The 576,716-nt window shown below is 41.7% G+C and overlaps 1 protein-coding gene and 8 long non-coding RNA genes across 15 annotated transcripts; 2 read left to right on the plus strand and 7 right to left on the minus strand.

Moving 5' to 3' along the window:
- The first annotated feature begins 9,816 nt into the window (after nt 1-9,816).
- Nucleotides 9,817-29,390, plus strand: LOC131401987 (uncharacterized). The gene is made up of 4 exons (XR_009218170.1): nt 9,817-10,017; nt 16,836-16,953; nt 28,607-28,783; nt 29,330-29,390. It is a non-coding gene; the product is annotated as an uncharacterized LOC131401987 (long non-coding RNA).
- Nucleotides 29,391-102,645: 73,255 nt separating this feature from the next.
- Nucleotides 102,646-407,572, minus strand: LOC131401998 (centrosomal protein kizuna-like). Its single transcript, XM_058537009.1, is given in 10 exon segments — nt 102,646-102,746; nt 105,837-105,941; nt 120,590-120,655; nt 121,782-121,886; nt 121,889-121,940; nt 132,694-132,764; nt 152,207-152,229; nt 170,700-171,015; nt 171,415-172,063; nt 407,320-407,572. Coding segments are annotated over 10 exon segments (1,698 nt in total). The 5' UTR covers nt 407,530-407,572.
- On the plus strand, nt 180,012-189,445 carry LOC131401992 (uncharacterized). Its single transcript, XR_009218180.1, has 3 exons — nt 180,012-180,103; nt 186,943-186,990; nt 189,347-189,445. It is a non-coding gene; the product is annotated as an uncharacterized LOC131401992 (long non-coding RNA).
- Nucleotides 210,936-216,260, minus strand: LOC131401994 (uncharacterized). The gene is made up of 2 exons (XR_009218182.1): nt 216,175-216,260; nt 210,936-211,147 (listed from the first exon to the last, which is right to left on the minus strand). It is a non-coding gene; the product is annotated as an uncharacterized LOC131401994 (long non-coding RNA).
- LOC131401991 (uncharacterized) lies at nt 380,190-384,957 on the minus strand. Of its 3 annotated transcripts, XR_009218178.1 has the most exons (4): nt 384,665-384,957; nt 383,808-383,966; nt 382,517-382,598; nt 380,190-381,366 (listed from the first exon to the last, which is right to left on the minus strand). It is a non-coding gene; the product is annotated as an uncharacterized LOC131401991 (long non-coding RNA). The 3 variants fall into 3 exon arrangements; XR_009218179.1 differs by lacking the exon at nt 384,665-384,957 and having other exon boundaries at nt 382,517-382,566; nt 383,808-384,160; XR_009218177.1 differs by lacking the exon at nt 384,665-384,957 and having other exon boundaries at nt 383,808-384,160.
- A 4,406-nt stretch (nt 407,573-411,978) lies between the features above and the next one.
- LOC131401989 (uncharacterized) lies at nt 411,979-421,770 on the minus strand. Of its 5 annotated transcripts, none has more exons than XR_009218176.1 (6): nt 421,607-421,770; nt 420,521-421,021; nt 419,146-419,249; nt 416,037-416,128; nt 413,521-413,556; nt 413,020-413,152 (listed from the first exon to the last, which is right to left on the minus strand). It is a non-coding gene; the product is annotated as an uncharacterized LOC131401989 (long non-coding RNA). The 5 variants fall into 5 exon arrangements; XR_009218172.1 differs by having other exon boundaries at nt 420,515-421,021; XR_009218173.1 differs by lacking the exon at nt 413,020-413,152 and adding an exon at nt 413,207-413,256 and having other exon boundaries at nt 420,515-421,021.
- An 81-nt stretch (nt 421,771-421,851) lies between these two features.
- On the minus strand, nt 421,852-423,562 carry LOC131401988 (uncharacterized). The gene is made up of 3 exons (XR_009218171.1): nt 423,364-423,562; nt 422,611-422,682; nt 421,852-422,056 (listed from the first exon to the last, which is right to left on the minus strand). It is a non-coding gene; the product is annotated as an uncharacterized LOC131401988 (long non-coding RNA).
- Nucleotides 423,563-457,647: 34,085 nt separating this feature from the next.
- On the minus strand, nt 457,648-459,422 carry LOC131401993 (uncharacterized). Its single transcript, XR_009218181.1, has 3 exons — nt 459,372-459,422; nt 458,817-458,886; nt 457,648-457,760 (listed from the first exon to the last, which is right to left on the minus strand). It is a non-coding gene; the product is annotated as an uncharacterized LOC131401993 (long non-coding RNA).
- Nucleotides 459,423-551,111: 91,689 nt separating this feature from the next.
- On the minus strand, nt 551,112-558,576 carry LOC131402007 (uncharacterized). The gene is made up of 3 exons (XR_009218183.1): nt 558,523-558,576; nt 552,651-552,725; nt 551,112-551,237 (listed from the first exon to the last, which is right to left on the minus strand). It is a non-coding gene; the product is annotated as an uncharacterized LOC131402007 (long non-coding RNA).
- Nucleotides 558,577-576,716: the final 18,140 nt, after the last annotated feature.

Below are 576,716 nucleotides of genomic sequence, written 5' to 3' on the forward strand. Positions count from 1 at the left end.
AATTAAACAGTAAATAGATAATTCAAAATTAAAATTTGCATTCTATGGTTGATTTATTAATGACATACGACAAATCTAAATGCAGGACCCTCTTTATTAACAATAACACATAGCAAACTGAATATTTCTAGAGTATTTATGCTAAAATTATGCATTCTAAATGGTGACAGACTTTTATTAAATGCAGAGTTTTTCACTTTGAATATTTAATTTGCTGGAGCACTCCCTTTTAATATTGTTCTTAAATCCGTTTATATTAGGAGAGCTGATTTCTGTAAACAGCTCTGATTGTACTTCCTGGACCACAGGCCATGAAGTCTGCCTAGATGGACAAGTCTTCCTATAAGCTACAGAATGTCTTAGCTGCGAGTTAGAGGGAATCTAGCTTCACCCCCTTGTTTTTTTAGAGGAGAAAAAGGTTCAGGGCAGGTAAGGGACTTGGCCCGGGTCACAGCTGATAATCTGTGTAATGTTAATGAGTCTAGTTCCAAAGATGGGTCCCTAATGGCCCCATTAGGCAAAGAGGAAAGAAAGCCAGTGTTTCATCTCAGTAGACATATGGCTCTTTGGGTGAACCATATGAAATTGCCATTTTTGTAGCTCAGAAACAGTTGGATCAATGAATGGAAGATTGGTTTTGGAAATATGTTGAAATTAGAATTTTACATTTTAAAATGTAAACACCACACAATTTTAAAATTAAATCCTGTATATTTGAGTCAATAACTGCTTGGATATTATATTATGTAGTTTGCTAGGGCTGCCATAACAAAGTACCACAAACTGGGTGCCTTAAACAACAAAAATTTATTGTGTCACAGTTCTGGAGGCCAGAAGTCTGAGATCAAGGTGTGGACAGGGTTGGTTCCTTCTGAGGAAGACTCTGCTCCGTACCTCTCGCCTAGCTTCTGGTAGTTTGCCAGCAATCTTTGGCATTCCTTGGCTTGAGGTGCATCACCCCGATCTCTGATGTCATTTTCACATGGCATTCTCCCTGTGTGCATGTGTGTCTCCAAATTTCCCCTTTTATAAGGAAACCAGTTATATTGGATTAGGGGCCCACCTTCCTCCAGTATGACCTTATCTTAATTAATTATATCACAATGACCCTATTTCCAAATAAGGTCACATTCTGGAGTGCTGGGAATTAGGACTTCAACATACGAATTTAGGGGGTACACAATTCAACCTGTAACAGACATGAACATGGAAAGTATTTCATTTTGCAATCACTATTCAGAAATATTTGACATTGCATCCTATGCTATTAGAAAATTCACTTTTAAGTAGAGATGACTCAAAAGTAGAAAGTAGGGAGAAAGGCTGTGATGCCACATGAATATGTATATGGAACCCCTCCACCCATTGAGCATTTACACCAGTATAAGCATTTATTGCCTTATTTAAACCCAATAACAGTCCTTTGAGGGCACCTGGCCGAAGATCATGCTGCCAGTATGTTCTTGACCAGCTAGTGGTAGAGCTAGAATTCAAACAGATCTTTTCCAAATCCAAAGTCTATCCTTTCTTATCCTCCATTCTATATGGCCTTGAAACTCATCATTTGACAGCTACTGATATTTTTTATTTTCCTTGTATGAGTTGTGTAAAATATATATTTTGTGACCCAGAAGGGTTTACACATATACATGGTTCATTATTTGAGGAATAGTATTCATTGACATAGAATGCATTTTTTACATGCTGTGATATAACACTATGTGTTCACCATTCTGTTAATTTTCCTCCTTAGCACTCAGTAAGACTATGTTTCTCATCCTTTCTAGTGGTTAGATGGGTCTATATGACCCAGTCTGGCAATGAAGTATGAGCAGAAGTGATATAGCCACTTCCAGGCCTGGCCTCCAAACATCCTGCACTCTCTTCCTTATTTTTCCTTAGTTGGCCAGCTAGATGCAGAGGATCCAATGGAGAACTCTGAGGCCCTGGAAGAAGAGTGGATGATTGCAAAGCATTGAGCACAGAACTGTGTCTTGGGCCAGAACTAAACCTTCACTATATTGAGCCACTGATGTTTTGAGGTTGTTTGTTTCAGCAGCTGGCACACTTATCCTGACTAATACACAAACATTCCATGCAACAATTACGCAAATGCACCAAAACAACTTTCTACAACGTTCTCAATGGATTTATGTGACTATCCAGATGGTGAAGGAGACTGAAAACCTGGAACTCTGAGATTAAGAGTTGATGTCTGACAATGGAATACTACTCAGTCAAAAAAAAAGATGAAATCTTGCCATTTGCAACATGGATGGACCTTGAGGATATTATGCTAAATGAAATAAGTCAGATGGAGAAAGACAAATACCATATGATTTCACTCACATGTGGAAGATTTAAAAAAACAACAAAAACAAACAAACACATAGACACAGAGAATAGACTGGTAGTTACCAGATGGGAAGGGTGGTGGGGGGAGAGTGAAAGGAGTAAAAGGGCACAGTTGTATGGTGATGAATGGAAACTAGACTTTTGGTGGTGAACACAATGTAGTCTATAAAGAAGTCGAAATAGAATGATCTACACCTGAAATTTATATAATGTTATAAACCATTGTTACCTTAATAAAAAAATAAATTTTTAAAAAAGGAGTCAATGTCTGAGAAGAGAAGCCTAGATAGTGAAGGCAAAGTTACAATGAAGAACCATCTAGAGCAGCTCTGGCCAATAGACTTTCAGCAATGATGGAAATGTTCTATTCTGCGCTGTCCAATACGGTAGCTGCAAGCCACATGTGGCTATTGAGCATGTGAATGTGGCTAGTGCTACTGAGGAATTGAATTTTTTATTTCATTTAATTTTAATTAAAATTTAAATTTTAGAGGACATGTGTATCTAGTGGCTATGTATGGGACAGTGCAGATATAGAGATAAAGTGGAAAGATGGATTAGCATGGTGGGGAAAGAGGGGAGGTCATAAATTACTTGGAAGTGGAAAGGCAGGAACTGGAAGGTAAGATGTCATCCTTGGTGGGAGGTGATGATGGTCAAGAGGAGAGGTACGATGGTTAATTTTATGTGTCAACTTGGCTAGGCCATGGTGCCCAATTGTTTGGTCAAACACCAGTTTAGATGTTGCTGTGAAGGTATTTTTAAAATGTGATTAACATTTAAATCAGTGGACTTTGAGTAAAGCAGAGTTCCCTCCATAATGTGGGTGGGCCTCATCCAATCAGTTGAAGGCCTTAAGAGAAAAGACTGAGGTTCCCAAAAGAGGAAGGAATTCTGCCTCCAGACCGCTTTCAGACTCAAGACTGCAAAATCAACTCCTGCTGAAATGTCCAGCCTGCAGGACTGCCCTGTGGACTTTGGACTTCCAAACCCCCACAATTGCATAAGCCAATTCCTTAAAATTAATCAATCTCTCTCTTTCTCTCTCCAGATATAGATATAGATATAGATATAGATGTAGATGTAGATGTAGATATAGATATAGATATAGATATAGATATAGATATAGATATGGATATAGATCTAGATCTAGATATAGATATAGTTATCTATCTATCTTAACTGGTTCTGTTTCTCTTGAGAACCCTGACTAATACAGGAGGGCATGAGGTTACTAAGAACATTTTGCTCAAATGTATTCGTAATAGCTAATTTAAAACAATAAGAATCAGGTGCAAATTCCAATAAATAAAATGAAATCATAGATTCCCTCATTTTATTTCATATCGTGTAAACCAACAACTAATCTGTGGGTCTCTAAAATACACCAGCTCTATGAAAGCTAAATAACAGCCAAACGATAGAACAATAGAGTAGTTGAATGGCTCCAGCGAGAGCCTCACTAATTCAGTGAGATGGGCTCCCTCTGTCTCACAGCTCTTGCATGCCTATTTCCACTGAAGTCCTTGAATTTGTGCTTCCACGAGGTCTCCAGGATTATTCATTTGTTGACAAAGCGGAATCCTCAGAAGTGATAAATTCCACACACTCAAGTCCTTGTACTCTTTTCTCCGTGCGTGGTGTCTCCCTGGATGGTGTCTTGGTTCTGCCTGGGAGGGACTACTCCACAGCCTTGGACTCCTGGTGCGTGGGCAACATCCTTGCATCCCTGTAGGTGCTGATGTCATGCATGAGCAATCTTTGAATGCTGAGATTCTCCTCAAAAATCATTTGGTGGATTTCATAATTGTTTGCCACTTAGATGCACTTCTCATCAGGGTTCAACAAGTACTCCTAACTACAAGGATTGGAAACAAAGGGATGCTCTAGGCCTGCTCTTACAACTCACAAGCAGACTGAAACCAAGGGTCTTGCATAATAAATACCATTTAATTTGATGGCTATGTGTTTATGCTTACAAGGTGACAGGGCACCAGGTGTAGAACATTCCACTTCTTATTGTCTGCAATTATCCATGGCCTGTGTCTGTGTAGAAATGTTGGCTTCATTCATTCCTGGGGCACCTGGGTGGTGTCCACCACAGAGAACACCCTCCCGGCTCCAACAAACATTTGCCATTGTGTCCTAGAGAAGTGTAGAACACAGAGGTTGAGAATTTTGGCTCAAGTGCCCCTCTGCGTGGTATACTACTACTTCCTCTTAGAAGCTGTATGACCTTGGGCAGATTACTTAACCTTGCTGTGTCTCAAATTCCTCACCTGTAAAATGGTGATAGTAATAGTGTCTTCCTTTCAGGCTTGTTGAGAAGATTAAATGTGGTCGTCTGTGTGATGCACTTAGAATCATGCCTGGTAGAGTTAGCCCTCGGTAAACACAAGCTGGCATCACTTCTTCAGAGAGCAAGAAGAATATCCCTTTGGGAGACGAAGAGAGTCATCAGAGGTAAGGGCCCCTGTTCTGCTTCTTACTATTTGTCTGTCTCTCAGAGTCATTTCCTAAGCGTCCTCTCTGTCCTTCTTTATCAACGCTGCTGGCCCTGCACTCACATGCCCACTCAAAGGGGTCAGGTCACCTGAACTCATTGCTGCTGACTCAGTAGCTGACATCAGTTGGGAACCTCAATCCCAGACTCATTTTCAGTCCTTTTGTGTCAACCCTGGCAGTTGTATGGATCCCAGCCCACCACCCCTCAGGAACAGAAAACCAGGACACGGAAGGGAGCACACAGCACCATGTTGTCAAAAGATCACATGCTTTGGAATCAGAAGACCCGAGTTCAAATCCTGACTCTGCCTCATATCAGGTGTGTGGCTCTGAGCACATTTCTTAACATCTTGAATGCTTCATTTTGCTCATTTCTAAATGAGGGTAATGATATTTTTATTTATGAAATTATTGTGAGTTGTGAATGAGGTAACATTTGAGAAGCTCTTAGCACAGGCCTGGCCCATAGAAAACATTCAATAAACAAATGGTTCCAACTTCTCCCTGAGAATTAGGAGCATTCCTAATTTCCTAGGACTTTTACGTGTAACCGAAGAGGAATGGCAACTGATTCATTGTGTTAATGGTTGTTATGTGTGTGCACGCTCATGTGCACCAATAAATAGCTAATATTAGCAGAGCCTTACTTTGTTCCTAGCTCTTTACATGTATTATCCCCATTTTTTACAAGAGGAATTTGAGGGCACATCAAGGTTAAGCCATCAAACCAAGGCGGCACATCTCATAAGAGGAGGAGTGGTATTATAACCCACATTATGTAGCACAGAGCCCGAACTCTCAACTACTGTCTTCTACTGCTTTTCACAATGGCAAGTGTTTGTTACAGCAGGGAAACTGAGGCATGAGAGGCTGTGTCCTGTCCAGGGCAGGCCACTGCAGTTGGAGCAGACATTGGAGTGTGGCCTGTGAAGGTGAGACAGAGACAGTGCTTCTTCGCAATGGTAGACCTTTTTTGGGTTGGACTCAAGCTAGAATCTTTTCAGCTACTTAAATAATGCATTGAGAGTATTTTGAAGCCATGTTTCGTTACCATAACTCAATCATAAGTCTTCTGCAGGGAGGAAGACTGGCATATGTTTCTTTGGTGTTCTTCAGCCCAGCTCTAGGATCAGAACCCAGCCCAGAAGACCACCCAAAAATACTAGCTGACGGGAAGATGTAGCAATAAGAAGCCATTTTTAAAAATTGAGGTATAGTTGACATATCATAAAATGCACTCTCTTAAAGTGTACAATTCAGTTGTTTTAGTATATTCACCAAGTCGTGTAACTATCACCAGTACCTAATTCCAGAACATTTTTATCACCCTGAAAAGAAACCCTATACTCATTAGCAGTCACTATCCATTCTCCTGGGCCCCCAGTCCCTGGATACCACTAATCTACCTTCTGTCTCTATGGATTTGCCTATCCTGGAAATTTCATATAAATATAGTTATACAATAGGTAGCCTTGTGTCTGAGGAAGCCATTATTTTTTAAATGCAATAGGATAGTCACTGTGGAAGCTAGCTTCCACAATGGCCCCTGCATTAGTTTGCTAGGGCTACCATAACAAAGAACCACAGACTGGACGGCTTAAACAATAGAAATTTATTTTCTCATAGTTCTGGAGGCCAGAAGTCCAATATCAAGGTGTTAGCAGGGTTGTTTTTTTCTGAGGCCTCTCTCCTTGGCCTGCAAATGGCCACCTTCTCCCTGTGTCCTCACATGATCTTCCCTCTAGTCGTGTCCTAATCTCCTCTTCATATAAGGACAGCAATTATTGGATTAGCCCCACCCTAGTGACCTCATTTTAACTTAATTGCCTTTTTAAATGTCCTACCTTCAAATATAGCCACATTCTGTGGTACTGGGGGTCAGGGCTTCAACATATAAATTTTGGGGGACAAACTCAGCCCATAACATTCCCCCAATATTCCTTTCCACCAGGAACTCATGCCCTTGTGTAGTCCCCTCCCACATTGAGTCAGGGCTAACTCATGTGACAGTGAGTGACATTCAAGGGTGGCTCACTTGGAGGTAAACTAGCCACCATGTTGTGAGGACACCTGAGCAGTCTTGAGGTAAGGGACATTTGGAGAGTAATTGAGTCTTCCTGCTAACAGCCAGTACCAACTTACCAGCCATGTGAGGGAGTGTGAGTGGATACTCCAGCCCTGTCTAACCTCCTGATGACTGCAGCTCTAGCCAACATCTGACTGCAACCTCGTGAGAGATCTCAAGAGAGAACTGGCCTGCCGAGCTGCTCTTGAATTCTGATCCACAGAAACCATGAGATAATAAATGATCCTTGCTATTTTAAGTCATTGAGTTTTGGGGTGATTTGTTATGCAGCATTAGATAACTGACACAGCTGAGTGGGATGGTAGTGGTTGAAGAAGTCAATGATTATTATATACCCACTATCTTTTAGCCATAGAATCATCTGTGGGAATTATCTTCAAGCCTCACAAGAGCTCTGTAAAATGTGTGTTATTATCACTGTTTCACTGAGGCTCGGGAGGTTCAGGAACTTGCCCAAGGTTTAAATCTACGTGCTTTCTACTGTATCACTGAACCATTGCTGTAGGATGCCCTCAACCAGGACTGCTGTTGTGAACACAATTACTTGCTATCACTTAGCAGCAACAAGAGTGACCCCAAATGCACCTCATACTTACCTTGGAATCTACTTTGGAAAAGTTACCCTTTTGCATTCAACATTTCCTTCTGTTTTTTTTCTCTTATACATTTCTTTCCTTTCTTTTTTCTTGTGTGTATGTGTATGTGTGTGTCAGGGTCTTCAACAAAAATGATTTATTATGTCTCACAAATCTGTAGGTGGCTGGGCTCGGCTGGGTGACCTGGGTTATATACTGGGCTGCATTCAACTAGGAGTTCAGCCGAGGCTGGAATGTCCAAGATGTCTTCACTCTTCGAGCTGGGCCTTGGTATAGCTATTGGCTGAACCTCTCTTTTCACACGGTCCTGCATCATTCAATAGTCTAGCTTCTTTCTCTGATGGCTGGCTTCTAAGAGAGATCTCATATATTTCATTATTTTTTCTTTTAAAGCTCAAGTTTTTTTTTTTTTTAGGAAGATTGGCCCTGTGCTAACATCTGTTGCCAATCTTCCTCTTTTTTCTCCCCAAAGCCCCAGTACATAGTTGTGTATCATAGTTGTAGAGTTGTAGCTCTTCTATGTGGGACACCACCTCAGCATGGCTTGATGAGTGGTGAATAGGTCTGCGCCCAGGATCTGAAACCAGGATCTGAACCGGCGAACCCCGGGCGGCCAAAGTGGAATGCGCGAACTTAACTGCTACGCTACTGGGCCGGCCCCTATTTCCTTATTTTTAAAGCAATACGTCATGCAAAATTCAACTGTGAATAAGATATTCAGTGAGAAATATCCCTCTTATCCCTGCCACCAGCCCTCAATTTTTTTTTCCCAGAGGTATCCAGTTACCACTTTCTTAATTAGCCTTCCCGATTATTCTGAGCATACATCTATGTCTATGTCTATATGCATATGTATATCTCTACATTTCTATATCTATAGCTATTATATCATTTTAAATAAAAATGGTAGTATTCTTTACACGTTTCTGATTCTTGTGTTTTTGCTTACCATATCCTGGAGATTTTTGTATATCAGTATATGGAGAGCTATAGCTCTACCTCATTCTTTTTTAACAGCTATATAATGTTTCCTTTTATGGATGTTATGTGAAACAATTTAATCAGTCCTCTCTGGATAGACTTGTTTTTTTTTTGTTTTTTGTTTTTGTGAGGAAGATCAGCCTTGAGCTAACATTCACGCTCATCCTCCTCTTTTTCTGCTGTGGAAGACCGGCTCTGAGCTAACATCCATTGCCAATCCTCCTCCTTTTTTTTTTCCCCCAAAGCCCCAGTAGATAGTTGTATGTCATAGTTGCATGTCCTTCTAGTTGCTGTATGTGGGACGTGGCTTCAGCATGGCTGGAGAAGTGGTGCGTCGGTGCGTGCCTGGGATCCGAGCCCGGGATCCGAACCCGGGCCGCCAGCAGTGGAGCATGTGCACTTAACTGCTAAGCCACGGGGCCGGCCCAAGGATAGACTTGTTTTTATTTCATATACTATGATACTGACAGTGGTGGCATTTAATGCAGTGACTTCTATTTGTTTTTCTTTAATTGACTTAATAATGTCATGGGGGTAGGCATCTTTCTGGTATATCACAGCACCACCCCACTGTAGTACTACTAGTGGGTCATTCATGAAATGTGTGCATGTGTCATGCTTATGGAAACATGTGGTACAGGAAATGCTGCTGACACATACCTCTGGGCTTTTTAAAACTTGCATCATTAACTCTTATCCACAGATGTGCTCCTCTGCTTTAAATCCCCTCTCCCCAATTTCCATTAGATTTTTTTAATACCCCATACTACTACTATTCCATTATTTTAGAGAAATTATCCCTTCTTGGCTTCAGTGACCTGCACCTGAGCCCCTCCTTCAATCATTAGCTGTTTATATTGCTGCTTAGAACCAGACAGTCAGATCTGTCCTTCATAACACCATTCTTAGGAGACAACTCAGTACTGCACTGTTAGTGTCCAGGTTTATACTACTCAACATCGTGTCATCATGGCTTCACGTGTATTACTCCCGTATCCAGTGAGACTAAAGGACATAGTCTAGAGTCAGAAGACCTGGGTTCTACCTATAGATCTGCTACTAACTAGCTTGATCATTTTGACCTGCCTTGGTTTGATTCCCAAAAGCAGACCTCAAGATAAGATTTCTGGGCACAATTAGTTTATTTAGGAGGTGATCCCAGGAAGTGGTTGAGAAAGAGGGGATGAGAGACAGGGAAGGGAGGAAGCACATATAAGGCATCTTGAGCAGCAGGTTACCACTGTGTGCAACTGTGGCTCAATTCAACGGGGACCTCGAAGGGCCGATGTAGACTAGAACAGAATTGAGGGATGAGAAGGTAGGGTTTTTATTATCTACGTAGTCCCATCACTCATTAGTGGAGAGTTGCTCCTGGAGTCTTAACTCCCTAGTGGTTTTCATCTTCCATGCTCTCTTCCCAGTGCACCCTAGGACCACAGAACACCCTCAGGCAGAGAGAAGCAGGCTGCCCTTGGCTGAACAGAAACCGTGAAGGTAACTTCCAGGGTTGGACCAAGGAGAAATGGACTCTGACAGAATCTGCTATCTTTAGAAACAGCATATACGTTAGCTAAGAACATAGACTTTGGCTCCTTAATTGAGTACTCCATGATAGTTCAACAAATAAGGCCTTTTTGAGCACTTACTCTGGGCCTAAAGGGTGTTTAGCATTTGGGGGCACAAAAGAAGTTTCCATAAGGAGCTTAGAATATAAGGCAAAGGGCAGTGACATGTACTGAGTGTTTGCCCTGGGTAGGCCTTTAAAATACCCGATCCCGTCAGTCCTGATATAGTGTGGCAAGGTAAGCATTATGATCGTGAGGCTCTGAGAGCTTGATTCTCTTGTTCAAGGTCCCACAGCAGATGGAGAAATAGAAACCAATTCATGGTCCTCTAGATAACAAATGTCCTCTCAGCTGGCTAAAGGGGAGCAGGGAGACCAGGCTGTGTCTGACCTCTGGTTTCTATCGCCTTGCTAAGAACTAATAAGTGAGCTTATTAAGGTTGTAGGATAAAAGATCAATATAAAAAATTGATTGTATTTCTCTATACCAGCAACAAACAATAGGAAATCAAAGTTTTAAAAATTCTGTTTATAATAGCATTAAAAAATATAAAATACTTAGGGATAAATCTGACAGAAGATGTGAAAGTTCTGTACACTGAAAATTGTGAATATTGCTGAAGGAAACTAAAGATCTAAATAAATGGAGAGAAATATGGCTCAGGAACTCAACATTGTTAAGATGTCGGTTCTCCCAGACGGATCTATAGATTCAATGGAATCCCAATCAGAATCCAAGCAGGCTTTTTTGTAGAAATTGGCAAGCTAATTCTAAAATTCATATGGAAATGCAAAGGACCTAGAATAGATAAAACAACTCTAAAAAAACAAGACAGTTGGAGAAGACTGACTTCAAGATTTATTACAGTGCTATGGTAATCTACTACCTTGCTCAAAAGGAAACTGTTCAACTGCCCCTGCATGATTTGGGTTGAACAACTAGGTGGACGCACTCAGAAACTGGAAGATGGATGAGATTGGCATGAGCAACCCTGAGCCTAAGTCTTGGGCCAGTTTGTTGCCTTGTGACATTAGCAACTCCAATATGTTCATGAAAATGACTTTTTTACTTGCTGATTACACAGTTGTCTCCCCTTATCTGTGGGGGACATGTTCTAAGATCCCCATTGGATGCCTGAAACCATGGATAGTACCAAACCCTATATATATATTATGTTTTTTCCTATACATACATACCTATAATAAAGCTTAATTTATAAATTAGGCACAGAAAGAGATTAATGATAACTAATAATAAAATAGAAAAATTATAACAATATATTGTAATAAAAGTTACCGTAGATCTTAGCAACCTCAGCATATGACTTTTTTTCTTTCCTTACTAAGTTGAGAACTCTCACCTTTTCACTTAAAGGAAGCACTTGACAGCTTCTTTTTGGCATATTCAAATTGCCAGCATCACTAGTCTTGCGCTTTGGGGCCATTAGTAAGTAAAATAAGGGTTGCGTGAACACAAGCACTGCAGTACTGCAACAGTCGATCTGATAACCCTGAGAGCTAACAAATGACTAACTGGTGGGTAGCATATATGGTATGGATACTCTGGACAAGAGGATGAGTCACGTCCAGAGCAGGACAGAGCAGGACAACATGAGGCTTCATCACGCTACTCAGTATGGTGGGAAATTTAAAATTTATGAATTGTTTATTTCTGGAATCTTCCATTTAATATTTTCAGACTGAGGTTGACTGAGGGTAACTGAAACCATGGATAAGGAGGAACTACTGTAGAGTACTTGCTGATTTTCTGGCTTTTATTGTTGCAAGATTGGGAACAACAGTCTTTCCAGCTCCCTACATCACTGAGCAGGAACTGTAAATCAATGGAATGAATTTTAAGTAAAAAGTAGAGGAGATGAAATAATTCAGTGGTCTAGAACTGACGATATGAAATGAAGAAAGAGCCTCAGCCCAACTGGATATTGAAAGGTGTATAGAGAAACTAAGATATCCTAGAGCGTGAAGGCAAAGTTCTCTATCATGTCTCCATTTTCAACACCCCGTGAGATTCCTTCTCCAACATTCTCTAAATCGCTTACCTTTCTTAAGCTTCCTTGACTATTTCAAAGCTGAATTTCTCTTTATGAGTATATTTCCAATGGACATGTTGGAAATTATGACATCATTATCTTTGGGTAATAAAAGGACAAAAAGAGGGGCCTGCTGGGTGGTAGCAGTTAAGTTCACGCATTCAGCTTCAGCAGCCTGGGGTTTGCCGGTTCAGATCCTGGGCACGGGCCTACTCACCACTCATCAAGCCGTGCTGAGACAGGTCCCACATAGAAGAGCTACAACTCTACAACTATGATATACAACTATGTACTGGGGCTTTAGGGAGAAAAAAAAAGAAAGAAAGAAAAAGAGGAAGATTGGCAACAGATGTTAGTGCAGGGCCAATCTTCCTCAAAAAAAAAAAAAGACAAAAAGAGAAAATATTATCTGCTATGGGCGTGAAACAGAAATACAAGATTACCCATGACCTCTCAAATCTCAGAGAATGCACCTGGGCATTCCAAGAGTAGGAGAATAATTGGACATCATGTCATTTCCAATAAGATAGTCAACTACATCTCCAGAATATTTTGGCTACGTCATTGAAGAAAATGATTACCTCTTGTTCTGTGGAAAGCCTGTAGACAAGGTCAGCGTCATTGTGTTTTATAAAAGCGTCAGATAAAATCTCCCTCATAATAAAACCACAGAAATATTTTAAGGTTTATTTAAGCAACCTTATAGAGAAAGCAGATATAAAGCCTCTTTCACCTTAACCTACCAACTATTTAATTAACTCTATAACCTCTCCAAGTCCTCCAATTTTTATAGTTTAGTAATTGGTCCATATTATCTTATTTCATTTTTTATTAATTATTTCATATTTTGCTTGTTTCAGTATTAGTAAAACATGTATTATCAATTTAATGACAGCAAAATATTCCATTTCATTAATGAGTCTTGGGATTCTGAGAACAAGAAAGTTGAAAAAGACCTAAAAGGTAAATCTAGAAAAGATATTCACTGTAGAGATGATGAACCTGAGGCCCTGAAAAGCAGGATATATCAATGTTGTATTCTGTTCTGGTTATCTGTTGTTGCACAATAAATGATTTTTATTACCTTTTGTCGTTCTATGGGTTGACTGGGCACGGCTGGGTGGTTCTTGCTTTGGGTCTGTATCAGTCAGGGTTCTCCCGAGAAATAGAACTACATATAGACACAAATATATTATATATATATGGGTTTTTTTCTTTCCATCTTTCTTTTTTTAAAAAAATTGGCTGGAAACTTCAGCAGGAGTTGATGCAGCAATCTTGAGGCAGAATTTCTTCTTCTCCAGGAAACCTCAGTTTTTGCTCTTAAAGGCCTTCATTGATTGGATGAGGCCCACCCACTTCATTGAGGATAATCTCCTTACTTCAAGTCAACTGACTTTAGATGTTACCTACATCTACAAAATACTTTCCCAGCAACATCTAGATTAGTGTTCGATTAAATAACTGAGTACTATAGCCTAGCCAAGCTGACACATAAAACTAACCATGACGGGGTCTCTTATATTGTTACAGTCAGATGTCTTCGGAAGGCTCAATTAGGCTGGATGTCCAAGATGGCTTACTTCCGTGGCTGGTGGTTGATGCTGGCCATCGGCTTTGGAGTTCAGCTGGGGCTGTTGGCCAGCATGCCCACCTGATCCCTCTCTGCTGGTTGGCAGTTCTCTCAGCAGGTGGTTGGGTTCTGAGAGGGAGCCAGCATGCCAAGGAACAGGAAATGGAGGCTGCTAGGCCAGTTAGAGCCTATGCCTGGAGCCAGTACAGTGTCACTTCCACTGTGTTCTATTAGTCAAAGCAGTCATTGGCTCACTCAGATTCAAGAGAGTGGAGAAATAGAGTCCACCTCTTGATTGGAGAGTGGCAAGCCACACTGTAGAACGTATGGGCTGGGAAATTTAGTTGTGGACATTTTTTGAAAATATAATGGCTCTCGCTACTTCCATGCTCACTGGCTCACCATCCAACTGCCAGCACCTGCAACTCTGCCTCAGGGCTTTCACTGATGGCCAGAGTCTGCTGCCTCTTTTTTTTTTTTTTTTTAATTTTTATTTATTTATTTATTTTATTTTTTTCCCCCAAAGCCCCAGTAGATAGTTGTATGTCATAGCTGCACATCCTTCTAGTTGCTGTATGTGGGACGTGGCCTCAGCGTGGCCAGACAAGCAGTGCGTGGGTGCGCACCCGGGATCTGAACCCGGGCCGCCAGCAGCAGCGTGTGCGCACTCAACCACTAAGCCACGGGCCGGCCCTCTGCTGCCTCTTGTGGGACAGGTCTCCAGCCACGGGAAATTAACAGCCAAGCAATGACTGACAAGAGTTGGGTACTACAATTCCCTTGCCTCTCAGAGCTCCTCTGGCAGGATTAAGCTGCAGCTGCAAACAATGGTAACTTGCCTGATAACTCAGTTTATTGCTCTTCCCTTCCTTGTTTCTCTTCCCTGCTCCCTCTATGTTGCTTCTTGAGAGCAACCGCTGAAAAATTTACTTGCCCTTGAATCTTTGTCTCAATGTCAGCTTCTGGGGGAACCCAACTCAAGTTACAGAGTAACTGGTCCGTGGTCAGAGCTAAAACTAGGGTCTGAGCTGAGCCCCAGTCAAGAGTACTTTCCATATTTGTTACACTCTGAAAGAGGTTCAGAATATTCTAGCAGAATATTCTAGCACTTAGCTTTACTGAGTGATGGAGGGAGGGCTTTCAAAAGAGAAAAATTCAAAGTGTGTGTGTTAGCTATCTTAAACAGATGTTTGGAAAGAGCACTGGACTGGGAGTCAGAAAATGTGGGTTCTCACTTTTGCTCTGTCGTGAACAAGTTGTGTAACTTCCCCAAGCAGAGCGAGAGAGGTTAAAATCTCCTGGAATCAGACCTCTGGTGTTCCCATGAGAGTCAAATGCATGATGTCTGCAAAAGCAGTATCATGATGAAAAATAGCAAATGAACGGAAGGAATTAATTTTTCTCATTTTTGGTGGCTCCATTCAACAAAACATTGTGTGTTTAATTTTTTTCACAAGCATCTCATGTGGTCTTGATCCTCATTCTACATTTGAGAAGTAGACAACTGCCCAGTTCACCAATTCATGCTGTCTGGATAGAGCAGGTTATGTCGAAAGTATCCAGTTTTTGTGTGTGTGTGTGTGTGTGTGCGCGCGCGCGCGTGAGGATGATCAGCCCTGAGCTAACATCCGTGCTAATCCTCCTCATTTTGCTGAGGAAGACTGGCTCTGAGCTAACATCTATTGCCAATCCTCCTCCTCCTTTTTCCCCCCAAAGCCCCAGCAGATAGTTGTATGCCATAGTTGCACATCCTTCTAGTTGCTGTATGTGGGGCGCCGCCTCAGCATGGCTGGACAAGCGGTGCCTTGGTGCGCGCCCAGGATCCGAACCCCGGGCCGCCAGTAGCGGAGCGCGTGCACTTAACCACTAAGCCACGGGCCTGCCTGAAAATATCCAGTTTTAAAACAGAGTCTTCACATAGGATTTTTAGCAGGCAGTTACCAATGGCCACTTTAACTAGAAAGAGCTGCTAGGATAGAAAGTCATCTCTCAGTCTGGTCAACAAATGTCCCTGCAACTGCAGAACATACTTAGGCACAGATAAAGCTAGCCAAGATATTTTTTTCCATTGGTTTATTTAAAAAAAAAAATTCACCTCATATTATGGCTTTTTCCCCCCTTCACTAGCTTCTGTAGGATTTATGAATTTCACGTAGCAGTGTTTGTGTATGTTGAGTTTTTGATACCTATCTCTTTGTGTGTTAGTGAGTAGGGTAGAAAAATGCAGACAACAGATAAATAGGGGAGAAAATATCTCAAGAATGGTCTTGGACATATTTAATAATATCGATCATATTCTGTGATAAAACATAAACACAGGGTCAAGATTTATGTACTTATTTGCTTACTAGATTGATCACACTTTCTAGTCAAAAAGGTAAAATGCAATTTAGCTGCATTTGAACATGTCTTGAGTTGACATTCGTTTTTATGTTATATTTTTAAAAGGGAAATAATTTGATTTAATCTACTTGCCAGCTTAACTAAATTCACAGCCATTTCCTACCAGAACAGGAACTGGCCTTCTCTTGCTACACACTAGCCTTGGCTTATGCTAAAGAGGGAAAGGACTTAATCTGGGAGTTACATTTCTTCCAGATACTAATTTCATACTGGATATTTACAAAAAATACAGTTGGTTAACAGATTCCTATCTACACCACCCCCACCAGAGGGGAGATATTCTTTCTTTTGTTCATTGTTCTGCTGGTGAGTTAGATCCTAAATGCTGAGAACTAATTACTCTCCTTGTGCCACTAAGACAACTCTTTACAGCACTTCACTTGCTTCTTCCATTGTATGGAATCAAATCATATGAATTTTCATTTAATTTGTTTATTCATTTGAAAAATCCATCTAATAGAAATAGGAAAAGGAAAAAAACTAGAAAATAAAACCAGTTTCTAACGACTTTAAAGTGAAACACACGTATTATTTTAAAAAAGAAAACCTCAAATTAAGGATTTAATTGAAAAAAAAATCCTTTATTTTCCTTTCTTCGTATCTATAGTATGGAAAAGACCACACAGCCCATTTGAGTTGGGGGAAAAGTTGTCCTTTGAAATGACTTCAGTGATATGATTTCATCTGTATTTCAAACGCATTAATTTCACACCGTCCGCAGTAGGTAATGAAGATGCACAAGTTCGGGTCAAATTCGCCCTCCGGAAAAACTGCAAATTAAGATGCTGTTGACGGATACGCCGCAGGCTGTCTTAAGCGTCGTGATCAAAATCCAAATAGTAAGGAGAGGGTCCCGGGAGGGATGCGTTTGGGATTTTGACAAACCCTCGACCAAACTCAGACGCCCAGCCTGCACTTTGGCGAATCTTTTTCCCAGGCAAGAGACCCCCTCAGCCCGCTCGGGGCTCGCAGTGTTTCCCAAGAGTGGTTCGACACCCTCTTCAACCCCCAAACCAGACACACCCCGACCCCGCCAACGGGTCTGGGCTGTCAAAACACGCGGCGGCTCGTTCAGTCCCAATAACTCGCGTGATGATTAATGAGCGGCCTGATGATTTAACGTCTCGTGTGATTAAATTATAGGGCGTGGGGGAGGCAGCTCTGCGCTCCCTCGCCGAGGGCCGACCGCGCCGCGCTGCGGGTCTGGGCTGCGGGCTCCTCCTCCGCGCGGCGCCCGGCCAGGCTCCGCGGGCGGCCGCTCCGCGCCCCCAGGGTCAGTGGGTCCCGGAAGGGCAGGGCGGCGGGGGTGGGGGTTGGAGGAAAGCGTGGCTTGGAGAGCAGAGCGGGGAGGTATGGGCACCGGGCAGCTTGGGTCTGAGCCGAAGAGCTGGGCGAGGCCGGCTCCTCCCCCTGCAAAGGGGTGTAGGGCCCGGGAAACAGCCCCGGGCGAAGGAAGAGCTCTCCCTTGAATCCTCTGTCTCTGCGCCACAGGGGCTTAGAGAGTTCCAGGGACCCGAGACCCCTGGGAGGAGGGGAGCCCTGGCCCCGCTGGGTCTCCTCCCAGCCCCCAACCCCTCGCGCCTGCACTTGGAGAGGGTTTCCCTGCAGGCGGGGATGTGGCGGCCGGGTCGAGCCACCCCAAGCCCCTTCTCTTCCCCAGCCCACGGACCCCAGCCCTGTCCCGTGTCGGGGGGGGGGGGGTCCATGCCAACCCAGGGGCAGGCACGCCCGGCGGGGGGAGGGAGTATGAAGCCTCGCAAGAGCCTGGAGCCTCGGGACGGCGGAGAGACGCTAACGACACTCAAGGCGCAGAGTCTCCGGGGTGCCCAGCTTGATTGATGGGGGAGGAGGCGCGGGGAGCCGATCTAAGCCCCTTTGGGGTTACTAGGGGGACTCCTTGCTGTCACTCTCTTTTCCTTAAGGGGCCGAGGACAGGCTCCGGCGTGTCCACCCCTTCCTCTGGGAGAGGTGTGAGTGCGGGTTTGGAGGTGGCGCCCCGCACTGGTCCTCGTGGGTAAAGGGGCCGGCTGCCCTCACACTGTACCCCGCCGCCTTGGCGCAGTTCTGTCCCAAAGAGGCAGGTGGATGCTTTTGCTGCAACGCAGAAAAGCAGAGCTCCCGGTCTGCGCGGGGGGCGGCAGCCTCGGAGGGGTCCCTGAGAGGCCACTCGCGGGCCAGAGGGAGGGTCACCTCTTACTTCATGATCGCATCGAAGGGCTTAACTTTCAGCAAGGAGAGGCGAGGATGTCCCCGGAAGACCCTAGGAAACTGCAGCCCGGGCTGTTCAGATGCAGAGCGGGAGGGTGACAATGAGAGGGCCACACCCGGGCTCCGGAGGCCCGGTGTCCAGCGGTGCCCCGGGCCTGGCAGGAGAACAGCTGCTCAGCCGAGCAATGACATCCTGGGGGGGACGCCGCGAACTGAACCCAGGCTACCCGCTTTCCTTAAGCTAGAGAGGTCCGAGAGAGCTCCAGGAACGGCGTGCCTGGTGTCCGGTGCCTGGGCTCCAGGTGCGGTGGCTGAACCTCCCTCTGAGAAAGGGATAGAAGATCCTAGGCCGGGTTCCTCGGATATGCGGGAATTACCATTTCTTCCTCGGCTTCTCTAGATATTGGGAAGTAGCGCCAAGGAAGGGGGAAAGATCATGAACAACCAAATGGACTTGTAAACAGAGATCACAGTATGGGAAAAAATACATATATAATCTCAAAATATCCAAAGAGAATATAAAAATAAACTTGCCAAGCCAGAGCAGAAACAAGCTACTAATTCGTTCTTGGAGGATCAGCCTGAAATGCTGCAAGTTAGCGGAAGGTGTAGGCTGTGCCTACAATTCCAGGATATTCGGAACATACAAAATCCCCCTTAGGAAAAAAGTTTGAAGGGCAGGGGTGGTGGGGATGGAGGAAATGCTCAGAGCCTTGTCTTGTCCTTGGTCTGGGTGTGGTCCTGGAGGTGACTTTCTCCGGAATGGCCGAAGCCGCTTCTGTCCAGGCCGGAAGGCTAGTGTGAAGAGGAGGTCACTCCCCTCAAGGTGCCTGAGTAATAAGTAAAAAGGGTTTATGGGCAAGGCTGTTGCCTGCGACCATCTCTGCAACCGGGAATAATTCTGCAGACAGGTAGCCCCAGATATCAGTAGTGTGCGCGCTGGCGCTCGAACCGCGGGTACCGACACGCCCCGAGGCCAGACGCGCAGGTCGCGGCCTGCCACTTTTGTCCCTGTTCTTAAGCTCATTTCTTAAATTTGCTCCTCGTCGGTGCTTCTCTCAGACACAAGCTGAACTCCTATATCTGGTTTCCACCCAAAACAGTGGCTGGGCCCACGGAGGACAATTTAAAAGCTCAGGGCCAACTTTTTCCTCCAAAAGGTGCCACATGCCGCGTAACTAATAGGCGCCTCGTGGATACAATATCTTTCCCAGAAATTGAATTTGGGTTCCAGAAACAGGACTGGAAAGATCCTAGACAGAAGTGTGTCCTTGGACAGAAGGACTTGGCATTCTCAATATTAACATGGGGGCAAGAGGGGAGCCCAGGTAGGTTTTATTTTCCAGATTATCGTCGATCTGTTGTCTGACTGAACGACGCCAGGATACAGTGAGGGTGATGGCAGTCTCCAATCTCTAACGATTCCCAACGTTTCGAAAGGAGAGTTAGTTTTATTCTCTTATGCACAAGATCACTCATGTCTAATGATGTCAGACACTTGCAAAATGACGTCAAATTGGTGGCGCTTTGGGTGGCATTGTTCATTCGACTTGCCAAGACGCGAGCGGGGCTGCCTTTTCCTGCCTCCAGAGCGCGAGTTCGCGCACTGATCTCACCCCTCGCTCTCAGCCCTGCTGCCGCGCATCATTTAGGCCAAGATCGGGTATAATAGAAAACACCATCAGCAGACAATTACCCTTTCAGAGGATTCACGTCTCCTCACAGACACTGTTATTTGAGAAATAGGATCATTTGATTTCATGTTGCACTAAATAACACCCAGCCGGTTCAAATTGCCAGCTTCTTAAAAACCGCCCATTGGAATAAATTGCAGCAGCCTCTTGCTTTTCAGGGCAATATGTTGGGCACCGGGCAGAACCTGTAAAAATAACTACAAAGCCAGCCCTGAGCCGTCGCTATTGGTGGGAAGGGCTCTGCCACCCCGCAGGCAAAGGCATTCAGCTACCCGGTTTCCTGCCACCGCCCCCTTCGCTCGCCAATTTAGAGATGACTCAACCACTGGGCTTGGGAATTAAAATGCACAGCCCCAGCCACCAGGAGAAAGCGCTTCCGGCCACACGGCGCGTTAGTGTCCCACGGAGAAAGATGGGCGGGTGTGCAAGGCACAGATTTCCGTGTGTCCCGCCGCGCTGCCTGCGGGGCTTGCGCGTTTGGAGACTGCCGCGGGTCTGGGGATCTGCGGCCGGCGTGTGCGCTCTCCAAGTTGGCGGGTCTTGGGTTCCCAGCTAGAGCGTTCCGCTGCTGCCGCGCCCTGCTTACCGGTGCGCCCTGCAGGCCTGCGGCCGCGGTGCCCCTCTCTGACCTCTGCACGGGCGCCTAGCCCGGGCCGTGGCTCGCGGAGTCTGACTGGGGACAGGAAGAGGAGGGAGCCTCATTGCGGCTTCAGCGCGGAGTCCAGAGGGAGAGGGCGAAGGAGAAAGGGAGGAGAGGGGCGAACTCCTGTTCGCTGCACACTCGCCACCAGAGAGGTTTCAGAAAGTATTAACCTTTTTGAAGTCGGCCACGAGCAGCGGTTTGTTAATTGACACCCTGTTCAACTGGGTGGCAATTGTTCAGCTCGATGGGGACGATCCACTCCCCCCCCTTTGATATAAAAGAAGATTTGACTCCTTGGTGCTTGGTTCATTTGTGCCAAGGAGCAGGGTAACTGAAGACGAGCGGGGCCTTGGCGAACCTGTCTGTTGAAGTCTTTATTACATTTGTGTTAACGTACTTCACGAAGGCCGAATTAGATTCTCTCCCCCAGGTAAATTGAGGTCCGCCTACCGGAGACTCACCTGTGCACTCGATTCGAAGCGTGAACTGGAAGGACCCTTTTAGTGGGTCCTGAGACCCGGAGGGAGTTCATCTGAGCCTTTGGGGACAGGGTGGGGGCCTTTCCCCTTCCCCCGCACTGGGAGGAGCCAGGGAGCAGGGGGGTGTGGGGAGGCGCCCAGAGGGGAGGTTACAGGCGGGCCGAGTGGGCAACTAAATTTCTCTCTCTGGGGTCGGCGCAGACTTTAGCTCAGGAGCAGTGTCGGGGGTGGGGGGGGTTTGCGGGGAAGGCGTGGGCCTCTGCCCAAGATGGGGTGATGGAGGCCTGAGCGTGCCTGCACCCTCCATTTGGCCTTGCCCTGCGGACCCTGAGCCACGCTGTCCCTTAGCGTTTTGCCCATTCTTCTCTCCCCCAAGTAACAGCGCCATCTACGAGGCCCGAGTATACCCAAACCAAACCCTGGGCCGGGTTGGGCGGCGGGCCTTCAGAGCGGCCCTCCGAGTCTGGGAGGAGGCCGGGAAGAGCAGCCTCGCAAGCCGCCAGCTCTGGCCCTGTGTATCCTGATCCGAGGCAGGCCGGGGTTGCCCACCCAAGCCCAGGGAGAGCCCCAGGGCCTGCTCCATCCAGGTCCCTACCCTAAGGCTCTCGCGCCCGCACCCCGAGCGGCACACTGCTCCTGCCCCGAGTGCCTCTGCGAGCCTCCAGCCCGCCCCCGCCCCCCCCAGCTCAGGGCGCTCCCTCCCAATTCCCCAAGTCCTCCCCACGGGTGCAGCCACGGAACCATTTTTTGGTCAAACGCCAAGCCCAAACACGACAAGTTTTCGAGGAGTCAGAACAGGGTGATTAAATTCGGAGGAGCCGGAACACACGTCTTGCCCGGCTTCAATCTTCTCTGTCCGCGCGAGTGGAACTGCAGACGCGCAGACGTGGAACGGCTGCACCGCGGGCATCGCGACTGACATTGGAGCCCCAGAGCTGGCAGAGGCTGGGCCGCAGGGGACTCCAGGGCCGGCGTGGGTGGGCCTCTTCCACCACACACGCCTCCCTCTCTCTTTCGGACCAGAGCCGGGCAGCGCTTCAAGTCCGACCTCCAGCACTGGGTGGGGGAGTCTTGTGTCCGCCCTGTCCCGGCCTGGGAGCCCCAGGTGAGAGCAGTGAGAACCAGCTGTCGCGGCTCCTGTGGGCTGCGGCCTCGGGCTTTGGCCGTGGCCAGCAGGTCATCCCCTTGGCTCTCTATTCCCGCCTCCACCGGGGTCACGTCTCCGCAGTGCGGCCCCGCGCTACCCTCCCTGGCCCGCTCTCCCTCCATGTCGCCGCATTTACCAGCGAGTTTTGTTCCCCCGTCGGATTCCGGGCCGAGGGGCTGTAACCGTGCTCTCCTCCGACGGACGCTAATCAAGTAATTTCCCCATCCCAGCCCCATCAAATCGCTCTTTAGCTGTTGAAGCGCGGAGTTTTGCTCGCCTTTTCACATGCTAATCACGCCCATTGAGCGGCTCTCGGTGGGGCTGTTTGTCGCGGGATAAATCTTGTTTGCCGGCTGCATGATTAATTGATATTGTTGTCTGGCTTTTGTGGGGGCCGCGAGGAGCTGAAAGGCGGCGCGTTGTGACTGCGCCGGGGGCCGCTGGCGACAGCATCGGGCTGCCGAGGTCCCGGCGAGGTCGAGCCGGGGCTGATGACATTAAGCGCCCGATTTGGTTTTCCTTATTAAAAAGATGATGAAAGACTCAGAGACCCTAGTTTACAACCCACCACCGGGGCGCAGAAACCGCACGGAGTTTAAGCCACAAGCGCAAAGCCGGGCGTTTGCTCAATTCAGAGAAAAGAGTGGGTGTCACTTCTCCACGCGGGAGACACATCGCGTTTCGGCCCACCCGGGCTATCGGTGGGACTTGAACATGGGTGCGCAGCGTTGTGCTTTGGTTTTTCAAACAAAGAATAAAATCTTTATTTTTTTTCCGGTCGGGCGTTGTAAAGTCGGGTTAACACCCTTAAAAGATAAATGAAAGGCAGCCAGAGCTCAGATGGAGACCTTGCAGGCAGCGGGGGAGGCAAGCAGCGCAGTGGTGCGTCCAAGCCTGACCCGGGGGTGCGGAAGCGTGGAGCGCTTACAGGGAGTCGGTGGCGGCGGCGCGGCCGGGCGCTAACGCCGACCTCGCAGCATCGCTAAGGCCCACGGCCGCCTGCAGGCCAGCGTTTCATTTGCCAGCACGGGGCCCTGGTCTTGGCTGTGTTTTCCCGCTGCCCACAGGTGTGCAGTCAAACCAACAAATTCCTCCGCCCTCCGCACCCCTCCCGCCCTCTCCCCTGCGTCCTGGGGTTTTATCCTCTACGGACGTCCCCGAAAACTTGGCGATTCAATTAAATAATTCCAGTTACGTGATGCTCCTACCGCCTGCTTATTGCAAATATTTCCTTTTTTGAGTCGTTAAAAAAAAAAAAGCAAAGAGAAGAAAAGAAACTGTCGCCTTCGCTTTCTCTGCGAGCGGAGTAATTGATAGGTGCCACCGGAGGTCAGAATTTGCATAAGAATTAAGAGCAGTAAATTAATTTAATATTCCATGCACATCTCCAATTATTCCCGGAGACCTTTGTCTCGGTGGCTGCCAGAGAGGGGATTCAGCTGCTCTTCAGCCAAACAACATCTGTGCGGTTAATAATTTGATAAACACCTCATACAAATAGTTTCTGAATTATCTGGCAGCCCAGTGACTATTCAGTTTGGAAACGTTTTGGCAGGGTCTCCCGGTGTCCGAGGGCCTCAGGCGTCCGCCCAGACAAATGTCTTCTTATCTTTTAAACATCAGCAGTCGACAATGTGAAAATAAGTCATTATCATTAAGTAATAACCCTGCCCTTTAAAAAAAAAATAAAAACGCCTGGGTCATCACAGTGTCGGCAGGTCGTCTATTAAAGACCGTGAGATGAACAGACTTGCTGGAGAGGGGGACTGAGCGAAGAACAACCTGAAGGGGAGGGAAAGACGTGGGTGTTGGGGAGCGACTGGATGGGGTGGGGAGCTTTTTTTCTTTGATATCACGGATTGAAATTGAGTGACTGGACTTGTGTAATGGAAATATTTACAAGGTAAGGAAGGGTCTTGGTGATTGCTACTGGAAGGGGAACCGGGTAGGTAGGTGAGAGGGAGACCAGCTCTTTGCTGTATTGCTTCTGTCCCTTTCGCTGTTCTCCCTACACGCAGATATTATTTATTCCAAAAATGAATACATAAAAAACAAATTCTCACCAGAAAACAGGGGTGGATTATTTTGGCTGGATATAGTCCTTAAGCGACTTCTCCCCATTCCTTCTCCTGACCACACTTCCTCCTTCCTACCTTCCCCCACCAGCCAGTGCCCCCCAGCCTCCTGGCAGCTTCCCACAAAGCACAGGTATGTCAGCCTAAACCTTGGGTTGGCCCGAATTTGCAAGGAAGCACTTGCAGAAGGATGCTATCCTGTTGTCAAAACAGACTTGAATTTAGACACTTTTCCTTTGCTGTCCCTGTCTCTGCACTAAAGATTTCATGGCTCTGATTATCTTCCTTTATCTTTCCGCCACCCATAGCAGAGCCCTGTTCCTCATATAAAGTCTAGAAAGGAACCATTTGATCTTGAATGAGACTCAGATTGCTCTAATTTTTGCAACCTGTGCAATGCAGCTCTATTTACTAGAAGTCTGTGTTTACCCTGGAATTGTTCTGCCAGGACTTCACTATAGTAGGTTGTTCCACTAGGATTCTTATCTTTGTCTATACATTCCTTCATGTCTGATGTATACACCTCACCTATTCAATATTCTACTTTCTATTTCCTACGCTGCTGACAATCTAAGTACTTGAAGCCACTGTAAACTACCCCAAAGTTCTGAATAGTGTCGAAGCAGTAATATGATAGAGCCTTGTCCTTGTACTCTAATGAGCCTGGGGTAGCAGTGAGCTTTAAATACAGGCACACCCTTCAGACTTCAGGTCTAAATATACGACTTTACACTGAATGCAGTGCTTGCCTGGGCTCAATTGAAGAATTACTTTTCCAGAAAACAAGTCATTGTGTCACAAGAATAGGACAATAGCTTTTCTACCAGGTACATTCATTTCTGTTTTTAACATTTTCTTCTTGCATTTCATTATATTTTTTTCCCTTAGAACTATGGACACCGCCGGGCCTTGCAGGCTTTTATAAGCACACAAATCGTCTCTGTTCTTTATGATGGGGGGTCTCTGTCTGCATCTTTTTTATTAATTTCTGACTTTGATTCAGACTTCTCTATTCAGTGGGCTGATTTGGAAACATTTCTTTTCTTAAATGGAACATTATCAATTCTTTTGGGAACCATTCTAATTTTAAACACCAACATATTCCATTTCTTAATCTGCAGCTCTGATGTTACTCATTTTTATGCACACAACCCATCTCCTTGGGCTGTGGTTCTTTTATGCTTGATATTTATCTTCTTTACATTTGTTTGACTATTTTTCAAGGTAGTATATGGGCAGAAAATGACTATTAAGCAAGAAGGCAGGGAACTCTGATTATGTTTTTGACTATGTAAGTAAAGCCACAGAACACTGAAATTTTGAGATTTTTTTTTTACTGATGAGCCCTCTCCAGAAAAGCCGTCTGGATACCATTAAAGTTGATGAGTTTGGAAAGATTATCCTGATAAATGGTGGGCCTCTTGGTGATTAGACACATATTTTCAACATGGTCTCTTAAATGAGACTGAGGTCTGCGTTTGGAGGGAGGTTTGCTGTGCATAACAGAAAATTGTTGGGGAAAAAATCTAGAGTACCACCTTACTTTGTAGAGTTCAAATCTCTACAAAGGTGATGTTCAATAACTTAAGCAACACATACCCTGGTTATTTCCAACCTAATTATGAAAGAAATATACCTTCTATCTGGGGAAAAGTTGAAGAATGGCCAAGGGGCAGAATAATGATTTAAAAACTCAGTGCTATCTCTATCGAAGTTAAAGGATTTTATTTTTTTAATTTGAGAGAGGAAAACAGGGCAGAGCTACTAAACAAATTTTTCCAATGAAGAAATTCTTTCAATTCATTTGCTTCCATTGCTCTTCAAAAAAAAAAAGACAAGTTCTACATATATGACCAGCTTAAACCCAAATCTAGTCAAAAACTGAATTTGAAAAATATGGGTCAGCATATAAGAGATAAGCAGGATTCACTTAGATAAACCTGTCTGCTCTCATTTTCCTCTACTTCAATATTTAAATAAGCTTTGCTGGGTGCTGATGCCAGGTGAGCATCTCCATTCCTGATATGGGGTTCAAAAAAAAAAAAAAAAGAGCTTCAGCACTTATTAGCCTGTGGATAATTGCAAGCCACAGAGTAAGTCCAGATTCTTCAACGATGACTGTAAAATGTCTCTGATCATCATGGATGTCAGCCAGTCTGATGGTTCTTGTCTCTCCCTCCCCTGGCCAGGAGTTGTGATTAGTACTGACAGATCGAGCTTCACCTGACTCCAGGGGCACCCTTCACATTGCTGTTATTGTAGATTTGTATGGTTTTTAAGACACTGTTCTGGTGTATGGCAGTAAAGTTCCTTGAGGAGGAGGGCCATTATTATGTTTTAAAAAATACTCACCAAGGGGCAACATGGGCTACAAGTGAGGCTGGTTGGCTCTGCTTAAAGGGGAAGATCATGGGCAGTAGTGACTATGCCATTTGCTTTGGCCAGAAAGTCCAATCTAGCACCCTCGTGTAGACTGAACTTGAGAGGGTTTCCAAGGGCTTATTCTGCTTTGCTGGCTCTCTTATAAGGGGAGATGAATCCTGCAGACTATCAGATGCTTTTTTTTTTTTTTTTTGGTGAGGAAGATTAGCCTTGAGCTAACATCTGTTGCCAATCCTCCCCTTTTTTTGCTGAGGAAGATTGGCCTTGAGCTAACATCTCTGCCCATCTTCCTCCATTTTATATGTGGGACGCCTGCCAAAGCATGGCTCAATAAGTGGTGCCTAGGTCTGTACCCGGGATCCGGGCCTGTGAATCCCTGGCTGCTGAAGCGGAGCACATGAACTTAACAACTCTGCCACCGGGCTGGCCCCAGAATATCAGACTCTTAAGCGTGACATTTGAGACTTGCCACAGTGGGGGTAGAAAGAAAAAAAATGGTAGGCAGAAGGCTTATAGTTCTAGTTGCCCACTAACTAGCTGCAAGCTCTTGGGCAATCACCTAATCTTCCTGTGTCAGAGACTCCTGTATGCTACTTCTCACCAATTTATTCTCTTTTTGCTGGGCACATGGCTGCCCAGCTGGACTACATTTCCCAGCCTCCCTTGCAGCTACATTTAGCCCATGTGACTAAGTTCTCACCAATGGATTGCAAGCAGAAATGGTGGGTGTAATTGTCATCTCATCCTTGCACCTTCCTGTTCTTTCTTGCTGTCTGGGAATGATGCTAATGGAGGCCACAAATTGAGGATGACAAAGCTCCTCCAATGACCTGGGTTTGCAAGATGACTTCCTGGAGCAGAGTCTACCCTCTCACCCTCTCTTAATGGGGAGAAATAAATTTCTATTGTGTTTGAAAAACTGCGTATTTTTGTTCACTTTGTTACAGCACTCACCCCAAATCTGCATCTTGGTTTTATTTTTCTTAACTGTAAAATGAGAGTATCTTAGTTTGGGTTTCCCCAAAAGCAAGCAGTTTATTGGGAGGTGATCTCAGGAAACGCCAGTAAAAGAGTGGGGTTGAGAGACAGGGAAAGGGAGGTGGCCATTAAAGTGCATTATAAAGCAAGTTACCATTGTGGGCAACTGGGATTTGATTCTACTGAGAAAACTCTGGGGAACTGTGTAGAACACCTGCCTTAGAGTAAGTCCACCTGAGCTGGAGTATTTCTACCCCAGTTCCCATTAGTCACTGGCTGAGGGTTCCTCTTCATGGGCATTATTTCCCCAGCACTTCTGGCCTGTTGCATAGGTAGAGTGGGCTGCAGGGGCCAAAAAAAGCACCCAGACAATGAGAAGCAGGTACTGGTGGTTGGATATTGAGCTGGTACGCACTGAAGTATAAGGGCAAGGGTCTCCGGACAGGACACTGACTGCATCTGCTACAGAGGGCATTGATGAATAGTCTTGAAGATCTCCTTCCCACATTAAAGTTCTCTGGGCCCAGTTTATGAATCTGTATTCTTCTAGTTGCTAATCTGAAATGTCCGCTCTAGCCAGATAGGTTTGCTTAATTTAGGGCTCCCCAAATACCATGTGCATGCGTTCTCATTTTATTTACGCCATCCTTTCACGTGGAAAGCATCTCAATGCTCGTGTACTCCCCTTTATCCCCATTGAATCAGTTATCTATTGCTGTTTAACTAACCACCCTAAAACTTAGTGGCTTAAAACAACAACGGTTCATTATTTTTCACAATTCCATGAGTCAGGAATTTGGGCAAGACTTGCTGGGTACTTCTTCTCCATGGAGTGTCAGTTGGGCTTATTCATGTAGAATGACCAAGATGGCTTCTCATCTTCCAGGGCCTCTCTTCACATGGACTCTCATCATTCAGTAGCCCAGCCTGGACTTCCCCACAACATGGCAGCTGGGGTCCAAGAGGGAAGAAGTGGAAGCTACTAGTCCTTTTAAGGCCTGTGCCACTGGAAGTCTCAAAATGTCATTCCCATCTCATTCTGTTGGTTAAAGCCAGTCACAAGGTGGGGATGGAAAATGGGCTCCTCCTCTGAAGAGAGGAGCTGCATGTGGTAAAGGAATGGAAGAACTGAGATGGCCGTATTTGGATACTATATCTTGCCTACCCGTTCTTTTCCACTTATTCAAATCTCTAAGACATACTCCTATCCTACCTCATATAAGAGGCCTTTCCTATTATGCTAGTCCTTTGGGGTCTAGCCCTGTCTGCAATCCTAGGGCACCTCTTATTATACACACTTGTTGTTTTGTCCTTAGTCATTTACTGTCTTGTGACACTTTTTGCTGCTGCTTATTGCTGACTCTTTGAGGGCAGAAAATGCAGGTTAGACTTCAGAACATTTGTACAGTGGGAGCACACAGCGGACTCTCGATGTGTGTCTGTGCAAAGACAAAGGGAGGACACAGAAGTAAGGGCTGGGTGGAGGGAGTGACCAGCATGCATATGCCTTTGGGCTGAGATCTAGATCAGTCAACCTCATTTCTAGTAGATTTAGCTAGAGTCATCAACTGCTTATTCTGAAAATCAAGTAAGTCTGAAATCCTCCCAGCCTACAGGAGGCTTAGGTGACACACACCTCTACATGCAGGAATAGCGGTGTTTGTGACTGGAATGGATCACCCGAAAGGTGCCTGGAAGAATTCCCCTTCTTAGACACCACTTCTCCATGATGTACTGTTCCCTTGTGTCAAGCATTGCCCTCTTTGAAAATGCAAGTACTATCTTTGAAAATGCAAGTACTACCCGTTGGAGAGGGAATGGGAAGTGGAGGAGGGATGTGGAAATTTGAATCTTTGATATCTTAGTGCAAAATTAACTGATAAGAGCAGTGTTTATTTTTCTCTCATAGAAGAAACTGGGGCAGCATGAATGTGCTGGAAGATTAGAGATTACTGATGCTAAAGGAAGGAGAACTGAAGAGGAAAGATACCTGTGGACAAGTCATCTCCCTTCATGTCAGAAGGGCCAGTTGTCCAGGAGGGGACATTCTGAACAATGCATTGTCCCGGGCATTAGAAAGTGGGTAGCATTCTCATGGACAGCAGAGAAAAGTGGAAACATGAGCCAAAGGAGGATTCCAGAACTTATGAGCAGGTTTGTGTGGGTTTGCAGTCAGAGGATGGACATCCCTCCAAACTCTGGGATCTAATCTATGTTGTGACTGTGTCTTTAGTCACTAGGTTTCCACAGGGAGAGTAAGCCTGTGGGAAAACTGGCCCATGGTGTCCACAGGAAGTGGAATAAGTATCGTTGTTGTGTTTTAGTAGAACCAGCAAAGGAAGATCAGCAGACAACTGGGATGAGTCTAAGTGCTAAAGATTGACAAGACTTCCTCTGTTGCTCCTAGTGACTCGTGGGGGCACTTCTAAAGCTCCCTGAGCATGCAACTCCCATCCCGCTTTTTTATTAAATGTCCTGAATTGCCCTTTTGGATCAAAACTGTCTTTATTATATCAATCAAAAAAGGCTTGTTTCAGCCCACCTCATGGCTAAGGATATCGATGTGTAAAAGATGACGGTTTCAACACATTATCAGGACTGGCAACTTTTTGTGCACTGATGTTGACTGGCATGCAGAAAATGTGCTTTACTGGATTCTTGGAAATTTGTAATGGACGCTGGCTCTAGGAGAGGCAGAACAGAGCATAGACTCTGCCATGGGTCACATCTGTGTTTAAATTCTGCCTCTGTCACTAGCCTTGTGACCTTGAGAACATTTGAAAATTCTATTAGATGTGTCAAAAGATTTCCTCATCTGGAAAGTGGGAATAGTAATACCTAAGTCACAGGGTTGTTGTGAGTAATAAATAAGTAAATATATGCTAAGTTTCTAGAAAGTTCCATGGCACAAAGTTATATATAATAAATGACTTTTAAAACAAGGTTCTTTTTTGTTACTTACCATCTGATCATTTCACCATACTACTGTGCTTGCAGAGTATGTATGCATTTTCCATTTACCATCAGAAAAGATACATAGGCATATGTGATTCCTAAAGACAGGGAAGAAATCCAGAGGATCTAGGATCACTGGCCATCCTGTTAATTGAAGAGAACCTTTTGGCACAAATTTGGGGGATTCATAAAGAAGATGAAATTTTAGAGCCATCACAGAAACAAATTCTTTTTTATGGTTGAAATGACAGATGACCCGGTTATAAAAATTGGCAGAAGCCCCTGGATGGAACTCTTCCTTCTGCCTAGAACATTCAACCCCTAATTGCCTGTTGACTGGGCTTTCCCACTGCTTCGTTATTAAAATCTCTTACAAATGTGTAAAGAAACCCTTGTCCTTTTGGATGACCCCTAGATCTTGAGAGTCATCCTTTTCTGCATTCTCTGAATCCCAAACACATTGAGACTTGCTCCTCAGATGGGAGCCTTGGTAAACAGTCCCACTTGTTCTATCTTTATCCCTTGACCAAACTTCTCCACATGCAATCATGTCTCAAAAAAAAAAAAAAAAATTAAGAACAATCCTTCCCATCATCATCTTCTCTTCCAAAGGCTATTTGTTGGTTGATGACACCAAGAATTTGCAGTGTCCTCAAACGCTTGGTGGAGCAAACATCTTTGCATTAACTCTTTAATTGAGCTGAAGCACCCTGACAAGGGGTCTTTATTTAGCTATTTGTCAGGAAGCCAGGACCCAGGGATTTCAGAAAGAACAAAAAGAACTTGATAACTTTACAAAACTCCTCTCCAAAAATTGGAAAGAAGAAAAAAATTGCCTGGAGCAAATTAATTTAAAGATAAATACCAGATATATCTGAGAAATTGCTGGAAATGAATGTACTTACTGATGTCACCTTTCTGAAGGCAGTCAGATTCTTGAGTTTTATTTCACTCATTATAGTCGGTGCCCATTGTCAAGGATGTATTCTTCCAGGAAAAGTAAAGGCAAATTTCTTGGCATTTGCTTTGCTATATCTCCCATTGGAAAACTCATTAAAGAGCCATTCCTGATGGCAACTGGAGATGTAAATGAAATGCACCCCCTTTTAGTATTTGGTTGAGATGGCCCAAATGTTTGGCTGTCATTAAACTTTCTCCAAGCAGTATTCATAAAAATAAACCGAAGTTGTGAATATGCAACATCATTAAATTGATGTCAGTAGTCACCGTTGGAGGGGAATGGGAATCAGGTCTGCATTGCAGAATGCTCTCTGTTGACAACTATGGCTTCACCTCCACTCTTTGGGGAGCGAGGAGAGGCTGCACAATCCCTTTACTGAGTTTTTAACCAAGTTGCTATTCCACTCTTTCTTTTATGGAGCCGTAGAAGTGTCTGTAATGCAAGATTAAAACGGTTCTGTGCAGTGGTTTGCAATGGCTGTGCCCAAATAAAATATGACAGCTCTCTCCTAGGGCCTGTATGTCAGCAGAGGGAGCTCGGTAACAAGCCGCATTATGCTTTCGGCTGTGCATACTGATTGCAAATTGTGTGGGTTCTCCTCGATGCCATAATAAAAACAAGGTGTTTGTGTGTGTGTGTGTGTGAGAGAGAGAGAGAGAGAGAGAGAGAGAAATAGAGAATTTCATTCTCCCAACTGATTATGAACCTTATACATAGCAAGCAATGGAGAAACGATGCTCAGATTTCCTGTAGCAGAGGACACACACACACACACACACACACACACACACTTACACACTGACAGGCTAATGGCTACTTTCCCAAAGAGTGGTTAGAAAGAAGTAGTAAATGGGACTGTGTTGATGCTGGGAGAAGACCCGGGCAAAGATCAAGATACCCAGCAACATATCGGATAACACATAATTGGCGGGTCACAGCCAAATGAGTGTAGTCATGCATTGCCGGGCAGGCCTTTGCCGGTGATAAAGACACTTGTAAACAATTCAGTCCCAGAACATGGCAATAATATGTTGATCCGGCGTGTAATGAGGTGTCCCTGGAATCAATAAGCAGTCCTGGAGAGCAGGGAGCAAGGGCAGTGGCTGTCTTTTTGATGACCTTCCTTACCACGGAGGACCCCATCTCCCCTGAAGAGGACTTTTCTCATTTTGCAGCCAGCTCCGAGTGTCAGAACTTCCACTCGCAGCCAGCAAAAGAACAGCCAGGCCCTGCATGCTAATGAAGTCCAGGCTACTTTGCACCTTTTCATCCGCACATTATGCTCTTGACTCTGGAGAAGGTGGGAATTAGGCCGGACCCCAGTGTCAGACCGCCTGTTGGCTCGGCTCCGGAAAACTGGTAATTGAAGCTGATGACTGATGCGAGGGAGGCCTGAATTTGGAAATAAACAGTTTCAAGCACTGCATGTCATTTCTAGAGAGACTGCTGAGAGAATGGAAATGAGCTCCGTTTCTTGAATCTAATGCAGTTTCTCAGCAGGAAAAACATCGTCTTTTAGACAACAATGCCAGTCATTAAGATTTAAATGTTCTGGCGATAATAGAAGAACTGGCCTCCCTGTTCACAAACAGCACTTATGTAAATGTCTTTCAACACCCAGATCTACATTTAATCCACGCCCAGAAAGATAACTGTTTCGGCAAGCGGAACCAAATGCAATTCTTAGTCTATAAAGATCATTCATAAGGAGAGAGAGGGAAACAGTAAAATTGTTTGCCAACACATCACATAGCGTTGCCCATCAGCGCCAGCGACAACGACAACTCCCTGTTGAAACAATGAAAGGACATTCGGAAGTCCACAATAAAACACCCCGGAGCCACGCTTTCCCTGGTTCTTTTTGCACTGCTGTATTTCATTCCAAATAATATGCCATCCTGGCCTTTTCTGTGGAAATGGCATGAATATTCCCTACATTACATGCAGAATCTATATTTGGATGGTGAATCTGTTTAATGTTGCTATAGAAGCCCAAATCTGAACCCATTCACTTGTAATCTTTTAAAAGAGTTCTTCGTCATGCATTTATTTCATTTTCTCTTAACATTACTGGGTTGTCAAAAAACCCCAGACCAAACACGATAAATGGTTTAGTCCCTTCTCTTCAGTCTGCTGAGATTAATTGGACGTTGTGTTGCGTATGCAAAAAGAAGGGCTCGTAACCCATACACAGCCTTTTGTGTTTTAAGAGGCTTTAAAAATCATTTTTACTAGACATCCCTCCAGCCCAGTTCTTTCTGTGCAGGTGAAACACCTTCAGGAAGAAAATTACAAGCCTGGAGAAGAGGAGAACAAGGCCAGTGGCATTTATCGTGGCAGGCCGGAGTGATTCCTGAATAACCCTCAGTTTGCTCTTTTCTCTCTTCTCTTCCCTACCAGAAGTGAGATTTCGATATTTTGGGCCTTTTTCAATTTAATGGCGACATACGGGATTCTCACAGGCAGTCTTTGGTTTGTTAGCGACATCAAGGATATCAGCACAACTTGAGAGAAACCGAAGACGGCTGGGGTGTTATTGTCACTTCAGTTTAAAGGTAGCAAACCTATCTTGCAGAGGATCAACACTGAATTATTTCAACATTTCAAAAATATAGATAAGCAATGCATTTCTAATAGCGTGGATACTTGTGGATACTGGGTAGGTCAATGAATATTCAGCAATCTTTTGCATGACATAAATGAAACTCAGTGAGAAACAGGTTAAATCTTAAACACACACACACACACAGAGGCACACCTACCCCTCGCTGTGACAATGTTGCTCCATTCTGACTTTATTCCTGTGTCTCGTGGGGTCTCCCATGACATAATGGCTAAAAAAGAGGGAGAAAATTGGGGTCACTAAAATGCAATAATGGTAATCTCAGGCTGTCTGTGCATGATGTACACGTACACTAGGAATTCAGTATTTATATAGTGATTCCTTCTGTGTCCAGTGCAGTATTGAGTTTTTTGAAAAGCTTTCATGTGTATTTCCTCACTGGACTCTCATCACAAGCCTATGGCACAAAAGTCTATTTTATTAACATGTAAGAAATGGGAGGGGATAGAAATGATGTGATTTTTCTGATGTCACACAGTAAATACAGTGGTAAAGCCAGAATCAGAACTTTCTGTTTTAAACATTTGCCATCGTGTTCTTTTCTATAAATCCACATTCTCCTGTGTAGATACTTTTGATAAAGTTATGCAGTATTAGGCTATTTCTACTTTTATCCTTCACAAGTACTACCTCTTCTGTTGCTGTTACGAGGTTGAAATTGTTCTGACTTGGAAGCAGGAAGTGCAACTCCAATTGTCCTGAGGAAGAATAGCCAAGAGCAAGATTTTTTCCACTCTTTAATGGCCACTGGTGGTGACTACTATAGTAATAGCATCCTTATTGTGTGGAGAGTGTTGCCTGGATAAGAAGCAGTGATTCAGTATAATTTAAGGGTCAAGAACCTGGGCTTGGCTTTGGTTCAAATCTTGGCTCTATCACTGTGTCAGCAATAACAGAAAAGGAGAGTGGGTCATTTCTCGCTCATGTAATGGGAATTCAGGAAGTCTAGGGTGGAAGAAAACAGGCCCCATGATGCTTTTAGTGTCCCAGGTTCCATTTGTTTTTCTATTCCACCTTTTTTAGAACACCGATTTCATCTCCAGGTCACTTCATGGGCATATGATGGCTGTGCAGTTTCAGTCGTCTCATCTTAAGGAGGCGGAAAAGAGGAGGGCAAGGCAAAGAGCCAGGTGAGTCATTGTCCTTCCAAGCAGCTTTGCAGGAGGCAGCTCTACCCCTCAACTTGTGTCTACAGCTCATTGGTAAGAACTTTCCTATGGCTATTTCTACTTGCAAAGAAGGCTGGGAAGTGCAGATTTGAAGCTGACATGTTGTTGCTGCCTCCACAATCTGAGTTCTCTTACTAAGGAAGAAGAGAACAGATATTGTGTAATTAATTGGAGGAAGAATTTGCTGCCACAAACACTGACTAGATGTGTGAATCCAAGCTAGTTATCTAACTTCTTTAAGTCTCACTTTACTCATCTCTCACATGGGAAAAAATAGTGGCCCCTTCCTCACTACCATACCAGGGTTGTGAGAATAAAATGAAGCGTTTCACGTAAAGTGCCCATTACAGTCTCTGGCACAAAAATGTTAAGATGTGGTAAGGTACCTAAAATGAGGTATGAAAATATACTCAGCCTTACTAGAGATTAGGGAAATGCAAATTAAAACCCCGAAACGGATGTCCTTTTTCTCTCCCTTCCAACTGACAAAAATTAAAATAAATAATAGTGTACGATGTTGGCAAGTTCATGGGGAAATGAGCACGCTCAAACTACTAGTGAGATTACTGGGACAGTGTTTTTGGAGGGCAATTTGGCAGCAATCCTTCTCCTTGGAATCCACTGTAGGGAAATATTTGCATAAATGTATAAAAAGATCTGTTTGACGATGGTAATTGAAGCACTGCTTGTAATAGGAAAAAATCCAAAAGCAACAAAAACTGAAAATATCCAAAAGAGGAATGTTTAATTAAACCATAGTACATCCATGCCATGGCTTATTATGCAGAAGATTAGAAGAATGAGGAAGATCTGTGTGTACGTAGAGATAAGGAAAGAAGAAAGGGAAGAGATATCAAGACCTTGTTATGTGAAAACGATAAGCTGCAGGATGACATGTAGGCTGTGATATCATATATTTAACTCATACTCCACACTGTACTCTAAATCACTCTTTCTCTCTCTGTCTCTGTCTGTCTGTCTCTCTCTGTGTATATGTATATGCAAAGAGAATTCCAGATTAAACAAAAATCATCTTTTTGTTAAGTATGTATATACTTCTGGCATCTTCCCTAAATTTTATTCATGAAGTTGAGCAGGGCTTGTCCCACCAATCCACCAGGTTCTGACAGCCATGGGGATTTGTTCAGAGAGAGGTTCCTAATTCAAGTTGGTCCAATCCTCATTCTCAGGATTTTTGCCAGTATTCATCTTTTGGTTGAAAAAAAAATGTAGACAGATAGATAGATATAGATACTTGTAATTGTATAGCTAATGATCTAGAAAGAAATGCACACAATAAATAATGATCACCTCTGGACTCAGAGCAGGGGAATGGTCAAAAGAATTTTATCTTTGGCCTTCTCTATAACGATTTATCTAAATGATTTTTTAAATGTACATTTTTATTGCAATATTGTTGGGAGGCAATTCTCCATGGGTCTCATATTTATACTGCATGTCTTGTGAGCAGAGGCACTGACAGCTTTTCTTCCAGAATATCTGTTCAAGGATGTTTGCACAGCCAACAGCTTTCAAAGGCAGAGAGAGGGTCTCCCTCTGAGGCAAGGGCGGGTTTGGTTGCTGTCCAGTATAATAAAGATAATGTCCACCTAAAGGACCAAGTTTGAGCAGTATTTGCTTGCAGCCCTTTAAAGACTGAGATTTCCTCAGCTCAGAGTTCCTCATGTCTGATGCAAACCCAGTGTGTGCGTAGCATCCACCTGGGCCCGCCTTCGTGTCACCCCCATGGTCCTTGAGAGTCAAAGGGAACTGATGCAAATGTGAAGCTCATGATTCCTGTGAATAATGAAGTCCTTTGTCTCTGATCCAGGAGTCTCTTGTTTTCTGCCAGCATCAGTGAGATCATGGCAGGCTAAGTTCTCAGCCCCTTCACAGTTCTCATAAATGTAACATAGGTATTGAAAAGAACACGTATCGTTAAGAGGACAGTTTGATGAATTTTCACAAAGTGGACTCATACATGTAACTAGCACCAGATCCAGAAAAAGAGTGTTACCAGAGTCACAGAAATCTCATTGATGTCTCCCTCAGTCAATACCCTCCCAAGGATAACACACTCGTGCTAGCAGCATGGGTTAGTTTTGCCTATTTTTGAACTTTACATAAATTGAATCATGCAATCCGTACTCTTTTGTGTCTGGATTCTTTCTTGCAACATTATGCTTATAAGATTCATCGATATTATCACAGATTGTTGTAGTTCATCATAATCAGTGCTCCGTCAATAAACCACAATTTATATATCTATTCTATTGTTGATGGACATTGCATTATTTCCGGTATTTTACTATGTAATGATTTCTTCTTTTCCCTAGTTTTATTGAGATATAATTGCATACATCACTGTGTAAGTTTAAGGGGTATAGCATAATGGTTTGACTTACATATATTGTGAAGCGATTACATAGAAAATTTAGTTAGCATCCATCATCTCATATAGATACATTAAAAAGAAAAAGCAGAAAAAGAAAAAATTTTTTTTCCTTGTGAAGAGAACTCTCAGGATTTGCTCTCTTAACAACTTTCCTGTATATCATACAGCAATGTTAACGACAGTCATCGTACAGTGCATTATATCCCTAGTACTTCCTTATCTTATAACTGGAAGCTTGTACCTTTTGACCACCTTCCTCCAATTCTCCCAGTTATTTCCTTTTTTAAAGGAGAGCATATTTGTATATTACTTGTGTGATTTTTATTATAGAAATTTTCAAACATGCACGCAAGTAAAAAGAATGATATAATGATCCCCTATATACCCATGGCCCAGTTTTAACAAGTATCAACTTCTGACGTTTCATTATAATTAAATTATTTATAAAATTATATATTTTATATCTAATTACATTATAGTTACAATCTATTAATTGTAATTGCAATTATAATTAAATTACAATTTAATAATATTTACAAAGAAATAGGCCAACGTTTTGCCCCCTTGAATTACTTTCAAGATGAAAGCATCTCTATGATGAAAGAATAACATCAGCTCAGTCTCATGGTGACCTTATTCGGCTGCATACCTTTAAGTACCATCTATATCTGGTTGACATCCAAGTTTATTTTTCTAAGCAAAACCCCTCTGATGAACTCCAGATTCATATATCCATCTGCCTCCTTGACATCTCTGCATGGATGTCATTTTAGGTCTGGTTTCTCAGAAGCAGACCTTAGATGAGGGTTTGTGTACAGAGAATCTATAACGAGCTACTCTTAGGAGATGCTAGTAAGGAGTTGGGGGAAGCAGGATAGACAGAGAAGGTGAGGAAATCAAGCAAAGTGCAATATCAGGCAAAGTTCCACAGAGGGTGGCTTCAACTGGACCCCACAAAAGGTGCTCTGGAGTGTGAGTTATGCCTTGAAATTTGTCCCAGTGCAAGAAATGGGAGCTGGGCTATTATATTTCTGCACTCATCAGTCATTGTCCAAGAGTGGCTCTCTGGGGGACACAAACTCCCAGGCGCTTCCAGCTTGGCAGTGGATCACCAGCAGAGTCTGCTACTGAGTCTAGTACATATCTTAAACTTAACATGTCCAAAACTTCTGACACTCTTCCCCCCGACTCCCATCCTCAAAGTACATCCTTCCCGTGACTTACACAAAACACACTGGAGTCATCCATGACTCCTCTTTTTCCGTGTCACATTCCTGTCAATACATTAGAGAATAGGTTGGCTCTACCTTTAAAATGTACCTAGAATATTCTCATCATCTCACTGCTACCCCCCTGAGCCACCATCATGTGTCACTTGAATTACTGCCAGAGCTTCCTGGTTTGTCTCCAGGTGTCTACCCTTCTACCTTCCCCCCATCAGTCTCTTCACAGCAAAGCAACAAGAAAAGTCCTTTTAAAATGGAAGTTACCATGTTAATCCTCTGAGCAAAACCTTTTAATGGCTCTCCCATTTTCCTCAGAGTAAAAGTCAAGATCCTTACACAATGGCCCACAAGTCCATGCTTGGTTCCCTGCCTCCCACATGTTTACAACTTGACCTCATCTCCTCCTACACACCCTGTCACTCACTCCCTCCAGCTGCACTGGTCTCCTTGCTGTCTCCTGAGCACACCAGGGCTGAGCCTGTTGATCCCTCTGTCTGGGGTACGTTTCTCCAGATAATTGCATAGATCCCTCCCTCACCTCCTTCAAGTTTGCTCAGAGTCACCTTCTCAAGGAGGTCTAACTGGATGGTGCTATTTAAAATTGCAACTATTCTCCACATCCCTGTGTTACTGCACAAAGGGCATGATCTGCTGGCCGAGAGACAAAAGCCAATTGTCAAGAGGCAAGATGGTGGAAAAGAAAGGGCAGTTTATTACAGCTTGCTAGCAAGGGGGAAGATGGCCGACTAACGTCTCAAAGAACCATCTTACAGAACAAAGACTACAGGCCAGTTACATAGAGGGCTGGTCTCCAAGTAGGGGAGTCATCTGGTCCTAGGGTGGGGGCATCCATCTGATTACTGGGTGGAGGCATCTGGTCTCAGGGTGGGGGCATCCATCCGGTCTTAGTTCCTGGCAGTCTTCTGTTTTACTTGATATGCATCAGAGACTGGAGCAACACCCTATGCCCTGATCTTTCTGTTGTCATTGATGATGGCTATCAGCATAGATTCTCTGCCCAGGGGTCATCACATCACATTCCTAAGGATCTCAAAAGAACAAAGTTATCAACTTATAGCAGCTGGGAGGGGCCATAAAGTCCAGAGTTAGTCAGAGGTCATTCCAAGTCACAATATGATTTCCCCTCTACAATATGGCTTCCCTTATGTCAACCCTGTATTGAGCCGGTATCACCTGTACTCATCTCTCTTACCTTACTCTCTCTTGTTTTTTCATAGCATACCATATAATTTACTCCCTTAACATGTGTGTTGTTTATGATCTGTGTCCTCCCACTAGAAGGTAAACTCTGTGAGGACAGGAATGCTTGTGTGTTTAGTTCACTGATGTATACCAAGTTCCCGGAATAGTTCAGATACACGGTATATGCTTAATAAATATTTGCTTCTGTAAATCTAAATTTATTGATGCTATCTCAAAGGAATATGCTTAGATTCAAGACCAACTATCTTTTAAGTTGTACCCCTGCAGTTACCAGTCAATGGAAGTAGACTGCCCCCAGGGAGGGGTGGAACCTTGGGCCAGGAAGCTCCCTTTAGCTAAGGACTGTTTCTGGGGAGGGACTCAACAGTGAGTCCTAAGTAGGCAACCTGCCATGCAACCTGCAGTGAGTGCCTCTGTCCTGAAGGGGGACTCTGGGTGGTCTCACAGCGTCCACCATAGAATGTCCCTGTGTCTCTCAGGTGCACTTGCTGCATGTCAATTCGCCCCTTTGGGATTCTCCTTGTTTTTGCCTGGGGAAACTATAATTAGAAGAGGAAGTTAGTGGGATGAACCTGATGCTGCAGCTGTCTTGGGACTGCAGTTGATACTCATCTTCTCCCTCCCCTGCTATCTGTTCTTCACTTCCCTAAGTCTCAGCCAGCACCTCTCCTGGCCTAAGTGACTTACCTGTTGGGATGACCCAGGGGGAGTCATCCTTGAGGAGTCTGAGCCTCTGGTCTCCTTGCCCTTTGCAGACTGTGGCTGCTGCACTTGTCTATTTGCCATCCAAACTGGTCGGGGGAAGACCAAGAGGCAGCTAATGGGTCACCTGTGTGCCACACACTTTCCTCCCTGCCTCCATTGTGTAACAGCAGCCCAACCTCTTCCTAGTGATCAGGGTCAATTACCCTGCCAGGATGGTGACTCCTCTCCTGGCTTGCTGGTCTCTTGACAGGAGAAGCCCAAAGCCGGCCTTTATAATTTAGAGTTTAATGGGACACTTGCATCCCCTGGAGAAAGTCTTCCCCTTCTTGGGAACCAGGATGTCTAGAACCACAGAAACTAGAACTGCAGAGATAGAAAGTGCAGATTCTTCAATAAATCACTGGAAATGATAGTGTGTGGGGCCACATCTATGTTCACTCCTTGGTTCCCAGACCTATTTATTTCACCTACTGTGAACTCAGTACCATGTAATGGTCATCGATTTACAATGTGCGCCACATTCTGGAGGATAAAGGCCCATCTTTGCATGATATTATATCTTAGCTGGCACATTGGCTGTGCCTTGAATGGGTTGTTTACTCTATCAGACTGGCAGTTTCTTTTTTTTTTTTTTTTATAATTTTATTTATTTATTTTTCCCCCAAAGCCCCAGTAGATAGTTGTATGTCATATTTGCACATCCTTCTAGTTGCTGTATGTGGGACGTGGCCTCAGCATGGCTGGAGAAGCGGTGCATCGGTGCGCGCCTGGGATCCGAACCCAGGCCACTGGCAGCGGAGCGCGCGCGCTTAACCACTAAGCCACGGGGCAGGCCCAGGCTGGCAGTTTCTTTGTGGTGTTGAGTGCAGCAGAACTAGTACACCCCATGGACATGAGACCACTGGTGGACCACGTTTGCTATAAAGTACGCCCTTCAGTCCAATGTCACATAATGTGGGATCTTGTGTTGGTGGATCAAATACTCCGTCAGCCCTTTAAGCGTGGTGCTGTCTGAGACCCTGAGGGCAGGACAGGCAGACTCATACTTGGAATATATATTGACTCCAGTCAAGAGGAATGGCCACTCCTTCCAGGGCGGAAGGGGTCCAGTGTAATTAACCTGCTATCAAGTGAGTGGTTGGTCTCCTTGAGGGATGGTGCCGTAATAGGACCATTCGTTTCTGTGGTTGGCATATTAGACATTCAGTAGCAGCATTAGCCCTGGTGAGTGACAGCTCATGCTGTTGGGCCTATGCATGACCCCCATACCTACCATTATGCCCATTCAGTACATACACCTATTTTGCCAGCATTGAGATAGCTGATGATAGAGGAGGGCTGAGTCATTTTCTTTACTTGATTTTTTAGTGTCTTTTCTGTGGTGGGCATTAACATGAGATATGAAGATCTTTATACTTCATACTAACTTCATTATGTCTATCCATGTGCCTCTATCTCTATCTTCATCTTCTTATCTTGCTCCTTCCAGGCCTTTGATCAACCACCTAAGTCATTTGCCTCTGTCTGTGAGTTTTTATATAGTCTTCCCTTGGGCCACTTCTCTTTCTACACAAAGTGGATGATCATTTGCACTGCCCCAAAACTCTGCTCATTGGGAGGACTTTCTGACTATTAGGGCTACCCCTCAGTGGGGCCGTAGTGCATTTTCTGCTTCCACCCATCTACTGAGTCACTCCACCTGTGAACAAAGACTGGTGTTTTTCCTTCCCTGTCAGCTGGTCACAAGGGACCCACCCATGTGGTTCAGATATTACCTTAGGGAAAGAAACTGGTAGTGGGTCGCATGGAAGTCTGGCCACTTGGTTATGTAATTACTTGCCCCTTGTGAACCTGCTCATGCTCCATCCTGGATCTACCACATCCATCTTACAAGGGATTACCATTGGGTCCACCCTTCCTTAAAACTCTACAGGTCTGACAGAATCCAGCTTATGATGGGCTATTCTGGCTGCAGAGTCACTTGCTGCTTCACTGTCGGGTATGCAATTTTTGCCTGGGCCCAAAAATTGCTCCCATTAGGAGCAATTTTTCCACCCTACTTTTTTTTTTTTTTGATAAAAAACGCAAACCATAAAATTAACCATCTTAACCATTTTTAAGTGGTGAGTTCAGTGGTATTAACTACATTTATATTGCTGTGCAGCCATCCCCACCATCCATCTCCAGAACTCTTTTCATTCTGCAAAATCGAAATTCTGTACTCATTAAATGATTTTCCCATTCTCCCTTCCCCACTGTCCCTGGCAACCACAATTCTACTTTCTGTCTCTATGAATTTGACTACTCTAAGTACCTCATATAAGTGTAATCATATAGTATTTGTCCTTTTGTATCTGGCTTATTTCACTTAGCATAATGTCCTCAAGGTTCATTCATGTTACAGTATATGTCAGAATTTCCTTCCTTTTTAAGGCTGAATGATATTCTATTATATATGTATATCACATTTTGAGGGGAAGTGTTTTTTTGAATGGTATAAAATTCTGTACTGCTGATGTCATGGACTTATTCTAGAACTCTAGAGTCTAACATCGTGATTCTTTTCCTGGGAGATACATAAACTCCACTGGGCATCTCTTCCCACCACATATGCCTCTAATACCACAAGGTCTGTCAGATTGTATGGCCCAAGAGGCAGGCCTGACCTGTTGTAGAACCCTTTGCTACTCTGAGCCCCATCAAAGCTGGCAGTCTTTTGCATCACTTGGTAGATGGGTTGGAGAAGAATTCCCGAGTATTTCCCACCAGAACCTGAATAAGTTTACCAGGCATTGCTTGAGATTCAATAATTTGTTTTTTCCTTTGGAGAAGATGTTCTGTCATGCCTCAGCCCACTAAAAACTTCAATGATGGGTAGTTTCCTGAATCTTCATAGGGTTCATCTCCCATTCTCTGTTTTACCATTTCTTGCTCAGTTAGTCCTATTAACTTAATGTCATGGATACACATGGACCAATGTGATGTTCTGCTAGATATCCAACCAGTAAAAGTCTCCATGGACCATAGAGTACTTAGTCCATGGGTCTAAGGGAGGGAGAGTTTACACAGCCTTGGGGCAAGACTGCAGATGGCTGCCGTTGTCCATCGTGGGTAGATAGAAACTGCTTCTGGTCCTCATTCCTGATAAGCATGGGAAAGAAAACACCCTCCGAGGCAATGGCTGCACGACACTCACCTGAAGCACGTTGATCTGCTGTGCAGATGCCACATGCAGCCCAGCTGTGACTGCAGCTATGACTTGCTTCCATTTGCACTTAGTTCACAATCATCCTCCAGTGTCTGTCTTGGTTTTGTAGGGCCACAGTGGTGAATTAGATGAAGACGTAGTGGAGAAAACTCCTCCTTCCTTCAGATCTTTAAGAGTGACGACAATTTTTGTCATTCTCCTAGAATATGATATTGTTTTTGACGTAACCTCTTGACTAAGAGCAGAGCGAGCTATTTCAGAAGGGGCCATTTGACTTGGCTTTCCCCAATATGATAGCTCTTACACCATAGACAGAGGAACTAATGTGGGGATTATGCTAACTACCAAATATATCCATTGTATGCCATTAGATAAGTCCATGGATGCAGTGGACCCACTGAGAGCCTGGCCGGGACTCTACTTATACCTGCTCCAATCTAATAGGGATTCCATAATGATGCTTTGGTTCCTTGGGTATCAAAGTCACGTTAGTCCAAGGGCCCTAAAAATGTTTGGGAGGCAATCTCTCTTCTGGAAAGCCAACCTTCCGGGGATCAGCTGTGGACACATTAACCCTTCTCAAAGAAGTGTAAATTTAGGTTAAGGCTGGGTTGTGGAAGGATTTTCAGGGGAGGTTTTTTTTTTTTCCTGCCCTTTGTCCATATTGAGACAGGTAATTTTTTTGCTTTCCACTTACATGGGGCAGATTTTCTTTTCTGATTTACTTTTACTAAGTGTGGCTTTTTGGGACATGCTGTTTTTTGTTTTGTTTTGTTTTTGTATTGTGTGAGGAAGATTAGCCCCGAGCCAGCATCCGTTGCCAATACTCTTCTTTTTGTTGAGGAAGGTTGGCGCCGGGCTAACATCTGTGCCCATCTTCCTCCGCTTTATGTGGGATGCCACCACAGCATGGCTTGACAAGCAGTGCGTTGGTCCACTCCCAGAATCCGAACCTGCGAACCCCTGGCCACTGAAGCTGAACGTGTGAACTTGGCAGGCCAGCCCCTGGGAGATGCTGTTTTATGTGAGGTATTTCTAATTCCCCACCTCGTGTGGGCCCTGCTGTCTGTCTGTGTGGGCAAGTTATCAAAATGAAAGCTTTGTGCTACCAGGTGGTGGCATCTGGCTTCAGGTGAGCTGATGGTTTCAAAGCTCACTTATCACTCTGGATTCCTGATTTCACTTTGTTTTGGCCCCTGAGGATTTTGGTTGCTTTCTTACTCGTGTGTTATGGGCTGAACTGTTTCCCTCCCAAATCAATATGTTGAAGCCCTAACCCCAAGTACCTCAGGATGTGACTGTACTTAGAAACCAGACCTTTAAAGAGGTATAAGGTAAAATAAAGCCTGTAGGGCTAATCCAGCCCTAATCCAACCTGGCCAGTATCCTTATAAGGGAAACTTAGACACGTGGAGAGACACCAGGGATGCACGTGCACAGAGGAATGACCACGTGAGGATGCAGTGAGAAGGTGGCCGTCTGCAAGCCCAGGAGAGAGGCCACAGGAGAAACCAGACCTACCGACATGCTGATCTCGGACTGCCAGCCTCCAGAAGTGTGAGAAAATAAATTTCTTTTGTTTAAGCCAACTACTCTGTGGTATTTTGTTATGGCAGCCCTAGCAAACTAATACATCATCTTTGAAAAAGTTTTTAGAAAGTTTATCTGAATTCTTACTTTGCAGCAGAATGTTATTCAGGGTAGTTGGTCAAAATAACTGCTAAGTCCATCTCCTTATGTTTCTATGAGTTTTCCTATAAGTATTGTGAAGTTGTTATGAGTTATATACACGTTTATAACTATTGTCTTCTGAATGGATTTTGTCTGTTATTGGTATGGGACACACCTTTTTCTTATTTGTTTTTTTATTTATATAGTTTTCTAATCATATTTGGTCTAATAATATTTCTACTGTCCTTTTCTTTCCTCCCTCCCAACCCAACCCTCCTCCCTTCCTTACTACATTTAGATAATATATATTTTCATTCCCATTATTTGCAAACTTCCTGTGTTGTTTGCTTTGCATTGTGTCTTATTATAGGAATATATATGTATATTCAATTTTTGAATTCAATTCAGATTTTGAATTCAGTTTAAAAATGTATATATATTCAATGTTATTTAATAATCCAGATATAGATATCTATATGTATATATAGATTTTTTAAATCTGGGTTACTTGTCTTTTTTTGTTGAGTTGTAGGAGGTCTTTATATATTTTGGGTACTAGACTCATAGCTGATACATGATTTGCAAGTATTTTCTCCCATTCTGTGGGTTATCTTTTTATTTTTCTGATAGTGTACTTTGAAGCACAGAAGTTTTTAATTTTGATAAAGTTCAATGTATGTGTTTTTAATTTGATTGTTCATGCTTTTGGTGTCATTGCTAAGAAACCATTGCCCAATCCAATGTTACACAAATGTTTTTTTCTAAGAGTTTTATAGTTTTAATTCTTATATTTAGACCTATGATCCATTTTGAGATAGTTTTTGTATATGGTGTGAGGTAGGACTCTAAATTCATTGTTTTGCATGTGGCTATCCAGTCGCCCCATCACCATTTATTCAAAAGATGATTCTTTCTCTCATTGAATGGTCTTACACCCTTCTCAAAAATCAATTGACCATAAAAGTAAGGATTTATTTTTGGACTCTAAATTCTGTTCTACTGATCTGTATGTCTATCCTTATGCTGGCAGCACACAGTCTAGAGTAATCTCTAGCTTTGTAGTAAGTTTTGAAATTGGGAAGTGTGAGTCTTTCAAATTTATTTTTCTTTCTCAAGGTGGTTTTGGCTATTTTTGGTCCTTTGAATTTTCATATGAACTTTAAAATCAACCTGTCACTTTCCATAAAAAAGCCAGCTGGGATTTTGATAGGGAAAGTGTTGAATCTGTAAACCAGTTTGAAGAGTATTGCCATCTTAATAATATTAAGCCTTCCAATCCATAAACATGGGACGTCTTTTCATTTATTTAGGTCTTCCTTAATGTCTTTCAACACTGTCTTATAGTTTTCAGTGTATAAGTCATATTTCTTTTGTTAAGTTTATTACTAAATATTTTATTTTTGTTGATGCTGTTGTAAATGGAATTGTTTTCTTAATTTCATTTTTGGATTTTCACTGCTAATGTAGAGAATACAACTGACATTTATATATTGATCTTGCATTCTGCAACCTTGCTGAACTTGTTTATTAGTTCTAATAGTGTTTTTGTGGATTCCTTAGGATTTTCTATATATAACATCATGTTGTTTGCAAATGGAGATAGTTTTACTGCTTCCTTTCCAATCTGGATGCCTTTTGTTTCTTTTTCTTGCCTAATTGCCCTAGCTGGATTTTATAATCCAATCTCACAGGCTTTGCTTTTTATTTCAATGGAGAAATAATTTACATAGTGTAAAATGCACAAATCATAAGTATGCAGCTTGATAGAATTTTATATGTGTGTACATGTAACTGCCAATCAATATACAGAACATTTTGCCACCCCAGAAAGTTCTCTCTTTCCAGTCAATACCCCTTCTCTGAGGTAACCACTACAAACTTCTATTACCATAGATTAGTTTTGCCTACTTTTGAACTTCATCTAAATGTAATCATACAGTAATTCATTCTTTTGTATCTGGCTGTTTTACTCAACAGAATGTTTTTGAGATTTTAAGATTAAGAATGGATGCTGTGTTGTACTGCCCAGATCCCTCTTTCAAGATGGAGGCACTCCGTCCTCAGTTGCTGGGAGTTCTTAGCTGAGTCCCTCACTAGGAATTGTCTTTAGCTGAATAGAGCAGTCTGGCTCAAGGTATATCATTGTGGTTCTCAGTTACATTTCCCTGGTGAGTAGTTATATTGAGCTCCTATTTATATGCTTGTTTTCTGTTTGAATATATTCTTTTGAAAATGCCTGTTCAAGTATTTTGTCCATTAAGAAATTGGGTTATTTGACTTTCTTTTCTTGATTTATAGGAGTTATTTATAAATTCTGTATATGAGTCCTTTGTTAGATATTGGTATGTTCTGAATGTTTGCACTCCCCCAAATTCATATGTTGAAATCCTAACCTCAAGTTGATGATATTAGGAGGTGGGGCCTTTGGGAGGTTAGTAGGTGACAAGGGTGGGGCCCTCATGATTGAGATTAGTGACCTTGTGAAAGAGGTCCCACAGAGCTCCCCCTTTTACCTTGTGAGGGCACAGTGAGAAAGCATCATCTATGAGCCAGAAAGTGGGCCCTCACCAGACAGTGAATATGCCAGCACCTTGAACTTGGACTTCCCAGACTCTAGAACTGTGAGAAATAAATTTCTGTTGTTTATAAGCTACTCAGTCTGTTATAGCAGCCCAAATGGACTAAGACAGTTATATAGGTTGAGAATATTTCCTCCCAGTGTATGGCTTGCCTTTTCACTTTCTTAATGATATCTCCTGATGAGTATAGGTTTACATTTGATGAGGTCCAATTTATCACTTTTGTTCTTCTGTGGTCTATAGTTTTTGTGTCCTGTTTAAGAATCTTTGCCTATCCCAAGTTCATGATGATAGTCTCCTATGTTTTCTTTTAGGTCCTTTATAATTTTAGCTTTCACATTTAGTTCTATGATCCATCTTGACTTAATTTTTGTGGATGGTGTAAGGTAGGGGTCAAGGTTCATTTTTTTAAAATACAGATTTCTCGAGATGATATATTCAAAATGCTGAAAGAAAGAACTGCTAACCAAGAATACTGTACCTAGCAGTTATCCTTCATAAATGAAGTCTCGATAAAGACTTTCCTAAGCAAGCAAAAGTTGAGGGAGTTTATCACCGTTGGACCTGCCTTACAATAAATGCTAAAAAGCATTCTTTAAGTGGAAATGAAAGACCACTTTTTTTTAGTAACATGAAAACATATGAAAATAAACAACACGCTGATAAAGGCAAGTATATAGTAAGCTTCAGAATACTCTAATACTGTAACATGGTGGTGTATTAACCACTTAACTCTAGTATAAAGGTTGAAGGACAAAAGTATTAAAAATAGCTACCATTACGATGATTTGTTAATGGATACACAATGTAAAAAGATGTAAAGTGTGACATCAAAAACATAAAATGTGTGCCTTGGGGCAATAAAAGTGTAGAGTTTTTGTGTATGAACAAAGTTAATTTGTCATCAGGTTAAAATAGACTGATATATCTATAAGATGTTTCAAGTAAGCCTCAGGCTAACTGCAAAACCAAAACCTATAGTAGATACACACAAGATTAAGAGAAAAGAGCCAAAGTATTCTAGTAGGGAAAATCATCAAATCAGAAAGGAAGACAGCAAGAGAGGAATAAAGGAACAAAGAAACTATAAAATAGTCAAAAAACAATGAACAAGATGGCAATAGTAAGTCCTTACTTATCAATAATTACTTTAAGTGTAAAGGGATTAAATGCTCCAATCAAAAGGCATAGAGTGGCTGAATGGATTAAAAAAAAACAAAACAAGAACGAACTATATGCTGCTTACAAGAGATTCACTTCAGCTTTAAGGACACACATAGGCTCAAAGTGAAGGGATAGAGAAAGACATTCCATGCAAAGAGAAACCAAAAGAAAGCAGGGGTAGCTATGTGTAGACAAAATAGGCTTTAAGTCAAAAACTGTAAGAAGAGACAAAGAAGGTCATTATATAATGACAAAGGGGTTGACTTATCAAGAGGATATAACAATTGTAAATATATATGCATCCAACATTGGGACACCTAAATATATTAAACAAATACTAACAGATCTGAGGGGAGAAAGAGACAACAATACAATAATAGCAGGGGACTTCAACATCCCACTTTCAACAATGGATAGATCATCCAGACAGAAAATCAATAAGGCAACATTGGACTTGAACTATACTTTACACCAAATGAACCTAACAGACACATACAGAACATTTCATTCAACAGCAGCAGGATACACATTCTTCTCAAGTGCACATGGAGCGTTCTCCAGGATAGATCATGTTAGGTCACAACACAAGTCTCAGCAAATTTAAAAAGACTGAAATTATACCAAGTATCTTTTCTGATCACAATGGTATTGAAACTAGAAATCAATAATAGGAGGAAAACTGGAAAATTCACAAATATGTGGAAATTAAACAAGACACTCCAGAACAACCAACCAAGAGGTCAAAGATTTTTTTTTTGACTTTCTGTCTTCCTGTAGTTGTCTACATAACTATAATAACATGGCCTCCAACTAGTTCTTGATTTTTTTGATCTTTTCCCATTTTCTACTGAACTTCTACATGAGGATTTGGTTCATGTATGAGCTTTCCTTCTCTTCCCTCCCTTAGTTTTGGTAAGTTGTTCTTTTGTATTTGTCTGCTGGTTACCTTTACCAATCTTTCTTTCCCTATTTCTAATTTAAGCCCCTCTGCCATGTATTGCTGCTACTGCATACACAGAAAAAACAACATTTGCTTTATGTATATGAGAGAGACACTTATATGTCACTTTTATGGCTGTAAAAATTCTTTCCATTTTAGATCTGAATTTATTTTTCATCTTTAATTCAATCTGCATCACTTCCATTAAACGACAGAAAAATAAAACTCACATTGGAATCCTTGTGTGTATGAAATGGAAGCCTCATCAAATATTAAACCACACACACACACACATACACACACACAAAACCAAACTCAACACCTGATTCTTCCTTTTATCTGGGTAACAAGGGTGAGAGACTCTTTGAAATCCTCCCTGGGATCCGTGTAAAGGACCAAGACAGGTAGCAAATGATCTTCAAAGTGGGCATCCTTCCAACAAATGTTTGCATTGATTTCATTATTTCCAAAGGCTGATTGATGCCAGAAAGAACAAAGAGATAAGGCAAAACCCATCTCTTTTATTGCCCCCCCATCCAGTATTTTAGAATGAGGATGTGATATTGGACAAATTCTGTGGTCATTTAGGGAATTTTAAACATCTCCTGTTGGGGGCTAAGACAGGCTGGTGAGTGGGTTAAGGAAAACTGTACCATGGGGTCAGGTTTTCAGAAGTTCTGTGTGCTGTTTGTTAGTTGTTCTTTCTGACACTTGGGGATTAAACTGCTTAAAGAGGGTTAGAGACAACCAACCAGTTATTCTGACCTAATATCAAATAATTGCTTTGTTTGAATTTTTAACTTTTAATTCTTTAACTTTTAATACTATACAATATGGCTCTTCCCAACTGCAGATGAAGAAGTTAGAGTGGGTTTTCAGCAAGTGTTAAATAGAAATACGGAAAGGATATCAGATTCCTTACCCAAGGATTTCCTAGCAACCGAGGCAGGAGGACAGAACAAAAAGAGAGAGGGATGGGAGGACAAATGAAGTCAGGGTGTTGTGGGGAAAAGCCAGAGGTACCAGGACAGCAGGATTAATTTATAAGAATCTTTTCATTACGAAAAAAAATTATTCCAGAATCCTAAATATAGGCATGTGTTAACAAGATTTTAGTGTTGAAAATATTATTGAGAAAACTTACAATATTATTGAGACAAGTAATGGGACATTTAATAATATATTAGTATCCAAGAAGGAATGGTTGGTTTCAGTTATCTTAATCTGAGTACAGAGGACACAAAAGGACCTGGAACTTGAATCATTCTGGCAAAAGGAATTTATCTTTCAGTTTACCCACTGACTCAACTTTGGTGAGCAAAGAGATGTTGGAGGACTAAAGTTCTAATTCAATGCTGTCCAATAGAAATATAGTGCAAGCCAGACATGTAATTTTACATTTTCTTATAGCCAAATTATAAAAGTAAAAAGAAACAGGTGAAATTAATTTTAATAATATATTTCATTTAACCCAATATATTCAAAATATTCTAATCAATATAAAATTATTAATGATATATTTTACCTATTTCTATCCTAAGTATCAAATTTCAGTATATATTTCATACTTATAGCATATCTCAATTGAGATACTAAATTTTCAATATGTGAAATGTATCCCTACTAAAACAATAAAATTGTTTTTAACAGAAAACCATTCTTATACTTCTTTAGATCTCGGACTTCCGGCCTCCAGAAGTGTGAGGAAATAAATTTCTGTTGTTTAAGCCCCCCAGTCTGTGGTATTTTGTTTTGGCAGCCTCAGCTGACTAAAACACTGGCCCAGCACATAGAGGGTTAAAAAAAAATTCAGATAAGCTCTTCATCATTTCAGATGTGTGCCTTCTATTTTGTCACCTGCTTCATATTTTAATGTTCCACAAATCCTTAGAGCTTGGCTCTCCAAAAACCATTTTAAGAAAAAGAAATATCCACAGGGTGTTTTTAAAACTGGCCTTGCATGCAAGGTCTTTAGTGATTGGTTGGACAGGATGTTGTTTTCCGTTTGGAGTGGAGAGTGAATGAGTCACATCAACAAACCACACACACGTGGCTTTGAGGTTTAAAATGAAGGGTCCATGCCCATCAGCCCGAGCCACTTGCCTTTGTCCACCACAGACGTTGAGCTTCTTCATGATCGCCCAACTTTGTTAATGGCATTTGTGTCTATGCTAATACAATCAGAAAATTATGCAGGCTGTCTACTCCTTCCCAGAGAGAACAGGGTGATCAGCCATTAGTGATTCACACTGATGAGGCTTCACTAATTGCACAGAATGTAATTAGTGATTATATAATATTTGAGCTCTTGCAACTGTCATTAATGTCTACGATTCACCAGAGATGGGCCCTACTGAATGGAGTGTGATTGCCGCATGCTACATCTAGTTAATCCGGGGTATGGTAATCAGCACAGGATGTACTTTAGGCAGTGGTTAAAAGCTCTGGTGACCTCAGGAAAAAAACCCTGCCATCCACCAAAAGCTGAATTGCTTACAATAGGGATCCCTTTCAAAAAAGAAATTTAATAATTAAATGGCCTGGAAAACTTGAGGGCAGAATTATTGGATGGTATTAACATTTAGATTTTTCTGTAACAGATACGGTGACCAAAATGTTCTTCTGGTGCTGGCATTAATTTATGATACATTTGACTATTGACTCAGGGTATATTATATACTGAAATATATATAGTGATTTTCTCATGCAGCTAAGGAGAATTGGATTAAGAAATAGTTCTTTATAAGAGAAAAGATGACTATTTATAATTTCCCAGAGCCCTCTAAGAGCACAGTTTTGGAGTTCATTTTTATGGAACGAAGTTTTAGAAGCAATAACATTTTAGTGACATTTTGCTTCCTGTAATAAAAGTTTGGTTCTAAAATGGATTCACATGATAATACGTTTCACTGTGTCCTGAGTCACGATAGATTTTCAAGACATTTATAGCAGATGCTATGGATGTCCCACCCTGTGTTCCCTGGGTCACTTAGTTCACCTGCAGCTGCAGTGGACAGTTCCTGTATATACTGTCAACTTCCCACCCCCAAGCATCTTTACCTCTCTGCTTTTCTTCCCAAATGCTTTCTTTAGCACCCCCATAAGCTTGGTCAAGCCACTCGTAGGGCAACCTGTAAGAGTCAAGGATTCAACAACTCTGGGGTAAGTCTCAACCAAAGGCGGAGGTGGTGGAGAAATACCCCAGCTTCCCCATCTTTTGGATAGACAATTCTGAGGGTACGTTCCACACAGTTTCACAGAGGGTCCCCAGCACTACGGAGTACCATTTGTTTGTAGTGTAACCTGCTTGTTAATGCTATCTTTATTGGTTTTTCTCCCTTCCCTGTCTCCCTTCTTGACTCCCTCACTTGTGTTTCCTGGGCTCACCTCCTATGATGCTTAATTTTACGTGTCAAGTTGACTGGCTGGTGGGTGCCCAGACTAAACATTATTTCTGGATGTGTTTGTGAGGGTGTTTTTGATGGGATTAGCATTTGAATTGGTGGACTCAGTAAAGTGGATTGCCCTCCCCAATGTGGGTGGGCATCATCCAACTCATTGAGGGCCTGAACAAAACAAAAGGTGGAGGAAGACGGAATTTGCCCCCTTTTTTCCTGCCTTGCTGTTAAGCTGGGACATCACATCTTCTCCTGCCCTTGGACTCAAGACTGAATTATGCCACCGGACTTCCTGGATCTCTAGTTTGCAGGCAGCAAGTCGTGGGACTTCTCAGCCTCTGTAATCCTGTGATCCAATTCCTTATTATATACATATAATCTCCTATTGGTTCTGTTTCTCTGGAGAATCTTGACTAATACACCTCCCAAATAAACTGCCCACACCCAAGCCCTTGCCTCAGGGTCTGCTTTTGGAGGAACTCAACAAAAAAAACCTTCCCTTTTTACCATCCATTCCCAATACTTCATCACTCTAACCAACTGTGATAACTTCCAGTAGCCTCTTTACACGTGTGGCAAGCCCTGAGTAGTACTCTCCTGGTATGCAGTTTTTACTGGGTTATTTATGGTGAATTAAAATCTTTTATACAAACCATAATTTGTGCTTTAAGTGACAGTACATATAAATGGTTATTTCCAATGTGGAATTTACAGGTTTACAAATTTCCAAGGCCTGAGTAATTTAATATGATCCAGTTTTTCATAACATAATAGACCCCAAGGAAAATAGCAACTTAGGATTTATGTGATTTCCTCCCATTTATGTATTTTATATAAATAATAAATTAACTGGCGTCTTTGCTTTGTAAGGTGCTTTCTAGTGGTTGTTTAACCAGCTCAAAGTCTCTCAGGTATTGTTTGAGAGAAGTTCTGCTGAATAATAATAATGACAGGAACTCAGATCACCACTTACTCTGTACCAGGCACTGTGCTAAGCTTTATGTTGTAAGAACTGTCAGTTCTTACAGTTACAGATGAGGAAATGTGACTTAAAAAGGTTGAGTGGTGGCTTGCCTGAGGTCACATGACCTATAAGTGGTGGAAACAAGAGTCAACCTAGACACACCTTGCTTTAAAGGCCATTGTTTATTTTGAGGCTGAAAATCAGAGATTAGGGTGCTTCCCTTGTGTCTCCTCCAGATTCTTCATTGGCCTGCACTGAGTCAAGGGCCAGGACACCCTGGCAGACATCATGTCTGCCCAGGCAGTCTTGTGCACACTAGCTCCCCAAAGCCATTGCTTGTATCTTTTTGTCCACAGGCTGCCCTCAGGGCTCTTCTACTCTGATGCCAGTGGAGGTGCTAGAATTTATGTCTCCTTAGGGGCAGCCCGTAACGATGTCAGATGGGAGGAGCATGCTTGCCCTGGTCAGGACACGCTGAGGAGGGACCTATACTGTCTCCAGAGCTCCCCGTTGGACTGAACCAAGTCACCTTCTCAGGTAGTTTGCTTGATATGTACCTGGGCTGGCATCCTTCCCTGTCCTCCTTCCCCACTCTCCCACCAGTTTTTCCTGGGCTGTGTTCTTAATAAGCCATGTTCACAGGAATGCTCATCTTAGGGACTGCTTCTGGAGAACCAAGCCTAAGACAGAACCTATGAAAGGGTCTATGAATTCTTGGAGCCAAAGGCACTCGGAGAGGTAAACCTGAAAAACAAGCTGCAATTGGGAAGTACGAACAAGATTTTTCATTATTTAGAATAGAATAGAACTGGAATACAGTTGGAAACAACTTGAATGTCTATCAATAATGGATGAATTAAATAAATTACAGCATATTCACACAATGGAATAATATGCAGCCATAAAAAAGAATGAAGAGATTTCATTTTAAATCAGCAGAAGTAAATTTAATCTGTTGGATAGAAAGGAAAAAAAAAAGAAGAAAAGAAAAAGCACTAATTAGAAGATATAAAATAAAAAGATAGACTAACTTCTAATATATTAGTAATTGTAATAAATTTATGTGACTTAAAAACAGACCCTCAGACTGGTTTAAAAATCCAATGATATATACAAAAGACACTCTTAAAATGGAAAGGTAAAGAAAATAATAGGATGAAAAAGCTGTACCAGGAAAATGTGAATCAAAAGAAAGTTGGTGAAAATAAATAAGTCATGGGGATGTAATGTACAGCATGGCAACTATACTTAATACTACTATACTACATATTTGAAAGTTGCTAAGAGAGTAAATCTTAAAAGTTCTCAGCACAAGAAAAACAAGTTCTGTAACTATGTATATGACACATGCTAACTAGACTTATTATGATCATTTCATAATATATACAAATATTGAATCATTGTTATACATCTGAAACTAATATAAGGTTATATGTCAATTATACTTCAATAAAAAAAGAAAGTTGATGTAGCAATCTTAATATTCAACAAAATAAAATTTAAGGCAAAATATCATTAACAACAAAACAAAATGTTATATAATTATAGAGGAATAATAAGACAAAAATATAAATCCATCTTAACTACATATGGCCCTTATATACCAAGTAACAACTGCTAGAACTGCAGAGAGAATTAGATAAACTATCAGTAGTTTTTGGGGCTGCAGTACAGCCCTTTCAGAAACTATTAGACTGAGTAGTTCAAAAGTAAGCAGAGATATAAAAATCTGAACAGTACAGTACGGCTTGAGTTCATAGACATATATAGAGCTCTATAGTGAGAGTGAGAGAGAGAGAGAGAGAGAGAGAGAGAGATTGATTTTTCTTGATTGCACATGGAACATTTTTGAAAACAAACCATGTATTAGGTCATAAAGGAAACCTCAATACATTCCAAATAACCAACATTTTTATTTTCTGTATATGGCTGTTTTCTCTGCTATAATAGAATCAATTAGAAATGAAGAACAGATGATAGCTAAAAAATCTGATAGGTCTATATGTTAAAAACATATCGCTAATTAACCTTGAGTTAAAAATTAGTAAAGAAATGAAAAAATATTTAGAATTGAATGATAATTAAACCTTACTTATCAAAATTTGTGGTTCATAGCTAAACATGGCACTTACAAGGAGTTTTTCAAGCTTTTAAATACATTAAGTAGGAAATCAGCAAGTTTAATAATAAATAAATATTTAACTAAAAAATTTGGGGAAAAAACATAACAGGACAAGTCCAAAAGAAGAAAGGAATAAATAGCAGACATTCATGAAATACAGAAAAAAATGCATAAGAGTTTTAAACTAAAAACTAGTTATTTGAAAAGGTTGATAAGATAGGCCAACCTCTGACCTCTGCAAATAAATGATGATGAAATGCAAACAACTATAGAAACACCAGAAATTTACATAAAGTAGAAGAATATTTTTAATTATTCATCATTAATGAATAATTCATCATTTTAATGGCCTAAAATTCTATGTTGAAATGGTTAAATTCCTAGACAAAGTATAATATCCCCAAATTGAATAATTTTAAGAGAAAATTGTTTGAATAGAAATAATTTAAAAAGAAATAAAAAGAAATAATTTGAATAACCAATAAATATTAAATAAATTGAAATCATGGTTAAAGACCTCTTTTTTTCTAAACCTCACATGCCTAGATGGTTAAAGCAAATTCTTAAAAAAAATTTCAGGGGCCGGCCCTGTGGCGTAGTGGTTAAGCGCGTGCACTCTGCTGCTGGTGGCCCGGGTTCAGATCCCGGGCGCGCACCGAAGCACCTCTTGTCAGGCCAAGCTGTGGCAGCATCCCACATAAAGTGGAGGAAGATAGGCACAGATGTTAGCTCAGGGCCAGTCTTCCTCAGCAAAAAGAGGAGGATTGGCATGGATATTAGCTCAGGGCTGATCTTCCTCACAAAAAAAAAAAAAAAGAAAAAAATTTCAAGGAGAAGCTAGTTCTCGTATAAACAAGTGTTCCAGAAAAATAGTGGAAAGAATAAAGCCTGCCTGATCCCTTTTATGGCATCATTTTGGTTCTAAGACTTAAAGAGGACAGTACAAAGAAAGATCATAGGTCCATTTCATTTATGAACATAAATGCAGAAATCCTAAATAAAATAGCAGTTAACTGAATCCAATAGTTAATTAAAATATTTCAGGATCAAGTAGGATTTATCCTAGGAAAGTAAGGATGGTACATTCACTATAATAATAAAATGAAGGGGAAAATCATAGGGTTTTCTTAATTAATGAAGAAAAAGCATTTGATAAGTTTCGACACCTATTTATAATAAATTTAACAAGTTGGGAACATAAGGGAACTTCTTTGAGTTGATAAAAATTTTACACCAAAAGTTGCAGCAATCATTATACTTGATGGAGACTTTAAATTCATTTTCTTCAGTATAAAGCCATTGTTTGAGAGTGTAAAATGGGATCACTGGGCTGGAGGATGCCAGGTACAATTAATACAATATTACCATAATGAAAAGAGGAATTTGTTGATCAAATTCCTATAAGTTCTACATGTTGAAATTCTCACTCCTCTTTTGGAGCTTTCCAGAAAGCTATAAGTCAAATCTTCTCCATCCAGATAGAAGACTAGAAGACTACATTCCTGGAAATCTGAACAGGCCCAAAGGAAATATTCAAAGATATGGATATTGAAGTTTTGAACATAAATGCAGAAATCCTAAACAAAGAGCCCACCCGATCACCCAGAAGTAAGGCTGAAAATCAAAAAGCCCCATATAAAGCAATATGCAAAATAGGACACAGTAAAAAGTTCTAAACATGTGGATTTGGAGTCCCAGAGGAGTGGGGGAAAGATGGGCAGAGGCAATATTTGAAGAGATTGTGGCTGAGAATATTCCAAAGCTGATAAGTGATAGCAAGCCACAGATTTAAGAAGCCCTATGAACGTCAGGCACAATGAATACAAAGAAACCATACCTACAGATATCATGCTAAAATTGAAGAAAACTAAAAACCAAGAGAAAATCTTGAAAGTAGATCGGGAGTAGGGTGGGAGAAGATACATTAACAATACCATTCCACAGTTTCTGTTGAAAAATTAACTATAAGTTTAATTGTTGCTCCTTTGAAGGTAAAGCACTAAAAGAAAACAATTGCCTATCTCAAATTTGTACCCAGTGAGAATATCCTTAACAGTGAATGTGAAAAGGTAATGTTTTCAGGGAAGCAAAAACGGAGATAATTTGTTGCCAGACGAATCATATTTAAAAAAAAAAAATGAAGGCAGAGAAAAATTATCCCAAAGAAAAGCACAGAAACACAGAAATTAAGAGCACTGGAAATGGTAAATATATGTGAAATGTAAATTGGTGCTTCTTAGCTGAAGGCAATTTTGTCTTCTGGGGGACATTTAGCGCTGTGTGGAAACATTTTTGGTTTTCACAACAGAGAGGAGTGCTACTGGCATCTAGTAGGTACAGACCAAGGATGTTGCTAAGCATCTTATAATGCATTGGTGAGCCCCCCACAACAAAGAATTACCAACCCAAAATATCAAATTTGAGTGCCAAGATTGAGAAACTCTGATTTAAATGAATATTGATTGTATTGAACAACTAAAATATTGTCTTATAGTGTTAAAATACTTAATTAAAAATAAAAGTTAATAGTAGCACAAAAAATCAGAGAGAATAAATGGACGTAAAGTGTTCTAAAATCTTTGAACTGCCTAAGAAATGGTAACAGCACTAATTTATAGTAGATCTAATAAATCAAGGTTCAAGTTGTAATCTCTAGGGCAGACACTAAAAGAATGATAAAAAAATGTATAACTTACTAACAGAGAGCAAAAACGGAATAATAAAGATATTTGATTAATCCCAAAAAAGGGCAAGAAAGAAGAGAAAAAGCACAAAGAATTGATAGGACAAATAGAAAACAAATAGTAAGACGGTAGATTTAAACCCATATATATTAGTGTATATGTTAAATACGAACAGGCTAATGTCTTAATTGAAAATCAAGACTGTCATATTGCATTAAAAATTCAATGATATGCTACTTAAATGTGACACAGTTTTACTAATAGGACACAGAATTGTTGAAAATAAAACTCTGGGAAAATACACCATGCAAACACTAACAAAAAGAGACCTGGTATAGCTACATTAATATCAGACAAAATAGACTTTAAGAATGAGAAATTATGAGATAAAGGGGAACATTTCATAACGACAAAATGTTCAATCCAACAGGAAGACATGACAATACTAAATTTGTATGCAGTTAATAACACAGCTTTAAAATATATAAGCAACAGAATGAAAAGAAAAAATATATGAAATCATATTCATCTTTATAAATTTTAGAAAACTTCTCTCAGTAACTGATAGAACAAACAGGCAGAAAAATCAGTAAAATTATAGATTTGGACAACATGATTAACCAACTTGACCTAAATAACATATAGAATATATCAAACAGCAACTGGAAATTGAATAATTTTTTAGACGTATTCATATGGAACATTCACCAAAAATGACCAAATTCTAGGTCATAAATCAAGTTTTACTTCAAAATATTAAAAACATAGGGAGCATGTTCTCTGACTTCAGTGGAATTAAGGTAGAAATCAATAACAAAAGATAATTAGGAAAATCTCTAATGTAAATTAAGCAATATTCTTCTAAATAACCCCTGGATTAAAGAAGAAATCACAATGAACATTGGAAAATATTATGCACTGACTTACAGTGAATATATGACATATAAAATTTGTGGGAGGTAGCTAAAGCTGTTTTTAGAGGGAAATTTCTAGCTCTAGATGTATATATTATAAAAGAAGATCATTTGTGATCTAAATATCTCTCTTATGAAGTCAGAAAAAAATATTAAATTAAAGCTAAAGGAAGGAAATAAAAAAGATAATATCAGAAATTAGTTATGTAGAAAATAGGCATATAATAGATAAAACCAATACAGTAAAATGTTAGCTCTATGAAAAAATTTAATAAAATTATTAAACCTTCAGCAAGACTTCTCAAGAAGAAAAAAGTCACAAATTTCCATTTATCAGCAATGAAAAAGAGGGCATAATTACAAGTCTTTTATACATTAGAAAGATCATAAAAGGATATATGAACAACTTATGCCAATAAGCTTGAAATTTAGATGAATTGTATATATTCCTTGGAAAACACAACCTACCCAAATGGACACATGAAAAAATAGAAAATCTGAATAGTCCTCCTATATCTATTAAAGAAATTGAATTTATAACTTAAAAGCCATCCAATAAATAAAACTCCAAGAGAGATGGCTTTACTGTTGAAATCTTCCAAACATTTAAGGGTGATATATACTGAACTTACGTAGACTCTTTCAGAGAAAATAAATGGAGAAAACACTCAAACTTGTTTCATGAAGCCAGAATAACCCCTATACAGAAACTTCACAAGGACAGTATAAGAAGGGAAAATAACAGGACAATATCTCTCATGGATATTGATGAAAAATCTCAAATTATTAGCAAATCTAACTCAGCAATATATATCAAAAAGGTAATCATGATTAAATTGAGTTGATTCCAGGAATTCAAGCTTAATTTGATATTTGGAAATCAATTATGTCACTCTTGTTAACAGAAAAAAATCAAATTATTATCTCACAGCAAAAAAAATGTAGCATTGAGTTAAATTCATAATTTAAAAACTCGTAGCATACTAGGAATACAAGAGAACTTTCCTAATCTGACAAAATGAGTCTGTAAAGCCCTACAAAAATATCACATTATTAAATTATTGCTAATTATTATTAATTAAAAGTCTTCCCTCTGTGATTGGGAAGGAAAGAAGGATGCCTGCTATCACGACATTTATTCAACATTATACTGGTGGTTCTAGCCAGTGCAAATTGAGAAGAAAAGGAAAGAAGGTTGGAAAGGAAGAGAGGAAGAAAGAAAAAAAAGGAAGAAATAAAATGATATGTTTTGGTACATAGAAAAATTAAAGCAATCTACAGATAAATAATTAGGAGTAATACATGGGCTTAGCAAGGCTGCTGAATGCAATAAAAATATACCTGAATCAGTTTAGTTTCAATATATTAGCAACAATTAGAACATGAAACTTCAAAAAACAATACTCTCAATAGCATAAAAAATGAAGTATTTAGGAATAAATTTTTTTGTGCAAGAGATCTACATAGAGAACTACACAAAATTACTGAGAGATATGAATGAATTGGAAAACAACATTATAAGGATGCTAATTGTTTTTAAATTGATCTGTAGATTCAATGCAATCTCAGCAAAAATCAGCAGATTTTATTTTTTGGTGGAAATTTATAAGTTGATTATAAAATTCATATGGAAATGAAAAGGGTCAAGAATAGCTCAGGCAATCGTGAAGAAGAACAAAGTTGATGGATTTATTTAACTACTAGTGCTTTATAATAAGATACGGAACAAATGCAACGTAGACAAATAGACCAATGGAATCAATAGTCCAGAAGCAGACTCATACAAATTTAGTCTCTTGATTTTATTGCAAAATTGCCACTAGGGTACAGTAGGGAAAGGATGGTCTCTCCAATAAATAATTCCAATTTATTTGACTAGCCACAAGGAAAAAGGATCTTTGACTCTTACCTACACCATACACAAAAACCAATTTCAAGTGGATTGTACATCTAAATATGAAAGCTAAAACAAATATAGAAGTAGCATAGGGGCATATCTTCATGACCTTAGAAGGCTAACATTTCTTAAGTGGACTCAATAGTCACTAAACATAAAAGAATAAAATGTCAAGCCATGGAGTAGGAGAAGATATTTGTAATATGTATATATATGACAAAAGATAGATACATTGAATATGTAAAATATTCCTACAAATCAGTTAGAAAAAGATAGATCACACAATTTGAAAAATGGGTAAAAAGCTTTTAAAGATGTGAAGAACTGCTCAGCTTCATCAGGCAGCAGGCAAATGCAAATTAAAGCCTCAATGAGTTAGCACTACATATTTACCAGAATGCCTACAGTAAAAGAAAAAAAAGACAATGCTGAGGATTGATGATGATGTGACACAACTGAAACTCTCATATACTGATTGTGGGAGTGTAAATTGGTACAGCCACTTTGGAAACCTGGGTTAATATCTACTATAGCAGAGCATATACATACTCCCTATGACCCAAGAGTTCCATTCCTATATATCCAACAGAAATGTGTGCCCATGTGCTCAAGAGGCTTGTATAAGAATGTTTCAGCATTATTTAAAGATTCTAAACTGGAAATAACCCAAAAGTCTACCAAGAATAGAATGAATAAATAGGAATACTATACAGCAATAAAAATGGAGGAACTATGAAACTATTTCTACATGCATCTCACCAACAAATGTTGAACAAAAGAAGCCAGACATAAGGAATGTATACTGTATGATTCCATTTATATTAAGTTCAAAACCAGGCAAAACTACTCTATAGTGATTAAGGGCACAATAGTGATTACTTTTGTGGGGGGATAACTATGGGGGGAGATATGAGGAAAATTTTCTGGTTTTGATAACATAATATTTTTTCACTTGGGTTGTAGTTAGGCAAGTGTATTTAATTTTTAAAAATTCATTGAACTATACAGATGACTTCTGCATTTTTCTATATGATGTTCTTTCTCTAATAAGTTTTCTTAATAAAAGAATATTTGGAAAATTTTGAACATTAAAAATATGATAGCAAAAATAAATTCCTTCATAGGAGGTTTTGAAAATAAAGTCGAGGAAATGGCCTAGAAACTAGAGCAAAGAAATGGAAAATAGAAAAGGAGAATTAGAGGACCAGTTCAGATTCAACATCCAAATAATGCAATTCTAGAAACAGAATGAAAAAAGTGGTTGAAATAATTTAAGAAAAAAGTCCCAGAACAGAAGATGGAGTTACCAGGTTGAATGTTCTCACCAATTACAAGCCCAATGGTATTTCATCACAGTGAAACACAAGGGACAAAGAGAAGCTCCTAGAGAATTAAGAAAAAGTTTCATACAAATGATTGGGAATCAAAATGGCTTCAGAAGCAAACATCAGAAACAAAATGACAACAGAGTAATGCTTTTGAAATCTTAAAGGAAAGTGATTTCCAACCTAGAACTCTATGACAGTGAAACTATCAAGTAGTTATAAAGGTAGAATAAAGACACATTCAATAAAGGAAATTTATCTTCCATATGATCTTTCTCAAAAAGCTACTGGAAGATGTGCTCCATCAAAATTAGGAAGTAAACCAAGAAAGAGGAAGACATGGGATACTGAAAACAAAGGAGCCCATCATAAGAGAGGTGAAGGAAGTCTCCAGAATGATGGAGAAATAAGATCCCAGGATAAGAGCTAAGCACCAAACACAGAGAGCAACTAGTATAGATAGATCAGAATAACTCAAGATTCAACTTGGTAACAGCAACATCATCAAGATATTCACTACCATTGTATGTATTTTTTTTAATGTGAAGACAGACCATCTACTTGGGCCCGGCCCAGATTCTTATATGCCCTTTGTTCATATTGACCCTGTTCTGAAGAAGCTGCTGCTCTTTGGTCCATGCTCTGCAGCCTGGATTGGCTGAGGGCACTCATTTCAACTTACAGAAGTGGTCTGCTTGAACCGACACCTGAAAGATTGAGGTACGGCATGGTGAGTCGAGAAACAGAAAATGCAGAGTGATCCATGCTCATTAATCATGTTCTGGCAAGGCCTCCAGTGCTCATCACATTGAAGTCATTCCAGATGCCCTGACTGTACTGAGCTCTAAGTCTGCCAGGCTTCCACTCAAAACCTCGCCCTCTGATTTCTTCAAAAGGGGTTCTTGTAAACCAGTGAGATGGTTGATGAGAAACCATATCCCAGAGACTCTTCAGCTTATTTTCTCTAGAAGCCATCATCTCACAGTGGTAATACTGTCCTTTCTTTACACAGAGAAACTTGTATTTCTTATGTAGTCAAAAAAGTAGTAATGTATTGTTTAGGAATACATACATAGGCATTAGATGCATTTCAATAAAAGATAAAAACAAAAAATGATTATTATAGAAGTTCTGTTGTTTATCTCTGGGAAGACAGAATGAAAGGAGAATAATAAGAGATGGAAGTTGTGCATAATTATTTTTCTTTTTTAACCTGGGTGATAGGTATATGGATGTTTAATTCATTCTTTAAATCGTATGTTTTAAACTTTGTGTTTATATTATACATTTCATAATAAAATACTTTTTAAAAGAGATCTGTCAATGCCTATATTTATGTTCTGGACACAATTCCAACATGTGGAGGGGGGTTCCCCCCACACTACCAAGAAATACTTGGACACCAGTTGGGTTTCCACTCAATTCCGACATTATCTACCAGGAGATAGCATCAGAGGCCACAGATAAGGAGCTCAGTCCCACAAGACCGCCCTCCATTTCAGATGCCAATAACAAGCCCAGGTTGTTACCTGTGCTTCCAACTAACCAGCTACAAATTGGATGTTCCAATGACCCCCTCCAACTCAAGATGCCAATCGCAAGTCCAGATTGTTACCCATACTTCTGACCAACTGGCTATAAATTAGAGGTTCCCATGACCCCCTTCTTGGGATCAGTTAACTTGTTAGAGTGGCTCACAAACTCAGAAAACACATTCACTCACTAACCGGTAAATTACAAAGGACATTAAAGGATACTAACCAACAGCCAGATGAAGAGATGCATAGGGCAAGGTATGTGGGAAGGGGCGTGGAGCTTTCATGCCCTCTCCAGGAGCACCAGTCTCCCCAAATCTCCACGGGTTCACTAACCCAGAAGTTCTCCAAACCCTGTCCTTTTGAGTTTTTTATGGAGGCTTCATTATGTAGGCATGATTGATTCAGTCATTGACCATTGGTGATTGAACTTAATCTCAAGCTCCTCTCCCCTCCCCAGAAGTCAGGGGTGGGACTGAAAGTTTCAACCCTCTAATCACATGGTTGGCTTCACTGGCAACCAGCTCCCATCCTCAGATGTAGCCCAAAATTCACATCATCCACATTACAAAAGACACTTTTTATAGCTATCATCACTTAGGAAATTCCAAGGGATTTGGAAGTTCTGTGTCAAACAGGGACAAAGACCAAATATATATTTCTTATTATAAATCACAATATCACAGCCTGTTATCACAAAAAGAGTGAGAAGCAGGCATTATGTGCTTCCTGATGGAAATACACAACTCCACAATAAAGCAGTTTTCCAAAAAGAAAAAAAAGCCAGAGTTTGGTCAACTTGTATATATATCCAATGACTATTTTTTTTCAGAAAATACAGAGGACTGATGAACATGAAAATCTACACCATGGAGATGGACTCAGTAAAATGCAGACTGTGTGAATTCATATGGGCCAATAAACCTACTTTCTTCAACAAATAAATTGCAAGGAAAGAAAAGACGGGAGTGGAGGACCCACAGAATAAAATACACCTAAAAGACAGAGCAATCAAGTGCAATGTGTGGGCATTACTTGTTTCTGTATTTTGTTGACCTTAAACAAATAGACAGCCAGTTATTTCTCCAGCAAAAATGGATTTATTTGAGATCAGCAAAGAATTGCAATTCGCGGTCTGCAACCATGGTGAGCCACAGTGCAAGTCCCCTTGAAGCAAATGGAAGAGAAACTCGTATAGAAGGAGAGAGGAAGTTGAGAGGGCTGTTATAAACAAAGAGTTTGAGGTGTAGGGCTTTTTATTGACTGAATTGTGACAGTCTCTTGTTGGCCGAGCTTCTGGCTGGTTAAGAAGAGGAAGTCTTATTTCTTCTTGTTGGGCTCTGCTATTCACATAGGGTGTGAGAGCTCCCCCATTTGGCCTCCCAACTCCAATTTAATGAGGTTTCTGCTTATTAATTTTCACATTTTCCACTTTTGATCGTGATCTTTCTCTGAAAGCATTGCTGATCAAGAGTCAGGTTTTTTCTGGTTTTATCAATCTTTTGTCCCTTGATGCCAGGAAGGACCTTTCCTGAGTGTCATGTCCCAAGTTGGAGGGAAAGTGCACAGATTGGAAACCTATTGAGGTCACATTCAAGTAATAAGGAGGGGTAGGAGGGAGCACTCTCAGGCACTTTTCTTTTCTAAATTCTATAAGTTATCAAGATCATAGGCATTGGAGATCATCTGAGGCGATATGTCATCATCAAAGGTTTGGCAGACAAACTTCCAACAGGCCTGGTCTGGACATCTTGAGAAAGCTGTCTCATCAGATGTCACCTGCTTCAATTCTGGGAAATCTTTACTTTCAGGTCACTAGATGGTGTGCAGGTCCAGTCAGGGTTTGGTGGTTTTTTCAGGTGTGTCACGTGAACCCAAGAGTCTATTCCCTAGAGTTTGGTGGTACAAGTGTTAGTTAATAGTACCTGATAGGGGCTTTTCCAGCGAGATCCAAGGGAGTCCCTCTGGAGGTGTTTTTTCCAGTAGACAAAATCTCCAGGTTGCTTAAGGTCTTTGTCTCTCTGGAGCACACTGTGAAAGATTTCCCTACCAAAACATGATTATTTTTACTAGAAGCAATTAGGCCTTTGCAATAATGGAGTATATCTCTTTTTATCAGCTGTGGGTCAAAAGAGGCAGAAGCCAAGTGCATTGGGCATCCTGTGACTATCTCAAATGGTGAGAGTTTATGAGTTCTAAAGGGGGTGGACCTGAGATTTAGAAAGACCAATAGCAATGCTTTTGGTCAAGGTATTTGGAGGGTCTACAAATTTTGCCAATTGAGTCTAAATAATGCTGTTAGTGCATCTGACTGAACCAGAGGGTTGAGGGTGGTAAGCACAGTGAAAGTGTAAAACCAGCCAAACAGTGCAGACTTGTCAAAGTACCTGACCAGTAAAATGGGTTCCTTGATCACTATGAAGTTTGAGAGGAGTCCCCAGGTAGGGATAATCTTTTCCAAAAGGACTTTAGCCACAGAAGAGGCAGTAGCCCGTCTGCAAGGGAAGGCTTCAGTCTAGTGAGAATACATACAAACCATGATTAAACATATTTATATCCATGAGATGGGGAAAGTTGTATGAAATTAATTTGCCAAAACTTGAATGGCCCATTAGGTAGTTTAAAATGTCTGGGAGCAGTATGAGCAGGCTTCCTTAGATTGTATTTTGAACAAATGGGACAAATGAGATAGGCACTGTTTCTGGCCTCATTATTTTCCCACCAATATTGAATCATGAATGCTATCATTTTGTCAGTAGACCAATGGTTTAATGCACGTACAATGGTTAAAAATGGGAATTTTAGCGTTTCTGGTAGGACTGGGTTATTATTTGGTCCAAACAAGAGCTTTCTCTTTTTATCAAACCTCTTACCAAACATAAACACAGGTTCATTTACCCACCACACAGGGGGGCCAATAACTGGAACACCAGGCTTGCAGCAAGGAAAGAGGTTTATTATTGAAAGGCAGCCAGATGAGGAGATGGGAGTTAAAACTCAGATCCACCTCCTCAAAGGGAAAAAGTTAAGGTTTTTTTTCCTAGGGTTTTAGGTAGGGGAGGGGGAGTATGTGGCCTTGCTGGTTGGCACCTTCCCAGAAGCCTGTGTTTGGCCTTGAAGACTGAATTTCTTTTCCCTTGACTGTCTGGGCTTCTCCAGTTAGTTTTCATCTTCAGCCTGTGTTTGGCCTTGTAAGCCTGAATCTGGACATCTAGACCTTGAATTTCTGGGAAAGACAGCTCACTCATGTACTAAAGATGAACAGAAAGACCTGGTTAGTTTTAAACAACAGTTGATTACGCTGAATATGCACAGCTGCAGTTAACAAAGCTTATCTCAAAGTTTTTCTCTAGGGAAGATTTTAACTTCTTTGTTCTCAGTTTCAAACCAATTGTTGAATTTCCACTTTTGTTTTTCCTTTTCTGAGGCCAATTGTTGGGCTTATCTAGCCAGTTTTTCTAAGTTATTATTTGGGGAAATATCCCTCTGGACAATGACAGAGGTTTGGTTGTTGTTGGTTCCTTTAAGGGCTGCATTCCTTTTGGAAATATGAGCAAGGTGATTATCTTCAGCTTCCAGAGAGTCAAGTTTAGAATGCCCCAAGGTCTTAATAATAGCTACAGTGGCAGGTAAAAGTATAGCGTATAATAATTCCAGAACATAGGGGCCATTTTTAATTTTATTTCCTCTGGAAGTAAGGAAGCCATATTGCTTCCAGAACATTCCAAAGTCATGAGCTACTCATTTATATTGACCTACTACCAGTACAAATATTGGCAGTTTTACCTTTGGCTAAAGTACAAGCCTGTGTAAGAGCATATAACTCAGCCTGTTGGGCTGAAGTAGCCATAGGCAAACGTGCTGCCTCAATGATATCAAAAGGAGTTGCAATAGCATACCCAGCACAGTATTTGCCATTGTCACTCTTTAAATAATAACCATCTATGAACCATGAGAAGTTGGCGTTACCCAAAGGAGTTTCCTGCAGATCATCACTAGAAGTCAGGAGGTGATTTGTCAGTGTTAAGCAGTCATGAGGGACTTTGTCAGTAATGGAGAAGAGAAGAGCAGTAGAGTAGGTGATTACAATGTAAAAGAGTTATGTGAGGAGCAGTTAACAAAAGGTTTCATAGGAGGTGACGTGGTTGACTGAAAAATGTTGAGTGTGATGAGAATTCAGGAGAGTTTCTACTGCATGAGGTACAAAAATGGTTAAAGGGAATCCCATAATGATTCTTGGTGGCTTTAACTAAAAGAGCAATAGCAGTAAGGTCTTTAAGGCAAGGGGGGTATCCCAATGCCACAGGGACCGTTGCCGGCTATAATACCCTTTGGGTCGAAGGTGGTCCCTGTGTTTTAGGGTGAGTACCCCAAGGGCATTCCCTTTCTTTTCATATACAAAAAGGAAAAAGGGAATCTGGTAATTGGGATATCCAAGGGAAGGTGGGTTCATCAAACTCTGCTTTAAGGCTTTAAATGCTGTGTCATCAGGTTCTTCCCATAAAATTGGGTTGAGGTTTTCATTGTTTAGTAAAACATACAAAGCTTTGGCCATAAGAGAGAAATTTCAAATTCAGTTTCAGCAATAACCAACTACCCCAAGAAAACCTCGCAGTTGGTGCTTAGTTTTGGGTTTTGGGAAACTTAAGACACCATAGAGCCTATCTGGATCTGAGTGTAGCCCTTGTTCTGATATCGGATGCCCTAAATATTGAACCAAGGTTTGGCAAACTACAATTTCTCTTTGGTGACCTTATGTCCCTTTAAGTCTAAATATTTAGCAAGTGGATGCTGTCTTCCTGTAAGGAGACTTGGGAAGGAGATCAAAGAAGCAAATTGTACACATATTGCAACAAAGTAGAACCTCTTTATATCATCCAGATCAGCCTTGAAGATTTGTGAGAAATCAGATGTGCTCTCAGTAAAACCAAGGCATTACCATCCAGGTGAATTGTTTTCTTTCCCAAGTGAAGGCAAAAAGTATTGACTAGCTTCATCAACTGGAATGAGAAAGAATGCACCACGTAAATCAATTACTGCAAACAATTTGCTTCCACTGGGAATAAATGTTAGTAGTGGATGAGGGTTAGGAACAACAGGGTGTTGAGGGATAGCAGTGTTGTTGATTGCTCAAAGGCTGTGAACAAATATCCACCCTCAGTCCTTGGGTTTTCTCATAGGTAAAAGAGGAGTATTGCTGGGACTAGTACAAGGGGTAATGAGGCCTTGAGCCTTGTAATCCTCTATTATGGGCTTTATACCCGGAAGGCCTTCATTACTTATATGGTATTGATTAATTCTGGGCAGAGGTTTTGAAGAACCTATTTGAATCTTGATGGAAGATGCACTGTGAATTTTATCAATATTGGTTGGAGATTTTGCCCATAAGGAGGGAGGTAGCTGATTTAACAGGGACAAATGATCAGTGTTTCCAGAATCAGCTCTAGTATCATCAGAGATGGAGCAAATAAAAGATGTCAAAGGGCCATTTAATTCACCTATTTGACAATTTTGATGGCTACTGTCAAATTCTAGAATTATTTCCCCCTTTGGGGAGAAAGAAAATCTGGCATCAAACTTTTCCAAGAAGCCTCGGCCTAATAAATGAATAGGGGTGAAGGGACTTAGGAGAAAAAGGTTGTTGTCTCTCAAAGGGCCTACACAAAGGGAATAGGTTCAGAGACAGGAACCTTTTGAGGTTTATTAGAAACCCCCTCTATTTGAACTGTTTTTGTACCGGGCAGGCAGGGGCTGCTTTGTAGTAGTGGGGTTGAGCACTAAGAGGGTGGCTCCAGTGTTATTTAGGACAGAAACAGATTGATCTCCAAGTTGGAGAAATGTTTCTCCAGGCTGATTAAGAGGGAGGATTGGGAAGAGCCCCTGTAGTTCCTCAGAGCCCCAATACTGAGAATTTGGAGGACATTGGAAAGGCTAGTTAGAGGGCTGAAGGCACCTGAAGCATTTAAATTTGTAACAATCTCTTTTCCAGTGTCCTGGATCTTTGCAATAATAACAGAAACTAGGAGGTTTTGGTTTCTTTTAGGGGCCTTCATTTGCTGGAGTTGAAGATGAAGAATTTTAGCAGTCTGTCTTTTAGGTGACTCATCTAGAGTGTGAGAGAGTTTGTTTGCCAGATTAACTAAGTCTGGAGTGGACGCAGTCTCCCATTCCAATCTGGTCCTTTTCACTAGAAAGGAAAAGTCTTGGTTCAGCCTATTAATAAACATAGAGTTAAAAGTTACCTTGGTGGAATCAACATCTAAAGGAAGACCAGAATTTTCTTTAAAAACAATCTGAAGTTGATCATAATAGTCATGAACAGGTTCACCAGGTTTTTGTACATAAGGCTGAATTTCATTCCAATCAACAGGCTTTGGGACAGCCCTAGGAATTGCCTGATGAAGTCGTCTAGAAATTGTTGAACCTGATCATACAATAGGTCAGCAGATTGGTCTCCTGGTTGTAATTCTAGAGACCTTACAGGATTTTCCCAGCTAGCAGTTTTCATTCAATAAAACTAGCTGGGACTGCCCTTCACTGATAAGCATATGAACCAGCTGATATAAGTTGCAGAAACCAGGTTGATAAGTTTGAATGACTATATTAACTTTCTCAGCAAATCTGTGAGGATCTTCAGTTACTTTGGGAAAATCTTTGACTATGGTTCACAGTTCAGCTTTAGTCCAGAGAATATAAGCAATTAAGGGTTTAGCCTTTGGATCCTGAGAAGGCTTAATTTTAAAGGGACAGTTTCTGATAGGTTCAGAGGAAGAGGGAGTGGGGCGAGATTCAGGGAAAAGGGGAAGTTTGGTAAGAGTTAGCATGGGGGAACTGAGGGTATTGAGGAGGTGTAGGCAGTATAGAAGGAAGGAGGAAGATGGCACCAGAGGTGAGGCCTGCGCACGAGGAGCCGAGGAGCTGGGCAAGAGGGACATGATGGCGCCAGAGGCAGAGCCTGAGACAAAGAAACTGGAGAAGAGAAACCTGAGGCTCTGAAAGCCATTTTCCCTTTCTTATTTATTTGGTTGCCTCAGTTAATCTTAATTTTTTTTTTCAAAGAGGTAATTTTATTTTATTTTATTTTTTTAAATAGTTTTGTTTCTTTATTTCTTTATTTTTGTGAGGAAGATCAGCCCTGAGCTAACATCCATGTCAATCCTCCTTTTTTTGCTGAGGAAGACCAGCTCTGAGCTGACATCTATCACCAATCCTTCTCCTCCCCCCCCCCCAAAGCCCCAGTAGCTAGTTGTATGTCACAGTTGCACATCCTTCTAGTTGCTGTTCAAAGAGGTAATTTTAGACACCTGATAATGTTTGGAAGCCTCAAAATACCAATCAAAATAGGTGTTCCATTTGGTTTTGGAAACTACAGACCTATGGTTGTCCAATTTGACTCTAAGAGAAGTAAGTTTGGGGAGTTCAAAAGTTCCTCACAGTGGCTATTGTATTTTAAATTACTTGTGGTTAAACAAGTCCATTTAGTTAGACATGCACAGGAGGAACGACTGTGGCTTTTAAAAGTAAAATCGACCAGGGTTCCTGTGGGGGGCGGGGGGTGCCCTCAAAGTATTTAGATAACTGAGATCCCATTTCTTAGAGGTTTTATCTTTAGAGCAAAGAAATAATTCCCCAAAAGACTAAACAGCTCAAACAGCCTACAGGCTTAATTCCAGCCAGTTCTAAGGAATAGTCCAATTTCATTAAGGTGGAATGAAGGTTGAATCAATGCAGTTCCAATAGAACAGTCTGCTCCCAAGGGATTCAGGCTGAAAGCTGCACCAGCTCAGTTCCGATGAAACAGTTTGAAAGTCAGACTGAAGGCTAGCACAGTCTCAGTAGAAACAGTCCAGTTCCAAAAAGAATCAGACTGATGGCTAGTGCAGTTCCAAGGATCAGCCTGATTCAGAGAGTCAGGACGAAGTGCCACCTGAGTACTTGCAGACAAAAGGCCTTTCTGGTTAAGGCCTTAACCAGAAACGGCCTTAAAATAGATACCGAATAAAGCCTGGAGAGCTCAAAATGCAAAGAGGTGGAAGCTTGGATCCAGGAGAACGACTCTCAAACTCCAGGGTCCACAAGAAACGCAGTGATCTCAATAAGCTCTATGGAGAGTGCCACACCTGTTTGCTCACCAGCCTTGGAGTAGTTCGGAGTCTTCTCTGGGTCCCAGTATGGGCCACCAAAGTGTTGACCTTAGACAAATAGACAGCCAGTTATTTCTCCAGCAAAAATGGGTTTATTCAAGATCAGCAAAGAATTGCAATTCAGGGTCTACAACAATGGCAAAGTCATGTGCAAGTCCCCCTGCAGCAAAGGGAAGAGAAACTCTTTTATGGAGGGGAAGAGGAAGTTGGGAGGGCTATTGTAAACGAAGAACTCGAGGCATATTGGCCTTTTATTGGTTGAGTTGTGATAGTCTCTCATTGGCTGAGCTTCTTGCCCATCAAGAAGAGGAAGTTTTTCTTCCTCCTCTTGGGCTCTCCTATCCATGTAGGGTGTGAGAGCTCCCCATTTTGGCCTCCTGACTCCAATTTATTGAGGTTTCTGTTATTATCACAATTTAAGAAACAAACTAAAATATTATGACATTTATGAAATAATTGGAAGTTTGAACATCAAATGGTTATTTGATGATATTAAGGAATGATTGATTTTTGATATGGTAAATTTGAAAGTCAGATTCTAAGTTTAATTTATTTCAATTCTTGCCCTTAATGTCTCAAAAAAGATACCTCACAAAGTTTTGTATATCCAAACGGAAGAATCGCATCAATGGCTGGTCTAAGTTGTAAAACATATTTTTAATATCATCCTTCAATTTTCAAAAATTTTTATTGCAATTGGCTGGTAGACTTTTTATCTTCCCCAATATCAATCTTGCAAAATAGTTGGAAAATGTTGCTTTTTTGTATTTTTGAAAACTTGTTCAGAGCAAAGACAAGGTCTGTGCTTAGAAGATTTTTAGACAAGTTAAAAATTCTGTCTGTGAGGGTATGAATACGAGAGTTTTGGAGAATAAACGTATTTATGTGATGATGAAAACATTTCCAAATTCACACTCTTCAAAAAGCTTCATCAGATCACGTGTTTCTTTTTAAAAGCGGTGACTTTTACGCTTCTTGTTAAGTGAAGGGAACTTCCCCTCTTTTTTACCTTAAAGGAACAGATTGTGTGTTTATTTATTTGGAAAATATGTGTAAGATCGTATACTAGTGACAGCTTCTTGTCATTATAGAAAAGTCCAGAAATCTGGAGCCCTTTTGGTTTCCCTATTCTTTTAGGTACATTGTTGCTCTGTGTGGTTTAAAGGATTTTTATGGTTGTTTCCATGCACATTACAAATGTGGTAAAGATCCAACCATATTTTTAAAGTCTTGTTTTTATAATTTAACCCCATAAATGACATCCGTCATACTCCGTTTTTTTTTTCTGGTTTGACATCTTGCTGCTCTAGGTTGCTAGAATGATGTACTAAATGCATTTTATGTGCTGTGCTTTCTTTGTAAACTTTATCATAATTCTTTCTTTCTTCAAAAAGATCAATAATTCAGCCATTCCCTTACTAATTACACTTACTGACTTCCTCCCCCAATACCTTTTTTAGTCATTTACTATTGAGAATGTAATGGTTTAGTGGCTCATAAAAAATGGCCCTTCATTATTTAAATTGAATCTAGCAAACACTCCAAAGTGAGACATGCAGGAGATATCTGTACTTTCATTCAACTCCATGGTAAATCTCTGTAAGATATAATTTGTTCTTTTTTTTAAATTGAGGTATAATTGACGTACAACATTATATTAGTTTCAGGTGCAACATAATTTGAAATTTGTGTATATTGGGAAACAATCACCACAATAAGTCTAGTTAACATCCATCACCATACATAGTTACAGAATTTTCTTTTCTTGTAATGAGAAGTTTTAAGATATACTTTCCTAACAACTTTCACATAAGTCATGATTTGTTCTAATGTGTATATCTTTAAATCTTCAGCATTGTTTGCTATGCAGTTCCAACAGTGTTGCTAAGAAAGGAAGGCACTTGAACTTGCTGCCATATTGTTCTCTCTGTGTTACTGCAGCCATTTTTACTGTGGCATTAAAGAAAATGATTTACCTAACAGTAAGTCACTTTTTGTTTTTTTATTTATTTAAAAACTGCAATGTTTTTCATTAAACTGAGTGAAACTTTGATAATATCCTGGATTGAGTATCTCACAACTTTAAACATTGCTGAAAAAAATGGTAGACATTTCCTTTTACACACTGATGCTTACTATATACGTCTTTGTTATCACCATGGCTTTACACTGCCATCAGCTGACATATTCAAACCACAACAGACACGTAGAGTTAGGTTCATTGTCAATAATAATGATTATATATCCTTTTTACCAGTAGTCTTCTTTGTAATTTCTATGAGTTTTTGGCTGGATTCTTGTCATATTAATTGGATCGTTATAGTTTTTGCCTTGTAATGAGGTAAACGGGGAATAAGGGGAATGGAAGTGTCAGCTCTGCCGTTTTTTTGTTCCTTTCTGCTTGTGGTATTAGGGTTATATTCAATCTGTGATTTCTTGACTAGAATATTTTAAAGTCACTTTCCCAAATTGGGAGAGTTAATTTAGTTAAAGCTAGAATTATATAACCTGTACACCCATTTAAGGAGCTCACAGAAGTGCCCTTTGTCACAGTAGCTGGAAAGCCACCAAGCGAGCGTGCCCCTCTCAGTTCTTTGGAGTGGTGGGATTCCCACATGCCCCTGGGGTACTTCAGGTACCAATAATGCAAGACTGACACACAGACCCAGGAAAGGCATTAGTGTCAATCTGTACAATATATTTCAGTGAAGCCTAATCACTTTGCCATTTTTGTATAAAAACTTACAAATAGAAGTCTTATTTTTTTTCTTCACCCAATGGATTGTTGTGCATATCCCACTTTGGAGACTCTGGCTTAAGGTGATGTGTGTGTGTGTGTGTGTGTGTGTCTGTGTAGCAAGAGAAGTGAATCAACATTTATAAGCCATTTCCTAGTGCCAAGCACTGTGCTATGTGAGTTATTTAATAATATCACAGCAGGTCACATCGATTATTTATGATGGGTCTCACCAGGCTAAGCTCTTCATGCATATGCCCTGCAGCTATCCTGTGAGTTAGGTATCATTACTTCCCTGTTGTATAGGTGAGAGAGGCTAGGTATTTCCTTGGTTCATCTGGAGACCTGTTATGGGGGAAGGGAAATACCTGGAAACACACAACCTTGCTCATTTCTCCTTCAGAACCCAGCTCAACATCTTTGCTTTTGACCCTTCCGGTTTTTAACTATTAAAATTCTTTTAGTTTTTAACTAATACTTTTTTTTTTTATAGTGGGCATCCATGCACAATATAAAATATCTCACTTTTCACTTGTGTCCAAAATGGTAAGCTCAAGGGGCAGGAACCCAGCCAACTTCCACACAGTTATACCATTAGTGTCCAGCAGAGTATCTGGCAGAGAAGTCATGCATATCTTTGTTGAATGAACAGATGAATGAAGGAATTGCAAAATTTTACTTCATTGAATGAATGAATAAATGAATGAATTACAAGGACAGTAACATAGAAGACCATCTAGAATATATGATGACTTCATCTTTTACCGTGTCTCTTTTATAAGCATCCTTTAAAATTTTTTCTCAATTAAAGTAAACAAACTTTATACGACCTTGAAAATTGCAGTACTCTTCTTTATATTTGACTAATTTTACTAATGTTGCCTTCAGGAAGGCTTCCCTTCATAACATAGAAATTTCCAAATAGGTGATCACAATACCAGCTGAAGCCCCAGGCTTTGCAATCTGGATAAACGAAGTCTCCGCTTTAGGATATGTATTAATTGCATAGACGTGAGCAAACGGTTAACTATTGAAAATCTAACTATATTTCTAAGCCTATTTGTTTAGAATTTTAAATGGACTTTTGAGTGTGTTTCTGAGAGCATTTGTAAAAATATGCTCAACCTTTTCTGAACTGGGGCTCAGCTTATTTTTCTTTCCTCACTCTCAAACTCGGCATCAGTGGCTCATTCCTAGAGTTTTTCTACCTGACAGCCCGAGAGACTGTTAATTTCCGCAATGTTGCGTGATTTTCTGCCAAACTGAGCTTGCTCAACCGACTGGACCTCACTGGAGAAGTTTTATGGAGAGCAAGTTTTTAAATGGTTCCTTTCAAAGTAACCCATGACCTCAAGGATTACTCTGTGGCATATATACCCTCTTGTTCCCTCAGTTCTCATTGTTTTCTAGAAGAGGTCCTGTTGAAGCCACCCTACAGAATCACAAGGGCTCCATTTGGTGACCCCTCCAGCTACACCACCTATTTACTTATAACTGAGCTGGAACCCTGGGGAGATTTCCCCTCAGCTGGCCGAGATTGATATGACATGAGCTACAGCTAAATCTAAAACTGTAAATAAGCTGCTAACAAGCAGAAAAGCTCTTTCTGGTGTAGCATCTTCAAGGATGGAGGAACGTCCACGCAACACGGGAACAAATGTGTTAAAATCAGTCTGACTGGATTAAGGGTCTCCTGGCCGGTGAGCTCTGCCAGTGAGAATCCTTCCTTTGTCTCCGCATGCCCCCAGCTGGCACGCGGGGCTCACAACTGGCTTTCAAACGTCTTGGTCTGGCCATGGAATCTGTTTAAAAGGAAAAGAGGCACATGAAGATTTCCCCAGTCTGCAACACCCTGGGCAAATAATATTCTTTGTGGGGCGATCTCTGGATGTTGCAACACGTGAGGATTAACCATTCAAATAAAGTTCCTTCTCTCTTTGAGAACAAGCAATTCATTCAAGCACAGCTTATCTGCTCCAAGCTGTGGTCTTTCGCATTTTTGCATCAAAATTTTCCCACTCTCTCCATCCCTCCTCCAGCAGATAGGGTGATGGAAGAGGGCACATAAATTATAGTCAGGGTCCCACTCACTGCTCTGTTATAATCTGAATGGTTTAGCCAGTAGGCCCATGAAGGGCAGGAGAAAATCTGAATTCTGAGTTTCGGCAGTTGCCGGAGTGTAGCAGATGCTTTCAGGACCCTGCCCATATTCCTTTAGCCTACCCCTGAGGTGGCCTGCAGACAGTTCCCTCACCCACTAAGCTTCCGTCATTATGCATAGGGCAGACCACCAGTGCCAGGAGGGACCCTCAATCAATGAGTGGCGGGCACTAGCACAAAAACATTCCAGTGTCCTGGCTTCTGAGGAAATGTCCTCAGGACAATTCCCCATAGCCTCTCAGAGGGTCCCGCTGGATTGAGTTCTGGGTGCCCACAGTGGTAACACACTCACTAATGCACATTGGGTTCCCTCCTGCCTCACTTGCATCACTTCCTCACAGGGCTTCCTGGGATCAGCCCCCAAGCAGACCATCTGAACTCAAATCCTTCCACCTGATGCCTCAGCTCTGCTTGAGGAACTCAAGCAGAGAACTTTTTGAGGGGGAACGCAAACTAAGTCAGGCAGCCTTTACCGCTGGCTGGAGCTGCCCAGGGCAGGCCTGAGAAGCAGTGGGCAGGAAAGGCAGCCTGGTCTGTAGCATCCCCTGGAGGCTTGGGGTTGTTTACCAGGTCCCTTCCCATTTTAATTTGGTTCTTTCCCCTCATTTACAACCACCACAGCCAAAGCAAGACAGTCTCCCGTAGGTTCCTGAGTGCAGTGAAGCACAGGGCACCACTCAAGAGAGGGACCAGTGGAGACTGAGACCCCCTGTCCCAAGGCATGGGGCTGGGGCAGCAGAGGAAGGGGAGCTTTTTGCTAATTGATGCATCCAGAGGGGCCACCAGTTATATCCCCACAGGGATGACTTTTCTAATTTGCCCAAAGATTCAAGTCTGGCAGCTGTGGCCAATGGAGGATTACCAATTGGATTGCCAACTATGGCCTCTTCTCTGATTCCTGTCTTCTTGAGGAAGACTCTCTGCGCTGCCCAGGGCAAGGTCCCAAGGCAACCCAAGGCTCTGTTCCCGGAGGACTCTGCTCCAAGATCACCACCTCAAAGGAAAAAACTCTGGGACTCAGGTCACCTCTCACCATCACAACATAAAAACAGCTGCAATACAGCACAGGTGTCTGTTTGATTTCCATTAAACTGATTAGTATAAACTCGTATTCACATGTTATTGAAAATAAATAACTCATAAAAGCTATTGTGCAGTTTCTACTAAAGCTAAACATGGTGGCGTAGAGATTAAGTTTGCACGCTCCACTGTGGCGGCCCAGGGTTCACAGGTTTGGATCCTGGGTATGGACTGATGTACCACTTGTCAAGCCATGCTATGGCAGTGTCCCATATAAAAAAAAATAAATAGAGGAAGATGGGCACGGATGTTACCCCAGGGCCAATCGTCCCCCGCAAGAAGAGGAAGATTGGCAACGGATGTTAGCTCAGGGCTAATCTTCCTCACCAAAAAAAAAAAGAAAACAAAACTACAGACTAATATCTCTTACGAACATGGATGTAAAAATCCTCAACAAAATACTAGCAAACTGAATCTAGCAAGATATAAAAAGAATTATACACCATGACCAAGTGGGATTTACCCTAGGGATGCAAAGTTGGTTTAACATCCAAAAATAATTAATGTAATACATCATACAAATAGAATGAAAAACAAAAAATCACAAGACCATCTCAGCAGATGTAGGAAAAAGCATTTGACAAAATCCAACATGCTTTCACAATTTAAAAAAACACTCAATAAACTAGGAACAGAAGGGAAGTTCCTCAATATAAAGGCCATCTACAAAAAATCTCCAGTTAACATCATACTTAATGGTGACATACTGGATGGTTTCCCCTTAAGATTAGGAACAAGACAAAGATTTCCACTCTTGCCATTTCTATTCTAAATTGTAGCGGAGGTTCTAACCAGGGCAATTAGGCAAGAAAAAGAAATAAAAGGCATCTATATCGGAAAGCAGGAGGTAAAACTATCTCTATTTGCATGAAGTGATCCTGTATATAGAAAATCCTAAGGAATCTACCAAAAAACTATTAGAAGTAATAAATGAGTTCAGCAAGGTTGCAGGATACAAGATCAATATACAAAACCCAATTTAATTTCTATACATTTGCATTGAAAAACCCAAAAGTAAAATTAAGAAAACAATTCCATTCACAATAGTATCCAAAACCAGGAATAAATTAACCAAAGAAATGCAAAACTCATACTCTGAAGTTGATTCTAAATTCATACGGAATTCTAAGGCAACAAGCTACAGCTAACAAAACAATTCTGAAAAAGAAGAATAAATAGTGTAAGACTCATACTTCCCAATTTCAAAAGATACTACAAAGCAACAGTTGTCAAGACAGTGTGGTACTAGTACAAGGACAAACATACAGATCAATGGAACAGAACTGAAAGACCAGAAATAAACCTATACACCTATGGTCAACTGATTTTTCACAAGGGTGCCAATGGTGCTGTGACAATTGAATAGCTATACGCAAAAGAATGAAGTTAGACCCTAACCTTATCCCATAAGCAAAAGTTTACTCAAAATGCATCATACACTTAAATTGAAGAGCTAAAACTATAAAGAACTTAGAAGAACACACAGGCATAAATCTTCATGACCTTGTATTTGGCAATGGACTCTTAGATCTGACACCAAAAGCAGGAGCAACTAAATAAATGAATAAATAAGTTAAACTTCATCATCAAAATTAAGAACTTTTATGCTTCAAAAGACACTATCAAGAAAGTGGAAAGACAATCTAGAATGGGAAAAAATATCTGCAAATCATATATCTAATGAGGACCTTGTATTCGGAACACATATTAAAAAGCTCTTGGGGCCAGCCCGGTGGTGTAGCGGTTAAGTTCGCGCGCTCCACTTTGGCGGCCCAGGGTTCATGGGTTCTGATCCCAGGCACAGACCAACGTACCGCGTATCAAGTCATGCTGTGGCTGTGTCCATATAAAGTAGAGGAAGACGGGCACGGATGTTAGCCCAGGGCCAATCTTCCTCAGCAAGAAGAGAAGGATTGGCAACAGAAGTTAGCTCAGGGCTGATCTTCCCCACCTCCTCCCCCAAAAAAACTTCTTACAATTCAGTAATAAAAAGACAACCCAATTTAAAAATAGGCAAAGAGGGGCCGGCCCGGTGGCGCAAGCGGTTAAGTGCGCGCGCTCCGCTGCGGCGGCCCGGGGTTCGCTGGTTCGGATCCCGGGCGCGCACCGACGCACTGCTTGGTAAGCCATGCTGTGGCGGCGTCCCATATAAAGTGGAGGAAGATGGGCACCGATGTTAGCCCAGGGCCGTCTTCCTCAGCAAAAAAAAAAAAAAAAAAAGGAGGAGGATTGGCGGATGTTAGCTCAGGGCTGATCTCCTCACAAAAAAAAAAAAAAAAAATAGGCAAAGAATCTGAACAGATATTTCTCCAAAGAAGATATACAAATGGCCAATAAGCACATGAAAAGATGCTCAGTATCATTAGTAATAAGGGAAACGCAAATCAAAACCACAATAAGATACCACTTCATACCCACTAGAATGGCTAAAATTAAAAAAGTTAGATAACAAGTGTTAGTGAGAATGTGGAGAAACTGGAACCCTCAAACACTGCCACAGGAATGTAAGATGTTGCAGCCACTTTGGAAAATAGTCTGGCAGTTTCTCAAATAATTAAACATAGAGCTACCATGTAACCCAGCAATTCTACTCCTAGGTATATATCCAACAAATGGAAACGTGTCCACACAGAAACTTGTACATGAATGTAACAGCATCACTCATAATAGTCAAAAGGTGGAAACAACCCAAATGTCCACTGACACACAAACAGATAAACAAAATGTGGTATATCCACACAATGAAACATTATTTGGTCATAAAAAAGAATGAGATACTGACATATGCTACAACATAACTGTACCTTGAAAATATAATGCTAAGTGAAAGAAGCCAACCAAAAAAAAAAAAAAAACCATATACTATATGATTCTATTCATAGGAAAGTCAGAATAGGGAAATCTATAGAGACAAAAAGTAGCTTAGTGGTTGCTTAGGGATGGGGTAAACAGGGTCAGGGGATAAAGGGATGGTAGCTGAAGGGTTCAGGCTTCTTTTTGAGGTGATGAAAATATTCTAAAATTTACTGTGGTGATGGTTACACACATCTGTGAATATATAAAAAAAAAACCACTGAATTATAAACTTTAAATGGGTGAATTGTATGGTATGTGAATCATATCTCAATAAAGCTGCCTAAAAAATGTAGTAGCCAGCTCCAAAAAAAAAGCATCATAGTGAAGAAAGCAGAATGTAGGGTCAGGGAGCAACATCGCTTTTGTTCATTATTAATCCTTCCTGACCTTAAAGCCATGCCTGCATGTTTGCAAAAAAAAAAAAGGACTAAATGAAGTAGACGAGTGACAGGAAAAAAGCAGGGTAGGAAACCTGGATTTCACCACATGAAAAGAGCACAAGTCTACACTATGCAATGTCACCAAAAATTAGACATAAAAATATTCTCACTTAGAGGGGTGACGTCAGCATCATGGCGGAGTGAGCTTTCCCGTGAATTCTTCCCCCACAAGATACAACAAAAGCAACAGCCACAGACCAACAACGGAATCCCAGACAGTGAAAAGCTGGAGCGGAGGGATCCACACTGCCGCACATCTGAGAGCGGAACGTGCTGGGCCCCCGGAGGAAGTGGGGAGAGGTAAGGAGAACTCCGCTCCCTCCCCATCAGATCAGCGATCCGGTCCGCGCGGCTCCCAGAGAGGGGGGAGGGGCGGCCCTCGGCGGGAAACTGTAGCTCTTCGGGCTCTCTCAGCCAGTGGGAAACTCCCGCACAGAGGGCTCAGAGGAGCCACAGGGCTACCATCAACATCTGAGCACCCCAGAGAGCGGATAAAGAGGAGCAAACGAGAAGCCTCCCACGTCAGGGACCCAGAGGGCAAAAGAGAGAGCTCCCCCCTCCCCGCAACCCGTGGTCTGCAGCTCGACCAGACCTAGCGATCCGAGGCAGACCTGAACAAACTGGACTGGACCCGTGGATCGCAGTGGGGGGGAAAAAAAAAACAAAAAAAACTGCGGATCGCTGCAGAAAAACTGGGGCAGAGCACAGGGGGCTTAGACTACACAGCCCTTTACCACCAGACAGTGGCGGCAGGTGGAAATTGCAACCAGAGACTTCCAGGATGAGGAAAATCAAAACCAACACAGGAACGACAATGCAAAAATATATGAAATCACCAGACCAGAAACAAAATGACAAGCACCCAGAAATCAACCCCGAAGACACAGAAATCCATAAACTAAATGACAGACATTTCAAAATAGCTATCATAAAAACACTCAATGAAATACGAGACAACACAAACAATTAAATGAGATTAGGAGTTTCTTCACAAAAGAGATTGAAATCATAAAGAAAAACCAATCAGTGCTGATGGAGATGAAGAACACAATGGAAGAGATAAAGAAGAATCTGGAATCTTTAAAGAACAGAGCTGACAATATGGAGGAAAGAATTAGTACTTTAGAGGATAGGAATACAGATATACTCCAGATGGAAGAAGAGAGAGAACTAAGACTAAAAAGAAATGAAGAAAGACTCTGAGAAATATCTGACTCTATTAGAAAATGTAACATAAGAATTATAGGTATTCCTGAGGGAGAGGAGAGAGAAAGAGGAACAGAGAGCCTATTCAAGGAAATAATAGCTGAAAATTTCCCAAATCTGGGGAAGGAGCAGGAAATACCAGTAAGCGAAGCCAACAGGACGCCTATATATATTAACAGACAAAGGCCTTCACCACGACACCTACTGGTAAGGCTAGCCAGGGTCAACGACAAAGAAACAATATTAAGGGCAGCTAGACAAAAACAAAAAATAACGTACAAAGGAACTCCCATCAGGCTCTCAGCGGATTTCTCAACAGCAACTTTTCAGGCTAGAAGAGACTGGAATGATATATTCAAAATACTAAAAGACAAAAACTTTCAGCCAAGAATACTCTATCCAGCAAAAATATCCCTCAAATATGATGGAGAAATAGTAACTCTCCCAGATAAACAAAAGCTAAGGGAGTTCATGGCCACGAGACCCCCACTACAAGAAATACTCAAGAAGGCCCTCAGGCCTAAAAAAAAGAAGAGAAAGGGAACACAAAGCTTGGAGTAAGGAGAAAAGTAGGTAGACAAAATCAGAGAAATAGTAGATCTTTACCGGAATAGGTTAGCAACCACTTAAATACTAAACTCAAAGATCAAAGGAAGAAATTCACCAAAAATAAATTTAACCTCATCACTGTAAACACACAACCACAACACAAGATAGAGTAAGGTATAACAAGAGCAACTTAGAAGGGGAAGAGGAAAGTGACTGAATTGACTTAGTATAAGGAAATAGGAGGCTATCAGATAATGGACTATCTCATACACAAGATTTTTTGCCCAAACCTCAAGGTAACCACTAAACAAATAATCAAAACCACATATGATAAACAAAGAGAAAACTAGAAGAATCATAAGACAGAACAACCAAACTGAATTGGCAGTCCAAAACAAATGGGACAAGAAACAAAGGAAATGCAAAAGAACCGGAAAATAAGTGACAAAACAGCAACATTCAGCCCTCATATTTCAATAATTACCCTAAATGTAAATGGATTGGAGAGTTCAATCAAAAGATACAGAGTGGCAGGATGGATTAAAAAGCAAGACCCAACAATATGCTGCCTTCAGGAAACACATCTTAGCACTAAAAACAAGCACAGGCTCAGAGTGAAAGGATGGAAGACAATACTCCAAGCTAATGGCAAACAAAAGAAAGCAGGTGTTGCCATACTCATATCAGACAAAGTAGACTTCAAGATAAAACAGATTAAGAAAGACAAAGAAGGGAAATATATAATGATAAAAGGGACACTCCATCAAGAAGACATATCACTTATAAATATATATGCACCCAACATAGGAGCACCAATGTATATAAAACAACTATTAACAAACCTAAAAGGAGAAATCAAAAACAAACAATAATAGTAGGGGATCTTAACACCCCACTTACAGCAATGGATAGATCATCCAGACAAAAAGTTAATAAAGAAATAGTAGACTTAAATGAAAAACTGGACAAGATGGACCTAGTAGACATATACAGAGCACACCACCCAAAAACAGCTGACTACACATTCTTCTCAAGCGCGCATGGAACATTCTCTAGGATAGACCATATGTTGGGAAACAGAGCAAGCCTCAATAAATTTAAGAAGATTGAAATCATAACAAGCATCTTTTCAGACCATAAGGCTATGAAACTGGAAATGAACCAGGAAAAAAAAACTGGGAAAGTGACAAAAATGTGGAGATTAAACAACATGCTACTGAACAACCAATGGATCATTGATGAAATTAAAGGAGAAATCAAAAACTATCTGGAAATAAACGAAAATGATAACATGCCATATCAAACCATATGGGATGCAGCAAAAGCGGTCCTGAGAGGGAAACTCATAGCGATACAAGCCCACCTTAACAAACAAGAAAAAGCCCTAATAGGCAACCTTAAATTACACCTAACAGAACTAGAAAAAGAAGAACAAACAAAGCCCAAAGCCAGCAGAAGGAGAGAAATAATAAAAATCAGAGCAGAAATAAATGATATTGAGACCAAAAAAACAGTAGAAAGGATTAATGAAACAAAGAGTTGGTTCTTCGAGAAGATAAACAAAATAGACAAACCCTTAGCCAGGCTTACTAAGAAAAAAAGAGAAAAGGCTCAAGTAAATAAAATTAGAAATGAAAGAGGAGAAATTACAATGGATACCATGGAAATACAGAGGATTATAAGAGAATACTATGAGAAATTATATGCCAACAAATTGGACAATCTAGAAGAAATGGATAAATTCTTAGCCTTATACAACCTCCCAAAATTGAACCAAGAAGAAATGGAGAATCTGAATAGACCAATAACAAGTAAAGAGATTGAAACAGTAATCAAAAACCTCCCAAAAAATAAAAGTCCAGGACCAGATGGCTTCTCCAGTGAATTTTTCCAAACATTCAAAGAAGATTTAATACCCATCCTCCTCAAACTATTCCAAAAAATAGAGGAAGATGGAACACGTCCTGAATCATTCTATGAGGCCAACATCACCCTGATACCAAAACCAGACAAAGACAATACAAAGAAAGAAAATTACAGGCCAATATCGCTGATGAACACTGATGCAAAAATCCTCAACGAAATATTGGCAAACCGAATACAACAATATATTAAAAAGATCATACACCATGATCAAGTGGGATTTATACCAGAGACGCAGGGATGGTTCAACATCCGCAAATCAATCAACGTGATACATCACATCAACAAAACAAAGAATAAAAACCACATGATCGTCTCAATAGACGCAGAGAAGGCATTTGACAAGATACAACATCCATTTATGATAAAAACTCTCAATAAAATGGGAATAGAAGGAAAGTACCTCAACATAATAAAGGCCATATATGACAAACCCACAGCTAACATCATACTCAACGGGGAAAGACTGAAAGCCATTCCTCTGAGAACAGGAACGAGGCAGGGCTGCCCACTCTCACCACTCTTGTTCAACATAGTACTGGAGGTTTTGGCCAGAGCAATTAGGCAAGAAAAAGGAATAAAAGGAATCCAAATAGGCAACAAAGAAGTGAAACTCTCACTATTTGCAGATGACATGATTGTATATATAGAAAACCCTAAAGAATCTGTTGGAAAACTGTTAGAAACAATCAACAACTACAGCAAAGTTGCAGGGTACAAAATCAATCTACAAAAATCAGTTGCATTTCTATATGCTAATAATGAACTAACAGAAAGAGAGCTCAAAAACATAATACCATTTACAATTGCATCAAAAAGAATGAAATACCCAGGAATAAATCTTACCAAGGAAGTGAAGGACCTATACAATGAGAACTACAAGACATTATTGAGGGAAATCCACGATGACATAAAGAAATGGAAAGATATCCCATGCACGTGGATTGGAAGAATAAACATAGTTAAAATGTCTATATTACCTAAAGCAATCTACAGATTCAATGCAATCCCAATCAGAATCCCAATGACATTCTTCACAGAAATAGAAAAAAGAATACTAAAATTTATATGGGGCAACAAAAGACCCCGAATAGCTAAAGAAATCCTAAAGAAAAAGAACAAAGCAGGAGGCATCACAATTCCTGACTTCAAAACATACTACAAAGCAATAGTAATCAAAACAGCATGGTACTGGTACAAAAACAGACACACAGATCAATGGAACAGAATTGAAAGCCCAGAAATAAAACCACACATATACGGACAGCTAATTTTCGACAAAGGTGCTAAGAACATGCAATGGAGAAAGGAAAGTCTCTTCAATAAATGGTGTTGGGAAAACTGGACAGCCACATGCAAAAGAATGAAAGTGGACCATGTGCTATCGCCATTCACAAAAATTAACTCAAAATGGATCAAAGACCTGAAGGTGAGACCTGAAACTATAAAACTCATAGAAGAAAATATAGGCAACACACTATTTGACATTGGTTTTAAAGGAATCTTTTCGGATGACATGCCTACCCAGACTAGGGAAACTAAAGAAAAAATAAACAAGTGGGACTTTATCAGATTAAAGAGCTTTTATAAGACAAATGAAACCAGAATCAAGATGAACAACCAACCAACCAGCTGGGAGAGAATATTTGCAAAACATACATCTGACAAGGGGTTGATCTCCATAATATATAAAGAACTCACACAATTGAACAACAAAAAAACAAACAACCCGATCAAAAAATGGGCAGAGGAAATGAAGAGACACTTCTCCAAGGAAGATATACAGATGGCCAATAGGCACATGAAAAGATGCTCAACATCACTAATCATCAGGGAAATGCAAATCAAAACAACACTAAGATACCACCTCACGCCCGTTAGAATGGCTGTAATCACTAAGACAAAAAACAACAAATGTTGGAGAGGATGTGGAGAAACAGGAACCCTCATACACAGCTGGTGGGAATGCAAATTGGTGCAGCCTCTATGGAAAACGGTATGGAGATTCCTCAAAGAATTAAAAATAGAGATGCCCTATGATCCAGCCATCCCACTACTGGGAATCTATCCAACGCACCTGAAATCAACAATCCAAAGAGGCTTATGCACCCCTATGTTCACTGCAGCATTATTCACCATAGCCAAGAAGTGGAAGCAACCTAAGTGTCCCTCGACTGACGATTGGATTAAGAAAATGTGGTATATATATATACAATGGAATACTACTCAGCCATAAAAAAAGACAAAATCGTCCCATTTGCAACAACATGGATGGGCCTGGAGCGTATTATGTTAAGTGAAATAAGCCAGAAAGAGAAAGACAAACACTGTATGACCTCACTCATATGTGGAATATAAACCAACACATGGACAGAGAAAACTGGACTGTGGTTACCCGGGCAGTGGGGGTGGGGGGTGGGCACAAGGGGTGAAGGGAGTCATATATGGGGTGATGGACAAAGAAAAATGTACAACCCAAAATTTCACAATGTTAGAAACCATTAAAACATCAATAAAAAAAAAAAGAAGTCTAACTGCTACTTTGCAATCCAAAGGGTGAGGAAAAAACTTTACTCAAAATTTATATTAAATTTAACTCAAAACACACACACACACACACACAAAAAAAATCCTCACTTATACCTGGACATACAAACTACTAAAAACTAACTTACCAAATAAATTTCTGAAACATCAAATGAGTCTGTGTAAGGCATTGTTTGAAGAACTTAACTTGTATTAATTGACTTAACCCACACAACCACCCTATATGGTACATACATAGCTGATCTTCATTATTTACAAGTTCCATATTTGTGAATTCACCTACTCACTAAAATTTTTTTGGAATCCCAAATCAGTATTTGCAGCATTCTCATGGTCATTCGTAAACATGAGCAGAGCAGTGAAAAATTTCAGTCTATCAACACACACGTTCCAGTTGAGGTCAAACAAGGTGACACTCTGCCTTACTTCAGCTCTCATACAGAAATGACCAGAGAATAGAGATGGTAGGGAGCAGTGTGGTGTAATGCAAGAAGCTCCAGTTCTTTAGAGTTCAGGAGAGTTTAAGTCATTTTCCCTAGATCAGAAAGCTAACGAATGGAGGACTGTATGAGCCAAGGACACAAAGTGAAGAAATTGATGGTTGAATGAATTAATAGTTAAAAGGCTAAAAAAAGAGATAAAACGAGATCATAAAAAATACTTAAACCAAAAGAAGAAGAAATGGAGAAGGGAAACAAAAAACAGATGAGACAGAAAACAAACAGTAAGATGATAGATTTAAATCTAACCATATCAATAATTACATTCAACGTAAATGTTCTAAATGCCCCAATTACAAGGCAGAGATTGTGAAAACAGTGTGGCAGTTCCTCAAAAAGATAAACACGGAATTACCATATGATGTTGCAATTCCACTCATAGGTACATACCCAAAGAAATGAAAGCAGGAATCACTCACAGGTATACACCCAAAGCATTGATGTGGCATACAGATACTTGTCCACCAATGATCACAGCAGCATTATTCACAATAGTCAAAAGGTAAAAATAACCCAAGTGTCCAAACAAAATGTGATAAACACATACAATGGGATATTAGTCAACCTTAAAGATGAATGAAACTCTGATATATGCTAAACATGGATGAAACTAGAAAATATGCTAAGTGAAATAAGCCAGACACAAAATGCCAAATACTATATGACTCCACTCATCTCAGGTACCTAGAATAGGCAAATTCATAAGACAGAAGGTAGGGGAGAAGGGAGAACGGGGAATTATTGTGTAATGGGTATAGAGTTTCTGTTTAGGATGATGAAAAACTTACAGAAATGAAGAGTCACAATGGTTTCACAATATTGTAAATGTACTTAATGTCACTGAATTCTAAACCTTATAATGGTTAAAATGGCAATTTTTATGTTGCGTATATTTTGCCACAATAAAAAAAAAAGGGCAGAGATCATCAAACTATAAAAAAGCAGGACCCAAGTGTATTTTGCCTACAAAAACAAACACTTTAAGTATAAAGACACAAACAGGCTAAAAGTAAAAGGATGGAAATAGACCACGCTAGCACTAGTCAAAAGATCTGGCTACATTAATATTGGACAAAGTAGACTTCAGAGCAAAGAATATTACCAGGGATAAAGAGGGCCACTTTATAACGATAAAGGAGTACATTCATCAAGAAGACATAACAATCCTAAGCATTTATGTACCTAATAAAAGAGCTTCAAAATGCAAGGAGCAAAAAACAATGGAACTAAAAGAAGAAACAGACAAATCCAAAAAATTATAATAGGAGATTTCCACACCCCTACCAATAATTGACAGAACAAGGAGACAGAAAATCAGTAAATGTTGTTCAAGTCTTTCATATCCTATCAACAAACGTGATAACATTTATAGAACACTCCACCCAATACCAGCAGCACATATATCTTTTTAAAGTCAAAATGAAACATCTACCGAGACCATATCCTGGGACATACAACAAATCAGATAAGCTTTTAAAAGATTCAAATTATGCAAAGCATGTTCTCTGACAGGGGAACTAAACTAGAAATCAATAACAGAAAAAAAGTCTGGAAAATCCCCCAAATATTTGAAAATTAAATAATACTCTTCTAAATAAGCAATGGGCCAAAGAAGAAGTCAAAGAGGATATCAGAAAATATTGGTTACTGAATGAAAATGAAAACACAACATGTCATTATTTGTGGCATAGAGTTGAAACAGTATCTAGAAGGCTGTTTATGGCACTCAACACCTTTATTATAGAAAATGCAATGTACCAAAGCAATGACCTAAGTTTCCACCTTAAGAAATAAGGACAAGAAACGCAAGCTAAACACAAAGTGAGCATAAGAAACAAATAAGAGCAGAAGGTGATGAAAAAGAAAACAGAGAAACAACAGAGAAAAATCAATGAAACCAAAAGATAGTTCTCTGAGATCAGTCTAACCAGACTATTAACGGAACAAAAGAGAAAAGACAAAATTAGTATCAGAAATAAGAGAGGTGACATCACCACATTTTCTATCAATAGTAAAAGGATAATAAGGAATACTATGAACAACTTTTGTCAACACATTTGACTACTCAGATGAAATGGACAAAACCTGTGAAAGTTAAAAATTACAACAGCTCATTCAAAAAGAAATAGATAATCTGAATAGCTCTATATCTACTAAAGAAATTGAATTTGTAGACAAAAACCTTCCCCCAAAACTTCAGGCCCAGAAAGCTTCACTGGTGAATTCTACCAAATATTTAAGCAAGAAATAACACCAATTCTAGACACACCCTTCCAGAAAACTGGGGAGGGTATATACCGCGCAGCTCAATCTGAGGCCAAGGTTACTCAAAAACTAAAACTAGACAAAGACATTTCAAGAACACTACAGACAAATATCCTTTTTGAACATAAATGTAAAAATGTAAATGAAGAAATCTTTAGCAAATTGAATCCAACAGTATATAAAAATAATATACCATGACCAAGTGGGATTTACCCAAGGAATGCAAGGCGAGTTTAACATTTCAAAATCAATGTAATTCATCATATTAAAAAACTAAAAACAGAAACCATGGGATGAATTAAAACTATAAAACATCTCTAAGAAAACACAAGAGATTAGAATCTTAGTGACCTTGGCTTTGGCAAAGATTGTTAAATACAATACAAAGAGAGGAAATATAAAAAAATATATATAAAACAGACTTCATGAAAATTAAAAACTTCTGTTCTTTGCACTGGTAAGAAGTAAAAAGGTAAGCCACAGAGTAGGAGAAAATACCTGCAAAAGATATATCAACACGTAAGAAACTCTACAATTCAATAAGACAAACAACCCAACTTAAAAATGAGCAAAAGATCTGAATAGACACCTTGCTCGAGAAGATATACAGCACGCAAATAAGCACCTGAAAAGATGGTCAACATCATCTGTCATCAGGCAAATGAAAATTAAAACGACAACGAGATAACACTAGACTAGAACGGCTAAAACTAAAAAAGACTAACCAGACTAAGTGCTGGAGAGGGAGTGGAGCAACCAGAACCTGCACACATGCTGGCGGCAATGTAAAATCGTACAACCACTTTGGAAAACAGCTTGGCAAGTTTTTAAATAATCACACACCTACCACACAATTCAACCATTTCACTCCTGAGTATTTTCTCTAAAGAAATGAAAGCACATGTCCACACAAAGACTTGTACACCAATGTTCACAGAAGTGTTTTGTTTAATAGCCCAAAACTGGAAACAATCCAAATGTTCCTCAATCAGGTGAAGGAACAAACAAAATGTGATACATGCACAACACAGAATACTACTCAAAAATAACAAGAAATGAACTATTGATATATGTAAGAACATGGGCGAATTTCAAAATAATTATTCTGAATGAAAGTAACTGAGCCAGGTAAAACAAAGAGTACATATTATATAATTCCATGTATATAAAATTGTAGAAAATGAAAACTTATCTACAGAGTCAGAAACAAATCAGTGGTTGACTAACGACAGGCAGCACACAGTTGCAGGGAGGAATAACAAAGGGCCAGAAGGAATGTTTTAGAGGTGACGCTCATTATCTTGATTATGGTGACGGTTTCATGGATGTACACATATCTCAAAATGTATTAAACTGTACACTTTAAATATGTGCAGTTTGTTGTAGGTCAATAATACCTCAATAAAGCTGCGAGAGGAGGGGGAGAACAGAGAGACAAAAGAAAAATAAATCAGTCTAGGAGGACCAGGATCCAGAGTTCAGAGAGGGCAGTGAAAAAAGAGGTCAAGAAACAATCAAGGAGCATTCCCTAGAACTGAAGAACACAAGTCCTCAGCCTCAGAGTCAGCCAAGCACCGATCAAAATAAACTGAAATTTTAAAAGAATCTATACCTAAGTACATAATCATGAACACTTACACTACCAAGGATAAAGATCTTGAAAAAATTCAGAAAGAAAAATAGATCAACTACAAAAGAACGAAAGCAGAACATAAAAATTAAGCGCATGACCTTCCTGATTTTGACAATGGCTCTGCCATGTATTAGCCAAGTGACCCTGAGTACATTACTTAACCCCTCTGTGCTTCAGTTTTCTCATCTGTAATAGTAATAATAGTAAGGAGTAACAGTCATGTGGTTGTTATGAGAATTTAATAAATTAATCTATAAAGTGCCTAGAACAGTGCCTGGTATGTGTTAAATACTACATAAGTATCGGTTAAATAAATAAATCACATTAACATTCAACTTCTCATCAAAGGGCCGGCCCGGTGGTGCAACCAGTTAAGTGCTAGCACTCCGCTGCGGCGGCCCGGGGTTCGCCGGTTTGGATCCCGGGCGGGCACCAACGCACCGCTTGGCAAGCCATGCTGTGGCAGCGTCCCATATAAAGTGGAGGAAGATGGGCACGGATGTTAGCCCAGGGCCAGTCTTTCTTAGCAAAAAGGGGAGGATTGGTAGATGTTAGCTCAGGGCCGATCTTCCTCACCAAAAAAAAAAAAAAACTCATCAAAAATACTGGATGACGTAAGTCAAAAGAACAGCACTTTCAAAGATTTGAGGGAAACTAATTTGCAAACTCGAACTTGATGCCTAGCTAATGACCACTCATGTGTACAAGGGTAGAACAGATTCAGAAAACTCACACCCCGCACGGCATTTCTTAAGAATTCAATTGAGAATAAAAACCAAGGAAGGATTTAGGGCAAGAAAGATGATCAGAAAATAGTACCCTCAACTGAAGAAAGGAATTTTTAAAAATCTCAGGAAGCAGCTTTCCAGCAAGCCTAAAGAACCAGGTGTGACAGCAACAGAAATAAAGACCTCAAGAAGGAGTCTCCAAGAAGAAAGAGGACTTGATAGAATACCTAATAAAACAGGGAGTTTGGATGTGGAACCATATAAAGAGGAAAACAGAAAGAGAACACCAAGAAAAAGACAAAAGTAGCACAAGAAAAGAAACAGTATCACAGCATAACTTGAATCTGGAAAGTGACAAGAATTTACAATACTATTTGATTTTTCAGCTTTTAAAACAATCCCATATATAGCCAAAGCCCTGACAATTTAATTTGGGATGCCAACAAGGCAAAAGGACAGCTGGCAAGTTTGGGGTGAAGAGTAAGAGCAGCAGAGGTAGAAAAGCTAATACCTAACCTTAGAAAGTGAGAAGTCAAGGGATACTTTAAATAGAAGATGTAATAAAAAAGACACATTACTCAAAGTTATAAAGCTTACCAAGAGAAGAAATAAAGACAGTGATTTACTATTAGGAATGGGGCAGGGGATGCCGCATAAGTGACGAAATCCTCTTCTATCATAGCTAGAATTCAATAGATAGATCCAAAACCAATAAATCAGCCATAATCATGATATCTAGGGACAGAACCAAAACAGTTAAAAATGGTTATCTCTACAGAGTAGAAATGGGATGAGATGCAAGTCAAGTTTGATGGAAGTTTTAAAAACAAAGGAAACCAGCATTCAGTTTAACAGTTTCTCTTTGGGAAAAACACAAGGAATACTGAAACTGCCGTCAAAACCAGCCTTTCGGTTCCTCCTGGATAGGAGCTAAGTAAAAATCAAGATCTCACCAACCTCAGCAAAAGAATGCAGTTCACTGTGACTGACGGGCACTTCCTTCAAAAACGAAGGGGCGAGGGGCATGAAGCGCCGCTGAACCTTCCCAATCCAGAAATTCCAAGCACAAAATCGAACTCGGATGGGATCACGGGAACGATAAAGAGAAAACTCAATCATGGCCAGAAGTCCACACATACATTAACAAACAAACAACCAAGTATTTAAGTGCATCCAGGAACTCTGAAAATTTCAACAAGCCTTCTGGCCAGCAGTCACGGCACCTAGAGAAGGGGGCACTTATGAGACTTCTGTCTCGTCCTAGACGTTTCTAAGATGCTGCTTTCACCGTAGGATCTAAAACAGCAACAACAGTCCTTTCACACCAGGAGAAAACCTTTCGAGCACGGGCAGTAAACAACAAAAAGCTCGCCGCGGGGGGTGACTTTACAAGGCTGTGAGAGGCTGGGCTCAACACGTGCGCCTCGCTCTCCAGCTAACTCAGCGGACCAGGCGTGCGCAGCCCAACACCTTCGAGCCTGTTCTGAAACCCGAAACGCGCTGCGCCGAGAGGAAACAGCCTCGGGCGGGGCCTTCCGGGCCGGAAACAGCGGGCAGGGAGGAGGCGCCCTCCAGCGAGAACAGACCCCGCTCGGCCCTCGCCCCGCCGAGGCCGCTCTCCCAGGGCCCCGACAACGAGTGTCGGCGACCAACCGCGTGTCGGGCCGCGGCCGCCCGCGGGGCCCACAGAGCAGCGCGGGCCCCGGCGCGGCACCCCGGGGACAGGCGGCGGGTCCCGAGGGCCGCGGCCCAGACGCGCTGGGGCTCCGGGCTTGCCGCCACGCACCTCCTCACCTTCTCTTCCACGCAGTCGACAATGATGGACGGGGACCTGCGGCTGAGCCAGCGAGAGAAAGCCGGGCCTCCTATAGCAGCGGCGCGGCCCCCGACGAACGTAACCAGACAGACAGGCGGGAGCGGCAGCCGCGGCACCGGGACTTCCTCCCACGTGCGCGCCGTCAATGGGAAGTGATGTCACGGCGCCGCCGCCGCAGGGGAAGCCGGGAAGGAGGCTCGGGACCGGGCTGGTTGTCGGATTCGCGGTTCTACGGCTGACCGGGTGGTGGGGGCTGCGGCTGGCCTCGCTTGCGGCGTTAGCTTTCAGTGGTGCCAGCCCTGAAGCCCGAGGTCGACCTCATGTGAGTCGCGGGGAATCCCGGGCTGCGCCGGCGTCTTGCTTCCCCAGCCCTCGGGTTCCACTGGGCCGGGATCCCCGTGCTCCGCAGGCGCCTGGGGAGGTAGGTCTTCCTTGCCGGTTTGATCACCTCCTTTTTCTCACCCATCTCAATTCAGAGTAGAATCAAAGCATCTAAACACACTCATTATTTCTATGTCCTGGTTTCTCCCGGTTTTGTGCCACAGTACGTACTTGGACTATGAAAAGGAATATTTTTAGGTATTTTACACCAATGATGGCTGGTTTGCGGAACTCCCTTTAGTTATAAAATGGGATCTAGCCGGCATTTAGCATCTAATTGAACCTTCCAGCTACGTTTATGAGTATAAAATAATTGCTGATATCACTCTCCAGCATTTACTTGAGCGCTTACCACATACTAAAGCTTTGGCTAAGGGATTATCTCATTTAATTGTCACGTGAACCTTCTGAGAGTGTTACATATTATCATCTTCATGGAACAGATGAGAAAGCCGAGCTGTAAAGGGGTTAAGTTACTTGCTTATTCATACTGCTGTGTTTTAGTCCAAGTAAAGATCATTTAATGCTCTGTCCTTACACTAACAGGATGCTTTTATCCTTTATTTTCTGATGGCTTCAAATCCTTTTGTTAAGCATATACAAAGAGATCTGGAAGAAGAGAGATTTATGTCCATTTGTTCAAGCCTGGAAGCGTTTCTCCATGGAATCCCCTCTTGGCTTGACAAATCACGCTCAGTCCTAAAGGCTCACCTCAAGAGGCCTTTATGAAAGTATTTCTCCGTGCTACCTGGTGTGCAAATATTTACTGCCCCTTCCTCTGTGGTCTGATGCCACTTTAAACTTCTTTAAACTGTTTAAACTGCTGGTGTGGAAATTAAGAGAAATGGTTAGCCCATGTTTTACTTAAGGACAGCCAGAACTATTCCGGAGTATTGTGTCTATTGTGAAGTCCCTCATTTCTTCTGGAAACAGGCCCTCCTCATCAAGTATTTGGTTCCCCTAGGAGGTGCTGTGTTCTTGTAAGACCACACACAAGGTAGGTGATTGAACAGCTGGGCAAATTGGGCCATTGAGAGTCCTTGCCCAGCATTTTTGAACTGAGAACCATAGGAAGGTGGTAAGGCAGTCCCTCCCAGATAGCTGAAAGCTGAAAGAGAATGGGACTTGCTGCCAGTCCGCAATGAGAGAAGCAGATTTAAGTCCCTGGTTCCAGTGGTTTTTGAGTACAGCTAAATCCCTCTTCCTGCAGTTTGGTTGGTAAACCTATTCTTTAATTCTATGAGCCAGTAAATTCTCCTTTTGTCCCACGCTAGTTTGGGACAAAACAATGGAGGCCAGAAGGCAGTGGGATAGCACATATAAAGTGCTGAAGGAAAAAACTGTTAACTAAGAATTCTATATTCAGGAAAGGTACTGTTCAAAAATGAAGAAAAAATAAAGACTTTGCCAGATAAACAAAAATTAAGAGAATTCATTGCTAGTAGACCTGATTTACAAGAAATACTAAAGAAAGTTCTTCAGGCTGAAAACAAGTGACCCCAGTAAAGGTAATTATACATATTTTTTATCCTTTCTATTCTTAACTGATTTAAAAACCAATTGTATAAAATAATATCACACAACGTATCATGGCTTCAAACGCACAATTTAATATAAGTGTAATATATTTCCTAGTAACAGCCCAAAAGGAGGTGGATGGAAGCAAAGTTGCAATGAGCTAAGGAAATGACTGCAGATGGTAAAATGATAATTATAACAATGCAATGTTGAGTTTGTAACATTAACAGATATAATACATATAACAACAATACCAAAAAAAAAAAAAGGGAAAATGGGAATCAAGCTGCATAGCAGTAAAGGTTCTACATATTACCGAAATTCAGCTAGTACAAATCTAAAGCTGATAAGACGTGTATAGTAAACCCTAGAGCAATTACTTAAAAAAATTCAAAAAAAAAAAAACTAAAAAACAGATCACTAATGAAATTAAAATGCTACATTAGAAAATACATATAGAAAACAAAAACTAAAATGGCAGATGTAAATCCAACTCTATCAGTAACATTAAATGTGAATAGATTGAACAATCAAAAGGGAAAGATTGTTAGATTGGATTTAAAAAAAACATGATCCAACTATATGTTGTCTACAGGAGACACACGAGAGTCACAGAGACAAAAACACTGAAAGTAAATGGATGGGGAAGAATATCATGCAAACAGCAACCACAAGAAAGCTGGAGTGGCTGCACTAACATCAGACAACACAGACTTTAAAACAAGAATACTAGAGACAGTGACATTTTATAATGATGAAACGGTCAATAGTTCAAGACATAACAATTAAAAACATATATGCATCTATTAATGGAGCATTGAAATACATGAAACTTTTAATAGAAATGAAAACAGACAATTCAACAATAGTTGGAGACTTCAATACCCCACTTTCAATAATGTATAGAACAATTAGAAGATCAACACGGAAATAGACGACTTGAACAACACTACAAACCAACCAGATCTAACAGACTTCTACAGAGCACTCCATCCAACAACAGAATATACATTCTCAAGTACACAGGGAACATTCTCCAGAACAGATCAAATGTTGGGCTATAGAACAAACCCCAATAAATTTAAAAGCATAAAAATAATACAAAGTATGTTCTCCAACCATAATAAAATAAAATTAGAAATCAATAGTAGGAATAAATTTGGCAAATTCATAAATATGTGGGAATTAAACAACACATTCATGAATAACCAACGAGTCGAAGAAGAAATCTAAAGGGAAATCAGAAAACGCTGGTTCTTTGAAGAGATCAACACAATTGACAAACCTCTGTCCAGTCTGACCAAGAAAAAGAGAGAAGATTCAAATTACTTGAATCAAAAACAAAAGAGAGAAAACAACACTAAGATATCACCTCACGCCCATTAGAATGGCTATAATCACCAAGCCAAAAAACAACCAACACTGGAGAGGATGTGGAGAAACAGGAACCCTCGTACACAGCTGGTGGGAATGCAAACTGGTGCAGCCTCTATGGAAAACGGTATGGAGATTCCTCAAAGAATTAAAAATAGAGATGCCCTATGATCCAGCTGTCCCACTACTGGGAATCTATCCAACAAACCTGAAATCAACAATCCAAAGGGCCTTATGCACCCCTATGTTCATTGCAGCATTATTCACCATAGCCAAGAAGTGGAAGCAACCTAAGTGTCCCTCGACTGATGACTGGATCAAGAAAAGGTGGTATATATATACAATGGAATACTACTCAGCCATAAAAAAAGACAAAATCGTCCCGTTTGCAACAACATGGATGGGCCTGGAGGGTATTATGTTAAATGAAGGAAGCCAGAAAGAGAAAGACAAACACTGTGTGATCTCACTCATATGTGGAATATAAACCAACACATGGACAGAGAAAACTGTATTGTGGTTACCAGGGGCAATGGGGGTGGGGGGTGGGCACAAGGGGTGAAGGGAGACATATATATGGTGATGGACAAACAAAAACGTACAACCCAAAATTTCACAATGTTAAAAACTATTAAAACATCAATAAAATAAAAAGACAAAACTGGAGGGAAAAAAAAAAAAAAAGAGAGGACAAGATTACCAACCTTACAGAAACAAAAAGGATTGTAAACAAATACTATGAATAATAGTACACAAATTAGATAACTTAGATGAAATACACAAATTACTAGAAAAACACAAACTACAAAAATGACTCAAGATAATCTGAATAAACCTATAATAAGTGAAGAGATTGAATCAGTAATCCACAAACTATGCACAAAGAAAAGCCCAGGCCTAAATGGTTTCACTGCTGAAATCTGCCAAACACTAACGGAAGAATTAATACCAATTCTTCCAAAAAAAAAAAGAAGAGGAAGAAACACTTTCCAACACATTTTATGGGGCTAATATTACCCCGATACCAAAATCAGACAAAGATGTCACAAGAAAGCAAAACTACAGGGGTCAGCCTGGTGGCGTAGAGATTAAGTTTGCACGCTCCACTGTGGTGGCCCAGGGTTCACAGGTTTGGATCCCGGGTATGGACTGATGTACTGCTTGTCAAGCCATGCTATGGCGGTGTCCCATATAAAAAAAAATAAATAGAGGAAGATGGGCACGGATGTTACCCCAGGGCCAATCTTCCTCCGCAAGAAGAGGAAGATTGGCAACGGATGTTAGCTCAGGGCTAATCTTCCTCACCAAAAAAAAAAGAAAACAAAACTACAGACTAATATCTCTTACGAACATGGATGTAAAAGTCCTCAACAAAATACTAGCAAACTGAATCTAGCAAGATATAAAAAGAATTATACACCATGACCAAGTGGGATTTATCCTAGGGATGCAAAGTTGGTTTAACATCCAAAAATAATTAATGTAATACATCATACAAATAGAATGAAAAACAAAAAATCACAAGACCATCTCAGCAGATGTAGGAAAAAGCATTTGACAAAATCTAACACGCTTTCATGATTTAAAAAAAAACTCAATAAACTAGGAACAGAAGGGAAGTTCCTCAATATAAAGGCCATCTACAAAAAATCTCCAGTTAACATCATACTTAATGGTGACATACTGAATGGTTTCCCTTTAAGATTAGGAACAAGACAAAGATTTCCACTCTTGCCATTTCTATTCTAAATTGTAGCGGAGGTTCTAACCAGGGCAATTAGGCAAGAAAAAGAAATAAAAGGCATCTATATCGGAAAGGAGGAGGTAAAACTATCTCTATTTGCATGAAGTGATCCTGTATATAGAAAATCCTAAGGAATCTACCAAAAAACTATTAGAAGTAATAAATGAGTTCAGCAAGGTTGCAGGATACAAGATCAATATACAAAACCCAATTTAATTTCTATACATTTGCATTGAAAAACCCAAAAGTAAAATTAAGAAAACAATTCCATTCACAATAGTATCCAAAACCAGGAATAAATTAACCAAAGAAATGCAAAACTCATACTCTGAAGTTGATTCTAAATTCATACGGAATTCTAAGGCAACAAGCTACAGCTAACAAAACAATTCTGAAAAAGAAGAATAAATAGTGTAAGACTCATACTTCCCAATTTCAAAAGTTACTACAAAGCAACAGTTGTCAAGACAGTGTGGTACTAGTACAAGGACAAACATACAGATCAATGGAACGGAACTGAAAGACCAGAAATAAACCTATACACCTATGGTCAACTGATTTTGCACAAGGGTGCCAATGGTGCTGTGACAATTGAATAGCTATATGCAAAAGAATGAAGTTAGACCCTAACCTTATCCCATAAGCAAAAGTTTACTCAAAATGGATCATACACTTAAATTTAAGAGCTAGAACTATAAAACACTTAGAAGAACACACAGGCATAAATCTTCATGACCTTGTATTTGGCAATGGACTCAGATCTGACACCAAAAGCAGAAGCAACTAAATAAATGAATAAATAAGTTAAACTTCATCATCAAAATTAAGGAATATGAGAAATGTAAAGTTCCTGCTTTAAAATTTCATCAGGGGCAAGCAACTAATTCAAATGGAATGCAGTCATCTAAAGGACATCTTTTTAATGAGCAATGCTATTACTAAAGGAGACTTGGGCTGTTTTAAATGATATTTAGCCCAAAGCAACAAGGGAGGTATTTCAGCAGGTGACTGCTTCCATTCCCATCTATAAATTCTTCCCCAGTGACTCAGTGCCCTTGCCTGATCAGTATTTTATGTTGATGACAAATCTCGCACACAACTCACTTATCATTGCTTGAAAAACTTACAAGAAGTGCTACTGTTTAACAAAACTGAAAAAATACATTTTGTCCTTTATGGAAAATAAGGAAGAAAGTATCAGGAAAGGAAAGAATAATTTAGGCCAAATACTCGGTAAGAAACAGGAATACAAAAACAAATAACCAGAAATTGCTAGTATATGTATCAGCCACTTCAGAAAGAAGAAACAGGCCACTTTATTTCCTTTAAGGCCTGACATTTTTCTCTCTGCCCTTTTCCGACACCCTCCATTGTGTGGTCTCTAAGCAGCCCTACTGCGAGCAGCTGTAGACGCTAATTCGTGGTTCACTGAGGTGTCAATTGAGTCTTAAACCAAGGAAACAACAGCTGCAAAACAATACTTGGCTCTGGTGCAAATATTTTCAAAGGTAGACTAAAGTTTCAACTGTTATTTTAGATAAACAAAACCCCAAACCATAACCTTCCATCAAGTCACAAAACAAAAGAACACGCGGCCGGAGTTTAATTCATTGCGTAGCGACATTTCTCATCTTGTTGCCACTATTTAGACAGGCTTTCAGGACTTTACCTTGACAAACGACTTCCTTCACTAGATGAAAAACTAGCTTCCGAAGCGATTTTGTTAGTTGTCTTTGTCTTGAATGTACCGCTGCCAATATTCAAACCTGTGAGAAGCACAAACATGGAGAGTGTCAGCCACCACGCAGCAACGAGTGAAGAAGAGGGCTCACAATAACTTTGGTGAAACAAATGTCAACAGGGGAAGATGCTGCTCAAGCCACAGAAGGCAGGGAGCTTCTGAGGCAAGGAACATGTTGATAGAACTCTGAAAGGAAGTGGAGTGTTTTCCGGTGATACTTAGAAGCCACAAAAAATAAAAAATAAAATCATTCGAAGAGCTCTATTCCAAATGACCACGATGCACATGTGAGCACATGGGTCTCTACTACAGCACCATGCACTGGATAATTCACCTTGTTATAACACATGGGCAGCAAGGGATCATCAAAATAATGGGTGCTGGGAACCAGGTCTCAGAAATAACTGACACCGCTGGATGACAGTTACCCACCCCACCCACCCTTAAGCCCTCTGCCAAATCCTCTGTTTTTCCATCTCCCAGGAGAGACTGAATCTCCATTGAAAACCATCAAGGCCACTCTTTAACCAGCCTGAAAAAGTTGATGGGGAAGATGCACAATCCACCTCTTTCCTGGAGCCAGGGGAACCAGACTGTTCCCATGATGCTATCAGCGTGCAGGGCAATCCTTGACCTCTGCCTGCTGGGTGACTTCAGCCTTGGATGTTTCTGCTTCAAGTCTGATTCTTAACTGGCATTCACCTGAGATCACGGATAGAGAGTGCATGGGTGTCTCTGCAAAAGGCATTTGCTGAGTTTCTATCCTATAACCTGCTTGCCTGCATGTAACCTCTGCAGCCAAGCCATTCTCTTAACAATGTGTCCGTGCTCAGCCTGAAGAGGGCTTCCATGTGCTTAACAGCATAAGGCCTTTTCAGACATGGAAAGGAAGGCGCAAGGTGGCAGTGGCTTTCCTTAGTGACAGGTCCAGAGGCAGAGACCTAACACATCTGATGCAGAAAGTAACTGAAACATGCACTGCTTTTTCAATAGTCAGATTTGGGGTGGCTCCTGAGTTCAGGGTGCCCATCCTCACCACTACCTGTAACAGCAGTAGCGGGGTACGCTAACCACAGGGTACGTGGCTTCCATTTCCCTCCACCCTGCCAGCCTGCCTCCTGCTTCTCTTTGGAGCTCAGAGAAGTCCCCAGGATCAGAGTGAGAGCGAGAGAGTGAGAGTGAGAGTGAAAAGTATTGTGTGACCACACGTAAACTAAACGCCAGAGGCCGTATCTGACCTCAGAGATGGCTGACACCACCAGAAGGACTTCTGTGATCCCAACGCAGGAAAATGTGGAATCTTGCAAAGCACATAGTGTAAATTTGAGTGTGGAGTGAGGGAACTGAATCTAGGGGTGCTTGATTATACAACCTATAAAGTATCACTTCACTTATGAATAAATTAATAAACAAATACATTAATCATTAGTATATTAATAGTACCATTTTTTTTTTTTTGTGAGGAAGATGAGCCCTGAGCTAACATCCATGCTAATCCTCCTCTTTTTGCTGAGGAAAACCAGCTCTGAGCTAACATCTATTGCCAATCCTCCTCCTTTTTTTTTCCCCAAAGCCCCAGTAGATAGTTGTATGTCATAGTTGTGCATCCTTCTAGTTGCTGTATGTGGGATGCGGCCTCAGCATGGCTGGAGAAGTTGTGCGTCGGTGTGTGCCCGGGATGCGAACCAGGCCGTCAGTAGCGGAGCGCGCGCACTTAACCGCTAAGCCATGAGGCTGGCCCCCAACATTTTTGATATACATCCAAGGGACTACAACTTATGTCAAATTTACTCATCCTTTGAACTTGTCCAATTAACTATCCATATAAAATAAACTTACCAAACACAGATTTGTGGAGTCACCTTCCAACCACGTGTGTCTGCTAACTGGCTGTAAGGCTCCGAGGGAGGTGCTACTCTCTTGTCGCCTCCTTTTGTAAAATGAGGGGGTTGGATAAATACTTTCTAAATCTCTCTGGATTCTAATTCTGTGACTCAAATGTGAAGAAAGTGGTGAAAAGCAAACGGTTAAGGGCTCACGAGTGCTACATCTTTCCAAAGTGATGAAGCCCTCCATTGGGGCAGAGGCCCTGCTTCATACCTCAGCCAACTACAATGTCTCACATTTGCGGAGTTCACATAACACCCAGCACCACCGCGGCCAGCAGTTGCCGAGGGCTGCTCTCTAACAGGCCCTGTGCTGGGCATTTCGCCTGCAGTGGCTCACTGAATCCTCAAAACAACCAAAATAACAGAATTTTGCAGCAACCAATTCTAACACTAATATTATCTAGGAAATAGCTCTCTGAAGACAGACAGCTAAGTCTAATGCACCACATGTCCCTCGAAAAAATGCCTGTCTGATATAGACATCTTTGAGACAATTGGGAAATCTGGATATGGCCTGGGAATTATGTGATGTTAAGAGATCACTGTTCATTCTGATGGGTGAAATTATGGAATGGTGGTTTATGTAAGGATAAGGAAGTGACTAAGGTGTACTTCCTTCTGTATGAATCCATTTACTTTCACAAAGGGAGCTGAAGTGACATACTAAAAAAAGGTGTAATAAAATAAAAACCAATGAAAATAATAAAAATGCAATAAAGTATACGAAAACAAAGAAAATTACAATTAAAACAAAAATCCTAGATTGAAGGAACTACACTTAAGCTTAAAATTTAGCTTTACTGGGATTTACAGTCTTTTCATTTAAAAAACCCAAAGTTTTCCAACATTCTGGTGAGGGAAAATAGCCCAGGATGATGTTCCCCATTGATGATTAAGAAACTGGAAGATGTGGGCAAAGAAAGAACTTGGGGTGTCTCCTGTGGTACTTAGCGACAAGTTACTATCATGACATGCCAGGTATAATCCAAGGGCCTGTAAGGACCATCGCCATGCCAGGGCTGGCACATATCCCGGAGGGAAGACTCTTCCAAACTCTTGTTTGTTAAGGACTGAAAAAGTACTGGCTGATTCTGATCCAGTGATAGCTTATTACAAAGCAAACTCCAGAAACTTTCAAAGAATGACCACCCTTCCCTGAGCACAGCACTAGCTGCTGCCTTGGATCACCTAGACACTGGCTGTGAGTGCTGAATCTGCTCACTTACCTGACAGTTGTGATGCAGAAGCATCTGCCTTTTGGAACCTGTCTTCAGTTTGATTTGTATTATCCTGAAGGGTAGACCACTTCAGCAACTGGTAGGCTTTTGTTTCTACAGATTTAAAAAAAGGCACAGATAACTGGATATCCACATGCAAAAGAATGAAGTTGGACCCTTACCTTATACCATACACAAAATCAACTCAAAAAGGGTTAAAGACTTAAACATAAGACTGAAAACTATTAAATTCCCAGAAGAAAACATAGGAGAAAAGCTTCAGGACATTGGTTTTGGCAACGATTTCTTGGATATGACACCAAAAGCACAGTCAACAAAATTAAAAATAGACACACAGGACTATCTCAAACTTAACTTTTGCATGTCAAAGGAAACAATCAACAGAGTGAAAAGGCAACCTACACAATGGGAGAAAATAACTGAAATCATATATTTGGAAAAGGGGTTAATATCCAGAACATATAAGGAACTTCTACCACTTGACAACAATAACAAAAATCAAATAACCCAATTAAAAATGGGCAAAGTGCTTGAATAGACATTTCTCCATATACAAATGGTCAATAAGCACATGAAAAGATGCTCAAAATCACTAATCACCAGGGAAATGTAAATCAAAACCACAATGAGATATCACTTCACACCCATCAGGATGACCACTATCAAAAGAACAGAAAATCAGCGTTGTGGAGGATGTGGACAAATCAGAACTCTTGTGCACTGCTGGTGGGTGTAGCTATTAGGGAAAACAGTATGGAGCTTCCTCAACAAATTAAAAATAGAATTACTATATGATCCAGCAATCCACTCTGGGTATATATCCAAAAGAACTAAAAACAGGATCTCAAAGAGTTATTGGCACACCTTTGTTCATCACAGCATTTTCCACAATGGCCAAGAGATGGAAGCAACCCAAATGTCCATCAATAGTTGAATGGATAAAGAAAATGTGGCATGTACATACAATGGAATATTATGCAGCCTTTAAAAAGAAGGAAATCCTGTCACATACTACAGTGTGGATGAACCCTGAGGACCTTATACTAAGCGAAATAAGCCAGTCACAAGAGGCCAAGTACTGTATGATTCCACTCATATGAAGTAACAAAAGTGGTCAAAATCATAGAAACAGAAAGTGGAAAGGTGGTTATTAAGGGCTGGGAAGAAGGGGGAGGGAGTATTAGTGTTTAGTGGGTATAGTGTTTCAGTACTGCAAGATGAAAAAGTTCTAGAGATCTGTTGCACAACAATGTGAATATACTTAACACTACTGAGCTGCACACTTAAAAACAGTTAAGATGGTAAATTTAAAGTTATGTATTTTTTTACCACAATTAAAATAAAAAGTAGAATTTGTCCATGACAATTCAGGTTTCTGCCTGTTGTCCCAGCATAATAATTAATAGAGTTGTCTTTTGTTAATCAAAAGTTTCCTAATTTAGACAATAAATTATATGGTGACGCTACTTAAGAGACATATGAAGCAAATGCAATGCAATGGCACAGTTGGGCTACTCATCAAAAAAAATCAACTGAAAAGATATTTGCTTGGCTCCTGACTGAACACTGATTGGATATATGATATTGCTAAATTGTTATTAACTGCTTTAGGTGTGAAAAAAATACACAGAAATACTGAATTTTCTACTACCTAGAAACAAGTTTCTTGAATTCCTCCTACGACGTTAACACTTTTCAAATGCATGCAAATTAGTTTTTTGAACTGTCCCTTTTTAGAAACTCTGAAAACAAATAAACAAAAAACAATTTAGTTGAACCCAGGTTTCAAGACTCGAAGTCAAGTTGTATGAATTTATTTGAGGTGGCCAAATTCCAGTCATTATTTTGAGTGGGTCTGTGGATAGGTTCACCTCACAGTAAAATGGTTTCTCTCCAGTCCAGGCCTTGCAGAAGCGGCTACAGGAATGAATCAGAGGACACGTAACTGACTGCCTTGGTTGGGCAGCTGGTCCTCTGCAGCACGCGCTGCCCTGGCCCTCAGGCTTGCACATTTGAGTGTGGGGTCTCTGGGCTGAGTGAGGGGCGGGAAGGTCAGGAAGGGGAGGCGGCAGCAGGATGAGCTGGGGGACCCACCGCTGAGAAAATCTAACCAGGCTCATGGTAGGGACAGAGAAGAGCATCTGCAGGGAGCAAAGCCAGGTGCCCCAGAGGGGTCAGCAGCAGCCTGGGCACCCACAGGACACCCTTACCCTGCAGGACTGTTAACAGTGTCTGCTGTAAGTTAAAGTGGGGAAGACTGTTGGGAAAAACAATAAATAATGATCACGTAAAGAACCTGAGAGACACAACTTTCCCATTACCTCAAGTCTCAAGGATGCCTGGATGAAACAGAGGCTGGAGAAATAGAGTTTTAGCACAGACATAACAAAACAGCATCCACGTCCACATCTCCAACGTGGCCACAAACAAAAGGACTCCTGCTGTCAGCACCAGAGGCTGGCAATCACTGCTTTCCTGCTTTTGCTGGTTCAATTTAAGAACTTAACCATGAGCCCCTTATTACTGGATTAAAACTACCGTCACGCTGACGAATAAAAATGTAACTTATCTTGCCCTACTGAGAATCAATCAAGATAAAAATAAGTACTTAAAATGAGCATCATATTTTGAAATATTAAATGCTATATAGTTAAAATATGTACAGATCAGGGACTCAACTCTGAAAATAATAAATCCTAAGGCAACACTTTTTAACATTGCTGGATTGTGATATTAGTTGGGCAAACCTGAACTAGTATTTTGACAAATTTAATAAAGAAAACACCAGATGTCATGCATGCAGAAGGGGAAAGTACTGTTTTGCATAACTTCTGTAAATGTGTTGGGTACTGGCCTGGGACAGAAAGTGTTTCTTGCTGTAGATTAGTCCCACTGTCCTAGGACAGCATCATAACACTCTCCTGTCAGTCCTACTACCTATATTACTTCAGATTTGTGGTAAGGTACTTTTGGGAGAGGAGAAGTATCAATAAAATCAAAGAATTCTAAAAAGGTAAGGAATCACTGTAAAAGAGGTAAAAATATTCTGTTTTGTTTTTATTCTAAAAGATCAACCAAAAAGTTTTTCAGCTTTTAGGATACAAGTCCAGATCATAATGACCATATGCTATTTCTGCACTCAATTATACTGACTTGGTCAAGGAAAAGAGAGCAAAGATAAAAGTTAAAAAAAAAAAAGAATAGGAAAAGAAAAAAAGAGTAGCTTCTTGGTAAACAAAGGCTCCTGGCAGCTGGAAGCTGGAGTTAGGCTTTCCTCTCATCTATTGTTGTGAGGTAAATCATCTGACTCCAGTGAGCTGGCTCTCCTGCTCCTCAGAAAACACGTGCCTTTTATTTTTAGGAGAAGATTTTCGTGAAAAATATAAAGCTAGTAGTTGTGAGTTAATTTCACATTTGGGAGGATTAAGTATTCTGTCCAAATATAGGACAGTACGGATATTATCACTGGTCTGAGTCTAGCAAGGGAGGAATGTGAAGTGAATTCACATTAGCAGCAAGGGACCATTTTACCACTCTGGAAAAGAAAGGCCGTTTCCATGTTCCACACACTTTCCATTCTGGTTTCCTTCTCTTCCTTCCTCTTATTCTTTTTTTTTAATTGAAGTATAATCGACATACAGCATTATATTAGTTTCAGGTATGCAACATAATGATCCAATATTTGTACATATTGTGAAATGATCACCACAGTTAGTTAACATCAGTCACCATACATAGTTACAAAGTTTCTTTTCTTGTGGGTGAGGAATTGTAGGATCTACCCTTCCCTTGCTTCTTGAAGGACTTGGACTCTGTAACTGGCCTTTCCCTTCAAGGCTGCCCTGAGTCTGCTTTCAACCGTACACAGTTTTGGAGGGATGTAGCTTGTCTCTCCAGTCTCGTTCTCCCAGAGCCCACCCCGCTTCCCAGCCATAGCTCCTTACTGGTATTTGATCTTTAAACCTTCTGTAGCCCTTCTCTAAGCGGAAAGTCAGTGAAGCTCACCTGGACAATTTTTATCTGGGACATAGCCGCCCTGACCTAAGTAATAGAGGGTTGGCAAAATCAAGCTGAGGACTGCTGGGCACATGGCCTGCTCCCATCCCCGATGCATGCTTCCTCATGTGGTTTAAGGGCAAAGTGAAGTTTAAAAGGTGAAAGGATTAAGTGTATTCACTTGGAGGAAGAAACACTAACTGAGGCAGGACCAAGACACCAAACCAGCCAGAGGGGTTGGAGCAGGCGGCAGGTGCTGCTGTCTAACAGGAGGTCTGTGTCGGGCAGCAGATGCTCAGAGCTGTGGTCATTCTCCCATGGCATGTATCACACCCTCAGTCACCCCTGTTTTAGTCAGAAGAGCTGCACAAAACATTTGAAGGACTGGGAAACAACCCAAAAAGGAAAAACAAAATTAAGGTTTGGTTAAAAAATAACAATGAGAGGATAAAGGCTACATAGCCTGCGTAGAAACAAGGGAAGAGGGTTTAAGAACAGAAATTGCATAGATTGGACAGGGCAGGATTATAAATGCAGATGCTCTGGGGCCAAGCAGGTAGCAGAGAGAAGTGAGTCTGGCCAGCTGGAGAGCACATGCCTGGCCAGGGGGACAGCTGTTCTCCGGCTACAGCCAACTGCTGCCAGGTGGGAAAGTGGGCCTAGTCTTGCCAGACTCCTGCCTTTCTTAAAAAAAAAAATACAACACTGCACAGGCCAAACAGAACACACTGGAAACCTCGAAACTAGATGGTGGTGAGCAATTTTTTCTGTGTTCCCTAAAAGTGGCACAAGAACACTCGGAGAAAAACTTCAGCCAAGGGCTAGAAGCTAGATGTTAGCAAAAGCTTTCGTAGTTGACAGAGCTGAGAGACCCGGGAACACACTATCTAAGGCAGGCTGCAACAGCTGTGTGGAGGTTTTTAAGCAGCTGTTTGTATCAAATAGACCAGGTTTCAGACTCTTTGGAGGCAAGAGTCTACGTCTTGCTAGGGGCACTCAAACAATTCAGACCTCCTCCTGGAAAAGCCTAGAGGTCTTGGCCAGGACGCCAACTTCATAAGTCAAGGAGGCAAAGCTATGGGCGTGAAGTTTCTGGTAACTCAGGCCCAGGCTTTCCTAGAAGGAAGAAGGATAGTGAAGAATCACGCAGTTCAAAGCTGCACTGTATTGCCCTGCAGATTTATAGTTACGAAATGAATGAACGAACAAAAGAGCAAAAGTAACAAGTCTAGAGTTCAAATCAGCCTGCTATAGACAAGTGGGGGCCGAGTTCCTCCAGTTCCAAGGAGAAAAGACTTGAGTCTTCTCAACTGCAAGTAAACCCTAAGTCTGCAAATTCGAGGACTAGGTAGCCCCTTAAGGCTTTACTTTCCAGCCTGTGACTGAGAACTCTAGAGCAACATTTCCGCTCATTAGTCATGTCAAACTCCCAGAAAATTATTGAGAAGTGCATATAATTAGATAAAACAAATATTTCTAAAGAATACAATCATTGTCAATTAGAATGTTCTGGTACACACAGAAACAAATATATCTGCATGCTCAAGCTTTCAGTTCTGGATCTCTCAGTCAAGCATCTATTATACACTCAAATCTGTGTCAAGATTTAATTTAAAAAGTAGAAAATATTGCAATTTAAAACATAAAATAAAGGAGTCCAGGGGGTTAAAATCCATCCTTGGCTATTAATTCCAGACTGATGACACAAAGAGATAAATATGTTTTTCCCTACTTTGTTACATAAGCCAGCCAAACCCAATCATCTATCTTCCTACAAAGTGGTGAAGAATCACTGAGATTGTTTTTTTTTTTTTTTTTGATATGCATTTCGTGTCTAGAAAACGGAAACAGCCAGAGAAGGAAAGTGAAAACATGCTGAATAAAGGGAGGTAGGAGAGAGATGATGTTGAGGAGGGAAGAAAGAAAAAGCCTCAACTTCTTATCTTTTATTCTCTTTTATATGCAAATGTACACCTGCTAAAATACTTCTAAATCTAGAAATAAAAAGAAAAAGAAAATATCTGATGAACAAGTGCTTTTAACAACTCATTACAAGAACCAGAGAGAGACAGGGTTCACCAGCCCCTAGGGGTGTCTCCAGGCAGAGAATCTGCCCCTGGCTTGCGCAGAAATCCCTAATGAAAGAAAGAAAAGTTGGGCCCGGAAAAGGAGTAACAAAGGGAGATGCAAACAATACCATCACTACAAATAGAAAAACCTTGAACCAACAAAGAACTGGGCATCTTTGAGTAAGGAAGGGGAATTACTATTCCTATAGGAAGTATGTAGAAATTTAAAAATTAAATTTGAAAAGTATTTTCTGTCCACTGAGTTTCCCAGTGCTGTTACTTTTCACATATTTCTACACCCATGCAAATTTTTTTCCACACTGTTACTAGATGTGTTGCTGATGCAGCAAACATAGTCATTTTTGTAAAATAAAATAAAAATTGTGACATATATTTCTAAAATTAATTCTAAAGATAAATATTATCACTGAAAATCCAGAAGTCATTTGTCTAGTAATCTGCTCAAATGAAAACAAGAAAATATTAGGATATGGGTGCCTTCACAATTCTGAAAATACAGAAAACTCATCTATATTTAGGATTTTTTTCAAAGGCCATAAGTCAATGTGAACCTGAGATACATAGGTTGGATCCATGACCAGAATCACTTTTCATGTCCAGACTTTCTGCAATAAACTCCACTCCCCCAGTGTCGTGGGCCTGTAAATCTATTGCCAAGGTTTCTCTGTGCTCTCAGAGATTGCTGATGTACAGAGAAGAGAAACTCCTACTTCACATGAGTTGCCTGGAGCTGCTTCAGAAAATAAATATTTAGGGGCCAGCCCTATGGCATAGTGGTTAAGTTCGGCATGCTCTGCTTCGGCAGCCTGGGTTCGCAGGCTCGGATCCTGGGTACCAACCTATACAACTTGTCAGCCATGCTGTGGCGGCGACCCACATGCAAAATAGAGGAAGACTGGCACAGATGTTAGCCTAGGGCTAGCCTTCCTCAAGCAAAAACAAGAGGAAGATTGGCAACAGATGTTAGCTCAGGGTGAATCTTCCTCAGTTAAAAAAAAAATATTTACATCACATTCTTAATTTCTACGGAGTAATTCAACAATTACACTTGAAGATAAATGTCAGGCTTGTAACTGAACTTTAACGAATGTTCCAAAACTGAACTGAACAGTCCTGCCGGTATTACTTCATATGTAAATTTATAACCATAGTGCCTGCCACTTAACATTGTTCAGCCATGGGAGGGGAATTTTTAACTCTCCAAGTCATGCAATCTTGAACTTTTCAAAGACTGAGTAATCTTGATCAGGAAGCTATATTTTATTGGCATAATTAAATATTTTTAAAAACAATATTTTTAGCAATTTGCATTCAATGATTTATATAATGAGAAGAATCAGAAATAAAGACAATAATATTATCATTAGCATTATAGTAGGGTCAGGAATAATCAATGTATAAGATGAACTAGATGTTAGAAATGTAAAATATGAAGAAATCTCTCTTCACCCCCTACAGTGGGTTGAATGATGTCTCCCCTAAAATTCATGTCCACTCAGAACCTCAGAATGTGACCTTATTTGGAAATAGGTTCTTTGCAGATGTAATTAGTTAAGGATCTCAAGATGAAATCATCCTAGATTTGTGGTGGGCCCTAAATCCAATGACAGGTATCCTGACAGGAAGAGTGGACACAGAGACAGGAAAGAAGGTGATGTGAAGATGGAGGCAGAGACTGAAGTCAAGCTGTCACAAACTGAGAGCCACCAGAAGCTGCAACAGGCAAGGAAGGCTTCTCCCCTAGAGCCTTCAGGAGCACGGCACTGCTGGCCTTTGGTTTAGACTTCTGGCATCCAGAACTGGGAGAGAATACATTTCTGTTGTTTTAAGTTTGTGGTACTTTGTTACAACAGCCCTAGGAAAATAATACACTTCCTGATCCTCGATTTTATTAAAATATCTGAAGCCCAACCTCTTCTCTCCCCACTTGAGTCTCTTGTATAAAATGAAGGTGTTTCACAACATGACCTACAAAGGCTCTTTCAGCTTTGAGACCCCCTGCTCCATGGTTCTCAAACCTGGGGAGTCACCTGGGGGTGTTATAAAAGACTGATGCCTGAGCCCCACCCCTAGAGGTTCTGATGTAACTGGTCAAGGGTGTGGCTGGGGCATAGGTATCCACCCAGGATTCTACTGTCAACGACCAAGGAGAATTTCTCTAGTCGTTTATGAATTAATTTCCTTGAATGCAGGAGCAACCAATCGAAAACACTCTTCAGAAAGGTGCCTTTCATTCTTTACTGACCATGTTAAACAAACACCACCGCCCTGCAATGTCATGAGTGAAGACGCTTTGCTGTAGCAGCAAAGGGGAAGCCCCAGCAGCCTGACATCTACCACAGAGACAGGGCCACAGGGACTGCAGTGGACAATCCAGCAGCATGAGATGGTTCCCCTGGTTTTGCACGAGTTGGGGCTCCCAGGCTTGGCAGGTAACACGTCTTTCCTGATTCTCATGCATTTCTGGGACAGGACAGGTGAGACCCATTCTTAGTAAAGTCTCCTTAGTGCAGTGTTACGCCACGGTACTCTGGCGTCCAACGTTGTCACCACAGTCTTCTCTCCCAGGGTAAATCCAGTCACCAATGACAACCTGGCTATTGTATGTTCCCAGCCTTTTCCAATTTGATGTAAAACTCAAGCAATAACGTTTTGAGAAGCACTGCCCAGAACCCCAAGTGGCTGACCTCCCTCACAGCTTCTAAATGGACATACCTTAGTATGACATTGAATATTTCAGCTTGCCAAAGAATATCAGTGAGAAATGGCACTGTCAGGCAACCACTTTCAACACAGCTTGACCGAGAGAATAGGAGTCAAAAGAATGAGAGGCTGAATGGACATTCTTAGAGGCTTAATCCTCTTCAGATAAAAGCTGAGAGCCCTTTTCACATGGAGCTTAAGGAGATGAGTTTTGCCAGGATGGGCACGTGGGGTGGGGAAAGCATTGGTAGAGTGACTGAGTGAAAGAGACAGCGTTCTGGCCTGAATCAACAAGCATTTAAGGAAACTCCTTAATCTTTGGATTCCAACTCGTTTTTACTCATTCGTTTGACAAACTGAGTGCCCACTGTGTTGTGTGCCAGATACCGTGTCAGGTGATGGGTTTCTATGACATTTAGCATAACCTGTGTCACTTGCTAAAACTAAAACTCACTTCACTCTCAGAGGTAAACTCAGTATGAATACAAATAAAATTGCCAACGTGGGAAATTTCACTTGGGGGTATAAGTAGTTCAGATGAGATTTTCTCTCATAGTCTAGACAAGCATGGCTTTAATCCTGGTCTAAGTGTTCCAGGGAAGCACTGGCCTGAGTATTCTAGTCCTGCGCGTGTTCTCAGGCTCGCCCCGCTTTATAAAGGGCACACACACCTCTTGGCAAAATCCATACTCGGAAATCCTTGCAAGTGCCCACCTCTCTAGGCCTAACACAAGAGGAAGGAAAGGTATAGCTTCGCTCATCGTCACTCGCAAAGCATCCTTGTGGAGCTCATCTTTTGTGATGATATACACTGATGTTTAATTAATCCAGACACCTTGATGCAGTCGCCTCTCGTAAAACGAAAGCAGCAGGCTGGTGGAACAGAAGGAGTTCAGGGATTAAATCCTGAAGTTTGAGTTCGAATCAAGATCCAACACACTAGCTATATGGCCTTGAGCAGGACTCAACCTTCCTAAGTTTCTGTTGGACTGACTGTAGAATGGGTCCCTAATGTTTACCCCACAGGACTGTTGTGAGGATCAGAGATGATGAAGACTTAGGAGGGGCAAGGACCCAGTCTTATTCCCAGGACTTAGCCAAAGTAAAGGTGTAATATACATGCAAATGATATACTATCTATTATAGGGAGAAAACCACACATTCATAGACATCAAAATTATTCTTTCATTTCTACCTTAATTCTTCAGTGTGAACAACCAGACTAATAAAAGGGGTAGATTGTGTTAACAACAACAGATCATACAGGCTGTGGGAATACTTATTCTGGTTGTGTGTGTGGGTCTGTGTACGGGAGGGTTTCTATGTAAATCTTAGCACAGACTGCAGGAGCTCAACTTATGAAACCAACACTCTGCAAATGATTAACAAAGCAGATGCCTTCAGAGTGACAGCAAACTCTTTAAGGATGAGCCCCTCTGCCACGGAGACCTATATTTGGAAGTGATAAGCAAATAAGAAAGGGAAATAAAGAAATGAGAATATTGGCACATTTGATTTCTTTCATATGGAATGAGAATCACAGTCTCTTAGCATTAGAAGGAATGTCAGTTCCAGAAACAAGAATTCTTTCCACAGTGTCCCTCTAGAGAGTAGGTTCCTGCCATGGTTCAAGCACCCAGCACAGAATCTTATACCTGGAAGACACTCAGCTTGGTTTTGCCTCAAAGAAGAGCTAGAAAGTTCTTCCATTACTGAGCTGTGAATTCTTTCCCTGCACCACTCACACACAGAGCCCCCTGAGTTAGAATCTAAAATTATGCTTGATCAACGTTCTGTCTTGTACGTGGAGGCCTCGCAAATATTTAAAGATAGCTTTTGTACCCTTCTCAGGTTAAACTTCCCCAGGGCCCTCATCATTCTGAAAGTAGTCTAACTTCAGAGCTTCCCCTCCATTCTGCCCAAACTCCTGGTGCCTGCCTGGGTTCACTTCGGTGTCTTTCTCTACTACATCTCCTCTGAGACGGCTGTAAAGCAAATAGTCACGCAGAAGGACACACACTAAAGAAGAGCACTTCTGGACTGTCCAAACTCACTACTGGAACATGCTGGTCGTCAATACATCAATTCAGAAAGCAGCTTTAACAAATAACTTTCAATCATAACATCAACTGGGTTTAGTTACACTAAAGTAGCCAAAGCTTCATTATAAAGCAATCTCATCCACAAGGGAGATTCCCACAAAAAGGACTCATGGGAAAATGTTGACGATAATTTTAGTGTATTAAGAATACTGGTGCCCTCATTAGACTCAAGGTTTTAAAAAACATTCTGTGTATATCTGTGTATATTTCCCAAAACACGTTCCACAGAATATTAATTCTGTTGGCTGTTCATAGGAAGGATTCCATTTTCAAATAGAAGATAATTATTTGAAACTTTAAGTTCCCACCTTTAAATGGGTCATTTACTGAAAGTCTAAAAGTTTTCAACGTGCTCCCTGCACTGTGCATGTTGCAGAGGGAGAGAGCGATTATGCGGGATTTGGTCAGAGAATGTGTATTCCCTGAAGCATTTTCGGGGTGGAGCCTGCACAGAACACGCTTGGGGAAACGCTGCATCCGCCCATCCACACGGTGAGGCGGCACAGCAGGGGAGGACTGTCGCCTGGGAACCATGTGCCCTGCAATGCCCTCACCTGTGAGCCTGTAAGAGTTATGGCATATAGTCACTCACAGGCAGAGATGCTGGGCCTTGACCAGTGAGATCCCCAGGAGCCACTGCACCACGTTGTTGTGATTCTTCTCTAAGGGTTTCTCCACGGGACTAATTAGAAGTTCCAAAAATATCATGCAACTCTCCTCAAGATTCCTTTTTGATGGGGTAAATATCCTTCTGGATTCAAATCATCAATTGAGTTCTTAAGCGGAAATTTCTTGCAGAAACTAATTTAGCGGTACCACTGGGAAGCACTGTCTAGGAGGAATTATGGCAGCACAGGGCTTGGGCGAGTCTTGGTCCCAAGTGGCTACCGCAATTCAGGAGGTGGTGTTCAGATGCCTTTCCAAGACTCGTCTCAGGATTATGCTTTCTATGGCACTGCACCCCCAGCCCCCTGCTTCTTTTCCTCTTTGAGTTTGCTTTGTGAGATTCCTTTTAACTAGATGGCATTGGCTTGAAAAACTGGGGACTGTGGGGCCAGTGCAGAAGATCAATACTACTACTAACATTCACATGAATATTATTATTATGAATCGCAGCTTACATGTATTGAGTGTCTAGTACACGCCTGGCACTTGCACACACACGATCTCATGTAAACTTTAAGACCATCTTGCCAGGTGGTATGTCTGCTTTCCCAGTACAGAGGCTCAGAGAGGTGGAGAAATAGAGCAGGGAGTAAAATGCTGACACTGACGGCTGATGCCAAAGCCCAGGCTCAATTGCAACATCCCCTCAACCCTGAGAACAGCCTCTGGAATATTCCTTTTCTTTGGAATATTCTAGAAGGAATGCAGCCCATAAAACAGGAAAGTCTCAATAAAACTATTATAAAGGGGGAGGCAGAGTCTATCCCTTTTTTTTTTCTTTGTGAGGAAGCTCAGCCCTGAGCTAACATCCCATGCCAATCCTCCTCTTTTTTTTGCTGAGGAAGATTGGCCCTGAGCTAACATCCGTGCCCATCTTCCTCTACTTTATATGGGATGCTGCCACAGCATGGCTTGACAAGCAGTGCATCGGTACACTCCCGGGATCTGAACCTGAGAACCCTGGGCTGCCACAGCGGAGCGCGCATACTTAACCACTTGCGCCACCGGGCTGGCCCCAGACTCTATCTTAAATCAAACTATATACCTGCTTTACTCTACCAAGGCCAAATCTCCAAATAATTATGCCAAAGACACAAAGATTTAATAAAGAGATAATGGTCAAGAACTTAGAGATTAAACTAATACAATGTTATATGTCAATTATATCTCAATTTAAAAAACTGGGGAAAAAAGAACTTAGAGATCAAAGTAGTTTCAATGACAGACATGACAACAGCATTAAAGAGTCAAGGCACATGAGGCCCTCAAACATTAATTTCATGGGAAGTCCCGTGGGTGGGGAGCAAAGAAGAAAGAGAGTATGGTGGCGAGGACAGAATGGAAATGCTCAAAGTAAATGGCTTTGAAAGTTTATTTTTATATCTCCCAAGTTATTTTATATGTCTAAAACTTTGGCATGCAACAGGCACAAAGCATTTTTTTCTTTATTTCTTTTCTTTTTTTTTTGGTGAGGAAGATTGGCCCTGAGCTAACATCTGTTGCCAATCTTCCTCTTTTTGTTTGAGGAAGATTGTCTCTGAGCTAACGTCTTTCTCAATCTTCCTCTATTTTGTATGTAGGATGCCTCCATAGCATGGCTTGATGAGCAGGGTGTAGGTCCGCGCCCAGGATCTGAATCCATGAACCCCGGGCCGTCAAAGCAGAGCGTGCAAACTTAACCACTACGCCACCGAGCTGGCCCCACAAAGCATTTTTTTAAAACTGCCAACTATTAATTGACTGATGGCAGGTTGTTGGAATTAAAATTTCTTTAAAAATCTTAATGGTAAATAGCCCTTATTATTTCTAGGCACATCACACCTCTTTCTGCAAGAAAAAAAGAAAGATTTGAAACTCCAGTACTTGACTGTCTCTTCTCGTATAAAGAAAGTCTATGAGAAAATAACGTTTGCACTAATTTTGAGGGCAGTCATCTGCTCACAGCAAGGAATGACTGGAAAGAATACTGAAAAGAGAAGCAAGAATGGGCAACGAGATCACTTCCTGGTTTCTCTCCAATAAGTCTTTATAATTTTAACTGAAATAAATTCAGAGGTCATTAGATACTTCTGCATTCAAAGGTAAATGCAAGAGAAAAGTCTCCAAATGACTTCTTGATTATCTGCAATTTGGGATCATCTACACTTCTACTAACAAAAAAATAAAGAGGGAACGCTACCAGAGTTTTCTCAAAATGAAGAATAAAAATGCAATAAACATATCACTGGGAAAATGTTTAAAAGAAAAGAAAACCTCTGTATTTCGGAATGAAATATTATCTGATGCAGAATATATACAATAATTGCTCTACTATAAACTCTTTTTTCAAAACCAGAGTTCATCACAGAAACATGAGTTTAAAAAATTAATCATCAGGCTATGAATTGTATTGTCATAAAAGAAAGCCATTCTTTTCCGCTTATAAACAACAAAACGACCACATGTGCAGATGCGTGCCTCAGTACCGCACTGCAGTGGTGCGGTTACTTGTATAAATATTTAAAGTCAGACCTTTGAATTTATAATGAAGTAGTGTACCACTTTACAAAATGAGATCCTAGTAAATTTAGATGTATGACAAATAGAACTCTGTTCAGAATACTCATTGCTGCTGTTGATATTCTAAAACTAAAAACGTAATGATATTCAGATTCCAGCTAAACAAGCGTAATACATGTGCAGAAATCTTAATAGGTCTTGATGAAACGTTACTGCTAAAATTTTTAAATTATCACATGGGCTTTGTAACTGAGGCACAAGCAAGCTTCTTGTCTGGCATTTTTTTTTTTCCTGCTCTTATTTTAATGAGACACATTCAATTATCACAGGAAAGAAAAGAGTAAAATCAGAAACAGCTGTAGTTGGCCACACAATGACTGGTGTTCCCCATGGAGACTGACCTTGTCACACAGACGCAGGTGCTGAAAGGCTATGTGATGGGGTGCTCACACGTGTAACTGTGTAACATGATCTGAAGAATTCAATAGGCATGGTTATTTTCCACCTCAGTTTATGTTAATGTAAGCGCACATGTCATGCTCTTACAATTAATCGTCCCCTCCAGCACGTAGTAGTTGAATATACTTGCTCTTAGCAGAGTCCACACACCACTAACCTAGAATGTTCTGATTATAAAACAAGGTTGAATCCTGTGTTTGAAACTCTTAGGCAACCATAACTTTACCTGTGATTGGAATCTTTGCTGCCATGCTCTCTTCCTTGCTCTCGTCTCCGCAGCCACTTGAAACGTCTAAAAATCAAACACACGATAATAAAAGTGTATTTCAAGGTTATATTTACGGAATAGGCCTTTGCTTTTTTTTTTTCTTAACTGCCATTCCTTTTATTTTCACTGCTTCCCCACCTCCTTTCTTTGCTTAGTTTATTTCTTGTCTGAAATAGTACTGTTCCTAAAAAGAAACCTATTCTAAAACTAAGGTATCTCTATGTTGCTTTCATGCAAAATGATTTAGCCTGACATCTACCAAATTTGACTGGGGCTTAAAACAAGCGAGCCTCAAATCCTGTGCATGTGTATTAACTTCTGAATATCCTGAGCAACTCATAGCTCTCCTGGGAATACATTATAGCGGTTTATTGGCATGTCTTAACAATAACGTTAAAATAATCACAATTTTCGGGCCGGCCTGGTGGCTTAGCGGTTAAGTGCGCGCGCTCCGCTGCTGGCGGCCCGGGTTCGGATTCTGGGCGCGCACCGACGCACCGCTTCTCCGGCCATGCTGAGGCCGCGTCCCACATACAGCAACTAGAAGGATGTGCAGCTATGACAGACAACTATCTACTGGGGCTTTGGGGGGAAGAAAATAAATAAATAAAATCTTTAAAAAAAAATAATCATCACAATTTCTGGATACTAAAAATTGGTTATTAAGTTTTGGGGGGCATAAACTCTGATTCTTGATCATCTGTTTAAACTTGTAAAAGGTTCTAATATAATTAAAAAGAATGTTTACCAATTATGAGTAAATTCTATTAAGTGATATCAAAAACATCACAGTACTCTATGTGAAGTACTTGATGGACTCATTTTCATAGAATCATCTTCATCTTTGTGGGATGATAATAATTATCTACTGCCAAGTGCTGTTAGTTCTGTTAAGATTTCAATTTATAAAAACTTATTTTATTGGAAATTCAGCAGGACAGCAGATCTACAATTAGGTTTCCTATTCCTGTTAGACTAAATGAAAACATATATTTATTGGAAGGTGGTATAAAACAAATAACATATTATACATATTAAAATTAGAAGTGTTCTTGAGTCTGCTTTATTTTATAGGTACACCTTGAGAAAGGGTGTTTGCGTTGACTCTGAATGCGTTTTTGCTGTGGACAGACCCTTTAACAACAGTTACCTTGTTCCCTTGTAAGAACACTGTTGAGCCATAGAGTGGGTTTCGCTTCCTTTATTCCACTACTGTCATTCAGAATAGATGGCAAGCTGCAAGATGATTCAGAACGGCCGAACTATCGTCACACTCTTCTGTAGGGGCTTTTTTCAATAACGCTGCTGCCTACAGTGTTTAAAAGAAATAAAAATAAACTCTAGCCACATTCCCGTTGGTCTCAAAGACCCAGCCTTCAGACATAACTTTAGGTTAAGCTTTACTTTGGATTTAATTTGCTTCCTGACATTTAACTGAAATTAAAATGTCTTCAAGATAAAATAACATCTGATTATTTTGCAGCATAATTTAATTCTTTACAACAACTTACACTTGTAATAATACATTTTTTTGTGGCCTGAATCTTATGTCATGCTGAAGTGTTCTACTTGTGAAGTACGTATGTGAAATGTGACCACTCTTGTGAACCTGGGCTGGTTTATCCAAGATCGACTCTCTCATTGCATGAATGCTGTTGGTTTGGATTGAGAAAGAGATCTGGAAAAATGTGACCTTGCAGTATCCCCATCCTTCCAGAAATGACCCCTGAACTTCCCCCAAATGAGAAGACTGTAGAAAAACTTGGTGGCTGAGAAGGAGACACTAAGCAAAAAGAGAATTGCCCTTATTTTAAAGCATAATTGTCAATCAAGGATAAACACACTCTGCACTTTGCTGCTAAGTCTGCTGGGGAGCTCAGGAAACTTACTAGCCACACTGCCTATCTGTTTTCAAAGGGCACCAAACTGTCTTACCCATATCGCCTCATGTGTCCTGGGCAGGGAGGTGGGCACAGATTTTATCACAGCCAACTTGAGAGGCAGAGAAAAAGTAAAAATTAACAGGACAGGTAAATACCCATGTCTCTTAATTTCTAGGTCAACACTCTTCCCCCAAGAAATAAAACTGTACTGGTAACAAGAGTTAAACAACCAATGATGACATTGTCCCACTGCCAGAGTGTGTTTCTCTCTCATTTCCTACTTGGAAGTGGTGATTTGCCCAGGCAGCTGGGAGAGGAAATCGCGGTGGTGGTGCTGACCTTTCCCTGGTCTCTGGCAACAGTAGTAAATACAAGGAAATGTCCAACTCAACCTGTAGAATGGACACGAGACTCTACAAGTTAATATGAAGAGCAAAACTGGACAAAGCCTCATAGGTCATCTTTAGTTTGAGAGCGAAGGGGTAACAACATAATTCTCTAGTGAACAAGGGGGAAGATTAATCATCTCTCCTCATGAAGATGCCCTGACAGGAAGAATCACAGAGGCAGAATATGGAAGATCTTGCCTTGTAAGTTTGGCTTTGAACATACAAGGCCACTGCCATCGGCCTTGATATCCCTGCAAGGCTCCTGCCCTCTGCCCTCCCCTGGACCAGCTGGCCACCTGGATCCACGGCCTATCCTAGGGGCCGGAGCAGCTGATTTCAGGGGATTTAAGGAATTCTAGTCTCCTCGGCCGAAGGACTTGGTGTCAAGTTAGCCTTGTAGCCAGCACCTGTCTGTGGTCCAGTTCTAGTAACCAGGAGCTCTTCCTCTATTTACATAAAGTAGTCCCTGACTTTTACTCGAGTTGTGATAATTCTCTGTTGGGATGACCTGCATTGTATCCCTGTTTCTGCACACTGGGGTTCAGGTGTAGAGTCCTGCCCTCGAAGCTCAGGCCAGGGCTGGTTCCCATCACTGGCTGCCATAATGCCTCAATTCCAGCTGCCTACATGGACCACTGTACTACATCTGCTTCCAGAATCTGTCCAGGAAGACAGGTGTGAAGAAGAGTGTCACCTCCTTGATCTGCCATCTCTCAGTTGTCAGTACGCAAGCTGGACCACTGTGGCCTGTCTCATTTCCAGATCTCCACCTCTCCTGCTCTAGTCTGTCTGTTTCCACAGAGAGAAAAGCTCCTATTTTGTGTGCCCAATCATCCTGGATCTATGAAAAGCATTTTAGAATATGAACAAAAAGAACTGACCCAAATTCTGAAGTGAAAGTTATAATTTTCTTTTCCTAAAATAATTCAAACATTCTGAGAGAGCCTCAAATATGCATTTCTTCGTCGTATTACCTTATGCAATAGCTGTAACTAATAATTTCTTGGCATGACTTCATAATAGCCACTGTTTTAACACCTATTTTAAGAATAAAATTGTTAAAGGACTTTCTACACTTTTTACTGTAGAATTTGCAGATAATGGAAACTGTTTTGGATTGTCAATGACTCAGATTACTTGTAACTGGGCCCTCAATGATGACACACAATTTATCTCACTGTTTTGTGCACCCCTTTCATATTAAGACCCTCTTTTGCTTTAGCTGGGTTCCAACTGGGTTTCAAAAGAACACAGAATAAAATGCTATAATAATCCTGCAAATGTCTTTCTAATAAGTCCTTGTATGCTTGATAAGAATACCACCACTGCTACTAGTTCTACACTCTGCCCTCTTTTTTTTTTTTTTTTACCATGGTGAGGTAAATAAAGTAGTGGGCATACTGCAGGTTTTCATTTATTTCATATATTTTATCCCATTTATCTTCACTACTCAATACTCTTATCTCTAGGATTTCTCTTACTTTTTTGATAGAGATGTTTATAAAAGGACTCATCTTTTAAGATAATCCTAGAGATAATTTCTCAAAGATGAGTCTTTTATTTTATAAGGATTTTGATGGATGGTCAAATTACATGAGAATGGTTGGCTTCACTTTACTGGACCACAGAGCCAACAAAGAGAGCAGCAGATCTGCCCAATGGGTCATTCATAAGGGAACCCACAATATAAATCCCTAATAAGCAGGTAATAATGATAAGCAGGGACAGAAACAAAAGTCAATCTCAGACAAGGAATGGTTAGAGGTTTCTAGTCAAAAACAACTTCTGCAGAGTCAGGAAAAACATCTGTAATACATTCTCAGGATGTACTGTTTGCAGATGCTTTAGCCAGGCATATTTCTAAGGAAGCCCCCAATTTGAAGGAGCTTGCAGTCTGAAACTGACAACACTAACCCATACCTACAAAGAAACAAAAGCCCAGAGAAGAGGAAACAAGCTGCTTTACACAGCTCATGCTGGGACTGAATGGGCTCTGCAAATTGGAGCTCTCTATCTGAAAAATGCCACCAGACAACAGTTTTACCATGGGCCTCCTGATGGTGCTTATGAATAGACTATGCTTGGGTTTCAACTTATCTGTTAGCTAATAAAGGCTCTCTTTGATTTCATACATTTGGAGCCCAGGAGGGAGACTGGGGACTGTCTCACTGTTCTCAGCAGTCTGAAGCCTAAGTCAATAGAACAAACTAGTTCCTCACTTTTCTGCCTTCCCAGAAGCCAGGAGAAAAGGCTTAGAAATTCAATGCCAAGGCACACACTATTTGTAGAATGACTGATGGTCATATTTCACATCTTAGAAAGACAAATCGTCCTATGATTTACACTTAGCAGGACACTTAGAATTACTGGCTCAGTTCTACCAGAATTTTTCTCAAAGGTCCGTTACGGTTCCTGCTAGGTCTAGAACCCCAAGAGTCATCTAGGCTGCCTCTTAATTTATATCCAGAAACTTAACTGTGATATTCAAATGCATAAATAGACAGATGAAGATAATAACGGAAAAGACTTTGTGTCCAAAATATCATTAAGAAAAATGAAAGGCAAAAATCAAACTGCTCAAAATATTGCAACAAATTGTACGAATTTATATAAAAACAATTCTTACGAGTCAACAAGAAAAAACATTACTAACCTAATAGAAAAATGAGCAAAGGACATGAACTGGCAAATTATAAAAGAAGAAACACAAATGGCTCACAAACAGGTAGGGGAAAAGTTTGACCTCAATGGTAATATAAAGGTCAAATGAACAAAAAAATTGGATGTCATTTGCACTTCTCAATTTGGTGCTCCAAAAAAAAAAGTTGATAGCACCCAGTTTCATAAAGAGCTCAGATTATATATATATATATTTTCCTCCATTCCTTGTGACTTTGATGACCCCTCCAGAGTGAGATCTGGCAGTGCAGAGCAAAAGGCTGAAAGACACACATTCCCTTTGACCTAACAACTCTACATCTAGGAATTCATTCTAAGGAAATAGCATGGATATTTGTACAAACTGAATTGCTCAGATGTTCTTTGAAATTTTTTTACTACAGGAAAAATTAAAAACAACTTAAATGTTGAACAAGAGGCTGGTTAAAGGGACAGTGGAATATCCACGCAGGGGTTTCTGCACAGCTGTTGGAAATGATGTAGAAGAACATGTGATGGGTATGAAAGGAAGTTCACTTGTGACAAGTGGGAAAAAAAGAAGCTATGGACACAAACAGTACAACCCATGTTTGCCAATATATTAAATATTAAAAACCATACACCACAACGTCAACGGGCAATTTTATTTTCTCCTTTTTGTTTACCTTAATATTCCAAGTTTGGTTTTCTTTTTTTCCTGCTAGTTTTTTAAGAAAAACACATGCTAGCTCCAAAGGAATCTGATTTCTGCGATGCATGGTACAAATACAAACAGAAAGCGAATGTGAAAGCATTTAATAAAATTACATTTCCTTCTATATGTAAATCAGTGCTATTAATGCAGATACAGAAAAGCAAGAGAATTAAAAACCACGGATGTAGACAGTAGATGACAATTTCCCCTAATACACAGATTTAACTGACTTTTTCCTCAAGAACCTTCCTCTTGCACACCAGAAGTAATTTTTCAATGTTTAAAGAGAAATGCAAGCATCATCACCTAAGGTATGTCTAAGTTATAGGAAGGGGATTTTATCTGTGCAGCAATTAAAAGAAAGCGGAAAGTATTCATATGAGCCAGCAAATGAGTATTCAAGAGAGAAGATCAAGAGAACAGTCGATCCTTAGGGAGAGATGAAGGGATTTCTGTGACTAGTCATGTGTCTTGCTGGTATGTGTGGTGGGGGCACTCTATGAGTGCCACCAGTAAGCCACTCTGCTTTCCCTGGAGAAGTTCTCCTGGGTGGAAACAGACATCACTTAGGAGAGAAGGAGTATTAAGTCACTTTGTGTTTTAATGAAGCACCCAACTCATTTTTTTTCCCACATCAAGTAATTATAAATTTTTCTGATTTAAAAGCCTGCAGCTCAATTATGTAATTGCCTAATAGGGTATGCGGGTGCTGTGGATCTTATCTGGTCTCAAGGGGACATAATCCGAGTTGCAGCGGCTTTAATGATGTATTTACTCAAGAGACAGGATTGACTCTAGCTGACAGCAAGGGGACCCACAGGTAAACATCATTTACATGTGACTGTTTACTTAGCCATTTACCCAAGAGATCAAAGTAAATATTTCTGAGCTTCATTAGACTCTTAGCCAAGTAATTTTTAGTAGAACTTTCTTAAATTTTGAAAATCTCTTATTTTTAAGATTTTTATCTACAGAGAAATATGTAACTCATGCTATTTACTAAAGGTGTATATTGTTTCAATACAGGGAAACAACCAAAGATACTTGATTTTGCTAATAGTAAAAGCATGACATGTAAATCAAAACAGTCCTAGAACTCACAAAAGCATTTTGTTCTAAAGTTTGCAAGGCTTGCCCTGCCCACGTCATTTTGGTAACATTGTTCTTTACGGCTGTGCATTTCTTCAGTCACAACCTAACAGTTTCAGAAACTGCCTGCTTACTTCGATTTTTAAGGACAGATTTTGTGATTAATTTATTGGTAATTTTTATGATTGTCACTAAGATGAGATCAGGATGATTTAAAAGGGAACAAAAAACCTACGAGGGGAGGCAGAATAGCACTTGATTCATAAGTTATTAATTGGGCAGCCCCTTCTCATTAATAATGGAGTTATTGGGCCAGCCCCGTGGCTTGGCGGTTGGGTGCGCGCGCTCCGCTGCTGGCGGCCCGGGTTCAGATCCCGGGCGCGCACCGACGCACTGCTTCTCCGGCCACGCTGAGGCTGCATCCCACATACAGCAACTAGAAGGATGTGCAACTATGACACAACTATCTACTGGGGCTTTGGGGGAAAAAATAAATAAATAAAATTAAAAAAACAAAAACAAAAACCAAGCAACACTGAGAGATCCTTTAAAAAAAAAATAATGGAGTTATTATTTGAAAAATTATGAGTGGATTGGTTGTCTGGAACTGGGAATACGTTTTCTAATATAAACAACACCTTTTTAAAAAAAGATGACTAGATAGGAAAGGGCAGTAGACCACTGCTTATTTCAGCCTTGACACGGCTGAAATGTGACCTACTTGAGTGAACAAGAATGGAATACAATGTTGTTACAAAATGGTACTAGATAAAATGGACAACAAAACCGGAAAACAAATCCTTCTTAAGATCTACATTTATTGGGCCAGCCCAGTGGCATAGTGGTTAAGTTTCCCTGCTCCGCTTCAGCGGCCCAGGGTTCACAAGTTGGGATCCCAGGCGTGGACAGATGCATGGCAGGTGCATCAAGCCATACTGTGGCAGGCATCCCACATATAAAGTAGAGGAAGATGGGCATGGATGTTAGCCCAGGGCCAATCTTCCTCAGTAAAAAGAGGAGGATTGGTAACAGATGTTAGCTCAGGGCTAACCTTCCTGACCTAAAAAAAAAAAAGATCTACATTTATCAATAGGTGTGGAACGGATCTAAAAAACACAGGTTCTGTTTTTCCTCAAGAACATGGTTCTTTCTCAAAGAACATTCACACAAGTGGTATCATACCTCAAACAAAACAAAACTATAGGTTATTTATTGAGTCACAGGAAGTGCAGTGAAATGAAAATATGTGTGGGAAGGATAGCACAAGATTACCTCTGAAAAGGGGCATGGGCTTGAGGAGAAGCGCACAGGGGCTGTATCTCCGTAATAATTTATTTCAGGAGAAAGAAATTGGGGAGGAAGGAGGTTAGAGGAGGGAGAGGAGGAGAAGGAGAAAAGGAGGGGAGAAGAAGAGGAGAGAAAGAGCAGAAGAAGGGAGGGAAGGTGCGTGAAAGGGGGAGAGAGAGAAGCCAAGAGGGAGGGGGAAAAGGAGGACGGGTGGGAAGATGAGGAGAAGGCAGAGGAGGAGCAGGTCTGAAATAAATAGGGTGCAATGGTAACGACACATGCGAGTCTGGGCTGGTAGGCATGGGATTCCTGGGTTCATTTTATCACTCTCTGTATGTTTGAAATGCTTAAAAAAGTACTTCTACTCTCTTTTAATCAAAGGGGCAAAGAAAGGGGGGCTTGAGAAGGACTGAAGGTGCTCTGAGAGGCTTGAGGGGTGATGGCCGAGGCTCTGGACCGCACAGCCACACAGGTGTGTGACTTCAGTGCAGAGATGGCAAGCCGCGCCTCCGGGAGGGGCACATGCAGAATCCTCGAACTTTGTGCATGATAAAAATGAAAAGCATCAAAGCCAGAAAACCCTATATTACATATAAGGAGGAGAAAACATACATGAAACTAGACACGTGCACAAGACATTAAATTCAGGAAAGGAAAGGCCGTCTCTCTGAGCATATGGCTTCTCCAGGGAATGACGAGGACCACGACGGGAACGCTCTAAATCTGGCTCCTGGGTGGGAGCCCCTCCTGCCTTCCTTGGGAGTCTGCTCCATGGGTTCCCTGGTCTCTTCAGCAGCTCACGCTCCCCTCTGCGCCAGCTCCTGAGTCAGGCCCCTCCTGCCTTCCTTGGGAGTCTGCTCCATCGGTTCCCTGGTCTCTTCAGCAGCTCACGCTCCCCTCTGCGCCAGCTCCTGAGTCAGGCCCCTCCTGCCTTCCTTGGGAGTCTGCTCCATGGGTTCCCTGGTCTCTTCAGCAGCTCACACTCCCCTCTGTGCCAGCTCCTGAGTCAGGCCCCTCCTGCCTTCCTTGGGAGTCTGCTCCGTCGGTTCCCTGGTCTCTTCAGCAGCTCACACTCCCCTCTGCGCCAGCTCCTGAGTCAGGCCCCTCCTGCCTTCCTTGGGAGTCTGCTCCATGGGTTCCCTGGTCTCTTCAGCAGCTCACGCTCCCCTCTGCGCCAGCTCCTGAGTCAGGCCCCTCCTGCCTTCCTTGGGAGTCTGCTCCGTCGGTTCCCTGGTCTCTTCAGCAGCTCACACGCCCCTCTGCGCCAGCTCCTGAGTCAGGCCCCTCCTGCCTTCCTTGGGAGTCTGCTCCATGGGTTCCCTGGTCTCTTCAGCAGCTCACACGCCCCTCTGCGCCAGCTCCTGAGTCAGGCCCCTCCTGCCTTCCTTGGGAGTCTGCTCCATGGGTTCCCTGGTCTCTTCAGCAGCTCACACGCCCCTCTGCGCCAGCTCCTGAGTCAGGCCCCTCCTGCCTTCCTTGGGAGTCTGCTCCATGGGTTCCCTGGTCTCTTCAGCAGCTCACACGCCCCTCTGCGCCAGCTCCTGAGTCAGGCCCCTCCTGCCTTCCTTGGGAGTCTGCTCCATGGGTTCCCTGGTCTCTTCAGCAGCTCACGCTCCCCTCTGCGCCAGCTCCTGAGTCAGGCCCCTCCTGCCTTCCTTGGGAGTCTGCTCCATGGGTTCCCTGGTCTCTTCAGCAGCTCACACGCCCCTCTGCGCCAGCTCCTGAGTCAGGCCCCTCCTGCCTTCCTTGGGAGTCTGCTCCATGGGTTCCCTGGTCTCTTCAGCAGCTCACGCTCCCCTCTGCGCCAGCTCCTGAGTCAGGCCCCTCCTGCCTTCCTTGGGAGTCTGCTCCCTCGGTTCCCTGGTCTCTTCAGCAGCTCACGCTCCCCTCTGCGCCAGCTCCTGAGTCAGGCCCCTCCTGCCTTCCTTGGGAGTCTGCTCCATGGGTTCCCTGGTCTCTTCAGCAGCTCACACGCCCCTCTGTGCCAGCTCCTGAGTCAGGCCCCTCCTGCCTTCCTTGGGAGTCTGCTCCATGGGTTCCCTGGTCTCTTCAGCAGCTCACACGCCCCTCTGCGCCAGCTCCTGAGTCAGGCCCCTCCTGCCTTCCTTGGGAGTCTGCTCCATGGGTTCCCTGGTCTCTTCAGCAGCTCACGCTCCCCTCTGCGCCAGCTCCTGAGTCAGGCCCCTCCTGCCTTCCTTGGGAGTCTGCTCCATGGGTTCCCTGGTCTCTTCAGCAGCTCACGCTCCCCTCTGCGCCAGCTCCTGAGTCAGGCCCCTCCTGCCTTCCTTGGGAGTCTGCTCCATGGGTTCCCTGGTCTCTTCAGCAGCTCACGCTCCCCTCTGCGCCAGCTCCTGAGTCAGGCCCCTCCTGCCTTCCTTGGGAGTCTGCTCCATGGGTTCCCTGGTCTCTTCAGCAGCTCACACTCCCCTCTGCGCCAGCTCCTGAGTCAGGCCCCTCCTGCCTTCCTTGGGAGTCTGCTCCATGGGTTCCCTGGTCTCTTCAGCAGCTCACGCTCCCCTCTGTGCCAGCTCCTGAGTCAGGCCCCTCCTGCCTTCCTTGGGAGTCTGCTCCATGGGTTCCCTGGTCTCTTCAGCAGCTCACGCTCCCCTCTGTGCCAGCTCCTGAGTCAGGCCCCTCCTGCCTTCCTTGGGAGTCTGCTCCATGGGTTCCCTGGTCTCTTCAGCAGCTCACGCTCCCCTCTGCGCCAGCTCCTGAGTCAGGCCCCTCCTGCCTTCCTTGGGAGTCTGCTCCATGGGTTCCCTGGTCTCTTCAGCAGCTCACGCTCCCCTCTGCGCCAGCTCCTGAGTCAGGCCCCTCCTGCCTTCCTTGGGAGTCTGCTCCATGGGTTCCCTGGTCTCTTCAGCAGCTCACGCTCCCCTCTGCGCCAGCTCCTGAGTCAGGCCCCTCCTGCCTTCCTTGGGAGTCTGCTCCATGGGTTCCCTGGTCTCTTCAGCAGCTCACACGCCCCTCTGCGCCAGCTCCTGAGTCAGGCCCCTCCTGCCTTCCTTGGGAGTCTGCTCCATGGGTTCCCTGGTCTCTTCAGCAGCTCACGCTCCCCTCTGCGCCAGCTCCTGAGTCAGGCCCCTCCTGCCTTCCTTGGGAGTCTGCTCCGTCGGTTCCCTGGTCTCTTCAGCAGCTCACGCTCCCCTCTGCGCCAGCTCCTGAGTCAGGCCCCTCCTGCCTTCCTTGGGAGTCTGCTCCATGGGTTCCCTGGTCTCTTCAGCAGCTCACGCTCCCCTCTGCGCCAGCTCCTGAGTCAGGCCCCTCCTGCCTTCCTTGGGAGTCTGCTCCATGGGTTCCCTGGTCTCTTCAGCAGCTCACGCTCCCCTCTGCGCCAGCTCCTGAGTCAGGCCCCTCCTGCCTTCCTTGGGAGTCTGCTCCATGGGTTCCCTGGTCTCTTCAGCAGCTCACGCTCCCCTCTGCGCCAGCTCCTGAGTCAGGCCCCTCGCTGTCTTGTCTGACCCACAGCAGGGCTCGCTCCTCCCCGTCTCAGTCCCACTCCAAGCAGACAGAACTCCCCAAGGCGCAGCAGAGACCTCATGACAGCCCCGCTCGCAAAGCTCTGCCGGCTTTTCAGCATCTACTCAATAAACACCAACTCCTTAGCCTAGGCTGGACCCGGCACAGCAAGGCTCCACTCCCTCGGACCTTCTCGCCCCAGCCCACACACCAGCCACGGAAGACGGCTCTGTTTCCCGGGTCTGGATGGAGTGGAGGAAGAAAACCAGGATGCCACAAGAGGCTTCTAAGTTCCTTGGAAAATGCTGTGGTAGATATGCTTAATTAGGTTAGCTCCAAAACCTGAATCAACGTTACGTAAGGAGTTGAGATTCCTACATAAAACACTATGCAAAAGGCCTGAGAGCAGAAAGTTAAAACCAACCATAAACCCTCACTATTATTTAATCTTTTTTCAACTATGTTAACCATTGTTAAAAACATGACTATTTCCTTAAATGAATAATTTGTACATCTTGAAACTTATTAAAAAAAATAAAAATTACTAACCCCTGTCCTTTGGTCCACGTTTGTGACTAGGAAAACTTCAGACTTCTTAGCTACCTCTTCTGTGATAGAATTATCACGTTCTTTCAAGGTGGCCATGTGCTGACCCAACTGTGCCCTCAACAAGCCTGAGGCTGACGCTTGTTCAGATCTGTAACACAGAAATAGGAGACACATTAGAAATCTGTAGTATTGGGTTACTTATGAGATTCCCATATTTTCAAAGGCCCCTTAATCAAGTTGGTAGAAGATAGTTCATCCAGAAAAGTCTAGAACCTAATATATTCTGGACTAAGGGAATTTCCAGAGTCTTGGTATTTCTTTTTTAATTTTATTTTGGTTATGATTTCATTGCTAGATGAGCATCCTCAACTTTGGCTGCATACTGGAACTACCTGGGGAGGTTTGCAAAATCCAGGTGCCTAATGCCACCCCTACAGAGTCTAGTAAAATTGGCCTGAGGTGTGGTCCAGCCATTGGGATTTTTTAAGGCTCACAGAGCGATTCTAATGCGCGGCCATGGTTTCAAATCACTGCACAGATAGTCAGCCTCCTCTTAAGTGTAGTTAAGAGAAACAGATCACATTTCCATCTCAACAACAGTTGATTCCTGTTATATACTTACTATGAAATTTTTTAAAAATTAAGGTATTATTAGGAAAGAGTTAAAGGGAAGCCTATATTGCTGCCTAGACTACGGTATTTAGATACTAAAAGGAACCAGGTTCCCTTAGGGAAATGCCCTGTTCTAGTTCTGGGGCAGGAAATGTACAAGACGAGCCTGGAAAACCTTGTCATACCAGAAAGTACGGAAGCTATCAAAGACCACTGAGTCATGTCAAAAGGCCTCAGAGGCCATCTTGAAAGGGTTCCTGCTGGCCAAGGACGGGACAATTTGAGCACCAAAAAGAACAATGAGTGCAATGGACTTAAACACAGCAAATATATAAAAATCTACAAGTTCATTTAAAAAATAAATAATAAAAAGTTTTAAAAATAATAAAAAATCTTTGGATTCAGCCTCAAAAAGGAAGGAAATCCTGTCACATTCTACAACATGGATGAATCTTAAGGACACTATGCTAAGTACAATAAGCCAGTCACAAAAAGACAAAGACTGCATGATTCCACTTACATAAGACACCTAGAGCAGTCACATTCACAGAAACAGAAAGCAGAATGGTGATGCTAGGTGCTGGGAGAGGGAGAAATGGAGAGCTATTTAATGGATATGAGTTTCAGTTTTGTAAGACAAAAAAGTTCTAGAGATCTGTTGCAGAACAATGTGAATGTACTTAACACTACTGAGCTGTACACTCAAAAATGGTTAAGATGGTAAATTTTATGTCATGTGTGTTTCACCAAAATTAAAAATATAAACAAATAAACAAACCTTTGGAGGCTGCTAGGGAAACAACTTGATATTCTGAAAATTGGTAAGTAAAGGGAGAGAATCAAGCATTTATCCTGCCTTTGTGGTCAAAAAATGCATTTCACAATTAACAAGTAGTTGATGGGAAAAGTTCTTCCAACTAATAAATGCAGAAGAAATTAACAAATTAGAAAAGTCACCATTTTGTAAGTCCAAATTAATGAATGCATCTAGGAAATGATCATAATTTTGTGGAAACTGCATAACAGTAAACTTTATACTGAAGCATCAGTCTATCAATGTTCAAACCCACAGACCAGTCTTCCTAACAACATGACAACCAGACATCACATGCGGCCTGAGGGGGGTGTAATAAGAAGTACAAGCACTGGGGCAGCCTGGTGGCGCAGTAGTTAAGTGCACGCACTCCGCTTTGGTGGCCTGGGGTTCGCAGGTTCGGATCCCGGGCGTGCACCAACGCACCGCTTGTCAAGCCATGCTGTGGCGGCATCCCGTATAAAGTAGAGGAAGATGGGCATGGATGTTAGCTCAAGGCCAATCTTCCTCAGCAAAAAAAAAAAAAGAGGAGGACTGGCATCGGATGTTAGCTCAGCGCTGATCTTCCTCACAAAAAAAAAAAAAAAAACGAAGTACAAGCACCACCTATGACATTGTCTTGCCAAAATAACTGGGCTGGAGTATCATCATGTATCTGGATTGAACCAGCAGTTTACAGGTGATAGCATTTCGATCCTGATACAAACAAAGCAAATGTAAAATGACTTTTTTGAGATAATCAAGACAAACTCACAAGAAATAGGTATCAGATAAAGTAAAGAATCTTGGTAAATGGTAATGTATTACATCCTTATATGTTAGAGATATAAGTATTTGTGAGTATTTATAAGTAAAATATGTTGTCTCTTTTAAACTACTCAAAGAAAAAAGTGTGGATGAGGGAAAGATAAAACAAGACTAGCAAAATGTTGACAACTGGTGGATCTGGGTGAGGGGTACATGGGACTTCATTATGTTATTATAGCGGCTTTTGTGAATGTTTTAAAAATTTCAAAGTAAAAAGTTAAAAAACAGTATACTAATGTCTGCAACTTACTTGGAAATGCATAAAAATAAGAGATTGTGACTGATGGATGGATGGAAATATGAAGAGACACATATATGGGAGTGCAATCAAATGTCAATGGTAGAATCTGGGTGGTGGGTATATGGATGCTCATTACACAGTTCCTTTTACTTTTCTGTATGTTTGGAAATTTTCATAAGAAAATATTTGGAAAAAAAGTAAGTCTAGGTACAATTCAGAACCTTCTTTAATAAATCTTAATTGTTATAATCTTTGCCTGACCTAACTCTAGTTTTTCCCAAGAGTTGAATAAAGTGGGATGGGTCATCGGAATCCTTGAACTTATTTAAAAACTTCCCAGAATGATTCTAAGGTTTCTGGCTGGTTTGGTAGAAAGCCCCTTCAGCAACTTGCCTTTCTTGGTTCTGTCTAGACCTCACCAATGTCATAATGCACCCAATTCCTTTGTTCTGTTTCTATGTAAATGAAGCAACCTTTTTCTACATTTGGTTTCACAAGAGATTTCCCTACCGGGAAAATGCAATCACAGGCTACCAGCAAATTCTAGTCCATTCAGCCGTTTCATTTCTCATAATGAGTAAATCAATTGTGCTTCTGGTCTGAAAAGATGTTTACTTAGGTTGAGTTAAACCTGGAAACAAGTTGAAGTAGGGTGAATTAAGTTAGTTCAAGTAGTTGGGATGGACTGAATTATCAGAGACCGTCTCGCTGGTGACTGATACACGTGACTTCTGCAGAGGCAAAGCCAAGGCAAGAGGCTACTAATGTCCCCACCAACTGTAACCATCCTTTGGGCTCTGGTATGAAAGAACTAGCTAAGGTTTCCTATAATTATTATACATACCTCACAAAAGGACAAAACCCATTAATTGACTTGCATGGGGTCAAATAGCAAATGAGCTATGGAAGGAGGTACAGCATCTAGACTTGTGACTTCTGAACAGTTAAGCCAACACTTACAGCACAAAACCAGGCTTTCATGCAGATTGATTTCAGGACAAATTGGGTGAGGAGTACAACAGCCATGGCTCTCCTTGCATGGAGTCTTGCCCATGTTTCTACATAAACACACCAAATCAGAAAATTTGCAAAGTGGTACAAAGGATTTTGTGTGTGTGTGTGAGGAAGACCAGCCCTGAGCTAACATCCAATGCCAATCCTCCTCTTTTTTGCTGAGGAAGACTGGCCCTCAGCTAACATCTGTGCCCATCTTCCTCTACTTTATATGGGACACCGCCACAGCATGGCCTGACAAGCGGTGCGCTGGTGTGCACCTGGGATCCGGGCCAGCGAACCCCGGGCTGCCACAGAGGAGCGCGAGCACTTAACCACTTGTGCCACTGGGCCGGCCCAAGGTACAAAGGATTTAAAGGAGTTTTTTTTTTCTCTTTCGTCTACTTTACATTGGAAAATTTATAACATCAATGCCACAGAGAAAAAACAAAGTTCAATGTCAGCTAAATTATATACTCCTTTAATTAAAAAGATAATAAAAGAATAGACTTTAAACAGTCTATAATTAACTTCATACACTTGGAATGGCTTCCAATCAGAAAACTGCAATTTAAGTAAATGTACCAACATTTCCTAATTACAACTGATTTACAACAGATTGGTAACTTGACCAAAGTTTTAAATGCAGACAAAATAGTAAGTACCCTGAATTTTATTCTGAACATAATAGGCAGAATAAAATAAAGAGGTTTTTACATACTGTAATCCAAATAATATAAAGCTGACTCAATTTTTCAGCATGAGTTTGAGAGCACAATTGGGCAACTGTATCTGAAAGTAGCCACTAACAAGAGACAATTAATTAGTTGCACCTGGAAAAAAAATAAAATAATGAGTACTCTCAATATGGATTTCATATAAGATAAAATTACTTAAGTAATCATTTTTATGTTAAAATATGTTTTCCAGAAGGCAATAATGAACAAATTTTTTATCAATTACCCCAAATGACATGAATTATATTTTAATAATTCACGATTGTCTAAAATAACAACTTGGTCTTCCACCTAATAACAGTAAACCTTTCATATGAAGGTCTTTGAACACTTAATCCCTGATATAACAAAAATCAATAATGATGATAGGAACGGTTTTGTTCTTTTTCCTTTTAAGATGCTTCACTTTGTGAGCAGGAATTCAGAAGTCTTCTCACTATCTTTTAGAGTACGCTGTGGGGCAGGTACCCCATTTTGCAGATGAGATTATAGTAAAGAGATAGACCTCGACAGCCATGGTTGGGTCAGGGGCACAAGCAGGGCTGCCGCCACACCAAACACAGTTCTCTTCAACAGGCTTTAAGGAGTTCATAACCCATTAGAGCCTTCCTACTCTGCCTGGCTTAGAATTCTAATGACATCAGTGTCATTAACAATTAAGGAACAAAAGTAGATCATTCTCTCCAAATCTGTGTTTCTGAAATAGTTTATCAAGTTGACCAGTTGACTGCTTTGGTCCAGGGGAGATCTCAAAGCAGATGGGAATATATCACTTAGGGGAGTGTCCAACGATAATTCCTGGGTGCTGAGGGGCACAGAGGGTGGCTAGAGCAAGAAGAGCAGCAAGGAGCCCGATGCCATGATTAAAACTTGTTAGAGGGGCTGGCCTGGTGACCTAGTGGTTGAGTTTGGCGTGCTCCACTTTGGCAGCCCTGCTTCACGGGTTCGGATCCCAGGTGTGAATCCACACCACTCACTCATCAGCCATGCTGTGGCAGTGACCCACATACAAGATAGAGGAGGATTAGCACAGATGTTAGCTCAGGGCTAAACTTCCTCAAGCAAAAAAAGAGGAAGACTGGCAACAGATGTTAGCTCAGGGCTAATCTTCTTCAGCAAAAATAAATAAATAAATAAAACTCTTTAGAAAGAATCTGTATTTAAAGACCTGACTGCTTATCTCTCAAAGGTCATATAAACACTTGGCACTTTTTCCAAGGCTAGACAGTGAACCAGTGACAATCAGTGTGCATTAAACAGCACCCCCAGTCACAACACACAATGGGGCATAAAAGGGCAATCCTAATCGTAACAGAACATAACACTGACATTAGTAATCATTCCTGACTTCTTTATCTGGCTTAAAAAAATGATTGTGGTAAAGAAGCAGTCTTGCAGCCTCCAGATATTAATTTTAAAATTTGTGTTGGTCATAAAGAAGGATCATTTCTTAGGGAAAGCTGATTTATACATAACTGTAGACCAACAGTCATGCAAAATGCAACCTTTCATAATGGAAATCAATGCTCTATTATGCATGTTGAGAAACTATACAAATGTCTAGTCTAGTAGATGTAGATATTTTATCTCATCACCCACAATCACAGTTTGGCAGCGTAGGTTGAGAGAGTCACACAATGAATCATTTAGTCTAACAAGTCAGTTTGCACAGAGAATTATAAATGCATATATGCTTTCTATGCCACATACCACAACTGTGGTTTATGCAAAATAGTATATCAACAGATACAAAAAGCAGTGAGAAAGAAACAGGGGCCTGGTTACAGAGCCTCACAACACATAATCACCAAATGACCTACAGAGTGCAGAAAGACTCCGCCCCAGACAGCTTCTTCCACCGCCTTGTAAAGGAGTATTTGAGACTGCTGTTTTTTATCTTGCATGATAAAACAACAGGAAAGAGGGGGAGCCGGCCCCGTGGGTTAGCAGTTAAGTGCGCGCGCTCCGCTACTGGCGGCCCAGGTTCGGATCCCGGCGCCCACTGACGTACCGCTTGAACGGCCATGCTGAGGCTGCGTACCACATACAGCAACTAGAAGGATGTGCAACTATGAAATACAACTATCTACTGGGGCTTTGGGGAAAAAACGGAGGAGGATTGGCAATAGATGTTAGCTCAGAGCTGGTCTTCCTCAACAAAAAGAGGAGGATTGGCATGAATGTTAGCTCAGGGCTGATCTTCCTCACAAAAAAAACAAAGAACAAAAAACAGGAAAAAGGATTTTCTTGCATTGCCCTTTACTGCTTCAGGTTGAAAAGTTACTGACCAGGAAGGTCATTTCCAGCATTTTCCACAGTTTGGAGATCACTAGTACAGATGCAGAAGGTAATGTATACACTTTCAGGACTTGTGAACCTCATCTTGTGCTCTGTTAAATGGAACATATGATTGGCCAAGTCTTCTTGTGCCAAGGTCCTTTTAGAAACCATCATCTTGACTTCTCACGCTTTCGTGGGATTTATGCTGAATTCTACTCTGAAGAAAATCATTAACATAAAACAGCCTATGTGGCACACTGAAGGTAGAGAAAATGATGTTAGATATAAGATAACCAGACCCAAAGCCCCTCTCACTCTCAGCGAAACAAGGTCCTTTCAGGTGGGCTTTCACAGACACTCATCTGCTGACCATGCTCGAGAAATAATTTGTTCTCTGCTAGTAAATAGTGGGGATATATTTTAATAAAAGGAAATATAGTCAGTCCCCAAAATAAAAATCAGAGTTAGGTCACTGGCAACAATTATGCAACATGAATTAGGCACCGACCAGGTGCCAACACTGGACAAACCATTACACAAATTACACATATGTAATTCTATGACCTCAATAAGTCGCTCAGATGCCACAAAGCTTCTGGGGCCATGAAAAGAAACCCACACTACCTAAAAGGTGGGTAGAGGGTACAGAACAGATTTCTGATTGACTCAGGAAGGATGTACAAGAATCATGGTTCACATGGCCAACTACCCTGCAAATAATTAACCCCCTCTCTCTCTCATCCTAGCTTTATGGCCTTTAAGGGATATCCTTGAAGTGGTGGCTCTCAAACCTGAGGGAGGGTAGTTCCCTTAAGGGCTCATTAAAACCCAGGTGGCTGGGTCTTACCCCCAGATTCCTGATTCAGTGAGGCCTGGGCGGGGAAAACGTGTTCCCAGGTCTTGTTGATGCTGCTGGTCCAGAGACCATACTTGCAGATTGGGGGCCTGTATCTTCTAGATTGGGGGCCTGTATCACCAGCATGACCTTGGAAATTGAGGAATCCATCTGGGGTTTGGACTTGCCAATGACATCCCTCTAGGGTGGTGGCTAGACTAGATTATATCCTGGGTTGTTCACGAAGGTATGCTAATATACCAGATGAAGGCTACCTGTGCTCCCTCCCCCCAAGTAAGCCCTTAAAACATTGTTATGAGTAGGGATTGAGTGGATATATCCAATTAACAATTAGAAACAAATACATTTACAAAGAAGTAAATGGTCAAGTCCATAAAACAGTTAAACTGACAACTACAAGTGTCTATCCCAGTGGTGACCGTGTGGACTAGTGTTTTGTTTTCATTTGGAAGCATCTGGGAACAAGAATGGCCATCCTTCCACAGCAGCAATTTCATCCCAATAATACCTGACTTGCTTTTCATGGCTGCCACCTCCAGGTAAGAGTCTCGGAGGCTGGTGAAGGACAGCTGTTCCACAGGCTTCAAGGTCTTCTTTCAGAATGTCACTGTGATTATAGAGCCTATAAAATAAAACAGGTGCTGCATGAGATGTTTATTTAAGCACAGATGGCCCAGCTTCTAGAATCTACGGAGGTTCTTCGTGGTTTATTGAAATATATCTGTAATATAATCTAGACACAAAAATGCAGCAACTAGACTATCTCTCGACAAAGATGTAAAATGGGGCATTTTGAAAACCTTGTTTGTGTGTATGTGGCAGTTTTAAATCCATCAGTGGAAGTAACTTTTAACCCTTTGAAGACTTTAATGACCTTCAAATCGACAGCTGTGCCATCTCATTCCACATTCCACCTGACTGATAGGAATGCTAGATAATCTTAACGGCAGAAAAGGCTAATTTTCTATTGTCAATCATAACAAAGTTAGATCTCCACAACTCATGTGAAATTTACTTAAATCGTCACTGCTAAGAAATCGAAAACTGCTGGCTGGATATTGGTTACGTCCTCTATTTCTGAACGCAGAAAAATGACTATTATTTCTCCATTCAGATCCCACTGCAATACAATTTTCTTTATTTTTAGTAAGAAGAGGAAGGGAGGGAAAGAGGGATTTAGCCTTCATTATCTATTTCCAGTCTACTGGGGGACTGGTCTAGTCTAACAATTTGGCCACTGTTTTAGGTTAGGTCTGTCACGGTATCATAGTAGCTTCCAAAGAGACTGGTTAGAAACTTCCTTTAAAAACATGTCCATTTGGGGGAAAGCATGATTCTAAAAAGCTATAGGAGAAGATATCAAAGACAAAACAGTATTTCTACTTTAAAGAAGCTGATGACATACGTAGTTGGGAATATTCAACATGTACTCCAAAAAGAAAATGAAGCAACTTGTAAAGCAATGTGTTAATTAGCAACGTCTTACTAACTTGTAGTTAGTACAACAGTGGGTTAAGTTACTGGATCCATTTGATGGCCATGTGCCTAATATCAAAAGGATGAAAGAGATGTGCTCTGTTTGTCTGTTAGAGGGCGAGTGACAAGTGTAGGCTCAGGCACCCTGACTCTGAAGCAGGCTTTTATCCTGGGCAGGAAATATAAATGTCGTGTCATGTCCACCCCCCCCACCCCCCCACCTCTCATTCAAGCCCTATTCTGGACCCTAGGCCACCCTATGGGCACTCCAGTTCCTTGCCGTGTCTCAAGCTCTTGTCTAAACTCTAAGCCTAAGATTCTTAGTCCCTCTGGGCTACATCCTGTGTTGGATCCTTCACCTCTGAGCTCTGCTGCCAAAAACCTTCCATTTTTTGATGGGGTTGTTTTGTTTTTTGTTGTTGAGTTGTATGAGTTCTTTATATATTTCGGAAATTAACCCTCTGTTGGATATATGATTTGCAAATATTTTCTCCTAGTTGGTGGGTTGTTTTTTCATTTTGTTCATGAATGGCCAACAGGCATATGATAAGATGTTCAACATCACTAATTATCAGGGAAATGCAAATCAAAACTACAATGCGATTTCACCTTACATCCATCAGAATGGCTGTAATTAACAAGACAAGAAATAACAAATATTGGAGAGGATGTGGAGAAAAGGGAACCCTCATACATAACTGGTGCAAATGCAAACTGGTGCAGCCACTATGGAAAACAGTATGGAGATTTCTTATAAAATTAAAAATAGAAATACCATATGATCCAGATATCCCACTACTGAGTGTTCATCCAAAAACATGAAAGCAACAATTCAAAGAGATTTATGCATCCCTACGTTCATCACAGCAATATTCACAACAGCCAAGACATGGAAGCAACCCAAGTGCCCATCAACGGATGAATGGATAAAGAAGACATGGTATATAGATACAGTGGAATACTACTCAGCCATAAAAAAGACAAAATCATGCCATTTGTGACAAAATAGATGGACCTTGAGGGTATTACACCAGGCAAAATAAGCCAGACAGAGAAAGATAAACACCGTATGATTTCACTCATATGTGGAAGATAAACACGTGGATAAGGAGAACAGATTAGTGGTTACCAGAGAGGAAGGGAGTAGGCGGAAAGTGAAAGGAGTAAAGGGGCACATATGTATGGTCACAGATAAAAACTAGACTATTGGTGGTGAACACAAAGCAATCTATACAGAAACTGATATATGATATTGTATACCTGAAATTTATACAATGTTATATGCCAATATGACCTCAATAAAATAATTTAAAAAATAAATTAAAAAACAAACAAACAAAAAACCTTCCAGACTCCTGGCCTATATGACTTATAGTACCTATAATACTTCTTTTTCCTTTGGCAAAATCTGGGTCCTAATTCTTCCTGGAAGGCTTTATCTCGTCACCACTCAATTCACAAAATAACACCTGCCCTTAAGAAAAGGAAGACAGGCCCATCGGAGGTAAGCCAATTTCAGAGCAGTAAAGGAGAGCACATAATCACTGGGAAGGCAATCAGGAGTTGTGAGGCAGTAGAGAGACAGAGAGCTCCTTGGCATCACAAGGGCTTGACTATGGAGGAGGAACTTCAGCTGGGCAAGATTTAGACAGAAGGGGAGATGACCCTTTAAGCTAAGGGGCGGCACAGGCAAAGATGTGAGGAAATGCCAGGGTAGGAGGGGTGTCGGGACCAGCAAGGACACAAGTCTGGCCAGGTGGGGGTTGCTGTTTGTGGTGATAAGATAGTAATGGGAAATAAAATTCAATATGAAACTCGGGTGAGAAAATAGTAATAAATCTTGCGGATTTCTGAGCTATGGCTGGTTTCTTGAAAGCAGTGTTTTTGAGAGGGTTAGCCTGGCAGCCGTGCACAGATGCAGTTGGTGAGGGGACAGACACGAGACCCAGACCACAGCCAGGAGACTGAACTTGTGCTCTAGATGGCAGGGGAAGAGTGTGTAAGTGGGAGAGCAGTGGTGGGGGTGGCAGAGAGGGAGAACAGTCATTCACGGCTCAGCTGGGGGGAAGTCAACGCCCACAGCTGGTGGGGTGGGCTCGCGAAAAACTGGGGTGTGTGCCTCACTCAAAGGGCCAGTCACTCTCAGCTCCCGCAGCGGAATGTGTCTCAGTGACGTCGATCTTCCTAGTTTTCAAGAGAAGCTGGAAATTCACAATTGCTAGTTTTATTTTTACGTGACATCTCTCAAATTTAAAAATCTGGCAGCTAATTCAAAAGGAGGTTAAATACTATGCTGGACAAACAGAGCTGGTCTGCAGGCTTGGGGTCTCCAGCTTAGACTGCCTCTAGTCTCACCTCCCACCCCAGGTGGTAGACCCTGAGCAAGGACCAGGGCTTGATGTTTTTGCACCTCCTCTGAAATGCTGGTACAATGGCGGAAGTTAGCAGATGCTCACCAATGCTGGGGTACCACAGTGGGGTATAGGCAGGGTGTTCGGGTGGGAGCAGCCTCCCTCCAGGGAGGAGTATTTTATCTCCGCCATTCTTAGGAATGGTGATAAGAGAAAACAGTTTTAGTGGTTTTATTACTGTTTATAAATGCTCTACAGACAATGCACCCTTTGTTGCCTGTATGCCCACCCCCCACCCCACCACGGTATGCCAGTGCTAAATAATACCTGATTGTCCAGTCAGGACAGATGCCAGATAACCTTTGTTCTTTTCCAATCTGATCAATCCAAATATCAGGCTTACTTAGACTAGCTCTTCTCATACTTGTCTAGGAGCTTCTCTGACTACCTCATTCACAGGGATCTTTCTTATCCCTGAATTCCTTTAGCACAATACAGACAACATCCTACATTGTACTGTTCTCTAGTTATGTCATGTCTGTCTAATCTTCTCAACAAGACCAAAAGCTTGTTGAGAACAACAATTGGACTTCTGAATTTTTATCTTACTTGAAGTTTCATGTTGCACTCAGCACAATACTGAAGACATACTTAACACCACGAGTTGAATGACAGGCCAAGATTTAAACCTAGATTAGAGAAATCCATGACACCTATTTTTACAGTATGTTTTTATATGGTTGCTGTTAGACCAGTCCAGGGCTTCCATGGCGTCCATGGCTTGGCAACGAGCGATCAATAAGACGGCCACAAGTACTGTCTGCACAGAGCTTATGGTCTACTCTCGATTAACTCAGAACCTTCTCTGGCTAAAAGACAAGTTGGTCTGTGCTTAGGGTTTCTAGTAGTTATTTCTCCACGTGATACCTGACTTTAGCTTACAAAATATTCATCAGTCCTTTGCTGAAAAAATCTCTATTAAAGAATTCAAACACTATGGAGCTAAAGATTAAAGACTATGTGTTATAAAAAACACTATCCTAGAATTCAAGACCTCAATTTCTTTCATGTCTTCTATTTGCATTCCCATCAAAATAATTCCAACTGGAGGGGCATCAGTCTGACCAGCCCATGCCCAGTCCTTCCTGGGGAATATGTAGACGGGCCTGGCACTAACACACTGGGCCTTACCATCAGTTTGTCTCTGTGAACTCCAGCAAGTGGACAAACGTGATGGATGACAAGTAATCTCTAGAAGCACAAAAGGCACTTTAAAGAGGTATATTTTATTTTACCCAACAGTGCAGGCAGATAATAAATAAATATTTTTGGCCAAATTTAAAGTAATTGCTTTCTAGCTTCATTTTCATCTTTCAGTCACACAGAATTTAAGAGATAATTTAAAAGAAAACAACTCCACTCCAGGCTAATGGGAACACTCAAAGGAAGGTACAATTTTTTTTGGAAGCAAGGAAGAGAGAAAAAGTGCCATGCTTTTCCTTTCAGTACTGCAAACTGAGAATTACTTTTTGGCAAAAATGACCCTGTATGAGGGCTGTAGAAAATAAACTTTTCCTTAACCCCACCAGGTAACTTCCACACATTCCCGTGGGTGTTCTATCAGAGTGGACATGTTTCAGTTGCAGCACTAAAGGCATGACTTTCAGGTTTTATTTTCTCTAGGGAACAACAGTCTCAAAATGGTGTGGTAATCACTGCCCATAACTAGTAATGAGTTTACTTCATAATTTACATAATATAATGTTACTTTTAAAAAGTTTTATAAAATACATTTACTGTATTTTTAATGAGACTGAAGAATAATAAAGCACCACAGTTGGTCACATCCAGAATAACGTTTTGGGGAAGGAAATTGTATTGCTAAATGAGCAACAACAAAAAGGCATCATCTGCAGAGGTGGTCTGTAGTTCTGAGTGTGGGGTTTAGGAACATCCCATATACAGAACAGTGGGCAAAGGGCAACACGACCGGCCTTTGCTTCCCATTCCAGTGCCTGCAGAACACTGGCCTGCACACTCAACTTCTTCCTTCTCATGGGTTTGACCCTACACTCCTTCCAAAACATAAGAAGGTTTTGATCTTTAAACTAAGAACACATGGCCTGGATAGAAAAGATTACTTTTAAAACCATCACTTTGGGGCTGGCCCGGTGGCATAGTAGTTAAGTTGGAGCGCTCTGCTTCGGCAGCCCAGGGTTCTCAGGTTCTGATCCCGGGTACGGACCTACACACCGCTCATCAAGCCATGCTGTGGTGGCATCCCACATACAACACAGACGAAGACTGGCACAGATGTTAGCTCAGGAACAATCTTCCTCACCAATAAATAAATAAATAAATAAATAAAGTCTTAGTTGCATATTTTATCTCTATTAAAAAAATAAATAAATAAAACCATCACTTGATCATGTTCTGGTTCTGTTTTTCACATTTAATTCCCAAGGAAATTTGTTGATTACAATCAACAACATTTAAAATCCTCCTAAGACCCATGAGAATTGTTAAGTTTAAACAGAAGTAACAGAATGCATTCATGCACCCAACACTTAAAGACCACAACTGCTACAAAATATAACTAACGAGCCAAAGCGGGCTGTTGTCAGTCAAACCCTGATATGCTAATTCAATTTGTGTAGCTTACTGGTCATCCTAAAGCAATTTAGCACCTTCACCAATAAGAGAAAACCTCCAGTGACCTCCCACCCACAGGTACACAAATACAACAGAGAACCAGAGAGGTCTGTAGAAGCCCTACCTCCATAAAGATGCAAATTAAGATTTAAACAGTGTAACAATTGGCGAGAGCTAATCCTTTTACAGAGGTGTAAATGGCTATTGAGAACTGAATTCCGGCTGCTAGCTTTTGTTAAGTAGCATTACAGACAAGTTTCACCCAAGAGCAATGCCACCAATTCTGAAGACTATTGATAAAATAGTTTCATAAAGCCAGTGCAATTTGTTTACTCTGATATCAAGTTTCCTGACCATAAATCCAAACATGTAAATATAAACCACATCGAGAATTAGTGCCCTGGGAAAATAAACTGGGAGGAACTATCTCAAGCCTTACACCCGATGGCTGGAACAGCTGTATGTGCGGCCACAGTGAAGTCTGTATACGGGGTTTTGTTTGCCACACAAAACAGTTGTAGAAAGGACAAACACATACATAGTTAAAGAGTATTTTTCTTTTAACAGGCTGTCTTACAAAACCTATGTTTTGGTGGCTCCCTTGGTCCCCATTGTGCAGCCCCCTGGGTGGTCCCTTCCAGGGGGCCACTTGAAGGGAACACAATGCCAAAAATGAGGGAAGGAGGGGACAGCAACACAAAGGCCAACAGAGCGGGGCGGTCTGCAGCGGCAGGCTGCAGACTAGGGGTCAGCAAACAAGGCTCTCTGTTTAGCCCTGGAAACAAGGGCTCCTTCTCTATACCTGGAAACAGCGTGATTAAGCTGACAGCTTGAATTATGGGCTGCATTTTGTAGGGTATGGTCCGTCTGCGTTAAGGTCCTCTTTATTGTAGCAGAGGCCTCACAAGCAAAACCCTTGCCTTTTCCCCCTCTTTGGCTTCAAAACATCATTCTGTTCCATTTTAATTTTCAGAACTACTCCTTCTCCCATATCACCTTTCCTTTTTTTTTTTTTAAGTTGCTTACTGAGGTGCTGGGAGGCCTGAGAGAATTTATAATAGGGTGTTTCCCTCTACCCTTAAACAGAGATAACCAGCCTGAACCCATAATGAGATTTTAGCAGCCGAGTCATTAGCGATGGCTGCATAAAGGATGGTTCCTTTATGAAATGGATGTGTTCTTTTTTTTTTTATTATTATTTATTTTTTACCCCAAAGCCCCAGTAGATAGTTGCATGTCATAGATGCACATCCCTCTAGTTGCTGTACGTGGGACACGGCCTCAGCATGGCCAGAGAAGCGGTGCGTCGGTGCGCAACCGGGATCCGAACCCAGGCCACCAGCAGCGGAGCGTGAGCACTTAACCGCCAAGCCACGGGGCCAGCCCTGAAATGGATGTGTTCTTAATTTGCTCTTTGATAGGTCTGTGGATCCCAAACAACACCTGAGTTGATAAAAATCCTCTTTGCTGGGAAGGTGAACACTGGAAACATTTACTCTTGCTCCCTGGATTTCCTTTAAATCAGCACAGATGTGTCGCCAGTGGGGTGTTGTCATTAGGGTGCTGGCTGCACCCTCCAATCTGAGGTGCACACAACGGATTTATGGAGCCAGTCACCTAAAGTGACCTAGCTTTAAATATCTGCTGCAAAAAAGAACATGGAGGGTAAATGTCTTATCGTACAACTTTATGCCTTTGATGGTGCTCAGGGCAAGCTACCCCAGGAAGCACCACTCTGGTATGCGGATTATTTCGAGCTGAAGACAATAAGGACTCAGAGAACTCAGGAAGAATATTTGAGTTTCCCCTCCCAAACTGCCTAAAGAATTTAAAACAAAAGATCTGTTTCAGGAAGGAGTTATTATCATGACTGCTATAAAGATAATGTAGGATAGAGGTTACAATAGAAAAGGCACCAACAAGCCCATCTTATCGGAAGCTCTGTCTCTCTGGCCACATGCTCTAGATGGCCCTGCGAGGAGTTACCAGACAATCATTTACAAGGGAAGTCTCCATTTGTAAAGGTATCTCCCTCTCTGTATTGGGAAGAGAGGGGATGACCTCATTTCTAGAGACTTATCAATGTAGAAGGTGAGGCCTTAAAACTGCATAATAAACCTTACTCTTGTTTATAGTGCTTTAGTGATAATCTCCTGTAACTAACACCCCCGCCCCCAACATCCTCCTTGTCTTTGGTTGGACATGGTATTTAAGACGAGAATCTCTGCTACTGTGTTGATAAACGCAGTGTCCCTGCTTTCTCCCATGTATACATGTTATTAAACTTGGTATTATTTTCTCCTGCTAACCTGTCTTGTTATTTGGCCAGCCATAAGAACCTTAAGGAAAAGGACAGAGGGAGATTCCCCCTCTTCCCCCGACACCTTTCAGAAATGTAATACAATCAGGCCTTGTATTTTGACTAAATTTAAAGAATACTATGAACATAATAAATTTTTTATTAGACATTATTATAATTGGTTCTATAATTAAACTCTAGAGGGCGCTTTTTGTAAAAGGGCATCTGATATTTTCAGGGTAGAATCATCTTTGCTGGAGCTTAAGGACTAACAGAGGATCATAAAACAAAACACCAGACTTTTGCTGTTACACGTCTCTCCGTCTGTCTCCACATGTGTGTATGTGCCGGTGCGGGTGTACGTGCGTCTGTAAGAGAAGAGACAAGGAGGACCAGACTGGGCTGGCAAAGATTATGCTACGTGAGGGGATCCAGGGAGAAGTCAAATCAGAAGGCATAATGGGATGGTGGATGGGCTTACTGAGGGCTCAGGCAACGTTCAGACTCTGAAATAAGTTAGTATGTCACTTCTCTGGGATAAGTGAGTCTCCTTAGAAGCCAATTAACTCTGATGAATGGGAATGGGGTCTAGGGCAGTCACCCTCCACTGAGGGAGAGCTCAGACCTGTAGAGCAGGTCCCTCCCTGGGTTCTGACTCAGTGTTCGGGGCCCACCTCCATGATGACAATGAGATGGGAGTGGCAGCACCCTGGGAGGGCACCAGCAGGAAGGAGACTGAACACTTGGCTATTAATGATTGCCTCCTGCTATGTGAGTATGGTAGAAATCAAAGACAGAATTACTGACAAAATTGTGCTGGTTTTCTGCTGGCTCCTTCAGAGGGCCAATACTGTATTAAAATGAAGAAGCTGAATCAATTTATTATTCAAATGCTCATTCACCTAAGAAGCTGCTAAAAGGAAGCCAAAAGAAACAAGACAGTGAATGATAACAAACCATCATTATGAATGAATAAAGGGGATTAACCGGGAGGAAAGGCAGGCGGGATGCAAGCTAGGAAATAATGCCCTCCTGGGTAGACCCTGGGAGCCAGGTGAAAAGGCTTCTCGTCAGTGTGGAAGTTCAGGGGATGTAAGACAAGCACATCCCCAATTCCAGGTAAGTACACCTTTCAAAACAGCAGAAACCAGTTTCAGCTGTGCCCATGATTACAGATGTAATAATGCTCCAAAACAACCATGTCCAGCATACATCCATGTAATATATAACATCTGATCAGCAAGCACCATCAATCCCAGACCCAGCACTGGAAATTCTTTTAGGGATTCAATTATCCTAGAAAGTAGTGCTTTTCAATGTTTAAGGTGGCAGAACACCTGGAATTCTTAGAACTTTCTGTAAAATATCATGAAGTACTGATATACGTCATTTCATCACACAAATTAGGAACATTTTTACTAGCGGACAATGAATATATGTATACAATATAAAAATCAAACCACTAACACAAATACCCATGATGAAAAACCAATCTATCAAACCTAACAGGATCAGCTGATTTCACATTTTTCATTATTATTCATTTGGTACTCTCATTCATTTTCTCTTCCAGTAGGCAAGCTATAGCAGGTAACCAAAGTTTTATTAAAATAATTTTGAGGAAGTTCTCAAAATTACAAAGATTTATTTTCCTAAAAATTGGAAAAGACCACTTGACTCAATAGCAGGAGAATTCTACTGGAATATATCTGAGAATCACTGCACTAAAGAAAACGAATCTAGCATTGTTTTAAGCAGCAGATTCAAACACACTTCCAGTCCACAAAAATGACAAGCAAATTAAAATGAATTTACACTGACAAAGGAAAATAGAAAAAAGTTAGACAACTAGTTGAAGGCCATTAAACACAAGGTGTTCAGAAGTGCTCCTCACATCTCTCTTGTAGGTTAAAGTAATACTGTAAGTCTCCTAACTGGGACTCAAAATAGTGAGATTCAGTACAAAAGCACAAGAAAACATATCAAGGTCTCACTTATTGCTTTTTGAGTTTTTCTTATCTGCTTGGCCTATCTGCACAGATTCCCTCACAAAAGCCATCACTGAATGGAAGCTTTCCCACTCAGTTATCAAGCTCAAATGTTCCTTATCAAATCCCACCTTAAAATAAGTTTCGTTTTTCTAGAAGCCTATCACCAACAGCTCAACAACTGCTCTTCAAAAGGTGAGAAATATAAGTTTAAGAGAATAAAAGGGAAGATGAGCCATAAGGAACTGATCAAGTCTAAGATCAAGGCGCTGGCTGGCTTGGTTCCTGGTGAGGGCCCACTTCCTAGCTTGCAGACGGCTGCCTTCTTGTTGTGTCCTCACAGGGCAGAGAGAGGAGGAGAGCTCTCTCAGGTCTCTTCTCATAAGGGCACTAATCCCATCACGGGGGCCTGACCCTCATAACCTTATCTAACCTTAATTACCCACTAAGGGCCCATCTCCAAATACCATCACATTGGGGGTTCAGGCTTCAACATATGAATTCTGCAGGGACACAACTCAGTCCATAAGAACACCGCTGCCACCATCTTGTTCCTGGCCTAAGGATGAGGTCAGCACTGAGGATGACAGAGCAGGGAAACGGAAAGGACCTGGGTCTTTGATGACAAAAGTGAAGGGCAGTATCAACCAATCCCAGGGCCTGCTTTACTCCCGGACTTCCAGAAATAAACAAAAATGTGTTTATTGTTTAAGGCAGTTCGAGACAGTGTTCCCGTTATTTGTAGCCTGGTATATCAAGATAATTAATAGGTAAATGTTCAACAAGGCCAGAAAGCCAAGTTTGAAAAAAGAACTCTGATGGATGGCTTTTCCATAATTCAAATTTACATTTCATTGAAAAGAATTTAAGGGAGGTATCTTAAAATGACGATCCTACCCCTGTCACTCTGCTCCCCTACCATGTCTCCTTTTTATAAATACCAGTAACAGCAGAATCTTTGCTCTTGGTGTGGCTGGGCCAGCACAAAGCAGGATCGAGGGGCTGTTCATGTGCTGGGTGTGGAGGGATAAGAAAAAGACCCCTGTAGCCCCTGAATGTGTTCCCCTGGCCTGCAGTGGTGCTATACTCTGCCACATGAGCCACTCCTTCAGCTGGAGTGACCAACAGTTCTCTAGACATGGGCCATGCTGGTCTGTCTTCAGGCCTGTGCTCCAGCCATTCCTCTCTTAAAATCTGGAATGGCTAATCTCCTTTCATCAGCCAAACCAATCACCATGGCTATTCTGGTTTTCTATTGCTTGTAATAGCTAACCTGAATTTAGTGGTGTAAAACAACAATCGACAACTTTTTGTTATGCTCATGGCTTCTGCGGGTCAGGAATTTGGACAGGGCACAGGGCAGGTGGCTTGTCTCTGCTCTGCAATGTCAGGGACCTCAGTCTGAATATCATGGGGTGATGTGGAACACAGGTGACTGGAATTATCTGGAGGCTTCTACACTCACATCTGGAGCCTGGGCTGGACTAAATTCAGGCTCAGCTGGGCCTGCTGACTGCAACACTGACACACGGCCTCTCCCTGAGGCTTGTTTGCTGTTAGCCCCACTTTCTTGGAAACCTGGCCATATTCCAGTCTCTCCTACCTTATTTGAATCTTAAACAACCAAGACTTGACCCCTAGAGTCTCCTCTCCAACTTTTGAAACCATAGGTAAACTTGTTCCACTCAGAATAAACTACTTTTAGATCTCAAATTTGTATTGAAAGAGGTCTCATTTTTCTGCAGCCCTCGTGGAATTTGGGCTGCTGGTTCCCTCCCTAGCAGAGATGCAGGCCTGCTATATTCTCTCATCAGCCTCCCTAGTCTCTCTTTCCCCCTGCCCTCCCTTTCTCCCTCTCCCCAATCGCCTCCTCCCTCCTCTCCCTCTACATCTCTTATTTGGCTCCCGGAGTGCTGGGATAGGGCCTCTTAACACTCCATTGAGACATCTCCCCCAAAATGTTGTAACTCACTTAAACATCAAATGATAAGAGGGATTCTAGGAAAACAGTGGCAGCACAGCCTTTATTTTTAAAAATCTCCCTGAATTCCCTTATATAAATATAAAAAAAAAGATAGAACAACTAGGAGAGCAAACCAAAAATTCATGCATAATATCTATGACAAAATTATGTGACAAAATATGAGTGAGTGGAACAAACTACTGATAGCAACTAAACCCCCATTATATCTGCAATTGTACAGAAGGAAGTGGAGGGACAGCAAAAGTATGAATGACGTTCCTGAGAATGCAAGAACCTCCACATCGTCAAGCGGTACTCACTGGCAGGCTGAGGTGAGAAGGGCAGCCCATCTGGAAGGGGGCTGCAGGTCCATTTCAAGGGTTAGAACAGAGGGACTGCGGTAGGTGCAGGAGCAATCCGGGCCCTACCACTCCAGAACCTTACCAGTCTAAGTGCCCTTTCAGCAGAGCTCTGCACTGAGGAGAAGCTGCTGGGAGTGAACTCTAAATTGAACTTAACTGGGACAATAACGGCAGAGGAAGAATCTTCCCATTTCAAGTGGAGGAGGGGAAAAGAGCCAAGGGATCTAAGAAAGTAAGAGGCCACATACAAACATTCTGGGAGAACAACAGAAGAGGGAGCTCTGGAGCCATAAAACTAGGAAAGCCAGCCTGGCCCACCTGCCCCTCCTGAGTGCAGGAGAACTCCTCTCACCAGACATAGGCCCAGAAAAGATTCCAGGTCTCTTTATCAGTAAAGCGCAGGTAACGACACCTCCACTGCATAGGGCTGAGGCAGCAGATGAGATAATGTATGTAAAGCAGCTGGCACAGCATCGGGTACACAGTAAGCACTCAAAGATGATCGAAATTATTACCATTATTATAAACATTAGCATATCAAGTTTATATAACAACCTTAAGCCTAACTCTAACAAAAGATTAAAGATTTCAGTCAGGCCACAGTGAAGTGTGGTAAAACACCACTGTCCCACTCCAGAGGACATTTCCCAAGTTGTCCACCCCGGACTCAGCACCCTCCTCCGCAGAACAGTACTACCCAGTACATAATTGCTCAATTCTGCCTCTCGCCTTCCCTTTCCCCAGCTGCAAGCTGACCCTTTTCCAGCTGCTCACACATCCTTGCTTCAGAGAGCCTCTTACAGCTCCCTGGTCTACGATTTTCCTTTATGATCAATTTTCCGCCCTGATTATCTTGTTTCTGGAAGGTATCTCAGGTTTTAGGAAAACTTCTGATCACACCCAATTGGATGATGATTTCCTGGTTGAACTCGCAGACTTCTGGAGCCTCGCTGGTGACCTCATGTACTGATGCTAAGCACAAGCTCTACTTACAGGGCATCATACCCAACACTTCTCAGTGAAAAGGGCTAAATAAAACAAACTGTCCATTTTGTCAGGATTCTGATTCATTGATGCTAGAAATTAAATTTATCAAATTGCTAAGAGTCAGAGTAGGAGAGACAGAAGCCAAGTTCATTTCTGACTTAAAAAAAAAAAGAGGTTGGCCATTCCCTTTATATGTCATGTATGTCCCTGCATCTTGACTTCCAGAACCACACTATCAGATTACCATTAACTATCAAATGCCAACATGTGCCAGCCACTGTACCAGGTGCTTTAGCTGAAAAAATCAATCTGATGAAGATAGTAAACTAGAACTTTGAAGTCAAATTTAATTAGTCAAAAGATGATACTGGTCAAAAGGAGATCCAAGACTATAATCACAAAAGGTCATGGCTCTGCCAGTCTTCCTGTGGTCTAGAGCAGGGAAAGAGAAAGAGAACATTCCAAACAAATCAGTAAGTTCCTGATTTGTTTCTTGTGATCCTCTCTAGTTAAAGAAAGGGAATTAGGGACAGGGCTAGCCTGACAGGAGAAATAAAAGGGAACAGGTTCATATTCTGGATAATTTTTCATAAATGTGTACAAAACATAATATTCTGAAATCACATATTCTCCATGTCAGCAGACGGTTATGAGTTTGGAAGGCTTTCTAGTAACCACACATAATAAAATAAGAAAGTACTGTGTATAATCTAAAAGGACAAATTGTTAAAAGACTTGGGAGGGCTCATCACAAGGAAAGAAAGATGAAATGGAAGGGGAGAAAACTGTTCCACCAATAGATTTAAAAGGTAAAAGACAAACTAAATTAGAAATGACTTTGTCAAAGCTATGCATTTCATAACTAAAACTGAAAGTGGCCAAACAATATCTGGTTTCCCCGGCCTTCAGAAAGGAAGCAGCAGCCAAGTGGAAGCGACTATGAGGGAGAAGGGAAGAAGAGACACCAGGTAGGCTTCAGGGTGCTGATACTATTTCTTGACTGGGTGGGGGTTACCAGCTGTGTTCACTCTGTGATAATTAATGGAGCAGTACACTCATGATTTGTTCACTAGTATGTAGGCTATACTTCAATAATAAAATTCATTTTAAAAAGAGCACATGACAAGGACTTCTGCTTCTTGTAAAGGCATCCTAGGTAATGCAGGCCAATCCTTGCACTAAGAACAAAAAAAAGTATAAAAAATATCTCTTTGATAGCTTAGAGAGATAAGGCAGTGATGAATTACAGGATCAAAACCTAGAAAAAAAGGAAATTCAGAGAGATAAGCCTAACATCTGGGGCAATTTTTCTTTGAAGGGCATGTGCCAATTCCAGAAAAGGCAGCTGAGAGTCTGAGAAGCTGAGTGGAGCTCCAGGCAATCCCACAGAGTGGGAGAATAAAAACTGAAGTCCAGGTCTACCAACGAAGGGGAACCCTAATAAATCACCCACACTTTGAACTGGAACTTCAAAGGGCTGCTTCCTGTGGATAATGGTGAAACTGAGTCTGGCCCTCAAAGGGACCAAGGCCTGGCTTCACACTGTCTCAATTCTTCAACCTGGATGAAAGGGACCCAGGATCACTTCTGCCCCAGGCGCCTGCCAGAAGCAAATGCAAATCCTCTTTAGAGGAGGAAAACTTCCTTGTCCTCAAATCACTCCCAAAATGCTCCTACACAATATCCATTCAAAAATTGCCAGAGATTTGAGAAAAACAAAACAAGAGTGATTAAAAAGCGAGAGAAAGAAAAGAAAACAGAAGCAGACCCATGGGGAAGAAATGGAGATCCAGTCTCTAAGGTACTTATACTGTCTGGAAAGAAAGTAAAAATATTAATTAACAATAGATTTTGAAAGGTCAGAAACTTATAGATGAAACAAAAATTAGTAAATATATAGGTGATTAGAATCATGTAATTATTAAGCTCGAGCTAACGGAAACATACAGAACCCTACCCAATGAAGAGTGAATATACATGTTTTCAAGCATTATGGGCATTTATAAACATTGGCCATTACTATGGCCAATCAACAAAGACCAAAGCACAGATGTTGTTCAGAACACATTTTCTGCCAACAATGTGATAAAATTGGAAATCTATAATGAAAAGAGAATCCTCTTTTCCCCTAATATGTTTAGAAACAACCAAAAATCATTTTACATAATACCTATGTCAAGAAAAAGATATAATAATTATAAACATTTAGATAATTAAATTAAAATACTTAAAACTGAATGGGAGTGATAGCATTATTTGTCAAAACCAGTGGGGTGCAAGTCAAGCAGTACTTACATGGAAATTTAAAGCCTCAAAAGTATATGTTCTAAAATGGGAAAGATTGAAAATTAGGCATTCAACTCAGTTAGAAAAAACCACCTGGTAAAACCAAGCAAAGTAAAAAGGGAATAATAAAGATAATAACAGAAACAAACGAGATTTTTAAAAAGCAACAGATGGGATGAAATCTGATTATTTGGAGAAATTAATAAAATAGACAAATCTCATGCAGGATTGATTGATGAAAAAAGTTGGGCAGACATAAAATTATGAATGAAAAAGAAACATAATTATTGACACGGTAAAAATTCTAAAATATAGGGTCCAGCCCCGTGCCCTAGTGGTTAAGTTTGGCATGCTCTGCTTTGGCGGCCCAGGTTCAGTTCCCGGGCGTGGACCTACACCACTTGTCGGCAGCCATGCTGTGGTGGTAACCCACACCCAAAATACAGGAAGACTGGCAACAGATGTTAGCTCAGGGATGATCTTCCTCAGAAAAAAAAAAAAAGAAAAAAAGAAAAAAAATTGTAAAATATAAAAGCTGCCCACAAATTTGAAAACTTAAAAAAGTATTAAGAAACTAGAAAATTTTTCTAGTACACTCTACATTTTCAAAATTGACTCAAGATGAATGAAAACATCAATATATGTATAAGAATTTAAGAAACGGAAAAAGTAGACAAAAATTGAGAGAATTTTCATCAGTGCACCTGTCTTGCAAGAAATGTTAAAAGTTCCTCTGGTTTAACCTCTGCAGGTGTTCTCAGTATCCCCGACTCCTGTCTTTGCTCTAGGGCACCCACCTCTTCTGACTGAGGCCAGAAGCCTATGGTGAGAAGGGTGGGAAAGGCTGGGGAACCAGGTTCAGGTCGGTCAATGGAGACTTCTTTTAACATCTCCCGCACAGACACTGAATGACAGTTAATGCCTACTTTGCTGACCATCTGGTCTGAGGACTGCTGCCCTCTTGGAAGCCTGGTTCTGGACTTTTAAAAATTTAAACCAAAATAAAGATAAGGAAAGTCTTAGATTTTTCAGATCAAAGTAGGTGAGCTAACAGGAGAGGCACAGGCAAGACTGGGGAATGAAGTGCCAGGCAGAACAGGAAGGGGATACACTGACAGCCCCACCTGCTGGCACCAGGTTATCTTTTCAAAAGTGTAATGCACAACCTTACTTTGGGAACAAAAGCGATCATTTGTGGGGCAGCAAGAAAAAGCTCAGGGGGCCACTTGTTGAGGGGCAGAGGTCAGGTCCAGGAAAAACAAGAGACAGTGGTGAAGAAAAAAAGCAAGTGAAGCAGACACCTGAAGGCATCATCACATCTGAAGGAACACTGAATCGATAAACATGCTGCCAGCTCCGCTTAGAGTGACTTGCGGGTAAATGCTACAAGAAACACAGTTTTATGCAAGAATTTCAGATGCAAGAACTTCTTTCCCATATTTAACTTTGAAGAGGGGCTAAATTAAAATCACTAGAGGAGATTCACTTCATGTGATCACATTTTTATGACCCTGAGAAACCAAGGCTTTCACTTATTTAGTGTAAAAGGCAGCATTACGTTTTGCTTTCAGCCATACTCCAGGGGGGAAAGAACAAAGCAACTCTGCGAGTGCTTTGCTCGGGCTTGAAGAAGGGCACACAGCACTTCCTCAGCTTATTTGAGGCTGGAAGGCACAAAAATCAATACGGACACAGCAAAAGGTCAAATTGCCACCGCTTAGTTTTCTTTTCTTTTCCTAATTAAATAATCTCATTTGCTTCTGGAGCTTCCTTATTCAACCTAATGAAATATTATCTCTGATATTCCAGTTTTTTAGGCAGTAGAGAGTTACTGGGAACCAGCCCAGGGTATCAGTTAAGAATACAGACTCTGGACCCAGACGGCCGAGCTCAAAGTACACTGAGCCACTTTGTGACTTTGAACATAACTTCTCTGTGTCTCAGTTTTCTCCTTTGTAAAAGGGTAATGATGATAGGAATAAATGGATTATTATAAACAAAGCTCTTCACAACAGTGCCTGGCACAGAGTGGGTGCTATTGAAGGGTATATCACCATTATGATTGTGATTTGCATGGTAGAGCACAGAAATTAAGAGCATGAATTCTGGCATCCGGCGGTCAGTTCGAATGCTAGCTGCACCTCTAAGGTTATTTAATCCTTCTAAACCTCACTTGAAATACTCCACTTGGCATCTGCAGCACAACTTCTTCTCGGTTCTCTTGATTCTTCCCTGCAGCTTCGCCTCAAACTCCTTTGCTGTTTCCTGCTCATTTTCCTGACCTTGAATGTGGAGCCAGGCCTTGGGCTGCTTTCCTATTCACACTCATTGCCTAATGTTCTTCTCAGGGTCCACGGCTTTAAAGTGCATTTATACTCTGATGATTCAGTAAAGTTGCAGGATACAGAATCAACATACAAAAATCAGCTGCATTTCTATATAACAATCCAAAGAAAACAATCCCATTTACAATAGTATCAAAAAGAATAAAATACTTAGGAATAAATTTAACCAAGGAGGCAAAAGACTTGTACATTAAAAACTACAAAACATAGCTGAAAGAAATTAAAGAAGACACAGACAAATGGAAAGATATCTCATATTCATGGATTGGAAGATTTAATATTGTTAAAATGTTCACACTATCCAAAGTGAGCTACACATTCAATGCAATCCCTATCAAAATTCCAATGGCATTTTTCACAGAAATAGAAAAACCAATCCTAAAATTCATATGGAACCACAAAGGACTCTGAATAGCCAAAATAACATGGAGAAAATGAACAAAGCTGGAGGAGTCACACCTACTGATTGCAAAACATATTACAAAGCTACAATAATCAAAACAGTATGGTACTGGCATAAACACAGACACACAGACAAATGGAACAGAATAGAAACCCAGAAATAAATCCACATATATATAGTCAACTGATCTTTGACAAGGGCATCAAGGAGGCACAATGGGGAAAAGATAGTCTCTTCAACAAATGGTGCTGTTATTCACGTGCAAAAGAATAAAACTGGACCCTTATCTTACACTATACACAAAAATCAACTCAAAATAGACTTAAAAATCAACTTAAACGTAAGACCTGAAACTGTAAAACTCCTAGAAGAAAACATAGGGGAAAAGCTGCCTGACATTGGTCTTAGCAATGATTTCTTAAATATGACATCAAAAGCACAGGCAACAAAAGCAAAAATAGATAAGTGGGCCTACATCAAACTAGAAAATTTCTACACAGCAAAGGAAACAATCAACAGAGTGAAAAGGCAACCTACAGAATGGAAAAAATATCTGCAAACCATATATCTGGTAAGAGGTTCACATCCAAAATACAAAAGGAACTCTAACAACTCAATTGCAAAAAACCAAATAACCTGATTAAAAAATGGAGAAAGGGGGCCAGCCCGGTGGCGCAAGCGGTTAAGTGCGCGCGCTCCGCTGCGGTGGCCCGGGGTTCGCTGGTTCAGATCCCGGGCGCGCACCGACGCACTGCTTGGCAGGCCATGCTGTGGCGGCGTCCCATATAAAGTGGAGGAAGATGGGCACAGATGTTAGCCCAGGGCCGTCTTCCTCAGCAAAAAAAAAAAAAAAAAGAGGAGGATTGGCGGATGTTAGCACAGGGCTGATATCCTCACAAAAAAAAAAAAAAAAAAAAATGGAGAAAGGATTTGAATAGATATTTCTCAAAAGACGATATATAAATGGCCAACAGGTATATGAAAAGATGCTTAACATTACCTATCATCGGGGAAATGCAAATCAAAACCACAATGAGATATCACTTCATACTTGTTAGGATGGCCATTATTAAAAAAAAAACGAAAGAAAAGAAAATAACAAGTATTGTTGAGGATGTGGAAAAACTGGAACCCTGTGCACTATTAGTGGGAGTGTAAAATGTTGCAGCCGCTATGGAAAACAGCATGGAAGTTCCTCAAAAAATTAAAAATAGAACTACCATATGATCCAGCAATCTCACTCTGGGTATTTATCCAAAAGAACTGAAATCAGGATCTCAGAGACACAGCCTCACTCCCATGTTCACTGCAGCATTATTCACAATAGCCAAGAGGGGGAAACAAACTAAATGTCATCGACAGATGAATGGATAAAGAAAATGTAGTATATAAATGCAATGGAATATTATTTAGCCATAAAAAGAAGGAAATCCTGTCAGATGCTACAACATGGATGAACCTTGAGGACATCATGCTACACGAAATAAGTCAGTCACAGAAGGACAAACACTGGTTGGTTCCACTTATATAAGATATCTGAAGTAGTCAAATTCATAGAAGTAGAAAGTAGAATGGCGGTTGCCAGGGGCTGGGGGAAGAGGGAAATGAGGATTTACTGTTCAATGAGTATGAAGTTTCAGTCATTCAAGATGAAAAAGTTCTAGGGATATGGTATACAACAGTGTGCTTACAGTTAACAATATTGTACTGTACATGTAAAAATGTTAACTTTTCAATAAATGGTGCTGGAACGGGATATCCACATGAACAAAAATGAATCTAGGCACAGATCTTACACCCTTCACAAAAATTAACTCAAAATGGATCACAGACCTAAATGTAAAATATAAAACTATAAAACTCCTAGAAGATAACACAGCAGAAAGCCTAGATGACTTTGGGTATGGTGATAACTTTTTATTTGTTTATTTATTTTTTATTTTTTTGTGAGGAAGATCAATCCTGAGCTAACATCCACGCTAATCCTCCTCTTTTTGCTGAGGAAGACCGGCTCTGAGCTAACATCTATTGCCAATCCTCCTCCTTTTTTTTTTTGTTCCCAAAACCCCAGTAGATAGTTGTACGTTATAGTTGCACATCCTTCTAGTTGCTGTATGTGGGACGCGGCCTCAGCATGGCCAGAGAAGCAGTGCGTCAGTGCACGCCCGGGATCTGAACCCGGGCCGCCAGTAGCAGAGTGTGCGCACTTAACCGCTAAGCCACGGGGCCGGCCCTGGTGATGACTTTTTAGATACAACACTAAAGACATGATCCAGGAACAATATAACTAATAAGCTAGACTTCATTAAAATTAAAAAACTTATGCTCTGCAAAAGATAACATCAAGAGAATGAGAAGACAAGCCACAGACTGGGAGAAAATATTTGCAAAAGACACATCTGATAAAGGACTTATATCCAAAATATACAAAGAGCTCTTTAAAACTCAACAATAAGAAAACGAATAACCCAATTAAAAAACGGGAAAAGATCTGAACAGACACCTCACCAAAGAAGATATACAGATGGTAAATAAGCATATGAAAAGATACTCAACATCATATGTCATTAGGGAACTGCAAATTAAAACAAGAAGATATCATTACATACCTATTAGAATGGCTAAAATCCAAAAAAACTGACAATAACAAATGCTAACAAGGATTATAGAAACAAGAACTCTCATTCATTGCTGATGGGAATGCAAAATGGTACAGCCACTTTGGGAGACAGTTTGGGAGCCTCTTATAAAACTAAACATAGTCTTACCAAACAATCCAGCAATTGCACTCTTCGGTATTTACCCAAATGAACTGAAAACTTACATCCACACAAAAACCTGCACATGGATGTCTACAGCAGCTTTATTCATAATTGCCAACAATGTGGAAGTCACAAAGATGTCCTCCAGTAGGTGAATGGATAAACTGCAGTACATCAAGACAACATAATATTATTCAGCACTAAAAAGAAATGATCTATCAAGCCGCAAAAAGACATGGAGGAACCTCAAAGGCATATTACTAAGTGAAAGAACCCAATCTGAAAAGGCTACATACTATACGATTTCAAGAATATGACATTCTGGAAAAGCCAAAACTATAAACTGTAAAAGGATCAGTAGTTAGCAGGGGGTGGGGGTGGGGGTATGAATAGGTAGAGCACACAGGATTTTTAGGGCAGTGAAAATACTCTTTATGATACTATAATGATGGATACATGTCATTATACATTGTTCAAACTCATAGAATGTACAATACCAAGGGTGAATTGTAATATAAATTGTGGACTTTGGGTGATTATGATGTGTCAATGCAGGTTCATCAGTTGTAACAAATGTACCACTCTGGTGTAGGATATTGATGATGGGGGAGGCTATGTATGTGTAGGGGCAGGCGGTATATAGGAAATCTCTGTACCTAATTCTTAATTTTATTGTGAACCTAAAACTGTTCCAAAAAATAAAGTCTTAAAAAATGTTAAGAGGATAGATCTCATGTTATGTATTATTTTATTTTATTTATTTATTTTTCCCCCCCTAAGCCCCAGTAGATAGTTGTATGTCATAGTTGCACATCCTTCTAGTTGCTGTACGTGGGACGTGGCCTCAGCATGGCCGGAGAAGCGGCGCGTCAGTGCGCGCCCGGGATCTGAACCTGGGCCGCCAGCAGCGGAGCGCGCGCACTTAACCGCTAAGCCACGGGGCCGGCCCTGTATTTTTTTTTAAACACAAAAAATATATGTATATCCAGAATTTGACACTTCTCACTGCTGCCACCCTGACCCAAGGCACCACCACCTACTCCCTAGATTACTGTAATATTCTCTAAACAGGTCTCCTTGCTCCCACCCTGTCCCCTACAGTTCATTTTCCATTAAGCAGCCAGAGTGGTTCTTCACCTCCCTTGAAGCACAATCCAAAGTTCTTCCGACAGCCTACAAGACCCTTTGTGATGTGGCCCACTGATATTTCTCTCACTCCATCTCCTACCTTCCTCACTCACCTGTTGTGGTCCAGCTGCACTGGCTTCTTTGCTGTTCCTAGAAACACCACGTATGCTGCCACTAGAGGGCCTCTGTACTTGCTGTTCCTGCTGCATGGTATTCTCTTCCTCAAGATATATCCCACTCATCTCCAAGACACTGAAGGAGAGAAATGAAACATAAATTGATAAACAAACAAATATACCAGGGTGAAAATTAAGGTAACAAAGAATAAAGCAGGTTAAATAGACAGAGAAGGCATGGGTACAATTTAATGTGGCTTACTCTCACTCACTTTAGATCTCCTCTCAAATGTCAAATCACCACAGAGACTTTCCCTGAGTATCCTACACTAAATTGCATCTATGCATTCTCTATGCACTTAACCTGCTCGTTCTTTGTCATAATATTTTCACACAGATTGTTTATTGGTTTGTGTTTTCTTCCTCCCCTCCACACGCATGATCATAAATACCATAAGAGCAAGAGTAGTGCCTGGGACAGAGTAGGCACTCAGTAAATATTTAATGTTAAATGAACAAAGTCCTATACTAGCTATCTATAGACTCGTAACAAACTACTCCAAAGCTTTGTAGCTTAAAACAACAACCATTTTGGGGCCGGCCCCGTGGTGTAGTGGTTAAGTGTGCGCTCTCCGCTGCTGGCAGCCTGGGTTTGGATCCCGGGTGGGCACCACGCACCACTTGTCAGGCCATGCTGTGGCGGCATCCCATATAAAGTAGAGGAAGATGGGCATGCATGTTAGCTCAGGGCCAGTCTTCCTCAGCAAAAAGAGGAGGATTGGCATGGATGTTAGCTCAGGGCTGATCTTCCTTACACACACACACACACACACAAAACAATAATAAAAAAAAAAAACACCACCATTTTATTATATCTAATGACTTTGTGGATCAGAAAATCAGTCAGGGCTTGGCTGAGTGGATTCTTCTGTTTTAGGTATTATTGAGAGAGGTAATTCAGTGATATCAGCTGGTGGATGCACTTGGTAGAGGGTCCAAGAAGGCTTCGCCTACATGTCTGGTACTTTGGAGGGGATAGCTGCAAGGATGGGCACAGCTGGGACCACAGTCTAGAGCACCTACACATAATTTCTTTACCACGGCAGTCTCAGAATAGTCAGACTTCTTACATGGTGGTTCAGGGTTCCAAGAACACATGTTCCAGCAAAAAGAGTGGCAACTGCACGGCCTTTTATAACTCAACTTTGGAAGTCATAGAGGATCAATTCTACCATGCTCTATTTGGTTGAAGCAGTCATAAGCCCATCCATATTCAAGGGAAGGGGAGAGAGATCCCATCTTTTAATAAGAGGAGTGTTGAAGAATTTGCAGCCATATTTCAGATTGCTACAACCCCATACCTCACAGTACAGAGCTTTGGGCCTACTAGGTATTCAGGAAATTTTGGTTGACTCAAAATGGAATTACAAAATGGGATTTTCAACTAAGGTACTATAACTAGAAGAGAGAACAGTTTGGTTCTTTAATACAGGGGTTTATAAAAAATAATTAATTTTAAATGGTCTACATAATTTCAAAACCAAAAAACTAAACATCAAACTCAAAACAGACCATCTATGAGGGGCTCACCAATACACTGGACATAGCTGAGGAAAGAATCAGTGAGCTTGAGGATATGTCAGTACAAATTTCCCAAACTGAAATGCAAAGAGAAGGAAGAATGAAAAAAAAATGGGACAGAACATCCAAGAATTGTAGGATAATTACAAAGGGTGTAACATACAAGTAATGGGAATACCAGAAGGAGGAGAAAGAGAGAAAGGAGCAGAAGGAATATTTGAAGTAATAATGGCTAAGAATTTTCCGAAGTTAACAACATATACCACCAAACTACAGATCCAGGAAGCTCAGAGAACACCAAGTAGGATAATTACCCAAAAAATCTACACCTAGGAATATCACAAAAATCCTTAAAGTGTATGCACCTAACAACAGAGCATTGAAATACACAGGGAAAAAGTGATAGAACTGTAAGGAGAAATAGATAAAGCCACTATTATAGTTGAATATTTAGTCACCTCTGTCGGTGACTAACATATCCAGCAGGTAAAAAGCAGCAAGGATATAGCTAAACTGAATAGCACCATTAAATTGGATCTAATCGACATTTATAAGATACTTCATCCAACAACAGCAAAATACACATGGTCACATGGAACGTTTGCTAAGACAAACCACATTCTGGGCCATAAAACACACCTCAACAAAGTTACAAGAACAGAAGTCATAGAAAGTATGTTCTCAGACCACAACAGAATTAAACTGAGATCAATAACAGAAATATAGCTAGGAAATCTCAAAATATTTGGAGATTAAACAACACACTCCTAAACACATGGGTAAAAGAGGAAGTCTCAGAAGAAATTTAAAAATATTTTGAACTGAACGAAAATGAAAATACAACTTATCAAAATTTGTGGGATGCAGTGAAAGCAGTGCTTCCAGGGAAATTTATAGCACTGAATGCACACATTAGAAAAGAAGAAAGCTCTAAAAGTCAATAATCTAAGCTCCCACCTTAGGAAACTAGAAAAGAGAAGAGCAAATTAAATTCAAAGTGAGCAGAAGAAAAGAAGTAATAAAATTTAGAACAGAAACCAATGAAATTGAAAATAGGCAAACAATAAAGAAAATCAAAAGACAAAAAGCTGGTTCTTTGGGGAAAAACCCAACAAAATGGATAAACCTCTAGCCAGGTTTATTAGTCTGCTCAGGTTGCCATAACAAAATATCACAAATTGGGTGATTTAGACAACAAAAATTTATTTTTTGCAATTCTAGAGGCAGGGAAGTCCAAGATCAAGGTGTCAGCTGATTTGGTTCCTAGTGAGACTTGCAGATGGCCACCTCTCACTGTGTCCTCACATGGCAGAGAAAGAAAGCTCTGGTGTCTCTTCCTCTTCTTTTAAGAGACCAGCCCCATTGGATAACGGCTTCACCCTTATGATCTCATTTAATCTTTATCATCTCCTCATAGGCAATCTCATTTAAAGCTCAGGGTCCTCTTCCAAGTTCACTGGTTGTTGGCAGAATTCAGGTCCTCGTGGCTATAGGACTGAGGCCCTCAGCTCCCACAGGGCACATACCATCGTCTGCCACGTGGCCTTCGTCACAAGATGGCAAGTTTGCTTCTTCAGGTGAACAGGAGAGTATCTCAGCTGCTTTGAATCTGATTTCAGTAAGTGCCCAGTCCCTTTTAAAGGTTGATCTGTTTAGGTCTGGCCCACCCCGAACAATTCCTTTTTGATTACCTCAAAGTCAACTGATTTGGGGACTTTCATTATGTTTGCAAAATTCTTCACCTCTGTCACGTAACATAGCCTAATCACAGAAAGGAAATCCTTCAAACTCACAGTCCTGCCCGCACGCAAAGTGAGGGGATTATACAGAGTGTACATCAGGGGGCAGGAACCTCAGGGGCCATCTCAGAATTCTGCCCACCAGTGTATACAATTAATCCTGATGAAACTAATGATGTCAGATTAATTCTCCTAAATCAAGTTACTCACCATACCACTCTTCTCTTAAAATAACCTTCAATAGTTCTGGAAAACACAGAGAAGGAACTTTAAATTCTTTACCCTGATATTCAAGGTCTTTCTCAAACATGACCCAGGCAACATTTTAAACCTTTACTCCAACAAGCCCTGCTCAATGAGCCCTTAGTCACACGCTTTGCTCTGCCCTCCCACGCCCTTTGTGTTCTCTGTATCTGCATTCCTTCTTGCACTCTTCCTCCAGACCTCATTCACTCCTTTCCCTCCTCCTTCTTATTCAAGCCTTTACAGCCTTCAAGATGCTGCATCAACACCCTGGGATAAAACCTTTCCTGACCCTTTTGACTCACACTGAGGTTATCTTCATTTGAATTTGTCCTCAAGTACTGTGGTGGATTGCAAAAAGCAACCGTAATCTTCTCATTCCTGTGTGCAATCATTTGCAATGTGACTTTGCCACTCATCCCATCAAGAGGTGGATTATATTTTTTCACCTCTTGACTCTAGGCTGGGTCCTGTGACTTTCTTTAACCAATGGGACATGAGCAAACCTGACACAAGCAGACACTTTAAAGCATTTGTGCACTGGGGCTTGCCCTCTTGCTGTGCTGGGAACCCTGCTACCACCACCAGGTGACTGAGGTTGGACTACTCTACTGGACGATAAGGGACATCTGGCCAAATAATTCTTGTAGCCCCAAATGACACTGGGCCAACCACCTGGCACCTGAAAAATAATAAATGTCTGGTGTTTTAGGTCATGGAGCTTTGTACCAATGTTTGCAGCAAACTACTCTTTAACAATGAGATTCAAGGTCCTCCTTTTTAACAACATTGCTTTTACTCAGCTTCATTCTAGTATGCTTCCTTGTGAGAAATGTGAATTATAGCTTGCAATGAAGGAACTGTGCAGGAAGCACAAGCTGGTCTTCAATTATCTGGAAATATCCATGGGGGTGGGTCATGAACCTTCTCAAAGATGCTTGGCTTTTAAACAGAGAAGCAATCCATATGTCCATCAACAGATGAATGGATAAACAAAATGTGGTATATCCATACACTGGAATATTATTTAGCCTAAAAAGGAATGAAGTTCTGATACCTGCTACAACATGGATGAATCTTGAAAATGTTATGTGAATTGAAATAGACCAAAAGGACAAATATATAAGGGGGACAAAAAAGTTTTGGAAATAGGTAGTGGTGATGGTTGTACAATATCATGAACATAATTAACGTCACTAAATTGTACACTTAAAAATGGAAAATTTTATGTTATATACATTTTAACACAGCATTTAAATATTAATAATATAATATGCCAAAAACTCTTGAATTATACACTTTAAATGGGTGGATTGTATGGTACGTGAATTATATCTCAATAAAGCTGTTAAAAAGTTTTTTTAAATAAAACAAACAAAAAACAAGAGAAAACACCACCAAAAGTCACCCTTGATTTCACTTTTCTCCTCAGATGGAAACTACGCTGCATACTGCACATCTATTTTCCCTTCACTGCCAGGAAGCTTAAGACCAAGTTTTATGTTCAAGGTCAGCAACTCAGCTGGCACATAGATGTGCTCAAACATAGTATCTATCATCATTCTCATCAAATCAGAGGTTCCGCTTTCCTGTTCAGATCCTTCTATGTGTCTTCCTTTGTCCCATCTCTCGATCTTTGTTAACTAAAATTCATTCAAGTGACTTTTCTCCAGGCCCCCAACAGACCCTAAAGTAAACTGAGATAATGAACCTTTGAGGTCATAGTATTAGCTCTGTAAATATGACACTATAGTCTCAGATGAATAATTAACCCTCAGAGCAAGGAGAAGAGCTCATGCTAAAGAGGAAATAAGAGAACGCAGCGCCTCAAAAGCGGTGAGGATGTCAGCAGGTTAACCAGGATCATTTAAACCACCTTCAACCTATTCCTGGGTAGTACTTTTTGTTTTGTTTTGTTTATTTATTTATTTATTTTTTCCCCCCAAAGCCCCAGTAGATAGCTGTATGTCATAGATGCAAATCCTTCTAGTTGCTGTATGTGGGACGTGGCCTCAGCATGGCCCAAGAAGCGGTGCGTCAGTGTGCGCCTGGGATCCGAACCTGGGCCGCCAGCAGCGGAGTGCGCGCACTTAACCGCTAAGCCACAGGGCCGGCCCCTGGGTAGTACTTTTACCACAGAAAAATCAATGGGCTCAAATTTGGTAACAGACAGAAAACAACCATTGGTGACTGACCTTTCATTCTGGGACCATTCCATTAGGACAAACTATTCAAAAATTCCCCAAATGCCCATATTTTCTAACAAATTTTGGAAAACTATATCCCAAAATTCTGAGGAACTTGGCTTTAAGATCATAGGAAAAAGTCAGTCATATAGGAGAAGGAGAGAGAGAACATTCTTAATTCTATACACATACCCAACTTTTTTCATCTCAGAAAAAGCCTGAGTCCTGGGTAAGTACGCTAGTCCCCCAGTTAATCCACCAAACTACTTACTGGTCCAATGAATTGCTATAAAAAGAAGCCTACAAATACGAAACCCAAAACAGATACATTCTATCTCTAGTAATAAAGTTTCTGATGATGTAGTATATAATACCTGTACCTCTTTGACGAGAGAAGTATTCTTACTAGAAAAATCCAATGGGGGGCCAGCCCGGGGGCACAAGCGGTTAAGTGCATGCGCTCCGCTGCGGCGGCCCGGGGTTCGCTGGTTTGGATCCCGGGTGCGCACTGACGCACCACTTGTCAAGCCATGCTGTGGCGGCGTCCCATATAAAGTGGAGGAAGATGGCCATGGATGTTAGCCCAGGGCCAGTCTTCCTCAGCAAAAAGAGGAGGATTGGCAGATGTTACCTCAGGGCCGATCTTCCTCACACACACACAAAAAAATCCATTTGGCTTGCCACTCTAATAAATCAAATTTCCCAATGACAGGAACCATGTTGGTTCTTCCATCCACAGTACAAGTACTTTGTACTTGGATGTGCTATTAATAAATATTTCTTGAACATCACTTTAAAGTCAATCAGACTATAAATTAAAATTTTCACCATAAGTAGATAATGAATGGTAAGAGGCAATACATTAAAGGTGCAATGCTGCTCTAAAAGAGAACATATCCCCTCATATACAAGGATGCCCACTTGGCTTTTCACTGTTGCTGGGACTGTTGGAAAGAAAGAGTGATGGCATCACAGTGTAACAGAAAATTCTAGTGGTGGCATGTGGGTTGGGGAGGCAGGCTGTATGGAAGGTCTGCCCCAACGGCCTCCGTGTCATTCCTATGCCCCTAGCCTTGATTTCCTCATTTTTAAAAGGCGAGATCTACCTTAGTTTGTTACGTAGGTTCCTTCCACTCCTAAAAGAGATTTGATGCTATTAGAGTTATTTTTCATTGCAGAATTGGTTTTCAACAGTTTCCATGTTTTCTACACAATTCCACCTAGTACCTCCAATCAATAATAAAAAATTATACATGAGCTTTCATGAGTTGGATATTATAATAAGTGCTCAAAATGTATAACACTGATGTTGTTCCTATTTAACATTAAAGATTCCAGTGTCCTCATATTTACATTCAGAAAAGGAAAGCTGGCTTAGATATACACTTAGAAGAACTTATTAACTCATATTTAATCGTATGACAAAAATGACACCATGGCAAGGGATATTAGGATTAAGCAAATTAATTAGATACAAAGTTCCTAGCCTCTAAAGCTGAATTCCTAGTAAGTTTAACCATTTGTCACCTTCTGTGTTACCACAACTTCAAAATGATTTGTTTTCTTAAAAGGCTGGAGGGTAGGGGTGGGGGGAATGACTTATGAATTAACCAGGGATTGTTTGGATATAATTATAAACTGCAAATCACCATGATTTCAATGATATTCAGACTTTTAAAGCTATTTTATAAAAAAAGAAAAGAAAGCAAATTAGACCTTTGCTAAGAGATTATTTATGAGTAAGGAACTTATACATTCATGACTGAGTGTTCGACAATACATTCCCAGTGGAATGATCTCTAAAAATGTCTATAATTAAAAACAGAATAGTAAAAAAAAATTCAATGGCTTACTCTCTTGTTGGTGAGTTAGCGGAGGATTCCTTTTTTGAATCAGGAGAGCTTAGAGTTTGCAAAATACAATTATGTTTTTCGGTGGATAGGGCACCTCTTTCTTGCTCAGAGTGGATTAATTTTAAGGCCTCTATTCCATCTTCTCCCTCCATCTTGTCACTGGGATCTGGCTGTGGTTCTGGACTCTCTAAAATCAGATCATCTTCACTTACGGCAACTGTGAGGTCACTGCTGCTGCTCAGACCTTCCTCTTCCTGCTGTTGCTGCATTTTCCTGAAGGGCTTCTGTGCCTCGGGGTCCCCGTGAGGAGGATGATCTGTAACAGGGGATATGAAGAGACTACTGATCACTAAGTGCAGGGAGAAGCGAGGTAAGACGTTCCACCTCACGGAGTGCGATTATTCATCAGTTAAAACATGTAGAAACAATCTATGATTAATTACAGTATTTAAAAACTCATTAAAAATATTTTATTAAATATATTAAAAATATAACAATGAGTTTAAAAATCAGAGAATTCGCTTGTAAGAATATTTCCACATACATATTTAAGAATTCATTAGAATGGAATTTGTTGGCAAAGTCAGCACTGTACTTTGTTTTTTGACAAAAGATAAAATTAGAGAGTACACTTTGTTCTTACATAAGACCACTACCACCCAGAAAAACTAAATACCAACAAAAATCAGCAAACAATCTCAGCCTCTCACCCCACCTGAGAAACCTTCCTGAGCAGAATGCTTCTCTTGAGAACACTTACTTTCAGATGCACAGTATTCTGAGACTGATATCAGAGCGACTGGTAGTCTGGCACTGTCTTCCTTGACTTCAATATGTTCCCGTGTCAGTATATCTCCCTCTGATGCCCCTGATCTGCTGGAACTGTCACACTTTAAATCAGTGGTTCTGCTCCCTGGACGTAATCTTCCCCGTAACAGGGAATGGAGTTCAGCAGACTTTCTGCTTTCAGATAAATTACTCTTGCCGTGATGTGAGTTGCTTCCTATCTCCAAGCAATGAGTCTCTTCCTCCTCAGACAATGGGCTGGCTGTGACTGGCATTTTCTCATCAATCTGAAGAGATGTCCTTCCATCTATTTTGTCAGACTTATTTAAGCACTGTGTGCCACTATTAGTGCAGACTACATAGCTGTCTGTCACATCACTGCTCTGGGCTGTCTGTTGCTGTGAACATGAGTCAGGAATTGTTCTGAAGTTCTTCGTGGGTTGGGGAGATTTCCGCTCTGTACTAACATCTCCAGTGCTTGAGATGGCTGACATTTGGCGGCCCATAAAGATTGTTGCTGGTTGATACAATCCTCTTGACACAGCTGTCCCCAAGTTAATCCCTGCCTGCATTGCAACCTGCAGCACCAAAAGAGACGTGAGTTAAATGTATTGTGTATGAACAATTAGGTTGTTTAGGTTGTTTTCAGAAATGAAATGAGGTAAAGGAAGCATGACCATTGAAATCAACAGCTACCATGTTTATAAAACTCATGGCTTCCTACAAAACGAATGAGCAAAAAACTGGTATAGTCCATACTCTTTAATTTTAAAAACAGTGTTGGTTCACAAAGCAAATATTGTCAAGGAACTATGGAATCTATATTTTTCAAAAAGAAATGCATACATTGCACAACTATGTGAATGTAATTAACGCCACTGAATTGTACACTTAAACGTGGTTAAAATGGTAAATTTTATGTTATGTATATTTTGCCACAAGCAAAAAAAACAGCTGTGAGTTCTAGCCTCTTTCCTCAGAGATGCTCAGATTTGATGGAGCTAGGAAGGTACCTGATGGAAAAAAAAAAAAAGGGAGAGGGAGAGAGAGAGACGCATACAAAGGACTACCAGAGGTTTCAAAACTCTATTTCTGGTATTATGTGTAATATAAAAAACCCTCCAATAATCACATTCGAGATTGCATTAAAATATTCTGCATATGTGCAAACAGCCATAATTTCTAGTCAACCTCAAATAACAACAGTTTTTCCTGAACATCTTCAAATCATTTTAAATACATTTAAAGCAATTTAAATTTACTGGCATGTCTATCAGGAAAATGAACATTGTCTCTTCCTTGAAAAGAGAGAGGGGAGGGGAGAGGTGGAAAAAGAAACAGAAGCAATTGGTTCAGTGGCTTGATCAAGGACACACAGTGGGAAGCAGAACTGGAAGTAACAACCCTGAAGCCTTGAGGAATTTAAGTGCTTTTCTTCCAAAGAGACCAAAGCATCTCCACATATACAGTAGCATTTAGTTCACAGAGCCCTACAGAATAGATGGGGAGACGTATTTGCACCCCTTTTCTGCATATGGAAAAACTGAGGCCCAAATGTTCAGACAGAAAATGCTATAAACACAGCTGCAACAGAATCAGGTGTTGCTTCTCTTCAAATATACCATCTCTTCTATTCCAAAAAATAAAAGAAACAACTTGGATGTTAAAAACAAATGAACAGAGATGTCAGAGAAAATGGTAGAATAAGAACCTCTCAAAATTCTATGTTTCATAAAAGAAACAGTGACACTGGAAAACATCTTCAACACTGGAAAATAACTTAGAATTCCGGAGATTAACCACAGGCTTGCAGCAATCAGGGGAGCATTTACTCAAGAAAAACAACTGAATCTTGGTAGGAACAGTACACTTTATGGTGCTTTAACTTGTCCTATTCTCATTTCCCACTCTTCAGGTCTGCGGTAACTTTGAAAATCCACAGCCTGTAACCCAGCAGTCTAACAGCTACTGGAAGGAGTGGAAAAGAGATGGAATTCCTTCAACGCCCCATTCTCAGAGAACTGTCATTACGTGACTTATCTGGTGGTTTCCTGGAAGGCTACACTCACAAGACTGTCTTTATTTGACTTGACTTGGAGCTCACACAGTGCAAAAAGCCTTCTCCTTGGGGGTATTTGTCAAAAATAATCAGAGACAGGGGCCGGCCCAGTGGTGCAGGCGGTTAAGTGCACACACTCTGCTGCGGCAGCCCGGGGTTTGCCGGTTTGGATCCCCGGCATGCACTGACGCACTGCTTGTCGAGCCATGCTGTGGCGGCATCCCATATAAAGTGGAGGAAGATGAGCACGGATGTTAGCTCAGGGCCAGTCTTCCTCAGAAAAAAGAGGAGGATTGGCATCAGATGTTAGCTCAGGACTGATCTCCCTCACAAAAAAAAAAAAAAAATCAGAGACAATTGTTTAACATCAAGGCTGTATATAAAAGTTGGGCAGTAGATAACAGTTGGGCAAACAACAGGCTAACCAAAAACCTTAAAAGGAAAAGCTGATTAACAAGATGTCCATAGGGGGCTTTGAAAAGCTCCAACATACTTCTGGAAATCCAGATGGCCACCTGCACCCTCAGGCCTTGGGCATGCTCAGCAAAAGTCCTGAGAAGGGCCTAAGCTCTCACCTCAGGCTTACCCTGAGGCTCTGTGCAAGCACTTAGCAAAGGTCAAGGTGGAACTGTAAACTGTCTGGATGAGGGCTGAAGGTGTGCCTGAAGACACACTCAAAGCCCCTTGTCAAAGACTGTGAAACTTACTGGTTTTAGGCATTTCAAAAAACTCTGTCTAATCATTAGCTGATCACTAATAAGTGAATAGACCCTTCAGTGACCACACATGACAAAAAAATACTTTACATAATTAGTCCAGAAAGTCAGTAAACAAACAGCAACAACAAACTCTGAGAGGAAGAGAATCAGATGTTCAGAGTTGTCATATTTTATTATTTTCAAATGTCCAAATTTTAACAAAAAATTATGAGACATGAAAAAAAACAAGAAAATAAAGCCCATACACAGGAAAAAAAAAAAAAAGCAGTCAAAAGAAACTATTCCTGAGGAAGCCCAGATGTTGGACTTACTAGAAAAAGGCTTTAAATTAGCTATTTTAAATATGTTCAAAGAACTAAGGGAAATCATGTCTAAAAAAATAAAGGAAAGTATGAGAACAATGTCCAAAAAGAGATTATCAATAAAGAGATAGAAATTATTAAAAAAAAAAAGAACCAAATAGAAATTCTGCAGTTGAAAAGTACAATCACCAGAATAAAAAATTCACTAGAAGGGTTCAGCAGCAGATATAAACAGGCAGAAGAAAGTATCAACAAACTTGAATATAAGTCAATTGAGATTATCAGACTGAGGAAAAGAAAGAAAAAAGAATGAAGGAAAATGAACAGAGAGAGATCTGTGGGACACCATCAAGCATACCAGCATAGGCACAATGAAAGTCCCAGAAGGAGACGAGAAAGAAAAAGGTGCAGAAAGAAATTCTGAAGAAATAATGGCAAAAACTTCCCAAATTTGATGAAAAACATTAATCTACACTTTAAAGAAACTCAACAAAGTCCAAGTATGATAAACTCAGAGATCCTTACCTAGATACATCATAATCAAACTATTGAAAGCCAAAGAAAAAGAGAGAATCTTGAAAGTGAAAACAGAGGAGTGACTCCTCATATATAAGGGATCCTCAATAAGATTAGCAGTTGATGTCTCATCAGAAACCATGGAAGCCAGCAGGCAGTAGGATAACATACTCAAAGTGCTGAAAGAAAAAGACTGTCAATCAAGAATTCTATATCTACCAAAACTTTCCTTCAAAAATGAAGGAGAAATTGAGGTATCCCTTGCTAAACAAAAACAGAGAAAATTTGTCATTACCATACCCGCCCTACAAGAAATACTACAGGGAATCCCTCAGGCTGAAATGAAGGGACACTACACAGTAACTCACATTCATAGTAAGAAATAAATAGCACTAGTAAGGGTAACTACATTGGGAAATATAAAACAAAGCATAAATATATTTTTTGTTTGTAACTCTTCTTCTTCTCCTATATAATTTAAAAGACAAGTGCATCAAGCAGTAATTATAAATCTATGTTGATGAGTAGCATATAAGATATAAAGATTAAGTTTGTATTACAATAACATCGCAAAGGAGTGGGAAAAGAATGGAGCTATATAGGAGCAAAGTTTTTGTATGCTATTTAAATTAAAATGGTATTAATCCAAACTAGATTATTATAAGCTAAGATATTAATTATGACAGCAAGGTACCCACAGCAAAATAAATGACAGAGATTTAAAATGGTATACTAGAAAATATATATTTAGTGCAAAAGAAGGCAGCATGGAGGATTAAAGGAACAAAAAAAGATATATAGAAAACAAAGAGCAAAATGGCAAATGCAAATCCTACTTTTCCGATAATGACATTAAGTTTAAATGGAATAAATACTACCATTAAGGTAAGAGACTGGTAGAATAGATAAAAAACATGATCCAACTATATGCTGTCTAAAGAGACTCATTTTAGATTCAAAGACACAAAGAGGTTCCAAGCAAAGAGACAGAAAAGGGTATATGAACAAAGCCTCATGGAAAAAATATACCATGCAAACAGTAACCAAAAGAAAGCTAGAGTGGCTATATTAATATCAGACAAAATAGACTTTAAGACACAAAATTGTTACTTGAGACAAAGGACATTTTATAATGATAAAAGGATCAGTTTATGACAAATTTATAACAATGAGAAACAGATATCTATACCTATATCTATATATCTACACATATCTTAACAACAAAGCCCTAAAATACCTGAAGCAAAAACTGAGAGAATTAAAAGGAGAAATAGACAATTCAACAATAGTAGTTGGAGACTTCAATACCCCACATTCAATAATGGATAGAACAACTGGATAGAAGATCAATAAGGAAACAGAGGTCTTGAACAACTATAAACCAATGAGACCCAATAGACATATACAGAAGACTCAACCCACCCAACAGCAGAATACATATTCTTCTCAACTGCACATGGAACATTCTATATGTTAGGCCATAAGTGAAGTCTCAATAAATTTAAAGGGATTGAAAGTATGAATTCTGCTGACAATAGAATGAAATTAGAAATCAATAAAGGAAGGAAATTTGGCAAATTCAAAAATATGTGGGAATTTAAAAACACACTCTTAAATAACTAATGGGTCAAAGAAAAAATCACAAGGGAAATTAGAAGATAGTTTGAGATGAATGAAAAGGAAAACACAACATACCAAAACCTATCAGAAGCAGTGCTTAGACTAGGGAAATTCATAGCTGTATGTGTCTATATCAAAAAAGAAGAAAGAACTCAAATCAGTAACCTAAACTTCCATGTTAAGAAATTAGAAAAAGAAGAGCAAATTAAATCCAAAGCAAGCAGAAGGAGGAAAATTATAAAGATTAGAGCAGAAATAAATGAATTAGAGAAGAGAAAAGCAATACAGAAAATCAACAAAACCAAAAGTTGATTCTTTGAAAAGATCAACAAATTGAGATACCTTTAGCTAGACTGACAAATAAATAAATAAATAAATAAATAAATAGAGAGAAGATTTAAATTACTAAGTAAATCAGAAATGAAAATGGGTACTATGTTACCTACCTTACAGATATAAAAAATATTATAAAGGCATACTAAAAATAATTGTATGCCAACAAATTAGATAACCTAGATGAACTGGACAAACTCTTAGATGGACACACACTAACAAAATCTACTCAAGAAGAAATAGAAAATCTAAATAGGCTTATAACAAGTTAAGCAATTGAATTAGTAATCAAAAAACTTCCCCTAAAGAAAAGTCCAGGACCAAAGGCTTCACTGGTGAATTCTACCAGACATTTAAAGAATAGTTAACACTAATCCTTCATCAACTCTTCCAAAAGCAGGTGAGGAAGAAATACTTCTCAACTCATTCTATGAGGCCAGTCCCTAACACTGAAACTAGACAAAGATGTCTCAAGAAAATTACAGACCAATATTTCTTATGAATATAGATGTAAAAAATTTCAATAAAATACTAGCAAACCAAATTCAGCAACATATAAAAGGGATTATACACCATGATCAAGGAGGATTTATCCCAGCAATGCAAAGTCGGTTCAACATATGACAATCAAGTAATGTAACATACCATATTAATAGAATAAAAGACAATCCCTCTGAATAATTATCTCCATAGACACAGAAAAAGCATTTGACAAAATCCAACGTGTTCATGATAAGAAAAAAACACTCAACAAACTAGGAATAGAAGGGAACTCCCTCAACTTGATAAAATGCATCTAAGAAAAACCCACAGCTAACATCATAGTCAACGGTGAAAGATTGAAAGCTCTCTCCCTATGATTCAGATTAACACAAGAATGTCTGCTCTCATCACTTCTATTTAACACTGTACTGCAGATTCTAGCCAGGAAGTATGACAAGAAAAAGAAACGAAAGGCATCTAAACTGCAAAAGAAAAAGTAGTCACGTGCTGAATAATGATGTTTCAGTCAATGACGCACTGCACATATGACGGTAGTTCCAAAAGACTAGTACCATATAGCCTAGGTGTGTAGTAGGCTATACCATCCAGATTTGTGTAAGTACACTCTATGATGTTTGCACAACAGTGAAATTGCCTAACAATGCATTCCTCAAAACATATCCCCATCGTTAAGTGATGCATCACTGTAAATCTATCTCTATTTGAAGATAATGTGATCTTATATAAAGGACTCCACAAGGAACAAACAGAGCTAATAAACAAGTTCTGCAAGGTTGTAGGATACAAGATCAATATATAAATAGAAATAATGTACTTCTATACATTAGCAATAAACAATCTGAAATTGACATCAGAAAACAATTCCATTTACAATAGCATCAAAAAGAATAAAATACAACAGAATAAATTTAACAAAGAAGTGCAAGACAAATACACTGAAAACTATAAAACATTGAAGAAAAAAATTAAAGGAGACCTAAACAAATGGAAACACATTCTGTGTACAAGCAATGTAAGACTTAATATTGATAAGACAACAATACTCCTAAACTGATCTACAGATTCAAAGCAATCTCTATCAAAATCCCAGCTGGCATTTTTTCAGAAATTGACAAGCTGATACTAAAATTCATATGGAAATACAAGGGACCTAGAATAGCCAAAAAAATCTTCCACAGAAGTGCAAAGTTGGAGGACTCACACTTCCCAATTTCAAAACTTACTACAAAACTAGAGTAATTCTAGTCTGTACTGGTATAAGGACAGACATACAGATGAATGAAACAGAACTGAGAGTCCAGAAATAAATCCATGCATCTAAGTCAATTGATTTTTAAGACATCATCTCTTTAGAGCAATTTTAGGTTCAAGGGTAGAAGGGGCTGGAATTGGTTATTTCCTTTTCTCCACATAGAAGCCTAGGGCCTTCTGGAGTTGGGTATTTCCCTTCCCCTAGATCAGTTAGGCTCTGGTTAAATAGCTTCTCCTGAGGGCAGATACTGCTAAGAACAGAATGCTCTAGTGCATTTCAAAAATGGTTCCTTTTCCCCATTCCTCTACCTGAATTATGAGGGAATTTTTCTCCGATGTTCACTGTGAGGACCTGTAAACTCACAAAAGAGGGGAGTCTCCCTATGACTAGTCCCCCTGGAGTTTTTAATCTCTTGAACCTATTTACACTGAGCCTCCAGCAATTTGTCAGTTACAGTTGAGGTTTCTCTCTCTCAGCACTGGTTATTGTAGAGGTTTCAGCTCTGTTCTGGTAAGTTGTGTTTTCTCTATGCACCTGGCGGTCCCTCCAATTTTAGGAGTAGTGGACTGCCCTATGATCTCACTTCTCTGACAGACTGAAGAAGAGTTGCTGATTTTTTGGTTTGTTTGTGTTTTTACTTGTTAGGATGGAGTGGTGACTTCTAAGTTTCTTACTTGTTGGACTGGCAAAGAGACTATATTGCAATTTTAACAGCTGCATATTATCCTGTTCTATAGATGCACCATAATTTATTTAACCAGTCTCATTTTGATGGACCTTGGTTTGTTTCCCACCATCTACCACTGCAAACCATGCTGCAACAATATCCTTGAGTGTATGTCTATCTGCAAACGTGACAATACTAGTGGGACAGCTTCCTAGAAATAAAATTGTTGGGTCAAGATTGCCTTAGAGGATATTGCAATTTCACCATCCAAAGAGGCCATTACGTCATTCCTAAGAGTTTTCCATTATACCATATGGTTTAATTAGCAAAATTATATTAATCAACATTCTGATTTATCAATATGAACAGTATTTGTGATACAATGTGTCTTCTATTCCTTTTGTAATTGAAAAGCTGATATAATAACAAAGACAAATTTTAAAACAGGCAAAAATCACCTATTACCAGTACCCTAATGTAACAACTACTTTCATTTTTCCTGTTCTCAAAATAAGTTATTTATAAAGATGGCTCCAAGTGATGTGCTACTGTGCTTGAGCTTCAGCTGGCTGCACGTGAGGACTCAGAGTAGGTACACAATAGCGGTCATTTAGTGAAGACCTGAGGCAAATCAGTGACCAGACTTGTGAGTTTGGAAGGCCCTGGATATTTCACTTTCCAGACTCATTTAGGGAGTGTTGATGAACCAATACCAGAGAAATTACTAACCCAGCTCAGGGAGTACACAGCAGTCCCTCCCTCTTTGTTGGTCTGTTAAAGGCCAAGACATAAAGCAAAGGTGTAGGCCTGTCTCAGAGATGAGAAAGCCACCTGGGAGGGCCAAAGGAAGTGCCTTGAGTTACTCCTTGCAACCAGTAGTTCTCAAACTCCTCTGACCCACTAAGAGAGGCAGAAGACTCCAGGCCCATTTCCACTGGACAAAGAATGCAGAGAGCCAAGAAGCGGAGAGAAACAACAAGAGTCTAAATGGTAACCTGTGCGATCAACAAAAGTAGCACAAAACCATGATTTAACTTACAGTAAACGCTTCCGTAACCACAGGAACTGAAAACAATGACCAATTCAAAAAAGCACTGTTAACAGTGGGTACTTCCTAAAAACAGGAGAAGTTACAATTCTCTGTGATAGCAAGTAGTTATTAAGTGCCATTTTGCCAAGAATTCCAGACTTTTTAGAATATGGAACTCTGGGTCCTCAACAAACTCTAGTAATACACTAATTAATGAGAACATTATATTTTAGTGGCATGTAATAAATCAGGAGTTATAAAAAGATTACCCTTAATTATGCATAAAAATCAGTCTGGTGCATTATTCCCCCATAAGGATCAAAGGAGGCAACTTGTATTTGAGGATCTGCTGAGACCCAATAGGAATAAATAGAAAATTATTTAGGAGACTCAATAGGGAAAAAAGTTCTACTTTTTTGGAGGGGGAGAGGGGTAACTTTTTATTTTGATATAACTTCAAACTTACAGAAAAGTTGCAAGAATCATACAAGAAACTTCCCTAATACTCTTTAGATGGATTTAACAATTGTTTATGTTTTGCCCCATTTATTTTATCATTCTCTCTCCCTCTACATACATGCATGTGAGTATGTTTATATATATGCATACTATTTTTTCCTGAACCATTTGAAGGTAAGTTACAGACATCTTCCCTCTCTCCCCCTAAACAGTTCAGTATGTATTTCCAAATGTCCACAGGGACATTCTCTTTCATGAGCAGAGTTCAATGACTAAAATCAGGAAATTTTACATTGATACAATCTTATTTTTCATTCCACAGTCCACATTCAGATTTTGTCAATTGGCCCAACAATCTCCTTTGTAGCCAACTTTTTTCCAGGTTCAGGATCCAATCTAGGGTCATGTCTCTTAAATTTCTTTTAATCTGGAACAGCTCCTCAGTCTGTCTTTGTCATTCTTGACCTTGACATCTTTTTAAGAATATAGGCTGGCTACTTTGTAGACTGTCTCTCAATATGTGTTTGACTGATGTTTCCTCATGGTTACATTCTGGTTATGCATTTTTGGCAGGAAGACCGCAGAAGTGTGTTTCTAGTTTTCAAGTGACAGGAATAACACTTTCATAAAGTAAGTTTTTTTTTTTCTTTTGTGAGGAAGATGGGCCCTGAGTTAACATCTGCCAATCCTCCTCTTTTTGCTGAGGAAGACTGGCCCTGGGCTAACGTCCATGCCCATCCTCCTCCACTTTATATGGGACGCCGCCACAGCATGGCTTGACAAGCGGTGCGTCGGTGCGCGCCCGGGGTCCGAACCAGCGAACCCTGGGTACTGCAGCGGAGCACGCGCACTTAACCGCTTGTGTCACCAGGCCAGCCCCGATAAACTAAGTTTATTGGGAGGGAAATTAACTTCCAATCTTTCTCCTATCAAACAAAATAGTTAGAAATATTCCCTTAAAAACTTGGCTTAAAAAAAACAAAAAACAAGACTGACAACAATGTAATATCATTTTATACCCATTACATTAAATTTTTTTAAATTAAAATTATAACACTCAATCCTGGACTGGGTCCTGGAACAGCAAAGAGGCATTAATAGAAAAACTGGTGAAATCTGAATAAAGTCTGGAGTTTAGTCAATAGTGATGTACCTATGTTGGTTTCTTAGATTTGACAAGTGTGGCACTATAATGTAAGAGGTTAACAATGGCGGACACTGAGTAAGGAATTCAAGGGAAATCTTGATATTATCTTTGCAGCTTTTCTGCAAACCTAAAATTATTCTAGAATGAAAAGTTCACTTAAAAAATTATAACCCCCAGTACTGATGAATGATAGGTAAAATAGAAGCTCTTGCATTCTTGGTAGCAGAATAAACAGGCAGAATCCTCTTGGAAAAGAGTCAGACATTAAGGGTCCTAAATATCCTTGTTGCCTTTGATTCTATAATTCTACATGGAAACATTGTAAGGAAATAAACCTAACAGAAAAAAAAGCTACGTGGACAAACAAGTTCATTTGCAGCATTATTTATAATCATGAAAAGTTGGAAGCGACCTATATGACAACAAAATAGGCAAGATTAGGAAGTCATAAAAATGAGGCAAATGAAGACTATGTCACATCAAGGGAAATGCTGAAATATGGTAAATGAAAAAAAAAATATATATTCAGTATGCTTATACCTATGTAAAGATCAATCTAAACACAGGAAAAAGAAATTACCCAAAATCTGTTTGTAAAGGATTATGCCAGGAAAATGAACATTGTCTTCTTGGCTTTTTTTTCCCAAATTTAACAAATTTAACTTAATTGAAACTGTTAAAAACAGTTTTATTGAGACATAATTCACAGATCATACAATTCATCTTTTTAAACTATATAGTTTAGCAGTTTTTTAGTTTATTCACAAAGCTGTGCCACTATCACCACAATCAATTTTAGAACATTTTCATCATTCCAGAAAGAAACTCCATACCCTTTAGCAATCACTCCCCATCCTCCCCAACCTCCAGCCCTAGCAACCACTTACCTTCTGTCTCTAAAGATTTGCCTCTTCTGGACATTTCATATCAATAAAATTATACAATAGGTGTAATAGGTGGTCTTTTTTGAGTGGCTTTTTTCTTTTTCGTTTTTTTGGTGAGGAAGATCGGCCCTGAGCTAACATCTGTTGCCAATCTTCCTCTTTTTGCTGAGGAAGATTAGCCCTGAGTTAACATCTGTCCCCATCTTCGTCTGTTTTGTATATGGGATGCCACCATAGCATGGCTTGATGAGCAGTGCATAGGTCTGTGCCTGGGATCCAAACCTGCGAACCCGGCGGCGCCAAAGCAGAGCGCGTGTACTTAAGCGCTACACCACTGGGCCAGCCCCTGACTGGCTTTTTTCACTCAGCATAACGTTTTCAAGGTTTATCCATGCTGTAGCAGTTATAAGTACTTCCGTTTAACGGCCAAATAATATTCCATTGCATGGATATACCACATTTTGTTTCTCCATTTATCAGATGATGGACATTTGAGTTGTTTCCACTTTTTGGCTGTTATGAATACTGCTGCTTTGAAATTTGCACATAAGATATTGTGTGCATGTTTTTACCTCTCTTGAGTATATACCTAGGTGTGGAGTTGCTGGGTCATATGGGAACTATATTGAACATTCTGAGAAACTGCCAAACTGTTTTCCAAAGTGGCTGTACCATTTTACATGCCCACCAGCAATACTTTAAACTTTTATAACAAAAAATGTACAAGAAATCTGCAAAAATTAACTCCTGCTCACCATAAGGTAATGCTACATTTGAACGGGCTCAACATTTGCAAAGTAAAATATTGGCTCTAGCGAAATACAAGCTGGGCTTTTGCAGGTTGGCAGATTTCCCACTTGCCGAGAACAGGCACAAAGACAGGCGTCTCTTTTCTTTTTTAAAATAGTCTGTCAGTTGGTTTGCTTAGCAACAGGAAATAGGGTGGTCTTGAATCTTAAAATTCTGAACATAATTATGCGTCTTCTCAAAGCAGTTTCTGAACCAGGGAAGCTGAAGAGAGAATGTCGCGTTTCACATTATTGTTGACACTAGAATAATATTAGGAATTGACAGGTTTTTGAGAGACAGATGTTATTGCCGAAAGAAGGATCGTGTATCAGAATTTAAGGATCTGACATAATGATCAACTTTTTTACGCCTTCCTATTACTTTCTGTAGTTGAGTGCTTGAGGTAAATCTATAATCAAAGATTTTAGTTCAGTTCTTCCTTTTCCTGTCACAGTTACCCATCTGCAATTTCTTAAAAAATATTGAGAGTTGGGCAAAGTGATAGCAAAGCAAACAAACACAACTGAAAATACTTATTAAGGAACAGAAGGTAACTTCTTCAATCAGGCATTCCTCTTTGCTGGAGGAAAAGAGGGGACATATATAAAGAGATATCAGCAAGTTTAGAATTATTGTAATGATGTCTCGGTTAATAATTACTAACTGGAATTTTCAAAGCAAGAGGATCTTGACCACTACTGTACTTTGAAAAAATATTTGTTATACTTCGTTTTACAATATGCTGAGGAAATTTTAATTTTTTCTTAATATATTTTTTCCCCAGACAAGGGAATTGGGAAGCATCAAGGTGAATGTAGAATGGAAACAGAGCTGTCAGACTAAATTTTCAGCTTTTCACACAGTATAATTATCACTTTTTAGTTTCCACATAAACAAGTCCTTAAATTACATTAAGAAGATTTCAAAAATATCCCTTAATAAAAACACATATAACAATCCTGAAGGAATTATTTTACTTTACCATGTGTTATAAACTGAATTGTGCTGGCCCCAAATTCTTATGTTGAAGCTCCAATCCCCAATGTGACAGGGCCTTTAGGGAGGTCATTAAGGTTAAATGAGGTCATAAGGGTAGAGCCCTAATCTGATAGGACTGGTGTCCTTAGAAGAGGAAGAGACAGCAGAGATCGCTCTCTCTCCACGCACAGGCACAGAGGAGAGGCCATATGAGGACACAGAGGAGGGTGGCCACATGCAACACAAGGAGAGAGGCCTCACCAGAAACCAACCCTGCTGGCACCGTGCTCTTGGACTTCCAGCCTCCAGAAGAGGGAGAAAATACATTTCTGTTGTTTAAGCCACCCAGTTTGTAGTATTTTGTTATGGCAGCCTGAGCCAACTAAGACACCACACCAATGTGATTTGTAACTGTTCTTTCCTTTTTGCCACTGTGATAGATTATAGACACAACCAAATTTTCTCAACTGAGGCCACAAAGAGATGTCTCTGGCCATTAAATCCAATAGTCATTGGAACTATCTAAATTTTAAAATGGATCCATTAAATTTAGGCTTCAAAGGATGTATTCTAAGTTATTTTGTAGGATAAATCACTATAAAATCAATATATTATGAGTTGTTACCACCAGGGGGCTTTACTTCCCATTTCTTTAATTCATAGCTAGCCTCTCTACCCCCATAGCTGGCCTCTCCACTATCCTAGATCAGCGGCAAGAAGCCAGGACCAAAGTATGGCTAACCTAGTGGAGAATAAAGATGGTGATGATGGTGACAGTGGTAAGAGTGGTGGTGACAAGATCAGTGAACATTTGTCAAGCACTTACCAGATGTCAAGCAGATATCTATTACCTTTTTTAATCTTCAAAACAACCATTATTATTATCCCCACTCTTACAAGATTTAGCAAGGTTGAACAATTTGCTCTCTGTCACAGGATTCAAACCCAGACACAAGCACTCCAGTGCCCATTTCTTATGCTACAATTCTCAAAACTGAATCATTTAAACTCAAATTGTGTTACTGAACCATAGCTTTTTTGAAAAAATAAATAAAAATCCCTAATAATGAATCTGAAGTCTATGTCTAATTTCTTAGTAAATACAACCAGTACAAAACCAGATCTACTAAAATAGACTCTAAATGGAACTTGTACCTGATAAATAAAATCAAGTCCCTGTAGGGTAAATGGGAAGAGTAGAAAAGCAGACAGAAGCTTCAGGAGAAATTCAGCATTCCTAAATTGTACCAGTAGGTGATTTTCAAAAAATGATGGAACATTTTTTGTTCAACATTTTCCCCAATAACTCTAAGCCAAAGCAACTGCCTTCATCAAAACAATACAAGTTAAGTCTTGGTTTCAAGTAAAGAACAGAAGCTTAACAAGTGTCTGAGAATATCAAGGCAACAGCTCATTCTTTTATAATACAATTTAATATGCCCTGTATCTGCTTGGAAATTCCCAAATAGGGTGACTCAGGATATAACTATGTCTCTTAGAGTTCCCTGTTCACTAAAGAATTACCACAGAGAGACAGAACACCAACTCCATTTTCTAATTCTGAGAGACCTGAGTAAAGATAAAAGCAACTCATACTCTACCACAATTAAAAAAGCAATCTCATCCACAGGCAGGCTCCTTTTTCCTAAAATGGATTAACCACCTGTCCATTCCTTCCTCATATATTTAATTTTTTTTCACTATATTAACATTATTAAATTAACTAGAGCTTCTATTCCTAGAGCATAGATTACCAAAAGTTGGATGGCTGGGATAAAGTATATATGGCTATTAACTGTGATGGTTATTGCTAGATTCCTTTCCAAAAAAAGTTCTAGGCACTAACATTTTTTTTCAGACTATATGAAGCAGGCTGTCCTTTTCTACTAATACAGTATTTCATAGAATATAAGTACACAAAGTTTGGAAAGTCTTCTAAAGAACAAGAAATCAATATTTGTTCTCCTGTGGAGGCCTCTGTAATCCCTTGTACTATCAAAAGGAGAAAAGAAACTGTTACTCACAAAATTTATCTGCCTCATGCAAAATCGACTTATGTTTCCTTTTCCCATTCTCGTTCACTTTTTCTCTCTTCCCCATCACTCCACTGTAAGATGTGCACCTATATGTATGAACACAGCTTTCTCACTTGTAAGAGCCTTGACACCTAACACACTTGTCCCATAATTTCACCACAGAGAAGGCGAAAGGAACGATAGTTGGGTAGCCAAACATTTCCACAAAAGGTAAGACTTTATTGTTATTTTCTTTCTTGACTACGAGAGAAGCTAAATCCCTTAAAGAAAGTCTCCCTCTCATCATTTTCCTAAGTGAAATCTTTCTTCCAGTAACTGAAAAGTGAGTAGATATATTTATTAATTAAGGCTCTGAACCAGTCTGCTGAGATTTGCTCTTCTACCGACCAGTTGTGTGACCTGGGAACAAGTTACCTAACTTCTTTGGCCTCTGTTTCTTAATCTGTAAAATGGGTACAAAAATAGTTCTTACTTTGTAAGGTTGTTGCAATGAGAGTGTGTATATGTTTATGTTTGTGTGTATATTTATAAATATTTATATACACACATATATAAAGACCTTAGTACCTGAAACACAGTAAGACCAATGTAAGTGTTAGCTGTAAATCTGAGCCACATTCCCCACTACCCACCTGGAAGGCACCCCTAAAAGGAAGCAGGATGTGGAGAGTTCAAACTTCATTTGCCCTCTAACTCCATGTGAAATGGGAGGCGTGCACACCTGGCTCAAAGAGAATAGCTGTCTCCTCTCCCTCTTTGAAGTCAGCGGGCCATTCTCACTCACCAGGTGTAGCAGGGGAAGGGGCCCTGGGCCCTGCCCCACGGGAGCTCATGGTCTAGCGAGCCTGGAGAGAAGAGCAGTTACTACCCTCTCCTGAAAACAGGCCTGCAGATCTAGTTTTAGGGCCAGGACTTGAAAAACTGTTTGTGTATTCAGTTTAATTTCTAATTGTTTTCTGAATAGAAACACACATGAATTAAAAGCTATTAAGATAAAAGAGGTCCAGCTGAACACAGAGAGACTACCTTTCGACTTGTCATCGCTCTGGGTCAAATGAAGTCACATCTTTGAGGATGGCAGAGCTGAGGGGTCACCATCCCCATGAAGGCACAATGGCTTGGTATTAGAAACCTGGGCAACCGCTCAGAGCCGCACATTAGGGAGATTCTTGTGCACTGTGTATAACTGAGCAGTGATTCAAGGGGACTGTTGGTGAAGGAAGCACTGTGGGCCAGCAAGGATAAGAAACTGAGGCTTATACAGACAACTTTAAGTAAGAACCCAACTCCTTCACCCCCTTCCCCTACTGTTCTTTCCTGTAGCAAGTATGACAAGGCCAGGCCCATATCCCTGGGGCCCTCACCACCCCAGTACATGCCCACAGTGTCCTCCTACAAGCACCCATGCCTCCTGGCCTGAGCACTTCCCTCGCTGCTGTGCAGCTGCCAGAAGTGGAGCCAGGCACAACACTCAGTCAGTGACAGACGGGAGGGGAAGGGTAAACGCCTCCCTTTCCCACCCCCGTGTGCAATAACTCTGAGGCATGTTCTACAGTCTTCCAAGGTTCCGTAAGGGGACTGAGCTCCAGCTGCTCACAGAGGTAACCTACTCAGTCACACTCTTTATCGGCCCTGTCACTTTCCTCTCTCCTCTATTTGGGATTTTTGGGACCACCTCCTACATAAACTACTTATACTCAAATCCTTGTCTCAGGATCTGCTTCCCGGCAATTCCAACCTAAGTCATTTCCTCTTTAAATATGGGCACTTCAGGATAGTCTTATGACTCCTTTCCCCTTGCCAGGATGTTTATTTTAACCAGGTGTCCCCTCCAGAACACGGGTCACTTCACCCCTTGGAGATAAGCCTGGGCTCTACAGTGGCTGCCTTGGTCTTATGAATACTACTCAGATCCTGGGAGCTGCAGGCTGTCCTCTCAGGATGGAACTCTTCCCACTGTGTAACGCTGGGGTGTCTTCGTCTGGTGCCTCTCCTGCTGTGGGGCTTCTTCCGCTCACAGCTCCACCACCTCTCCTGACATGGCTCAAATCCACAGCCAAAGCCACTGCAAAGCCACTGCACACTAGGCACACATCTGTCTTCTTGCTTGAAGTTTTCTTCAGTGGAGCTTGAAGGTATTTCTTCTCTCCAAAAAAGCCAACTCAAATGGATGCTCCTTTTATTGGAAATGTGAGCAGTTTAGAGATGGGCACTCTGCTTTTCACGGCTCACCTGATTCAGCTGGAATATTACAGCACTAAGGGAGACCATTTCACTAGCTCCCAGAGTTAGATAAAAATGCAGAATCTAAATAAATAATTGAAATATTTCACATGATGTAGCTAGGATGTTTTTATCTGATCAGGAATTCCTCCCAACTTTTGAAGAGCCTTTCACCCATGCTCACTTATAAGGCAGTGCAGCAAGATGGCTAACAGTATGGCTGCTGGGGCCAAATGGTCAGGGTTTGATTTTTGCCTCTGCCTAGCTGTACAGTCTTAGACAAGTTAACTTACCCCTCTGAGGCTCCCTATAAAATGAGGATAACAACAGTATCTACCTCCAGGATTGCTGAGAAGATTAAACGAGTGGGCCCTCAATTCAGTGACTGGCATCCTTATAAGAAGAGATGAGGACACAGAGACATGGAGGGAAAAAGATCATGTGAAAGACATAGGCAGAGATTGGAGATCTGCTGCCACAAGACAGGGAAGCAGGAACCACCAGGAGCTGGAAGAGGTGAGGGAGGGTTCTCTGCTGTGTGTAAACTGTGTGTCAATTGTAGGCCTCTCCCTTTGTTCTCACTCAAACCATAAAACCTAACAGTACCTTGTCTTAAAAATTCTGATTATCATGTGGCTTATCATATGGCTGTCCTGAAGATCATGGACCATGCCCGATGCCATCATTTAAATTTCTCAGGTCCACAGTTATCACCCCTGAACTCCTTCATTTTTCATTGTAACTCACTGAAATCACAGTCTCCATCTAAGAATCAGTAAGGAATAATTTTAAATGTATGGGAGAGAAAACCCAGCGAAATTTAACTTAAAATAATTTAACAATATAAGAAGAAGGAAGAAAAGAGTCGATGAGGGAAGAAATCAGCTCTTGGTAACGAGACTTGAGGAGTAGATTGTGTCCAGGCACAGAGATGCAGCATACAAATGAGGGGGCAGGTCTTGTCCTGACCGTCCCTGATGCCCACCCCTACTCTGCTCTCCTCCCAGGTGGCCTCAAACCCTGTCAGCGGCTCCTACACTGTGACCTCGCTCAGCTCCACTCCCCAGAACTCCAGGTCTGGCAAGTAAGAACCCCGTGTACACCCGGATCCTCTTCCTGTTCCATAAAGTGTCCTGTGCCTGGATCCTGCTGGACCAGAGAGGGCCATTTGACACCCCATTGCTAGGACATTGGGGATTTGGAATATGCAGAGTAGCTCACACTGAGGAATTAGAACACCCTAGTCCTAGGGAAGAGTCAGCCCCACACCAAAGCTGTGGGCTCTGGGACGGAGCCATCACTGTGTTAAATCCAGAGGCCACTGTCAGGAGGCACAAGGCACAGCCGTCCACCTCCACTCCCTCTCTGCCCTTCTGTTTCTCAGTCACTCTTTGACCCTCTGAAATAGGCTTCCTTCCCCATGACTGCTAAGACTGCTCTATCAAAGCTCTTCGAGAAAGTCCAGAAAATTCCAGATCCTTCCAAAACCACCTCAGTCCTTTTCCTTCCTGACCCAGTGAAAGATCCCCCCATCTCACTTCTGTAACTTGACCCTTTTTGGTTAATTTCAGGTGTCAACTTGACAGAGCTAAGGGATGCCCAGAAAGCTAGTTAAGCATTATTTCTGGATGTGTTCACACGGCTGTTTGTGGAAGAGATTAGCATTCAATTCCATAGACTATGTAAAGAGGCCCACCCTCACCAGTCTGCGACCTGATACTACCACAAATACGCAGGCAAAAGATAAGTTCATCAAATACCATAAGAAACTGCAGTAACAATTCAGAGCAGAAGGAAATGACAAATCTCCAGAAACCAACCTTGAAGTCACAGAAATTTACAATCTAAATGACAGAGAATTCAAAATAACTGTCATAAAGAAACTCACCAAGTTACAAGAATGTTCAGACAGTTCGATGAACTCAGGAATAAAATTAATGAGGAAAAGGAATACTTCATCAAAGAGACTGAAACTATTAAAAAAAAAACAAGCAGAAATTCTGGATATAAAGAACATAATTAATGAGATAAAAAAGAATCTAGAATCCTTACAAAATAGAGCTGATATCATGGTTGAAAGAATAAGTGATTTAGAGGATAGAAATATAGAAATGCTTCCAGTGGACGAGGAGAAAGGACTCAGATTTTTAGAAAATGAAGGAATTCTTGGAGAAATATATGACGCAATTATAAAAGCAACCTAAGAATTATACGCATTCCAGAGGGAGAAAAGAGGGAGAAAGGAGCAGAGAGCTTGTTCAAAGAAATAATAGCTGAGAACTTCCCAACCCTGGGCAAGAACCGGACTTACAAATACATGAAGCCAACAGAACGCCTAATTACATCAATGCTTAAAGACCTTCTCCAAGGCGTATAATAGTAAAATTGGCAAAAGACAATGACAAAGAAAAAATGTGAAGGGAAGCAAGACAGAAGAAAATAACCTACAAAGGAACCCCTATCAGGCTTTCAGCATATTTCTTGGCAGAAACTTTACAGGCAAGGAAAGAATGGAATGATATATTAAAAATACTGAAAGAAAAAAACTTTCAGCCAAGAATACTCTATCCAGTGAAATGATCCTTATGATACAATGGAGAAATAAAAGTTTTCCCAGATAAACAAAGGCTGAGGGAGTTCATCGCCACGAGATCTCCCATACAAGCAATGATCAAGAACGCCCTCATACCTGAAACAAAAAGAAGGCAAATGTCTACAAAGCTTTGAGCAAAGAGATAAATAGACAGAATCAGAAAGCTACAGCTCTGTTTCACAACAGGGTAGCAAATACTTAATTATAACTTAAAAGAAGAAGGGAAGGAAGGCATCAAAAGTAACTATAAACACTTCAACTTAGTCACAAACGCACAACACAAAAATGAATAACTTGTGACAACAATAACTCAGAAGGAGAAGAGGAAATGGATGGAACCTGCTTAGGCTAATGGAGATAAGAGGCTATCAGAAGATGGACTGTCTCATCTATGAGATCTTCATACAAACCTCAGAGTAACCAGCAAACAAAAAATCAGAGCAGAGCCTTGGATCGTAAAAATAGAGAAAACTGCCACAGAAAACCCCCAAAATGAAATGGTAGTCAGAAACACAAAGGAAGAGGAACAATGGAAATATAGATTAGGTGGGATTAAGCCCTCATGTATCAATAATCACTCTAAATGTAAATCGATTGAATTCTCCAATCAACAGACACAGAGTGGTGGGGTGGATTAGAAAAGAAGACCCAACGATATGCTGCCGCCAGGAAACACATATCAGCTCTAAAAACAAACAGGCTCAGAATGAATGGATGGGAGACAATACTCCAAGAAAATGGCAAATAAAGGAAAGTAGGTGTTGCCATACTTATATCAGACAAAGCAGACTTCAAGATAAAAAAGACTATGAGAGACAAAGAGGGGCAGTATATAATGATAAAGGGGACTTTCCACCAAGAGGACATATCCCATTCAACATAGTACTGGAGGTTTTGTCCAGAGCAATTAGGCTGGAAAAAGAAATAAAAGGAATCCCAATTGGAAAGAAAGAAATGAAACTCTTGCTGTTTGCAGATGACATGACTGTAAATAGAAAAAACCATAAAGAATCCATCAGAAAACTATTAGAAATAATCAACTACTACAGTAAAGTTGCAGTGTACAAAATCAACTTACCACAATCAGTTGCATTTCTACTCTAATAATGAACTAACAGAAAGAGAACTCAAGAATACAATCCCATTTACAATTGCAACAAAAAGAAAAAAGTCTCTAGGGATAAATTTAACCAAAGAGGTTAAAGACCTATACAATGAAAACTATAAGACATTAGTGAAAGAAATCAATGATGACCTGAAGTAATGGGAAGATATTCCATGCACATGGATTGGAAAAATAAACACAGTTAAAAAGTCCATATTACCTAAAGTAATCTACTGATTCAATGCAATGCCAATCAGAATTCCAACGACATTCTTCACAGAAATAGAACACAGAATCCTAAAATATATATGGAATAACAAAAGACCTCGAACAGCCAAAGCAATCCTGAGAAGAAAGAACAAAGCTGGAGGCATCACAATCCTAACTTGAAAATATATTACATAGCTATAGTAATCAAAATGGCATGGTACTGGCACAAAAGCAGACTCATAGATCAATGGAGCAGAACTGAAAGCCCAGAAAGAAAACTAGACATCTGTGGCCAGTTAACCTCTGACGAAGTAGCCAAGATCATACAATGGAGAAAGGCAAGTCTCTTCAATAAATGCTGTTGGGAAAACTGGACAGCCACATGCAAAAGAATGAAAGTAGATCATTATCTTCCACCATACACAAAAATTAACTCGAAATGGATAAAGACTTGAATCTAACACTTGAAACCATAAAACTCCTAGAAGAAAATATACGCAGTACAGTCTTTGACATCGATCTTAGCAGCATCTTTTCCAATACCATGTCTACTCACGCAAGGGAAAGAAAAGAAAAAATATACAAATGGGACTACATGAGACTAAAAGGCTTCTGCAAGGCAAAGGAAACGATGAACAAAACGAAAAGACAGGGCCGGCCCCGAGCCTTAGTGGTTAAGTGTGCACGTTCTGCTACTGGCGGCCCAGGTTCGGATCCCAGACGCGCACAAACACACCACTTTTCCCACCATGCTGCGGCCGCGTCCCACATACAGCAACTAGAAGGATGTGCAACTATGACATACAACTGTCAACTGGGACTTTGGGGGAAAAAAAAAGGAGGAGGATTGGCAATAGATGTTAGCTCAGAGCCAGTCTTCCTCAGAAAAAAAGAGGAGGATTACCATGGATATGGATGTTAGCTCAGGGCTGATCTTCTTCACCAAAAAAAAAAAAAAAAAAAGGAAAGACAACCCACCAACTGGGAGAAAATATTTGCAAATCATATATCTGACAAGGGGTTAATCTCCAAAATATATAAACAACTCATACAACCCAACAACAAAAAAACAGATAATCCAATCTAAAAATGGGCAGAGGATATGAACAGATACTTTTCCAAAGAAGATATACAGAAGGCCAACAGACAAATGAAAAGATGTAAAACATCACTAATTATTAGGGATATTCAAATCAAAACTACAATGAGAGATCACCTTATACCTGTCACAATAACTAAAATTCCCAAGACAAAAAGTACCAAATGTTGGAGAGGATAAGGAGAAAAGGGCACGCTCACACATTGCTGGTGGGAATGCAAACTGGCGCAGCCACCAGGGAAAACACTATGGAGATTTCTCAAAAAATTAAAAATAGAAATAGCATACCTTCCAGTTATCCCACTACTGGGTATTTATCCAAAGAAATTGAAATCAACAATTCAAAGAGATTTATGCACCCCTGTGTTCACTGCGGCATTATTCACAATAGCCAAAACATGGAAGCAATCCAAGCGCCCTGCTACAGATGAATGCTTAAAGAAGACGTGGTATGTATTATATACAACGGAATACTACTCAGCCAGAAAAAAAAGACAAGATCATCGTGTTTGCAACAACCTGGATGGACCTTGAGGGTAGGATGTTAAATGAAATAAGCCAGACAAAATCAAATATGCATGATTTCACTCATACGCAGAAGATAAACATACACAGGGATAAAGAGAACAGATTAGTGGTTACCAGAGGGGACGGGGGCTGGGCATTGAGTGAAAGAGTTAAAGGGGCACATATGCATGGTGATGGATAATAGTTAGACTACTGGTGGTGAGCATGATGCAGTCTATACAGAAATTCACAAATAATAATGAACACCCGAAATTACACAATGTTAACACCCTTTATAATTTCAATAAAATAATTAAAAAAGAAAAAAAATAATTCATTCTTTTTTATGGTTGAATAGTATTCCACCGTGGGGATATACCACACTTTGTGTATCTGTTCACCAGTAGATGGACATTTTGGTTGTTTTCCGTTTTTGTCTAGAATAAATAGGTTGTTATCAACATGTGTGTACAAGTCTGTGTGTAGACATATGAGTTTATTTCCCTTGGATGGATTCCTAGGAGAGGAATGGCTGGATAGACGTATGTAATTATTAAAGACGCATCCAAGCTATTTTTCACCAGCACTCGATGAGAGTTTCAGTGACTTGACATCTTCAACAACACTTGCTATAGTCAGTCTTTTTAATTTTAGCCATTCTCAAGTGTGGTAGAATCTCATGATGACTGTCACTTATATTTCCCCAATGACTCATGTTGTGAAGGAGAAGGCAAGCCACGCACAGACTGGGAGAAAACATCTGCAAAACATATCCCTAGAAAAGGACGTGTACTTATAATATATAAAGAGCGATTACAACCCAATGGTAAGAAGACAATCAACACGTCATGGCTTACCAGGAGACAGCAGATCAGGCCTGTGATGAGCACCAGGAGGCCTGCCAAGCAGATGAGGATGAGGGTCCAGAAGGGGAGGTCTGGGGAGACAAGTGGTGGGGTGAGCCACCTCCTGTCATCGCCCCAGGGCTCCTGCTGACCCCACTGTGCCTCAACCGTCCTTGACAAGGGTTGGCCAACTTTCCTCATCATCCAAGACCCTGTGCGCATGGTTCTCTTCAATGAGGCACAGCATCAAGATACTCGCCCCCTACCATGGGCTGGGGTTTCCTGCAGGTTTACCATGCTTCTCAGTCAAGGTGTCATCTCTGTTGGGAGAATATTCTGGAAGTGAATGAAATGGAGAATGCATGTGAGTGTGTTTCACTCTTTTTAATAAAACTTTTTAGACACAGAAAAATAAAGGGAACAGTCTCATAAACATCCATCATCTAGATTTAACAATGTACATTCCATCCAATTAAAACAATATTTCATCAATGTATAAATTATTAACACTTGCCACCCTTGATTCATCCCATGTTTTCAATGAAATATTAAACTCAAGTAGACATCATGATGTTTCACCCCATTTTACTTTCCATCTCTAAAAAGTGAGCACACTTTGCTACAAAATCCAAGGCCATTATCACAGAACAAAAATGTAATAAATTAAACCAAATTAATACCTCTGGGCACAGAGGACTGAATTTGGGTTGGACTATCTTATGACGGCCGTGGGGGAGAATGGGTCATCACAGTTGGCAAGCCTATGTGATCTCTCTAAATTCGTAAATTCCCACTCAAAATTGTTCTTCCGTGCCTAGAAACACATCATCCCCTTCTCCTTTATCTATTTGCTTAATATTCATTTCCTAGGATTAACCTACAATGTAATTTCCTGCAGGAAGTCTTCTCTGGTTACCCCCTAAAAATATGAGTTTGTTCAGATCAAATAATTGATAAGTTTCAATTCTCTATTCTTGTTATTGCCAGCTACAACATAAACTCCAGGAGGGAGTGGGCATGGGGGGAGGGGTGCAGGTCACCCTACTTGTGCCTCTACCCAGACAACCTCTTAGAGGTGTGCTGTCTGATATGCAGCAGCAACAAGTCTCTTTTTGAATTAAAATTAATTTTAGTTAAATAAAATAAAAATTCTAACCTCAGTAACATTAAAAATCAGTAACAATAAAGACCAGTCACAATACCATCTTTCGAGCACTCAACAGCCACATGCAGCTATGCACTGGACAGCACAGATATAGAACATTCCACCACTGCAGAAAGTTCTAGTGCATTGGTGCTCACCTAGAGCGGGACTTGGCAAACTATAGCCTGTGGATCAGAAACCACATCCACCCCCAAACCTGTAAGTCTGCTTCACACACAGCTGGAGGCCCTCATTGACCATCTGGCCCAGTGGCTCTCAGTGCAGAGATAAGGAAACAAAAGTCCGTAGAGGGGAGGTGACTAGCTTGAGGTCACTGAGCTGTCTAGGAGAAGGTGAGGGCCTCCCATACTACACTGGTGTCCTTTTCTCTCTCTCAATGGTGGGTAAAGACTGGGGGACTATGCCACCTCCTGCCAGCCTGAGCAAGTTCAGTGTTCTCTCAGTCCCAGGCCTCCAGAGTCCCTAGAAAGGCCTCACTTTCTTCCCCAATGACCAGGGAGCCTTACCATCCCCAAGGGCATTCTTTCCGTCCAGGGTCAAGTTCTGCAGCTGGGTACCCTTCTGGTCAGCCGCAGGAATTCCTCATAGATGGCAACTCTATCCAGTCTCTGTGCCAAGGCGGCTAGGTACACAGTGAGTCCACCCAGTGTGGTTACCATGGGAGACCGACCTGGAAGGACACAAGGGATGAACAAGGGTTTCTGGAATTCTACCCTGATTCTAGATTCCCTGCTTCTGGGTCCTGTCCAAGAGAACTTTCAGCAATAATGTCAACATTTGCCTGCACTACCAAATACACTCATTATTAGCCCCATGTTGTTATCAAGCACTTAAAATGTGGCTAGTGTGTGTGAGTGAGGAACTGAATTTCTCATGTAATTTCATTTAAAGCTTGGTGACCTAGAACAAACACAAGGGAGAGTGGGTGAGAAGATGGAGGTCTCCTGGAGATGCAGGGGGCCACTGGAGCCAGTGAAAGATCACAGACCTTGGGGCAAGGGAGACCTGACTTCAAATCCTGGCTCTGCCCCTAACTCACTGTGTGACCTTAGGCACAATAATCCCCTTTCTGAGCTTCAGTTTACCCACGTGAGAAATGGGGAAGGCAGCTAGGACATCACCTCTGGACACTGAGAGAACCCAGGTACGCAGGGAAAGTGAAGGGTTGAAACAATCACGTAACAGATGTAAGTCAGATGGAGGAATGACGGTGCCCTCAGGGCAAGGAGAGACGGGACAGGGGAGAACCCACCTGGTCCTGGGTGTCCCTCAGCAGGGCGGTGTATTCCCAGGATGTGGGCTCCGGGTTGCTGAGGTTCCAGCTGATGATGTGGAAATGTAGCTGGTGCTCTCTCTGGATGGATAAACTCTGTGCTGCAGAGCCTGGAGCCACCAAGAGGAAGAGCAGACAGGTGGAGACTCTCCGTTCCCAGCACACAGGCATGGTGGCCCACGGGGTCAGGATGGTAGGTGCAGACAGCGTCCACACTGCTGGCTTCCCCATCCTTTTCAGGCCTGGGGAGAGAGGGACGTGGGGACTCTAGAGAGAGGTCCGGAAACCTCTGGGGTGGGGGTCAGAACAGGAAGGAGGAAATGGGAGGACAGGGGCGAGACAGAGAGGGGTGGTGACAAAAGTGGTCATTAGGGGCAACTAATCAGGGGAGGGTCTCACCTGAGGGAGACCAGTCTGCAACTCAAGGAGAAGAGGCCCAGGCTGCTCTTCTTGAACAAGGATCCAGCTGGGGAGGAAGGAGGAGGAGGAGGAGCAGGAGGGACAGGGATTGGGGGAGGGGCTGGGTGGGATTAACCCAACGGGAGCTGCTGGGACCAGGGTCTCACCAGGCTCTGCAGGACCCTCTCAGTGAAGTTGAACGTGGCTGAGCCGTTGCTCCTGTCTGATGAATACTTGAGGGTGGAGATGGGGAAGGTGACTGTGAGGGACTTCAGGTTGTGCCCCAAAGCTGCAAGACGAGAGGGAGAGCGATGGCCATCACTGAGAGCAGGACCAGAGTCCTGCACTCATTATCATCTGTCGTCTTCTCTCCCAGTGGCACCACCACCCACCCGTGTGGTGACCCAAGTCAGAACCAGCACATCTGCTCAGCTCCTCCTCCCTCCCAGTAACACAAATTCCAGTTGCACACTGGTCCTCACATATACTCCCTCTCTCCATCCCTGTCCCAGCTTAGGTGTTAACTTCCTTCACCGGGACCAACACCCCAGCAGGCTCACTGGATGCTCTGTCTAAAGGATGTTCTACATGACTACTAGAAGAATCTTTCTGAAATGAATACCTCACTAGGGCCACCACTGCTCTAGTACCACCCATTGCTCCCTATGGCCTTCAGTGTTTAGTTCAACCTTCTTGACCTGGCACTCAAGGCTCTACTCAATCTGGCTTCTGCTGACCTTTCAGTCTCATTTTATCCATCTACTGCGGGTTAAACATTATGCTTCACGCAATCCAAATTCATTTCAATTCTCATCATACAGCATGTTGTTTCTGGCCGGAGCCTTTGATCATGGAATCCTCTCTGCCAGGAAAACCCTTCATCCTCTAGTTTCCAGGGTCCCTCCTACTTACTCTCAAAGACTCCATTCTGGTGAAACTTTCTCTAGCAAGCTCTTCCCTTCCAAATTATGCCAGGCGCCTCTCCCCAAAACATCCCACATCATACTATAATGGTGTGTTAATTTCACAATATTAGGGGCTCTCTGAGGGCTGGCATTAGACTGAATCGTCAGTATAATCTTTGTGATCAGCATGATTGCCCTAAAACCAGAATTTCACACCCTGGCTTCCCAGCTCCTGGATCACAACTGGCTGGTGGAGGAGTGGGGCCGGAGAGCTTCTCTTGGGAAGGAAAAGGGGCCCCCAGATACCTGTGGTGGCTTCTGGTGGCACAGGTGATGATGAAGTATGCAGGGACGTGGTGGCTGGCTTGGGAGCTGTGGCGAGGGCTGTCATCAGGGAGGGATAGAGTGGGAGGAGCCCCCAGGCTCACCCGGGCTCCAGCAGTGGCTGTGCCAGGACCACCATTCACAGGTGAAGCATACATGAGAGTGAGGGGAGGGGTGACTGTGTGAGTAGAGGGATGAGCAAGCCTGTGGATGAGAGGAGCCCGAGAGAGAGAGATATGTGAACAAGAGAGACTGAACTCGGAGGAGAGACAGATGGACGGGCAGAAAACTGGACAGACGGATGGGATACCTGGAAAAGGAGGACCAAGGGCGGGGCTTTAGGAGAATTAAAGTGAAAACCACATGGGGTCAGAATGTGGTGGAGAACACGTCTGTGTCTAAGGCTTTCTCACACTGGGCTGGGACTCTCCACCAGAACCCGGGAGGGAGAGAAGGGATGAATTAGGGCCCTTCCAGGTGCTTCCCTCACCAAGGACAGCGGGTGAAGGAGAACAAGTGCTCCCCAACCCCAAATGTCGACGGGACCCAGGACATCAGGGCCAGGAATACTCACTGGTGGTAGTCGGGGCTGCGGCTCCATAGGTGTAATCTGTGGAGAGAAGGCGAGAGGAGCTGAGCAAGAGTTGGGGTGAACATAAAGGATTAAGGGAGAGGGAGGATGTAGGGAGCTTTGTGGGGAAAGCAGAGGGGAAGAGGGGAGGGGAAGAGGGGAGGGGACGAGGGGAGGGGTGTTCAGGGGGGGAGGCAACGAGATGGAAGGTGGCTGGACCCAGTGATCACACAGTGATGAGAAGACTGATCCCAGACCAGGAGCATAGAGAGATGGATCATAGCTCACTTTAGAGCAACGCAGGCAACACAGAACTCTGACTGGGAGAGAGAGTGTGGCTGTAGCACAGCCCCTCACCACTGACGTAGAGGCTGTCCCCGTCCAGGGTGAGGGAGCCCAGGTGGGTGACGCCCTGGGTCTCATGGCTCAGCTCCCAGTAGAGTCACTCTCTGTCCAGCCCGGGACCTGCGGGGGTCAGAGTGGAAGGTGCAGATGATGTCCACCCCAGTGGCTGCCCTTCTCAAGCCTGGGGGAGGGAGAACCTGGGGACATGGAATACTGAGCAGGGGTCATTCTGGGTGTGGAAAGCGAGAGAGGGGAAGGGAGGAGGCTGAGGGAGAGGCTGAAGGGGCTGCTCTGATGTCTGGAGAGGCTCTCCTCGGTGTCTCCCATGTGAGACAACCCCCTCACAAGTAAGGCCTGACTTCCTGTAGGATGTGGAGGGGGGCCTGTGAGTGACAAAGAGGGGTGAACACACAGCCCTGGGTGAGGGGGTGCCTGCAGCTCTGCACGGACAGCAGCGAGGAGAACAGTCTCTGCCCTGTGCCATCTGACACATGCAGGCAAGAAAGTAACGTTACGTTCTCTCGGTTCTACCCTCCAAGGTCTTTTCTTTCTATTTGATTAATACTCCACAGCCATCACCCAGGCCTAGGGAACAATCATCTTATTCCTCATCTTATTCCCAGCACCTCCCATCTTGCCTCTTAAGTCTACATTCTTAACCATGAAATCCATTTGAACCAACGTGCTTAGACCAAACGCTAATCACATCCTCCTTCTACTCGCATCTCTCCAGAGTCTTCCCACTGGTCTTAGAACAGAGTCCCAAGTCACCCCTGATCTGGTCCTGCCTGTCCCCCATCGCCGGCGTGGCTCACACCCCTCCCCCTGTGTTGACTCGGCTCAGCCATCCCTCTTCTCAGTTCATGGACACACCAGGCTCTCTGCTTCAGGGGTGTCCTCATGCGGGTCCCTCTGTCTGAAACGCTCTCTTGAACACACTCCCACATCCTCACTCCAGTCTAACCCTCCAACTAGCTAAATCCTGTCCAAACTCTAGCTCTCAAGCTAAATATCAGTCCTTCTCAAGAGGGCTTCCCTGCCCCCTCAGGTTGAGTCCCCTTGTGCCAAACTCCCACATTACTCTCATCATTAACTGTTTAAAATCCAAATTCCCAAATACAATATAAATTCCACGGAGGTGGGACAAGGTCTCTCTGGTTCTCCAGGTCCCCATGCATGTGGCCCAGAGCCTGGCTCATCAGATGAGGAACCATCCCAGTTTGTCTAGGACTGCCCTGGTTTGAATACTAAACGTCCTGTGTCCTGGAAAACCCCTCTGTCCTGAATAAACGAGGATGGTGGGTCACCATAAATTATAAACTCAAAGACTATCTATTGCATGACAAGCACACATTCCCCTCAAGAACATCACAGGAAAGCTAGAATGAAAAAGGCACACACACATACACACACAATTAGTAGAGGCCAACAACTAAATACAAAATTACTTAACAAGATTCTCTGCAACGTGAATCACCAGACCGTTATTTCAGAAAAGTTTCAAGAAACAAAGTTAATTCCCTTTAGAAGGCAAGGTGGTGAGAACAGGTTTTTTAGAGACTAGTGCCCTGCCCTGCAATCTACAGTGTTGCTTAGTACTCCTCCAAATGATTTGAAATGTCATAAAGAAAAAAATGCTCAAAATAAATCTGGCTACTGGCAAATTCAATGTTAAATTTGTTATTAATACAAAGAAGTTCCAATCATCTTTTTCCCTGAATGCTCCTTTATTTCAAATTTTTGTGGAGGATTTATAGGACTTTAGAAGTCAAGTTGAATGGGTCTAAGGAATGTTGCTGAGTATCCCTGCTAATATTTAATGGGATGTCTTCTAATACTACATACACACGCAAAACATTTCTGTATTTATATTATATATAAATCCTGACTTTTGAGTATTATGCAATGCAAGTAAATCTATATTTTCTACTATAATACACATTTGCAGTTATTTACATTTGTTTTATGTGTTCTTATTTGCATATAACTGTACTTACTGAAATATTTACCACACAGAACCACACACAGCTTACCATCTTTCCCTTGAATATAATCCATCAAACATCAATAATTTTTCTCAAGATACCCTCACTCTCAGTGTCCATGTGGTGACAACCTGAGCCCAGGAAAGCCCACTGGCAGGTCTTCTGCACAGCGGAGGCTGCCGGAACCTGTTGGTACCAGGTCCACAGGGTACTCACCTGGTCACACAGAAATCCATGGATCAGCGAGGACAGGTGGACTCTGAGCCTGCTTTCACCTCAAACTTGAGCTCCACGGATGTTTTCGTGTCTGAGGGGAGAAGAAAAGCGCAAACAAGCTTTTGAGGCCTTTTCTAGGGTGTTGGATGGAAAGGCCACCCAATTCACTTTTCTTTTTTGTATTTACTGATTTAACTGTAACTGTTGGCTGAAACTGGATTTTTCCGATTCCTATCCAGTCACCTGCTCCCCAAGATGGGAGAAGCAGCTCCGTGCTGTGTGCACTTGTGTCGCTCAACTCACTTGGCTGGACAGAGACTTTTTGCTGACTCTGGACCCTTTAAACAAGCTTGTCATTTAGGGCCCCTGTAAGTGACTCGCTGACTTGTAAACAATTTCCACACTTCATTCAGGGCTCGGGAGATTTTCAGGCCCTGGAGCAGGTTTCCCAACCTCGGCACCACTGACATTTGGGGCCGGATGATTCTCTGTCGGGCCGTCCTGGGCCCTGGAGGACGCTGAGCAGCATCCCTGCCTCCCCCTCTAGATGCCAGGAGCGCCCCCATTAGTAACAACCCAAACACCGCCTCCAGACGCGGATAAGCCCCCTGGGGACAAAATCACACGGAGGACGGTGACGGGGACTCTGAGGAGGGGCCGGCGGCGCCCGGAGCCGGGAGGAACAGCAGCCTCGGGCGCCCTGACGAACAGCCCGGGGTACACGGGGCTCCGCGGGGGACGGAGGGACGCCGGGCCGTGACGGGGCTGCCCGCGGCCCAGGCCCCTCCCTGGACCGCGACCGGAGCCGGGACCGCCCGCCGCTTACCGCGCGTCGCCCCTTCGGCCGAAGGTCCAGGGGAATCCCGTCCGCGCCGAGAAGACTGGACACACCGCGCAGACCTCCCGCTCCATCCAGGGCGCCGCCCGCGCTTCCGCTTCCGGTCTCGGGCGGGCGTCTGGGAGGAGAGAAGTTCGGGGAGAACGGACGATTGGGGGCTCCGGGTTGAGGCCGCGGGGGGGACGGGGCGGGGCGGGGCGGGGCCTCTCACCCCAGCCTCGGGGGAGGTGTCTAGTTTCTAGAGTTAATGTGAGACCGGTCCGCGGGCTGGGTCAGCACCAGGGACAGGGACCAGGTCTAGGGGCGGGGCTGTGGGTGGAAACCAGGTCTAGAGGCGGGGCTGTGGGCGGGGACAAGGGTGCGGGCGGGGCAAGGGGCGGGGACCAGGCTGTGGGCGGAGCCCGGGACCTGGCGGGGAGAGACGGAAAGAGCCGAACTGTGGCCGCGAAATCGGAGAGAGAGGAACCCGAACCGCTGAGCCGAGGAGCGGGTGAAGATAATGTCAGTTTTATTTCATCCTTTCCAATAAATCATTCCTTTTGTATCATTTCCTGCCAATATTGCATCAAGCAGGGCCTCCAGTGTGTGTTTCGTAGAAGCAATGATAATGAACGTTCTTCTCTTATCCTTGATTTCAACACTGCACCATAAAGTTTGACTCTGTAAATACTCTTTATGAGATTGACAGAGTTCCCTTCTATTCCTGATTTTGTAAGAGTTGTTTTTGTTGTTGCTGTTTATTTTTTAATACACAAATGGTGTTGAATTTAATTAAATGTCCTTTTCTGCAGTTATCGAGGTTATTATTTCTCCCTTTTCAGGGACTAGAGTACTGAATTACATGGCATGACCCAAGCTTAGTCATGATATGGCCTTCTTATAAAATATAGCTGGATTTGGAATGCTGATTTGATTTTTATTTAGGATACATGAACTTAATTCAAGAAGGAGAGTGGCCTGTTATAATAGTCAATTACTAAATTGACTAAGGAAGCATTTCAACTCTGCAGTTCTCATCCAGAATATTTCCTCGGATGAATAACGGACATAACAGAGAGGTAGAGAAAGTCTCTGTAAAGCATATACTCACCTGTCTCATTGGAAATCTCATTCTCTGGGCAGGGAGTGCAGTGAAAACAACAGAAAGCCTCTCTCTCCTGAGGGCTCTTCCTAAATCCAGGACTACAATTCTCCCTGCATAAGGAGCATGAAGTCTGGAGATAATCAGATACCTGTTGGTAACAGCTGTGACTTTTAACTAATTTTCTAATAACTAGAATGTTTTAGATTATTGGGCATTTAACAAATATATATATATATATTTTTTCATTTTCTGAGGAAGATTCACCCTGAGCTAACATCTGTTGCCAATCTTCCTGCATTTTGTTTGTGGATTGCTTCACTCCTTTCCATGGCTGCATAATATTCCAATATATAGCTATGTCACATTTTGATTATTCATCCATCCATTGATAGACATCTAGGCTCTGTTTACCTTTTGGCTATTGGGAATAGTGCTTCTGTGAATGGTTTTTACATTTTTAAATGGTGAAAGAAAGTCAAAAGAAAAATAATATTCCATGACACATGAGAAGTATATGAAATTCAAATTTTGTTGTCCACAGATAAAGTTTTATTGGCACCCAGCCACATCCATTCACAACATCGATGGCTGCTTTCACATTATAACACTGGAGTTGCAACAGTGACCCTATGGCTTGCAAAGTTGAAAATATTTACTACCTGGCCCTTTACAGAAACAGTTGCTGAACCTTCGGCGAAGGAATCAGAAGGTTCATTATTAGTCACCTCCTTTGCAAGCTCTGCTTGGATGAAATATTAATGCTCTCTTGTTTCTTCTTATTATGTTCTCCCACATTTGCGGGCTGCAGACAAATTAAGAGAGAGCCTCATTGTAATATCCTGTAAAAATAATATATGTACATATTTGTATGCAGTGTATAGTAATAGTGATAGTAGCTGATAGATATTTACTGTGTACATCCTACTCTGCCAAATGCTTTCTGTGCATTGTTTCATTTAGTCCTCAAGATAACTGTGTGAAGTAGACAAATATTTTTTAGTAGATGAGAAAACTGAGGGTCAAAGAGACTGTCAATTGTTAAGGTCACATATTACATGGTTGGATCTGGAATGCGGATGTTATGGCTGAATTGCGTCTCCCCAAATTGGTATGTTGCCGCCCTAACCCCCCGGGACCTTAGAATGTGACTGTATTTGGAGACAAGGCATTTAAAGTGGTGATTAAGGTAAAATGAGGTCATTAGGGTGGGTCCTAATCCAATATGAGTGGTGTCCTCATAAGAAGAGGAGATTAGGACACAGACATGCACAGAAGGGAGACCATATGAGGACACAGGGAGAAGGTGACCGTCTGTAAGCCAAGAAGAGAGGCCTCAGGAGAAACCAACCCCACTGACACCTTATCTCAAAATTCCAGACTCCAGCACGGTGAGACGATAAATGTCTGTTGTTTAAACCACGTAGACTGTCATATTTTGTTACAGCAGCCCTAGCAAACTAATCCTGTGAAACTCATGCGATCTGCCAGAAAAGCCAGTCCTCTAAGCTCACAGAATTTATTGTCCCTGATTTGGGCTGTACCCTTCAGACGTCCCTCTCCTTCTAGAACCTCTTCCTTCTCAGAGGCTTAGGCCTGGAGGCTCACGTTTTTTCTTCTCTAGATTCTTGCAGATCCACTTCCCTGAAATTCTGGCCCGTGGGCCCTGTGCTTGGGGAGCAAATGTGATGATGTATTATTTTCCTCTCCAAGCTTCTGCACTTTCACGTCTTCCTCTGGTTCTACTTCTGGGAGTGTCTGAAGGTCTAGGGTGACAGTTCTTCTAGCTGTTCCTTCTGCCTTTGAGATAGAATGATAAGTAAGAGCATTCGTGGAACTGAGTTTCTGCAGTAATCTGCAGAGGGAGCGTGTGTGTCCATCAGGGCTTGCAAACACCAGGAATCTGCTCCAAGGGGGTGGGAAAGCAAATTGTGACACATTCACAGAACAGCACACAATGTAGATTGAAAAGAGTGTGGCCGAGCTCTAACTATTGCTAAGGAAGGGGTTTCCAAGAAATATTTCTTATCAGTCAGAGTGCAATTAGGAAATAGAAACTGTACACATTTTTATTGTTTTATCTTGATTTTTAAGGAAGTATAGCTAGAGGTTGTATCTTAGCTTTCTAAGGTCAAATGTATTTATCTTTGTGAAATGAGATCAAGCCCCATATGAAAACAAATTTAAGAGACCGCGATTCTCTGGAGAAACTCAAAACTCATGTCTTTTGGTCCCTTTGTATAGCATAAAATAATTTTGTCCCTTTATATAGAATGGGCAATAAAATAACTTGGCAGAATGGTGGGCACTCTTTATTTTGGAGCCAATCTTATCAACTTTTGGAGGGATGATTCACATACAACACACGGCTTCCTTTCACAATGTAAAATTTGCTGTGTTTTGACAACCTCTGTCACAATCAAGATAAAGAACATTTCCATCATCCCCCTCACTTTCCTCGAGGCTTTTTCTGATACATCCCTCCCTCTGCTTCACCCTAGGCCACCATTGATTTGTTCCTCCTCTCTCCCCTATATATGGTTTGCAACCTCTAAAATTTCCTATTGTTGGACTGTGTGATGGCTAACTTTATGTGTCAGTTTGGCTAGACTGTGGGGACTAGTTGTTTGGTCAAACACCAGTCTAGGTGTTGCCGTGAAGGTATCTTTCAGATGTGATTAACACTTAAATCAGTAGATTTTGAGAAAACCAGATGGCCCTCCATAATGTGGGTGGGCCTCATCCAGTCAGTTGAAGGACTTAAGAGCAAAGATTGAGGTTTCCCAGAGTGGAAGGAATTCTTCTTCCAGACAGTAATGTAGAAATATAGAAATTCTGCCTGAGTGTCCGGCCTTCAGCCTCAAGACTAGAGCATCAACTCTCACCTGAGTCTCCAGCCTGCTGGCTTGTCCTACAGATTTTGGACTTGCCAACCCCCACAACTGCATGAGCCAATTCCTTAAGATCTCTCTCTCTCTCTTCTATTGGTTTTGTTTCTCTGGAGAACCCTGACTAGTACAGAACTATTCCAGCATTTACTCTTTTGTGTCTTTTATGTCAGATTTCTTTTCCTCAGCATAATGTCTTAGAGATTCATCCACATCATTGAGCAAGTCAGCGCTTCATAGTGTAGATATATCACCTATCAATGGACGTTTGGGTTCTTTCCAGTGTTCAGTACTTGTGAATAAAGCTGCTGTGAACATTGGTGTGTGAGTCATTCTATGGAGGTATGTTTTTATTTCTCTTGGATAAATACCATATGATCCAGTAATCCAACTTCTGGGTACATATGCAAAGGAAATGAGAACAGGATATTGAAAAGATATCTGCACCCCCATGTTTATTGCATCATTATTCACAATAGCCAAGATGTGGGGACAACCTGTCTGTCAACAGAAGAATGGATAAGGCAGATGTGACATATATATGATGGAATATTATTCAGCCATGAGAAAGAAGGAAATCCTGCCATTTGTGACAATATGGATGGACCTTGAGGGCATTATGCTAAGTGAGATAAGTCAGACAGAGAAAGACAAGTACTGTATGACCTCACTTATAGGTGGAATCTAAGAAAAGCTGAACTTGTAAAAACAGAGAGTAGAATGGTGGTTTCCAGGTGCTGGGGTGTTGGTGCAATGGGGAGATGTTGTCCAAAGGGTACAAACTTGCAGTTATAAGATGAATAAGTTCTTGGGATCTCAAGCACAGCATAGTGATTATAGTCAACAATACCGTATTGTTTACTTTAATGTTGCAAAGAGACTAGATTTTAAATGTTCTCACCACAAAAAAGGATTGATAATCATGTGACATGATGGAGATGTTAACTGATGCTGCAGTGGTAATCATGTTACAATATGTAAATATATCAAATCAACCCGTTGTACATCTTAAACTTAAAAAAGTGTATGGATATATTTCCATTCTAGTTGGTAAATCACGACTTCAGTCCAGCTGCATATCTAGCCTTTACCATAAGATATCCCCCAATCCAGCTACTGATGAGTTAGTGGCTGGCACCAGGGGTGGCCCCTAGGATCTTGTCTGAGGCTCATAGCCAGTGTCCGTTCTGTATGGTCAGTGCCCTGCCCAGACCAGGAATCCTATACTTTGAATATCACCTGTGCAGAAAAATATTAACATAATTGGCCATTGGTTGGGGTCTGGGAACTTGGACCCTGCCATGAGGATTCTTGTGCACTGGGTTTATTGAGGGAGGACATTTAGCAGAGGAGGAGTGAGAGGAGCAGGGTAGGACAGAAGGAGGAGCTGAGCAAGGAGGTGGTCTCAGTTGGAATCTAGCCTCAGCCTAATCCCATGGGGAGCCCTGGAGCCTGAACAACACCACCGAATTGATCTCACCTTGGGGCGAGGGCTGGCTTTTTGTACTTCTGTGACCAGTTATTGGCTGTGGGCTGGGTCAGAGGGCTCGTGCAGCTGTTGGACTGGAAAGCAGTCCTCTGGGGAAGCGGAAGCTGTGAGCTTTGAGCAGGCGACACCCCCGGAAGCTGGGGGATGGGTGCACCAGCTGCTCAAGGGTGGCTGGACAGGGAGGCATCAACAGTGTCTGCTACAGGGGGCTTCAATTAGTTTAGGATGACTGGGGTTTTGGGGGAGTGGGGAGGCTAGAGGGGGAGACCAGTGTAAGATGAGGGAGGGTCTCGAGTGCCATATTAATGAGCATGGACTTCATCCTGAAGGTAATAGGGAGCCATGGGAGGGTTTAGAACACAGAAGGAGCATAGTCAAGGTGGGCAGGGCTTCCCTGGAGCCCCCCACACACAGTGTGAGGATGAGTGACATCTCTGGGGCTCCTCCAGGCTGACCTCTTCCGTCTTGAGTGTCCTTAGATTTCCCCTTTGCTGGGAAAGTCACAAGGGGTTAGGTTTCTGCAATCGCTTGACTAGAATGGTTCATTTCCTCCATCCCATCTTTCCCCTTTTTCTCCCTTTACGACTTCCCTCATCCTTGCAGGACCTCTGTGGTCCAGATATTATAGCCTTGGTCACCTCTTTTGGGTTTGAAGGGTGAATGGCATCTTGTGTGCTCAATCACTCACTAAGACCCCAGACCCCATCTGTGGTAGGTAGAATAATGTGGCTCCCCACCCCAAGTTGCCCACATCCTAATCCCTAGAATCTGTGAATATATGACCTTACACAGAAAAAGGGACTTTGCAGATGTGATTAAGTGAAGGATCTTGAGATGGGGAGATTTTTCTGGATTATCCAGGCGGGTCCAATGTAATCACAAGGGTCCTTTTAAGAGGGAGGCACAAGGGTCAGAGAGAGAGAATAAGAGAAGGAGATGGAGGGGGAGAGAGAGAGATTGGGATCTATGTGTCTGTGTATCTATATATGTATCTATGTTTCTATGTATTTATGTATCTATATATGTATGTATGTATGTATGTATGTATGTATGTATGTATGTATGTGTGTATCTATCTATCTGTCTATCTATCGAGAGGGTGAGAGAGAGAAAGAGGAAAAGGTAGAAGAAGAAGAGAGAGAGAGAGATTTGAAGCGAGAGATTTGAGGAGGCTACACTGCTGGCTTTGAAGCTGGAGGAAGGGGTCTTGAGCCAAAGAATGCAGGTGGCCTCCAGAAGCTGGAAAAGGCAAGGAATGGATTCTCCTCTGGAGCTTCCAGAAGGAGCACAGACCAGCTGCCGTCTTGATTTCGGCCTCATAAGACTCATGTGGGACTCTGACTTCCAGCCCTGTGACATAATAAATTTGTGTTGTGTCAAGCCTCTAAGTTTGTGGTGATTCATTATGGCAGCAGCAGAAGACTCATTCATCACCTCATCCCATTTCCATCCCCAGGAGGAATCTGGGCTTGATCAGAAAACCTTCCAATTCCTTAATGCAACCTCCAAAAGTCAACTCTTCCTTCTGTCTCAGACTCCCCACCCACATCCTGATGTTACCCCAATTCTCTTCCTACTTCCCAAATTCCTCTCCATCTCCACAGCCCCTGTCCTAGACCAGACCACCACCACTCTTTTCTCTCTCTTGGATCAGCCTCACTTTCTCCCTGTCTCCCCACCCATGACCACATCCTGTGCAACACCCACTCTACACAGCACAAGTGTTGTAAAACACCAACCTGCCCATTACTCCCTTCCTGAACCTCCTTAATTGTCCTGAGGATAAAGCCTCAACCCTTTCACCCACTTCAGAAGATACTGGATGAAATGATCTTTAGCGACCTCTTCAATTCAATTGTGGCTGGTACCATGCCTCCTATGAGTAGCTGTAGCTATTTGACATAGTGGGATAATGATATTGACAACAGTAACTAATACTCTTGAGCATTTAATCTGTCATGCAGGATTTTTTGATTTTATCACATGAAACCTCAAACCTTATGAAGTTATTATCGTCATTTTACTGATGGGGAAACGTTGCTTCTCAGTGTGTTAGTTACTTCTTGCTGTGTAACAAATTACTCCAAAACTTAACAACTTTAAACAACATATTTTTATTTTCTTATACTGTATCGGGGTCAGGTATCTGGAGGTGGCCTAGCTCGGTGGTTCTAGATTGGGGTCTCTAATGAGGTGGCAGTCAAACAGATGGCTGGAGATCTCAGTTCCTCCTCACAGGGGCTTCGCCACTGCGCTGCTTGAGTGTCATAACAGCATGGTGACTGGCTTCACCTCAGTGAGTGATCCTGGAAAGAGAGAGCACGGAGGAAGCCACAATGACTCTTACAACCTCAGGTGTCTCAGATGTCACACAATGTCACATCCTGCTTTTCCTGTTCATTAGAAGCAAGTCACTAAATCCAGCTCACACTCAAGGAGAGAGGAATTAGGCTCCCCCTCTTGAACCCAGGAGTATCAAAGAATTTGTGGACATCTGTTAAAGCTACACCATTGGTCTTTCTGCCTCTAGGGTCCACACTCCTGGATGCATTGAACAAGGATTATAGAAGAAAGTGCAAGTCCCAGCATCCCCTCCCAGGTAGCAATGTTACCAGACATTACTGCATGCCTTCCACAGCGATCCTTTGGGACAGGACCTATTGTTATTCCTCTTCTCCAGATGAAGAAACTGAGGCCCAGACAGGCAAGTCATCTCCCAAGGTCACTTTGGGAATATCTTGCAGAGTCAGCATTTGATCCCAGGTCTGTCTGACCTCAGACCCTCTCACTGTGATAGCCAACGCTTGGAGATTTCCTGTGTGCCAGGCTCTGTTCCAGGCACATCACATATGACCACTCCTCGGATGTTCATGTCAGCCACACGGAGTAGATCCTACCATTACTGGGCCCATCTTATGGATGGGAATGTTGAGGCATAGAGAGATTGAGAAGTTGCCCAGGACAACACATGATTGGCAAGTGGTGGAAATGGGATTTGAACCCCCCAGCAAGATGGTTCTAGAGTCTGCTTTTACCCTCCAGTGCTTCTCAAACACAGCACAGCTCTGTTTATCCTCCTTCTTGGTGGAATTTGCTGCATTTTCATGCTGGCTCTTAACTGCAGCCTCACTGGGGCAGGGTCCCTTGATGAATCTGCTTCAGTGATCATAACTCCAAGATGGGTATCTTGCCTTGCACAGATCAAAAGGGAGAATGCAAAGACAAGTGGGGCTTTTCTTCCCAAGAACTTGGGGCTGGTCTTTCCATCTCACTTTTTAGCTTGTAGCAGATAGTCTTGGTGCCTGCCCACCCCCGTGACCCTCAACCCCTCAAGGCACACTAGACTGACATCTGCCAGCCACTGCATTTTGTTATCAAGAGGGTTACACTCTGGAGCCTCAATCTGTGAGTGACAGGAGCTGGTGGATAAACACCCCAGTTCCTTCACCCCTAAGTTGGGATAACTCTGAAAAGTGCTGTCTATGCTGCCTTCTAGAGGTGCCAGGGAGATTAAGATCCAGTTTCTCGCTATGTAACCTGCTTGATAACACACCCACTGTGGGCTCTTTCCCTTCCCTATCTCACTTCTCCTCCTAGCTAGCTGGAGTTTTTGGGTACCTCCTTGATGAACTACTCTTACCAGAATTCTTGTCTCAGCATCTGCTTCTGGGGGACCCCAACTAAGGCATGACTAGACCTCCATATGTATGAGATTGTGCATGTGTGTGTGTTGGGTTGGGTTGGAGGGCTGGGAATGGGGTGGGAGTATTGTTGTGCATTGTGGTGATGATGGATATGATCAGATATAATGGAGAGCTGAAGGCAGATGAAATGATTATACTCTAGACCTTGGATTCAGAGGGTCCTGGATTCAAGTTTCAGGTCCAAGTAATCTTGGACAAGTCACATCTCTTCTCCAAGCCTCAGTTTCCTTTTGTATTTTTTGGTAAAATAGGTGGGGGTGGGAATCCCTACTTTACAATGTTGACATGATGATGAAATTAAATTTTGTTGGCAATGTGTCTACACAGTGCCTGGTACATGATGGCTATGGTGCTTATTTTTATGGAGCAGGCTGGGAAGAGACCCTTGAGTTGGGACTTGCCTCATCGGGGTCAAGTGGTGGAAGCCCATTTATTATTGGGTGCAATGGAGGAAGGTGATGAGAGATGGGAGGTAGATGTTGGTGGGGAAAGAAAAAAGAGAGCAGGAGGGAAGGAGAGAGAGAACATGGTGACACAGCAGCCAGACCAATTTTTCTTCACGGTGATGAGAGGAGAATATAAGGGGTTTGCCGCCCTGTCCTCATTTAGTGGGAGCAACTCAGCAAAAAGGGTCATGATATTCTCACAGTGTTGAGCAATTCCAGCTCCACCCCTGCCCTCTTCCCACACTTTCTGTAATTGAAAACCCGGAGAACAGAGAAAAGGTTCCCCTCTTTGAGTGACAGAAACGCAGCACGATGTGGACCTTCAGCTTGCTCCTCTTCTGGGGTGAATGTGAGGCTGAATGGGGCACTCGGGGAAGCCTGGGCTGGAAACAGGCTGTAGGAAAAAGGGAGGGCCATGGACCGTCCAGCCAAGAGGTCATAAATGTAGGTTGTACACTGCAAACACCTTTATTGGGGGACCTTCAACAAAAATCACTCTAGCTCAGGGAATTCCATCCGTCAGAGCAGAATTCCTTTATAGCCATTCACTTGACATGTATTTCCTGAGTACCTACTATGTATCAGGAGCTGTTCTAGGCAATGAGGATAGAGAAGTGAATAAACAGGCGAGGTTCCTACTCTCGTGGGGCTAACATCCTAGTGGGAGGGGGTGGGTGGAAAAGAATCCACTAACAGTAACAGCAACCACCCACTTACCATCATTCTAAGTTCCTCAAATATAGAATGCATTCAACCTTCACAGAATTTCTCTGATATTGGGTCATCAATAGCTCCATTTTACAAAGGAGAAAATTGAGGCAAAAGAGATTAAATATCTTGCCCAAGACAGCTTAGCTGGTAAGGGGTAGAGTCAGGGTTTAAAACCAGGCAGTCTGGTCCAGAGTCTGTATGCTTTATCACTACACTATGCTACCACAAATAATAAACAAAAGCATTTCAGGTAATAATAAGTGCTATGAAAGAAGTCGTTATAGAGTGTGACTAGGGGTTGTATTGAAGGCGGAAGTCAGGAAAGACATTTCTGAGGGGATGATATTTGTGCTAAGATCAGAACAATGAGATGGAGACTTTCTGTCTGTCCTCTTATTGCTTCTTCTTTAGGCGTCAGTTTTTCTTGGTATTGTTTATCTTCTATGTTGTGGTTTCTTTGACATGTCTTGTGAGTTTGGGTCATGAGTTCAAATCTAAGAATGAGGGATCTTTTCTAAGTGACAAGTGTGGGTTTCCTCTGCTGTTGTAGAGTTTCTCCTATTTTATGAAGGAGGAAACTTAGGTATGATGAGATTAAATAACTTCCCTGAGGCCACATGGTCTGTAATTGGTGAAGCCAGATTTTTAAACCCGCATATTTTGATGCCAGATTTGGTATGCTTAAATACGATACTCGGTTGCCTCTAAGATAATTCATGAGCAAGAGGATTTCAGTTAGTGATGGTGAGTTGGAGTGTTGGGAGTTTGGGTCTGTGGAACTGGTTGACTGGAAGGCTTCATCAGAAGGAGCAGATAAGTCATGGACTCCAAATGCAGGAATGCAGGGTTGTTGCTTTGGGGGGTCAGCACTGGTATTAGCCATTAGCACCCCTCATTATGCCCTGAAGTCAACCAGCAAAGAGTAGTGATGATGACTTTGATGATGTTGATGGTGAGGGTGATAATAATGGTGGTGGTGGTGGTGGTGGTGATGATGGTGATGGTGATGATGAAGATGATGATGGTGGTGGTGGTGATGATGATGGTGGTGGTGGTGGTGATGATGAAGAGGATGATGATGGTAGTGGTGGTGGTGGCAGTGGTGCTGATGAAGATGATGATGGTGGTGGTGATGAAGGTGATGATGGTGGTGATGATGATGATGGTGGTGAGGGATAATGATGATGATGATGATGATGATGATGATGTTGGAGAAGAGCTAAATGCTGGAGGACTACACTGCCTTTTAGATATTTAAAAAAACTAATTGCCCTACCATTTCATGAAATTTTAATACCACAGGTAGACTGTACATCTATTTGTGTATTATATGTATATCTATATGTGTATTATACATAAAGGAGTAAGATTTTTTTCATCTTTCCCAAAAGAACCAAGTTTTGCCCTTTTGGGGGAGATGTCATTCCTTTTGAGAATGCGTGTTTTATTGTACATCTTTGAAAACCGGCTGGAGCTATTTTTGTAATTGAAAAGAAAATGAATACAATCAAAATGAAAAACCAAAATAAAGTGAAGAAAGGCAGGAATGGTGGCTGTGAAGATTATGTGCAATAATGTATGTTTCTCACTCAATTGGGTCTCTCATGTAAGCTCATCAAACCTGAGGCCATGCCAGGAGTAATTTTTAAGGTTGAGCCCAAAAAGCTTCTTGCTGCTTCACGGTATTTTTCTTTTCTTTCTACACAGGGTGTTGTGGTATATGTAGCTGCAGAATATTCGCATCAACCCCACCGGAATCAGCGACATGGCGTAAGTTGGTCCAAGAGAATCCATATGTCCAATGTGGTGGGAGGACGTCTTCTGGAGAGGAGATTCTTTTGTTCAGAGGCTGACAGCTGGTCACTTGCTGAGAGCTAGTTAGTGGCAGAACAAGGGATAACTTCCAGGTCTTCTGGTTCCCACTCCAGGCTCTTTCCTTTGTACCTTAGACTTGCTGTGTGACCTCAGGCAAGTCACATAACCTCTCTGATCTTCAGTTTCCTCAGCTATGAAATACAGATAACAAGATTCCTATCCCACAGGGATGTTGTGAAGCTTGAATCAAAAGAGGTAACTTTGTAAACCACCTGGTATGTGTAATAAGAACTTCATAAATGGTAGTGTGGTGGGTATTGGGATGAAATTTAATCAAACTACAACTCAATGTGAAAAAAATACATTTTTTATGTTTAATTAAGAATTCTCATCTTCCATATAAGCTCCTGTTGGATAGAGGAGGAAAACGTTGTCAGCTCTTAGTGTTCTCAATGTCTCAGTTTCTCAGTTTAGTCTTACTTGGAAAACCCAGTTTATATTGTGTGAAGACTTAATCTTTCAAAATTTCTCACCCTGCTCTTGTTCCTCCCAAGATGGCATCTGGGTGTTGGTGTAGGTGCAGCTTATGGGATCTTGTAGCTGTGAAGTGTGGACTCTGGTTGGGGTGTTTAGTCTACAGATGGAGCATGGTCCTACCTTGGTTCTTGCTTGTCCATCAATCCTCTCAGAAGCTCTGCATCTCCCAGGGGTCCATGCAGTAGCTCCTGGTTTCCATGTCCAGGCTATAGAAACCAGAAGAGTTTTCTTGGGTCACCTACTAGCTCTCCCCGTCTGCTGGTTCTAATCCTTGGCCCCCACACCATGTTGGATGTGGCAACAGCAGAAAGAAAGCTTTTGTTGAGAGAAGTCACCCCTTAGCCTTGATGCCCCTAAATTCACCCACTCCTATCTGGAAGTCTCTGAGGTGACCCATCTCCACTTGCATTTAGCCTTGAGGTGAGATGGCAGAGAAGCAGGAATCCTGGTGAGTCTTCTTCATCTTATCTCTCTTTTAGCTTCCCACAGTTTTCTTTCTGCCTGTATAACAGGTATATCCCTTACATCATATCCTGAGTCCTCGCTACACCACAGCTTAATGAAATCTCTATCTTCCAGTCCTCCAAGCCTGGCTATTGAAAAATAAAATTTATTGAGATATAACATTGTGCAAGTGTAAGGCATACAATGTGTTGATTAGATACAGTTATATATTGCACAATGATTACCACCATAGCATTAGCTAAGACCTTCATCACCTCACATAATTACCATTTTTTTTGTGGTGAGAACATTTAAGATCTACTCTCAGCAACTTTTAAGAATATAATATAGTATTGTGTACTATAGTTACCATTCTGTACTTTAGACCCCCCAAACTTATGCATCTTGTAAGGCTTTGCTTTCAAGACTATTGTCTTCTTGGGAACTCAAAAACCCAATTTGATAAGGAAAATCTGAACATTACCGTTTGGCTGTCATTGTGTGTCTGCAGCTAAGACATCTGAAATTTTCCTGAATGAGATGAAATCCTTTGGCAGAATGGGTTTGGGGGGGGGGGGTGTCACATCCCTGTAAGTGGAAAAGAGAAAATTACGTCAATATATTTCCAAAAAGATCATCCTTGATTTAAAAAATCTATCATTTTTTAAACAATAAAAGTCTTTAATAAAAATTTTTAATAAACCTGAGCCCAGAAAGCCTTTGGTTGGTGAGAAAGAGCTAATCTCCACAGTTCTGGGACCCCGCCCAAGCCTGGCAGAGTGTGGGGAAGTTAGGTGGATAAATGAAGAATATGTGCCCCACAGAGAGAGTGTGAGAAAAGTATGGGAGAGGGATGTACAAGGAATTTATAAACGGGAATTCAAAAGGCTTAACCTTTGAGAAAATTTGGTACCATCAGGATTAAAAATCCATAAACACAGGTGTATTAACTTTGTGAGAGTTCATTGAACTGTACACTTATGATAGTTGCACTTTTCTATACATATATTACCCTTAGTAAAATGTTATCAAAATGCGCATACACTTGACACAGCAATTCTTCATCCAGGAATTTACTCCAAAGAAATAGTCATATAACATAGAGAGATATCTCACTATACACTCAAGGGTGTGCATGTTAGTACTATCCTGGTAACAACCTGGTATAAACTAAATGTTTGTTTACACTCAGGGACTGGTTGGGTTAATTGTTGTGTTGGTTAGAATAACTCTAGCTACTGTAACAAATAAACCCAAAACTGTCAGTGGCTTAATAAAAAGAAATTTAATTCTTGTTTGTTTAAGAGTCCAATGCAGATATTTCTGGCTAGTGAGTGGCTTTCCTCCACGCGATGATTCAGGGACAAAGATCCTTCTGTATTGTGGCTCAGCCAAGCTAGGGTCTCAGAGTCTTCTGCAGACAGCGGCAGAAGGGGAAAGAAACAGTGGAGAAGGCACATCCACTTCATAAAATCCTAGGCCTGGCCGTGACACATGTCACTTCTACTCACGGTCACATGACCATACCTGGAAGCAAGGTGAGCTGGGAAATGTAGTCCATGGTTGGGCAGCTGCCTTCTAGTGACAATTCCACACCATAGAAAGGGGAGTGTGGAGTTTTTGTTTGATCTTTGGCTACCTCGCTATCTCTGGTGCATCTATAGCTCATGGATATAATGGAATACTATGCAGCTGTTAAAAAGCATGAGTTAGGTCTATATGGACTGACTTGGAAAGTTGTCCAAAATGTATTATTTTCTTAAATTTCTATTATAGAAATATTAAACAATCAGAGGCAGAGAAAATAGTATAACAAATGGCCATGTGCCCATTGTCCAGCTTCAATGCTTGACAAAAAAAAATTTGCTTCTCTTGGTTTGCAAGACATACTGTTGAGTGAAAGAGCAAGTAGAAATAGAACAGAGCTGCCCAAAAGAACTTTCCATGATGATGGACATGTTATAGATCCACAGCAGCCACTAGTCACATGTGGTTATTGAGCAGTTGAAAAATGCTGTTGGCACTATCTTCATGCTGCCTCAAACCTACCTCAAACCAACAACCAAAAGAACCCCACACTTCCCCCTCAAGGCGCAAGGACACTTCCTCTCTTCAGTTTCAAAATAGAGTTTCTCTGTCATATTTTGTTTCAGGGTGTGAGTCCAAAGGAAGGTTTTTGCTTCTAGACAAACTAAAGCAGCTCTCTGCTAAAAAGAGGGCACATAACTAGCAATAAACCCATATAAGAAAACAATGATCCTCAACTCCTACCTCACACCACACACAAAAATCACTACCGGATGGATCATAAACGTGAATGGTAAAATGACAAAGCTTCCAGAATATAGCATAGGAGAACATCTTCACCATCTTGGATTATGTAAATATTTCTTAAAAGGACAAAAGAAAGCACGTACAGTAATGGAACACATTAATAAATTGGGCTTCATTGAAAGTAAGAACATAAATTGATCAAAAGATATCACAGAGCCAGCCCTGGTGGTCTGGTGGTTAAGATTTGGCACTCTCGCCACCGCGGCCTGGGTTTGTTTCCCAGTCGCGGAACCACACCACGCGTCTGTCAGTTGTCATACAATGGCGGCAGCTCACGTAGAGAACTAAAACTAACAACTAGGATACACAACCACGAACTGAAGCTTTAGAAAAGGAAGAAAAGGGGCCAGCCCGGTGGCGTAGTGGTTAAGCTCACACACTCTGCTTCGGAGGCCTGGGGTTCACAGGTTTGGATCCCGGGCGTGGACCTACACACTGCTCATCGAGCCACGCTGTGGTGGCGTCCCACGTACAAAAAATAGAGGAAGATTGGTACAGGTTAGCTCATGGACAATCCTCCTCATCAAAAAAAAAAAAAAAGAAAAAAAAAGACATCATGAAGAGTGAAGATAAGCTATCATAAAAGATACACTTGTAGTATATATCTAACAAAGAATTCATGTTTTTTTAAAAAGCATCCTACAAATCAGAAAGTAAAAGAGAGACCACCCAATTTTGAAAAATGGCAAAAGACATTAACAGGCACTTCATAAAAGAGCCTACCCAAATGGCCAACAAGCAAATAAAAAATTTTAACATTATTAATGACCAGAGAAATACAAATACAAACCACAATGGAGTATTACTACATATCCCCCAGAATAGCTAAATAAAAGTCATAAAATAAATCAGAAAAAACACTGACTCTATAAAGCACTGGTGAGGATACAGAATAACTGGAACTCTTAAACACTGTTGGTGGGAATGTAAAATTTTAAAACCACTCTGGAAAACTGTCTGGCAGTATCTTCTAAGCTGAACAAATGTGTATCCTATATGCAGCCATTCTAATCCTAAGCAGACATGCACACACATGTGCACCAAACACACACACAAGCACGTCTATAGATACATTCTTCTTTTTGTTTTTTTTAATAAAGATTGGCCCTGAGCTAACACCTGTTGCCAATCCTCCTCTTTTTGCTAAGGAAGGTTGGCCCTGGGCTAACATCTGTGCCCATCTTCCTCTACTTTATATGAGACGCCGCCTCAGCATGGCTTGATGAGCGGTGCGTAGGTTCAGGCCTAGGATCCGAACCCATGAACCCCACGCTGCCAAAGCAGAGTGTGTGAACTTAACTGCTATACCACTGGGCCAGCCCCAGATGCATTATTCTTAATAGCTTAAAACTGTAAATAACCCCAAAATGCGTCAGCCATAGGATGGAACGTAAATTTTAAAATACACAAAATGGAATTCTACAAAGCAATGAAATAGAACAAATTATTGCCACATGCAATCACATGGATGAACCTCCCAGACACAATACTGAGCAAAAGAAGCTAGAGAAAAAAGCAGTACGAGTTGCATGATTCCATTTCTATGGAAATCAAGAACCAGCAGCACTAGTCTACAGTGACAGAGGTCTTAAGGGTTGTTACCTTTGAGGAGGTAAGTCCATGGAGGGGACTCAAGGTGGCTTCTGGGGTGCTGGTGGGGTTTTTTCTGTGTGTGAGGAAGATTAGCCCTGAGCTAACATCTGTTGCCAATCTTCCTCTTTTTGCTGAGGAAGATTAGCCCTGGGCTAACATCCGTGCTCATCTTCCTCTACTTTATATGTGGGACACCACCACAGCATGGCTTGATAAGTGGTGCGTAGGTCTGCACCTGGGATCCGAACCTGTGAACCCCGGGCCGCCGAAGTAGAGCATGTGAACTTAACCACTACACCACCAGGCCGGCCCCAGGGTGCTGGTGTTTGATATCTTGATTTAGGTGGTGGTTTACAGATGTGTCCCCTTTGTAAAAGATTTTTGAGCTACTCATGTAAGATTTGTGTACTTCTCAGTAAGTCTGTTACGTTTAGGTAATAAATAAATTAAGTAATTAATGAGTGAGTGAATGAATACAGAAATTTATAAATAAATGGGGCATAGTAAAATGGAGTCAAATGTGTGGAATCATGGTATTCCACACTAACGCACCTTTAGTCCAGGGGTTTAAAAGGCATTTCTCACAGTAAATGTCTTAGAAAATTCAATATCTATGTGTATACCACATATATAAGTCTGTTTGAAACTGGCAAAAGCGAGTGTTAATATCCTCACATACAGTTAAAAGCATAATTTTATATACCAGAGCCAGATTCTGGGCTCCGTCCAGCTGAAGTTGTTAAGGAGAATTCTCTGAGCTGCAAACTGCCCTTCTGTTTTCAATTCCTAGAAACCGAGGTTAGATTAGGGACAAGGAAAACCAAGGAGTTCTCTTTCGCTTGCTGCACCATCGAATAGACACCACAGACACTGGACTATCCCAGTCAGAAGATGCTTCCTTCCAAGTCTTTTCGTTTGGTTTTAGGTTTCACAAGATACTGTCTCTTCAACTGAGTGAATTTCTCTTAAATGCCACGTAGCAAGTGGGAAAGCTTACAGAAAATTTTATCTCACCATTTTTAGTACAGTAAATCTGGAATGTTCTTAAAACAGATTTGAGTCTAGTGCCTCTAATTCACACTGTTAGAGCAATCTTACACAGTAAACACGGAGAGAAAAGCCAGCGTAGAGTCACCTCTGACCACATGGGATATGACCTTCCCTTTTCTCTGAAAATCCTTTTTACTGAACTGCAACTTGAGACATGTAATTCAGCATAAAAGCTTTTGTGCAGCCATTTTGACCAGTCTAAACGTTCAAGCAAAACATATAACTCCACTTAAAACAACCATAATTCAAGCAAATGAGTTTTCAGAGGGAAGTTTATGTAAAATCATGCTGTCCATCATATATTTAACTGGACCAGGAATTTAATGGAAGTGTTTATCTTTGTTTCCCTCTTTTAGAAGAAACATAACCAGACAAACACAAAGAACCCCAGGAACTGAAACACACAAAAGATACGAAGTTGAAAACGTTTCCAAGTTATCATGGTGTAAGGATATTTCAGTTGATCTCCAAGCTTTCACAAGAGACTCCTAAGTCAGGGGTTCAGAGGACTCTTACAGAAAGATATCCTGTCCACCTCTGACCCAGAATTCTTCCCCTCTTCCCTGTGTCCCCCTATGTCATCTTGTCCCCTTTGGAGCCTCCAGTAAGGCTCCTTCCCCTCTGCTTCTCAACTACTTGGTATAAAGGCTAAAACGCAAGTAAATAGATGCCGAGATTTCCACATATGGCCAGTTGGCATATTTTCATTGCTTGCATCTGGGGGAAAAGTTTTCCAGTTTACTTTTAAGGACCTACATTTTCACTTATAGTTCAAAAATATCTCAGTTCACTCAGACATCACTATAATCTTGTATAGCTAGTTTCCACAGTCTAGATGATAGGATCTGCATCTATGGTAATGTTTTGGATAAGCTATCACTTTGCTCTAAGTAAATTGTCCACTTAATGTTCTTTATTTACTCAAGACACATCTCTATAATGAGTAGACATCTTTATATTAAAATCAATCCTTGATTTTATTTGTCCATCAATAAAAAAAATTGCTTTTTTACCCTCAAGAAAATCCTAACCCAACGTTTGATATAACCTATACAAATTTTATCGTAAATGAAGGCTTTCCTAGAACAGTGGTATAAAAATTTCACTTATCTGTAGATACTATGAAAATTGTTATGTTTAACTTTTAAATACAGAAATAGCTGAATGAAGGGCAGTGGTAGGATCTGGGGAGAAGAAGGGGTAATCAAGGGAGGCCACCCTGAACCTAATCCAGGGTCCAAATTACTAAATTGAACTAAGTTTGAGAATTGGGAGAATAGAATACATGCTTTGCTAATCGAGAGATATCCAAATGTTATTGGTAGAAACCAATATATTTACTTATTTATTCAATAAACATTTTGGGGGCTCTCTAAGTGTGCTAGACACTGTTCTACGTGACGAGGATTTGGAAATGACCAGGACATGGTCCCTGACCTCAATGAATGCAGAGTGAATTGGAGGAGACAGATAAGAAACACAAACAATACACATATTTGTTTTCTAGTACCACAAACTAAATGGCTTAAACAACAGAAATGTATAGTCAGTCTCACAGTTCTGGAGGCTAGAAGTCCAAGATCAAGGTGTCAGCAGATTGGTTCCTTCTGAGGGCTGTGAGGAAAAATCTCTACCATGCCTCTCCCCCAGCTTCTGGTAGTTTCCTGGCAATCTCTGGCATTGCTTGGCTTGTAGAAGCATCACCCCAACCTCTGCCTTCATCTTCACCTGGTGTTCCGCCTGTGTGTGTCTGTGCCAGACTTTCCATTTTTATAAGGACACCAGTCAGGTTGGATTAGGGCCCACCCTATGCCATTATGATCTCATCTTAACTAATTATATCTGCAATGACCCTATTTCTAAATCAGGTTACACTCTGAGGTACTGCGGGTTAGGATTTTGACATAAAAATTGGGGGGGGGGGTGGAGCGGGGACACAACTCAATTCAAAACCATACAGAAAGAAAGGCATTCAACCTCCCTCTAATCATCCACAGACTTTCCTTAATGGCCTCCATTCCTACCACCTATTTCCAAGTCAGTCCCCTGTCCCTACCATCTGCCCCAGTGGGAGGCTGGCTGCCTGCAGAGCTAAAATCTCAATGAATGGGAGCTACTGCAACTGAGTGTGCACAATAGCTGTGTGACGGTCCTTGCCTTCTACTTAACTTCCAAAGCAAAGCCATATGTCAGAACCCAGAATACTGAAGTTCCAAAAAAATAAATCGGAGAACTCAGTAATACATTCCCTGACAGAAAATGATCCATTTCACTTGTGTTGCCAATTCAAGGATAGAATTGTGCTTGTGGACACATTTTTTCTGGAGCTGTGGGGAAAATATTGATATCATTTGGTACTTTTTTCTCAGTAAAACCTACACTTCATAGTGTTTATAGTCAACTTGAGGAAGCATTTCAGCTATCACACTCCTAGGGAAATATTTTAGACTTAAGGATGTAAATAATAGGAAAATGACAATACAAAACAGATCTCCGAGCTTCCCGAATTTTTGTCTCTGCAGGTCTATGCTCTGTTTGCTCACCCTCATGGCTCCATCAGCAGCCTCAACGTGAAGATCATTGACGCCTCTCTTCTGAGTGCCACTCAGGGCTCTGCCTCTTCCCCTAATATGCTGTTCACTACCTCCCACTCTTAGCACTGTCTTGAGTTTTCTCTTCGGTCGGTCAAATGCCTTTGGTTTATCTGGTTTCCTTGGTTGGGAGACTTCACTAACCACTTACCTTACCCTAGCTTGACCACACCCTCAGTATTCTGCTCTGTTCTCCTTGGTCTGTACCATGCTGCTCTTCTTTTAAACATATTTTTGTGAAAATGTAGAAATGTGGCAATGAGCTGAGAACACACTCAGAATTCTGTCTTAGCTGAGCTAAATTGCTAATAGGCCATTGTCCACCCCAGACAGACATCCCCAATTCCAGGCTTTAGTTCTAGGCCCACTAGCTGTAGCTCTGGGATACACTCAGGATATTCTATGGCTTCCATGGTTTCTCTGATCCAGCACTGAAAAACAAAAACAAAAACAGAAGAGCTCACACCTGGGCAGGCTAAGAGGTCTTTAGTGAATCATACGTCATACACTCAAGGTCTTTAGAATTACAAAGTGCCCAGTTGAGACAAAGGACCACTATCTTCTTCCGCAGATGGCATCTTCAGGTTGGAAAGAGGTGCCCTCATGAGGAAAAGAATCCCTCCACTAAAATGAGGCCAGAAGGAAGCTCCACCCTCAATTAAAAGAGGGGCCAGTGTCCTTCATTTACTACTGTGAAGGGATTAGAGGAATATAAGGCAAAGGCCTTTATAGAATAGGGCTGGAAGCCCTGTAACTTGGCAATGGTTCTATTTTTTATTTTAGTCCCTTGTCTGTTTCCATGGAAGAATTAGCTGTAAAACTTGAAATAAAAAAGTTCAAGAAAGGCAATGAGGAGGATTCTCAGAAACCAGCATGGATCAACTCTCACCTCCATATTTGTGTATCAAATGGCTTCTGAGAAACAATGCTGTGGTTGACTAAAATAAAAAGAGAAATCTCTTACCACCATCCCCACCACTACCACCACCATCAGCAGCAACAACCATCAGAAACACTGTCAGTTCCCTCCATTTAGTTCAGAAAATGAAGGCAAAATACTTTGATGAGGAAAACACTTTTCACTCAGTTACTCATAAGAATTCTGGCTAGTACCCAAACCTCTTCGTGGGCCCTGGTAATTCTCCTTTACTGAACAATTTTGGGTTAGAACTTCGCAGGAAGAAGGAAGTTTAGTAACTCATTTTGGAAAACTTTGATATTTATCACATCTACCTGTCAATGCTATAAATGAAACCGCATGAGCTAAAACAGTGTACTTCTGAACACAGCCATATCCTTCACCAGGCAAAGGCAGAACAGGCATATGCACTCTACCACGCAGTGTGGTTCCTTATGTGGGTGGTCTTAATTCAGCTAATCAATGTTACCTTAGAATCCAGCAGTGACTGCTCGGAGCAGAGTTCTCAATCATTCATAAGATCCTGTACATGTCTATTTCACTACACTTTCACATTGCTTTATAAGTGTTTGGGTCTGATGCCCCCACTAGACTGCAACATTTCTGAAGGCAGGAGCTGTGTATTACTTGTCATTGTATTACCATAACCTATCAGAGTGGCACATGGTAGGTATTTAGAAAGTGTTTGCTGAGTAAACAAGTCAACTAATAAAAAATGGCTCCTTTTTCATTTTCTTTGCGTTGATTTTAAATGTATAATTCGGAGACACTTTCTGAAAGAACAGATTCACTGGTAATGGCCTAAGACATATATGTATGCTAGATATTTGTGCTAATGTGTACACAAATCTTCAGGACTCTGGGATAACATAAAAATTAAATTAAGTGGCAATCCAGTGTATGGAGTTTTATTTGTTTCTTTGTTTTAGTTTGCTTTTGACTTTGATGAAAAAATAAACGACTGTTTTGATATGTCTACATCTGTCTCTGCTCATAACTAACCTTTGTATTTTATTAAGTCAGATATCTGCTAACTAGAACAAAAAGTAAAGGTGCACGATGGTGATGAAAAATAATGTCAACTCCACTATTATTTTATCTAGGACACTTTTACATGCCAGATTCAGAATGTTAGCATGAATGCAATGATAAACAATTAGTATAATCTCTCATTGGGTATATTCTGTCTATGGTCTTTAAAATATATCCAGGGGCCGGTCAGGTGGCGTAGTGGTTAAGTTCGCGTGTTCCACTTTGGCGGCCCGGGGTTCGCCGGTTCGGATCCTGGGCGCGGACCTACTGAGGCAGTGTCCCATATAGAAGAACTACAACTCTACAACTATGATATACAACTATGTACTGGGGCTTTGGGGAGAAAAAAGAAAAAGAGGAAAATTGGCAACAGATGTTAGCACAGGGCCAATCTTCCTAGAAAAAAAAAAATCCAGAGTCCTGAAATAATATTTCAATTTAAAGTCTCCTGGATGTTTTAGGTCATTCTTCTGACTGAAAATGTTTGCTAAGACATTAATTCAGGATCACAGTAGATGTTTCTATCGTGGTCATGTCTGACATGTCATTCTGGACTCTGTCTCCCCGATTTTCAGGGCCCCATCCCTACGGCTGTCCTCCAACAGTCTCCAGCCCCTGCAGACCTCTACCTGTTCCAAGCTTCTTTCTAGAAGGAATACATGCCCTTAAACACGGTCTTCCTCTCCCCAACCCTTCCAAATAGCTCCTCTTTCCTCTAACCAATAATTCCCCAGAAATTAGGCTAAGATAGTAGAAGGCAAACAATGCAATTACCTAATTAGAGTAATTTGCACAATGTTGTGAATAATTGATATGTACCACTCTTGCAGGCTACTTGCACTTTAATCGATGGAATGTTCTCTCCAGGATTTTTTTGATCATTGGGTTCAGTGGTTTCCCAGATGCCTCTACATGTGCCATCTCACTATCATATTTTCTCACCTTATTCCCTTAAAATAGGAACTTCAAGAATGAAAGCCAGCAATCCATCTCATTTTTGTGAACTTAGCTGTGCCTGTTACTTAAAGCAGTTTAACATCAGCATAAGTAAAAAGAATTATAAGAAAAATAAAAGGTTTTCAGATATGCATCCAAAGATGATACAAAATAAAATTCAAACTTTTTTTACAACAGTGAGCTTAAATTAATTATTTAAGGCAATAAACTTTAAGTATGACCATATTATTCTATTCTCCATTAACAGCTTATAAAATCTTTATGGAGGGTATGTATACATCACTTGCCTTTTAAAACAAAGGGAATAAAGACAGATGAGAATTTTGAGGGAGCACTTTTAAAACTAGGAAGACTTAACTAGTACATTTTCATAATATTGATTCTTATTATTTCCTAAAGTAGATGAATACATTTTTTATTTTGTAGATTAAAAAATGTCAGTTCCTTCTTCTTCTGCTTTCCTTATAAAAATAATTGATAGCCTTTTCTATCCATATCACATTGAGACAAAAGCCAAAAGAATATTTTTAACGAAAGCAAAACTCCAACCATCTCTGAGACCAAAGTAAACAAGCTGGGTCAATGAGTAGAACACACAGTTTTCTAAGAGCAAAGGGAAGCCCTCTTCATGCAAATCTTATGGTTCAGAAGATCCACTTAGCAGTTGACATTGGAAGAAGAGAAAGTACTAGCACAAACAGTGGCAAAAACTAACCTAGCATAGTCAGTGGGTGACATCAGGGCCCATGGCGTATATCCCATGGGTGTTGAAAGTTTCAATAATGCTGATTGAAGCCATGTAAAGGGTAAACACGTTTTTAAATCAGTATGACACCACTGGCAAACAAAGAAAATCATACTTGAATGGACTTCAATGCTGGCTGAATTTTACTAAAAAGCTGGGCACAAGTCTGCCATTACACACATGTTTCAGTTCGGCACTGGGCCTCTCCAACAACAACGCAGGTGAAATTCCACAAAAATCCGCTCCTAATAAATCATCCTGTCAGTTAGACAGTAACATTTACATATCACCCTTCCAATTCCTAATTGGCTAATCAGTTGCAAGACCAAATTACACAATACTGATGGCAATAAAAAACACAGGCATGTAAACAATATTTTTTGTACTCATTGTACTGTCAAGTTTAACCTACTTAAACATGCTATATCTATTTGGATAAAGAAACCCTCCATAATGACACCATTTTTATGAAGCAAAACTAATCAATAATACTAACCAACACAATGTATTGTTTAGGAGTACATACTATTTTTTTAAAAAGGGAATGGTACCACAAAATTCAAGATGGCAGCTACATCTAGGCAGGAGGCAGAAATATAGGATGGGAAAGGACCATGATATGGAAAACAACAGTAGTCATAAAATGAATTTTTAATTATGCTTAATAATTTGTGCACACATCTATTATATTATTTAACGTTTATCATTTTTTCCATGATTGACTTTTAAGAGGTCTCTGTCTTGCTTAGAATATGGAGTACCCTATGTCATAGAGCATAGCAAGCTTGGATTACGTAGAGAGAGTATCTATATTTATTGTTAGAATTAGAAATCTCTTTGAAAGCTCTTTGATCTTTGCAATATTCTGGCTGAAAAGCTTATGAAGTTTTCTGCAGTAGCAGCAGCATATAAAAAAAGCTAATGATGTGCTTTTAGTTCTTTGATATTTATCACTTTTTTAAAAATTAAGACTTTAGTGTTTTAAGAGCAGTTTTTGGTTCACAGAAAAATTAAAGGGATGGTACAGAGATTTCCCATATACTCCCTGCCCCTTCTCCACAGTCTCCCCCATTATCAACATCCTGCACCAAAGTAGTACATTTGTTACAACTGATGAACCTACATTGACAAGTCATAATCACCCAAAGTCCATAGTTTACCTTAGGGTTCACTCTTGGTGATGTATATTCGATGGGTTTGGATGAATGTATAACGACATGTATCCATCATTATGGTATCATACAGAGTATTTTCACTGCCCTAGAAATCCTCTATGCTTTGCCTATTCATCCCCCCGGCCACCCCCCAACCCATGGCAACCACTAATTTTTTTATTGTATCCATAGTTTTGCCTTTTCCAGATTGTCCTATAGTTGGAATCACACATTATGTAGCCTTTTCAGATTGACTTCTTTCACTTAGTGACATGCATTTAAGGTTCCTCCGTGTGTTTTCATGACTCGATAGTTCATTTCGTTTTAGTGCTGAACAATATTCCACTGCCTGGGTGTACCACAGTTTATTTATTCATTCACCTACCGAAGGACATCTTGGTTGCTTCCAAGTTTTGGCAATTATGAATAAAGCTGCCATAAACATCTGTGTGCAGGTTCTTTTGTGGATATAAGTTTTCAACTACTTTGGGTAAATACCAAGAAACACAACTTCTAGATCATATAGTAAGGGTACATTTAGTTTTGTAAGAAACAGCCAAACTCTCTCTCAAATTAGCTGTACATTTCCCAGCAATGAATGAGAGTTCCTGTCGCTCCATATCCCTGCCAGGGTTTGGTGTTGTCATTGTTCCAGATTTTGGCCATTCTAATAGGTGTGTAATGGTATCTCATGGTTGTTTTGATTTTCATTTCCTTGATAACATATGAAGTGGAGCATCTTTTCACATGCTTATTTGCCATCTGTATATCTTCTTTGGTGAGGTATCTGTTAAGGTCTCTGGCCTATTTCTTAAATTGGGTTCTTTGTTTTCTTACAGTTGAGGTTTAAGAGTTCTTTGGATAGCGGTCCTTTATCAGACATGTCTTTTGCAAATATTTTCTCCCAGTCTGTGGCTTGTCTTCTCCTTCTCTTGTCTTTTGCAGAGCAGAAGTTTTTAATTTTAATGAAGTCTAGCTTGTCACTTATTTCTTTCATGGATCATGCCTTTGGTGTTGTATCTAAAAAGTTATCACCATACCCAAAACCCATCTAGTTTTCTCCTATGTTATCGTCTAGTACTTTTATAATATGGCATTTTACATTTAATTCTGTGATCCATTTTGTGTTATTGTTGTGAAGGGTGTAAGATCTGTGCCTAGGTTCATTTTCTGCATGTAGATGTCCAGTTGTTCCAGCACAAATTATCTTTTCTCCATTGTATTGCCTTTTATTCCTTGTCAAAGATCAGTTGTCTGTATTTATTTAGGTCTATTTCTGGGCTCTCTATTCTCAGAACAGAGATCTATTTATCTATTAATCTATCCATTGATCTATTTATTTTTTCACCAATACCACACTGCCTTGATTACTATACCTTTATAGTAAGTCTTGAAGTCAGGCAGTGTCAGCCCTCTAACTTTGCCCTTCTCCTTCAATCTTGGATTGGTTATTCTGGGTCTTTTGCCTCTCCATATAAATTTTAGAATCAGTGTGTTGATGTCCACAAAATAACTTACTGGCATTTTGACTGGGATTGCATTGAATCTCTATAAATTAAGTTGGAAAAAACTGACTTGTTGACAATATTGAGTCTTCCTATCCATGAACATAGACTATCTCTCCATTTATTTAGTTCTTCTTTGGTTTTGTTCATCAGAGTTTTATAGTTTTCCTTATATTGATCCTGTACATAATACATTAGATTTATATATAAGTATTTCATTTCATTTCATTCCTAATGTAAATGGTATTGTGTTTTTAATTGCAAATTCCATTTGTTCATTGTTGGTATATAGGAAAGTGAGTGTATCCTGAAACCTTGCTGCAATCACTTATTAGCTTTAGGAGATGTATTTTGGTCAATTCTTTTAGATTTTCTACATAATATTTACCACTTTTTAGTGAAAAACAAATGTGGCCATCTTTTGTGGAATCAAAAAATAAGGTATGGTTACTCCCCTAAATGCTAGGTAAAAACTGATTTTTTTAAAAATCAAAAACCCTTTGCTAAAATTTCTTCAAGACCTAAAACTGGTTAAAAGTTTTTTTTTTGTTGTTTGTTTGTTTGTTTTTGCATTACATGCTCTGTCCGATATGAAGGTTATTCTCTGATTTTTGGTAATTTCTCAAAAGGATATTAGTTGATCATTTTCATCATGTAATTAATATAGTAGCTGCCCAGTTAGGTTGAAAATTTCAAGAGCTAGGTACAATTGCCAAATTGTTTACATTTTTAAGTCCATTTTGAATAAATGAGATGCCCTTGGGGAAAATACACAGAAGATGTAAATAAAAATTCAATTAACCCATAAGAACAATGCACCTCGGATTTGTACAAAACCACAGTCCTGGATGATGGTGGTATTTACTGAGATAGAGAACAATGAAGTAAAAGCAGATTTGGGAGGTGAAACCAAGAATTGTTTTTGAACAAAAATTTTAAATGCATATTAATCTTCTAAGCAGAGACCTAAAGCATGCAGTTGTATATAGGAAAATGGAGCTTAGGACAGATTGGGACTCAAGACATAGATCTGGAGGATCATCATCAGATAGAATGTATTTAAAGCCACAATAATAGGTGAGATCCCCAACGAAGGAATGTAGACTATACAGGGAAGAGGATCCAGGGCTGATTTCTGGGGCATTTGACGTTGAGAGGTTAAGCAGAGGAAGAGAAACCAGCAAGGCAGACTAAGAAGAAACAGCCAGAAAAGTAGGAGAATGTATTTTAGCAGAAGCCAAGTTTTAAGAAAGTGTTTTAGAAAAAAGAAAGTGACCGACTGGATCAAATGTTCCTGAGAGTTTATGTTAAATGAAGACTCAGAATTGGCATTATATTTGTCAACGTGCTGGCCACCGCTGACCTTGATTAGAGGTCTTCCAGCAGAGCGGAGTGGGTTTAAGAGAGAATGGGAGAAGAGGAAGTGGAAACGGGGAGTGCAGAGAGTTCTTTCAAGGAGCTTTGCTAAAAACAGAACAAGAGAAATAAGGTGGCACGAAAAGATTCAAGACCAAGATCAATTTTATTCTGTTCTCTTTACGTTGAGAGATGACACAGATACCAATCTACATGTTTGTAGATTGATGGAAATAAAGCAGTCAAAATGGAAAACCGTACAATACAGGAGGGAGAGGAGATAATGTCAGTCTTGGAACGCTCAAGTAGACGAGAGGTTGTGGAGTCCAGCGTACACGTGGAAAAGTGTAGAGGTCCAGACAGTTCATCCACTGTAACAGCAGGGAACAGGGAGTACAGTTTCAGATGAAGGTAGATTGGCAGATCTGATGGTGGGAGAATGTAGAAGTTTCTTCTGATAGCTTTTGTTTTCTTATTGAAACAAACAGGAAGTTCATTACACTCTTTCGCCAATATGGAGATTGTTCTCTGAGCGACAGAGTGATCTGAGTGAGAGGATCAGGGGAGAGATGCCCAAGATTTGAGGATAGAGGAAAATAGGTGAAAGAGGCATTGTAAGAATAGGAGATTCACATGACTAGGGACATGTGGTACATTGTTGGACAGCAGTGAGGACCCACTTGATACCTGTGATCACGAATAACAAGCAGACCAAATAGCATGCTTCTGTGATTTTCTGTAATCATACTCAGCTGCTCAGATGCAGGCATGAGTAGGCAGGTAGTTGGGTCTAATTAGAATTACAGATTTTCTAGGTAAATAAGATTGAAGGCAAAAAGGGATATGGTAGTTGATGGTTTGCAACGATGTGCTTATAATGTTGGACCACAGAGTCTGTGTTAAAAAAAAAAAAGAAGGAAATGAGAGGGACGTAAGGACTGGGAAAGGTGCTACAGCAGAATATCTCTGAGAAATTCTCCCACTACAAAAAAACAGAGCAAGCCCCATTTCAGGAAAAAGCAAAGGAGGTTACATCTGACAGGCATTCTCCTAGAAAAAAATCTCATTTTGCCTTCATAATTTAGATCTTCTGACACAGTGCTGCTCCCTTTCTATTTGTGCCTAAAGTCACTAATTGCAATTTTTAAAATATCAAATTAGGTCACATCATAATGGCTTTTTGTGGCAAACAGAAATTGGCTCGAATATGTTTATTACAGTCAAGTTATGAGTTTAACTTGTGTTAACATATGGAAAAATTAAAAATATGAGAAGAAAAAATTCATTTTAAATTATAATGCCAGGTTGCCCTTCAGTAAAAATGTCAAGTAGGAATAAAGCAATTGCAATTGTATTCCTAACATATCTATATCATACTCTTATTAACTTCCAACTTAGATAGAGATCTCTAAACAGAGATAGAGATGTAGACAGAGATAGAGATCTCTACATACAGACATAGAGATACAGATCTATAGATAGCGATCTATGGCTAGATTGAAAGATATTCTTTTCTTCATTTTGAAATTATTTTTCCTTAGAGTAGTCATTAAGAAAACTGCATATCAATTATTATCATATAGTATTTATTGATCCTCCATACCAGCATAGCACTGTGGTAGTAAACACATAAGTGAAATTTTAGCCCAAGGGAATTCACATTGTGAAGTATCAAGATTAAGTCTTATTTACACTGACAATAACACAAGGTTCTTTTTTTTTTTTTAACTCTACACTATTTGAAATCAGAATTTAAGATCAAAGATGGGAGCAGTCTGATTGGGTGAGGTCTTTAAAATATCTGAGTCATTCTCATTCTAGATAGGCCTAAATAATACTAGAATTTACCTTTGAAACTGACCAACAATAAAAGCACACTAATAGTTCAGAAAAGATAATTTAGCCAATTTAGGCATATCAATTTATAGTCGTTCATGTAAACCACAATGAAAGCAGCAAAAACCAACCCTATTCAAATGAGTACTTTCAGGTTCTAATTACAAATAATTCTTATGTACTCATTAAAGTCGTATCTCTGCTAGGAAATATTTGGCCAGATAGTTCTGTGTAACTTTAAGCAGGAAAACAGCATTAAAAATACATAAAATGCAAATCTCACTAACTCAGCTAGATTTCCAACCAGTAGTCTGCCTTACTGACATTTTAGTTTTTAATTGTACCACTATTCCTTGTAACCTGAAAAAAACCTAATAGATTCCTTAGACTTAACTCTATAATCCATCAGTTTCAGAGACAACACAAGTTTTATACTATCTCTATTTCATGCTTGAATTCTACATTTTAATTCCTCTCTGATTCTTCAGTAAAAAGGCAGTAATAAATAGAATGAAAAAAAACAAGAAGAGGTAAATAGTGGTGGGATTTTCTGAAACCTTACGTAACTGATAAATATGTCAATTACCTGAACTCAAAAAGATAACTTGGTTGGGTATAAAATTTTAGATCACATCATTTTTCTCCTCAAAATTCTGTAGGTATTGCTCTGTTACTTTGGTTTGGAGCCTAAATGATAGATACTAAACTTAGATGACTCAGAGTACTGTCATTTTTGCTCCTTAGCAGGTAATTTGTTGGAGTGCTCTATTTATGTTTTGTTTCATTCTTCATGCATGGAGGCTTACATGATGGTTAATAATTATTTCAAATCACAACCTTTGCCAGGATGAGTCCAGGTGTGTATCGTTTCTTATTTATTTTGCCTAAGAGACCAGGAAGCTTTTCAATCCATATACAATCATGTGTCACTTAACGACGGGGATACATTCTGAGAAATGCATCCTTAGGCGATTTTGTCATTATGTGAACATCATAGAGTGTACTTACACAAACCTAGCTGGTATGGCCTACTACACACCTAGGCTATATGGTGCTAATCTTATGGGACCACAATCATATATGTGGTCCGTTGACCAAAATGTCGTTATGCTGCGCTTGACCGTACTTGGGCGCTTTTCTCCCCCCCCCCAGCAGTGGGAATTTTTTTCAATTTTGTTTTGCTTATTATTTCTGTTCTTACTACTGTGGTTTATGTTTCAGAAACAATCAATAATTGTTATCAAATCTCCATTCTCTTTACCTCAAGGCTTCACTTTCATTATTTTAATTTCTTTTTCCTTTTCTTTTGAATTCTGGGAGGATTTCTTTACCTTGTTCTCTGCCATACTGATCTGATTTTCCACAGTATCAGTTTTATTTTTTACTGGCCCCATTGTCGATTTTAATTTTGCCGCTGCATTTTTTAGAGTCTTGCAATTACCCTTATCTCACCCACTCCCCTTTTCATCGCATCCTGTTACCCTTCTGTTTCTCTACTCTCCACTTAATGACTTTATACTCTATTTCTTGGATGCCAGGTTCTTTTTCATTCTGTTGAGGATTTTGAACAGTTTTCTAAAATTTTTTGGTTTTCAACTGTACATAATTTTCATTAGTGTGCTCTTCTGGCGGCTTTTCAGGATAATATTTCATTGCCTTTGTTATGCAATAATTTTCAAGGGTTGCATACAGTTGTTTTTTTATTTTTTTCTATTTCTTCAGCCTGGAACAAGAAAAGATTTGTCTAAGACTAGTATTTTCCAACAGAGAGGATATGTAGATTGATCTGGGGGTGACTCTTTTGCTTCAGTGCTCTTTTAGTCCCAGGGCTGTGGCTGAATAATAGTTTAAATGTATAGTTCTCGCACAATTTTAGTAGTATTCTGTAAACTTCCATGTAATGAGCCTGTGCTCTATTGAGAAGGCATTTTCCCCCACCCACGGGTTAATTCTCTGTCACTCTGAAGTAATGGAGTACATGAAAACGAAACTGTAAATCCCAGAGTACACTCCTGCTGAAGTTTTCTGATTAGCAGGAACCTACAGCACCTTCTTTGTGTATGTTACATCTCCCAGGATGCAATGCACTTGCATTAGTCCTTTTCCTACTTCCTTCCCGCTCTGTGGTTTTCTGGGTTTTACAGACCCGGATCAGGCAACACTTTGGCTGCCTGCCAGGTGTATCCTCCTGAAATAAAAAAGAAGTCTTTCCAGATACCTTATCCCTGAATCAGAAACAGGAAAGGAGTGTCAGAGCCATCTTTTCAGATTTTAGACCATCAGATATGGGGGGGCTATCAATTACATATTTGAAAACAATTTCACTAGCCCTGGCTTTCATGGATCTATCCTTTCAGATTCTGGAATGAGGTTGGCTATAAATTCCAAATTTTTGACATTATTGTGAATTTTCATCCTTTCCATTTATATATATATAAATGGAAATATACATATATATATTTCTACCATCGCCAAGTTTCAGATAAAGAAACTAAGGCACAGAGCAGATATGAGGCTTGTCCAAGGAAAGAGTCAGATGCAGGACTAGGCTGAAAACCCAGGAGATTTTACGCCAGAGCCTGTGCACTTAATCACTGAACTCTCTATCCTTTCTGAACATTATACTTAATTAAGCAATTAGTTTTATCGTAAAATGACCACAGTCTTTTCAAATCATGGTTCTTGTCCCCGGTCACAGGTATATATGTAACAATTAGAAGAATAATAGATAACATTTATTAAGTACTTGATAAATGCTAGGCATTGGGTTATGAGGTCAACATACATTATCTCATCTAATCCTCACAACTCTGTGAGATATGTACTATTTTTATTCCCATTTAAAAAATGAAAAACAACAACAACATTAGGCCTTAGAGAAGGTAATAAATTTGTCCGGAGTCAAATAATAGGTAGATGGAAAGGCTGCGATTCAAATTCAGTCTGACTCCTGAACCCAAGTGCTCACCTCTTATGCTATAAAGCCTCTATTTAATAAGTACATAAATGTTGTATATAATTCTCCAATAAATTGACAGTATATTATGCTAAAAAGTCACATGTTAAGAATTATCATTTTATATATTCAACTATAAATCAATACTTTGTGAAATAGAAATGTTCCTTCATCATATGCAAATGGTTTCAAATTAGCCAGAGACGTCTGAACGTATTTGTGGTAGGGGATTTAAATTCAATAATTTTTCCATCTTCACTTTGGTAGATCTTTGTGCACTGCGTGAAGAGGTTTTTTGACCCTCTGACTTCCTGTAGGGTTTAACCAGTAAGGAGCACTGGCAGGAAATCAGACAGAGGAAGGAAAGGAAACCTGGGGTGTTTGTTTTGCTCGCTCAGTCCCTGAAGGGTCCCTACGTGCTGGATGAGCACCAAGGTCACTGCTCAGGCCTAGCAGTGGTAACCTGCTCCTGTTACTAGCCCAGCCCACAAGTTTTGTATTGTATTTTGAGAGTTCTCCACACCTGTCCACCCTTATAAATCATTCCTTCACCAAACTCACTCAAATCACCCAATTTAAGTGTGCCATCTCTCTTCTCTGCCAGGACCTGGGCTGACACAGAAATGATTTATTCTGAGATAGAACATATGCCTTGCTATTTTAGAAGACAATATTTTCCCAAGCTATATGCATTCTTAATGTTCATATGTCTTTTTTAAAAATAGCAAAGATGTGTTAAGTGTAATTACAAAGAAAAAGACATGTAATGTTATAGCAAACACACTTTCCTCAGACTCCTAATGTTGACTTTTCAAATTGGATCTAATAAATGACTCAGCTAAAGTACAATTTTAATGCAAGATGAACGGAATGCACAAGTAAACCCACGATTACTGTGCATAGAAAAGTATTCTTGCTCACTTCAGCCATGTCAATTCTATCCTAATTAGGATGCTCTAGGCACTTAAAGATTTATGCTTGGCTCAAGGAGTTATGAGCCCAAACTAAGTGTGCCTAATATCACTGGGTTTTATAAGCACAGCATCAAAGACAGTTAGTCACTTACATTTATGAGATATGTGATGAAATATTTGCAGGGCATCTCCTGGACAGGAAATTTTGAAGTCGAAGAACCTTGAGTGATCATTGGAATTATTTTTCTATTCACAGTGTTAGCAGGGATACAGAGAAATAAGTACTCTAAATATTGGAGGAAGTGTAAATTGATTGATTTAAAGTTAAGATACTCTCTTAAAGACTTAGTATAGTAATTCCATCTCTAAGAATTTATCCTAAGAAAATAATCACAGATGTGTGTGGAGATTTATCTATTCATATGTTCACTAACACAATCAACATAAACACCCACATGAAGGAATATCTAGTCTTTAAAAATGACGTTATGGAAGAATGTATAGTAGCATGGAAAAATGTTTACAAAATATTCTAGATGGAAAGAAAGCAGGTATTAAAATTACATGTAAGCTACTCCCGGTGCCAGCCAAGTTGGAGAAAGCTGTCTACAGACCATCATTCCCACTGATTACAACTAAAAACTCTGAGAAGAATACAAAAGGCAACTACCCGGGGACTTGGAAAAGTACGCTTAGCAAGTGGATCGGGAACTAAAGTGAAAACTTGAATAAGGATCCATAAAGGGTGAGGTTCATGCGTTTTAATTTTCCTTTTCTCCCTAGATTTGACCTGAGGATGAACTGAATCCTGGAATTGTGCAGCAATCACTGACAACAAAAACTCCAGGAGAAACACCTTCTTTCCAGACAGAGGACTGGGAAAAAGACAGTTACGTGCTGGAGATTGTGAAGCAGATCCTTTTTTCCTTTTTATTTCTCTCCCAGCCTTGCTCTGAGGCCAGGCCCAGTTACAGAGTTGCACTGGCAATAGCACAAGTATCTGAAACTCCAAGGAAAACCCATCTCTCTAGCCGGGAGGAACAGGGAAAAAAGAGGCCCTGTTGTATGAAGAGTGTGGAGGGAGTATGAGTTTTTTTTTTCTTGTTGCCTCATTGTGAAGGTAGCCCCAATTGTGTAGGACTGCATGACAGCATGGGAGGCTACAATTCTGAGAGGACTCCATCTTTCTAGCCAGAGGAACCAAGAAAAGGAGCATCTGAGAGTTGGAGAGCATGGGACAAACCATGGAGACCTGGAAAAGGGCAACTCCTAATTCTGTGTATGAACTAACAGAACTCCTGGACCTCCACAGAACAAACCCAGAGAAGCATAGCAGAGGTGGCAAGACCTGAGCTACCACATGAACCATTGCCCAGACTAAGAACTGAGTGATGTAAGCTCCAGTAAGATCCAAAAGGCATGGCAAGATCTTGAACAATTAAGCTGACATTAGAACTACCATGGGAGAAAATACAAGGTTTGAACCCAACCTGGTTGATTGCCTCCTAAGCAATCAAACAGACAAACAAGTCAACGTTCTCCAAAGGACTTTAACCAGACCCAGAGGGCACAATCCAAAATAACTTGACATACAAAGAGCCAGGAAAATTGGACCAATATTCAAAGAAACAGACAATCAACAAATGCCAACTCCAAGATGGACCAGATGTTGGAATGATCAGGCAAGGCCTTCAAGACAGCTCTTGAATATTCCTCCATAAGGAATAATAATACAAAGAAATATATCCAAATAGCCAATAGTTAAATTAAAATTAAATACTAAAAAAATTCAAATAATCCAGAAGAAAGCAGGAGACAGGGAACAAGGAAACAAAAAAAGGTAACAAAAAGAAGACAAGTAATAAATGGCAGACATAAATCCAACCACATCAATAATTAAGTTAAATGCACATGATGTCTACTAAAGGATAGAGATGACCAAATTAAATTAAAAAAATAAGACTCAGCTATATGTTGTCTATAAGAAACCCACTCTAAATATATCAATATAGATAAGATAAAAGTAAAAAGATGGAAAAAGGTATACCATTTAAACACTAATCAAAAGAAAGCTGGGGGCCAGCCCAGTGGTGTAGTAGTTAAGTTCACACGCTCCACTTTGGCGGCCCGGAGTTCATGGGTTTGGATCCCGGGTGCAGACAAACGTACCACTTATCAAGCCACACTACGGCAGGCATCCCATATGTAAGGTAGAGGAAGATGGGCAGAAACACGCAATTGTACTTAGAGACTTCAATGTTTCTCTCTCAGTTAATGAGACAGTAAGTAGACAGAAAATCAGTAAGGACATAGAAGATCTGACCAACATCATTCACCAACTTTATGTAATTGACATTTAAGGAACAATCCACCCAACAATAGAACAATACATTTTTTTTCAAGTGCACATGGAATATTCAACATGATAGTCCATATTCTGGGCCATAAAATCAAACTTAACAACTTTAAAAGAATTGAAATCGTGCAAAGAATGGTCTCTGATTATAATGGAGTTAAACTAGAAGGAAATAACAGAAAGATATCTGAGATATATTCAAAAATGTGTAAATTACACAACACATGTCTAAATAACCCACTGTGAAATAGAAAGACTCTTGTGGGGGCAGGGGGTATATGGGAAATCTCTGTGCCTTTCCCTCAATTTTGCTGTGAACTTAAAATTGCTCTAAAAAAAAGTCTTAATAAATTGTTTTAAAAATAGGAAAACTCAAAGAGAATAAAAAAATACTTTGAAGTGAATGACAATGGAAACAAAATGTATTAAAACTTGTGAGATGCAACTAAAGCAGTACTTAGCAATTAAATGCCTATATAGGGAAGAAGAAAGGGCTCAAATTAATGAATGAACAGCCTAAGCTTCCACATTAAGAAACTAGTAAAAGAAGAACAAACTAAACCCAAAACAAACAGAAGGAGAAAAATAAAAGAGGTTAAAAACAGAAATTAATGAAATTGAAAACAGAAAATAACAGGAAAAAACAATGAAACCAAAAGCTAGTCTTTGAAAAAAATCAATAAAATTGAGAAATGATTAGCCAGACTGATGAAGAAAAAAGAGATAAGATACAAATTACCTATATCAGGAAAGAAATGTGGTTATCACTACAGGTCCTACAGACAGTAAAGAAAGGTAAGAAGAGAATGCTGAACTTAAGATGAAATGGGCCAATTCCATGAAAGACATAAATCTCAGTGAAAAAAAAATAGATACCTTGAATAGTCTTGCATCTTGAAATCAATCAAACTGAATTTGTGGTTGTGACTTTCCAACAAAGAAAATTCCAGGCCCAGTGTTTTTTGCTGGTAAATTCTATCAAAAATTTCAGGAAGAAGTAATACCAATTCTCAATCTCTTCCAGAACACTGAGGAGGACCAAAGCTAGCATCACACTAATATCAAAGTCAGACAAAGAAGAAGGAAAAAAACTACAGACAGGGGCCTGTCCCATGGCCTAGTGGTTAAGTTTGGTGCGCTCTGCTTCGGCGGCCTGGGTTCTGTTCCTGGGCATGGACCTACACCACTCATCAGCAGCCATGCTGTGATGGTAACCCACATACAAAATAGAGGAAGATTGGCACAGATGTTAGCTCAGGGCAAATCTTCCTTAAGCAAAAAGAGAAAGATTGGCAACAGATGTTAGCTCCGGGTGAATCTTCCTCAGCCAAAAAAAAAAACAACTACAGACAAATATTCCTCATAAACAGAGAGGCAAAATCAACAAAATATTGGCAAATCAAATGCAGCAACATATAAAAAGGACAATATATCACAACCAAGTGCATTCACCCTGGGAATATAAGACACATTCAATATTCAAAAATCAATGTAATTCACCATATTAACAGGAAAAAAAATAAAAGCCATATGAACAAATCAATAGATGCAATTAAACTATACGACAAAATTCAACATCCGTTTATGATATTTTTTTAAAAGCCTCTCAGCAAACTAGGAATAGAAGGAAATGTACTCAAACTGATAAATAATATGAGCAAAAAAATCTATAGCTAACATCCTACTTAATTGCAAAGCCTATTTTCCTCCTAAAAAAGAAATAAGGTAAGGATATACACTCTCAGCATTTCTACTCAATATTGTACTAGAAGTCTTAGCCAATGCAATAAAACACGAAAAATAAATAAAAGCCATGACGATTGGAAAGGAAGAAAACTATCTCTACTAGCAGATGACATGATTGTTTACACAGAAAAAAAGAGAATCTCATGGAATCTATAGCAAAGCTCTTAGAATGAATAAGTGAGTTCAGCAAACACAGGATATAAGGTAATATGCAAAAATCAAGTGAATCTCTATATACTAGCAATAAACAACCAGAAAGTAAAATTTAACAAAACCAGACCATATGTTTCACTGCAAGGATATACAGACAGCAAGCAAACACATGAAAAGATGTTCAACATTATTAGCCATTTGAGAAATGCAGATTACAACCACAATGAGGTATCACTACACACCAATCAAAATGGCTGAAATTAAAAATACTAACAACGTCAAATAACTGGCAAGAATGAGGAGAAACTGTATCACTCACACATTGCTGGTGGAAATGTAAAACGGTTCAGCCACTCTGGAAAACAGTTTGGCAGTTTCTTTTAAAACTAAAGTTGCAACTACCATACGACCCAGCAATTGCCCTCTTGGATATTTATGCCAGAGAAATGAAAACTTATGTTCACACAAAAACCTATGCATGAATGTGTATAGTAGCTTTATTAACAATTGCCCAACACTGGAAACAATCCAGATGTCCTTAAGTGAGTGTCTGCTTAAACAAATTGTGGAGCATCCATATCATGAAATACCACTCAGTAATAAAAAGGAACAAACCATTGACACACGTAACAACTTGGATGACTCTCCGAGGAATTATTCTGAGTGAAAAGAGCCAATCCCCAATAGTCACATATATGATTCCATTTATATAATATTATTGCAATGACAAAAATCATAGAAATAGAGAACAAATTAATGTTGCCAGGGATCAGGGATAAGATGAAAGGAGAAAGTAGGGGTGGCAATAAGAAGGCTACATGAGGTATCCTTGTGGTAGAGTAACTGTTCTGTATCTTGATTGTTTCAATATCATTATTCTGGTATTACACTACAGTTGTGCAAGATGTTACCATTGGGGGAAACTGAGTAAAGCCTACCCAGGTCTCTCTCTATTATTTCTTCCAACTGATATGAATCTACAATTATCTCAATAAAAATGTCAATTAAATATAACAGATTTAATAAAACACTCATTTTTAAAAGTACCATTTATAATAGCACTAATAAAAATACAACACAAGTATAAATCTAATAAAATATGTACGGGAACCATACACTGAAAACTATAAAACACTGATGAAATAAATCAAAGATCTATGTAAATGGAGAGATATATCATGTTCATGGATTGGGAGAGTAAATATTGTTAAGATGTCAATTTTCCTCAAGTTGTTCTATAGATTCAACAAAATCCCACTCAAAAATCCCAGTAGGATTATTTATAGATATTGACAAAAGTATTATAAAATTTAAAGAGGCAAAGTAATTAGAATAGCCTAACAAATTTTGAAAAAGAACAAAGTTGGAGGACTCACACTACCTGCTTTCAAGACTTATGGTAAAGCTGGGATAATCAACACAGTGTGGTACTTGTGAACAGACAGACACATCAGTGGAACAGAATACAGTTCAGAAACAGACCCTCAACGTAGCCAACTGATTTTTGACAGAAGTGCGAAGGAAATTCAATGGCAAAGGATAGTCTTTTCAAGAAACGGTACTGGGACAACTGTACATCCATATGCTAAAAAAAAAAAAAAAATAGGACTCAACTCTACACTAACCTCACACCTTATCCAAAAAACTAACTTGGAAATGGATCACAGGCCCAAATGTAAAACCTAAAACTACAAAACTTCTAGAAGGGAGTAGAAAAGAAACTCTTTGTGACCTCGGGTTAGGTAAAAAGTTCTAAGAGAAACGTCAAAAGCATGTTCCATAAAATAAAAAAATTAATTAATTGGATGTCATCAAAATGATAAACTTTGCTCTACAAAAGACACTACTAATAAAATTCAAAGATACACCACGAACAGGAAGAAAATGTCTGTACATCACATATTTGGTAAGGAACTTTTATTTGATATACACAACAACTTTCAAAGCTTAACAATAAGAAAACCTATTTTTTTTTAATGAGCAAAAGATATGAACACTTTGCAAAGAAGATATTTGTACAGTAACAATGCACAGGAAAAGATATTTGACATCATTAGTCATGAGGGAAATGCAAATTAAAACCACAATGAGATACCACTACACACCTATTAGAATAGCTAAAATAGAAGAAAAATTGACACCACCATGCACTGACGAGGACGCAGAGCAACTGGAACCCTCGTACATTGCCGATGGCAACGCAATAGGGCACCTCCACTCTGGGAAACAGTTTGGCGGTTTCTTACCAAGTTAAACAGTTACTTGCCATATAACCAAGCAATCCATCTCCTAGGTACAAACTCAATAAAAACAAAAACACATGATCATACAAAAACTTGTAGGCAAATGTTTATAGCAGCTTTTTTCATAATCACCCAAACTAGAAAAAACTCAAATGCCCTTCAACTTATGATTGGATCAACGGAGTGGTACATTAATGCCTTGGAATACAACTCAGCAATTAAATGGAACAACTACCAGTACACACAAAAACATAGAGGCATCTGAAATGCATTATGCTAAGTGAAAAGAGCCAGACCCAGAGGCTACATACTCTATGCCTCATATATTTTTCTAGAAAAGGCAAAACTATAGGGATAGAGAACAGATCTGTGGTTGTTGAGATGCATGGGAGGGTTTGACTATAAAAGGGCAGCATGAAAAAACATTTTTAGGTGATTGTGGTGGCGGCCACATGGTTCTATCCATCTGTCAAAACTCATAGAACTGTACACCAAAAAGAGTAAATTCTGGTGTATGTTAACTAAAAAATAAATTTATACAAACCATATGTATACATGGAAACTTTGTTTTAAATAAAAGTATATATATGGCTCAAAAGGCAAATATCAAAATACTAACGTTGGTGTCTATGAGTGATAAATATTTTTCTCTGTAATTTAAAACTAATTTTTATATAGAATATGATTTTTCTGAAATCTGACTATATATGTACACACACATATATACATATACACATATACATCTGAAGTCTGACTCTCTCTCTGCGTTTCTGTGTGTGTATAAAGTTCTGAAATGAATACAATCTTCAAGCACTAAAATGCTAAGATGCACAGAAAATTAGAGATAATCAAGATGGAATATATTTTCTTTCCTATGGTTTCCTTATTGTACAAATATTGTACAAATTTTCTATAATTCTATGTATCGCTTTTGAAATTAAATTAACACAGCCTGACAGGTCTGAATATAAGTCAGCATGAAGAGGGTAGGCCATTGTCTAACTGACTTTTTAGAATTCCATGCTCCTAAAGCATTGTAATGAACACATCCCGAATTCTCAAGATTCAAAATGACAGTGTTCTTGCCATTTTGCAAATTCAAGCAATTTCTCTGGTTGTGCTTGATTAGCCTGTGTTGATCAGGCCTATGGAAGCCACATCCTATATCTTGCTCCCCTCCACAGTGGGTCTGATCAAGGGGTCTCTCACATTCAAAGAGAACTCTGTGCTCAGAGGGCAGGACTAACCTGCAGGTGGGAAATGGGCCCTTTAACTGTCTAGCCACAGGCTTCTAGACACAAAAGAAAGCTCTGTTGCTATGGAATCCCAAGCAGAAAGATTTTTCCAAGCATGCTTTGGATCACAGGCACGTCTGATTCAAGACAGAAAATTGTACTATCGTTCACGGTTCCACAGAAACACATGACATTTCAGGAGAACACAGAGAAACAAATGAAAACCCTCAAGAGCAGCTACCAATTTTGCTAAATGTTATACCAGACGCGGGGGACGGTGGGGATGGGAAAAGAAGTGACCTCAACGAGTGGTCAGATGACTTTCTGTAATTTAAAAAACAGTTGCAACTAAGAAAAAGGATGGGCGATTATATCACCAGCTATTTCCCCCACGCTGAAAAAACCAGGCCCCTGTTTTATGTCTGATCCAAAAGAAACGCTTTCAAAGAAGGTGAAGAAGATTCTACGCAACGTATTATACTCGCAATTCTTCCCCTAGGTTAGGAAACAGCATTATATAATCCCTAAAATTTATGTGCACATGTCAGGGTCAAGTCTGATTCTACCGAAAAAAATGTGCAGTTTCACCCTCTTTGTATAATATCCAAAAAAAAATAAAACACCCACCTAACTTTGTTCACTGAGTACTCAATGAATTACTGGCCTTCGCATGGCACTCTGTGGTTTTGACTGGCAAGCTAAGTACCATAGTTACATAATAATATACAGAATCTCTTCTCAAGATATTTCATTTCCTCTTTAAAATTAAGCCATGAACTAGAGTCAAGAATATTTTATAAGTCTATAAGTAAATATGAGACCAAATGCATTATTTAGGATACTTATGCAGTTTGTTTTTCCTTTTTCACACTTTTTTAAAGGTCAAAAATTCTTAACATGTCTAAAAGCGAAAATGTATCCTCCAGGTATACTTGATGATTTCCTGCTCTTTGAACACCCCAAGCTTTTCCACATCTGAGCCCTTATTTATCTTGCTCCCTCTGTGATTTTCTTAAATTCTTTTGCAATACGGATTTAGATAACAAAAATAAATACTTAGATTATATTACTTTAAACCTCTACAAAAATGCCTTCAACCAGTCAAAATATAGGACCATACCTTTGGCTGTCATAAAAATCAGATATAAGAAACATCAAGTGTAAGAATATTTCTATACCATATTCTGCTAAAAAAACAATCAAAAGCATTACTTACTACGCTACTCGATGTCCTTTATATGACAATCTGAGTGATAAATAACCTTGAAAAGTCAGTGCTTGCAAAGAACTGTATGTTTCCTGATAAATTGTTATGGTTCCTTTATTCCAACACTACAGACAATGCAATCAAACGTGTATTCTTTTTCGCCTTGGCTGCCCTGAAGAGTAGCTAAATTTGTTTCTCAATTGCAATAAATAATCTATCCCTGGTGCCTAATACATATTTTTCTCTTCCTTTTATTTTAAAGTTGTAATTTTTTACAACACGTTTTTAATTATGTCACAGTAAGAGTCACCTTAAATATGTTTTGAAATACGTTTAAATATGTGTTAAAGGCAGAATTAATATATCAAAGCTGTGTCCTACAAGACATTCCATGTTAACTTACAAAACAAAAGCAGTGTGTCCCAGAGTTGCATTTATCAAACCAGAATGCGCAAAGAAATCACCTGGAGGTCTTCTTAAAGTGTAGATTCCGATTCACAAGGTCTGGGATGGAGCCCGAGCTTCCACATTTCTAGCAGGCTCCCAGATAAGGTCCATCCTGCTGGTCCTCAGACCACACTTTGAGGAGGCAGGCCCTGAGCAATCTTCCGCCCATGCATGAATGACAAGTCAGTACAGGAGGAATAAAGAGTAAAATGGAGCCTTTCGAGATGATAACTCTCAAAATGGTGAGTGCCACAAACTACAGCAAATGAGATAGCCAGATGTTTATTTCAATCTTTGCAAATCAAAATATTCCAAACCCAGCATCAAAATTAATTCTTAATAATGAATGTCCAGTTCACGTTTTCCAAAGAAGCTGATTCTGACTCATGTATCCATCAGACAGTCTACCATATACATCTGAATAAAGTTCTAGTTGTATGTTTCAAAAATCCCTATTATTTTGAATGTTTGAGAAGGAAATAGGACAAGAAAAGAATACTCACTGAAAATTTGGAAAGGGAAAGTTTCCATTTATTCAAATGTCTACTGAACACCCATCATACTCCAGCCTTACACTGAGGCCTCAAACTAGAGTTGCCTTTTTCTTTTAATTTATTTATGCTCATTTTATTCTGATTCCCCATTTTTATTATCTTTGGGGGCAAGTATCCTTTAATGAGTGAATAAGTGAATGAATCTGCATCATTTGAAGAAGATTCATCAGCTGTGATACTGGTTAAGGAAACACTTGGACATCAGGTAGTTTAAATTTTCTTTCTTTCCAGGTTATTTCCAGTTAAGAGTATTCCTTCTCTAGGCATGACATGTCGCATAATGATAATTTCTAGAATACTTCCCAGTAAAGCGAAGACCTAGTTTTCCCAATGTTGGTCAATTTTTATAGATTCTCATATTGTCCATTGTTATATGTATGTCTTCTCTGCATAGCTTCATGGATTCAGTAGGCAAAAACCTGTATTTTGGTGAAAGCTAAAATTAACCAGTTATCTAACATACATAAAGAACTAGCTGAATCACTACATAAGCACAACATTTAAGTTTTTCTTCTGGGTCAGAGGATTGAGAGCCAAGTGTACTAGTTTTCTATTGCTGCTGTAACAAATTACCATAAATTTAGTGGCTTAAACTACAGGCATTTATTATTTTACACTTCCGGAGGTCAGAAGTCCAGAATGGTTCTCACTGGGCTAAAATCAAGGTGTCAGCAGCTCTGTGTTCCTTCTGGACGCTCTAGGGGAGAATTTATTTCTTTGCCCTTTCCAGCTGCTAGACACCTCCCACATTCCTTGATCTTGGCCCATTCTTCCATCTTCAAAGCCAGCAATGTTACATCTCTCTGTGATTTTCTTCCACAGTCACATCTTCTTCCATCTGACCCTTCTCTTCTGCCTCCCTCCATTTTCAAGAACCCTTGTGATTACACTGGGTCCACCATGGATAATCTGGGATAATCTCCCTATTTTAAAGTCAGCTGACTAGCAACCTTAATTCCCCTTTGCCATGTAACTTAACATATTCACAGTTTCTGGGGATTAGGATGGAGACATCTTTGGGGGCTCATTATTCTGCCTACCATGCCAAGACAGTGGTCCATTTCCATTTAATAACTTGAATTTTCCTAAAGCACTTTAGTTATCTTGAAGCTCTTGGGGAATAACAATATACGATTACTGATAGCAATAACTTGCATTTCAGTTTTTAACCATGAGCTCTGATTCTATCAAGATGACTCGCATACTCAAAGAAAGATACGGATATAGCTGGAATGGCCACTGCCACATAACCATCTGCTCCCAGATACACGTAGCCTGAGCTTCCCGATTTACGTTCCAGTAAACTGAGGCCATGGAACATAGAATCAGACTGTGGCCACCAGGATAAATGTCCTGACACTGCAATCCAAGCTGGTTAGAAAAAGGGCCTTCTCGTTAAAGTTTAGAGAAGGTAACTCATCTTCCAAAATTGCTCTAGTGAGCTTAGAATCATTAAAATTGTCCAGGGCACAAAATAAGAAAGTTTATTTGGTTTTTTTTTAAACACACAAAAAATGAAAGTGAAATGGGTAAATTCTAGTAGCCAAATCTTTTCCTGCCATTACTAAAGATTGACAGGTTGGTTGTTTTAACAGCTGTCCAATGTTTAAGCTCTGAAGACTTTAAATCTCTAATAATAAAGAGAGTAACACTTCGCATGAGTGTTTTTATGACTATATTCTAGACACTGTGTTTATGACTATATTCTAGACATTCTCACAGGAAGTCTTGATTAAAGATAATTATTATATTTCAATCAGAGGCCACAGAGAGTAAAAAGTTTGAACGATTGGCTGAAGGCTCCATACAGACTGAATCGAAATATGAAACAAAGTAAAAGTTTCAAATTTGAATTTATGGCCTGCCTGAATTCTGATAGACAAAAGCATAGTTGCCGTGATTAGCGTAACTTAAAATAGGCAAGTCCAATCGTCAAATGCTATATAAATATACACTGCATGACAGTTTCAAGTAGAACCAAGTTGGCTCTGCTACACTTTCATGTCACTCAAAGGTTAGGCGAGGGAATGGTTTCTTGTGAGTCATTTTTTTTAAATAAGGAAGATCAGCCCTGAGCTAACACCCACTGCCAATCCTCCTCTTTTTGCTGAGTAAGATTGGCCCTGGGCTAACATCCGTGCCCATCTTCCTCTACTTTATATGGGAGGCCGCCACAGCATGGCTTGATAAGTGGCACGTCAGTCTGCACCCAGGATCCGAACCTTCGAACCCCAAGCAGCCGAAGCAGAGCGTGTGAACTCAACCGCTATGCCACAGGGCTGGCCCCAGCGGTGTTTTTTAACACTCAGTAAGCAATGCCAGTGTGAGAAGCTGTCATATCTCATGGGTTAACCAACACCCTCAACTTCTACCCCTCTCACCTGTTGACCCCGTCCTCTGCTCCCCCAAAACTGTACCTAATGCAGAGGTGCTTCTGAGGACTGTTCACAGTTCCTGTGGCTCTGGCGGAGTCTCCAGCAGTATCCAGCAGCTCAGCACTGCTCCTTGGCAACACGCAAATGGGCCAGCTCTAAGCAAGATCTGACTGAGGAATGGTATAAGGTAGTCATCCAGGAGGAATTTTGTTCACACGGCCCCCAAAAGAACTCTGAAAATCTATGCACATATTTTTAAAGAACATCTAAACATTTTTAACATAAGTTTAAACATTTGAGAAAGGGACATGATTTCTAACGCTCTGATACATATTTATTGGAACCTCAGGGCTGCAGGTTTCCCTCATTCATCTATGGAAAATGTCTGCTATATAACATAATTGGCAGAGCCAATTGTCATTTACAGGCCAGTCAACCAATAAGACTTTCTGTTAAAACAAGTCTGACTTCGTTTTTCAATCAAATATGAAGATAGTCCTGGTGGCAACCATCTACCTTCTGAGTGCTTAAAAGGAACAGATAAATACAGCACAGAGCCTTGTCACGTGCTCGGCCCTTGAATGAATAGGGAAGAAGAGAGGAGAACTGGCAGGCATCACCCATGTTCAAAGGCAGATCAGTTTCAAGAACCGGATGGAAGTTGAGGGTCTGAAATTGAATCCACTGAAACACTCTCTGCCCTGAGAAGCCGGGTATGTGCACAGTGGGGAGACTGCTGGGAAAAAGAACTTAAATTCCTCTCTGAAAGTATCTAACATGATACAAATATAAGGCAGTATTTCTAAACAAAAACTCTCTGCATTTCTCTGAGGCATCCTAAGCCTTTGTCAATATCTTAAAACAGGTTTCAAGTTCTCTTCATCAATATGGAGGATCAACAATTAGAGATCATAAACTTGCTTGAGTAGCCAACCTCATGTGTAATCTTGGACAGTTCTAGCATCCCAGGAATCGGTTCTACATTTTCTCTAGTCCTTAGAATTAGGTGCTCTTGTTTTGACTCTCTGCCCTTATTTTATAATCTCTTAGTATATGTTTGACCCAGTCTAAATTAGTCATCTTTCACCCTAAAGTTCCTAGATTCCTCCCCATGTTATTACTGGGCCTTATGCTTCTGTTCTGATTCTCTGGCCCTTTTAGTGCCAGAAGGGGACACGCCTTTAAAAAAAAAACAAAAAACTCCAACTGCCAAGGTTACCAAGTTGTGCAAAAGAGGAGCTGCTTATGCAAACTGCTTCAGACTTTTATACGGGAAGGAAGAGTGCAAAGTCACACTGGAAATGCATTTTGCAAATCTCTCTCCCCTAGTGTTTCTGGAGTAAAAGGTTTTAAGTAAATTACTGACAATGGGCAAAAAAACACATGGAAAAAAACACTTTATTAGGTGCTTTCTCTTCTTTAGGAAGAGAATTTTGGTCCTTTCAGAGGAGGCTCCAAGTAATTCGACAATGCCCAGTTTTCTTCAGTTGCTGCAAGTGGATCCCACGGTGGGTGCTCTGGAAAGCACCTTGGGGGCGAACGGGTCTGAGGCCGCTCATGATCAAGGTCGTCCAATCCACTTGCAAAGTTGAGAATCCTGCCGTGTCACCCTAGCAGCAGGTCTGTGTTCCCCTCCAAAGAGCCCACCACCTGGCGCACCCCACCTCCACTCGGGCCCCAGCCACCAGGTAACGTCGGGCGCTTTAGGAGGTGCTGCTGCGGGGCCGCTGCAGACGCAACCGCCGGGGAAGAGGCGAGGACAGGGGTGGATGCTGCAGGCGCGCGCGCAGGTGCTCGCGCACCCACAAACACACACAGGCTCGGGGTGCGCGGAGGACGGGGGAGGGGCGGGGACGGCCTTACCAGATCAATGAACGTCAGGAATTCCCAGCTCCCTCCGTAGGTCTGATGCGAGGGCATGTCGATGGCCTTGTAGTTGCACGGGATGGAGCAGTAGGACAGCAGGATCGCCACCGCAGCACCTGGCAGGGGACAAGCGCCATGTCCGCCAGAGGCCTGGGCGGGCGCGGCGGCGCCGAGGGCGGGCGGGAGCGCAGGGCGGGGGCGGGCGCCGTGGGAACCCGGGCGCGGCCGGCGGGGCGGGCGGGGGCTGCGGCGGGGCGCCCCCGGGGGACGGCGCGACCGCGGGCGCCCGGCGACCTGCGCGGGCGGGGCGATTGCGGGCACTGCTGGCGGCCGGGCGGCGTGGCGTCAGCTCTTTCGTCGCCTCCGTCGTTCTGCTCCTGCGTTCGCGGGGCCCCGGGACACCCGACCGGGGGCGCCCCCTAGGCGTCCCGGCGGTGGGTGGGTGGCCGCCGAGCGCGCTCGAGCTCCGGGGCCGCGGCTGGTGGCGTCTGGCGGGCGGAGAGCGACGCGGCCCGGAGAGGGAGGTCGGCAAACCTGCACTGAAGGAGGGGACCCCAGTGTAGACAAACGTTCCAGCCGGGGCATTGCAGCGGAGGTCAAGGGTGGCTCCTGTGGCCAACTGGGGTGCTCTGTGGCCACAGGAGGTGGAGGCGTGAACTTGGGGTGTAAGCCCGCGCCCCGGTGCCCCCGAGTGACTTGCTTTATTTTGGACCCAATTGAATTTTCAGTGTTAAACTACTATTAATCACTATGAAATTCCCTTATAAATTCTATTCCAGTGCCTTGCACTTTTCCACGGGAACTTTATAAATATCATATCAGTATATAATATAACAAGACAGGCTATGCACTTTGGACGAGAGGTGTATACGTGAAAGATTATAAAGGAAAGAGTGTCAGATAACTTTCTGCTACAAGATTACATTCAGCTTAAAAACAAATCATTCTGAGTTTGGATGTAAAACCCGGTGTGTAATTTGATACTAATCTTTTGAGGGTTAAACGGGTTTTGCCCTTTTACTTATTTGTTTTTTCCTACACTACAATACCAGGGCTTCATGGAAGGAAAATAAATATCAACTGGATTCCTTCTGCCTTCCAGTAAATGTTGTCACGCTGAAGTTGCATCAGTCTGTGGGCAGCATTTTTTTTTTTATCATGATCGCATTTCAGCCAACCAGATGCAGGGTCAGATGATGAAAAGACCACATAGGTATTTCCTGTGGATCCATTTAAAACAGGTGTCCTCTCCAAATAGTCTCTGAGTCAGAGGATGTGGAGGGAGGGCGCAGGGAAAGCCGAGTGTTAGAGAGAAAGGAACAACTCATGAATGTTTTCCTGAATTTTTCCAATGAAGCTCTAAACCAAAATAAAGAAACCCCGTAGATTTCTTTCATTGGCCTTATAATTATGCTAATAGAAATTGATGTCACAAAAATCAAGATAATTCCAAGAAGATTCTACTGGCATAAAACTATTTATTATTGGCAATTTCTACTTTTATTTTTATGGAAAAGTTGGGTCTATTTTTTTAATTGTGTATCCATGTTACATGTTCATAAGATTGCAAAATTAAAAAGTAGATCTATTGAAGATCTGTCTTACTAGGTCCTTAATAAAGTTTTATGAGTTAGAGTGATGTCCTCAGTGTTTGATATACCTTCCTACCTTACAATTTAGAAACTCATTAATGAGACTCTCTGTCCTTATCGTTACAAAATATAATAATATTTTCATAAAGTCATTTAAAATTTTATTCTATGGTCAGTTTCTTTTTAAATAACTATAGGACTAAAATAAGTGATTTGAACTTATTCTAATGTGTTTGCTTTTGTTATTTTGTGATTTTCTAACCACAGTAAGATAGTGAGTTTTGTGTTTGTTCTTTAATCAAACATCTGCATAAATTTTGATTCAAATATTTTATGAGACTGTCAGTCTACAATATCTGGAACTTCTTGGTAACTGTGTATTAACAAGTCCAGGTTGCTCTTTTTGCTTTTTAGACCATATCTAATAATTTTAGTTATGCTTTAAAGGTATTCTTTGTGAAAAAATATTAAGCTATACACAGTTTGTGTTTTTACAGTGTAAAAATACAATGGGGTGTTGCTTTTAAAACATCACTCAGTAGGTTATCCCTTTTTATGAACTATAATACTTTATTCATTGATAAGTATTTACATGATGATTCCATATTTGAGTTACAGAATACTGTTTTTTATTGTATAGAAGAAATATCTGCATGTCACTTTTTTGTCTTTTTCATTCTACCATACAGTTAGTGGGGATGGAGGAGAATAGCCTTATCCAGTTGAGTTTCATGGAAACATATTTCCCAAGGGCAGATTTCTAGGCCCTGTTTTAGCTTCTCATTACGTTAGTGTACCTGGATGATTGTAACAGCTCCTACTCTTCATATGTGGGCTGAAGATATTCTTCCTTGAGAACTTCTAAAAGCGGACACAGACTCCTCACTGCTTTCTATTTTGGAGGGGAGGGTGTCTGACATACTGGTGATGATAATCCTCGCTAATTTGGGAAATGACAGGGACCCCTGGGTCTCCCTTATGTTGTATTCCAAGAAGCCAACGTCATACAGCCATGTGTCTTGGCTTAAAAATTCAGGAGGAAGAATCGTGTTCATGCGTATCCTTACAATATTCAATGTTAATGCTGTTTCCTTTGGTTCTGTATTTACGTTAGATAAGCATTTTCTAACGATATCAATATAGATGAGCAATTCGTTTTTCCCCCTTTACATTTCTCTGCACAACAAGGGTAGAAGTTGGGATGTATCCCTTTGAGACATTTGGGCATCACAGAAAAGACACTGTGGGTTTCTTATTTTTTCTTCATTATAAAAGTAGCTTATTTATGATATTAAAATAGGAAAGTTTAAAAAAAATTACCCCCACTCTCATCAACCAGAGAAAACACTGCAAATATTTTAGCGTGTACCTGCCAGTCTCTTTATAATATGTAGCTAGTTATGACACACTGTGTAACAATTTGCATCAAGCAGATTTTTTTGCTTTAAATTTAATAAGAATGTTTCCTTATTATTTAAAATTCTTTGTAAAAATCACGTCTAGTGATTGCATAGCATGACATAATATGAACTTATCATATTTTGCTTAAACTTTTCTCTGCTTTGGGATATTTAGGTGTTTCTAGTTTATCACTATAAATACACTATAATGTCTGCATTTTGTGTTGAGAAAGCCACTTTTTAAGGATTTTTTGTAGCCCAAAACCAGTTAAGAAACCACCCTTTTATAATCTAATGTGTATATTTCTTTACACGTGTTTATATGAACTGAGGTGCCAAGGAGAGCTCTTTCACACTAGAGGGCAGTTGGGAAAGATTAAGATCTAAGTAAAAGAAGTAGGTGCAAGTCACTCTTTTTTCCAGCCGTTGATGCTCATTACAGATTTTAAAAATCGCCTTGGATATGAAACATAGTGCCAATGCATTTCATCAGTCCGATTTTTTGCTGGTAACCAGAAAGAGCTATTTACAGCCTAAATGAGCAGCAGCTACTAACAGCTGTGCTGAGGCTGCTGGTTGCAACAGTTTTCGCAGATTTAAAAATGGACTGTATTTGCTGTAGAGAACTCCGCTAAATTATGAGATTTCTGAACACTAAGGATTCTATGGAGCGTCATTGATAAGCTTTAGAAAAAGTAGTGTTGAGATTAGGCTCGAGTCGCTGGCTAGATCTCATACAGATCTGAGACATCCTCCTCGCTCCCTGAAGGCTGTCGGTGCATTTGCCTGGAATGCTATCTCTTTGTGTGTGTATATCCAGACCCAGCACATCTGGCAGGACTTGGTATGAGTCCACTTTGACAGTCCCTCTTCGGGACGTAGGATGTGGTCTTCCTGCTCTGAACGACCCACGTGGATGGCTTACTGGTGATTCAAATTCTACATGTACTCACTATATCCTTCTTAGAAACTACCCACTCTGCAGAGTCCGCAGTCTCCGGAAACAGCACCAGCATGCTGTTAGAAACATTAGGATGGAGCCAGATGGCCTGGGGGTGCCAGTCTCTTAGCGGTGTTAAAATGTCTCTGGAAGTGTAGCAAGGGAAGGTAATCCACTTGCCAGAATTATTCTCGTGGAGGGGACTGTGTGTTGTTAGAAGAAACACTTTCATAAACTATGGTGGATGGGGGTGATTGGTAAGAGAGACTTTCTAAAGCATTCTACAATAACAGTATGCCATTGCTAAATTTCTTCTCCCCAATGGGAGTTGGGGTAACTGCAGAGCTTTTGTTTTGCTGAGTGGACTGTATACATGAATTTAGGACTAGAACTCTATTGCTCTGTGTAGTGGAGGAGAGGCAGACCACCACCAGGAGGGTCTTTGTTTCCCACAGCCTTTAGCCTCTTGTCTAAATAAATGTTGAGCAGGTATTTAAAAGACATTTCAGGGGGCCTGCCCAGTGGCATAGCAGTTAAGATCGCACACTCCCATTCTGCTGCCCGGGGTTCGCATGTTCGGATCCTGGGTGCCGACCAACGCACCACTTGTCAAGCCATGCTGTGGCAGCGTCCCACATAAAGTAGAGGAAGGTGGGCATGGATGTTAGCCCAGGGCCAATCTTCCTTAGCAAAAAGAGGAGGATTGGCAACAGATGTTAGCTAGGGCTAATCTTCCTCATTAAAAAAAAAAAAAAAGACATTTCAGAGGTCTTAAACTCAAATCCTTTAGAGCCCAGGCACGTATCATAATTAAGTAAAGCTAGATGTAAGGTAATAGGGCATAATTGGGCCTACAAAAAACTAAAGTAAATGCCCTACCTAGATGCACTTCAATTCAAACTTTTTAACATTGTGTGAGCCAAAATAAAAGAAAAGCACACTTGCAGAAAAGCTAGATTCAGCTGCAGGTAAAGACTTTTGGATTATCCTTTTGAAAGAGTGCCATGTGAACATCTTACCCAGAGTGTCCAAAAAACCCTGTCCCTCACTCCTCCTCCTCAGCTGCAAGAGTTAGGATTACTTTGGCTGTAATTGATAACCCTATTCCTTGAGGCAGGATGGAGGAAAATATGAAGACAGGCCAAAAGGGCACATGTACACTATCCCTTGAAGATGGTTTGCTGAGGAAGCTGTCACACACCAATCCACCTACGCCTCATTGGCCAGCACCCTTCCACATGGCCAAAGCTAGGAATAGCAGCCTCCCTTCTGGGTGGCCATGTGTCCAGCCCGAAATCAGGGCTCAATTAGTATGGAAGGAGGATGTTACGGGTTGAATTGTATCCCCAAAAAAGATATGCTGAGGTCCTAATCCCCAGTACCTCAGAAAGTAGCCTTATTTGGAAATAAGGTCATTGCAGATGTAATTAGTTAAGATGACATCATACTGGCATAGGGTGAGCCCTAATCAAACATGACTGGTGTCCTTATAAGAAGGCGGAGACACACAGGGAGAATGCCACGTGATGATGGAGGCAGAGATTGGAGTCATGACAAGCCAAGGGATGTCAAGGATTGCAGACAGTCACCAGAAGTTAGGAGAGAGGCCTGGCACAGATTCTCCCTCACAGACCTCGGAAGAAACCAACCCTACCGACACCATGATGTGTAGCCTCCAGAACTATGAGACAATCAATTTCTGTTGTTTTAAGCCATCCAGTTTGTGCTACTTTGCTAATGGCATCTCTAGGAAAGTAATACAGGGGAGAAAACAGATATTGGAAGATCATTAACAGTTTCTGCTACAACATCCAATCAACAGTCAAATTCTAGTAATTTATTCTCTGAAACATTTCTCAAATATGAGCCTTCATTTCTCTTTCTATCGCTGTTGCCTCATTGAATAAGCTCTAACTGGCTTCCTGCCTCCATTGTTGCATCTCCACATCACCCTTATCACTGCCTAGAATTATCTTCCTGAAACTATAGATCAGATTATATCACTCTTCTCCTCAAAAATAATCAGTGATTCCCCACGGGCTACAAGAAACCTCAGTATTTCAACTTTCATTCCTGCTCCTTTTAAAATAATTATGCATTCCATTATCATGGGAATACTTATTTTTCCCCCAAACTCAACATTTACTTTTAGTCTTTCATGCCTCTCAGGCACTAATGATTCACATCACCTTCTCCATCTATTAAAATTCTACTCATCTCTCAAGACCCAGCTCTGGCAGAAATTCTCTAATAATGTCTACATTTGCAAATACTTTGCCAACTAGGAAGCACTTGCACCTTATACTAAATGGCGATCGTAGCATCTTCTGATGGGGCAGCCCGTGATCATCCCTGGCACGACCACCGCCACCCTCCTATCACGGGATTACCCTGAGATGCCCTTCACATGGAAGTAGCCAATCCATAGGGGACATAGTTGTCAGAAAGTGTTCCCTCTCTTTTGTGAGATGGAAAGCATATTACCCGATAGATTGAGATCACGTGAAGCAGCTAACTAAACTATCCCCTTGGGTCCTAGACTCTGTCCATAGAAGGCAAACCTTTGGGGGACCTGGTAGCCTCTGCAGCAAGGCAATGTCACAGAATGTGGAATGCAGGGATGGTGGGATGGGTTGCCACTTCTTACCATATTAAGCAACTTTCCCCCAGAATGAAGGTCAGCTAAAACGTCTGCAGCCCATTTATTGGCCCTCTGTGTTAGTTATCCTCAAAGGTAGTTAAAAGTCTGTTTTAGAAACACTTGTAATAAACATCCAGCACGAAAGAGGAATTCGATAAAATTAAACCAAATACCATCATTTTGTTTTCAGGAAACATGTGATCTGCCATGAGAGGTGGCAGCATTAGGCAGTCTCACCAAGTGCCAGGAGCCAGTCTAAATTGTCTGTGAAGGTGGCCAACTGAGGGCAGAGAGAACTCTCGCTTCCCTCGTCCTAAGGGAAGACCCTGGTCGCCAAGCAGGCCTGCTGGAGCCAAGGCTACTTCTGACGCCTCGCCCCCCCCAGGAGCTGAGCATGTAGTTTTCATTCCTCTCAAGAATTCCTGTGTCAAAAAATGCAGGTGAATGGTCCACATCACTGACGGCTGCGCTCTGAACATAGAAGAAGATAGCAGACCCACAAGGATGTTTGGAAGATTGCCTGGGAATGCAGTGATCCGGCTGGGCCAAGCCATGGTTCTGAGAAAGTTGGAAACTGCTGGAAGGATTTCCGAGAAATAGTTCACTAGTGCAGCCCTTCTCATCTCTATTTTTTCCTGCTTTATTGTGTACATGATGGCTGGAGCTGCAGTAGCCATCTTGTAAGCATGAGGAAAAGAATCAGAGGATCACAGAGATCTTGCCCTGACATCCATAACCTGCTGAACCAATGCCAGCAGTGGCCTCCTTCCAGACTTCTTGTGATGTGAGAAAAATAACCTCCTATTTATTAAAGCAATGTAGTAGAGTGTTCTGTTACATGCAGCTAAATAATGGTAGAAGGAGATGTTTGGGGTTATTTCCTGGCATGCTTCAAAAGTGCTAAATCATGGGATAGTGGGATAGTACTAAGGAGACTAGGGTTCAAATTTATGTATTTTTTATTTAATAAACACTCACATAACACTTACTGTGGGCCAGGCTCTGATCTAAGCACTTTACAAATATTAACTCATTTTAGCCGCACTGAGGGTGCTTACTTACTATTATCATCTCCATTTTACATAAGAAGAAATGGAGGAATAGAGAAAATTAAGTAAAGTACTCAAGGTCACACAGCCAGTAAATGGCAGAGCTGGGATCTGAAACCGTGTATTTTGGTTCTTTTTTTTTTGCTGAGGAAGCTTTGCCCTGAGCTAACATCCTTTGCCAATCTTCCTCTTGTTGTATGTGAGCTGCATGGCCACTGACAGATGAGTGGTGTAGGTCCACACCGAGGAACTGAACCTGGGCCACCAAAGCACAGTGCACCAAACTTACCCACTAGGCTACCAGGGCTGGCCCTGGGTTCTTAATCATTATACTAGACTGCCTGATGCTGCCAGTTGGTGCATATCACATCCCACATTCTAGTTCCCCTTCTGCTACTGATGAGGGGTGTGATTTTGATTATATTTTCTCATATGTTAAAGTTCTGACCTCCCCTCCCAGGTGGCTGCCTACTCCTCCCACATTAATATCTGACACAAACACATCATATCAGCCAGAAACAACATCTGTATTTCCACATCTTTGTAGGCATCAGTGTCTGATTTATAAGAACGAGAAAATTTTAGCTAAGAATTCCAAGAGCCACAAATCATTTCATCATAACTTTCATGAAACGTCTATTACCGACAATCTTTCTGTTACCATTTAAGTACATCATTTAATTTCATGGCACCTGAGGCATCTGAAGTTATCTTTTAAAAACTTGAGCTCTATCATCTTTAAATGAATGCTTCATCAATACCTATTTATGCTCCATTTCCCCCTTATTCCTTTCATATAAATTACATTTGATCACCAGATTCATCCAATAATTATGTTGTTTATTTGCCAGAATTGCATAATGATATTCCTTTGAGTTTTGCTTCAATTGATGAATTATTTTCTTTCAAAATACTTTTTTCTTCTATCATAGTATATATTGGAGGCCGGGCAGTCACAGAAAGATAGAATCTTCTATTTGGAGGAGAACTAGTCCAGTCCCTTCATTTTATAGATGATGGAACTGAGGCTCAGAAGAGTTAAGTGACTTGCCAGAAGTCACACTGTTAGTAGCAGAGCCGGATCTAAAACTTCCCTTAGGGTAATTTTTTTCTTTTCTTTTTGTTTTGCTTAAATTAATAGATTTTATTTTTATTTATTTATTTATTTATGCAAGGAAAGATTCACCCTGACCTAACATCAGTTGCCAATCTTCCTCTTTTTTTTTTTTCCTCCCCAAAGCCCCAGTGCATGGTTGTATATCCTAGTTGTAAGTCCTTCTAGTTCTTCTCTGTGAGCCACCCCCACAGCACGGCAACTGACAGACAGGTGGTGTGGTTCCGTGACCAGGAACCGAACCAGGGCCACCAAAGCAGTGAGAGCGCCAAACTTTCACCACTAGGCCATCAGGGCTGGCTCAATAGAGTTTATTTTTTAAGAGCAGTTTTAGGTTTACAGAAAAATTAGCAGAGAGTATGGAGAGCTCCTATATACTCACTAATTCCCTGCCATACACAGTTTCCCCTGTTATTAATATCTTTCATTAGTGTGGTACATTTATTGCACTTGATCATTGCTGGTAATTTCAGTCCGTAGTTACATTAGGGTTCACTGTTCTTGTGTTGTACAGTTGTATGGGTTTTGACAAATGTATCACATCGTGTATCCACCATTAGAGTATCATGCAGAATAGTTTCACTGCCCTAAAGGTGGCCTGTGCTCCACCTATTCACCCCTCACTTCCTTTCCCTGAGTCCCTGGTAACTATTAATTTTTTTATTGTCCTATAGTATTGTCTTTTCTAGAACGTCATATAGTTGGAATCATACAGTATGTAGTCTTTTCAGACTGGCTTCTCACTTAGCAATATGCATTTAAGGTTCCTCTATGTCTTTTTGTGGCTTGACAACTTACTTCTTTCTATTGTTGAATAATATTTTATTGTATGGATGTACCACAATTTATCCATTTACTTAAGGACGTCTTGGTTGCTTCCAAGTTTTGGCAATTATGAATAAAGTTGCTACAAACATTTGTGTGCAGGTTTTCTTGTGGACATAAGTTTTCAACTGATCTGGGTGAATACCAAGGAGCACAATTGCTAGATTATATGGTAAGACTATGTTTAGCTTTGTAAGAAACTGCCAAACTGGATTCCGAAGTGGCTGTACCCTTTTGCGTTCCCACAAGCAATCAGTGAGAGTGTGTATTGCCCCACATCCTCATCAGCATTTGGTGTTGTCAGTGTTTTGGATTTTACCCACTGTGTAGTGTGTATCTCATTGATGTGTTAATTTGAATTTCCCTAATGACATATGATGTTGAACACCTTATATGTTTATTTTCCATCTGTATATATTCTTTGTTGAGGTGTCTGTTCAGATCTTGTGCCCAGTTTAAATTGGGTTGTTTTCTTATTGTTGAATTTTAAGAGTTCTTTGCATATTTTCCAGACAAGTCCTTCATCAGATATGTTTCACAAATATTTTCTCCCAGCCTGTGGTTTGCCTTTTCATTCTCTTAACAGTGTCTTTTGCAGAGCAGAAGTTTTAAATTTTAATGAAGTCCAGCTTATCAATTCTTTCTTTCATGGGTTTTCTCTTATATTATCTTTTAGAAGTTTTATAGTTTTGCATTTTACACTTAGGTCTGTGATCAGTTTTGAATTAATTTTTGTGAAAGGTGTAAGGTCCGTACCTAGATTCATTTTTTTCCATTTGGGTGTCTGGTTGTTCCAGCATCATTTGTTGAAAAAACCATCCTTTCTCCATTGAATTTCTTTTGTTAAAGATCAGTTGACTATATTTGTGTGGGTTTATTTTGGTTCTCTATTCGGTTCCATTGATCCCCTTGTCTACTCTTTCTCCAATACCACACTGTCTTGGTGACTATAGCTTTACAGTAAGTCTTGAAGTCAGTTAGTGTCAGTCTTCTGACTTAGTTTTGTTTCTGTTGGCTATTCTAAGTCTTTTGCCTTTCCATATAAACTTTTGAAATAGCATTGCAAAAATAACTTGCCGGGATTTGACTGGGAGTGCATTGAATCTGTATAAATCACGTTGGGAAGAGCTGACATCTTAATAATGTTGAGTTTTCCTATCCATAAGCATGGGATATCCATTTATTTAGATCTTTTTTGATTTCTTTCATCAGAGTTTTGTAGTTTTTCTAGTATAGATCTTGTACATATTTTGTTAGAGTTATACCTAAGTATTTCACTTTTTTGGCACTAATGTAAATGGTGTTTTGCTTTTACTTTCAAATTCCAACTGTTCACTGCTATTCTTTAGGAAAACAGTAGACTTTTGCATAGTAATCTTGTATTCTGCAAACTTGTTATAATTTTTAGTTCCAGGAGTTTTTTGGTTGATTCTTTGGGATTGTCTACATAAACACTTATGTCGATATGAACAAAGACAGCTTTATTTCTTCCTTTCTGATCTGTATACTTTTTATTTCTTTTTCTTGTCTTATTGCGTTAGCCAGGACATTCAGTACAATGTTGAATAAGAATGGTGAGAGGGAACATCCTTATCTTGTTCTCAATCTTAGGGAGAAAGCATCTAGTTTCTCATCATTAAGTATGATGTTATCTGTAGGTTTTTTTAAAAGATATTCATTGTTAAGTTGAGGAATTTCCCCTATATTTCTAGTTTGCTAAGAGTGTTTATCATGAATGGCTGTTGGATTTTGTCAAGTGTTCTTTTCTGCATCTATTTATATGCTCATATGATTTCTGTTCTTTAGCCTGTTGATATAATGGATTACATTAATTGATTTTTGAATGTTAAACAAGATTGGCATACCTAGAACAAACCCCACTTGGTCATGTATAATTTTTTATACATTGTTGGATTTGATTCGCTAATATTTTGATGAGAATTTTTGCACCTGTATACATGAGAGATATTAGTCTATAGTTTTCTTTTCTTGTAATTTCTTTGTCTGATTTTGGTATTAGGGTAATGCTAGCCTCATAGAATGAGTTAGGAAGTATCCCCTCTGCCTCTATTTTCTTGAAGAGATTGCAGAGAATTGATGTCATTTCCTTCTTAAATGTATCATGGAATTCACCAATGAATTTACCTGGCCAGGTGCTTTCTATTTTGGAAGGTTATTAATTATTGATTCAATTTCTTTAATAGATATAGGCCTGTTCCCATTATCTATTTCTTCTTGTGTGAATTTTGGCACATTGTGTCTTTGAAAGAATTAGTTTGTTTCATCTAGGTTATCAAATTTGTTGGCATAGAATTGTTCATATTGTTCACATCATTCCTTTATTATCCTTTTAATTTTCATGGGATCAGTAGTGGTGATGCCTCTTTCATTTCTCATATTAGTCACTTGCATCTTTTCTCTCTTCTTCTTGATTAGCTTGGTTAGAGGGTTACAATTTTACTGACCTTCTCGAAGAGCCAGCTTTTGGTGTCAATTATTTTCTCTATTGTTTTCCTGTTTTCAGTTTCATCGATTTCTGCTCTAGTTTTTATTATTTCTTTTCTTCTGTTTACTTGGTATTTAATTTGTCCTTCTTTGTCTATTTTCCTAAGATAGAAGCTTAGATTCTGAATTTACATCTCTCTTCTTTCCTGATTTATGCATTCAGTGCTATAAATTTCTCTCTAGTTACTGTTTTCACTGCATCCTACAAATTTTGATATGCTGTATTTTCATTTTCATTTAGTTCAAAATATTTAGAATTTCTTTTAGGACTTCTTCTTTGACCCATTTGTTATTTACAAGTGTGTTGTTTGATCTCCAAGTATTTTGGGATTTTTCCAGTTTATTTTTCTGTTATTAATTTCTAATTTAATTTTCTTGTGGTCTGAGAGCATAGTTTGTATGATTTCTGTTCTTTTAAATTTGTTAATATATGTTTTATTGTACAAAATGTGCTCTATCTTGGTGAAAGTTCCATATGAACTTGAGAAGAAGGCATATTCTGCTGTTGTTGGATGGAGTATTCTATCAATGTCAATTAGATCCAGTTGATTGATGATGCTCTTCAGTTCAATTATGTCATTACTGATTTCCTGCCTGCTGGGTGTGTCAATTACTGATGGAGGGGTGTTGAATTCCCCAACTATAATAGTGGATTTGTCTATTTCTCCTTGTTATTCTGTATTTCTTTTCTTTCTTTCTTTTTTTTTTTTTTGTTTCATGTATTTTCATGCTCTATTGTTAGGTGCATATACATTAAAGATTGTTATGTTTTCTTGGACAAATTGACCCCTTTATCATTATGTAGTACTGTCTTAGTGCATTCAGGCTGCTATAATAAAATAGCACAGGCCAGATGGCTTATAAACAACAGAAATTTATTTCTCAGAGTCCGGAGGCTGCAAGTCTGAGATCATCATGTGCTGGCATGGTTGGGTGAGGACTCTCTTCTGGGTTGCAAACTTATTGTGTATCCTTACATGGTGGAAGGGCAAAGGAGCTCTCTCATGCCTCTTTTATAGTGGCATTAATCTCATTCATGAGCGCAGAGCCCTTATGACCTAATTATCTCCCAAAATCCCAATTCCTAATACCATCTCATTGGGCATTAGGATTTCAACATATGTATTTTAGGGGGACACAAACATTCAGACCATAGCAAGTACCCCTCCTTATATCTGATAATTTTCCTTTTTCTGAAGTTGGCTTTGTCTGAAATTAATATAGCTACTCCAACTTCCTTTTGATTAGTGTTAGCATGGTGTATCTTTCTCCATTCCTTAATGTTAGTTTATCTGTGTCTTTCTATTTAAAGTGGGTTTCTTATGGACAACATATAGCTGAGTCTTGTTTTTTATACACACTATCTCTGTTTTTAATTAGCGTATTTAGACCATTCATGGTTAAGGTGATTATTGATATGGTTGGATTAACATCTACCACATTTGCAAGCGGTATCTGTTCATTGCCCTTGTTTCTTTTTTTGTCTTCCACTCTTTTTCTGACTTTTCTGGTTTTAATTGAGAATTTTATTTTATTCTATTTCTATCATCTCTTACTACATCAATTATACTTCTTTTTAAAATTCTTTTAGAGGTTGTCCTAGATTTTGCAATATACACTTACAACTAATCCAAGTCTACTTTCAAGTAACACTATACCACTTCACAGGCACTGGAAGTGCCTTATAACAGAGTATTCCCAATTCTCCCCTCCTGTACCTTATAATATTTCTATCATTCATTTCACTCATCCATAAGCTATAATCACCAAATACATTGTTGTTATTATTTTAAATAAACTCTTATCTGTTGAATAATTAAGAATAAGAAAAATAAAATACTTTATTTCACCTTTATTTATTTCTTCTCTGACACTCTTCCTTTCTTTATGTAGATTCTAGTTTCTGACTTATATCATGTTCCTTCCCTCTGAAGAACTTCTTTGAACATTTCTTTCAAAGCAGATCTACTGGCTTTGAGAACAAATTCCCTCAATCTTTGTTTGTCTGAGAAGGTCTTTGTTTCTCCTTTATTTCTGAAGGATAACTTTGCTGTACACAGAATCCTAGGTTGGTGTTTTTTTACTTTCAACATTTTGAATATTTTACTTTATGTTCTTATTTGCATGGTTTCTTGCTAACAGGGTAATTTGGATCCAACTTAGTCCCAATTTTCAAGAATAACTCTCAAAGCAATGATTTATTGTTTTTTCATGTCCTTTCCTTTAATAACTTTTTTATGTAGTACTTTATAACCTCTTTGATGCCAGAAAATACTATGTTCCCCCCTGGTCTTTTTTCCTTCTCCATCCATCATTCTGAAAAAGGAAAATGTACTCAACTCAAGGTCCAAATCAACTGTCTTTGTTTCTCTGACTTTCATTGGCATCTACCCCAGCTTCATCCTCATCACCTGTCACTACTAACACCCCAAACAGGCTGCCTCCTCTGTAGTAGCAACTTCTTTTACTATTTATCAAATCATATTATGCCTACTTTTATAGGACTTCTCCCTCCTAATACATATACATTATGGGTTCTTCAAGAGAGGACAGCGCTTTAATTAATACAAATGCCCAGAACTCTTTTGGGAAGCTGTGACCCTTTGGAGTATTGGGGTAACTTAAAAGAAAACCATTGAGTGCCATGGACAGATCGTTAACATCCCTTTTTTTGTACTTGTTCTGAAGCAATTGAGAAGGGAAACAGCTACAAATTAATATCAATTGTATTACTGGTAAAGCTGGCAAAAATGAGAACACCCTTATGAAACTGTCAACATCTCTTACTGGGACAGAGCTTGACCCAACAATTTGACTCTATTAAGAAGAGAAGAATGTGGGTATGCTGCAAGGACACTCATCTGAAAGAGAATCAGAAAATAGGCTTCTTTCTCATTTTCACCAGTTAGAGAAGTCGCTCCTCACCAGGAGTCATGAGCATGAGAAGAAGGGTGTAAATTGTCTAATACATTGAGGAAAGAAGAAGAAATTCCTATTTGGTGGGTTAGCAGGAACCCTGAGAACATTGGGAAAAAAAGACAAAGACTAGTAAAATTAAAAATTGATAGATGAGTTGTAATTTCTAAGACAATCACTTAAAAGATGGTAAAAAAAAACAAAACAAAAAAACCAATATAATCTTTAGTTAATACAGAGAACAAATGCCCAACCTACATATAATGATGAGAAAAGACGTTGGGCCCACATGGAAAATCTGGGATAATATCCCCATTTTAAGGTCAGTTCATTGGCAGCCTTAATTCCCCTTTGCCATATAACCTAACATATTCACAGGTTCTGAGGGTTATGACGTGGATATCTTTGGGGGGCCATTATTGTGCCTATGTCTCTCACAGAGTTTGTCAGAACAAGTAGGTAAGAAAAATAAAGCTGTAAAAGATTTTAATAACTCAACTAAGAAATGATTTAAAAGTCTACAGAGAGGTCTATCAGCCAATATATAGAACATTTATAAAAATTATCACTAGATCACAAATAAAATCTCATCCAAAAGTAGAAAGCATACTGAATGCTGTAGCCTTCCTCTACCATCTCAAATCCCCAGATGTGCCCTAAAAATATATAATTAATGAAGAAACCCAGAACTTCTCTGGGAAACAAAAAAAAGGTGCCTCAGTGGATCAGAAGCTGTATTGAATAACTGAAGGATGGAAAACAAATACAATCAACTGAAGAGGAAATGTGTAGTCAACATGCATCCAGGATAGGCATTTATAAAAGAGTTCTTCATGCCCTGGGTTGGCAGATGCAGTGGGCAGGAAGAAGACATCAGGAGTAATGGACTTGGTGATTAGTTGGGGTACTTCAGCAAGAGCAACCAGATGAGTCAACCCCTCTGCACCCTTGCACCCCCAGAACAGGCAGCAGCCTGCAGGTGGGAGCAGTGCCCATGGCCGCATGGGTAAGAGTGCCCTGGATGCTGGAACCCCCATTCCCAGTTGTTTGCTACCAAAAAAATGTATACAGTACTCAGAAGAATATGCTTATCCTTAAATGTATTTATCAGGAAAGAAAGATTTTAAATAAATTTTCAACCCAGTAATATAGAAAAATAGAAACCAAAAAATATTATTTGAACAATTTAAAAAGACCTTTAAACATACATAAACTTGGGCAAAATATGCTAATATTTACTTCAAAGGTCTGTTTCCATGAACATAAGTGAGTTTGGCCTCACTTTGCATTTCTAATCCTATGATTTTTGGATTTAGTATTAAGATTATAAAATAAGCTGGGTAATTTTCTAAAATTTGGTATAGAATAAGGGTTACCTATTTCTTGATGGCTTGTTAAAAACTTGCTTGCAAAACCATTTGAGTCCAGAGTCTTTTGGGCAGTGGGTGGTCAAGGATTATTCTGACTAGCAGTTCAATTTCTTTGTGTGTGTGTGTGTGTGTGTGTGTGTGTGTGTGTGTGTGTGTTAGGAAGATCAGCCCTTAGCTAACATCCATGCCAATCCTCCTCTTTTTGCTGAGGAAGACAAGCCCTGAGCCAACATCTATTGTCAATCCTCCTCCTTTTTTTCCCTTTTTCTCCCCAAAGCCCCAGTAGATAGTTGTATGTCATAGTCGCACATCTTTCTAGTTGCCGTATGTGGGATGCGGCCTCAGCATGGCTGGAGAAGCGGTGCATCAGTGCACGCCCGGGATCCGAACCCGGTCCGCCAGTAGCAGAGTGCACGCACTTAACCACTAAGGCACGGGGCTGGCCCCAGCAGTTCAATTTCTTTAATGATTGTGCAAATTTTGTATTTCTACTTGGGTCAATTATATGAATTACATTTTAAATAATCTTGTCCGTTTCATCTAACTTCTCAAAATCATTAGCATAAAGTTATTGATATATTAGCTCATGATTTATTAATTCTCTATCATATCTGTACTTATATATCATTCTTAATATCATTTCAGTGTGACTTCTTTTTCTTCTTGATCAGCCCTACCAGAAGTTTCTCTGACTTATTAATCTTTTCAAAGTCTGTTTTTATTTCATTATATTCTATCTTTAAATTTATTATTATCCTAATTCTGCAATTTTTAGGTGTATTGCTTTCTAACTATTTGAAGTGAACATTTACCTAATTTGTTTCCAATAGTTCATATTTTTAAATACATTCCTCCTGACCTTTAGCTGTATCCCGCATGCTTTGGTATATGTTGATTTCTAATATCAGTGCAGAGTCCGCAGATGACATGATTTCTGTTGTGATGATTCTTATAATTTATTTATATTTCTTTGCTGACATGGCAATATTGGTAAATGTTCAATGTATGATTGAGAAGAACATTTTTTTCATTTGAGTAGGATTCTATTCAAATATATTAGATCATGCTCATTAATTGCACTTTCAAATATTCAAACTTTAAAAGTCAAATATGAATGTCTATGTTTTTAAATGTGAGTTGTTTTACCAGCTTATATTTATTCTGCAATTTATACATGTTGTCACATGTATGTGACACGAATGGACTAGTTTTTCCATTTGTTTTGTTTCCTGACGTCTCCCCTTTATTTCCTTCCCTGTTTTGAAGGTTACGTGTTTTATTTCTACTGTTTGAGTGCCGACATTTGAAATTTAACATACATATCTACCATTATATTTTTCTCACAAAGTATAAAATTAAGCAATATCTCTGTTTTGCCTTTGAACAGCTCAAGGACCTTAGCATTCTCTAGCTTCCCTTTCATCTTCCTCCATCTCGTGTTTCACGTTACTATAGATATTTTATTTCCACCTTGTTTTTAACATAAGTATAATTCTATTATTACTTAGTGAATGATGATTTAGATTTGCTAATATATTTTTCTGATTCTTTTTTTTTTTTGAGGAAGATCAGCCCTGTGCTAACATCTCCTAATCCTCTTTTTTTTTTTTTTTTGCTGAGGAAGACTGGCCCTGGGCTAACATCTGTGCCCATCTTCCTCCACTTTACATGGGATGCCGCCAGAGCACACCTTGCCAAGCGGTGCGTCGGTGCGCACCTGGGATCCGAACCGGTGAACCCTGGGCCGCCGCAGCAGAGTTCGCACACTTAACTGCTTGTGCCACCGGGCCGGCCCCTCTGATTCTTGCACACCCTGTTACTTCTTGTGTCATGTTTCTTCTTTCAGTATTGATACTTTTTTGCTGAATTATATCTTTCAATAATTCTTTCAACGGGTACCAGTTGAGAATAAATTCTCTTAGGTTTTTAAATGTCTGGGAAAATCTATTTTGCAATAAGTCTTGAATAATATTGATAAGGGATTAAATTATAAATTGAAGGTAAACTTTCTTTATTATTTTAAATATATTTTACCATTGTTTTCTAGAATTAATTGATTCTGTTGTCAGTCTACTTGTCATTTCTTATGGATACTCTATACTTTCTCCTTGGTACCTTGCAGGTTTTCTCTTTATTATTGATGTTATGCATGATATTATGTATCTAGATGTGGACTGTATATTTAACAGGTTTGTGCATTTTCAATATTTATTCAGTGTCTAGAAAATTTCCAGGTCCTGTTCACATACCCTGTTGGAGATTTCCTCTCCTTCATCCCCTTTATTCTCTTCTTTGGAGGCTCCTATAGTAAACTTCTTCCAGCAGACCTCCAGGTCCCCTAAATTCTCTTTCATATTTTCTATCTCCTTGTCCCTCTGTGTTGATTTCAGATTTTTCTTCTCGAATCTGTCTTCCAATTCACTGGTTTACTCTTACGCTGTGTTCAACCTACTATTAATTCTTGTAATGAGTTTTTCTTATTTGAACAACCATGTATTTTTCACTTTTAGTATTTCAATTAGGTTCTTTCCTATATTCACTTATTTTTGATCCAGTCATGGCTTTCGTTTTGTGGACCAAATACTTTCTTTATTTCTTTGAATGATTTTAAACATATTAATATTAACATCTCTTTCTATGAGTCTTATATTTTTACTTCCTTGGAAATTAATTTTTCTTCTTATTGGGTCCATGGTTTCTCTTCCATGATAATTAGCTCCTTCATATTTTTAGAGTTCATCACATGCTCTGGAGCCTTGTTATTGAAAGTTTTGTGTTATTTTTGCTTTCGCTCTATGAGATTCAACAGATCAGAAGGAATTTTTACTTGGTTTCATGACTCGGTGTGTCTGAACCTATGTGAACGTATTTCATCCTTGCCCAAAGGCAGGTAGTTTGATTTAGCTCTCAAACTCCAGCTGAAGGGTGGAAAATTTCAATCCCTATTCACAGAAGTGTCAGTGATTCCCTGCTCTCTGCTTTATGCAAGGAATCCAGTGCCTGGAGTCTTGATTCTGATTCATCGAGAGCTTAAAATCCTCAGCTCCTGACGTGTCTATACAGGTCCTCAATGAGAAGGCCCCAGAGGATGTTATGGATCCTTAGAAAATACAACTCCATGGAAGATGAGTTCACACTCAATAAGTGCAGTATGGTACTAGTCACTAGTGGTAATATGCAAATAACAGAACAGAGGTTGAAAGGATACACAACAAATCAATAACTAGAGTTGCTACTAGAGATGGGACTGAAGGAAATTGCTTTATCTACATTATGTGACTCTTTCACAATAATAATATATTTATATGCAACTTGTGTAATTAAAAACTTTATATATTTGAAAATTAATAATATGTACAGGAAATATATTTTGATTCAATGCAATAAACATAGACATTAACATTAAAAAGAGTCAACTATTCAATATCACCTGGAGATAAAAATACGATCTTCTAGATAACTCCTGTAACAAAGAGGAAGAAAACCTGCTAACATAATGTAATTGTAAGAGATGTAGCCAAATTATAACTTAGAAAAAATTTTGTTAAAAATAACTTATATAACTGAAATTAAAAAAGAGCAAAATAAATCAAAAGAGAGGAAAGGATCTAAAAGCAATGATTGAAACAAGAGAAGACCAAACATTAGAGTTTATTGATAAAAACAGTGAGCTGTTATTTAAAAAACTGTAAAAACAAAACAAAATGAACAAACAAACAAATCAACCCCTGGTAAGTCTAGCCAAAATAAAATTCAAGAGAACACCAATATAATATCAGGAAAGAGAAAAAGGATATTAAAAAAAGGAAATTACAATTTTAAAGTAAAATTTGTACACTTACCTGCAAATAAAAGTTTAAAATAGAGTTTTTTTCCTAGGAAACTACAAACAACTGAGTTTAACTGAACGTAATCTAAGAAGCCTAAATAGATTAATAGCCATGGAAAAGCTGCAAATTTTAGCAAAACTCCTATCAAATGGTTCTGGGCCTTGTTGGTTTTTTCAGAAATTTTTATCTAATATTTAATAAACGGTTAAATTCTATATTATTTAACTGTTGCAAAGCTTTTTTTGAAAGCTCTAAAAAGCCTAACTTTGATGTCGTAAACTTAAAAAAATTATCACAAAACCGTGAGCCCATCTCTCTGAAAAGCAGAATGAAAATGATCTGTCACGAAACAGCAAACCCAGCAGTAGATTGAAAGAATAACGTAGTGCACCTGATCAATTTGTTCAGGAACACAGAAACCACGCAACGTTAGAAATATGCGGATATAATTTCAGTGGATGGTGAAAGGGCGCTTTCTAAATCTCAACATTCCCTCTGATTAAAGTTCCCAGTGAGCTGTGAAAGAAGCAAACTTTCTTCACTTGATAAGGAGTATTTTCCAGAAGTCCAGAGCAAATATAGTACTTAATACTAAAATATCAAAAATAACACATTGAAGTCATAAATAAAATAAATCTTTCTGCTAATACCACTATCAGTCAACAATATTGTGGAACTTCTAACCGATGAAAGAATATAAGAAAAGGAAATGAAGTATACATATTGGGAAAAAAATGTACGATCACTTACCAAAAATTATATAATTTCCTTGGAGCAAAACCAAGAAAATTATTTGATATATTAATAGCAACAGAAAGTGAGTACAGAGAAACAGTCAATACAAGAATAATATAACAAAAATCAATAACAAGTTTGAAAATGAAATGGGAGAGAAGGCTCATTAACAACACTAATAAACACACCTAGCCTAGAAATAAATCCAACAAGAAAGACACAAGACCGTTAACGAAATGCAGTCATGTATTGCTTAACAACAAGAATATGTTCTGAGAAATGCATTGTTAGGCGATTTTGTTGTTGTGCAAACATCATAGAGTGTACTTACACACACCTAGATCGTATAGCCTACTACACGCCTAGGCTACATGGTATAGCCTATTCATCCTAGGCTACAAACCTGTACAGCATGTTACTGTATTGAACACTGTAGGCAATTGTAACACAGTGGTAAGTATTTGTGTAACTAAACATATCTAAACATAGAAAAGGTATGGTAAAATATGGTATAAAAGATAAAAAATGATACACTGTGAGGGCACTTACCGTGAATGGAGCTTGCAGGACTGGAATTGAGTCAATGAGTGATGGTGAGTGAATGTGAAGGCCTAGGACATGACTGTCACTACTGTAGACTTTATAACACTGTACACTTAGGCTGCACTAAATTTATAAGAATATATTTTTCTTTCTTCAATAATAAATTAACCTTAGCTTACTGTAACTTTCTTACTTTATAAACTTTTTTTAACTTCGTGACTCTTTAGTAATAACACAGCTCAAAACACAAACGCATTGTACAGCTGTTAAAATGGCTACGATGTCACTAGGTGATGGGAATTTTTCAGCTCCATTATAATCTTATGAGACCACTGTCATGTATACATGGTCTGTCATTGACTGAAACATCATTATGCAGCGCATGACTGTACAAAAAGCAAACTGAAATAAAGAACAAACATAACCATACTGGGGAAAGAGTATAAGTGATAAATTATAATAAAGTTATTGCAACTCAGTTAAAAACTAAATGTAGCATTTTAAGAACCTTGAAAATTTAATTTTAATTGTATTTGGAAAAGAATACATAAGTTAGAGCATTCAAGAAAAATATTAAAAAGATTAATGAATTTTTGACTTGTAATTTATTAGAATATATTATATAAATTAGTAATTAAAATATCCTGATACTAATAGAGATACAAAACAATAGATCAATAGACCATGATTTATATGGGATTTGCTATACGATAAAAATGACAGTTCGCATCAATGGAAAAAAGACGTATTATTCAATAAATGGGGTGTGAAATTTGGCTATCCAATTGGGAAGAAATGAATTTACATTCCTATATCAAAACCATATCCTAAATTGTCTCCAGAGCAATTAATGCTTTATCCATAACAAAAATAAGACATTTACCAGGAGAAAATAATTTTCATGTGGGGAACACCTTGCTATAGGTATATAGAATCATGATAAACACCATAAAGAAAAAGATGAACAGAAGTGACTATATAAACAAAAATAAAAGACAAATGACAAAAGGAGAGAAATTTAACAGTCAATGTGTTACAATTCTCTCTCTTACAAATCTGAGATAAAGGAAAACACTACTACAGGAAATATACAAAAAATATGACAAAATTCACAAAATAACTACACGTGATCATTAAACATATCTTTTAAAAGATACTTAAACTCACTTATAATTAAATAAAAGTAAATTTCACTTAGACTGGCAAAGACTAAAAAGGATTAGAAATTTACAATATTAGGTATGACAACAGGGAAATAAGGATTTTCATACATTCTTGGTGGAAGTATAAATTAGAAAAATATTTTGTCCTAGTAATTTCTAGGAATTTACCATGGAGAAATATTGCCCCAAGTAATTGAAGATACATGTATAATGATATTACCTTCAGCAAAAACATCAAAGTAATCCAAATGTCCGTGACCAAGGGACTGGTTAAATGAATTATGATATCTCCATATGATTGAGTGGAATACTATGCAGCTATTAAAAAGAATGGAGTGACTCTGTGTATATTGATATAAAAAGATGCCCAACGTATATTGTTAACTAAAAAGAAAGTGCAAGTCACACACACACCACACATACACACTATGATGTATTTTTTGGTAGTACTTGTACATACATGTTTGCATAAACACAGTCAAAAAGCTGGAAGGATATACACCAAATGTGATTAGCAGTTTTCTCTGAGGGATGGAGTGGAGATTTTCACTGTTTTCTGCTTTTGAATGATTTTTGCAATATAAAACAAAGAAAAGTAAAAACTAAGAAATATATGGTACAAATGGTAAATCAAAGCTAAACTTGCACCTAGCTCTGACTTTAAATGCCAGAAGAGAAGAAACTTTGAAAGAATACAGCTTAGGCTAGTCCTAAATCTCTGGAATCCAGTAAATTTCATAGTTTTTTTCCTTGACTTCTCCGCTGATTTCACTGGGATTATCTGCGACACAGATTGACGGCGAGTCCAAAGGGCATTGTCTATGATCAGGATGCCAGTGTGGGGCGCTAGAGAGTCACCAAGCCCCAAACGAAACTCAAGCGCTATAGCAGGGTAGGGTTCCCCAGTCAACAAAACCAGGAACCCGTGCCTGCCAAGACAATAATCAGACCTATGGAGCCATTTTTATAATCATCTCTCAATACTCTTCCAGTGTTCCATGGACCATCGCTGAAGGGCATGTAAGATGACAGCAGTTGAATCAGGTAAAACCACCTAAGGTTGGGCAGAAGAGATGCTCTGAGGACATGAAAACACACCTTTAATGTAGCAGGACACTGACTTGCGGGGGATGGAAAGAATATTAGGAATTGACTTGGGTAGCTCTTTTGGAACACAGACCTCCTGTAGAAGCAGAAGTTTCCTCAGAGAAAATGGCAGCAAATAGGACTGCAGCCACAAAGTAAAGAACAGTCCAGAAAATACAAATGAGCGTGTCTCTTCCTACAAGTAACTATTTATCTTTATAGTATCACCTTCAAGCCTCGCAAATTTCATTGCCTCTACAGCTTTATAACTCTTCAGAGAGACGATTTAAAAAACACCACTGTTCACGAATAAGATTTTAGCGCATATACATAGTTATAAATAGTGAGATTAGATGGGAGGGAAATCCATACGGTGGTAAAATTAGTTTATAAATTTTTAACTAGATAGTGCTTTCATCTGAGTAAAAGAATCATGATTTTTTTCTCAGCATTTCCTTTTAAAGAGATAATAAAATTAGGCTGTAAAAGGATTCACAACATCCTGCTGGAACAATAGATGATCAAGTCCAGGCAAATTGTCATTGGCACACACTTGTCTTTCTCCTGATGGGAAGAGAAATTTCAAGAAAAACTCTGCAAAGTAATTTTTATAAAGTGAAGGTAACTGTGCATTAAAATGTGCATTTGACTGGATTCAGGCCCAGTTCTGCTATTTATTAATACATGGAATTGCTTAGCTCATCTTGGACAGCCTCTACAAACCCTGAACCTCAAAATCAATTTTTTTATCAAAAGATGGGACTGAACTAGATGTTTATAGTTATCGACACATACATGTTATGTTGTAGATTTTCAACAAATTGTAGATTTTTCAACAAAATGCTACAGTGTATATATATCCAAGTTACTAATTCACAAAGAGTTGATAAATAATGTTAGAAAGAGGAGGAATCCCAAAAAGACCTATTTAAATAAGGACTTCAAATCTATTAAAATGAAAAACAAAAAAAACATGGGAATGAGGAAAAGCAGCAGCAGCAGAAGGAGGGAGAGGGAAAGAGAAAAAGGAAAGGCATAGAGGAAAGAAAGGAGGAAAGAAAGATGTGCGAGAGTAAATTAAATTTAGAATGATTTCCAGATTTAATCTAAAAACTAATCTTTATTGACAAAAGTAAATTTATTCTGTTTTTTCACTGGTACTGTTTTTAAAATGTGCTTTTTTCAAATTAATAAAAATATTTTTTCAAATTAATGTTTATTCTATTTGAAGTCATAGTATATGTTATTGTTTGTTCTCAAAACAATACAAAGAGAGTTGTATGTAGGAAAACAGCCTAGTTTTGGTATAAGCTTTTTAAATAATTATTATAAGTTTTTGTATATGATATACACAAACTATACGCGCAAATGTCATATTACCAGGAAGACATTTTGAGTTGTGTAATAACAAAAACACCCAGATCCCAAATCAAATAAATTAGAAATGCTGTTTCCTCATTGAACGGGGAAAAGTGTTTATAAGAGAAAGAGGTGGATAAGGAGTCTGATTTTTTAAAACTAAACTTTTATTTTTGAATAGTTTTAGACTTACGGAAAAGTTTCGAAGATAGGACAGAAGAATTACTATGCACCCTGGACTCAGTTTCTCCTATTGTTAGCATCTTACATTTTAGGATACATTTGAAACAAATAATGTACAATGGATACATTCTAATTAACTAACGTGCCTACTTTATTCGGATGTCCTTCATTTTTACCCAATGATCTTTGTCTGTCCCAGGATCCCATTCAGGATACCACATGACATTTCGTCGGCACGTCTGCTGATGTGAGCCTCTGTAATTCCCAGTTCCCCACAACCGGGCATCCTGCCTTCCCATTCACTGAAGCGACTCCAGCCCTGAGCCAGGCCATCTTTCAGCGGCTCTAGTCCCGCGGGCAGAAGGCTTCTCCTCCAGTTCCATCTTCATGACACTGACCTCATACTGAAGGCGTCTGCTGAGGGAGCAATTGGGTCCTGAAGTCAGGCTCCTTGGTGCTCTGTTCCAGCAACTGATTTTCTGAGACTCCTTGCTTTTTATTGGACCTAGGATAAAATGTCTCCAGCTGAACTTTGACTTTTGCACTCAGGCCCTAGGCACAACCTCCCTTGGGTGCCATGTTCTTAAAAGGTGGTCTTGTCCCCAAACCCACCTTTCTAGGTGCCTCTGATTCTAAACTTGGGCTTCTGCTTTAATCCAATTCGAGATCTTTGTTCAATAACCTACATGGTTTCTCTCAGAAAACTAGGAGCTTGTTTTTTTCGAGGCAAACCTCCTGCCAGATATTGAATCCTGTCCCTGAAATCCAGCCCACCAGCTAAGGCCCTCCTTCCCCGTGGACCCTGGGTCTCCTGTGGCTAGGACCCACACGCTCATTGAGACATTGGTGTTGTGTCATGGGTGTCCACTCTCACCCATTCCTCTAATGCACTCCCTACATGAAGGTGATGATGGCCAGAGGCCGCCCTGGTTCCTGGCACAGAGGATGTACTCAATCAGTTTTCTCTGAGTAAATGCCCATGAGCCTGAGGCCAGGCTGTAAGCCCTAACCCAGGTCAGCTTTCCCGGAGCAGGGTGGGCCCTTCTTCTGTCGGGCCTGGCTCCTCCCTGCCTGTCCTGTACGACTGGGAGTCATTGGCCACACTCTCCAAATGAAATGCTCCTTTAACCCAACAACTCAGCAAAAGAGGGAAACTCATTCTTCGAATGAAAAAAAATTTAGGAACATTTGGGGGCTATTTCCTGACTTTACCAAATATGTGTTAAATTCTATAGTGTGTTTTATAATTTTACTAACCAGGATTATAATAGTTATTGTCTTTAATAGTGATCTTTCCTTGTTTAAGGCTACAGAAGTCATGATTGGCAAATTTGGTGAAGGTAAACCATTTGCCTTAGCTCTTTTTATTGGACACAAAATTGATTAATAAAAATTTGAAAATCAAATACAAATATCTGGAAATACTAAAACCACTGGTTATGTAAATATAAAATTCTATTCATTTAGGGATACTTTTTCTAGCAAAAATATTTATTTAATTTGAAAAATCTGAACAAGTATTATTTTTTACCCAATTTCTAAAATCAGATTTAGCAGCTAACATAACCCATAATTCCTATAACAATTTCAAAGAATAGGATCTGTTGATAAACACTATCTAGAAGATGTTTTTCTTATATTCCATTGATTTTAGTTTGTAATTAATGTTTATTGTTTTTTGATAAAATTATTCTCTATTTGTAATTATTGACACCTTTATATTTAAATGTGTCTGTAGTCTAGACAGGATACACTTATTTGCATGATAAATAATAGGTAAATGATTAGTGTGCCATTTGCCATTAATGTGATTGATGGACTCCCCACTGCACTCCTTCTCTGTTCCTATTGTGGCTCTGACGCCAGTGGTCTCCGCCATTGTACGATGCCTGTCTCACAATGAATGGGCTCCTCGTGTGTCTTAAATTTGCTCTTTTCGTTTTGCCATTTCACAAAGTGGTGTTTAAAATGGAGTTTCAAATCAGGACGTGTTTTGCTCTATTACCACTTTGCTACATAAAATTTATTTTTCAGAGGCAGAATCTTGGGGCTATGTAGTAGGAGGTGTGAGAGAAGAGAAACTAGAATAGAAGTGGCTTTTCATGGCTGGGTTTCCTGAGGTGACGCAAAATGACAGAGTGGAGCATCCCCTTTCTCCTGTGCAAGTTCCCAGAGCTTGTAAAGGGTGACCGCAAGGCTGAGAATTTCAGGTGGACCTCAGGGAGGGTGAGAAGCCCTTCTGCCCATCCAGCAAATATCCATGCATCACTTGTACTCATATTGATATTAAGAGAAATCTAGTGTATGTTTGTGAACATCCTTGTTTTGCTTCTACCAAGAACAAGATACAAAGAACAGGCTTAAATTAAAGGTATTATGTATTGTATATATATATATACCTCCATATATTATATAATTCATATATATATATATTTAATTGCAATGAGAACTAGATTAAAATTGGGAAAAAATATATCCATGATTACAGGATATAAAGTACTAAACAAACCGAGTGTCCAGATCTTGGTTTCTAATACTGTTCTCCAGTAAAAGGAACCAGGCTCCTTAGAAAACTCGTTGATTCTAGGACTGGGGCAGGAAATATACAAGATGAACCTGGAGTAGTTTGTAGTGTCATAAAGGAAGGAGGTGCTCCAAAAATAAAAAAACCCAAAGTTGGAGGTATGTCAAAGGGACACAGGAACCAACAGAAAGAGCTCCCAACGGCCAAGGCTGGAACAATTTGAGCAAGAAAAGATATAATGTAGTACTGAATTGTAACCCAAAGTATTTAACAAATATCCATGAGTTCATACTGACATAAATAAATAATTGAATAGATAACGAACCCATGTAGAAGAATTCCAAAGAGTTTGTATAGATACTGCCCCCTCAAGGAGGTGGAGATAACTTCCATTCCTTAAATATGGGCTACTTATAGTGACTTCCTACCAAGGAGCACAGTGTGGAAAGAGGGAAGAGTAACCTCACAGTGGAGAAACCTTAAGAACTATGACCTCAGCCAAGTGATCAAGCTTAACATCATCAGTGGTAAGTCATGTTGAAGCATGTACGCTTGCTGTGATTGATGAAAATGGTACTCTACCTCTGTGTTCTTCTTCCCACAAATTCACAACCTCACATCTGAATAAAGTATGCACTTTATATAATAATGTATCAATATTGACTCATCAGTTGTGACAAATGTACTAACGTCAGGTGTTAATAATTGGAGAAACTGGGTGCAGGGGTTATGGGACTCTTCTGTACTGTCTTTGCAACGTTCCTGTAAATCTAAAACTATTCTAGATTAAAAAGTTCATTTAAAAATAAAATTTTAGGGCTGGCCCCGTGGCTTAGCCATTAAGTGCGCCCGTTGCGCTGCTGGTGGCCCGGGTTCGGATCCCGGGCGTGCACCGACGCCGTTTCTCTGGCCATGCTGAGGCCGCGTCCCGCATACAGCAACTAGAAGGATGTGCAACTATGATGTACAACTATTTACTGGGGCTTTGGGGAAAAAATAAATAAAATTAAAAAATAAAAAACATAAAAAATAAATAAAATTTTAGAAATAAAAAAAAAATGTACTAGACCACAATATCAAAGTAGAGAGAAGTGCTCCTTCATAAAACTCTAATGATCCAAGATGCAGACTAAAAATTACACATAAATCTGTTTAGAATTAATCAGTAGAGCAAAAAGTTAGGGAAAATTGGGGAAAAATAAGAATAAAAGTATCATATAGTCATACAGTATAATATTAGGCAGCCCTTTGACGTTAATTTTTGAAAGGTATAATGGCATAGGAAAATGCATGTGAAGTAATATTAAATGAAAAGATGATACAAAGTTGTACATATAATATGAACAACAAATATATTGCAAACAATTAGAAAACTGGGCAAAGAATACAGTTGAGCAAAAAGAAATTTTTAATGGAAAAGGAGATACATTTGAAAATATTTTTAAAAATTAAAAACGCCAAAGTACAGGGCAACTGCACAAAGGGAAACTCAGTTGGAGAGGGTACCTTTTGGTGCAAGCCTTTACAGGAGAATTTTAGCATTACGTTTTAAACAGCTTCAAAAAGGCATAGCATATGTTGCAAGCCCTGAGGATGACTACCCGAGACGTTCAAAGCATTCTGCCTGCCTTTCCCCATTACAGAATCTGGAAGGCTAAAATAATCACCCAGCCTGGCAGCGAAGGGTGCGTCACAACAGAATGTGGGCAGACGTCCCTGGGGAGTTCCTTCCCGAACAAATGAAGTTTCGCGAGGAGAAAGCTCTGTCCTTTCTTCCTGCTTTGGATCAGCTTTACTAACACAAGGCATGTAAACGCAGGAGCCATTTTGTAACATAGAAGTTGCAAGCCAAAAGCTCAATTTGGCAAAGCTGAAAATCAGAAGATGACGGGCTCCCTGATGACATCCTTGAGCACGTGTATCAGGCAGACCCGGATCCCTGGCTTTTTTGTGGCCTGAGACCAATAGACGTCTTTTTAAAACCACTGCGGTCAGATTTTTCTGTGACCTGTAGCCAGATGCAATCCTTATAGTTACAAGAAAAATACAGGGAAGCAGACCAAGAGTGCAACTTGGGGCAAACTTTCCAAGGGCAATGTAGCAATATGTGACAAAAACTTCTGAACTTTAATGCACATGTATTTCACCTATATGTATTTATTCTAAGTGAAAAATTAGGGATGTGCACAAAGATTCATATATATGAATATTAATTTGACCACGCTTAATAATATAAAAAAATGACTCTTTCACCTCCCAACAATATGTTATTTACCTAAGTATTGTAAAATATTTACATAAATTATGATGTGATCATCCAAAGGAATACTTCACAGTCATTAAAACTCAGGTTGTATAAGTTCACAGGAAAAGTTTCATAATAAATGTAAGAAGGAGTTTTTTCAAAGAAGTAGGAACCATTTGATATATTAATAACATAACCATAATTATTATTATTAATATACAATATTCATAAAGTATAATAATATAATGTCAATATAATATATGTTGATATATAATATATATTAATATTATACAATATATAATTGCAAAATATAAATATAATTATAAAATATATAAAAATACAATTATATTTATAGAGACAAAAAAATTCCAGGTGGTAATCATATTGCAATACATAAATGTATCAAATCAACATGTTATACACTTTAAACTTACACAATGTTATATGTCAATTATACCTCAGTTTTTAATAAAAAGAAAGAAAAAAATGGGGGGATTTTACCAACCAAAATTATAATAGTGATTGTCTTTAACAGTGTTCTTTATTTTTCTTTACACTATAGTTCACTTTTTTTATATTACATTTTTCTAGATTTTCAAAATTTACATGGATTCTGTATTACTTTTTAAACTAGAAAAGAATACATATTATTTAAAAAAAATTTTAAATCACGCTTAGAAGTAGGCTGTGATGTGAATGAACTTCAGTCAATGAGTATAAAGTTACTTTCAAAATGGTTTGACCTAGCCTTACTCCAGTTAAATGCATTCCACTGTGAGAAGACTTAGTCGGCTTTGTGTTTTAGAGTCTAGAAAGTTGCAGTTTTGTGTAACTGTGAAGCTGGGTTTTGCATGTGTTAATACAACTTTCTTATCTGTTCCATGGAGTAGAAAAGACGGTAGTGTTGTAAACATAGCCCTTGGAATCTGGAAATTTGAGATCTCAATTTGGATTATTTAATCCTCAATTGTGTTTCCACTAAGTCTCTTCACTCTTCGGAAATTATATTTTCCTATGTGTAAAAGGACATATTGTTAAATCTTGAGGCCTCCTGGGAAAATGATGTGTTTGGTGACACCGTGACCCCAGGAAACGGTGTAGCTGAAGCACTTTCCTTTCGTTTTAACACATTAACCTCACTCATCTCCACAACCTCCTAAAAGGCAGACAAGCCACAGATGTTACCATGACAAGCAGCCATCAGACGAAGCAGTGGAATAAACAGGCACAGAGGGAGGAGGATAAATTGCCTTTCAGACCACGTGGGAGGAGAAGCTTTCAGCGCCAAGGATGAGTCCACGGTTACAGTCTCAGGTAAAAATGTACTTGCTCGACATTCCAGAGAGGAAACTCCGCCGCCCCCTGACTTCTCGAAGCTACTCAAGGCCAACTTCTAGCGTGGAATGAGAAACCGCAGCTCACATGACTGCTTTGTGAGGTAGAAATGACATGCCACGTGGAGAAAAACCCAGGAGGAGACCCATGTTAGCACCTTCTCTTTACCCTTATAGATTTCTTCAGCTTTCCTATTTGAAAAGGAGTTACCATCAGCACAATTCAGGGACCTGGTGAGTTCTTTATCCCCGGCAAATCTAAATTAATCCCAACCTGATTGGGATGGGCATAGAGAAGATTCCTTCCATCTCGACTTCTTAAAAAAAATTGAAGTGGTTCAAGAAAAACAGACTAGAAAAAAGATATAGAAATGTAGAAATGGATACAATGTACTCCTGAAAAGATGTCAAGACTCTGTTCTCTCTTGCTTGCTCTCTAGCACTTTCTCTCTATGTTTATTTATGCCAACCTGGGTGGGAAAATGTGGCAGTATACACATTCTGAGGGTTTTTTTCATTTTTATGAAAGCCTGGAAATTTACCAAAGTAGCCTCGGGATGTGGGCTTCTCTTCAAGCATTATGATTCCAGTTACATACGAACCATATAAATTTCACTCGTGTTGAAAAGACATGAAATGAAGTTTGAAGATTGATTAAAAATTCAGGAGCATCATTCAGAAAACTAAGTTTACCAAGTGAATGGCCCATGTGATAGTCATTTCTTTAAAACTGTGACTGAATTTCCCTTTTTCACAGAAATTCCAATGGAAAATGTCTTTTAGTGTCTCAATCCCGTTTCTCAGTGCAGAAGAGACTGCTCTCTTCTGGATTCCCTCACAGACAGAAGTTGTTAAACTCAAGCCAGAGCTCAGCCAGGCCTTTTGATGAGCTCTTCCCCAACTAGCAAGTCATTGGGGCGTCTGGAGACTGATTCATTGACTCTCTAAACTGAGTTCAGAGCAAGAAAAACATCAACGAAATAAAAAGGCAACCTACTGAATGGGAGAAAATGTTTGTAAATTATATATCTGATAAGTGGTTGATAGCCAAAATATACAAAGAACTAATACAACTAAATAGCAAAAAAAAAAAAAAAAACCCGCAAAAATTCAGTTAAAAAATGGGCAGAAGATCTGAATAAACATTTCTCCAAAGAAGACATACAGATGGCCAACAGGCACATGAAAAGATGCTCAACATCCTTAGTCATCAGGGAAATGCAAATCAAACCCACAATGAGATATCACCTCACACCTGTTAGAATAGCTATTATCAAAGAGACAAGAGATAACAAGTGTTAGTGAGGACGTGGAGAAACGAAAACACTTGTGCGCTACTGATGGGAATGTAAACTGGTGCAGCCACTATGGAAAACAGTATGGAGATTCCTCAAAAAATTAAAAAATAGGACTACCATATGATCTAGCAATTTCACTTCTGAGTATTTATCCAAAGAAAACAAAATTACTAACCCAAAAAGATATATGCAACCCCCCCATGTTTATTGCAGCACTATTTACAATAGCCAAGATAATGGATGAATGGATAAAGATGTGGTCTATATAAACAGTGGAATATTATTGAGTCATAAAAAAGATTAAAATCTTGCCATTTGTGACAACATGAATGGCCTTGAGGGTGTTTTGCTAAGTGAAATGAGCCAGACACAGAAAGACAAATATTGTATGATCTCTCTTACATGAGGAATCTAAAAAAAAAAAAAAAAATACCAAGCTCATAGATACAGAGAACAGATTGGCGGTTGCCAGAGGTGGGGGGTGAGGAGTGAGAGAAATGGGCAAAGAGGTCAAAAGGTAAAAATTAAAAATATAAATAAATAAAAATAAAGATAAGATGTGGGTCATTTATAAGAAGGGCTTGATGGAAATATCAGAGAACTTTTCTCATTCCAGGCTCTGGAAATCAGCCAAAACTGACTGAAATAAGCTGACCATGGATATTAAACAACTAACTCAGGATCTAGTGGGCTCGGTTTTCAAAGAGTTTCTGGGTTTGTTCCTCAAGTCCTTTGAAGCTGCAAAAATTCACCAAAAATTCATGTAGATGCATCTGTGTTAGCAAGCCTAATAAATACCCAAGCACAAAGCTTTCAAACCAAACTGATTTTCACGTACAGAAATACTGACAATGAGGGCCTAAATTAATCTGTGCTCACCATATTGTATCAATTGGAGTTTGATTCTGAGCAGTTTTTACTAAAACCTTGAAGAAATTCTTTGATGGAAAAGATAAGGGGTGAGAGAGAAAAATTATGCCCCGCAAGGATTTCTATAATAGTTTTGTAAGAAATGATTTAGGGGAAAATAAAAGGATACAGAATTGAATTTCAAGGGAATCCCAGTGGCCAAATCTGGGACAATTTGAGCAAAAAAATAAATAAATGAATAATGATGACAATAGATTAAAATTCATAGACTAAAATAAGAAGCCATGACTCCATACTGATATAAATAGATAATTGAAACACACAAACGGGCAGAATGGAAAGCCCTTCCTCACAGTAGAATTCCAACTAGCAAATATAGAGGGAAGGGTGAAAACAGAAAATCACTACTTGGCATAACACAGTACTAATTGTTTCAGGCAAGCATCATCAATAGATGCTAAAATTACTGGGTGAAAATATCATGAGAAAAGGGATGTTTACATAGTCTCAAAGTATCTCCCTACAAGTTACTTATTGGTTGTAACAGGAAAAATAGTAACTTTCCAGTGAAGAAATTTGAAGATATCACCTTAACCAAGTGATCAAAGTCAACATTACCAGTAATGAGACAATCAACAGCGCGTCTCCTGATACGTCGCCCTGAAGAGGATACAATATCATTTCTGCAGTATTTTTATCCCAAATAAGGAACATGAATTTAATCATGAGAAAATATCAAATAACTCTAAATTTAGGAGTATTTCTAAAAATAACTGACCAGCACTGTTCAAAAGTGACAAGGACATGAAAGACAAAGAAAGATTGAGGGAGAGTTCCAGATTAAAGGAAACTAAGGATACATAGCAACTAAATGCAATATGTGATCATGGATTGGATCCTGGACAAGAATAATGTCATTAGAGACAATTGGTAAAAATCTGCATAAGATTCAATGATTATACTGAGCCAATGTTACTTTCCTGATTTTGATCATTTGGTTATGTGTGATGTTAACTTTTGAGGAATCCAGGTGAAGGTATACGGAGATTCTTCGTGACTATTTTACAAATCTGAAAGTATATAAAAAGTAAAGGTCAAAAAATTAAAAATAAACATAATAAAATGGGTAGAAAAATAATTTTACATTTCTCATAGAATTTGAAGTACTTTTAGTAGCCACAATCCTGTGAGGCAGTATCCACATTTTTAAGACAAGGAAACTTAGACTTAAGAAAGTTGAAGTCACTTGCTGTAAGATCACGGGGTTTTAGTGAATGTTGACTTCAGGACCTTTTGACTCTAAAGACTTAAGAGATAAGTGATACTTTAGAATTCAATTTCATCATATAATTATGTCATTATTATTTTGCTTTAGAAAATCATCTTTATTGAGAAATCATTTTCGTACAATAAAATGCACCTATTTTAAGGGTAAAGTTTGGTGAATTTGAGATATAGTCATGTAACCACCGCCAAAATCAAGATATAGAACATTTTGTCACCCTAAAAAATTCCCTTATGTACTTTCCTAGTTAATTACTCCCTTTCTCCCAGAATTACAAATTACTCCTATGTGCTTTCTGTCAGTTTAAATTAGATTTGTCATTTCAGGACCTCATATAAATGGAGTTTTTAGTATATATATTTTTGTGTCTGACTTCTCTTGCTCAGGATAATGTTTTGAGATTCATCCATGTTGTTGACTGTGTCAGTAGTTCAATTTTTTTTTTTTTAACAGGGATGGGGAGAAAGTCCCTTCTTTTTATTTATTTATTTATTTCCCCCAAAGCCCCAGTAGATAGTTGTATGTCATAGTTGCACAGCCTTCTAGTTGCTGTATGTGGGATGCGGCCTCAGCATGGCTGGAGAAGCGGTGCGTCGGTGCACGCCCGGGATCTGAACTCGAGCCGCCAGCAGCGGAGCGTGTGCCCTTGACTGCTAAGCCATGGGGCCAGCACAGTTCGTTCTTTTTTATTGTAGAATTCCTTTGTACGCATATACCGTAATTTGTTTATCCATTTACCACTTATTGATGAGCATTTGAGTTATTTACAGTTTTGGTTATTAGGAATAAAGTTTCTGTGAACATTCATGTACAAGTCTTTTTGTGGGTATGTGTTTTCCTTTCTCTTGTGTAAATACCTAGGAATGGGATTGCTTGTTGTATGGTAAGCATATGTTAACTTTATAAGAAACTGTGAAACTGTTTTCCACAATGGTTTACCATTTTACATCCTATCAGCAATGAATGGGAGTTCCAGTTACTCCACAACCCCACCAATGTGGAACATAATCTATCCGCGTGCATATTTCATGTGTTTTTTAAAAGAATGCTTATTCTGCAGTTTTTGCATGGAGTGGTCTATGCATATGTCAAGTAGGTTGCTGTGTTGAGCAAATCTCTTCTAATCTTACTGATTTCCATCTAGTTTTTCTATTACTAAGAGAGGGTTATTAATATCTCCAACTTTAATTGTAGATTTGTCTATTTCTCCTTTCAGATCTGCCAGTTTTGCTTGATGTATTTTGAAGCTGTTATTGTAGGCACATGCATTTAAGATTGTTATGGCATTTTGATAAATTGACCTCTTTAGCCTTATGAAATGCCTCCTTTATCTCTAATAATATTCCTTGTTTTGAATTCTACTTTGTCTGCTATTAAGAGACACTTCAGTTTCCCTATGATCAGTGTTTGCATGTTATCCCTTTTTTCTTCCTTTGACTTTTTTTTAATATTTAAAGTAGATTTTTTGTAGACAGCATAAAATTAGGTTATATTTTTTATTCAGTCTTACTATTTCTGCCTTTTAATTGAACTGTGTAAACCATTTAGATATAACGTAATTATTGATATGGTTGCATTTAAATCTATCATCTTACTATTTATGTTCTCTTTGACCCATTTGTTCTGTGTTCCTTTTTTTCTCTTTTCCTGACTTCTGTTATATATATTCAATATTTTTTATTATTTCATTTCATCTGCACTATTACTTACTATCTCTCCCTTTTTTCTTGAAGTGGTTGCTTCCTTATGACGTACATCCTTAACTTTTCAGTCTACATTCAATCACTATTACATGTAGGAATAATGTAGGAATCTTAAAACACTACACATCCTGTCTCCTTTCCTGTCTTTTGTGAATTTTTCATATATTTTTTCTACCTATATTACAAAAAATATATATTGATTATATTTTTAATTGAAATTTATCTTTTAAGAAATTAAAACATGAGAAAATTATTTTTTGTTTACCCACATATTTACCATTTCTGGCACTCTTCAATCTCAATCCTTTGCAAAGATCTAAGTCTCTATATTGTGTCATTTTCCCAAAGAACAACCTGTAATGTTTCTAAGTACAAGTTTGCTAGTGACAACTTTTGTCTAAAAAACTTTTTATTTCTTTATTATTAAAGGGTATTAGGTAAGATACATTAAAGGATATTTTCAATGGATATAGAAATGTAGGTTGACAGTTTTTTTCTCTTTAGCACTTTATAGGTGTCATTTCATTGGCTTCTGGTTTCGTCTTGCAGAATTTTTTTGCAATAGGTCTATAGGTATTCTCTTATTTTGTTCACCTGTGGTTAATGTGTCTTTTTCTCTATTTTTTTTTAAAAAGCCTTTTCTTTTTATTGCTGATTATTTGCAATTTAATTATAATAGGCCTTGGCATGTTTCGTGCATTCATGTGTGTATGTTTATCTGACTTGGAATTTGTTGAATTTCTTGAATCTATAGATTTACAGTTTTCATCAAATTTACAAAATTTTTGTCCATTATTTCTTTAAATAATCTTGCCCTCTCCCTAAGACTCAAATTACATGTGTTAGACCACCTAGTGTTATTCCACAGGTCACTGATGCTCGATCAATATTTAAAAATATATATTTTATCAGAGATGACAGACATGCAGTGCCTACTCCCAAACATCTAAAAACAATTGTTTCTCGTATTTTGTCCAGTGTTCCAGCTGTTTATGGTGGGAGGGTAAATCTGTTATTCCATTAAGGCTGGATACAAAAGGCTACTATTTTTCTTTTAATTTGCTAAGTTATATCTCACAAAGGCAGTATTTCCTAAACCCATTACCCCCAGGATTGACCTGTGTTTCATAGGCTGCACAGGGCTTTCTGCTTCACTAAAATGATTCAGTTCTTCACCAGCAGGACCCAAACAAGAACTAAGGCCATATCAAGCCTGTGAAATAAAACAGAAGTGTCCTCAAGGGCAAAGTGGCAGTAAGTAAGCACAAAGATGGGATACATTTTGATGGCCCAATAACCAAACTCTTTTCCAAGAAGAGAATGCTTTCCTATCATGAAGTAGAACTCGATGAGTCCTCACTAGGCACTTGGAGGGAAAGAGTTAATTAAACAAGAAATGGTTCTGGCCCACTTTGGGCTGCTAAGAGTTCGAACATCAATAAAATCATACATAGAGAGAACAATAGCCAAATTAAATAAACAACATACTAACATTCTGCACGAGAAAAAGGAAAATAATATATATTATGTAGAGGTAATTATGGCCTTAACTGTGTATATTTCAATTTGTGCTTGAAAATCTTTGATGAATCTCCCATGTCCTCAAGATGATTGAGATAGAGACCCTTTAGTCTCTGGCTGAATTTTATTTTCCTAGACTCTTCTTTTTTTTCAGCTTTATTGAGATATTATGACATATAACATATGTAAGGTGTACCATGTAATAATTTGATACACATATATATTACAAAATAATTACCACAATAAAGTTAGTTAACACCTGCATTCCCTCACATAATTACCATTTTTTGTGGTGATAATATTTAAGCTCTACTCTTAACAATTTTCAAGTGTATAATACAATATTGTTAATTATAGTCACCATGCTGTGCATTAGATCCCCAGAACTTATTCATCTTATAGCTGGGAGTTTGTACCCTTTGACCAACATCTCCCCAGTTCCCCGCTCCCCAGCCCGTGGCAACCACCATTCTACTCTCTATTTCTATGATTTTGGCCTTTTTAGATTCCACATAAGTGAGAACATACAGTTTTTGTCTTTGTCTGACTTATTTCACTTAGCATAATGCCCTCAAGGTCCATCCATGTTGTCACAAAAGGTAGGTTTTCCTTCTTTTTTATGGCTGAATAATATCCCATTGCATAGGTACACTATAACTTCTTTATCCATTCATCCATCGATGGACACTTACGTTGTTTCCATGTGAACAAAGCTGAAATGAACATGGGAGTGCAGATATCTCTTTGAGATAGTGTTTTCATTTCCTTTGGATACATACCCAGAAGTGGGATTGCTGGATCATATGATATTTCTATTTTCAATTTTTTGAAGAAACTCCATTCTGTTTTCCATAGTGGCTGTACTAATTTATATTCCCCCCAACAGTGTACAAGAGTTCCCCTTTCTCCACATCCTCACCAACACTTGTTATTTCTTATCTTTTTGATAATAGCCATTCTAACAGGTGTGAGATGATATCTCATTGTAGTTTTGATTAGTGATTAGTGATATTGAGCATCTCTTCATGTACCTATTGGCCATTCGTGTGTCTTCTTTGAAAAAATGCCTAGATTCTTCTGACTTGCCTGCTCTGTCATTTCTCTCCTGCCCCCTAGAAGCCCATTTTCTTCCTCTGCACCTGGTGAGCACCTACACAATGTTTATGACCCAGCTCTTCTGGGAAGCTCTTCCTGGTTCATTCAAATATAGTTTCTTACTTCCTCCCCTGTGCCTCCATAGCAGTTAGCACTTTTATCTATCATACTGTATTTTGATTATTTTTAAACCAACATCACCATTAGTCTATGAGAGCTGGAAATTTATCCTAGTCTTATTTTCATCTGTAGATTATAATATTGTAGTTGACACATTTTAGTCAGATAGTAAAAAATTTGCTGGGAAAATAAATGAATCAATGAGTGAGGTGATTAATATAAAAAAACTTAATGAAGAGACATGCAATTTCATCCTTGGAATAAAACTAGGAGGAATTTGCTAATTATAAATTCTTGCTAGACAGAACAGAATCAGATCTTCTCCTGGCAAACCTGCATAGTTTTGGGAAGAAGTTTGTAGAACAACAACAAAAACACAAAATGTGTAAAGAAAGGAAAGGTAGGAGTCAGCCAGGGTAGGGAGCACATCCTTGTGTCTTGACCTCATGTGGAATTTAATTGGTTGCCTTATTGAAGATATCTTCTTTTCAAGAGTCAATTTTGTCAACGGAATCTTTGAGGAAAATATGGAATTTAAGGGAGCTCTCCTTTATCATTACAGGAGCAAAAGATTAGGCAGACAATTGTATGTAGGCAAATTATGAAAGAAATTACAGTAGAGCAATTCTTTTGAAATTATAATATTTTGAGACACCAATTACATGGCATTATTTGATAGAAGACATTCATACATTTAAAAATACTTGTTTTAAAAAACAATCTTTTCTTACTCTGTTCATATCCCTAGTTATTTCTTCTCCGAGCAGCCCATATCGCAAAGGATAAAATTGTCATGCAGAAGAGTAATAAAGGGAATTCTCATGAAACTTAGAAAGGCTCAGAATTCAATAAAAATCTCCATCTACCCATTTACCCCAACATCCATATGAGGACCCAGTGGCCCAAACATAGCACAGTATGAGACGAATAGAAAATTAACAAGCATAAAATAAATATTTGTAATAAATTCATTGAAAAATACGTAATTCTTTAGAAGGAAAGAGGAAGTACTGAGCAAACAGGTTTTACCTCCATCAAATGGAAGAACTTAGCATGTAATAACGCTCAGCTTAAATAGAAAAAAGAGATCCGTGTTCCTCATCTCGTACACTAAACCATTCATATAGCTCTTAAAATATAAAAGGAAAGTCTATAATTATTAAATTACTACGTATAAATAGTTAATTACATATCACAAGCCCTAAATTCCATAAAAGTTTATCAGAAACAATTTTTAAAAATATTTTAATATAGTTTTCCACCATATTCAGATTTTTACTGTCTCAACTCCAAGTGCGGTTTCATATTAAGTCTAAATAGAAATGTAGGTTTCTATAAAATATTGTTAATTTACAAATATGATAGAAAAAAATAAAGACACTCATTCCAATGATTCAGTATTGTGGCTAACACGTCAAGTTTTGTTTATATATTTCTGTGTGTGTGAATGTGTGTGAGGAAGATTAGCCCTGAGCTAACATCTGTTGCCAATCCTCCTCTTTTTTGCTGAGGAAGATTGTTCCTGGGCTAACATCCTTGCCTGTCTTCCTCTACTTTATATGTGGGACACCTGCCACAGCATGGCTTGATAAGCGGTGCATAGGTCCGTGCCCGGGATCCAAACCTTCGAACCCCCAGGCCGCCCAAAGCAGAGCAGGCGCACTTAACCACTACACCACCGGGCCGACCCCTCAAGTTTTGTTTAAATTTTTTAGTGAGTTCAAATAAGAAAAAACTCAGTTATGGTAATCTTATATATATATCATATATATGACAAGCTTATATACATACGATATGGTAAGCTTATACGTATTATTGTATGACAAATGTCCACCTCTAATTATAGAAATGAAGCACACCATCACACAACATTGCATTAAAAGCACTAGGGAAATTTGCCGTTCCTTTACCATATATTGTCACGTTTATCGTGTATTGTGACATTATATCTTATCTGAATTAGGTACGATTTTCACAGCCATGAAGAAGCAGATATTTTTACCCTGAACAATATCATTCATCAAATGTGACGGGAGTTATCTTACGGTGAGTTTGTCGGTCATTGGCTAGCAGCGAAAGCAGGTATGATTAAGGAAAGAGGTATGGTGAGTAAAGGAGGCTCTGTTTGCAATCTGGAACTTGTCAAGTGACCTCAGGAACTTAATCAAATTAGATAGCAAACTAAAAGGGGCCAATCCACTTGTAGGTCAGGGCATCCAACTATAACTGCTCACGATGAAAACACAATTCAGTAGTCAGGGCTGAAACTGGTGAAATGCAGAAAGTAACATCCAAATACTAAGATCATATTTAAGAATTCTCTCTTTGTGCTGATTTAAAATTTTTATTTGAAAGTACCCGTGACAGTGATTGATACAGACTAGATGCTTAATATACATTGGCTTACCTTTTGTGAAATAGGAAATATCTCACAGGAGTGGCATGGCCACCAGCCAGCTTGTATACTCTTGAGCAAATCTCTTAACCCTTTGATCTTTAATTTCTTATGTAAAATTTGTACAATGAGAGCCCTTTCATGCTAAGATATCTACAGTACAAAACACTACAATTTCTATACACGAAAGACTAGCAATACAATACAATTCTCAAGAGAGACTGAAAGATATCTTGAGAGGCCATCTCTTTTCGTAAGACAATTCAACTTGATAGGCGTAAGGTGCTGTGTTATGGGGGATTCCACGATGAATACGCACGGTCTCTCAGTCTCTCCTCCTAGGAAGAAACTTCTTCTTGAGAATAATGTCAAACATCTATTAAAAACTTCTTTTATTCCAGGCACTGGACTATGTTTCTCTTCATTACATGCTTACAACCCAATGCTTAAGTTACTAGCATCACAATGCTGAGGAATCAATTCAGAAAAGTCAGCGAAGATGGCTATGGTCATACCTTATGCAACCACTAGGTAATAGACCAGCAACTAGAGACCCTGAGTGCTTCCCCATTGCAGCTCTGTGTCTTTTTTCAGGCACTGGTTTACTTTAAGGCAGAAAGTGGTAAGTACTGAGTGGCTCCTCCAGTAAAATGCTCAAGAGTCCTCGAGAAACAAAGGGAGATTTCTTTATTTTTTAAGTGGCATTTGGATTGAAATTGTAATAACTATAAGTAAGGCGATGTCAAAGTAATCCCATGTCAAAACAGCTCGGTCAAAATGGCTGTCATAATATGTCATGTGTCTGCCATCATGGGTCAAGGAAGAAAATGAGATCCACTAGATGGGGACAGATCATCTCTGGGGGAACTGGGTTCAGTGTCTAATGACAGGAAGTTTGGGGACATGATGCAAAATCCTAGATGTAGTGATTGGCCCTCCAGGTCTGAGTCTGGCAGGCAAATCGTTCTAAACCACACTTAGAACCACTTGTTGGAGGAGCTCCTGCTCCTTGACGTCTTCTGGATAGTTAAGACGGTACCTCTTTGCCTTTGTAAATGTTTTTGCCTCTGCTTAGAACGCCTCTCCTCTTTACTTTCCTGTATTAATCCCACCCACCCAAGACAAACCATGCTTACTCCATGAGGTTTTTCCCCATGTAGCCCTCCTCTGTCGAGGTCTTTCTCATCTAAATTTCCATACTCTACATTTTTTTAAAAAATGATGTTATGTTTTCAGAAAAGTTGCGAAAACATTACAGAGAATTCTTGTATACCCCTCACTCAGCTTCCCTGGAGATTAACTCTTCAATAACAATGGCATTTTTGTCCCAACTAAGAAATTTACAAAGGTACAACACTATTAACTAAATTATAGACTTAATATGGATTTCATCGGTTTTTCCACTAATGTCCTTTTCTGTTCCAGGATCCAATCCAGGATACCACGTTGTATTTAGTAACCACACTTTTGAAATCTTATATTATTATTTGTGACTTATTTATCACGCTTTACCTTGCATTTGAACAATGTGTAGACATTTATCCATCTCCTAGGCTGGAATCACCTTGAAGGCAGTGTTCACGACAAGTCTCATTCATTTTGTTACCCTGAAGTGACTTGCACTGATTATATGCTTAGTAAATATTTATTAAGTTAATATATATAAAATAAATTACTGAGGAAACTTATCATATCTTCACATTCTCTTGGATTTTCTTCACCCTCATTGGCCCTTCATTTGCTAGCTGCTCCTCAACTCACCAGCTTCTAAATGTTGTACACCCAGGCCTCAGGCTCTGGGCCACTTCTCTTTTCTTTCTGTGCTGTAGGTGACAGGTAAGTGATCTTATCCAGTCTTGAGGCATTAAATATTTCCCAGATATTTTAAAGTTATTCTAAAATTGTACCTCTAGCCCATATCTCTCTCCAAATGTCTAGATTTACATGGCAGCTCCCTTCATGACCTCTAAATTTATATGTCTAATTGTTGTCTGGAAATTAACACATCAAAAATGCAGCTGCTAATCTCCCCTGCCTCAAGCCTGCTGCTCCGGCATTTATCTCCACCTCAGTCAATACAGCTCTGTTTACTCAAGTCAAACACTTGGGAGGCTCCTTCTCCCTTTCTCTTACACCCACATCAAGCCTCTCAGAAAACACTGGTTCAGAAAGGTTTAATTTTTTGAATGATGTGCCCAAAGGTCACAAAGTGGTGGGAGAGTCAGATTCAAATCCAAGATATTTTCCCATTATCCCATAGCTGCCTTGGGCATTAGAGACCACAGCAAGAAATTAAGTTGGCCTACCTGGGTCCAGCTAGATGAACAAAGCTAGGAGGATATAAAGACCAGAAAGTGGAGCAAGATGGAAGCCCCAAATCTGGGGAAATATCTAAGATCTGAGTGACTTAACTGGCAGGTCATAAAAAACGGAGACTAGATACAAGTCTCCAATAACCAGAGGTCTCATGAACAGAGATCTCAATCAAGGATCTTTTCTCCACAGTCTCTTATTCAATCATTTATTCAACAACTAGCTGCCAGACACTGTCATAGGCACAGGAAACATAGCAATGGAAAAGAGAAATGAGGTCGGGCTTTTGTGTTTTTTACATTTTAGCAACAGAAGATAGATAATAAGCAAGTCAATAAATAAAGAAAAGTGCTATGAAGAAAATAAAGCAAGGTGAGGTAATAGTATTAAGAAGGTCAGGGAAGGTCACTGTGAAGAAACATTTGAGCTGAGCCATGAAGATTGAAGTGAGAGCGTTTCAGATAGAGGGAAAGCAAGTGCAAAAATAAAATAAAATAACAGCATAAAATGACTTAGAGTGTTATAGGAAAACAAATAAGACCAGCATGGCTAGAGAAGAGCAGAGGAGCAGGGTATGAGATGAAATCAGGGAGATAGGAGGGCCAGGTTGTAGAAGGCTTCGTATGGCTTGGAAGGGCATTTGTGACTTATTCTAGGGGCAACGGGAACCATGATCTAATGGAAAATATGTAAGGATTGTATCTTAGTTTAGTGACATTTGCAACTTTTGCTGAACATCGGGTGCAGTAGGGAATAGAGCGATTGAGCTAAATCTTACAGCTAACTAGCATATCTGACCAAAATAAGTCATAAAAGATAATTGATAGTCCTATCTTCCCTGCTCCAAGAGAGCATTTAGTCTCACCAGAATTGTATTTTAACTCTTGTAGCAGAACAAAGGACCAGAACCTAAGAACGCCATTCTTTAGTGATGGTATTCACCATCGGTAATGAAATTGCTCTTTCAGGCTAATATTAACTGTGTAATTATTGGCGACTAAATACTCAATACATACTTCTTAAATGGATGTGGGAAAGTAGTTAGCTAGCCTCAGAAGAAGAAGGAATCACACTTTCTTTCTTCTACTAAGACTGTTAGAACATTCCATGGAAGTCAGGACAATGTGACGTAGAAGTCTATTTTGAACCTCTATGTCCACTCTGAACATGGCAGCATGCTTAAATTGCTCCTCCCTCTCTCTCTCTCTCTCTGTCTCTCTCTCTCTCTGCCTCCTCCTCCAGTCTCCCTCCCCATTAATCCCCTAATGAAAGCTAACTCTACAAAGCTGAAAACTCCCGTGCTTGTCACAAATTTGAATTCTGGGGGAAAGAAACCTGGAAGGTAAGTCTGAGAAGCAGAATTGTTTTGCTGCCGCTTTAAAAATGCTGCTTCAAATCACTCAAATTTCAATATCCCAGTTTTCTCTTCAGTTGGTAATTACTATTAGTATTCTATCAACCACAAAATTTTAGCCAATTATGCTACTAAGGGCTGTGTTTAAAAAAAAAAAAACAATTACAGATGGCAATCTATTTTGCAAATCTCTTCTATAAAAATAAAATAATTCGTTAAGTTGGTTTCCTGGTCAGACAAAAAATCAAAGCAAAGGAGTTTGGGGTTTGTTTCTTATTTAGTATTGGTCAGTTGCACACAAGAAAACTGGCAGGAGATACTGCAGTACTTTCCATTTTGTGAGATTGCCAAATAGAGCCAATTTATTTCCAGAACAACCTTGAAAACATTCTTCTGATTTTCAGCAGATATGTTTTTGGCCTTTAATTGGGGTCTTTCACTTAAATATCTTTCCTATTTCTTGTTTCTTTTTAGAGATTATAGTCTTTCTGATAGAGTGATATAAATCTCAGTTTCTACTATAGATCAGCACATGCCAAGTCACTCAATTCTATAAAGGATCTGACTCAACAAGAAGAATAAAAACATGACACACTTGTCATCTGGAATGCCCATTTAAACATTACCGTCCACATCTCTACAGGTCTTCTTCTAGAAGCTCATTGTTCCTTTCAATCCAAAATTGCTCTTCAAAAGATTCAAAAGGAGGAAGTGAACAAAACTGCATGAGAGAGAAGTATGTAGTAGGGCTTGGAACATCTGGGTCATGTAGGACCATCTTACACAATATCTTGTTGAAAGTTGTGTGTGTGTGCACACATGTGCGATGAACATGCAAATACTTCAATTTCATGCGTTTATCAATTCACAGTCATGAAGTGGAGTGGGCCTCAATAAGAACACTATTCATTGTTTACCCAAAGATAGCCTAACAGAATTATCCTTAAGGTAATATAATTTTCTATGGGTATTGTTTTAACAAATCTGCTATTGACTGATTGGATGTTTAGAACTTAACAGTAATCTTCTTCAACTAAACATATTTAAGTATTACTTATGTACCAATCTACACATTGAATTTAACAATTTCAATGATCATAGGTAATTTAATCAATGCTCCTTGAGTGATGAGCCTCATAGCCTATGTGTTGTGATATTTACGTGATAGGAGGTGCTTCCAACCACTTATTCTATGTCATGTGAAAGTCCCAGTAATAGTATAAGCAACTCTTAAATGAATAGCCAAAGCATTATTTATTTTTAAAAAGCCAAACTGAAGTTTGTGGAGGAAAAATAAGTCAGCATTTAATGGATGGAACAGAGAGTGGAAACATCTGACAGAACAGCAGGAAACTTTGTACTGTTTTGAATGCCTCACCACTACTCACACCATCTGTCAGGCATTTCTCATGAAATAAACAATTTTCAGAAGTGTTTTGTCCAAAGAAGAGACATTTTACATTTTATTGATTTATTCATTTGACGTGGACTTCAAGTAATGGTGTTTGAGACAATCTCTTGAGAAGGAGATACTTTCATACGAATAGTTAGTAGTTCTTTTATTTGAAAGTATTTATTGAGGATGTGAGATGTGGATACATATTCTAATAGATAGATCACATGGAAAATGTGTGTGGGGGGTGGCCTGAAAAGAAAGGAAGTGCTGCCAAGAGCAAACGATGAATTTCCTGCCATTTTTATTTCCCCAAATCTGAGTCGCTGAGAAAGGTCTGGCTGATAGAAGGAACTGGGGGAAGGGAGAGGAAAGACGGGTCTTCTCCAGGGGGCTCTCCTTCCTAAAACACTTGAACTGTTGCCACAATCTGGCCATATTTTTTTGCCAGTGGAAACACAACATTCTCCTCATTATTTACAATTTTCATACTATGTCTCAGTTGATACTACACGTCTCTTCCCGCCATTCTATATGTGAAAATTAAATTTTCTTAGATCGTTATCATTTCCTGAGTAGTTTAGGGGCATTTCTCATAAAAGTCCAATGACACTCTTGACTTTGGCCATTGGTGGCTTGTTATAATGTTCTTAACATCACATTTCTAGGATTTCCTCTATTTAATAATTTTCACTTTAGTTTTTCTCCTTTTGTTTCATCTATCCTACAAATGCCAATTTTTTCATATCAAGGAGACAAGTGTTATAATATTAGGTTCTGACTATAGTCTCAGCTTCAATGTAGGTATACGTTTTTGGACAAGTTACTTAACCTCCTGTTTCTTCAGTCATAAAAGGGCAATGGTGATGCATGCTCCTCAGGGCTCTGGTGAAGGTTGATGTGATAATGTAGTTAGAGCATCTGGTTCATATTAGGAAATAAATGTTTATTCCCTCCCCACACTTATTTCCTCTGTTTCTTTAATCATTATTCCCATTACTGTCTCCGTCTTTCCTGTGATGTCTTTTATCCATCAGTTTCTCCTCCCCTGCATTCAGGGCACCACCTTTGTCCTTCTCATGAATGGATGACAAGACAGAGGTGCTGTGTGCTGAAGCCTGGACTCCCCCTATTTATTATGCTATGTTCAAAACAATCTTAAGGGTCCACAATTCATACTTCACAGAGCAAGAAAAAGTAGCAAGAGTTCTAAAAATACCAGAGCAATTCTGGCCTTTACTCATGCTTTTCAAATTTAATTTATCTTTCATCTACATACTTCTGAGTATCTTCTGAGGTCCAGCCGTATTTTATTTCTTTCCTCTTTCATACCCCCACCCCCATATCTCTCTTTGCAATTTCATTATTCCTTTGCCTTCCATTAACATTTTTTTCCTCCATTTGACTACCCTCTAGTTGGGTATCCATTTGGGATTAACAGTAATTTCTTTTAGTTAAATCCTGTGGCCTCACATCTCTAAATTTAGTTACCCCCTACTGGCCTTAACACTCATTACTGGCTTAAATGTTTCATCTGTTCTGTGGTAGCATTGATTTCCTCACATTTCTCACCCAGCTCCTCATTCTCATATGCGGCATGGCTTCAAATTATGGTGCCGCTTTATCTAAAATATCTTTTGTAACCACTTATTCTTTTCCCATTTTCCAGGCATTAAAAAAAGCCAAAACTCCACCCATTTTCCATTTTATTTGCTATGATGTTTATTAGTCAGGGCTCTCCAGAGAAACAGAACCAATAGGATATCTATCTATCATCTATCTGTCTGTCTGTCTGTCTATCTATCAGATTTTTAATATAGGAATTGAAGAAATTGCTTGAATTATATGAAAGAGGAATTATATAATTCCTCAAATTATAGGAATTATATAATAATTTTATTATAGGAAGAGGATATTTATTATAGGAATTATACTGAAATCAAGTTTTAAAGCTTCCTACTCAGTAGAGCCCTGAAATCTGCTTATTCTTTATTTTTCTCTGTAAGTATTTCTCTGCAAGTTTTCCACACAGGCTTTAGGTATATCAAAAGGAATCCTATATTGGATATATTACTTTGGATTCTCCTTGGCCAAGGTTTAGCCAGTGATAAAAGGCAGAGGAACATGTGCAGAGTTACTAAAAACTATCATGGAGAAAATAAATGATTTGTTTGTGGCTCTATGTGCTAATTTATATCAAGACACCCAATGTACCTACCTACATACGAGCTCACTAGCTTTTTTCAGAATCAGAGAACTGTTTGGGGCTTATTCAAACCCATTAAGGTGGTTAGCTATTACTTCATATAAGCAAGATAAATAAGTCCCTGGACAACTAATAATAGCTTTCCAGCTCTGCTTTTTAACAGCACCAAAGCCAAGTAGTCAAAGAAAACATTTCTCACCAACCTCTTTCACAAGCACCACCTAATGGCCTCCATGCTCTGTGTTGTGTTGAATATAAGGGTGGTATGACTTAGTACTCACATTCCTAGTAGATGCTAATACTTATGCTGACATTTCAGTTGGTTTGGCATGATTCCCACAGTTTCCGCAGTAGGGTGAGGATCATTGGCCCATTTTCAACGATCATGCCCAAGGACTGAGAGATTCTTCTCTCTCACTTTCCTTATAGATTCCCTCACTTCATAGTCTCTCTGATACCCTTTCTTTTCAATATTCACAGAGTCACCAAATTGATGCCTTTTTCATGTGTATTTGGACTATGGAAACCAGGTTGGTCTCCTTGCTGCTAGTCCTGCATGACTTTAGTCTATCTCACTTGTCACAGCAAGGTGAGATTTCCTACAGCAGAGCTTAGAGTCCTTCCACCTAATGCTCCAAGACTTTAACGCCCTTCCATTCAGGATGCCACGAGTGGGTACAGTCAGGGTCCCGCACATGTCCACCATTATGCCCACAGTTCCAAACAAAAGTTATACTTTACCCTTATTGTGTCTTTCTCCTCTCCTTTTTCAGGAGGATCCTTCCCCTTGAAATACTCTGCTGCTTTCCTCTTACCCTGCTTCCCAATCTCAGTTTATTGAAACTCTATCTATCCTTAAAAAAAAAAAAATTCAGACACAATTCCATCTCCTCCATGAAGCCTTCCTAGAATTCCTTTAAAAGTGGTTTCTTATTGCTTTGAGTTATAATTATTTGTTACCTGTGTTACAAATACAAGGTTCTTTAAGGTCCTGGATCTACCAGGGAAGCTAACACTTTCTCTTGCACTTAAAATTATTTTCTGATTGCTTCAAGTGACTCCATCAATTATACCCTTCTCATTTTATTATTTACAGCTCTTGTTTCATTCTTTCCTAATATGTTAATCAAGACATATTGGCACATCCATTGGAAAAAAATGCTTCAAGTAGAGAGGTGTGTTGGGTTCACGTTGGCCAGTTAAGAGCTGGGAGTCAGAAAGAAGAGAATGATGGTAGGTGAGCAACATATGCTAACTGAAGAAATATATTAAAATAATACATTTCTGTTTCATTTCCTTTTAATCCATTCTCCACACTGCAGCCGCTGTGCTAGTTCATCTGCTGCTGTTGCTCTGCTACATAAGCCTTTAAAGTCTTGCCATTGCTCTTAGGACGTATAAACGCTTAAAAGTTCTTGTGATGATCTGGTTGCAGTTCACCTTTGTGGCCTGCCTTTTCCTCACTCCACTGCACTTGTCTCTACACATCGAACTTGTTACCTCTCTGGAGAATCTTTACTCTCTCTGGGTCTTTCTACATGCTGTTGCCTCTGTAAGACATAATCTTCTTGTCCTTCTGTCACTCTCATTCTCCAGCAAATCCCAACTCATTCTTTGGATCTCAGCTTAGACATAATTTCTTCTGACTGCCCAGGACTAGGATAGGCGCCCTCCCAAGATTCTCGTATAGCTACCGTGCTTCCCCATCATGGGCCTCTGTGGTTATTGCTCATTTATTAGCAGAAGTGCCTCACCAGATTAACTCTGAGAGTGCAGGGCTGTGCCCGGCTTGTATACCAGTTGTATCCCAGCATATCTTAGGTCAGCAAGATTTAATTTTACACAAATGAATTGATATATACATTTTTCTATCGATATTTATCATATATGAGCATGTGTGTGAACATGTATAATATCTCTCTGTATAATATCTATATTATAGATATAATATAGAATAATAGAGGTATATTATTATATTATAATGTAGTATAATATATTATAATAATATATTATACTCTATCTATCTATAGATTTGTATCTATATCTGTCTATATATCTATATCTATATATCATAAGATGACAGGTCTGACGAGTGACAGGTTGGATGCTCCTGATCTTCAACCTCAAAATGTGTCACAGACTAAATACTTCAGAAGGTCACCTAACTTATATCCTGTCTTATGACTTCTATCCTTGATAAACCTTTGCTTCTCATCTGCATAAAATGTCTTCCTGACTCCTTTCTGACTTCCTCCTTCAGAATTATTTTTAATCCTTCTCTCCTCCAGATATAGTTCCTCACTTTTTGACAGAATCAGTGCATTATTCTTTGGGCACAGGGCACCCATTTTGCACATCATCCTAAGCAAATCTTGCCTTCAAATTTGGTTTATGATTTAAAGTAAACTAGACTATGGAATTAATGTTTTTACATTATTCACTCTGCCTTTTCTCCTTGTTGTTATTATTATTTTACTTCTGCAAACTCTCGTAGCCTGAAGCTCATTAGGAGGTCTAGGACATCATTTACTTCCTCATAATTAGGAAAAGTGTGGAAACAAAACCATGGTTACTATGGCTCATCCTACGCTGATGTTCTCAGTGAGTCTGTGAAGGAAGGAAGAAACCATGCAACATGTATTCAATGTTAAGTAGGATCATGCAAATCCAGGGGCCCAGCCCACATATTAAAGAGACGCTGTGGCCAAAACAGAGTTCCACATTCTTCATCCTACTCCCTGTCCACATTATTACTTCGTCCACCACCTACCAACTATCCCCAACCAAGCCCCTCAGTGTGCTTGCCTCTCTGGCTTCTTGCCGTTCACTTCATCTACACCCTCATAAGATATCTCTTGCCTTCCGGTTTGACAAACTAGAAAGGACAGCAAGATTATTCACTTTCTCTTACTGGACAGGACCCTTCCTCATAAGAGTTATTCTAGGCTCTGTTGCCTCCCTGGTTCTGGCTCCAGAGGGACCAATGATGGCTGTTATCTTGAATGCTTATAATCCCTGTGGAAATGGGAACAGTAAGCTACTTGGATTTCTGTCAATGTCACTATTCTACAATGGAAAGCATGCAATTGCTGAACCCACCCTGCCTCACAGGACAGATGTTCTCCTCTAGGGTTCTTGCTGCAATTGAAAAACTTTATGATCTTTTAGACTCTGGCATGTCCTCTTTTTGTAATAACTATTTTGTAAAGCTACCTTTATGTTTCGAAAATAAAAGTCATGAATAATATAATCTACCTACACATAGTTTCAAAAATCAATATAAGGTACAAACTAATATAAAAGAGAAGTAAGAAGAAAATAATTTATAATAGATTAGATGGATTTCATTATGTAAATGCTTAGGAATGAGCATTCTAGAAGACATAATAGTGTAGTCAGATGGTTGTACCTGTGCACCAAAGCAAGTTGTGACAACTACAAAGACGGATGGTTAGAGGTGTGTCTACTTTGGAGATTCAAATAGCATGCAAAGCGGTGCTACTGTCAGAATGTGATTTTCAACAACAGTGGTAACGTCCAAACAAAATAAAATATGATCTTCCTCCTGGGAAGTGTAGTGTTGCTATATAAAATGGAATTAGCTTCTAGACTCAGATAATATAAACAGGTTTTTAACTTACAGGAATAGCTTGTGGGACATTGACATGCTATGTGGGATGCAAGATAATTTTTTATTGTCTGGACTATCTCATGTATTGCAGGACAGCCGGCATTCCTGAACCCTACCTACAGATCTAGTCAAAGCCAGTAGCTTCTTCATCACGGTGACAACCAAAAATTGTTCCTCCCCCCATTTATAAAATGCTACCAAGAGGATAGTAGAGCGCCCATTGAGATCCACTGCTCTGCATTACCCACCTGCCAGGGAATGTGGACAGAGAAAAAGAAGACGTGGCAGAAATGGGAGGGGTGTGAATTGACATTTATTACATCCCTACTATGTTGCAATGTTTGTGAAGGAATTTTACATGTTTTTTAACTTCGTCTTTAAAATCGACCATTGAGGTAGGCAGCCTAGAGAGGTTAAGTAACTTATGCAAGTTCACACAACTAGGAAGTAATGAGCTGAGTAGAGCTTGAATCAGCAGCTAGTAGCATTCTTGGATCTTCGGCTGTACAGAAAACTAAGAAATGGTCAATATCACACACACAGCAGGAGAGACCCCTTCATGGACATTTCAAGGGGGTTCCCAGCTGAGCCATACCAGATGCATGAAAGCCCAGGCCAGGCAAGTAATGTCAATCAAACCACTCAGAAGCTCCAGCTCAGTGAGGTCCTGCCCACTGCTGTGCGGCAGAGTCTAAATTGTGGCCCAAGACCCAGCCCTGGAACAATGCCTCTCTCTGTGGGATTTTTCTTAAAAAAAAAAAAAAATCATTGTCTTCCCCTTTGTAATAGAAATAATAGATGCTCATTAATAAAACATTCCTACAATGTAGAGATCTATAAAACGAGAAGTGAAAATTCTGTAATCCCTTAATAAAACATTCCTACAATGTAGAGATCTATAAAACGAGAAGTGAAAATTCTGTAATCCCTTGTTGCTAACCAATTCGTTTACATCCTTTGGAATTTTTCTCCTGAGCATATAAAAATAGCAATTTTAAATGAGATCACACTCTACATATTGTTTTTAACTTACTATTTTTATTTAACAATATATTGTGACTTTCTCTCTTTGTCCATATACAAAAAATTATCCCTTGCCCTTATTTTCAATGGTTGCGTAATATAGAATTGCTTGCCTACTCCTGCACAAGGTCCATAAGGAAACTTCACCTAGGGAAAACAGATCACAAAAAGTAATTTTTTTTTTTTTTTTACATTTCTGCCATCACAAACAATCCTACTGTGGGCATGACTGAGCATATATCTTTGTGTGAAGGTACAAGTGCTTCTGCAGAATAAATTTCTGGAATTGTTATTGTCAAATTGCCCTCTAAAAGGCTCTATCAATATACAATTATACCAACAGTACTTGAAAATCTCAATTCTCTACACCCCAGCAAACTCTAGTTAACAATTCTTTTTTTTTTTCTTCTATTAGTTTTGGAAAAATAATGCGTGCTCATTATTTTAAAAACACAGTTAAGTATATGAAAAAGTACTATTAATCTCTTGAAATCACAGCCTTCAAGATTTCCATTGAAATATTTTCTCTGCATATCTGTAGTGTGTTGATTGGGGCATCTACAAAAGATATGTCCACTGGGAACCTGTCAATGTGGCTTATTTGAAGAAAGGTATCAGTATCAGTACTCGTACTGTCAGGGATCTCCAGGGAAACAGAACCAATAGGCTATATATAGATATAGATAAGAGGAGATTTATTAGAATTGGCTCATGCAATTATGGAGGCCAAGAAGTCCCACAGTCTGTGATCCGCAAGGTGGAGAACCAGGAAAGATGGTGGTATAATTCAATCTGAGCGTGCAGGCTTGAGAACCAGAATTGCCGATGGTGAAACTCCCAGTCCGAGACCAAAAGCCTGAGAACTTAGGTCTGTTGGTGTAAATCCTGGAGTGAGGAGGCCTGAGAACCAAGAGCTCTGATATTGGAGGGCAGGAGAGATGGATGTCCCAGCTTGAGAAGAGAGGGAACAAATTAACCCTTCCTCTGCCTTTTTGTTCTACTTCAGCCCTCAACGCGTTGGATTGGATTCGACTGGATGATGCCCATCCACAGTGGCGAGGTGGATCTATACTCAGTCTACTGATTCAAATGCTAACCTTTTCCAGAAACACTGCCACAGACATCCAGAAATAATGTTTTACCAGCTATCTGGGCATCCCTTAGCCCAGTCAAGTTGACACATAAAATTTAACCATCAAAGGACTTTGTTCTTTTTTGTGGCTAATTGTCCATTGTACGTATACACCACATTCGTTTTATCCATTCATCAATAGGTGGATATTCATACTGTTTCCACTTTTTGGTTATTATGAATGATGTTGCTGTAAACATACATGTACAAGTTTTTGTATAAACGTGTTTTCAATTCGTTTGGATATATAACTAAAAGTGAAACTGCTGGCTCATATGGTCATTCTGTGTTTGAGTTTTTGAGGAACTGCCAAACTGTTTCCACAGTGGCTGCACCATTTTACCTTCCCACTAGCAATGTATGAGGATTCCAATTTCTCCACATCCTCACTAACACTTTTTATTTTTTTTTAATTATTATAGTCAGCCTAGTGTGCGTGAAGTGGCATCTCATTGGGGTTTTGATTTGCATTTCCTTAATGATGAATAATTTTGAGCATGTAATCACTTTTAATGCTTCAGAATGTTCCGTTGTATGTACGTATCATGATTTATTTCATAGTTTATTTAAACAGGAATCTACTGATCCACATGCAGAATTTTCCACGATCTTCTTGCCATTATAAGCAATTTTGCAGTGGATCTATTTACTTTGCTCAGTAAAGAGTGTTCTTTAGCATCAAGTCCTAGGATTAAAATTGTTAGTGAAAAAGTATGCTCATTTTACATTTTGACACATATCGCCAAACAGTCCTCCTGCGTAGTTATGCTTATTTTCTGGTGGTGCCTCTTTCTCCCCTTGCTGGTTAACAATGTTGCAGCTAAGCAACTGTGAACCCGAGTGTATAAGAAATGTTATATTTCCTTATTTACTTAAAATAAACTTAAATTAGATTCAGTGGCCTATTCTGTTGACGTAGGAGAGGAGATTAAATTACAGCCCTAACTGGGGATCTCCTCAAAACCCGTCCCCCATGCCAAGCCACGAGGTCATGCAAAGTCCCTGGGGGTTCTTAAAACTATTTCAGTGCATAGTAGAAGCTTTTTAATCTGATGTAGTCCCATTTGTTTATTTTTTCTTTTGTTTCCCTTGCCTGAGTAGACATGGTATTCGAAAAGATACCAGTAAGACTGATGTCAAAGAATGTACTGCCTATATTTTCTTCTAGGAGTTTTATGGTTTCAGGTCTTACATTCAAGTCTTTAATCTATTTTGAGCTAATTTTTGTGGATGGTGTAAGATAATGGTCTACTTTCAATCTTCTGCAAGGCAAAGGAAACTATTAACAAAATGAAAAGACAACCCACCAACTAGGAGAAAGTATTTGCAAATCATATATCTGACAAGGGGTTAATTTCCAAAATATGTAAAGAACACATACAACTCAACAACAACAAAATGAATAACCTGAGGCTGGCCCGGTGGCGCAAGTGGTTAAGTGCGCGCCCTCCGCTGCGACGGCCCGGGGTTCCCCGGTTCAGATCCCGGGCGCACACCGACGCACTGCTTGGCAAGCCATGCTGTGGCGGCGTCCCATATAAAGAGGAGGAAGATGGGCACAGATGTTAGCCCAGGGCCAGTCTTCCTCAGCAAAAAATGAAGAGGGTTGGCAGATGTTAGCACAGGGCTGATCTCCTCACACACACACAAAAAAATGAATAACCTGATCAAAAAAATGGGCAGAGGATACAAACAGACATTTTTCCAAAGAAGATATACAGATGGCCAACAGGCACATGAAAAGATGTTCAACATCATTATTAGGGAAATGGAAATCAAAACTACAGTAAGATAACACCTCACACTCATCAGAAGGGCTATAATTAACAAGACAAGAAATAACAAATGTTGGAGAGCATGTGGAGAAAAGGGAACCCTCATACACTGCTGGTGGGAATGCAAACTGGTGCAGCCCCTATGGAAAACAGTAAGGAGATTTCTCAAGAAATTAAAAATAGAAATACCACATGATCCAGCTATCCCACTACTGGGTATTTGTCCAAAGAACATGAAATCAACGGCTCAAAGAGATCTATGCACCCCTATGTTCATCGCAGTATTATTCACAATAGCCAAGACATGGAAGCAGCCCAAGTGCCCAACAAATGAATGGATAAAGATGTGGTATATACATACAATGGAATACTACTCAGCCATAAAAAAAGTCAATATCATGCCATTTGCTACAACATGGATAGACCTTGAGGGTATTATGCTAAGCAAAATAAGTCAGACAGAGAAAGACAAACACCATATGATTTCACTCATATGTGGAAGATAAACAAATACATGGATAAGGAGAACAGATTAGTGGTTACCAGAGGGGAAGGGGTTAGGGGGAGGGAGAAAGGGGTAAAGGGGCACATGTGTATGGCGATGGATAGAAACTAGGCTATTAGTGGTGAACATGACGCAGTCTACACAGAAACCGAAATATAGTAATGTACACCTGAAATGTACACAAGGTTATAAGCCAAGATGACCTCAATAAAACCAAAACAAACAAACAAAAAAACTATTCCAGTGCAGCAGAGAGCTCCCTCTAGCCTTCTGCCCACAAGGCTGCCGCAGAGATGCTTCCTCTCCAAGGCCTCATGGTCCCTTGACGTCTGATGATTCTGCTGTTTATATGCCATGCGTGGCCATCTTTGAAAAGCTGTGAACCTAGAGCTGGTGTCCAGACTCCTCAGGTGCAGCCCTCAGGAGGGCTCAAGTCCTGCTGCTTCCACGACCCTTCAAACCTCAGCCTTCTCCCTCTTCTCTGTACATCACACTGTCTCTCTCTTCTGCTGTCTGTCTCTGTTTCTGTTTGACTCTCCACCTTTGCCCCACCTCTCTGTGAAGCCAGGCATCATCTCATCACTAAGTTCAGTTTGTATACAAATGAAGGGAAAATCCAGGCAGATCTTGCCTGCCAAATCTGGAAAAATCCATGGGATAAGAAAACAGAAAGGCTGGCGTGTGGGTAAGGGAGAGCAAACACACAGTAATTGCTGTAATTATTCTGCTTCATTATGTTTGTTCATCTTTTTCTTCTCTGTTAGACGAATTTTATACAAAATTAATTTTGTTTCTTTGCTTATTTTTCTGTTGAGATGTTTATTGTTTTTCATATTGATTAGAAATTTTTTTAACCTTTGTGAGCCTGCTAGGTATTAGATTATATTTCATTTTGCTTTAATTTCTGTGTACCTTATTTAGTGATGTTACTCAACTTTTCCCATGTTTGTTATTCACTTACAAGTCTGTTCTGTGAATTGTCTTTTCATTTTCTTTGCCCGTTTCCCAAGTCCATTTCCCAATGAGTTTGACTTTTTCTTATTGATGTGTGGGCACTCTTAATAACAAAGATACTCAACCCTTCAAATGTGTCACAAGTATTTTCTTGGAGGCTGTCACTGCTGGCCGAGTTTCCTATGGTCTTCAAGTTTCTAGTGTTTTGTAATCAACTGTCAATATTTTCCTTATTACTTTTTGGACTTTTTACTGAGGGTCATAAGAGGCCTTTTTTACACCAAGAAATAGTCTCCTATATTTTGTTTTAGTGCTACCATATTTTATTCTTTATATTCTTTATTTGCATATTTAAACCAACTGTCTTTAAATATGTGTGTATTGTGTGAGGAAAGAGTATATATATTTTTTTCCTATTTTGGCTATCAAATTTTCCCAATACTATTTATTGATTAATCCATTTGTTATTCACTGATTTGAATTGCTGTCTTCCCCCTCATTACATTCTCTAATTAGTATTGCTGATGTATACAATAATTCTATGTATTTCCCTTATTTGTAGCTGTCTTATTGAACTCTAATGTTAAACTATCAGTTATTTCTCTTAGTTTTCTATATATGAGAATAACAGCACCATCAAAGAGAGAATGTTTTAGCCCTCATATAAATTCCAGTGAAATTGTACAGTTTTTGTCACATGGGTTTTAAGTATTTCCTGTTAAATTTAGTTCTTGTTACTGTTGGGAAGAGAGTAGATATGTGGGTGTGGGTCTATTTGTCTTATTGCATAAGTGGGGCATCTTGAATAATACTAAATAATAAAGACACATGTTTCCAGTGTTTCTTTTGAGCCCCTTCTCCCCTTTTAATAAATCTTTGGCTTCTTAGTGAATGCACATTTAAAATATTTAAGGGACTTGTCAAGTTGCCCTCCTAAAATTTTTTCCAATTTATACCCCCACAAGTGTATCTAAGAGTGTCTATTTCCTACACCCATGTTGGAAAAGGGTCATAATGTGTCATAATTCATTTGGGCATGAACGTGGTCTTTGAAAGAGTAAGAGATCACCCTAGCAAGAGTCTGGCATATTTCTCTTCTGGTCTCGCTTTCCCAGTGCACCAGCTATGGGCTCAAATTCTTTGCTATGCTGCTGGTACTTTCTCCGCTCAGCTCACAGCCTCCTAGCTCACCTCAATCTTGGCTCTAATCTAGTCATTCCTCCCCCTTGTCTGATTTCCTAACTCTCTCCTGGCTGTAGGAGATGGAGCGGGCCTGGGCAGTCAGATACTGGCCAAATGGAGCAAAATATGTCAAAGTTTGGGTTCCCCAGGGACCGGAGCTGAAACTAAGGCAAAGTCCGTAGGTTGAAATGCAGAAGGTACCTGTACAGACAACAGGAAGACCATATGCAAACACTGGACCCGAGCTTTAAAACTCAAACACAGCCAGCTCACTTCCGAGATTATCAGCCCCTCTCTGACTTGGACCTTGTAACAAATCTTTACGCATCATAGCTGATTTATAAGCTTAAATTTAAGAGTGTTAACTGAAGACACTACCGTAACTGTTCATGTATTACTCAGGATTATATTTGATTGTGAGTAATAGAACTGCTTTCTCTGAAACAGTAGCTTAAATATGGTGAAAATTCATTTCTTTCACGAGTAAAAAAGTGCAGAGGTGAGCAATCTAGGGCTGGCATAGCAATTGCTCTACAAAGTCCTCAGGGACCCAGGCTCCTTGCAGCTTCCCACTTGACAGTGCCAAGAGAAACCTTTTCCTCAAGAACCAAGATGGAACTTCAGTCCTCACATCCATGTTCCGAGGAGTAAGTTGGAAGAAGGAAGGAAAGAGGGGCAAAGAGCTGGTGACAGCTGCCTCTGATGAAAGGTTCTTGGATGCCGGCACAGGACACTTTCGCTTAGAGTCCATTGGTTAGAACTCAGTCGCATGGCCACACCGATTTGTAAGGGAGACTGAAACTGTAGCCTTTGTTCTGGGTGCCATGTGCCTGGCTAGAAGTTCTATTATTGTGGAAGAAAGGAGAATGGATACTGAGGGAGTCATTAGCAATTGTTGCCACCAGGGTCTACTAAATTAGGTAACGAGTTAGGCCTCACAGTTTAACAGACCAAGACAGACATATGAATGAACAAATGAAATAAATTACCATATTATGGCTGTACTTGGGTGTAGTATGCAAGAGGAGGCTGGGGTACAAAGGAAGAGTTGATCAATTCTACTGGGAAAGGAGAGGAGGGGGAAGTTTCATAAAAGTGCACATGTTTCAACTAAGTCTTGAAAGTTGAGTAGATTTTTGCCAAGTGCCCTATAAGACAGGATATTTGAGGATGTAGGATCAGCTTAGGTGTAGAGGAATAAAATATGAGGATGTCTTCAAAATTATGGAAGCGTTTCCATTTAGATGGTAGGTACAAGGGAAGTGGGTAGTACAGCAAGAAATGAGTCTGGAGAAGTAGTCGGAGACCAGCAAATGGACAGCCGTGTGCACCCTACTTAGGAGTTTGGACTTTGATCTCTAAGCAAGAGGGACCAGATCTGAATTATAGAATTACAAGATGAGATCTGATTATTATTTTGAAGAATATTTTAAAGGGGTATTACTAGATGAAAGCCACAAGGAGGACAAAGTGTTGAGGAAGTCTCTTAGATTCTTAGCATGGATGCCTAGATGAATAGGGTATCAGTCAGGGTTCTCTAGAGAAACCGAACCAGTAGGATTGTGGGTACCACCAAGTCTGAAGTGTGGAGGGCAGGCTAACAGGTAAGAAACTCCTGGGCAGAAGGTGATGCTGCTATCTTGAGGCTGAATTCTCTTCTTTAGGGAAGTCTCAGCTTTGCTCTGAAGGCTTTGCAACTGATTGAATGAGGCCCACTCAGATTATCAAAGATAATCTCCTTTACTTAAGGTCAACTGATGGTAGATGTTAACCACATCTACAAAGTATCTTCTCAGCAAAACCTAGATCAGTGTTTATTTGAATAACTGGATAATATAGCCTAAGCAAGTTGACATATAAAATTGACCATCACGGATGGTGACACTATTAGCTGTCTAGGGACTACAAGAGAGGCAAATTTGGCGGCTAATGAGAAAAAATAATGTGTCTTGTTTTGCACATGTTGAGAGTGAGGAACCTACAATACATCTAAGGGGAACTGAGACATTGTACAGTGTTTAAGAATGTGTTCTGGGTTAGAACTTTAGAGTGAGGTAGTTCAAACCACAAGCAAGGATGAGAATACACAGGGTGAGTATGTGAGGAGTCACTGCAAATGCTCACTCATGTAAATGAGTTAAGGAGGTGGGCCAGGGATTTAAGGCAATAGGCAGTGGTGAGGAATATAGCAACAGGAGAGCAAACATCCAATCTCTACAGAGCAACCTCTATTTAGTTCCAACTGATTATTGCTGTGCATAAATGTTGGTCTAGTCTTGTCAGATCTTTCCATTTTTCAAAAGAAATTGAAAAATCCAAATAGATAACTGAAAGTTTGGGTTTTAAATACTGTTTCTTAAATTTGCCCAAAATACTGTCGAGCCCAAATAGTAGACCTCTGTAGACTGTATCCAGTCTGTGGGCTTCCACTTTGAGACCTTTGAAGAAGAGTGAGAATAGAAGACAGGATGGAACTCTGGGAACCCCAACATTTAAGGGTCAGTAAGACAATGTGTCCACCGTGTAATATCAGGACTAAAAGGAGGCCTTAAAATATGACCATTAGAAGTTAATTGGTCTATAAATTGTTTTAGTAGTATGGTGGAGGCAAAAGAAGGATGATCCATGTCGCAGAAAGTTTGAGACTATTCTTTCAAGACCTGCCTGATAAATCATTTTTTTCCCCACATAATCAGTTTAGTGACTTCCTCCTTATTTTTAGCTCTTGAGAACACAATGTTCCTTTCTTGCTCCCTTCATGGCTCTGTGCTCAGATTGGGGGACTATGTGGTTCTATGTTCCTAGAACACTTCAATCTTCCTAGTTTCTGGGGTGTAAGGGGTGCAAACAAAAAACTGTCAAATAAACAATAGATGCAATTTATTTCTACCAATAAATGATATGTAAGTTTATACAAAGCAATTAACAAAAATAATACATTGCAACAATTTGTGAACACTGCCTTAAAAAGAATCACCACAATTTCATATACTCAGCAAAAATAATAAAATTTACATAAAGTACTCATTTTTTCCCAAAACTCTCTGAGACCTCCAGAGAGTAAGTTAATCAAAAGGCCAAGGAACTTGAAGCTTGTAGCGTCTACACTTGTCAGCTGACAATTCAGGATTTAATCAGGCCCCAATCACACCTGTAATTTTTCTATGTTCTAAGACCAGAAAGAGAAAGAGATGCCCGATGCAATTGAAATTGTGTTTGCCCACGAATGAGGAAGAAGTGCTGCTTCGTGTGTGTGTGTGTGTGTGTGTGTGTGTGCCTGCGCACGCACACGTGAATGAAAAACTTTATTTCCTCATGGGTTTATGCCAATCAGCAGGACCCTGCAAGCTGCTTTCACGCTCCATGAACGAAAAAGCTGCATTCTTGGTGTCAAGCTCGAGGGGGCAGCCAGAAGGGACTGCTAATCCCTGAGTAGTTACTATTCTCAGGAAATAAATGCAGTCTCTAGAGACAGGCCCTAACCAAAGGGGGAGGAAGCTTCACACATGAGTTGAAAGTTAAAGGAATGGGGAGAAGTCTGTTGCCCCCAGATCTCCCCACCCTGTAACCTCAATCCCCTTTAAATTCCATGAGGTTTCACTAATTGTAGATGAATATGGGGCAACATGCTTAAGATGCAAAATCCCAGACAGGAAAAAGCACTTACTCACTCTTTAGGCTTGATGAGTTGGTTTTTCTGTTGACACCTCTCTCAGATCAGCAGGTTTGAGAGAATGTGAGTTTGATGGAAAAGGAAGCTGGGAAAAAAAAAAAAAGGTAGTGATCCTTTTGGAACTGGGAAGCCTTCAGAGGAGGCAAGGAGGAGCAGTCAGCTGAGCTGCCAGCCTGAAGACACCAGACTTCTAGGGAGCAGGGAGGGGGCGTCTGGGTAAGGATAAGGAGAGGGTTAGGAGAAAGAGGATAAGAACCAAGAAATTGAGGTGAAATGGTGGATAACAAGACAAATTTCATTTATGTCCTCTTGCCACTTGATTCTGCTTGTGGTTAGCTGGTGAAATGTTTTTCCCAGTGGCAATTTAGCTGGCAGCTGCCAGGACTGGGGTAGGGGATGCTGAGGGTAGGGGAAGGGAGGATCACACACAGAGATGCTGGGCTGAAGTGAAAAAGAGGAAGAATCTAATTAAAATATCTCAAATTAATTAAAAAACCATGGTAGTTGAGAGATGAATCATCAGACTACTGCCATAGAAATCATTTCTCACATCTTCGTCTACTGGAGAGGCATTTTTCTCAACTCTGATTTCTCCTTTTGGCTAAACTTAAACAGAAACTCTTTTTATGTCTATATACATATGTATAATTATAATAGCTAATACAATTTAATTGTACAACTCCTGCTACTTGTTAGTAACTTGACTTTAATTTGTCACAGGTTATTTTGTGTGTGTGACTGTAGTTGTGTTAGTTCTTGGATTTTAAATATATTTGCCATAATTTTTATGTCAGGGGAGGAGTCAAAAAACTGATGCTCTATGATCTTCAATATCTTATATTCACATAGAGATTTACAGTGGTTTTTCTTTTTTGGACGAAACAGTAAAGTTTAAAAGAACATTTAACTTTTCAATCTTCACATATCCCCTGACGACAGCATTAGTATTTCTATTTTGCAGCTACAGAAACTGAGGTTCAGAGAGGTTAAGTGATTAGGTTGCTTAACCCCAAGTACAGTGCTAACCTCTGAGCCAAAATTCTGGGCACCAGTCTCAGCACATCCTTCTGTTAGGCTTCAGGATCATTCTGAACACTGCATAGACGGGAGAACAACTTCCTTCTCTACACCGATTGTGACTCTCTTTGAGCTATTTATTCACATGAGTTGTTGTTCAGAGGGCATAAGGAGGAGGCAGGCACCTAGTAGATAACCTTATTAAGGTGAACACCATATGGAATGCCACAGAGTTTGATTAAAATCATAACTATTGACTTTTAAAAGAGTAGAGTAGAACATGGGATTCCTAACAACTTGGCTGTCCATACGGGAGTTTTATGGTTCTTACGGCTGAGACCTAGCAAATTTTGTCTTCACATTTGTTGTAAAAGAGGAAATCCTTATCACTATCTTATAGTTCTGTTTTGTTCCGAAGATGAAATAAAATCAAATGAAGTAAAGAGTGTGGCTAAATATGATAGATAAAAATGGAAGAACTACATGTCAGACATGCAAACTTAAGAAGACCTCTGATATTGCTACACTGTTATTTCTCTTAAGCTTCCCAGGGTAGGCTAAATTTTTGCAAAAAGTCAGGAGGTTTAGAAACCACACAGAGAAACATTCCTTGGAAAGAGGAACTCTTCAATGGTCTAAGATTACAGATCCTTGAATTGGAATGGTATGCAGCGGAGTTTTCCATTCACAGTTCCAGGAAAAAATGGGATTTTTGTCCCATTAAGAATACTGTTATTTAGTTATTTCGAAGTATACGGTACATACATGCTTTTTTCTAAAACCACTAGATTTCATGACAGGCACACATTTGAGTATTTCAAATCTTCTCTGTTGATTTTAGATCAGACCTGGGGCTCAACTGTAGAAAAAATTTCATTGCAAGTACAGAACAGAACAGAAGCAGACACATCCATCATATGGCTCATCAAGTGCTTAAATTTACTGTTCATTTCTTGAGAATGACTCAGCATTCACATTTGTAACAATAAAATGCTACACAACAAGTGCCGATAAATATTGGAAAGGCTGAACTTTCTAGATACAGTGCAATAATGATTCTATCCTGACAAAACTTTTCTTGAGTCTTGATAGAAAAGAAAAAGTGCTTTAAAACTTGAAAAGAATCTTAATTAAATAAAATATAATTAGAGTCAATTTTAAGTCAATTTTCCATTCTGTTTTGTCCTACCAAGTGGGGACCAAGCTATAGCAAGCAAGTTGTGTAAGCTCTCTAGATCTCAGTTTATTTTCCTAAAATATAGGGAAAATAGCACAGGACTCTTTCAGTTGCAAATAAAAGATACCCAGTTCAAAATGGCAAAAGGAAAGAAAAAGAAGGCGTTGACTCTCCAGGAGCAGCCTTGTATCAGTGCAGCTGGATTCTGGTTCAAACAACATTAGGACTCAGTCACTGCTATAGACTGAAGGTTTGCGTCCCCTAAAATTCACATGTTGAAACCTAACCCCCAATGTGATGGTATTTGGAGGTGGGGCCTTTGGGAGGTGATTAGGTCATGAAGGTGGAGCCCTCATGAGTGGGATTAGTGCCCTTATAACAGAGGCCCCAGGGAGCACCCTTGTCCCTTCTGCCATGTGAGGACACAGCAAGAAAATAACATCTATGAACCAGGAAGTGGGCTCTCACCAGAAACTGAATCAGCCAGGTGCCTTGATCTTGGACTTCCCAGCCTGCAAAACTGAGAGAAATAAATTTCTGTTGCTTCTGAGCCACCCAGTCCATGGTATCTTGTTATATCAGCCCGAATGGACCAAGATAGTCACTCTCAATACCTTGACTCCGCTTTCTTCTGTGAGGCCCAACTCTCAGGCAGGCTCTCCCTATGGGGCAAGATGGCCTCCAACAATGCCAGCTTATATCCAACTAGCTTCAGAACTGGAAGGTCTGTTTCTCAACTGTTATAATAGTAGTCTAATCATTGATTGGCAATAACTCTGATTAGCATGAACTGGATGTTGTGTTTATCTCTGAATCACTCCTTGTAGTCAGGCGGATGTGAAGTTTGATTGTCTTGATCTAGGCCATATGTTTACCCCATAAATTAAAAGTAAAGTTAGCTCCACCCAAACAGTAGGAGTTTGAGAGTAGGTGAGGAGTAGTAGCTCCCCATAGAAAACCTGGGTGCTTTTATGACAAATAGAGAGAATATACTAGGGTGATCATGATAATCAAGTAAGACAACACATGTACGTAAGATATTATACAAACATAAGGGATTCTTATTTATTATGCTAGATATTAATTAGACTATCTCTAAAAAGACTGTTTATTTTTTCAATAATGACATTAGAGATTTTGTAACTTGAAGTATCTGTGTTGTACATCTCTTGGAGGTTTCTGTTTCAGTTTGCCAAATTCTCCTCTATAGTTATAATGGCAAATTCTCATAAAGCTGATTGTGGGAGAAAGGAAACACTATGTAATATCTTCAGCATATGGATTTGAACTCCTCTAAAAGAATTAAGAAAACCTTTGGCATCCAAATAACAAAGTGTCTTAAATAAGTAGAAGAGAATAGTATGATCTTATTTTGAAGTTACAAAATAAATGATTCATTCTTTGAACAATAAGTCTGCGATGGGAGCACAAATTTTGACTATTAGTATTGTGTATTTGTTATCTGAGCACTTACCTGAAAACTAGTTCTCTGATTTTCAATTGTAGAGACCAGCTAGATGGACATCAATCCTAGTTCCTATTCCTGGTCACACGTAGGGTCTGGATTTAACAGCCCCTTTGCATTGGGTTGAGACCATATGACTCTGTCTCATGGTCTCGTGCAATATGGGCTGAGGTGATGTAAGCCACTTCTAGGCCTAGCCCTTAAGATATCTCCAGCAATTCTTCAGTCCTATTATCTAATGTGACATGCTCAGAAGTCACATCTCTAAGACGGCAGATTTATAAGATTGCAGGAGCCTGAATCTCTGAGCTAGTAGAAAATCTGTCAAGGGAAGCCACCAGACCAACTTAGAAATGTTAAAAAAAGTGAGTAAATTTTTACCGTACTAAGTCTCTCATTTGGGGATTGTTTATTATGACCTCCGTAATTCAACAAGCAAGTCTAGAACAAAATAAAATTTCACTAATACTAGCATTGCTTCATTTCCAGACAAATCTACATAGAAGTGCATAAACTGATGAGAGCAGCAATTGCTTCAGGCTTCCCTAGACCTTAGAGGAAGGGCTGCTTATCTTTTCTATCCTCAGGATGAAAATAGTTGAAGTATGATTAAGAAGTTTGACGTCTTCATTTATTCATTTTTTTATATCATACAATTTCTAGGTGCCAAGGTTGTGCCAAAAGCTTACCATGTGCCTGCAGGCTCCCAAGCACAGCACGTGCACGTTGAATCCATTATCTTTCTCGATATATGGCGCCCACATGTCCACCTCAGTGCCCTCTCCCATTGAATGGCGTCACTGTTTACCCAACTGCCCAGGCCAAAAACTTGAGAATCATTGTTAATTCCTATTACTCTTTAACTAGGTCCCACAGACCTTGCTCTTACATAAATCTTCAATCTGTATATTTCCCTCCATTCTCATCACCACTGTTCTATCTGGTCCAAAACATCTTCATCTCTTACCTAGATTACTGAAATAGACTCATGACTTGTTCTTCTTATCAAAGTCTTGTCCCTTATCCTAAATCCATTTTAAAGCTAGATTAATCTTTCTAAAATTCCAGTCTGATTATGTCAGCCTCATACTTAAAAATCCTTCAGTATCTCCATATGACTCTCAGGATAGCCCAAATTCCACAGTATGGCTTCCAAGATTCTTTATGATCTGGTCCTTGCTTCCCTCTCCAGCTTATCCCTTGCCATTTCCCCCCAACACTTATAATCCCACCAATCATTACTATGAATAATTCTTATGTATCTGGCTCTTTCAAGATGGTATATTTGTTAAATCCACAGACACTAGAATATTGACAGTAAGTCATATCTGCCTATTTGGTACTCTTCAACTCTATCCCCCTGCTGGGCTTGTAACATTTGTGGGGCCCAGAGAAAAAGGCCCACTTACTATATGTCTAAATATCTAAGTTATCAATCAAACTAACACGGAGCCTCTGGGAGGACCCAGACGGGCTGGTGCCCCGCCGAGGCCGCTTCTATTAGCTGTTGTCCAAATCCATCGTCATCAGAGCGTTGCTCCAACTTCCGAGTTCAGAGTCGACGTGGGTTCAGAACTGTGCCCTGGTTGCGGTGGGGAGGCTGCAAATAGAAGTATCTGGCATTTTCTGCTTTTAAATTGGGAAGCTGTTGTTATGTCCCCCCAGGATCATAAAATGGGGGAAGCCTTCAAACATAGAGGCTGAGGAACCAAGAAGGATGGCAGATGTCTAGTAGGAGGCCCTGTACTGTAAGTTCTTTTAAGAGGAACCACTGGAGACCACACGTACCAGAAACCTTGGGAATTTCCACTTCTGGTGGACTTGCTAAGGGCTCCGCTAGTGTCTACACTGAGAAGGGCTAGTGTCTAAAGAGGTCTGAGCTGGCTGGATGGCAGTGAATAAGAAGGGTGATGGGAGACATTGATCCCAGGCCACTGAAAGTGAGAGTGGGACCAGCAAAAGGTGGACCAGAGCAACCCAAGTGGCCATCAGCTGATGAATGGGTAAAGAAAATATGGTAAATCCATACATTGTATGTTATTCAGCCATAAAAGACGTGAGGGACACGTGCTACACCATGGATGGACCTTGAAGACCTTCTGCTATGTGAAAGAAGCTCGTCAAAGAAGACTGCTTATTATATGATTCCATTTTCATGAAATGTCAAATGAGGGCACATCTGTACAGATAGTAAGTAGATTCGTGGTTGCTTAAGGCTAGAGGGGGAGAAGGAAGTGAGGGGTAATACTCGGTTATTTCTGTCTAGTTCTTTTTACACTTTCCATCTCTTTATTGATATTCTCTGTGTGTTGAGACATCGTTCTCTTTATTTTCTTTGGTTCTGTGTCCCTGCTTTCTGTTAGCCCCTTGAGCAGATATGAGACAGTTGTTTTAAAGCCCTTGTCTTGTAAGTCCAACATCTGGGCTTCCTCAGGGACAGTTTCTGTCAATTTCCATTTTATTTCATATGAACGGCCTATATGTTCCTATAGCTTCCTATTGTTTGTAATTTTGTGTTGAAAACTGGACATTTTGCATATTATAATGTGGTGATTGTGCAAATCAGATTCTCCCCCCTCCCCAGGTTTTGCTGTTGTGGCTTTTTATGAGCTGAAATCATCCTTTTGTTTAGTGACTTTTCAGATTATCTTTGCCAAGACTACATTCCTTGATGTATGTGATAGCTGAAATCCCTTTTCTCTTGATGGTTTGCAAGTGACCTGAAAGAGATTCCTCTAAATGCAAGGATCCAAAAAGAACACATTTTAAAAAACCAAAAACCAAACAAACAAAAACCAACTCTCCAGTGTTTGCAGCTGGTCCCCCTTCAACTCTTCCTTAGACTTCACCACCTACTTACATGGAGCCCACAAATCTGCCAGAGATGCAAGCCCGGGTCTTCTCAGGTCTTTTCTGAGCATACGTCCAGTCCTGGGCGTGCACATTGAACTCTGCCTTCCATGTAGATGCAGTGGCCCTTCTAAGCTTTTATTCCCCAAAAAACTTCCTCCTCAGATGCCTCCTTTCCAGATCTCTTGGTCTGTCTGCTGCTTACCCCATTCATCACCCCTTACCCAGACATCTACCAGTAGGATAGAGCTTTAAATCTTTCATCAGACAATGACACCACCAGGAAAGTCCCTCAGGCCTGAGGGGGAGAAATCCATGTCAGCTTCTGCACTGGTCCCTCAGGGACACAACAGACAGGTCACTACCACCCGGTCACACAATCACCCTGTTTCAAGGACAAGGTCAATGTTTGTCCCCTGGCACCAGGTAGCCATGCAAGGAATGTGGGCTCCCAGCCTCACGACCTCTGCTGTACTGGGGAATGGCAGCTGGTAGGTGTTAAGAAAAACACCACAATGCTTTCTTACACAAATCCAGCCACGTTTTCCTTCATTAATCACTCCTCTGGTTGCTATAATTTTTGTTATGTTCCGGAGTTCTGAGACAGTTGATTCTGTCAGTTTTGTCCACTGAATCTTTGCTTCAGTGGAGAGACTGATTCTGTGAGCATATTATTCTGCCATTTGTGTTAACGTAGCTGGGGAAATGTTTTGATATGTCACCCTTTTCCTTATTCTCCCTCATGTTTATTTTGTTTGGTTGGTTTTCAAAATTTTTTCACTTTGTAAAATTTCCATATGAATTTAAGAATTAACATCACAATTAAAAAATCAAATTATATTATGGTTTTTAACTTTCTTACATTGAATCAAGTACTTTTGAGGAAAACTGCTCCTCCAATATTGTTACCATTCAGATCTGCCTGAGCCATGAACGCCGTCTGTATACTTTGTATGGCTGATGATGAGGCAACCCCTCAGGTCCCACCAGGCATAAGACAGTCACTTCCAAGATGCATTTCTCCCAACCTCACCTATAGGGTAGAGGCTGTAGTAGGTTGAATAAAGTCTCCCAAAAATTTATGTCCACCCTGAACCTCAGAAAGTGACCTTATTTGGAAACTGGTCTAAATGCAGATATGATTTTTGTTTTGCAGATATGATTAAAGATATGAAGATGAACTCATCCTGTATTTAGGGTGGGCCCTCAATTCAGTGACTGGCATCCTTGTAAGAAGAGATGAGGACACAGAGACATGGAGGGAAGAAGATCATGTGAAAGACGTAGGCAGAGATTGGAGATCTGCTGCCGCAAGACAGGGAAGCAGGAACCACCAGGAGCTGGAAGAGGTGAGGGAGGATTCTCTGCTGTTGGTAAACTGTGTGTCAATTGTAGGCCTCTCCCTTTGTTCTCACTCAAACCATAAAACCTAACAGTACCTTGTCTTAAAAATTCTGATTATCATGTGGCTTATCATATGGCTGTCCTGAAGATCATGGACCACGCCCCATGCCATCATTTAAATTTCTCAGGTCCACAGTTATCACCCCTGAACTCCTTCATTTCTCATTGTAACTCACTGAAATCATAGTCTCCATCTAAGAATCAGTAAGGAATAATTTTAAATGTATGGGAGAGAAAACCCAGCTAAATTTAACTTAAAATAATTTAACAATATAAGAAGAAGGAAGAAAAGATACGATGAGGGAAGAAATCAGCTCTTGGTAACGAGACTTGAGGAGCAGATTGTGTCCAGGCACAGAGATGCAGCATACAAATGAGGGGGCAGGTCTTGTCCTGACCGTCCCTGATGCCCACCCCTACTCTGCTCTCCTCCCAGGTGGCCTCAAACCCTGTCAGCGGCTCCTACACTGTGACCTCGCTCAGCTCCACTCCCCAGAACTCCAGGTCTGGCAGGTAAGAACCCCGTGTATACCCAGCTCCTCCTCCTGTTCCATAAAGGGTCCTGTGCCTGGATCCTGCTGGACCAGAGAGGGCCATTTGACACCCCATTGCTAGGACATTGGGGATTTGGAATATGCAGATTAGCTCACACTGAGGAATTAGAACACCCTAGTCCTAGGGAAGAGTCAGCCCCACACCAAGGCTGTGGGCTCTGGGAGGGAGCCATCACTGTGTTAAATCCAGAGGCCGTTGTCAGGAGGCACAAGGCACAGTTGTCCACCTCCACTCCCTCTCTGCCCTTCCGTTTCTCAGTCACTCTTTGACCCTCTGAAATAGGCTTCCTTCTCCATGACTGCTAAGACTGCTCTATCAAAGCTCTTCAAGAAAGTCCAGAAAATTCCAGATCCTTCCAAAACCACCTCAGTCCTTTTCCTTCCTGACCCAATGAAAGATCCCCCCATCTCACTTCTGTAACTTGACCCTTTTTGGTTAATTTCAGGTGTCAACTTGACAGAGCTAAGGGATGCCCAGAAAGCTAGTTAAGCATTATTTCTGGATGTGTTCACACGGCTGTTTGTGGAAGAGATTAGCATTCAATTCCATAGACTATGTTAAGAGGCCCACCCTCACCAGTGTGTGGGGGCATCATCTAATCTGTTGAGGGCTCAATAGAACAAAAAGGAAAAGAAATGGTGAGTCCATTCTCTCCTCCTGACCTGGGACGCCCATTGTTTCCTGCCCTTGGACATTAGAGGTGCTGGTTCTCAGGCCTTTGGACTTCAGCTGAGTTATACCACCAGCTTGTCTGGTTCTCCAGCTTGCAGATGGCAGTGTGGGACTTCTCTGCCTCCATAACCTCATGAACCAATTCCTGTAATACATCTCCACATCTCTATGTTTATATATATTCTATTTCTGTTTCTCTAGACAACCGTGACTAATACACGTGGATGACAAAGTCCATAGTAGGTGCACAGAGAGGAACTTTCCCAAAGCAAAGGAGGCTCCCCCACCCCACAGGAGAAAGCAACTCATCCCATCCTGGCAGCATGCATCAGCACATGCACGCGTGCGCACACACACAAACACATCTAACCTTGAAAATGTACTCAAGCTCAAACTCTCTCTCTCTGCCCTATTGTTCATCACAGTGCTTATTTCCACATGGCATGTTAAAAATCCTTTGCAGTTTATTATGTCTTTCCTCACGTTAAGACTAGGTCAAACAGGGGCAGTGAGTCTGTTTAGCTTTTTTGTAGATCACAGGTTTTACACCAGAGTTTTGCATGTAGTAGGTGCTCTATAAATAGAACGACCAAATAGTTTTCTCTCCAAACTGCAACATATTGAGGAATGAAAAGGGTAGTATTAATAATTATGATAGGACAACAGGAAAAATATCTGCTGAAGACAGAAATTGAGGATTTAAAAGGTAAGGTGAAATGATCAGTTTTACATTTTAAACAGATCACTGTAACTAGAATCTCGTAGGCTGATTACAGGGAGAGAGGATTTGGAAATCTTAAGCTGTAATTGCCAATTTATTGCAGTATACCAAAAAAACTTGATATCTTTGCATAAATGTAGTTAAGTGGATGGGTTTAAAATATTTCAGGAAGTGAACTGTTAGTATTTGAATTAGGTAGGTAGGTAGGTAGGTAGGTAGGTAGATAGGTAGGTAGGTAGATAGACAGATATAATATATGAGCTCTTTTTGTGTGCAAAGCCATATGAGAACACTGTTGAGGGAAACATCTAGAAAATCTACATTAGTCATGTCTATATGGAGTATCCCATTTAGTGAGAACTGAATATTGAAAGAAAGAGATGATGCACATATAAGTAAAGTAGAAAAAAATATCAACAAAGAGGAAAAATGGAGTTTTGTAATTTAGGTTGCTAGAGCAGGAGAGTTCACTGTGTGGGAATGGTATTTTGTGTCATTTCTGAAAGGTGATTAGAAATAATTCAAAAGTGAAGAATCTGTAGGAGGATTCAGGAGGGTGGATGGATGGTTCATTGACATGAATGTGGGGTGGCAGAGTGTCCAGAATGACACTCAGGGACAGACAGGATATTAGCACAAACAAGTGAATTTGGGAACACTGAGAGAGAAGTGAATTATTTGGGAAAGTGTTTTTTTCAATTTGGAACCTGGACACTGTGAGTCGAGTCATCACTGATGGGCTGAGTGGGCAGGTAGATATTTGGGTCTGGGGGGCAGAGTCAGATCTGTGCTGATTCTTTGAACATTTTTAGCTCATTAGTGGTATTTGAAGCCAGGGAAATGGATATGATTGCCTAGTAGGAGGGTGCAGGTGGACAGCAGATGTCAGAGCAGGGCTGACGACTGGGAAGCATCAGGCATTGTGGGTTGGTTATAAAGAGAAGCCAAGAAGTGACTCAGGAAGTTTGGAGCAGGAGAAGGACAGTGTAGCACTGGTGGATCCCAAGGACAAATGAGCTTTCTAAAGGAACTTGAAGGCCACAAAGTCACATGCTACTGCAGGACATGTCAGACAAATAATGAAAAGGCCACATTGGAATAGTAAGACCCCTGACCTGTGAGCTTAGCAAGACAAGCATCCACAGAATGGGGACATGGGATCTGTTGCCAGTGTGGAAACAGAGGCATTGGGATGTAAGTGAACTTTTCACAAGGAGTCCCTGGCAGGAGGAGGAGAGGGAGGACATCGAGGGTGAGGAGCATCAGGAACAATGGATAAGGGATTGGTTTGTAGATGGTAGAGATTTGTGCATATTTGAAACATGAGGCATGATCCCAGTAGGGAGGTGATTGAAAGTACTGCGAATATTGAAAGCATAAGGTCATTGAAATGGAAAGATGAGATGAAAATCAGAATGGTTTTAGCTAAGAAAGAAAAATATCTGTATAAAACAACAAAAATGGTGTGATAAATGAATTGCTTATGAGGAAAATTTCTAGATCTGATGACTAGAGTGTGAAATAGTTCTTGTGTGGTGGTTAACAATTTGTCTGTGAGATATGAAGTAGGTCAAGAGACAATAGTTTTATGGAACTCAAGAAATGGAAAGAAATTAACAGAGCATTCAGGAAGCGTTAGAGAATGCATGGAGGCCCATTGGTTGCTGTTGATTCTCTGTTGGGACCCCCAGGCTCCTCGTGTGCTCTCTCTTCAGCGGTGATCCTCAGTGCAGGTGTCAACATGGCCTGGCAGGTATTTGGAATCATCCAAAGTCAGAGGCTTGCAGGGCAGATATGAGGAGATTAAAGAATTAGGGAGCGTGGTGAGTGGGTTATTGAAATGATGGACCACAGAATCCAAGATTAATAGGGAGGAGTAGGAAGAGAGAAGGAAGAGAGCCTTGTTAAGATACTCTAACTGGAGTAATCTATTTTCTTAAAGAATGGTTGTATACGGTAGAGTTCTTTGTGTAGAAACTAGAAATGTGGAAATTTGTGGTGAGAATGTGGTGTTTCTGAGTTACTGATTTACAAGCAGGAGAATTTTGGGTGAAAACAGGCTCTGGGTGTGGAAGTGAGTATCTAAGGGTGGAAGAGTGCGTGATTTCATTAGAGATGGGACACTCAAAGGAGTTATGGAGTCCTTGGATCTCTGTGTCCCAATAACGTAGGTTACAGGGTACCAGCATGTGTATAGTTGACAATGACAGAGAAGGGAAGAGAATAACATTCTTAAGCAAGACGGAGGAGGCAAGTTGGTCTGGATTTGCACTGATAGTGACACATCAGCTTGATAGTGTCCCAGAATCCCGGTCTCAACGTGTGGTGCCTATATCAGCAGCATCAACATCAGCTGGGAACGTCTTAGAAATGAAAATTCTCCGTTGCCTCCCCAGACCTACTTGGGTTGAGTTCCAGCAATCTGAGTTATAAAACCTCTCCAATGATTGTGATGGACAGTATGATTTGAGACACATTTCTCCAGGGAGAGAAAGAGGGTACAATATCCAAATGAGCTGAGAACATTCTCCATGGATGGTAGTCTTCATCCTCCTCTTTGTTCAAATTTTGCATTTTATTCTGTTTTTAAAGAGAAAGCTCAAAAAATATGTCCTAACTTCATAGTAGAAACAATGAGACCATGAAACTAAAACCAAGTAGAAAACTGAAGCTCTATACAGGCTGAAGGCTGAGCAGCTGTATATTCCAGAGGTCAGTTACTAGAATCACTTCCCATCCTGGCAGTGAGGTCATGTGCAGTCAATGGGAGGAGACCTTGGAGAATCCCCAGCAAGTCTGTGGATACAGGAGACTGCAGGGACTCCAGGCCTGCAGCAGCGAAGGAGAACTCTTAAGTCCTTTGGATTCACAAATACCTTAAAATCAGTTGCACTGGGGGGTCCAGGTGAATCCCTGGGCCGTGGCTGGAGCTGAGGGGTCTGCACACCAGCCCAGAGCCCACCCCTGGCCAGTGTCCATATTGGACAGAGATGAGTCCTGGTTTGGGTGTGGGTCTCTCATAGCCCCTCTGCAGGCAATGAGCATCTTTTGGAGATATCAGGAGACAGACACAGAAAGTGAAGAAAAGCATGGGAGGGAGTGACTGTGGCCTCGAGGACAGACGAGATTGCCCGGGAGGCAGAGAGAGCAAGGAGCCAAGAGAGGTATCCTGAAAACACAGTGAGGAAAGCAACATCAGTACTGAAGAAAAAAGAGAGTGATGTGGTTGAGAAATTCCCCATGAGACAGGCTTGACTCTCACAGCATCTCTTTGTAACATCCATCGTGATCTTTACCTTTCATGATAACATCAGTTTTTATTTACCATGATTTTTCTTCCTTTTTATATTAAAATTGATAGGATAATCGATGCTGAGGAATTAGTGTTTTGAACTTATATCTGTTTTTTCATTGAGTGTTAACTCAATGAAGAGATGATACCTACTTGAATGAGATTTATCTTTTAATATATATTAAATCTGATTCCATAAATTATTCTGATTTTGCATGTAATTTTTTTTTTTTTTTTAGCTGAGGGAGATTCACCCTGAGCTAACATTTGTTGCCAATCTTCCTCTACTTTGTATGTGGGTCACCGCCACAGCATGGCTGCTGAGTGTTGTAGGTCCACACCTGTGAACAGAACGTGGGCTGCCAAAGCAGAGCTTGCCGAACTTAACCACTAGGCCAGGGGCCAGAACTATGATTTTGCATCTAATATTAACATAAAATCCATCAATCTTTCTCTTCTTTGTCACATGTTAATTCAGACAGAGGTCATTTCTGTATCATGAATTAAGTATCTCTTGTTTGTTACCTGGCAAACCTGTGTAGCTTTGATTTTGGAATCTTAAAAATGAGCATACCCCCTGGAGGCATTATTTTCCCCGTAGAGAACCTTGGCAGTATGCTCATTGCCTTCCTTCCCACACCAGATCCAGAGTCGTGGAAATGTGTTCACCTTGCACACAGCACAGAGCACATAGGAATTACTCCATAAACATGTGGTAAGTACAATTGGTGGCATCATCAGGTCATTCACAGAACGAGACTGAGAGAGAGTTTCTTTATATCAGGAAGGGGAAGCATTCCTTTATATTTTCAATCAATGTTTTAATTTGTAACATTGTAACATGAACACCGAGTATACTATTTGTATCAAAATTGTGTTCTGAAAGTTTTCAAAAATCTCTAAATCTCAGAGTAGAGAAAAATCAACCTCTGTGAACCTGTCACTTGCTTCAAAGATTGTCAACTCGTATACCATCTGGCTTCATTTATCCTCACACCCACCCCGCTAGAGTTAACCAGCTGAGATGGCTGAGAGCATATCATTTCAGCTGTAAATATTTTCAGTTTCTCTTACAGATGAGGGATTTTTTGAACACAAACACACTAATGTTATCACACACAAAAATAAAAGTGTCATTCCTATAATCAACTATCTGGTCAGTATCCAAAGTCCCCCAGTTTTCTCAAGGTGATTTCCTGGTTTTGCATTTTATTTGAGTCAGGTTCTTAAAAAAACCCTTTTTTTGCAATTGCTTGATGTGTTTCTGAAGTGGCTTTTACTCTCTTACTAGTTCATGCACCTTGATGTTTGGGTGGGATATGCCTGTGTGTGTTTACATGTCTACACCGAGGTGTGAATTCTTTCTTTCCTGTATGGCAGTGCCCTGGCAGGAAGGGCCTGTGCTGTGGGAACCAGGATTTCTACTCTGCATCTGGCTGAACTGAAAAGGCGTCCCTGGGTGACACTTGCAGCCTTCAGAAAGGAGGGGGAAGAAGTACCAAGGAATTCAAGACAATGGCCCTTGTCTTACAGGGTGTTTCCAGGGCATGATTTTCAAAATGCCGGGTGGTAACCCTTTAGCTCCTAGTTGTAGGGTGGGTTCTGGGTGTGAGCTCAGAGTAGTGTCTGTTTACCACCCATGTGGGAAGCGTTTCAGTATTTTAATTGGTAAGTTTGTGTCTGTTGTGTCTGTGTTGTCTAAGATGGGTTGCATTCCCCTGCTGGACCCACTGCTATACCTACCCCTCTGTGCCTCATCTTTCAAAACTCCCAACAGGCAAGTTTCACATCCCTGTAACACACATCCACATAACCACAGCAAAGACTGGGGAAAAGAACACAGTCATCCCAGGGGCTACGTGCTCTGTGCGCTCAGGCCCAGCTGCCCCTTTGGGACAAGTCAGTAACAACACGACTGAGTGTGTAAACTAGTGATTGTCTGAGACCATGGACCTCAGAACACCAAGGTCCCAGATGTCACCCTAGGCAGCAATGGACAGTGTGGGTCATTCAGTGGCCAGGATTAAGGTCTATTATCTTGGCAAACCAGAGCTCACCCCTGATCCATCAGCCCCAGCCAGGGAGGAATGGCCACGATGTACCTGACAGAGAGGCTGGGGGCCTTCTAGGGAATTTCTGCCCAAAAAGAATCATATAAGGAAGTGCGAGGATGCTGGAAATCCTAGTTCACAGGGAGTGGTAAGGTTTATAGAAGAAAGTCCTGTTGTAGGTTTAAAAGCTGCATCATGAATCTTTTCCTCTGGATATGAAACAAGTGGGAAAAGGACTTCCATGGCATGGGCCAGGATGCCAGGAGGATTCCAGTCTAGGCGAAGGGTGAACAGGGAGCCCTAGAGGCGGCCTGATGGGGATGTCCTGTCGGCCCTTAGTCCATCAGCACATGGTCTTCCTCTGGCCTTGTCTTTTCCACATGCAAACTTTTATCTTTTTACATTTTTTCCTCATTTAGTGTTGATGCAAATCCAGAGACTGATTAGAAAATGGTAACTTCCAATATTTGGTCAAAAGAAACCTCAATGGGACAAGCAGAAAACATTCCTTCTTCCTGGAAAGCTGTAGAAAGACAGCTGCTGTCCTGGGGAAGGACATGGTCCTGGCAAGTGGTATTTGAAAGACATCTACATTTCAGTGGTTGTTGCTCTGCCTGGGAAAGTCCCTCCAACCTCTACATCCAGGGAGATCTGAGGGGCTGTCTCTGCTCCTGGCCCAGGTGAACCACACTGAAATGCACCTGTCCTCTGAGGAAGGGGGACTAGAGAGTGTCATTCAGTAGCCAGGGAGGGGACTGGCCGTCCTCCCTTCTCCCACATACCATAAGCTCTGACCATACATGTGTTCTTAATTCAAGGCGGAATGTGAGATTCTGTGTCTCATTTACATGAGCATAAGAAGTGAAAGAACCACACCACAACACCCAGGCTGTGACAGAAACAGAACTAACTGCAACATTCAAATCTGATATTTACTCTTAAACATATACTAATGCTCCTCCTCAATGGATAAACAGTCCCTGGGGTGCAGATGTCAGGGATTTGGAGGGGGGTCGTGCCCTCCATCTGGGGCTTTAGGGGAAACCAAGGAAAGTATTCAGATGTCTCCTTCACTTGGGGTGGGGGGGAAGAGCTGACCCGGTGCACCCCGAGGGTCCCAGTGGCCCTGCTCAGGAGAAGCTGAACTTGTGGTCTCCAGAGGGTTATGGCTCATTGCCAAGGGCACGGTGGCTGAAGAGAAGAAACAGACTATTTTGGGGTGCCTCCCTGAGATTCACGGCACACCTCCCTGCCCCCCTTCACTTTTATCTAAACCCTGTGCCGAGTGCTCAGTCCATCAACAGCACCCTGTTTGTCCCTGATGCGGGAGGCATCATTTAGCATCACCCATTTCAGAGGAGGCAACCGAGTCCCAGAGAGGAGAGGGGAGCGGCCTGTCCCAGGCCTGGTCAGCACTGGAGCTGGGATCTAGGCCCATGCTTAGCCCGAAGCTGTACTGAGCCCCTGGATTCAGTCGCTGTTGGTCCGAACACTCACTTGGCCCTGAACTGGAGGATGTCCAGTTCCTCTTACTCCTGAAGAGCCGCATTTTGCTCGCCTTCTGGTGTGCGGGCTCCAGCTGGCAAGAGACCCAGTAGCTACAGGACAGAGTGGACCTGTGAGCTACCAGGAGCCACACCTCAGGTGCCCCTCCCAGAGCCTGCCAGCAGCTGAGTCCTGGTGCCCCATGGGTCACCACGCTACGAGTTCTGAGGCTGATCAGCGAGCCAGGCCACAGGCTCTGGAGCTGGCCATCAGAGAGAGTCTGGCCTGCCCTCACCCAACTCCTGTCCCCCTCACCTCTCATGGACACTGATGGGCTCCATGGCCTGGAACCAGGCCCCAAATCGCTCGTCGGGCTCCAGGTCATATGCATTTGCAGCCTGCTGGAGCAGCTGGATCCTCCTGATGACTTTGAATTTCTGGGAGGAAGGACAGGATGCAGACAAGGCTTGGGTGGGGAACGCTGCCAGGGACTTGTGCGGAGTGAGGATCTGGTCTGGGGTCTGTGCTCACTCGGGAACCCTCCTTCCTTCCCACTCCATTCAGGACTTGCCTGTCCTCACAGTTGGCTTGGCTTGAATTAGTTCCTCATCCAGGAAGGTGTCCTTGATGCCAGACCCTCCCGCACCCGCCAACGTGACGGGATTCCCAGCTTTGTGGATCTGACTCTCCCAATAAATGTAAGACCCAAGGGATGAGGCCAGAGAAAGTCTTGCCAGGGGAGGTCTCTGATTTCCACATCCCCACCCTCCCCATAGCTGCTCACTTCACACCATTTCTGGAAGTTGACCCGATTTCCCTGGAAGGGAGACAGCCAATGTCCATTAGAAACAGCCCCCTAAGCCCATAACCAAGCCCCATCCCACCCCTTCTCAGGCTGCAGGAATGTCAGGGCCCAGCAGAGGGCAGACCTTCCACAAAGAGAACTTGACACTGGGCCAGGCTCTGGGCTCCAGGGCAGGAGGGACAGGGGAGCTGAGGCCAGAGACCTTATGTAGCACACCCTCTCTGATGACAGACGGGGAGACTGAGGCCTCAGGGAGGAAGGGACAGCTGGAACACAGAAGTGCTTCCTCACTTGCAGGGGCTGATGGCACTCCCCCAGGGGCAGGGCCCGAGGGGGAGGCTGAATCCATCTCAGACACAGCCTCCTGCAGCTCTGCAGGCAGGCAGCTATGAGCTTCACCAGCCCAGGTAGACTAGTGGGGGGCTTATGCGGAGCGTCTATTCACGCATTGCTAAGATGGGCCTGACTCCCCAGTTCCAGGGGTGGCCATGGGGCTCTCATGAGAGGAGGTTTGCCAGATACTGAGAGCTCAGGTCCCAGTGCAGGGCTCTCGCCTCCCAAACCTCAGGATCCTGCTCCCTGGCCCCACCTCCAGGCTCACTCACTTCCAGATCATCCGCCATCCCAAAGTCCAGCAGCTTCAGGTGATAGAGGAACATGCCCAGGAAGGGGACGACACCCTGTGAAATCAGGGTGGGAGTGGTGAGATGAGTCCCACCTCTCAGGTGCCCCCATCGACCCTCCCCCAAATCCCTTCACCCCAGCCTCCTGCCCACCACAGACTCCTACAGAGAACAGCCTAGGACCCTCCGCGGCCTCCCCCCAGTTGCCCCCTCCAGGACCACCCAACTTCCCCAGTCACCTCCCAGGGGCGGCTTTTGGCAAATCCCAGGGTATGTGGTCCCTGCCCCTCCCCTCCCTAACCCATCCTGGGCCCAGCCCTTCCAGGCCTCCTCCTGGTCACTTCCAGGGCAGGCATTTCAGGCTTTTGGGCTCCTGGAGCTGGGCTGGAGGAGGAGGGACCCCTCTCTTAGGGAGGCCTCCAGCCGTGAGGAGAGTGACCCCTCCCCTGACACCTGGACCCTCCCCCTCAGGCCACCTCACCTGCTGCTGCTGCCTCTCCTGGGCTCCCTGGGGGTCCATCTCCAGGGTGGCCCTCACAGATGTTACTTCCTGCAGGGTCAAGGACAGGCTCAGGGAGGCCATGTTCCCTTCCCCATGTCTCCCAGGCCCCTGATCTTGGACCCTGGACATCTGGTGTCTATGGCTGCTCCCATTCCAGGGTGCCCTGATGCTAGATCACTCCCAGCTCCAACACTCCCTCCTCTGTGCCCTCAGGCCTGCCCAGGCCCCTAAGCCTCTCTCCTCATCAGGAAAGTGTGAGGAGCACTCCCCATGCATCCCAGGGTCCCCTGAGGACTCAGTGTCATCTGACTGTCACCAGTGCTGTCCCCTCCCCCCTCAAGGAGGAGGAGCACAAAGCTCCTGCACATTCCTCTCCCCCTTGTACCTCATCACCTCTGTGAGGCCTGCACCACAGATCATCTCCCTCCATTTCCCAGATGAGGAGACCGAGGCCCACAGAGGGGCAGTGAATTGCTAAGGTGCCCACAGAGGAGACCGCTCCCCCTCCCAGCCAGAGGCCCTGGCCCCTGGCCTTCACTCCTCCTCCAGACACACCTCGGACCAAGGTCCCATCCTCTGGACTCTCGGGGTGTGTTGAGGCCCTCAGTCAACCTGAGCCATGGATGGAGAGGCACAAGGTGTCTCAGGGTCCCATGCAAATGGCTTCTGTGTTTTCCAGCCCCCTGGGATTCCCTGACACCAGGCTGGACCTGAGGCCATGCCAAAGGCCTCAGCTCCCTAGGATCCCCTCAGGATGGTTCCTGCACAGAACTCCCCCTTCATTCACTCAGGAAGGGGACCCCCTTGTGCCACATCGGAGTGACAGTGTAGGGGCTGACCACGGCACTGTGTAATGGTGACATTTGCATCCTTTTTCACTTGGAAACTTCTAATGTCCCTTCTCCTTTCTCAGCTCTCATGTTTGAAGTCTGTGGTCTGAGCCTTTGCACAATCCTTAGGCCCCTCCTGCCAGGGCCTCGATGGAGGCCATTAAGAATCTGTCAGGAAGGTCCATTAAGAATCTGTAGGTTCCCTGATAATTCTCATTGCCATCTGGGGCGTATCCTTGTCGACAAGGCACTGGGGGTGACTCACTGGTTTGTCAGCAGTGACCACTATCGGGCTAGACTGCACAGTCCCAGGGAGCACACAGTTCTGTCCCAGATCCACCATTTGGCCCAAGGCTGTGCAGCCCCTGTGTCCACAAGGCCTGTGTGACCTCACAGTGCCCATCCCTGGGACAGGCAGAATGCCCTTCCCTGTGAGGTGCAGTGAAGAGAGAAGGAGCAGCAGGGGCCTGGCTTCCTGAGGACAGACTGGGCTGCTTTAGGAAGAAAGGAACCCCCACCCACTCCATCCACCCGCCAGCCTGGAGGAAGATGAGGGCCAGCTGATGGGTCCGCATGGAAGCCAGACACCTGCTCATTCTGCTAGCTCCTCACCTCCTGGAACAGTCCAGGCGACACCACTCTATCCCGTGACCAAGGCCTCCTGCCCCAAACAGTCCCCACCTGCCCCTGCAGCTCACACCCCCCGCTTCCTGTCCAGCTGGACAAGACAGACCGTTATTTCTCGGGGAACCTTAAGTGAAAAACTTACCAAAGCACATCCTGCCTGGTCCCTCCCCACCTCACCTCCCGTCCTTCCAGATCTCCAGCCTCCACTCACCTCCTTGAGAAGCTTCCTGCTCTCCCGCTGGCATGTTTGGAAGATCTTTTTAAGGATTTTACAGTTCTTCCTGAGGAGGGAAAAAAGGAAAGAAACACTGTGGAGTGGTTTGAGGGTAAATCCCTTTTGTTTGAAAACCCAGAAGATCCAGACAGCCTGGATGAGCATTTTCACTGTGTCCTCTGAGCCCTGAGGTGTCTGGGACTGGGGAGGGGGCTCTCCTATTGTCACCTGGGGCCTCCATTCTCTTATTTTCTCAGCAGATGTGTTTTAAACAGTCTTAATTTCACGTGGACAGAGAGTTCTGTTGCTGCAAACACTTGAAAATCTTCAATTTGGTTCAAGCCATGATCTGTCACTTAGGGAAACTGATTCCTGAGGCAGAACCACTGGCCTAAGTTTTCAGAAAGACTTGAAGCCTGCCAACCAGGTCAGACCCTATCCCCAGGGTTTGCTGTCTCCCAGGAGGTCCCAACTGACTGAAGGGCAATGCCAGCCCTGTGGGGGGTGTCTGGTCCACCCAGGTGGTGCTCGCATGGAGAGAGGCCTACCCACCTGGACACCTGTCTCCACGTATCTTTTAAACGTTGAATGGAGGGGCCCTCCAGAGCCCAGAAGATCGTATGGAGAGAGGAAAGGTTCCTCAGGCCTTGGCATTCCTGGGGAAGGGAAGAGAATGAGCTGTGAGGGGGAGCTGGAGCCCTGCTTCCTGTGGCTTCTGTCGCCTCATTGACGTCTCCTGTCCTGGATGAGACAGTGGCTCAGGGAACCCGGAAAAGGCACAGCTGGAACCTGATGAGGAATACTTCCAGGGAGGAGGATTTTAGCTCAAGCCAAGAAAGGACCCCAGGAAGGGGTGAGATTCCCACCACTGGGACCAGGAGTCAGGTCATCGAGGCCTGGCAGGAGGGGCCTAAGGTTTTTGCAAAGGCTCAGACCACGGACTTCAAACGTGAGAGCTGATAAAGGAGAAGGGGCAGTTCCCCTGACTCCAGAGAGGGGCTCCCAGGGCCTCCCACATCTTACCTTGGCCACCTGGATCCAGAGCTCCACCACCCTGGCCCTGTCCTGGGCCGTCATGCTCGGGTCCCCAATGCAGGTGGTGATGATACATTCGACCACTCTGTTAAAGTGGGTCATGGTGGCATGGATGGTCGGTGCCAGATGCTCAATGCCCCTGTTGTCACCCTGGGACCTGATGGTTTCCAGGAATTCGTGGGGCCTCACTGTCTTGAAGAGCTCCTGGGGAGGACAGGGAGTGTCACCCAGCCCTGCCACAGCCCAGCTCAGCTTCCGCAGCCCCCAGTCCCAGGCCGGGTCAGTGGTGAGAGCTGGAGCTCAGGAAGCTGAGAATGCGGCCTGAGGCTTGTGGGAGTCCCTGGGTCTTGCCTGTGTCCCCTGAGGGCACCCAGCACAGGATGACCCAGGAACCGATACTGTGGCGCAGGGAAGTGGCATTTGCTTGCCGCCCAGTCTCACTTCCTCCAAGCACCAGAACTTGGCTCCTGCTTGACCATCTCTAGGGGCATCTTCCACCCATTCTGACCATCCTGGGGTCTGACTCCTCTTTCAGATGCACATTCCCCCAAGGCAGCAACAACCAGGGGCTTTGTTTGTCTGCCTTGTAGTCATGTACACATGAGGTGCCTAATTAGTGCTGAGGCTGTTGAGGCCTCCTGGGCAAATGAGTGAACTACCCAAGGATGAGACAGCGCTTCAGTGTGCTCCGCTCCCCCACCAAAGCGCAGACTCTGCCCAACTTCCTCTCTCCTCCACCTCATCCACCTGCACAGCCACTCTGCACGGCAGCTGCTCTCAAAGTCCATCCCTACTGTCCACATGAGGACAGCAAAGGCTTGGGAGTTAAGAAGGCTGCTCAGGTCACATGAGGGTGAGTGGGGAAGCAAGAGGCTGGACCGAGATCATGGGATTCTGGATCAGGAAATGGCAGGTCTGGGGCAGCTGATGGCACAGGGAAGGCCGGCCCCACCTGCCCTGAGAGCCCCGCTGCTCACCACATCCATCAGTGTCAACTGCTCTGCCACCAGCCAGGGAGGGAACTCCAAGAAGTCAGGCTTCTCCTCCCTCAGCAGGTTCTTGGTGGTCACGTCCCAGGGGCAGGCGGGCTCTGGGCCTGGATCTGGCTCTGCTGTTATCTCTCCAGGTGGAGGGAGGATTCTCCCTGGAGCCAGTGGTCCAGCTGGCTCCAGCTCAGGAGCTGGCACTGGGGCTGGAGCTGAGGTTGGTGGTGGCTCTGACCCTGGAGGGACTGATGGAGGTGACACTGGCTCCAGCTCTAGCACAGGTAGTGGAACTAGAGCTGGAGCTGGATCTAGCCATGGAGCTGGCCCTTGCTCTGGCTCTGGAGCTGGAGGGAGCTCTGGAGATGGTACTGCAGCAGGAGAAAGAAACAGTTTCACTCAAGTAGCTGACTTCCCCTGTCCTGTCAAAGCCAGGAAAGACCCCACTGCCTTGAAGTGAACCAAGCCTCTGAATACTCTGCAACTTGTCTTCCCAGACTGCCGTTGCCTCACCTTCCAGCTCTGCCTCAATGGGCCGTGGATACTCCAGCTGGACCTGGAGAAGGTAGGCGTGGCCCTGAAGCCCCGAGCCAGGCAAGCTGAGATGCAGAGAGGCCAGCTTCATGCTGAAGCAGGGATAGTGCAGGAGCTCCCAGAAATCCTGCCCTGGGTCCAGGCAGGTTTCCACCAGAGAAGAGATAGCACTGGGGGAGGCAATTGGGCAACAGAGTCAGAGGCCTGGCCTTTCCCTCCACGCTTCTCACCCGAGGCACCCTGGCTTGGGACTGGGCCCTATGCCTGCCCCTCTCCATCCAGGTGAGAGCCTGGGTCTCTCCCTGACCCCTGTGAGGCTGTCCTGGCAGTGGCAGGCCTGCTTATCCAGCAGGTTGACACAGAGTCTGTTGTGACTCTCTTCCCACTGACACTCTTCTCCTGAAGGTCTGGGACACAGCCCACCCCAGCCCTCCATGCACTTGTGCAACTGGATTGAGCACTGAGACAGATTTGTGACCAGGTTGCTCACACACCTCCTGTTCTGGGCCTGGAGGCGGTGGTCAGAAGAGGTAGATGTGGAGAAGGGGAGGCAGATTCAAATGGGTCTGTGGTGGGAATGGGTTTCTAGGGGAGAACTCAGCCCAGCCACCCCTCTGGTTCCCATGGGTCCTGGCACCCATCCGTGGCTCTTTGACTCCTGTCCTCCTGGAGTGGAAGCCACCGGGCCTCTGCCTTCCCATGGGAATCAAAAGATGCGTGAGATGCGGCTCTGACAGGCTCACCTCAGCCACAGCCTCCATCTCTCCCCCCACAGCTTGTTCTTTAGAGACAGGAGGCCGTCCTTCTGGACCCAAAGACCACTCACTTTTTTAGGTGGTCCTGCGCTCTGCCCTCCTGGCTGGAATAAGGGGAGATGCCTCCAGATGTAAAGGAGGCTATGAGGGCATCCCTTGGGATGGACGGTGGATGACAAGACCTGCGAATGATGTCGAATGTCAATGTCTGACTCTCAGACGGAAATTGAGGCCACGCATTGTGTCTCCTTCATTCACTGAGTTTACTGTCTCCAAATGTCCTGCATGCAATAGGTGCTTGATCTACATGGTTGAATGAATGTAGTCCACCCAGAACCATCCCAGACACCTGAGTGGGCCTAGGGCCTCTCTGCTACCCCAGAGATCCTTGACTGGCTACCCCAAGGAAAAGGACCAGGACCAGCTGGATGGACTCTCCAACTCCTTGACAGGGTGGTTTTCATGTGCTTTTCCAAACTCAGAAAGGCCGCATCTCAGAGATGGGTGAGGCAGAGTGCTTTTCTCGGGGAAGAGAGAAATGAACACCATGAACAACCACAGCACGTCCACAGCCCTCTCTGCAGAGCCAGGCACCAGGTAAGCACCCGCCATGGCTGACCCCATGAGTTCCTACAAGATCCCCATGAAATTTATCCTCTCCCAACCTACTTTTCAGAGGAGCAAACTGAGGCTCAGAGAGATTTGGTGACACTCCCAGGACACACAGCTGGCAGGGGGCAGAGTCACCACTGTGCTGAGGAGGGAGTGGCCACTCACCTAGTAAACAGCTGGTCCAGGACCTGGTGGGATGTGTCTAAGGCCGAGTAGTTGACCATGAAGGTGGTGAAGCTAGAGATGTTCCTCCTCAGGAAAGCTGGTGCGATGGACTCTGTCAGCTTCTCCATCATGCCTGTCTGGAGGGCCCGCATCCTGCAGGCCTCATTGAAATTCACGGTGGACTCATGCTCACACTGAGGGAGAAGAGGAGGTACATACACTCAATGACATCATGGTGAACCAGCGGGAGGATTGAGGTGACTTTCTACCCTCCTGTGTAGCTGGTGGGAAGGAGTGGAGGTCCAGGTTCCTTTGGGAGTGGGACTGTGGAGCACTCTAATGAGAAAACCCTGGGGGGTTCCAGGGGAGACTCAGATTTGAGTCTGCATTCTAGTAGTGCCTTGGTCATCTCAGAGTCCTGGGTATGAAGACCCCTCTGCACCCACACTCACCTCAGACCAGCCCTCTTCATTGATGGACTGGTGCACCTGTGTCCTCTCCAGGGAGATGGCGAACTGGAAACCATCTACCAGCTCCTCAACCATCACTTGGGTGCAGCTCTGCAGTGACAGTGCCCAGAAGTCAGGCCAGGAGGCATCAGGGGCCTGCCTGGACTTTGCCACAGAGGGAAACCCCACCACAGTTCAGGCACAGAGGGGCATCTGCATAGTCTCCATCAGGGAAGGAATGTGATGACACCTCGATGGCCTGGGATTCACATGTGGGTAGAAGAGCTTGGTCCCCAGCACTCACCATCCTCTCCTGCAGCCACATCTTCAGTATGAACATGACACACCACCAGATCTCCACCATTTAGCTACCTGCTCCTGCTCAGGGTGGTTCCTCCTCATACTACCTTCTCTAACTCCACCTCCCACATACACACACACACACACACACACACACACACACAATGAGGGTCAAGGGGTGTGGGGCTGTCCATTTGGGATCACAGTTGTGGCCTGACCTAGAGTGGCCTGCCCTGGGCTACGCTGTTACCTGATGGTTCCTCCTGCCAAAAGGCCACAGACATTCGAGGTGAGGGCTGAGCCAATGTCTAAAGCGACTTAACATGCTCTCATTCTTGGCTTTCCGGGGGCCAGAGCCTCGGAAAGTCACAGGACAACACGAGAACATCCTGCTGTGTCGAGTGTCTCCACTCAAATGAACTGGACAGGAGGCTGTGGTTACAATGTGGGTGCCTGGTAACCAGAGTTCTAAGTTCTGTTGGGGGCTGTCACCAAGGAAGTGAGGTCACTTCTTCAAGGTTCTATTACTTGGCCCCTTCCCTCAATCAGACCCACCCAAAGACCCCGCTAGGCTGTTGGCTACTCTCCCTCCTTGCCCATGTCATCTCCATCACTGTACACAAATATCCATCACCACCCTCCCCACAGCTCCTTGGGAGCGGAACCAGTGGCCAGCATTGAGGAGACAGAGCTGAAGTCACACCTCTTTTATCCTACCAGTTCTGTGTCCTGGAAAAGCCACTGTGCCTCTCAAGATCTCCCCAGTCTCCCAACCTGCACAATGGGGATGGTGCTAAAAACAGCTTTCTAGGAACATCGTCAGGTGTATATGAGATAATACCTACAACACCTGTGGATTGGTGTCACATGTGTCTAATGCTGAACCTCCCATCTAGGTCAGTTCCATCTGTGCAGCCTCCACAAACCCCCACTCCATACTTCTTGTCACACATCATTGACCTGAATTTGGTCTGGTCACTCTTATCTGCAAGAGCGGTTAGGAATTTTATCTTTTAGTTTGTTGAATTGCCACCCAAAATAAAACTGATTCTTTGTTCTGAATATTAAGGGAGAAGGTGAACAGTGGAAACTACCCGTGCTCTCGCCCTACACTAACCTTCAAGTTGAAGGGGAGGAGATGAGCTTTTCAGATGAATCAAGCATGTATTTACCTACCACAGGCTCTCTTTTCTTGTTGTTTATTCATCCACAGAGAACAAGAAGTCTTGCTTCCAAACCAGAATCTATGAGATGTCCACTGCCCTCTGTTCCCAGCAGAGTGACCGAAACCAATTTGTTGGCTTTTATTTGCCTGGCCCTTGTAAGTAAATCTGAGAACATTCTTTGTATGTCCTTCATAGAGTGGGTCTGGGAGGGTCTGAGGTTGTAGAGAATTGTAGGCAAATAGCAGGCTCCTGAAAAACTGAGTCAAATTTGAATCTCTGTAATTCGAAGAAGGAGAGTGACATCAGCATCATCGTGGAATGAGACTCCTCCTGTTTTTCTGCTCCTGCACTAACAATGCTTTGGCATCCATCCGTAGACAAAAGTGCCTTTGTGGGAGAAGTGGGATCCAGCACCATATGGCAAGGGACCCAGAGGGCGTCTCACCCAGCCATGCATCTGGTAATAGGCAGACAGACCTCGGTCCCAGCTCTGGACCCTGCAGTGGCCTGTGAACCAGCTCAAGTTCCTTTCAGCTGCTGCATGGAAACCCCTGAAAACACTGTCTTAGATCATGACACACAGAGGAGAGGGCCTTTGTGGAAGTCCAGGTTTCAAGAAGAGAAGTTCCAGCCCTCTGTTGGAGCACAAAAGTATGAGTGTGGATGGGTTGAAGAGTTTGGGGGCATTGGCAGGTAGGTACTCTTAGAGGGCTTTAAAGGATGTGGATCCTGTAACTGCACTGAGCACTCCATCAAGAAGTCTCCCACGACTTGTGGGGTATGCCTCACCCATGCATCTCCCCAGCTGGCCCTTAGGCACCCCCAGTGCTCTGCGTGCCTCACATACACACACCTCCACCCTAGGGCTTCTTCCTTGTGTATGCTCCCAACCGTAGTGGTTGGGATTGGCTTAGATTGCCAAATCTAAGCCAATTTGGCAAAAGTGAGCCCAAAAAACAGAACACAGGCAAGACAACCTATCGAAAATTCAGACGACTTAGTACCAGATGAAGGAAGACAGGAGGGTGGAGAAGGGTGGAAGCAATGGAGTGGACCACAGAGGGAACCTGCCGTCATGCATCCCCTTCCCCTTTTGTGGGGACTCCAAAGGTCAAAGGAGAGCTCCAGGACAATCCCTCTCATCTCGCTTTCTTTCCTCAGGTTTCACACCCCCAACTTCCGTCCCCATTACACCCACTTCTTTTTCATAATAACAAAGCAAATAATAATTTTGGCAACAGCCAACATTTTTTAATGCTAGACATTGTACCAAGTGCCTTACACGTGCTTATTCATTTAGTCTTCGCCAAAGCAGTACATTGTGATGTAGGTAACGTTGCAGAAGAGGAAGCTCAGGCACAAAATGACTAGCCCTCCTGCCCTAAGTGGCACAGCTCCCGCAAGGCAGAAACAAAAGCTTCAACTAGTGCCAGCTCAAGACTGTATAGACAGTATACACTGAAGGCAGTACAGACAGAAGGGTCTTAGGGGTGAATACTGGAGGACAGGGTCCGAGGAACTTACACAAATCTGATTGCATAGCAATTTCAATAAAATTGAGATTATTTCAACTGCCCTTGTGAAAGGATAGAGCAGAGAGGGGAGGCTGAGGGGCATGTGGGGATGTGTAGAGCATCCCTAAACCCTCCCTGACACCATTGGGTCGACACAAATGTCTGACTCTTATTCTCACTTTCTCGAGCACTCTACTACCCTGCCTCACATTGTGGTCACAAACAAGGGAGGGGTCTTTACACTGAGGAAGCACGTGGAGGCCCACTCGAGGAGATTTCTATAAGACTGTCCTGTAAATGATGAGTCAAAGGGTCTGGCTCATTTTGAGAATTTTAGTACCTAGTTTAGTTGGCACAACTGGATGGGAAACAGATGCTGGGATAACGCATTTGGTTAAATTTAATTTCAGTATTGGATTTAGTATGACTTTCTTCTGCAAATGCTCCAAATGACTACATCATATCTAAATATACCTAACTCCTAGATATGTAGGTTACCAAAAATACATGTTGTTGTTTACCCCCAAACATTAATAATTGACAGACACCAAGATAAGGCAGCAATTTGGAATATTTCTTAAAATTTCCATTTATTATAAATTGAACTTTATACTTATAAATGTGGAAACTGACATTTGTAAACTATCACAGTACAATAGACTCTATTCAGATGGAGTTTGAACAGTTTTTTAAAAAACTGCTCTGATCAGCCAAGTGATTTCTGATGGATCTCTGGTGTTTGTGTTAGATTTTGCAACAATCACCATCTTAAATCATCTCTGATATATATTTGTTGGTTTATGGCAGTGAATTAAAATACATGTTTTAAGGAAGGTGTATCTTTTTCTTTTTCATCTTTTTAAAGAGTTTTTGTGATGTATGTTGAGAAAATAGTACTTGCTAAATTGTCACTGAATGATGGATTAGTAATGTGTTAATGCTGCAAAATGAGAGCGAGGGACCACACTCCATGCATGGCGTGGCCAAGCAGAGCGTGTCCCTGAGGCTCAGCTGTGCGACAGACGACGTGAACGTGCAGAGTCATAACTTGAAACCATGGTGGGGACTTGCGCCTGGTCCATGCCTCTGTCTCTTTCTCTCTCCCATCTTCCTCTTTTTCTGTCAGCTCTTCTTGATATTAAAAAAAATCAGATCTTTATCCTCAAGTGGTTCTACCATGTCCTGGAGGCAAATATGGGATAGTTCTTTTTTTTTTTTTTTTTGGAGTTAATTTCTTTTTTCTTTTTGAGGAAGACTGGCCTTGCACTAATATCTGTTGACAATCTTCTTCTTTTTCTTTTTTCTCCCTAAAGCTCCAGTACATAGTTGTGTATCATAGTTGTAGAGTTGTAGCTCTTCTATATGAGACGCTGCCTCTGCATGGCTTGAGGAGTGGTGAATTGGTCCACGCCCAGGATCCGAACCGCAAACCCCAGGCCTCCGAAGCAGAACATGCGAACTTAACCGCTACACGACCGAGGGGGCCCCGGGATAGGTCTTACCTTGGGCAGTATTTAAACCTCTTATCTTTTCTATCAGAGAAGCATTAGTCTAGACAATACCTGGAGAGCCTCAACAGCTATTAAAAGCAGAGAATTAGCTTCCGTGACTCTTTATTTTCCTTCCGATAGTCTATAGGATCGTCCACAGAACCACTAAAATATTACTTGATGAGATGTAGTATTCCTTTTCACGGACCATGGAGACAAACCTTCTGAAAGAGAAACACGGTCTCAGTGTTTGGTTCATATTATTTGTCGTACAACACGCTTGCACCATGGTATTGAGATGTGTGTCTCCATCCCACGTCGTGTGTGTTGACTTTTCTCTGAATCCCAGGTGGGGCTGGCTTATGGCTCCTTGAATTTGACATCTGTTGCTGAGATGTGCTTTGCTCATTGTGCAGGAAAATGCGTCTCCCTGGGTTTCACCCTCTGCTCCCTTCCTGGACTGAACATCCAGCTCTTGTGTTAGTTTGACACTTTGCAGAGCCTTTAGCAATTATAGTTTATAGGACCGGTATATTCCGCAGAACACGGCAAGTATCTCATAATAACAAAGCGAGTCCAGAGCTGGGCCACACCACAGCTGTGGGAACACATTCTCCCTGGCTGACTACCAGCAACTCAACCTGCCACCTGCTTTCCAAAGGTTCCATTCCAGGTGATGTGCATCTGGAGGGGTCGGTATCTTGTGAGTTCATTGATTCAGTGGTTCTGCGAGCCTGTGTGGCTAAACGCTGTCTGGCAGTGGTTTCCAGGGAGAACGGCACAGCAGTACTAGAGAGCGTGTTGGAGAGCAGAACTAGAGCCTTCCACACCTGATGCAAGGCTGAGGAGACCTGAGCACATGGGGGTTTCAGAGACAAAAGCACAAGGACTTAAAAGTGGTGTGCTTCTATTTAAGTCTCTGCGGAGATGATTTCGCTTCTAAATGCTCAGAAATACACATTAGGATCTACAGGGAAAATATTCAGGATGAGACATAATCTTCAAGAGCTCCCATTCAGCTGGGTAAATTTTCTCAGATGAAAAATTATTTAATTCCTACCAGAGACCTAACTTAAGAAATTTATTTCACACAGCGCATGAGTGAGCCATCACTCTCAATCTGTACCTTTCCTTCCAGACAAACCAAGCATCTTTTGTAAAGAGTGTTTCTGTGAAAATGTGCCCATGCAACACCTCGCTGGTAGGCAAGAACCTCTGGAAGGCACGAAGGTGGTTTCTGCTCCATCTGTGCAGCACCTGGCTGCCTTGAGGGGTAATTACTGACCAGCAGATGGGAAGGCGATGGTTTTGAAGTGCAAAGACCACTGTAAGTAGAAACTAAGAGATCCTAGAAATAGATTTTAGTATTTCCTGACTCCAATTGTTCTGGGAACAGTGCCAAATATTTGGTCCCTTCTCACAAATTTTAAAAAAGGAAAAAGATTCCAGAAGGAAAGCTTCCCACCAGGATAGTCCAGATCAGTGCTCAGCTTCTGTCCCTGGCACCTGAAATGGCTCCTGACACATAGTCGGGCCAGGGTACCAGAGACTGGGGAAGGGATAACTGGGTGGATACATGGTGAATGAGGAAGACTTAGTGAAAGTAAGGAAAACGCAGACACATTGCTTCTCAAACCGCCAGCTCCTGCGCCTCTCCCGCATGGAGAGTCCCACGTAGGGTGACCCACTGTCCCGGTCTGTCAGGGACTGAGAATTTCTGGAGCAGGGGACTTTGAGTGATAACAGCAGGGCAGTCCAGGGAAGGCTGGTCACCGCAAGGGAGGAGAGATTGCTTTCTCTTCGCCTCTCGGTAGTAGACTGAAAGGCAGCAAAACCTTTGCTTCTAATATTTATGCTAAAGAAATTGGAATTAAGGGCCCCTGGTCAAATTTCGCCCTTTGGGTTCTTAGGAAAACACTGCTTTTTTTTCTGCATTTTCCAACTCACTTGACTGAGTTATTGATGACTGCTAGAACTCAGCAGAGCCACTGAGTAAAATCACTTCTTTCCCTTTCCTTACTGTATTATTATTCATCATGCTCTTTATTCTGCGCATTTCACTTGTTCTAAAGTCTGCTTTGTCTGGAATTAATATAGCTACTCCAGTTTCTTTTACATTAGTTTTAGTGTGGCCTATCTCTCTCCATCCCTTTAGTTTTAATTTACCTGTGTTTTTATATTTAAAGAGGGTTTCTTGTAGTTGGGTCTTTTGTTATTATTACTATTCATTCTGACAGTGTTTGTCTCCCAATTCGTGTATTTAGACCATTGATGTTTACAATGATTATTGATATGTTGAATTAATATCTACTATATTTATAACTGTTTTCTAGTCATTACATTTGTTCTTTCTTTCTTTTTCTTTCTTATTCTGCCTTCTCTGGTTTTATTATTATTTTTTTTTTCTGTGAGGAAGATCAGCCCTGAGCTAACATCCATGCCAATCCTCCTCTTTTTTTTTCGCTGAGGAAGACTGGCCCTGAGCTAACATCCATGCTGATCTTCCTCCACTTTACGTGGGACCCTGCCACAGCATGGCCTGACAAGCGGTGGTGCGTCAGTGCATGCCTGGGATCCGAACCTGGGCCGCCAGCAGCAGAGCGTGGGCACTTAACCGCTACGCCACAGGGCCAGCCCCTGCCTCCTCTAGTTTTAATTGAGCAGTTTATATGATTTCATCTTCTTTCCTTTCTTAGCATACCAATTATACTTCTCTAAAAAACATTTCTCACGCTTGTCCTAAAGTGTGCAGTATACATTTACAGCTAACCCAATTCCACTTCTCAGCATCACTGTATCGCTATACCAAGTACCACTTCACAAGTAGTGCAGAGAATTCCCTACTCCTCCCTCCCATCCTTGGTAACATTGCTTTCATGCATTTTGCTCATCCATGCTATAATCACCCCACCAATTGTTACTAATATTACTTGGGACAAACTGTTATATGTTAGATAAAAATATAAATTATTTTATTTTACTGTCACTTACTGCTTCTCCGATGTTCTTCCTCTCTTTATGGAGATCTGAATTCTGACCTATATCATTTCCCTTCTCTCTGAAGAATTTTTTTTAACATTTCTTGCAGAGCAGGTATACTGGCGATGAATTCCCTCAGTTTTTCTTCTTCTGAGAAAGTCTTTATTTCTCCTTCACTTTTGAAAGATAATTCCCTAGGAACTGAATTCTGGGTTGGTGGGTTTTTTTCTTTAAACATTTTACATATTACACTCCCCTTTCTTCTTGCTTGCATGGTTCTGAGGAAAAGCCCGATGTTATTTTCATCCATCCTTGCTCCTGTATACATTAGATGGGTTTTTTCTTCAGCTCTTTCAAGATTTCCTCTTCATCTTTGGTTTTCTGCACTTTGAATATGATGTGCCAAGGTGTAGAGTTTTTAGTATGTATCCTGTTTGGTGTTCTCTGAACTTTCTGGATTTGTGCTTTGGTGTCTGCCATTAAATCTGGAAAATTCCCAGCTATAATTACTTCAAATATTCTGCTCTATTCTCTCCTTCTGTTATTCTCATTATACGGTGTCACCCTTTTGTAATTGTCCTACACTACTTGCATAACCTGTTTTGGGTTTTTTTTTTAGTTTCAATCTTTTTTCTCTTTGCTTTGCAGTCTGGGATGTTCCACTGACACACCTTCAAGTTCACTGACTCTTTCTTTGGCTGTTCCCAGTCTACCAAATCAAAGGCACTCATCATTTCTCTCACAGGGTTTCTGATTTCTAGCTTTCATTTCGATCATTTCTTAGAGTTTCCCTCCCTCTGCTGACATCACTTACCTGTGTTTGCATGCTGCCTAGTTTTTCCAGTAGAGCCCTTGACATATCAATCATTGTTATTTTAAATTCCCTGTCTGATAATTCCAAAATCTGTGTTAAACCTAAGTCTGGTTCTGATGCTGGCTTGATCTTTTCATGCTGTGTTTTTCTTGCCATTTATCATGCCTTGAGATTTTTTGTTGAAAGCTGGACATGCTGTATTAGGAAATAGGAACTGAGGTAAATAGGCCTTTAATGTGAATTTTTATGTTGATATGGTGAGGAGCTGGGCTGTGTTTAATGCTTGCTGTAGCTGTGCTGTCAGTGGCTCCAGTGTGCTCCAGTGTCCTTGCTGTTGTCTCCAGGCTCTCCAATAACTCCATAGATCAAGTCTGTACACTGTAGCTCTTCCAGCTGTAATCCACTGTCATTAACTGCACCCTGTACATGTGGTAACTTAATCATCTATAATCTGATGAGTAAATCTCTTTCCATTAGTGGACTTGTGTCCTTGAACTGTGACCTTCACAAGCATCTCAGCTTTTTCTTCACCCCCTTGGGTGAGACAGGAAGATAAGAGGGGGCTGCTGTTGGGTAATTTCTTTCCCCTCAAGTTGGGTAAGGTTCTGGTAAGTCTTTGTCCCGCAAGAGTTGCCTTTTTTTCTACATTCTTCTCTGCATCTAGTAGAGTTGCCAAGGCAGCAAACCTTTACCAGGTACTTTGGCTGATGTATTCCCCATGAGATACCCAAGAGGAACCATCATGCAGAACCACATGTGTGAGGAGGGACCATCATGGAGACACATACATGTAAGGAGGGATCGTCATACAGACACCACACACATGTGAGGAGGGACCATCATAGATATCCACATGTGTGAGGGGGGACTGTCATACAGACACACACATGTGTGAGGAGGGACCATCATGGAGACACATACATGTGAGGAGGGATTGTCTTACAGACACCACACACATGTGAGGAGGGGCCATTAGAGTTATCTACACGTGTGAGGAGGGACTGTCATACAGACACACATATGTGTGAGGAGGGACCATCATAGAGATCCACACATGTGAGGGGGGATTGTTATACAGACACACACATGTGAGGAGGGACCATCAGAGAGACACACACACGTGAGGAGGGACCATCACACAAACACACACACACACGTGAGGAGGGACCATCATAGAGATCCACACGTGTGAGAGAGGACTGTCATACAGACACACATGTGTGAGGAGGGAGCATCATAGAGATACACACATGTGAGGAGGGACCCTCATACAGATCTATATGTGTGTGACTATGTGCCACGGCTCCTCCAGGCTGGAAATGCATAGAAAGGGTCTCACTGAACCTGACACAACACGTGTGTGTGAATTCGGGAGGAGCAGTCAAGATACGTTCTCAAAAACCACAAAAATGTTCAGAAAAGCATAGACATGTGGCCGTGATAAGGTACTGGTAGAGATTGTGACTAGATGAATTCAGGCCCGGCTACGTGGTCTTCAGTTTCCTGGCTTCCTCAGATGCAGTGCGGTACGCTCACTCCATCGGGCATTTGTACAGGTTGTTAATGGCAGAGGCTTTGCCCAGAGTCTGCACAGCCCCCTCCTCCTCTCCTTCAAGCCTCTGCTCAACTGTCACTTTCTCAATGAGACCAGGCCCCTCCCCAGCCCCAGGCGTGCGAGTCCTTCCTCCACCCGCCCGCCCGATGTGCTGGAGAAGCCCTCATTTGCTCCGTCCCTCCATGGTGCACCGGGACCCCGGGCGGGATAGCAGCTGCAGGAGGATGGGTCTGCAAGATTTTGCTCCAATGTGTCTTAGGGTCTTCGCCTGACGCTGCTGACGCTCGACTGTTGCTATTAAAGAGCAACTAAATTTTAAATGTATTTAAAAGATTTTCAAGGACAATTTTAAAGATGAGAACCAATCTCCTTACATGCAGACTTTGGTACTTTACGAGTCCATCGCAGGTGGAGTTGTACATGCGCAGGTTTGTGGACACAGCCGCTGTAACTATATGCACGTAGTCACATGTTAGTCAATCAATGCTCATTCTATAGCAATATTTATTTACTTCAATTTTTTCTGTCCTCATAGTTGCCTGTTTTATCTATGATTTAATGACCTATAAATGTGGAAAAGCAGAACTTAAAACTTGCAGAAGAAAATACCTTATTACCTCTATATTCAAGAATATTTTAAAATATGTTACAAAGAGTAGAACTCATGGGGAAAAAAATTTGACCACATCAAAGCTAAGAATGTGAGAATGACAAAGACACCATAGGCGCAGTGAGAAGATGAAAGACAGGACCACCTCTGAGATGTAATTTGAATACTACTGCCCTAATGTCAAGTGAAAACCACAGGACACCCCACTGTGCATTTACCTTCACAAAGACCCCACACAAAGGGCAGGAGGGAGAGGGATGTGGGTAGCAGAGATGTTCCAGGATAGAGCTGTTGCTGAGGTGGATGCCGGGACAGCTCATCCGTTTCTGCTTAAACAATACCCTCACCGAGCTTCCCCATGTCGTGGTCTATAATGACCCCAGGAAGCAACAGTGGTACAGAAGGCCTGTGATCCCGCACCGTCCCCGCCTGAGAGAGTCACCTCTTTTGAGAATTCCTTGGTCAAAAAACACACAATAACAATTCTAGTTCCCTAATAAACGCCAATCCAGATTTTGTCCCTCAAAATCCTGGCTGTTTCAGTCGTGAAGAAGTGTGACTGCCACCCCCACCCAACATGGAAGGTCCTTCTTTTTCATGAGGTGGGCTTTTGGGAAAGGCTAGGAAGAGGTGGGGGAGATTGTGTGTTCTCTGTCTCTGTGTCTCTCTCTCTGTCTCTGTCTCTCTCCCTCTCTCTCTGTATTTATATATCTCTGTCTGTCTCTCACTCTCTCTCTCTCTATATATATATGTCTCTCTCTCTCACTTTCTCTTTTTTCCAAACCCAGCACATACACTTCTCTCCCTTGCAATCACCACAGTTGTCCTGATTTCTTCCTTCTCTCCCTGAAATGCCCCCTTTCTAAACTTTGCACATGTTGACCTTCACGCTGCTGCATTTGAATGGATCATCTGCAAGTTTTTAAAATCCATGAACACAGGGTAGATGAAAGATGGAGTGATTCGGGAGCAGGGACTCTGATGAACCCATCAGATTGACTCTTAGCTGTAGGCAAAGGAATCTTTCTTTTTTTTTAACAATCAATCAAGAGTGAATTTAAACAGAAAGTTTACCGAAGATGCTCATTATCTCCCTTCCTCAAAACACCCCTCCTGCCATCCGATTATTGCATATCTTTCTTTGCACCCTCCTGAGCTGATTGTGTAATCCATGCCGTGGGCCCACAGTGGGCAATTCACTTTTCCTCCCCTCTGGGGAGAGTGGTAATCACTGTTTCTTGGCATGGACCATGTGATCCTTCACATGGGCACAAACAAGAGCTGGAAATGCACCATAAGCGAGTCTCTTTTATATCAAATCCAAACATCCTGCTAAGGCTGGGATTCGACTGCCATCTTGATGACAGGGGCTTGTCACTAATGCTGTGCCAGTCCACAGTCCAGGGACGCCCGAGGCCCTGGGAAGGGCTTGCAATTGCCCATTAGTTCTGTTGAAGATTTCAAAGACTCTCAGGCCCCGGAAGAAATGTTAACAGACACCTATCCAAGCCCCTTCATTTGCTAGGAGCAGCTGGGCAATAGGCGGGAGGGGATTTGCAAATGTGTGCACCATATCTTGGAGGCGCTAGAGGCAGACGCCTGTTCTTCCCCCCTGTTCAAAGTTGATAAGAAATTTAACTTTCCTCTCATAAACACCATCTCATCATAATCACCCCTCTACTTGAATCACACAAGTTTTAGAGCTCAAGCGGGAAACATTTTAAATCTAACCCCCTCATTTTTCAATTGGGGGAACTGAGGCCTAAAGCTTTTAAAAGGCCTGCCCAAGGAGCCGCATCAGATCACTGCTTGAGCTGAAGCCCAGCCCTGGGCACGCTCACCTCTCTGAGCCGGGGTCTGCTTTGCAGTGTTGAAAAACCAGATGGCACAGAATCATGGTAGGTGACGCAGTGAGGAGGGGAGTGCTGCCCCTCCCTTCTCCACTGATGCTGTGACAGTGTCACGGCTGGTGTGACAGCTGGTGGTGTTCCCAGCAGACACAGTGAAGACAGAGGTAAGGAAGCCGATTGACAGATTTGAAACCAAAGCACGTCATTTTTGAAAGTTAGCATGATAACAATAGCTGCCTTTTTATTGAGTGTTAACTGTGCTAAAGCTGGCTAGGTTACCTATTTATCTCACTGAGGACTTTAAACAATCCCAAATTTGGGAGTTTTATCCCCCCTTTAGAGATGAGGCCTCTGAGATGTAAGACGCACAGGTCGGGTGCAGCAATCCTACACTCTCAGCCCCTGCATTGAAGGGGTGCCCTAAGGAAACCCCATACACTAGGCGGGTGGCCCTCAGGAGGGAGGCGGGCGCCAGTCACAGGGTGTGAAACAGCGATCTCACAAATACGGAGCATTTCTCAGGAGCCTAGAGGCGCGCTCCTGCTCGAAGGAGCTGTGCAAGGGAGCAGCTTCCATCTATATTCTAATTTACAATCTATCACAGACCAATACTTGGGAAAAAGACAAGAAAAATGAATTACAAGAAAAATGAAAGATAACAAAAATAAAGATATTACAAAATATTAGCGTAATGTTTTAATCTCTGTATGTAGCCGACGGTCAAATGGCGGCACGAGCTCCCGGAGGCTGGTCCCGGCGTCCCGGGGGCTCCCGCGGGCGGAGCACAGACCCCGCGCGGCCCGCGCCGACCGCCAGCAGCGAGGGAGGCGTGTCGGAACACAGCGCCCTCTGCCTCACACAGCCCCGCTGTGAGAATTAGACAGAGAGCAGATACGGCTACTCTGAGAATCAGAAAGTAAAAGCAACACCTTAAACACGCTCTGCTCATCGCCCCTCAGTGCTGGAAGAGGATTCCCGGTTGAGCCGGGCTTTTGTTCAAGACAGCGGAGGAGCATGTCAGCTCTCCCCCGCGTCGGCGTCCCTGTCCGTCTCCTCTCTCTCCTGACACGTGACGGGGATGTTTTCCCTCCAACAGAGGGCGCTCTGCTCTGCGCCGCTCTGCAGGCAGCCGGGGCGGCGCTGCGATCACAGGTCACAGGAAGCGGCCGACACCGCTCCCTCTGCGCGGGCGCCTGTGAGCGGACGGGAAGGGTCCTTTCGAAACGCCGGCCGCGTGCGTGAAGCCCACGCACACGACGTGGGGCGGGCCGCCGTCGAGGGTCCTCACGTCTGTCCTCGCGGAACACGGCGCGGGGCTGCCGGCCGCGCGCGAGCCCCGAGCTTCGTCCTCGCGGAGGGAAGCGGAGAACTGCGGCGGCGGCTCTGCCGTGACCACGCTGAGAACACAACCCCTCTCGGGGGTCCCGGCTGAATCCTCGGGGGGGCAGTTCATCACCCGCCACGACCCCTGACAGAGCCCATCAGATGCTCCGCGAAAGCTTTAACTGTCTGCGGTTTCGGGAACAATTTCTGTGTCCTTCCCGGGGTCTTGGTGCTCGACTGAAGAGCTGGGTTTCACGTTTTTGGTTTGCTGAGACAGCTGGGTTAAGAAAGCATCTATCCTTTGGTATGGCCCCTACGCCTGAATTTTAAAAGGCCGCTGTAGGTGAGAATCTTTAAAAACTAAGACACACCCAGCTATCGAGTATCATTGCATTCTGGTGAGAGCAGCGTAGCTCAGGAAGAGGCCTCTCAACGTCTCTAAAATTTAAAAAGTACACACATCATTTTTAAAAATCCAACGTTGATTAATTCCTGACACTCTAACATTGCTCCCACATGCGAGATTTGACTTATGGCAAGAGAGAGCCAGTTTGCACCAACGGTTTTTCTCTCGGGTCTGGCTGACTCCATTTCCAGGAGTGGTCCAGTCGCCTCCAGGCTGGTACCCAGGCTTCCCCAGCAGGGATATGAGAACAAAACTCTGCTCACAAAGAGGTCAGACTCCTCAGGGGAAAAGAGGTGCTTCTGAATAAGGCAATACTTGTCGGGAAAAGCAAATGCTTACCTGACATAAAGACACAGTGAGAGTGGGCGGTGAGTCCTGGACCCAGTGTCTGCGGCCACCAATGTCACAGTTGTCATGTCACACTGCCAATCCTCAGGAGGCCCTACAGATAAGCCCTGATAAAGGAAGGTCCGGAAAATAAAGACAAATAGCAAGGACATTCATAAGAAGGAAACGGTCTTGACTATTTTTGCCCTTTTCCTGTGTGGGGGCTGGAAAGCTCATGACCCCCATCACGTCCTGCTGGACTGGCAGAGAGCAGTGCTGCCCACCTGCGGAATGCAGCCTTGTGCTCGGAGAGACGTGGAGATGGGAGTGCACATACGAGTCCTTTCCCACGCAGTTTCTAGGAAGGCTGTGAGAGTCCGCAGGGATTCACAAATTCTCTTAAAGTAGTGAATGTTTCAAGATGCCCCAAGTCCTGAGCGTTGGGTTTGCATCATCTCACCGACAGGTGCAGCCAGTTCTTAGAAAAACAGTGGCCCTTGTGGCTTCTACACTGAATGGAAGACGCTGTTTTGAAGGATTTAAATAAACGAGCATTTCTTCGGATATTATATTCACACCTATATGCATATATTTGCATATATTTACAGGTGTATGTATTTTATGTACATATATTCAAATTTATTTAGAAGTACATATATATTTACATCATCCTTATTCCTTATGGTTTTGTTTATTAAAAAATATACTTTCTCCATCTTAAGAGCGTTTGTCATTGTGTGGATCTCCCAATCCAATGTGGTCTACCTGGCAACTTTGTGATGAACTGAATGTGAAAATTCGAGAGAACCCCTTGAGAAAACAGTGCTTTTTAAACATTGCTCTACTTCCAGTTTTTTAATGCTGCACATTTTTCAAATGCACAAGCATTTCAGTAGCACAAGGAAAGTCTCTAAATATAAATGAGAAAACCTGAGAAACCATCCATTTTTTTGCTCACTTTCCTTTAAATTCTAAAAATACACACTCAGAAACATGAAAATTGATATTTGAGGTAACTGGACCAACTAATTGTGATTCTTTACTAATTCAAGTGACGACAACTTTAAGCAATCTTTCTTATTTATTAAAAATTATATCATACAAGTTCCTCTGACTTCATTTTGGAAAGGTTTGTGAAGACACAAATTACAGAAAGAGGAGAGGTAGAGCCAAGAGCTCTGTTTCCGAAATCCTGGGACCTGGCCTTGTCACAGTGATCAGGGGATGAGCGAGGTGTGGGCACCGCACAGCACACAGCCCCAGGCCATCCCTCCCGTCAGCCACGCCTGGGCAGGGAGGGCACGGAAGATGCTTCCAAGGAGCCCCCCAGGTGGAGCCACATTGGGGCACAGACAGTGGGGCTCCCCGAGACCACAGGTGGTCCTGAGAGGGATGTCAGGCACAGCTCCTGGGTGCGGGCAGGTGAGGCGCCTGGAGACACATGAGGCCCTGGAGGGTCCACGTATCTGACCCAAGGTCCAGCCCCAGGCCCTGGTCACGGGGTTCTGCAGACTGTTCTTGCTCAAAGGAAGACACTGGCTCAGCTTTCACTGTACCCCTTCAGCTCACCTACATGTCTGCGCTCACCCGGGACGGGACGCCCGCTGCTCCGCGGCCGCGCTCACCCGGGACGGGACTCATCTGCTGCTCCCGCTCATACTGAAACCGCGGGGGTGTACAGGATGCTGACTGAAGCCCTGTTTCTGGACACGGCCTTAGTCGTCTATTCTCGAGTCCTGCGCTGTCCCTGGAGCCTCCTCTGATGATGGAGGAGCCGTGGGCTGTCCTTTCATGAGATCCCCCCAACAGAATCTCGATGACTTACTGACCCTCCTTCCTGAGCTAGGGAGCCCGGGGCGGGGGGAACCCGCGGGATTTACGCTCTCCTTGACAACTTTCTGCCTTTCTCCTTGCCCCCAGCCTGATCGTCCCATCCTAGCCGGGAGCAGGAGTAGGGGGAGCACGGTGTGCTGGGCAAGCTCACACCTCAGTGGAGGAGCACGGGGCCATCTCGCTCGCGGAGATGTAGCAGGTGTGGGGTTGAAGGGACAGGCCCGACGTGTGCTAGGAATGGGGTAAACGGAACCAGCAGAGCTCTCCCCACATCCAGAACGGTTAGAAAATGCTCCCCACGCATATTTGTGAAACTAATCCGCCCAACGTGTGGCTCACATCAGTGGCAAAGGCAAGTGTTAGGCCGACGAGAAGTGTTAATGATGTTAACACTCAGTGGCTCTGCACACGGCCCGGGTTGTGTCACCGTGGCCGAGGACGTCCCTTGGGACACAGACAAGTCTCCACCTCAGCTTGCTCACTCTCCGTCGTGACCCGACAATCATTGAGCCTTCTAAAGTCCAGCTCCTCCTCTGGGAGATGGCGATAGAAGCCGTCTCTTCCTTTGAGAGCTGTGGCGAAGACTGAGTAAGAAAATACACGGGACGCACGTGCTGTGCTTTCTGGCGAGCAGTGAGCACTCAGGAAATGCTCTCAGCCCCGCTGTGAGCTGTGCTTCTCCTGCAGGGCCAGGCCCTTCCACTCCTGGGCCTCCCATTGCAGCAGGTGAGGCGCATGGCAGCACACTGTCCGGCTATGATGCTGGGCTGTTAGCCAGGGGAAGCAGACCTATCTGGTCCTAATCTCATTGGTGTGCACATTACAGTATACACCATGTGTGATGGTTAATTTTATGTGTCAGCTTGACTAGGCCACAGTACCCAGTTATTTGGTCAAACATCAGTCTAGATGTTTTTCTCAAGGTATTTTTTAGATGTGATTAACATTGGAATTGGTAGACTTTGAGTAAAGCAGACCCTCCATAATGTGGGTGGGCCTCATCCAATCAGTTGAAGACCTTAAGAGAAAACAACTGAGGTTCCCCAAGAAGAAGGAATTCTGCCTCCTGACAGCCTTTGGACTCGAGCTGCAACATCAACTCTTCTTGGGTCTTGGATTGCCAGCCCCATGATGGTGTGAGCCCACTCCTTAAATTCAATCTCTCTGTCTCTCCCTCCCTCCTACTGGTTCTGTTTCTCTGGAGAACGGACTAATACACCATATAAGTTAGTTTTGACCATATTACAATCTTCCGTTTTCTGCTACCATCCCATGCATAGGCCATTCAGTCGTTCCCTCAATGAGTATTTATCAAGAACCTCTTATTAGGTGTCTACCTGCCAGGTGCCAATGCTCCTTACAGGTCAGGGAAGATTAGCAGCGCAGTACACAGACCTCAGGCACACGAAAGCAGTCAAGAGTAACTGTTATCATTATATAAAACACAACATGTAACACCCACCCCTCATAGTACAAATCATTAATTATTTTTCAGTGGATGGAACGATAGTACATAACTTCATTGGAATCTTGATTATTTATCCAAATTGTGACAATACCTTAATTTTTTCAGTTCACCTGCTCTGGTAACAAGCTTCCTGACACACGTAATCGATTTCCGGTTTACGTTCTCCATGTGTTGCAGCTACTTAGGAAACTAGAGAAATCTGACAATTTGCTCTAGATTTTGTCATCTCTCACTCACGCTCGGCACTAGAAGGAGCCCAGGCCTCCTCTCCTATGTCTTCAGCTGCCATGGGGCGTCCTCCTGACTCATCTGACAGGATGACGCCTTGGAAATTCACTCCAGAGTTTCATCAGTCTCCCTCTGGTCCAGCGATCTGGATCAGGGGCTGGAGGGTAAGCAGAAAAATAGAAATTAAGTGGTGCTTGGCATCATATCTTACACCTCGGCTTCTGGAGGCGAAGTTCCCACACAAAATAGTAGTCATTATGTGAAGGTCTTACACCGGCTGTTTGAACTGACACTTTCTTGGAGTCGTTTCAGACAATGCAAAAAGAAACCAACAAACACGCTTCCCTGTTGTTCCATTACTTGTCATGATGTCAATCAGCTTTCTAAATAAAACCCTCTGATCCCTAATTGGTGATGCCAAACTTTATTACAGGTGGCACCAGTGTGCCCGAGGGCTCTCATTCCTTAAGACCAGTAGCCAGTTGGTGACATTTTTCTTCCATTTAGTTAAATAGCACCACCCTTTACAGAAAGTCCGTATTGGGAGGCGTCTTAGGTCTTATCAGCAATTTCACAGGGCCACGGGTCATGATGATAGATATTTCCGTCATCACCACTGCATCCTCTTAAGGAAGGAATCTGAGGTGCACACAAAACTCTGAATACTCTGGGTCCATTCGCAATGATTTGCCATTCTATGGATATGTCAGAAGAAAGTGCAGAAATGTTTAGCTCAGAAACCACCTCCCCATGTTTGCACTCACTGTGCTTGGTTATGGCAGGTAACGAATTAATGTTCCTTGGATGAATGAATGAATGAGTGAATGAGTGAATAAATTGTTTCAGAGGTACAGATTGCCTTTAAATAGCTAGCAATGCACATTCAAATTATTTTTTAGGTAAGACTTTCTTTCCAAAATTTAAAAATTATATATGTACATAGACACATACAAATATATATTTACATATATGATACAAATATATATTCACACCCTGTAGGTAGCACAATCGGGAAATCAGTAATTCAGCTTCTATAACTGGATGACAAAACTCCCCACTTCCCCACCATGTCCATGACAGGCATGTTAGTTGGCATCCTGAGAATGCAGTTGTGTATGTCGTTGCTTTAGTACATAAATTCTGAGAGAAGAGAGAGAGAGTCTATTCTATTCTGTACATTGTCCCTCACACTGTTTAAAGCATTCATGAAGAAAAGCAATGACGAATACCCCTGCCAAGTCATTCTTTAGGAAAATCCCTTGTTGCTGATCATGAAATCTTGAAATAATACCCACATAAGTGTTTCCATTCCAGAATAATGGGATTCGGAAAAATTAACATCCTTTTCCACTAAGTCGGATTTGAATGTAATGTAATTTGTGATCACCAAGGAAGAAAACAAGACAAAGGTAATTAATTATATTATGTACGTGGAGAAAAAGTTTGAGGGGAAGTATTTATGATGATTTTCACGTGTACTGAAATATCAGAAGTAAACGAGAGCTGTTTGTGCTGACAGCTGTTTCACATTAAATTAATTCCAACTCAGAATATTAAATTTTAAATCCTCTATAAAAGAATGTTATACACAAGAAGGTTATATACTCTGCATTATTCCATAGAGCGTAATGGGACTGGAATTTGACCTAAGGCCCCCTGTGTCTGTAGACAGTCTGCTCAGCCACCCACGAGCGACACTAGCGTATCAGGCCGTCCCGTGGGGTCAGGGACAATGTATTCAATTTTTGCTAACATCCATCACTGTGTCAGATTCTGTGCCGTATTCTCTGTTGTGTTTGGGAAAGGAAGGTATAAGGGAATATTGACTACAGATATAGATGTGGCTGTGGGGTGAGGGGAGATGAGCAGTGATGATGACTGTGAATCTCTGGGCTCCCGAATAAAACACTGACTCTAGGCTATTTCACCCAGTGGTAGGTGAAGGCTTGGAATTAGGCTAACAGGTGTAATGGTGTGGATGTTTTTAAATTCCGTATCAATTAGAAGATAAATGTGATTTAACTTTATGGGATCCTGGGCTCTGGAACAATTCATTTTCCCTAATGATGATTCCGGATTGATTCATTTCCCATATTTGTTAATATCTAAATTTATATTCCTCTTCTGGATAAAGTTCACCTAAAAACCTCCTAAAGATTATACAGTTAAGGCCAAGTAAGAACTAAAGCTGAGAGATTTAGAGAGAAATCTGTATTAAGGTCCCTTGAGAGAACCAATGCAAGTTAAAAATTAAGCAAATCGCCCAAGAGAAAGGTGTGGGATGGGAATATCATACTGTTCTTTTCATTTCAGATCACATTTTTAAATCCAAATTAGAATACACATCACCCAAAATTAATTGAAATGAACATATTGTGGTGGCAAATTAAATGCTGATCCTTCATCATTTACATTTTTGACATATTCCTCATGTAGGCTAGGTAGAGTGAAGGGTAATTTCAAGTTCCTGCCTGCCTCCGTCTGCCTTTCTCATTAGGAAAGGAAGCCCTGGGGAGGAGGCCAGATGGTTGGGTCTGATTTCATCTCTCTGCTGTGCTTATCTAAGAGTGAGCTCTCTTGGACATCATGATACAGTCCACTCTTGTAATTTCACAGCTCCTTTGTGGATGTCACCATTACTATAAATTAGGGTTATGAAAACAGAACTTGTGCATCAAAGGTGGTTCCTCACACAGGGCCTTCCCAATGTGCATGAGAGAGTGGTCTCCTTAGTGTGGGGCTGGGGTAGAAATGCCTGTGTAGCTGACCCCACATGGAATGCCGGCTTCCCTTCAGTCCATGGGTCTTACAGTTAAATTTTAAGTAAAACATGTAGACTATTTTACGGTGAAATTCAAGAGCCAATGGAACCGTGGGTTCTTGGCGACTGAATGGAAGTTGGAGGAGGACAAGTGGAGGACAGAAGCGAGCTGACTCCCAGATTTACATCCGAGCACAGAGGCGGATGCTGAAGACCCGCTGAGCTGGGAAATGATGGAGAAGGAACACAGCTGTTTAACAGTTTTGGGCTTGTTCTTTTTGAAGTCCTGCATGTCATCCAAAGGGAGCAGTATTGAGACCTTTGCAAATGAGTCTGGAACTCAGTAGAGTCTTGAGCTGAAGTTATGCAGGAGTTATCTGCATATGGATGGCCACTAAAGCAGTGAGATTCTCAGGGGATGTGGACGGTGGAGGAGGAGGCCAAACACAGACCTCCTAGAGGATGGCAACATTTGATGGGCGGGCAGAGGAAACACATACATACACACAACACTCACATCTGCCAAGAAGCCTGGAAAAGAACAGGTAGAGAAGGAGGAAATCTCGGAGAGAACAGTAACTCCAACACCAAGAAGAAGATCCAGGTCGACTCCCAGACACTCCCCTGAGGTCCAGATGCTGACGCCGGAAAGACCCAGCGAACAGAGTTTCCAGAGCAACAGTGGCAGAAATAGTGATGCAGATTTGAGTGAGGGGTGAGAGGAGCTGAGAGGAGAGTAGATGACTCTTTCAAGCATTTGGGTTGTGAAAAGGATGGGGCAAAAGTAGTGTGAGAGGAATACAAAATAGAGGGAAGTTTTCTGTTTTCACAAAGATGGGGCTAGAAACGATTTTATGGGGTGATAAGTAGATATCAATAGAGATGGAGGAGCTGAACATGCGGGAAGAGGACACGAGCAATAGCCTCCGAGGACACGAGGGACTCGTCCTGCACCTTTCCTCACGTGCCCTCACTTGCCCTCACGCACAGGCATTCATCCAGTCGGCCAGCACTGACTGAGGGGCAGACACTGTTCTCAGGGAGGGCTCAGTAAAGCAGATCCACCTCACTTCACGCCTTCACGGAGCTGAACTACTGGGGGGGCGGGATTAGACGCACACAGAGGAGTAAACACGTCTCCCACTGGAGCCAGGAGGAGGGTCGGAAGGACAGATGGTTTGTTCCACTTGGCAGCGTGGAATCGTTAAAAATGGGGAAAGAGTAATGAATGTTTAGAGCACATACCAGCCGACTGAAGCAGATAAGACTCATGATTATATCACCTCTCGGGGAAAAGAGGGAACAGAGCAAGGACGGGTGACAGGGCTTGCAAGCAGCATCGGGGCTGGAGGGTCCCACCTGAAACAGTAGCATCATTTCTGACCAAGCTTCTCGTGCTTTTGAGCGTCCAGACCCTTCTCTTCAGGACCCAGCTGTCTTGTCTTGTGTGAGATGTCAGGGGCAGCGCCAGAAGGACGAGGGCAGCCTCTCCATGTGTGTTTGTGGTCTGTCTGCAGAGCTGCCCTCTGGTAAGACCGTTTGACCTCCTGGCCAATGCGGAAGAGACGACTGAAGTTCCTGCACAGGCTCAGCTCTGTCTGTTTCCTCTTTGGTCTAGAAATAAGAAGCCCAAATTCAACACCCAGACACAGAAAGCCATGGAATTGGAAATGGCTTTTGTGGCAGAGTCTTGACCAGCCCCACATGGACTGAGGGGACATAAATGCTCCAACCCTGTCCTCGGCAACAGCCAGGGCATTTGGTTTTTTCCCTCTGAGAAAATGGCCCCATGTAGGTAAGAAAGGAAAGTTGATTTAGTGTCAATGTCAGGAGAAAGCAAAGGGCACAGGCAGAGCATCTGGAACGCTTTGGGAGTTATCCTGGACAAGCTCCTGCCCTGTTCATGTTCAGCAGGACTGTGCTTTCCTTTCATTTTTCTGTTTCTAGAAGCCACAGAACAGTCGGTTACGGGGATGACATCCCCACAGTCATTTAGGATGCTCTTCTCGTGAAGAAACACTCAACCTGCACTTGGTGGGGATTAAGGTTATTTTAGAATGAAGATGATAGTGTTGCTTAGATTATAAAGAGATAATATTCAAAATCTAATTTAATTTTAATGGAAATTGTATAGTATAAATTATATTGGACAGTGCTATGAATCCATATGAGGCTACAAAGTTGTATCCTTAAATATTCAAGTATGTTTATCACAGCATATTTATCATTAGTCTTAACTTTTAGAAAGCTTATTCTGCAATGGAATTTTGGAGGAAAATAGAGGATGGAAAGAAAAAGGAGAGTGAAATGTTCACTCAGAATTTCTAATTAGGTTTTGGAAGATGGTGGCAGAGCGGAACTCTCACGGTTCACTAACTTCACAGCCTTAGGAAAGTCACCAATGTTCCTGAACACCTGATGCTTCGTAAGAAAGAGGAAAACCAAACAGTGTCATAAATCACTTACTTCATAAGTGGTCTTAGAAATTAGAAATCATGTGTAAAATCATCTAAGTCACTGCCCAGCACAGGGAGGGGTCCAGGACATGACATTGCTATAATTATTGTTATACATTCTTCCTGAGAGTCATAGGTTGGAAGAGAGAAGGATTACCAGGACACTAGGTAAGCGACTTAAGATGTACAAAAGGTCTGTGCACAGGGGATCTGTGCAGAGAGGAACCCGGTGGTAACAGTGAGCAGTGAGGCTGGCTGCGAAGGCGCCGTCTGATCGGCTTACATCGTGTGGAAAAGGTGTTTGCACTTGACCCGCAGCCCTGTAATCTCCTCTGTTGTCCTGTGGGCCCAGCACCTAATGATCCTGAGCACCAACTCTTCACCTCGGGCAGCAGGAGCTCTCATCTGATGAAAGGCCCCGTACCAGCCTCCTGTGCCCGCTGTTAGGAGTATTCTGTAGCTCTTAACAATGTGAATCTTTGACAGAGATCAGCAAACAGTAGTTACGCAAATCCTCTTAATGCACATTAGAGAAGCATTTCAAAAACCAAATAAACTGCACTAATCAGAAATCTCGTGTCAAAACCACGTGCCAGAAGCCTTCCAGAATACAAAATCTCGTAAAAATATCAGGAGCATCTTAAGAAACAAAACAGAATATAGGTCTGGTTATTCCTCCAACTATAGCTAGAACACCATAATCTATTTTAAATGAAAATCTAAAAATAGAGGTTATTTCTCTCTGGGAATTCCACTCATTTACAATTAATCAAAGCAAAGCAAAAATGGTCAGATCATTATCCTCATTATCCTCTTTACAGCATGTATGCAGAATCAAATGCAAGCCCATGGGGGAATCTGTAAATATGATATTGGTTAGAAAGCTCTTGCCAAAATGCCTTACTTGAGAAACATGGCAGACTTACTTCCATTTGCCTAAACTCATTTGTAAATAATTAGAATAAAATAGCATTTTTCTTCTTAAAGCTCAGGGCCTAAAGTCTTAGATAAAAGTTCGCTGCCAGCTAATGTGGGGAAAAGGTTTCGGATGTTGACATCACACTTCCTTGGTGCTGGTTTGCGGGCACCTGGAGGCTGGAGGCTGCAGGTTGGAGACTGAGGCTGAAGGCTGGAGGCTGAGGCTAGGGGCTAGAGGCTGAGACTGGAGGCTGAGATTGCATGCTCAAGGCTGGAGGCAAGAGGCTGGGTACCGGATGTTGGAGGCTGAGGCCGAGTCTGGAGACTGAAGACTGAGTCTGGAGGCTGGAGGCTGAGGCTGGAGGCAGAGGGATGGAGGCTGAAGGTAGCATTGTGGCTCTGGAAAACACGAACACTGTGGAATATATTGTCCTGAGCCTCCACTTTCCTGATTGTAAAGGAGGACAACAGGCAGGAAAACCATCAGACACCTTTCAGGGGAGGCTGGCCAGGATGTAAATTAGGCCCTATAAATCTGGCAACATGTGGAGGAGTGAGGGCAAGCCTGATCCTGAGCAGATGAGTTGGTGGACACCATGCAAGGGGACTTGGCCCCTTTGCCTAGAGTCCCGCCCCCACCATGATATCTCAAGTTAAACCCAGCTGAGCTCTACTGAGTGCCCACAGGTGCTCCGTGCTGCGGGGCTGGGGCTCCTGGCTGAGCCTGAGATGGAACAAGGTGACACTGAATGTCACATGAGGTGGTTATGTTGAAAACAAGCTATGGGATTCTAGAAATGCAGATGATGGAAAAGAACATTCTGCTCTGAGAAAGTGTCAGAAAGGTCGAGAGAAGGGATGGCATTTAAACAGGCTCTTGAAAAGTGCAGATATTTGCCAGGGGTCAGGTTGCTCCCTAGGCCTGGGAGTGCAGAGGAGCATTCCTGGCAGATGACACAGCACGAGAGGAGAGTGGGCTCTGTGTGCTGGGTGCACAGGAAACTACTCGGGGTGATTAGAACAAAGAGGGACCACGAGCAGCTCCGGAAGTGAAAGTGGAAACACGATCTGGTGGTCCATTTGGGGGGTCTGTGTGCTAAAGACTCTGACTTCTTTCTCCCTGTGAGTAATGGAAAGATGTCAGCATCTTTTAACCTGAGACTTGGCAGGAAGAGCCCCTTTCCTGGTCTCATTCACTAATCACTGGGGGCTGAGCCAGAACACACAGCCCTGCACCCTCTCTCGAGGACGCCCCTGAAAACATCCCTGAAGAAATGGAAGTAAAATGATCACCCATAAACAAAATGATCAGAAATAGTAAAATGATCACAAGCTGATGAGAAAATAAACGCCACAACTTTCTACCTGTGCATCAGAAACACCCAGTTAAAATGTGGAAAAACTCTCTGGGGTTAACAACACAGATGAAATCCAGGAAAGAGGGGTCATCACACTAAACAGTGATAACAAACAGGCTGGTTAATTGGGAAGAAAGATTGCTACCCCATGACCCTCACCCAACTAACTAATTAGAAATGAATTTAAAAGATTCATCTAAAAAAGAAGTTAATAATGGAGTAATAGCACAATAGAAAAATGTAAGTGAATATTCTCAAGCTATGGAGTGTGGACCCTTGAGGTTACCTGAAACCCTTACGGGGGGATCCTAGAGAGCAAGCTATTTTCCTAATAACACTGAAACATATGTTATGGGTTGAATTGTGTCCCCGCAAGATTCATATCTTGAAGTCCTAATCCCCCGTATGTCAGAATGTGCCCTTATTGAAACAGGGTCCTTGCAGATGTAAGGAATAAAGATGAAATCACTAGGGTGGCTTTAGTTGAATATGACCGGTGTCCTTCTAGAAGGGGGAGGTTTGGACACGGGCACACACACGGGGAGAACGCCACGTGAAGAAGAAAGCAGAGCTGGAGAGATCCAAGCCAAGGAATGTCAGAGACGCCACAAACCGCCAGAAGCAGGAGGGAGGACTGGGCAGATCTCCCTCATGGCCCCAGAAGGCACCGACCCTGCCCACACCTTGATCTCGGACTTCTGGCCTCCAGAACTCGAGGAGCCAATTTTCTGCTGTTTGAGCCGCCCCGGGTGGTGCTCTGTTAGAGCCGCCCTAGAAATGCCCACAGTGGACTGCTCCTTGTCGCTCTGTTCTCTCACGAGCGTCCCGTGGAGTTGACCAGACGTCATGTGACACACGAGAACAGCATCTCTCTGAGACTAAGGGAATGCGCCCTTGTATATTCCTTGTGTTGTCTAGAATATTTTAGGTTTAGACTATAAATATGTATGCTTTCAAAAGTATACTCAGTTTTTTTTTCTCCTTCTACAGATGTGTTTGGACCCAGCGCCATCAAAGAAAATCTTTTGTGTAAATGCTTCACGACAAACAAAAGTGGTGCTGAAACACCCAAAGCGTTACGTAACTGTTGTGAATCTCATCATTGGTCCTGGAACTACAGTGCTGGGAATCCTACAGGCGCCAGAGGATAAATCAAGATGATGGCCCTAAGCTTGCGGGTAGCCACTGCATTATTCCATCAGGAACTTGCAGCTGGACACAACGCCAGTCTGACTTCAGAATGTCTCTGATCAAGCAGTGAAACTATTAATTTTACCAAATCTCGACCTTTGAGTGTGCATCTTTTTAATATTTTCTTTGTCAAAATGGGAAGCAGGCAGGAAATGCTTCTGTCGCATCCAGAAATATGAGGATAGTCTTGAAGAAAAGCATACGTGCCATCGGTGGAGTTGTCAGGAAGACCAGCTGCATCCTTGTCATGGGATCCCGCGCTTACTGGAGAGAGTGACTGATGGTCAGACTCTGATCCGTCAGTCTGGGGAACTGGGCAGACATCTCAGCAGTGAGCAGATGAACCTGATCTTGCAAGGACCGCAACTGCCAGTTTTTGTTGCCATGATACAATCTGAGCGTCCATGTGAAAATAAGAATTTTGGAGATCTTGTATCTGCCGCTGTGAGCCCGCCAGCTGCCAGTCCACAGGAGTTTTCTGTTAGCAGTGGTAGCGTTGACAAAAGTGATGCTTATGTATTGTTTAATGAAAAGCGTCAGCATTTGGAACACCTGTATATAACTCAAAGAAACCGACACTTTCCAAATGACAATGCATGATGCTATATAAAATGATGCAGAGGTGGGCCGGCCCGGTGGCTTAGCGGTTGGGCGTGCGCGCTCTGCTACTGGCAGCCCGGGTTCAGATCGCAGGCGCGCAGCAATGCCCCGCTTCTCCGGCCATGCTGAGGCCGTGTCCCACATACAGCAACTAGAAGGATGTGCAACTATGACACATGACTATCTACTGGGGCTTTGGGGGAAAGAAAAAGAGGAGGATTGGCAATAGATGTTAGCTCAGAGCCAGTCTTCCTCAGCAAAAAGAGGAGGATTAGCACGGATGTTAGCTCAGGGCTGATCTTCCTCACAAAAAAATAAATAAATAAAATGATGCAGAGGCAAAAGATCCATTTACAGGGTGCGATGGGTCAACGGATGCTGATGTAAAACAACACAAGGCTTCCACACATGTGGTATCAGAGTCCACATCGCAACTCCCCTTTAAGAAGCTACCACCATGGCATAGTGTCAAAGAACTGCCACACTTCTCTGGAGAGGCTGTGAAAAACCCTCCCTTTTCTAACTACGTATCTGACAACACTGGATCTGCTTTGTATACTGCAACCAAAACATCATATCAACACAGATTCAACCCGGGAGTAGCTAGCTGCCTTCCCTTAAGCCACACGTTAGATTTTCAAAAATGTAAAGTAACACCAACTCTTGTCAGTAAAAATTGTTTGGCTGGAAAATTATATTTATTTTTTTATTAAATGTTATTTATGTTAACATTTGATCAGTATATTATTGTATATTTTTTAATTTTTTTATTGAGGTAACGTTGGTTTATAACATTATATAAATTTCAGATGTACATCATATTTTGGTTTCTGCATAGAGTATATCATGTTCTCCACCCAAAGACTAGTTACCATCCATCACCATACACATGTACCCTGTCACCCGTTTCATGCTCCTCCCTCTCCTCTTCCCCGTTTTTACTGAATTAATAAAAATATTTTAAAATCTCTTCAGTTTTAATTTCTAATAGGGTTAATATCAATAGATGTAACCGACTTTATCAACTCATTTCATTTTCCTGCGACAGAGTAATTTATTCATATCTTTTTTTTTCCTCAACTTTTAAAACGTACACCTTGAAAAGACCACAAAAATAAAAAATAAAAAGAAATATAGGCCTAGCCCTGGAGTTAATATTTTCAACCCCAGGATAAATTTTATTTTGTATTTAAATTAAACATACAAACTTAATATCAAATGATGTATCTTGAACCAAATTTCTGTATAAGTGAATTTCCTTGGGCTCCTAATATGGTGATCCGCTATTTTGCAACTTGACCACCACACGTGAGCAGGACGGTCCCAGGCCTGTCAAGGCCGGGTCAAAGCAGATGTCACTGCTGTATACTTTCACACCCAGGACGGGCATGGCTAATCAACGATGATTTTCCCCAAAAAGAATTTCCATTCCCTGGAAGATTTGTTTTGTTTTTCTTTAGTTGAAATATTTTGTCACAACAACTGTTCTCATCCTGAAGAAATTATTCAAATTCTGTGTTCCATTTCCATTTTTAATAAAGTAAACTGAACAAAAGTTGACCACTGAAGAAACAAAACACATAGTTGTAAGATTAATAGATTCTTCTCATTCCTACTTCCCTCTCCTGGGACCCAAAATCAATCCCTGAACCCCAAAAGACAGACAAACCAACAAATAGCGTCTTTTTCTCTTAAGCTTCTCTCTCGCTCTTTCCCTCTGTCCCTCTCTCTCAGTCTCTCTCTCTCTCTCTCTCTCCACCCTCCTCAGTCTCTCTCTCTCTATTTCCCTCTCTCTGTCTATGACTCTGTCTCTCTCTTTCCCTAAACCCCCACCCATCTCCTCTCATTGTAAGAGAGTGTATTTATCTTCAACCAAAATTCCCAGACAACTTTACTCAGTTCTAAGAAACCCAGATATGGAAAACTTTCTCTTTCTTTCAGATGTAGAAAAGCAACTTTTATGAGATTTTCGGCTCCTTGGTACACCATTTCAAATTCTTGGCTTTTGTTCGTGGAAATTATAGGAAATATTTTCCCACATGTTATAAATTATCATCAAAGATCTCAGTCAAATTTTATTTTTATCTTCATAATCAAACTAGAAAAAAAAAAAGAAATCCACAACCCCCTGTCAATCATAAAGCATTGCAGGTAAAATATTCCTTGGGGGCCTGGCCCATGCACCATCTAACCATGTTGGAAAAACCAGATCTGTCTTCTAGCCTACGTTTTACTCTCCATAATTTCCTGTCATGAAATTAACACAGCCCTTTCAATCCCCTTGGTGAAAAAATGTGTTTTTCCTGGCTAAGGGTCTGATTTAGAATGGCCGTAGGAAAGCCACCTTTGTCGTAGCCTTTCCTGGTCGGTAAGATTCTCAGTTAGTTCTCCAGCTGCCCCCAATTTTACATATGACAGAAACGTCAGCTCTTGACAGCATTTGCAATGGCCATTTTGTAAACCTTTACCGATAAGTCAATTAAACAGCACAATTACTCTTTGCAGGCAGGCGTTTACGTCCTGAGGATGTTTTCTGTATGTTGCTTTGTTCTTTGATAGATTGTTGATTAGGTTTTAGTACATATGTTGTGATTAGTAAGAATGTAACAATATCGTAAACAAAGAAATTGGCATTTATTACAAATTCAGATCCCCAATGTGGGGTCCCTTCAGAGTAGAGAAATCCCTATGTCGGCAGTATGGACCCAGCCTTCCTTTTAAAACGAGGGGCTCTTCTTCTGAAGAGCGTTCCCTGCTGTTTACCCACCCACAGATCTGCCTAGAATATTGACAACCTAGTGCTTCCCGACCAGTGCCAGAAGTGGTCCTTTCATGAACCAGGTTCCCCCAAATGAAGGCCAGATGCTTTACAGGTGACTTGAGAGAATGCCACAATTCCCCGATTCCCATAAATAATAGGAGAGCTGTCAAGAAGAATAAGCAAAGATAGATCATTTTAAAGTCCCTCAAAATTTTTGCTTTTTTAACTCTTCGTCATCTAAAAAGCCTTATTTTCTTTGTATTGAAATAAAAGAAATGGTGGTAATGGATGACAATTTTTGGTAACTTTTTTTGTAGTGGAATAAATATGGCTTTAATCTTGGCATTAAGAATATACTAACACCCCTTGTGGAGCACTGCTGTGGGGGAGACAGAATGTATTGGGAGGAACATGGGGATCTCTTGGTGCAGTGACCACCCAACTGGGTAAGGCCGCAATCTCTGTTTCCTGGTCTCCTCGACTGGGTCTGTTTCTCTGCAGAACCCTGACCAATACACAACCCTAGCCCCAGAAGCCATTGATCTGCTCTCTCTACACACTTGATTTTTCTCTAAATTTCCTGTAAATGATATCCTATGATCTGTAGTCTTTTGTGTCTGCCTTCTTGTTTCTGAATAGTGTTTTTGTGATTCATCCAGGTTGTTGAACACATCAGTAGTTTGTTCTTTCTTAATTGGTGAATAAAATCCCACAGCATGGCTACACCACCACAATTTGTTTATTCATTTATCTCTTGATGGACATTTAGGTTGTTTCTATTTTAGGCTATTATAAATAACGGAGCTGTGAACATTCAGGCGCAAGTCTTTGTGTGGACATATGCTTTTATTTATCTGGGGATATCTTCATAAGATTGAGTTGCTGGATCATATAGTAAATAGATGCTTATCTTTTTAAGAAACTGCCAAACTCTTTTCCAAAATGGCTGTACCATTTTACATCCCCACCAACAATGTATGACGGTCCTAGTTTCTTCGCCAACACTTGGTAATGTTACACTTTTGGGTTACAGCCGTTCCAGGAGTGTGTGGTGGTATCTCATGTGGTTGGTGTTTGTTTTCAATGGATAGATTTGCTAGGTATAGAATTCTTGGCTGACAGATTTTTTTCTTTCAGCACTTATGCTGTCATTTCATTATCTTCTGGCTTCACAGTATTGGTCAAAAAGTCTGCTGCCGTTCTTTCATTTGTGTGCCCATATGTGATGGGCTACTTTTAAGATACTCTCTTTATCACCGGATTTCAGCAATTTGTTTGTTAATATGCCTTAGTAGACATTCTTTGTGTGTCTGTGTATTTGTGTATGTATTGTTTCTTCTGCTTAGGATTTATCGAGTTTCCTGGATCTGCTGATTTAGAGTTTTCATCAAATTTAGAAATGTATTTGACCACTATTTTCTCAAATATTCTTGTCTCACTCTTTCGGAAATTCCAACTATAAGTGTCTTATACTCCTTGATATTATTCTACAGGTTGCTGAGACTATGAGTTTTTTCCCAGCTATTTTTCTCTGTTGCATCATTTGAGATATATTCTACTGCTATTTCTGTAAATTCACTAATCTGTTTTAGGAAAACATATGGTCAAACTCATTTGTATAGGGTTGGAGAATAGATAAAATTTTGCAGCTAAGTTCAGGACACCATAATAGTATTTAACTACAAAAGGTGTAGCAAAACATGCTCTTGGGCTGGCTGCCTGGTTTTTTTTTCTTTTTTTTAATAAAAATTTATTGGAACACAGCCACACTCACTCATTTATGTGTTGTCTATGAATTCTTGTGAGCTACAGTGACAGAGCTGAGGAGCTGCAACAGAGGCCACATGTCCTGCAAAGCCTAAAAAAATTGTCAACTGACTCTTTACAGAAAAAGTTGTAAGAACCATGATCCAGGGAATTCTGTAGGGGACATGCTGCAGTAGACAAGGATATGATACTTAGGGCGTTGTCTGCTTTTTCTCACACATAACACCATTCTTTCCCATTTTAATGTAAAATTTACCTTAAAACAGCTTGATGATATTTAATATGATATTTATTGGAATACATAAACTCGCATGTGATTTGTTTCCTTCACTGAATTGCAGTCATGAACAGTCATTGCCTAGTTTGACTCTGGTTCTCTGCTCCTCTATGAAAGAGACAGGCTTAAGTGTCCTTGTGAATTGCAGCTTTTAAGTGTTAAAAAGCCTCAAAATATACACACAATGCCCCACGTGCTTGAAGTTCAAGTGGCAATTTAGCCTCTTGGCTAAGACTGTCACCTTTGCAGGTTTACAGCTGCTGCAGAGTTCACATGCCTGGTAGGAGCTCTCCCTGAGCTGTGGTTGCCTCTACATGTGGCAGCCAGAGGCACAGCCCTCTCGAAGGGAAAGAGTGGAGCCTGGATTCTAGGACTGGCATTTGCCTCGCTTGAGCTGTTCTTAGAATGGGAAGCATTTAAACGCCTGCGTGAAACTTATTAGAAAGAGGTTATTACGTTGGGGACTGCCATTGAGCTCTCTGAAAGTTCCCTGGCAAACTCTTCGCGTAACAGGAAATCTGTTTTCTGCTATGATTTCAAATTGGAGGTGTGAGAGAGGAGTAGGAGACAAAGGAATTCCATAGCACAGAAGCCTATTAAAAGAACTGTTATTTCTCAACTAGAAGAAACACTTCCTTCATGCACATGCACGCATGCAAATGAATAACTAAAACTGACATGCTGCCCATTGTCTTTAGTATATTCTCTGGGAATCCAATCTGTTTTCTGTCGCTTTTCTAACACATAAAATGTCAGAACAGTGTTAAGCTTTATTAATGATGATGATAATAGCTAGCAACTTTTTCTATCTCTTGAAGTAATTTACATGTGTCATAGGAGGTAATCTTCACTGCTTTCCTGGGAGGTATGTACTATCATTATTCCTATTTACAGACATGGAAATCAAAGCTTGGAGATGTTAAATGGATCCAGTCTATGATAGCATGTGCAGTATACCATTCTGTTGAATGAATATACAACCGTTTTCCTATGTCTGTGCACATATATTGAGAGCGGTAGGAGAGAATGTGTAGAAAAGATGATTTCTATGGAATTCCATAAATTATATCAAATAGATGACTTTATTTATAATGCTGTTTCTCAAATATTTCATTTTTTCTTCTACAGCTTAATTTTTCAAAAAAATCTATCCTAAAAGGCAAAAATGTCATAATCACACTGTACATCCTTGGATTATGTCCATTGTGCCCTTACTCACAACACATGCATTTGTTTATTTAAACTTCCTGGGCTTCCCGTTCAGGGAATAGAGGTATGACAGGTGCTGCGGGAAATCCACCTGATTTCCTTTGCAGAGATAGTGAGCATCGCTTCTCTCTCTTTACATGAGAAGAGTAGCTGTTCCGTTGCCTTGACTGCCACTTTGTGTAGTCTTGACCCAGACCATGTCCGGCCAGTGATGGTTGTCAGTATTCACACACTGAGAAACGGCCTCCCTGGCCTAGTGTGTTGACAGCCACATCAGCCTGCCATCAGCCTGGAACCCAATTTCCGCAGGCTGCGCAAGGCTTTCAGGCTGTATATGATGGGGTGCTGAGACGTGGGCTTCTCTATCCCCTGAAAAGACCACTGGAATCTTACCAACTTCTGGGAAAATGATCCCATTTTTTTCAGATATGTAAGGATGCAATTTCATGCATGACAGTTCAATAAAGCATATTTAATATATTCATTTCTTCAAATTTAAACCAGATACCTGGCTTGAGTGAAATTTCCAATTAATTTCTATCCCTCCAAGCCTCTGACATTTGTAACTGTTCACATGTTAACCCAAACCACTCACTCACTCACCTTAGTAAAAGCATATTTTGGGATTTTATGTGCTGGGATTGGACATCAAAGAATTGCTTTTATTATAGAGCTTTTACTAGCCAAGTCTGAATTCAGAACAGACCTTGCTCAGCAGCAAATGGATCTAGTGAGTAGTTATGCTTAGTAATAAAACAGGTGAGCTGTGATCCATAAGATTCTAAATTGAAATCTTCCCCCCACTTGGATCTTCTAGGAAGAATCCCTGAACATTTTGTAAATGAAATTTATCTTTCCTTCCCTCAGATTACTTTCACTTTCATTTTCTCTCTCAGAAGTGACCTTTCTGTAATCACACCAGCGTCAGAACTGCCCAATGAGAGTACCTAGAAGGTCTCAGATTTACAGTCTGTGAGCTGCACTGGAGGACTGTAGCTTTGGATCAGACAGAAATATATCAAATTCAAAGAACATTAAATGGAAAAATAGAACAAAGTCCCTCTTGAACTGTGAAGAAGAAAGTATCCTTTCTCTGCCCCATCCCACGGCCAGACCCTGCCCACTCTAAGGTGACGACCAGCTTTGTCCTGGCGGCATCATCTTAAGAAGTGAGCAACTGTCATTGCTCACATCCACCTGGGATGGAGCATCACTGAGACCCAAGGAGTGAGGTGGAAGACTACCCACAGAAATACAACCTTCAACTTCATCCTTATTTTTCCAGTCCAGATCCCTAAAAACACCTCTGGAAATTAAAAAACCTGATTCCTCTGCTTAGATGGAGAAGGATTGCATATTCTTTCTCCTTCATCTCTTGGGACAGTCTCACAGCTGATGTCATTCTACAGTTGATAACACTCCCCACACCTCACCCTAGAAACAGTAACATTGGGGACATTGATTCTGATTCATCTCCTGTCTATAGGAAGGTAAATTCTAAGAGGAACAGCTACAGTCTTCCTCTAGGACAAAATGAAATATCTGTAAATCAAAGCCAAAGCTTTGAGGTTGTTTTTCCTGAAAATTCCAATAGGGCACTCAGTTGTAAATATTCCTCATGACTGAATAAGAAAGATTGTCCACATGTTCACACAGTTCTACAAATGTCTGTTATTAATCATCATCCTTCAACCGCCATCCCTTGCTAAGCAGCACTGTATGAACGGAAAGTGTGCTCCTGGCTCTCCAAAGGCAACAATGCTTCCAAAGATCTACTTGGGACAATCACTTTTTGTTCTTTTTTTCATACTGCTGTTTATAGTTAACTACGAAACAGACTCAGTAAAATGAGTTTAAATCTGTGCATAAAGGTGAAGGGATTGAGGTGGGGAGAAGAGAAGATTAGAGTCGGAATTAGCCTGTTGTTGTTTTTGACGATGGGAATGTTTTTGATAAAGACATGTTAAGAAGTAATTTTTCTATCCTCAAAGATTTAAAAAAAGAGGAAATTGACTTAAATCAAAACAAAAAGTAAAAGATCTCAGTTTCATGTAAGGGAAAACAACTGGAAAACAGAAACAAAAGTTGGCCCTTGAGGGTGCATGCACACCACGATGTGAGGGGCCTGTGGCCTCAGAGCCTGCTCTGTGGGGCCTTGGAGGCATCTCAAGAGAACAGAGGATGGGCAGCACATGCTGGTGGCCCAGGAAGCCTCAGATGCTCAGTGTTAACATATACAATTTGTCTGAAGTGATGTCAACGTGTTGAAGCAACAGGCTCCTTGGGTGAATCTTGGTAAGGGGCAAAGCAAGATCATGTCACCTCGAGAATGGGAGGAACCTGGGGCCCCTCATCCACTGCACTACCTCCTACATCTGGCAGGTGGAGGGGGAGGCAAGGGAAGCCTTTACTCCAAAGACTTTCCAAAAAGTGAAATGTAGGCATTGCGTGTGTGCTGTTCAGTCACTCGCCCAATTCCATAGAGGAGACCCAATTCTTGTATCTAATAAGATTTTTCAGGAAATGAACATTACATTTGTCACACTTGAACATGTTGGCTCAGGATAACAGACGAATCTGGGCACATTTACATGGCGGAGGCTCACTCCTATGTGGGAGCAGAAGCCCAAAAAATTGTGGAAACTTTATCTTATATCTGGCTTGTCTCAAGTTCTGTGTCAAAAAATGGAAACCTCGAAAGATCTTAGTGAAATTTCATTCTTATAAGCATTAATTTGAGAGATCCGCTCAAAACCCAGAACTTTCTTAGGATACATTATTTATCCCATTTTATGTACTTTGAAGAGGCAAACTGTACAGCGTCTGAGATGAATGAATGCTTGAAAGTCACATAGTTTAATGTTTCCAAATGTTGCCCAGCTATCTAAATACCTGAGAGCATTTGTTATAAATTAAGAATCCCTGGGCCTATTCGGAAGTCCTGAATCAGGTAGGTTTAACAATTATCCAAGGTAATTGGTAATTATACCAAGATCACTCATGTTTAGGCAGAACTGGTGTGGTTCCACTGAGATCTGTGATGTAATCTCCTCCCTGTCCTCGCACCCAAATTGGCCAGCTCCCTGTCCGGTCAGTCGTCACGCTCTCTGTATCAGTGAAAGTACGCATATTTCTGGGCTCTATTCCCTCCAGAATTTCCAGTTCTGCCCTTGAAACAAAGGATATTTTCATTGAACCACTATGTTAATCAAGAGACAGGTACCTCTCACAAAAGATGTTTTCCTAAGCAAGCAGTTCTTCAATCCAGTGTTGGGTTAATGGGTAACGGCCATGGAGACCCCAGTCCTTTTACCCTTAAAAAGATATTTCTACATGAGAATCAAAGGTAACCTGTTGCATGAATTCCTTTGAACAATATGAAACCTAAATTTTTATTTTGAAAATTAAAAACCAGCCGTTGAAACATTCAAATAAAAAAGTAAATTCCGTGCTGTAAAAGACAGCTGTTTCTGAATAGGTCTGAAGACTGACAGCTGCAGGCAACTGCACCAGGTGTCGGTACATGGGGAATCCTGGGGAATCGATGAGGTTAGGAGCTCCCTGTCCACAGAAACAGCCTGTCCCGACCGGGCACCTGGAACAGACCAAGGGCGCTTTATTCTTGAATCTTCTTCCAGGGAAAATGTGCTGAGTTCACTCCATTGATCTACAAAGGCACGTGAGGTCGTTTGTCAAATGTGAAATCTCATATTTACAGAAGTCTAGAGAAATCGTTTCTTACCCAGTGTTTACTTCTGTTTGTCAGATTAAATAAAGTATAAGAAACAATAATCATCGTCACCGCCCCTCATTTCCATCTTTTGTTTCCAGATGTTTGTTCTTTGTCTTCTGAAAAAGTCTGTCTTTAAGAGTTTAGAGTTGGAAGGACACTTGAGGTAGTGATCTCTGAAACTTTCTTGATTAAGGCACCAGAAACAAAGTTCCCACACTCTTTACGGGACACCACTGGCTTTCAAGCTCTCTGCTGCACCCTGAGTAACCGAACAGAGTCTGGGACCTTCCAGGGAGAAAAGAGGAAGCTGAGAGCATGGTTTCTTCTACCACACCCCCACATGTCAGATTTACATATTAAATTTCCGGCAAAAGTGCATTTTAAAAATTAATTCCACTGGAGGGAGCCCACCATCCTGCACAACCCACCTTCTCAAATCCAAACTCTTGACATCCTAAATTTTAATCTCCTATGTAAATGCTAGGTCCCCATGGTTAGGACCCCCAATCACAGTGCAGTGTAAAGGGATCTTACCGTAGCGATTATTTATCAGTGCACGCATCTGTACTGAATCATCATGGACTCCTCGGTGTGAATTGAGATACTCTATGGTATGCAATGGCAGGTGTGCTTTTCACAATTGGGACTCTCCCTAAGGTGCTCTCTCGTCTCCTGAAAGAACGAATCTAAAAGGTCTGCAGGTATCGTATCCGAGGAAGGAGGGGGAATGGGCCACCAGGCGTGATGTCTGCAGTAACATCTGTGTCGGATGCTCTGACCGGTCAGTCAACAGCGTTCCCTGCAAGGCCGTGCTGGCGGCATCATGCAGCACACTACAGCTGCAGATGCATTTTCTCTCCAGATCGACTATCAACTGGCAGACGCTGAATAGACCAGTTTTATCATTTCCCAGAGAAAGGCTCCTAAGTGGCTTCAGTGATTCAGTCTGCCCTTTGTACCTCCTGCATGTGAAGGCAGACAATGTCCTGCTGGCTCAGATATAAATTTGTCCTCAGCTCTAAGGTGGCATAAGTTTCTGAAAACTGAAACTGCAAAGATGTCCTTTGTCATCTGAGACCCTGTCTTCTTTCCGCCTGGAGTGCTAGCTGTGAGAGACGTGGGTCTGCCTCGGGTCTGCTTCCTGAGACTAAGCGTGTCTCACCCTCACATGCTTCTTTCCTGGCTCCACGTGGCCTGTGCTTTCTGCTGCTGGACTCATAAGATCATCAAGCTCTGCTTGATTTCACCTTTGTCTTTTAAAAGCATTTAAAAACAAAAAGGTAACAAGGTTCTTGTTTCTAGACTTGGTCTGGGCTGAGTTGAACGTTCTCTGAGGCAATGCTGACCACTTGAACAGCAGGCAGGGGACTCTCCCCTGGAGAAAACAGGGCAGCGCGTCACTGCTCTGCTGAAGGAGGAGGGTCCGTGAGTTTCTTAAATACATCCGCCTTGTCCATGGGCCACCTCATTTAGACCTCACTCATCAAACCCCGAAAGCCCTTCAAACCCTGAGTTCTCACCTCTTGCATAGCTCTCTTGGCAACATAAACAGATGCTGAGGTGTCCGAGGCCTCAACAATCATGACCTAGATTCTGCACATGCATGTCAGAAAAGAAAGATGGTGTCCTGGCAGACGAGATCCTAAAGGGGAGAGTTATCAGGGCTATGCTCCCTGCAATTTGTAGGATATCAAAAGCAATTGGAATAATGTTTCCTTTTCTAGTTCCACGCCTTATAAAATATCATCTTTAAGAAGTCCTGGATGCCATAGGCCATCAGTCCCACGATGCTCAGTCTCCCATAGTTTACCATCTCAGATGTTAGGATGATTTGGCAAACCCGGCATCCTATGGTGCTTGTCCAGGGACAGTTGTGAGAGGTGTCACCTCCGCTGCATGGAGAAAATTGGGGGTCATCTCTGCAGGTGTGGCTGACCAAGGGCGACCCCTGGGTGTTTCAAGCAACAAACATGGAAAGGCCCATCTGAGGAAGGCATGTGGTCCCCCACCATTACTTAAATGTACTCCATTCATGTCTGGGAGCTCAAGGAAGCCACAGCATCAAAACTTGCCGAGCGGTGTCAGCGGCTGGGAGAACACCGTGGCCGTGATTAGAGTCTCTTCTACGAAATGCTTTCGCAGGCACTGTAGCCACAGTGGGCAGCCATGGTTAAGTGGAAAACATGGGCATTTGTGGCTCAGTCAAGTATGGTTGGAACAACTGTGCTCTGAATGTGAATATGTTTTATGATGCCTTCACCAGCTCACTTACACTGTCCTCTTCATGCTTTCCAAATAACGATGTATCATACTAGTCTTTGTCTAAATATATGGATTTACGTGGGTATAAGTAGAGCTATTTCAATAAACACATTGAGGAACACTTTCAATATGTATAAAACATCTAAGTCATAAAAGGGTATTTTTTTAGTTTAATCGGCAGTGCATTTTCATAAATAATGGCGAGTCTTTGAACTGACGACAAGTCAGTGAAACAGAGTCATTGAAATCCAGCACTGAAATGGGACCATCTAGTGCGATGGACACCCAGTCTCAGTCACTGGATGTCAGGCTTCGAGGCCCCACGTGGTGCGTCAGGTCCTGCGTCCCAGTTAGCATCTCTCACGGCAGCCTGGAACGACCCACAATCCAAATGAAACTCCCCGTTTGCTGGCACACCTTTGAGCCGGGTGTCATAAGCACCTCCTTCAATGAGATTGCCTCCTTCAACCCTCTTCTGTATAAAATCTCATGATCTCAGGAAGGTTTAAGCACGCCGAGCCTCATTTTCCCACCTATAAATTCACATAGCCATGCTGTCTTCACACTGTGCTTCTGTGGTGGTGTTGACACAAACTCAGGCCGACGTGCAGCAGGGACGCACGGGCTCCCATCTTGCCATCTACACACCAGGCTTCCCCAAGTCTCCTTGGATGGTTCCAGGCTCCCAGAGGCACCGACACGGCACATGGATTTGTGTATTGTTGTTGTTATTTTAATCAAAGTCCAGTCCACCAGAAAGCTGTAGATATTTCTACAGGAATGTCTGGAGTCTGGTTAATTCAGAGGTTCAAGGATTCTGTTTAGCGTTGTTTAATGCTGGTAAAATAAGTAAATATGCACCCAGCACTGACACGCTTTTCTGCAGATGAGTGTCAGCAGCTCAGGGGTCGGATGTGGTCACCTGCGGAGCAGCCGCCCAGCGTGTCCAGCCTTCATCCAACCTTCTCCCTTGATTGGGAGGAAACCCATCCCGTGCTTTCTCAATCCTTCAGACCTTCTCTACAATATGCATCTACGTCCTCTGTCCCAGCACCTCGCGGGTGGAAAGCACATGCTTCTTACAACAGCCGCCTAACTGAGCTCCCTGCTCTCAGCACTGGCTCCATCAATCTCTCCTTGATCCTTCTGACAAACTGGTTTCCTGACCGCCCAGCTAAGGGCTTTCCTGGGGCTCCCCCGACCCTTGAGGGGCTCACTTTCCTCACCAGCTTCACGCCCTGCTGTCTCCCCTCCCCCAGGACGCCCCCACTTCTTCACATTCCCCTATCTCCACCCTCTTCTGTCTTCTCCTAAATTCTTCTCATCTCCCGGTCCTTGTGTGCGTGAGGCTGGCTCTGTGGGCTCCTCCTGCTACCTCCCGGCCTGCAGTGGAGGCCTGCCCTCCCCCCGCCTGGGCCTGCTGCCCGTGCCTCCCGGCAGGTCTGTCTCCCCTGCCAGCCCCTGTGAGGACCTGCGCCTGCGTCAGTTCAGTGTTTTCATCCAGATGCCACACAGCACCCGGCATGTTGTGCGTGCTCCAGAAACACATATTCACTCCCCAAAACCGATGAGATTGCACACTAACGCCCAGCCCCTGCAAGGACAGGCCTTAGCTTCTCCCTGTGCACGTCCTTCCAGGAGGAAGTCTCCTCTCCTCTTCTCTGGGGCCACCTGTTCGCTGAGCCTTGGAGTTCTGACTGCCATATCAGTGCTCACCCCTCTCTTCCTCCTGCCGCCTCCTGTCACACAGCCGGCACACATCTGGTGGGGCGTGACCTGGAAGCCTTTCTTCCCGTACATCAGGGCAGCAGTCACTAAGGCCTCGCCGTGCATCCCTTATTCCATCCTGCCCTTGACCTCTGCGCTCACCATTCCGTGGAGAGTGAGATCTCCGAGGAAGCCCCTAACGTTCTGACCCTATCAGGCCTCTGGGAAACGTGTGGCCCCACAGGGACCCTCCTTGCTCGGCTTCATGGTTCACCGCCCTTTCCTGACTCTGCTCTCCCCTCTCCAGCTCTCTCTTCTCATCTCTGAAACCGGCCCTCCTCTTGATGAGAATTGAGCACCTTCCAGCACTCTCAGGCCGGCCGACTTCTCCTCAGAACACCTGACAGGCCCAACCCCCTCACCCTGCCTGTGTCAGTGGCGACAGTGTCGTGCCCACTCTGGCTGTGCCGTGATCATGGACTCTGTTCTTAGGCTGTGTGTGTGTGAGAGACACGCCTTGGCGCATGTGTGTTGAGCACCATCACTGAACTTGTGTCATGTCTAAAATCAAGCTCCCCGTGCGTCTTCCCAGCCCTCAGAGAAGCCCAGCACGCATCTGTCCTCACCGTCCATGGAACACTCTTCTTCCTGGCCGGAAACCACTGCACATCTTCACCTCTCCTCCTCAGGATCTCTGCCTAATTGGTCCCATAAACCTTCCAGTTTGTTCTTGGAAATGACTCTGGGTCTGCTGCTTTCACCTCCAGTGGCCTTTCCACCACTGTGACACCACGACCTTGGTTCAGACTCAACATTCTCACCACTCGTGCCGCACGCTCTGACAGGTGACTTCCTGTCAGCGGTGTTCTCGTCCTGCGACTTCTCGTGGACGGACGTGGATTTCTATGCACTGCAGTCGGCAGAGTCTTCTGACCGAACAGAGTCTGCCACCTGCCCGGGTCACAAGCTCTCGGTGTCAGTCACCACGCGCTCCTCCATGCCTGCCTCCACGGGGCCTCCCCTCTGAACTGCCCCTCCTTCTGTAATCCTGCAATGACTGACTGTCAGATACTCCACGTGAATACACGGGGACGTCACTGGTGTTTCTTTCAACACCCAGCACGAGAGGCTCAATCCTCGATGAATGAAATGTTCCCCACTCCTGTGTCATGGACCCTTAGAGTCTAACATACTCCAGAGGAAGAGTGTGCTCTCAGTCCTCCCCAACACTCTAGTCCTTGTGACATCATGGGAACAGCAGGGTTAAAATGTTTTCCTGGAAAGAAAAGAGCCATATGTAAATAGTTCTTGCCTAAAAGCAGATCATTCTCCTTGAATGATCACGTTCAACAAATCGGGCAGTAGGAGGCCCTATCGTGTCTTGCAAAAAACATTAAAACATTGTTTTACGGCAGTGAATAAGAATTCATTTAACTGGTTCTTGAGATTTCAAATAAAGGTCTAATTAACATCGAGAATTTCATTTTACTTTACACTAAAATGAGCAATCATTGGTTTTTAGGGTTTTTTTTTGAATTTGACACAGATTTACTCTCACCATGTCTGAGTATATTGAAGAGGTGTTGGGGAGAAAGAGTAAGGATAATGGGCACATGCCTGATCTTTATTCCACTGAACAGGCATCCCCAGGCATCAGCTGCTTGTGGGGCAGCAGGGGGTGTTTTAAATCTGAGGCTGCATGTGTCTGTTCACAGGGCCCTCGCTGCACTGGGATGAAGTACATGAAACGGACTCTAGGAGAAGAGGAAACGTCTTGGACTTTTATAAACCTTAGAACACGTCTGTTTTGCTCCAAGGCATCTGAACACCTGGGCAGCCGTTTCTCAATGGATTAGTCTGGACAATGTCTTTCAAACACCCTGAGTGGCAGAGTTCTGCCTGAGGGGCAGACGGCAGCTGAAGGGCAGGTGCTCCACACACCCGTCACTCGTCACTCGAGCTAGGGGTATGTGAGAAAATGCATCCCCTTTCATGTGTGGATAAATAGTTCCATTCCTTTGATTTCTTTTGTACTCTCTGGGGCCTACGGCATTGTGATAGCGTGAACATTCAACTCTCGCTGACCAAGTCTCAAGATGATGTGCTCACTCCTGATCGTCATTTCGCCAAGCTCCACTCTGTTGCTAATGATCTCAGAGAGTTTTCTGAAGATGAACTGCATTTTCCTTCAGTGTGAGATTATGCAGTATAAATACAAAGACACAGACTATGCAGCATCAGAGTCTGCAAAAGTGTATGTGAAATGTGCTGGTTGAGATATTGAAAGTGCAGCTGAGAGATGAGAAACAGGAAAAGACACAGCTGTGGAGTGTGGGTGTCCATGTGGGTCAAGTATGTGAGTAAGAGAGTTGAGGTGGAAGACAACAGGGACTGATGTGGAATTAGTCACTACGGAAACTCATGACCTGTCTTAAGAGGCAGCCTCTACTTGCTTCCAGCCAGTTGGTCATTGTCACTATGGGACAAGAGTGTAAAATCTTCTGATTTCTAATAGGAGCATGAAATGTGTATTTTACATAAAAGACCTGATTTCCAAAACCTTATTTAGACAAAACAACCTATGATTCACCAAAGATGGCCCCCAGTGTGCCAGTTTGCAATTTCTTGTCTAGAGCACTTGTTTTTAAACATTTTTCAAAGGCAGAGTCTACTTTTCAAATGGAGTCATGCATGAAACTCTAAAATAAAAACTGACAGAAATACTTTTCCATTGCTATAAAATTATTTTGTTTGTTTAACTTTCTCATATTTATTTGCTATAATTTAGAAAATGGTGGCTCTGTTTTGATAGACATTTAAAAGTTGAAATTCTGGAGAATAGATTGCTGTGGCTGTTTTACATAGCCTCAGGATCCAAGTTATCGCTATATTTTGTTTTGGTGACACTATAACAAAAAAGTTCTGATTTACACAGAATCAGAAATATAGTTGCAAATAGTGATTTTTAAAGCATGCCTTCCAATCCTGGGATACGTCCAAATTAAACTAGATCTGGGGCTTTAAAGAGGGGTCATAGGAAATCCTCACTTCCAAGATAAATTGCATAGCAAAACGTAACCACTTCTTCTCTCCTTACCACAAAAATAAAAGTCAGCCAAGTAGAACCCAAAACTCACCATAAGCACCAAAACTATCTATATCCCAACCCTGTCATGACTCATGGTTTACGGCAGAAAGAACATGCATCTAGCTAACACAACTCTCTCTGGAAGTGAATAAGTCACCGTTACTGGGTATTCCCACTGAGCTACCTTCCTGGAGAAGATGTGCACAGACCTGGGTGCTTAGTAAATGAAGCTGCAGAGGTCTGATCTTCACAGTGAATGACATATTCACAGATATACAGGGATGAAAGGAAATTTTCATTTAGGTTGTGAACAAAACTGAGGTCATTGGCTCAGAAGCAAAATAACGTGCTAGCATATCACGAGGAGCTGGTTTTTTAAAAAAAAGGAAAAGAAAATGAAGATTTGGGCAGAGGGCGTGTCTGGATACTCAACAGTGATTCCACTAAGCCTCACTACTTCTCAGCTGGAGACGACTGTCAGTTACCGACCGCAATGGGAGTGTGAAGAGCGTATTGTTTGAGGGAGTTTGGCTCGTGACAGTCATGAAGAAGTGTCAAAAATCTCTATGCTTTTATGTATTTGGCCCATGACACAGATTTGAAAATAAAAAAAAATAAAATAGGCTAACCATTTTCATTTGTAGTCACATGTCGCTGTTTAAAGAAATGGCTACATGCTCTTCTTTAATCCAACAGAATGAGACCCATCAACAGTCCATTATTCCAGAGGAAAACCAAAGAATAAACTACCATCCATGTCGATATGGATCCAGTCTTGGGATATGACCCTGAAGAAGACAGTCAAGATTGGGCTGGATTTTAGCCATACCCTGTGGAAAGTGTGGGGAGTGGTTGAGAGCATTATGAGTGACCCATCCAAAGGGAGGAAAGTAGGTGCTCCACAGGGGCATGGTTTTTTAATTTGCATTTGGGTCCCACAGCCAGCAGGATGGCTTTCCTGCTGGGTGGACTCCTAGCTCTTCTCACCTATTGGGAGGACACTTGGGAAGAGTCAGTGGTAGAGCTGACATTGGCTGGTGATGGTCAATTGCCTCCTTGACGACCAGATGCTAGAATCAGCCAAGCGTTTTTTGAGGCCCCTTTTTCAAATCATGATAGAGACTGCTTTGTTCTGGGCAGGGGCAAATGTTTCCAGTCAGATTGAAGTCGTTTCAGGTTTATTTCAACTGCAAAGAGTATAGTTGGGGAAAGCTGACAAAGACGCCCCTGCACACCGGCCAACGTCAATACTTGATATGATACAATGTTTGAAAGAAAGAAGAAACTCGTCCTCTTAGGGTCTCCTGGTGAGGCTTCCTCGGAGGCAACAGTAAATTGATGGAGATGTTCTAGCCCTGCCCCTTCTGCTGTCTCCACCCAAATCCTCAAGGCTCCTCCTGCACAGCGCAGGCCCCTAACAAGGAAATGAGGTTGGGATTCCCGGGACTCTCGTGGTCAAGGCCGATGGCTATGTGGGACTGCTCACCCGAGACATCCACTCACTCCGTCCCTGTCAGTCTGGGTACCAGGTTTGCCTGTTGGTAAGAGCAGATCCTGGAAGCTGCTGGTCTCGCTTCCTCTCTTGTCCCAACAGCCATACCTGACACATGGTTACAATGGCGAGAGAGAGCGAGAGAGAGGTGGTAAACCTAATCGTTATTCTGCGGGCTATGGATCCAGCAAACGTCTGGTGAAACGAGAAGAACTGAGGGACAAATAACAGTTTGTGACATAATGGTATCTTTTATTTGAATTCATATTGTAGTTTTTTATTTCCGTAAATATAGAAATTTCTTCCTAAACTTTTTTCTTTTCTGTTTTTTCCCTATAACATTATTCGTCATTTAATCAGTAAACAACATAAACTTCTACGTTCTTTACAGGGAAGAGATTATCTGGGTCACGACTTTGCGATGAGCCTGGCTTCCACTTTATTCCCTAGTTCTAGTATCTGAAATCTTCCATCTCTGTGACCACATTTTCTATTTTTTCATCTCCTGCCTCGGTAACCTATTTAATCTCTGGTGCCCTGAGAACGATGGTCAGCTGTGCTCTCATCAGCACAGAGGTTCCTTTTGTTAACATGTTGTTAAACTTACTACTTCTGTTTGCCAGCATGTTATAGCCTCATAAGGATGTTTCCACCATAGTCCTTCTGCCTTTCTACTCTTCCTCTTTTCCTTTCTTTCTCTTTCTGTCTCTTCGTTCAACATTTTTCTCCTTTCTTTTCTGCATTTTCTCTCTACTCTTTCTCATACTCTCTTAAAGCTCTCTTCTACATTCTCTTCCTCAATTCATTCCATTTTTTTCTCCTTCCCTGTAATTTTAAGACAACATTGTAGTTAAAGTGTGAAGAACTTCATTTAGGGGCCAGTCCCCTGGCTTAGCGGTTAAGTTTCCGTGCTCCGCTACTGGCCGCCTGGGTTCGGATCCTAGGCGTGCACCAACGCACCGCTTGTCCGGCCATGGTGAGGCAGCGTCCCACATACAGCAACTAGAGGGATATGCAACTATGACGTATAACTATCTACTGGGGCTTTGGGGAGAAAAGGTGGGGGAAAAAAAAGGAGGAGGATTGGCAATAGATATTATCTCAGGGCCAGTCTTCCTCAGCAAACAGAGGAGGATTGGCGTGGATGTTAGCTCAGGGCTGATCTTCCTCACACACACACACACAAAAGAACTTCATTTATAACAGCCTGCCTGACGTCTCCCAGGAGCTCTCACATCATCTATCAATCAACTGCCTGTGGATACAGATGTTCAGGCAACCAACTTCCCCTCTCCAATCTTCGACCCTTCCTTCCTCATGTTGGGCCCTCGGAGATCACAGCAGCTGGTATTAATGCCTCAGGGAAGAATATTTCCATTATGATCAGTCTAGCAACTCTACTCACAAAGGGACATTTAAGGATATTGTTAGACATAGCATGACCTACCTAGAAAACCTCTGTGTCACTTCATATCACTGTTGAATCAGTGACAAGGTCATGCTTTCAGAGTTTCCAGTTTCCATCTTGAATTCTTTTTCAATTAGAGGAACAAAACTAGCCCATTGCTATTTTCCTAGCCTCCCATATATGCTACATACTTCCTCAAACATTACTGATAATAGTTGTGAAATCATATTTTTAATTTCAATAAGTATTCTCAAACACGATTAGTGGCTCTGCAGATTTAACTCTCTTTAAACAACTATTTATGGCATATCTCTCCATTTATTTAGGTCTGTTTCAATTTCTCTCAACAAAGATTTTTAGTCTTCAGTTTATAAAACTGCATATTTTTTTGCTAGATTTTTACTAGGTACTTGAAATATAGTGCCATGGTAATGTTTTGTTACAGTATATAGAAATGCAATTAATTTTTGCAAATTGGCCTTGTATTCTGCAACTTTGCTAAGTTCACTTACTAGTTCAATGTTTCTGTAGGATCCCGTGGGTTTAGGATGTATACCACACCATTAAATGTGATATTTTCTGTACAATATTTTCTAAATGCACTTTTTGAGATAGAGGAAATTCACTTCTATTTCTTGTTTGCTGAGGGTTTTTACTATGAATGGACATTAAATTTTGTCAAATGCTTTGTCTTCGTCTATTAAGATGATCATATGATGTTTTTCCTCAATTATGGGAAAATGTGGCAATTAACATTGCTTGCTTTCCAAATTTTAAACCAACTTAGCCATGTTGTTAATATATTGTTGAATTTGATTTGATAACTTGGTCAAGAATTTTTGCATCTATGTTCGTGAAGAATATTGGTCTTTTTTCTTTAGCTGTCTTTCTTAGCTTCTGATATCAGGGATATGCTGGCTTCATAAAACAAATTGCATCCTGTTCTCTTCTCCTCTATTTTTCAAAAGAGTTTATGTTAAAATGGTGTTATTTCCCTCGTATATGTTTGACAGATTTCACTTAGTGAAGTTATCCAAACCTGGAGTTATATTCATGGAAAGGTTTTTGATTAAACATACAATATCTTTAGTAGATATGGCCTAATTAAATTGTATGCTTTTATGTCAATCTTGAAAACGCAGGTCTTTCAAGAAATGTATTCCTTTCCCTTAAGTTGTCAAATTTATGCTAACAAGTTCTTCACAATATCCCATTATTAACCTTTTATTTTCTGTAGTAATGCCTCCTCTTCTGTTACTGATATTAGTAGTTTGCAATTTCTCTTTTGTCTTGGCCAGTTTTACTAGGAGTTTATTAATTTTTCATACTTTTTGATTTTCCTATTATTTATACATTTTCTATTCTATTGAGTTATTCTCTTTATTTTATAATTTGCTTTCTTTTAAATATTCTGAATTTAATTTGTTCTTTTTTTTCCTAGCTTCTTAAGTTGAAGCAAAAATCAATGATATTACAACTTTCTTTTTCCCTAATATAATTATTTAAACCTATAAATTTCCCTCTATGTACTGCATTTGGTACATCCCACAAATTTCAATATCCTATGTTTTCATTACATTTTAATTAAAAATATATTCTAATATCTATTTTATTTTCTTCCTTGCCCATTTTTATTCTGAATAATTTTGTTTAATTTCTAAATATTTGAGAAATTTTGAGATATCTTATTTTTATTATTTCCTAATTTAATTGTTGTAGACAATTTTTTTTCTTAATTGTTTCAGTCTTTCAAATTTACTGAGATTTATTTTATGGTTAAAAATATAATTTGTCCTTGTAAATTTTCATGTGCACCTGGAAGAAATATATTTTCTGCATTCGAGTCTAGTGTTCTAGAAATATAAGTAGTTTAAGTTGGTTCATGCTGTTGTTCCAACCTTTTATATATTTTCTAATATTTGAATTTATTTAAAATAGTGTTCATTTCCTGATATAAATTGGACTTAAGTCTCATACTATGTAATTTTATTTTTTCAGTAAATTATTGTTATGTATGATAAAAAAAATAGAAGCATACTATAAGTTGAACAGATGCCTTCTCTATATTATTTATCATTTATTACCACAATAGTAATATTTAAAGGACTTCACTTCTGCAAATGTCATATTTCTTATCTGCATCATCATTTTCACATTTTCTACTTGATCAGTGCATAAACATGCTTTACTGTCCCCCATTTTAAAGAAAGCAAACAAACAAACAAAAAAACTTCCCAACCCTTGTCCCCTCCAACAAGAACCTGAATTTTCTTCTCTCCTTCTCAGCACTCTTCCTTCAAGGAAAGGACTAAACTTGCCATGTCTCATTCTCATCTTCCATTCTCCTTTCAATTCATTCCAATTTACTTTCTTTCCAATAACCCACTAAAGAGCCATTATGAAGGCCATGTGTTTTTTTTTTCATCTTTTTAATACAACTTTTAATAATCTGATTGATTGTGAAATGCAGTGTTCAATTCTACAAATAGTAGAAGAAATAGCAAGATACATGAGACTGTTATACATAAAAAGTTTTCTTACAAAACATATGCAAACAGCTTTGAAAAAAAGACTGAAGACATCATCCTTGATAATTTTCTTCTATATTAAAAAAATCTCATAACTAATGTTATTTTTAATTTTTCTTTTAAAAAATTAGATTTAGGTACAATTTGCTGATGTCTTTTCTATATACTTCTTTTACATGAACTTTTACTAGTATTTGATAATTTTGACCACTTGAAACATCTCTTCCTCTATGTTTTCAATATGTCACACTCTCCTAGTTTTTAACCTTCTCTTCTTAACTTCTAAATTTTTAGAATATAAAGTCTTGTCCTAGTTCCTTTTCGTTTTTACTAATTGATCCCAACTATTTCCATGGCTCTATATATCATCTCTATGCTTATAATTTTGGATTTGTATCTCCAGCCTGGCCTTTTCTCCTGAGCTTTAAAATGGAGTATCCAACTGCCTATTCCAAGAGTCCGTGTGTATCATAAGGGACAGCTCAACTTTAGCTAGGCCCAAACCAAAAATGTGATTCAACCTTTCTTAACACCTCATTCTTAAATCTACTCACTGTTCTTTCAAGCTTTCCTCACCTCAGTTACTTGGGACAAAAATTTGGAGCTCAATTTATTCCTTTTTTTCCTCATTTTCCTGCCATCTGGTAGCCATACTGTCTTTCAAAATTACCAGTCTGATCATGTTACTCTCTGCTGAAAATTTTTTAGTGATTTCCCATTTCATGTGAGGTATAAACCATGTGTACCCTGGTCTCTAATGCTCTATGTGATGTGCTCTCCTTCTGCTCAGATTTCACCCCCTCCTCTCTTCCTCTTTATTCTCCAGGCTCCAGATGCACAGCCGTTCTTTATGTCCCCCAAATACTCTAAATGCAATCTCATCTCAGCACATCTGCAGGAGTTAATCTCTCTTCTTGGGATGATCTGCCTTCAGATCTTCTTAGAGCTGCCTCTTCATTGTTCGATTGTTTACACCAAAGTTACCTTCTCAGAGTCCCAGACTCATCCCATACTCTCTTCCACATCCCCTTTATTTATTTCCTTCATGGTACCTGAGTACCTGGCTTTACTGTCCATCTTCTTCCACTACAGTAAGTTGTTTCCTACTGATCACTCAGTTTAGATGTGTCTCTGACACTTAGAAAATTCTCAGATGATATTTTATCAATAGAACTTCCGCCTTCACAAAATGGAGAGAAATGAGCATGGCTTTTAGGGTTAGATAGTCTACCCGGAGCTTGACCTTAACTTACTGTGACCTGAGTGAGTGACAGAACCTCTAAGGCTAAGATTCCTCGTCTAATATAAGAATAATAGCATTTACTCAATATGGTCATTCTGAGGTTTAATGAAATAAAATGTGTGTTTCACTAGCAGGTAGTAATTATCCAAAAAAGTTAGCCAGAGAAACTATTTTTGTTGTTCTTAGTAGTATTTACAACACTAGGTTCAATATGGACTTTACTCTTTGTTTTATAAATTCATTTGACTAACACATAAGAGAGTATCTACTAATTTATCAAACATTATTTGGGGACCAAGATGTATGAAGATAAAGGATCTCACAGTCTTCTAAGTAAGACATGGGTAATATGAGTCATATATAAATATTCTACTAATACACACTCTATGATACACATTTGTGCATATATTATATATCTAGCCATATATAGACTATTTAATAGATTACACATACAAAATGTAACTGTAATACTAAATGGCAAGTCCTGTATAAGCACAATAGTAGCACAAGGCGAAAGTGATGTATTTCACTTAATGTCTTCCGGTAGCATAACAAGTGTACTTTTGTCATTGTTTTAGTCATCTCCCTTTTTTTAAGGAATGTATTTAGAATCTGAGCTTGTCAAAAAGATTCTGTAAAAGTGACATCAGCGTCATGGCGGAGCGAGCTTTCCCGTAAACTCTTCCCCTGATAAGATACAACAAAAAGAACAGTCACAGACCAACAACGGAATGCTAGACAGTGAAAAGCAGGATCGGAAAGATCCACACTGCTGCACATCTGAGAGTGGAACATGCTGGGCCCCTGGAGGAAGTGGGGAGAGGTAAGGAGAACTTTTCTGCCTCCCCATCAGACCAGCGATCCTGGTCTGCTCGGCTCCCAGAGAGGGGGGAGGGGCGGCCCTCTGCAGGGAAACCATAGCCCTTTGGGCTCTCTCAGCCAGTGGCAAACTCCCACACAGAGGACTCAGAATTGCTACAGGGTACCATCAATATCTGAGCACCCCAGAGAGTGGATAACGAGGGGCGAATGAGAAGCCCCCCACGCCAGGGGCCCAGTGGGCAAAAGAGAGAGCACCCCCCTTCCCGCAAACCGGACCCTGCAGCTCAGCCGACCAAACCAGACCAAGTGACCTGTGGATCGAGGATGGCAGTGAACAGCTGGGGCAGAGCACAGGGGCCTCAGATTACACAGCCCTTTACCCCCACACAGTGGCGGCGGGTGGAAATTACAACCAGAGATTTCCAGGATGAGGAAAAACAAAGCCAACGCAGGAACCGCAATGCAAAGATACATGAAATCCCCAGACCAGAAGGAAAATGACAAGCACCCAGAAACCAATCCTGAAGACAGAGAAATCCATAACCTAAATGACAGAGATTTCAAAATAGCTATCATAAAAACACTCAACAAAATACGAGACAACACAAACAATTCAATGAGATTAGGAGTTTCTTCACAAAAGAGATTGAAATCATAAAGAAAAACCAATCAGTGCTGATGGAGATGAAGAACACAATGGAGGAGATAAAGGAGAATCTGGAGTCTTTAAAGAACAGAGCTGACAATATGGAGGAAAGAATTAGCATTTTAGAGGATAGCAATACAGATATGCTCCAGATAGAAGAGGAGAGAGAACTAAGACTAAAAAGAAATGAAGAAAGTCTCCGAGAAATATCTGACTCTATTAGGAAATGTAACATAAGAATTATAGGTATTCCTGAGGGAGAAGAGAGGGAAAGAGGAACAGAGAGCCTATTCAAGGAAATAATAGCTGAGAATTTCCCAAATCTGGGGAAGGAGCAGGAAATACCAGTAAGCGAAGCCAACAGGTCACCTAAACATGTCAACAGGCAAAGGCCCACACTATAACACCTAGTGGTAAGGCTAGCCAGAGTCAATGACAAAGAAACAATATTAAGGGCAGCTAGAGAAAAACAAAAAATAATGTACAAAGGAACTCCCATCAGGGTCTCAGCGGATTTCTCAACAGAAATTTTACAGGCTAGGAGAGACTGGAATGATATAGTCAAAATACTGAAAGACAAAAACTTTCAGCCAAGAATACTCTATCCAGCAAAAATATCCTTCAAATATGATGAAGAAATAGTAACTCTCCCAGATAAACATAAACAAAACCTAAGGTAGTTCATGGCCATGAGACCCCCACTACAAGAAATACTCAAGAAGGCCCTCCGGCCTGAAAAAAAGAAGAGAAAGGGAATACAAAGCTTGGAGCAAGGAGAAAAATAGGTAGATAAACTCAGAAAAATAGTAGATCTTTACCAGAATAGGTTAGCAATCACTTAAATAACAAAATCAATGATCAAAGGAAGTTATTCACCAAAAATAAATTTAACCTCATCACTGAAAATACATAGCCACAACACAAGATAGAATAAGGTATAACAGAACGACTTAGAAGGGGAAGAGGAAAGTGATTGAATTGACTTAGTATAAGGAAATAGAAGGCCATCAGATAATGGACTATCTCATACACAAGATTTTTTACACAAACCTCAAGGTAACCACTAAACAAATAATCAAAACAAAATCACATATGATAATCAAAGAGAAAACTAGAAGAGACATGAGACAGAACAACCAAACTGAATTGGCAGTCCGAAACAAATGGGACAAGAAACAAAGGAAATGCAAAAGAACCAGAAAATAAGTGACAAAACAGTAACATTAAGCTCTCATATATCAATAATTACCATAATGGAAAGGATTGAACTCTCCAATCAAAAGATACAGAGTGGCAGGATGGATTAAAAAGCAGGACCCAACAATATGCTGCCTCCAGGAAACACATCTCAGCTCTAAAGACAAGCACAGGCTCAGAGTGAAAGAATGGAAGACAATACTCCAAGCTAATGGCAAACAAAAGAAAGCAGGTGTTGCCATACTCATATCAGACAAAGTAGACTTCAAGATAAAACAGGTGAAGAAAGACAAACAGGGAAATATATAATGATAAAAGGGACACCCCACCAAGAAGACAAGAAGACACTTTTAAATATATATGCACCCAACATAGGAGCACCAATGTACATAAAGCAACTATTAACAAACCTAAAAGGAGACATTAATAACAACACAATAATAGTAGGGGATCTTAATACCCCACTTACATCAATGGATAGATCATCCAGACAAAAAGTCAATAAAGAAATAGTAGAATTAAATGAAAAACTGGACAAGATGGACCTAGTAGACATACAGAGCACTCCATCCAAGAACAGCTGACTACACATTCTTCTCAAGCGCACATCGAACATTCTCAAGGATAGACCATATGTTGGGAAACAAAGCAAGCCTCAATTAATTTAAGAAGATTGAAATAATAACAAGCATCTTTTCAGACCATAATGCTATGAAACTGGAAATGAACCATGAAAAAAAAACTGGGAAAGTGACAAAAATGTGGAGATTAAACAACATGCTACTGAACAACTAATGGATCATTGATGAAATTAAAGGAGAAATCAAAAACTATCTGGAAACAAACGAAAATGAACATATGCCATACCAAACCATATGGGATGCAGCAAAAGCAGTCCTGAGAGGGAAACTCATAGCGATACAAGCCCACCTTAACAAACAAGAAAAAGCCCAAATAAGCAACCTTAAATTACACCAAACAGAACTAGAAAAAGAAGCCCAAAGTCAGCAGAATGAGAGAAATAATAAAAATCAGAGCAGAAATAAAGGAAATTGAGACCAAAAAACAGTAGAAAGGATTAATGAAACAAAGAGTTGGTTCTTTGAGAAGATAAACAAAATCGACAAACCCTTAGCCAGGCTTACTGAGAAAAAAGGAGAAAAGGCTCAAGTAAATAAAATTAGAAATGAAAGAGGAGAAATTACAACGGATACCACGGAAATACAGAGGATTATAAGAGAATACTATGAGAAATTATATGCCAACAAATTGGAAAATCTAGAAGAAATGGATAAATTCTTAGACTTATACAATCTCCCAAAACTTAACCAAGAAGAAATGGAGAATCTGAATAGACCAATCACAAGTAAAGAGATTGAAATAGTAATCAAAAACCTCCCAAAAAATAAAAGTCCAGGACCAGATGGCTTCTCCGGTGAAGTTTACCAAACATTCAAGGAAAATTTAATACCCATCCTTCTCAAACTATTCCAAAAAATAGAGGAAGGTGGAACACTTCCTAAATCATTCTATGAGGCCAACATCACCCTGATACCAAAGCCAGACAAAGACAATACAAAGAAAGAAAATTACAGGCCAATATCACTGATGAACATAGATGCAAAAATCCTCAACAAAATATTGGCAAACCGAATACAGCAATACATTAAAAAGATCATGCACCATGATCAAGTGGGATTTATACCAGGGACGCAGGGATGGTTCAACATCCACAAATCAATCAACGTGATACATCACATCAACAAAACAAAGAATAAAAACCACATGGTCATCTAATAGACGCAGAGAAGGCATTTGACAAGACACAACATCCATTTGTGATAAAAACTCTCAACAAAATGGGAATAGAAGGAAAGTACCTCAACATAATAAAGGCTATTTATGACAAACCCACAGCCAACATCATGCTCAACGGGGAAAGACTGAAAGTCATTCCTCGGAGAACAAGAACGAGGCAGGGCTGCCAACTCTCACCACTCCTGTTCAACATAGTACTGGAGGTTTTGGCCAGAGCAATTAGGCAAGAAAAAGGAATTCAAACAGGTAATGAAGAAGTGAAATTCTTCACTATTTGCAGATGACATGATTTTATATATAGAAAACCCTAAAGAATCCATTGGAAAACTATTAGAAATAATCAACAACTACAGCAAAGTTGCAGGGTACAAAAATCAATCTACAAAAATCAGTTGCATTTCTGTATGCTAATAATGAACCAACAGAAAGAGAGCTCAAAAAGATAATACCATTTACAATTGCATCAAAAAGAATAAAATACTTAGGAATAAATCTTACCAAGGAGGTGAATGACCTATACAATGAGAACTACAAGACATTATTGAAAGAAATCGATGATGACATAAAGAAACGGAAAGATATCTCATGCATGTGGATTAGAAGAATAAACATAATTAAAATATCTGTATTACCTAAAGCAATCTACAGATTCAATGCAATCCCAATCAGAATCCCAATGACATTCTTCACAGAAATAGAAAAAAGAATACTAAAATTTATATGGGGCAACAAAAGACCCCGAATAGCTAAAGAAATCCTAAGAAAAAAGAACAAAGCAGGAGGCATCACAATCCCTGACTTCAAAACATACTACAGAGCAATAGTAATCAAAACAGCATGGTGCTGGTACAAAAACAGACACACAGATCAATGGAACAGAATTGAAAGCCCAGAAATAAAACCACACATATATGGACAGCTAATTTTTGACAAAGGAGCTAAGAACATACAATGGAGAAAGGAAAGTCTCTTCAATAAAAGGTGTTGGGAAAACTGGACAGCCACATGCAAAAGAATGAAAGTGGACCATCTGCTATCACCATTCAAAAAATTAACTCAAAATGGATCAACGACCTGAAGGTGAGACCCGAAACTATAAAACTCATAGAAGAAAATATAGGCAACACACTATTTGACATTGGTCCTAAAGGAATCTTTTCGGATGACACGCCTACCCAGACTAGGGAAACTAAGGAAAAAATAAACAAGCGGGACTTTATCAGATTAAAGAGCTTCTACAAGACAAACGAAACCAGAATCAAGATGAACAGACAACCCACCAGCTGGGAGAGAATATTTGCAAAACATACATCTGACAAGGGGTTGATCTCCATAATATATAAAGAACTCACACAACTGAACAACAAAAAGGCAAACAACACGATCAAAGAACAGGCAGAGGAAATGAACAGACACATCTCCAAAGAAGATATACATATGGTCAATAGGCACATGAAAAGATGTTCAACATCATTAATCATCAGGGAAATGCAAATCAAAACAACCCTAAGATATCACCTCACGCCCGTTAGAATGGCTATAATCACCAAGACAAAAAACAACAAATGTTGGAGAGGATGTGGAGAAACAGGAACCCTCATACACAGCTGGTCGGAATGCAAACTGGTGCAGCCTCTATGGAAAACGGTATGCATATTCTTCAAAGAATTAAAAATAGAGATGCCCTATGACCCAGCCATCCCATTACTGGGAATCTATTCAACAAACCTGAAATCAACAATTCAAAGAGGCTTATGCACCCCTATGTTCATTGCAGCATTATTCACCATAGCCAAGAAGTGGAAGCAACCTAAGTGTCCCTCGACTGATGATTGGATCAAGAAGATGTGGTATACTACTCAGCCATAAAAAAAGACAAAATTGTCCCATTTGCAACAACATGGATGGGCCTGGAGAGTATTATGTTAAGTGAAGTAAGCCAGAAGGAGAAAGACAAACACCGTATGATCTCACTCATATGTGGAATATAAACCAACACATGGACAGAGAAAACTGTATTGTGGTTACCAGGGGCTATGGGGGTGGGGGATGGGCACAAGGGGTGAAGGACAAACAAAAATGTACAACTCATTTCACAGTGTTAAAAACCATTTAAAAAAAAAGATTCTGGAAAGCATACATGGCAAACCAAAACCTGTATAAGCCCTTCCTTCTGCATCCTCAGAAAGAAACCCGATTATATAAAATTACAAAGATGTGGCTAAATTAGTCAGATGTCTACTGTAGTAATCAATTTATTAATTTTGATGTACATACTAATTTAAAATAACACCTCATGAAAAATAATATATTTATTATTTAGAGATACCTTTTTTTTTACTCTTCCATTTCACAAAGTAAGTTTATTCAAACTTGTCACAGGTATTCTTCGAAATCAGTAACACTGTAATCATCAGAGCCACTTTCTTCCAGAGCATATTATCTTCTAAGTTGTTGGATCTGAAGCAATTGTTAAAAGCATGTAAGATGCCATCACTGGAAAATTTATGCCAAGTTGCAAGTACTATTTCCATAACATATAAGTAGCTTGTTTTTATTTTCCTTTTTTCTTTGTACTATATTTTCTTGAAATTCATAATATAACTCTTTCTAAATAGTTTTTTAGAGTGTTCTTTAAATGCATATGTACAACTGTATCCAATATTTGAGACCATAATCCCAGGAATAATTACTAAGTCTATGTTAAGATTCTTTGCATTTTTAAAAACTGATTTCATCAGTGACCTCTCTAAGCTTCCAAAATTAGCATCAGTTGACATCATTTCAGGTAAATATGTCTCTCTCAGACACTAGTGTGTCATCAAAATAATTAAGGAACGTTGTAATAAAAATGGCTAATATTCATTGGGTGCTCACTAAATGCTAGACACTGTTCCATAGCCTTACATGCACTAACTCATCTAGTTCTCTCAGTGACCACATGGGGTGCTATTTTTCTCTTTATTTTTATGGATGAGAAAACTGAAGAATGGAGAGGTAAAGCAACTCACTAAGCTCGCACTGCTGGTCCAGACTGCAGCCAGATTCGGCAGGAGCAGCCAAGCTCTGAGTCTTACTCTGAACTACCATCCAACACATCCCCCTGGGTCATGAGGGCACAACACGAAATAGTGTAGAAGGATGCAAACCAAATTACCTGATGGATAACTTAGGGAGGAAACACATTCATCCCCTTATCTTCAAGTGTATATTGTAACTGATCTCATTGATGTAAAACTTCTTCCAGGTCTGTCCATAGGCACATCTGTAAACTTGGACCGTCTACCCTGGTGGCTCTACTGTCCCTCGCAGGCCCCCAGTTCTCTAGGTGTCTACCTTCCTTTGCACATCAGGTCCATACTTCTCTCTGAGAAGGGTTTCCTTCTTGACAGTTCTGCAACGGACTGAACGTTTGTGTCCCGCCAAAATTCATATGTTGAATCCTAACTTCCAATGTGCTGGTGTTAGAAAGTGATTAGGCCATGACAGTGGAGCCCTTGCGAATGGGACTAGTGCCCTTCTAGAAAGAGGCCAGAGATACTAGCTTGCTCTCTTTCAGCCACGTGAAGACACAGCAAGAAGATGTTCATCTGCAACATGGAAGTGGGCTCTCACCAGGACCAGACCACGCTGGCACCCTGATGTCCGACTTCCAGCCTGCAGAACTGTGAGAAATAAATGTCTGTTGTTTATAGGCCACCCAGTCTGTGGTATTGTGTCATAGCAGCCCAAACAGACTAGGACGAGTCCCTAGTTCAAATTCTAAATGATGGGAAATAAATGCCCAGTTCTTGTGTCCTTTGCATACTGCTGGTGTTGGAAGCTGGACAGCCTTGAAGGGGCTTCCTTTCTGGTGAGAACCTCAGGGTGACAGTCGAGTCCCCTAGCTAGAAGGGAGACGGGTGGAGCAGTTTCCTTTGGAGGAGGAAGTGGGGGAGCAGGCACCAGCTGTCACACCCAGTACCTTGCCCACTTGCCAGAACCAAGTAAAGCGAGGAAAAGTCCATGCGAAAGTAGTCACACTGCCAAGATGAGGTGTTACAAAAATCTCAAAAGCCAAAAGTGCTTTCAAGGTTTTCTTTGTGCCATTTTAAGGATTGCTCTGAACGACAGATAGCACTCTGCAGGGCATGCTGGTGAATTGCTCTCTTTTTGCTTGTATACATAGTTCTCAAACCGTTGTCTGTGGACTACTTTTGGACTGCGTGTGTCCGAATACATAGACAGCTCCTTAAAAATTCAGATCCTGGGAATTTACCATGAGCAATTTTGCTTCAGCAAGTATAGACTTGGGCCTAAGAGTCTAGATTTTTAAAACCTCCTCTGGGGTAATTCTGACAAGCAATCAGGTTTAGAACCACTGATATGGTGCCAGATATAAGTATACATTATTTCTGTTCAGAACAATGAGTTTAATTCCATTCTCTTTTTCTTCTTGTTCTCTCAACTGCACTGCACTCTCTTTATTGGTAGAACTTGCTTCATACAACAGAGAACCTAACACAGTTGCTCAGCCTACTTCTCATGCTCAACTTTAGCTTTGCGGAACAAAAGCCTCGAGAGGGCTGTATTCAAAACACTCGGGAGAAACGCAAAAACCTAGTCTACGCGCTGGCTTCGCAGAAGACAGAGGGCTCGGCGCACCTTAAACCTCACCTTAAACTTTTTTGATCTTTCATCTTGTTTCAACCTCAAACTAACTCACATGAACTCAGGATTGCATCTCACAATCCATGCTTCTAATTCTAAAACTTAACCAAAAGGAATGAAACACTGGGTTTTCAGATAAAAAAAAAAAAACAGCTTATGACAGGAAGGTGGCCCGGGAAGGTTAGCAAAACTTTAAAGGAACCACCACAGCATTGCTTAAATAAATAAATAGCATTGGCTTTTATGAAAAGAGAGAAAAAGAAATGTTTAACACTTAACAGCTTTTCTCCACCGCAAGGAGAACTCCTACAAGTGATATATGACAACCCTTCTGGAACTCTTTAAACCTCTCCAGCCTCAGTTTAAACTTGAAATATTTCTTTTCCAGTGTATACACGTTGACTTTTGAACCCTTGGGCCCAGCTGACTAATCTGAGCTTCAGAGAATGAAGCAGAAAAGGGGAACCTGAGACTGCCAGGCCTTCAGTGGGGGAGGATTATGGAGGAACCGAGAGGGTTCTGATGGCTACACAGAGTCAAGGGGAGGGATGTTCCAAAGTTTCCTAAGAAGGGAAACCTTGCACTGAAGTGGGAATTCGATTTTACATGATGGCAATGTCTGTGCTGGTTTCACCAATTCTGGTGTCCCTGAGGGATGAACTGGTGTGACACCACAGGACAGAAGTTTCAGTCACTTTCAGGACTTAAGGAAGGTGAAACCTTTCAGCCTAGGCCCCTGTGAGCCAGTCAAGGGTCAAGTCTAGAAAGGCTCGGAGCCTGAATCCATCCAATGTGGTTGCGTTCTGTTCCAGCCAAGCTCCTCTGGACCCCAGCTGGGAAAAGGGGACCTCAGATCTAGTCAGATCTAGTCATCGCAGCTTCCATAGGTCGCCATGAGGCACGTAATAGCCCAGGCGCCGTCACTGGACCTCATAGTCGCCCTCCTTCTTTCGCTGGCAGACAGTGACTTGTGAGGTGAGGAGAGTGCATCAGAATGGTCCAGTCAGTTGCCCAGTATGGGAGACTCCAGGGGAAGGAGATGCCAAAGTCACAGAGACCCGATGCCTCCTGTGTCTCCTTCTTCCTTTTGTCCATTTAATTTTCACCCTCAGTCCTTCTTTTCCTTCCCTTTTCCCTCTTTTGGCTCTCTCTCCCTCTCTTTCCCCTACATGTTCTAGCTTAATTGAGGTATTAATGACATACTGTAAACTGCATACATTTAAAGTGAACAATTTGATACATTTTGATTATAACTTATTCAACCAACACCACAATCAAGAAAAGGAATGCCCACCCTCCCCAAATTTCCTCATGCTCATTTTAATTCCTCCTTCCCTGCCATTTGCAAACATATTCTCAGTCCCAGGCAACCAGTGATCCAGTATATGTCCCTATAGATTTTCCTGTATTTTCCAAGAACTTTTATAAATGGGATCATATACTATGTACTCATTTTTTACTGGCTTCTTTCACTCAGAATAATTATTCTGAGATTTATGCTTGTCATTGCATGTACTATGAATTCATTCCTATCCCCAACCCTTCCATGGCAGCACTGTGCACACGCCCGAGCGCTTCCCAGGTTGGCGTGAGAGCCCATAGTACTGCTGCATCCCCAAAAGTAGGAATGCGCCTGGTGCAACTCTGGGAGGGGTTGGCGGCAGCCCTGGACCCGCACATGAATGCTTTCCTGGATGGTTGGAAAGACCCCCGTGCCACTGGAGTCCCAATGATCGGCCAATGCTCAGACCCGTGAAGAAGCCCCACCCACCAAGCACAGAGGCTGGCGTGAGCATGAGAAAAGGCAGCAGCAGATACGCACACATGCAAATGCTCTCCCAGATGCACACACACCCATAGTAGTGCTGCAGTCACACAACTGGGTACTTGCCTCTGTGTGGTGGCAGCTCTGAGCCCAGTGTGACTGCTTTCCCAGCGGGTGGGAACACCCACTGTACCCACACAACTTCCAGCATATGGGGGGGATCAGAAACACAGCTCTTGCTTCCCCCACAGCAGTAGCAGGTGGAATCTGCGACCTGATACTACCACAAATACACAGGCAAAAGATAAGTTCATCAAACACCATAGGAAACTACAGTAACAATTCAGAGCAGAAGGAAATGACAAATCTCCAGAAACCAACTTTGAAGTCACAGAAATTTACAATCTAAATGACAGAGAATTCAAAATAACTGTCATAAAGAAACTCACCAAGTTACAAGAATGTTCAGACAGTTCAATGAACTCAGGAATAAAATTAATGAGGAAAAGGAATACTTCATCAAAGAGACTGAAACTATTAAAAAAAAACAAGCAGAAATTCTGGATATGAAGAACATAATTAATGAGATAAAAAAGAATCTAGAATCTTTAAAAAATAGAGCTGATATTATGGATGAAAGAATTAGTGATTTAGAGGATAGAAATATAGAAATGCTTCCAGTGGACGAGGAGAGAGAACTCAGATTTTTAAAAAATGAAGGAATTCTTGGAGAAATATATGACTCAATTATAAAAGCAACCTAAGAATTATAGGTGTTCCAGAGGGAGAAAAGAGGGAGAAAGGAGCAGACAGCTTGTTCAAAGAAATAAGATCTGAGAACTTCCCAAACCTGGGCAAGAACCGGAGTTATAAATACATGAAGCCAACAGAACGCCTAATTACATCAATGCTAAAAGAACTTCTCCAAGGCATATAATAGTAAAAATGGCAAAAGCCAATGACAAAGAAAAAATATTAAGGGCAGCAAGACAGAAGAAAATAACCTAGAAAGGAACCCCTATCAGGCTTTCAGCATATTTCTTGACAGAAACTTTACAGGCAAGGAAAGAATGGAATGATATATTAAAAATACTGAAAGAAACTTTCAGCCAAGAATACTCTATCCAGTGAAACGATCCTTATGATACAATGGAGAAATAAAAGTTTTCCCAGATAAACAAAGGCTGAGGGAGTTCATCGCCACTAGATCTCCCATACAAGCAATGATCAAGAACGCCCTCAACCTGAAACAAAAAGAAGGCAAATGTCTACAAATCTTTGAGCAAAGAGATAAATAGACAGACAAAATCAAAAAGCTACAGCTCTGTTTCACAACAGGGTAGCAAATACTTAATTATAACTTAAAAGAAGAAGGGAAGGAAAGCATCAAAAGTAACTATAAACACTTCAACTTAGTCACAAATGCACAACACAAAAATGAATAACTTGTGACAACAATAACTCAGAAGGAGAAGAGGAAACGGATGGAACCTGCTTAGATTAATGGAGATAAGAGGCTATCAGAAGATGGACTATCTCATCTATGAGATCTTCATACAAACCTCACAGTAACCAGCAAACAAAAAATCAGAGCAGAGCCATATATCATAAAAAAAGAGAAACGTCCACAGAAAAACCCCAAAATGAAATGGTAGTCAGAAACACAAAGGAAGAGGAATAATGGAAATATAGATTAGGTGGGATTAAGCACTCATGTATCAATAATCACTCTAAATGTAAATCGATTGAATTCTCCAAGGAACAGACACAGAGTGGTGGGGTGGATTAGAAAACAAGACCCAACAATATGCTGCCTCCAGGAAACACATCTCAGCTCTAAAAACAAACAGGCTCAGAATGAAGGGATGAGAGACAATACTCCAAGCAAATGGCAAATAAAAGAAAGTAGGTGTTGCCATACTTATATCAGACAAAGCAGACTTCAAGATAAAAAAGACTATGAGAGACAAAGAGTGGCAATATATAATGATAAAGGGGACTTTCCACCAAGAGGACATAATACTTATAAAGATATATGCACCTAACACAGTAGCACAAAGGAATATAAAGCAACTATTAATAGACCTAAAGGGAAAAATTAACAGCAACACAATAATAGCAGGGGACCTGACCACCCCACTTACATCCATGGATAGATCATGCAGAGAAAGGCAACAAGTAAATAGTGGAATTACATGAAACATATGATCAGATGAACTTAATCGATATATGTAGAGCATACCCTCCCAAAACAGCAGAATACACATTCTTCTTAAGTGCACATGGAACATTCTCAAAGATAGACCATATGTTGTAAAACAAGGCAAGCCTGAATAAATTTAAGATTGAAATCATATCACACTTCTTTTCTGACCACAATGCTATGACACTAGAAATCGACTACAAGAAAAGGGATGGGGTAGTCACAAATATGTGGAGACTAAAGAACACACGACTGAAGAACCATTGGATCAATGAACAAATCAAAGGAGAAATCAAAAAATACCTGAAGACAAATGACAATGAAAAGACAACAAAACAACTCTTATGGGATGCAGTTCTAAGAAGGAAATTCATAGCAATACAAACGCAACTCAACAAACAAGAAAAATACCAAATAAGTAACCTTAAACTACACCTAATAGAACCAGAAAATGAAGAACAAATGAAGCCCAAAGTCAGCAGAATGAGGGAAATAATAAAAATTAGAGCAGAAATAAATGAAATAGAGACTAAAAAAACAGTAGAAAGGATCAATGAAACAAAGAGCTGGTTCTTTGAGAAGACTGAAACAAAATTGACAGACCCTTAGCCAGACTCACTAAGAAAAAAAGAGAGAAGGCTCAAAGACATAAAATTAGAAATGAAAGAGGAGAAATTACAACAGACATCACAGAAATCAAAAGGACAATCAGAGAATACACTGAACAACTTACATGCCACCAAATAGGATAACCTAAAAGAAATAGATAAATTCTTAGATTCCTACAACCTCCCAAAGCTGAATCAAGAAGAAATAGAGTAAATGAACAGACCAATCACAAGTAAAGAGATCAAAATGCTCATCAAAAATCTCCCAAAAAACAAAAGTCCAGGACCAGATGGCTTCTCTGGAGAATTCTACCAAATATTCAAACAAGATTTAATACCCATGCTTCTCAAACTATTCTAAACAGTTGAAGAAGATGGAACACTTCCTAATTCATTCTATGAGGCTAACATCACCCTGACAGCAAAAGCAGATAAGGACAGCACAAAGAAGGAATATTACAGGCCAATATCACTGATGAACACAGAGGCAAAAATCCTCAACTAAATATCAGCAAATCGAACACAGCAATATATTAAAAGGATCATATACCATGATCAAGTGGAATTTATACCAGGGATGCCGGGATGGTTAAACATCCACAAATCAATCAATGTGATGCACCACATTTACAAAATGAGGAATAAAAGTCACATGATCCTCTCCACAGATGCAGAGAAAGGATTTGACAAGATCCAACATCCATTTATGATAATAACTCTCAATAAAATGGGTATAGAAGGAAAGTACCTCAACACAATAAAGGCCATATATCACAAACCCACAGCCAACATCATACTTAATGGTGAAAAACTTAAAGCCACTCCTCTGAGAACAGGAAGAAGACAAATGTGCCCATTATCGCCACTCCCATTCAACATAGCACTGGATGTTTTGGCCAGAGCAATTAGGCCGGAAAAAGAAATAAAAGGAATCCAAATTGGAAAGGAAGAAATGAAACTCTTGCTGTTTGCAGATGACATGATTGTAAATATAGAAAACCCTAAAGAATCCATCAGAAAACTATTAGAAATAATCAACAACGACAGCAAAGTTGCAGCGTACAAAATCAACTTACCAAATCAGTTGCAATTCTATACTCTAATAATGAACTAACAGAAAGAGAACTCAAGAATACAATCCCATTTACAATTGCAACAAAAAGAAAAAAGTGTCTAGGGATAAATTTAACCAAAGAGGTTAAAGACCTATACAATGAAAACTAGAAGACATTATTGAAAGAAATCAATGATGACCTGAAGTAATGGGAAGATATTCCATGCACATGGATTGGAAGAATAAACACAGTTAAAATGTCCATATTACCTAAAGTAATCTACAGATTCAATGCAATCCCAATCAGAATCCCAATGACCTTCTTCATAGAAATAGAACACAGAATCCTAAAATATATATGGAATAACAAAAGACCTCGAACAGCCAAAGCCATCCTGAGAAGAAAGAACAAAGCTGGAGGCATCACAATCCTAACTTGAAAATATATTACATAGCTATAGTAATCAAAATGGCATGGTACTGGCACACAAGCAGACTCATAGATCAATGGAACAGAACTGAAAGCCCAGAAAGAAACCCACACATCTGTGGTCAGTTAATCTATGACGAAGGAGCCAAGATCATACAATGAAGAAAGGAAAGTCTCTTCAATAAATGCTTTTGGGAAAACTGGACAGCCACATGCAAAAGAATGAAAGTAGATCGTTATCTTCCACCATACACAAAAATTAACTCGAAATGGATAAAAGACTTGAATCTAACACTTGAAACCATAAAACTCCTAGAAGAAAATATACGCAGTACAGTCTTTGACATCGATCTTAGCAGCATCTTTTCCAATACCATGTCTACTCAGGCAAGGGAAAGAAAAGAAAAAATATACAAATGGGACTACATGAGACTAAAAGGCTTCTGCAAGGCAAAGGAAATGATGAACAAAACGAAAAGACAGGGCCGGCCCCATGGCTTAGTGGTTAAGTGTGCGCACTCCGCTATTGGCGGCCCAGGTTCGGATCCCGGACGCGCATAGATGCACTGCTTGTCTGGCCATGCTAAGGCTGCGTCCCACATACAGTAACTAGAAGGATCTGCAATTATGACATACACCCATCAACTAGGACTTTGGGGGAAAAAAAGGAGGAGGATTGGCAATAGATGTTAGCTCAGAGCCAGTCTTCCTCAGAAAAAAAGAGGAGGATTAGCACGGATGTTAGCTCAGGGCTGATCTTCCTCACGCAAAAAAAAAGGAAAAGAAAACCCACCAACTGGGAGAAAATATTTGCAAATCACATATCTGACAAGAGATTAATCTCCAAAATATATAAACAACTCATACAACCCAACAACAAACAAACAGACAATCCAATCTAAAAATGGGCAGAGGATATGAACAGACATTTTTCCAAAGAAGATATACAGAAGGCCAACAGACACATGAAAAGATGTATAACATCACTAATTATTAGGGATATTCAAATCAAAACTACAATGAGAGATCACTTTACACCTGTCAGAATGGCTATAATTCCCAAGACAAAAAATAACAAATGTTGGAGAGGATAAGGAGAAAAGGGCACCCTCACACACTGCTGGTGGGAATGCAAACTGGTGCAGCCACCAGGGAAAACAGTTTGGAGATTTCTCAAAAAATTAAAAATAGAAATACCATACTTTTCAGCTATCCCACTACTGGGTATTTATCGAAAGAAATTGAAATCAACAATTCAAAGAGATTTATGCAGCCCTGTGTTCACTGAGGCATTATTCACAATAGCCAAGACATGGAAGCAACCCAAGTGCCCTGCTACAGATGAATGGATAAAGAAGATGTGGTATGTGTTATATACAATGGAATACTACTCAGCCAGAAACAAAAGACAAGATCGTCCTGTTTGCAACAACCTGGATGGACCTGGAGGGTAAGATGTTAAACGAAATAAGCCAGACAAAGACAAATATGCATTATTTCACTCATATGTAGAAGATAAACATACACAGGGATAAAGAGAACAGATTAGTGGTTACCAGAGGGGATGGGGGTTGGGGGTTGAGTGAAAGAGTTAAAGGGGCACATATGCATGGTGATGGATGAAAGTTAGACTACTGTTGGTGAGCACCATGCAGTCTATACAGAAATTCACAAATAATAATGAACACCCAAAATTACACAATGTTAAAACCCTTTATAATTTCAATAAAATAATTAAAAAAGAAAAAAATAATTCATTCTTTTTTATGGTTATATAGTATTCCACTGTGGGGAAATACCACACTTTGTGTATCCGTTCACCAGTAGATGGACATTTGGGTTGTTTTCCATTTTTGTATACTATAAATAGGTTGTTATCAACATGTGTGTACAAATCTGTGTATAGACATACGGGTTTATTTCCCTTGGATGGATTCCTAGGGGAGGAATTGCTGTGTAGACGTATGTAATTATTAAATACGCATTCAAGCTATTTTTCACCAGCACTCGATGAGAGTTTCAGTGACTTGACATCTTCAACAACACTTGCTATAATCAGTCTTTTTAATTTTAGCCATTCTCAAGTGTGGTGGAATCTCATGATGACTGTCACTTTCATTTACCCAATGACTCATGTTGTGAAGGAGAAGGCGAGCCACACACAGACTGGGAGAAAACATCTGCAAAACATATCCCTAGAAAAGGACGTGTATTTATAATATATAAAGAGCTCTTACAACCCAATAGTAAGAAGACAAGCAACACGTCATGGCTTACCAGGAGACAGCAGATCAGGCCTGTGATGAGCACCAGGAGGCCCGCCAAGCAGATGAGGATGAGGGCCCAGAAGGGGTGGTCTGGGGAGACAAGTGGTGGGGTGAGCCACCTCCTGTCATTGCCCCAGGGCTCCTGCTGACCCCACTGTGCCTCAACCGTCCTTGACAAGGCTTGGCCAACTTTCCTCATAATCCAAGACCCTGTGTGCATGGTTCTCTTCGATGAGGCACAGCATCAAGATACTCACCAGCTACCATGGGCTGGGGTTTCCTGCAGGTTTACCAGGCTTCTCAGTCAAGGTGTCCTCTCTGTTGGGAGAATATTCTGGAAGTGAATCAAATGGAGAGTGCATGTGAGTGTGGTTCACTCTTTTTAATAGAACTTTTAGACCCAGAAAAATAAAGGGAACAGTCTCATAAACATCCATCATCTAATTTAACCATGTATATTCCATCCAATTAAAACAACATTTTATCAATGTATAAATTATTAACACTTGCCAACCTTGATTCATCCCATGTTTTCAATGAAATATTAAAGTCAAGTAGACATCATCATGTTTCACCCCATTTTAGTTTCCATCTCTAAAACGTGAGCACACATTCCTACAAAATCCAAGGCCATTATCACAGAACAAAAGTTTAATAAATTAAACCAAATTCATACCTCTGGGCACAGAGGACTGAATTTGAGCTGGACTTTCTTATGATAGCTAGGGGGAGAATGGGTCATCACAGTTGGCAAGCCTATGGGATCTCTCTAAATTTGTAAATTCCCACTCAAAAGTGTTCTTCCCTGTCTAGAAACACATTCATCCCCTTCTCCTTTATCTATTTGCTTAATATTCATTTTCTAGGATTAACCTACAATGTAATATCCTGCAGGAAGTCTTCTCTGATTTCCGCCTGCAAGTATGAGTTTGTTCACATCAGTTAATTGATAAGTTTCAATTCTCTATTCTTGTTATTGCCAGCTACAACATAAACTCCAGGAGGGTAGGACACACAGCACCCAGTGGGCTTGGTGGGAGGGTGCATGTCCCCCTTCTTGTACCTCTATCCAGACAACCTCTTACAGGTGTGCTGTCTGATATGGAGCAGCAACAAGTCTCTTTTTGAATTAAAATTAATTTTAGTTAAATCAAATAAAAATTCTGGTACCTCAGTAACATTAAAACTCAGTAACAATAAAGACCAGTCCCAATACCATCCTTCGAGCACTCAACAGCCACATGCGGCTATGCACTGTTCAGCACAGATATAGAACATTCCACCACTGCAGAAAGTTCTAGTGCATTGGTGCTCATCTAGAGCGGGACTTGGCAAACTATAGCCTGTGGATCAGAAACCACATGACGCCCAAACATGTAAGTCTGCTTCACACACAGCTGGAGGCCCTCACTGACCATCCGGCCAGTGGCTCTCAGTGCAGAGATAAGGAAACAAAAGTCCAGAGAGGGGAGGTGACTAGTATGAGGTCACAGACTGTCTAGGAGAAGGTGAGGGCCTCCTACATTACACTGGTGTCCTTTTCTCTCTCTCAAGGGTGGGTAAAGACTGGGGGACTATGCCACCTCCTGCCAGCCTGAGAAAGTTCAATGCTCTCTCAGCTCCAGGCATCCAGAGTCCCCAGAAAGGCCTCACTTCCTTTCCCAATGACCAGGGAGCCTTACCATCCCCAAGGACACTCTTCCTGTCCAGGGTCAAGTTCTGCAGCTGGGTACCATTCTGGCTCAGCCGCAGGAATTCCTCATAGATGGCAACTCTGTCCAGTCTCTGTGCCAAAGCGGCAAGGTACACAGGGAGTCCACTCCAGTGTGGTTACTGTGGGGGACAGACCTGGAAGGGCACAAATATGAACAAGGGTGTCTAGAATTCTACCCTGATTCTAGATTCCCTGCTTCTGGGTCCTGTTCAAGAGAACTTTCTGCAATAATGTAAACATTTGTCTGCACTACCAAATACACTCATTATTAGCCCCATGTTGTTATTGAGCACTTAAAATGTGGCTAGTGCATGTGAGTGAGGAACCGAATTTTTCATGTAATTTCATTTCAAGTAATTAATTTATAAATAAATAACCATAGGGAGAACATTTTTGAAACTTTGGAGTAAGGACTTCTGCAAATGCATACAAACAATGAGAACACTGGTAAAAATGGTCGAAATCAACTTTTCAGAAGTCTAGAAATTAATCAAAGGCTTGTAAGAATCTGAGGAGGGTTTAGTGAAGACACACGGTGGAATCTTGATACAGGCAGCAAACTTCGTGGCATTATAACTTGCACTATTCCCATCCTGCTCTCACAACATCCTCCATAACTTTGAAAACCGTCAGTCTCAGCACCATGGTGGCTGAGACAACCAGCAGCACAGCAGCCATAATGGGTGTGGAGCTCTGAAAAGACCCATCCCCACCCAACTGCAACTAGCTGACCTGCCTGGCAGCTCCCCGAAAACGCCCCATGTTCAGGGCTTGTCGTTACTTGAGTCAGAGCTTGCCCAGGATGGAAAGTCTGTCCCCAAGGCACTTGCTAAAAACAATCAGCGCTAATTGTTTTCTATTGTAGTTGCCTGAGGGAGTGACACCAGGAGAGGCAGGCAAGAGGTGAGCCAACAACTTAGAAGAAAAATTGGGGGAATGAGATGTCCACAGGGGGCTTTGAAAAGCTCCAGTGTATTTGTGGGCATCTGGAAGGCCACAAGGGCTCAGGCGTGTGGCACGCCCAGGAAAGACTTGAGAACGTCTGAATCTCTCACCTCTAGTTGGAGCAGTGGCTTAATATCTGAAAACTGATTATGTAATACACCATATTAATAGAATAACGGCCAATACCACATAATCTCGACCATATACATAGAAAAGAATTTCACAAAATACAACGCCCTTCATGTCTAAAAAAGAAAATACTCAACAAATTAGGAATAGAAAAAACTTTCCCAACCTATAAATAGCTTCAATGAAAAACCCACAGCTAACACCATATTCAATGCTGAAAGACTGAAAATTTCCCCCTAAGACCAGGGACAAGGCCATGATGTCTTCCCTCATCTGATATGTTAATCACAGGTACTAGAGTTTCTAATGAGGGCAATTAGGCAAGAAAAAGGAATAAAAGAAACCCAGATTGGAACAGAAGAGGTAAGACTATTTGTTTTGCAGAGGAGAAGATATTGTATATAGAAAAACCTAAAAAATACAGCCCCCACACACACACAATATGTGAATCGTATCCCACCAGGTGTATAAAAAATTTAAATTGCCCCATGTGGTTAGCGGCTCCACTAGTGGAGAGTACAGTTAGACTGCTGATATTTGTTGAAAGTCTCCAGAAGTGGAGGAGGAGGATGATGCTGGAGGTTGGTGGCCCCAAATGTTAATGCTTTTCTCAACTCCCGAAAAACCTATGGAAGGAGATGGTAAGATTAGCTGATAGGGATGTGGGGGAGAATGGGCACCATGTCACTGACTTCCAGATCAAGGATGTGTCACGGGAGCTCAGAGCCATCAGTCACCAGCTCAGCCAATGCTTCCAATCTCCTCAACCTACATCAAGTCGGTGACCAGGCAGGAGTGGAATATGTCTCACAGCTGGCTGCCTCTGTAGAGCTTGGTGACCTAGAACAAACGCGAGGGAGAGTGGGAGAGATGGAGGTCTCCTGGGGATGCGGGGCCCCACTGGAGCCAGTGAAAGATCACAGACTTTGGGGCAAGGGAGACCTGACTTCAAATCCTGGCTCTGCCCCTAACTCATTGTGTGACCTTAGACACAATACTCCCCTTTCTGAGCTTCAGTTTACCCACGTGAGAAATGGGGAAGGCAGCTAGGACATCACCTCTGGAAACTGAGAGAACCCAGACACGCAGGGAATGTGAAGGATTGAAACAACCATGTAACAGATGTAAGTCAGGCAGAGGAATGAGGGTGCCTTCAGGGCAAGGAGAGACGGGACAGGGGAGACCCCACCTGGTCCTGGGTGACCCTCAGCAGGGCGGTGTACTCCGAGGATGTGGGCTTCGGGTTGCTGTGGTTCCAGCTGATGCTGCGGTAATGCAGCTGGTATTCTCTCTGCATGCATAAACTCCAGGGTGCAGAGCCTGGAGCCACCGAGAGGAAGAGCAGACACGTGGAGACTCTCAGCTCCCAGCACAGAGGCATGGTGGCCCACGAGGTCACGGTGGTGGGTGCAGACAGCGTCCACACAGGTGGCTCCCCGATCCTTCACAGGCCTGGGGAGAGAGGTACATGGGGAATCTAGAGAGAGGTCCTGAAACCTCTGGGGTGGGGGCCAGAACAGGAAGGAGGAAATGGGAGGTCAGAGGGGAGACTGAGAGAGGGGTGGTAACAAAAGTAGTCATTAGGGGCAAATACTGAGGGGAGGGTCTCACCTGAGGGAGACCAGTCTGCAACTCAATGAGAAGAGGCCCAGGATGCTCTTCTTGAACAAGGATCCAGCTGGGGAGGAAGGAGGAGGAGGAGGAGCAGGAGGGACAGGGGTTGGGGGAGGCGCTGGGTGGGATTTAACCCAACAGGAGCTGCTGGGACCAGGGTCTCACCAGGCTCTGCAGGACCCTCTCAGTGGAGTGGAACGTGGCTGAGCCGTTGCTCCTGTCTGATGAATACTGGAGGGTGGAGATGGGGAAGGTGACTGTGAGGGACTTCAGGTTGTGTCCCAAAGCTGCAAGACGAGAGGGAGAGCGATGGCCATCACTGAGAGCTGGCCTGAGACCAGACCAGAGTCCTGCACTCATTATCATCTGTCGTCTTCTCTCCCAGGGGCACCACCACCCACCCGTGTGGTCACCCAAGTCAGAACCAGCACATCTGCTCAGCTCCTCCTCCCTCCCAGTAACACCAATTCCAGTTGCACACTGGTCCTCACACACACTCCCTCTCTCCATCCCTGTCCCAGCTCAGGTCTTAACTTCCTTCACCCGGACCAACACCCCAGCAGGCTCACTGGATGCTCTGTCTAAAGGATGTTCTACATGGACTACTAGAAGGATCTTTCTGAAATGAATACCTCACTAGGGCCACCACTGCTCTAGTACCACCCATGGCTCCCTATGGCCTTCAGTGTTAGTTCAACCTTCTTGACCTGGCACTCAAGGCTCTACTCAATCTGGCTCCTGCTCACCTTTCAGTCTCATTTTATCCATGTACCGCGGGTTAAACTTCATGCTTCACGCAACCCAAATTCGTTTCAATTCTCCCCATATGCCATGTTGTTTCTGGCGCAAGCCTTTGCTCATGGAATCCCCTCTGCCAGGAAAACCCTTCATCCTCTACCTGCCTGGGTCTCTCCTGCTCATTCTTAAAGACTCTATTCAGGTGCAACTTTCTCTAGCAAGCTCTTCCTCTGCAAACTATGCCAGTGCCTCTTCCTGAAACCTCCCACACAGTGTTATATTGGTGTGTTAATTTCACAAGGCTAGGGGCTCTCTGAGGGCTGGCCTCAGACTGAATCATTGGTATAATCTTTGTGATCAGCACCATTTCCTCAAAACCAGAATCTCACACTGTGGCTGCCCAGCTCCTGGATAACAACTGGCTGGTGGAGGTGTGGGGCCGGAGAGCTTCTCTTGGGAAGGAAAAGGGGCCCCCAGACACCTGTGGTGGCTTCTGGTGGCACAGTTGATGATCAAGTATGCAGGGACGTGGTGGCCGGCTCGGGAGCTGGCCTCGAGGGCTGTCTCAGGGAGGGCCAGAGTGGGAGGAGCCCCCAGGCTCACCCGGGCTCCAGCAGTGGCTGTCCCAGGACCACCATTCACAGGTGAAGCATAAATGAGAGTGAGGGGAGGGGTGACTGTGTGAGTAGAGGGATGAGCAAGCCTGTGGATGAGAGGAGCCCGAGAGAGAGAGATAGGTGAACAAGAGAGACTGAACAGAGGAGAGACACATGGACGGGCAGAACACTGGACAGACATACGGGATACCTGGAAAAGGAGGACCAAGGGCGGGGCTTTAGGAGAATTAAAGTGAAAACCACGTGGGGTCAGAATGTGGTGGAGAACACGTCTGTCACTAAGGCTTTCTCACCCTGGGCTGGAACTCTCCACCAGAACATGGGAGAGAGAGAAGGGATGAGTTAGGGCCCTTCCAGGTCCTTCTCTCACCAAGGACAGTGGGTGCAGGAGAACCACTGCTCCCCAACCCCAAATGGGGATGGAACCCAGGAGATGAGGGCCAGGAATACTGACTGGTAGTAGTCAGGGCCACAGCTCCATAGGTGTCAGCTGTGGAGAGAAGGTGAGAGGAGCTGAGCAAGAGTTGGGGTGAACATAAAGGATTAAGGGAGAGGGAGGATGTAGGGACCTTTGTGGGAAAGCTTAGGGAAAAGCAGAGGGGAAGAGTGGAGGGGTGTTCAGGGGGGAGGAAATGAGATGGAAGGTGGCTGGCCCCAGTCATCACCCCAGAAGACTGCACCCCGACCAGAAGGAGACAGAGATGGATCACAGCTCACTTTAGAGCAATGGAGGCAACACAGAACTATGATAGGGACAGAGAGCACGGCTGTAGCCCAGCCCCTCAACACTGACATAGAGGCTGTCCCCATCCAGAATGAAGGAGCCCAGGTGGGGGACGCCCTGGCTCTCATGGCTCAGCTCCCAGTAGAGTCGCTCTCTGTCCAGCCCAGGACCTGCGGGGGTCAGAGTGGAAGGTACAGACAATGTCCACCCCACTGGCTGCCCACCCTTCTCAAGCCTGAGGGAGGAAGAACATGGGGACATGGAATACTGAGCAGGGGTCCTTCTGAGGGTGGAAAGCGAGAGAGTGGAGGGGGAGGAGCCTGAGGGAGAGGCTGAAGGGGCTGCTCTGATGCCTGGAGGGGCTCTCCTCGGTGTCTCCCGTCTGAGACAACCCCCTCACAAGTAAGGCCTGACTTCCTTTAAGATGTGGAGGGAGGCCTGTGAGTGGCTAAGTGGGGTGAACACACAGACCTGGGTGAGGGGGCGCCTGCAGGTCTGCACGGACAGCAGCGAGGAGCACAGTCAGTGCCCTGTGCCATCTGACACATCCAGGCAAGAAAGTACCGTTACGTTCTCGCGGTTCTACACTCCAAGGTCTTTTCTTTCTACTTCTTTCCTACTCCACAGCCATCATCCAGGCCTAGGGAACAATCACCTTATTCGTAACCTTCTTCCCAACACCTCCTATCTGCCTCTTAAGTCTACATTCTTAACCATGAAGTCCATTTTAACCCACATGCTTAGACCAAACGCCAATCACATCACCCATCTGCTCGCACCTCTCCAGTGTCTTCCCACTGGTCTTAGAACAGAGTCCAAAGTCACGCCTGACCTGGTCCAGCCTGTTCCCCTCGCTGGTCTGGCTCACACCCCTCCCCCTGTGTTGACTCGGCTCAGCCATCCCTCTTTCAGGTCATGGACACACCAGGCTCTCTGCTTCAGGGGTGTCCTCCTGCGGGTCCCTCTGCCTGAAACGCTCTCTTGAACACACTCCCACACCCTCACTCCAGTCTAACCCTCCAACCACCTAAATCCAGTCCCAACTCCAGCTCTCAAGCTAAATATCAGTCCTTCTCAAGAGGGCTTCCCTGCCCCCTCCAGTTTAGTCCCCTTGTGCCAAACTCCCACATCACTCTCATCATTAACTGTCTAAAATCCAAATTCCCTAACAGAATATAAATCCCATGGAGGTGGGACAAGGTCTGTTTGGTTCTCCAGGTCCCCACGCATCTGGCCCAGAGCCTGGCTCATCAGATGAGGAACCATCCTGGTTTGAACGCTAAATGTCCTGTGTCCTGGAAAACCCCTCTGTTCTGAATAAATGAGGATGGTGGGTCACCATAAATTGTGCACTCAAAGAATATCTACTGCATGACAAGCACACATTCCCTCAAGAACGTCCCAGGAATGCTAGAATGAAAAAGGCACACAGACATACACACACAATTAGGAGAGGCCAACAATTATATATAAAATTACTTAACAAGATTGTCTTCAACGTGAATCACCAGACTGTTATTTCAGAAAGGATTCAAGAAGCAAAGTTAATTCCCTTTAGAATGTGAGGTGGAGAGGACAATCTTCTTGGAGACTAGTGCCCTACCCTTCTATCTAAAAGGTGTTGCTTAATATTCCTCCAAATGATTTGAAATCTCATAAACAACAATATGCTGAAAATAAATCCGGCTGCTGGTCAATTTAACTTTACATTTCTGTTACTAACATAAAGAAGTTCAAATCATATTTTTCTCCAGGTGTCTGTAAGATTTTGAATCTTTGTGGAGCATTTATAGGTCTTTAGAAGTCAAATTGAATAGGCCTGAGGAATGTTGCTGAGCATCCCTGCTAATATTTAATGAGATGTCTTGTAATACTACATATACACGTAAAACATTTATATATTTATATTTATAGATGAAATCCTGACTTTTGAGAATTCGGAATGCAGGTAAGTCTATATTTCTTTACTGTTACACATATTTACACTTATTTACATATATTTGTTTAATGTGTTCTTCTTTGCAAATAAGTGTATTTTCTGAATTATTTACACACACAGAGCCTCACACACCTTACCATCTTTCCCTTGAATATAATCCATCAAACATAAATAATTTTTCTCATGATACCCTCACTCTCAGTGAGTCCTTGTGCTGACAACCTGAGCCCAGGAAAGCCCACTGGCAGGTCTTCTGCACAGCGGAGGCTGCTGGAACCTGTTGGTACCAGGTCCACAGGGTACTCACCTGGTCACACAGAAATCCACGGATCAGCGAGGACAGGTGGACCCTGAGCCTGGTTTCAACTCAAACTTGAGCCCCACAGACACTTTTCTTTTCTAACGGAAAAAAAAAGCAAAGACTGCTTTTGAGGCCTTTTACAGGGAGTAATACAGGTGATGGAAGGAAAGCCCACCCCACTTACTTTTCTTTTTCGTATTTACTGATTTAACTGTAACTATTGGCTGAGACTGGATTTTCCCGATTCCTGTCCAGCCACCTGCTCCCCAAGATGGGAGAAGCAGCTCCATGCTGTGTGCACTTGACTCGCTCAACTCACTTTGGTGACTCCGGACCCTTTAAACAAGCTTGTCATTTATGGCCCCTGTAAGTGGCTCGCTGACTGGGAAACAATTCCCACACTTCATTCAGGGCTCGGGAGATTTTCAGGCCCTGGAGCAGGTCTCCCAACCTCGGCACCATTGACATCTGGGGCCGGATGACTCTCTGTCGGGCCGTCCTGGGCCCTGGAGGACGCTGAGCAGCATCCCTGCCTCCCCCTCTAGATGCCAGGAGCGCCCCCATTAGTAACAACCCAAACACCGCCTCCAGACGCGGATAAGCGCCCTGGGGACAAAATCACACGGAGGACGGTGACGGGGACTCTGAGGAGGGGCCGGCGGCGCCCGGAGCCGGGAGGAACAGCAGCCTCGGGCGCCCTGACGAACAGCCCGGGGGAAACGGCGCTCCGGGGGGACGGGGGGACGCCGGGCCGTGAGGGGCTGCCCGCGGCCCAGGCCCCTCCCTGGACCGCGACCGGAGCCGGGACCGCCCGCCACTCACCGCGCGTCGCCCCTTCGGCCGAAGGTCCACGGGAATCCCGTCCGCGCTGAGAAGACTGGACACACCGCACAGACCTCCGCTCCATCCACGGCGCCGCCCGCGCTTCCGCTTCCGGTCTCGGGCGGGCGTTCGGGGAGGACGGACGTTTGGGGGCTCCGGGTTGAGGCGGCGGGCGGGGCGGGGCCGCGCACCCCAGCCTCGGGGGAGGTCTCCAGTGTCTAGAGTGAGTGCGAAGCTGGGCCGCGGGCTGGGTCAGCACCAGGGACAGGGACGAAATCTAGGGGCGGGAACCAGTTCTAGGGGCGGGCTGTGGGCGGGCACAAGGGTGTGAGTGACACCAGGCCCGGGGGCGGGGGGGACAAGGGTGCGGGCGGGGCAATGAGCCGGGACCAGGCTGCGGGCGGAACCAGGCCAGGAGGTTGTCCGCGGAGACCAGTTCCAGGGGCGGGAAGAGGCGGGGGTGGGGCTGGAATAAGTCTGGCCGACTTCACAGTGGGAGGAAATCAGCTCCAGGGGCGGGGCTGGAGGCTATGCTTTCCGTGCACCCCTAGACTGTACAGGTAGCTGGATGTTGAATAGCTTTTCTTCATTCCTTTCCCTAAACCTGGAGTCATTCTATCATGGCCTTTTTTTTAATTCTTTCACTATTTTTTTGTAAAAAGTGATATCTATGACATCATTCATCAAGTAAATAACAAATGGAATGAAACCTATTTCCTTCTCCATCTTTATAATGCAACAATTGTGCTTTTATTTTTTCTGGCACAAAGAATCATCGTAGTAAATTACTCTGGTCTTTTTTATGGAATATAATAAATATTTTTTAAAAGACACTTTTAGATTTTTTTCTTTTTAATTTATGGCCAGATGCATTCTAACAACAAACATAATTTGTAAACATGCTCTCTCCTCCAGCCCATTATTATTTCTGTAATATGTTATTTCATGAATTATCTTACTGGACAGAACATTTAGCAATGTAGAGACAACTTTGGTAATAAGTATATATGAATTGTTTGCTGTTTTGTTTGGTAAGACTGGAATATTGTACTTTAAATATGATGGGATTTTTTTTCATTATTTACCTATTCCATCATCATCCATGATCAGTCTTTTATCATCTCATTCCAGTCATATTAGTCATATTCTGAATGTCTGAATATGCCACATGAAAACATTTTTAAAAAACTTTATTGAGGTATGACTGACATACAAAAAGCTGTACATATTTAATGTATACAACTTAATGTGTTCGGAGATAATATACACCCGTGAAACCATCACTACTCAAGTCCCTAACCTATTCATCACCCCCAAATGTTTCCTCCTGTCCTCTTTAATTTTTTTATTTAACTTCCTTTTTTAAAATACTTTTTTTCTTTTGAGGTAGGAATACTTAACATAAATCTACCCTCCTAGTAAATTTTTAAGTCTACAGTACAGTATTGTGAACTATCGGCCCATGTTGGATGGTAGGTCTCCAGAACTTATTAATCTTGCATAACTTTTGTTGCTCAAACATCTATTGCCAAGAGGCCCTCTTCATCTTTAACTGAAAAATCCCCCCATATTTTTAAAAGCTCAACTCAAACATAAGCTTTCCATGAAGAATTATCTGATTTATCCAAGTAACACTATCTACTCTTGTTGACTCTGCTAACCTCTAACTACCTTTATTTTGGCACTTTTCAAATTGCCCTGCTATTCTTTTTCACATGTACCTCACTATGATTTCTTGGAAAGCAGAGCCTTTATCTTATCAAGTTTGCATGCTCAGTTCATTGTTTATGTCTTCTACTAGAGTAATAATAATATAATATGTCCATTCATTTATTGAATCTTTAGTTCTGGTTTTTGCACACCTACTATGTGTAAGGCATAGTGCTCGCCACCTTGGGTGTAAAGATATGAATAGGAGGCATGTGCTAAAGACACCCACGCTTACTTCCATCGTAATTCCATGTGTGTTATTCTGTGATCAAGATGAGTATACGGTGCTACGGAATCTCTAAGTGTTTGCCTAACACATCATGTGGTTTAAGGGTTGTATTCCCTTGAGAAGAGCTGCTTCAGCAGAACCTAACAATGTGAGTATAAGGAAGCCAGATCAAGGTAACTCCCAACATGGAAACGATGTATTGATTTCCTAAATGAATGTATTGAATGAGTGAATGAAATAATAGAAAATAATGAAGAAATGTGATGCTATTGGTTACTCTCAGATCCTTTACATTTTATTTGGAGACAAAGAAGAGGTGAGAGAAAGTGATTGTGTAATTTTGCCAGTTCATACCTGTCTGATTACATATTTCTCTCTCTGGGCACAATACACAGACAAAGCAGCAGGTAGCTCTCTCTTCCTGAGGGATGTTCCTGAATCCTGGCTGACAGAACGTCCTACACCCAGAGTGGGGAGTTTGAAAGAAGAGAATTATTGATGATACTGAACAATACTATATAATTGGATAATATTTTTTTATTTAATAATATTGAATAATTGATAATATTGTTTAAATTACCTCAAAACTTATCTTAGCGATCACCTATAAGATTTGACATGATTGATGCACCCAGAGAAAGCAAAATAAAATCAAGGTCAATCTGCAGAAAAGAGTTCCCAACACGAAAATACGTACTGATTTAAAAAATTTTCCATCTCAATGACTAGGACACTTGTTTGTTTTATGGAATGGGGCATCTGGCAATAACAAATGTGATTCTGAATATGGTATTCCAGGATTACTTTTTTGAACTATAAGCAGATTTTACCTTAATAAAAAATAATATTTTAATTCATACAATGCATTTATATGAGAATTGTTTGATTAGTACAAATTGTAATTATTGAATTTATTTAGTAATGTATTTAATGTCAGGTAGATTATACACCAAAGACACAGGGACAGGCTTGAATGATATAATATAGCATCTTGAGGGATGGCTTACAAGACTGAGTTCTAAAGGGAAATCTGAAGAAGAGGAAGAATGCAGTTCCTTGGGAGCCAAAAGAATCTTTTTTTCTGATGGTGAATTTTTCTACAAGAATGTATAAAGTTGGGATGAAGAGATGGAAATATAAGGAAAATTAATAAAATATTGAAATATTAAAAAAAACCCTCAATGTCAATTCTTTTGATTTTCGTTAAAGAGAATAAAATTTGTTTTCTGGAAGAAAAGCGTATGGCAAAAGACAATTTGAATTGTATCTTTAAATCATCAAAAGTCTAGGTCGTCAGCATCTGTTATATCTTCAGGGCACAATGCATGCAGAGCAATAAATTTGCAAGCACGTGAGATTGACACTTTTTCAGCTTAAATGGGAATTCAATCAATTTTTTATCAGCTCATCCTATTAAATTGGTAGCCTCACTGTCCTGCTGTAATGTATAAAGCATTTCAAAATTCCGGAATATCTCTTTAATTACAAGTGTCCTTTCAATATCTCTTGGACAGTAAGAAAAATTATATCAACAAATGAGAATTTTGTTATGAGTTAAATGATTTCACCATTATTTTCATATATGCTCTCTATCTTGTGATGTAGATGATTAATCCAAGATTGACTTGTCTGCAACCTTTTTGAATCCCATGGCCCAGTCTATCAGCTCCTCATGTATGATGAAACCTTGACCACGTGGTTCCTGGGGAACAAACTCCCTTACTTTCACCTGAAGTCCAAGACCTTTAGGAAAATCATATAGTTCAGAATTACATGCTGTGACACAGAGTTTCTTTTCTCATCCAGTGACACGTGAGCTCCAGTGCTTTTTTTAAATTGGGTGTTTCTTAGGAATGGGTGGAGCTAAAAGGGAGACATAATTGGGAAATGAAATGAGCATGGAAATTGAAGGCAGAAAACCCAGATTCGAACTGGTGGGGATACTGAGTTGCCCAGCAATTAGATTTTTTCCCCTCTATATTAGTCATCCTCTGAATAAGTTCAATTTGGGGAGTGTTTACTATTCTGCACGCTTAAGGAAGCAGGCATTCTTGTCTGCCCTCAGAGAGCACATGGTGAGGTTTAAACCATTCCTGAAGATTCCACGTCCAGGGAGTGCTGTGGGGCTAAACCTGAGCTGCACCTTGAGCAATGAGGTTTGCTTTAGGGGTGCTAGGGAGTTTCCTCGAGCTCAAGAAGAGACAAAGAAAGACAGCCTGCTTCTTCCTACCTTTGAACAAAATATTTTATTAAATGAGAGAGAAGAGATGAAAGCTCCTAGTACAGAATCTTCACGCATTAATTGATATAATTTCTATATAAATGTACAACTGATATTTGTATAATACATAACTATATATATGGTTGTATATATACATGAACAAATATATATTCACAACAAATGTGTGTATTTAGATCTGACATGACATTCACTTCCTCATACCTGAAAGCAAGAGTTTCATGACACATTATTCATAGGTTTTGGATTTATAAAAGTCTAGGTTCATGTACAAATTCATCTAAATAGAATTGATAAGGACTTGGGGAATTAAAATATATTTCATAGTATTGGGGTTCTGATCTGTAAAAAGGGGATCAAACTCCTTGCTTCCAAAAGTCATTTTAAATTTCAATGGGGAAATATTTATTTAGCTATCAGTAGCCTTTCTAGAAAAATGCAGGAAGTTCAAATAAATTGTCCTTTCCCCCGAAGCATTTAAGATATCAAGGGATAGGGCCAGAACTAGATTTTGGAAATCCCTGAATTTTTTAATTCCCTGGGATGAATCGTCATTGTTTTCTCTTGAACACTTACCTCTCACAGTGAAAGTTTTTAATCAATTATTTCTAGTTAAAAGAGTTGACACTGTTGCTAATTAGACCCTACAATCATTAGAGGTTTACTTGCAACCTGTAAGAAAGAACAGTAATTCATTATGCACAAGTCACTGCTGATCTGTGACAATGTGACAATCACAATTCGATATCCAAATAAAATAACTCTCGGATCCTAAAAGAACAATAATGAGAATCCTATTTAAGGGAGAATTTTACCTGCTAAGGGAAAAACATGAGCTGGCCTGCATCCATTATGGACCCCTGTTCTGCTTTTATAAAAAGTATTTCATGGAGGGCTCAGGCCACCACATCCACAGCATCATAGATGTAGTAGCTGGATCCAGACAGAGTCGTGTCTAATGTTTCCTTTGGCAGAGACTCCAGGGAGGCATTGAATGGACACTCCAAAAATTTCCACATTCAGTTCCTGCAAATGAGCAGTTGAAATGTTTAAGGCATCATTTGGTAAAGAAAAAGTCTTCTTGGTATTTAGAGGGGCTAACTGTCCATAGAGAGTGTTTAAATCCAGATATCTCAAAGTTCTGGTGTGCAAAGGAAAGACTCCCATGGTAGGTATCGAAAAAGTGGTGACGTGGAATAAAAGAAGCATCCCACTGTGGTGTAGTGATCCACACCTTCTGAGTGGTTAAATAATGGTTTCCTGCAATGCTCACATTTATTAATCTACTTGTGTCACCATAAATGATAAACACGTTGGCTGATGAGTCTGTGCTTCTGGCTATGCATGTCCAATCTTTTGAAGTGTACGTCCTCTTGCTCACAGGTATCTTAGTCACAGGCAGGCACCGTTCATAGTCATCTCTCTTCTAAGTTCCCAGAGGAACTGCTCACCTTTTTTATCAACTGATACTAAGATTCCTACCCAGGTCCAGCCAAAATGTGTCAACAATGAGACCATTCTGAAGACTAGAGATGTGTCCTTGTGAGCTATCTGATAGAGAGAGGAAAACTAGTCCTTACCTTTCAGTACAGGATCAAAATCTCCATAGGTTGTCTGAATCAAAAGAGAAAAAGTGTTCCATATTGAGTTCTCTGGAAGAAAAATCAACAGAATTTCAACAAAATTCATATGATCAGTTAGCTAAACTTACATTCTTGGTGCTAACACTGTGAGTATGAAGCAATATTATCTGATGGTAGAAGTGATTGAGGGGAAGCTTGGCTTTGAAGCCAGACTGCCTGGGTTCAAATCCTGACTCTAATGTGACTAGCTTAACGCACTTGAGAAGGTTAAATAACCTCTATCCATCTTAGTTTCTATATCTCTAAAAATTCCCATAATAACGTTACCTATTCATTGTCTTATATTAGGATTAAATTTGTGACTATTTGTAAAGCATTTGAAGAGTGTAAAGTGGTTTTAAGTACATGTTTACATATAAAATTTTATTAACTATTCGATAAATAACTAGGGTATGATTATTTCAGAATATCTAGCTTCCACTCCTTTGAGAGAATTTGGGCAACCACACTTCCAGAAGCTCCTGTGGTCTGCTTTAGACAGTGATGCTAGCCTCTGGCTACTTCATCCCTCTCTCAGATTCACACACCAAAATAATGAATCCACCATTTCAAGAACTATCTGTGGTAGGTTTTTTCCTATTAGGGAGACATGCAAAACCACTTTCTTCTTTTCCACATGAGTGGCCACAGAATTTCACCAAGGAGGAAAACGTCAGTCCCTCCAGATCCATCCCTCCACCATGCTCATACCTGTGGTATTTTGTAGAGCTCCAACAGTGTCCCAATGTGGGCAGAGAATGCTGGTGTGGTTCCTGCAGTGACAGCCACATTCTTGTTCTGTGCCTGGCAGGTGTAATTAGGGATCATCTGACCCCATCCCGATAACCACCTCAGGGTGCTCACCAAGGTGCTGACATCACTGTGGAAGGAATTGTAGACATGGAAACCCAGAGACAGGTTGGGCAGCCGCTGGGGGCTCCTGTTGATCTCCTCGATGGCAAAAACAAAGACCAGGACATAACGATAGTTTTTGAAGTTCAACCTGTACCAAGGCCATAGTATTAAAAATAAAGATCAAGTCATGCACTTCAGGCATAACTCAAGTGGGGAAAAAAAAGAGTAAAGGGTGGCATTTTGACTTAAGCAAATTGTTCATTCCAGAGCAATGGCTGTCTCTTCATGACTTTGGAACCTGGAGCACACGCACAAGATGTTCCCAAAGCCTTGGAAGATCAAGCCCTACAACTCTGGACTCAAAAGAGATAGATCAATATCCTAAAATGAATTAGTGGAAAGAAGAGGCACAAAGGATGCTTAAGGGGAAAGAATCCATTTGCATATTTGTTTACAAGTCAAACACTATTTCACACAGTGGCACCAACATGAGGTTTGTCATGGGTATGTGCAGGTATAGTGAGATGAAGCAAAAGTTTATAATCCATTAAAGAAACTAGGTAGGACAGGGAAGTGCATAAGAAAAACTTGAAGGAAGGGCAAGTCGAATATAGAATGGTATCATCAAAACTTTTGCAATATACCTTTCTAAAACTGCCTGCCTCACAGACTTAGGAAACACATACTACCAGAAGCAGGGAAATTGCACCATAATAAATAAGGAGATAGTCTTAGGGAGAAAATAAAGAGGAAGAAGCAATTTATGACTCTATGTTTTTCTAAAAGAGTAAAAACAATTCAGAGTCCGAGGAGCAGTGTAAACTTGCAGCTTTTCATCTATTTCTTTACAGATTAGAAAACCATCATAAGCAGTGAGCTTTACAGCTTATCTTTGGGTTGATTCCTCTCTTACACATCTAAGTTCAGTCCAACGTTAATTTTCAAACAATTTAATTGACGAGGTACAACATGCAATTCCAGAAGATTGCACAGCAGAACATAGGCTTTTGGTGCTCTAACATTAAAATATTATTTTCATTGGTGAATACAGCTTTAAAAACCAAAATGTTGGGATGCTGTAATTCTGAGTCACACAGAAACACTCAGATTGGATTACAAATAAGACTTGTATTCATTTCCTATTGCTACTCTGAGAAACTACCACAGATTTAGAGGCCTAAAATAACACAAAATTTATTATCTTATACTTTGGGAGGAGAGAAATCTAAAATGAGTCTCACTGGCTCAAATAAAGGTGTCAGCAGGAATGCATTCCTTCTGGAGGCTCTAGAGAAGAGTCCATTTCCTTGCATTTTCTAGCTTCTAGAGGCTGCTCACATTCCTAGGTAACAGTCTCATATCACTTCAATCTCTGTTTCCATTGTCATAACTCCTTCTCTGACTCTGACTTTCTTGACTTATTCTTTCACTTGTAAGGACCTTTGTGATTATATTGGACCCATCCAGATAATTCAGGATTATCTCCTCATCTCAAGATCCTTGACTTCTTCACACTTGCAAAGTCTCCTTTCTATGTGAGGTAACATATTCACAGATTCGAAGGATTAGGAATTGGTCACCTTTGGGGGCACATTTCACCTACCACAGGACCCAACTACATGCTTTCCAATACTTGAAGCAAAACACAGAAGAGGTTAAAATAGGTAGAAATGATATTCCATTTAAATATGAACCAAAAGAAAGCATGGGTATCCTTGTTAATATCTGATACAATCCAAGTTGAAAGCAAAAAGCATGTGAAATATCAAAGGTGGTGACCATATGTCATATGTGACATATGTGGTGACCATATGTGGTGAAAGGAAGAGAAGATCGAGTACTAACAGTCATTATATATATCACCCCAAAGTGAAAAAAAGCTATTATTTATAGACCCATGTGCATAAGTACATATATGAACAACCAGATTTGGAGATTTAACATATCCTCTTAGAAATGGTCAAATTAAAGACAAAAAAAATATGCAAAGTTATGGAAGACTTAAGCTTAACAGATATTTACATATAAATGTAAATAACGCTGGTATATTATGAACCCCAAAGAATATACATACATTTGACCAGACACTGGGCCATCAAGTAAGCCTTTGAACATTGAAATTATACACAATGCATTCTCTGACCACAGTATCATTAGGCTAGCAATTAATAAAAAGATCTAGAAAATTCCATTTTATATATATATATGTATATATATGTTAAACACTTGATCTTTGATCCAGTACTAGGGATCAAATGTACAACACGACTATAGTTAACACCGCTGTATGATACATATGAATGTTAAGATACTAAATCCTGAGTTCTCATCAAGAGGAAAAAAATATTCTTTTCTTTTTTCGCTTTTTCTGTTTTATTATATTTATATGAGATGACAGATGCTAACTAAATTTATTGTGGTAATCATTTTACCAAATATATAAGTCAAACCATTATGCAGTACACCTTAAATTTATACAGTGGTGAACGTCAATAATATCTCAATAAAACTGGAAAAAAACACATCTTTTTCAGAGAATACACCAAATTATTTTAGACCATAAAGGATACTGAGTAAATGCATTTTGAAGAAAAATAAATATCATCTCAATAAATAGTTCATTTTTGAATAATCTATACATTATGATGAGACTTTCTCTTAGTACTAACTTCTAGCCAAGGTATGGTTTGCCCAAAGATTCCCTCCCCTCCCACAATATGGGTCAGGAGCAGGATGGCTTGTGGATCACTGCAGTAGGATCTTGGTGTTTTTTTCCCTACAATTTGCATCCTTTAGGCTTTCAGAAAATAATCACTAATGGAGATTATTCCAAGGCAGGGGAAAATAAAAGATGCTTATTTCTGTCTTCTGTTTGGAAGGAAAATATTCCAGAAGGGAAAAAGAAAGGAAGCCACAAATAATTATTGAAGGAAAAGAAAGGAGCTGATGATTCATAGTTTACGGGAGAATCTCAACACAGCTTTTATATTCAACTTTCATAACTGTCAGAGGGATTCACACACACACACAGGAACTTACACGTAAAATGTGACATCTTTGCTTGGACGAGTCACAAAGAAATTTCCATTGCATTTCTGAATCCTGGGTCAATGTATAGAAGGGGGAAATCCCACTGACCACCAAGTCACCTTCCTTGTAGACACTGGGCCTTATGTAATCAAAGCCGCTCGAATAACTCATCAGGCACATGGAATGTGGACATTTCCCAAGGAGAGGCAGAAGAAGCAGAAAGAACATCTCAGCTGACTCAACAGTTTGAGGCAAGGCCTCTAGTCAGTGGTGACTGAGGGAGCAGAGATGGAAAGAGACCTGCAGTGCAGCCTTCTGCAGGGAAATTTTACTCCTGTGCATGGTACACGTGTCTAAAAGTGCTCTGCCATTCAAGACCATGGAAAGAAAATTTGTTATTAATCAGAACTAGGGCATTTCCAAGAGCAATATATACTGGCTCAGATCTTCCCTCAATGTCACTGTGGGTCAGAGTTGCTTCCGGTGTCCTCTTCCTGTCACTCCCCCAGTCCAGGCCTAACTGCTCACTGCTCTCAGTAAGGAGCTCTGGGGTCCTCCCTGCCCTGGGGCTCTGCACCTGGCACGCTGTGCCCTGGTAAATACAAAGGTGAAAAATACGTTTGGGCAACATCTTCCACTGAAGGTGGCAGAGATGTCATCAGGGATGGGGGTCAGCAAGGCTCTGGGAACTACCCCATCCCGAGATTGGATTTTTTCTTTCCCAGGCAAACATTCTGTTTCTTGCAATTGACTGAGTGGTGTTGCATCCATCAAAACACAACATCAGAAAGGGCTGGTATTGCAATCGGCAAAACCAGCCCAGCATGATTCCTGTGATACCCAAGGATGAGGTCATTGACCATGCCTTGGGTAAGCCTCAATGGTACTTACAGTCTATATCGCCAACCTCACCCTTAGGTCTATTTGACCAATGTCTGAAGAACTGGTCTCATGCACAGTTCAGGAAATGGATATCCATTATCCAGTTCATATCAGTTTCCCACGAAATGAAGTCTAAATTCACATATATTTACACCTAACCTCTTCCTTAGACCTATGTGCTGTGCTAGGACTCCAGCACTTAGTTACTACATGTTCCAGTACATTCCATTTAAAGTCTGTCTCTCCTAAACCCAAAGTCTCTCTCAACAACTCTTTTGCCATTTCTCTGCTAATCTTCAAGGCAAACATTTGCAAGGGTTGTTAGTATTCAAATATTCCTCTTCCTCAATTCCCATTCTTTTCAACCCACTTCAATCAGGTCTGTCCACGTATGTCACTCAATCTGTTCTCGTCAAGAACATCAGCAGCTTCTACGAGGCCCAATCCAGTGGTCATTTTTTACTTTTTTTTTTACTTCACCACGCAGCATCATTTGACCCGGCTGACTGCTCTAGCCTTAGGACACTACTTTCTCATGAACTCAAGCTAATTTTGTTTTTGAATATAGTATTACATTCAGATTATTTTCTCAAACTTATCTAGTGATAGAGGTGTACTGAAGTCTTCTACTACGGTTATAGAGAAACAGATTCTTATTTGTTATTCTGTCATTTTTTCGTTATATATTTGGGTGTAATGTAAATAAGTATATACAGGATTAGGTCTTTTCTTGTGAATTGTTCCTTTTCATGAAGGGGTCTTATTTTTTCATAGCGAAGTATTTCACTACATTAATAAATGATCAAACATTTCTTCTGATAGACCAGGCACGCTTCTAAACACTTTATGAATATTAACTTACAGAGTATTAAATATAAACTTAAGAAGTGTGCAGTAGTATGATTCCGACTTCAGATGTGAGAAAACTGGCATGTTACTTGCCTGAGCTCTTTGGCTAGAAAATGGTAGAGGCTGAATTTGAGCCCAGACAGTAGACACTCTTAACCACCAGCATATTCCTTGAGTACATTCTATATGCCAAGCACTTTTGGAGACACTGGTGTCTGTAGCAATGAATGAAACTCCACTTTTGCCATTGGAGCACTTAGGTTCTAATAGGGGAAGGACAGACTATAGAAAAATCAAGAAAACATGTTATTATAAGTGTCATATAGAAAATGTAGAAAGCATTTTAAGATAGTTAAGAGGGATTGAGATCTTGCTAATTTACATAGAATAGGAAGAGATAAACTCTTAGTTAAGGAGCACTTGAACAGATAGCATAACAAGTTGGGATAGTGAGTCATACGAATTTGTGTGACTAAAGCAATATATTCATGCAAAGGTCTGGAAGACAGAGGCTAGTGTGACTGGAGTAGATCAAGTTGGAGACAGTGAGGGAGGGGTAGAAGGTGATGTGGTCAGAGACTTGGTCGGTCCTGATGTTGTTGGGTTTTATGGTTCACTATTAGGTCTTTTCCTTATGCTATCAATGAGTTGGCATATCAGTTGGAGTCTCAGCAGGAAACAGAGGACACACTGAGACTAGGATGATTCAAGTAGAGTTTTCATAAAGGGGCTTCTCGGAGTTGCAGACAGGATGTAAGAACACCACAAAAGGTGGTTGGTACCCAGTGAGATGGTAAGTGCAGGGCTCTACCAAAACCCCTAAGCCTGAAGGGGTAAGGATAGTGAAAAATTATCGAATTCTAGAAACAAGAGATGAGGGAAATGCATTCCAGGAGCTGAAAGGAGGTCAGGGGTAGAATCCAGCCCCAGGTTCTCCTGCAAGAAATTGCCAGGACTAGATGTCACTCTCTTTCATCCTTCTGATTTCATGTCTAGGCTCCCCATTGACCAAACCCAGCCAAAAGCCATAAGGCAAGAAAGCCCGCTGACGTAGTTCATCTTCACTAACCTTCCTGGGTGAAGCAAGATAGAGAAGGTGGATCTACTGGGGCAAATGGAAGATATTCTGAACTGTGCAGCCCTTTTTTGCCTGAGAATGTACTCTTGTCAATCACCTGGGTGGAAAGTTCATATCCCTGCCCAGGAATCCCATCAGCTACTGTCCTGTCTTAGGTGCAATCCAAGCATTGATACTCCCATGTGTAGTCTAAAATAGTTGCCATTGCAGGTGTTCTTCATGTAAGATGGGTTATGGGGTTCTTGGGAAGAATTGCAAACAATAATTAACCAACAGGTCCTGGTTCCCAGAGGTGGACACTTCTACCAGGAGACCAAGTCAGAGTCCCATTGAACTTTACTACTGCTTATGAGGCAAACAGAATGAAAGAAGTCACTATGGCCTCTGGCACAAGTAACTCATCCAGAGGACAAGGGGCTTCTGTTATACAGTGAGGGCAAAGAAGACATTTGGCCTTCAAGTAATCCATTGGGCTGTCTTTTGATATTCTTTCCCCAACAATTAAGTGTAGCAGCTGTATCCTGTGAAGGGTGTGGTGATCAGGTGTTCAGATGACTCAGGGATGAGGAACTGGATCCTCTCTCCAGGTAAGCCACCCAGACCACCAGAAGTGCTTGTCAAGGGTGAGGGGAATCTAAATGGGACAGTAGGAGAAGTGGGATTGTAAGTATCAATTGTAGCATGAATAAAAGGTGCAGTCAAGAGCTGTCTGTAATTTGTCCCACTGATCTTCCTGTTCTAAGTTTCCCCGGTCAAGAAGACCAACCAGAATCCTAGTGCACTGACTGTAAGAAGCAAGTGCATCTGAGTGGCATAAGTGGTGGACCATAATGGAGGCAGTGGTATATTTTCTAGATTCTTATTTCAGGACTAAGTCACTCGCTCTTGTAGCTGCAGAAATTCTTCTAAGGGCTCATACTGCCAACCTCTCTGGGGATTTCCTTGGGCCAAAGGAAAGTGCCACACCTAAGATTGTGACCACTCCCAATAGCAGCCCACTTCCAATCACCGGTTCATGGGGAGAGGGGGGCGGATACAAAGGCCCAATTCCTTTGCCTCAATTTGAGAGACCCCAGAAGGGCCACCTCAGCTCCAGTGCTCCCATTGGGATCAACTGTGGTCTCCGTTTTTAACTTATCACAGTTCAATGTCTTCTGCCTAATCTCAGTTCTCTTCTTTAGAGATGGTTACCTCAAGCAAGTAACAAACTTTTTATGCCAAAGTTTCTTCATCTGTATAATGAGAACAATGAGATTGACTACTTCACAGACTTGTATGAAGGATTCAATCAACTAATATATGTAAAACATTTATGAGACACCCAGTATATAGGAAACATTATATATTTCATCTTTTATTGTGAATTAATTAAAATCCATGGCAGGATTATACTGAGCAAAATGAGCCACACACAAAAAAGAGTAAATATTGTATGATTCTATTTGTATGAATTCCAAGAACAGTCAAAAAATAATCTGTGGTAGGAAAAGTAATCAGAACAGTGGTTGCATCTAACCTCAGATTGTGAAGCAGGAGCAAGGATTGACTGAGAAGGGACATGGAGGAACTTTATGGGGTGAGGAGAATGTTCTATATCTTGACAGGAGTATAGGTTACATAGGTGTATGCATTTGTCAAAATGCATTCAGTTCTACACCTAAGATCTATGCATTGTGCTATGTGTAACATATGCCTCCACTAAAATCAGATTCATTTTCCTAAGTGAAAGAAGCCAGAGATGAAAAGCCATTTATTGTAGATTCCATTGTATGCCATTTGGGGAAAGGCAAAACTGTAGGGAAGGACAAGAACTCAATGGTTTCCGGGGCAAAGAGTAAGAGAGGGGGATGACTACAAAGGGACAGCACAAAGGAATTTGGGAGTGATGGAATTGTCCTATCAAGACTGTTCATGTGTGTATCATGTTAGATCATGACTGTGTTGATGGATACACAACTCTATGCATTTGCCAAGACCCATAGAACAGTACATCCCAGAGTGGATATTACTGTAGGTTAAAAAAATCAATCCACCAGGTAGTGAAGGGAACATAAAATGGAAAACAAGCTATAACAAATGAATCTAAATGTATTGCAAATGAATAACATAGCCACAATGAAGGTTATGAAAAGGAAACCAAAATTACTTTGGAAACTTATGTTTTACCAGATCCTGTAAGCCTGGATCAAAAGAACTGATCAGAAATCCTAGTTCATAAAAAATGTTTCTCAGAAGGGTATTGGTTAGCAATTCTGAAACTAATTTATGCATACACTAGACATGAACAACTAAGTAAACATATTGTAGATGATGAGAGCCAGTGTATCACAGTCAAAGAAAGATGTTATAAACAAGAAAAGAGAGAAGGCTGGCTCTTATTCCAATCCAACTGAGGCATTGGATTGGAATAAGAGCTACCATTATCAATTCATGCTTTTCACGGATGGATGGATAGATAGATAGATACATAGATAGATAGATAGAGACACAGATAGTTAATGTGTGTATGTAGAGGACAGTATAGATTCATATCTTTCCAAGGCCTGACAGCTCAGAAGGCCTAGAAGAACGACACACCAGTAATAATGAGAATACCTATCAACCACCCAGAAATTGGTTACTAAGATACTATTCTAAAGAAAAAGGAAGGAACCAGGGCTCTCTTGAGGACTACTGGATTCCAGGGCTACGGTAGAGGAAATACAACCTGACCATGAAATATCTCTGAAGGATATTCTAGTGTAAAATAAAGATTCACAAAAGGAAACCCCCAAAATCTGACTAAAAATCCCCCTTCAGGTCCTTGAATAACACCTAACTTGTGCACGTGCAGGGAATGAATCTAGGAGACTTAGAAGAGAAAAGCCACTGAAAACGGAATATTGTGCAGAAATTTCGGAGATCACACATGCCAGGAGTGGGAGGTTGGCTTTTGGATTCATCTGGAGTGGAACGACCTTGATAAAAGAAAAACAAGTCCTAGCTTTCAATTATGACCCTAGAAATGTCACAGCCTGAGAGTCAGTGCCACACACTAAGAGTAAGGACTACATCTTGGGAGTCAGTGCAAAACTGAAATATATATGTCCTTTTAGGGTCTAAAACCTAGCCTTCAGAGGCTCAGGGTGATCCATTCGTACTACAAACCTAATCTTTAGAGGAAGGCAACATGATTAAGACCTTCTACGAGGTATTGTTCACAAGATCCAGCACACAATAAAAGCTTAATAGACATGCAGAGCAGCAGGAAAATGCTCTCAATTATGTATATATAAATCAGTAGAAGCAGACCCAGAGACAATCCAGATACTGGAGTTAGCAGACAAGGACTTCAAAACAACTATGAATAAAAGGAAAGAAACATGGACAATTGTAGAAAATGAAAGACAAACTAAAAATCTTTACAGCAACCAAAGAAAAAGGACATGTTTCTTTCAAAAGAGCAATAGTAAGTCTGGAAACTTTTCAAAAGAAACTTTGGAAGCAGAAGACATGAATGACATCTGACAGATAAGGGTTGAATGGGAGGGGAGAAAAAGCTGCCAATTTAAAATTCTCTGACTTAAGAAAAATATTCTTCAAAAATGCAGACAAATTAAAGATATTTTTCAAATGGGGTTTAAAAAAAACAAGCTAGAACAATTAAACAGCAGCAGAACTGAAATTCAAGAAACTCTAAAGAGAATTTTCAGGCTGAAGGAAAAGAATTCCACACAAAGACACATACTGTTAGGAATGATCATCAGCAGGAAAGAAAATGTACGTAAATATAATGAATATTGACTGAATAAAACAACCCTGTATACTTTTACATCTTTTATGTAAGTTTAAACATTTTCAAAATATAATGCTTTTAAAAACATGTTGAACTGATACCCGAAAAATAGCGATGATGGAAGCACCTCCAAGGAAATCTTCACTCCACCCCGCAAGACTAGAGATTATGGAGCCCCAGCAAATGGTGCTCACAATCTGCATCCAACAGCAGATGTGACAGAAGCCCTAGAGAGACATCACCAGTTCCTTCCAAAACTAGAGGCAACCAGACCTCAGATCACAACTGTCATCCACAAACACAAATGCTGGGGTCTGAGCATCAAGACCTCCATTCCCCCAAAACTAGAAATTATGGGACTCCAGCAAGCACCCCCTAGTCACTTCTAATTCTAGAAATGACAGCAGTCCCATGAGTAACACCCTTAGCTGCTCCTCAACACTAGACAATGGGAAGCCCCAGCCCAGTGACCCACCCAGTCTATGCCAACAATACAGACAAGGGCAGACCCAGAAAGTGAGACTTCCGATCTCCCCCAACACTAGAAAAAAGGAGCTCTATAAAGACCCCTCCAGAGCCCCCTGACTAAAGATACATGGAATCTCATGCAATTAACCCAATCCTCTCCCTGAATTAGAGACAATGGCCCTCCATGAAGTGACCCCTCCCTGTCACCCCAACACTTGAAAGGTGGGATCCCCGTACAAGCAGTGGTCCTCCAGTCTCCAAGCACCAGATACAACAGGAACCTCAGTCTCATGCCTCCCAGTTATCCCCAAAATAATGAGGGCTCCATCAAATCATGGAAGCTTCAGGAAGTGCTCCCCCATATTCCTGCAAGATTAGAGATGTTGGAAACCCCAAAAACCAACTTACAACCCCCTATACACCAAGAAGAAAGGAGCCCCAACCAATACCACACCATTTTCACCCAACACAAAGCCCAGCTCGCCTCCTGACTACTAAGACTAGATATGAGTATCCCCAGCAATGAGTAACCCAGTCTCCCCCCAGAAAAGCAATGACCAGGGTTTCACTAGGCAACACGCCAGGTTCTCCAGCGTAAGTGTCAAACAGATCCTCAGAAAACTCCCTCTCTTCCCATTATCAAAAGATAAGAGTCTATAGAAGCATCAGCAAGCAGTACTCAACACAAATGAGAGGAGACCACAACGCAAGTCCCTCAAGTCCCTCCCAACAGGAGACGACTGCCCCTGTGGGGAATCCTCCCTAATCCCAAACACAAGGAACATTCTGAGCCCCAGCTGGCAACTCGTCAGCTTCCTCTTGCTGTGTAGATGTCTCTGTCCCCAACTGTAGTGGATAGATAGAGCCCCGTTCAACCTAAAATCCCCTGCCCTGGGGAATGTTGAGGACCCAGTCTCAGAATAAGGAACACAGCAGTTGTCCTGACAAGCCACCAACAACCCCCAAGCTCCCCTTCTACAGAAGGTGACAGGAGCCCAGGACGCAAACTTTCCCCCAACATTTCCTGCTTCACCAAACCCCTCTTATCTGTTGCACATCCTGCTGACCTTCAGAATGACCTCTACTGCTAAAAGAGTCACTAGGAGCCAAGAAAGGCTGGAGCTGGGGGAGAGGCTGAGAAGGATAGAGAGGGGAGAGGAGTAAGAGTAAAGGGAAAGATGAGACCTTCCATGTTGTCCCAAACACAGCCATGAATGCCAGAGGCCCCAAACAGCTCCAATCAAACCAGGTTCTCAGGGGTGAGCAGGAGCAGAAGAAAAGGAATTCTGGGCTTATGAGGAGAGGCAGCCTGGAGGAAAGGGGGGTGTGTAGGCTAGCAGCCAAGATAGCCACCAATGGTATCTTCCACCTGTGTTTATGCCCTGTGCAACCCCCTCCTACATTCGATTAGCCGTGAATTGTCATGAACCCAAGTGGTCAATACAGTGCTGCAGAAATGACAGTGTCTGACATCTGAGGCTACATCATAAACCACACTGAAGCTGCCTCCTTGGTCTCTTAGATTGCTCCCTCTCTAGGGGAAGCCATCCACCATGCCATGAGGATGCTCCAGTAGCCCTGTGGAGAGGTCCACGCGGAGAGGAACCAACTTGCCAGCACCAAGTGCTCACCATTCAGTGAGCCACCTGGGAAGATCTTCCAGCCTCAGCCAAATTTTGAACTTTAATGACTATGTATGCTAACATGTTTAGGAGTGAAGTCTACTGTTGTTTGCAACGTACTTCAAAATGCATTAAACAGAGATGGATTCTTGGGTGATAAATGGATGGAGGTGGCAAAGTAAACATAGTAAATTGTAACTGATGGAATCTAGGTGGTGGACTGTCTTCATTAGGGCTGCCGTAGTAAAGTACCACAGACAGGGTGGCTTAAACAGCAGAAATTTACTTTCTCATAATTCTGGAGGCTGGAAGTCCAAGATCAAGGTGCCTGCAGGATTGGTTTCCCCTGAGTCCTCTCTCCTTGGCTTCCAGATTACCATCGTCTAGCTGCCTCTTCACGTTGTCATCCCTCTGTGCATGCGTGCCCCTGGCGTCTCTTGGTCTGTGTGTCCTAATCTCATCTTATAAGGACACTGATCAAATTGGATTAGGGTCCACCCTAATGGCCCTATTTTATCTCAGTTACTTTCTTTTAAGTCACAAACTCCAAATAAAGTTACAATAAGAGGTACTAGGGATTTGGGCTTCAACATATGACTGTTGAGGGGACAGAATTCTGTCCATAACGTGACTGTTCACTGCAAAACTCTTTCAAATTATCTCCCTGCCTGAACATTTTTCCTAATAAAGTGGGTGCAGGTGGTGTGCTAAGGCAGGAAAGAAAAAACGAATTGTTAACAAAAAAATCATGTTGGAACCCCCAGTTGTTCTGTGGAATAGGGATTATCATAGATTTAAAGGTACAGATTAAAGCTGTGAAAGTCCTATAAAAAACCAAAGGATAAATATTTTATATATAATCTCAGAGAAGAGATGGTCTTTTAAAACTATAACAAAACAAGAACCGAAATTAACACTTTGATTTCCTTTCAAAAAATCTGCATGGCAGCAACAACTAGAGGCAAAGACAAAAAAAGGAAAAGAGGAGGATGTTGGCAACTCATCACAAAAAGCTAGTTTTTTAATATTAAGGAACTCCTACCAACCAAAAAAGACCAAGAATCCGTTGGAGAAATGGACAAATGGCGAAGAACAGTTCACAGAAAATAGAGAATGCTCTCAGTATAAGAGATGATTCTCAACTTCGCCCACCAAAGGAAAAATAAGTAAAACACCAAGATTCTTGTTTTTATTTATCAGATTAGGAACACTTACTGTTTGTTTAATATGTTGATCTATTAGGATGTAGAGAAAGTGACACTCCGACAGCACAGTGAAGAAGGGGTGAACTTGAACAACCAGCGAAGCCCGGGACTTGGCGGGGAGAGACGGAAAGAGCCGAACTGTGGCAGTGAAATCGGAGAAAGCCGAAACCAGCCGGAGAGAGACGAACCCGAACCACTGAGCCGAGGAGCGGCGGGGACAGGCGGAGGGAGCCGAAACCAGGCGGAGAGAGACGAAGATAAACGGAAAGAGCCGAAGATGTGACGACACAGCGGAGGCCAGGCGGAAGGGCCCGACGCCAGGTTGGAGGAGCCGAGCCCAGCCGAAAAGCGGCGAGAGGCGGCGGAGACAGCCGAGCCCCGGGGCCGCGGGGAAGGGCTGACAGGTCGTGGGCGGTGAAGGGAGAACAGGCGGTTGGCGCCTCAGAAGGAAGCGGAGGCGAGGCCGGCGACGATGAAGGGGACCGCGCTGCATGGGGCCCTGGATGTAAAGTCAGGAGCCTTCCACGCGCACGAGCCGCCCCGAGCGCCCCCCCGGAGGGTCGTGGACCCGGTCCCCGCTGCCCTCCTCCCCGCTCCCCCGGCCCCGCCGCTGCCCACGGCGCGGGGCGCTCTGGCCGGACAGCGGCGTGTCCTCCGCCCACGACGAGGACGCGCGTGTCCCCGCGGCTGCATCCTCCGGACGTGATGGCCGCGTGGAGTCTGGCGCCGGTGTCCGCTGCAGGGACTGACCCCGGGGGTGCAGCCTCTGACCCGCGCTGAGCCCGCGGACCCAGCCCGTGGGGAAGCCGCTGGGGGGCAGTGACCACGCCGGATGACCAGGGGTCTGGGAAGAGGCCCCCATCCTAGACGGAGACTGGAATGCGAACTGTGGGCCCCTCCTGACCGTCTCCCCACTTCCAACACAAATGCCAAGCTCTCATTCAGGGCTCTTGATTGTGTGCAACACGATTGTTAGAGTGATCGCTCAGGGAGCCTCTGGGAGGACAGGAATGGGCTGGAGCCTGGCTGAGGCCGCTTCTATTAGCTGCTGTCCAAATCCATCGTCATCAGAGCGTAGGTCCCTCTCCTGGGTCAGAGTCTGCGTGGGTGCGTCTGATCCACAGAACTGTGCCCTGGCTACAGTGGGGAGGCTACAATTGGACGTGTCTGGCATTTTCTGCTGTTAAATCTGGAAGCTGGTGTTATCTCCCCCCAGGATCATAAAGTGAGGGAAGCCCTCAAACATAGGATAGGGGTTCAGTGGCTGAGAAACCAAGAAGGATGACAAATTCTACTAGGAGGCCCTAGTAGAGGAACCCCTGGAGACCACTTATGTCAGCAACCTTGGGAATTTCCACTCTAATTATTTATGTTAAAGTTGCAGCAGCCAAAAAGCATGTGTTGGACTTGGCAGTCTTCAGCGAGGTGGCCACTACCTGTCCCAACCTCTGCCTTTTAGGGCCCTTGTTATGGGCTCCACCAGTGTTTACATTGACAAGACCTGGTGCCTAAGCAGAGCTGAGCTGACTGGATGGCAGTGAATACGAAGGGTGATGGGAGACATTGATGTTGGGCCACTGAAGGTGAGAGTGGGACCAGCAAAAGCTGGACCAGAGCAACCCAAATATCCATCATCTGATGAATGTATAAACACAATGTGATCCGTGTTTCTGTACATTATATGTTCTTCAGCCATAAAGATATGAAGGACACGTGCTAGACCATGGATGCACCTTGAAGACCTGCGAAGTGAAAGCATCTAGTCAAAGAAGACCACTTATTATATGATTCGATTTACATGGAATGTCAAATACAGGCAAGTAAATTCGTGGTTGTTTAAGGTTGGAGGTGGGAGAAGTGCAGGGGTAATACTCAATTATTTCTATTTGGTTCTTTTTACTATTTCTATCTCTTTACTGATATTCTCTCTGAATTGAGACATCATTCTCTTTATTTTCCTTGGTCCTTTATCCCTACTTTCCATTAGCCCTTTGAGCATATATAAGAGAGTTGTTTTAAAGTCCTTGTCTCATGAGTCTGATGCCTGGGCTTCCTCAGGAAAAACTTCTGTCAATTTCCTTCTATTCCATATGAACCAGCTATACTTTCCTGTAGCTTCATATAATTTGTAATTTTGTAGTGGTAACTGGACATTTTCCGTATTACAATGTTGTTGTTGTGAGAATCAGATTCTCCTCGCTCTCCAGGTTTTGCTGTTGTGGCTTTTTATGAGCTGCAATCATCCTTTTGTTTAGTGACTCTTCAAACTATTTTTACAAAGACTATGTTTTTTGATGTGTGTGGTCACTGAAATCTCTTTTCAGTTATCTTAACAATCAGCAAGTGAACTGACAGAGATGTCTTTAAATGCAAGTATCCAAAAGAACACATTTTAAAAAAAGAAAAAATTAAAATTTCTCCAGTGTTTGCAGCTGGTCCCCTGTAGCTCTACCTTAGACTTCACCCCCTACCTGCATGGAGCCCACAAATCTGCCAGAGATGCAAGCCCAGGTCTTCTCAGGTCATGTCTGAGCACACGTCCAATCCTGGGCATGCACATTGCACTCCAGCTCCCCTGGTAGATGCGGTGGCCCTTCTAACCTTTCATTCCCCAAAAAACTTCCTCCTCAGATGCCTCCTTTCCAGATTTTTATGTCTGTCTCCTCCCCCAGCCATTGGCCCAGGCATCTACCAGTAGCATAGATCTTTAAGTCTTTCATCAGACAATGACACCACTTGGAAAGTCCCTCCACCCTGAGAGGGAGAAATACCTGTCAACGTCTGTGCTGGTCCCTCAGGGACCCAAAAGACAGATCACTACCACCCAGTCACAGAATCACCCTATTTGAAGAAGCAGGTTAGTATTTGTCTCCTGGCATGAGGGAGCCGTGCAAGGATTCTGGCTCCCATCCTCACGACCTCTGCTGTCCCAGAGAATGTCAGCGGGTAGGCATTAACCAAAAACACCACAGTGCTTTCTTACCCAAATTCAGCCCCATTTTCCTTCATTAATCACTCCTCTGGATGCTGTAAGTTTTTTATTATATTTCCTATTTCTGAAACACTTGATTCTGTCAAGTTTTGTTCAACTGAATGGTTGCTTCAGTGGAGAGACTGGTTCTGTGAGTACGTTAATTTGCCGATTTTCTTAAGGGAACTAGGGAAATGTTTTGATATGTCACTTTGTCCTTTTTCTCAATCTTGTTTATTTTGTTTGGTGGTTGGTTCTCAAAAATTCTTCTTTCATTTTGTAAACCTTCTCTTCCATATGATTTAAGAATCACCATCACGATTTCAAATAATTATGATTTTTAAGTTTATTACATTGAATCAAGTACTTTTGAGGAAAACAACTCCAATATTGTTGGTGAAAACAACTCCTCTAATACTGTTAATATTCAGATCTGCCTGAGCCAGCTCCCAACCTCAACTTGAGGGTAGGTGATGTAGTCGGTTGAATAACGTCTCCCAAAGATTCAAGTTCACCCGGAACCTTAGAATGTGACCTTATTTGGAAACAGGGTCTTTGCAGATGTGATTAAAGATCCGCAGATGAACTCATCCTGGATTTAGGGTGGGCCCTCAATTCAATGACTGGTGTCTTTATAAGAAGAGGAGAGGACACAGAGACATGGAGGGAAGAAGGTTACGTGAAAAACGTAGGCAGAGATTGGAGATCTGCTGCCACCAGACAGGGAAGCAGGAACCCCCAGGAGCTGGAAGAGGTGAGGGAGGATTCTCTGCTGTTGATAAACTCTGAAGCAATTGTAGGGCTCCCCTTTGTTCTCACTCAAACCATCAAAACCTAATGGTACCTTGTCTTAAAAATTCTGATTATCACGTGGCTTATATGGATGTCCTGAAGATCATGGACCACGCCCGATGCCATCATTTAAATTTCTCAGGTCTGCAATTATCACATGTGAACACCTTCATTTTTCAATGTAACTCACTGAAATCATGGTCTACATCTATGAAATCGTCAGGAACAATTTAAAGGTATGGGAGCAAAAACCCAACTGATGTTAACCTAAAGCAATTTAACAGAATGTGCGAGGGAAGAAAAGATGCAATGAGGGAAGAGATCAGCTCATGTTAATGAGACTTGAGGAGTAGTAGATTGTGACCAAGCACAGAGATGCAGCATACAAATGAGGGGGCACATCTTGTCCTGACCATCCCCCTCAGCCACTTTTACTCTGTTCTCCTCCCAGGTGGACTCAGACCCTGTCAGCGGCTCCTACGCTGTGACCTCACTCAGCTCCACTCCCCATAACTCCAGGTCTGGCAGGTAAGAACCCCGTGTATACCCGGATCCTCTTCCTGTCCCATAAAGGGTCCTGTGCCTGGATCCTGTAGGGTCAGAGAGGGCCATTTGACACCCCCTGTCCTAGGACATTGGGGGTTTTGGAATATGCAGAGTAGCTCACACTGAGGAATTAGAACTCCCTAGTCCTAGGGAGGAGTCAGCCCCACACCAAGCTGTGGGCTCTGGGAGGGAGCCATCACTGTGCTAAATCCAGAGGCCATTGTCAGGAGGCACAAGGCACAGCTGTGCACCTCCACTCCCTCTCTGCCCTTCTGTTTCTCAGTCACTCTTTGACCCTCTGAAATAGGCTTCCTTGCCCATGACTGCTAAGACTGCTCTATCAAAGTTCTTCAAGAAAGTCCAGAAAATCCCAGATCCTTCCAAAACCACATCAGTCCTTTCCCCTCCTGACCCAGTAAGAGTCCTACCATCTCACTTCTGTAACTTGACCCTTTTTTCCACCAAATATTGTTCATCACATACTTGTTGAATAATTACGATGTGCCCGACTCTGTGGGCAGGTGGACAAGCTTCGTTGACTCAGGACCTAGTGTCAAGGCGAAGGCAGCAAGCCTGCTGCCAAGAATCTCTCAGCGCTAAATGCTCCCAGACAGCATTGTCCTTGTTAGGAATCTAAGGTGAACTCTATTTTAAAAAATCACCGAGGTAATTTTAGGTAACAGATAAGGCTGTAACAGGTAGTCTAAGGACTACTTAAATTATATAAAAATGTCTTATATTTGGGTTAGCATTTGGGAAAAAAAAGGATAGAACTTATGTTAGAATGAGATATAAAATCAAGCTTAGTAAAGTAAGACTTTTATGGAATCAAATTAATTTAACGTTAAAAAATAAGCTCTTTACAATAGGTATCATCTTTTCCTGAGTACAAGTATTCTAAACAAATATAACTAAAAACACTAAATGATCCCTTAGGCCAAATTACCTTTAATATAGAAGTGAATAAAAATCATGGTAAGCAGAAATTGCAGTAAACCAGGACAAGTAAAGATCTTCTTTCCTGTCACATGAAACACGATCTCTCACCCACACAACAGTCTACTCTTCACATTTATGTCTCTCAAAAGAGTTTAATAAAGTACAATTATAAAATGACAAAGCATCACAGTCCAGAGCAAGAAGAGAGAGTGACATTAAACGAGGTGAGTGAAATTAGGGGCTGTTCATGGGGAACCACTTCCCCAGGGCCACACTTCTTGGCTTCTTCAGCATGACCTTCTCCTATTTTCCATCAGGTCTCAGAACATCATTCTTGGCTCCTTGCTCTCTCTACCTCCCTGGCAAAACTGTCTGCCCTCAGGGCCTCAGCCAGTCTCTCCCTTGCTTTTTTCACTTTCTGACTCTGTCTGCGGATGTCTCCATAAGTTACGGGCTGTCTGTAGAGTGGGTGGGGGAGACCGAGACCCACTCCTGGGATCGCCTCTGCCCAGTCTGAAGACTGTGTGGACATTGGCTTGAGGCTGGGGTTTAGAGACCCAGCACCAGCACAGCCCAGGGATTCACCTGGACCACCTGGTGCAATTATATTTAAGGTATTTGTGATATCAAAAGTACTTAAAAGTTTTCCTTCACTGCTGCAGGCCTGGAGTCCCTGCAGTCTCCTGTATGCCCAGACTTGCTGGGGCTTCTGCAAGGTCTGCTCCCGTTGACTGTACCTGACCTCATTGCCAGGGTGGGAAGTTATCCTTGTAACTGGCCTCTTGAAAATGCAGCTGGTGAGTCTTATAGGAAGTGTAGACCTTTCCCGATGTCTCCACTTGGTCTTGGCTAAATGGACCTGTCTTTTCTTCTCTGCAGTCTGGGGAATCATATTTCTTTTGTGCTTTCCCTTTGAAAACAAAATGAAATGTGAAATTTGAATAAAATGTGGGATGCAGACTGCCAGTCATGGAGAATTTTCTCACCTCATTTGGATCTTCCACCCTCCTGTATCCTGGAGAAATATCTCTCAAACTGCCCTGTGCATCACAATCATCTGGAGGATTGTTAAAACACAGATTGCTGGACCTCAACCCAAGTAGGCCTGCGGATGGCCAAGAATTTGCACTTCTAAGTGTTCCCGCATGATGCTGATGCTGCTGGCACAGGCACCACACACTGAGAACTAGATTCTGGGACGGCAAACTGATATGAGTCACGGACAGAAAGGACTATTTTTAGATGCTTGTGTGCCCAGAGCATAGTAATTTAGTGCCTCATCTCTAATGAAATCACGTTCCTCTCAACAATTTGATGCTCACTTCACTTGCACACCCATGTCCCATCTTCACTCAAATATTCTCCTGTACATACGTAAATAGCTCACACACGCCATATTCCCATCACATAGTTCTATCCACTGTAAGTAACCATTTTTCCTCCCCTGACTCTTCCTCTCTCCTCCTACTCCTCCCTGTTAATCTGGGCTCCACCATCTGACTTAACACAATTGATGCTTCTTAGAAGTCAATCCTGCTCTCACATTTGTTACACATCCACACCCTCTTCTAGGCCAGCCCATCAATTTCCCTGGCTTCACATACCATTAATGAACTCGAAATGCCCATAGAATCAGACAGATCTGGCTTGAACCCTGAGACCCAAATACCCATCTGCCCACTCACCACATCAGTGATAACTCGATGACCAGCTTGCAATGAGCAGGTACCAAGTTGATCCAACCAGTACTCCAAATAATCACCCATATCTCAGGGTCCCCTAATCTCACTTGTTGGTGCTAATATCCTGTCTACACCTGAGCGTCATTCTGGACACCCTGCCACCCAACACTCGTACATCAATGAACCATCCATCCACCCTCCTAAATCCAGCTAAATATTCTCCCCTTTTGAATAATTCCTGAGCACCTTTCAGATTCCTACAAAATACATTTTCACAGAGTGACCTTTCCTGATCCAGCCATCAAAATTAATGTCACATTTTCTCTGTGTTAATTTTTAAATTTTTTAATTGTATGTGTATTATCATCTATTTCTCTCATAGTGTTTTTCTCACTAAATTGGATACTCCATGAACTGAAGACTAATGTGGACTGTAATGTGTTACACTGCCGTATTCACTCATTGCTTTGCCCTTAGAAGACGCTCAATATATTTATCGAAAGAAATTATTCAAACTCCAAAAGATACTTTCTAAAGTTTTCAAACAAATTCCCTCAACTACAATTATACAAGCATATAATCTCTTTTGTGATATACTGCAATAAATTATCACTACGATTGCAAATCCTTTCTCTCTGTAATCCATTATAAAACTCTAGTCACAATAATCTATTTGAAATGTAAACCTAATCAGTGCACCTTTCCTTTACAATCACTCATTTCTGTCTTCAGATCCTTTTTAAAAGTGAAGTCATAAATCTCACTTCATTCCTATTGTCCTGCCATAATTATTAATACGATCCCTTTCATTCTCCAACATGTCCCAGTTTGGAGGGAAAATTATTTGATCCTCCCATTTATAGAGCACCTATTATAAGCCAAGTTATGTACTAAAACCCATGATCCAGAATTTAACTTAAAAACATGACTGCCTCTGTTTATTTTAATCTTGGTGAGAGGAATGAGTTAATAAAGAGACTAATGAATGTCTAATAGAGTGTTAGGTATAATTAGATCCTGTGATAAACAGTAAGGGCTACGCAGAGATAGAGAGACAGAGGGAGAGATGGAGGAAGAACGGTAAGGAGGGATAAAGGGGAAGGAAATTATCTACAATTATTTTATTAATTTATTTTTTTGTGAGGAAGATCAGCCCTGGGCTAACATCCATGCCAATCCTTCTCTCTCTCTCTTTTTTTTTTTTTTTTTTGCTGAGGAAGACTAGCCCTGTGCCGTCATCTGTGCCCATCTTCCTCAACTTTATATGGGATGCCGCCACAGCATGGCCTGGCAAGTGGGGCCTTGGTGCGCGCCCGGGATCCAAACCCATGCCACCAGCAGCAGAGTGCGCGAACTTAACCCCTACACCGCGGGCCCGGCCCACCTACAATTATTGATGATGAAGAGGTTAGGGAAGGACTAACTGATGAGGTGATATTTGAGCACAGAACTGAATATTTTTTAAAAAAGACCAATCACATTGTGGGTAAAAATTTTTCCAGAGAAGGGAACAATGCCGAATACTACTTCCACTTCCCAGTGATGTTGTTGGGTAAAAACAAAACAAAACAAAGGTCTGGCCTATTATCCCAAGAAAGCTCTCTATACAAATAAGTACAATATCTTGAACATTACTTAACAAACATTGACACCTGGGAAACAACTTTCAATAAGGTATCTTCTTGTAGTAGCAGCTACTGCCTGCTCACTTAAAGAGGTTTCACAGAAGGACCAAGTGTACAAATGGACACTCTTGCTGTCCGTATGGATTCCACACTCACCAGAATAGGCTGGCTTGTAAAATAGGCTGATGCAGGTTCCTCCATGGCTGCAGAGTTGTCCTGCTGACCCCACTCCTGATGTGCAGACAGCCTGTGGATTGCTGGAAAATGCAGTGAGTTCTGCCTCTGATTCCCCTTTTATGTAGGGAATGGATAATCCAATCAGTGGATAATCCAGAGGAGACTTCCTGTCTCTTATCAATGGGATTTGAGCGATTCCTAAAGCTTTATACATAAACAGAGAAATGTGGGGTTATTGACACTGTCAGATACTGTTGGTAGATGAAAAAATTTAATACAGTTGTGTGGGGAGGTGGTATTTGCAGTTTCTATCAACATTTTAATATTTCCTTTGTCTTCCACTATAGATATTTTCTGTAAAAATAGGAATGGAAGTTTATATGTACAAAAATGTCCATACAACATATGTTTTAATAGGGAAAAATAGAGAATGTGTAAACATTTATCAATAAAATAATGTCCAAAATATTTATTAATAAGTCTCTGGAATAGATCACACAGCCATTAAAAATAAATTAGTACTTTGTGCATTTACACCTCAGGTAATTACCAGTAAACTTGTAATTATTTCAACCGTCTTACTCTTTCCCTTCCCTTTGACCTGAATAATTAACGTTCCTTTACTCTCTTTACTTCACTGATGTTGACTTAACTCTTTTATTATTCTGTTATTTTGTCTATAAACTTATTAGTTGAAATCATATAGAAATCTTTGTTTAATTGCACTAATGGCTAAATCCTGAATCCTTAATACAGTCTAATATGAATAATTACTTTTACCCCCTCCCCCAAATGCTAATAACTTAAACACTTTCAATTCTATTTTTAACCTTCCTGACATTTGTATTACTGTTTTCATGCATTTTATTCTACATATATTTTAATCTCCATGAGAGATTTCTAGAATTACTTCACAAAATAAAATTCATTTATATTTATCTATAAATTATCCTTTCCTTTCCTCTTCAGTCCTTCCTCCGTTCCTGGTTTTCTACCTGAGATTATGTTCCTTTGGGTGTGATAACTCACTCCAGTATTTTGTCTAATTCAAGGCTGCTGACAATCAAAAGTTTCACTTTAAGTTTTTCTAGGACATCTTTATTTGGGGCACTGTTGCTGCTGGGTGTAGAATTCTGGTTTGACATGAGATTTCTTTTAGCATTTAAAAAATACTGCTCTGTTGATGTCTATCTTATTTTATTTATGGTTAGAAATCACCAGTTGGCCTTTTTCTTGCTTATTTGGCATCTATAGTCCCTAAAATCCTTTACGTTAACTTTGGTTTTTAGACCATAGTTCAGTTCATTAATATTTCCTGTGTAGTCACTCTGCTTAGGGAATGTTGAATTAATTGAATCTGTAGATTGATGTCTTTCATCAACTTGGAACATGCTTGTGTATTTTCACTTCTGATATCAATTCCTCTCCACATTCTCACTACTCCCCTTTTAATCACATCCCATGTGTATTCTAATTTTACCCTGAATTTTCCAATGTCATTGACCCTGTGGTTTTCTTGGAAGATTTGCTCTTAAACAGTCTTCCGTTTTAGTAAACCAGTCTTTTGCTGGAATCAAATCCTTCTTAATTACTTAATTTTTTAATTTCATTTCTAACATAAACACAATATACAGCTTTAATTTTTTAAAAAAGAGATAGCAGAGCAGTTTGACAATAAGGAGAAAATGATTTCCTTTTGATACAATAAAGCTAATATAGGTAGGAGAAAATTATAAATTGGATCATATTAAGTTATCTGAGGAGCCAGTATTCATTGAAATTCAACAGTAAGACAGAGGGAGCATAAAACCTGAGTATCTTGTTCTTTGTACTGATGTGGACTAGCTTTTGAAATGATAATATTTAGATTTCTTGCGTTAAATAAAAATGTTATAAAATCCAGTTTCATCTGTTTGTATTTACTTTCTTTAACATGTGTTCTGGAAAATTGAAATGACATAGGTCACATTGTGATATCTCTGTTGGTCTTGGTTGGATAAAGCCATGATGTGATGGTTAATTTTAGGTGTCAGCTTGACTGGCTGCAGGGGTGCCCAGCTGGACTGTGAAGCGTTATTTCTGGGTGTGTCTGTGAGGAGGTTTCTGGAAGAGATTAGCATTTGATTCCATGGTCTACATAAACAAACCCACCCTCACTAGTGTGGGTGGGCATCATCTAATCTGTTGAGGGCTCAAGAGAACAAAAAGCAAAGAAAGGCTGAGTCCACTGTCTCTTCCTGACCTGGGATATCCATCTTTTCCTGCACTTGGACATCAGAGGTCCTGGTTGTCAGGCCTTCAGACTTTGACTGAATTATATCACTGGTTTTTCTTGTTCTCCAGCTTGCAGATGGCAGATTGTGGGACTTCTCAACTCCATAACCTTGTGAGCCAATTCCTACAATAAATCTCCACTTCTATATGTTTATATATATTCTATGGTTCTATTTCTCTAGAGAATCCTGACTAATACACATGGATAACAAAGTGCATATTAAGTGCACATGGAGGACATTTCCCAAGGCATAGGAGGCTCCTCCAACCCCGCGGGAGGAAGCAACTCTTCCCATCCAGGCAACACACATGAGCGCTCACACACACACACACACAAACACAAGTAATTTGAAAATGTGCTCAAGCTCAAACTTTCACTCTCTGCCTTATTGTTCATCACAGCAGTGATTTCTACATGGCATGCTATACATCCTTTGCCATTTATTATCTCTTTCCTCCCACTAAGACTAAATCAAACAGGGGCAGTCTGTCTGTTTAGTTATTTTGTAGATCACAGGTTTCATACCAGAGCTTTGCATGTAGTAAGTGCTCTAAAAATAGAATGACCAAATAGTTTTCCCTCCAAACTGAAACATATCAGGGAATGAAAAGGGTAGTATTAATAATTATGATAAGACAACAGGAGAAATATGTGCTGAAGACAGAAACGGGGGATTTAAAAGTTAAGATGGGGGCCGGCCCGGTGGCGCAAGCGGTTAAGTGCGCGCGCTCCGCTGCGGCGGCCCCGGGGTTCGCTGGTTCGGATCCCGGGCGCGCACCGACGCACTGCTTGGTAAGCCGTGCTGTGGTGGCGTCCCATATGAAGTGGAGGAAGATGGGCACCGATGTTAGCCCAGGGCCGTCTTCCTCAGCAAAAAAGGAGGAGGATTGGCGGATGTTAGCTCAGGGCTGATCTCCTCACAAAAAAAAAAAAAAAAAAAAAAAAAGTTAAGATGAACTGATCACTTTTGCATTTTAAACAGATCACTGTGACTAGAATCTCATGATTTTATTACGAGGAGAAAGGATTTGGAATCTTAAACTATTCTTGCTAATTTACTGCAGTGTACCACTCTAAAGGTGGTGTCTTTGCATAAGAGTAGTTAAGTGGATGGATTTAAAATATTTCAGGAAGTGAATTTTTAATGTTTCAATTTTATATGTATATAAATATAAAATATATATTGTACACATAATATATGTGAGCCCTTTATGTGTGCAAAGCCATATGTGAACACTATTGTGGGAAAATTTGGAAAATCCATATTGGTCTTGTCTTCATGGAGTATCCAGTTTAGTGAGAAAGAACTAAATCTTGAAAGAAATAGATAATAATGCACATATAACTAAAATAGAAAAAAAAATCAACAAAGAGGGAAAATGGAGTTTTATAAATTGGCTTACTAGAGTAGGAGAGTTCACTGTGTGGAAATGATATTTTGTATGAGATCTGAAAGATGATTAGAAATAATTCAAAAGTGGAAAACCTGTAGGTAGATTCAGGAGGGTGGATGGGTGGTTTATTGATATCTGAGTGTGGGGTACCAGGGTGTCCAGAGTGACACCCAGGGCTAGACGCATTATTAGCACAAACAAGTGAGTTTGGGAACACTGAGAGAGAAGCAAATTATTTTGGGGAAGTGGTTTGCTTAACTTGGGACCTGGTCATTGTGAGTTGAGTCATCACTGATGCCGTGAGTGTGCAGGTAGATAAATGGGTCTGGGGGTCAGAGTTAGGTCTCTGCTGATTCTTTGGACATATTTGGCTCATTAGTGGTATTTGAAGCAAGGGAAATGTATGGTGTTGCCCCAGGAGGGTGCAGATGGGCAACAGGTGTCTGAGCAGGGCTGACTTCCGGGAAGGATCAGTCATTGTGGGGTGGTCATAAAGAGAAGCCAAAAAGTGCCTCAGGAAGTTCAGACAGGCAAGAGCAGGACAGTGTAAGGTGGTGGATCCCAAGGACAAATAGGCTTTTAAAATGACATTGAAGTCCACAAGGTCACATGCTACTGCAGAGCATGTCAGACAAATCATGAAAAGTCCCCAGTGGATTGGTAAGAGACATGGCTTGTGAGGTTAGCAAGAGAAAAATCCACAGAATGAGGATGGGCTTGAGTGTGCACTGTGCAAACAGAGGCATTTGGATATATGTGAACTTTTCACAGCGGATCCCTGGCAGGAGGACAAGAGGAGGGGCATGGGGGGTGAGGACTGTTAGGAATGCTGGATGAGGGATTGGTTTGTAGATGGTAGAGATTTGTGCATATTTGAAACCTGAGGGATGATTGCAGTAGGGAAGTGATGGAAAGTGCAACAAATGTGGAGGGCATAATGTCACTGAAATTGAAGAATGAGATAAAAATCAGAGTGGTTTCCGCAAGAAAGAAATTTCTTTGGATATAGCAACAGAAAACGTGTGATAAATCAATTCCTTATGAGGAATATTTGTAGATCTGATGACTAGAGAGTGAAATAGTTCTTGTTTGATGGTTAACAAGTTATGTGTGAAATATAGAGTAGGTCAGGAGAAAATAGAGATTTATGGAACTTGAGAAATGGAAAGAAATTGACAGAGCATTCAGGAAGCATTAGAGAAATGCATATAGGTCCATTGGTGGCTGTGATTCTCTGTTGGGATCCACAGGCTCCTGGTGCATTCTCTCTTCAGTGCAAGTGTCAACATGGCATGGCAGGTATTTGGAATCATCTGAAGTGGGCGGCTTGCAATGCAGATATAATGGCAATAAGGAATCTGCGAGTATGGTCAGTGGATGATTGAAATGATGGACTGTGGAATGCAGGATTAATAGAGAGGAGTAGGAGAAGAGAAGCAAGAGGGTTGTGAAGATATGCTTACTGGAGTAATATACTTTCTCGAAGAATGGTTACTTAGAGGGGAGTTCTTTGTGTCAAAAGTGGAAATGTGGAAATTTGTGGTGGGAATATGGTGTTTCTGAGTTACTGATTTGGGAGCAGGAGAATTTTGGGTGAAGATAGGATCAGGGTGTGGAAGTGAATGACTAAGGATGGAATAGTGAATAATTTCATTAGAGATGAGGCCGTAAAGGAGCTGTGGAGTCCTTGGAACTCTGTGTCCCAATAACAGTGGGCTGTGGGGCACCGGCATGTGTGTATTTGACCATGACAGAGAGAGGAGGAGAGGAACGTGCTGAAGCAAGATGGCGGAGGGAAGTTGGTCTGGATTTGACACTGGGTAGTGACCTTGAGCTTTCTGTCCTTGTCTCACATCAGCTTGATGGTGTCACTGAAGCCTGTTCTCCACGTGTGGTCCCTGTACCAGCAGCATCAACATCACCTCTTAGAAATGACAATTCTCCGTTTCTTCCCCAGTCCTACTTGGGTTGAAGTCCAGCACTCTGAGTTTTAAAAACCCCCCAATGATTGTGATGCACAGTGCGATTTGAGACACATGTGTCCAGGGAGAGAAGGAGGGTGGAATATCCACGTGAGCTGAGAACGTTCTCCGTGGATGGTAGTCTTCATCCTCCATTTTGTTCAAATTTCACATTTTATTTTGTTCTGAAAGAGAAAGCTCAAAAAATATGCCCAGACTTCATAGTGGAAACAGTAAGACCAAGAAAATAAACCCAATCAGAAAACTAAAGTTCTACGCACCCTGAATCCTAAGTAGCTGCATATTCCAGAGGCCAGTTACTGGACTAACTTCCCATCCTGGCAGTGAGGTCAGATGCAGTCAGTGGGAGGAGACCTTGGAGAAGCCCCAGCAAGTCTGTGGATACAGTCGACTGCAGGGACTCCAGGCCTGCAGCAGTGAAGGAGAACTCTTAAGTTCTTTGGAGTCGCAAATACCTTTGAAACAGTGGCACAGGCTGGTCCATGTGAATCTCTGGACCATGCTGGGGCCGAGGGATCTGCACACCAGCCCTGAGCCCACCCAGGCCACTGTCCATATCGGGCAGAGATGAGTCCAGGAATGGGTCTGGGCCACTCACAGCCCCTCTGCAGGCAATGGGCATCTTCTAGAGATATCAGGAGACAGACACAGAAAGTGAAGAAAAGCGTGGGAGAGACTGACTGTGGCCTCGAGGACAGAAGAGATTGCCGGGGAGCCAGAGAGAGCAAGGAGCCAAGAAAGGCATCCTGCAAACACAGTGAGGAAGGCAACATCGGTGCTGAAGAAAAGGAGAGTGGTGGCGTTGAGAAATTCCCCATGAGACAGGCTTGACTCTCACAGCATCTCTTTGTAACATCCATCGTGAACTTGACGTTTCATGTTAAACCTCAATTTTTATTTACCATGAGTTTTCTCCTTTTTATATTAAAATTGATAGGATAATTGTAGCTGAGGAATTAGTGTTTTGAACTTAGATTTGTTTTTTCTAGAACCGACACTCAATGAAGAGATGATACCTACTTGAATGAGATTTGTCTTTTAATGTATACTAAACCCGACGCCATAAATGTTTATTATGATTTTGCATCTAATTAGTTTTTTTTTGTTTTTTTTTTGTTTTTTTTTTTTTTGCTGAGAAAGATTCACCGTGAGCTAACATTTGTTGCCAATCTTCCTCTACTTTGTGTGTGGGTCACCGTCACGGCATGGCTGCTAATGAGTACTGTAGGTCCGTGCCTGGTAACTGAACCTGGGCCACCAAAGCAGAACATGCCAAAACTAACCACTCGGCCAGGGGCCAGCACTATGAATTTGCATCTAATTATAACATAAAATCCATCAATCTTTCTCTTCACTGTCACATGGTAATTCAGACATAGGTGATTTCTATATCATGAATTAAGTATCTCTTATCTGTTACCTGGCAAACTTGTGTAGCTTTGATTTTGGAATCTCCAGAATGAGCATACCCCCTGGGGGCATTATTTTCCCCGTAGAGAACCTTGGCAGCAGACTCATTGCCTTCCTTCCCACACGAGATCCAGAGTCGTGGAAATGGGTTCGCCTTGCACACAACACAGAGCACATAGGAATTACTCCACAAACATGTGATAAGTGAATAATTGGTGGCATCATCAGGTCATTCACAGAAGCCAGACTGAGAGAGAGCTTCCTCAGGTCAGGAAGGAGAAGCATTCCTTTATATTTGTGAGGTTTTAATTTGTAACATTGTAATGTGAACAGCAAGTATACTATTTTTATCAAAATTGTGTTCTGAAGGTTTTCAAAAATCTCTAAATCTCAGAGTAGAGAAAAATCAATCTCTGTGACTCTGTTACTTGCTTCAAAGATTGTCAACTCGTATACCATCTGGCTTTGTTTATCCTCACACCAAGACCCCAAGAATTAACCAGCTGAGATGGCTGAGAGTGCATCATTTCAGCTGTAAATATTTCCGTTTCTGGTACAGATGAGGGAATTTTGGAACACAAACAAAATAACATGATCACACACAAAAATAAAAATGTCATTCGGATAATCAACTATCTAGTCAGTATCCAAAGTCTCCCAGTTTTGTCAAGGTTATTTCCTGGTTTTACATTTTCTTTGAGTCAGGATCTTAATGAAACCCTTCTTTTGCAATTGGTTGATCTGTTTCTGAAGTCACTTTTAATCTCTTGTTGGTTCATGCATCTTGGGATTTGGGTGGAATATGAGTGTGTGTGTTTGTGTGTCTACACCGATGTGTGAATTCTTTCTTTCCTGGATGGGAGTGCCCTGAAAGGAAGGACCTGGGCTCTGGGAACAAGGATTTCTACTCTGCTTCTGGCTGAACTGAAAAGGCCTCCCTGGGTGACACTTGCAGGCTTCAGAAAGGAGGGGGAAGAAGTACCAAGGAGTTCAAGACAATGGCCCTTGTCTTACAGGGTGTTTCCAGGGCATGATGTTCAAAATGCCGGGTGCTAACCCTTTAGGTGCAGGTCGTCGGGTGGGTTCTCGGCATGAGCTCTGAGCAGTGTCTGTTCACCACCCACGTGGGGAGCATTTCAGTATTTTAATTGGTAAGGTTATGTCTGTGGTGTCTGTGGTGTCTAAGATTGGTGGAATTCCCCTGCTGGACCCACTTCTATACCTGATCCTCTCCTGCCTCATCTTTCAAAACTCCCAACAGGAAAGTTTCACATCCCTGTAACACAAATCCACATATCCTCAGCACAGACTGGGGAAAAGAACACAGCAGTCCCAGGGACTAAGTGCTCTATTCGCTCAGGCCCAGCTGCCCCTTTGGGACAAGTCAGTAACAACACGACTGAGTGTGTAAACTAGTGATTGTCTGAGACCATGGACCTGAGAACCTGATGGGCCCAGATGTCACCCAGGGCAGCAAGGGCTGGTGTGGGTCATTCCGTGGACAGGATTAAGGTCTATTGTCCTGGCAAACCAGAGCTTACCCCTGATCCCTCAGGCCCAGCCGGGGAGGAATGGCCAAGATGTGCCTGACAGAGAGGCTGGGGGCCTTCTAGGGAATTTCTACCCTAAAAGAATCCTACAGTGAAGTGCAGGGATGCTGGAAATCCTAGTTCACAGGGAGCAGTGAGGTTCATAGAACAAAGTCCTGTTGTAGGTTTAAAAGCTGCATCATGAATCTTTCCCTCTAGACATGAACCAAGCGGGAAAAGGACTTCCACGGGCATGGGCCAGGATCCCAGGAGGATTCCAGTCTAGGCGAAGGGTGAACAGGGAGCCCTAGAGGCAGCCTGATGGGGATGTCCTGTCGGCCCTTAGTCCATCTGCACATGGTCTTCCTCTGTCCTTGTCCGTTCCACATGCAAACTTTTATCTTTTTACATTTTTTCCTCATTTAGTGTTGATGCAAATCCAGACACTGATTAGAAAACGGCAAGTTCCAATGTCTGATCAAAGAAACCTCAACAAGAGAAGCAAAAAACATTCCTTCTTCCTGGAAAGATCTAGAAAGACAGCACCGTCCTGGGGAAGGACATGGTCCTGGTAAGTGCTATTTGAAAGACACCCACATTTCAGTGGTTTTTGCTCTGCCTGGGAAAGTCCCTCCAACTTCTACATCCAGGGAGATCTGAGGGGCTGTCTCTGCTCCTGGCCCAGGTGAACCACACTGAAATCCACCCGTCCTCTGAGGAACAGGGACTTGAGGGTTTCATTCAGTAGCCAGGGAGGAGGCTGGCCCTCCTCCCTTCTCCCACATACAATAAGCTGTGACCATACACAAGTTCTTAATTTAGGAGGAACGTGAGATTCTGTGTCTCGTTTACATGAGCATAAGAAGTGAAAGAACCACACCACAACACCCAGGCTGTGACAGAAACAGGATATAACGTAAGAGTCAAATCTACCATTTACTATTAAAGAAATAATATCACTCCTCCCCAGTGGGTTAACAGTGGCTGGCGTGGAGATGTCAGGGAGTTGGAGGGGGTGGTGCCCTCCCTCTGGGGCTTTAGGGGACACCAGGGAAAGTCTTAGGATGTCCTCGTTCACTCAGGGTGGGAAGACCTGGCCCAGTGCACCCCGAGGGCGCCAGTGTCCCTGCTGGTCAGGAGGAGCTGCACTTGTGGTCTCCAGAGTGTGACGGCTCATCGCCAAGGGCATGGCGGCTGAAGAGAAGAAACAGACTATTTTGGGGAACCTCCCTGAGATTCATGGCACACCTCCCTGCTCCCCTGCACTCTGATCCAAACCCTGTACTGAGTGCTCAGTCCATCAACAACACCCCGTTTTTCCCTGATGCAGGAGGCATCATTTAGCATCACCCACTTCAGAGGATGCAACTGAATCCCAGAGAGGAGAGGGGAGCGGCCTGTCCCAGGCCTGCTTAGCATTGGAGCTGTGATCCAGTCCCATGCTTAGCCCGAAGCTGTACTGAGCCCCTGGATTCAGTCACTCCTGGTCCCAACACTCACTCGGCCCTGAACTGGAGAATGTCTGGTTCCTCTTTCTCCTGAAGAGCCGCATTTTGCTTGCCTTCTGGTGTGCGGGCTCCAGCCGGCAGGAGACCCAGTAGCTACAGGACAGAGTGGCCTGTGAGCTACCAGGAGCCACACCTCAGGTGCCCCTCCCAGAGCCTGCCAGCAGCTGAGTCCTTGTGCCCCATGGGTCACCACGCTACGAGTTCTGTGGCTGATCAGGGAGCCAGGCCACAGGCTCTGGAGCTGGCCATCAGAGAGAGTCTGGCCTGCCCTCACCCAACTCCTGTCCCCCTCACCTCTCATGGATACTGATGGGCTCCATGGCCTGGAACCAGGCCCCAAATCGCTCATCAGGCTCCAGGTCATAGGCATTTGCAGCCTGCTGGAGCAGCTGGATCCTCCTGATGAGTTTGAATTTCTGGGAGGAAGGACAGGATGCAGACAGGGCTTGGGTGGGGAACGCTGTCAGGGACTTGTGCGGAGTGAGGATCTGGTCTGGGGTCTGTGCTCACTCGGGACCCCTCCTTCCTTCCCTCTCCATTCAGGACTTGCCTGTCCTCACAGTTGGCTTGAATTAGTTCCTCATCCAGGAAGGTGTCCTTGATGCCAGCCCCTCCCGTACCCGCCAACGTGATGGGATGCCCAGCTTTGTGGATCTGACTCTCCCAATAAATGTAAGACCCAAGGGATGAGGACAGAGAAAGTCTTGCCAGGCGAGGTCTCTGATTTCCACATGCCCACCCTCCCCATAGCTGCTCACGTCACACCATTTCTGAAAGTTGACCCGATTTCCCTGGAAGGGAGACAGCCAATGTCCATCAGAAACAGCCCCCTAAGCCCATAACCAAGCCCCATCCCACCCCTTCTCAGGCTGCAGGAATGTCAGGGCCCAGCAGAGGGCAGACCTTCCACAAAGAGAACTTGACACTGGGCCAGGCTCTGGGCTCCAGGGCTGGAGGGACAGGGGAGCTGAGGCCAGAGACCTTATGTAGCACACCCTCTCTGATGACAGACGGGGAGACTGAGGCCTCAGGGAGGAAGGGACAGCTGGAACACAGAAGTGCTTCCTCACTTGCAGGGGCTGATGGCACTCCCCCAGGGGCAGGGCCCGAGGGGGAGGCTGAATCCATCTCAGACACAGCCTCCTGCAGCTCTGCAGGCAGGCAGCTATGAGCTTCACCAGCCCAGGTAGACTGGTGGGGGGCTTATGAGGAGCATCTATTCACGCATTGCTAAGATGGGCCTGACTCCCCAACTCCCAGGGGTGGCCATGGGGCTCTCATGAGAGGAGGTTTGCCAGGTACTGAGAGCTCAGGTCCCAGGGCAGGGCTCTCGCCTCCCAAACCTCAGGATCCTGCTCTCTGGCCCCACGTCCGGGCTCACTCACTTCCAGATCATCCTCCATCCCAATGTCCAGCAGCTTCAGGTGATAGAGGAACATGCCCAGGAAGGGGACAACACCCTGTGAAATCAGGGTGGGAGTGGTGAGATGAGTCTCACCTCTCAGGTGCCCCCATGGACCCTCCCCCAAATCCCTTCACCCCAGCCTCCTGCCCACCACAGACTCCCACAGAGAACAGCCTAGGACCCTCAGCGGCCTCCCCCCAGTTGCCCCCTCCAGGACCACCCAACTTCCCCAGTCACCTCCCAGGGGTGGCTTTTGGCAAATCCCAGAGTATGTGGTCCCTGCCCCTCCCCTCCCTAACCCATCCTGGGCCCAGCCCTTCCAGGCCTCCTCCTGGTCACTTCCAGGGCAGGCCTTTCAGGCTCTTGGGCTCCTGGAGCTGGGCTGGAGGAGGAGGGACCCCTCTCTTAGGGAGGCCTCCAGCCGTGAGGTGAGTGACCCCTCCTCTGACACCTAGACCCTCCCCCTCAGGCCACCTCACCTGCTGCTGTCTCTCCTGGGCTCCCTGGGGGTCCATCTGCGGGGTGGCCCTCACAGATGACACCTCCTGCAGGGTCAAGGACAGGCTCAGGGAGGCCATGTTCCCTTCCCCATGTCTCCCAGGCCCCTGATCTTGGACCCTGGACATCTGGTGTCTATGGCTGCTCCCATTCCAGGGTGCCCTGATTCTAGATCGCTCCCAGCTCCAACACTCCCTTCTCCGTGCCCTCAGGACTGCCCAGGCCCCTAAGCCTCTCTCCTCATCAGGAAAGTGTGAGGAGGACTCCCCATGCATCCCAGGGTCCCCTGAGGACTCAGTATCATCTGACTGTCACCAGTGCTGTCCCCTCCCCCCTCAAGGAGGAGGAGCACAAAGCTCCTGCACATTCCACTCCCCCTTGTACCTCATCACCCCTGTGAGGCCTGCACCAGAGATCATCTCCCTCCATTTCCCAGATGAGGAGACCGAGGCCCACAGAGGGGCAGTGACTTGCTCAGGAGCCCACAGAGGAGACCGCTCCCCCTCCCAGCCAGAGGCCCTGGCCCCCGGCCTTCACTCCTCCTCCAGACACACCTCGGACCAATGTCCTGTCCTCTGGACTCTCGGGGTGTGTTGAGGCCCTCGGTCAACCTGAGCCATGGATGGAGACGCACAAGGTGTCTTGGGGTCCCAGGCAAGTGGCTGCTGTGTTTTCTAGCCCCCTGGGATTCTCTGATACCAGGCTGGACCTGAGGCCATGCCAAAGTCCTCAGCTCCCTAGGATCCCCTCAGGATTGTCCCTGTACAGAACTCCTCCTTCACTCACTCAGGAAGGGAACCCCCGTGTGCCACATCTGAGTGACAGTGTAGGAGTTGACCACGGCACTGTGTAATGGTGACATTTGCATCCTTTTTCACTTGGAAACTTCTAATGTCCCTTCTCTTTTCTCAGGTCTCATGTTTGAAGTCTGTGGTCTGAGCCTTTGCACAATCCTTAGGCCCCTCCTGCCAGGGCCTCGATGGAGGCCATTAAGTATCTGTCAGGAAGGTCAATTAAGAATCTGTAGGTTCCTCGATAATTCTCATTGCCATCTGGGGCGTATCCTTGTCGACAAGGCACCGGGGGAGACTCACTGGTTTGTCAGCAGTGACCACTATCGGGCTAGAGTGCACAGTCCCAGAGAGCACACAGTTCTGTCCCAGATCCACCATTTGGCCCAAGGCTGTGCAGCCCCTGTGTCCACAAGCTCTGTGTGACCTCACAGTGCCCATCCCTGGGACAGGCAGAATGTCCTCCCCTGTGAGGTGCAGTGAAGACAGAAGGAGCAGCAGAGGCCTGGCTTCCTGAGGACAGACTGGGCTGCTTTAGGAAGAAAGGAACCCCCACCCACTCCATCCACCCGCCAGCCTGGAGGATGATGAGGGCCAGCTGATGGGTCCACATGGAAGCCAGAAACCTGCTCATTCTGCCAGCTCCTCACCTCTTGGAACAGTCCAGGCGACACCACTGTATCCAGTGACCAAGGCCTCCTGCCCCAAACAGTCCCCACCTGCCCCTGCAGCTCACACCCCCCGCTTCCTGTCCAGCTGGACAAGACAGACCGTTATTTCTCGGGGAACCTTAAGTGAAAAACTTACCAAAGCACATCCTGCCTGGTCCCTCCCCACCTCACCTCCCGTCCTTCCAGTTCTCCAGCCTCCACTCACCTCCTTGAGAAGCTTCCTGCTCTCCTGGTGGCATGTTTCGATGATGTTTTTCAGTATTTGCCAGTTCTTCCTGAGGAGGGAAAAAAGGAAAGAAACACTGTGGAGTGGTTTGAGGGTAAATCCCTTTTGTTTGAAAACCCAGAAGATCCAGACAGCCTGGATGAGCATTTTCACTGTGTCCTCTGAGCCCTGAGGTGTCTGGGACTGGGGAGGGGGCTCTCCTATTGTCACCTGGGGCCTCCATTCTCTTATTTTCTCAGCAGATGTGTTTTAAACAGTCTTAATTTCACGTGGACAGAGAGTTCTGTTGCTGAAAACACTTGAAAATCTTCAATTTGGTTCAAGCCATGATCTGTCACTTAGGGAAACTGATTCCTGAAGCAGAACCACTGGCCTAAGTTGTCAGAAAGACTTGAAGCCTGCCAACCAGGTCAGACCCTAACCCCAGGCTTTGCTGTCTCCCAGGAGGTCCCAACTGACTGAAGGGCAATGCCAGCCCTGTGGGGGGTGTCTGGTCCACCCAGGTGGTGCTCGCATGGAGAGAGGCCTACCCACCTGGACACCTGTCTCCACGTCTCTTTTAAACGTTGAATGGAGGGGCCCTCCAGAGCCCAGAGGATCGTATGGAGAGAGGAAAGGTTCCTCAGGTCGTGGCATTCCTGGGGAAGGGAAGAGAATGAGCTGTGAGGGGGAGCTGGTGCCCTGCTTCCTCCGGCTTCTGTCGCCTCATTGACGTCTCCTGTCCTGGATGAGACAGCAGCTCAGGGAACCCGGGAAAGGCACAGCTGGAACCTGATGAGGAATACTTCCAGGGAGGAGGATTTCAGCTCAAGCCAAGAAAGGAGCCCAGGAAGGGGTGAGCTTCCCACCACTGGGACCAGGAGTCAGGTCATCGAGGCCTGGCAGGAGGGGCCTAAGGATTGTGCAAAGGCTCAGACCACGGACTTCAAACATGAGAGCTGAGAAAGGAGAAGGGGCAGTTCCCCCGACTCCAGAGAGGGGCTCCCAGGGCCTCCCACATCTTACCTTGGCCACCTGGATCCAGAGCTCCACCACCCTGGCCCTGACCTGGGCCGTCATGCTCGGGTCCCCAATGCAAGTGGTGACGATACATTCGACCACTCTGTTAAAGTGGGTCATGGTGGCATGGATGGTCGGTGCCAGGTGCTCATTGCCCCTGTTGTCACACTGGGACCAGATGGAGTCCAGGAATTCGTGGGGCCTCACTGTCTTGAAGAGCTCCTGGGGAGGACAGGGATTGTCACCCAGCCCTGCCACAGCCCAGCTCAGCATCCGCAGCCCCCAGTCCCAGGCCAGGTCAGTGGTGAGAGCTGGAGCTCAGGAATCGGAGAATGCGACCTGAGGCTTGTGGGAGTCCCTGGGTGTTGCCTGTGTCCCCTGAGGGCACCCAGCACAGGATGACCCAGGAACGCATACTGTGGCGCAGGGAAGTGGCATTTGCTCGTCGCCCAGTCTCACTTCCTCCAAGCACCAGAACTCAGCTCCTGCATGACCATCTCTAGGGGCATCTTCCACCCATTCTGACCATCCTGGGGTCTGACTCCTCTTTCAGATGCACATTCCCCCAAGGCAGCAACAACCACGGGCTTTGTTTGTCTGCCTTGTAGTCATGTACACATTAAGTGCCTAATTAGTGTTGAGGCTGTTGAGGCCTCCTGGGCAAATGAGTGAACTACCCAAGGACGAGACAGCACTTCAGTGTGCTCCCCTCCCCCACCAAAGCGCAGACTCTGCCCAACTTCCTCTCTGCTCCACCTCATCCATCTGCACAGCCACTCTGCATGGCAGCTGCTCTCAAAGTCCATCCCTACTGTCCACATGAGGACAGCAAAGGCTTGGGAGTTAAGAAGGCTGCTCAGGTCACATGAGGGTAAGTGGGGAAGCAAGAGGTTGGACCGAGATCATGGGATTCTGGATCAGGAAATGGCAGGTCTGGGGCATCTCACGGCACAGGGAAGGCCGGCCCCAACTGTCCTGAGAGCCCCGCTGCTCACCACATCCATCAGTGTCAACTGCTCTGCCACCAGCCGGGGAGGGAACTCCAAGAAGTCAGGCTTCTCCTCCCTCAGCAGGTTCTTGGTGGTCACGTCCCAGGGGCAGGTGGGCTCTGGGACTGGATCTGGCTCTGCTGTTATCTCTCCAGGTGGAGGGAGGATTCTCCCTGGAGCCAATGGTCCAGCTGGCTCCAGCTCAGGAGCTGGCACTGGGGCTGGAGCTGATGGTGGTGGTGGCTCTGGCCCTGGAGGGACTGATGGAGGTGACACTGGCTCCAGCTTTAGCACAAGTGGTGGAACTAGAGCTGGAGCTGGATCTAGCCAGGGAGCTGGCCCTTGCTCTGGTGCTGGAGCTGGAGGGACCTCTGGAGATGGTACTGCAGCAGGAGAAAGAAACAGTGTCACTCAAGTAGCTGACTTCCCCTGTGCCTGTCAAAGCCAGGAAAGACCCCACTGCCTTGAAGTGAACCAAGCCTCCGAACACTCTGCAAATTGTCATCCCAGACTGCAGTTGCCTCACCTTCCAGCTCTGCCTCAATGGGCCGTGGATGCTCCAGCTGGACCTGGAGAAGGTAGGCGTGGCCCTGCAGCCCCGAGCCAGGCAAGCTGAGATGCAGAGAGGCCAGCTTCATGCTGAAGCAGGGATGGTGCAGGAGCTCCCAGAAATCCTGCCCTGGGTCCAGGCAGGTTCCCACCACAGAAGAGATGGCACTGGGGGAGGCAATTGGGCAACAGAGTCAGAGGCCTGGCCTTTCCCTCCACGCTTCTCACCCAAGACACCCTGGCTTGGGACTGAACCCTATGCCTGTCCCTCTCCATCCAGGTGAGAGCCACATGGCAGCCCTGACCCCTGTGAGGCTGTCCTGGCAGTGGCAGGCCTGCTTATCCAGCAGGTTGACACAGAGTCTCTTGTGACTCTCTTCCCACTGACACTCTTCTCCTGAAGGTCTGGGACACAGCCCACCCCAGCCCTCCATGCACTTGTGCAACTGGACTGAGCACTGAGACAGATTTGTGACCAGGTTGCTCACACACCTCCTGTTCTGGGCCTGGAGGCGGTGGTGAGAAGAGGTAGATGTGGAGAAGGGGAGGCAGATTCAAATGGGTCTGTGGTGGGAATGGGTTTCTAGGGGAGAACTCAGCCCAGCCACCCCTCTGGTTCCCAGGGGTCCTGGCACCCATCCATAGCTCTTTGACTCCTGTCCTCCTGGAGTGGAAGCCACTGGGCCTCTGCCTTCCCATGGGAATCAAAAGATGCGTGAGATGCGGCTTCTGACAGGCTCCCCTGAGCCACAGCCTCCATCTCTCCCCCCACAGCTTGTTCTTTAGAGACAGGAGGCCATCCTTCTGGACCCAAAGACCACTCACTTTTTTAGGTGGTCCTGCGCTCTGCCCTCCTGGCTGGAATAAGGGGAGATGCCTCCAGATGTAAAGGAGGCTATGAGGGCATCCCTTGGGATGGACGGTGGATGACAAGACCTGCGAATGATGTCGAATGTCAATGTCTGACTCTCAGACGTAAATTGAGGCCACGCATTGTGTCTCCTTCATTCACTGAGTTTACTGTCTCCAAATGTCCTGCATGCAGTAGGTGCTTAATCTACATGGTTCAATGAATGTAGTCCACCCAGAACCATCCCAGACACCTGAGTGGGCCTAGGGCCTCTCTGCTGCCCCAGAGATCCTTGATTGGCTACCCCAAGGAAAAGGACCAGGACCAGCTGGATGGACTCTCCAACTCCTTGACAGGGTGGTTTCCATGTGCTTTTCCAAATTCAGAAAGGCCGCATCTCAGAGATGGGTGAGGCAGACTACTTTTCACGGGGAAGAGAGAAATAAACACCATGAACAACCACAGCACGTCCACAGCCCTCTCTGCAGAGCCAGGCACCAGGTAAGCACCCGCCATGGCTGATCCCATTAGTTCCTACAAGATCCCCATGAAATTTATCCTCTCCCACCCTACTTTTCAGAGGAGCAAACTGAGGCTCAGAGAGATTTGGTGACACTCCCAGGACACACAGCTGGCAGGGGGCAGAGTCACCACTGTGCTGAGGAGGGAGTGGCCACTCACCTAGTAAACAGCTGGTCCAGGACCTGGTGGGATGTGTCTAAGGCCGAGTAGTTGACCACGAAGGTGGTGAAGCTAGAGATGTTCCTCCTCAGGAAAGCTGGTGCGATGGACTCTGTCAGCTTCTCCATCATGCCTGTCTGGAGGGCCCGCATCCTGCAGGCCTCATTGAAATTCACGGTGGACTCATCCTCACACTGAGGGAGAGGAGGAGGTACATACACTCAATGACATCATGGTGAACCAGCGGGAGGATTGAGGTGACTTTCTACCCTCCTGTGTAGCTGGTGGGAAGGAGTGGAGGTCCAGATTCCTTTGGGAGTGGGACTGTGGAGCACTCTAATGAGAAAACCCTGGGGGGTTCCAGGGGAGACTCAGATTTGAGTCTGCATTCTAGTAGTGCCTTGGTTATCTCAGAGTCCTGGGTATGAAGACCCCTCTGCACCCACTCTCACCTCAGACCAGCCCTCTTCATTGATGGACTGGTGCACCTGTGTCCTCTCCAGGGAGATGGTGAACTGGAAACCATCTACCAGCTCCTCAACCATCACTTGGGTGCAGCTCTGCAGTGACAGTGCCCAGAAGTCAGGCCAGGAGGCATCAGGGGCCTGCCTGGACTTTGCCACAGAGGGAAACCCCACCACAGTTCAGGCACAGAGGGGCATCTGCATAGTCTCCATCAGGGAAGGAATGTGATGACACCTCGATGGCCTGGGATTCACATGTGGGTAGAAGAGCTTGGTCCCCAGCACTCACCATCCTCTCCTGCAGCCAAATCTTCAGTATGAACATGACACACAACCAGATCTCCACCATTTAGCTACCTGCTCCTGCTCAGGGTGGTTCCTCCTCATACTACCTTCTCTAACTCCACCTCCCACATACATACACACACACACACACACACACACACACACACACAATGAGGGTCAAGGGGTGTGGGGCTGTCCATTTGGGATCACAGTTGTGGCCTGACCTAGAGTGGCCTGCCCTGGGCTACGCTGTTACCTGATGGTTCCTCCTGCCAAAAGGCCACAGACATTCGACGTGAGGGCTGAGCCAATGTCTAAAACGACTTAACATGCTCTCATTCTTGGCTTTCCGGGGGCCACAGCCTCGGAAAGTCACAGGACAACACGAGAACATCCTGCTGTGTCGAGTGTCTCCACTCAAATGAACTGGACAGGAGGCTGTGGTTACAGTGTGGGTGCCTGGTAACCAGAGTTCTAAGTTCTGTTGGGGGCTGTCACCAAGGAAGTGAGGTCACTTCTTCAAGGTTCTATTACTTGGCCCCTTCCTTCAATCAGACCCACCCAAAGCCCCCGCTAGGCTGTTGGCTACTCTCCCTCCTTGCCCATGTCATCTCCGTCACTGTACACAAATATCCATCACCACCCTCCCCACAGCTCCTTGGGAGTGGAACCAGTGGCCAGCTTTGAGGAGACAGAGCTGAAGTCACACCTCTTTTATCCTACCAGTTCTGTGTCCTGGAAAAGCCACTGTGCCTCTCAAGATCTCCCCAGTCTCCCAACCTGCACAATGGGGATGGTGCTAAAAACAGCTTTCTAGGAACATCGTCAGGTGTATATGAGATAATACCTACAACACCTGTGGATTGGTGTCACATGTGTCTAATGCTGAACCTCCCATCTATGTCAGTTCCATCTGTGCAGCCTCCACAAACCCCCACTCCATACTTCTTGTCACACATCATTGGCCTGAATTTGGTCTGGTCACTCTTATCTGCAAGAGCGGTTAGGAATTTTATCTTTTAGTTTGTTGAATTGCCACCCAAAATAAAACTGATTCTCTGTTCTGAATATTAAGGGAGAAGGTGAACAGTGGAAACTACCCGTGCTCTCGCCCTACACTAACCTTCAAGTTGAAGGGGAGGAGATGAGCTTTTCAGATGAATCAAGCATGTATTTATCTACCACAGGCTCTCTTTTCTTGTTGTTTATTCATCCACAGAGAACAAGAAGTCTTGCTTCCAAACCAGAATGTATGAGAAGTCCACTGCCCTCTGTTCCCAGCAGAGTGACCAGAACCAATTTGTTGGCTTTTATTTGCCTGGCCCTTGTAAGTAGATCTGAGAACATTCTTTCTATGTCCTTCATAGAGTGGGTCTGGGAGGGTCTGAGGTTGTAGAGAATTGTAGGCAAATAGCAGGCTCCTGAAAAACTGAGTCAAATTTGAATCTCTGTAATTCGAAGAAGGAGAGTGACATCAGCATCATCGTGGAATGAGACTCCTCCTGTTTTTCTGCTCCTGCACTAACAATGCTTTGGCATCCATCCGTAGACAAAAGTGCCTTTGTGGGAGAAGTGGGATCCAGCACCATATGGCAAGGGACCCAGAGGGCGTCTCACCCAGCCATGCATCTGGTAATAGGCAGACAGACCTCGGTCCCAGCTCTGGACCCTGCAGTGGCCCGTGAACCAGCTCAAGCTCCTTTCAGCTGCTGCATGGAAACCCCTGAAAACACTGTCTTAGATCATGACACACAGAGGAGAGGGCCTTTGTGGAAGTCCAGGTTTCAAGAAGAGAAGTTCCAGCCCTCTGTTGGAGCACAAAAGTATGAGTGTGGATGGGTTGAAGAGTTTGGGGGCATTGGCAGCTAGGTACTCTTAGAGGGCTTTAAAGGATGTGGATCCTGTAACTGCACTGAGCACTCCATCAAGAAGTCTCCCACGACTTGTGGGGTATGCCTCACCCATGGATCTCCCCAGCTGGCCCTTAGGCACCCCCAGTGCTCTGCGTGCCTCACATACACACACCTCCACCCTAGGGCTTGTTCCTTGTGTATGCTCCCAACAGTGGTGGTTAGAGTGAATTTTGGAGGACAGCTAGTGAGCACGTGCAGAAACTTGGTCCAAATCTGCAGGCCAGAGAGAGACCACAAACTTGAGGTTTCACACAACCTCTGGAATACCAAAGGGAGGCTGTCAGCGCCCAGCCTATTACATCACAGCATCAAGAGAATGCATACAAGCTGGAGAATTCTGCCATTAATGAACAAATTAAAAATGCTAAGGTTATACTGGTATAACACATTAAAATACAAATGTATTATTGAAACATATATTAAGTTTAAAAAAATGACATTTCAAATGTTGGAAAAATTAAGTTTGAGAAACCTTGTAGGTGGTCAGTAAACATCTGTCCCTCCCTCCCTCTCCAGAGCAGCCGTATGTATATGTATAGATACACACACACACACACATATGTACCCCCCATAAGTTCTATATATAGAGAGAAGCATATGTGCGTGTGTGTCCACAAACACTCATACATATATATAATGCATGTACCTATGTATATCACATACATGTATGTATACATGATAGAATACTCACATGCACATGTGTATATCTCTACAATTTCACCTTCAATAAGGTAAATTTCCGGTTTGTATTGACTCTAAATATCTCTGCTTTTTAACTTGTTAGGTCTGTTTCGGTTTGTTTTCCCCAAACTTTCTGGTTAGTCCTCTGGGCACTTCTCAATTGGATAACTGTTGTGTTTTTCATTCGTTGTTGTGCTTTCATTTTCTCTTTTTAATAAACATATTTGTTGAAATATGACATACAATCAGAATAGAGCACAAACCCAAGTGTAAAGATTGATAAGTTATCAAAAAGTGTACACATGTGTTAACAACACCCAGGCAAACAAACAGAACATGACCAGTTCTGTTTATAGTAGATTATACATGATATATATAATAGATAATAACCGCAGTTACCCAGATTATTATTTCTCCTTTTTCAGGAAGTAGCACACTGAATGGCAATGCTTAAAGCAAATTTGGTCATGTTGTGGCCTGCTTCAAATATGTAGCTGGATTTGGAAGGTTAATTTTTTTTAGGAATACATGAGTTTAGTTCCAGAAAAAAAGAGGCTTGTAAATTTCCTTTCCTGTAATGACCTTGTAAGATTTTTGTAGCAAAGTTAAGCTATTCTCATAAAATGAATCAAAAAGGTTTTCCCATTTTTCCTGTTCTGTGGAAGAGCTAGAGTCAATGTGTATTATTTCTCTCCTGAATGTTTGGTGGAATTTGGCACCAGCGGTGTTGGCCACGATGAAATGTGGGAATGTTTTAAACTATGGATTCAGTTTCTTCTTTAGATATGGGACTATTCAGATTTCTCATTTCTTCTTGAGACAGTTTTGGTAACTTTCATTTTCCTGGCAATTTGTGAATTTCATCTAAATGTTCAAATGTATTGACATGTTATTTATAATGACACGTGTGTTGTCAGGGAAGGTCTGGGGTGAGTCTCCTGGGGGCAGAAGTCAAGCTCAACTCATATGTCCCCGCAGCTTCAGGCACCTGGATGCTGGAGGGAGAGCTTGTTCCACATTGCAGGACGAGAGGCTGAATGCTTTTCTTTTCGCCCTCTGCTCTCCATTCACACCAGCTCAGGAGACCTTGTTCCTGGCCAAGTTGGTGTGCAGGCAATGCCCCATGTAAATTCTTCCAGGCCTGGTGGATATTTGGAATTTTTTTCTCAAATGTTCTCTTGAAACCACATGGTCACATTTGTATAATATTCTCTCTTTATTTTCTATTTGAGTCAGTTTTGGTAATCACATTTTCAATTTTTAAACTGTACAAGGCTGTGTCTCTTAGACTCCTAAGTGTTTTCAGTTTTAACTCCTTCAAACTTCTCCCAGATGTTCCTGCCTTACGGTGATTCCTTCTTCATGGGAGCTTTGAAGCTCTTCCTAGCTGCCTGGTTGTTGACAGTGGCAGATACACGAGTTTCATGGGGCAGAAGTTTAGGCAGTTTGATTGCCAGCCTTCTGCTGCCCCATTCTCAACCCACAGATGCCGTGCTTCTCTGCTTGACCCAGAGCCTTCAGTTGTAATTACTCTTCCTCCCCAGGACTATCTCCAATCGCATGTTGATATTATTGCTGTTCTCTGAAGCATTTGATGATGTGTTCAAATGAACAAGCATTTTGGATCCTGAACCAAAGTAGCATTTACAAAACGCACTCTGAATGTGATCTGCTTTTCCATTCATTAAACTTTTCTCATAAACTTAATCACATTTCTCCATGTGTGTGGAATTCAGTAAGGATGTTCCAGAGCCCAGGTGATGTTACTTGATTTAGCTATAAATTCTAAGGCTTCAGGAGAGCTGTTGCCACAGATGGAATGAGTTGGCTTGGCATTCTTCCTTAATTAAGTGATTACATTGGATTTGAAGATAATTGTGGTTTGAGTCTTTTCCCTAAGGAGCCCCATCCGTCTCAGCAGGTTTCAGTACAAGAACTATAAGTATGTTGTGGCCTTGGTTTTTGCCATTGAGGAAATCAACAGAAACCACCATTTTTTACCCAACATATCTTTGGGAGTTGATCTCTATAATGTCCTGCACTATGAACAGAGGACACTGGAGACTTCACTCACTTGGCTCTCAGGGCTGGGCAACGACATCCCAAATTACGCCTGTAGGAGAGAGAGCAAGTCTCTAGCAGCCCTTACTGGAACAACATGTGCAATTTCTGCCCAGATTGGAACACTGCTGGAACTGTACAAATTTCCCCAGGTAAGGCTGTGTGGGATGGGGAGACATGAAACCATGTCTACTTTGATGCCATTCTCAGGTGCCTGAAAAGGAAGAAAGGAGGAGACTGTGTTTATGCATCTCTCACAGGATGTAATCTCCAAGGACGAGTGTATAGAGTCTTAGTGAGGTATGCACATTTGCTTTATTTGGTATCCCTAAACTCTATGATTTCATCCATGTCCATTGATAACAAGGTTCCAGGGACCATCTGCTCTTGGCTAGATTGGGTCCCAAGTCTGAGTCAACAAGCCATTTGCATGAACAACCTCTGCAGTGATGCAAATGAACTGCATCAGAGGAGGCGATGTCAGGTGTAAGGTGAAGGTGACAGACAGGGCCCATGCCACTCAGGGCTCAGACAAGAACAATCCAGCATCAATGCCTCCAAAGTGCAAGATAGGGAGGGACAGACTCACACACCCAGGGCCCAGGGCAGCCACAGAACGTTCTGTGTGTGACCCATGCATGGCTGCACACCAATCATGAGTGTAGAAACACCACAAACCCATGAGTCCCTGCCTGGGGAATCAATAGTCATGCTGAATTTATAAGATTCCAAATCAGTAACTCAAGATCAATGCAGAAATCAAGTTGCATTTTGATTTTCTAAAAATTGACCTCCTTTCCTTTTCCTCAGTTCTTTTAACCATGTTAATTCCGGGATCAATATGTTGTGATGATCCACTTCTGCACCCTCAACATTGGTTTCCTCCATTATTAATGCTGTTGTGAGAAATTCCTCCCTTTCCTCACCCTAAAGCAGAGTATACTAGCTGGAAGGAGCCCCTGTATTCCCCATCACCCCAAACATCTATGACTAAGACAAAGGTAACACTTACACACCTCTATGGCCCTGGAGCAAAGGGGATTTTAGGGCAGTGAAACCATAGTTCTATATGATTCTGTAATGGCGGATACATATTACTATGCATTTGTCAAAACCCGTAGAATGTACAACACAAAGAGTGACCCTAATTCCAACTATGGACTTTCATTAATTATAAGCTATCTGGACTGGTTCAGGAATGATAACAAATGTACCACACTCAAGTTAATAATTTGTAGTTAATAATGTTACAGTAATAATGTTATATAAGTTATATAGATTACTAATGAGATGTTAATAATAGGGAAACTATGTTGGGGTGGATTAGGGTATATATAGGAACTCTCTATAATTTCCACTTAATTTTTCTGTAAACCTAAAACAATAAACCTATAACTGTAAAACGTTATAAGAAATAAAATCTATTTTTTTAAACCATATTTTCCTATCTGGTAGACTCTAGCTGCATGTCACCATTGAGCATTTAAAATGGGGCTAGTCCAAATTGAGATGTGCTGTAAGTGTAAAATACACAATGGGTTTCAAAGCTTTTATATAAAAATATGAATGTATAATACCTCAATGATAATTATATATTAACTACATGTTGAGATGATAATTCTTGGGAGATGTTGGGTTAAATAAAATATATTAAGATAAAAAAATGAAAGGCTTACATGGCTACTGACTTGGGAATTGCAAGATGCACAACTACACACACACACAAGACTCTGGCTGAGGCAGAGTCTTCTAGGTTTTGCAACCACCTCATAAACTTATGTTCTCCCACACTCAAACCCACCTCTCCTGACTTGGAACAAGGCTATTGCTATGGGTTGAATTGTGTCTCCCAAAAGATATGTTGATGTTCTAATCCCTGGAAGCTGTGAATGTGACCTTATTTGGAAAGAGGGTCTTTGCAGATGTGATCAAGTTAAGATGAGGTCATTAGTGTGGACTCTAATCCAATATGACTGGTTGGAGAGGAAACAGCATTTCATGACAGAGGCAGAGATTGGACTGTTGCAGCTGCAGCCAATGAACACCAATGGTTAGCGGCCACCACCGCAAGCTGGGGGAGTCAAGGAAGGGCCTGCTGCTACTTTGATATCAGATTTCTAGGCCTCAGAACTGGGAGAGATTGAATGTCTTTTGTTTTAAGTCACCCACTTTGTGCTATTTTCTTACAGCAGCCCTGGAAAGTCATACAAGTATAAATGGCAGAGCTCATGTCACACAGGAAACATAAAACAGAGGCAGAAAAAGGGGGATTTATTCTCTTCCTTCCAGGTTGGAGTGGTTTCCAGAAAAACTGGTTGCTGTAGCAGAGGTCCCTGGTGTCACTGTGGTTTTTCTGGGGCCACAGGAGCTGGTGAAGATGTTGGGCTGTTTGAGGAGACAGAGATAGTGGTATGCGGAGCTCTAACTATTATGCTGGAAATTTAGGAGATATTTGTGATTCAAGAGTCCTTAACTGGGGAAAAGGCCGTCACAAGGTTATTGGAATCAGGTCCGACTTGCCCTTCCCCACCGTTGCCTGAGAAAAATGGGACCTTGTCCAATTCATGATGAACCAAAGAAGAACTTCCATGTAAACTGATTTATAATATTGAAAATTTTCCAAACTCTTAAGTGTCTGTTAATAGGATGCTGGTTAAAGCTATTATAATAAATTCAAATTAAGTACTCTAGACATTAAAAATCAAATCGGAGTCTATTTTTTGAGCAAAAACTAAGTTTAGCTATTATAGGATACCAACGTTGTGAAATGAAATTTTTATGTTTATCTACATAAGAGGAAAATTGGCTGGAAGACAAAGCACCAAAATATTAATAGGGAATATCTTTGAAAGATGAACTTACAGTTGACTCAGTTTTCTTTTTTTTTTTCTCTTTGCTTACCTGATTTTCTGCTAAAATGATCATGCAATTTTGGTAATAAGGAAAATTGTGTATTGTTTTACATGACTAGACCATCATCGCTGAAGATTCTATGAAACAGGTGGGAGAAATAAGGGATCAGGTGTGTCTCTGACTTTTGTCAGGAAACAGCGCTCAAATCTCTGGCAACAAGAGGAGTGCTGCTTTTCTGGAGTAAGGGCTTAAACAGCTTATTCCCTCTCCAAGGAGAAAATGATCTAACGTGCAGTTCAAGCCTGCAGATAAACTGCTGAACCTAAAAGACAGTTGTCTTCAGATCACTGTTATCATCTCATCTTCTTTTAGTCTGCTAAGCTGCAGCATCGCCTTATCCATCCTGTGTCATCTATGCGCCCCTGTTGTTGAGGCTGGTGGTGGTTGTGTGTGTGTGTATTTGTTTGTGTCGAGGTAAAGGTGAGGGGAGGGAAAAGGTCAAGGAAATAATAATGGCAAAGATGGCATCATAAAATTGAGCCTTCACAAGTACTAGCCACCAGACTTAATCTGACATGCACCTTAAAATCCTGTGTCATTAAAATGTGACATTGGTGACAATCCCAACTAAATAAGAATACACCTCTAATTGTTGACTCTGTTTCACTCTTGAGTTTCTGTCCAACTTTCGTGTTTTGCTTTTTTTTTGGCAATACTTTATTTTCTAAAGAATGAAACTCCTAGGAAACAGTCCCTTAATAAACATCGAATCTGATTCCCAAGGGCCAATTATCCACTCTTATAATGGTCTCTCCACGATCAAAAATGTGAAAGGCCATTGGCTAGAGTGGAAATGTTGGAGTTATGCCAGTGGCACACTGTATTTCCCTACTTGAACTTCTGCACCTGGTTTGGCGGAAACTAAGAGACAGTACTGAACTCTGCAATGTGCAGGATGGCAAAAAAGGTCAGCCCCAGGCCGACTCGAAGACCCAGAAGGCATTTGTGGATGCCAGCTATTAACCTAAATTATCTTTGTTCTCTCTCAGGACTCTACTGCTTTCTTGCTTTCATTGAGATTCAAAAGTGTTCAACCCAAGGTTTGTTGATGGTGAAGGAAGTGGTTAGTACCTCTTGCAGTTCTACAGCACTGGGTTTTCAACACAGTCCCTGTGTGTGATTTTATATTATCCTACAACCATTTGGAGGTAAGAAAGACAAACATTGTCCTCAACCTGTTTCCGATGGAGAAAGTGTGGCATAGAGATGGTAAGTGAGCTTCTTAAGTAATGAAGAGAATATCACACAGAGAATGGAGGCCAACGCTATTTGATCTACAGGTAGACAATCGTGAGTTTGAACCTCTGCTCCCATAGATACCAAGAGATGACCTGGGGAGAATATAGAACCTCTCTAGGTTGCTTCTTCCTCAACTTGATATGGGAATGATAATATTTACATGCTATGGCTATTTTGAGGAAATGCAATAAAATAAATAGAACATCTGAATGTCATTTTGTGGGATGCCTTATGTGTGATAAATGCTTAGTAGTGATAGGCGTTATTTTAATCAAAGCTTCATTTAACTAAATTCTTAATGGCAAAATGAGAGAAGGCACATTGCTTCACTCCTTTATTAATAAATAACTTTATTACAAAATAATGCAAAATGGCATTTTGTCCATTGTTTCCATTATGTAAAAATCATGACCCTTCAAATGCTTCTGATACTCACTCTTTATAACCAGAAGAGAGGAATCTCACTGTTTCCTCACTTCCTGCGGCCATAGAGGGGCAGCTACAATAGGTAAAATTTTTGCAATATTTTGCAGAATATATATGGCTCTTTTGTCTACTTGAATATACTTCTTTTTTTCCCTAAAAATAACACCTTAATCAAATGAGCATGTATAGGTTTTCATTGGAAAGTAAATCTACGGTATTTGCATTTGAGTATTCCATTACTCGCTAAAATGGAAGCTGATTTAGATTCAGAAAGGATATGGATTTATAGCTGTTAAGGAAGATATGAGGGTGCAAAATATTTGTACATAATTTGAAAATTACATGGAATCTAAAGACCAGAATTATCCATCAGTAGTTTCTCCTGGGAAAACCTAAAATGAGACCCCATTACAACTGCTGTTGTGTGTCCACAATCATGCGCGTGCACATTGAAACATGGTGCTGTAATAGCCTCCATGAAGGTTTTTCCCTAGTATGCCAGACTCTATCCGTCCTGCAATCTACCAGCTGGGAGACCAGGGGCAAGTGACTTCACTTCTTTGAACCTCATTTTCCTGGTCACTAAAATGGCTTTAAGAGTTACTGTATGAAGAGGCCTGCTTCAATGATTAAGTAAGATAACTCCAGTAAACTGCCTATTTCAGTACTCGCCAGAATAAGTGCACAATAAGTGTTGTTTCTATTTCCTCCGACTCAAACACTGATCATAATGTTGGAAATAAGATGACTTCTCTATTGCACACCAGCAATGAAGAACACTTCTTCAGAGGCCTGCAGAAGCAATGCATTAGTGAGTTCAGGACTCAGGGCTTACATAGGGGCTCAATGGATTCAGATCATTTCATCCTTTCCCCAGGTGGTTGGTCAAAGTGAAATGTCAGAAATCATACAAAATGGTATTCAAAGTGTTGTTTCTTCTTCAGTTGAAGATGGTATGTCTTTTATGTCTTTTCAAAAATACTATTTGGAAGAAAAAGTGAAAATGAGGTGAATTTTCTTGTCTTTCTCAGTAATAAAGTCCAAGGACAAATTGTATAGGTGTGAAGAGGGAGGAAAAAAGGAAGAAGACCAGAAAAATAAAAAGGAAAATAAAAGGAAGAGAAAAGAATTAAAAGATATTATATGGAGTGATTTTATTTAAATGAATACATAATCTCCCAGGTGAACAATTTAGATGCATGTTTTGGCACACATTTTTAAAAATTTTTATTTATCATATGTTAGAGGATGAATCTCTTTCTTTATAATTTTATCTCATTTGGATTAAATACAAAAGTTTCAATATCACAACTAATGAAATTAAAAGTAATTTAAAAATTAAATCTTATACAAATAAATCTACCCCCTGAATCATAGCCATCTGCTTCCAGAGATGATGGAGAAAGGGTGTGAGATAGGACAATGGATAAGAAGATATGAAAGGGACTTGGATCTTGGGAAAAGGAGAGGAGATGGAGGGGATTAGAGAGAAAGCTTCATGAGGAGAGAGAAAATGAGTCATAGGTTTGGTGAGGTGATAAAGAAGGAAGAACTAGAAATAGAACTGGCATTGAAAACAATCTGAGGTTTAAGAAGTCCAATATGAACCTGGGAATTTTGGCTGATGGAAAACCATGGCTTTAAATAGTGACAGGGTGACTCATGACACCTCACTGAGTTGATGTAAAAGAATGAAATAAAGGTCAAGAAATTCTAAATCAAGTCTTATTAAAAATTCTTAGGGTTTTCATGAGAGAACTCTTTTATTCTAGAAGCAGCTGAGATGCAGAGGTTCTCAAGCCTGAGCATCATCGTCATCCCCTGGGGAACTTGTTCAAACAGATTCCTAGCCCAGGACCCAGACTTAGATTCAGTAGGGCTGGGGTGGAGCCAGGAAATTTGCATTTTTAACAAGCTCCCGGGTGATGCTGATGCTGCTGGTCCAGAGACCACACCTTGAGTAGGATAGTTCAAGAGGATTGCTCCAATGTTTTCCAAAAGAGTTTGAGTCCCTGCTGAAAGAAAAATTTTTTTTTCTAATAACATAAGCTGGCAACACCAATCATGTTCATTGATCATCCATTGAACAAATGTTTACAAAGTGAGTACCACTTGCCGAGTGTCACACTCAGCACATAAAAGGATTCAAGTAACCAAGACTCAAGTTGACTTGAGGCAGCCCAGGGTCTAAACAGAGTTCCTATCCTCTCCTCCACTCTAACGGTTGTTGTGACTGTGAAAATGTCTCCACTACTTGTCCCCCAAATGCAACGTGCAATAACATCACAAAGGGTTATGAATCTACCACTGACACAGGATTTATATCATGTCCTGGAAGGGAGAATTTTACAAATGGCACAGAAGATTGCAACGGTAAGTCCAAATAGAGTAACAGCCTTCAAAAATCAGAACAGAGTTAGTTGCAGCAAAATTGAACCAGTTCCTTAGAATATGACGTGAAATTCTGGAGAAAACCTACCGAAGTGAGCAAAGATGCCAGGAAGAAAACAGGTCATAGAACCAAAATGTGACACCAAGCCTACAATTGATTTTTCTCTTTTATTGGTTGCTTTAAAAAAATAACAGTGAATGTTGAAAGTAGTCCACACCTTAGAGTCTTAACTCATTCTGCAATAACAGCCTAATAGACCAGGGTTTTCAATCAAAGCCCAAGGCCATCCATAGTTGGAAACGTTACTAAGCAGATAGAGAAGCCTGTGCACATTATCAAATTAAAACCCAGGAAACAAATGGGAATCGTAACAGCATAACAGTTGACTTTTCCCATTTATCCAGTCCCCGTCCTAGATGTGGACATTGTATGAACAGGTTAGTCTTCTATTCCCATTTTGATTCTCTCTATGATACTGGAGAATTATTGCCTCTGTGCACAGCAGGCTGTTACTGCTAAGAATTCTCCCAAAGAACATACACTCGGATAATTTTTAAGCTCTTAATATCTTAGGAAAATCTCTTATCTCTTCAGTCCAGCTGTCCTTATCAGTGGCTCCCAAACCTGTATGCTGAATGAAATCACCCAGCGTTTTTCTGAAAACATCAGATTCTGAGTCCCAACTTCTCTGAAATTCGTTTTACTGGGTCTGAGATTTACTTTGGGATTTATATTTTCAACAATTATCTCTAAATATTTCTGATGCTGTCGGTCCACAGAAACGTCTTGGGCAGCACTGCCAATGGATAGGTGGAGCGTATACATTCAGCTGGTTTGATTATGAACTGTTTGCTCCATTCCACAGATGAGGATGAATGCCACTGACTGACCACCCCAAAATTATTAGACCTATCCAATTGGAAGCTACCTTCGTACCCCTCAACCTGGTTTGGCTCCAAGTAAGAGAAAGTCAAACTTCACACATGAAGAGGAAGAACGCACGGGTAAGTATTGATAAATCCCAGTGCCTGCAGACCACCAGGAATGCATATGATGTACAAAGTGTTAGGTTTATTAATGTGCTGCAGCAAAGTGCACCTCCCATTGGGAAGCTTCGGTGTCTCAGTAAGAAGATGCTAGAAGGGGCTTATTGAAGTGTCTGGCCTTATGCCACGTGGCTTTGAGGAAAGCTAAGGAAGCAAGGGTTTCTTCTGTAAATGGTCCTGTCAGGAAATGAGTGCAAGTTGATAACTGGATGTTTTCACTTTCAGGTAGGAGAAGAGACTAATGAAGTTGGGTAAGAGTTGTCTTTGCTTCAGAAGCAGAAGCATCCGTGTCAGCCAGGAGAGTGGAATGTTTGGGAATTTGTCAGGAATGCAAATTTTCAGGCCCCAGCCCAGACCTACCGAATTGAAATCTGTGTGGATGGGACCCAGCAGCGTGTTTGAACAAGCCCTCCAGGCAGTGCTGATGCACACCAGAGTTTGAGAACCACTGCCTTAGCCCAACCTACAACAGTAGTCAAAAAAGGTGGCAGGGGACACGCCATAAAAATCATGTCAAGAATTCTTGCCCACCAATGCTGGTGATAGGTTACACTGTTTTATATAATAAAACAGGGACCGTGGCTAGTATAGGGAATAGTCTATAGAGATGGTATAAGGAGTTTGAGAGAAATATTCAGGAACATTTAAAGGTCAACATTCTTCATTAATGTTACTCTGTTTCCCTGGGTCTCCAAAACATTTTTTTTTTTTTTTTAGAAAACTTGATCCTGTCTCACGTTTAGATACTTGATGCTACAGGAATGTGAGAAGAAAAATGGGGAGACGTTTTTTCATCTTGTAAGGTCAAATAGTTCCTGACATTGAGGAAGTAACTCTCTCCAGCTTCTCTTCTATTTTTCATTCTTAGAAATCAACCCTAATTCTTCTCAACTTGGCAAAAATAAATTTTCCAGAGACTGTGAAGTCCAGGTGAGTTTCATACCGTCATCATCTTGTGAACTGGGCATGAGAAGGGGCAGACATAGAATATACTTAAGACTCTCGCAACATTTTTCAATATGTTGTGTGGTAGATATTTTTCCAAATACGAATCTAAATGTACCAGCTCTATTTATTCGTTAGATACCCGCTAATTTAAAATGCTACTTTTCAAAATGCAATGTGATAACTAAAACATGGTGCGGTGTGTATAGAAATTCTGTGTACTGTTTTGCAATTTTTTCGTGAATTGGGTGGGGAAGTGACCATTAGCCCTATTGCAGCCCTGGAGCTGGGCATCCCACACACATGAATTTAGTTCTTACACTCTCTGCTCTCTTCGTTTCACCTATTTTCTTATTTCCCTAACAGGAACAACATTTTTAATTAATGCAGCTTTATATCTTTTAATAACTCATAGGTCATGGCATTAAAAATTTTCCTTTTTTTCTGAATCTCAGTTGAGCATGCCTTTCTTTAATACTAAATGTGTTGAATGCCAGAAAATATCCCTCGAGTGGTCAATTCAGATACTAAATCTCTTATAACTGATTTTGATTTTTACATATTGACTTGTTCTGAGAAAACTACTGGCAAATTGTACTAACCATCTATAAATGCATAATTAGCTTTAAGTCAACATCATGGTCACATGAACTATCAGCCACTCAAAGTCTTGGCTGCCCAAGTTAAATACACATATTTCTATGAAGCCCAGATCTCTGTGGTATAAAGAAAATGTCCAAATTGCCATTCTAGTGTGTGTTTTACTAGCTGACTTTCACAAATTATCAGAATAACAATAAATGGATTTGCTCTGACTTAGTGAGGCTCTCAAATAGGTGTGGAAATGGGAATGCAACACTCTCTTTAAAGGTTTGAAATCCTTTCTAATATTTTAATATCTTTTCATGCTTGGTGATTCTCAAACTTGACCATACATTAGAAACACGTGGAAGGCTGTACAAAATGTACTTATACCTGGGTCTCTGATGAATCAGAATCTCTGAGGTTAGAGCCCTATTGTCTATATAGTTTAACTTGTCAAATGATTCTAATATACAAGGGTGGTTGAGAACCATCACAAGTGGCTCCCAGGATTTCCTCTCAATCATCTGGGTTGCAGGCCAGATCACTGGAATCCTAGTTCATTTTCGAAGGAAAAGGGAGCACATACAGAATAAGTATCCAAATCACTAGGAGAACGGGAGGTTCGGAGAGATTTTAATAGTTAAAACTATTTCCAAAAGAGGGCCTGTGAGTCTGCACTGAGGATACTATGCTTCTCTCTCCTTCCACCCACCCCCTAAAAGTTCCTCAGTCTAGAAGCCCACAGACGTATATGTATTTGGCTTAATTCAGTAGGTAAACAGGTGAAAACAGATGTTCTTTTCTGGCCCAATACATGAAGTCTCTGATAGTTCACCAGATTCTTTTACCATATTGATTAACTCTATTCATTTTACTAGTTTTTAATATAGTTGTTGTTTTACTCAATTGGTTAACAATGAATATTTACGGTAAGAGAATAGCAGACAGCAGAACAGGGAGACCGTGAACAAGAAAAGCAACACATACATGAAAAATAATGACCGAAAGGACAGAATGTGGGACAGGAAGGCAGAGCTGTATTCATCCATAGTTTTTCGAGAAGCGACCCGATAACAGGAGAACAGTTACTTCCTACTAGGTTTGAACAATTGCGTTGATTTTCCAAGCATTCTGTTGCAATGCACCCATCATCTCCATATGTAGGAAGACAAGCATCCCCAAGGAAGGTGTTTCTTTAGTTCCAAATCTCTAGAGAAAGGTCTTGGGCACAGAATATTCAGTTTCAGGCATCTCTTTCCATTTTCCTTAGTGACATTTTCTATATTTTATGGCAGGGGATAGCTAATTCTTTTGATCTCCTCGCAAATGTTACTGCCTATGGAACTGCCGGAAACAAAGAAGAAACGGCTGTGGTGCTAACTCTGCGTCTTCAGGGTGTTCAATCAGCAGCATACGGTGCAACTCAGAAAGAAACCACAGAGCGGAAACGGAGGGTAGAGACACAGTTTATGGGTAAGCCCACACCGGTCACTCTTCCTCACAAGGCATCTGCTTGGATGAATGTGTTTCAAAATGGGTTGTCTCTGCAAAAAAACTTCATGGACCACAATGAAAATAAGACCCTTTCAGAACCTACACAGGCCAGGAGTCATGAAGTTTCCACAGAGTGTTATTGAATAAAGTAACTTGTGTCCTAGAATAATGAAATCATGGGTGGAAAGATTGCGACTGGTCACTCTCAGTCTAACCACATATTTAACATTCTTTTTGGGTATTTTCCAGGTTTGTATTTCAATGGGCACTTGTCCTTCAGCTGCTAAGCTGGAGGACTTATAACTTATCTAGTGCATGGTTTCTTGACTTTGGCAATATTGATATTTGGGGCTGGTTCATTCTTTGTTGTGGGGACTGCCTTGTCTATTATAAAATGATTAGCAGCAAACCTGGTATCCAGATGCCAGAACCTCACCCTGCCATCATGACAAACCAAAATATCACCAGATATTACCAAATGTCCCCTGGCGGGTACAAATCACCCCTGGTTCAGAACCACTGATGTGGAGAAATAAGATGTAAGTACATGAAATAGTAACCATACATGGCAGACATAATCAGTGTAAAATGACTATATTTCCCAGAGATTGGAAATCTTACTTTCAGGCAGGGTTGCCAAAGAAACGCTTCAAAGAGGTAAGAATCAAGGATGTGGTCAAGAAGGGAGAAGAGAAGGAAATACCATAAAAAATAAACTGACCCATTATGCAGTGATTGATGGAAGGATATCTGCATAAATAAGTGATGAAAGCAATATAGCAAAATGTTAGCAATTGTAGAATGTGGGTGGTGGGTATTTGGGTGTTTAGTGTGCAATCTGCTTGACCATTTGTGATAAATTGTTGGGAACATATTTTTTTAAATAAGGCAAAATACCAGTGAAAGAAAGCCAATTGTAAAAGTTACTGCCCTCAAAGCATGATGACATGTGACTGTAAGATAAGTGCACAAATAACAACTCCTTGACTGCAAGTCTAAAGCATTCTAGAACTAGGACTATACCACTGTACCATATTTCCAAGGTGAAGCACATAGTTCAAGAGCTTTCACCAACTTTAACCAATTTGGTCCTCATGACAGTCCTGTAGAGTGAGCAAGGAAGGTGATGCATTTTATGGATGAGGGAATGGATTCAAAGAGGTTGAGATTTAATCACTATGTGATATATGAATAAAAAGGCAAATTATGATTATTAGTAATTCAATCCATTTTATTGCAAAGTAGTTTTCTGTTATATGACCATACCACAGTTTATCTCTTCTATTGATGGACGCCTGAGCTGTTTTCAATTTTGGCGCTATTGTGAATGAAACTCCTACAAGCATTCTTGTACAAGGCTTTTTGTGGACCTAAATTTTTGTTGCTCTTGGATGTATACCTAGGAGTGGAATTGCTGGGTTTCAGTTAAGAAACTGCCTAACAGTTTTTTAAAGTGATTGTACCATTTTACACACCAAAATATGAGAGTTCCAGTTGTTTCTCATCTTCACCAACACTTGGTGTTGTCGGTCTTTTTCATTTTAACCATCCTAATGGGTGTGTGGAAGTATCTCATGGGGTTAATTTGCATTTTACTGATGACTTATGATGTTGAGAACTTTTTCATGTGTTCACTGGCCATTTCTTCTTTGTTCACTGTCTACTCAAGTTTTTTGTCCTTTTAAAAAAGTTGGATTGTCTGTTTATGATTGAGTTGTAGAAGTTCTTTATATATTCATGACACAAGTCTTTTGTCAGATACATGTGTTGAGAATATTTTCCCCAATCTGTAGCTTGCCTATTCATTTTCTTGATGAGTAAGTGTTGAATCTTGGATCCTAGGAAAGAGCTTGCAAATGGATCAACTCTCCCTTATTCAACTTATGTTCCAGTCCTCTTGATCAAGCACCCTAGACTCCAATCTCACACACGCTCTCCTGACTTATGCTGGTCCATGCTGGGTAGGTTTTGTAGCTCCCTGGGGCATAGTCCCTTTGCTCCCTTGTCAGCCTCAATGTGTCAGCAGCTTGGTTATGTTGTGACTTAATCCTAATTTTGAGATTAAATCACAGTTGTAGGGATTAAAGTCCTGGTGGCCAGGAAGGGCAGATCCTGAATATCCACACCCCACTGAGATGGAGGTGGGTGGGTGAACATTGTCTTGTGGGGAAGCAGCCTCTGCATCATCTCCAAGCAAGTGGGAGACAGGAGGTTAGTGCATAATGGAAAGGAGTGGGCTACCTTTGGAGGCTCAGAGGGTTCAGGGGAATCTGGGGATTCAGGATCTTCAGGGACATCAATCTAGATAACTCCATCCATCTTTTTCCCAACCTGGCCCTGACCTTGGTACAGCAGACCTACCTTTGTTGGGAATTTATCCTTCTTTGGAGTTTGGCTGTTCTGACCATTGAGTCTTGGGCCTGGTCCCCAGTTTCTCTGCCTTCCCACAGAGGAGATGAGAGCCTGTTTGTATACTGCCAAGGTGGCTATGGTGGTTTTAAGATATGTCCACAAATTCTTTGATATTCTTCCCTTCAAAAGGTGGAGCCTAATTCCCCTCTCCTTGAGTGTGGGCAAAACTTGACTACTCACTCCTAACAAATAGAAGAAAGTACAAGTGATGTTGTACATTTCAGAAACTGGGTCAGAAAAGGCACTGAGGTGTCTTCCTTGCTCTCTCTTGGATTTCTTGCTCAGGAGGAAGTCAGCTGACATGTCATGAGGAAATTCAGGCAACAGATGGAGAAATCCTTGAGGTGAAGAACCGAGGCCTCGTGCCAACAGCCACACGAGTGATTTTAGAAGCAGATCCTTCAGCCTCAATCAAGTCTTCAGATGACTGTAGCTTCAGCTGATATCTTTTATTGTTGTTGTTGTGTGTGTTGATTGTGGAGTGTTGGTTAGAAGTAAGCTTGTTTTACTAATAGAGGCAATTCTCACTTTAAAGAACATTTTTTTGATGCACAGATAAAAGGAGGGCATGTTGGGAGAATAAAAAAATAGTAGATTAAAGATAGACTTTGAAATACTGGACACCAGAGATGTTCTAGAATGATAAACTCAAAGATGATGGTACATTGTACAATAAAACAGGGGTCAGCAAACCATGGCCTTTGGGTTGACAACCTGTTTTTTTTAAAATAAACTCCAGATGTTACAATGTTATTACGGTGGTAGAGTTTTTATTTTATAACTTTTTTGAGATATATGTCACATACCATACGATTCACCCACTTAAAGTACACAGTGCAGTAGTTTTCAGTATATTTACAGTTTTATAACCATCACTACAGTCTAATTTTAGAACATTTTCAACACCGCAAAATGAAACCCCAAGCACATTAGCATCTCTCCCCATTCCTGCTCCATCACTTGACCCAGCCCCAAGCAACCACTGTTCCGTCTCTAAGGATTTACTATTCTAGACCTCTGCTCATTGAGTTCTGCAGATCTTCCAAGTGTTGACACATTTCATTATACGAAAACAAAACAAAACAAAATACCATACAGTGCTTAACACTACCCCCGACCTATCAGAAAAGTCTTACATAGTGGAAAGCTGTCAAGCTCTTTGTATCAAGTGTAAGTTTTCCATAATTTTGGCTGAGAGCTTGAATTTTGTCATTGTCAACAAATACTGTCAGTTGTTTTCCTTGAAGTGATAGGCTCTTGGAGGTAATTTTTGAGAAAATGTGTGCCAAATACCCAAAACTGAATAACCTCAGTTTGTCAGTCGTTCTTTTAAGTAAAAATGACGTTCTATCAAGAGTGGCTAGGTCAGCTCAGATTGTCACACAAGTGCTTCTCCTCAAGACAGCCATTGTCCTTCAGTGCGTAACAGAAGTGCTTCCCGCCTACTTCCCATTTCATCACATACTACGTATTATATCAAAATATTAAAAAGAGGTATATTCAAGGTCAAGATTTAATAAAGTTAATAACATACAGGCCGGCCCCGTAGCATAGCGGTTAAGTGCGCGCGCTCCGCTGCTGGCGGCCCGGGTTCAGATCCCGGGCGCGCACTGAGGCACCGCTTCTCCGGCCATGCTGAGGCCGCGTCCCACATACAGCAACTAGAAGGATGTGCAACTACGACATACAACTATCTCCTGGGGCTTTGGGGGAAAAATAAATAAAATTTTTAAAAAAATAATATTACTGCTCCATCAAGAACATTCTTTAGGGGCCGGCCCCAGGCGCAAGCGGTTAAGTGAGCGCGCTCCGCTGCGGCGGCCCGGGGTTCGCCAGTTTGGATCCTGGCACGCACCGACGCACTGCTTGTCGAGCCATGCTGTGGCAGCATCCCATATAAAGCAGAGGAAGATGGGCACGGATGTTAGCCCGGGGCTGATCTTCCTCACAACAAAAAAAGAATGTTCTTTAGTAAAACTGGCTTTTTTTTTTTTTCTTCCAGCGTGAGGTCATGCCTGTGAAGACTATGATGACGCTAATATAGTTTGGTGCAACCACCTTGATTTGTGCTGAGGCGTCATCTCTCTTCAGTCATATCTGCTCCCCTCCACCTGGGGGCAGATGACCTCTGTCCCAGCTTCCAGTGGGACAGATAAGTTTTGCCTGTTTCTGAACTTCATATAAATGGAATCATAGAGCATATACTTTTTCGTGCCCGGCTTCTTTCACACAGCATTATGTTTGTGAGATTCATACGTGTGTATGGCTACGGTTTGTTCTCATTGCTATTTGTATTTTCCTTGTAGAAATATCTGTCCCTTCTGTTGTAGATAGATATTTGGGTTATGCCCCTGTTTTTGTTTTTGACTCGTGTGAGTAGTGCTGCTCTGAGTACTGTACCTGTCTTTGATGAACATATGTGCATGTTTCTCTTGGTATTTACCTAGGAGTAGAATTGCTAGGTTGTAAAGTATGTGTATTTCAGCTTAGCAACTGCTGCTGGTTGGTTTTCTATGACGTTATGTTTTTGAAATCATGAAATTAGATTGGACAAACAACTGTGATTTATATATAACAAAATAAAAGATGGGAAAATGTGTACTAGATTGGAGAGGCAGTTTGGGGCCACACTCTTCGGAGCCTGAATGCCATGTGAAGGCAGAGTGGGCCGGGTGGTACAGTGAAGATGGGGCTAGGTTGAATCCACTCCTTACATTCTGTGTTACCTTGGCCAAATTACTTAACCTTCTTCAACATTAGTTTCCTCATCAGTAAAACGGGGATAGTACCCACCTAAAAGTGTTGTTTAGAAGATGAAATAAATAATGTATGAAAACTGCTTAGAAGAGGGCCTGGTACTTAAGACATCCCCCAAAGTATTAGTTTCTTTCCTCCCAAAGGATTTTATTTGGAAATCTTAGGAGATATTGATAATATTTGAGCAGGAAGATACATCATTAACTGTTCTATCCTTTAAAGTGTTTAATAAACTAAAGGTAAGTCTGAGACTGAAGTGTTGGAGTTGCAATCCCCTAGTTTTCTGCTGGCGGGTATATTTTATGCCTGGCACAGAATGGGAGTGAGTGCATTTTGAGCTTCATTCTCAAGATATTGTTCTACGGAATGCACAGACCTGCCCATAGATCTACAGGGCTTTGAAGAGTAGAAATAACTTATTGTCATCACACAGCAAAAGCATTTGGGCATTCTTCTTTCTGTAGCATCTGCCCCAGAGGATGAAGCCCTAAAAGGTAAAGAGGAGAGACCAAGATGCAAATAATTGGTCTTTGTCTCAGCTGTAAAGAGATGACCATTGCTGTCATAACCAAAGAAAGGCAAGGCCAAAGGAGCTGAAGTCCCAAAGTCTTAGGACCTAATAGCATGAGCGGTGATGTCAGATATAAGGAGAAGGTAAGGAACAGCATCAGATGAACCTGACTGGAACAAAGGGAGGTGGCCTGGAGATGCTGGTGTTTTGTCTGGATGTAAGGGAGGAGGGAGCAGAGTGGAGGGCACCTCCTGCTTTCCCAGTGGACACAGGCTGAGTAAAGACTTGTCTTCTTCAGTCTCATCATAAATGTGTCAGCCTGTGATTTAGTTATCTGTGGTCTCTTCCAATTAAACAAGATATGTGCAGCCATGACCATCCTGGAGATGCTCATCCAGAAACTGTTGTTGGAGGATAACTGTTCACAAAACTTATGTAAAAAAAAATGAGAGCTCCCTATAGAGAGGCTGAGTGGATGAGTGACAGCTTCCTCTCATCCTTCAGTCTCACACCATGCCAGAATAATCTTCCTAAAGTACCACATTGATCATGAGAAGCCCTACATCGAATGCTTAAGTGGCTCTCATTGCCTATAAAATCAGTCAGACTTCTCACCCTGGCATTCGTGGTCCTCGCTGAGCTGACCTCATTCTGTTGTGAGCCTTCTTTCTGATGACTCAGTAAACCATACTTTCTTCTTTAGCAAAACTAGTTTACTTGAGCTTTTATGACTTTTTAATTCTTTGTGCTTTTATAAATCCTACTCATTCTTCAGGGGCCAATTCAAATTTATTTTCTGTCTTCCCTGAAGTTTTTTCTTTCCAGTCCAGCTTCCAGTATTTTCCTTCCTGTGAATTTCTGTAGCAAATAATTTGTTCATATCTAATTTGGCAAGTAATCTTGTGCCATCTTGTGATGATATTTTATGGTGGCTGTTGTTTACACCTTTTTCTCTTTGCTTACATTTTCATTGTTTTATTTTTTTCTCCAACCAATTCATGAGCTCCTTAAGCCAGAGTCCCTGTTATCAAGTTACTTTTTAAAAGAATGAGGTTACTTTTTATGTCTCACTATATCAAGCTAATGATTTACAAGTAATAGGCCCTTAATGAGAGTTTCTGTGTGTGTGTGTGATTATATGTGTCTTTTGACAGTAAAAATGAAGATAAATAAAACTATATGCCAGAAAACATCAAGGATATCTTACAAAACCAAAGATTTTCATAAGAAAAACAGAACTGAATTTTCCTGGAGCCAGACATGATGAGATGTTGCACAGAACTGAGGATGCCACGTCTACTGTGCAGAGACTGGATTGTTGGAGGCAAGTGTGGAAGCAGAGAGATGAGTGAAGAGGCTGTTTCACTCATCCAGGGGAGAGAGAATTGTAGCATATGCCACTGTGTTAGCAGCGGAACTGCAGAGAAGTGGATAGACTTGATGTGTAATTTTTGACAATACAATTGATAGAACTTGTTGATAGATTAAATGTTTGGGGAGAGGTAAAATCAAGGAGATGAGAGAAAAATCAGGGATGACTTTTGGAGGTGGTCAACGTTGTAGAAAGAAAAGTAGGAAAGTGTCGGGTCATGAAAGTTGAATATAGCCAGGAAATCAGCTAAGATGAAGAGAAGAGCATCTATTGGATTTAGCAACGTGGAGCCCAGTGGCGATCTTAGCAGAACATTTTGGGTGTGTTGTAGGAACAGAATACACATCACTGTGTGTTGAATAGTGAATGAAGACTGGGAGGGGAAGAAGTGTAGACATGGTGATGAGAGTCTTTGGAGAAGCTTGTCAGTGAAGGAGAGCAGAGAGAGAGCCATCACTGAAGGAAGCCAGAAGGTCAAGGAAGCAGGAGATAAGACAGGCTTACTAAGCAAGTCGGTATTCTGTGTCAAGGACCCCTTGTGGGCAGTGTCAGCAGAAACATGTGGACTGATGATGAGTAACGATGGTTTCTCCACCTTTGTCCTCCATGCAGATACATACCATGGCTCCACAGAAGCCCCCAGTTGAGGACACGGTCCCAGGGCCAGGGTGGACTCAGCCTCTGAATTGAAGGAGATTATTTCTGACACCTAGAGAATGGGGGATCCTAATAGACTTTAAGGTCCCAAAGGAAAAAGACAATGGCATGGTTTGCCACCTGAGCGTGTGCACTGAAATTTGAAACCGTTACACTTCTGTGGTGTTCCCAGTGGTATTCTTCTGTTATTTCTGCTGCCTGGACTCCTCCCCAACTTACATCGCCCCATCTCCGCTTTCTGTCATTCAAGAGTCAGCTCAGTGGCCCCAACTTCTGGGGTGAGAGTACCCCTCCATGCTCCGATGGCACCTGGGTGCCCACTTCCATCCGACTTACTGTGTTGGGTTGGGATGGCACCCACCTGTCTCCCGGTGTGCATTCTCTTTCTCTCTATGCCCCATCACGAGCCTGAAACCTGGAAGCAGAGCAGCTGAAACACAGTTGACATCTGGCAGTTAGGAAGGAGCCCAAACTCCCGAGTCATATTTGAGCGCCACCATTTCTTGACTGTGTGGCCTCAAGCACATTATTTAACTTCTCTGTGTTTTGTTCTTCATCTGTAAAATGGGGGATACTAAAAGCACTTACCTCATAACACTGTTGTGAGGATTAAATGAAATAATACCTATAAAGCAGTAACAGTACCAGGCATATAGTAAGCGCTCAATAAATGTTGCTATCATTATTAAGGCATGGTAGATATTGATACATTTTTTATTGAAAGAATAAGTGAGTAAAGGGAAGAATAAAATCTGATGTGAAAGGAACCAGAACATGTGTCAGCCTGTTTTTCAATGCCTCTTCTGCCAGGCCAACTTGAATATATCTCTGGTGAATTGCATAAGTTCTCTGAGCCAATTTTCAGGCCATGTACAAGGAGGAGTGAGGACAGACAAGCAGTGGTTTCCTGGGGGTGCCTGGAACCTGACAGAGCCGTCTGGCCAGTCTGATCAATGAGGATCAAAGGAAGGCTGCCTCTCCATGAGAAGGACAGTATTACTCATGACCTCTCCCTGCTCTCTCACTCCTGGTACCTCCCAAATTAAGTATCTATGTACAAGACCTTGTCTCCAGCTCTGCCTTTACTGATAAAGCTGAGACACAGATGGATAAAGGAGAAGTATGTAAATATGATTGTGTTAATCAGCGTTCTCCAGAGAAACAGAACCACTAGGAGACATAGGAGTGCCATGATCTTCCGTCTGCAAGCTGGAGACTCAGGAAGGCTGGCGGTGTAGTTCCAGTCTGAGTCCACAGGCCTGAGAATCAGGAACAACAATGGTATAAGTTCCAGTTCAAGGGCGGAAGAAGACTGATGTCCCAGCTCAAACCTTCAGGCAGAGAGAGAGAGAGAGAGAGACAGAGAATTCAACTTTCCTCGGCATTTTTGTTCTATTCAGGCCCTCAGTGGGTTGGATGAGGCCCACACACAACAGGGAGGGCAATCTGCTTTACTCAGCCCACTAGTTCAACTGCTCATCTCTTCCAGAAACACTTTTACAGACACCCTCAGAAATAACGTTTAGCCAGCGATCTGGGCACCTCATGACCTGGTCAAGTTGACCTATTTAACAGTCTAACTAATGATCACAATTATTAATATAGTTATGGGATATTTACATATTTATGAAATGTGTATACCACTTTCAACTGTTCTTTGATAAGCAGGACTGTCTTCTGATATGAGTTTATGGCCTTTCTGATTTCTTGGTTTTAAATAGCTGTTCTTTTACAAACTGGCAATGATGATAGATAGTAGTCTCTTAAAAAATCTTGACTTGTCAAAATTAAAAAATCCATAACCCTACTTGGGTCTCTTGTATTTCTAAAACATTTAACTTTGAAGGGATATCCAAAAGACAGAACTCTTGGTTTGAGATTTGGGGGCCAAAGGGTATGGTGATGGACCCTGTGATGAGAAGCAGAGCCATGAGGTGGTGATGCTGGCCCGTCAATTTTGTGGCTCTTGTTCATGGAGAACCAGGCTAAAACAGCTTCAAAGCTGGTTTTGGCCAATGAAGAGGTAGATTTAGAGTGACAACTGGGCTTTTCCGTTTTATTTTCAAGACCTGGTTGGTTTTATATCTTGGCTGTATCCTGGCAAATACTTGCAATTTTGTGCCAAGGTTTGCATGGCAAAGATGGTCCTACAGCAAAATATCAGCTCCCCTAATGTATGAAAAATGTCTGCTCATGTTAGCCAAGCTCAATTGTCCCCCACCTATGCTGACCTTTTCCTGTGGACATTCTGATTTCTTAGTTACTTTGGGGTAGCTGAAATTCTCTAGTAGGAAAGAATGAACTTAATTAGTCTTATGTATTTTAATTTTTCATTATACAAATAATATATGAAGCAGTACCTTTGTAAAACATTAATTAATTAAAAGTTATATATGGATCAAGCTAAAGGCTCCTTTAACCACAGCCCCACATATATCTGTCGCTGTAGAAAAAATATTCTTTTCTTTTTGTTTTGTGTGTTTAAAGAAAATGGTATAATATGCACCTCATTCTGCAGCCTCCTCTTTTCACCCAAAACTATATGGGAGATACTTCTGTAACAATTTGCTTGGATCTACTCCATTCTTTGTCACTCTGACATGTTACTACGAATAAACTACGTCTTGTTGAACCATTCTTCTTTTGGTGCACGTTTGGGTTGTCCCCATTTTTTGCTATTACAATATTATGAAGAATATTCTTATACATGTTTCTTTTTGCATCTGTGTGAAGGTCTCTCCTGGGCAGATACTAATAAACAGAACTGCTGAGTCATAGAAAATGCTCATTTGAGAAATTCAACAGGTATTTTCAATTTGTTCTCCAAAAGTTGTGCTTCAGTACCGTATGAGTGGATTCATTTTTCCATGTAACCAACACCTGAAACAAACTTTGTAAATGTTTGTCAATCTGATATCTAAGGCATGTCTCTTTGTTGATTTATTTTGTATTTCTGTCATCTCTGGGAAGGTTGAACACTTCTTGGTTACTGGCATTTCATATTTCCTCCTCTGAGAATTGTTTGGCTGTTCGTGTCCTTTGCCACACTTCCACTGGATGGTTTGTCTCTCATTAGTTTACAGGAGTTCTTCATATAGTCTGCAGAGAAACCCTTGATTACATGTTGGAGTGTTTTCTTCTGTTTTTTTACTTAATTTACGGTGCCTTTGGTCTTACAAAGTTGTATTTTGCTGTAGTTAGTTTTATGAATCTTGTCGACTAGAGTTCTGCTTTCTGAGTCTCGTTTAGTAAGACTGTCTATTATCCAAGATATAAAGATGTTCTATAATCTTTTTAAAACAATCTAATACTTTTAATATTCATTCAACTTTTATTGTTTATTATATTCAGATTTGGAGTTGATTTTTAAGGAGTGGTGTGAGACCAAATAGAATATTTATTAATATTTTGTCAAATGAATATCTGATTGTCCCAAAATAATGTATTGGCTATTACCAGACTTTATTAACATACATAGTGATTAGTTATGTCAAGTGCTGGTAGATCAAGTAAATCACAGACTGACAAATGACTGTAGGATTTAGCAATGTGGTGATCACTTGTGACCGTGGAAAAAAGAGTTGTAGTGGGGTGGTGGGGGTTCATTGGAATGGGTTCAAGAGAGAATGAGAGAAATCAGAGATGGTGAGTACACACAGCCATTCCTGAGGTCAATCAGTTGTTCTTTTAAACCAATCAGAAGATGTTTTTGACATTTTTAACAAATGGCTCAAAACCATGACACTCTTCATGTAGATTTTAAAGCAGATGAGAAAGCCTTCCATGTTGAAGTTCTGAAGTATGAGTTTCACACACTCATTGTTTTTGGCAACAGAACAGAGTCAATCCTCCTTATTCAGTAATTTGATATTCGTGAATTCACCTAGTCACTAACATTTACAGGTGAATCCAAACCCAACACACACTGTGTTTTCCCTGGGAATTCCTGGACGGGTGCAGAGTGGCAGAAAGTGGGAGTTGCCTGAGGCGCATGTTCCCAGCTGAGGTAGAACAAGGTGACACTCTTGTTTCAGCTCTCCGGTCAACAAGTGTCCTTTTCCTGGTCTATTAAATGGTACGTTTTTCACCTTTTTTGCTTCTTGCTGCTGTTTTTCCTCTTTGTAATGATCCGCAAACATAGTGCTGAAGTGCTGTGTAGTGTTCCTAAGCACAGGAAGCCTGTGAGGGGCCATATGTAGAAAACACTTGTGTTAGATGAGCTTCCTCCAGGCATGGGTTATGGATAGTGAGATTGGCTGGGAGTTCAAATAATGCGTCTACAGTCTATACTAAATAAGGTCTTTTCAAAAGAGACAAACATAAAACAAGGCTATGCGTTGACAGGTTCCCAAACATGTCACGACCAAAGACTGCAGAAACCTAACCTTGTCCTTCCCCTAGGAGCACTGGTTCAGTCTGGCTCATGCAGTGTTTGCTAAAAATTAATAGAATGTAACTCTTCCAAATAGGGAGGATCAATGGTAACAAGATGGAGATATTTTCAAACCTCTCTTTTAAAAATGATGTCTAAAAAGCAGGTAGTTTCTCAACTAATGGTTGACTTGTCATCTTTACTTTGAAAGGACAGAGTTTTTAACAGCATCTGCTCAGAAGCATATCTTTGATAGACACATAAAAAAATCTCAGCAAATTGGGGACAACTGTTTTCTGCAAGAGAAAATGTGTATAGAATACATATATTAACTTCAAGACAGTAGTTACCTTTGGGGAGGAAAGAGAGAGGAAGGAGAATGGTGTCTTCCACTGTGTAATAGTTCTTAAAAAACGACATCAATAAGGTGTGCTCTGTTAAATCTCAGCAAAGAGTAAATGGTTTCTGTTATCCTATTCTCCTTCTAAGTATATTTAAAATAAATATGTAACTGGGGGCCCGCCCGGTGGCGCAAGCGGTTGGGTGCATGCGCTCCGCTGCGGCAGCCCGGGGTTCGCTGGTTTGGATCCCGGGCATGCACCGACGCACTGCTTTGGCAAGCCATGCTGTGGCGGCGTCCCATATAAAGTGGAGGAGGATGGGCACAGATGTTAGCCCAGGGCCGTCTTCCTCGGCAAAAAAAAGAGGAGGATTGGCGGATGTTAGCACAGGGCTGATCTCCTCACAAAAAAAAAATAAAATAAAATAAATAAATAAATATGTAACTGGAACTGAGATGAAATAACACTAATGTAATAGATGCTATTTGCTGGAGTGCTCCCACCATCTGATGGACAGCTCATGATGGGTTGGTGATGTCGCTGACACCATCTAAAGGTCAGGACACGTTGTTTACCAGCTGTGGAGCTAGAGAAGGCTCGGTCACCAGCAGCAGAGCCAGAGTTACCTCAACCTACAAAGTTAGAGCCACATAGAAGCAGATCCTGCTCCAGCTGTGGACTAGTGAGAGCTCTGGCAGCAGCTCCAGAGCTCAGTTGCAGCCAGCTCCAGAACTAGAGCTCCTCCAGCTCCCACACTCGACCAGCTCCAGAGCCGCAGCCATTCCCATCACTAGCTCCCGCACCACATCTGTCAATAAGGCAGAGCTAGAGTCAGTCTCAGGACCGGAGCCAATTCTAGAAGCAGGTCAGACACCACCGCCTGAGACAGACCCAGCTCTAGCCCCAGCTCAGGTCCAGCTCCTGAGCCAGTTGCACAGCCAGAGCTGGTGGGATCTCCAGCATCAGCCACAGCAGTGGCTCCGGCACTAGGGCAGCTGCAGCACCACCCACATCGCCAGCAACTAAGGCCCGGCCGGCTCCAGCCCCCACCCAGAGATGTCTTTCCCTTTTCTATGTTTTATGATTTCTTATGTTTTATGTGTTTCAATTTAGATTCAATAAAGTTTAATGTTTTCATCACTTAAAGTTGTACAATTCAGGGCCGGCCATTAACTACATCCTCTATGCTGTGTACCGTCACCGTTATCTAGTTCCAGATCATTGCTTCACCCCACCAGAACCCCTGTACCCATGAAGCAGCCATGGCCCCATATCCACTCCCCCACCCCCTGACAAGCACTGATCTGCTTCCTGTCTCTGTGCATTTCCCTGGCCCTGGTGTGGCTGTCCTGAGCACAGCCAACCCTCCTTTGGCCCCTCCCCCCCATGCTGAAGACCCCTGAGGATGCCAATGTGTTCAGTGCCATGAACCCGATGCCTAGTATGACTTTGACCTGAGGAAGCCCACCGTCACCAAGGGGGTGAGGTCAGGCATGGAGCCAGCTCAACCCTGCTTCACATGAAGAAGAGGGACTCCATATTGCCACGGGCACCTTCTCCTCAGTCCCTAGTGCTGTTTAGCCACAGGGCCACCCTCCCCAGGGTCTGGCTAGCTGGGGAGATGAGCACGTACAGACTAGAGTGACAAAAACCAGGTGGCCATCTTTTCTGTCCAACCAGCTGGCCCAGGCTACCCAGGAGCAGTTTCACTCTGAACCTCTCGTGCTGCAGGCCTGATGCCTGCCAGACAGCAGGCTGTCCTGGCCTCCCGTGGACCACTGGGAGCCTTAGGTGCCTTCTGCCCTCTAGGGTCCAAAGGACTAGCTGACCTTTGCCAAGGAGTGCTGCCCATGGGCATGAAGCCCTGCCTGCCACTGAGGCACTGCCCTCTGTGCACATCCCTCACACCTTCCCAGGTGCGGGTCACTTGCATCTGTGACTTCAGGTGTCCCAGAGTCCCCACTCACCCAGGGGGCGTGACCTCTGCAAATGCAGCCCTTCCATCCAGCCTCCAAGCCAACAGGCCCCAACACAGGCTTCAGGACCAGGCACAGCTCCCACTCCAAGTGCTGGGACACCTCAGGTGGGGCCAGGACCTCAGTGGCAGGGACATTGTCCAATGCTCAGCGAGCACTTGGCTGGTTCCTCCAGCTCCAAGGTGGAGGAGAGCAACATGAGTTTTGACCCAGAGTCCCCTGATGGCAAGGAAAAGAAGGTGGCTGCCCTACCCATTCTCCCTGACAGCCCACTCCCAGTCCCTTCTTGCCCGGGACCAGTGTTCCCCAGCGACACCTACAAAGGGGCCAAGAACCCCAGGAGCTGGATGCCGGCCTGGGGTGTCCTGCCGGGTCCAGAGACTCTGCTGATCATGCCACCCCCCCCACAGTTATGGAAATCAACCGCCCCCTGGTCCCCGATGGTCTCTGGTTTCATCTTGGCCTCCAGCAGCACTTCTTCCTCCTCAGCCTCCACCACACCCATGGCAGCTTTGGTCACACACAAGCGTCATGTCTCAGGCTCTTCAACCATAGCTCCTCGCTGGCCCTCTCCATCCACACGGTGGGCGATGCTGCATCATCCCTGTCCACCTGGAGTAAACAACAGCAACGTGGACAGGAGCGTCTTGTTTAGCCCACTGGTGGGACGTGCCCTTGGTCCCATCACTCAGAGCTCTCTGAGCACAGACCTGTCCTGAATGGCTACTTTGACAAGAAGCCCTCTCTGGGCCCTCCAGGCAGCATGCCCAGCCCAGGCAGGAGGTAGGCGACCGCCACAGTGCCCACTGTACATGGGAGGAAATGGAGGCAGCCTTCTCATCCTGTTGGTTCTTGGGGATCTGGGCTTGAGTGGAGGTGGATAAGGTGCCCACCGAGCTCCCTCCAAATCTAGGATCTAACCGCCTGAGGCTCTGATGAGACTGCTCGTTCAAGTCCAACCAACCTGTAGTGAAGCCCGACTCCTTGCCTGAGTCACGGCCCTGTGTGATCTGGTCCAGACACCGTCCCCAGAGTGCACCCCTCACCGCACCCCACCCTCCCTAAAGCCTTCCTCCCCAAGAACCCTGCCAAGCCCCTGCCCCCTTCAGAGCTCCTAGCCTGCAGTGCCCCTCCCCGGAGCCCCCATCCAGGATGGACTCACCTCTGTGCTGGGCTCACAGGCCACCTCCTCAGGCTCCTGTGCTAGCAGAGCCTTTAGGGGCAGATTGACCTGGGGTCAAACCCACAGCTGGGTCACCTCACAGCCCTGTGACAGGCAAGGTCATGTGGTGTCTTCTCGGAGCCTCAGTTTCCTCCATGAAAAATGGGGTCAGTGACTCTGACCTCAGGAGGGTGTGTTGGGATTCAAGCAGGGAGACGAAGCTGCACAAAGTGCTTGGACTCAGGAGGTTGCCTGGCTGGGGGAGCCCCAATGCAGGACAAGGCCTCGATGGTCAATGCTGGACTCAATGCTGGTGAAAATCAAGGATTTCTAGTCCCCTGTTCACGTCTGGACTTGGTCACTTAGAGCAGAGTGACCTTGAATGCTGGGACCACTGGTCATCTGTAAAATGGGGTGCAATCACTCAGCACCCAGTGGGCTCCCTAATAACAGTAACTCCCTCCAATAATTGCCCAGCTGGGCTCCCTTCAGCTCCTCCTACACCTGCCAGGGCTGCAGGCAGGGACTGGTTGGACCTCATGTGGAAGGGAGGGGGTGTAGAGGAGGAGGGAAAAGGGCAGCCTGGCCTTCTCCCTGCCCAGGGTCTGTGTCCACCACTGTCTTCATGTCTGCAGGACCAGCCATGCATGGAGCTGGACCCTGGGATGGAGTCTGTGGACCAGGACAGTGAGGTTGGTGTATATTCAGTGACCCTCACGTCCCCAGATGTCCAACCTACCCAACTGTGCACCGTGTGGCCCACCTGGCTTCTGTGGCGTGTTCCTGTGACGTAGGGGATGTGAGGGTCACCGAGCAGTTGGCTGGGGAGGGGACAGACGAAAGCAGCCATGTCAAGGGACCGTTGTGGTACACGTGTGTGCTGCGAGCTGTGTCACCCAGAAGTGCTGTCTGCAGGGCCCCTCTGTGTGCCTGACCATGGACAGGAGGCCTGGTTGCCGCACAGGAGAGAGGCCTGTGAGACCGTGAGGGTATCCCCGCCACACTCATGTGGGCAGAGATCCCGGGCCATGTCCATGCTCATCGGGGCTGATGTTGCTCCGTGTCCAACCCTCACAGGACAGTTGGGAAACTGAGGCCAGGAGAAGCAGGGACAGGCCTTGGGGCCACAATGTGGGCAGAGTCCAGAGGGGAAGAGAGCATTCCAAGCTCTTAGGCCAGCCTCAGCACTTCCAAGGGGTTTGCTTTGGGAATGAGAGCCCCTAATACCCTGGGGGCCCCTGCCAACGCCCTCCCATGTAGGGCCCTTTGCTATACGCATCCCCACGTGGACACACTCACACACACAAGCATACACACACACTCTGAATGCCCAGCCCGGTCTCAGAAGGGAAGTGCTCACTGGGGAGGTGACAGGAGGAAGAAAGAGGTTGGAGGCAGCTCTGCCATGGGGCATGGCCATCCAGTCCCCTAACAACATGCCCAGGCCCATAGCATGAAGGGGAGAGATGCCAGACTGGTGGGCAGGGGGTCCCCAAGGTACACAGGGGGATGCAGGGGTTGGGGCCATCCCTAGAGCAGCCTGTAGAGAACCAGGTCTGGCGTCCTGTGGCAACCACTCTGGGCACCGGGAACTAGGATGTGACCCCCTAGGGGGGAGGGGATACAGCAGAGAAGGCCAGATCTTACGCCTCTGTAAATTGGGGTGCATAGATGGGGTGACTCTAAGGGTCCCACAGGCTTGTAGAAGAGTCTATTGACCTTCGTTCTCCATCCATGACCCACTGTTCTCTGAGTCCTTGTAAAATGCATTCCATTCCCTCGAGGTCTTGCTGAGCAGAAGGCAGCCTGAGAGCTTGGGGACTGGGGCCCCGGGCAGTGCAGAACATGGCAGAGCACTGGTCAACTTGTCTGGGGACCAGGGACAAGGTCATCCTTGTCGGAGCCTCGGGGGCCTCCTTTGGAAGTGAGGTGGAGTCATTGCCCTGGCTGGGGCGAGGAGGCCTTGTGAGTCAACGGGACACGCCAGGGCCAGTGGAGGGAAAGCGGGGAGCAAGAGAGGCTTCTGAGGTCCCTCACGTACCTCCTGGAGCCCACAAGGCCTGCGCCTTTGCGTCCTCGGCCCTGGTGGAACCACTGCCTTGAAGACCCCAAACAAAGAAAGGTGTGTGTTTTGCTTTCTGCTTTCCTGCCTGGGGCTGCAAGGCTGGGGCTGACCACCAGGGGTGTCCTGTGTCCACTCATGCTCAATGCAGCAAGTGGAGCAGGGAAGGGATGCCCAGGGCTCGTTCTGGGTGTTCCCCTGTCCAAAGCAACAGGCACCTTTGATTACTGGCATCCACGTCCACAATGGGAGCTGCTCAGAGGCGGGAGGGGACTCTGAGATCCTTTCATGATTCTTTCAGCTACTGTGGCCCCAGCACTCACCCTGAGCAGGGCCCATGTTAGCCCTGAGGGCAGTGCTGAAAGCACCCACATGGTCCCTGTCCTCCAGGAGCTCACAGCCTGGAGGTGGAAAGGACAAAATCATGAACAAATCCATGTGAAAAAGAAGAGAAGGTGCTACAGAGCAATGAAGCAGGGTGCTGGAGGAGGGAGGGCCTGGAGCCCCTAGGTGGGTGTAAAGGGCCTCCCTGGGGACATTTGTGCCCTGAGCAGAAGGACAAGAGGAGCCAGCCCTGCATCTGTCTGCAAACAGCGTGCTGGGGGGAAGCTCAAAGGCACAGAGACTTGGAGGCAGAAGAGGATTTGACGAGAGAGGAGGTGAGAAAAGAGCCAGTGTGGCTAGAGTGAGCTGGGGAGGAGAGAAGTGAGGGAGAGAGGATGGCAGGGCCAGACCCAGGCCTGGAAGGAGGTACTAGCTGTCTATGCTGGGTGACAGCATTAGCCTCACTTAGCACTTACGAGACCTATCATTGAGCATCTGACAGTGTCTCTACCAGGGTCCAGGCTCAGGTCAGCTGGGAGGCTCCTCGTCACGGTCTAGCAGGAGGCTGGGGCTGTGTTCTCAACTGAAGCTCGATAGAGGCAGGAGCCATCTCAGAGATCATTCACAAGTATCGGGGCAGTGGTAGGATTCAGTTTGGATGGGGGGTTTCAGGCCTTTTCTGTCTGTGGGCCGGGACCCTCTGCCAGTTCTTTGCATTAGGGGGTGTCATAGGGAAGGAAGCTCATAATATCTGATATGGCTTCTCCTGAATAGTGGATCAGAGAGACAGAAAGAGGGAGAGAAAGAGAGACAGTGACACACAGAGATAGAAAGATGGGGAGGAGAGACAAAGAGTAGACACAGACAGAGACAGGGAGACAGAGAGACAGAGAGACAGGGAGAGACCAAGAGAGATACAGACAGCCAGAGACACAGAGACAGAGAGAGACAAAGAGAGAGAGAGAGAGACAGAGACAGAGAGATAGAATGAACACAGGAGAGACAGAACCACACAGAAGTCACAGACTTTTCATTAAGCTGACCGTGGAAGTGACATCCCATCACTCGGCCCTATTCTATTGGTTAGAAGCCAGCCGCAAAGTCCATTCTCATAGAGGAGCGGGGATTACATAGGATGTGTGCCTAGGAAGTGGGAACGCTGGGAGCCGTTGTGGGGGCTGCCCACCACATAGGCTGAGATGACCACCACTCAGGCACTTGGACCTGAGTCTAAACATAACAGGAGGCCCTGGAGGGTTGCGAGCCAGAAGGAGATGATGTCTGAACGTCATTTCATTTCAACCCTCCATAGGAACACTGGGACACAGGCAAGAGGGGAAGTGCCTCTCCCAGACGCCCAGCAGACCCAAGCCTCTTTGCGTTGTATTCTCTGCCACAGCCAGCCCTTTCTGTAATCCTTGCACTGCCAAGTCTGTGCAGGAGCTACGTGTGGGAGCAGCCCACGGGATTCACAGCCTCTGAAGGGATCTCTAGGTCTATACACTTGATGACATCCCTAGGAAGTAGATGCTAGAATGACCCCCACTACACAGAGAGGGACATGAACACAGGAGAGACCCTGAGAGGGGAGGCCCTGAGAGGCACAGGGTTGTCCAGGGTGACATCACTGGCGAGAAGCAGGAGCGGGACTGAATTCAACTCTGTGTCCTCAAAGCTGGGGCCCTGGTTGCGTCCAGACCTCCCCAGAGGCTGTGGGGTGGACTGTGTCGGTGTGACTGTGTCTGGACAGGGTATGGAGATGGAGAGTGAGCAGTCAGCAGCCCGGGGGGCCCTTAGGAAGGTCTTGTGTGAGGAGGAAGCTTAGGTAAGGAGATCCCAGGAAGTGACCTCACAGAGCCCAATAGAACTTGGAACCCTGGTAACTAGGCACCCACATCCTAAACACAGCCCCCAAGCGAGCTCACTTCTCTAGCACTTGTCTAGAAGGAGCAACATGTTTAGTTGCTGCTTCCCAATGACCAGGGGCCGGAGCCCCAGGAAAGCCCCCAAAGACCGATGCAGATGCTGGTGCCCCTCTCACGGCCGACGGCTCTGGTCGTTTACCCGGAGGGACGGAAAGGTAACACCGGGAGGCCCAGGGAAGGCCATTCCAAACCAGGCTACCACTGTGGTCCCATCTGGGCAGCCCTACATCCCCTCCTCATGTGTGCCTGGAAGGGCGGGTTCATGTGGGTAGACCACCGTGAGCAGGAGCAGTCGGTGAGGTGTTAGAAGCCTTGGGGGGTCGGTCAGGTTCAAAGCCCAGGTCAAGGCCGGCTGGGTGGGATGTGGAGTGCGGGGTGGTGCCCTTCTGCCTGAGGTTTATCCCAAGCCCCTGAGGTGTAGGTCTTTCCTCAGGGGTGGAATAATGTGCAGACACAGGTGTGTGCCTGATCTGGGAGAATTAGGACCAGAGGGCAGAAGCAGCAGCAAGGACAGCTGGGCAGGGCTCTGAAGAAGCAGCAGCAAGGACAGCTGGGCAGGCCTCTGGGACGGAGCCAGTCACTGTCTTTGCAGAGCTCCACGAAGAAGATCAGTGTGGAGCTGGCGGAAGGGGATATTCCATCCATCTCCCCGATGGAGGCGCTGGTGTCCCACAGGCCTGGACCAGCAGCTACCGGGAGAGGGACTGCAGTGACAGTGATAAAACCCTCAGAGCCACCCGAAGACCCAGCTTCAATCCCGGGAGAACCATCATACCCACCATGTCCTGCAGCAGCGCAGGAGGCAGCTGAGGCCCCAGCCTCCGTGCAGGGAGCGCCATCCCCTGCACAGTCTCCTGTAGGAGACCAGGAGGCAGAAGAGGCCCAAACCTCTGTGCAGGGAGGGCCATCCCCTGCACAGCCTCCTGCAGGAGACGAGGAGGCAGCTGAGATCCCTGCCTCCGTGCTGGGACAGACATCTCCTGCACAGACTCCTGCAGGACTCCAAGAGGCAGCTGAGGCCTCAGCCTCCGTGCAGGGAGAGCCATCCCCTGCACAGGCTCCTGCAGGAGAACAGGAGGCAGCTGAGGCCCCAGCCTCCGTGCAGGGAGAGCCATCCCCTGCACAGTCTCCTGCAGGAGAACAGGAGGAAGCTGAGGCCCCAGCCTCTGTGCAGGGAGAGCCATCCCCTGCACAGGCTCCTGCAGGAGAACAGGAGGCAGCTGAGGGCCCAGCCTCTGTGCAGGGAGAGCCATCCACTGCACAGGCTCCTGCAGGAGACCAGGAGGCAGCTGAGGCCCCAGCCTCTGTGCAGGGAGAGCCATCCCCTGCACAGGCTCCTGCAGGAGAACAGGAGGCAGCTGAGGGCCCAGCCTCTGTGCAGGGAGAGCCATCCCCTGCACTCTCTCTGGCAGCAGAACAGGAGGCAGCTGAGGGCCCAGCCTCTGTGCAGGGAGAGCCAGCCCCTGCACAGGCTCCTGCAGGAGAACAGGAGGCAGCTGAGGGCCCAGCCTCCTTGCAGGGAGAGCCATCCACTGCACTCTCTCTGGCAGGAGAACAGGAGGCAGCTGAGGGCCCAGCCTCTGTGCAGGGAGAGCCATCCACTGCACTGTCTCCGGCAGGAGACCAGGAGGCAGCTGAGGCCCCAGCCTCTGTGCAGGGAGAGCCATCCCCTGCACAGGCTCCTGCAGGAGAACAGGAGGCAGCTGAGGCCCCAGCCTCTGTGCAGGGAGAGCCATCCCCTGCACAGGCTCCTGTAGGAGAACAGGAGGCAGCTGAGGCCCCAACCTCCGTGCAGGGAGAGCCATCCCTTGCACAGTCTCCTGCAGGAGAACAGGAGGCAGCTGAGGCCCCAGCCTCTGTGCAGGGAGAGCCATCCACTGCACAGCCTCCAGCAGGAGAACAGGAGGCAGCTGAGGGCCCAGCCTCTGTGCAGGGAGAGCCATCCCTTGCACAGGCGCCTGCAGGAGACAGGGAGGCAGCTGAGGCCAATCTCTGCGGCCTGGGAGAGCTGGCTCAGGAACCTCCCTCATTAGCACCTGCAGTCCCACCTGTTCCACCTACTCCCTTACCACAAATTTCCTTCCCCATCCTCCTAATTGTGTTTCTCTATTTCTTGGTTTCTTTCATTGATTTTTTTTTATTGTTTATATCTTGATTATTTAAAATAAATTTCACTTTCATCTTTTAACAGTTTAATGTTTTTCATTTTAAATTGTACGCTTCCTGAGCATTAAGTACATTCACAATGCTGTGTAGCCATCACCACTGCATGGGTTTAGAATATTTCATTCTCCAAAAGAACACCCTGTTCTGAAAGCACTCACTCCCACTTTCTCCCTCAGGCCCTGGCAACCCCTAATCTGTTTTCTGTCACTGTTTCCTTTTTTTTTTTAAATCTATTCAGGATGTTTCCTATAAGTGAAATCATGCCATAGGTGGCCATGTGTTTTCTGCCCATTTATTTTCCCACGGCCTGATAGGTTTTCCTTTTCTGTTTTTATTTGAAATAGAATTTCTCTAATTTGATAGGAAAATCCCAGATGGAGTCTAGATTTGATGTATCAAAGAAAGCCCTTTTGGTAAATATGTGCATAATCTTGGGGTACAGACTGCTGTTCTAAGTGGGACACCAGAGCCAGAAGCCACACACGAAACGCGTTGCTCTTCCTGGGGCCTAAACAAAAACAAGAAAGGGTAGAAAGCTGGAAAGACAACCAAGAGGCAGCTGAGGCCTCAGCCTCCAAGCAAGGAGAGCCATCCCCTGTACTGGCTCCTGCAGGAGAACAGGAGGCAGCTGAGGCCCCAACCTCCGTGCAGGGAGAGCCATCCCCTGCATAGGCTCCTGCAGGAGACCAGGAGGCAGCTGAGGCCCCAGCCTCTGTTCAGGGAGAGCCATCCCCTGCACAGGCTCCTGCAGGAGAACAGGAGGCAGCTGAGGCCCCAGCCTCTGTGCAGGGAGAGCCATCTCCTGCACAGGCTCCTGCAGGAGGCAGGGAGGCAGCTGAGGCTACAGCCTCTGTGCAGGGAGAGCCATCCCCTGCACAGGCTCCTACAGGAGATCAGGAGGCAGCTGAGGGCCCAGCCTCTGTGCAGGGAGAGTCAAGCCCTGCACAGGCACCTGCATGAGACAGAGAGGCAGCTGAGGCCAAATTCCGAGGCCTGTGAGAGCTGGCTCGGGAACCTCCCTCATTAGCACCTCCAGTCCCACCTGTTCCACCTACTCCCTTACCACAAATTTCCTTCCCCACCCTCCTAATTGTGTTTCTCTATTTCATGGTTCCTTTCATTGCTTTTTTTTTATTGTTTATATCTTGATTATTTAAAATAAATTTCACTTTCGTCTTTGAACACTTTACTGTTTTTCATTTTAAATTGTACACTTCCTGAGCATTAAGTACATTCACAATGCTGGGCAGCCATCACCGCTGTATGCGTTTAGAATATTTCATTCTCCAAAAGAACACCCTGTTCTAAAAGCACTCACTCCCACTTTCTCCCTCAGGCCCTGGCAACCCCTAATCTGTTTTCTGTCACTGTTTTGTTTTTTTTTTAATCTGTTCTGCATGTTTCTTATAAGTGAAATCATGCCGTAGGTGGCCATGTGTGTCTGCCCATTTCTTTTCAAACGGCCTGATAGGTTTTCCTTTTCTGTTTTTATTTGAAATAGAATTTCTCTAATTTGATAGGAAAATCCCAGATGGAGTCTAGATTTGATGTATCAAAGAAAGCCCTTCTGGTAAATATGTGCATAATCTTGGGGTACAGACTGCTGTTCTAAGTGGGACACCAGAGCCAGAAGCCACACACGAAACGCGTTGCTCTTCCTGCGGCCAAAACAAAAACAAGAAAGGGTAGAAAGCTGCAAAGACAAACCACAAACCGGAATGTATTCCTCATGACACAAGGCCAGGGAAAGGTTACGCATCCTTGTGGTCCAAAAAAACGCTCAAAAGTCAGAATTTTAAAAAGAGATAAAGAGCAAACACATTCAACGCCAACGAGAGGTGATACACAGGGGCAGCATGTGTCAGAGATGCGCGAGCTCCCCGAGGAGGAGACGCGCACATGGAGACACTGTGGAGAGGGCACTGGGCCCCATCAGACGGGCTGGGTTCCAGTGTGGTGACGACTGGTGACAATGTGAGCAAGCAGAGGCCCCAGTAGACCCCTAGAGACAAGTGTGAAAGGACACTCCTCTCTGGAGACCAACCTGCAGGACCCATCGCAGTCCCCAGGGGCACGCCTGTGCTGGCGGTACTGATCCCAGGACTTCATCCCACAGAAATTCCTGCCCAACTTTTCAAAGATGTATTTTCCAGACTATTCATCACAGCACTGGTTGCAATAGCAAGCAATTGGAAGGAACGCTACTGTCCATGGCGAGGCGATGGGATCCATCCGTCCCATCTGTAAGACCACTAATATGTGATATCAGCCGGGAGACATGCATCTAGGAACATGAATCTGTGTGTGAGAGAGAGACAGAGACAGACAGAGAAAGAGAGAGACAGAGCCAGAGAGATACGTACCAAATCATCCATGGGGCTCACCTCTGGGGATGGGAATTGCCACTCACTTCTCTTCTCCTTTAGAGGCCTGCGTGATGTTTCAACTTGATAGAATGTGCCTCTATTCCTCTTATAATTCTAACAAGATTAAAATCACATGTTAATGTTATCCATTTATCACTCATCTTTGGACTGAAGTACATTATTTAGTTTTTCTTTGTAAAGGTTTTTATTACAAAGACAATGTACGTTAATTACAGTAAAAGAATGAATTCTAAGGGAATTAAGAATTAAGTGGAAACTGAGGAGTGCCCTTAACAGGCAGCGTTCACCGTTTCAGTCCTTTGCCTTTGTATGCACGTGTGTGTGCACGTGTGTGCATGTGCCCATTCAGCTGTGTGCATCTGTATGCACATGGGTATGTCTATGTGCAAGTGTGTGTGGGTGTGCACTTGCGGCTATCGTGTGGGAAGGACTGCAGGGAGTGTGCTCTTCTGGAACCTGATTTCCCCAGGGCTGGACCCTGGCCAGTCAATCCTCTTCCTCCTCTGCGTCGGCCTCAGAATTGCCTAAGAGCCTCTGCTGGGCAACACGGATCATTTCTGATTTCTCACTCCCGTCATCGTGCTGAAAGGAACACCTGCATCCATAAATCTCTACTTCTTTAGGACCGATCCCTAGAGGCGGAGATTCTGGCTCATAATGTAAACGTGATGTTAAGGTGTTGGTCACAGTCTCTGACACCCAAGGTCTCCTTCTACCCTGTGATCTTGTTTGGGAACAGGGAGTCCAGAGACCCTGAAGCAGAGACCTGAGGGAGGGAGGGAGAAGGAGGAGCAGCTAGGATGCAGGGGATGAAGGTACCTGGGGTGACCTGCCCAGCTGGAAGGCCTCGCTCCTGTTGCTTCTGTCCCTACCACTCCCCTCACCCCTGGCCCCGCCCCTAACACACCTGACCCCGCTTTGGCCTTGCCCATGCCCCTCCTGCTCCCTAACTCACCTGAGCTGAGCAGCCTGGCCTGCCATCCAGGACAGATGATGATGAGGGTCTGGACACTCCTGCCTGCTCCCTCTCCCTCCAAGCAGAGAGCCCCATCCTCAGTCAGGAAAGTACATCTAGGTCAGTGCAGTGAGTCACAGGGACCTCCTTGAACATGCTCCCTCCAGGGGGAGTTCTTAGTTGCAACAGCAGGACCCACTTGAGCTTGTGTGAGCAGAAGTGACTTTGACAAGACAGAGTGGAGGTGTCATAGAAGGTGCCAGAAGGTCAGAGCACGGGGCTAGAGGCTTTGGAGAAGGTCATCGTGCCCAAAGCACACCTCAGGGTTTTCCAGGAGTGATGGCTGCCTCAGGCACTGTGCCAGCCCCAGCCCACATATCCAGCACATTCAGCCTCTGCGATGGAGGGGCCCTGCTCAGTGGGGATGAGGGAGAGAGCCCTGGTGACCTCGGAGAGGCACTGCCATTGGAGCCTCGGTTTCCTCACCTGTGAAGTGGGGTGGCAGCCGACCTTTCATGGTGGTGTCAGACAAGTTCGCTGAGGCTGCACCTGGAGTGCCCTGCACCTTCTCAGATCTCAACAGCTCCTAGCTCTAATGAAGAGGAATCAAGAGAGGAGAGATGGGGCTGGGTCCTGGATCCCCACCTGGCTGGCTGACTGCCGTGGGACGAGATGGGCTGGAGAAAGGCATTCCAGAGGAACAGCGGAGTCAGAGCGAGTAGGGCTATGCCTGGTGGGAGATCAGAGTGGGCAGAGGCGAAGGGCCCCAGGGGGCTCTGAGTGGGGTGACATCAGCAGGAACAGCTCACGGTGATGAGCACTTACCGGGGCCTCTGTTCTCCTCTTGAGCTATCTCCTTGAATCCTCCCCACAACTCCTTGGGGGAGGAGCAATTATTGTCTTCATTTCACTGATGCGGAAACTGAGGCTCAAAGAGACTTGCCCCCTCTGTGCCCTGCAGAGTGGCAGAGCCGGGATTTGAACCCAGTGCCTCTTAGACCCCTTGGGCCTGCCTGAGAAGGGCTCCCCCATGCTGAGAGAGGGACCTCTTTTCCCTAAAGTTCTGAGAACTTTTGGTCCTGATGCCCAGAGAGACCTCACTCTGCGGGGGGATAGGCTGGTCCTTGGTACTGGGAGAGCCCACAGCGCCCACAGCTGGCCATTCCCCGGCCACCATACCCAGCCCCAGGCAGACGGAGTGGCCCTGTCCCTTTAGTTCAGTGATGGCTGGAGGCCAGAAGGGTGCAGGCCCCAGGGAGGCCAGGACCCCTGAGCCCGAGGAGGCCACAGTGCAGGACAGTGGTTTGGAATGATCCAAAGTCAGAGAAACAGGGGTCCTAGTCCCTGCTCAGCCTCTTTCTAGCTGGGGATGCAGGTGAGGCTCTCAGCCTCAGTTTCCCCATCTGTACAATGAGGAAATAACTTGGCCTCCTGATGGGCTGTTGGGAGACTTCCCTGAGGAATTGCTTGAGCATCTCTAGCCTGGTGCCCGGAGCGTGTTAAGAGCCCCCTGCCAGGCTGTCACAGTGGTCCTCCAGGGCGCAGGGTCTGGGAAGTCCCTCCTCAGTTTCCCTTCCTGCTGCCCTGCTCCCGGGAACATTCAGCATTGTTTGAGGAGGAGCTGAAGAAGATCCAGGACCACACTGTGTTGCAGGTGATGGAGGCTCAGCGCTGGGAGGACAGCTGGACATGCTCCATGCCACCGTCCAGGGCTTGTGCTGTGACCCCCTGTGAGCCCCCCACAGATAAAGGCTCCTCCTGTGTGGATCCAGCTTCTGTGGTTTACTCACTTACTGCTTCATTCACCTAGTCATTCCTTCACTCATTCCTTCACTCACTCACTCCTGCACTCATGTACTCATTCATGCATTCGTTCATTGTCTCACTCACTCATTCAGCCAATACGTTCTGGTCCCTGCCATGGGCCGAGCACTGTAACTTCACCAGTGAGTATGACCCCACGTGGTCCCTGCCCACCTGGAGCTCACATCCACTGTGTGACCTGAAAGAGGGCTGTCCCTCGGGTTAGCAGGGGTGATGAGCACCAGGAATCCGCTTCTGAAAGTAGAGGCCACCCATGCAAAGAAAAGAACGGAGAAAACCCATGCTTGGCACTTCATCGACAAAAAAAAATAATTAAAAGTTAAGAAAAATAAAGATATCCTACACTTAAGAAAATGTGGGTTCTAATCACAAGTGTGCACTCATTCCTACAGCCAATGAGAAGTAATCCAGAATGGACTGGGTGTTTGTAACACATTCTTCCGGCCAATAATAGCATTTCAGTAAACATGTTCCAGGGCCTCATGATTTTCCTAAGGCCTCTGTGATCCTCCAACACTTAAATCTTTCTCCTTGGAAGTCTCTGTCCTGTCACCCTCCTTGTCGAATGGCTCTTCCACTGTCCGGGGGCCTACCCTGCACGGCCACACTAGTCAGCGACTCTCCACGTTGTGTGGACAGGCTGCCCGCGTTCCTCCCGCAGCCTCGCGAGCTGCTGTTTCTTTGGCAAGGTTGGGGTTTTCCCTGGGTGATCAGCGGGCGTCCTTCTTTGCAGCGGTGTGCCTCTCCGCACGCTGCGTCTCCTCTGGCGACTCCGGGAGGCAGGCCTGTGTCCCCATCTCACAGGTGAGGAAGCTCAAGTCCAGAAAGCTGGACAACCTGCTCCACGTCACAGCCAGCGTGCAGCCTCCGCAGAGTCTGGGCCCAGAGCAGACCAGGACGTAGGGCGAGTGGTTTGTCTGCAGGTGAGGGAGGAGGCCCGAGGGAGGCCATGGGGAAGGGAGCCTGGAGGAGGAGCGCCAGTGCGGGGCCTGACGCGGGAGCACTGAGGTGAGCATCCAGCCCAGTCCTGCTGGGAGACGAGATCCCACCCGGACTGGCTGTGTGCCCGTGGGTGGAGGGTTTACCCCGGGTCGTGAAGGCTTCTGTGCTACAGGCTGGCACAGGCTCGCAGCAGAGGAAGCTCCCGCTGCAGGAGAGAGCCCTCAGGCAGAGAGTGGATGCAGGTGCTCCAGGGGGACACTGTGGGCCTGCCGGGGACTGGCTCTCGGGGACTGCAGGGACTCAAGTGGGCTGAGGGAACTGAAGGGCAGCAGCAGCAACGTCTGCAGCGGGGGTCTGCACACATGTCCCACACGTATGCCCCCAGAAAGGCTGCTCTGCATGGCATTTCTCCTCCCAGATGCGTAGTTGCCCCAAACCGCCCCTCCACTCCACACTCCCAACTCCTTTCCACTCGTCTCAGGTTACTAGAAATTCAGAATATTTTAGTTGGTGTTGGAGCCCAGAGACTTTTGTTTGTCCTGCCCATGTTCTAACATTGCTGGCTTTTTAAAGATCTCAGGGCTTTGACTCCAAAACAGCAAGATGATGAGGATCCCAGAGAGCTTTCTGGAAGCAAGACTTGATGCTTTGCAATACTGCCATCCCACCAGCTCTTCTCAAAATCCCTCCAGGACACAGACTCACAATCTTGGGTCCTCAGATTGCTGAAAGGATGCGCCTTCAGAAAGTGATCGGCGTGGGTCGGCAGGACGCACCGAATGGTTGAGTGAGGAGTTCAGCCAATCCTCTTCCCGGAAAGCCATGATCACACCGGACGTGCTGTCAGAAAACAACCTCTGGGAAGAGACCAAAGACATACAACCAACTGAGGAGCATGTGAAGCTGAGGGAAGAACAGTGAGAGTCGTGGTGTTTTTGCCCAGGGCAGGTCCCGTCCCCACCCCCTCAGTGTGACGGCCCTGTGAGTGGCGCAAGCCTGAATGGGGGTGGCTTCACTGTCAGAGGTTGCCCACTTGATGTCGCCATGCGTGGGCAAAGCCCGGCCCCTAAGCATTCCTGGAAACAGTAGCCATCTCAGTGGCAAGCTGACGTTGAAGGTCAACTTTGCAGCCGCCTGAGGTTGAATCTAGAACAGAGCAGCGAATCAGCCAGGAAGGTGAGACGGACAACCACACGATGAGACAGACACAGCGGCCTTGATGGGCTGCACGTAACCCCAGGGGGTCTGGAAGGTGGTGTGCTTTTGCAGGCCTGTGCTCAATCAGGTGAGACCAGGAAGATGGGCATTGTGGGGATGCTTAGAGACCTGCCACCAGCCTAGGCCCTGCCCCCAGGGGTTGCTGCCTCCCAGGAAGTCCAAGTTGACTGAGGGGACAATGCCCAGCCCTGTCGAAGGTCCCTGTCCACTCTGGGGCTCCCATGGAGAGAGGCCTTCCCACCTGGAAACTCCTCCCCAGGTCTTCTTCTGAGACTGAACGAGGTGCTCTCAGAGCAGAGAAGATGGTGAGCAGTGAGGAGAGGCTCCTGAGGAGTCGGCCCTCCTGGGGAAGGAAGCAAATGAGCTGGGAGGGGGGAGTGGTCCCTGCTTGCTCTGGCCTCAGCCCCCTCAGTGTACATCTCCCTCCTGGAGGCGACAGGAGCCCAGGGAACCCGGGAGAGCACACCCGGGCCGCGATGAGCAACACTCCCAAGGAGGAGGATCTGAGCTCAACATAGGATGAGCCCAGGTAGGAAGGGAGCCTTTCGCCACCAGGACACTCGAGTCAAGGTCAGCGTGCCCCTGCAGGGATGAGCTCCCTGCCTGTTCTATACGTTCCTGCGGACCACTGACTGCTTAGGGACTGGCTTCTGACCAGCAGACCCAGCACAAGTGACAGGACGACCCTTCCCAGATTCCATCACCGAGGCTGTCATTCTCTCTCACTCGCTCTCTTGTGTTCCCTCTTCCCTCTCCCCTTGTTCCCCTCTCTCAGTCTGTCTAACCCCTGGACCTGGGGACATACATGGACGTCCTGAGCTCCCCTATGCAGAGGCCCACGCAGAAGAAAACCAAGGGAGTGCCCTGGCCAACAGACAGAAAGGAGCCAGGCTCTCAGTGAAGCTGATCCTGACCGAGCCCACAGGAGTAAGCTTGACAGCACATCTCACCCTGGTCCAGCCTCGGTGGAGGCCACAGCCCCAACCTGGAAGTTGTCATGAGCAGAGGCTCCAGCTCAGTTGTGCAGGATTCCTGGTCCACAGAGATGGAGAGAGAGTGAATATTTGCGGTTTACAGATGCAGGGTGGGGAGCAGTGTTGTCAGAGAGGAGGAGACACCTCACACCATCTCCCAGTTCCCAGGTCTGGCCTGCCCTTCTCCCTCCTCTCCCCTCCAGGTTCTCTGCAGCCACAGTGCCCACCTCTCTAACCTCCTCTGGCCAAATTCACTTCTGCCTGGGTGTCTCCACACCAGCAGTGCCTTCTCCCTGGCACGCTGATCACAGGTGAGTGCAGCGCTGGGTCCTCATGTCATTCTGGTCACAGCAAATGTCACCTCAGTCAGGCCTTTCAGACCCTCCTACCCAGTGAGACCCCAGCCCTCCCTGCAGGACACTCTTTATTTTCATTCCAGTTCATGCTCTTCTCTTTCACGTGTCTCTGATTTTGTGCTTTTGTCCATCTGCCTCCAGACTGAGCTCCTGGTGGGCAGGGACCACTGGGTAGATTTCAGCACCACCCTTGGGCCCACCAGGGCTCCCGGCCCAGGGTGATGGCTTGGCACATAGCTGCCGAATGAACAAATAGGGGCATCTTGGATCCCTCCTTCCTGCTTTTGCTCCACTCAGTCGGTGAAGAGGAACACTAGTAATAGGAAGTGCAAGTGGGTCCTGAGGCAGGCGGAGGGTCAGCATGACTTCTGCATGAATCCTCCTCTCCCCAAATTGCTCCAGCAAAGCTCAGTGGGCACCACTGACACAGGAGGCTGCCACCTGATGGCCAACACAGGAACTGCAGCCTCAGGCAGGGACAGCACAGCACCAGGCAGGCATGTATCTCTTGTGGAGAAATGCCTATCCAAACGCATTGCCCATTTTTCATTGTGCTATTTGTATTTTATTGTTGAGAGGGGAGAATGTATTATATATTCTCAATAGTAGACCTTTATCAGATATGTAAAGATCTGTAAACATATTCTCCCCTTCTGTGAGTCGTCTTTTCGCTTTCTTGATCGTGTCTTTCAACGCACTCAAGTTTTACTTTTCATGAAGTTTAATTGATCTGTCTTCCCTTTGGTTGCTTATGTGTTGGGTGCCACAATTACAAAAACATTGCCTAATCCAGGGCCATGTTTTCTTCCAAGAGTTTTATAGTTTTAGGTCTTACATTTACATCTTTGATGGTAAGAAGATGTAACATTTTTGTATATGGTGTGAGGTAGGGGTTCACCTTTATTCTTTCACATGTGGATATCCACCTGTCCCAGCACTACTTGTTGAAAAGATTATTCCATCCTCATTGTCTTGGCATCTCAAATAATTCTAGAATCTGTGGTTGTTGCAGGTGGTGTGACTTACAGTTCCTTAGAATTTTTCTTTACATGAAGGTTGCTTTTCTCTGGCCTTGTGGACTTTCACCCACTGCATATGTAGACAGATCATTAGCGAAATAATCATATCAGGTATTTGGACTAGTTTTTTCTTTGCTTGCGGTGGGTATGTAAGTCCACACCCTGTTACTCCCTGATGGCTGGGTGGACCACATTGCACCATTGTTCTGGCCTGGATTATCGCTGTATCCTTCTAACTGGTTTCTCTGCCTCTATATTTGACCCGCCATCTATCCTCAATGCACCAATTGGAGTGACCCTTTAAAACCAGATGTCACACCCTGACATTGTGAAATCTCTCAAGGGTCTCTCCATTTCTCTCAGGGGGAAAGTTCAAGTCCTTATGATGGACCTCAAGCCCAATACAGTTGGCCCCACACTCTCTCTGACATCATCTTTGGCCAGTCATCCCCTGTACCATTTGCTCCAGTCCCTCTGCCTCCATTATGCTCCTGGTACATGCCAGGCACTCTCCCACCTGTAGACTTGTACTCTATGTTCCTTCCACTTGGAATCCTCTTCCACATGATGATTTCATGCCTCATCTTCTTCACTATCTTTAATTCTGTGTTCAAATGTCATCTTGGTGAGGCTGTATTGACCATGTCATTTAAAATATAAACTATCCTCTTGTCCTGACACTCCCTATCCAACTTGTTCCCCTTTCATTTTTCCCCTTAGCACTAACACCCTATAAAATAATATATAATGATAAGAATCAGTGTTCAATCAGGACACGGAAACCAACCAATAGATTGAGCAGGGACAGTTTATATAATGAACAATTAACCATAAACCTTTAAAGGGAACTATAGAGAATAGCCCAGAATTACAGTAGAGTAGTTAAGAAAGAAACAAATTTGGGAGAGGACCCCCTCGCCAAGGCTGCCTTCAGGCCTTGTTGGAGAAGGAATGATTGCAGCACAGGGATGGTGGAGAAGATTGTCATGTTTCCCAAGGCCAGTACCAGTCCCTGGTCAGGGCAGAGCTCAGCAGGTAGGGAACAGCAGGCTGAGACTGGCAAACAGGAAAGCCCTGTCCCCTCCCAGGGGCAGGTAGGCTGAGGCTGGGATGCCTACTGGATTCACTGGGATTCCACTTGCAGCGGTGCCACTCATTCTCCTTATTAAGCCATCCAAGGGGATCCACTGAATCCACTGTGGATCACCCACTGTGGGTGAGTCCACGTAGACACCCCTGAATTGTGCCACTGCTGGTTGTACTGCAGGAGAAAGAAAAAGAAAAGAATGGAAGCACCGTGGAATTAGGATGGAAGGCCCTTTGTCCTAAACCTTCTCTGACAAAAGCTTAACCCCTGCCAGGTGCAAAAGAGAAATGTCTACTGGGTGCAGCTCCATTATTGCAGAACAGACAACAGAGGGCAACACTCTGATGTTGTTACACAGGGGCAATCCATTGATAACTGGCACCATAATTCCCTTATTATTTTGTTTATGTATTCCATGCTTTTACTTCCAACTTGCCTCTATTGCTTTATTTGAAGTAAGATTTTGAAGACAGCATATGCTTGTATCAAGGTTTCTAAAAAAAGGTATTTTGACCCCCCAAAATGCCATTATTAGATCAAAACAACAGAAGAATTAAAAGTACAAAGTAGCTATACTATCAGTATATGCCTTAAGTAAATAGTTTACTGTCAAATTCCTCTTATATAAGAAAGCACCATGCAGTTTCATTTTAATGATGTTAGCCTCAATAATCTAGTATAATAATAAACTCCTTTGTAATGAGTAACTATATAAAATGAAATTAGAATAATTTACAATTTACGTCTGTGACATGACCCAACTACTCTCTACAAGCACCACTGAAATCTTGATTGATGCTTGGCTACCTTGTTCTACTAGAACTAACGGGAATATTTCACTGCCAACAAATTCTGTTTACCTACTGTGTAGTTTATAAGGGTTGAATTCTTCTCTACTTGAAAATCACCATTTTCATCTCTCCATATGGATACCTGTTTATTGGCAGATAGCTTTGCAGCCAGTATAGTTTTTTTCAGGAGAGTCTTATATAAGAAGTCATGAAATATGAGTATAAATAACTTACACTTAGGCAATTTTTCTTTTTCTTTTTTTTTCCCTGCTTGGAAAGATTTGCCCTGAGCTAACATCTGTTGCCAATCTGCCTCTCTTCTTTCTCCCTTCCCAAAGCCCCACTACATAGTTCTATATTCTACGTGTAAATCCTTCTAGTTCTTCTACATGAGTCACTGCCACAGCATAGTCAATGAGAGACGAGTGGTGTGGTTCGCGCCTGGGAACTGAACCTGGGACTCCGAAGCGGAGCGTGCCAAACTTTAACCGCTAGGCCATCAGGGGTTGCTCCAGGAAATTTTTCTAGAAAAATATTGGAATCAAGATGTATGATTTATTTCTAAAAATTTCATAACATACTTTAAAACATGAAATGCTCAACATGTTTAAAAGCACTTTACCACTCAGTTTACCTTAACAAAGATATAGCAAACATTTTGAGAAATATACTTTCAACAGGAAAGTCCAATTGTAGCTTTATGCTTTTGTAGACCACTCCCAATAACGTGGCTTAAAAAATATAACTGTAAGATTCTCTCAAGAAAATGTATTTCATTTCTATAAAAATCGTTCTTTACAGTGTCTCAATGTTTGTTTCCTACTAAGCTTCTCAATGTTCTTTAGGCTTTACAATATAGTAGAATCAAGCTCCTATAATCTAGCTTTTAATCCCACAATCTGGAAAGCTCTATCTCAAGGTCATCAACGACCTCTTAAATCACCGAATAATATTATTCCCATTTTATAAGTGCGAATACTAGGTTTGAAAGAAGTCAAGTTCATGCCCAATATTGTTTAGCTAGTAAGAGGCAGAGCCTAGATATGACTGACTCCTGCTGTCTGATTCTAAAATCCATAAGCATAACCTCTAGGTATACAGCCAAACATAACACTCTGTATTCTTGCAACAGAATAAATGCATTTGCTTTTTCTTTAATATCTGTAACACGGTTCTTAACTATTCCAATACATTGGTTTCTCCCTTTCTGTAAATGAGAGTGTTCTTCAAAGTACCTTCCTTCCTCTCTGCTCTTCTCTATACATTCCCTCCACTCCCAGTTCTTGAATTCATTTAACAAGCATTTATTTTATTGAGTCCATACAATTCCAGACCCCATGGAAAAACAATGAAAAAAAAACAGTCCCTGGCCTTGAAGGATTTACAGACTACTAGGGGAGAAAGCCCTATAAGCAAGTCCAATACTATTTTCAAAAAAAAAAAAAACAAGTTTGAGTCTGCACAAACACAGAAGGCCATCTATGCCACACAGCACGGGTTTTCAAGCCTTTTCTGAGGAGGACTACAGTTTTTTAAGAAATAGCGTTTAAAATTTCCAAAAGAGCACGCAAGACCTAGAACTTCCCTGATCCACTGTCCCCTTCCCACTACAAGCCATGTTTTTTCTAAGACTCTTAAGAACATCGTTTGAAAACCACTATATTCTAACATCTTAATAGTTTTGCCTTTCATGCCTAGGTCTTTAATCTACCTGGAATGGATTTTTGTGTACGGAGTAAAGTAGGGTTCCAATTTGAATTTTTTCCATACTGATATCTAATAGTCCCAGGACCACTTAAAGAAATGCCCCTCCTTTGCCCTCTGCTCTGTAAGAGCACTTCTATTAAAAGAAATCAAGTTTCTGGATACACGTGGAACTGGATTTGGGTTCTCTACTGTTTTCCACTGGTCTAACACTGTGCTAATACCAAAGTGCTTTAGTTACTATAGCTTTATATATAATAAATCAGGATATCTCATAGATCAAGTCTTCTCACCTTGACCTGCTGCTTAAAAAATATCTTGGCTATTCTTAGTCCTTTGTATTTCCATATGTATTTTAGAAAAGACACGTAATTTTGAGCTCTGTAATTTCCTGGCAAACTGGTAAAATACCCACAAAACAAATCTAGATCAGTGTTTCTCGACCGGGGCAATTTTAACACCTCCACCTCCCACCCCAGGGACATTCAGCAACGTCTGGAAACATCTTTGGTTGTCACAAAGTGGGGGGTAGGTACTACTGGCCTCTAGTGGGTTGAGGCCTGGGAGATGCTGCTAAGCATCCCACAGTGCACAGGACAGCTGCCACAACAAAGAATTATCCCATTCAAATTTTAATAGTGCCACTTTTGAGAAACCCTGTCCCAAATAAATCAAGGGGCAAATTTGCATGGGCCCATTAAAGGCCAGGCAACGTCTACCAAAAACAATAATTTAGTTTTAGAAAAACTGAACTGCCGTGTGCCAAATGAGATTTACCCCAATTCATTAAAAAAAAAATCATATTATTTGCATAGACCAAAAGGCTATCTTCCTCTTCTCTATAGCAGGGACATTTACAGGAAGCTTATTGGAGGGGTTAAGTCTTTAAAATACAAAGTTATAAAGAAACAAGACGTATCCAGAAGATATTTAAAAAAAAAAAAGAAACTCATAGAAATCAGTAAGAAACAACCCAATAGAAATATGGGCAATCTAAATAGGCAATTCACTAAAAGGAATATTCAAATGACCAATAAACATATAAAAAGATGCTCAACCTCATTAGTCACCAGAGAAATACCAATTCAAACTCACGAGAACACCATCCACGCACCAGAATGGCTAAAATTTTAGAAGACTGGACATAGCAAGTGTTAACAAGAATGCTGAACAACGTAATTCCCATATACTACTGGATGTAGGGAAGGGGTTGCATAAACTGGTTCAACCACTTTGGAAAATGTTGGCAGTCTCTACTATAGCTGAACATATCCATACACTATGACCAGCAATGCCATTCCTAGGTATATATCCAACAGAAAATACTTACCTATTTGCAAAAGAATGAACAAGAATGTTCATAAAAGCATTAAAAGCCTAATGTAGAAACCATCCAAATGTCTAATAACTGCAGAACAGATTAATAAACTGTGATATGTTCATAGAAGTAAATAATATACCACAACAAGAACTACTACTATATGCAACAACACAAATGAATCCCCAAAATACAATGGTAAGCAAAAGTACGCAGACTCAAGAGTACAGATATCACTCCATTTCTATAAAGAGGCAAAACTCATCAATGGTGACAGAAGGGAGGATAGCCAATACCTGTGGAGAGAAAGGATAGTGACTAGAAAAGAGCATAAGAAGGGGCTGTAGGGTGTTGGTAATGTCCTATTTTTATCTAGGTGGTAGATACACGAGTGTGTTTACTTTGTGAAAATTCATCAAGCTATACACTTAGGATTTGTATGCTTTTCTGTATTTAGCTTATATCTTACTAAAGAATTTGCTTAAAAATAGAAAGAATCCAACCCTGATTTATCGCATCTGATGCTTCAAGAGACTATTCTAAACAGCCCAAACTCACAATGATGCTAAAATGCAAGTTGCGTATATATTGACAACGGATTTTTTACCAAGGAACAAAGGCAATGCAGTGGATAAAGGATAGCCTTTTCAATAAATGGTGCTGAACAATGAGCTATCCATAGGCAAAATAAATGAACTTGGATCCATACCTCACACCATATACCAAAAATAACTCGAAATGGATTTTAGACCTAACAGTAAAACCTAAAACTATATTTGATAGAAAAACACTTGTATTCAAAATATATAAAGAACTCTCGAAACTTAACAATAAGAAAAAAAAACAGGCAAAAGTTTCAAAAAGACATTTTATCAGAGAAGATATACAGATGGCTCATAAGCACATGAAAAGACGCTCAACATCATAAGTCATCAGGGAAATGCAAATTAAAACCACAATGAGATACCACACTACATGCCTATTAGAATGGCAGACAAGACTGACCATACCAAGTGTAAGCAAAGATGTAGAGAAATGGGAACTCTCCGACACTGCTGGTGGGAATGTAAAATGGTATAATGTATAAACACTTTGGGTAACAGTTTGGAAGTTTCTTAAAGAGTTAAACATAAGTGATCCACTCATTCTACTCTTATGTATTTGCCCATAAAAAGGAAAGCACATGTCCATAACAAAGACTTACATACAAATGTTCATAGCAGCTTTATTTGTAATAGCCCAAAACTAGAAACAACTCACATATACATCAACACGTGACTGGATAAACAATTTGTAGTATATCCATAGAACAGAACCTTACTCAGCAACACAAAGGAACAAACTGTTGACACACACAACATGGATGAATTTCAAAAGAATTATGTTAAGTGACAGAAGCTAGACAAAATTGGTGTACAAATTGTCTGATTCCATTTATATAAACTCTAGAAAATGCAAACTAATCTATAGCGATGGAAAGCAAATCAGTGGTTGTTTGGGGAGAGAAAGTCACAGAGGGGTAGGAAGGAGGGATAACAAAGGTGCATGAGAAAACTTTTGAAGGTGATGGATATGTTCACTATCTTGACGCTGACTGAAAATTTCATGGAGGTACACCTTATGGTGGAGGCCATAACTTATCAAAGCGTACCATTTATTTTATTTTATATTTTTTCATTTATATATTTTTATTTGGAAATGTTTATATCAGTACAGTGAAACTAAATTTTAGAGACACGGGATGTCATTAGTTTGGATATCATTAGTTTATTATAAAAGAGAGACATAGAAATTATTTACATGATGAAAGATTTCAGTACTTCAGTGGAATGGGCAGCTTCACGTGATGCCATTTCAATAGTAATTCATTTCAGTCTACATACTTTCCAAGAATGTCACCATCTCTAAATAAGAAATAATCCTTGTCGTCTAGAGCTACTTTGGTGCCTCCGAACTCTAGGAGAAGAACTTTATCTCCCACTTTCACCCTAACTGGTTGAATCTCCCCACTCTTTCCTTTAGAGCCCGATCCAACAGCTACTACTGTTGCTTGCAATACTTTTCCTTGAGATTTTTCTGGAAGCATAATGCCTCCTTTGGTTACAGTTTCAGCTGCACTCCTTTCAACCAAAACTCGGTCAAAGAGGGCAAGAGACTTTCTAAATGCCTGTCCTGCCATGACTCCGGCCGCCGCAGCCCACGCTCCGCTCTAGCGCCGCCGTTGCAAGCAGAGACCCGCAGTCCCACCCTCGAGACACGTGAACTTGGGACAAGGCACCCGGCGCGCAGGCGCGCTCGCCCCCCCCGCCCCTCCCCGCGCGAGGGGGCGGCGAGGCAGCGGGTGCCGCGATTCGCCAGGAGGGCCCTGCGCAGACCCTGACGCGAGGACCCCAAAGCGTACCATTTAAATAAATGCAGTTTGTTTTGTCAAGTATGTTTCAATAAAGCTTTTCTAAAAAAAATTCAGGTTGTATATAAATATTATAAACCAGAGTTTCTATAATTTGCTCAAAATCAACTCCATTCATTCACACAACAAATAGTTATCTAGCACCTACTATACGCCAAGCACTCTGCTAGGTTCCAGGGTTACAATGGTAAGCAAACTGACATGGCTCCTGACCTCATGGAGAACACAGTCTGCTAGGGGAAACAGAGATCAACAAAAGATGCACACAGACACATGGATAATAAAAACTTCACAGACAAGTGCTGTGAAGGAGACAAACAAAGTGAGATGACACAAAATAACAGGGAAACCAAATCTGATCTAACGGAAAGGTCAGCATGGCTCCCTCAAGGAAGTGAAATTTAAGCAATACCTAATGGAAGAGGAGGATAACAAGTTGAAGATGTAACTTTCCTCAGAAGAGACACTAACACAAGCAAAGGCTCTGAGGCAGAAGAAAGCATGACCCTTTGAAGGAATGGAAAGAAAGTCAAAAGGGTCAAAACACTGTAGACAACACTATTGGTCACCTCTCCAGTAACTATTCCATCTCCTCTTCCTCACTCCTAACACAATCACACTTGGGTTCCAGCAGCCACCCTCCTCCACACATAGTCATGTGCTTTAGAGGAAGATGACTCCATTCTTGATTTTAGGAAGTGGATACGTTGAGACTTAAGTCAGTCATGGCCACCTCTTTTCTCCCTGCCAGTGATTAGTTAAAGAATGGCATGAGTGAAAGCAGGAAAAGAAGTTATTGCATGCTCTAAACAAGAGATGGTAGTTTGGACCAGGGAGTTGTCAATGGAGATAGAGATTTGCACGGAGAAATAAGGTAGAGCAACATGTACAGGATGTCTCCTAGGTTTCTGGCTTAGGCAAATAACGACCAATCTTTTCCATATAGTCAAAGCCAGAGAAATATTTTTTAAAAATTAAGAGTCTTATGTTATTCTTAATATATTTCACTTAAATAAATCTAATTAGAACTATTCAAGGATCATGCCTAAAACATATCTCATCCTCATGCAGGATACTGGCTTCAGAAGTTCATGCAAACTTATCAAGAATGAATGAGGCTAACTAGATTTTGTCTTACAATACAAATCAGTGTTTTCTAAAATTCTAACTTATAATTAACAATCCTGCCTACAAATAACATCAATTTCTGAATATCATTTATTTTGCCTTGCCTGCTTCAAAAAATGATTTAAGCTAGCAAAATGTCCAAATCAATTAAAAGCCAAGCCAAGAATAAAGTAGTCCAAGGATTTCTGACCACTCTTGTGTTATCTAAAAATAATTCCAGAGAAATTAGATGGCGGTACCTAATGAATTATGCTCATCAAATTTATCAAATTAGGTCTCATAACAACAGTAATGAAGGTTCCTATTACACATACCAGCAGACCCAGGCAAAAATATAACCTACCTTGACAAGTTGATGAAGCGCCATTTCTTTCAGAAGGTGGTGTACTTGGACTGTTGAAATGACGTGAAGCTCCTCGGTCCTCGCCATCGTTTGTAACACTCTTTGAGCGGCACGTTTTCGTGTGCCACAATCCTTCTCAAAATAATGAAATAGAGAGCCAGCTACCTGTTCAGTGTGCTTGATGGAAAAGGATGAAACCTAGAAAAGGAAAAAAAATGGATCATATCCTAAAACATTATCATCCACATTTTGAGAGAATTTCCTACAACCAAGACCAAATCACTTTTATTTTTATGGCACCATTAAAATTAGCTATAACTTATGTGAGTTTTTTGACATATCATGAGAAAGTTATCTAATTTATTCTTTGAAAAATCAACTTTCCAATATCATCTATTAAATAATCACATTTTCCATTAATTTGAAATATCAAATCTAACATATACCAAACAATGCCTAGTATAAGGCATAGTACTTATATTTGTAAATTTTAATTTTATTCCATTGATCTGTTTCTTCATTATTTTCATATAGTGTTCATAAGTAATTCTGTATGATATGTTTTTCTATTAATTTTTATAAATCCACATAATTATACAGTTTGGTATATTGCAAATGCTTTGTTAATGCTAATAACAAATTAGATTATATATTTTGCTCATCAAATTAAAACAAGGAGATTTTTCTGAGAAAGGATTTTAGATACGCTGTTTCATCTCTATAATGAGTATCACTGATGTTCTCTCTCTCCTTGGCCTATATTACTCCTTAATTTTTATATGCACTGCAATTGATATAACATCAATGAGGCCACAATAAATGTTTTCTTCTTCCTTCTTTCCTGGATACAGCTCTTATGCAGCCCTTCCTGGTAAATTATACTCTTATTTTAAATCTATAGTGTTTATTCGTTTCAATGCAGGGCCTCTATGACAGCTGTTCTGAAATGCTACCAAGGGAATTCATTCATTTAGATGCAGTTCCTTCTGAATAACTTCAGTTGCCTGAGATTGCCAATGGTCTAAAGTGTAACTCCTACTCACTTGGACTGGCCTGAAACTTGTGCCATTAAACTAAGCTCGAGGGTTTCAGGAAATCATAGCTAGATTGGTCAATTACTGTGCAATAATCCACTTAGGGAGGCAGCTTCCTAGGACCACTAGGGTTAAGGGTAATTTTGTAAGAATTCTCGATTTATAAGGCAGCACCCACTCTTATACCTGTGCCACACTGGACTCATTTGCCTGCTGCCAACATATCCGTGTGAAGAGATGTGAGAACTGCTGTAAAACGAGAACCACAACGATTTCCCAGTGATAGCATGGCTATGTTCTGATTTTAATATATGGAACTAAAAATCCAAGTCACGCTTCTTTCTTCCAAACTCTAGCTCATAATAACTGTCTACTAAACCAAGTGTGCCTGGTAAACTAGCATAATTGACCCAGTCAGTAACAATAACAAAAGAATAGAGGCAGCAGCGCTTAGCACAGTGCTAAACACTTTAGTTGCATTTATTATTCACAAGAACCAAACAAGTAGACTCTGCTAACACCACCCTCCCCATTTTAGAGATGAGGTAATAGAAGTTTAAGAGGTTAAATAATTTGTTATTGTCACACTGCTATTACGTTGTGGGCCTAGCACTGGAATGCTAGTCTATGTGACTCTAAGTACCAAGCACTCTATAAATATTTAACCAAATACTTCAAGATGGTGGCAGTTAAATACCCTGTCTCTGAACTGAATTTGATTTCCACCATCCCAGAAAAATAAGTTTATAACCTTTTCTTAAATGCCCCTTTCTTCCTCAATAGCATCAACTAATGCCTTGCAATTTTAATATTCTTTCCAATAATTAATTTTTTGTTTGTTTTCGGAACTAATTTTAATTGGCTATGAAATTAAGAAAATCATAAACTAAGCTTCTTAATTTTCTTTTTATTGAGGTTACATTGGTTTATAACATGTAAATTTCATGTGTACATCCTTATATTTTGGCTTCTGTATAGATTGCATCATGTTTACTACCAAGAGTCTAGTTTCCATCCATCACCATATATATGTGCCCCTTTACCCCTTTCGCCTTCTCCCCCCCCGGCCCCACTTCCCCTCTGGTAACCTCCAAGCTGTTCTTATCTATGTGTTTGTTTGGTTTTTTGTCTTTCACATACGAGTGAAATCATATGGTATTTGTCTTTCTCTGTCTGACATTTCACTTAGCATAATACCCTCTAGATCCATCCATGTTGTCGCAAATGGCAGAGGCAACTATAACCTAGCCAAGTTGACACATAAAACTAATCATCACACATTCTGAATTGAACAAATGAATGAATGAAAACCCATTCACTTGTTATCCCAGCTTTATAATTGCAGAGGATAAGCCATTATAACTGGGAAGAGAATGGAATTTGGAGAAGCTAAAAATGACCAACTCTATCCCAACACAAGAAATACCAGTTTCTTGTGCAGAGGAATTCCTCTGCTACACCAAAATGAAAAGATCATTATCTCCCTGACTTAGCCCACATATTGTGCTTTCCAATCTTTGCTCAGTATTACATGTCTATTGGAATACCGTATCCTACCCTGCAGTCCAAGTAACAGCCTTCCTTCAAGGTTCAGCTAAGCACTGCTTACGGAGTGAAGCTTGCTTAGAGGGCAATTTGCTCTGGACTTCCATTGCAGGTAAGGTTTACAGTACTTATTTAGCAATTCCATCCACAGCTTTTATCATTATTCATCATTAGAACTAATCCCCCAGCTAGACCATGGTAATGAGTCCATATGCAATTTTGTGTTCCCTAGATGCATAATAGGTCAAAAACGATTATGACCACTCAGGTCCCTGTCAGACAAAGAGAATGGCTTCGTAAGCTAGTCTACTTTTATTAAAAGACCATCCTGATGGCAAAGTGAGCAGAAATATGTAAAGAGATCACTACATTCTCTGCAGCGCAGTATGTGCCTGTTGGTGTGCAGCCGAATCTGTTTTGGCTGCATCTGCTTTTGTTTTTTCTCCTCTTGCATTTCCTTTTCCCTTTCCTCCCCTTCTCACTGCACATGCCCATGCCTCTAAGAAGCCATACTAATATCTCTTGACAAATGCATGGGCTGCAGGTCTTACCCTGCCTCCTCAGCTCCGCCACACAGACCCTGTGCTTTAGCATGACTCACAATAGCAAGACCCAGCTAGGGTCCCGTCACCTCAGAGTGCTTCCGTGCCTCTGTAGAGACACGCTTAATTCCTGCTGGTGTTGCTGGGAGCTTATTTACAAGTGTGGGATCGAGGAATAATCCCCTAAAGGCATTACAAATGATACTTGCTTTTCAAATCTTTTTGTCTAGTGATTTAATCAAACACTGTGCTCAAGTTAAGTATCACAGATTGTAGGATATGAAAGCAGGAAAATGCCACATTACATCTTCTTCTTTTCCCTGCCATTACATGATGATCCTTGTGGTCTATTTCTTGGAATAATTAAACCCTATCTTACACCTAAGTTGTACTACAAAATTAAACCCTGAGTCATTTGTCTGGAACTTGGAATGTCTTTTCCCATTGAAAGATGTTATTACTATTGGTCAATTTCCTGAAATAGGCTAAAAAATCTCAAGATAGACTTAATTCCGCAAACTAGGCTCAGTATATTATCAATATTTTGGATTTTTTTCCCCAGTAAACTGTATTGAAAATGCAGCCATTATTTATAGCACAAGTTTCACTTTGTGACAGTGGGAGCTTATCTTCCTGCCAGAAAGGCTCTGGATAGAGATGTGGATGGATATTTGTACTTGTAGATTTCATCCACTGGATGTTTATATGAAGCGTGGCCACAACCCATGTATTTTCTGAATGAAAAAATATATTTATGAATAAGCAGATATCCTATCTGCTATGTACCATGACAGAGGAAAAACGTTAAAAATACCTCTTTTGGTATCAAGCAGCAAGAATCACAGGGAATGTTGGATCACATCCTCTCATTGAACAATTCCCTTTTGCTAAAATAAAAAATCTAACCTTTCCTTGACATTGTGTGGATAAACTCACCCCAAAATCAGGCAATTAAAGACAAGGTGTTGGTATGATGGAAGCTGGCTATATTTACATAGTTTGTTCAAATGAAGACTAGCATTAAAGACTCTACCAGGAGAGTTGACCATGTCTGTCCCTCCAAAAATCTCAGATGTCTTTCTGTTCCCTTTTTAGAAGACTTGAATAAAAAATGCAGAGTACTTAAAAACATACGCTCAGCTGGAGAAAGCAGATAGAGAAACAAGAGAAAGCTTCCTTGCCTGGTGCAAAGGGAGGGAAATGCCTGCCTTTTATATATAAAACCCTGAGACTAATTACATTAAAGGCATATTCAGTAATATCATTTAATAATTTTTTCCAGGATACTTACGAGTAATTTTAATATATATCTTTTAACCTATACCTCATGTTCCATTATACATAATTATTCTGCTTGCTTATTATACCCTTTAAATTACAATGATTAATCATACACATTGCATAATTGAATTGTGAAAAATGATTAATCATCATTGTATTATTGTTTAATTATACTACACATTTCATTTTAACTAGAAAATGCAAAGTGCTTTAACTCATGGGCTAACCACATTGTTATATGGCTAATTAGCCAGGATTTTATTACAGGTAAAGAAATTAAGGTCCAGGTTGGGTGACTTATCCAAGGTGAAACAAGAATATTCCTTGCCCTTGGTCTGAATTAAGAATAGGTTAGAATGCAGAACTTTTAGCCATTTTTTCACAAAACCAAACCAAAGAAAAACAAAAAGTTTTTCTCTCTTATATGATAACTCTTAAAGAATATGTACTCTTCTTTCCCAGAATCACCTGGTTCCTATAGGGTTTCAGAGAACATAGTCAATGAGGATATCTGATAATCTCCTATTGACATTAAACCCAGGTAGGCACACTATCCCAGTCCCAGCCTCTGACCCTATACAGTTCCACAGCATCCTGGAACAGCTTCAGGATATCTTACCTCATAACTGGCCTCCAGACAGGTGTTGTCTCCAGAGGGCAGTAGCGGAGAACTGCGATCCTGGACATAAACGCTCCATCTTTTCTTTTCTATTATAACGCCTATCCACAATACAAAATGGACAGAGACAATAAAAAGAACCGATGGGAATTGTTCTAAATCCCAAGGCAGCTTTTTCTGATTCTTAAGGAAGTAGTTAAATTCCCTCTCGAGTAAACTGCATTTGGTTTAGTTAAGTCCATTGATGGATCTTTGGATTATTGTTCAAGTTAAGACTCAAGCCTTAACCAGGAAAAGACAGGAAACAAGCGAATGAACATCAACAATAGCAACAAATTGGTCTCTGTTTTATCTCTTGCATGATGTGATATTCATAATTCCTGAGAGGGAAAGTCTCATTGCTCAATGTTAGATCATAGCACTGCCCCCTACCCCAGTTTAATTATGGGGAAGGGAGGACATTTGATATGAGATACTTGACTGAAGGAGTTTGCAGGAACCCTCTAGCTTCTGTTGACTGTAGGCAGAGCACCTACATTAATGTCACACCCAAACTCCACATAACAAGTGGGAAACATTCCTCAAGGTAGATTGGAAAATTGTTAGAAAGGGAAAATAGACGCTGAGCAGCAAAAGGTAAAAATAAAAATATACGTCCACTACAGAGTCTAATTGACACACTGGGATTTTTAAAATATGCATTGGTATCTGAATAAGGTTAATATTATTTCAAATATTCTACATTTATATTTTTACGTATGTGTGTGTTTATATCAAAATTTACAACTGGGAAGATACAACTCAGTTATTCTTCAAGTACCTCTCTCTTAATAAAGAAACATGGGAAAATCCAGCGAATACATTTTTATTTGAAGAGAAACTCTAAAATCAAGGATCATATATAAGGTATATTAACTTGCTTGTAACAATTTTTCTGGTAAGAGCTTCAAATTGCAAATTCTCTAAAGTGAATATTTTTTAAAAATATGGTAAATATCTTTATTATACACAGTCTTCTTACATGCTCTCATAATTTGTCCCTGTTAGCGTTCTTGACTGGATACAACAGACTCAAGAAATAATCCTTCTATTTGACGTTTTTAGATCTGGCATCTAACTGCAGATACCATGGTTAAAATGTCAAGTGTTAGGCATGAAATTGTAGGCTTTAAAATGCAGCAAAATTGATATATTGGCTTTTTAGGACATTCAACCACATCTGGCCCAGATCACATATTTATTTATGAAGAAATGGTTGTCAGTAAGATAAGGTGATGTAGACCATTAATTATAGATGAAGCCAGGAGATAAGGAAAAAGATGATTATTTATACAACCTGGTTCCAGAGTGCTGTACAGTGCAAGAGCTAATAAAACGGCTCTAATAACTTTGAACCCAAGAGGTAATTTACATTTTATTAGGTGGAAGAGATTTGAAATTGTTTGTTGCAGAAGATTAAAAAGAAAGAAAATAAAGAGAAAGAGACTGAAGCCTAAATTAGAAATGAGATTCATGATTTTCCTTTTGATCCACAGAAGAGCAGCTGTCTGTAGTTCATTATAACTTCATATAATGTCCCCTCAGGTTGTTGTAAAATTGACTCTTTAAACGTGATGATGGTGAAAAATGGTGTCTAAAAAAAAAGATTTCTTTTTTTTAACATTACTGTCTCCTGCAGCATTTTGCTAATGTGATACACAATAAAATTATATCACTCATGCATTATTTAACATCACACCCCCCAGATTTCCATCTCTTGATTTTAGGTGACTCACATGCCCAAAAACAGAACAGCCCCAGGCATTTTAGATTTTGAATATAAATCACCTATATAGTCTAAGAATGTTATTTTAAATAAAATACTCAATTGTCTGCCCTCTATTACATGTGAAAGAGAATATGTATTTTTGATTAATTATAACTTCATTTACATATTGCAATATTTCTTTTGTTCATTGAACAAATTTTTATTGAATGCCCGTTGGTACAGATGTCATGATAGGGATATAGGATATTGTTTAATTTAATTAAAAAATCATTAACTCCTAGCATATTCCATACCTCCCATGCTGGCACTTGAAAGAAATACTTTGATAACTTGCTGGTATAAATTAAAATATTTACAGAGATAAGATATCCATTCCACATTCAAAATGGCCCGGGACTTTAACATTTAAGTTGCAGAGGGAAATATGTTTATGTGCCCAAACCATGTAATTAAGTAGGAAGATTTATACAGTGGTGTGTGTGCTGGAGTCAGCTTATTCTGGCTCAAGAGAACTGTTGTAAGAATCTCTTTCAAATCCACGTTCACTACTGTCAAGTTACTGACTTGAAATTGGCCATAGTAAGTATTTACACCAGCGAAATTGTAAATGCAGCAAACCAGTGGTTTTTGTTTTGTTTTGTTGTTTTCAGAGGGCCAGTTGTTAAACATTTACCAGTGCACCGCTGGATTCATGCAATATTGTTTAGAGAATCACGCACACAAATAAAATGCAATCTTGAAAGAGCAACAATCCTTTTGAAAGATTTCCAATGTTGTAAATGTTGTACCAAAATAACGTTACATTAAAATAATATTGACAAATTATATATTTGGCGTTTACCTTAAAATAATCCATCTCACCTAAAAAAATGAGTTGGTATGGTGATAGGAAATAGATAAAAGAAACTGGTAAAAAATATTAATATTTTTAAAGTTGGGTGATTAATATATAAGTTCATTTTCCATTTTTATATTTGTGAAGATTTCCATAAATACATGTTAAAAATAACTAAGAAAAAAGTCAATATGCGTATACATATATATATTCACTGATATATACTCATATATGCATGTGTGTATATATATTTACATTTTTTATTAATAATTATATGTATTCATAGATAAGTAGTATATTCTCAAAAATAAAGACCATATAAATATTCTCAAAAATAAAGACAAAGCATTTGCTGTATAGACAGTCCATTATTTTCTTAGTATTTCTCTGTATCAGGAAGTTATAGTTTGTAGTTTAATTATGAAAAGAATATTTTTCATTAATCTCAAATATTTCCTTAACTATGATTCAAATCTCATCTGGGAACAAAAAGAAGGGACCAAATTTTCTTCTTAAGTAAATGTATGACAAATAAAAGCACCAGAGGTTATAGTTTAATATTATCTTAATAGAGGTATTAAGGGCTTGTATATTTCAAAACCCTGTAAGATTGATGAGGTCCTTTGCATACTATTGAGTCCAACTATTTTATTTTGTGAATGAAAAAAAACAAAACTTAAAAAAGAGCAGGGATTTCTTCCAAGTTAGTTAACTAAGTTCTTGCTACTCAAAGTGTGGACCAGCCCCAACATCTCCTAGGAGCTGGTCCCTACCCCGGAACAACTGGAAGGGAATCTCTAGTTAAACAAGACCCCTAGTGATATACATGCGCTTCAAAAACGGAGAAGCACCCAACCAGGCAGTAACAAATTTGGGCTAGAAATCAGGTCCCCTAACTCTTTCTCTGATTCCCCCATCTCATTATACCACACTCCCTAGGGAGTGGATGAACTTCCTTTTGTTAATCATAACAGGAATATAGCCTTTCCTCATTCTATTTGTATTTTCCTCGTCTAGGTTATGTTTGTGCAGACATATGCAAATACTGGAGAGGCAGCAAGAGACTTCTGCCAGGTTTTGCCTATTTCCTTCAATCTCGGGTTGGTCATTTTATACAAGGACCATGTTGATATTCTGCAACTCGAGAAAAGTTACCATATGCTAAAAGAATCGGCACTAGGGACAGCAGTGATCTGTGATGATGATGATGGTAAAAAAAAAAGTCTGCACTCTGCATGACAGAAAAGGAGTCACATAGATTCATCAAGATTCATACGTTAATGAGTTTGAGAAGAACTGAAAACGCTGTGCTAGTGGCCACATACTGCCCTTAAAGGGGTGTATAACCTTTCCCCTGACCTCAATAGCACTCTCTTTATTTAAAGAAAAAGCGCATGTGGAAAGCACATGGTGTCGAGAACGCAGAGCTTCTCGGACAGAGAGCCTTTGAGAGAATTCAGACGGGAGGGAGCTGCCACGGGTTAAACCGGTTACCCCACACTAAACTTAATTGACGAATAATTTATAGAAGCCAAGAAATGTTAATTGAACAATGAATCACTTAGACTGAAGGATAAAATGCACCTGGATTGATCACTAGAAAGCAAACAAGATTGAAAAGAGCTTAGGAAGACTTGAGTACCTTGAAACTTAAAGCCGCTAAATAAAGAACGTCATGACAGCAGGACTAGCAAACACTGGAGAGAGAAACTGGCAGAGCTTGTGGGGTCCCAGTGCATGGCTTGACGGCAACAGGTGTTTGTGCTTTTGTTCAATTCTTTCGCGGAAGTAGGGCACTGGGCTAGGAGAATTCTACCATATTTTTTTAACCATGTTCTTCAAACACTATTTCTTTTTTCCTTCAGGCATGCTACCCCCAAGAAATTAAGACAACTGTCATTTCAATATTTGGAACACACAGGGTGTGGTGGGCATTAATTAATTTCCTACAAGGCTCAAGAAGCTGTTCAGGTTACAGTTGAGGGGATGGCTGATGAGAGAGAGGAGTCAGGCTTGGTCATCAGGCCAACAGAAATTGGTACAGAATTAAACACAAATCTGAGTGCAACGCCTGGAGGGAATTCTGGTCAAATAGTGTTAGCGTAAGCTTGCCAAATTAAGTAACGTGACAGCAACAGGAAAAGGATACTAAACAGCAAAACACTCAGTTGAGTTAGGATCTGCCATCATACCTGTTTGTCACTGAAAATATAATTGTATTTATACAAGAGCAATGTTTATTTTATTTATTTATTTATTTATTTATTTATTTATTTATTTATTTATTTATTTATTTATTTTTGAGGAGGACTAGCCCTGAGCTAACATCCAATGCCAATCCTCCTCTTTTTTCTGAGGAAGATTGTCCCTGGGCTAACATCCATGCCCATCTCCCTCTACTTTGTATGGGGGATCACCTGCCACAGCATGGCTTGACAAGCGGTGCATAGGTCCTCACCCAGGATCTGAACCTGCGAACCCTGGGCCGCCAAAGCAGAGCGTGTGCACTTAACCACTATACCACCCGGCTGGGCCCTTATTATTTTTTTAAGCAAGGATTGTTTAGAAATTTTGATGAAGTTTTGCTTGTTTTTAAGGTAATGTGGTATGACTGGGTCACAGTTTGCTAGTTTTCTAACTCTCTCCAAGTTCTGGTATGGATCCTGGTAAAATAATCTGAGAGACTTGCTTCAGTCTTTGACGTTGGAATGAAAGATTTGCTGAGCCTTTCTTTTCCCTGAGAGACAGCACGGGGCAGCAGGGAGATCTCGGCAGGGGGGAAAACTCTGGCTCTGCCCTTCTCAGCTACTAGCCACAAGCAATAACCACGTCTAGCTGTCAGCCTCCTCATCTTTGCATCTCAGATCATCCTTCACCAGCTTGCTGTGGAGACTAAATGAGATGATAAAAGTAGATTGTTCTGCACAGTGCCTGGCATACAAAATGAGAAAAAATCTAAAAGCTCTTTTCTCCCTTCCCTCCATCTGTGATGGAAGATTTCTTCAAACACAAATCACCCAGAAGTGGCTAAACGAAGTGATTTATGGGAAAACAATAATTTCCTCCATTTTGAATAATTTACTACTACGAATTATTGAGTGTGTCACTATGACCATCTAGCTAACTATTCCCAAACAAGGGTATATGTGTGCTCACATTAAAAAACAAAAAAAGTCAAAAAAAGGAAATCCAAATAAAACAAAATTTAAAAGAAACAAAAGTCAAAATTACAGAAAATTTAAATAGTTTTCTTAAATGTTCAGAGTTTGGTCTCCTCTTCTCTCCCAGCTATATTTGTCTGTAAGGTTGACCTCAATTTAGTGATCGTTCTTACTCTGGGATGCGATAACCTTACGTTTATGGAAAATTGCTTTGAATTTTCTTAAGGTGATAGCCATTCGAGCATAAACATGCACTGTCATTTGTTTTGGGCTCTGTTTTGCCAGGAGAGGTTGTGCATCTTTCAGAAAGCATGTTTCCCTTTCACTGCTTGTGTTTTCTAAGAGATCAGCCTGGCAGTGTTATTTTATGGGTTACTTTATGCTTTGTGATTTTCCTGTGATTGACTTCTTGCACTTAAGCTAAAGGGACTTACTGATGTTAACTGAGGTTGTTTCATTCCTGTAAAAGCTCAGGCTTTAACTAGGCAAATCTCAGATGGATAAAGATGCTTCACATTCTACACTGCATCAGGATATGCATAGGATTTTACAGCAAGGGGTTTGGAGAACAGTTAGGAAAAGTTAAATAGATACACATTTGTTAACATCATTCTTCACTTCGCTGTGTATTTACAGTTTGTTGAGAACATACTTCTTGACCCCCAAGAATGATGATGAAGTGACTAATTTTCTTTGTGTCACAGTTGCCTCATTCTAACATGAAAGATTTAAACTAGATGAGACAATGACTTAATAAATGTGAAAACTTTTGTCAAATCTAAAGTGTCTGTAAATATGTATTAGCCAGCCTCCAAGATGGTTCCAGTAATCTCTGTCTCTTGTATTCACGTGCCTGTGTGGTGCCCTCCCATATTAAATAGGACTGGCCTGTTGAACCTACAGGATATCATGGAAATGATGGTGTGTGATTTCCAAGGTTAGGTCATAAAAGATATCACAGTTTACACCCTGATCTCTTTCAGATCACTTGGTCTAGGGAAAGCCAGCATCTACGACATGAGCACACACAAGCAGTCCTAAGGAGAGACCCAGACATCACGATCATAATCTCATGAGAAACTCTGAGCTAAAACTGCCCGGCTAAGCCAATTCCAAATCCGTGACCCACACAAACTGTCCAAAATAATAAATCTCTATTGTTGACATAAGCCAATAAATTTGGGGGCAATTTGTTATGTGACTATAGTTAACAAATAGGAAATGGTGGTTCATTCATTCATTCATTCAATGTGTGTAGAGCATGTTGTACCAGACACTGTAACGGAAGGTTGGATACAAAGATAAACAAGCACTCAATTCACTGAGAAAGAAAAATGTGAAAAAAAAAACTAAAAAATGTTTTACTTGGCACACTTGACTTTGATTGTAAAAGCACCATTGCTGTAATTCTTTAATCTATGATTAAGTAGCATTTATATAATCCTTGGGCAAACACAAAGTAGAAGGAAAGAAATTTCCCTCAGCAACCTGGATAAATGCACTGTGATTATTACTACTTTCATTTTCTTTCAAAATGTGTCCAGGCTAACTAATTAATTTGATCAAAAGCATGTCTCATGAACCAGAGTCAAATGCCCAATCCTTGGCCAGAGAGTTTTCCATTCCATGGCCAACACCAAAGCTCCTTAACTTGGCTTCCCTCTTCCTCAGAAGACAGGCCAAGAGAAGGTGTCACAATCAGCAGAAATAGGAAAATTAAATGCAAGCAAACCAACACAGTGAGCAAATAAACCCATCATTATATATATGATGTGCGCCTTATGAAATTTTGAAACTATCTATAGCAAGTTAAAATTGTTACATAAACTTACCTGAGTTTCAAGAATTACAAGGAGTTGTGCACAAAGACACCATGTTGATCACTGATCTAAATGATGCATTTTACAGACGTAGCAAAAGTTACAGATAAAGTAGCTTACCATCAGTCACAGAATTAGTTAATTCAAGAAGCAGAGATATAACACAGAAGTCCAATGCAGATGATTTTGCAAACTCCCTAAGTGGCTTCTTTGGCAGTTTAAGAATCACAATAACACGGGCCGGGGCATAGTGGTTAAGTTCATGCACTCCACTTCAGCGGCCCAGGGTTTGCGGGTTCAGATCCCAGGCGCAGACCTCTGCACTGCTTACCAAGCCATGCTGTGGCAGTGTCCCACATATAAAGTAGAGGAAGACGGGCATGGATGTTAGCCCAGGGCCAATCTTCCTCAGCAAAAAGAGGAGGATTGGCAAGAGATGTTAGCTCAGGGCTAGTCTTCCTCACCAAAAAATAAAATAAAATAAATAAGAAACACAGTAACAGAAATGTGGCTGAACTCACTGCTCTGTAAATTCTAATTTAGGTTGATGACATAAACTTCTCGCTGTTCCCTTAGTGGGAGTGTCAAATGTCTATTTGATACACATTATACCAAAGAGCAAAACAATTTCTTTCTTATGCCACAAGAAGAGATAATCTTGTGGATTTGACAATGTCACGTCAGAAAGCTGTATAATACTCCCTCAAAACTACACTTTAGAGAGCATCAAGAACAGAGATGTTGCCACAGGGCAATCAGACCCTAGAGTACGACTTTTCAAACAGCAGTTGTTCCCACGTTTAGAGTCAAATAAACAAGATCTGTAAGGCTCCTAGAAATGAGGTGCTGGAACTGGGTGTGCTTTGATATTCAAAACTTTTCCAGAGGGAGAAATTGACAGTCTGACAACAGCATACGTCAGAGTTTTTCACGATTTGATATTGCTGGGAAGGTAGAGCTCCGAGCCTGGAGTAGCCAGGTTTCACATTTTTCTTTCGTAATACAACTTTAGGCTATAGCATAGTGTCAAATGAATTCAGTGATCTTCTTGATTGTTTTATTCTTAAAGAGTACTATTTACAGTTCTCAGGTTTAAAATTAATATTCAATATGTCACAGAAACAAATACGGAAATATTACTTTCCTCATAATTTCAGTGTACAAATAGTGTTATTCTATTTATTAATCTAATGAAAAAGACAACAATCTTCACTTTTTCTTTGATTAACTCAAACAAACTAAACCTCCCCTCAGAAAAGTTTTATCTACAACTCAGTTATAATTCACATTTAAAACCACTTCAAAATTTAATAATTCTACTTTATTTTTATAGTCTTCAAATGTATGACTTAACAAGCAACACCTTTCCAAGTGCTTAAAAATAGTTTTTAAGAATGTAGCAAATTAAACTTATGAAAATAGTTACTCAAATTATTTTGATTATCCCAACATAGTTTAGAGTAGTGGCCAAATTCCTTTATATTTTTCCTGCTGAAATCAGAAGTCCAAAATCAATTGTGCGTTTTAAATTGTAAATTTTAATCTAATAAAATCTCGATAGTCTATGTCAAATTCTCTTAAATGTGATAAACATTTAAAATGCCAATTACATATACTATTCTTAACCCTAGCGCCAAAATAAGAATTCTTTAGGTTTGGTTTATTTTGTCATTTTATTTTCAGCTTTAACCGTTTGCATACTGGAAAGATACTTATCTAATAAGGAAATATTTTGATCATCTCAGGTGTGTTGGTTGCCATCTCAATAAGCTATGGGGTCACTGATCAGCCAAAAGAAGTGCTCAGGTCTGGGCCGGAGGGGCTGCACATCCAGAGTGATTCCTCCCCCACCAAAGAGGCATGCACTGAGCCATTTTCCATATTCACTTTGCAAACTGAGGAGTCAAAGCCCATACTTTTCAGATAGGATGCTAACTTTCACAAGTTAAGAGTTAAAATTCTATAATTCAATACTTTATTTCACTATATGAATATGTAAATACAGCTAAAATTGCAAATAACTGAAGTCTTTACTGAACTTCTTATTTTTTCTTTCTCTTCATTTTTCATATTCACAATTCTTTACAGTTACCTTAACGACACTCGATTATATTTTCCATGTGTCTCATAACTTTGGTGATGCACAACTCTAATGTCACCAAATGAAATGTGGAAGAGAGGTTTATAAAATATCAATACAGCAGGACAAATCTACTGAAAGCCCTACACACACAACTGTAGGACTTTCAGTAGATTTAATACTGTCGTTGGGTCTCTCCTCCTAGAATAGTTGAGCAGAGTTGGCCACCTATGGATGCTTATAAGACACTTTGCCACCATAGGATCTGTCAGAGTGATGATGCATTGTTTCATCCATTCTTCACACCATTCCTTTTGACTGGATAGTATATATTTCCTTATTTAAATGTTTTATAATTATAATAAACAAAAGTATTAATTAAATTTGTGAATTTAACATTAAAAGGAATCTTAATGGAGTTGAATACTGTCTCAGAGGCACAAAGAAAAAAATGGGAATTAAATTATATACACTAGAAAGGTTATACTTCTAGTGCCATTTCAGTGACAAAGAACAATTTCTTAAAAGGGATAGTCCTCGTGAGAATGTTGTCCTGAGAAATAGGCCACTTTAACTACCAAGAGAGTGCTCAGCAGAGCTGTGTGCTTCCCTCTCGTATTAGTTTGTTAAGGCTGCCATGACGGAGAACCACAGACTGAGTGACAAACAACAGAAATTTATTTTCTAACACTTCTGAAAACTGGAAGTCTGAGATCAAGGTGTCGGCAGGGTCATGCTCCCTCTGAAGGCTCTGGGGAAGGATCTATTCCAGGCCTGTCTCCTAGCTTCTGGTAGTTCTTTGGCTGTGGCAACATAACTCCAATCTTCACATGGAATTCTCCCTGTGTGCTTGTTTGTCTCTGTGTCCAAACTCTCCCCTTGTATAAGAACACCAGTCATATGGGATTAGAGCCTAGCCAAATGACCTCATCTTCATTAATCACATCTGCAACAAACTTATTCCCAAATAAGGTCACATTCTGAAGTACTGGGAGTTAGGACTTCAACATATGAACTTTAGGGGGACACAATTCAACCCATAACCCCTCTCCAGTGCTGTCTAAGAGCAGAAGGACCTCAGAGTTATTTGAGACTGACGGGAGCAAGCGGCAAGTCATCATCACTCTGGGAGTGGAATGGCTTGAGACCTGAGATTTAAACATCTTTCCTGGAGGTGAAACATCTAATGCAGGGGTACGGGAGATGCTCTTGAGTAACAAGTCACTGACTTGGACATGAGGGGATATTTAAGAAAGCAGTAATGCAAAATATTTTTCCATAAATGAAGAACATGTTTTCATATTTTAGAAAGAGTTTAAGGAGATAGAAAATTTTTCTGAAGATAACCTTACTATTTGCAATTCTTAGCCCTGTTTCAACACAGCTTAGGACCCTTAAAAGAGAGAAATTCATCTATCCATTTAGCTTAGATATTTCTAGAAGTAGGTAAATGTGGTCACACTAAGAAAAAGCACTATAATTACCTACCATTGGATCTATTAAAACAGATTACTAAATTATAGAAATTAAATTAAGATCCCTCTGATTTCTAGAAGAAGGTGTCTCCAAAGTGTAAACACCATGATTTGGCAAAAGCTGAGTTCTGTCATTATATTTTTACCTTATTTTTATTCTATGATCTATTTTGTCCTGCTAAATCAAGAGAACTGAAAGACATATTGCACTTTGATTCAATGAAGTCAGAACATCTGATTCCACGCTCAGCCTAAGTACCAGAGCCCCCTGCTCTACCCATTGTCCCCCAAATATGTTTTGTACATCCTTATCTTAGCTTAAGTTGACATCTGTGGCCTTGCCCTATTCAGAATCATTGCATGTATTACTATTGAGGTCTCTATCATGTCAATAAACGACCATATATTCTGGGAACTCACGAAGGACACAGAGTAAATTAAAATTGTTGTAACATTATATTCTCCCGTCCAGCAGTAAAATCTCTAGTGTCTCATGTATTGGGAAGGCAAAGTCTTAAATACCAACCTGGGAGTCTATGCTTATCCTGAAGATTTCTCAACCTCTCTCACAATTTTACTGATAATGCTTTAGTAAAAGCAATCTCCACTCCAAACCTGTACAAGGCAGGCTGGCTTGAGGGACCCTGACACGGTGGACAATGCAATGGCCATGCCCCAACAGGGCAAAGTGGAGCCCAATTTTAGAAGCACGGATAACCTCTTCCAATATCACGAGAATCTTCTGCCCCAGAACTGAGAATCTGATCACATTAATTTCAATTGCATTCCTGCCCGTATTAACTATTTTTGTGACCTTGCTGTGCAACTGGATGTGGCTTAGCCGACGCTGGTGTCTGTTTCAGTTGGTTTTCCAGTCTTCGGTTTGGATCTTGGCTTTGTCAAACCTTAGCTTGCAGTTGTGCGAGCACACGCCCCGCAGCTTTAGCTCTTCTCTTCTTTCCTCACCAGTCTGGATCTCCGGGAAAGTCCAAGGGCTTGTCTCACCTTCACTGCAAAACCTGAGGGAGGTGGCGCCCAGATTTTTGGATTTGGGACTGGTGCTCTGCTGCCCCCTCCTGGCCCTAGGCCATACTTGACATTGAAGAACAACCTCTTCAAAAGCCAAGCATTTCTAAAGGAGCTTTTCTTTCCAGAACTCAATCAAACATCTATAAAGTTGACTAATAAAGAGAAAAAGCCTAATACATATTGAGAACTTAAATTCCCAGCCACCACGCTTGGACTTTTGTGCATATTCATGATTTAATCTTCTTAACTTCCTTGTGAGATAACTGTTATTATAACTCACTAGATAAATTGTTTTCAGGGAGAATTGGAGAGATTAGATAATGTGCCTAAGAAATCAAGCATAGGTCATACCTGGGGTTTTGCTTTTTTGGTAACTGTTCATACCTGCTTTTCTCTGACTCAGGGCACAGGTTCACTAACTCTCTTGGCTCAGAGTAAATTCTTAAATGCCCAAAATACCATTTTATCATTCGCAGCAACGGGGTTAAAATTAAGCTATGTACGAATTTGGGCTACAGTTCAAATTGTTTTTTCTACTATTTTCAGGACATAGAGAAATACTACAAAAGAAAATAAACATTGGATAGAAAGTCAAAAAGCCTGGATATAAATTTCAGGCTGTTGCTTGGGCAAGTCAATACACAGCCTGAGTCACAATTCCCTGAAATGCAAAACAGAGAGCACCCTCTTTCTGCCTCAGCAAGGAGTCGTGTGGATCACACCACAGTGTGGGGAACTTAGTGCACGCTCTGCAGAAGTGCCGGCACTTCTTGCGTGTCTCATTCTAGATTCCCCAATGTACATACGCATAGTGACTTTAATAAGGATCATAGATTATGCGTGAGAGAAAGAACACCGGTATTTCCTATTAAACAACAGTGGGCTTATATTGAAAAATTCAAACATTAATAATATTATAGCAATCAATATGCAAAGGATGATGTAAACAGTAGAAAGGAAAATAATTCTTGATGCAGGAGCTTACTCAAATGAACAAGCATGAACCTAAATGCTTTTTATTATTTTAATTCAATAAGTTATAAGACGACTACAACTGCCGCTACTATTACTACTACTCTTATTATAAGGTAGAAAAGGGAAGAAATTATGTTACTAATTTTGCCTCTTTATGTATAATAATCACGTAAGATGTTTACAAACTTTCTACAAGAAACATATAGAAATCATTGTAATGGTTATACAATATGCAGTCAACTTTTTTTCTGGGAAATATTATTAGCAACAAGGTTGACTTTTCTCTCCCATTTATGTTATTCCCATGAGAATTAGTTCCCCTGTGGTTAGTGTGTTTTGTTTTCACTGAAATTTAAAATGGAAAATAAGTAGATTATTTCAAAAACAGTGGTCCTGTAAATTAATCCTTATGACTGTAGAACAATGTAATCTATATTATCCAAGGCTATGTTCAAGAACCTCATAAGCTGTTTTCTGCCTCCCTTCTTATATCTCTCAACCTATTGCATCAGAAAGACCTATGCAAAATCCAATCTCACCAATTCACTCATTTTTTAAAAATACTTTTAATTTATATCCATTGCTTGCAAGGTAAAGTCAAATCTCCTTTGAGGGACGTATGATTCTTTTCATGATCAAGTTCCTGCTTCTCTCTTTAGCGCTCTTCTACCACTCCCCACTTGCACTTTACGATTCAGTCATATCAAACCGATGGCATTTCAAGATTATGTCGTCACATCCATCTGTCTTTGTCAACTGCTCACCCTTCTTTATTCCTGGGCTTCTCTACAACCCCTTTCATCCTTTAGAGAGTTTTTATTCAGCCTTCAAGAGCCAGAATCTCTGCAAGAGAACTTTCCAGGAAGTCATCCCTAACCTTCCTCACCAATCTAGGCTCCACTAGTCACAATGATAAATTATATTTGGTTAACAATTTAATTCTAGCTCTGGGCTAAGCATGGCACATACATTAATTATGTAATCCAGACAATAACCATATGAGTAGTTAATATTATTATCCCTTTGTGTATAATGAAATAAAAACACAGAAAAGTTAATCAACTTGGCAAAGACCACACAGCTACTCAGTTGCAAAGCTGAGAATCCAAATTCCGTTAGTTTAGCTCCCGAATCCATCAGCTTTAACATCTCTGCAGACACTATTTTTCACGTACAACACTATACTGAAATGACCCCTTCAAATAGTCATCTCCCCACCAAGATTTACCAGGAGAAAAAAATCAGGTCATTCATGTTTCTATCTACAGCATATCATATGTTATAGCGTTCGATAAATATTTGTTGAGGCTAACCATGCTCTATTTTTTAAATTATGTTATTTTTCAATTACATAGAGCTTTTCAAGGGGAAAATGTATACTTATTGGAGTAAAGAGTATATAATATAAAATGTTCTTCTGAAAAGAATTTGAGATAAGTCAATAAAACCCATGTACATAGTAAGGCTATTAAATTTGCAGATAATAAAATAAAATGTGTAGTTTTCTCAACATTTTTATAACCCGATGGAATAATATGATGAAAAATTTTATGAACTCAGAGACTCTAATACACCTTCCTATGGGAGGCTTCTCTTTCCCTGACTGTTTAGAATCAATGATGCAGAACAAGCGAATAGATCAACCTCTAAGAGTAATGATTAAACATCAAGTCTAACTCTGAACTTCTCAGCAACAAAAGCAAAGTATGAAATATGATATGCATGTGTCTCCATTATAATGAAGCAAACTTTTAATTCAAATCATAATTTTAATAGTAAATTAAGTAGTAATCATAATCGTAGCTTTTTAATAGTAGGTATTTATATTGATTTTTAATTATACATTAATATATTTCCAAGTTATTTGGATGAAGCAAAAAATATTAAAAAATATATATCTTCCTCCTTAAACAATATGACTATATACAAGAAAAGATTATATATAATATCATATGTATATACTTATTTTATGATAAACAGTATATAATTGTATACATAGGTAGGTCTATACATATATAGATAAACAGAAAGATTTACCTACTTGACAAAGTAGTAGGTTACATATTTCTATCAGATATTTGCTTGTTTCTGTCCACTTGAAGCAGGTATGTCCAGAATTATTCCTGACATCCAACTGTGAACACTAGATAAACAAGTTCCTTGGATACAGTCTTTGTGTTGACTATTTTTAAGATTTCCAAATTATTTAGAGACAGCAAACAGAATGTTGATGTCTAACAAATAAGACACATATCAGTACCTTAAACTTCCACCATAAATAATGTAGTTTTCTACATTGTTAATATTCTGTGATACAGAATTCTATCAAGATTTTTACTGTTTTTGAGCACTCAGACCCAGGCATGCTCATTTGCTGCAACTCTGAACACCAGGAAATAAATAAAACTTCCTTGAATATAATTCTTATATTGGAATCAGACACTCATCTGTTCATCTCTATAATGGGCCTCAGCAAAAGAATGGTTTCCTCTGGGTTGCAAACATTTGCTATGCAGGGGGAAAAAAGAGAGAGAGAGATCATTTGAGATCATCATGAATATTGTGGGGCAGTCAAGTGGGATATGTCTAATACATTGTGCTCATCATAATCTTTTTTTCTAAAATACATATTTTATAATACAAGCTAATCTCTGTCTATCTGCCTTCCGTTAATATTTTTCTAAATTGATTCATCTATTAAATTTTCCTAGTCTAATTTGTTTTGCTGATGTTGAGTGGCCTTTTGTATCAATTTACTCAAAGTTTACTCTCCCATCTATTCTCTCATTCTTAGCTGTTCTGATGTTATAAAATTGTTGATATTTCTATAATTTTATTGATGATAAAATTAATATAATTTGGGTTAAACGGTGACTTAAACTGTTTAAACAATTTCCTTAATTTTGCCTTGGCTCCCAGAAAATTATAGCCGGAAAAGTAGTAAATAGAAATAAATACAAATAAATAAAGCACATACTAGGATAAAGGGTTTTAAGTACTATGTAAAAAAAAGCCAAAAACAAAGTAAATCAGGGTAAGATATCGTGAGAGACAGGGAGAGAGAATGATTCACCCATTGTATGTTAAGAACATTTTTGGCAATGGAGCAACTACTGACATGTCCCCCCTTGCCCCATGTGCCCTGTTGAAGAATGCACAGTAGCTCACATTGTAGATGAAGACAATTATTATAAGCTAGGATTCCATAATGTTAATTATTTATTAGTAAAAAGCCTTTGCATTATACACATTAAAAGAGAAGAAATATGTAGTCAAAATGTAGCTAATATTGCCTTTAAGAGAGGAAAAGTCAAAATGTATAACTAATGAGATATGCTATTAAGTCAATACAATTAATTATATACTCTTTTTGATAAAACGAAGACATCTTAGAAATGAATTGAATATGCAGATGGAAGGGTCCCAAATCATTGAAGAACCAAGTTCTAGAAGAAAAATGTCAATTGAATTAAGGACTATTCTACGTTTATTTTGATAAGAATTGAATATTATTAATATTTTCAGGTTTTAAAACATCATACAGTCTTTAATTTAGATGACAGGAATAACCTGAGGCTTGCGGTGATTTTTTTCTCCTCTTTTTTCAGGCAAACTAAGGGTGATTCTCTTTTCAATTATTATTGCCAGGTCTTAGGTATAGTGATAATTTTTTCCTGAAATTTAATTTACATATGAATGGGATGAGTTTACATTTCTTCCATTTCTCACACTTTTCAAATTAACTTAATTAAAGAATATCAAAGGAATTTAAGTTACAAACAGAATAATTCTGAAAGAGAGAGTTTGGCTCTATCCTTTAAGACAAATAAAGAAACAGATATTAATTCACAGATATCAGTGAAGGGAAAGTACCGAATAAGAGTTTGAGTTAAATAGGAGTCATTGTGCATGTGTGTGTGTGTGTGTGTGTGTATGTGCGTGTGTAAGTGAAGCTTTGGAATCTTTGGAATATCACACAGTGAAAGTGACATAACTCAGTCTATGAGGATGAGGACGCCAAACCAGAAACCCTGACACTGTCGTTGCCAGGTAGCCACGAGCGGCCACTCAGGCATTAGGAAGCTGGTTAATCAGGACCTGAATTTCAGGAAAGCACTTAGTCGCCAATGAGCTCGAGTCTGAAAGGGCAATCGAGTCACCCCAAGGCAAAGAAAACAAAGATGAGCATCAGCTGAACAGCAGAATCCATAGAATCCTGCCGCCTGGAGTGCGCTGAGACCCGGAGCAAGGTGGATTCGGGGGTCAGGATTAGAAGGATGGTGAGAGAATGTCCCAGATGGGGAAAAGGAAGAACCAGGAAAGACAGGAAGACAGACCGAATATTCCTGCAACTCCCGTGATGCTGGCTGTCTGTTGTGCCTCTCCCTTGACCAACTCAGACTCCCTAAGCTTATTTCACTTTGAAACTTCTCTTAAATTTGGCAATTGATCAATAAAAAGAATTGTGAAGACATGTAAATCAAGTATTTAAAAGATGAGTCATTTTTAAACCACACAATTCTCCTAGTGTATTTTGCAATAAGCAAAGTTGTTCAATAAGAACTGTCAGATCAGGGAACTAACAATTTCAAAAGTAGATAAAATAACTAAAATGTGTGTTATTTAGCATGCAATTTGCACTCATTTGAGTTTATTAATGTTATGAAGCAGCAGCCCATTTTTTATCAGATTCCTTTCTTCATGCCCCAAATAAAATTTCCTGGAAATTCATATATAAATATCTATGAGGATGCAATGAACGCAAAGAGCAGGATGCTGCTACGTGCTGGAGAGAAAAATTGATGCATTTAAGCACATGACACTGGAGGAAGAAGAAAAACCTGAAAATGTGTGAAGAGACATTTCCCTCTAGTGTTTGTATTTTGCCCACACAGACACTAGCTCAGCTTTTATCAAGAGGGCCATAATCTGTTTTTTCTTTTTTCACAAAGGAAGCAATGAGAAGAGTGAGACTAAAGCAGTGTACTGCCACTTCCCTGAGCTAGACAGGGTCAATCAGGGTCAGAAGTGCCAAGAAGACACCAGGGCAACACAGCTTATCAGGGCGTGTCTTTGGAGCCCTCAAGCGAGAAACATCTCCTGAGAGCAAAGAAAGTCAGAGAGAGACGCGGAGGGATACTCACGAGGTGGGGGAAATTGTAGGACTGACTTGAATTTTTTAAAGTAAATAATGTGTCTGTGATATGAGACGTAGTGGAAACACAGAGCCAATTAGTCTAACTTTTTAGACTTGTTCTCTACTAATCTTAATTATCTGACACAGCAGTGACCTTATCCAGTAATAAAATGAGGTTGAAAAACTCTCTTTCTTACAACCACTTTATTGAAACGTGATTGACATACAAAAAGCTATATATATTTAATACATACGAATCGATGAGTTTGCAGGTAAGTATACACCTGTGAAATCATCGCCACAATCTATGTGGTAAACATATCCATCAGCTCCAAAAGTTTCCTACTGCCCTCTTTAATAATTCATTACTATTATTTTTTGTGATAAGAACACTTGACATTAGATCTACCCCTTCAGCAAGTTTTTAAGTATACCATATATTATTAACTATAGATACTATCCTGTACACTAGATCTCTAGGTCTTATTCATCTTGTATACTTGAAACTTTGTGCTCTCCTATTAATATCTTCCCATATCCTCTTCCCCCCATTCCCTGGTAACCACCCTTCTACTCGCTGGTTCTATGAGTTCGGCTATTTCAGATTTCTCCTGTAAGTGGTATCATGCGTATTTGTCCTTCTGGACTGGTTTATTTCACTTAATATAATGACCTCCAGGTTCGTCCATGTTGCTGCAAATGGCAGAATTTCCTTCAATAAACATTAACGTTGCTTCCATGTTTTGTCTATTGTGAATAATGCTACAACGAACATAGGAGCACAAATAATGTTTTTATCTTCTTCTTAGTATTTAAGTGGTTAAATATAAAAGAAAGTACAGTGCCAAGAAAGAGGATATGAAAAGGAATATGCAGCCTGGTATATAAACCTATGAAGCTAAATTTAAAAATTCGAATATAGGGGCTCGCCTCGTGGTGGAGCAATTAAGTGCGCATGCTCCATTTTGGCAACCTGGGGTTCGCAGGTTCGGATCCCCGGCCTGGACCAACACAGCGCCTGTCAAGCCACGCTGTCACAGCGTCCCATATAAAGTAAAGGAAGATAGGCATGGATGTTAGCTCTGGGCTGATCTTCCTCACCAAAAAAAAAAAAAAAATGTGAGAGAGAGAAATGATTATTGGGTGTGTATATGTATGTATTTTTTCCTAGATTATAAAATAGTTTACATAATATGAAAGGCGAATTTTTGACTAGGAAAAATTGCAGAAACATAATGGATAAAAAGCCAATATCTTTTTAATAAGAGTACAAATCTATAGGAAATAGATGAAAACTCCAGTAGAAAATGTATAATGATGTATAAGAATATTATTAGACCATTTAAAAAAATTTAATATAATAAACAAATGTTTAACCTCTTGTTCGCTTAAATCAAAGCTAATTAAAATATTTTTGAAAATATTTTAATGCTAATATCAAACATCTAGAAGTTTTGTGGAAAAGGAAAGTCTCATTTACTGCTGGTGACAGTGCAATTTGCTGTGACAGCAACTTGGAAATATGTATCAGTTGATGTATTTGACAATATGTATCAACATATCAAAAAAGGTTAAAAGATGTTTTGCTTTATGATCTACACTTTACTACCAGAAATTAATCCTAGAGAAGTAATCACAGACTGTAGTAACCAAAGTGTTAGCCACAGGAATTTACATTGGTGCACTATTGACAATAGCAAAATATTGAAAACAGCTATTCAACAATAAATTGTTGGGATTTTCTAAATCTTATAAATTTTTAAATAAATTTTACAAATTTATAAAATTGTGGGATTTTATTAATAAACTATAACATAGTCCCTCGATGTAGTTACAAAAAAGAAAACTGTGGGTAATAAATGTGTCCTTCTCTCCCTGTTTCTCTCTGTCTCTCTCTGTCTGCCTCTTTCTCTGCGTGTGTGTGTGTATATATATATTTTTTATGTGTGTGTATATATATATAAAATGGAATTGTATACTCCTAATTTTAAGAAGGATTATTTATTTTCGGGTAGTGGCGTTTTAGAAGACTTTAGTTTGCTTCATTTTCTTATTCATATTTTCAAAAGTGTTCTGCAGTAAATGTGGATTTATTTTACAATATGTAAAATATAAAAGTTATAAAAGCAAATCTAAGAGAGCTTTCTCTCATACATTAGAGAGGGAGAATTAAACTAATTAAATGGCCTAAAACTCATTTAAAAACAAATAAAAAAAGCCACTTGGTCACAATGGCTTTCTAAGAGCACTACCTCACAGTTGAAAACGGTGGTTTAGCATTTCATTTGACAAATCTATATGCCTGTCTGTTGTTTGCTGAAGAATTGCAACAGTCATTGCCGGGAATGTTTCTGATTTATCAGTCACTCTCTTATGAGTGTTATTTGTAAACTGTGAGAGTAAAATGATTCTTCCTTATGATATACTAAATAATAAAGGACAATGTATATTTCTTAAATGTAAAATGCAGGATTTTACTTCTTGGTGAAATGCTTGATTTCCTTTTATATTCACGCATTTTCTTTATTAACAAAACATTGGATATATGGAGAAAACAATTGGGAACACAGATAGTATTTTTGCACGTCAAGAGATCAAAAAAATTATAGTTATAAATTCTCAAAGATATCTTGAAGAATAATATATGATATGCAGGGATGTGCAGTTTATACTTTATAATCTACTAATGCCCATGCTGAAACCTGCTTTAAGAGGATACGGCTCCTCCTCTTCAATATGCATTTTAGCATCCTGTCAGCAAGCTTTACTGACTTAATTTTGTTGGATGCTCCAAAAAAGAAAAATAAGTATTGACAGATCAATCAATGTCTGCTAAGCCTGGAATTTGTCTATACATTATGAATTTAATGTCACTCAATTTAAAAGGGAAAGAATATATGTTGAGCTAGTCCTGCACATTGTAATACTTCCATAGGTCAAATCTGAAAGTAAACTAGAGTCGTCCTAAGGTTGAATAATTAAAAAAAATAAACAGTATAAGATCCAAGGAAAAGTAATTATTCATATCATTAACATTTTTCTTAAACTGTACTCAGCTTTTTCATTTAAACCTATACAACAGGAGATATACTATTTATTGGTATTTTAATCTAATTAGTTCCTATTTTCTTTTAAGAAAACTGGAAAATTTTGGTTATCTAACCATGTGACTTGAAGGATGTTTTGCCAGTCAAATCATTTTGGGCAACTATATGGGAATACAAATGATTTACAAATGATCAAATGATATTTCCAAAAACAATCCTCATCAGTAAAATAATGGAAGTAATATTTGGAATTATAAAAAAAAAAATCAATGCAAATTCAAATTAAAGATTTTGTAACACGAAATCCATGTTTAAGGCTCTTGAAACAAACTATTTTTCCAGATATGAATCTAAACTTTTGTATATGATATTACCAGTATAGTACAGTCATTCAGGCAGATTTTCATGGATTTTGCCATTTTATTATCTGATATAAGTGGGATATAAGTTATATCCCACTTACTCAAAAATCTTAATTGAAAATGTTATATGTTTTATGTATATACGCATTGTTCTCAGATATGCTTTCAGAATTTTCACTTAAGGAAACTGTGTTCCAAGATATGAATATTCATCCTGTTTAAATACAGAAACTCAGCTGTGGTTTTTTTTCATTTTTTTTTTCTTTGCATTGAAAATAGAAGTATTGTCACTCAGTTCCTCTGAGAGTTGGAGGATTAAGTCGTCCTTTTCCTCCTGGAAAAGAAAAATCATTTCTATTTTGCTATGATTTATGAGTAATGGACATGAAAGCATATTATGAAAGAATAAGAGAGGAATGCATTTTTTGTTTTTAGGAGTAAAAAATTGTTAGAGGTTGGCCAGAACATCTAGAAAGGAGCTAGCTGGGTGAGTTCCCCAAAGATATACAGAATTCTGGAACCTAAACCAAAGAAAATCATCCAAGAAAAAGTGCCTGCTATCCTGGAAGAGCCCAGTCAATGTATCTGATGATGGAATAGACTGTTCAGAATTCACAGGGGACCTATATTCTCCGCCTCCAAGTTTGAACCATACGTGTTTCTCAAGGCTCAATTTAATGACACTGCCAAGGTATATACAGCTGATCCTTATTATTCAGATTCAGTATTTGCAAATTTGCCTACTCGCTAAAATTTATTCATAATCCCCAATTAATACCTGCAGCACTTTCCCAGTCACCGTGGACATGCTAAGGTGCAATAAGACTATGACCTCCCTTCTTATTTCAGCTCTCAGGCTGTAAACAAGTGTCCTTTTCAAAGTCTGTTTAGTATGTTTTTCACATTTTTGTGCTTTTTGTTGGTTATTTCACTATTTAAAATGCTCCCAAACATAGTATGGTAGTTCTGTCTAGTGTTTCTAAGCCCAAGAAAGCTGTGATGTGTCTTATGGAAAAGATGTGAATGTTAGATAAGCTTTGTAAGGGACTTATAGTATTGTTGGCTGTGAGTTTAATGTTAATGAATCAAAAATATATATTAAGTAAGGTGATTTTAAACAGAAACACACATAAAACCATGTTTGCATTGATTGTTTGACAAAAAGGTTGTGACCAAAGGCTCACAAAATCTTAACCCTGTATTTCCCCTTGGAGCAATGATTCAGTATTCACTAATTCATTGTTTGAGGCAACTTTATAGACCATAACTATTGCAAATAATGAGAATCAACTCCCTATCTATCTATCTATCTATCTATCTATCTATCTATCATGTATCATGCGTTGAATGCATACATCTAAGCCAAACAAGTCTACAGCATTCTTATTCAGAAACTAGGATGTCCAAATGCTTAACTTTGATAAATCCCACAGTTTCCAAAAAAATTTAGAAACAAAATAGGAGACTTTTAAATAACTAATGGGTAAAAAAAGAAATCAAAGCAGAAATTAGAATGTATTTTGCACTACATGAAAATGAAAACACAATATATACAAATCTCTGGGATACACCCAAAACAAATTTAAAGGGAAATTTATAGCACCAAATGCTTTTATTAGAAAGAAGAAAGGTCTCAAATCAATGACCACAGAGCTCACCTCAACACATTAGAAAAAAAAAAGCTAATTGAACTCACATACGGAAAAGGAAGAAGATGATAACAATCAGAGCATAAATAAATGAAATAGAATACACAAGGGTCTTCAGCATTTTATTTTACCCCCCTCCTGTCTTTCACATTATTATTGTCATTATTATTGTGTTTTTAATTCTACATATATTTTAAATTGACAGATGATATTATTATGGTTTTTACCATCAATATTCATTTACATTTACCTATCTGTTTATCTTTTTCATTGTTCTTCATTTCTTCTTCAATTCTTATATTTTTATCTGGGATTACTTTCCTTATCTCTGAAAAACTCTGTAAAACTCCTTTAGTATTTCACATAGTGCACATCTGCTGGCTATGAAATCTTATTTTTGTTTGCCTGAAATATTTTTATTTCCCCTTCGTTTTTAAAGAATATTCTACTGGTTACAGAATTCTATGTTGGCAGTTGTCTCCTGTGAGCACAATAAAGTTGTCATACTATTGTTTTCTGACTTGCAAACTTACTATTCTCGAAGGTTGGTTCTCAGTTCCAATGTTAACCATTTGATGATAATGAATCTTTTTTGTCTTTGACTGTCTTTAGTATAATTTATCTTTGTTATTTAGCAGTTTCATTAGGATATACCTAGCTATTTTTGGTTCCTAGATCTTCTTGATCCTGTAGATTCTATATCTCTCGTCAGTTTCGGAAGACTGTCAACTAGAACCATTTTAAATATTGCTTTTGTCTACTCTGCCTCTCTTCTTCTGGGATTCAAATTAAGTGTATATTAATGCTTTTCACCATGACCTCTTACAATCATTTCTGTATTTTCCTTCCTTTTATTTCTCTCCATGTCTCAGTAAAGATATTTTCTACTTTCTTTTCTTCAAGTTCACTTATCCTTTCTTTCGTTGTGTCTAATCTATATTTAAACTTATATATTGAGTTCTTAATGTCAATTACTGTATTTTCCATTCAATTATTTTTAAAGATTTCACTTCTCTGACAAAATTTTCTATCATATCAAATGTTTTCATGAACATAATAATCAGAGATATTTTAGACTGAGTAGGCTGGTGAAATACTTGGCTGTGGGTCTGTATCTATTATTTCTTTATTCTTTGGTTTGTGGTCGTTTCTTCCTTGACCCTAATATGCCTTGAAATTTTTTTATTGGATTCCAGTCATTTTGAATAAAAAATTACAAAAACTCTTCTCTGATAATTTTATCTTCTTTCAGAGAGATTTTACTTTTTTTTCCCCTAAATGACAGTCAGAGCATAAACAAATCATTTTGATCCAATCAGGGTTTTAAGATGATAGGAAGGTGAGTTTTAGTCTCTTTGAGGTATGGTCTAGTTCTGACTTGTTCTTTTTTTTCATAGAGCATAACTTTTCAAAGGTCTCAAATGAAATACTAGAGCAATTACTGGGCCCCTTTCTTCTTGACAGACCCTAAATTCCCAATTTTTTTTTCCCAGCACATTGAACCTGACAAAACATCTGCTTCAGTTTTTACCTTCTGGGCGTCAGCTGTCTTCTTGTCGTCTTGGTCTCTCAGTCCACAACAGCTTAGAAACGGACAAACGCCTTACAGTGAATATCAACTTAGAAAATCAGACACACTTCTCTGTGTTTCCTATTTCTTGAGGATCTTGGTCCCTCCAATTCTGACTGGTTGGTTATACCTGTGCTTCATATTATCTTGTCTCTTTAGCCCTGTAAGACTGTCAAGAGTCCTGAGTTTTTGCTTTCTGCTTAGTCTCTCTGCCTTCAGCCACTTAGCGATGGAAAATACCTCAAGGGGAAATTTTGTGGAAAGTTGGGCTCATACTGTGTATTCCTTTTATTAGGATATTGTCCTAACAATTGCTGGATGCCCTAGATACTCTCCAATGCCTCCAATAAGTAAGGTGTTTTCTTTTTCTTTTCTTAAATGTGATTTTTATAGTTATTCTTGGTGAAAGTTGGTTTGATACAAGCTAGTCATTTACAACTATATGGAGAATTTTAAATTCAGAGAAGTACTGTTGTTAAGAAATTGTGAACGTAGATTGCCTGTTACCAAATAGATAATCAGCAATTTAATAATATTATGTAAAGCTACTTTTGAGTCACAAAAAGATTCTTTAAAGGAATATTACTTGGAGGAAATGTCTACATTAATTAATATGGACAAGTAGAAAAATATATATCTATTACCATTTTTCAGGCCCAGTTTGCTAATGACCTCTGTGTGTTGTTTTGGGCACAGTTAATCATCAAAAGTGGAGGACAGACAAGAATTGTTTGAAGTCTCTTTCAGCATTTTTTTCTGTTTAGTCATAAGTAATATTAGAACAAGTGATCTTAGAGCCAACTTTCAATGAGCAGTTAATGGTGGTATTTGAGCAGTCAGAAGATGAGTTCTGGAACATAACATAGAGTTAAAATATATGCAATAAATCCAAGAAGGATATCAAACACTGAGGTCTTACTAACCCCTTTGGAAAACAAAACTGTGTAAGTATTTGCACAGCATAAGTAAATGAGATAAATACCGAAACAAACACAAGTTATTTATTAAAAGAGGTAACAATTAAAAAATTGAACACAAAGTCAAAAAACAACTCAAAGTAATCAATCATTACAATAAAAAGAGTTTTTTGTTGTTGTTGTTGAGGAAGATCGGCCCTGAGCTAACAGCCGTGCCAATCTTCCTCTATTTTGTATTTGGGATGCTGCCACATCGTGGCTTGATGAGTGGTGTGTAGGTCCACACCCAGGATCCAAATCTGCTAACCCTGGGCCACTGGAGCAGAGTGCGTGAACTTAACCACTATGCCACCAGGCCAGCCCCCCTCAAAGGATTTTTTTAATATTAAAATTGATTATTATCTAAAAAGCATGACTCTTGGAATGTGTTATTTCTCTTTTGTTGTCATAATTATTACGTGATTTGTAATTTGCAGTTAAAGTACTCAGATTCTTGAGGTTCATTCTCATTCCGCTGGAGTCTAGGAAAGTCATCTCTTAGAGGTTGAGCTGAAACAAAATAATAATAACAATAAATAGTTTCTTTTTTTATATAACAGCCTCAGCCATAAGGGGAAACCATACAGTTTTGGACAACACGAAGGGGTGAACTCAGTTGGAACAGGTTAAACGTCCCACTCAATCTCCATTGTTGAGTGAAGGGTGAGTGGACCACTGGCCCTGTTTGCATTAATCTGTCCACAAACAAAACCTCTTCTTTGGCAATGTCATGTGAACTTAATCACTAACTTCAAATTCGTCTGACAAAATATTCAACATTAATAAGGCAGTAAAATTAAGATTCTTACCATTCTCAGTCAGATTTCCCTATGCCAGCAAAAATAGTCAATCAGTAAAATCAGTGATGTATTTAATAGTCATAGCTGATCATTCCATTTTCATTGAAGACATTTTTGAACTCTCGATTTTCCTAAGGCTTAAACACTAGACTTTGCAGCTTTCATATTATACAGAATATTCTGTTCGTGCTAAAATTACATCATACAATTGAAAATACATTTACCACTTTGAGCTTATTTTATGCAAGGCAAAAGACCAAATAGGCATGGCTATAACATTGTACTTGTCATTATCTTCTTCTATGACATTCTTTTTTTTTTTGTGAGGAAGATCAGCCCCGAGCTAACATCCGATGCCCATCCTCCTCTTTTTTTTTTTTTTTTTTTTTTTGCAGAGGAAGATTGGCCCTGACATGAGATCCATGCCCATCTTCCTCTACTTTATATGGGACGCTGCCACAGCATGGTGTGACAAGCAGTGCGTCGGTGTGTGCCCAGGATCCGGGCCGTGAACCTCGGGCCGCCTAAGCGGAGCGTGCCCACTTAACTGCTTGCACCACTGCGCCAGCCCCCGACATTCTTTATTAACTTCAAATTTGAAGTGATATGTTAGCAATTTGAATCTTCATGTGAATGATTTAAATGTATTTTTGTTGCCTTTGTGTAGAATGGAGTCCAGGCTGGCGTCACCCGTATGCCATGCTTTTGTACATATGTGTTAATGATTATAAGTGATCATTCATTAGATCTAGTCCACAGAGAGTCTTTGTCATATAGTCTACATAATAGCACATAGAAGGCTCAGGATAGAGTTTTCTTGAGAAGAGTAATAAGATTATATAACATAGTTTTAGTAATATTCATATTTTAATAATATTCATAATTTTAAAATTTTTATGTCAAATTTTAAAAGGACAACTTTATCACTTCAGCAAGAAGTTAGCATGCTCTTTAGATAGATTCTGTACTGTGACTTATAGATAGAAAATCATCTTTGATGATAAAATCACATTTTAAGCATTTTCTTTCCTAGTCTCTGATATTACATCAGTTCTTAATATAAATTCAACTCATAAACATCTACTAGGTATCTCAATTCATAGTTGTGAGACATTATGCTTACCTAATGTATCAGGCACTTTTTTCCCCCAGAAGTGATATTTTCTGATGTTACAACCATGAAAATCAGGGTGAAACTCTGGGATTTCAGGGAGGCATCAGAAGACAAGAGTAAAGAATGAAGTACAAAAATAAAAACACTTTAATTTCATGATTGGAAAAGTCTTACCCTAATCCTTGAGTATATCTTCTATGCCCTTCTCTTGTATGCCTATATTGCTGCTGTGGTATCTGCCTCCAGTGCACCAGAGAGCCACCAAACCAGGCACCTCCATGCTAATGAAACCCTTTGCTGACCACTGAGGGCCATTGTAGAAGAGGAGGGGCCTGCAAGATTTGTCAGAGATGGTCACCAGGGGTGGAGAGTTGGAGAAGGTCATCAAGAGTACGTGATCTCCAGCTGAAACTCTAACCAGACCGGAGCAATTGGAGGCTCCTCATCCACTCCCCTGTCCTTGGAATGCATATTTGGCCCACCATTCACACTAGGAGCCACTTCAAGGACACAGCCTTGGGCGAGTAATGTGTTGTTGAGACCATGTGGATGGTATTCATGACTGAATCTCATTAAGGACTCTAAATAAACTCTTAAATTAAGAACTTGGCAGGCGGATGTGGAGATCTACTTGTCTTGCGGCCAAGATTAGCCTTGTAAGTTGCCTTGCTTATTAAAACAGCCACCTAACCCCCTCCCCATAAAAATCGTAGTATTTTTATATTGTATCGGTGGGTTTTTTCCTGAGCAACTACAAATAAGGTAGAAGGAAAGTGAAATTGCTCAGGTATCTGCCTCCTTGAGAAAGACTGCATTCCTAATCGCAGTCAACCGCGTTACACATATGCGCCATATATAAAGTAGTATTTAAGAGTTCAGACTGAACTGGCTTTAAATGTAGGCATATCGCTAAGTGTAAATTTACATTTTACACTTAGCCCCTCCAAGCCTTAGTTTCGCTACCTGTGAAATGTTCTATGGTTGCTGTGAATTTCACAAAAAATACAAAAAAGTCTAACACAGTAGCTGCACATGGTACGCATATTGGCTGTTTTATCATAAGTATTATTATAGCTGATTTTATTAGTAGGAATGAAGAAATGTTTATATAGTTCAATGGAAAAGTAACTCATGTATTTATGGCAGAATGGAACATCTATACAGCTCTACAGTCCCCTATAGAGCTCTCAAACAAATCATATTCAACTGGTCCTATATGAATAACCCCAATCAACATTTCTACTTATGATTTTCCACTTACAAATTTTTTAAGAAAATATTAATAATTATAAATACTTACGGGAATTTTATTTTTATGTTGGATAAAAAGTAGAATCATTCTCTAGACATTACACAACAACCTGCCTGTTTCAGTTAACATGAACATCTTCTTAGTTCAATACATACTTGTTGCTATTGTTAATCATACTACCAGCTACTCAATCACCAAAGCAAGAAAATTGAAAAAATTATTCTTATTTGTCTCTTTCCCTCTCCCTCTATGTTTGGTTTGATCACCAGATTTTAATTTCTAAATATTTATTATATCAAATCTTCTATGTCCTTATTATAACCACTTTATTTCACTCCCTCAAAATTTCTTCTCGTAACCATTGCATTATCTCCCTAACCAGGCTCCTTCCATGCAGACATTTATACCAAATAAAAATACTCAATTATATTCTTACTAAATTGCGTCTCTGATTTTATTACACCTTTGCCTAAATTTTTTCAAATTCTTTCCTGAGAAGATAAGGTCTAAGCTCTTTATATGTCATTGAAGACCTTTCATAATGCAATTTCTATCTGTTTCTCCAACTTACCTACCACGCTTCCTACCTTATACTTTATCCTCAAGCAAGCTATGCTGCTTATAAATTTTCCCATATCGACCTTTCCCTTTTATATCTTCAGTTTATTCTCTTTACATGAAATTCCCATTCCCTAAATTCATCATTGGCTAATGCAATCGAAACATCACTCAGTAGAAGCAACACCACCACTTCCCACATCAGTCTCTCTCAGTATGGCTTAAATGGCATTCTTCGGAGTCTTGTGACACCCTCTGTATAATCCCACCATTTTTCACATCACATTGAATTATAATTTTCTATTCATAGGTCTAATTATGAACTTTTGGAAGTTGGGAGAATTTTCTTATTTTAATCGTATTTATTGTATGTTTCTAGTATATACATAGGTGGCAAGTGTTTTTTCAGTCAAAATGGTGGATTTGAGAGGTTGAATGAACATAGCCTGGCTGCTTTTTAGGTCTTAGGAATTGAGAAAAAGAGTGAGAGACAGAAAACTTCAATGTTTCTATTTTTTGGTAATGAGAGTATGATATTACCATGTTCTGAGTTAAGGAATATAGAAGGAAGACCAAATCTGGGTAACAATATGAAAAATTCAGTTTAATAAGAGATATCTACACTATACCCAAATGGAGATGTGCAATAATAAATGAGATCTAGAAGTCTAAACATCAAAGAAAACAAAGAGAAATACGGTCTAGAAATATAAATGTATGACTTTTCACTGTAAAGTTGAGATTAGAAGCCTCCTAGAAAGATTCCATAGGATGAGAAGAAGGCCTTTCATAGTGTAGTCCTATCTGTTTTTCAGATAGGAGCACCATCATTTAAGGGATGTACAGGTGATGAGAAGTTTAAGTAAGAACTCAATATAAACAACCCAAAAGTAGGATTAAGTGATGCAACCAGTAGTCAAAAATCAATTACCTATAGTAGTCAGTCTTATAACACAAAGGGGGAAAGTGAGCCTCACGTAAGGATTCTGGTAATGTCATCACATTTTGTTCTTAGTTCTGCAGCTGACACTCTGTCTCAGTGTTAGGAAGACACAAAGGATTGGATTACTGAAAATAGAATATCTTATAGCAAGGAGGCCTCAGCTCTTTAGCACTATTCGATCATTTCCACAAGAAGACATAGAATCTTTGTTGCCCAATATTCTCACTTTTCAATACAGACTTTTATGCTAATTTCTTATTTTTAAATATTAAACAGTGCATGAGACAAAGAAAAGACAACTCTAGGCTGGGTTCAGGATGCTGACCACAATTTTGGAACCTCTGTACTACTTGGAAAAAAGTCTGTGTTCAAGATGGTATAGAAATATCTGATTTAAATAACTGAGGTTCCAAACATAGGCAATAATTTTAACATAGGTGTGAAACACTGAAATTTATCTAACAGCAGTGTAGCTGAAAGATGGCCAGATTGGGTTTCAGAAAACCTGTTCTTTCATTCGATTATATTATTTAGTAAATATATATGAACATCATTAACTCATCATCTATTTTATGGGAATAAAATGAGAAAAAGAAAATGCTTGGGAAGTCATAAGCATTATATTTAGCATATAGCATTATAATTAAATTTATTAGTCATACGGTTCATTTGAAATCAATAACTTCAATGTGGTTCTTTGTAATTCATGTCAATGTATATATGTAGTACATATAGAATGTAGAGAAGTATACAGCAAAAATTCATCTCCTCCTACCCTCTTATATAAGCAGCAGCCCCAACATGATGCTTATCACTCCACCTCACCACTTAATGAAGATAGACAATATTTGGTGGCGGTAGTGGTGTGGTTATGACAGGTAATTTGTATTAAATACTCTCCTAGATATAGTAATTTATAGTAATACACTTAATTCTGAATGATAATTCACATATACCATTAATCAGTTAGAGAAATGAAGATGACTCACGTTTGATAATTTCCAGATATATTTAGAAGTACAATATGTTCCTTGAAGTATAGTCACCTACCAACCAAAATCTCCAAATCATAGAAGAATGATTTCTGTCTGACCTCAATGTTTAGTAAGCTAGAACTAGATGGGAAATATTCTCAAGCTTCAGAAGAATTAAAAAAAAACTTCAAAGAGAAAATGTAGTCATCTGAAAAAGTGTGATACAGTATGCTCATTGGAATTGAAATGGTCCTTGGTTAAAAAGTTTAAGAAAGTAAATTAAAATGCCAAGCATGACGGATAACTTGAGCAATAAAGAATATGTTTCACTCTCTCTCCACAGTAACAGGAAAAGAGTTCAGTCCAATTAAATATTCATGAAACAAAAGATCAAGGCTTTAAGTCTTAGACCAAGTTCAAGACTGGGCATGAACTAATGATCCAATAGTTTATATGAATATTAAACATTTAGTAGAGAAATAACTCAGAATTACATTTTGGAAGGGATTCCATTTTAATTTAATTCTCTGATAGTTAATTTTACCAATTCTGGGTAAGAAATTGATTGACATATAACACAATTATATCCAAGACCATATACTGAAGATTACTCAATTGATGGTTGCCCTAAGTTTCAGCAGTAAAAGATGCACTGAGTAATTTTTATTATATTGTGGTAACAGTTGCTGTTCTTTCCCCAAATCTTTTAACTTCTCACACATACGAAAATTAAATATGAGCTGATAGGCAAGGATACATGTGCGAATTTAATTACTATACTTTGCCCCAAAACTTGCTGCAAACTTAGTTTGAAGGGGTGTTCCTATGTATTATTTTTAGCATTAGTTGTTAGTGAGGCACACATTGCATGTATTAATCATTTGAAATGAAAACTCCCTCCTGAGACCTCCCTAGAAACACGTGTAAGCAATTTCGTTTCAAAAGATTGATGGAATAGAAATACACCCAAGGAAGCTTTGACAGGTTTGACATCCTCCTTTTAAAGATCCAGGAATAAGTGAGGTTAATCCTGCCACAGGCAGAATGCCTCCTCTAAGTGTCTATAAACCAGTGAAATGTGCAGGGGGCCTCAGACACCGCTGAGAGGTCCAGCGAAAATAATCATCTGCTCTTCATGCCGAAAGGCAGCAAACACCGCAGGGGAGATCAAGTCCCAGACTTCCAATCCATCCTCCGTGCAGCAGGCCTGTGGCCATACTTCCCCGGAGAAGGCGCCTTGTCCGTCACTACAACCAGTTCAACCAAAGTATTTTATCCATTTATTTATTTTCAAGTTGTCTACGATGTTTTTGGAAGCAACGGCAGACAAAGCTTCCTCTAGAAAGCCTAAGGGATCTGTATTCCTTTTGAGCAAAATGGCCTGCAGACATTTTTGCAAAACTACTGATAAAAGAACTCTGAGTACCAACATGTTGGCTGAACCAAAATAAAGCATGTACCAGTACATGCCAGTGTACACACCAGTGTAGTGTGATGAAATGGGAAATTTAGAAAAGAAAAAAACTAAAGGGAGCAAAGAGGCTAGATAGAATATAACAATTTATTATTACATGAATTTATTCTCATTTGCCCAGCCTAGTGTTTACTCAAGATATCAGAAACTTCTACCTAATGACAAAATGTTATTTGAAATTACACCACGCACTTTCATTAGCAAAGAAAGAAATCACTGAGATAAGAATTCATATACTTTCCTCAGAGGTGTCTTGTATCATATTTTATTTTAACACCTGCATGAGCTTATGTTTTATACTATGAGTATCTAGGGTTCATGAGTTTCAATTTACTTTTTTCTGTACACACAATATATTTCACAGTCATTGCCATATAATGGATATTCAATAAATGTTTGTTGAATGTTTTGATGAATAAAATTCTTTTTAGATCAGAGTCTTAACTTTGAGTCAATAGAGGATATTTAATAGACTCATGATCCCCTAAAAGTGTACACCAGGTGCTTGTGTTAATGTTCAAAAGTCCATTTTATTCCTGTGGAGAAATCCATATATTTCACCATATTTCCAAAGAGCATCATGATTTCCCTCCCATAAATGATTGTCTCTTTTCTTTAAAGAAATGTAAAGATACAATCTTTCAAGGCAGTATGATATAACAGAAAAGTCTAGGACTTACCGAAAACTCTCAGAAAACCTCATACTTTACAGTGATTTGTTAGAAACGTTTCTGTAAAATTAGAAAAGACAAGGATATTGATTAGGACCATTTGTTTTGAACACTGTAATGAGGTCTTATCCAGAGCAGTAATAAAATTTTTTTTAATATTAATAAGACATGTAAAGTTTGGAAAGAATTGTAAAGAAGAGCATGATTGTGTGTAGATGGTATGATCATCTATATAACAAACATGGGATAATGTGTAGATGATAATTAGAATTAATATAAGAATTCAACAAGATTGCCAGACAACAAAATCAATATTTTAAAATAATGGGAGTTCCAATAAATTACGGAGAAAAAAGTAAAGAACACATAATTTAAAAGATTCATTTACTAAGAAGCTAAAATTATAAGAACTTTGGAATATATCTAGTATCGAATGTACATTTTATAGAAAAATGTAAAAGTGTATTAAAGAATATAAATATTGAAAAATAGAAATTTCATAAAATAAACAATAAATGAAAAAAGAAAGTTCATCTAGTTTCTTTTAACAAGGCACAACAAAACTCTAAAACATAATAATAATAAAACTGATTATATTGAAATTAATGATTCATTTAACATGTAACTCCATAAAAGACAGTCTACCCAAAGGAATCAGAGCTTTTCAATGTATATAACTAGCAAAGATATGGTATCCAGAATACATTCAAAATGTTTACAAATCAATAATAATTTTAAAAAATAGGTATGAACTGAATATATAGTAAAATTGGGAATAGGCATAGACATCAGAGTAGAAATAGTAATGATTATTATTATTAGCATTAGCATCATGATTACTATGGTTATTTAACCTGGACTTGATTTAAGCAATCTTTTCTTCTAGTTCTTTCCTTTTCCAGATCAAGTTTTAACAATCCTGAGAGGTCTCACCCCAAATCACAAAGATTTCCAAAACTACTTTTTTTTAATCCCAAATCTGAATTTCAATCTATTATCACAACACTTAATCCATTGACTCCAATTATTAGATAAATAAATGCTTTTCTATGCACACGATAATTAAGACGACCACCAGCGAATAAGGGAAAACAAATACTCACAGCAAATTATAAGGGAACTCAGTATAGAAAAAGTTAGCTCAGCCTAAGAGTAGCAGAGTGAGACTCAGCCAGTCATCACAGCAATGTAAAGCAAACTACAAACTAAAACACTCTGACAAACTTTATTATCATAATTCTAATTAATCTTTATCAGTTAATTTTGTGGTTGATATGCATAAGTAACAGAGATATGAAAATTAAATATGGGGCCGGCCCCATGGCCTAGTGGTTAAGTTCGGTGCGCTCTGCTTTGGCAGCCTGGGTTCAGTTCCCAGGTGCAGACCTAAACCCCTCATCGGTGGCCATGTGGTGGTGGTGACCCACATACAAAACAGAGAAAGATTGGCACAGATGTTAGCTCTGGGCTAATCTTCCTCAGCAAAACAAAAATTAAATAGTAGGCATTTTCATCCTATTTTCTAGCAATAAGATTAATGATCTTACATCATGACCCCTGAAGATAATTGGATTTCAAGGTATAAATATTACATATAAACAACGCATTTTCATTTAGATGTCATGACTCTAATTCAAAGTATTTTACCAAGTATTGGTTCTGTCAATTAAGGACTTTTTGAGGCTAAGGTTCATAAAGTAAGAATTTTTGTATATTTCTAATTTTTGAATATTTTATCTGTATAGCATGACCTTCTTTACATCTAGTGATGATTTTAGCTTTAAATCTATTTTGTGTCTTATTAACATAGTCATGCCAGATAGTATCATATTGTTTTTCACCTTTTTACTTTCAGTTCTCTGATTTCTGATATTTTAGATATGATCTTTTGAATAGTATAAAATTGGAATTCATGTTTTTATGCAGCCTGATTTTTTAACTTTCATACCAAATATTTATTCCATTAACATTCAATTTAATTACAGATATATCTGGGTCTATAACTACCATCTTATTTCATTCTACTAATTTATTTCTTTCATTCTATGTTTTTTCTTCTCTCCATTATTGTCTTTTGGTGGTTATTTTGTGTATGTTTGAGTAGGTATTTTTTCTCACATTCTACTCTTTTTAACTTTACTACATTGGACTGTATGCTGTCTATTCTATTCTCTTAAGGTTATAATAACACATATATAACTTACCAATGTTGAAAATTAATCAATACACTTATTCTCTTCTCTCATCTTACAAGGACGTCAATTACTACTCTTCCTCACTTATATGTTATTATTTTGTTTGTTTTAATTCTATCTTGTCCCTTTTAACCTCACAAAACAATATTGTTTTTAAAAGATTAAAGATCACTTAGATTTACTACACATTTACCACTTATTTGATTATTCATTCCTTCTCACAACCTCCAATATTTTCCTTGTTATCACTTCTGCCTTTCCACATCTTTTAGATTTTCCTTTAAGGAGGATCTACTGGTGGGAACATTTTTGCTGATTTTGTCTCTTTTAGGACGTATACCTTTTTACTCTAATTCTAGACATTTGCTTTCACTAAATATAGAATTCTAAGTTGACACATTTTCTTTCAGCACATTGAAAATATCACTGTTCTTTGTCTTGCATTGTTTCTTTTGTTGATACTGAGAGGTAAGCTGTCCATCTAATTGTTGCTCCTAGAATCTGTGGATTGGTGTCTTTATGACCAGAAATACCCCAAGCATTATTTATTCCAATATTGTTTATTTTCCACTTTTCTCTTTCCTCTCCTTCTAGAACACCAATTAGAAATATGTTGGACTTTCTTAGGTTAATACTCCCTGGATTTTTTCTCCTTTTTATGGTTTCCTTCTCTTATTACCTCTATATTCTAGATAATTTCTTCTATTCAATCTTTCAGACTGGATACAAGGCACATTCCAGGACAACAAAGTAATCTGAACTGGTGTTGGGAGTAGATTAAAACTGGATTACTTCCAGGGATCAAGCAATATCAAGAGAAACAGAAAGAAGGAAGCAAGGGAGGGAAGACAGAGGGCGTTGGCCCTCAGCATTTGGGGCTAGTATTTGGCCATGCCCATCAGGGATCATAATCAGCTACAAGACATCCTACAAGCCATAAAGTCAAAACACCTCATTCATTTACAAAAATGCGTTTCATGTATTGACTTTTGTTTTAACCCGTCCCCTCATTTCAGACAGGAGATCCAGAAAAGGGAGACAACTACTCAGTAGCAGAACCAGGACTAGAACCCAGGGCCCCAGACTCCTGGTCATTCATTCAGGAGGGCACCCCTTGTTCCTGGCCGCCTGCCAACCTGTAGGAGGACAACATTGGTGAGGACAACCTGAAGGAACTGAAGTCCTTGCCTTCACAGAAATTCAAAGGAGGTGCTCGAGTTGGATCTTAGAAGATGACTAAGAGTTTGCCAGACATCTGAAGGGCATTGGAGGCAGTGTGTGCAAAGTAGGGAAGCCTGAAACAGCGGTGGGATCAGATGGCACAAGTGGAGCCCTCTGCTCAAGTGGATGAAGCGCTGAGGAGAGAGGTGAGCTGGGGAGGAGGATGCACTGTAGAAGACAGCGGGGAATGCCTGCAGGGGTTTTGGCAGCGAATTTCAATAGGAAGAGCTACCTTCTAGCTCAGTGTGGCTGGAGCAGGGACTGAGTGGCCTAGTAGCTGATGGGGGAGGGGAACGCCCACGACAAGGCCAGGGAAGAGATGACAATGGACAGTGGCAAAGGGAGTACACAGGGCAGGGGAAGGACTTACCTGGAGATGCGCGGAGGGCGCCACCCCTCCAGCGTTTCCCAGGCTGATGCCAAGAAGCAAAGGGCCTCAGGACAGGAAAGTGCCCTGCGCCCGCCAGAGCCTGGCAGATGCTCCGGAAACGTGCACTGCGCGGGGAGAGGACTGCGCTCAGGCAGAGCTGGAGCTCGGAGGAAGGTCGCGCACCAGGTGGCAGGGCCAGGATCGGGGGCCCCATCCACCACCCTTAGGATCACAGGTCCCCGGCTCCGCCCAAACCAGCCACCCCCGTTGGATGCGCCACTGGGGGCCCTCAGCGCCTCTGCCTTCAGCCAATACGAAACCTGGTGGCAGGCGCATTCGCCGGGGCGTGGGGTCAAGGGTCACACAAGTTGGCCTCGCCAGGTGGCCTGAAGGTGTGAAGCGGCGATGGCGCCAGCGGCGAGGGCCCGGCTGGGGCGCCGATGGGCTGCCCGGGGCCAGGGCGAGGGCTCTGAACAGCAGCTGTGTGCTCGCGGAGCCGGCAGGAGACGGCGGAGGCCGGGGGCGCGCCCGTGTGCCGGTAGGTTGGCGAGCGCCCGGCCGCGCCTACCGCGTCCTCGTGGGGGGCTGCAGCTTTTCGGGGCGCAGGGCGCCCCCGCTTCGTGCTGCCCAGCTCCGGGCCGAGCCCCGCACCGGCTCGCGGCCGCGCTGGGGGTGGAGCCTCTGCCATCCCGCCTGGAGCTGGAGCGGAAGGGAGCGGGCGGCCCCTCCCTCCGCGCGTTCCGCCCGCCGCCGCCGCCGCCGCCGCCGCCGCCGCCGCTCCCCGTGCCCTCGGCCTCTTGGAGAAGCTGCCGCGCTGGAGGGTGAGACTCCAGGAGGGCGCCCCTCGAGCGGCAGCAGGCACGGGAGGGGGAGGCGACAGGGGCGCTGCCCGCCTGGATGGAGGCGCGGAAACGGCGGGGTTGTGGCGGCCCGCGGTAGCCGCACCTCCCCGGGGGGTCGGGGTTGTCCCACAGATCAGGGAGCAGAGGGAGGCTCAGACAGGTCAAGGGACAGGCCCCAGGCCCCACAGCTGGTAGGGGGAGGTACAGTGGGATCCGCACTCGGACGGTCGGCCCCGGAAGTTCTGATGTTAGGACAGCCGGCTGCCAAAGCTCCGGGACCTTGTGGGCTGGCTGGAGTCGGTGGACCAGTGGGAAAGGAAGCGTTAACTGGAGCACGTACAGGGATGAGCGAGGAGGAGCGGAGGTCCGTACACACTAGGGTATTTGCACAGGAGGCGTCTGCCTTGACTCAGGTTTGAAAAGATGGCAGCAGAGGGCGACCTGGGGCGGCTTCTCTTGGAGCCAACAGTCAGAAGAGCAAAACGAGGTGGTTGGGATAGGTTCTTGTTGGGGATGCTCGTGGGAATCTCCATGCGGGATGAAAAAGCAGCAGATCGGACCAGTTTGGCTTCTGACTTGTCTGTCAAGGGTAACAAGTGATCTTGAACTGAAAAGGGGAGATCAAGAGAAACGGGGCATTGAATCTCCAGAGGAATGACAAGTTGCGTTGTTTTTTCCTTAATATTGAGTTGTAAGAGTTATTTCTGTGTGCTGGATAGAGGTCCTTGATCATATACATGATATGTGCAGATATTTTCTGCCAGTCCACGGCTTTTCTTTTGATTTTCTTAAGTGTCCTTTGAAGAGGCAAATGTTTAAATTTTAATGAAATTCAGTTGATCACTTTTTCTGCTGTGGATTGTGTTTTTGGTATGTGTAAGACGTCTTTGCCTAACCCAAGATCACAAAGATAGTTTTCCTATGTTTTCTTGTAGGCGCTTCATAGTTTTAGTTCTTCTGTTTAGGTCTATGAGCCAGCCATTTGAGCTGGTATTTGTGTATGGTGTGGGGTAAGGGCCTTTTTACGTGTGGATGTCCCATTGTCCTAGGATCATTAGTTGAAAGACTATCCTTTCCTTATTGAATTGTTTGGCACCTTTGTCCAAGTCAGTTGCCTGTAAACAGTAAGGGTTTATTTCTGAACTGTTGGTTCTGTTCCGTTGATCTATATGTCTAACCGTATGCTAAAATTATGCTCTTTTGATTACTGTAGCTTTATAATAAATTTTGAACTTGGGAAATGTAAGTCCTCCAGCTTGTTCTTGTTTTTAAAAATTGTTTTGTCTATTCTGAGTCTTTTGATTTTCCACGTAAATGTTAGGATTAACTTGTCAGTTTTTGCAGAAGTACTTGCTGGGATTTTGGTAGGGATTATGTTGAATTTGTAGATTGATTTGGGCACAAATACTCTCTAAAAATTCTTTTGTCTTCCAATCCATGAACGTGGAATCTCTCATTTAAGTAGGTCTTTAATTTCTCTCAAGTATGTTTTGTAGTTTTCAGTACAGAAGTCTTGCATTTCTTTTGTTACAGTTATTCCTAAGCATTTTATCCTTTTTGATGGTATTTTGAATAGAATTCTATTCTCAACTTAATTCTTGGAGCGTTCCTTGCTAGTATATAGAAATACCTTTGGTTTTTGTATATTGACCTTCTATCTTTTGACTTTGCTGAACTTGTATATTAGTTTTATATGTTGTTGTGTATTCCTTAGGATTTTCTACTTACAGGATGGTGTTGTCTGGTTGTCTGTGAATCAAGACAGTTTCACGTCTTCATTTCCAATTTGGATGCCTTTGTTTCTTTCTCTTGCCTAATTGCACTGGGTAGAGCCTTCAGTACAGTGTTGAATTGAAGTGCTGTCCGTGTTCTGTTCCTGATCTTAGGGAGACAGCCTTCAGTCTTTGACCATTGCGGGTGATGCGAGCTGTAAGGTTTTCACAGATGCCTTTCCTCAAGTTGAGGAAGTTCCCTTCTTGTCCTACCTTATGCGGAGTTTCTTTTCTTTTTTAAAATCCTGAAGAGGGACTAGATTCTGTCAAATGCTTTTTGTATATCTGTTGAGGTGATCATGTGATGTTTGTCCTTTATTCTGTGAATAGGATATATTACGTTAGTTGATTGTTGGATGTTAAACCAGCTTGCATTCCTGGGAGAAATTCCTCTTGTTCTTGGACAATAATCTTTTTTCCACTGGGTTGGTTTTGCTAACATCTTATTGAGGATTTTATTCTTGTGATGTCTTTGACTGATTTTGGTAATAGGATATTCCTGGCCTCATAGAATGAGTTTCTGGAAAAGTTTGTGAAGAATTGGTATTATTCCTTAAGTAGATGTTGGGTTAATTTACCAGTGAAGTAAGTTATCTGGGTCTGGACTTTCCTTGGTAAGAAGAGCTTGTTTTATTCCTAATTTAATTTTTTTAAGCTTGTTTTAGGTATATTAAAATTTCAATTTCTTCTTGAGTCGGCTTGGGTAATGTGTTTCTTTCCAGGAATGTGTTTTTTCTTGTTAGTTATCTAATTTGTTGGCATAAAGTTGTTTCTAGTATTCACTTCTGATCTCCCACAGTTCTGTAGGTTGGTAGTGATCTTCTCTCTTTAGTTCCCAAATCTGGTAATTTGTACTTTCTCTTTTTTGCTTGGTCAGTCTAGCTGAAGAATTGTCAACTTTATTAATGTTTCAAGAGAACCAAATTTTGGTTGAATTGATTTTCACTGTTGATTTTCTGTTTTCTGTTTGATTGATTTCTAGTTGTATTTTTAGTATTTCCCTTCTTTGCTTGCTTTCGGTTTAGTTTGCTCTTTCTAGTTTCTTAAGGTGGAAGGTTTGCCTATTGTTGAGGTCTTTTTTCTTTTGTCATGTAGGTATTGAAAGCTACATTACAAGCTTTAAACTTTAGTTTAAAGTTTATAATTTTGTCTCTAGGCACTATTTAGCTACAGCCCATAAATTCAGATATGTTGTATTTCTTCTGTCTTCATTTACCTTCAAGTAGTTTTCAGTTTTCTTTGGAATTTCTTCTTTGACCCTGGAGTTATTTAGAAGTGTTTACTTTCTAAATATTGATGGTTTTCCTAATTTCTTTATTTGTGGATTTCCAATTTCATTCTCTTGTGGTTAGAGAACATACTTTAATTTCAGTCCTTTTAAATGTATTGAGACTCCTTTTTCGCCTAGCATATGATCTATCCTGGAGAATGTTCCGTGTGTGCTCTAAAAGGATGTGTATTCTGCTGTTGTTTGGGTGCAGTGTTCTAGAGATGTCAGGTCAAGTTGGTTGATAGTTTCTGGGTTAATCTATATTGTTTGCTCCTACTATTATGCACCACCCAGGCAGCTTTAATGTTCGTTATTAGTCTCTCATTGTTTTCAACAGACACCCCAGGAGGAAAGGCTGCTCTGGGTGATATCTGCATCAGGTCAGAAAAATAGAGCCTTGTTAATGGGGTCTTGCAGGGCACCACCAGACAGATGAAATGCGAGTTCTCTGGGAGTGGGGCTTTGAAGTTGTTCCAATCCTTTTCTGCCTCCCCCAGTGGCTGCCAGATTGCTGATTTCCACTGAAATTGTGAGCTGTTGGTGTTGAGGGCTCCTGCAGAGCTGAGGAGAGGTGGATAGGAATAGGTCAGATTAAAATGCCACCAAGCTTGCTGTTCTGACTGAGAGTCAGCTGCTTTCCTAAGTAAACATCCCCCAGATTGCTTGAAGTCTTTGGTTCTTTGTCAGAGTTTTGAAAAGTGGATTCTGACAGTTTCCCCGTGTTTTTCTTGCTCCACTATTTTCACTGACGTTGCTCAATCCTTGTCCTTTGAATGTAGTTACGGATGTGGTCGGATCACATCTGCCGTTTTGCTCTTTGTTTCTTTATGTCGTTTTTATCTCTCTGCTCTTCCTTTGAGGCCCTCTTTTGTGGTTAATAGGTATTTTTCTAGTGGACCTTTTAAATTCCTTTGTTGGGTGTTTTACTATATTTTGTTTGTTTGTTTAGTAGTTGCTCTTGGGATTAAAATGTGTGTCCTAATTTATCACAATCTGCTTCAGGTTAATAGTGACCTAATCCTGAGGAAACTAACTTTGTTCCAACATTGCTGCATTTCCTCCTCTCGCGTTTGTGTGGTGGTTGTGATATATAGCACATCTTTATACATTTTAAGTCCGACAAAGCAATTTAGGATTATTATTTTATGCAATTGTCTTTTTAATCTCTTAAGGGATGAGGATAATCAAAATATATTTGTGCAATGTTTTATATTTACCTTTATAATTACTCTCACTGATGTTCTTCATTTCTTCTTGTCACTGTTAGTGACCATCTGCTGTCATTTCCCCTCAGCCTGAAGGACTTCTTAAGACAGGTCTGCTAGCAGTGACTTCTCTCAGTCTTTGGTTGGGAATGTCTTTATTCCATCTTCAATTTTTTTTAAGTATGTTTTTGTGGGATATAGAATTAACGCTTGGTTGACAATTTCTGTCTTTCAGCACTTTGAATATGTCATTCTACTGGTTTCTGTTCTCCACAGTTTCAGAAGGGAACTGAGCCATTAATCTGATTGTTGTTGCCTTGTACTTGATGAGTCCATTTTCAGTACAGGTCTCACTTTCTTATTTCTTTGCACGTCTTGTATTTTTTTTGTTAAAAACTGGAATTTTTGATGATATAACAACTCTGGATTGTGGTATTTTTCCCCCTGGGTTTTTTTTTTTTCTTTTCAATTTTTGGGGGCTTAAGCTATAGCCTCAGCCTCCTCTGCTATGCATGGCTACTGATGTCTTTGCTCAGATTTCCTTTTAGTCTCCGTCCCTTTAGTTTTTTTAGCCTGGCTGCTTTAGGGTTGCCCCCTGTCTGCATACCTTTGTGGTCAGGCAATGATTTGGGCAGAGGTTGTGCTCAAACACCTTGAGCTTCTAAGGTTTCTACCCTCTACCTTTGGTTCTGTGGGTAGGTTGGAACCACATCAAAGTTCAGCCTGTTCTCCAGTCTCCTCATCTTTACTTTCCACTGGTGCTCGGGTCTCCTCTGTCCATCCGTGCTGTTGCCCAGGTGGCGTGGGTGTGTGCAGAGCCTTCTGTGGCTCTCTCCTTTCTAGCATCTTCCCATGAAATTTCTGGCTGGTCTGCCTCTCCTCTTGCCCCCAATCAGGATTGCAGTCAGGCTCCTCGAGTTGCGCATTTTCCCTGTTTGTTTCCTACTAGTTTCCTGCTGGGCCTGAGTTTGCATCCTCCAGTTTCAGCACCCAATTTAAGTCTGTCCTTTCTGGCAACAAAGCTGAAGGTTTTCGTGGCCAGCCCTGCCCTGTTCCAACTTCTGTGCTAACTGAGCTGGGGTGGACGAACAGCACAAGACAGCAAGTCTGGAGACTGCAGCTGTTCTTACCTGTAGTTCTCGCAGTCTTCTGTGAATGATTCCTCAGTTTCTTTGTGTTTTATTGATTTATCAGGCGATGAAGTGGTGTTTTTTAAATAATTTTGTCCATTTTTGTAGTTCTTTATTGGTCAGAGCTTCACTAACTTCTTCACTCCACCATAGTTGGAAGTGCTCTGCTGGCACATTATTATAACACACATTACTGAATGCTGACTCTGTGTCAGGTGTTGTTCGAAGCCTTTTCCCATACCAGCAGATTTAATAACACAGTAGGTGCTCACCAAGTATTTGTTGAGTGTTGAATCAACAGCTACCACAAGCAATGAGAGAAAGCATAGAGTGCTGGGCATCCTCTGTGGACTCGCTTCTTTTCTATGTTTCTTGCCATGTGGTCAGGGGCTGGCTCCTGCCTCCCCAGTGGGTCGTTTCTGTGGACCCAAGCCGTTCCCAAAGGCCAGGGAACTGAGCTTTTTGACTCACACAGGGGTGCATGTGTATATGTTCCCTGTGAATGTGAGGAGAGAAAATATCACAGGGCAAAAGGAGGGATATGTCACTTTGAGATGACTTGATTAAACAAGTCACCAACAAGTCAAGTTTAAAGGAAATACTTAGCTAGCTTTCTTCCAGAAATGCTGGAATTAAAAAAGAATTATTTTCCTTTGTTTTTTGCACAGGAAGTGTCACCCTGAGCTAACACATGTGCCAGTCTTCCTCTATTTCCTATGTGGGTCGCCGCCCCAGCATGGCCACTGACAAGTGGTGTAGGTCTGCGCCAGAGAACTGATCCCAGGCCACCAAAGCAGAGCACACCAAACTTAACCACTGGGAAGTAGACCACTGGACCGCCCCCCACCCCCCAAAATTCTTCATCTTTGTTCACTATTAGTGGTCAGCTGGCATTTTCCCTAGGAGTAGATTTACGTGTAGTCTCTGAGATTGACTCTGGAGGCCTGTGATGAACTGTAAACAGCTAAGAGACAGTGGGGGCTCATGTGGGTGACCATAGAATTTGTCGTCCAGTTTGTTTGAGAGTGAACGCTGGGACATCAGGTGTAAACTAGGCCTATCCCAGGCCACACGGGGAGGTGCTCACTCTGGGTTTTATGCGAAGGGGGTTAATTCTAAAGCCAGGCTGCCTTTGATTGGCTTCAGCACCACCTAATCCTCAGTTTCCTCACGCGGCCAGTGAAGGTGAGGATTGATAACATCACATGTGGGTGAAACACCCCACAAAGCCGCTGGGCTGTGAATGTGTCACGTTGGATGTAGCTGTGGTATGAATGCTTCTTCATGGCAGGGGTTTGAGAATGTCACAGTGCAGCATGAGGCTCACGGGAGTGCATTCTGGAACCAGACAGCCTCCACTTATTAGCTGTGTGACTGTGTCGGGAAACTTATTTAATCTCTAGGAGCCTCGATTTTCTCCTCTACCGCATACTCCTCCTGCTACCACCAGTAATGATAGTGAGTATATGCCGTCGCTATTACACGTTAAGTCAGGTTCTATTCACTGTAGGGGCTTTAGCTCTATTAACTCATTTAGTCCTCACAACAACCCAATAAGAGAGGTATTGTTCTCAACTCCAATTCACATAGAGGGAAACAGACACAGAGAGGTCAAGCAGTACATCTCAGGTCGCACAGCTGGTCAGAGTCTACCAGCTGTAGACCCCATGGTCTTTCCAAGATTCAAACTAAGGTAATCTTCAATTTAACTGCTCTGTGAGACTGTGTCTTCGTAAACGGGGAAGATCTGATACCTAGACCCTTGGATGAGTGTGAAGATGAAAAGAGACAGTACATCTCAAACACGTAGCACATAGGAAACGTTCCTTAAGTGTTTGTTGCTGTGTTAATACTGTGTGTTCTTGGAGTGGGTGAACAAGCTGCCATTTATTGCTGGAAAAACTGGACGTCCCAGGTCAGTGAGTGCTTTATGGGAACTCTTTTTCAGATTTCACCTGCTGCCTGTGGCCATGGATTCACATTGCTGTCCTCTAAAACCAAGGATGGGACGAAAGTTTGGGGGATGGAACTCAACAGAGAGTCCCAGCTTGGCTTTCACAGGAGCCAGGAAGAGAAAAGTGAAGCTCTCCCCTTGGCTTTCTCTGCTGTGATTGGCTGAGGAAGCTCCCTCTGACTTTCAAGAATCTGATGACATAAACCAAACCATAACAACAAGGATGGAGTCTTGAAAGCCATGTTGTTTGAAACCATCTGGGCTAGATTATTTTTCAGCTCGTTTGGTAAAGGTCATTTGCTGCTAAGTAGGGCTGTTATTTTTTGGCCCCAGAGTGATGACCTTTGTTTCCTCACTTGAGATAGCCTGAGACACTCAACAGTGCCTAGAATGTGGTCTGGGGAAGAAATTCAATGAAAACCTTAAGATGGAGGCTTTATTCCAATTATTTGAAACTGGATTGTAAAAATGTTAGAAATTATTTATGATATTTTAACAAATATACATTAGTCAATGAATAGTATGAGGACAATAAGAAGCATTTTTTAAAATAAAGTGGAATTACCCAGAAGTACATACTGGACAAATCTTTCTTGTCATTTTTTTCGTGTTCCCTCATTTGTATGCAAGTATCTTTTTATATAATTTTGATCACTGTATATTTTGTGTTCTGCCTTCCTTCAGTTAATTTTATATCAGAATTCTTTTACAGTTAGTATTGAAGTCTTGATTGGCTGTATGATGCCACATTACGTTTCTTTTTACCTTTTGTTAGGAACAATTGTAGACATACACAGAAGTGGCTGGAATAGGATAATGCACCCCGTGGGCCGTCGTCAGCTTCTGCCGTCATCAGCACATGACGGTCTTGTTTTACTCATTTCCCTCACCTTCCCCCTCGGCAAATTGGGAACAATCGTCAGATTATTGATTTCATTTATGAATATTTCAATCCGTATCTAAAAAATAAGGACCCCCAAAAAAGTAAATACATCATCACATCTAAAAATAATTAACAATATAATCCCTGAATATCAAATATGTAGTCAGTATTCAAACTGCCTTTTGTCTCCGAACTGTCAATAGATTTTTATTTTAAATTTAAAAATTTATTTGAATCAAGGGCCAGAGAAAGTCTAGGCATGGCAACTGGTTGATAAGACTTTTATAGTCTTTTAAGTCTGTTTTAATCTTTTCTCCTTGATATTTATTTAGTGAAGTCACGTTGTTTATTCTACAGACTTTTCCAGTCTGCAATTTGTTGAATGCATCCCTGTGGTGCCGTTTGTCATGATCCTCTGTCCTCTGTATTTCCTGCCAATTGGTAGTTGGACCTAGAGCCAGATTCCCTTTCGATGTTATGTATTTACTGCTTCGCAGGCCCTTAGGGGTCTATGCAGATAGTAATGGGGGATGTGAATCAGTTTTCAGTATTTTAAAGTACTTCATATTTTCAGCTACTAATATAAGCTAACAACATTGTCCATTTTCTTTGATTTTGCCTAGAATCACATCATCTCATTGAGATAAACCAGATATTTCATGCAGGTAAAAAGTTGTCTGGAAATTATATCATTCACTGATGAATACGAATGGGCAAGTGTATTATTATAACAGTCATAATGCCATTTATTTGGTAGACGAGATCTTTTGAAAGATGGGGATCATAGGAGAAAGTAGGGGATCCTTAGTAAGGAGTATGTTGAGAACCAGTGCATTTGCAGACCTTCTCCTGAACTCTAGCCTCCATTGTAAATATTCAGAAGGTCATCATTTAAAACCTGCAAGAGGCGTTCCCTACATAGACCATCTGGCTTCCTCGGTAGGATTGTAAAGAATAATAAGTTTCTTTAGAGTGACTTCTAAACATCTTTCCCCCTTACTTGCTTATTTAAAAATTAAAATTTTCTATTATGAATAGATGCCATGTTTGCATAATTCAGAATCCTAGAGGCGCAGTAGAACATATGATGAAGACTCTGCTTTCCACCTCTGTCTTCCCAGCACCATGGTTTCTCTGCCTGTAGACAACCTGTATTAACAGTTTCCAGTTCATCCTTCCGAAGGGATTTAATGCATGTGCAAGCAAATGCATGTGTGTATTCTTTTTACCTCCTTTTATTCTAAGTGCTGTCGTATAATATAGATCCTGTTCTTCACCTTACTGAGAAATCCTAGTGGCTATTGCAGGAAGTGACTATTGCTTTTACTTTCCTGAAGAATTCAAATGGTGTGAAATGACACGTGAAGAGTTTTCTTTAAAAACTAAGAATGCTTTTCCCTAACCCAGTGTGTCATGGAGGCAATGTGGTGCAGTGGGTTGGAGTTGGGGACTGCTCCTCACTCTGCCACTAACTTATGTACCTTGAGTAAGTCTTTCCAATCTCGCTGCGTAACAACGTGAGGATGGGGCAGTGATCTCTCATGTTAGAAATGCTCTGACTCTGCGTCAGTGCACTGACCCCGGTTGTGTTCATTTGAGCGAGGGGAGACGAGTGTGTTTTAGAGCTCTCACCTGTCCCACTGCCTCTGGATAGACCTCAGGAGACACAGGTGTACAAGTCTCCTGTGCCAGAGCCCACTCTCTGGTCCTGACAGACGGTGAAGGAGGTGAATTGACCTGTTGGAGATTGGTGGAGGGTGGGGGGACCACTTTCTTGCCATTGGGCCTGAAGTTGACCATTTGATTGAGCCACATGTGATTTGTGAAGCTGTTGGAATTTCCCGGGGCAAATCAGTAGGATGGCTCAAGAGAGCTGTGTTGGGCAGACCTTGCTGACTCTCTTCTGTTTCTGCACTCTGTGGTTCTTGGGAAATCTCAGGTATTTATAAACATGACAGCGCACACCAGGCAGCCTCATCAAGGCCTCCCTTTGCCGTGAAGTCACTGAGCCAGGCTGCGTATGTAGATGGCTTTTTCTATTGTACTGAGAGAAGGCTGTTTGCTAAGGCTTCCTCCAAGAGAGGGGGTTTCAGAGTCCAGGCTCCTTGGTGACCCTGATCGTCGCCAAAATGTGGTTATCCCAGGGAAAGCCACCTCGACTAAATTTTTCACATTTCATTTTCTGGCTAGGGGTGCTTTGTAGGAAAAGGCCAAGGTGGTGTTTAGGAACTCTTTCCAGAGGGGACTTGGCCTCGAGGGCAGCCCTTTGACAGGTCCAAGGAATGGGGGTGCTGAGGCCTTTCACAGGAGGTACTCGCCTCTTATGGAATTCCTGAGAGGCAGAACGAGGGCTCAGAGGGGAAGCAGAGGGAAAGTACAGGTGGCCCAGTGTGTTGCAGCAGGTCTGCACCCCAGTATGCCTGGAAGTGTGCCTGCACTGGCTGGGAATATTGGAGAAGGAAACCCAGTGGCAGTTGGGTGAGCAGTTGGACTAGGACCACTTTCCAGACCCCCTTCCAGTCCTGACATTCTTGGGTTCCACACACCTGTAGAACTGATTTTATTAGTGGTGGTATTCTTTAGTCTTCAGCCTGGCAAACGGCTATTATGGACAACGTGGAAGGAAGGTGGTGGAAAATGAACTTTACAGGTGAGTTCCCACAAGGACTACCCCTCCCCAAGTTGTGTTGAGCATTAAACATCTCCGGAGTGATTACTGTGTGATAGAGCCACAGAGCAGTACCAAGCAAGGTTCCTCATGCCTGAGAGGAGCAGTGAGCGCTTCCCAGAGAGCTGTGGAGAGTGTTGTTCCATCGCAGGGGGAGCATCAGCCTGGTGCGAGGGCAGGTGCATGAGCATTGATTGGGATACCTGGACTTTCTTTGGATTCACTCTTTATTTTTAACCAAATTGATTAACTTCAAAAATTCCTCTGTTTCAGTTCTATGTCTGTTTGTCTTTAAAAAAATTTCTCTCTAGATCTTCGCATTATGCTGGTGGGTCTAAATACCAGTCTCAACTCTGGCAGCATATTAAAATCACCAAACGATTTTGTTTGTTTTGTGTTACTTTCCCACCTGGGTCTACCTCTGCCTGCTATTTGACCTTGAGAGTTTCCCTGATAGTTATTATGTGTGTGGGGGACCACCAGTTAGGGGTGACAGAGGAGAGACCAGAACCCCACAGTGCTTACTATGACCATATGTCTTGCTTCTACCCAGATTGCCCTCAGTCATTAGCGAAAGTCAGAAAGTCCATAGAAGGCAGGACGTCAGTGGACAGGTGGTCCAGGTAAGAGGCTTGGGCTGAGAGCCACTCATTCTGCCTCCTGGGGCACTTCTAAAAGCGTGAAATTTGGCTGGGGTGATGGCAAATTTGTTAGAGGGATTTTATGAATTAATAAGATGTTTTATAAAAATTATTACCTGCCTTCTATAGGCCAGGATGTATCATAGATCATGGGGTATGAAGTTTGATAATCTTTGGGGGGATAACACTGTTGTGGGAAAGACAGAATAAAAAACTAGCTGTACCCGAGTGTGTCCCGGCACTGTGTGTGTTCCAGGCTGCCTTTATCTTGCTCACCATTTATTCCCACCCCAGGGGCAGTGCCTGGCACATGGTAGATAGCTATAATCAATACTTAAATATGTAAGTGAATGCATCTAGAAAGTGCTATAAGAGTACCAAAAGGGGAATTGTTAAGTCCGTGGGGTGGAATGGAAGGGAGAGAAGGCATCGTGGAGGAGGTGGCAGAGGAATCTACCAGATAGGCCTGGGATGGAGGGTGGGAAAGGTTTCATGGCAGAGGGGAGGGGACTGGTGGAGACTTTAACTGCTGAGAGCATGCGGGGTGGCTGGAGTTTGGCATACTTACAGGGGACTGCTGTGGCATAGGCTGGAAGACAGGTGGAGAGTGAGCGATGCAGGGTTTTCTAGGGTTGGGGGAGGAGGTGATGAAGGCCACTTGGGAAGGCGTGGGGAGAAGGGACATGTGGAGAGACATGTAAGGAGGATTGACCAGATTTGGGGCTTGATAAGAGGTCCAGGGAGTGAGCTAGAAGGAGTGGAGCCTGACTCCACTGGCAAATGAGTGGCTGCTGATGTTCTCAACCCAGATGCGGGAGTCCTAGAGGAGGGGCAGGCTTGGGTAGAGTGGGAGGGAGACGCGAGGAGGAGGTAGAGACTGAATTTGCTTTTAAGTTTGCTGTAGAGTGTAGTGCTTCTTGCACAGATTTGAACGTCCCATGGATGCGAGTTCAAGTCCCTGCTTCCCCACATATTAACTGGATGACTTTGGGCAAGTTACCAACCTTCTCTGAGATTCAGTTTCTTCGTAGGTGTTCTTGGTTATTGACTTAGCACAATGCCTGGCATAATAAGCATTTAGTAAACAGTGCTTTTCATTAGGCAGTTAGAAAAGCAGGTCTGGAACTCAGTAGAGTTGTTGGGAGTGGAGATAGCAGTGTAGAGGTGACAAGGAAAGCCTTGGAAATGGATGCAGCCTCCCAGGGGAGCGTGAAGAGGAGGAGAGAAGAGGGCAGAAGACAGACCTTGGAGAAGGATTCCAACACTGAAGGGTAAGCAGTAGGCCTGAGCTAAGGAACAAGATTGGAAGCTACTGGAGAGGCAGAAGAGAGGGATGGGGAAGAGAAAGGCTTGTGGAGGAGGGAGTGGTTCCACAGGGATGGACTGGGATGGAGGAGCTCTTGGGTCTTCTCCTCAGGACATCTGGCCCTTTCCTTTAGCAAGAGCTGCATCAGTGGAGAGGCAGGCAGAAACCAGGCTGCAGTGGAGTGAGAAAGAATAAGAAGTGGAGGCCGTGTGGAGCCTGCCTGGGCCCGGCCCCCTCGGGGCTCAGGGGTGGTAGGGAATGCTCCCGTGCTTTGGGTCCCTCGAGCGGGACACTGGGCTTCCAAGGATTTCTTCTCCTCAGCCTTCCCTCTGTTCGTCTGATAGGTCGCCAGTGTTCAGGACCATAGTCTGTTCCTAACGGATAAAGGAGAAGTCTATTCTGGTGGATGGGGCGCAGCTGGGCAAACAGGTAATGGACCTTACACCCCCTTGTGATGGTGCAGTATGGAGCTGTCAGCGGTGGGGCTCTCATGGGCTAAAACCACCTGCCTTCATTTGACTCTTACCTCTCTTATCACTTCCTGGGGCCACTGTTCTGTTTGTCCCTTCCCAGTTCCCTCAGCCCTGGCTCCCATGGAAAGGAATGGATAAAGGATTGGGTGGAGGATTAGAGCCACTCCTCAGCAGAGGAGCTGTGAGCCTTTCTCTCAGCAGAGACAGGAAACTGTGTGAGGCTTTCAAAGATAAAACAAGTGTCCCCTAAAAGGAGCTTGATTTTCACTGATT

This window comes from Diceros bicornis (genome assembly GCF_020826845.1).
Source record: "Diceros bicornis minor isolate mBicDic1 chromosome 3 unlocalized genomic scaffold, mDicBic1.mat.cur SUPER_3_unloc_1, whole genome shotgun sequence".
NCBI lineage: Eukaryota > Metazoa > Chordata > Mammalia > Perissodactyla > Rhinocerotidae > Diceros > Diceros bicornis.